The 576,716-nt window shown below is 40.6% G+C and overlaps 16 protein-coding genes and 2 long non-coding RNA genes across 34 annotated transcripts; 10 read left to right on the top strand and 8 right to left on the bottom strand.

The window, feature by feature from the left end:
- Positions 1-10,748: 10,748 nt before the first annotated feature.
- Positions 10,749-18,354, top strand: insig1 (insulin induced gene 1). Of its 2 annotated transcripts, XM_085468255.1 has the most exons (8): positions 10,749-10,958; positions 11,556-11,703; positions 11,816-11,927; positions 12,029-12,379; positions 13,828-13,952; positions 14,210-14,376; positions 14,825-14,924; positions 16,426-18,354. In XM_085468255.1, exons 1-8 carry the CDS (start codon positions 10,831-10,833, stop codon positions 16,453-16,455), a joined length of 1,161 nt encoding a protein of 386 aa, XP_085324381.1. In that variant the 5' UTR covers positions 10,749-10,830; the 3' UTR covers positions 16,456-18,354. The 2 variants fall into 2 exon arrangements, with proteins under 2 accessions (XP_085324381.1, XP_085324382.1); XM_085468256.1 differs by lacking the exon at positions 10,749-10,958 and having other exon boundaries at positions 11,639-11,703; positions 11,821-11,927.
- A 12,275-nt stretch (positions 18,355-30,629) lies between these two features.
- On the top strand, positions 30,630-35,717 carry en2a (engrailed homeobox 2a). The gene is made up of 2 exons (XM_085468257.1): positions 30,630-31,531; positions 33,352-35,717. The coding sequence occupies exons 1-2, from the start codon at positions 31,045-31,047 to the stop codon at positions 33,669-33,671; spliced, it is 807 nt and encodes a 268-aa protein (XP_085324383.1). The 5' UTR covers positions 30,630-31,044; the 3' UTR covers positions 33,672-35,717.
- On the bottom strand, positions 35,424-55,700 carry LOC146701863 (uncharacterized). Of its 2 annotated transcripts, XR_014922243.1 has the most exons (7): positions 55,444-55,700; positions 54,726-54,797; positions 52,866-52,924; positions 52,130-52,198; positions 39,930-40,002; positions 39,655-39,830; positions 35,424-37,946 (listed from the first exon to the last, which is right to left on the bottom strand). It is a non-coding gene; the product is annotated as an uncharacterized LOC146701863 (long non-coding RNA). The 2 variants fall into 2 exon arrangements; XR_014922242.1 differs by lacking the exon at positions 35,424-37,946 and having other exon boundaries at positions 37,957-39,830.
- A 6,639-nt stretch (positions 55,701-62,339) lies between these two features.
- rbm33a (RNA binding motif protein 33a) lies at positions 62,340-93,048 on the top strand. 4 transcript variants are annotated; one of them, XM_085468252.1, is made up of 19 exons: positions 62,341-62,553; positions 69,929-70,007; positions 70,412-70,460; positions 70,869-70,942; positions 71,041-71,356; positions 73,065-73,217; positions 73,571-73,745; positions 73,925-74,139; positions 75,838-76,156; positions 77,749-77,810; positions 80,398-80,527; positions 80,897-81,249; positions 81,675-81,938; positions 82,109-82,414; positions 83,349-84,140; positions 85,870-86,046; positions 86,830-87,015; positions 87,906-87,994; positions 88,146-93,048. In XM_085468252.1, exons 1-19 carry the CDS (start codon positions 62,535-62,537, stop codon positions 88,192-88,194), a joined length of 3,807 nt encoding a protein of 1,268 aa, XP_085324378.1. In that variant the 5' UTR covers positions 62,341-62,534; the 3' UTR covers positions 88,195-93,048. The 4 variants fall into 4 exon arrangements, with proteins under 4 accessions (XP_085324380.1, XP_085324379.1, XP_085324378.1 ...); XM_085468251.1 differs by having other exon boundaries at positions 80,897-81,261; XM_085468254.1 differs by lacking the exon at positions 85,870-86,046 and having other exon boundaries at positions 62,340-62,553; positions 80,897-81,261.
- Positions 93,049-98,332: 5,284 nt separating this feature from the next.
- On the bottom strand, positions 98,333-106,908 carry shha (sonic hedgehog signaling molecule a). Its single transcript, XM_085468249.1, has 3 exons — positions 106,299-106,908; positions 101,235-101,496; positions 98,333-99,493 (listed from the first exon to the last, which is right to left on the bottom strand). The coding sequence occupies exons 1-3, from the start codon at positions 106,596-106,598 to the stop codon at positions 98,808-98,810; spliced, it is 1,248 nt and encodes a 415-aa protein (XP_085324375.1). The 5' UTR covers positions 106,599-106,908; the 3' UTR covers positions 98,333-98,807.
- Positions 106,909-163,722: 56,814 nt separating this feature from the next.
- On the top strand, positions 163,723-170,868 carry rnf32 (ring finger protein 32). 2 transcript variants are annotated; one of them, XM_085469214.1, is made up of 7 exons: positions 163,723-163,779; positions 164,288-164,522; positions 164,610-164,752; positions 166,149-166,306; positions 166,423-166,531; positions 169,561-169,728; positions 170,535-170,868. In XM_085469214.1, the coding sequence occupies exons 1-7, from the start codon at positions 163,765-163,767 to the stop codon at positions 170,763-170,765; spliced, it is 1,059 nt and encodes a 352-aa protein (XP_085325340.1). In that variant the 5' UTR covers positions 163,723-163,764; the 3' UTR covers positions 170,766-170,868. The 2 variants fall into 2 exon arrangements, with proteins under 2 accessions (XP_085325340.1, XP_085325341.1); XM_085469215.1 differs by lacking the exon at positions 169,561-169,728.
- Positions 170,869-172,998: 2,130 nt separating this feature from the next.
- Positions 172,999-214,670, bottom strand: lmbr1 (limb development membrane protein 1). The gene is made up of 17 exons (XM_085468248.1): positions 214,608-214,670; positions 208,750-208,822; positions 205,342-205,381; positions 204,383-204,522; positions 200,427-200,530; positions 192,794-192,920; positions 192,473-192,541; positions 191,757-191,821; positions 191,397-191,469; positions 187,179-187,268; positions 185,967-186,043; positions 185,430-185,507; positions 181,536-181,609; positions 181,188-181,278; positions 180,496-180,562; positions 176,028-176,189; positions 172,999-175,574 (listed from the first exon to the last, which is right to left on the bottom strand). The coding sequence occupies exons 1-17, from the start codon at positions 214,668-214,670 to the stop codon at positions 175,489-175,491; spliced, it is 1,479 nt and encodes a 492-aa protein (XP_085324374.1). The 3' UTR covers positions 172,999-175,488.
- A 366-nt stretch (positions 214,671-215,036) lies between these two features.
- On the top strand, positions 215,037-225,405 carry nom1 (nucleolar protein with MIF4G domain 1). The gene is made up of 11 exons (XM_085468247.1): positions 215,037-215,960; positions 216,066-216,178; positions 217,491-217,686; positions 219,570-219,893; positions 220,027-220,137; positions 220,402-220,572; positions 222,448-222,569; positions 222,667-222,799; positions 224,146-224,277; positions 224,378-224,487; positions 224,861-225,405. The coding sequence occupies exons 1-11, from the start codon at positions 215,037-215,039 to the stop codon at positions 225,036-225,038; spliced, it is 2,514 nt and encodes an 837-aa protein (XP_085324373.1). The 3' UTR covers positions 225,039-225,405.
- Positions 225,406-226,990: 1,585 nt separating this feature from the next.
- Positions 226,991-229,936, bottom strand: mnx1 (motor neuron and pancreas homeobox 1). Its single transcript, XM_085469213.1, has 3 exons — positions 229,356-229,936; positions 228,526-228,686; positions 226,991-227,896 (listed from the first exon to the last, which is right to left on the bottom strand). The coding sequence occupies exons 1-3, from the start codon at positions 229,849-229,851 to the stop codon at positions 227,609-227,611; spliced, it is 945 nt and encodes a 314-aa protein (XP_085325339.1). The 5' UTR covers positions 229,852-229,936; the 3' UTR covers positions 226,991-227,608.
- Positions 229,937-235,735: 5,799 nt separating this feature from the next.
- Positions 235,736-265,747, top strand: ube3c (ubiquitin protein ligase E3C). The gene is made up of 24 exons (XM_085468246.1): positions 235,736-235,868; positions 236,425-236,539; positions 236,670-236,723; positions 237,208-237,282; positions 237,745-237,891; positions 238,020-238,135; positions 238,244-238,401; positions 238,952-239,105; positions 239,971-240,191; positions 240,341-240,492; positions 243,677-243,864; positions 246,642-246,728; positions 248,164-248,321; positions 248,583-248,809; positions 251,606-251,710; positions 252,196-252,283; positions 253,989-254,086; positions 254,516-254,648; positions 257,382-257,629; positions 260,362-260,574; positions 262,508-262,696; positions 262,784-262,850; positions 262,957-263,087; positions 264,647-265,747. Exons 2-24 carry the CDS (start codon positions 236,474-236,476, stop codon positions 264,815-264,817), a joined length of 3,246 nt encoding a protein of 1,081 aa, XP_085324372.1. The 5' UTR covers positions 235,736-235,868; positions 236,425-236,473; the 3' UTR covers positions 264,818-265,747.
- A 7,401-nt stretch (positions 265,748-273,148) lies between these two features.
- Positions 273,149-300,895, top strand: dnajb6b (DnaJ heat shock protein family (Hsp40) member B6b). Of its 3 annotated transcripts, XM_085468245.1 has the most exons (10): positions 273,149-273,311; positions 282,445-282,563; positions 284,224-284,333; positions 286,699-286,764; positions 286,969-287,070; positions 291,420-291,548; positions 291,633-291,795; positions 291,921-291,991; positions 297,431-297,574; positions 300,022-300,895. In XM_085468245.1, exons 2-10 carry the CDS (start codon positions 282,499-282,501, stop codon positions 300,129-300,131), a joined length of 960 nt encoding a protein of 319 aa, XP_085324371.1. In that variant the 5' UTR covers positions 273,149-273,311; positions 282,445-282,498; the 3' UTR covers positions 300,132-300,895. The 3 variants fall into 3 exon arrangements, with proteins under 3 accessions (XP_085324371.1, XP_085324369.1, XP_085324370.1); XM_085468243.1 differs by having other exon boundaries at positions 291,420-291,795; XM_085468244.1 differs by lacking the exon at positions 273,149-273,311 and having other exon boundaries at positions 282,331-282,563; positions 291,420-291,795.
- A 28,382-nt stretch (positions 300,896-329,277) lies between these two features.
- Positions 329,278-485,313, bottom strand: ptprn2 (protein tyrosine phosphatase receptor type N2). Of its 2 annotated transcripts, none has more exons than XM_085468240.1 (22): positions 484,959-485,313; positions 466,803-466,853; positions 457,138-457,251; positions 450,783-451,039; positions 447,720-448,173; positions 447,308-447,604; positions 447,006-447,046; positions 446,046-446,470; positions 441,847-441,933; positions 434,839-434,918; positions 387,866-387,930; positions 359,877-360,092; positions 356,838-357,041; positions 351,134-351,281; positions 346,353-346,426; positions 342,343-342,420; positions 339,371-339,490; positions 338,378-338,544; positions 335,814-335,867; positions 334,737-334,801; positions 332,726-332,799; positions 329,278-330,735 (listed from the first exon to the last, which is right to left on the bottom strand). In XM_085468240.1, the coding sequence occupies exons 1-22, from the start codon at positions 485,068-485,070 to the stop codon at positions 330,664-330,666; spliced, it is 3,255 nt and encodes a 1,084-aa protein (XP_085324366.1). In that variant the 5' UTR covers positions 485,071-485,313; the 3' UTR covers positions 329,278-330,663. The 2 variants fall into 2 exon arrangements, with proteins under 2 accessions (XP_085324366.1, XP_085324367.1); XM_085468241.1 differs by having other exon boundaries at positions 450,798-451,039.
- On the top strand, positions 453,836-472,882 carry LOC146701854 (uncharacterized). The gene is made up of 3 exons (XR_014922241.1): positions 453,836-453,950; positions 454,186-454,245; positions 472,467-472,882. It is a non-coding gene; the product is annotated as an uncharacterized LOC146701854 (long non-coding RNA).
- An 896-nt stretch (positions 485,314-486,209) lies between the features above and the next one.
- Positions 486,210-498,087, bottom strand: ncapg2 (non-SMC condensin II complex, subunit G2). Of its 2 annotated transcripts, none has more exons than XM_085468234.1 (26): positions 497,672-498,087; positions 495,061-495,243; positions 494,762-494,873; positions 494,310-494,467; positions 494,034-494,168; positions 493,821-493,915; positions 493,587-493,743; positions 493,393-493,485; positions 493,048-493,173; positions 492,739-492,918; positions 492,425-492,577; positions 492,070-492,292; positions 491,881-491,978; positions 490,965-491,138; positions 490,803-490,873; positions 490,535-490,685; positions 489,908-490,081; positions 489,689-489,805; positions 489,056-489,208; positions 488,182-488,281; positions 487,613-487,815; positions 487,375-487,509; positions 487,147-487,250; positions 486,966-487,066; positions 486,776-486,875; positions 486,210-486,678 (listed from the first exon to the last, which is right to left on the bottom strand). In XM_085468234.1, exons 1-26 carry the CDS (start codon positions 497,747-497,749, stop codon positions 486,627-486,629), a joined length of 3,426 nt encoding a protein of 1,141 aa, XP_085324360.1. In that variant the 5' UTR covers positions 497,750-498,087; the 3' UTR covers positions 486,210-486,626. The 2 variants fall into 2 exon arrangements, with proteins under 2 accessions (XP_085324360.1, XP_085324361.1); XM_085468235.1 differs by having other exon boundaries at positions 490,965-491,135.
- Positions 498,088-498,699: 612 nt separating this feature from the next.
- On the bottom strand, positions 498,700-540,087 carry esyt2b (extended synaptotagmin-like protein 2b). Of its 4 annotated transcripts, none has more exons than XM_085468236.1 (23): positions 539,058-540,087; positions 531,306-531,347; positions 529,284-529,418; positions 528,976-529,052; positions 528,515-528,587; positions 526,141-526,230; positions 520,990-521,045; positions 516,218-516,338; positions 514,714-514,890; positions 514,424-514,506; positions 514,009-514,057; positions 512,936-513,025; positions 512,742-512,837; positions 511,242-511,343; positions 507,165-507,239; positions 505,812-505,898; positions 505,553-505,702; positions 502,838-503,190; positions 502,477-502,575; positions 502,140-502,271; positions 500,018-500,123; positions 499,839-499,888; positions 498,700-499,719 (listed from the first exon to the last, which is right to left on the bottom strand). In XM_085468236.1, the coding sequence occupies exons 1-23, from the start codon at positions 539,457-539,459 to the stop codon at positions 499,650-499,652; spliced, it is 2,715 nt and encodes a 904-aa protein (XP_085324362.1). In that variant the 5' UTR covers positions 539,460-540,087; the 3' UTR covers positions 498,700-499,649. The 4 variants fall into 4 exon arrangements, with proteins under 4 accessions (XP_085324362.1, XP_085324363.1, XP_085324364.1 ...); XM_085468237.1 differs by lacking the exon at positions 511,242-511,343 and adding an exon at positions 510,545-510,607; XM_085468238.1 differs by lacking the exon at positions 511,242-511,343.
- Positions 540,088-542,095: 2,008 nt separating this feature from the next.
- On the top strand, positions 542,096-553,980 carry dync2i1 (dynein 2 intermediate chain 1). Of its 3 annotated transcripts, XM_085468231.1 has the most exons (23): positions 542,096-542,418; positions 542,646-542,699; positions 542,801-543,461; positions 543,538-543,605; positions 543,702-543,968; positions 544,076-544,141; positions 544,949-545,002; positions 545,247-545,478; positions 545,617-545,719; positions 545,873-546,002; positions 546,097-546,208; positions 546,291-546,385; positions 546,470-546,599; positions 546,775-546,947; positions 548,258-548,420; positions 549,627-549,740; positions 550,509-550,570; positions 551,068-551,119; positions 551,225-551,285; positions 551,713-551,818; positions 551,922-552,053; positions 553,184-553,407; positions 553,501-553,980. In XM_085468231.1, exons 1-23 carry the CDS (start codon positions 542,404-542,406, stop codon positions 553,673-553,675), a joined length of 3,249 nt encoding a protein of 1,082 aa, XP_085324357.1. In that variant the 5' UTR covers positions 542,096-542,403; the 3' UTR covers positions 553,676-553,980. The 3 variants fall into 3 exon arrangements, with proteins under 3 accessions (XP_085324357.1, XP_085324358.1, XP_085324359.1); XM_085468232.1 differs by lacking the exon at positions 544,076-544,141 and having other exon boundaries at positions 542,097-542,418; XM_085468233.1 differs by lacking the exons at positions 544,076-544,141; positions 544,949-545,002 and having other exon boundaries at positions 542,097-542,418.
- Positions 553,981-556,060: 2,080 nt separating this feature from the next.
- On the top strand, positions 556,061-560,271 carry wdr97 (WD repeat domain 97; the record flags this gene model as incomplete). The annotated part of the gene is given in 22 exon segments (XM_085468900.1): positions 556,061-556,157; positions 556,260-556,375; positions 556,378-556,495; positions 556,498-556,574; positions 556,577-556,754; positions 556,757-556,853; positions 556,975-557,082; positions 557,175-557,213; positions 557,215-557,318; positions 557,390-557,461; positions 557,464-557,641; positions 557,714-557,800; positions 557,912-558,044; positions 558,358-558,510; positions 558,593-558,763; positions 558,838-559,039; positions 559,109-559,175; positions 559,177-559,215; positions 559,291-559,456; positions 559,638-559,810; positions 559,890-559,948; positions 560,040-560,271. Coding segments are annotated over 22 exon segments (2,583 nt in total), but the record flags the coding sequence as incomplete, so codon positions are not given.
- Positions 560,272-561,494: 1,223 nt separating this feature from the next.
- LOC146701848 (leucine-rich repeat-containing protein 14) lies at positions 561,495-564,014 on the bottom strand. 2 transcript variants are annotated; one of them, XM_085468230.1, is made up of 4 exons: positions 563,774-564,014; positions 563,305-563,562; positions 562,380-563,228; positions 561,495-562,068 (listed from the first exon to the last, which is right to left on the bottom strand). In XM_085468230.1, exons 2-4 carry the CDS (start codon positions 563,502-563,504, stop codon positions 561,501-561,503), a joined length of 1,617 nt encoding a protein of 538 aa, XP_085324356.1. In that variant the 5' UTR covers positions 563,505-563,562; positions 563,774-564,014; the 3' UTR covers positions 561,495-561,500. The 2 variants fall into 2 exon arrangements, with proteins under 2 accessions (XP_085324356.1, XP_085324355.1); XM_085468229.1 differs by having other exon boundaries at positions 563,305-564,014.
- Positions 564,015-576,716: the final 12,702 nt, after the last annotated feature.

Genomic DNA, 576,716 nt, shown 5'->3' with positions numbered 1-576,716 from the left:
AATTGGGTCAAACAGCACAGCTATCCCAAACACCACAGCAAATCCACAACAGAATGACTGAAAAAGATTAAAGATCTTGCAATGACTCAAAGTCCAGAACTCAACCTGATAAAAATGCTGTGGTGAGACCTTAAGAGGGCTGTGCGTTAATGATTTTTGACAAACCTCAAAGAAAGAAAGCAATGCTGTAATAAAGAGCGGGCCTCTAATTTCTCCACAACAACGGAGAGACTGATGAAGTCATACAGAAAAACATTACTCCAAGCTATTGCTGCTAAAAGCGGTTCTCCAAGCTACTAAATCATAAGGTCTACTTTTCCATTTTGGCTTAGTTTTTGTGAAATAAATAATGACACAGCGATGAAAGTGCATGAAACACAAGCTTTGTGCCACTGCCAAAATGTTTGGCCACGACTATGAGTGACAGAAAGTTTTGTAACAATTAAAACTGTTTGTCATGAAAAAACTCAGACTATCAGCAGCAGCAGACTGAGTGTGCATTTAAAACATGTTATCCCTGTAAAGTGAAGTTCATTCACAGGTAATAGACACTCTGGATTCAGCGCTGGAGAGTCACTTTTCTTTGACCCCTCCGGCCACCAGAAGACCGGTTATCGACAAATATGTCTGTCACCTCAGTGGACCCTGCTGGAATCTGTAAAACGAGCCAAGGGCAAGCTAGCTCAGGATTTATAACTCCTGCCTCTGTTTACACCTGAAAATAAGCAAGTTTTTGACAACAGCAATTCCAAAGTGGCAGTCGTGCATCAAAATCCCCCCATTTGTTCACAGCTGCAGAAAGCACACAAATATGTAATTAGCAAGTGTATCAGAGGCTTTTGAATTTTGACAAAGTCACGTCATGCATTTTCCTTTTCAGTACTGTCAGAGTTGTTTGTTTGTTTGTTTTTCATAAATGTGTCAGACAAACTAAAGATGAAGGACATGTGCTTTTGTCTGGGTGCTATAGCAACATAGTCATGCAAGTATTGCGGAAACAATAAGAAGAAAGCTCCTGATTTAATTCTCCAGTGAGCCATCTAACTGAAATGCTAAGTAGGTGATGCACTTTATCGATACAATCATTCTGGTTCAGTCAGACGCAGGTGCAAAGATTGGATCTTTCAGCCTGAAGCTTGGTTCTGTCGTCTCCCCACTTTTTTTCTTACTGTACATAAGAAAGAAACTGGGGGTAAATCTATTTATACTTCCATTCACTGTCATGTGGGCGCCATCTGCTGGTTATTAATGTGCAAAAACTGAAGAGAAAGCCTTAAACTACCACTAGGAGGACACTGCACTACTGCATACTGTATATTCCTTCAAACACAGCTTGTAATAACCTGCAGTGTTTTGAACATACTTTCCTGATTAAGTCTTGTTTTTTTATGTTATCTTACAGATAAAGTCATTCATGCTCTTAACAGTATCACAAGTTATCAGAGATGATAGATCAGTCACAGGCTTCCTGTCCCTGTATTGTATTACGCCCAGCAATAACTGCTGCCTTTATCAAAGACGCAATGTACAATAACCCCTCACACATAATGATAAGAAAGCTGAAAAGTCATAACATAATTAGTAAAGGTGTTCCACTTGATAGGTAGAGCGTGCCATAAATTACAGAAATGGATCCCTACATAAAATCAACCGTAGCAGTATTTGAAGGCAGTCATCATGATGCTGCAGTCAAGTGTCATTTGGCTGAACTGCCATTATCCTCCATAAAAAGAATCATATTAAAACATCTTTGATCATCTTTCATCTATTCATTGGCTGAGTGATGCATTTGCATAATTTAAACAATGATCCAACGATCAAATTGCTCATCAAAAAACAAGCAAACCCACAAAACTGCTCGTGTTCACGTAAAAGACTATTTTCACCACATTTGATTTTATTGGCGAATGTTTTTAGGGCTTTGTGTGACATCCTAAAAAAATCTGTGTAAAAATGAAAAGCAGCGCTGGGATTCAAGGCCAAGGAAACCATTTCAAATGAAAGAAAAGCAAATGCTCACGAGGAATAAAGGACTCAGCTCTGACAAGTGCAGGGCATGCCAACAAGGACATTTTTAGGACTGTATGAGACATACTGTTTACATCTCTGTCATATCCCATGACTTTCACAATCACATGAGTGAGTGGCGTGAGTAGTGTAATCACACAGTGACATCAAGGTTTTGAACTATGAAACATCAGGAGCCCCTGTTTGAGCTATGTTTTCTTCTTTCCCTCTCAACATTTTATTTATGTTGATTTACAAACATGCTAATGCAAAAAATATCGCTGTTTGTTTAACTATCTTGCAGCTTTTTTACGACTTGGACAAGTTTATTTGGCTAGAGTTTGAGTTAAAATGTGTTATATTTTCACGAAAACTTTAACATAGTATTGCTCATTTGTACAAACGTAACTCATGATAGTAAAATGACGTGGGTTTTCCTGTAAACGGGGACATGTGGAAATCATCTGAGAACAGTAAACAAGTTGAGTTTACTTTTTAACTTTGGCTGTCCTTTTTTTCCCACACTAATGTTCTTTGGCACAGTGTTCAGTACTTCCGCTGATATGAGCCCACTACAGCGCGTTAAACATTAAGCTTTAGCCACAAACAACTCAAGGGAATGTTGCTTCAGGTAAACGTTGCATGATTGAAAGTAAGTCTTTAACAGGTGCTGTAAGAAAGGCACCGTATAAAATAATTAGACCCACACTCAGTAAAACACAGACCTTTAAATGTGAAAGTTCTGCCAAAGGTTTTTGGATTAGCTTAGCACAAAGCAGAATGGAAAGCAGGTAGCCAGGCTGAATTTGAAAAGTAGCTTACCCATGGAAAAACCCACTCCAAATTACAATCCTGTGTTTATTCACCACAAAAGCTAAGGTGAAGAAACATCAGGGGATAGTTCAACAATGTTAAAGTTTTACAATAAATAGTTGCCATTTCTAAGTGCACTTTGCTAGGCTCTTCTGTTCCTTCAGAACTGCCTGAATTCTTTATGACATAAGTTCAACAAAGTGCCAGAAACATTTGGTCCATATTGATGATAGCATCACATTTGTGGTCTGCACATCCAGATAGTAAAGTTAAGTATACGAAACATCAGTATTTGAATGTATTTGAATTTAATGGCACTAATAGGAGATTCTTTTGGAAGCAGGTTATGAATAAGATTCTCTCTTTAGTGATTAGAAGTGATTCCACAGGTCAGTGAGTTTTATTATAGGCAAGTATGGTACATAGATATATGTGTCCCAATAGCAGAGTGAATACTGACTATGATAGTGATAATTGTTGTGGTTTACAGAAAGGGATAATAATTGTGATAATATGTTAGATTTAATTCACAAAATCTAAATGAAAATCGTGTATGAATTGTGGAACAGAGATCTCATAACAAACATGAAAAAGGAAGAACTTACTGGAAAAGACCTGAAAAAAGTAAAAGACCTGCCTGGAAACATAAACATGTTATTGACAATGAAGCTTTATCTCTGCTATGCATGCAGCAGGTGCAGAAAATCCCATCTTGTCTAATGAGGACAACCAGATTTATCAGCTGTATGTCACACGTATTCCTCTAACAGCAGCTCTAATGCTGAGTCATCCTCCTATTCACTGTCTATGAAGAAACCAGAGGATTCGTAGCACTTACTACTCATATATTACTCTTTCTCCCTCATACAAAACAGCCAACTGAGGCAGTGGCTATGATTGGTCTAGAATGACATCTGATTAGACAGCCGGGAGTAATTAGGGTGCTCATTGGCTGCTGGAACTGTGCTGTTTGTGACACTTGTAGTGTAAGCTGGCTTGAATGGAGCTTTTGTGTAAACGTGCCACATATACAGCTGTGGGCCCGGTAGGGTTGGGGCAGCACCTGTGCAGTCCAATGCACCAGCTCTGCAACAAAACAATATCTTTTTAAAAGCTCATATTGTTCAGTTCCTATCAGACAGCCATTGATTCAACACTGTGGTTGTGAACTGTTTACCAGACTGCAGAAAACTCATAAAGCAATTGAAAATACAACCACCATCCCCCCTGTAGATGGAGTACTTACCACTGTTGTGCAATTTCCTTAAAAGAAAGATAAGAACCTGAAGCATCTGCTTTCAAGTGGAAAATCTATTAGAGGGTCAAAGGCAGGAATAAGCTTAGCACTGAGAAGATCAGAAATCATAAGTGTAGCTTAGCAAACAAACGAACAAACAAGGACAGCTATATAATGCACTGCAAACATTGTTTTAATGCATTTTCCTTGCAATGACCAGCAAAAACAAGCCAAAAGAATCAATATTCTCCTTTTAGACAGCCCCTTCTTTCTTGAGCACAGGTTTCAGGGTACTTGGCAGGTAGCTTGTTCCAGAAATTTTGGAGAAAGTCAAAGCTTTTGGGAATTTAACTTCAGTGTTCCAGACTGACTCTATCAGGGCTCTGTGTTGGTATTTTGTTTAGCTGTAGGACTTATTGTAGCTCTTCAAAGCCGTGGCTATATGTTTGTCGCGGTCGTGATGCAGATCAAATTTTGGGCAATGGTGATCAATTTTAAGTACCTAAAACTATTATAGCAACATAAAAAACAATAGTTTGAGAGTAAGACGAGAGGCTCGATGTCAGTTTTGCATCTTTAGAAGGCTATGCTCACTATTAAGCTTTTTTAAATGTTATTTCTTTAATTCCAGTTTGTAAACTTAGCTAAACTAAGCGAATACTGGCTCAAGCTGCATATTTATCATAGAGACATGAGAGTGGCAACCATCTTCCTTTTTTACTCTTGACAAGAAAAGCGAATGAGCGTCTTCCTCTAAATATCAAACTACTCCTTTAAACAACCATTACATGTGAGTCACCATCTCAGAAATAAAAACACTCTCAATAGCAGGGGTTGCTTTTCTTGAGACAGCAGTTCTGAATCAGGATTTGTGTATAAGCCCAACATATTCTTTCTGTTTTGCCATGAATACTCTCAGAAAATAAGCACAGTGTAGCGGAAAGTGTGTAGGATCTGGCTATGAGCTGCTCTGAAACAATTTCAGAGCTGAGCACTAAAGAACAAAGGGGCGAGTTAGAATCCTGGTGCCACGCCCTCGGGCTGTAGAGTCAGGGCCTTTATGGCAACCTTTTAAGCTGGTTTATACAGTCTATAACCCAGAATCCCCTTTCATCTTCCGTGGCACACAGAAAGGGTTCACCACTGAGAAGGTGAAGGGTATCCAGAAGAGTATTGACAACACACTGAAGCAGTGTTAGGGGAGAAAAAAAAGAAGGCAGAGTTGGAGAAATATTAAAGAAACTGCGGATTAATCTTCCAGTAAAAATGGATGGATGCCACAGTTGACTTACCATTATTATTATTATTACTATTGATTTATTAATAACTTAAAAGCGCTTTGGCGCTTACCCAAATGTGTAGCTGAGAACTTGGGAAACGCAATGATTTTTGACACCTGAGCAAACGGGGTAAATAGGATGAATCTGAAACTGTTTCCGTCTTAATCCGCTATCTGAGAGGGTGGATTATGATGTTTCCTTTCATAATTTCACACAGGATTGAGGTAAAAAATTGTCAAGCTTGAGTTTGATAGATCAATTTGCCAGCTGTTCCAGCAGCCCTCTCCTTTAGCTATAATAAAATCCCTCCCAGTCTAACGGCATAATCTATGACACGCTTGATCTGCTATTCATTTGAAGTGTCGTGGCATCCTGCTTTATCTCCTGACGTGGCGGAGACCTCCTCTACACCAGCGCCAACACTGTTGGTTGCTAGGAGCTATTTGCTATATGCCGAGTCATTTTCACGGTTGTTATGGCCCTGCATTAGCTAACATAGGACTCGTGATTCCAGCCTTCAAATTAATGCACATGTTACTGTCAGAGGAAGCATGAAGCGCTATCTAAAATCCCATAGCATCTCTCTATTACTCACTGAAAAAAATTAGCTTCCTGTCTTCATTAAGAAATGTAATGTGTTTCCTTGTGTCACAGTCATCTCAGGTCGCACGTATCTGACACTACACGTTTTATTTCTGCTAGATTAACACATATGTAACACATGCACGCTCAGGCAAAGGCACTGATTTACACACTCACACCCCCACACACTCACTGCTGTAGGCTTTTATCCTCAGGCACCTGGATAGCTAAGAATTACACAGAAAGAAACTTATTCATTTGGGGAATATACACATACTCCTTCCCTGAGACAACCTTTTGTCCTGAGGCAGAGAAGAATACTATTGTTGGATTACTGGGGTGGTGTTAGTTTGGGGCCTTGGGGAGCTCCCCGTAGGTGCACCCTTCTCTTTTTGACCTCCCCACCCCCACCCTTTTATGAAACTGTGAGGCTCGGGCGATTTATCTGCATTAACCACATGGAGCACTGAATTTAGGGTGTGGTAAATATGACTGATGACATTATCTACGGACAGCAGGAAAGTGAAAAGTCTCTGAATGTCATTCTAGGACAGCAAAAGTGTGTTTAGGGAGAGGAATGAGTGAGGATCTGTGAAATGATGTCTAAGTGTCTTTTAAGAAAGCGGTGAAAAGAGTTCTTCTTTGACACTTCTTATCATGACATGCAGTATTTGTCCAAGCCTACTGCATGTATCGACATTGCTCTAAATACTCAGAAATAAAACCAGGGAGACAAACTTTTTAACCCTCAATTTACTTTCACGCATGGCTTTATAATATAAACAACTCTCAGAAAGTGCAGCTGTGACATATATATTTACCCATTCAGTTATCAGACCCATTTTTTTTCTCATTCTACCCAGTGAAGGCGTTTTTAGAGCCAATCACTTTGAATGTGCAGTCTGGACTTTAACATCTAATAATACATAGTTAATAGTATTATTTAAAGACTCATTCTCAGGCTGTTCTAGATCGAATGAAAAGCCTGATTTATTTTTTAAATTGTGCAGAGTAAGAAATTTCTCCACTACATTTGCCTTCACTTTATGTGCCGTACAATCATACTCATCAACCTCAGGAAGTTGTACTTGCTGCTGCAGGGGAACCATCAGAGTTATTATAATTTATCCTGATGGGCACGTGAATGTCTATATAGTTGCAGAAATCCATCTAGTTTAGGGTTATAACAGTAAAAGAAGTAATGGAAATCTGGTCTACGAGATTCATTAAAATCCAAAACACCGCAAGTGCTGTAGAGGACTACAAACAAAGATCGCCTCGTTATTTGCTCCCAGATAGACTTTTAAATCCTTCAAAGCCCGTAATCATCAAACCTCAAATCATCAAACTCAGTCATCCTTTAAAGACCTCGTAGAACTGTATGATGCCAATAGAGCACTTTAGAGTGTAGTTTCCTTGTTTTTCGTGATTATGTTCACAAGAGTAAAATGGGAGCATATTTGACCCTACTCCCAGTTTGGGTTCAGAAGAGAAACATCCAACTACTTTAAGATTCATCTCAAAACCTCTTTTTGATTATGCTTTTATTTGGAGCTGGATCATGTGACCCTGAGCCATCCTTTAGTTATATATGAGCTATAGGCTCAAGCTGTGACACAATGCAGACCTCTCCTTTCTTCTCTTTTGCTCACAACACATTCTGCAGTCTATAGGCTGTGCTGTTTGTTATCTCGCTATAAATTTAAAGTAAACTAAACTTTATTTACAAAGTGCTTTTCACAAAAAGTCACACTATACAACAATTAATATCAATAGAGAACCGTGCTAAAATAGAATAAAAAAACAAGCAAAATGTATTTATATAGCGCTTTTTATCTGTGCAAAGCAATAAATACCTAAGAGAAATCGATAAAAATATAAATACCAAAAGAATCTCAACAGAAGGCGTGATAAAGCAGAAAGGTTTTCAACTGTTTTCTTTAAAAGGATTTTACCGAATCTGCTAACAAGGGGTGAAGCATTAAATTCTTTTATTGCCTTGATGCACAGACGAAGAGGCTCTGTTCTCCTATGGTCTTCAGTATGAGGGAAAACTGATAGATTTTGAGCTTGTGAGAGAAGATAGCAAACAGCTGTGCATTTAACAAGAAGCTGATATATAATATAGTCTGGAGCATGTCTGTTTAGTGCTTCAAGTGTGAGAATTTTAAAAACGTGATTGAAAATCAACCGGGACCAATGTAAAGAGAAGAAAATAGGAGTAGTGTGAGCTTGCTCGCTGGAGCATTTTGTATTGCTTGGAGGTGTAAAAGAGAAGAGATGAGCAGTAAACAGGGTATTACAATAACCTCGGTGCAATGACACAAATACATGACTGTAGATCACAATTTCAAAACGTTCCTTAAATGAAAAAAAGGAAGGTGAAAAAGATTTTATATGTTCTTTTTTCTCAGACTGTGCAGGAGTCAACAGGATTCCTCTGGTTAAAGGAGTTTCCAAGTGCTTGCTCAAAGTGAATCACTGAGGTTTTCCATCCACGATGTTCTAAAGTACACTGCTTAGACAACAAAAAGTCAGGCACTCTATAATTTCGTTGGACTACCTTTAGCTTTTAATGAAGGCATGTATTGGACCTGGGATTATTTTGGTAAGGAAAATCAGATTGCTGGGTAACGTTTTCTCCAGCACATCCCAGAGATTCTGTGGGGTAAAGGTCTGGACTCTGTGGTGGCCAATCCATGAATGAAAATGATGTCTCATTCTCCCTGAACCACTCTTTCAGTTTGAACCCAGTGAACTCTGATATCAGGGAAGAATAAAATCCATTGATGGGAAAACCTGGTCATTCAGCATTGTCAGGTAATAATAATAATGGATTCTTTATTGATCCCCATGGGGAAATTACTTGTTTTTCTCTGCATTTGACCCATTCACTCAGTGAAGCAGTGGGCAGCCCACTAAGTAGGCGCCCGGGGAGCAGTGTGTAGGGACGGTACATTGCTCAGGGGTACCTCAGGGTAGCCGTTAGGTGGATTTGAACCGCCGACCTTCCGATCATGGGGCGACCACTGTACCTACTGAGCTATCCCTGCCCGGTAGTCAGCAGACCTCATTTTTGTTGCTGAGCCTAGAAATGACAGATTCAGTGATGCCACTGAATCCACCTCTCTTCTTACCCTAATGTCCCCATAACTTTGGAACAGGGTAAAGTCTGGACTAATCAGACCAATTTCTCCAATTAGCGTCAGTGGATTTCTTAAGGCTGCACAGCTGTACAGCTACACACCCCAATCCCTTCAGTTCTTTTCTTACTGTGTGTGTGTTTGTGAGAAAATGCTCTTACTATCACTTTTAACATGGCCATGAGGTTTATTGTTGCTGTTTTTATTTAATTTGACCAGATGTTTAAGTGAAATCCAATCACGATCACTCAGGATTTTTATCCAATACCATTTCTTCCTCAAAGGTGCCGGTTCATTAATAACCTTCCAGGTTTTAACAATACAGTTAAAACCTGGACAGTTCTTAATGATAAGCTTCTCACTGCTTCAGTTACGGTTAAACAGCCAGCTGAATCATATTGATCCCTGCTTAAATTCTGGTTAGTTAAATACAAGCGGTGCCTTTTGTTTTTTTCACTGGGCGGTGTATTTAACTGAGTAATAATACTGAGATTCTGGGGGACCAATAACATAACTACGAAAAATAGTGTGAATCCAACAAGTAGATGTTGATACATATTTAACAGGATAACTGCTGCCTTTAATCTGTTTGTGGTGCTAGAATAAAAGTCAGAGAATCAACAGACTCATTATGATTTGACCCCTGAAGACTCTGATTGTCTTCACCAAAAGTCATGGCCATGCAGCCAAAGTGGTGAAGCAACCAAACCCTAGAGCCAAAACCACTAGCAAAACTAAAAAGTCCTTGGTGTGCCCACAGTGTTACAATGTCCATTATTATTATTATTGTTATTATAAATACAGTTATTTCCACAAATACTCCTGATAAATCGTACATTGATTTTCTCCACACTGCACATCAAATCAGCCATAACTAAGAAGAGATAAATTCGGCAGCTGGGTGGAAGCTTTGAAGCTGAACATTGGGTGAAAACCAACACTGCACCCTGATTTAGTGCCGAACTCTCTACATTTGAACACCACAAATGTGCCAAAAACACACACACGATTAATATAATACCCCCAAAATATCAAGAGCACTGTTAATTACACCCCCAAAAAATACATTTAATTAAACCTAATTGAAATGAAATGCTGTCACACTGATACGGTCTCTGTTTTTGTTTACCACATTTGCTCCAGGTCATGAGGCATCAACTCACTTTTTCCAAGTCTTATTTGCATAAAGAAATGATTCATCCATGGTATTGCTTTGTAAGTGCCAGAAGCTGATATTATTAAGTAAATGTGACTCAGGTTTTTTGTGGGGCTTTTACAAAGTGAAAAGAACTGAAAACGTTGGATTTATCTTTTTTGGAAACACAACAAGTGAGGAAGCTTGCACGGGAGTAGATTTTCATCCACGTGCGAGGTGAGGTTTTCCTCGGGCGCAGAAGCAAAATGTGCTCCGGTAGTTGCATGTGTCCTGCTGCACGTATCCAGCAGGAGGGTGTTTGTTATTGCACTGACCTACTCACGACCGACTGGACAACGCAGATTCTTGCAAAACACGTTTTCGCGTTGTTGTCGAACGAGCCCCAAAAGTCTACATGTGATCGGGGTATTGAACCTTTCAGAATACACGTTATCTCTAACCGACGTGCGCTGGCACTACACGCCTTCCCGAGCCTCCTTCCAAGCCACACCTCCTCAAAAGTGACCCAAAGTTTTTAAACAAACGAACTGTGCCACTGGATGTGGCTGGATGTGCTGCCATATTCTCTGAAACGCCTGTGGAGACGGCTTATGGTTGAGAAATGAACATTCAATGCACGGGCGACAGATCTGGTTGACATTCCTGCTGTCAGCATGCCAATTGCACGCTCCCTCTGTGGCATTTTGCTGTGAGACAAAACTGCACATTCCAGGGTGGCCTTTTGTTGTGGGCAGTCTGAGGTACACCTGTGCACTACTCATGATGTCAGATCAGCATCCTGATGTGGCACACCTGTGAGGTGGGATGGATTATCTCAATATAGCAGATGTGCCCACTACCACACATTTGGACTGATTTGTGACCACTGTTTGGGAGGGATGGTTATATTGTGTATCTGGAATGAATTTTAGGTCTCTACGTCCATCCCATGGGGAATGGGAGCAGTAACAAAGGTGTTGCGTTTATATTTTTGTGTATATAAGGGTGCAGAGGACTGCTGTTTGTTTAGTTACAGACGAAGAAAAGCAGGGTTTGTTTAGAGAATATCAGTGAATAATTCAACACGTAAGCGAGGTGGAGCTTGAAATCTGCCTGGTAAACGCACATTTACCTTTAAAAAAATGAGTAATATTCTAGTTGAATATAAAGCTAAAGCTACAGCTGTGGTACTGTGGTAGTTTAGTCATAGTTACTGCTTTTATTCCAAATGTTTTTAACCGCCTCCTCTGTCTCTTAGATTTCTTTTATACTTTCTTGTAAACTATCATAGAGAGAATAAAGGCTTTTTTTTTAAAGAGCCGTTGTTTGGCGTTTCCACTTTCACTTCTGCTCTCCAGCCTCCCTGTTTGTGCGTCTGTCCCGGACGAAGTGGGCGGTGGGGTGGCGTCACGTCATATCAGCCGCCGCGCTCTGATTGGCTGCCGATTCTCACCCGACACAGCTGTGATTGTTTTCTGCAGAGGAAGCTCTCGTCGGTGGTATGAGGTCTGTGCGGTGGAATGGAGGAGCACTGTGTGTTTTTTCTCTCTCGCTCTGCGTGTGTTTGCTGACGATGATGTGAACAAACAACGTGACTGCAGTTCACTTGTTGTAAAAGAGCAGGAAAACGAGGAGGAGGGATCCTGGCTTAAATCTGCTTGTCGAGGCGCGAATGAACAGGAGAAGAGGATTCTGTTTGGAGCTGACTCTGAAGACGTCTGGAGATCAAGGTGAGCAGCCAGAACAATTTTAAAACAATTTCTTCTATTTTTTTTCTTTCAACATGAAAACAGTGGCACTCGTGTGTTGACTGTCTCGTTTCCTTCTTTAGCTTTAAAGTGCCAAATGCCCAGGCTGGAGGAGCATTGTTGGAGCTGCTCCACTTCATCAAAGACCGAAACTAAGCACCCATCTTCTGGCGCAAACTGGTTGGCATCCAGAGCTGAAGAGATGATGTCAATCATCACATCGGTGCTCAGCAGTGCCTACATCTCCTTGCAGGACGTCCAGACGGCCAACCTGATCCGCCGGGGTGTCGTCCTCTTCACGGTCGGAGTGTTCCTGGCCTTGGTGCTCAACTTGCTCCAGATACAAAGAAATGTTACCCTCTTCCCCGAGGAGGTGATGACAACTTTGTTTTCGTCCGCATGGTGGATCCCACCTTGCTGCGGTACAGGAGCCGGTGAGTGAATAAAAGGCTGATTTTATCAAGCTTACTTGGTGCTTTATAAACGACCCTGCAAGGGTAGTTTTACCCGGGTGATCAGTAGTTTGCAGCTAATTTGGGGACAAAGGAATGCAGAGAGGGGAGGAGTTAGAGCACAACAGCCTTCCCTTATGAAGAGAAAATGACACTTTAAATAATATGTGGTGTGTTTTACCGCTTGTGTATATAAAATGGGCTCTTATGGTCAGGAAATCCCCCTTTGTGAGCTGGATTTTGCCATAATAAGCAGCAGGAATTTAAACCAGCAGAAGCACATCCCTTTTCTCATCACCACTGTCAGGAGCATTTGTATGATCAGCTGACAATGAATCACCTTTCAGTTTTGTTTTTGTTTCATATTAATTATCAGTTTTGAAGGCATCATTAAGTCTGGCTGTTATCAAAAAGAAAAAAAATGGCTTGGAACGGATGTTGCTTTTTCTTGCGCTCTGATTGGTCGCGGCAGCCGGACACGAGGCGAGCTGCGAGCTCATTGGATGGTGTCATAACGGGTGAGCTGAGAGGGGAGGTACTTTTAAGGCCAGAAACAGGGAAGTGAGGGAAAGAAAGAAGCGCGTAAATGCTGGGCTCCTCCCCCTCCTCTCGTCATTGCATGCTGCAGGACAGAAACAAACTGAGAAATAAGAGATGTAGGCTTATGGCTCTTATGGTTCTTTACTTTCCCACACCTGAAGGTGATGTCATTAAATGTCTTCTTATGCTTGATAAATAGTCCAAGAAACAGATGATATTTCAGGTTCCACAACAAGCAACTGTCACAGATCCCATCTAAGCATGCTATTCTTAGTAGGATTGCAGCTAAAGATTGTCAATGACGAGTCAAAGGAGGTATTTCTCAGATAAAAGCTTCTTGGAGCCTGAATAAGGTGAAAAATATACTAACAAAAGCTAGAGGGGTAAAGTAAATCCTCTGACTTAAGAGGCTGGTATTAAAGAGCATCTGGTGCTTTCTGTGAGCAGTTTTGTTTTTTTTTAAGTGACGAATCGAATGTCAAAATGGTTTCATATTCATTTTCTCGTGACCCAGGTACTAATTCCTGTAACTCCGCCAACTCTTCTTGTAAGATATCCACTGTGTCCACTTTTTACATTCAAATAGTGTGGTTACATAGTTTCCTTCACAAATTCTTGGACTTTTAATGACAGTATGTAGGGAGTTAGATTAAAAAGTCGCAAACTTAAAAAGTAAAAGACAACTTTAAAATTAAAGCTAATGTTTATGCATACTCGTCATGTGGGGATTTTTGAAGTGCATGTACAGCAGGTGTGTCGCTAACTGTGGAAATGCACCTTCAGCAGTCTGTCTCTATGACACAGTTTGCCCTATTTTTATTTCAGAGAAGTTCTGCTTATCTGGCACAATTCAAGACTGTTTGTTCCCCTTTTTTGTGCTTTTTTTGCAGCTGTTATCGGCCTGCTGTATCCCTGTCTCGACAGCCACTTGGGAGAGCCGCACAAGTTCAAGAGGGAGTGGGCGAGCGTCATGAGGTGTATCGCTGTGTTCGTCGGTATCAACCACGCCAGTGTTGTATCCTTTCACCATGTCCTGTACACCTCTCAAATGCACTTTTGCTACTTTTGTGATTGTTTGTTACAGTACAGTGGAAAAGTACACCAGTAATTAACTCAATTTTGGCTGCTGTCTGCATCAGCTCAGTAATCTGCTTTATCCTTTTGCAAAAAGAGGTGGTGCAACTTGTTGGTGGCCAAATATTTGTGTAAGAAATAATCAGATGTTATCCTCGTGCTGTTTGATTTGTTTGTCCTTAACTTCCCGGAACACAGAAACTAGACTTCGACAACAACGTGCAGCTCTCCTTAACGCTAGCGGCCTTGTCCCTGGGTCTGTGGTGGACATTCGACCGGTCCAGGAGCGGCTTCGGACTGGGCATCACCACTGCCTTTTTAGCTACTGTGATCACACAGCTGCTGGTCTACAATGGAGTCTACCAGTAAGTTCTCCATCAGCAACAACAGGGTGTTCAAGGAAAGCCTTTAAAAGTGGAACAAAAACATTCTTGAGTATCTTTTTCTGAGGAAACAAAACTAATGCAGTGATTTGTCATCACTATTCTTTTATTTCTTATTACACCCACAACTAAAATGACAGTGTTTGGTGTGGGAGTTGGTTATCCAGCTGTGAGAGTAAACCCAGCTTTGGTATGAGGATATGGAATGATGTCAGTGACGTGTTAGCCAATACAATAATAACTAAAACTGTACAGCAGAGAGAGAAAAACACAGCTGCAGATCATCCTGATTTTACAAAATAGAAAAATAGTAAGGGATGAGGGGAGGTAATGATTTGGTAATAACTGCAACTCATACTTGTGCTTGGGATGGCTTTCTTAACTTTTATTTTTTTCTGAAGTGTGACTTCTTTTCTCTTTTTCTCTTAAGGTACACATCTCCAGACTTCCTGTACGTACGCTCCTGGCTCCCGTGCATATTCTTCTCCGGCGGTGTTACTGTGGGTAACATAGGACGCCAACTAGCCATGGTAAAGTCTGCAAGTCTTGATCACACTGTCATCCTTTAACTGAAGGTTCGGACTGATATGTTGATGTTTGTGTGAAGTGCTGATTTCACGAGGTAACACTTACCTGGCTTTATTGGAATATTACCAGTTGAAACAAGCCAATACTCACTGCAAGAAACCACTGTTTACTGTCCTGTGATCATCATATTTAGGGGCTATAGCTAAGTCCGTAGAATCCATTGTATTTATTCTGGAGTCAGATAGCTAGGTTTTCTCGCTTATTTACTAAATTTTCCAGATTTCAGAATTAAGGGTTTTAAAAAAAGGAGCATTTGCATATTTGGAGTTTTATTGTCTTTTATGTGTAAAACAGCATAAGCAGGGATGAGGTTGGATGCTGACATGTTAATTTTCACTTTTGAGATGAACTGTTCCTTTCAAGAGCTACCAAGATTTCAAGTTTCAGTGGAAACCAGTCACATGACTCTCTTGATCCAAAAGGTTTTTCTAATTGGCCATGTTAAAAGTTGGAGGATAAAGTGGCGATTCTGCATCGATGGTTTGAAAAGTTTTCGGTATGTCGTATTTGCGCAAAATATCCCTCCGCATTTATCGTTATCAGCCTCCGCTCTGTGTCTAAAGAGCTGACTTCAAAAGCTTCCCGTGCGCCACACATGTTTTATTTGCAATTATTCTGCTGAGGCGCGGCAGCAGATAACATTGTCAAATGGTTTAAAACTGTGCAAAGAGCATTGGACGCCCCCCTTCCTTCATAATTATCCCAGCAAGTCAGCTTTGATGTCTTCATTAAGCTTCTGCCCAGAAGCCTCACCTCATTCTGTCTGTAAAGTACCAGTCCCCATCACTGCCTCAGTTTGACTCACTGAAAGCGTGAAAGCAGATTAAGAGCTGTTGTTTTTCACAGTCGTGGTGAGACACAGAGCCAGTCTGGACTCGGCTGACCAGAGGGTCATTTGCTACTTGTTGTTTTTGTTTTCGCGATGAGGCCTGAGAAATGTTGGCACAAGTCTGAACTCGTGGTTTTGTTCTGTGTTTTTTCGCTCACTCGCTTCAGTGGGTCATTTATGAGAAGAATCAGGAGGCACACGAGACCTTTTTTTTTTTTTTTTTTTTTTATTTTTTTTTTTTTTTTCTGGAAATGACAGTGATAGAGTCTGTTTAGTTGGATTAACCATGGAAAAAAACACCCTTTATTACACATTAGCTGTGATTTTAAGCTGAATGGCTGATAAATGTAACTATTGCAGGAGCTCATGAGCAAATAAGGTGATTAAGCATGTAACTAAACAAGCCGATGTTGAGAAGGAAGTACTTTCTTCCCCCGATTCTGCAAAATATTAGGTTGCCATTGGGGAGAAAGAAAAAGGGAACTGATTCTAATATCAGTCAGATCAACAAAACATGCTACCTTTATACTGTGAGCAAATACAAGTATTAACCTGTTGCTGCATTACAAATTGATTGATATATAACTAACATAGGCCTTGTTTTTCTTCTCCAGGGTGGTGTTGAGAAACCCCACATGGACTGATTGGTGGACGACCGGGCGAGAGCATCCGAGAAAAAATGGATACGTTCTGTGAGGAACGAGAAGAATGATGTGAGGAAAGACTCTTTGTCACGACCTCATCTTTTGCTCAGATGACAAAAGTGCAGGTCAGAAAAGCCCCTCATCAAACGTGCCATGTCCTCTGCATCTCTTTGCAGCCAAACAGCCCCTTCCCGCCTCTGTTGTGCTCCATTAGCATTAAGGCTTCCTTCACACTACACAGGCGGACAGCCCTTGCCTTTTTTGTGTGTGTGTGTGTGTGTGTGTGTCCTTGTTTGAAGTGAACAGGAGAGGGGTTTAATTTCATGAAGTGGACGCGTGCTCCTGGGCGTGATTGTATCCTGGAAATGGCAGAAAAGAAATGATGGGGGTGCTATGATGTTTTCTTTTCTTTCTTTCTTTTCATTTTTGTATGATCATAAAAGGGAAGTGTTGCTCTAGTGGGCAAAATGATGCTCGCTTGCACAAAGAGATCCTTTTGTTTTCCAATGTAGAATCCCAATGAAACCAAATTGAAGTATTTATTTTCCAAGCATCCAGTGACCGCCGCCCCCAAACTAAATGTATGTATGGTAATGAACGGTGTTTCACATTTTTCGAAGGACTAGTTCAATGTCTTGGGAAATATTTGGGGAAACTGCTTTCTCATCTTATTCCCAGCAGGAAAGCAAATCATTTTTCTGATTTATTAACACTTGATTATAATACATGATTAAAGAAGGCGCCAAGAGTTGACGACCAATTTAACTTTATATATTCACAAACAGTGAAGATCACTGAAGCACAAAATTCAAGCTGCTTCATTTTTTTTTTAGAATGGAAATTAGTTGTTTTTGCCAGCGAATAGTATTATTTTTAATCAGTTATCAAGCTTGTCTTTGCTGTAAAACGACAGAGAGGACTGTTTTAAAGGAAGCGTTAGTCGGGACTGGGAGTTGAGATGAACCATAGAGGTGAAGCATGCTTTGAAGGAATGTACCAGGTATACTAGCAGTTTAAAAAAACCCTTTCCAGTGCATTTTTATAGAATGGACCTTACATTCCCATTTGGAAAAACACTTTACTGTGGGATCGTACATGTTTTCGACTTCAACAGCATCCTCAAACTAGAGATGATAGTTTGGGAACAGACACCAGTTAAAATGGGAGAGGACGGGACGTTATTACGTAAGATTTGCAATCTGTGATTGCCTGTGTATTATAGAATGTAGTGCTTTTGTCACTATTACAGTTTAGTTGTATCCTTGTAAAAAAACATAATGACATTACTGCTTGTGTGTATAATGGCTTGCTTGTGTAATCAGACAGGTATTATTACCACACTAGACCTACAGTGCGTTAGTGTCTGGGGGTCCAGAGGATTAAGTGCAATCAGACCATACATGAGCCGATTATTCTTCCTTATTTATTATTTCTGACAAAGGCTAAAAAACATATTTGTAACTTTAAAGTATATGCAGTGTGGATCATTCAAAACAGCAATAATATCCTCTCTTTCTTATGTTTTTTTTGTAAACAACAATGCTTTTGTCAGAGATTACATGCCTTCAGAGTCAATACCAATGACTCTAACCAGAGAGACAGCATAAAAAAAAAATATTGTGTCAAACTGTTGTTTAAAAAAATCTCATTTAGTAGTGTTACTGAAGGAAACCTGATTTATTTTTTTAAATCCTTTTTTGTGGCAGATCACTTCAGGTCGAATCTGCGTACATTCAGGTGTGCTAAAACTGAAGAGGAAGCTTTATGTTTTGAGGTGGTGAAGCACCTTCTGTCTCAATGTTTTAGAGTTTCCGTGTGTGTGCGTGCGTCTGATAATTCAGCTGTGTATCATTTTTGCTACTTTGGATTTAAGTGAAAAATAAAAACACTTGACAAAGACGTCTTTGTGATTTCTTTTATTTTATTGTGTTACTCGCGTGTGGGACTGGAGGGACTTTGTGACTGCTATGATGTGACATACGGATGCTATCTGGTTGAAAATAACAGACACTGTAGCTTCCCCTGTGGTGATATGAACCTGATACCATCATTCATAATTAAACTGATTACTAGACACTTGCCTAATTACACATCTCTGCAGCTCCAGTAAGACACTAGCCCGCAGATTTTATTTGGTTGTCAAATGCAGCTGCAGCTTAATTGGAATGAAGCTTTCTGGGGTGCTGATGATGGCATTTGTTGTGTCTGCTGTCACGGTCATGTTGAATAGATGAGGACACTCTTTTGTCCCCTCCTTTGTACTGTCTTTGGCTGCATCTTCCCTCTCCTTCCTCTTCTCTGTAAGACCCTCTGCAACCCACCAAAAAACCCTGAAACCACCCCCCTCTGCTGTGTGTCACTGGGATCATGAGGAACTGCCCTCCCTCCCCTCCTCTGTCTACCCCCTCTCTGAACACGCCTTTCTGGAGGGCAGACTTCTATTTATACCTAGCGGGGGACTGACAGTTAACCTTTTGCACTGGGGGGAAATTTCTGGGAGCGGGGCCAATGGCTGTGGGCTATTCTGAATCAATCCCTCGTTCTGGAAGTCCCTCTATACTCGCATGCATCTGTTTTTGTTTTCCATCAATCCCTCTATCCCATCTATCCATCCATCCATCTACCCATCCTCTAACAGGGCAACGGCGCCACACGCCATCTCTTTCCTCTCCCTCCTCTTTCAGTCTCCTACTCTTCTCAGGCAGAATAATTGGCCAGGCTTCAACCTCCTTTCATTTCCAGCCACAGCAAACTGAAAGACTCCATTAGAGAACCCCCCCTCATTGCCAAAAGCGCCCCCTCCCCTCCGTCTCTCCGTCTCTCTATCCTTCCTTCCAGGCAAGAAGACAAGCGAGGGCACATCAGATATATTGATTCACGGCACCTATAGGTTTGCTCCGGCAGACTGCTATCATCTCTTTGCAGCACTTTTTTGACTTTGAAATTTGTGTTACTTGGCCTCGCATTTTGTGCAGCGAGTCGACTGCCAGCAAACATGAAGACAAAGATTTACAACTCTACACTGGAGTATAGCAAATTTAACTTGTTTACTTTGTATTTAACTTCATTCTCTTTGCAATTTTTTTGTCTCTTGAAATGAGAGTCTCACTTACTGCATCTGTTTAGTACAGATCACGGTATACAAGATGGATAAAATCAGATTTAAAAAATAGCTTTATTGGTCCGAGGAGGAAAACAGCAGCAGAAAGAACAAGACAAGAAGGTATATTCATATAAAAATTACACTGTACAGATATATATTTGTTTTAAACTAGCCAAAGGAAATGAGAGAGACTCCAAAATAAAGTGGAAAATGATTAGTGCAGCTTTCCAGAATAAGTTGGCACGATGGAAGAAGTATGAGTACGAGTTTTGCTCATGAAACACACCGGTGGTATTGCTATTAAAATATAACAGTATGATACAGCAGAGTTTAAGGCCAATATGTATGTAATGTAATAATAATAATAGTTCTTTGCTGCACTGTGTGGTTCTGTAATTTTATAGTATTTCTTAGTTTCTCACTTTTATGAGTTCTTAGGAGATAAAAATAAAAATTTTTTTTAAAAAAGCAGCTCGAACTCGAAGAAAAAGGCTTCAGCAATTCAGAGCAACTCTAGTGGTGTTGGCACTTTTGAATATATTTGCCTTTGAGAGTTTTTTTGTGATGAGGCAATATTTCAAAAACTAAATTTTTCAAGGAAAAAAAAGGTGGTGTTCAGAGGTGTACTGAGAAAGAAGATGCAATCCTATACTAAACTGCTTCTTTAGATTTGCTCTTGCGTTTACCGTCCCTCAACAGTGTAGAAGGCAGCGAGTATTACTATTTTGTGCTACTTTACACTTCATCTGGATTATAGTTCAGATTTGGTTTTGTTCCTGTCACTGTATTGCATTTCAGGAATACACCATTGAACAGTTTGCAAACAGGATTGCATTTACAATGTCACTAGAAGATGTTTACAATTTTTACAGCTCTTCTTTCTATTTGTATCTGAATAGACTAAATTTGGCCAAATTATTATTTTAAATATGTGTATTAGTGAATTGCTGGAACTTCTAAATGTATGCAACAGCTGAAGACTTTACATATCACAATGGTGCACGTAAGGCATAATTATAAAATACATTAAAAACCATTAAACCAACAGGTACTAATTTTATGGGGTTGTGACCATTTTCAGCAGATCCGCCCATCAAAATAAACATTTCCTTTAGAAATCTTTTCACTTAAACAGCTGTTCAAACTTAACAAGAAACAAAATGTTCATAACTCGGTGCATAATTTGTAGTAAAACTTTATTTTCATCACTTTCTTACCCCAGTCTTGCAAGCATTCAGATTTGTCTTAGTAGAAAAACTAGTCTCACACTAATGCATCTGCATCTACAATCTGAAAAAATGTATTGAAACCATCAGCTACTTTCACGTTTATTCTTTCTTTTCCTATCTAAACATTTGAATGCTGAACTTCTCCTCTCCTCTATAACTTCTGACTTTGTCTTCACTGAACGCTGGTGGCCTGCCTCGCTTTGAACACGCGTCTCTGTGGTAAACCCATCTGGGGGAGCGCCTGTCATCTCACCTGGCTGTCACACACATTTAAAATCTGTGAGCTGCTGTTACACAGGCACTGTTTGCTTTATTTCATGCTCCACCTGTGGCACTAAACTTCTGTTTGTTTCATCCAGGACAAAGAAAAATGAAATTTTGACTACTTTATTCGTTTTGTTGTTTAAAAAAACTAAATGTATTGTAAAGTACCGCGTTGTGGTGTGGTAGTGGATAAAGATATTAAGATGCATATATTCTGGGGAAAGAAAACATGCAGTATAGTACCAGATTACCCAGTAGTGATGGCTTTTGTTACCACCAGATGACAGTATTTATCCTCCCAGCTTGTCTGGACAGGACATCTATAGACCCCTAGTGGAAGGACAAGGAAAAGGAAGGTCTGGAAGGGCCTCATCTATGTAGAGGTTTTCACCTAACTACTTGTATGGAAATGTAGAAAAAACAAGTCTTTAGAGGCGTCGAACAAAGAACAACCGGAGTGTTGGAATCTGAGAAAGCAAGAAAACACAGCACATGAAGAAAAATGAAGGCAATTAAAAGTAAAAGTAATTACAAATACGCTCATATTCTCCTTAAAGCCTCTTAAAACTTTGGATTCAGAAAGATAATTTATTAAAACAGCAAAGGAATATTATCCTTGGAATATTTATCTCACAGTGCAGTGAGCGGGCAGAGTCACATGCATGATAGAAAAGGTCAATGAAATGGATTGAGTGTGGAGAAAATCATTGCATTTTTTTTCTCTGCCAAAAGGTCTTCAGTGGCATTAATGTCCTGCTCTCTCTGAAATATAATGAAAGATTTTGTGTGTGCAAGTGCGTGTGCGAGTGTGTGCGAGACTGGTTTAGGTCTACTGAGTCTTCATTACACCAGAGCTGGGTCCACTCCTGTCCTCTGCCCTCGCTCATTGCCTCTCCCAGTGCCGGCCAGGAATAATGAATTACAGTGGATGCCATGGGGGGGCTGAGTGAGTGGCTCAGAAGTGGACTCCATTTTAGCTCAAATTACCTCTCAGATCCATTCAAATGGCAGTCTCGGGCTGCTCTCTGCCTTCTCTGCGTATTCCTGTCTGAGGGTGAAATGATCCATTCACACCTTTTCTCCCTTTAAGAGGCTGTGATTCTCTTTTTGGTCGCAGTTCCTCCAGTGGGTGAAATCACGGGGGAAAAAAACCCAAACAAATAAAAGTATGAACGCTTAAAAACATTAAACAGACTGATACAGAATCATCATTAGAAGTGTTTGTGTCGTGTGAGATTTATCAGTTCAGTCAACATGCTCAGCCTTGTGTGCCATTCCAGTTGATTCCTTTTCTTCCACCGCAGGACAATAATAAAATGACAGCATAAACCTCAAGTGATGGCACATTATGCATGCCATCCAAACAAATCCTTCCCAGTGTAAATTAAACACACCCAGTGCATCCTAGCGCCCAGATCAGACTCTGTAAATCGACCAGGGTAATAATAATAATAATAATAACAGCTGAATAAAAGGTGATGGAATAAATCAAGGTGAGCATTTCCATTGCGAGATCTATCCTGGGAGGCAGACAACAACATCTCACAAACAGAGAGAAGGCTAAAATTTACACCACAGGTCAATATCCGTGTGTATTCTTTAGTTTTCTGAAAGAAAAAGAAAGAAAAAAGAATTAAATAGTAGGAGATTCATTTAAAAATGAAATGTGGATTTGAGATTCAAGAAGATTAGCTGGTTGTGGCCATTAGCTGTATCAATGAAGCACGTTTAAAATATTACAATATTAAAACATATATACATATATATAAGCCCTTACGTTTGCGTGATTTTACAACTAATGTGGACAGTCTGCTTATGTCTTACTGTATGTCGCCCGTATGTATATTGTCAAATAGGCTAACAGACTTCATTTCCATATACCAGTAATCTAAGACATGCTTGCAGCCCTACTTAGAATGCACTAAAGGTCGATGTTTGTCATGTTTTAATTAGTCTTCATTAGTACACGTAAGCATAATTCAAGCAACAGGATTGCAGTTCCGGAGAAATGCACAAAGTTGGCAGGCTAAACCCATCTGGGAAAGTTCTTGCGTCTAAAATGTCCTTTGACGAGCCCCTCTCCTGGTAGGTGACAAATTCACAACATATAAGTTACTGGGGGGTAAAAACAACTCAGGTGCACTGGGTGGGACTGGGTGCACATGGTAAATCCAGCGGAGTCCAGAACTATTTTGGCGACTTTAACGGTAAAGGGCGCGATGCCACACAAGGAGCCGGGTCAAATATCCGCTTATGACTGACCTCCTTCCACTATAATTAAAGTTGCTGGACGCGGGGACATAACTTAAATTGTATCTCGCAATTAGAAAGAGCCTCGGTATGAACAAATGAAGAAGCACTGATGCCGATGCTTGATTTAATCCCTTAGCATTTACTACTCGCACTAAATGTGTAACTTTAAAATCTCTGTGATGCGATATGATTACATCTAACTTGTGGGTTTGGCGTTTGTAACTGCCCGGACGCAAAATCCGAACTGGCTGGGGTAAATCTACTTTCAGCTTAACATAAACGCGAATAAGATTTGTACTATTATTATTTTTTAAATATATATGTATAGATTTTGCCATAATTTAAGAGGAATTTCTCCTCTTCGTCGTTTTAAAGGAAATAAAACTAACAGATTTGGTTATGCAGTTAAACGATCACACGTTTAACTGCACTTCCTGCGGACGTGAGGTTCTTCTAATAAAATCTAATTAGCTCATACAACGACAAAGAACAAATATGAGTTTCAGCAAGGGATTTCCACCTGTCTTTGTCCCACTTGTTCCTTGCTTCCCCGCGACAGACAGGTGCACGAGGCATGCGGACAATCCAAAAACCGCAAAGCTTCCCGGATGACCCACACAGGGGAATCAAGGACCCCAAAAAACTTTAGGGGCCATTACACTGGCTTTGCTTTGAGGTCTGTTTGGCGGCACATTTTCATCCCCCCCTCTGGTCCCTCTCAAACTGAACCTGTCCACCCACACCCACACCATAGCCTATTTGTTCTGTATGACTGAGAATGTAAACCCATTAACCTTACAGAAATAGCCAGCAGTTCATTCTTTGCTGTCCGAAGTAAGACGTCCCGACACGTGAAAAGTCCCGCAGACCAGCCAGAAAACTACAGTAGGAGAAGAGCTCTGTGGGCCTGACACCAGTTGAGCGTCACGCAGATAACTGTGCGCTTTATGTACCTACAGGATTACAGAGCGGACCCTTAGAGGCTTTTACACTCTGTGAAAAATAGCCAGTTATTATTAAAGATATGAGGATCTTTACAGTGTTATTTTCTGATGTGTATATAAGTACAAAAGCACACTAGAAAAAGGAAATTCTGATCTTTAACGGGATACAAAGCGAGAGTTGCGTGCATAGTGAAGTTTTTTTTCCACTTTAAAACCTTTTTAAAAAAAACTTTTATGGCTGTTAATGAGGCACTATGGGTCATTAAGAGTGTCTCTGAGTTATTTCAAAATATAAGAAAGAAGGTGGACAATGCTTTTTTTTAATGCATGAGATTTTTTTTTTCTTGCAGCCGCTGTAAGGAAAGGTTTTTCTGTTCAAACTTTTATTGCTGTTGGTGCACTTTATATATCTGTTGCATTATTTTTTAGAGTTTCATTCTTAGAGATGGTTGTTCTGTTCGCTATAGATTTTGGTTGTCCTTAAATTTATATTTTAAAATCAAATTTTCTCCTTTAAACCTTAATCTCCGGATCAGAATTATGTTATTTTTTCTCTCTTGTAAAGAAGAAAGAAAAAAAAAACAACTTTGGATCACAGTAAGCATATGCAGTTTTCTTTTCCCCCTCCGCTCAGAAAACAGTTAAATAGTTGCAAAACAATCCAGGGTGGCACTGATTGGCAAGAACAGAAATTTGATTTGTCAAAGATATAAGCTTTCTATGTCTGCAACCCACACAGTATGCACCACAGCGAGGTTCTCCAAATCTGTGTCTCTTATGCGCAAAGAGAAAACTTGAAAAGAAGAAAAGTTTTGCCTATTTTTCCTCTAAAATTATGCAAATAAAGATTGGAGTGTTGCTGCTTCGTGTCTAAAAGAAAATGCACTTTTTGACTTTTTACCCTAAAAATACAGATAAAATAATAATAATAATAATAATCAGTGACCATCAACTGGTATTATTCATTGTATTAATTCAAGAGTTTGCTGATGGGAAGTCAGCTGCATTCAATTACCCTTCATCTAATTTAGCTGAAGCCTTAATTGCGCTCAGGGTGGTGCGGTTGTTTGTGCTAAGCTCTGTAGACTTCTGTGGAGAAATACGACCCGCCTCTTAAGAACAATCCAAATTCAAATGAGACTTATCTACGCCAGACTGATCAGACGGATTAAGAGTTATTAAAACCTATAAAGGGCTGAAAGCAGAAGATTCAGCAGCCCCAAAGTCCGCTACGTGGCGACTCTAGAGGATTTCTCTGTAAACACAATCAAACCACGGGGAAAAAAAATTATATAGACATCATCTACATAGAGCCTGTGATGAATAAGCAGCTGTGGAAATTATATACTGCGCTTTTTCCACTGGAAAAGGGGAGCATAAAATTAATCAAACGGATTTAGAGAAACACCACCTGAGCATGATTTTGCTTTAAAAATCTAACAATGTAAACTTGGATGAACACCTACAGTATTTCAGCCCAAGAAGGCAGTTTTGTAAAGACTGTTACTACAATTGTATCCATGTATCGATGTCAGATACCAAAAAAACTGCTTTTGTTTCTTATCCATGTGTTTCTTTTCTTTGGGATTTATCCTGTTATGGTTATATATGAAACACTGCGAAGACCGATTCTGGAAAATCCCGGGGAAACAATGAAAAAATAGATACTGGTGTCAAGTCCCTCCATTTAACCTATTTTATATTCCGATGAACCACACTTCTAAAACTGATTGACTTTTTGTATTGCCCACTAAATGCAGCTCGGCCAGCTTTCTAATCTAGTCTAATTCGGCTGCCATGCTCTTGGCCCATAATAAAAGAGTGGGCAGCGAGCTTCTAGGCCCACAAAACCACGACAATAAAAAAGAAAAGAGAAAAAAGAAAGAAAAAAATCATACAGGATCATCAAATAGAAGAGAGGTGCTTTTAGGTTTTGAAAGGCACAGGAAGCTGGAGGATTTGGTTAGACCCCTGCAATGGTGACAGGGCTGATATTAGAGACCCCCATTCATCTGGAGGGAGGGGTGGTGTGATGGAGGGGGTGCATCTGCAGAGGGCCCACCGCCCTCTGATCTGTGAGCTGGCACACATCACGGCGTCCATTCACAAATCCTCCTTCTGCGCGTCACCTTTTGTAGTACTCCATAGTACTGAGCGCTGGTGACGTATAAGACAATCCTACCCAGAAAAATACAGAGGAAAAAAAATAGGTTATAGGAACTCAAGGACAGGGCACATGCGCACAATGCATGCGATACATTATAATAGTAGGAGGAGTATATGTCTGTATATATGCGTGTGTGTATGTGCGCGTGTGAGGTAGAGGGGAGGGGTATAGAGCTATAAGTGATTATGAAACACACCTGGTTAGTGTGTATATACGCTGCACGCAAAATATGCATTCAAAGACAGGGAATATTAACCCTTTCAGGGCAAAAGAAGAGATGCCCCAATGCTTTTTTTTAATTTTTTTGCAGACAAACAAAAAGACAGAAAAAAAACGGAAGCATTCACTTATTTAGTAGAACCTGACAGATATGACAAGTACAATAATCAATGTTTCCTGCTTCCGTGAACAAGAACAGAATATAATCATAAGAAATGCCCATTTTATAGGCTATGTTTTAACCATAAGGCGGCACCCGGGATGCAGAATTCAAGAAAAGCTAACCAGCTAAATGAATAATGTTGAGCCTATATGTGAGAGGAAAAAATCCTTATAGCGGGATCAAGAATTTTTAAATCTTTATATCTTTGATTAGAGCTTTGACGGGCCTGCTGGAGGCTATTTTGGAGGTTACCTGGCAGCGTGTTAAAGAGCAAATGATGGCAAACAGGGTCCAGGAAATGAAAATATTTCACATGTTGTGTTCAAAATGTTAAATGGTTGCAGGGGATGTTTCTGACTCGCCAGAAAATTATTATCCCACCCCCAAAAACAGCTGTCTCTGGCTCTATGGCTGCTACTCTTTGACCAGTGGACTTTTGTTGTTGTTGTTGTTGTTGTTGTTGTTCTTGTCAAAATATAAAAAGTCATCTTGAACAAAAACTACAGCTAGGGTTAAGGTATAACCCCTGCACTACAATGGTTAGGTTATAACAGTAACTATAAGATTATAAGTTGATTGACTGGGAAAATAGCACAAGCAAAAATAAAGTAATTGTAATTGTTCAGTAATTTGATCATTTTCTTGCGTGTGGAAAGTCTGGGCCCAGGCTTGGTGAGGCAAGGGGGACTGATAAGTTACCGTCGTTAAGGCTTGTGATTTAAAAATCACGTTTTACAAATCAGTAAATAAGGGAAACAAAGCGCATTCTGAAGAAAATGCAGTGGCGCCACCAAATCACCACAAGAGCCGAAACAGAGAAAGTAATATAGCAGCTCTCGTTGGCTGTTCTGGCATATAAGCGTGCCAAAACAGGCAAACATGAATAAAAGACCATGCCAATAAAACACAGCTTTATAGATGTCAGTTAACGCCTGCCTATATTTAAAGTAATAATGAGAATATGTCGATAACTGAATCGTATGGTACTATTTTAACCCTTAATAAACCAGATCAGACCGTCCTGGAAAATATAATTTGACAAAAACCCGAAAAAGGTCGACCAGAAAGTCTCGTTAGCATCCAGCACCACAGAAATGTTCAGCAGGCAAAGCAATAACTGATTATTAGGAGCTAAAACAGAGCACGATCCTTTTGTCTTTTCATCAGTCATACTCAAAACAAGCCAGTCCAAAGTGGGCAGACAATAGTGAATCGGAACCCCCACAATGACCGGGATTATGGATTTGTACAGCATAAAGAAATAAGCATGTGTGTTCCAGATTTGAGTCAAAACCTTGTTTTCGTCTAAAAACTGCACCAGGCTGAGATGACTTCCTTGCACCGCACAGAAGCAGCACTGAGAAATAGCTCAAAGAGTCATTATTTCCAAATCCGACTTTCAAACAAATCTCGTCCTTTATTTAAAAACGCTTTAACAATATGAGCCAATGGAGTGATATTAGTGGACGCTCTTTCACTCTAAAGACAAATAATATTTCAGGCTTAGATTGGTTTAGATGTGCATATTTTTTTAGTGCACAAAGGCCCCTATTATAATTCAGAGTCTGAAATGGTGTCATTTCCTCCAGACATCCCTGTTTTGCTATGAGGTTAGAGGCCAAGCCCAGGCGGTAGCGGCCTGTCTGTGAATCCATTGTGTGCTGCTTATTTAGCGCTCAACATTAATCTGCGCTTCCCCTCACAAGTGAGAAACAATCGCAGCGTGAGAGTGGCCTGTCTAATTACATCTTTCACTCCCAACTTTCACTGTTTGGATTGGGCCCTTTTGTGACTGGGGAGATGTTAGACGGGAGCAGAAGGTGCTGCTCAGGTATGGTGTAAAAATACTAAACAGAAGCAGCATTATCACAAAGCAAGAATTTTATTTTAAATCAAATCAGCTAGAAGCATGTGATGGTGCACTTTGCAAATCTCTGCAACTAGGAGCTGGACATAGCCGTGGAAACGCGCACTGTGTGAATTCCAAGAAAATATTTTGCTGTGCTGCTTCACCGCTATTGCTTTGCAAAAAATAAATTCATAAAGCCTGTATTTAACAAGTGAGAAAAAAATAATCAAGAAAATTATGTCTCCCACGGGGGAAAAAACGGGCATAGACTAAACCAGCTTAAATTACAGATTTTTTGTGTTGCACAAATAGAAATGAAAACAGCTTTGGACTCCACTTCTCAGCCAACCTTCACAGTTTTCCCAAACCCAAAGCATGTGCACAAATCAAATCAAACAAATACATCACATCAGAGCAAACTGCCGGCTTGTGGTGCCCAAATAATTAGCTAACACGAGGAAACAGGTTATGTGTCCTGAATTAATTTGAAGAATCTAAGAGGCGCCAGCCAGAAAACCTAGTGACTAAGACAAAGCGTTTTTCTAATAATAAAAATAAGCCAGCCGAAAAACTCCTCACTCAGTCTCAGTCTTGCTGCTCCTCGGGTCATCCCCGATCCACTCTGGCTCTCTTTCTTTTTTTTAAATGCACTTCTCCGGTTCAAACGCCAGAGAAGAGCCGTCCTCGCGAGCCGGTGGCGTCCTGGGAAGTGAAGCGCAAACTTGGTGCTGGTCAGCAAAGTTACTCAAAGTTTTGTCTTTGGCGCGACTCTGTATCCCGAGCACCGCGCACAAAACAGTTTGTTTGCATCACTGATTTCTTTTAAAGGGATATGGACCCAGTTCTTGGTCGACCGCAGCGTCACGACAGGCGAACATGAGAACATCAAAAATACTCAGCGCACTTCCCCGTGCGTTTGAAAGCAGACAGGGAAGACTCTTTTGGCTGTCACGTTTTAGTTTTGATGCAATTTGTTGCCAGTTATGAGGCGACTGAAAGCAACATGACACATCCGACCACCCTGCACATCAGTGACGAGTAAACAGAAAATCTGCTGTTTATTTGGGGGATAAAGGGCATAAATGCTCGGAGATTAAGTTGCATTTTTAAAGTAAACACACATACATTACTTTTAGGTGAAAATATGAGCACGTAGACACCCAGAAAAAAGGCTATCCGCATTTAACCTTGGCCAGGACGGAGTGTTCTCAAGCCTTAGTTGACCTTACCAGTGCTCTAACTACATTCAATAAAGCTCAATTGTAATGTATAAACTCAACAAGTAGTTATTTTATTGTTGTAGTGTTTTCAGATGGCATTTTAAAACTCGCCTCAAAGATCTTCATATCACGCATCCCCACGCATGTCTGCATTGGACCAGTTAGCCATTTTGTTAAAATTCCGTCTCATTTGCCTTCATATGAGTAAATCATCACTTCTTATTATGTTAGAATGAAACTGTATTTAATTGCGGACGTGCGTAAAAGTGTCGAAAATTAAACTTTATAGTTATAAAAATGCTATTGAATAAAAAAATATATATATACACGTGTATAAATGGCCTATATAGTAAAAAATTTGCTACTTGTGTTATTGGGAATCCCTGCTTGCCCTGCAAGCAAGGAACCCCGGGGGTCCCCGCAGCTCAATTTGACAACCGATGCTCCAGTGTCCTATTGTTTTAATATACACGACAAAAACCGACATGCATGGCGTTTTTAAATTGAAAACCCCAAAGCGCCCCAAAATAGAATAAAATAAGTCACAGGTTCATAAACACTGATGAAATATTGTGAGTATGTGGGTGCATGCCTTGGATTTAAATTAGGTCTCTTCTCTTTTAGTCCAGCACTCTTTCTCTTTTACTAAGGAGAGGATGGGCGTTTGTAGACTGCTCTGGAGCCTGCGTCACGTGGCCTGGTTTCTGCCGTCCCATTGGTCCAAGGCACGTGTCTGGGAGGACGGTGGGAAAACGTCACTCGGGGGGCTCGTATTGAAAATAAGAACAAAACTCCAGAGTGAGAGTATTAGAGCATCAGTTTAGGAGCCTCTTTATTTACCCTTAGTTTAGTTTAGGTGTAGGCATTACCGAGCACGCTGATATTGGATGACACTAAATTGGATGGTGCGCAAATGGCAAATGTTTTAGCTGTGCGAGATCAGTTGTAACCCGAGATTGGGGGGATATATGTCAAAAAGTATGCTTTTCTCAGAGGACACAGTCGCAAGGCTTTGCATGGTGTCCGAGGTACTCACTAGTATTTGAGTTTTCTTTTTTATTTATTTTACTCGTGCAGTTTTTGCAGTCTAATTCCCCTAAAGTTGTTCGCGAATTTTATTGCAACGGGGAGAGCGATAAAAGGGTTAAAGAGAGTAAAGCGGGGGAAAGTGAATCAGTATGGAAGAAAATGATCACGGCAACAGAGATGTGGTGGAGCGGCAGGAGTCGGCGGACGAATCAAACAGAGCCATCCTTCCCCTCTTACAGGCGCCGGAGAACCTGCAGATCCCTCACCGGGTCACCAATTTTTTCATCGACAACATCCTGCGGCCGGATTTCGGACGGAAAAAGGACGGTGGCGCAAACCGCGAAGAGAGTAGCCTTGCGTCGCGGGAGAGCCACAACAGCCCAACCGCCCCTCAGACCGAACCGGTGGGGAGCACTGTGCCAGCAGAAGGGACCTCCACTCCACACACGGTTACCGGGACCAAGAAGCCTGCTATAGCCGCCGAGGAGCCCCTGAAACCCCGCGGGGAGAATGGAGACCAGTGCCTAAGCTCAGACTCAGACAGTTCCCAAGCCAGCTCAAACCCATCCAGGTCTCAGCCCATGCTGTGGCCAGCCTGGGTCTACTGCACCAGATACTCGGATAGGCCTTCTTCAGGTTGGTGTGCGTTTTTTTAAATTTTCTATACCGCGTTCTCGGTAACCTGAAATACCCCGTAACACTGACCCCGAATGCCTTGACCGACTTCTCGAGAGTAGAGAAGCGAACCGTGCTGTGCAGAGCAGGCTGAGAATTTGCACACACACAAAAGAAAATCATCAAAAATTATTTAACGCAGGAATAATATCCACAGGAAGACAATAACAAGGTGTGAATTTACAGAGCGGAAAAACACAACATGAAAAGCTTTTGGCGAGGGGCAATTTTAATGCAAATGACAGAGCGGAGATCATGTCTTTTTTTCCCTAAAAAAAGATATAAATATTTTAAATACTAAAAATACAGAAATTGAATGTATATATTCAATTTCTGTATTGCACAGAAATTTAAATTTTTGTCTGAAAATCTCACATTCAAGCAGTCATCAGTTTCACGTTGTTATGAATATGATAATATCGGAGTCCTACTTCCATTAAAAATAAGCAGCTGCGTGTCTTCCAAAGAATTTGCTCCAAATGAATATTTAGTGCACTTTGCGTGGACGTGTTGCTCTTTAAACGCGTTGCAGAAGTTGTTTGAGGTGAATTAAATATGCATATGCTTTCAAATGATGGCTGCAGTAGGACTTGTAGGCTACACGCTGGCCAGTAGAGAGCTTGGTGGTATTTTTTTTCTAATCTTCAGTTACAAGAACGCGTGGAAAGTCGCTTCTCATCTAGCAAGCAAGGTTAACAGCTCGTGTATTTTTCTAAGTGTCTGTCAAAAAAAGTGGAGTACAACTTGTTCTCATGCATTATGTAACGCCATATAGAGTGGCGTAGGCGACTACTACCGAGTTGTAGAGCTGCAGGTTTTTATTGGGGGGGGGGGGGGGGGGGGGGGGTTATGGGCACACACATCATGCACGTTGATTCATGGAGGTTCGACTCGTATTAAGTAGTTTCATTAATGTTTTCCGCGCTGTTTGGAGGAGGCGACCGAACACAGACAGCAAGCGGCTACACAAAACAGGCCTCCATCCAGACGGAAAATTAATGTGTATCTAATGTGTGCTGCTCACATTCTGTTCACGTTTGTCCACTGAGGAGCTTTTCAAGTGGCCCACAAAAACTAAAATGCAAAGTAGCTTCACTGAAATTGATCCTGTTTTTTTTTTTCAGCCAACCTGCTAAACAGTGGCTGAGTTGTGTCAGAGATGCTTTATGCTAATAATTTCACATTGCTCCAGAGTTTGTGTGTGTTCGTGTGTGTGTGTGTGTGTGTGTGTATCCATACGTAGTATGTGTAAGCCGGGAAGAGGGATAAAAACAGAGGGGGGAAGGGAAGGTTTTGTTTCTGCTTTGTCAACATTTAACAAGCATCCCTGTTCAGATTTTACAAGTTTCTAAAAATGTTTTGTCAGTTAATTCACACTTATTTTGCGATTTTTTTAAAAGGCACGGTGACCAGAGCAGTAAGACACAGAGCCATTTGTTTTCATACTTATTGCATGGGGGGGGGGGGGGGGGGGGGGGGTGTTAAATAAGCTTTATAAAATCTAGATTATTATAAAATACGCTTTACGCACGGGTTTGTAGGCACTGCTGTGAATACAAATTAGCACAACAGTGTAGAGATCATATGTTGATTGAGGATTTGAATACATAAATAAGAAAAAATGAATCAAAATAGTTTCTGAACTTTATAAAACAGCTCTGATAATGGGCAGTGTATCTTTTATTATGATTTTATTCTCTTTTATTCTTCTCGTGTTCGGATGCTGACAAACCCATACATGTGTATCTGTGAACCCCACCTCCCACCTCCCCACACTACAGGGCCAAGATCTCGGAAACCAAAGAAGAAAACGACCAGCAAAGAGGACAAGCGACCACGGACGGCCTTCACAGCAGAACAGCTGCAAAGACTCAAATCGGAGTTTCAGACAAATCGGTATCTGACGGAGCAGAGGCGACAGAACCTGGCGCAGGAACTGGGCCTGAACGAATCCCAGATCAAGATCTGGTTTCAGAACAAGAGGGCCAAAATCAAGAAGGCTAGCGGCGCTAAAAACTCTCTGGCCTTGCACCTGATGGCACAGGGACTGTACAATCACTCCACCGTCACGTCGAAAGACGAAAAATCAGACAGCGATTGATTTCCAGAGAAGTAAAAGCAGCCTCCTGACGAAAAAGAACCTATAGTAATCCTATTATAGATTTTTATAGAGATATCACAGAGAAAAAAAACTCTACTTACAGGAATATTTAATGATGCCACAGCAGATAAAAATACTACAAAGTACTATTACTATTACTCAACGCTAACTCAGTAGCCTACAGATGTACATCGCGTCCAGGGCACCGTTAAAAATACAATACTACAAAAAAAAAAGTAAGAATAAGATCGCTACTACTTCGAGTCCCTACAGGAATTCTAATGCTACCATAGGTCTCTGTATGTTCCTATGGGAATATTATAGTGCTTTTTCGTTATATGGGAGGTTTAGACAAGCCTACAATGCAATAATTTCACCGAATAAAGGGCCAGTGTATAGAGTATACCAGCATAAATTGTTTGAAAAAAAGAGAGATATTTCTGCAATATCACGTCTATAAAAGATGTTGTATAAAGGTATGTTTTCATTGTTTGTTGTCCCCCAACCCAGCCCAGCCCAAGCTCAACCCCAACAACCCCCCCTGAGGTACAAACGCTTACTCCCTTCATTTTTATATACCGTATAGGATTACTGCTACCCATGATTGTCATCGTTTCACATTTTACTAACTGGCACCTGACGTTTGGATTTGTCAGTGAAGTAAGCAAACTTTAAGTCCAAAGAATATTTTTCTGCTGCATCCAGGCTACTGTGAATTTAAATAAATGCTAACGCGGTTTTTATCTTCCATGCTTGTTGGGTTTTTTGGGGGAGGGAGGGTTGATTGTGTTTGATGTAAAATAGGCAGAAGAAGGTGTTGCGTGTCAGCTGCAAAACTAATCGGGCAGACTCTGAATTTTGATACTTTTTTTTTAAATTCACAGTTTCTTACAAGTGACCGGGAGAGGTAGGGATTTTTCTCTCTCTAACACACCACTTAACTAAAATGCTAATTTAGGCCTTGCTTATGCTTGTGGTCATCTCATAGCCTTTAAACAAATATTATGTGCGTATTCCATTCGTTATACCAATGCATCAGTGCAGCTATTATAGTTTTAAATAGCAATACGAATCATTTTTTGTAGCTAAGCGAAGGCTATAATGCTGCCTATTACGTCACAGAAACAACTCCGTAGCATAAAGACAATGATGACGCCGATTTTTGCGCACTCTCACGAGTATCTTCTAGAAATGCAGGTTATTGGATGTTCTTGTTAAATCTTTCTCTATATACATTTTTATTGCATATCCATATATCATAAAAAGAAGGCAAATCCGTCAGTGACTGTATTACAAATGTTGGAAATCTCTTATCGTTGTTGAAAGGACTTCATATGTGTATTTATATAGATTATATTGACAAAAAAAATCTATCCAATGACCAGTGTTGCTTTAGAGTAGATATCTGAGGTGTTTACACTGCTTGTTTATCTTGCAATAACTTCTTTTTGTTTTCTTTTGTTTTCTTTTGGGTTCTTTTTTTTGTGAATGAAAAATTGTTTATGGGGCCTTTTGCATGAAAGCTGCAATTTGTTGTACTTGGGCAAATAACTGTGTTTATAAAACTTTGGTCTTTATCAACGAAAGTATGATCGAGCTAAGTTTCAGACTGTATCCATACCAAATTGTGGATTATTTGCCTTTCAAAGTCTTTTTGTTGTGTATCTGCAAAAAGTGTGTGTGAATTAAAATCCACCAAACAGAAAACACACTTTGCCTTAAAGTTCAAGTGTGAACTTTTTATGAAACAGAACTGTGCCGAATCAGAGAAGCAGTATTACTTCAAATGCAGACTACTCAAGTTTAATGCCTTTATGAAAAACCGCTGGTACGACATTGTGAATTTACTCATCAGCGTATATCTATCTATATATGAACATGTTTAAATAAAATTACAACACAGAGTTGTAGAATACAATGCTATTTTTTATTTTATGTTGGAAGTATTCTTTGGTATAAATGTACATAATTTGTATCATGTATTAATTGTGTAATTAACTGCCACCTGAAAACTGCAGAAGAAGAGTAAATAAACCTTGAAGATTATACACAAACATGTTTCTGAACTCTGTATGGTGCTCTAAAACCCATAAGCATTAGCCGAGGCCTGGATAGAACAGCAAACGGGACCTTCGGTCTCTCCTGATAGTGTGCACACATCATAACTTGAAGAAAAAACAAATACATTACAAGCTAAAACATGGCATTTGCTCTTTTTAAAGAAAATTACAGACATTATTCATTTGCACAGCACAGCAGTCCTTTCCATGCAAACACACACTTGTTTATGTTCAGAATCGTCGCTGAAAATCAGAATCATGGGTTTTGAGATTAAAACATTTGCAAAAGCTTCAAATATTATGCAAGGGAAAGCCTTGAACAATTCCCAGGCATGTTTCCTCAACAATGCCTTATCTGCATTTCCATACTTGCACCACTAGTCTTTGAACGCCATGTCTAACGGCCAGTGACTAGCATTAGAGCAAATAGGGCTGCACCCAGCACTGTCTTTGAGACGGTCAGTGTTCCTCGTTGCTTCTGAAAAGAGCCTGTGCTTCTATCACAAGGAAGAAATTGGAGTCGAAGGGAGAGAGCGAGAGAGGGTAGGGGAGGGAGGGGTGAGTGCAAGAGGGGGAGAGAGAGAGTGAGAGAGAGAGCAATGAAGGTCAAAGCCTGTCATGGCTGCAGGTGGCTGGTTTCCCCCTCCCGCCCCTCAGTAACCCATTCTCCACACACAGCTTTTTCACTCGCCAACTCATACTCTGTCTCACACACACACACACACACACACACACACACACACACACACACACACACACACACACACACACACATCTCAGTATCACTTGGTTTATTTTATTCTTGCATGGCACACACACACACACACACACATCCAAATACTCCATTCAATTGTGTTCCTCCTCACATGCGCACGCAGCCCTGTTGTTTTGATCCTTCATTCAGCGCATCAATAGGAAGCTTCATCAAAATATTCACAGGCAGAGAAGCTCCCCTGAAGTTCAGATAGGGACACCAGCGCATGAACAAAAGCTAAAGCTGTTAGGCTGCATGGGCACTTCTTTCCTGGAACAAAAGGTTTTATCTGAGAATAATTTGTCTCGTATTGGGAAGTAGAGATTCAGGTGGTCAAATGACCACCAGCGGTCCTTTTTTGAGGCTCCTCATGGTTCAGAAAAGTCTTGCATTGCTGCCAAAATACCATATATGACCGTGTAAAGCTGGGGAGGTAACACAGAGATAAAAATCTCTGCAGAAACTCTTAAAAATGCCTGGGATAAAAGCAATTTTATTCAGTACTGCAGACAATTTTAGAGAGTTCTCATGTTGTAAAAAATGGAAGTGGGTGCAGGATACATCAGGAAAGTATCAATGTCTACCTCTACACACAAAAGGGCCCCATCCTGCTATGACCTCTCCCACCATCCTCCCCCTCCCCTACTGTGTCATTTACCCACAGTTTCTAAATGCTTCCTACGGCCAGAGTGGAATCTGCTCAGAGCTGCCTGGGCTTTGTGGCGGAAACATAATTAAAGTGGTGAAAGATGTAAAAGGTGAAGAATGGGGATGACATCAGGCCAATTTCACACTTGGCACTCGAATGGCTAGGTCCAAGCCAGGACTCTTGCCTCGCAACACAGATCAAAGCCCACTGTCACCGCACCAGTGCAGGAAAAAAAAGAGGCAAAAGGACACCTAACTATGCTAATCCCCAGGACGAATATATTTTAATCTTGTTAGAATACAAGTTAATGCTGTGGCTCAGTGGCTGAACTTTTTTGGCAAGAATGAGAGGTGGACAGAACTACTTTTACCTTTTCTACATGAGGTGCCTCTGTCTGGCACCGGATAAACAGTCAGAGTCTGAACAAACTTTCTTTTGGACAAACTCACCGTATTATCGAGCCACATACTGTACAGGGCAGCAGATAGCAGTGAAAAGGCAGTGAAAAGGCAAGCAACAGTTTTCATTAAGAACAACGATGGAAAAAAGAAAAACTGTGTCAGTGACCCCGGCTGAATCCCCACTAGGGCACCTAACATGCAAAGGAAATGAGTATTTTGTGGACTGGTTTGTCCCCTCTCACACTGAGCCCTTCTTTCTCAAAAGCACCTTGGTAACCCTTGATCTCTCATGTATGGAAGTCAGGGTGCTGGGGCCTGCAGAAGTTGACTAGGCAGACAATAGCAAGCGGATGCTTTCTGGAGAAGTCACACCCAGGCAACTCTCATTTCACACACCGTGTTTGAGTGACCCTTGAAAAAAAAGAAAGAAGATGCAAGACTTTTAAGCAAAGATTCTTTTTGTTCACTTGAAGAAATTCAGGAAAAAGAAAAAACATCAATGCACCTTTTCCCATGTAGCTACCATATTTGTTTCCTAAAGTAATGTTTTCTGCTCAGCGAGACCAAATTTTATGCTGCGTTCAAATTTCACAAAGTTGTTTTTAACACAGCATGAGTTGCACAGCTTGTTCTCTATACTGGTGGATTTATGGATGTGTCATATATTTTTAACAAAAAGATGGTAAAAGAAATATAGGAACAAAATAAGAGAAGCAATTATAGAATAGGAAATGTTTATTAATAAAAAGTTATTTAATATTACGGTCATAGTTATCTTACATTTAATTTAACATAAATACATCATTTCTTGCAGTTGCACCTTAAGTTGAATCATGTCTTTTGCAGAATGCGTCTGGTGTAACACTGACTACGGCTTTGGATGAACTCTTGTCTTTGATTGCTGCTACAAAATATTACAATAAGCACTTTAGAACTAAAAAAAAAACACCAACTTTTAAAATAATTTCCTAATATGTCTTATGGGTCATCTTTTTTGGCAAGTGGAAGCAAATATCTTGCATGGCACAAAACACAATGTTTTCTTTTGGAACATCTGCAGATATCAATTTCTGAATGTACATTTACACCTAAAAGCAGCAACTACAAAAATTATTTTCACTAATCATCATTATATTCTTTAAATTTTGCATTGATCATTTATTGTTCAGACATTAGATACACAAAATCCCCAAACACAAAATGCTTAAACATTATCATCAGATTAACAGTTTTATCTGATTAAAAGTCTAAAATCTATATATTTTTAAATTTGTCAGTACATGAATATAACAAAAAAAGGCCAGAAATAAAACAGATATTTTATCGCAATTCAATAAATTCAAAAATTTCTTCTCAATTGGACACCTTCTCAAACTGATCAGGTATTTGCTCTAATAAGAAATCCTGAGATGTGGATAACATTTTCCAGGCCCCTCATTTTGAGTTCATCGTGTACAAACGTTACACCATCTTTAAGTATTGCAACACCTAGTGCTGCAGCTGATTAACAGTGGAACATTTTTCTACCATTTGACCACATATCCTGTACAACAGCTATATTAATAAAGATTTTCTCAATCATCAGCTTCAGTTATTTTAAGTGAAAAAAATCAAAATGCTAATTTGAGTGAATATGCCACTTTGCAACTTCAAACCTGAGTAAAATTTACCCTCAGTAATGAACAGATTTATGTTTCCTTGCATGAATGTGTTATTTAAGCCATATGTAATGCACTGGAGTAAACAGTGTATACAAAATTTGTGCTGAGTTTGTCTAAAACAGGTCTGTAACAACATCACAAAGCCAAGATTAAAACATCAGCACTCTGGTGGAAGAGAAATGCACACAAAGGTATCAAAGGCATCAATTTGTAATGTGCGCTTCATTATAATTTCAAAATGAGTCTAGCAACAACAAAAAAACGGATCCACTTAACAGAAAAACTCAGGTTGGTTCTGTTTCTCCTACATTCTTCTTCTACATACTAAATAAAGATGTACAATGTACAGTCATGCCAGTTTTGGCCTTTTTTCTTTTTCTTTTTCTTTTTTTTTTATACAGAGTTTGTGTTGCTCGCTGACACACAGCCAGACAGGGTCAAGGATACATCTGACTCACCTCAGGCCCCCTTGCTTTCCCCAGGGACTGGCCTGTCACTCACTTTGTGGTTACGGATCATAGCTGACAGAGGCACAAAGTGAGAGCTCGATGCTGCATCAACAGTAGCAACATCATCACCAAAACCCATCCTTAGCATGACATCTTCCTCCTAGTACACCAGCTAGCTCCCTGCACTGTGGAAAGGAAATAAACACATTCACACCAAGAGGATCATAATAAACTGTCATTCAGCGAAAGTAGGAAGAGCTAAAAATAAAAATTTGGACATTTACCTTTAAATTTTCCACACTGCAGTTTGGATGTAGAGTGCCTTGCAATAGAGCTGTTAAGAAGAAGCTGCCAGTCCTGCAAAGGTTTAAAATGATTGGGTATAATGCTTAATTTCAGCCAGTTTACTGAGATTGGTTATATCCATCTATGCTCTGTGAGCCATTTTAAAAGGGTCTCAAGCTCATTGAAACAGCACTGGGTTGGTGTAGCGTACAGCCTTTAATTGGTATTAGTTAGATGACATAATAAGCACATTCACAGAGCTGTTTAAGAGCAAAGGGTTTCAAAAATCACTGATCGCACTACTTTGTTCTGTCAACATTAAAAATGAATATGCTCGCTGAAATACTGTACTGTATCACTTCAGAATACAAATGATGCAGTGGCCAATGCGTGCAGTACAAACAAATACATATTATGAGTAAAATATGAATATTTTAGGGTTTTTTGTTTTGTTTTTTTAACATCTTTAGATAGTACACAGCAGAAAATCCTGTGTTAATCACACAGAGCCCATAAGCAGTTGTATAAACCTGTAGCCAAAAACATGAAGAATGGCAGCACGCCAAAGAGCATGTTCATGTTCAATTACAGTGTAGTAAGTGTAACGCCTAATAAAATACTGCATACGAAGGGTTCGCTAATCATATTAGCCCTATTACAAGTTTTGAAATCAGCTCATAAAGAAGAATATATGATTGTTTTGAGTAAAATTTCTCACAAACTGTTGCTCAAAATAGAGCATTACAGTAAAATACAGATGGCGGATGAATCTGTGACAAAATTTGCTAACTATTCAGTGATTTCAGCAGCGTGTTCCCGTCTAGACATTTTCGGATTCACATTGTACTCAGACGACTGAAAACACCAAAAAATAATGATCTCGCTTTGAGCTGGCATACGAGGCGAGCTACAGCTCAGTCGACTGTGCCTTAGCTCACAGTAGTGGGCGTTTCCCTCTTTCTCCCTCTCACTCATTTTGCTGCGTGCTGCCATTTTAACTGTTCCTGAGTGGCAGGCGAGAGGGCGGGGTTGGAAGTGGCGGCCATGATGGTGGAATCGCTACACCCACTCCTGAGAAACGGCCTCAACATCAAAGCCAGTTCACACATTAGGCTATGTTCTGGTTCAGGCCAAAATCAGCGACTGTAGGCATAGGATAAAGAGCGACATGTGGTAAATAATAAAAGAAACATTTCACTGTGTCTGTGGTGAAACATTCCCATTAAGGAATAATGGTGCTAATTATTTTCTTCTAAGCCTATTAAAATAGTTTGTTTTGGGGTTTGTTTGTTTTTAAAAAGGAACAAAGAAAAAAAAATCTAGACATTTGTGCATATTGGCATAAAAATTCTAGACAAGATCTGATTTGCGTTTTTAAAATTCAAACTCTTCATTACTACTTTTCAGTGTTTGTCTTCTTTGGTTTCCAGATTATGTTTAAATCTTTTCCAAGGAATTATCTATGTATAAGCTCTGAGTAAGCAGAGATAAAGAGAAACACTGTGCCGGATATTAATTTGAGCAACTGAAATATAAAATTAAAAATGTGAAAAAGGTCGAGCAACATACGAGCATAACAATGTGTAACCACACAGAAAATCTGTCTCTCGCTTAACAAGAAGGCATTAAAGCCGCTCGGACAGACAAGTGCTACTCAGCATTTGTTAAAACTAAGCAAGTAACTAAATTGAATTTATATAACACATTTAAAACCAAAGTGCTTTCCAATAAATTAAAATAAATAAAGGGCCTAAAGACTGATGCTTCACACAAAAACAGCTTATGTTAGTAGTCAGTTTTTGTAAGTAAGAGTTTAATTAATATTTCTATTGGTTTTACCTCCAATTTATTGACTGAATATCACATTTGTAAATGAAATTTTAAGATTACTTACTGTGTATGATGAAGAAAACATCCAAAAGTGCATCCAGTAAACAGCAAAATCACAATACAAGTCTTCCATTTTGTGACCCAACTGAAATTATCATATAATATAACTAGCAAATAATTAAATGAATAAAAAAATAAAACCAGTTTTGCCAACAAATTCATGCCTGTGGTTTCTGAAAGCAGATTGCGCATTATGTAGGTCACATCCATACCCCGCCTCATTTCCCCACCTCCAACCCTGAAATTAAAAAGAAAAAAAAATGTCTTCCTTGGATGACCAAAGTAGCTCCTAACCAACTACAGTTGAGGTCAAAGTTCACCGTGTCCCCCTTGGCAACACCAGGGCAACAAACAACAACTGTGTCTAGACAGGTCATGGTACACCCCCGCACCATGCCCAACCCAACCCACTACCCCCTGGCTTCTTCCGGAAGGAGGTGTCAGCAGTAGCCAAGTACAGGGTAAACAGGGCAACGGGGTGGAGGGGGGTGCCCTTTGGCCCTCATGAGGTCGGATCAGCACCTCCACCCTCCACTGATCAAAGATCAGCATCCTTCATGCCAGGGCCTTGGTCAAAGGGGGCAGGGTCGAGAGATGAACTCTACATTTCTGTAAGCTAGAGGTGTCCAGACCCAATTGTCTTCTTTCACGGCCCAAAATGGACCCTTCCGGTGCTGCTGATTACATTAGGGAACGACAACCTCTTTTCAAAAGAAGCACCCAGACAAAAGAGGCGCTTCCGTGCCCCTCGCCATCTGGTCCCAAAATAACAGAAAAAGTCCTAGGGATAAAAAGCCCAGCCAGCACACAGCTTTAAATAAAAGGAAATCTGTTTGAATAGATGGGATGGCTGGACAGATAAGCAAACATACAGTAAAGCCTCACATTTACGCAGAGATTGGAACCCAATCTACATCAGCAAATAAAGCAGTGTACATGGGCTCTGAGTAGAGGCCTGGAAATGGTATTCTGCCTGTGCACCAGCTAGAGAAAAGTGCCACACATATATCATCATCACTATTATTGGAAGATATACAACGCCAAAGGCCCTTGATCAGGTTAAACTCATTCGTAATGGAAATTAGATTAAAAACATTAAAATATATGACAGTTCTGAACTGGTAATACAATCTAGTCAATAGAAATTAAGATAAATAATCCAGGGCAGAGTACGTCAGGCACCACTGCACGAAAAAAGCCAATGTATTGGGAATTCAAAAGGATTTTCAACACATTAGGTTGATTGCTAATTGATTTGCAACCACAGACACTGTGTACTCTGTCTGTCGTATCCCTAGTAGTTCGTTTTTAGTACTTAGTCGTCTTCATCAGATGAGTTTCTATTTTGCATGTCGTGACTTTTGAATGCCCACGATTCAAACAAAGCAAAAAAACATTGATGCAGCTGATGTCAAAGATGATTTGGCCTATTTGCAGCTCAAGTTGCCTTGAAAGAGAAGAAAAAATGCTACTGACTAGCAGTTAGCACATTGTTATAGTGTCATTTATTACAGAGTCCAAGTAAAGAGCACAGTAATATCTTATATGGATAGTCACCATTGAAAAAATATTGTTTATTACTGAGAAATCTTTGTAAATTTGGGAAAATCTGAAATTAATTTCTCTAATTAAAGTCCTAAAAATGTTGACTCTAAAATAAAGCAACGGGAAGTTCTGAAACTATTTTTTTTCAAAGATTATGACCTATTACAATTAAATACACTTTTGTCCAAAGTGTAAACATACAGGCAATTTAGGTAAGAAACATGGGATCCTGCTGTCACCTATTCTATAAAATGGGACTTTTGGAGCTCTGTTTTGCTAATGCTAATTATGTGCTCTGCTATGCATGGCCCGTTTTTCCTCTCAGTTTAAGTCCACAAGGAAATTTGGGGGAATAAACAACCTCATTAGTGGCAAAGGTGATGCTGCCCTTGATCTTGAATGCTTCTGTCAGGAGAAAGGACAATGTGCAGCATTGAGAAGTAAAGTTAGATTGAGCAGTCTCCCCACTTGGGACTAACAGCTATGTTAAGAAAACTGATTTATTTTTTAAAATAAAAATGCAACTGCAATGTGGAAAAAGCACAGCATGAAACCCAACTTCAAACATTAGTCATTACATTAGATAACTTGTTTAGGCCCAAAGCTGCTAAAAGGCTCGCCAATCAAATACTGTCCATCAATCCGCACTTTGATTATTTAGCATTGCTGCCTCTTTAAACTCCATCTTCACAGATCAAGAGCTTAGCATTGTGTTTTAATTTAATGCTTTTATTTAAGGTTTAATCACCAAAAGTTTAAATATGAATAAAAGGGATGTAGGAAATATGAAATAATGCTAGTGCCGGGAGAAAATGATGATTTAATATCCAATGAACCTGAAGAAAAGTTTTAAATAAAGTTTCTTTTTCAGTTTTCTTTTAATTTTAGAGCCATTCTGCAAATATATGGCTGGTCTTACATAGTGCAAGTTTTATACAAAGATTGTTTTCCAACCTTTTCCATCTTTTCTTCATATGCTTCACTCTTCTTGTTTTCTTTTAGGAACTCAACCTAAATCCCACTCTAGTTTTATGTTTTAAACATCATACAAATAAGTAAAATGTGCGTGAACACAACCAAATAATTAAAAAATATGGCTGCACACTAAGTGATCCACATCTAAGCTGTCGAAAATGGTCAGAGGCTATAAATACACCAGCTAATTCATAAAAATGAACTGAATGCAAATGGAAGTCTGCTGGTAGGAATTCTGACAGCTAAATCCAGAGAGGAGTGGAAATTACCGTCGACTTCAATGTCTTAAAAGACCAACTCCACACATGACAACAAGCTCCTCTTATCCCTGCTGTGATGCAGCAACATCCTGCAAGATGATATTTTCATCTGTGTCATTTCTAGAAAAAGCTGTTCATATCAAAACAATATGAAGAGAATAAACGAAGGTGGTGAGGCGCTGTGATGTGTAAAGCTCCAGAGTAAAATAAGATATCAAAATAAGAGTTTGTTTTATTTTTAATAAACACTCCAAAGTTTTAAACTTCAGACATGTCACTCTGATACATACAGGTATAACTGCTCTAAAATGCTAAAGACAGACTGCATTGATGTGCATTTAGACCAGAATTTGACATGTATAAATATGGCTCAGTCACTCAATTGCCAATGCTGTAAAAGTGTAATGATGTCGCTTCCTTCAAGCTGAAAGTCAAACCTCTATAACACAGGCAAACACAAATGCACATGCACAAATTCGTGGTTGATTTTCTTTGCTTTTTGTTGTCTCAAGAAGTACTTTTTGGCTTTGCAATTATTAATAAAGGCAGTTATAGACAAGAATATCAAATTACAGGACAGCTACAGTCAAAATGTGGAATCTGTCAGGTTTTTTTAAGGTTTGCATGCTCCAGGATGGCAATTACTGCTATACCGTAAATACCTCTCAATCAAGGAAACGTTAAAATTTACATTAAATGTGCACCAATCACATGCACGATAGAGCTGTTAGCCAATTACCATCCACACAGCATGACAATTACAGATAATTATTATTTGCATGTCCTGAACCAGTGCAACACTGTCATAAATGTTAGAGCTGGTTACTGCACTGTTCATTTTACTGTACATGAACTACCTCCCCATTATTTTTCCAACTAGGAGAAAAAAATAAGTAGAAAGAAAACAGCTACAACCAGAACTAAGCAAACTCTTCATACTGCACAGCAAATAGTCACACACTTGCTGAAAATTGCTACCATCTCAGAAAAAAACGTGTCAGACAAAATGCAAGAAAACAAAGCTTCTTTAGACAACAAACATGAGAAAAACTCTCTACAGTGCACTGACTCTCTAATCTTTCTATCTCACTAAGGAGAGTACACTTCCTGTTGCTGTCGTTGACTGACCTTTCAATCCACCAAATCATCTACAAACTTGTTTACCTGTGGCTAAAGCAAATCTAAATAACAGCAACACAGTAAAGCCCAACCCACCACTGAGTCACTGCATGGGTGTCTGCTGGGGGTTGCACATAACTGGCAGACACTAGCTCAGTGGGATAAGAGAAGCGAGTGTAACATATAGAGGGCAGGTGGTGCCAGTCATGTGGAGTACATGTGCGCCGTCCCAGTCTGTACCGTCTTAGCTCCATAATGAGTTTTTTCCTTTAGCAATCCCTAAAATTATGTCATCAGGCCTTACAGAGTACTCATTATTGACTGCAACAAACAAGCTGAAATAGCACTCAATCCTATGGAGACATGAGAAATGCATTCCAGGGAGGGACTTGAGTCGCTGTGTGAAACCAACAAGAACCAACATGACACCTGGCATTTTACAGCTAAAGTGGGTTGATGCACACTGCTGAGCACAGTAGCGAAATGGCGAGACATGCTTCTTAATTGTGCAGATTTGAGTGTAGTGTTCAAAATAAATAAATATTTAACATATGGTTGTCCAAAAAACCTGAAGCCTTCTTTTGGTTTTGCAGACAGATGAGGTTTACTAAGCTTAAAGAAGGAACTAAATCTTAATATTAGGAAAGAAATAGAACATTTAAAAACAGATTTTTGTTTTCTGGTGGGGTTTTTTTGTTTTTAAAGGATGAAATGTCTCTACAAATTTTTTTTTAAGTGCATTTAAGTAAAGTTCATGCAATGCACAATGGGAGAAAAAGGTTCCTACAATAAGTTTTTCACATTAGAGACCATAGATTAAAAGCATAATGCAGTTTTTAGGGGAACAATTGTGACGTTGGAGCAGTGGGAAAATGTTCACCAATACATTAAATGTAAAACATCTACGTGTAAATCTAATATAAAGGTGACTAATTCAAAGCGCACAGCAGTCAGAACCTAACTTTTTAAATCAGTGTTTTTATGACAGCACAAGGTTTCAATGCATTTGGAAGAAAATTCTCATACACATTAAACATTAACATAAGCAAAACTTTTGCAGAAAACTCGAATACTGCTGAGCCCAAAGAAAACTTTGCTATTTGCTTTACTCGGTAGTTTTACAAACAAATACAAATAAAATACCCCTTTAATGTCGCTTGTAAAACATCGTGTAACACAACAGATTTATGTGCCGCTAGTTTGTAGATGCAAGGAAATTAAAAGGACACACCTTTGGAAAATATGTAATGTAATGAGCAATTACTCAAATGTACATCAAGTGTTTAGTAAAGGCGTTTTTCTAATTTACAAATGTGTGCGATGACTTCTGATTGCTATTGTGAATAAAGTCAAACTACAATAAGTAATGTAAATGATTAGTGTGTAGCGAGAGTTCTAATATTTAAAGTTAAGTATTTTTAGAGTTGGAAATTGACAGCTGGAATTTAAAAAAACGAATCTTATATAATACTAGACTAATAAAATCAAAGTCAAAAGAAACCCTGAAGAACTGATGCCGCCTGCATTTCTGAAGTCTTGCAGCATCTGTGCTTTCATAAAAGTGACATGTACCCTGACTTAAAGACTGTGCAAACATTTTAAAGAGGGTAATTAGTAAATAGTTAAAGGAAGCAATCACCTAGCAATGAAGATAAAAGGACTCAAAGGAAAACAAACTGGAAATGGGCTGGTACCATTCACATCACAGTCGGATTCCAGAGGTTATATGCTAAGTCCTGTTAAGAGTCTCAAAGGGCAAAACATTGAACACTGAGGACTTCTGCGTGAGTGTTCATAAAACCCAGCCTGAGTTTAAGCACACAAACATGAAAAATATCAATTTCACATTTGGTTTAACGCTTTCACACTTTGTGTCACTGACACCCAGAGAGAAGGGCTGTGGAAGACAAAACACAGCTCCTGGATAAGGATCATGTTAATGCCTATCAATTAGGATCAAAAAGGGATTAACCGGCATGGTTGCAGCAGTGGGATGGGAGCCCATGCAAAGTCACTGAATACTAGGGGTCAAACCCCCGACTTCATTAGGCCTGACCTTTCCACGCCATTGTGTGACAGAGAGATCCTGCAGTCTGTGGGTGCAGTCTTACCCATCTTTTAAGGTTTGGGAGTCAGATATGAGACATGCAGAAAAGCTGTTGGAGATAAGTGAAATATGAAATATTCACTTTCAAAGTCCAGGGAGACTTATTAGGTTACTGCAACTTAGTGCAGGTGGGTATTTACTCATCAACCCCCAAACTCTGCAAAGGAAATCAGTTTTTCACCTTAGAGAGAAGTGAGATTTACTAATTAGTCATGGTGCAGCCTTCCCTCAGTATGATGTACCGCAGGGTTGATGAGCTCTAACTCTGTCTTGCCGTCTTAATTCACAAAAGGTCAAATGGCAGAATGAAAGCAGGTATTCCAGGTGTGTTCAAATAAGACCCAATTAGGGAAAAATGCAAGTGCACCCTCAAGTCTCAGAAATCCAGCTTTGAGGGAAACTTTTACCAAAGCCACCGCAGTGGTGAAATTTTAATGCTTTTGTATGTTAACGAAGCAGTTTTTGTAAGATATGAAACAAATGACAAAAATATAAAGCAGTAACATACACACCGATCTGCTCTACATACTATTTGCACCAAACTACTGGCTACTCCACAAATGACGTTTCTGACTTTTCACTATAAAAGTATTTTGCAGATTTATTCTTACATCTTCATTTTTGTGAATATAAAGTTAATGCAACAAGTTACACTTTACCCCAAGTATGTCTTTTGTTAAAATAACCAAAATTTGTAGACGATGGCGATGTGTACTATATTACACGGAGGCAAGGAGGACTCTCGAACTGCCATATTATCATCTTACCAGATGTTTATACTCACTCATGGTGATAGTAGCTGATCAACCAAGCAGCTATCAATTTTAGAAGATGTCTTGATTAAAATATGCACAAAACAATATCTAATAACTCGTCACAATAAGAATGTGTTTTGTCTTCCTAATTACAAAAATCTGTCCTTTAATAATGATACGAGTCAAGCTTTATATAGTGACTATTGCACTGGTATACTATTTACTGCACGTTCAAACCTTCATTAGAAAGCCGAATACTGTTACGAACAATAAAATCTCCAAAAAGCATTGTGCAACATGTTAAACACTACTGTAAAAGCATACATGTCTTTTGACACAAACAAACTGTATAACTAAGGTCATTTTCAAAGCCGTAGTCCACTGTAAAATCTTATGTGTTGACATCTCAGAGAAAGAGTTACACAAGCAGAAGTTCACCTCAACCCAAAAGTTTCCTCCCAGAAGGTAAGTACTTATTGAGGCTGTTGCTCACTATAAGCAAGCACACAGCCTTGCAGTGCAGTCAAACAGTGATCACCAGGCCCTATGACCTTGTTTGTATCGTTTATGAGGGTGTTGTAAATGAGCACACTCCATTTAAAAGTCAGAGGTGGTTTTGCAATCAAATGAAACCAGGAAGTACTGCTGAAGCTGTCAATGCAACGCAGCTGAGTGGGAACAGACATGCTGCGTGTGCACATCTTAAGACTGGCTGGATCACAGCTAGTTGTAACAAATGCAAGCAAACACACTCCAGTCAACGAAAAGAGGTTATTTACTTACCTTCACAACTCTCAGAAATAACCGTGACATTTACATTGAAGTCAATGTGGAATTTCAGGCAGGCAGCCTTCTGCTAATGAAGAACTAATATTCATGTGATATGATGTTGTGGCTGCAGATTACATTCCCAACCTCAGTGAGTGTGTGCCGACTGTGATTCTTTAGTGATTTAAAATAAAAGAAAACTTAAAAAAAAAAAAAAAAAGGTCTGTTATCTCCAAGCCAAGATCCTACTGTTGACCTAAGATCAATTCAATACTTCAAAAATGTTATTTTGGCTCAAAGCGACAGAAAAATTCACCAGATAAACAGCTTTTTATTATTCTGTTATTAAGGTTTAATGGAACCACTTAAAGAAACATTTTGAAAAGTAACATTGGATCAAAACGGTGAAAACAATTTAGGCTTATTAACAAAAGCATCTGCAGTCAAATGAACTAATAATAAATATTAATAAGTGTTCAACGCAATCAGGATTTCAGCTGAAATAATTTCGTTTTAGTAATCATAATTTCAAGTGGAAACTATCTAAACCACCTGCATGCATAAGCTGAACTTAATATGGTTTAGCATGGCTCATTTTTAAAATTCATTTAATTATTTTTTTAACAAAATCTAACAGGTCTGACATTAATCTATAGGTTTGGTAATTCTGACCTGCCTCCTGGCCTCATAACACCTAAACACATGCATAAATCCAAAGTCCCTTTTCCTCTCTCTATTTTAATGGCAACAAAGCACAGACCCAGCTTAATGTTACTGACAGCCACTGCTGTGTTACATGGCATCAGAATACAGTGTGGCTTTACATAAGTGGAGGAAAACAAGTATTTAGTGGGTGGGTAAAGGTTAACTAAATAGTTTCGTAAGACAAACTAGCAGTTCTACATCGTTTTATACAGTACATTTAAAATAAACGTTGCAATGGGTGGACTTTACTTTCCAGTGCAGTCATTAGCTAATACAACTTCATTAAAAAGATGCATCACTTATAAGAGCCTGACTGAAATCTAACACACACAAAAATACAACACTATATCGCGCTAATATAATTTAGCGTCAATAAGCATAACTTTTCTATACTATTCTATAATATACAAACAATATTTTATTACACTCATTACATTTTAGAGATTTATACACTCTGCTCAATAAAATAAAAACGAACTGTGTTTAAATAAACGATTAAAAATAACTTCAATAAATACTAACAATGCGTAATAATCGTACAAATCAGAAATAAATTTGCTATCAAACCGTTAATGCCGCTAAAATTTTATTACAAAAAATATAAAAGGTTTAAGATGCACAACACGCTGGAAAAAAAACATTTTATTAATCGTGTAAATGTATTATGTTAATGCACGTTTTTATTATCGCCGAATGCCTATAACTTTTCGACAATTTACAGAGCAAATAAAATTTAAAATCAAAAATCAAACAAACATTTATTGCTTCAGAATCTTCTCTCGAATGATCATTTACATGGCGTGACTTAGTGATCGTCATTTAAGTCTGATAGACTTCAATAAATAACAAATAACAAAATATGTGTATTGCACGTTTTAAAGCATGTATTCCATGTTAAACTTTTAATAGTACGTTATTAGAATATATTACGCTGGCGCTTAATTAATACTTTTGATTTAAATCTGAGGTGATGAGCATTTTCAGTAAATCATCTTAAACGTGGCATCAAAAACATTTGAAAGTCAATTTAAACATTTGAAAATGAAAAAAGAAAGCATTACGGCAATAAGAAAAAACACACTGCACTGAACAAAAATTAAAACTTTAAAAGACAAACTAAAATACTACTACCACTACGCTAAAAGTACGTTTCACATATACCCATAAATCTCTTTGACTGGAAAGTTTTAGTTCATACAAGTTGTGCCGTTTTCTGTTAGGATTTATGCTGAGAGCTCAGATTTCCTTTTCTACGTGCTACATTACAGTTCTTCTCTTTTGCCAGTGCCTAAACCTAAGATGGACGTTGATGGCTTTGCGATATCGATGGCTAAGACCGGCTGAGGGTCACAGCTGTGCAGCTGTTAGAGCAGAAAAGGGAAATGGATCCATGTTTTGGCAGACTGCCAGGAGACATCTTAAATACAGAGAAAACCTTGATTTGAAAAGAAAAAAAAATGACACACCATTGTCAAAGGAAACTGCGTCATTGCGTAGCAAAAGCCTGGTGAGCTAAACATCCCACCATTTACAGGAGACAATGGCAGGTGCTGCTGCTGTACAGAGCAATGCTTTGAAACAGGCTCAGATTTTAGTTTGTATGTGCACAGAAATAACCCACGAAAAGCCTGTTTTTCCCAGACATCATCATGATGCTAGACCTCGTGACTGCACTTGTGGGTGGAGACAATCATCCAATAGAAAAACAGTATGAAGATTCAGAGCGCCTCTTGCATCAGCATTTTCCAGTCAACGCCTCAAGTATAACTTATAAGATCCATATCTATGATTATATTATGAAGAGATCAAAAATGTGTGTTGGTAAAAAAATAAAATAAAAAAATAGTGAATGACAGCAGTGGATTTGATTAGCCAAGTCTCACCATCATATCATGCAGAACTGGCATTGCAGGCAGGAGCTCAAGCTCTGGAAATGCTGGTGTGCAGCGGACTGATATTTCCCTCAGGCAATCGCATTCACTCACTGCAGCACCTTAAAGCATTCCTTGAATTGCTTTTCTCAACTTTAAACGTGCCCAAATGTGCTCTAATGAACAGGTCAACACAGATCTTACCATTTGGGCGGGTATACTTCAGGGTCAAACATATGAAGGCATGACAGACTTCAAGAAACCAGGGCTCTCCTGTGAAAATGAAAGGGGAAAAAAAGCATTACAGGACAACTGTGTGTCTTAGTCAACGCTCACATTCTTTTGCACCACACAGAACATAGCAGAAAACTGAAATGCCAAGGATTAAATTAAACACTTTGTTTTTTTCTTGTTTATCACAGCTTTCTTCAAACTATTCCAACTAAGTCTGCGGCTAAAAAGTCCCCACACATAAATGCCATATTGGCTAGACGGTAAGTGTGGCTGAAACAGTTTAAAAACAAATCGTAATTGTGCGGAAACACTTAAGCTGCAATCGTTATTCACTTTATGGTAGCTGACACAATTACAGATACATAATTTAGGAATGATTTTATTTGAAGTTAGCTTTAAGCGATGCATCGCTTTAATTTACAGTTTGATTGGAGGTAGTAGTGATTAAATAAATACTCATTTAATTAATATTGTGGTCACAGTTACAAATAATAAGTAAGACATTTCACTAAAACTGCATTACAAAAAAAAAAGAACAAAAAAAATCTGAAAATGAATCAGTAACGTATTATTCTGTGTGGCATACACCCCCAAAATGGCTCGCTATTCTGTGCTATTGTGCTACTGTAGGTAAATCACATATTTATTTATTTATTTTAAAAGGTATCAAAAAGAAATATAAGACTGCTTTGCGCGCATTTCTTACCTTTCTAATTGCATTTCCAATCATTTTTTGTCAGACACTGGTTCAGGTTAGGGACAGGCCTGCAAAAATACTGCATGTTTTATATGTGGCTACATGATCAACAAGCTCACAAAAACACCTGAAAAGGATGAGACTAAAGAAGCCGTCAGACATCAGAAGAGTATGCACTAAGTAGGTGTTAATGAAGAGATCTGTCCAGGCTGGTCACTGATATGGCAAACAGATAAACATCACAGACTTAAGCAGTGGAAATAACTCGTAATGTCAGAGGAAAGCTTGAAGCACTTTTACAAGTCAAAGTTAATACTGCCTGCCTCCCTCTCTTTAAAGAGGATTCTGTAAAGCATTACTACCGCAGCTATAATTTTTCAATAGCGTAATACCACTGTTATAAATCAATATCCACTTCAGGTGAAGCAATGCATCTCCCAAAGACATTGTACACTTTTTTTTTCTTCTGTTATCGTGCATCCCACTTTACAGCACTACCTGTGGTATGAACACACTGGCTGTTAATACAAGACTCATTCAAGTCTAAAGCGACAAAAGCTTTAAAATAAAAAATTACAAATCATAAAAACTAAAGTATAATCTTACAGACTACATCGTTATTCCAAGTAATGCTTTCTCCTATGTTAGGTTACTTTTTAGTAAACTATTTGTCTAAGACTCGCTGGATTTTTTATGAACACAAAAATATAAACATTCACACTCTCAAATTTCATTTTCAACAACACTGGAACACAACTGCATTTTGTACTGCGTATTCCTGTTGAGACCACAGCCTTCTGAAGGTGCTGGGCCAAATGCTCAGAAATGCTGAGTAGTTGCACGACAAATTTTGGAATACCCTGCAAGCCTTATGCAGTGATGAATCAGACAAAATGGCTACCAAGCGCCCCTATAAAAGACCGGCATGCAGCAGAAGAGAAAGAAGTGGGGAGGAAAGCTCTCAGATAGTCAAGAACTGCACAAAAACATTGCAACTTTCCATTTACTGGGTTGCACTGATCCAAGGATGCTAACTAGTAACAATCAATAATCGACCGAAGAAATAACTGAGCTGACGATTACAATAAATGTAGGTTTGAAAAAAAATCTGTGAAAAGAGCTGATATTCACTACCCCTTCTACCTTGTTGTCATTTATAACAAGACGTGTGACCATTTTTGCCACCGTTTTCCTCCTTTACGTTGATTCATATATACGTCATGGGTTGCAACAATACTTTAGCAGCCATCTTGCCCTAAAAGAGCAGACACTGAAAGGAGGGAGGAATTCTCCCCAAGTCATATGACCGCACTGTCTGCAGACAACTGCAGTGAAGGAGGAAAAGTGTCTAGACTAGTCTGTGGCAGCAGCACATCAGGCACACAGCCACAGTGGCACACAGATTACTTTGATCGTGTTGTTAAAGCCTTACCAATATTTCTGTTTTCTGTAAAGTCTTGTGTTTTAGGATAAGAAACTGTTTGACAAAGACATCTTTCGGTGGTCAAACCAAATTCATCCAGGCTGGGCTACAAAAGATGTTTAAAAGCACACGTAGGGATTTCAGTTTGGTGCAATACTGTAGCCATATTTATTACATTTATTAAAATATGTGTGCATTTTGAATATAGTATAGATTTCTAGATGTATTTTTTTTATCCACAGTAAGTGTTTTATTATACTTTGAAGCTACAAAAGGGAGAAGTTCAGGTCAAATTCTGAAAACTTTTAGAATTCAAATATTAATATCATGTTTTGAGGAAAATTTTCAGTTAATTTACACAGCTAACAACATCCTGCATAACATCAACCCACACTATAAGTCAGTTCAAAAATCTCTATCTTAGCCTAATGCGCACAGCAACCAACCTTTCTGTGCTCTTGTAGGCTGCCTTCTGGATGGTGCACTCCTCTTGAACTCCAGGGCTGAAGGGTGATTCCCTGCAGAGCACAAGCAAAGATAGGAAAAGAAGAAAAAGAATTCATACAGTGTTCATTTTCCACTACCCTGTAGTCACATATACGAATTTAGATTCCGTAAATGTGCGTCTACTTGCAAAAGAAATGCATTGTAACCAAAAATGTGGTCTTTTTTTTGTCAGTGTAGCTGAAAGGGTTAAACTGAGAATAGAAGAGTCCACCGAAGGCAGCATTTGCCTTCAGGTGTCTGCTGACTAACAGGTAGCTAAAGCGCGCATGGGGTTAATCAACAACCTCACGTCAGCAAAGGTGCATCACCTGCGCGTCTTCCTGAAGTAGTGAATGAGGTGAAGCCTCCACAACAAAAGAAGCTACTGCTAGTCGAATTTATACAAGTAAATAAAAATATCACAATATGCGTTATTTTATTATTTTTTACAGTCTGCTACGTAAAACAAGCTGCCTTAGATTTTAAGGTCTGCAATTTAACTGTTTTCTGTTTTTTTTATTTTTTTATTTTTTAGTCAAAAACACATAGCTAACATTCACAAATAAACAGGTTAAAAATGAATTTAAAAAATAAATAAAAAATAAAATAAAATAAAAACCAGCTGTGTAATGCTGCAGTACACTGGGCAACTCTCACTCTGACGCTTGCCGTACCTACCTGTGCATAAAGAGCTGTCTCCTGATAGACTGCAGAAGAAAAAACTTTCACAACGTTTATCTAGAAAAAAAATATACATTTTTGCCAGAGCGTGGCGACTGGTGGGCGAAGGCGCTCGAGGAGGAGAGCAAAGATCCCATTTTCCAACAGGCGGCTTCCTTGTAAATGAACACAGATATCTAAAAGTCCATTTTCAATTTTATCTATTTCAGACAGACTCCAGACAGTCTCCAAACGGTTACGTGCCTGGTCCTGCATGCGCGTGCACGCCGAATGGCGCGGGAAGCGGCGATAACAGATCGAGAGCGACAGCGCGAGCGGCCAATGGGCAAGACGAGTCGAATCTAGTGTCCAATAATAATGGGCCATAAGCGTAAGCCCCGCCCCTCCTCCTCCTCAGCCGTCTGTTGACAGTGCACTGAATAAAACAACAGTCTGAGTTAAGCAGTTCATTGCGCTGAGATGTGGGTCACTGACTGCAGCCTATCCACGCTGGGAAAAAGGCACAGATGCATGGTGTTGTGTATTCAAGAAAAAGCATATAGTCTAAAACAGTTAACATTTTAGGGTTAAGACAGTTATATTCATTCATACCCTTTTTTAAAAATGTAGCATGTTCCTCAAGATGGATAGATAGATGTTTAAATACATATAAAGGCCAGACAGCTTTGATAGATATGGTCTGCATAATGCTAGAGTTATTGATTTTATGCACAATGATGAAAAAGAAAGTTGTTGAATACATTAACCCTAATAGTTTCCATGTTGCCAAGGACTTTCCCCTTATTGAGAAAACTGAACCAATTTGAATCTCCAAATCAGCATCAGAAGGTCTCGGCTGATTTTTTTTTTCTTTCTTTCAAAGTTTCATTCATTCACAAAAATATTCCTACAGACCATTACAGCCCACCCCACCCCATCCCACAGCCTTAGCATCACTTTCTCCAGACAGCTGCTGATCCTTATGAACTGACATCTAAAACTCATTGTCTGGCACAAAACAACTTCCAAGTTGGCATTTATATTCTGTCAAAGTCTACACAAGGCATACAGGCGAGTTTGTTGTAAAGAACCTCTGTCCTTTGGGTGGAGAATAACAAGTCTTGTCTCCTTCGGCTTTGCACCCTGTAATTTGCATTGTTATGGAAAACCGCTGGATTTGGACAGAGCACAGAATCATTGAGGTCAGCATAATAGAGTGTGACAGGTCCCCTTTTCAAATCTATTTGGAAGTAAAATCAAAATTCCTGGGAAAGTAGATCCATGGAGCATAGAAATATCTTATACAGCTTTGAAAACAGATGTTGTGAGTGAACATGTAATGAGGTGTGGAATATATGTATTGATATGGACTGCACCTGCAGAGGTTGGGAGGCTGAAACACCAGACCTTTATAATGTCAGAAAGCATGTTATGGGCTATAAAAGCACCTGCAATGGGTCTTGCCAGATACAATTTTGGTTCCAACTTGGAAACTATTATAAATATGGGCTTGTTAAATTTCAGCACAGTATTGGGTGTGTCTGCAAATTCGCAATGCTTTGGATAAACAGCTTTTCATATTAGTTTAAAAGAAAAAATAAAGGCAAAGTCCGCATTTTGTCTATCAGTAGCTGCAGTCTATTAGAATTCACCGACTATATTTCACTAACAAAGTCCCGTTACACTTTCTCAAATTAAAAATCTCACAGCATATCCCCTCCATCACCCTGGCTTTCAGATATTGACCTTGTGGTGCTACAAAATAGCTTCTTCCTCACTGCGGGACCCCATAATGAGCCAATACAATGAGGCTTCAGTTCACTGCTCACCTCTCTTTGGTGTCTCTCGGGGTCTTTGTTGACGTTTGTCAGCCCAAGAGGAATTTGGGGGTTAGAATTCTGCTGTAGTCTAACGGCCAGACTCAGACGAAACTTTGACTCCCAGACTTAAGCACAAAAGAGGGGGGAAAAATAGCGTTGAGATAAGCAGGCTGTGACCTTACAGGGAAGAAAAATCAAAGGAGTGAAATGAATAAAGATAAGGCCAGATTTTGAATTTCAGCCAAAGTGACCATTTGAAAAGGACAAGCATTTACATGACAGCTGTACTCTGTTACATTAAAACTGAAAACCAAGCACTTGTTTTTTTGTTTTTTAACTTTGACAGCTTTGCAGCAAATAACAGATCTGATGAGTCATGATACCTGCCTGCAGGGGAAAGTAAAGCTACAACTCATGTGAGTGAGAGAAGCTCTGCACATTCAGATGCCACCTCCAGATATCAAAACATAAAATTTGACTGCAAAGCAGATCAGAGACCCCCACTGAAGAAATTCCAGAAACAATGACCATCTATGGACCCTGACTGATTTTTGTACAGTCGAATTTACGGTTGTTATTAAAAAGTGGTAGACGGTGGGGTATACGTACAAAGAGGAAATGCAGAATTGGACCCCTCTACTACTTACAGTCTATAAACAAATGTAATACTTAACAACCAGGGAGACACTGCATGCACTAGGACCATGTGGAAGAAGAGCATTCAAACTACCCCTCCCCATCCTTTCTCATTCATATCAACAGCCAAACAACAGAAATGTCCAAACCCCAACACTAAATGTTAAAAAAGGGGGGGATATAAGCGATGCCTTCAATATATTGACTTAGCTAATGTTAAAAATATTCACAGTCAGGACATGCTGGAAGATGAATATCAATATGTGGCCATTTTATTAATTTAGCTAATTGTTAGCTAAATAGAAATTGTTAAGTTGCTGTTATTACATATTATGCCAAATATATATATATATATATATATATATATATATATATATATATATATATATATATATATATATATATATATATATATATATGTGTGTGTGTGTGTATAATTGCCAATATGGATGTGAAGAATGCGCAAAGAATTTAGGCCATGTCATTGCTTTAATAGTACTTTTTTAAATAATATTTTTATCCATATGAACTACCTTCTCAATTATAGTCTCTTAATATTGTAAGAAGGTACTTCTATTTCTAAATTTAGTCAATTTTAAACACATTTTTAGAAATTATGATATCTATAACAATTTTAACACTAAATACTGTTTGGGGCAGGTGGTCCGTTGGTTGTGGAGGAACATTCAGCCCTACTTCAGGTCCTTGCATAGCTTTTAGGTGTATTTAGGGTGTGAATCCTGCTTCTCCATAAACATGCAAACTAGAGGCTGTCGCATGTTTGAAGAATGAGCCACTTCTCTTCGGTGAAAGTCAGTACAACTCAGTGCAACTCCAGAGAAAAGATACACTCAGATTTAATTATTCCTACCATGTCTTACACACTTATGATACTGATACGCTAATCTCTAACTTAAGTGATCAGTAAATAGATTTCCTCTTTTCAACTCAGTCACTTTGAAATACTGTGTTTTAATCCAATCATCCATTTGGCCTTTTTGTTCCCCTTTTTGGTTCACAGACCACTATCAAGATAACCACAACAGTAGCCATTGCAGTTCTTTTTCTGACTAGAGTCTTGCATCCTTTGTTTATCAAATTCTGCAATTGGCATCATTTTTGTTTTAAAGCTTTCATTGAGCTTTTGGTCTTGCTGATATTACTTTACTTTACTTACTTTACTTACTCTCTTAATATCTGTTAGTCTGACAATATCTGACATATAATGATAGGTAATAATCAAGTTTCTTCTGTAAAATAGGGGGAAGTCATATTTATAACAAGCGAATAATGGCTACTTAAACAAGTCTTTGATGAGCAGATCAAATCAACCCAAGTGTCATCTAAATGCTTCAATAGAAGGGAAACAGTTCGAGGAACTCTGAGCTTTTGTTCTCATTCTTTGTTTGATCATTGGGATAGATACTGTGCAGAATCTTAAATATCCGTTGCCATAAGTTGTTGAGTTTTTTATGTTTTTCAAATAGAATATGACAAATATGAATTCTATTGGCTGAACCATGAAACAATGTAAAGCTGCTTGCCTTTAAGTTTTCCTACATATAGACAGTTAATTTGATGAAGGTACTTTTGCTACCGACTGTAAAAGGATTTGTTTTAACTCATAAGTAAGTAAAAGTAAGTAAAATGTATATAAATAGCACTTTTCACAGATAGAAATCACAAAGTGTTTTACAATAAAACCAGAAATAAATATAAGACAATAAAATGAAAAAATAAAACAACAAATGAATTAAAAGCTTGTCTGTATAGAAATGTCTTCAGCTGCTTTTTAAAAGAATCACTGGAGCCTGTACAGCGTGAAGACCGTGGAAGAGAACCCCACAAACTTCCACAGCTCATATCATGATCTTTTGCTTTGTTCTATTATAAATGTTTCACCGTATGTTTAAGCCATGGTTCTAGCTAACTTGATTTATGTAATATACATTTTCCTTATGAATTGAATTTCTGAAAAGTCTTGGTGACAAATATGCTGGGAAATACTTTACTTGTCTTCTTGACCTTGGTGCCCATGGATGATGTGCACGAACTTGTTGACATCAAGTTTTCTGTAGGCTGTACTATAGAGGACTTTGTCAGCATAGCAGCATTATAAATTATATTTAGCAAGCCAAAGTAAAAATGTGGTGCTCAGAAGAGGAAGGAGAGAAGAGAGCAGGATGATAGACTTTGTATTTGAGCAGTGTTATCAATGTGTTGCTAAGATAAAGTTCTTTTTCTAAATGACTGAAACATTATTACCACCTACATGTGAAAATACATCTAGAAGCTGGTCGACTGGAAATGATTGTTGAATGTGGTCAATGGGCTTCTCTCCTTTGTTCCATGTTTATAGTAATACAGTTGTCTTCATGTCACTTTAACTAGTCGAGTTTATAGCACTAAACGAGCACTAAATGTGTCCATTCTCCGACTTCTGAGTGCAGCTTCTGTCCACAGTGCTGTTCAAAAGCTAGAATGATGTTGTTGATAGTATTGATTATTGAGAAATATAGAGAGAATGTGAGATGGTGTTCTTGCTCTGGTGGCAGTAAGGGCCCAAAAAATATCTGCCCCAGGCCCGTTACAGAGTTGTTACGCCTGTGTTTAAACTAAAATACAACTGAAAACAAAGCCTAACAAAGGCCAAAGTTGACTCTTGGTTTCACATGGGACACAAACTCCAGGTGTCTCCCAGGAGAAAGTCTTGTGCTCTGCCCATTCATCCACCCTTACCTCCTCCCTATTCCAACACGTTTCACTTTTTATACTAGCTTACCATAGACTTCATAAAGTCTTCTGCCTTGAGGCTTTCTAGCAGACACCCTAAGGGCAAACTTCACCCACTAGCATAAAGCTGACCAATGGAAAGAAGTTTCTCTTTGTTCTCTGTTCTAGTGTTAATGTATTTATGTGGCACTGAAACATATGGAATCCAATTAACAACCAGAATATTTTGTATTATTCATGAGTTTCAAGTGTTCTAAGCCAGTTTGTGATCTCTTCTCTGTATTGAAAAAAAAATCTCATGCCAAGACAATAAATGCAACCTTTTGAATGCCTGAGGTTGTTTCCTTTCTAAAGATAACAAGTATTTCTTCTGTTCTTCATGATTTCATGTGTGCAAAATAGCATATTCAGCTGAGCAGGGGACTGAATTAGTTTCCTTTTCCAAGTTTCGGATTCAATCAGAAAAAAGACTCCTGATTTTTGTTGTTAGTCATTGTTTTTTCTTAGTGCAGAAGCTGTCTACTCTTCCTTTAGGGAGCAAAGTTATCAGAGAGTTGATTGAGACTTGGCAAAAGGATAAGGAAGTACCTAGCACCACTGTCCCTTTTAGGGAACAGTCTCCACTAAAGCTTTGATATTGTGCAAGAGTACAGGTGTGTTTTTTATAGCAAAAAGGAAGATAAAAGTTTTGGTTTTAAAATGTATTTTTTGGAATTAGAAAAATAAAACTGCAAAACTAGAATTTAAAAAAGGCTTTATTTATAACAGGATTACCACTGGTGTAAGTGTTATAAAAACCTCATCAGCCTTGCCGAAATAATGCATGACAAAAACCATTATGTTTCTATAACATTATCCTTCCATTAGTGCAAGTAGTTCCCCAACACAGGTGGAAATCCTAATTTTTCATACCTTGGAAAAACATTACAAGGAGAGGTTTGAGGGCAGGATTAATCCAGCTAAAGCATGTTCATTCTTAAATGATTATTAAAAATTGAATGAGTACCATGAATGTTTAAAGCTGTGGGGGAAAGAAGCAGAAAACATTTAAAGAACAGAGAGCGCATAGGAACTTAAAATGTGCATCTCTTTTTCCTCTGTGGATGATGCTTAACTACAAAAAGGAGAATAGATTAAAGGTATTGCAGTGCAATGTACCCTTCATTTTATACTTTTCAATAAAGTTTTGTATAGTACTGAATTTTGTAAATGAGCTGGTACTTATGTAGTGCAGAACTCTATTTGAGCATTTAAAGTGCTTTCTTACTGCAGTCCTTATTCATCCAATCAAACACATACACAATTTTTTTTCTATGCCTAATGACTTTTAAGAATTCACACGCTCACGCTCGGGGGAAACTGCGGGTTCAGTATCCCCAGTAAATCATGCATACTAAAAGTGCTGGGAATCAAACCACCAGCCTGATGGTAGACCCGCTCTACCTCCAGAGCCACAGCTGCCCTAACCTGAAAAAAGGCTGAAAAGGTCACTTTGAATTTATAGGTAATACACTTACTTACCAATATGCCACATAATATTCAGATTTATTATTGTGTTAATGATGTATGCTTTTTGTAGAACTAATACGAAGTCAACTTCATACCTTATCCAGATGTAAAGTAAATATCCCTCCCTCATCTTGCATGTAGCCTAGTAGTAGAGGGCGAACATATGTCTACGGAGAGAGCTCGATTTCCTGCAGCAAACCGATCCAGGGAGCTGGACTTTCCCCACCCACAATGCATCATCGCTGCAAACCCATCTCTAGCATGCTTGTATCCTGGTCGTGATCTGAAGTCATTGCCGCATAGAAGCTCTTGCCAGTCTCATATTTTAAACCATGAAAATGGTGAAGTACTGAAGATTAAATGCACTCTGCAGTACAGTAATCACACTTTAAGCGGGACGGGCCTTGCATCATGTCATCCAACGACCAGGGTGAGTAATATCAGTTGATTTTGTCGATAGTGTTAAGTTAGCCTCAGAGCTAAGTCAAGCTAACTTAGCTCGTTCGTACTGTCAACAGACGGCTTCAATGAGAGAAGGCCGCACGCTAGCCATTAGCTAAACCAGCTTTGTAAAACGAAAACGAATATAAGCAGACGAAAATACCGGACACAACGTTAACTCAACAAGTTTAAATTTGTAATACGCTCCAGCTGTGCATAATTCCCAAAGCTATTGTTAATACATTGAGGACAAAGTCAAGCGCTGATTAGCGTTGAATTTCCTTTTTGGCCTGTTTGCTAACATTATTTGCAAATACGCTCGCTGCTAGTCTGGTATCTGGTGGGATTGAAAAAAAAACCACTTGATTCCTGAATAGCTAAGCATAATATAAAATAAGCCATGGGTCCTATTTGCTTTCTCTTGAATTTTAAAGCAGATATAATGGTTCTCTAATCAGGTATTTTCCCCTTTTTGATCGCAGTAGCGCTTTTATCGATAGCTAATTTTGATAGCTCAAGGTAGTCGCCACCCCCCACAACATACTCTTTTATGGATGATTAACACTGATTATGCACCTAACTACCTGCAGTGCAGGCTGTTATTCTATGGCTTTTTCGCCAGTATCGTAGCTATACTCACAACTGCACATTTCTATAAGGGCACTATGACGCAGTTAACGCGGTCCGTATGTCCCCATAGTGATTCCTACATTGTGTTTAGATAGCATTGCTTTGTAGAGGCCATCTTACGATCACAATTACAGTAAGAGTTAATACATTTGATTACAAGCGGTAAAATACAGGCACCAGACTCTAAACACTTGAACAAAATTGGGATCATTTGGATTTTGGAATTGGTTGGGACCCCAAGGCCGGACTGACCAATGGCTTTTACCTCAAATAAAACCTATACAGAGATTGGATCTCTAAGAGATTGCTGGAGGGGGCAGTTAAAAATGTCACTTTATTCAGTATAAATAAGAGGATGATAATGCATCAAACAGCTGCAATCCTATTTTCTACACATCAGTTCTGCTACTACATTGGCAGACTACATTTAGGAGGCCATACTGACTTGGATGAAGGACCTCACACTGGATGACTGAATTGCGACTTGGCGGCAACCTAAAATAAAAATATTGCAACCAGTCGCAATAGATGGCTTCCCCTTCCTGAGCCTACTCCTGCAGAGGTTTCTTCCTGCTTTCTTTTTCCCCACTGTTGCCAAGTGCTTGCTTAAAGGGTGGTTGTTTGTTTGTTGGGGTTTCTCTCTGTTATTGTAGGGCCTTTACCATACAATATAACTTGCTTTGATTCGACTGTTGTTGTCACTTGGCCCTGTATAAATACAATTTAAATGAAATATTATAGCGTTTAAATAAGACCACATCTTGCTAGCTGTCTGATATGCACCACTGAACAAGTCATGATGAAACACACTGCATTGGGACTTTGTTAAACAGCAGTAAAGAGCCACTACAGGCATTAGACATGAGATTTCTTACCAAAAACAGATTTTATGTTTTGTTTTTTACTTGTTTGTTTGGTTTTTTCCATCTACTTCTTCTTATGGGTTATTTTATTTGTCTTTATGGGCCAGCTCTGGCTGTATTTTTGCCTGTATGTAATTTAGCAAGCAATCACACTTAGATATTTTATTTTGATTACCGTTTCTGACAGCATGAGCATACTGGAATGCTATGGCCTTTCTTTTTGTCAAGTTCATATGTTAAATTAACCAGTTATTCTCCTGCACTGCATGAATGCAGAAACTTTTTTAGCCTAACTTCAATGCCAAATGTAAGAGTTTGTGATTCGTGCCTTTAGCAGTCCATTAAACAACTGACTCATACATAATTATTGTTGACACTGATGGCGGTCAACTGTACAACAGTTTTTCTGTTGAAATCCCATGCTCAGTGCATGGCTGCTTTTCTAGGATGTTATTTAAAAATGGCAGCTTTATCAGGCTCTACTGTCAGAGTAGATTTTCGAGCTGAAAGCACAGATACAGAATAATTAGATGAGCAGAGACTGAATTATTAGGCAACCCAGATTCAAGAGCCCATTTTAAAGCTGCTAATTTGCCCTTTGAGTAGAATAACTTTTGCCAGAACAGAAAATGTGCAAATGTAAAAATTAAAATTGATAATAGGTTAATTAAATTTTGCTACATTATTTTCAGGGTCTTGAATATAGTTCTTGTTGCATCACTGACACACAGTTATTAACCTCTGAGCACACTGCCGGTGGAAACCTGCATGTCATGCCTTGTGTGTGTTTATGTGTGACACATGCTTCCTGCAACAGTTGTTTGGTACTTAATAGCACAAGTGGCTCTCTCGTTGACGTTGCCATAGACTGTAGACAAGGTAGTAGGCTCTGTGAATGATGAAAATGTCTACCAGTGGGAGTTCATTGTTAAACTTGTTTTTAATGGTTGGCTGTGCTGCTGTTGGCCGACATGCTTCCATTCGCTTTATCTTTATTAATTATTGGAATTATTTTTGGAGGGAAAGACGTGATGTGTTGCTTCATTCTGTTTGAATACTCTGAAGGTGCAAAGCGTTCTCACTACAGATACACCCGACTTCCCACCGTCAGCAGTGACTCCCGCCATGCTGTGTAGCTTTTAACACTTTACTGATAAAACAGAAAATTATTCTGAATTACATCGTGTAATTTACCAGATAAAAGTTTCATGCTCGACTGTCTGTCAGGGAGCACCAGCCTTAGTTTTGGGGAGGGTCATGAAGGATGGTCTGCTCGAGATGGGTAGAGGCGAGAAAGGTTCATGGATGTAGAAGGACGCCCATGAGCTAAGCTTGATATTTAAATCACAATTAAATTACCTGAGCCTCTTCCAGCTTTGTCGAAGTCAGCAGAGCAGAGCACATTGTTATATCCCACCCGTCTTAGAATCAAAGTAGAGATTGCAATTTTCTTGGTTGAGTCTGATTTTTATTTATTTATTTTGTGTGACCTTTCATTATCAGCTTTTGCCAATCCTGATTTTCTTTCTAAGGGGTATAATTGATAGCGTGCACAAAGAAAAATCAACTTTTGCTAACAGGACGCTGACATTTTTCTCTCATACCAAGGCTTCTGCTTTGTGACTGGCTCTGATGTCTTTAGATTGATGGATAGCTGGATGGTTTTGGATAGCTTTAGCTTTAGTTGCGTTTGGTAGCTTCTTTAAAATGTTTATGTGAGGGTGTTTTAAGTGTCTTATTAAGTTTGTTGTTACAAATATTTTCGTGCTAGTTTCGTGCCTTACTTTGATTAACTTTTTGTTTTCACTCACACTGAAGCACTTGCATGTTAATAGGAATTTTAGTATGTGGCCTGTATGAAACACACTGGCTGGTAATTGGATATAGAGGGCTTACAATGCTGAAAATGCACTGATTCCAATCCCTGGCTGATCAGTCAGTGCATCCCTAATTTAAACAATTTCAATTTGTCAGTATTTTGAGCATCCGTCCCTTTTTTGGCTCATATGATGTCTGGCTTTCAGAGAATCAGAGGTTGCATTTTGCGCATTTGCTGTGTTCTAAGTGTAGGGATGCTATCTTGAATAGAATGAGCCTGACAGATTCTATTCAAGGCTGTTTGGAAAACCTGCTAAAATTGAGTTCTTCAGATTTAGGTGAGCCCACATAATTTGATCTGTGTTCTTTTATCTCTCTGATTTAATTCTGAAAGTTCTGATCAGAGTGGTTAATATCTCAGCTGCTTTGACATTCATTGATCATGTTGCTGCAGTGAGTTTTACCCCAGTTGCATCAAGGTCTATAACGTTTGAACGGAACATTTATTGATTTAATGGAGGCCAAATCTGCGTCAGTGCTAGCCATTTTCAAACAAAACCTAAAATCGGGTTATTGATCACTGCCTTTAAACTTATCAGATGTGCCTTTTTATTGACACGAGGCCCATCGCTTATTGAGTACACATCATTGTACACTGCACTCCTTTGTATTATGTGTATTTTTTAACCTATTCCTATATAAATAAAGTTGGTTTGCCTGAATTGGCTACTGTGACAAATTAAGATCGTCCATGATAGACGATCTGTGTTCTTTCTCTGAAAGGTTTCAAAGAGTTTGATCAGTTTGCGTAATAGGCTCTTGATACACATGTCATTGCAACAATAACGGCAGTTTGTTGGGGTAAGGAGCATGTGCAGCAGGGTGTTTGCAGTTTAGGGGCATTTCAGATTGTGAAAAGCACATGGTCTGTTGCAGGGCTGCAAAATTATGGCCAAAATAATAAAAAAAAATAATAAAAAGATGGACAATCATTTGATTATTGATTGCTTTTATTGAGGAAAAATACACTGTGCTACATTTCAGGTAACTAAAGAAGCTTTTCAGTAGGGCTGGGGCATATTATACCGTTCACGGTAATACCGGTATAATGTTAGGCAACGATAGGAAAATGAAATATCGCGATAGAATGGGAGTAAAACGCGCATGCGCAGTGCCTTTGTTTTCATACGCACATGGCCGATTGTTGAGTGAAACAGATGAACCAGAATTGGTTTGTAAAAATGGTGCAACTTCCGTGATGTGGAACTGGTTTGGTGTTTGTCCGTCAGATACACAACAAAGCACATTTTTTTGCAGAACATGCAAGCGGCCGTTCTAAGATGCTCTTAAATCTGGGAGTAATCTGGGTCCTAAACTCCGTATTCTTCAGGTCAAACAACACTGCAGCATCACTTAGAGTTAAAAACTGTCTAAATTCTTTCATCTTTAACAAAACGATCAGCATTGCTGCTTTACCAGGTGTAACTATAAAGTTCAACTTCCAGGCATCCATGAAAACAAAAGTTATTACATTTAACGGAGTTAGAAGTTAGCAGGAAGCTAGCGGAAGTTAGCTCGCTAGTTTCGCTAGTTACCTAAGCATGATATAGCATGTTCTGACTGAGAGATTTCTGAAAAAATTCAAACGTACAGCTCTGCTATCACTTCCAACATAAATGAAGACAGGAAACTAAACAGCAGTGACGTTTGTAGGGTTACTGAAGTTTGGCTAGCTGGTATATAATGATGTGCTACGTGATCGCTAGCGACACAGCTATGTTAGCATAACATAAACAGTGAAGCTGGAGGACGAACACTAACACTTTTCCACTTATAAAAGTTAACGTGAAGGTTCTTCATGGTTAGAGACAAATGCAATCGCATGGCAGGATGCTGTAAACGGACCAAACTTCAGTCAGGAGAACAACTGAGATAATCCATCCACAATACGAGGTTAGTCATTAATATACTGCAACAACATGGGAATAGAGCAGCTACCAGAGAATTCAACATTAATGAATCAATGGTACAGAAGTGGAGGAAGCAAGAAGAATGAGTTTAATAAAGTTTGATTTATCTGACTGCTTTGTTTCGCTTAATGTGCCTTATAATCCCGTGCACCTTATGGTCCGAAAAATGCGTACTGCACACTGCAGTTTAATGTTGCAAAGCACCTCTTTTTAACTTCAGTGGATATTATACATGGTTATGCTCAGGATATGTCAGCCCATTTCTACTGGAAATGCCTTTTGGTTAAACTTTCAGCAAGGAATTTGCATTTGCACTGTTACATTTTTATAAAGCTTTAATGTACATAAAAACCAGCTTCTTGTTTAAGTGAAAATAAATGGAAGGTTGTCTTTTTGCGCTAGTAATGTTGTGGAGTTGTATTTTGTCTCGCATCAATTATATCGTCGGTTATATCGTTATCGCAAATTTTCAAATATATATCGTGATAAATATTTTTGGCCATATCGCCCTGCTCTACTTTTCAGACAAGGTGTTTATTCACTTGACTCAAGTGCATCTCCTAGAAGGAAAATATAAAGTATTTCATTCCATTAATCAAACCTGGGCGATGGATATGACTAAAACTTGTAGCAAAGTACTTGAAAAGAGATTCCTCTTTATTTACCCTTTGATTGTTTGCATATAGTGCAGGTTTTGCTACTTTGGAAAAATGATTGCGCTGAGAGGTAGCCCATCTTTAGTCCAGTAAATGTATCATTTTTCTGAAGCTTTCATTATGCAAAGTGTTTATTGGGTGCTTATTTTGGCTAAATGTGATTGCATTGGTTTTTCAGTGTATTTTTGTGAGCTGGATGGAAACTGATGCACTGCACAGGCTCACTTTCATGGATGTCTGAGCACCCATTGCTTTTTCCCTCAGCCTTTATTGCAGAGCAGTTTGTGGTGTGTTTTCAGGGAGTTGAATAAGTTCATTGTGTTGCTGGTTGGTTGACAAAATTTGCCTTAAATACAAAGTATTTCCAAAGAACAAATGATGTTCTCTTCACCACCTGCTGTATTAGACATTTGAAGTTTGTTGTATTTCTGTCTTTTAACATTATGTTACTTGTCCAGACTAGTCCAGGAAAATTGAAGCTTTGTTGCACAGGGAACAGCTGTGATTGGCACATGCAGGCACGTGGTCAGGTGCTGATTTAGGAAGCGCTTGATTTGCCTCTGCTTTGTGTTCCATTGGGGAAGCACGCGTTTTCAGTGTCGCTTGATCAATTTCAATTAATTGTGGGAAGCCAAAATGGTGATCGAGATTAAAATTCAATTAATTGTGCAGCCCGATTCCATAATGTTAGTCTAATGCTTTACATATTAAAGGAATTTCTTAGCTTTAAGATACATAAAATATATATTCGTAAAAGCGCTAGTTTCCAACCCAAAATTTAAATATTTTAATATATTTTGATTTACTACAACTCAGCTTTAACATGATGGTGGAGAAACATGCCCATCTGCGTTAGTCCTGCCAAGACATAAATTCATGTGTGGCTTGACGTTCAGCTCAAGTGTTGCATCATGGCCAGTAGAAAAGAGACACTAGTCTTCAGTGTTTTTGACCAACATTTGCAAAGTAAATGTAAAAGTTTAATTGTACAGGCAAGGAGCCTCCTCCATTTTTAATGGATACACGGTCCCACTAAAACAAGCATCATAGTGAGAATAATAGGCCTATGGCATATGAAGAAAATGTGGGCTATGTCTCACCTTAAAACTAATTTTTATATATTTTGTAGTTATTTTAAGCCGTTGCCAGATTTCCCAAATCATGTTGAAAATGCAGACATATTTATTTTCATGGAGTGATTTTTATCCTGCTTTATGTGTAACGAAGTGATTGTTCATTGTTAAATCTTACTAACGCCGCATGTGATTTGGTCTTAACAGATCTGCATAAATGATAAAAAAGTGGCTCGAGCCACTATCCTGCTTGCCGCCTACCACCCACCTCTAAATCCATGTGGGAGCCTTCTGTTAGTATTTTACGTTGCTCTTGTTAGAGCTAATGTTGAAGCACAACTGTCCTTTTTGCAGATTTTGACTTTGATGAATATGACAAACCCGGTGCTGAGCGATCACGCAGAAGGAGAGGTGAAGATCATGATCTTGAGAGGTAAACTATTGCATCCATCTCTTTATTATATTAAATGGCACAACCTGCTGTTATCATTGAAATGTGTGTAATGGATTTTGGCCTGTGTTTTAGAACTTTTACATCCCTTGTATTGGTCAAGATGCTGCTGAAATTACTTATCTTTTATTGCAATAATATTATTATTGTTAAAAGTTGAGAATTATATGTATGTATGTATATATATATATATATATATATATATATATATATATATATTATTATTATATTTTTTTTTTTTTTTTTTTTTTTAAGAAGAGTTTACCTAAACAGGTTTAACTTGCTAGTTGAATAGAGAGTTGACAGTATTATGTAAGGCAGTATTAAGTAACATGCTGATGTCTAACTCTACTCACCTGTCATTGTTTGTCTTTTTGCTACAAAAGTGATTTGGAAGAGGATTTGTTGGAAGAGGACTGGCTGTCAGGTAAAAAGGTAAGAATAAGCTAAAAGCTTTTAAAAGTCACATTTTTTTGCTGTGTGTGCGCTTTGTGCCAAGCTGTTGGTATGGTTTCTCTGCTTAAAAACCGGAAAACAACATCCTAAACATTAGTTGATGGTGTTTGTGGAACATTTAGAAAGTGATGCGATCAGTGGATTTGTAGCAGGTGGCTCCTCCACAGGGGGAATTGTTGATGTGAACCAGGAGGAAGTACAGTGGACAAAAAAGCACTCTGTTGACCTGTCCAGATTGCCTTCACCACATGGGAATAGAGCATCCTTTGGGGTTGGAGGTGGTCCCCTGCCCCCACACCTTAAACAGACACACCAACACACGCACACATCTAAAGAACAGTATGTTTAACACCATAATGGCCCTGTTTGTTTGTTTGTTTGTTTCAGAATCCATCAGAAATGTCAGATGAAGAGCTGAATGATGATCTTCTCAGAAGTGATGATGAAGACGTAGATCAAAGGTAATCCACTTATATCTGTGTCCTCATCTTTGCTTAGACTTCCATCATCCCTCATTTCTGTTTTATGGGATGTTAAAAATGTTTTCACTTCCTCTCAGTGGTCAGGATATCAGCCTCAATACCACATATACCCTGGGCACATCCTATGACCAGCAGGACAACTCACAGGAAGCAGACTATACCGATGACGTTGTGAACCTCGGTGCAGAGGGCTGCGAAGAAGGGGATGTGGAGGAGGCGGAAGAGTACCAGCAACAGGATGAGGCATATACAGAGGAATATGGCCAAGAAGATGGCGCAGAGATTTCCGAAGACCAAATGGGCTACGCTGGAGAGCCAGCAGAGGCTGACGACGACTATCAGGATGGTGTGCTAAACATCCAAATCAATGAGCCTATTGATGGTGAATTTCAAGTGAGTTCTCACATTTCCTCAGTTGTTCAAATCTATGCCTAAACACACACACATTTCTCTCCCCCTTTTCTGCCCAGCTCTATTGTGTCCAAGAGATAATGTCAATTTTCTTGTCTCAGTACAGGGTCAGTCAGGATTGAAAATCTATTCAGGAGAAGGAGATGTTGGTCGGTGTTTTTTGGCAGGGGAGGATTAGATTCATTATCACTTCCTGCCAGTTAATTTCTCCATCTTGCTGACAAAGTTTTGTTGACAGCTTGTTTGGCGTGAGGTAATGCTCTGCTGTCGCCTCCAAATCCCTGTGCCATTGTGACCTTGGGCCTTGTATCTTTGGGGGAGTAAGAAGCTGCTTTGTGTCAGGGAGATGTGCTGCCAATCGGCAGAGGTTAATATGGGGGGCTTTTATCTCTGCCTTTAGACTGGATCTGATAAAGTCTCATGCAGGTGAAAAGATTATTGACCTTCCCGAGGACACTCCATACAGTTTTCTAATGATTGATGTGAGTTTCCCTTTTATTCGTTTTCCTTTCCTCTTAGCCTGGGCTAAGAGGATCAAAGATAAGACCAGATCCATGTGCAAATGTCTGTTATGCTCCATTTACCATGGTGTGATTGTGTGTGTCACCTGACAGAGATATATTAGCCTACCGTCTTTCTCCAAACAACGATAAGATGTTGACCTTCTTAGCACAAGTGGCTGCCTATTTTGGATTGGATATTTTGGAGATGTCTGCAGGTGTGGAGGTGTATTTCAGCTATCTGCAATGCCTGTTTACAAGGTCACTAGACTGCATGGCCTTGACATTTTGCTCACTGTGGTATTCATTGAGCATTTTGTGGAACAGTTTAAAGGATTAAGCTGTTCTTGTGCCTCCCTTGGGGCTTACTGTCCATCCGCCTGGTTTGGTTGGAATATCCCCCCCCCCCCCCCCATTTCTGCCTTTTTACGTGGAGCTGCTGCTGGCAGGTTAATGGAGCACAACACCTAACATCACTGCAAGACATACAATCTGACCTTATTCAGCCATTGGTATTTGTTAGAGGGTATTGTGCAGTTCGGATGCTGGAATCGCTGGCAGCTCATATTCCAGCTATGTTGCACCTTTTGTGTGTTGATTTTTTTTTTTTTTTTGACTGAGTTGTGTATTTGGATCACAGCTCAGTGTTTGCATCATGGGTTGAAGTGAAATCAGCGTGGACAGTAACGGAGTGATTTGTGAGGAGTCAGTCAATGATATTTTCACCATCATTGAAGCGGGGAGGAGTGTTTTTATCTGCGCCTGCATTTCTGTATATCATGTCAAACATTTACATCTCATTGAATTTCAAATGCTGTCAGGAATAGTAATGAAGCCTTGCTCCTACTGTTATGATAATTTGGGTTTGGAAGGGGTGGGGTTGTCTGGTGCCTCCCCAAAAACCTCACCATAGCATTTTTATTTTATTTATTTTTTTGTCCTTTTTTAATGAGAAAAGTTGAAATTTTATCAATCTGCACTGCAAAGTATGTCATCATGTCACCTCTTGCGTTCATTTCAGCTCTTAGTGATGGGAAAAAAGATAATCTATAACAGCATTTTTATTAAACAGAATGTTTTTTTATTTTCAACAGAAACAGGAAAAATAAAAAATTATTTGCTCATTGCCGGTCCTAATCAGAAATCTGTTGTCAATTTATTGATGCATATTAACCGTTTCATCTTTAAAGGATGAAGAATACCAAACCCCCTATGGTGATGAGCCTCTTGATGAAGATGGAGCCCAGCAGGAGGAGGGCGCAGGGGAGGACACAGAGGAGGTGGAGGGAAATCAGCAGAATGAAGACACTGCTGAAGGGAATAGAGTCTATGACATGGAGGAGGTATTCTGAAGCCAGCTTCTTTAGATTCATTGTTTTTATTTCAGTGTTGAAACGGGATGAACAAGTGGTGCTACAACTTCACATGGTACAATCAAGCTTGAGGGCTGGCTTTGTTAGCTAGGAATGCATAGAGCTTGATTGGTAGCAATGGGAGTATATGCTTTAACCTTCTGGCTACTGGCCCCCAACTGTTGGTGTATATTCAATAAACACCAGCATGAATTTTAGGATGTCCTTTCATGCAATAAAGCCAATGATGAAATTAAACACAGCAAGCCACAGAGTAAAAATGGTGAAGCAAATGTTAGGATAGGAGACGTCTTCTGTTTCTAACATCGGAGCATGTCCTTCAGGGTGAAAATGAGGCTGTGCGAGAAGAAGAAGAAGAAACAAAGGAGGAATCGGATGAAGAAGACGAGGAAGATGAAGAGTCTGGCCGCATAAGGTTCAAATCTGAAAGAAAGGAGGGCGTTGTTGTGCGCCTGGCAGATGCAGGCTCCAAAAGGCGGAACATCCCTGAAACACTAGGTACAAATTATTCCTGCTGGGAATAATTTATTCTGTATCCACTGACAGCCTGAATGCTTAAAGATGCTGAAACATTGAATCTCTCTAAACTCTTATAGGCTTCATTTACATTACTTAAACTTCCGTTGATTTAAGTTTAATGTATGAGTGCCTCCTTTTCCTGTTCCACGTATAAACAGAACTGTCAGAGAAGGCCAAGCGAGATTTGATGGAATTCGAGGAGCAAGAACGGCAGAAGAAACAAAATCGTCACGGAGGCAGAGGCCGAGGTGGGGGACGAGGAGGCAGAGGAAGAGGAGGCTTCCCAGGGTTTGAAATGGGAGATTATAGAGGAGGAAACCGAGGAAGAATGAACGACCAGAGATTCCCCCCGATGGGAAACATGGGCATGCAGGTAAAGCACTGTCAAGTCATCCACCTGAATGTTTTTAAAGCGTTCTCCTATTTGGCTGCACAGAGCATTGCATCACTCAGTACTGTGTCACTTCACTGTAAGGGAGCATGAGGGCTTCACTGAATAAGATGATTTGAAATGGCTCAACTTTTTACCTCCTTGTATTCGTCACAGTTACAAGGCAGCGTGTCTAAGTACTTGACATGTATTTATTTTGCTGCTGCTCTCCTTCCTATCTAAAAGCACCACAGCAATGGTTGATTACACATGGAAAGAAAGTCAAAGCACTCTCTGCTCTCCTGTAGTCAGTGATATATGGATTATAGAAAATGATTTAGCAGTTGTTCATTTAGACAGCATTATAAAAAATTGTTTGCTCTTCACACAGGACTGAGCTCCAACCATTTAATCTTTTGATATACATTTATTATTGGTGAAAAAGTCACATTGAGCATGTACCATAATGTGCATGTGTATGTGCAAGTAACTAATACTTTTTCAGCACATCCTGGGCCTTTTTATACACTGGTATATGATATAAATAGTTACAATGTAAATTAATTTTATCAAATAAAAATGTTATTCTTTTTTTTTTTTTTTTTAAATAAAACAAACTGTGTAGGTGTGTTGGGTTTCTTTACGTTTTTAGATCAAGGCTTCAGGTAACAAATAAAAGTATGAGTTGGGTGTTTCCCCCGTTGTTCACAGCTTGAGACTGATTAAAGTGATTCTTTTTCAAGGCTAGATGAAATCCAACTCCAGCACTGCATTATTTTAGGTTGTATTAATTAGTGTTAATAGGCTTTAAAATTCAAAACCAAACGTAAACACTGGAAATGAAAATTTAATGGCACAGGGATGACATGCCAACACCACAAACATCCTGCTGGCTGCCGTTAATGAGTGTGTGCTTTTTACAAGGCACTCTAGTTGTCAGGTTTAACTATTTGACTAATTTGGTCACTGGCATGTTTGTTTGTTTGCTCGGTAAACATATTGACCAATTATCAAGGACCCATTTGAAACATCACCTAACTATATAATTATTTTTTTGATGCATCGATGGCAGGGATATTCCAGTGGTAGCAGGTGGCATGACTTTTAAGTGTTGGCTTTGTTTGTTTTTCTTAATTTTTGTAGCATATTTCAAAGATTTTATATTTTTATTGAATGAAGGTTGATGAAATCTAACGCTGGGTTCACAGTGCAAAAATTGTCTACCTCTAATGATGGTCACTGTGGCAGAGTTAGCGATCATAGTCATTAAAAACCTGCCTTTTTGTAACTGAGAGACATGACGGAGTACTTGCTGTTTCTCCTTTATTAATCATGATTGCACATGATATCTATTGAGCTACACTGGCAGCATCATTCCTGTTTTACTTTGCTCATAATGGTCAACCTCACAAAATATTCTGACATAGCACGTTGTCAGGACAGTTGCTCCAGTTTCGATTAACAGTGAAGCCTACATCATCTGTATGAGGCCACAATCAGGCTGTTATCACAGAGTCTGAACCCAGCATAAAGAAAACAGACGTACATCCTATTTCTACCATACTGTCTTTGCTCTTGCTGTTGAATTGACTTGTTGGTGTGTCCTCGCATCATAGCAGAATCCAAAAGATCGGAAGGTGTTTTGACGGGTTGTTTTGGTTTTCCCTCCTCTCTGCTTTCCTTTCTCTTTCCAATTAACAGCAGTCCTCGCGAATGCTTCCTCCTCATCAGTCTCATCAGCAGCAGCTGCATTCCCCGCAGCACCACCCCTCACGTCCAAGCGGACCGCCTCACTTCCAAGATCACGGGCGTCCGCTTCCTCAGCAGCCCCTTCAGCCCCTCATCCCTCCGCACATGTCTCATCGCTCCCCGCCGCTGCGACCTCAGATGGAGCCGCCACCACGACTGATGAATTCCCCGCCACCCAACTTCCCTCCACATCACCAGCAACAGGCTCCACAACCTAAGAACATCCACATTAACCCCCACTTCAGAGGGCCTGCAACGTCACCCGTTCAAGGTACCTTTCTCCAGCGTCAACCCAGTGCTTTCTGGGTGACTTTTGTTATTTAACCTAATATATCCCTCTTATTCAGTTTTTCTTTGGATTAGTGTTAAAACTAAAATTGCTGGAGAACTTATATATTCAACAGTTCTGTCCATTAACAAGGGGATCAAGCCAATCTCTCATAATTATATACACATTTACAGGTTTTAATGCATAAGAAACCACATTGCTTTAGAGAGTCGTATTTGTTGTGTGCAACTTTTTGGAGTCAAAGATATAACACACAAAAAATCGAGAAATTGACAGGAAACTGAGAATCCCACCTGCGCACAAAGTCAGTCAAACGGTGACTTCATTAGTATTTCCAGTGTTTGTTATTGTAGCTTCAGTGTCTGCAAATAATCTGTAAGTGGAAAAAATTAGTTTATTGAACAGTTTTCGATGCATAAACTTCAAGTAAGCAACACAGCGTTTTGCCCCGGGTCCTTGTCCGGCAAACCTCTCGGCTGTGAGGTGGGGAGGGAACCCCCACTCAGTGTAGCCACACACGCCTGAGGCTGCGACCGAGCCAGTCTGCCATCCCATTAGTGATGATGGTCAGTTCTTCATCTTTGGGCCGTGGTAGTAATTGTAACTGATGGTTTCTTATAAACTCAGTGAAGTTACAAGAGGCTGTTTATCTATTTGCCTGTTTATTAAACCACAGTAACTGGCAATGGAGACATCTTTAATTTAAAAACAAAACAAAAAACAGGAAATGAACACAGATTAAGGACAAAGATAAAAGTTAATCTAGAAGTTGAAAATCTGGGCTTTGGCCTGGCTTTCATATGCTGCGAAAACCAAGCTAAAACCCAAATTAAGCCATGTTTCTTTATGGTGGCTGGAAATGTATTTAAACACTTTTTAGAGTAGATTCACAAAATTATGCCATATATGACCCGATGAGATGTCTTAAATTTGTTAGTATGGGCAGTGAAGATGAACAGTGTTACAATAACTCAAGTATGCATTCATTCACTGAGATGGGTTATCCGGCCTGTCTGTCCAGGCCGAGATTGAAATTGTGTTAGGAAAGCGTGTGCAGTGTGGGCTGTGCTCCCAAGAGAAAGGCATTTGCTGGAAGATCTGGGGGTGCCTGAGGTTAGGATTGTGTGTGCATATGTGTGCAAGTGCATTTTATTTATTTATTTTTGTACATCTGTGTTGTGTAGTTTATATGTTCCACTTTAATTTTCTTTACCAGTGCTGGATGTTGGCATATGGTTTCACCAATGCTTATTAAGAAAATCCCATTAAAAAAATAACATTTCAAACAATAAGAAATTTCTTCTTTTATATTTGTTGATTCAAGCAAGTATTTACTATTTCCTTGAGCTCCCTGGTCTGTACCTAACTGGGGAGGGGGCAGATTTGTGCAGCAACACTGAGCTAAAATTTAACATGTACCCCTGACTAAGAGCCTTTAGCATGGATATGTCTAATGGTCTCCTTCCTTTCTACAATCACCACCCTCTCTCTCTCTGCCTACTGCCTCTCATTTTCATTTTCTCCCCCTCCCCCTCCTCCTCCTCCTCTTGCTCTCTTTCTACCTCTCATTGCAGTGCCCTTGATGCCTCCTGCTCAGAGCCAGCCCAGACCTGCTGTGGGTCCTCAGAGGTTCCCTGTGAGTAGCAGCTGCTCCTCTACCTCTCTTTCGCCTCACTTTCTCTCCTCCTTCACACGGTTAGCGTCCCTTTTAGTGAGGGCAATATCATTACTTCAATTAGCCTGTCTGCCCAGGCCAAATACTGTTAAAGAAAATCTGTAAACACTGATAGGAGCCTGGCTGCACAACTGGAAATGCGTGATAGGGGCTTTAGGCGGTCGACTTTTAGAGGTTGGGGCTGCAGTGGCGGGACTTACTTAGTAGCTCTTTATGGATGGGCTGGGGCTCAGACTAGTCAGCTTGGCATATAATGGAATTGTGAAACCAGGATATACTGCCAGTTAAAATTCACTTTCCACAAGTTTGTATCCCAAAGGCACAGAGACCTTTTTCGAACAGTATCTAAATTAGTGAAACGGGGTGGTGGTTTGATGGGGCTCGGGTGTACCACATATTGCAAAGGCAGAATTTCACGTCAGACGGGCTGATCTTAAGTCGGTGATTTCCTGAAAGAAAAGGTCCTTTATTTCACTCACAAAGAGCCCATCCAAGACATGACAGAAATGCCTTTAAAGTAATTACTGTATTGAAGGAAATCACTCGCTAGAAAGTCACCCAGGGTGCCTTAAGTTACTCCATCCTTCTACTTAATGATGCTCAGGCATCAGGTGGTGCTGGTACTGACTGACATCTTTCTGGAGAGCGCCTTTTATATGGATTTATGCAAATGAGCCATTGGAAATGGCTGCATCCAATTGCGCTCATGTGAATTTACAACCCTGCTGCCAGATGCCAGACCTCTGCACAGTAGTCGGTCTTTGTCAAAAATGTATTTTTATTTACACAAATTTCTGGCCTTTAGTGTCAGTATCACAGCATTCCGGTTTCTTGAGGTCTGTGATTGTGCTGGTTATTGATGGCACCGTAGCAAAGAGCTATTTTGGCAGTACAAGGGTGGGTTGGAAAGGTATCCAGACAACTGGACTGATGAACAGCATAGTGTTGGATTCCCCAGCTGTCAATTGCATTTAGGCTGGTGTTGCCAAGGACACAATTTGAAATGCAGGTGACATACCAGCCGGCAACATCCCATTTATCGGCGGGCACCTGATTACTCATGATTATCATACATTATCATCCCATCAAATTTAATTGTTAATAGGCCAGGCGAATTGGGGGTCATAGCCTCTAGTATTACTGCATTAAATTTTTGCTGGTGGAGAGGGGTTTTGAAATATTAATCTCAACACCAATTAAAGTCATTATTACGAATATTTTTACTCTTCACACATTTAGTTTCACCACAAAAGAGCTGCAACTAAGGATTATTTTGACAATTATTTTGATTTGGTGGCCGTTCTCAGTTAAATATTGATTAATGTTAATGGAAAAACCAGGAAATAGCCAAGCATGCGCTTTTTATCTGCTCAAAGCTAACTGTTAAAGTCAGAAAGCTTGTGTTGTTTTAAACCTAAACAACAAATGCGTTTTAAAAAATTATCCGATGATGAGTCGTGTCTGAGAAAGAGACGCCTGCTCTGCAGACACTTTGTAGGAATCTTTTCTCCTTAGCTATTATTAATTTACAGCAGTGTTCACTACTTTGAAAATAGCACAAGTAGTAAATGATATCAGTCTTATGTTAAACCCAGAAACAAAAACTCAAGTTTCCATTCTTTGTTATATAGTTTGACATTTGGCCCATCTCTGTTATATTTGTCACGGTTATCCCATCACAACTAAGCACTGTCCTTGCATCAGTTACATACCGAGTCGACTGTTTATCAAGGATTAGACGTGAGAGGATGAGCCGTGTTATTCGAGAGGTATTATATGGACACTGGAGTCCTCATTGTGCAAACCTGCCTGCCTGACCTTTCAGAATGGCATGATTGTGCCCCCATTGTGATCCTCAGTCTTTGTAAGCCTCTTTGATTAACTTTATGTTAAGCAAGTTTTTGGGACTCTGGCCTTCTAGCTTTCTAACACCTCTTCTCTCTAAATACCTCCACACAGCAGTGGAATAAAGATGGATTAAGCCTTGATAGCATCTTAAGTAATTTACAATAGGCTTGGAGGAGGCAAGCAGCCCATTTGTGGAAGTGGCACGTGTTGAATAGCAGGTTAATTTTTCAACAGAGATGGATGTTTAAAAGAATAAAGGAGACAGTTATGAGGGGGATTCGAATTCCAAGGAGGGATTAAATGGTTATCTAGTTTTCCTTGGAAGATAGATTGGGAGTGGTGTGCATGCGATGAGTGGAAAGCTGTCTAACATACAAAGTGGTTGAAACAAAGATGAGGGCACTTATCCCCTCGTGAAATACCCTTTCCTTGTTAGAAAAAAAGCCTTTTAGAAGCCCCGAGTAGCATTAATGCAGGTTTGCTCACAAATTCATGCTGAAGGGTTTCTTTAATATTGGCATGCATATTGATGTTTACAACTCAAGATTCTGCATCTTTTTAATGACCCTAGCACCTCAATTACAAGCGCTTTCTGCCCAATGCAATACCTCACAAATTCCCATTTTTCATTAGTTTAATTTGTTTGTGATTATTGAGTTCCCAGAATGGCCTATAATTCATGAGTTTTGTGTTTTCCCAGGGACCGGGAGACTTTCAGCAGCACATGCCTGGTAATTTCGGTCAGCCCCAGCGGCCCCCTCATCACATGGAGCCTTTTAGGAACCAGCCACCTCAAGGCCCCCAGGACAGAGAACCCCTCTTTATGGGAGGTGAGTCTCACATCCAGCCTTGATGAGGATAACAAAGCTCTCTTAGCATATTTAACCCTGTTCATCATCACCTCTGGCGCTATACCTACAGGGTATGCTGCTAGCTTTCTGGTTAGCAGAACTCATGTAGAATTCATGTGTGTATATATTTATATACGTCAGAATGAAACCTGGAAATGGCATTATACATATTTCATTTGCAGAGTTAATAACCAACATGTTTGTTTTTCCGTTCACCTTGAGAGAGCTGGCTGTATCCGTTTTTCATGCTATAACAGTATACATCCAGAGTCTTAGTTACCGGTGTAGTCTCAAGGAAAGAAAGCTGACACCTCCCTTATGTTGTTGTTATTCCTCATGTGGAAACAGAGCGCACAGATTCAACACGGTTTCCAGGGCAGCACATGTTTGATCACCAGGGCCCCGGCCCTCTGATGAACAGCAGCAACAACCTCCACCAGCAGCAGCTGCCCAGCCAGGGCCACATGGGCTTCGGCCCACCAGGACCAGCCTTCAACCACCCGGGCCAGGGCCCGCTTGGACTGTTTGGGAGAGAACCCCCAAGACACAACATCCCTCCCCACCAAAATCACCCGGGAATGGTGAACTTAAATCAACAAGGTGGACCCCCCAACCAGCCCAGGCCTTTCATGGGCCCTCGTCAAGCTTTTGGCCAACAGGGGAACCTTTTCCCTCCTACACAAGTTCCGTTTGGGATGCAGGTACGACTAAGAGTAAGTGATTTCTATAACCACTAGATGTCTGTGTGTATTTGTGTCTGTTTGTTTAGTGAATGTTTGTTTATTTAACCCTTTTTCTCCTCTTCTACCACAGTTAGACGTGCTTTCTAAATTCAATAATTTGGTCTGACTAGTAATCATATTCATTGCTGCTAAAGTGTTGAGGCTCTTGTGTTTGGCACTGCTGCATTTTGACTGGAGACATAGACAAGAGCGCCCTCTAGTGATTAAAGCATTATTTTAGTACTATTTAGTTGGATGCATGAGGACACAAGTTAGAGCTCAATTATGTAGAGATTTCTCGTTCCAATGTTGGGAACAACTTTCAGAAAAACTAGTCCTGTTCCTGTTGTTTCAGAAAAAGATGTGTTCATTAAGCTTTTCTTCCTTTCCTCCTGATTTTTCAGGGCTTAATGCACGGCCCTCCTGTTTCCCAGCTTCCACATCATGATCCGCTGTCACCCCATCAGCCCATGCACCAGCAGCAGCAACACCATAGGCAGGACTTACCCCACCATCAGCAGCCGCAGCTAAATCTCGGTGAGCCTCGCCCCATGATGCACCATGGCCAGAATCCTTTCCATCAACAGCAGGGGCATGGCAGCCCAAGACAGATGAATCCCCGCCCTCTGAACCCCCAACAGCGCCACATGTCTAACAGGCAGAGAATGGTGAGTGATTAACATATTATCTCATTTATTTTATTCTTAAACTGGTCGCAGTTTAAGAATGAAAGAATAAAATGTTGCCATCGTTGTTATATGTATCGCGTCTATTTTTAATCAGTAAATAAAAACTGAGCTAAATGGTTTGAAAACACAAAATTTGGCCTTTTCTTCAGAACACACCTGTCTCCAAGCAAATGCAGCAGCGCAACAGCAACCTACGTGAGCTCCCTGTAGCACCTGGCAACACAAACACGAACAGCGCTCGCCCTGCCACCACCCCCACCTCCCCCGCTGCCAACATCAAGCCTGTTGCCAGGACAACACAGGGGATGCGTCCTGGGCAGAACACTCAGCCGATGCCTGACGGTGGCAAAGGAAGAGGCCAAGCTGTTGCGAAGACTGAATCACAGCCTGAGGGAGCAGGCAGGACAGTTGTTCGCAAGGAAATTCCACGCACGCCGTCCGGCGTGACACAACAGGTCAGGACTCGAAGATCAAATTTTTGTTGTTTTTTTTTGTCAGAGACAAGGACAAAAGAAGTAAATTTTAAAAAATGAGCATGTTTGGATAATACATAATGTGTTTATAGTAATGTGCTGATTTTTTTTTCCAAATACACTTTTTTATAAATCCTCTGGTATACAACACAGTGTCAAAAATGTTATTTGCAGCATTGTTTTTCCTGCATCATGAAATTCAAACCATCGTAAGCTCGTGTCCCAAAAGTAAAAGAAGGAAATCGGTGTTAGAGATGAACATTTCAGGCTAAAATACTCTAAAGTAGTCATAGGAAGCTATTTGACTATTCAAAGATTACCCCTCGGCACCCACTCTCATATGACTGTGGATATATATGCTCTATATACCTGGAAAACTATGGAGTGGTTGTTGTCATTCATTCTTTAGAACTTTTTAATGGCCATAGATGTTTTTTTTTTTCTTTTTTTTGTTTGTATCAGAGCATCTAATGTGTGTCTAGTAATTGTTAGTGAAGGCGGTATTCTTCTGTTTTAGTTAGAATTTATAATAGGCTTGGAGGAGACTGGCAGACAACTTATAATTTCATTGCTGCCACCTTCTGGTAGTACTGTTGCATTACATGCTACTAGATGCCAGTAAAAACAGGGGAATATTAATATATAATAATAATACTATACATTATTCTTTAAAGTAATGTAATCTAAAAACATTGTGTGTAATAAGTACAAAAAATTACTTGCTGTATACTAAAGTCTTTGGATTTTTACTTGCTAAAAATTCACCAAAAACCAAATCATATATTTGCTGATGACATTTTCACATGCTTTAGACTTAATGCCCAACCCAAGCACTAATGATTAAAATAAGACACAGTGCTACATCCAGGAAGTGAAGTGTGGCAGGCATATTTCCAGCTTGTGTTTTGTGCTACAGGATCCTGATGAGGATGAGGAGACACGGCAGTATCGTCTGAAGATTGAGGAGCAGAAGCGTCTGAGAGAGGAGATTCTAAAGAGGAAGGAGATGCGACGGCAGATGCAGGCTGGTGTCAGGAAGAAGGAGCTGCTTGAAAGACTTAATGCCCAGGCACCAAGCCAAGGCACCACTACTACACAAGCTCAGCCCGAGCAACCAAATAAGCAAATACCACACCCTGTACCTCCAGCACAACAACAGCAGCAGCAGCGGCAGCAGCAACCACAACAGCAACTGCAACCACAACAGCAACTGCAACCACAACAGCAACTGCAACCACAACAGCAACTGCAACCACAACAGCAAAGACAGTTTCCTCAGAGAACACAACAATCAGTAAATCCCACATTAAAGACTGGCAATATAGGTAACACCATCCCTCCCAGCAGTGCTGCTCAGACCCCCGCGCCCCGTCCCAATGTCAGGACACGGCTGCAGATGGTAAAAGGCAGCATTCAGCAGCAACAGCCTGCCCGGCCTGTTAAGCAACCCCAACAAAATCAGCTGCAGCCAGTGCAGCAGCGAAGAAGCAGCGCTTTGCAGAACGTAAACCGACCTGGTGCTCCGATCCAAACCATTCAAGTTCCTCAAAGGAACGTACCTGATACTCCTTCAGCGAGTCCAGCCATGGCTCAGGCTCAAGGACCTAAACTTGGCGCTAAAAGAACTGTGATGCAGCGGGCAAGGAGTACTAGCTTCGAGCGCCAGCAGGTGCCGCAAAAAGTCAGAGTCGTCAAACTTTCAGGAGCGGTGAGCATATGATTTCATTTTTATCCTACACCTCTTTGCCTGTTTTGGTTTGACATTTATTTGATCCTCTTCAGCAGATTTTACCCACATGGGAAACTACACAGTTTTGAAAGGAAATGCCACTGATTGCCCTCACTGTCTGTGTTGCAGTCCAGATGATATCTAACCTATGGGAATGACATAGTGATGTCTGTGTCATTTTGGAAAAATTGATCTGTTAAGAGTTTCCTCTCTTAAGCTTTGGGATCTGGTATTTAAGCCACAGTGTCTTTACATACATTTTACCTAGAGAACACAGAAAGCCTGGAGGCATTAAAAGAGAGCAATATGACATTTATCTGTGGAGTTGGGGACACCTCATCACTGCTCCTAAAGGTTGATATCCTCTTTTCAGGACAGAAGAGTATTCTTTTAATGATAAAGGCCTCGGAGGGGGTAAAATAAGAATGACGGTAACGGCGGTAAAGTCCAGAATTACCACTGCTGTCTGTTTTTGTACTTGCTTGATAAGTTACTGCTGTGGCCTTAATTCCACATTAATCTTTATTGAAAAACCACAAAAGCGTGCGTGTTAAACATTCATACTTGTCACTGATGAGATGTGTTGGTGGGATATGATAGTATTTGAAATAAGCTGCTTTTCGACTTCATCCCAGAGGATCAAGCCGCCGAGCCAAAATCACAGGCTGGCTGCAGATGAAGATAACTGGGTGTCAGCGCGTTAATGGAAACCTGCGCAGAGCTATCTGATGTAGCGCATCTTGGAGAAAAAAAGAGGAGTGGGATGTGAAGTGGGGAGAGAGAGATGGAAAGGGAAAGAAACGGCTAGGGCCCTATAGCAGCAGTGAAAAGAACATTCTCCAGGTGCTCTCTCTTCCACATTGTTCTGCTGTCATCAACGGGAGCTTGACAATGTTATCTCCTTTCCTTATTTTTCCTCACACTCTCTCTCTCCCTTTCTTGTCATCCCTCAGTTGCTTTTTTCCCTCAGCCCATCTCTCAGGTGCGAAGCAACAAAAGATGCCAATCCAAGACTCTTGTAATTAATCTTTTTTGGTTGAAGGTGGTGGCGGTGGGGGGAGAAACATAATACCTGTGTAAGAAAGTTGCCACTTTTGAGGATTTGGATTTGTATGGCTTAGGCACACAGATAAGAGGCAAATTATATTTTCATCAGGGATAATACAAAGCAGTGCAAAACACAAAAGCTGGGGAGGAGGGGAGCGCGCAAGGGAGATGGGGTACACATCGAGCTGCTGTCGTTTCAGTGTAATGCAGCTTAGCATTTGATGGGCGCAATCAGGAGCTGTGATTTCTATAGGAGGGATTAATCCATTTATTCTCAGCTGGGGACAGGTCAGAGATATCGCCTCTTTTCTTCCCTCGTATTGATCTGTCACATCTTTCTGCAGACTCGGGGAGGAGACGACCTTCAATTCCTCCCTGCATGTCAACACAGTTGAGCTGTGACTTTATTTGATAATGAGACCATCACCTTGTTGAGCTGATCTTTATTCTCCACAGCCTGGCGGATACGAATCCAGCGTCCAGTCCTGACTGATTTTAACGTTGTAGATATGTCCTTGCATTTCTCCCAGTTGCCCATAAACCACTTTCCCCTAAATGCTTAATGTGCATAAGGTGATTTTAAAAAGTGGGAAGTTTATAATTAATTATTCTTGTTTTTTGAGATGCTAAATTAGTTTTGCCCTCCATCATTCCCATCCAGAGTGGAAAGGGGCCTGAGGCCACAAGCAGCCCAGTACAGGAACAAGGCGCCTGGCCAGCAGCTACGCTCAACCAGGGCATCCAAAGGAAAGTTACCATGACAGGACAACAGCAACAGGGACCAGGTGGACCGTCACAGGCTAGCCGCGGGGGCATGGGCAACCCACAACAAAACAGGGTATGCTCAAAATGAGCTCTGTTTCTTTTGTGGTGTAGACACTAGAGAGAATTTCGCCTGAAATGTGATTATTAATGGAGGTCAGTGCACATGCGATGGCAGTTCTGCTATAAAAGAAGCTGAAATGACTCCTGTAAAGTTGTCCTGTGCCAGTGGCACTCCTGTGGCATTCAGTAGACGTACCAATCGAGGAGTTGTAATAAGACAGGACAGTATGCCAGGTGCGGGAGTATTGACAGGCTGAAAATGGTGTAACACAGGGGGACTACACAAGGTCCCCTGGCCTCTCTGCACGCCTGTCACCGCCAGGCTCCTGTCACTGTTACCGTACTCACTGGCGCTGACAGGGTAAGGCAGCCACCATAACGCTTGCATGGCTCCTCTCCCTTTATGCTCCCCCGCCCCCCAACACATACAGACATATTCCCACTAGCTCCTCTCCTCTCTTCCTCCTCCCCTCCTCCTCTTCTTCCTCCCCCTCTGCTGCTGAAGCAACATATCTCTCACTCACAAGCTCATATGAAGATATGCCACGCCGCTTGCATCGTGTTCTGATGTTGATGTTCAATGCAGAAATATGACGAGTCAATCATGTGAAAGCGTGACAAGGCTGAGAGGTGTGAGAGGGAAACGTGTAGAATTTTAAAAATTTGCCTTTGTGCTCAGAAAACTCTCCACACGGCTGAATGCACCTGCGTGCCCGTTTTTAGGAGGAGAAGGTTCACTCTGTACATCTGTGGTCTCTCTCTCTGTTTTTAAAATGACTCCTTCCATCGATTTTAGGTTGTTGTGTCAGGCCGGGGCCGAGGTAGAGGGGGTAGCCAGATGGGTCGAGGTCGTCCGATGCCCACCAGACAGAGCCAAAAGACTGCTGAGAGTGAGCGCTGCACTGTGTCCATTGAAGGCCTCTCCTCATCTACAACCGATTTGCAGCTTAAGAACCTTCTGAGGTCCATCGGCCCAATAGAGGTGGGTACCAAATACATCACCCTGGAGAATATGGTGTATTTATATTGTGTTTCCATACCTCGTTGACATGGCTTGGCTAAAGCTGAATTTATGCATTGTTTTTACATTAAAGCCTCATACATCACACTATTAGGTGATCTGCTTTAATGGTCAGATTGTCCTGTTGTAACCCTTTAGGGATTGCCAGTCATTGATAGCATTGCTACTAAGGTAGGTTGGCAGAGAAGGTTAAAGTGGACCCTTTTAGAGTATACATGTGTATAGATACACTAAGTTATGAATCTTGGGGGTCTTCACCCCCCCCCCCCCCCCCCCCCCCAAGATTAATAAAAGAAATGAGCTCAATGAGTATCTCTGCACGTTTAGTCAGATTATTCTCCAAATTGAAAAATCCCCCCTCGTATGACGATGCTGCATACACACATTAATTTTAAAGTGTGCAGAAGTCTGAGCGTGTGTTTGCGTGCACATCTCCGTGCACACCCAGACACATCTGCGTTTGCAAGTGTTGCTTATATGTGATGTGACATGAAACTATAGCGAGGTAGATTCCGTTTTGAATAATCTGTTATGTTATTTATTTAAAAGATTAAATTATCAAATTAGGTAAGAATTGGCGAGATATTGCCGATCACTTTGGTCATCTTGACGCCCTACTTCACACTGAAAACTTAGAAACCACATATTTAGTGGCACCCACCAGTGACAGCAATGGCGTTTCTTATCTGCAACCCCACAGCGCCCTCTGTTGTAGCGATTCAGTAGGTTAGCTTTGAAGATCCAATTGATTATTCCCTTTCTTGTTACCACCCCCGCTCCCCCTTGCGGAGGAAAGGAGTATGCACTTCTATTTAGTTGGGCCTTTCCCCCCCATTTTTATCCACTTGCAGACTTTCAAAATGGTGCCCCAGCAGAGGAAAGCATTTGCTACATTTTCCAGTCCCCAACATGCAGCAAGTTTCCAAATGAGCTTCCACAGGTACTGAACACAGCTCCTTCCTTTTATCTTTGTAAACATGTCAGACATACTCCAGTAGACCTTTTTATATTTTCCAGTTTAGCTGCTGTACAGTGTCATAGGTATCTCCATCCACAGTGGCTCAAACATTGTTATCACAATTATCACACAGGCACATGATTGATTTGTCCCACATTGATGTGTCGCTGATTGACGGATGAGGAGCGTTATAAAGCCAGCGGGTCCTTTTGCAAGAAGTCGCTCTCTCCCAACGCCGGAGGGTCTCCTGCACAGCTCCAACCTGGTCTACAGATACTTCTCCATTTCTTTTGGGGGTCACTAACATTCAACGCCTCTGCACATCATTCATCAAGTCGTCTCCCATCGAGCTGGGACAGTGAACACAAAGACATTTAGCTGAGAGCATGCCTGTGTTTGACTTTTTCTACCAAGTGTCTGCAGTTGTGAAAATGGCACTGGAGAGATACTGGATACCTTCTGCTATTTCAATGTAGTTTGTGATTAATGTTTATTTTGCATCTGACATGGACACTATAAGTAGAGCTCATCATGGGATAATGGTTGCTCCCCTCTTTAGTGAAATCCTTCGTGACAAATGACACTTGAACGCTGTGATTCTAACGTGACCACTTAATAGAATTTTTTATGTTATTAGTGGTGTGGTGCTCATATAGGGGGACTTGTTGTGGTGGGATGCGGTCAGCCTGTTCATGTAGTGGGTCTCCCCTGTCTGTAGATGGCAGTATTTTATCACTATTGGTGTTTCAGTCTTTCTCTCGTAGCCCTGCATTCGGGTAGCTGTGAAGTCTGTTTTTTGGTCTATGGCACTACCTAGTGGGGTTCCTGCATATAGGCGGAGAGGTGTCCTGGTTGTGATGATTCAAGATGTCATAGCAGTGACCAAAACCCAGCTGGGATAGGCTGTGATTATTTTTTTTGCTAAATTCCCTGTGGTTTAAAGAATTGTAAATGTGGGCACTGATGAGTTGATTTCTCCTGTTTTTCAGTTTTATTGTTGCTTACTAAGTCCTTTCTATCTCTCTCTCTCTCTCTCTCATTTAAGTTAGTTGGTTATTACTCAGCTTTTAACTGTTAACTAGAAAACATTGTGGATGAACCTTTCATGCCTTGTTTGACCTGCATTTTAGTTGGATGTCTGATTATGTAGTAGTTAGATTTAGGTTGTGCCGAGTGTGCTTTGGGGCTGTGAGTATGTAGACATGTTTTTTGAGTTTTCTTTCTTTCTTTTTAATGAGCTTGGCAGGGTATTTGACATTGTTGGTAGATGGAAAAGAACTGTTTCCAGTTCTCTGCAGGATAAACAGACATTTCTGTGAAGTTCCTCGAGGATACATTCCTTACTCTCCTCTGGAATTGGAATAAGTTTGGAAATATTTACCCAAATTTGAGTGACTATCAGCTTATTGATCAGTAAGCTGCACAGCAGACTGTTTTTCCTTCATGCAGAGTGGTCAGATTGGATAAAAGAGGAGGAAATATAAACAAAATTCACCTTAATAATTTGCCCTGGAGACTGTAGAGAGATACATTTTCTAAATACACTAATTTCTCTTTTGTCAGTTTTACACATTTTTTTCCAAGGCATCACTTACTAGCTCGTCACATTTTAAATTTTTTTTGTTATTCAGATTTTTTTCTCCTCATCACAAAACTGTTTGTGTATTGTAGTTGTAAAAATGTGTTAAAAGTTTAAATGCAGACGTTTTTTCACATCGAAGACTGAAATTGTTTTATATACATTATTCAAAGGGACGAGACAGAACAACGAGAGGGGGCAACCATTACCCGCGTAGTGATCATGTGCATAAGTCAGGCTTTCACTCGATATTTAACTCGTTAAATTTTTTTGAGTTCACTCACGTTGTATCAGGAGAAACAACTTTTATATGTAAAGGATATGCTGACGTGTCCAGATATGTCATTTTTACAAGTATTTTGTTTGTATTTTCAAACGAGGAATGACTGGACCACATTTGTGTTAAACAATACATTTGACAAAAAGTTTAAGGTGAAAAGAAAAAAACGAACAAATAACCAAAAACAAAAGTGTAAATAAAAATATGGCCAATATACCGTGAACATGCAGGTATGTGAAGCCACTTGAACTTTAGCCCAAAGACGTGTGGTTGTGTGTGATGTCCATGTGTTATGTGCCTTTATGATAACGTAGTTTTCATCTTCTGTGCCACACTTTCTACTCGTTTGTACTTTTTAACGTATTCTGTAAGTTTGGGGGTTTTAACTATGCAACATATGACGTAAATGCGTTTGGAAACTTGCGTATTTTCTTGGGATGAACCACTTTTTTAAGTAATTTTTGATTTTGTAGGTTTATAGACGCAAAAAAACAAAAACAAAAAATGAGCAGTATTATGGCAAGAGATACTACCTCAAAGTTGAAGGGGAATATCACTGAATTTATTTCCTTAAATGAGAAATTTTGGCCTGAAAATTTAGCATTGAGGTCATCTGAATGTGCAGCTCCATAAAATGAGAAGCATTGCTACTCGGCTGGTAGGGAAAAGGTACGAGTTTTATGCCAAAAAAAAAAGGTCACCACTTTTATTTTATTCTTTTAATCTGTCTGAAAGTCTGTTCCCAGCTGTGCCTCTAGGTGGCGCTACAGATTAACCTCCCTGATTTTGTGGTTTGAGAAATGTGTACTAATTGGCTTCTCTGTCCTGTCTGCATGTGTTGAATCACATCACAAATTTAGTGGTATTTCCCTTATGTTACTTGAAGTTACTAATAATCCATAAAGGTTTAAAATAAGCCACCAGTACATTCTCAGCAAGTACCCAAAGTATTCGATCCCACAAATTTCCTCTTCTTCATATAAACAGTGAAGTTGTGGCGTTTTTTTAAAAATTATTTATTGTTTTATTTATTTTTTTGTATGTTGCAGAAATCTGGTTTATTTATGTTTTATTCTTTTTTTGTTTGACATTTTTTAGCTTTTTCTGTGTATTGACGGTTATGTATTTATTGTCTTTCATGTTGTGGGTTACTCGCTCGAGTTTTAGTGCTACGCTAAATCCTGTGGATTTGAAAGAGTAACGGCAATGCCAGGTCATAGTGATATTGTTATAAGATGTCAGGTCTTTTAATACCAGAACAGATTCATATTGAATCTTATCTGTACCTTAATGTGAAGAATTTCATACAGACGTGTACTGTGAATTTTTAAAAGTGATTAATTTTAATTGGGGGGAAAAAAGGCTTATTTAAGTTACAGCATGTTTTTCCAAACATGCCACCTCATATGGTTGTAGTAGGTATTTAACATAGAAGGGCTTGCCTGTCAGTTGTGAATGCAGCTTTCTTATGCTTGCATAAGAAACCTCCATAAAGGCTGCTGATGATTATAGGGAGAATATTTCGCATATTTGGGTCAAAGGTTGAGTTTTGCACAGCACTAACTTGTAACTTTTTTTTAACAGGTACATTTAAGGTGCAGAGTCGCTGAATTACTCACTGAATTCTGTCTTTTTCTTCAGATCAAATCCTCTACCATGGAGCAGAGTGACAAATCCATTTTTTAAAAGCACATTTAAGAGGCCATACCAAAGGTTTAACATGTTTTAGTCAATCAACAAAGTGCATTTGCGAGTGACCTGAAATTAAGCAGGCTGTTTATATTAATCTGCTAAAAGTATCCCCTGTTTATATTGCTAATGTAATCATCTGAGGCCTTTTCCCAGAAACCTATCAGGTCATTTAACATCATATAACCTCACCCAGTTTCTCAAAGCCTTTGTTGTTCTGCTAGAAAAATAATCAACCTGTTTTCTGAGCAGGGAATTCTTCAAGGATCTTTTTTATTTTTTACAGTTAATTTCAGTTCAGTTTTATTTGTAGACTTCCAATTCACTACAACAGTTTGCTTAAGGCGCTTTATATTCTAAGGTAAAGACCCTACAGCGATGCAGAGAAAAGCCCAACAATCAGACGACCCCCTATGAGCGAGCACTTGGTGACAGTGGAGGGCAAAAACTGCCTTTTAACAGGAAAACTAAAAAAGTGTTAAATGACCTGTGACTGATTCAGTCATTAACTAAGAGGTTGAGTAAAAGCATGAAACACCTCTGGTGTGGTCCCACACTTGCTCTTGTGGTGCTCTTTGTTTGATCACACTTGGTGGCACGATGGTGCAGTTGAGATTTGATTCACCTGACGTGACCGCTAGCCATCTCAGGTGCGAGTACAACAGAGAGACATCTGTAACTAACGCATACTTTTACTTTATTTTAACAGCGTGCCAGTAAGAGGAGCCATTGACCAGCTTAAACCATGATACTGCCTTAACTCATTCGCTTAACACTTCACGTTCTTTCACAGCCTCGCCATCTCCGGCCCCGAGATGAAGATTTCATTTCCCTCACTCGACAGTTGTTGGTGCGTTCAGGTTATCGGGCCTGTCGCCTTTTTCCTAACCGCTTTTCCTGCTGTCACTGTTCTTTCAACTTGACCATATCTTGTCTTTTCCTTCCCGCTGCTGTTCTTCAATGAACTTAAAACTTCTGTATCAAGCAGGGTGGCCTGCCCGGATTACCATTGTTTGTTAGCCCAGTGGATGGAGGTTTCCATCTGTGTGACGACAGCCGGGTTCACTGAGCAGACACATAAACCTCTAAAGCAAGCTGCTTCATGGCTTTCACTGCACCAAAGGTCATTCCAGCTTCTTGACACTCACTGTTTGGTTGGAGTTTTAACACAAAGACACTGCACTGGTTTCGTCATCTCGAACTGTATGGTGCACCAAATGACTGTAAACCCAGCCCGTTGGGTTCTGACCAAAACAAAAAGCAAACTTTGAAGACATCTGTGTTTTTCACACTTGTGTCATAAGAAGGAATCATGTTGTGTTTGAATTATTCTGAAATGATTGTGCAATTTGTTCTGATGCTGTAAAAACTGGATTTTTCTACTATGACATGAAGACTTTTAAAGATACTTCATTTTTTAAGTACATTTAAGTTTCTATTCTTTATACCTCAAACTCATGAAAAATAAAAGTTTTTGATGCACTTTAATATTTCTGTGTTTTTATTGTTTTGGCTTTTTTTTTTGCTCAAAACTTCAATCAAAATGAATAAAGGTTTCTGTAGCTAGAAGTGAATCGAAGCTAATCAAGACAAAATAAATTTTAATGTTTTCAATATTATATATCTTTTCTTTATTCTTCTGAACTTTGAAGATTGGAGAGTCATTCATCTTCATAATAAATGTTATTTATAGGCACCATTGTTTTTTTTTGTTGTTTTTTTAATTATTACATTATTTTTATTAATTTGACTCATTGTTCGTCATATGTCAAACAAATGCAAGTTGGGAAGTTTATGTACTAAAAGTAGCTGATGTAATCATCTGAAGCTTTCCTCAACCTTACCTGGTGACGTAAAACATTGAAATGTTTGCTGCAAAAAGTTTCTATATAAGCAATTACATGTTTTATTTCCAGTTCAGCTTCTTTTTTTTTGTAATTTTTACTTTAACAGAACAAATTTTCTTAATTAGAGCTAAAATACAAAGATACTTAAAAAGCTATTTTCCTTAGTTCATTCATGTTTCACAGCATAGAATTCCATCTTTGACCTTTCTGGACATCTTTTTTCTTGTCCAGTGCCTAACATTTCATCATTCCTAACCTCCACCCAGTTCAGTTCTGAGCTTTTTGCCACTGCAGGACTTCCCCTGGCCTAAAGGTTGAAGTCCTGTATCTCAAATTTGGTAACCAGTGTCACGAGCTAGTGTAATCCTTGTCCTAGATAAATGAGACCGTTGAGTTAGGACCGGCATATTTTGGCCTTCAGGGAGAAAAAAATAAAGCAACCAAAATCACTGTAGTTATTTCTACAGACTTTTTCTCTCATGGGTTTATACTTTAATTGGGAATTCTAAACTGGACGAGAGTGTGTTCGGCTCACTGTGTGTGTTAGCTCTGTGATAGTGGCGACCTGTCCAGTGTGTACGCTGCCTTTTGCCTTACGACAGCTGACCGACCCCGAAGTGGAAAAGTGGACGAAGATGAATTTAACAAATTTGGAACAAATTGGAAATTTGTTGGCCTCAGATTTTTGCCTGGTTAAAAACAGGGCAACACTCATGAAATATGGAAGGCTCTCATTTTAAAAAGCATTTAGAAACAATTTATTTCATTTGATAATTTAAATATCAAAGATGTTTTAATGCAGATCAACAGGAAAACCATCTGGTCCCGCCCTTTGACTCTAGATTCCCTCTTCCCTCGTCGGACATACAGTTAACCTATCTAACAGTCCGTGCAGCATTTGTGAGTCTGCTTTGACCTCTGATTGTTCCGGTTTGTTTCAAAGATTTCTAACCTCTCTTGTCTGACAACTTGACTGATTTTCTTTTCAGTTATAGTCTTATTAAGACAGTTCCAGTCACTCTGAGAGCCACTAACTTGTCATACTTTGACTTTACAACCACAAGTTTAAACACGTAGAAATCAGGGGTGTCAAACATAAGGCCCAGTGTCCAAAATCAGCCAGGACGACCAATCCGGCCGACCGGATGGTTTTTAGAAAAGATGAAGTAGGGAGTCGAGTTTGGACTTTTAACTTTATTTTAACTGAATTTTTTGATCATGTAGAAAAACTGGGACATACTACACTAATTTTAAAAAAAAATTAAGCTATCTCTGCATTTTGAGATGTGTAGGAAAACTTTACACTGACAAAAAGGGGTTTCACCTGTCCGGCCCACTTAAGATCAAAGTGGGTTGCATGTGGCCCACAACGTAAAATGAGGTTGATAATCTTGGTTTAAAGGCTTCTCACGTAATGCATGTAATATCTGTGTTTTATTACATTTGAAGAAGTCACAGAGCTATTTATGCTTTAAGAGCCATCTAGGGGACAGAGTGCAGACTGGAGTAGCAGAAGAATCTATTAGCCGACCTTTTGATTGGTGGACGACCCGCTCTACCTCCTGAGCCACAGCCTTCTCTTCCAGAGAATATTCTGCTTTTCCAGTCATTGCTGTTGTTCCAACTTGCTGTACGTGCATTCGAACATATCTCATCTGTTCTCTGAACTTAAGACTTCTGTACCAAGCAGGAGCAGGGGGGCCTGCCTGGATTACCACTGTTTGCTAGTCCAGTGGATGGAGGTTTCCATCTGACGACAGCCGGGTTCACTGAGGAGACACATAACTCTAAAGCAAGTTGCTTCACGGCTTTCACTTCACCAGAAGCTCCTTCCAGCTTCATCGCTGTTATATATTTTATTTATTTATTTTTTAACCTGGTGCCATCATCTCGGATGGTTTGACGCTACAAATAATGATTGATTGGTGTGTTTTCATCCCGATCACACGAGTCAGAAGAAGGGATCGTGTTGTCTGCTGGATTATTAAAAAAACCACAACAACAACTGCATTTGGTCTGTTCTTTATGTCTTATATTTTGAAAATGATTCAAGATATTCAGTATTTTATGTAAATTGAAAATGTCACATTTGATACCAGAAACAGGTGTGAAATAAACTTCTTGGTGACCTTTCTGTCATTTAGCCTTGTGTAACTTTGAGTAGAAATAGATGAAGCAGAATGAGTCCCAGCTAAAGAACTATTTTGTACTCTTACTTGTCTTAAAGTTAAGTAGTGCTCATTTGTAAACCCTTGTTACTGGTAGGGTATGCTTTCTATAAGTATGAGGGACGAATGCTTAGCACTGTTACCTTGCAGCAAAGTTCAGGGTTTTAATACAGGCAGCATCACTCTGGGTGGATTTTGTGTTCCCCGAACAATCAGAAACTTGATGCTGCTCAGCTCGGCCAAATATCAGAGTACAGAGTGTAGAAAAAGGGGCCAAAAGGTGTAACTATGTAGCTGTGATTCTGAAGTGGAAAACTTGTTGTGGTGTGTTCACCTTAAACCATAAACCAGTATCAGTTTATTCAAATTAAATAGTTTAGTTGGAAAACCACAATTGCCATTTTTAACCAAAGTAATGGGTGCATACTCTCCCATCTCTGCAGGCCTGTATCCATCCATCTATCCATGCTGGCCTGTCACAAAAAGTTCTGCTTTCTTCTTTGCTCTATTAATACTACGTTAGTAGGAATAAAGGGACATCTCTCAATTAAGGCCTTGTGGATTTCTGCTTCCCTCTAACTTGCCACTTCCACATTGAGCACTCTGCAGGCTGCTGCCGCGAAGCAAAAGCTGCCTGCAGAGAGGACGAGCTCTGTCGTTTGCAGAACTCTCTTAGAAACGGGGGAGTTTTGTTTTTGCAGAATGCCAGACTGTTCATGTTTGCAAATGTCAACATTTGTAAAAGCCGTCGTTGAGCTCCAGCAGACTGAGGGCCCCCAGAGGGATTAGAGGAGGCTCTGTTTACCTGCTCTGAGGAATGCTGCCCTGCACCGACGCTTTTGTATCTGACAGGGACCCAAGGTCACAGTGCCGGGAGAGATGGGCCGCTTTGTCCCTCCCTGAAGTTTCCACCTCACAATATCAACAGCACAACACAATGCGGGAGACGAAAATGGAATTCCTGCTCATGTTGCAACAGTGTTCAGAAACCCAGGTTCAGAGGCCCCTTTTACCTTTGATGGGTCTGAGTGATTCACCAACATTTATCTTTTTTTGTGTGCATGGGCTTTTCTTCTTTTTTTAAAATTTGAATTTATAGTCTCACATTTTCAGAACTGCTTTTGTTCTTCTGCTTGACTGTATGATTTTGCTTCCAGCTTTACAAACACTTTGACTAGAGTTGGTTATATAAAAATCCCTTTTCCAGAACTTCATTCAGGTTTTACGTTAAGTATTTACACCCAGCTGCAGAATATTACGTCCAATTGTCTAATTTAACCACAAGGTGTCGCCCTATCACTGAAGATGATATCTCCAAAGAAGCTAATGCTGTAATCGATTTGAGAAGATGTGCCGCCCGATGCCAAAGCGCTCCACTAGAGGACAAAAACGCATCTCTGAGAGCTCACTATTAAGTGCTGCATGCGCACTATAAGTCTATGAAAATACTGCAGGATTATAGTGATTTGTTAAGACTAACAAAGCTGTAATGTGGACTAGTGGGACTGCAGCGTTTCTTTATAATGAGCCCCGACTGTCAGTTACTGTCGGATGGAGCGATCTGACCTGAACCAGCAGACGCCGAGAGGCAGACCTGTGGCCAACAAAGACGCTTCTGTTTAATTTGTCTGCGCGTTGGAAGTTATTTGCGGAGGGCAGACCTCGTTAAATTTGACATAGGCTTTCAACATTTCGCAAGCATGCAAAAGGTAGATCAAAGCGCAATATTCTCCCCGGTTTTTTGTGCGTAAGACATCCAATAGGCTGTGGGGATTCTTTTGGCGAGGGGCGGGCGTGAACCAAGCCAATTGATATATCTCTTGACTGAGTCCAGATTATAATTTGGTTGTAAATGTCCAAATAATATGGCCAAAAAGCCCCCGTCCTTCCCACTACTGTGTGGTTCCTCTGGCACTGTTTTTTGAAAAAGACATATAACAACTCCAAGTTTGAAAATGTTCTTTATCTCATTTTATAATAAACATATAAATAATAAATTCTAGACATTTTTTGACACATCGCCCTGTTATGAAAGTTAACTGGTAGGTCTGCCTATATATAGTCTATTCAAACTGTGCATCAGCCTGCAGTTCATTTCTATAAAACTATTTCCCTATTACAAAATATGAAAAGAAAAATAAGATTTTAGTACATTTACAGGAGTTACTTATTAATTTATTTAACGAAACGGTTTCAGTACTACTTTAACTGTTACTGAATTGTCAGAATCTGCATTTGATATTATTTTTTCTCAAAAGAAAACAGAAAAGAAACACATACACATAAAAAAGCAGAGAATGCAGACATGGGGCAGAATATCTGTCCCTCTCCAACAACTGAAACGAACAGTTTACAAAATAATAAAATTCTTAATAAACCAAGCAGTACAAGATTTTCCAACACTTTCCCAGCTACTGTATTTAAATTAAAATATATTTTCATATCTTACACTATTTCAAATAACGAAATGTGATTCGGTAGCGATCTGTCAAAATCTAATTTACAATTCTGTGTATAAAAATATAATTTATGGAACCCCGCGAGGGTTTTTTTTTCCTCTCTCCCCAAAATATAACAGTCAGCTGATTGTTATACAGCTGATTATTATACTTTGACAGGCTGTAAGTTTCATATATATGTATATATGTATGTATGTATATATACACACACACACACACACACACATATATATATATATATATATATATATATATATATATATATATATATATATATATATATATATATATATATACATACATACATATATACATATATATGAAACTTACAGCCTGTCAAAGTCAGCTCCGTTTTACATGATCTTCTTTCTGTTTCCGATTTTTTTTTTTCCCATTTTTCAATTTTTTTCTTCATTTTTCTTTTTTTTTGCATTTGATATTTACAAAAATAGATTATGCACAATTTGCTGCTCACACAGTTTCAGAATCCATTTATGTGACAGCAGCAGAGTTCACATGAGAATAAATTATTCAAAGAGAAACTTTTTAAGGCTCCATTCATTCTTTGAAAGGGGGACACATCATGGAAAAGTCACTGAAATAAATATCCCAACTCCGCTGGGGCCCTTGTCATGTCACGTCTGTCTGTCAGTTCGCTTTTTTTCTTTCTCTCTTTCTCTTTTTTAATTATTATTATTATTATTATTTTTAATCTACTGTATAGTTCGTGTGTCCTACATTTAAAGTCTCGTTCTGCTCCTGTCGCAGCTGTTTCAACTTGGGTATACCGACATTCCAAGTGGATGGATCGAGTGGCTGTCCAAGAGCCATGTCCCTAATTGATAAAGGATTTTGGAGTACCAGTGCACTCCTTCGTTTTGTACACTGCTTGGAGGCTGGGAGCTAAATAGGAACGAGGACACCCAGTGGGCGAGCCTGACGGGTGCCAGGGCCCAGTGTGCCAAGTCGTGGTCTTCGATCACTGCGTAACAGGACGCAAGGACCTGGTCCACCACGATGGTCCCCTGTGAGGTCACGGGCGCAAAGGAACCCTCGTGACTTTGCGTGTAAATCCGTTTGACGGTCACAGACTCGAGTCGACTTCGCTCTGCGTCAAAGACGAACACTTTCTGTCCAGGCTGGACTTGACTGGCGAAAATCGCAGACATCCGCTTCTCCGCCTCGCTGGAGCTGTTGCGGCTGACGAAGACGAGATGCGCGGCGGTGAGGGTTATTTTCTGGCCTGAGTCGGTTTCGATCACATAGAAGATCCTCCTCAGCATCGAATCTCGGTCTATAAACATGACGAAGTCGGTGTAAATTACATTTCCGTCGTCATCTGCTGTCATGACCCTGTCGCCGCTTTTGAGATCTTTGACTGCTTTCTTGGTGCCATCCTGAAGAGTGACCGTGGAGGATCCGGGGAAGCAGCCGCCTGACTTTGCTGCCACTGAATTTTCTGTTAGAAGAAACAAGAAAAACATTAAGTCGTTTTTCTCACTGCGAGACTTTTATTAATAATTTTTAACGCGTGCAAACAAACATCACATGCGCTTTGAACATTTCCAGCCCAGAACTCATTCAAAGGCCCATTCATAATAATTCAAATTGACTGAAAAATCCACCTTTATCTGTATTTTTTCTGCCTCTACACAACACGGTGGGCCATATGCATTTTGCATAATGATGTCGGCTCCTTGATGCCAGATGCGTATTAGCTTAGCCCACGTTGTCTGAGACGGGAAAACTGAAAGCCCTGGCTCATCTATTCTTAATTAAAAACCCCAATGAAGAGCAGGCATTGTTATTCTAAATCAACTTGTGGATCGAGCTACTCTCCGTAAAGAACACTTACGCCTTTCCCAGCTACTCTTCCCATATTTACTCAGGTGCAGAAACCTCTATGTGACAATTCACACAAATAGGCGACTCACAACTACTATTTACCCAGTGGAGCCACTTTTCCAAGCCTCTCGAGTTGTAGATTTGAATTTAAATGAGGGCCCGGACTCTTAAATGCTTTCTGTTGTGCAACATCAATGTCCCCCCTCTCCCTGTCTACCACCTCTCCCTGCTTTGTTGTCAGTCTTGATGACAATAATTTTGGCCTTGGTGGAACTCTTCACATACCAGTCTCTAGGATCACACTGTCCTGCACAGAGGGAGAAAAAAGGGTTTCCTACTCAGAATTTGGGGCTTTTAATCTTCTTTTAAGATTCCCGAGCATGAAATAAGGTGACAACTGAAAACCAGATTTACCCCAAACCAATTCAACATTGTTCAGCCAAATCCTTTTGGTAAAGTCGCATGACCTCCAATGACACGTCGGCCTAGCTCATACTGTGATCTCAAAACGTGTGTGCTGAATGATAAGTAAGGGATTTATCAATTTAAAAAAAAAAAAGAAGGAAAAAGCACCATGGTTCATCAGTCAAAGTGAGGAAATATTTTCTGGGCGTCATAGGTGTCCAGTAGTGACGACCTAGGTCGATTATGAGCCTCGATAAACCCCAAAAAACCAAACAAACAAACGGAAATGAAAATTTTTATGATTTTCTCACATATAATTAAAAACGATTACCAAATTCACCTTGCAGCACTTATTTTTATCAGAGAGCGAGAAAAATGTGCTATTTCTAGGTCACGCCGAGCACCCTCGTTAGACTATGGTAGCGGTTCCCACCAGGAGACAGTGTGGGGCGGTGTAAGATCAAGAAATAAGCTGCAACGAGAAACGCTTATAACGCCTTTAACCGGGAAATGCCTATACATCACTCAGAGAAATGACTATTTACAGTTTCATAAAAACTATCCAGTTAAAACAAATGAAAAGATCTGAAACATCTGACCTCTGCACTTAAATGACCCCTCAAACACTAGGATTCTGTGATTAATCACTGAAATCATTGAATTGATCAGTGGTCACACTTGTCTACAATAACCATCAGATCAGTAAGCCCATGATAAGTGTTATTGTGACTCTATTTTACTTTCCCATCACAATCAGCTGATACAATCTAGTCTTGGGTGAAACTTTTCCAGAAGATAAAACAGGACTGCTGCTTCCCTGAGCTGCACCTGTTGTTACAAACGATTGCAATCACGCCTGATGGGAAATGCGCGCCGTTGTCCTACAGCCAGTGGTGCGCATGGCAGATTATCAGCGCAGTTCTGTTTTTCTTTTTACTTTGGAGCCATACCTGCTTTCACGGAGCAGTGGATGTGGGCCTTAGATTCATAGTAGACCCAGTCAAATCCAGCTTCCACCGCCAGCCTGGACAGAGTGCCGTATTTGCTCTTGTCTCTGTCTGAAGTGGTGATGTCCACGGCTCTGCCCTCGTAGTGAAGAGAGTCTTCTAAATGGTGTCCGTCCTCGTCCCAGCCCTCGGTGACCCGCAGCTTCACTCCGGGCCACTGGTTCATCACGGAGATGGCTAGCGAGTTCAGTTTGTCTTTACATCTCTGTGGGAACAAGAAATGAATCCATGCATCACCGGAACTGCCCGAAACACCACCACAGTGCGCAAATATCAGCTTTTATGAAGTGAAAATCACTCAAAACACGCGTTGCACTGACACAGCTTAGCTGACGAGAGAAATAAGGGCTGATAAGCGGTCAGAGAAATAAAATATTAGATCACCTAATCAGCCTTCCGACAGATTTATTACATTTCAGCAATTACCCTTTGTGCCAGAAGAACTGTGTGCTTTATCATCATTTCCACCTCAGATTCCGGTTCATTTTCTGCGAAGAACATATAAAGCATCACACTGTAGCCCCCACACTCATGTGGTCATAGAAGTGGGGTCGTGCTGGTGTCACTTCACTCTCTCCTCCTCGTCCTGCATGACCTGCTGTTGCTGTGCGCGCTTGTTTTTTCTTTCTTTCTTTCTGTCTGCTCTTGCTATTTCCGCACAAAGTTCCAACTTTGTTAAACCTGCACCTGTCTGCTCCCTCATCCCCGCACATTATACCCTTTGTCCCAACTACAAATCGCAGAGGAGCACAACTAATAAGCAGCTTTGCTAGGGAGGCTCCTTATCGATCTATATCTATGATTTTAGTCGAGAAAGAGAGGATTTGGAACACGATGAGATTTTAGTACATGAGGACTTTTGCCTTTATTGGGAGGACAGTGCAGACAGGAGGGTGAAGAGAAGCTCATCAGCAGACAGCAAGGTGGAGAAAAAGTGAAACTAAATGGCCTTCTCGTCCAAGGAATGAAGCATCCCACGTGGCAATGTGGCAACGTGGTCCAGCCAGGACCAACACACTGGCTGGACTTTTCATTACCGATCAGGAGACATTCCCCGATCTATTCTAGATCCAGTAGCAACAAAAAGAAGAGGTGAAATGTTTGTGGGCAAGAAACACATGTGCACACACAGCAAAAGTGCCCCCCATGTGTTGTGTAGAAGCTGATGCAAACAGGCTGTTTGTTTAACGAGGTTGAGTTACATAGGCTCATATGATTAACAACTTTTTTATATTTAGATATTTATTATATTTTCTCACAAAAACGAGCAGCGCTTTAGTTCATAAACACGCTCTGACGGAGACAAATTCCACATATTGACCATATGTGTGGATTTTATTGCTTAGAACAGAGAAAAGTAAACATCTGTTAAACCAGATCCGCCAATGTTGCCCGAGTAACAAAAGCATGAACACCACACAAGGGTTAATATCAATTAAAGATTAAAACTGGACCAACTGAGGCCTCTCGCACAACTCCATCCCCCCACCCACCTGACTCCCCTGTTTCCTCCCAGCTGAGGTGAAACACTGGAGCTGAACTGCGTCTCTGATCCTGAGCTTGCATTTCTCAGTGTTAGCAGCAGCGTCAGAGGGCACATCTCGGGCAAGAAAGCTGCTGATGAAATATTGATAAGGCACTGCATTCGCTTCACTGGCCTATAACATATGGGTCTTTGGTCTTGGAGAGGTGCGAGCAGTGACCCTTTTCTATCCAGAAGTGTTGCATTAAAGACAACATTAATACAGTATGAATTCACGAGTCTGCATTAGGCGATGAATGAGGGAGTCGTTTGTCAGTTGCTTGTTTTCTTTAAATTAATAATTGATGTCCAGATGATATGAAGATGATCTTCAAGAGCAGCTGCCTCCTTAAAATATCTGGAGTTGGTTGAACCCTAAGCTCTCCGCGCTCTAAATGAAGATGCCTGGCCTTCTCCAAGACAACTATTCTGGACGCCGAACCAATATGTCAAATAAAACATCACAAAGAGTCTTTTCAGTCCAGCGGCGGAGGGAAACTTTCATTACTCTTCTCCTGCAAAGTCTTGGAAACGTGACATGCCTTCTTAAGTCGAGGTGTTTTGGCTGCTGACTAACAGACTTGTGAAATATCCCAGGATTGCACTGGGGGCAAAGAAGAGCCCACTGCCCTCCCACCCCCACGCCACGGTTGGGACAGTCTGAGGTCTTCAATCGGGGATTGTTCACACAAATCTACCCGCTCGCATAACAGAAAACAAAGTCATATATATCAGTCGCTGTTTTATGAGCATATCACACTTGTAGAATGTGTTGAATTAAAAAAAAAAAAACCCTCCTTAAAAAACCCTTCTGCATACTGAGAGAGACTGTCGGAGTCAAGAGCCGTAAAGCTTAACCTATTTATTAATTCATTAGGTCGTGTGCCGCAAATCAAGCCAGATTCTGCTCAACCACCATGAAGCCCAGCAGGGCGCCTTGGACCGGCGCTTTGTGCTCGGGGTAAAGTTGTTCAACAGCCTGCCTCTTAATCTTTTCACAAATGATTTGGTTAGAGGAAACACTTATCAGCTACCTGTCAGTGCAAACAAGCCGCCAGCTCATCTCGTTTCCAACTCGTTTGCACTGCAGGCTCTTAACACTGTTACGCTTGGAGGGGGAGAAGAATAGATGAAAAGTCTGGCACTGGGTCTAATGTAAAAAAAAGTAACCCCTGACATGTGGCTTACAGTTTTACTTGTTTAAAGAGGGCAAATCAAAGTTGTTGTTGTTTAATTTTAAGTCATTTTATTGCCTTAAAAATCCCTTTGGAGTCTTATTTTGTCCCACTTTTCTGCGTAGAATGTCACTTAACACAAGTTGAATTCACGAGGGTCAGCGACAGGTGAGCATAAGTCTAAAAGCCGTGGAATAACGGGTGATGGTCCTAATCAAGTCAGGACCCGTCACTTCGTGTATCTATTCGTGAATGTCTCTAAAGCGTATTTGTTGGCAGCTCTCTGGGAGTGCGCTGTGTCAAACTAGTTAGGAGTGCTTGTTCAAGCGCTTCTTCGAGTGTATAATCTTGGCAAGACCTCACTAAACTGATTGACTGATTAATTCATTTATTGCACATATCTAACGGGGCTACTCTAGACACGTGCCTTGTTTCATTTATGAATACAACACCTATTTTCTAAACCGCGAGATAACGAAAGAAGTTCAAGGCATTCATGCGTAAAACTCCGTGCGTAAAAACCCTCTGGATTCATGCATAAAGCCTTGGCACGGCGTAAATCCTCATGTGATAATGCTTATGTTGCTTGCAGCTACACTTACTCTCCTTTGGGTGCACATGCTTCAATCTGGTGGCTTTACAGTGTCATATATAAAAAGGATAATCACACCTGTTTTAACTTACTGTGGCCTCCCGCTGACCAAAGGTTCTAAGTTCAAACTGTGTTTCAAGCCCCGGCGAGGGGCGCCTAAAAGTTCTTTCGTGTACATTTTCACACTTAGAGTCGGTCGCCGTGTTTTCTGTAAACAGTCAAGTGGGAAATGGATCACGAACAAACCCAAATAAATCCAACAAACAAAAAGAAACCCCCAACAGGCCACGCTGCACAAGCGTATGGTGCCACATGTAATCACAATTTATCAGCTCTTCCACCTCCCACCGTTGTTCGTTTTGATGCTGACCTGCAAAAGCAAATCCTTATAGGCATGCGGGTCTTTTTACTCAGAGTAAAAGCTTGGATTAAGACAGGTGCTTCTTTAGTTCAAAGATTCTCGAAATAATGGTTAAATTAAACTATGTTCCTGCTAGAGACCTGGAAACCCCCACGGAGAATCCGTTTAGGTCTCTAACCCCTCGCCTTGGTAATCACATCCTCACACTACTGTAATTTCACGATCCCTGCGTATGAGAACCTATAGGTGTATAGCAGAGGAGATGTGGGGAGGGCTGAGCGACGCACGCACTGTGAATATTTTATTGGAGCTCGCCCTCATGCGTGGTGCTAGGCACGGGTTCAGGGACACCGGCGCGCGCCTTGCTTCATCACCACCAGCAGCACCACCATCACCACCTTCATTTTATTATTACTGAGCCAATATCACCCAAGAGCTTTTTAATAATTCACCAGCATCTAAGTGCTAAAAGTCATGCCGAAGAGACGCGACATCCTGCAGCCTGGAGAGAAATCAAGGCATGTCTCCGATGTATGTGAGCCTCTTCTTAGCTGCACTGAACCGGGTATAAGGTTTTAAACTGACTGGCTGCAAGAGGATGAGATATTTAAAACAGACGCCATCCTTCGTGCAGGTGTATTGTAAAACACACCAGCACTCCTGTGCGCCTTGCTCGTGTAATTGGCCGAGTCCCACCCATTTACCAAGGCCTGGACACTCTCAAAGAAATGTCAGTTTTCATGCACAGATGCACGCCACGCGAAAGGCTAAATTACAGAAGGCTGTGCAAGGAAACGTCTGAATGAGCTACGCCATGCCTCAGTAAGCCCGACTGTTAAAGCGATGCGCATCCCCAGGGCTGGGGTAAAGAAAAGGCGCTTAAACAAGCTGCAACGTAAAGCCGAAATAGGCAGCAAACACAGAAAGTCTGCATGAAATCTAACATGGACGTGCCCCTGTAAGGCAACAAAACGAGCCTCCCATAGATACAAATATAGATATGAGGAGAGGGGCACATTAATATTTTAAATACACTGTCACAATCATGAAAGCCGAGTGTCCTGACTGTCCGCCTGCACATCACTTATCCAGCTGGATTTCTATATTCGCTTCAAGCCTGCAGCCTTTGGAAACTCCCATGCTGGTGTATAAAGCGCATCTGCCTTTGCAGTGAAGTTAAAAGGCTCAGTGTGAAGAGTTCAGCAGCGGGTAAAACAGACTTCACTTAAGGTGCGCAATCAGTCTGACAAGGGAGTTGTTGCAGTACGCAGTGATGGTGCGTTAGGAAATGGACAGTGGGGGCAAAAAAATAAAAATCACAATAAAATTAAAATAAAAGGTTATTCCGTCTCCTTACCTGAGTCATTAGCCTGTCAGCACCGGTGTTCTCCTCATCCTTGAATATGATGTCTGTGTTATAATTGGGAGTCAGTTCTTTAAATCGCTCGGAGTTTCTTGTGATCTTGCCTTCGTATTTACCGCTTGCCCCGAGGGTCTTCTCCGCGACGTTGGGGATGAACTGCTTGTACGCAAGAGGTGTCAGCTTCTTCGGATGTCTTCTCCTGCCGTAGCCCCTGCCCGGTCCGCATCCCATCCCAGAGGATACCAAGGACAAGCAGATGAGACCGACCAACGCGATTTTGGTCCAGAGCAGCATTTTTTTTTTATTTTTTTTTTTTTGTCCTTTAAGATCTCAAACGGGTCACCGCTGCTATCTCTACAGTCTGCCTCTCCCGGCTCTCGCAGTGTCCTTGTCTCCTCTTCTACTTCGCCTTAGCTTGGTCTCTGTGTGGCAGGTGCGGAAATGAACGCCTCGGATAAATGGTAATAACGGGGCAAATCGAAGGAGGGTTTAAAAAAAAGTAGTGAGGGAATTAAAAGCCACGGGATCTCTAGTCGAGCTGCTGCCGCTTGTGTGTGTGCCTACCGCTTTTACTGCTTTGTATTATAGCACCGATCTATAGGGGAGGGACTTCATTGGCGTCGACTACCCCTCCTGATGTTATCCCACAAAAATCTTAAAAGATTTCTTCCACCTGAGGGTTAGCCTCTGTTTCGAGGAGGAGGGGCTGCTCCATGGGAAAACATCAATTATAAACTGTCTTTTTTTTTTCACCCTCCCGTTTTCCAGTGTTTCACAGTAAGTGAAGCACAGACAGGGGAACTTGAACAGTGGTTCTCAAATCTGAAGCAGTGTAGTTTGGTGAATTGATTTGTGTGGGACAACTTTGAGCGCAGAATGCGTTTCCCAGGAGAATAAAACTGCTCATGGACGTGCAGTGCGCAAAGGCTGCATGAGTTGGCTGTGACACCCCATATCCACCAGAATAAACGCACGAATAGTATGGAATAGTTTGCTTACAGTGCAGTGAGATAAGAGATTTCATTAGATTAGATTAGATTGAAATTTGCCTCTAACTTCGCGTCCCTTTCAACAACAACAGCGTGCCAACGCGAATGTACGCACGAAATTTGCTCTAAGGTCACTTCTTAACTTATTGATGGTTCAAAGGCACAATAAATCTGACAAAACATGGTGCTGTAATGTACTTTTTGGACTAATATTATGGAGATTTCATCAGATCTAAAAAGCAAAAGTTGGAGTAACATCAGTGCCCTCTGCGCGCTCTTGTTTCCTACTTTAGTTTATGCGTAAAAATGCATTTTATTCTCCAAAATATCATTCCATGTGACTATTTTTCAACACATTCATCTTATTTTCACGCAGGTTTCTGGAACTCAGATTCAGAAAATGAAGCAGAGTCCTTAAAAATGAGGATGGGAGCGGGACAGACTTACAGCACAATAGTAGACGAGGCTTTAGAAAGCGTTAAAAAAAGTTTTAAAAAGCCACTTTTTATGGGGAAGAACCTATTTAGTGCGTAAAATATACTGATAGTGGGTAGCAACAATATTCTCTCCTACACAGTCAAAACCTACTTTACTCACAGATTCATAGTTTTGAAAAACTAACTTTCCGAAAGGAAAGAAATTATGACTTTTCTCGAGTATTAAAATAGATTTTATTTCAATCACCAACTCAACATTCTCATAGTCTCATTCCTATAATTAAAGGCCAATGAAGAAATATTTTACTGTTGTTGATTAAGGCTGTATTGTACCATGAGACACCACTGTATTCAAATTCAAGGTCCAGACAAAACAGACATCTAAAATAATTCAGGAAGGACAATTATTTGTGTGATAACAACGAGTAATTAGAGGAAGACGGGCTGTTCTGAGGCAACTTTGGCTCTCATCACACAGACACTGTGGCACAGGTGCTCTGAAGTGAGGACAGATATGCCAGTCTTTGGTGTGGCTTCTCTCTCATTAGACCTCGCTCTGGCTGACCTCCAGTCTGGTGTTGTTTAGTCAGTGCCAGGCTTGTGGCAAAGCAGCTTGGGCAGGTGAGACCAACTGCTGGTCACTGAGACCACGATCATCAGCTCTTAGCCAAAAGATGGTTGGCACACTGCTGTATAACCCAGAGTAAGATACTCCACTACCAGCTTTCAGTCTGCAAATCACTACCACCACTCAGTTTTTGCTGCATAGATTGAGATTCTTAAGATGTCTTCCTTAGTCACATTTCAGCGCCGACGTCTGCAGATGTATTCAAACACAAAGCTGACAGCACTTGTGGTGCCCTGAGGGACACCAGAGGCACTGTTTAGCCCCAGGTCAGGTGTCACAGCTCTGGGATAAAACCTGGCATGCCACACAAATGCCTCAAACCCACAGGGAGGTGAAGCAGAGGTAGAAAGAGTCCTCAGAGGTCTCAGTCCTCCTGAAAAAGAGTAATAATACTTATATTAATGCTCACACTAACACAATTATTAAAGCAACAACCTATAAACTAACAAAAGAAAAAAAAGATGTTGAATGAAAATGAATTGTGCTTTCTAAAAACCAAGGTTTGCTGTTGGGATTGAACTTGAGTTTCTACCGCAGAGGAAACCAAGCATCTCTCAGTCAGACCTGGGGCAAATAGTATTTGCAAACATTACACTTCATTGTTTGGTTTTGGCCTAATTCGGTGCCAGATGGGTGGAGTTTGCAACTAAAGGCAAAGTAAATCACTGCACACAGTTTAGACAATTAAAGTATCTGCATCTATTTGGCGTGTGAACTTTTATTTGAGCATTTGCCTTGATCAGACGTCTTAAAACAAACACCTTCTAAGATCCCAGATTTGTGCCATTATGTCACATTATGTTACTCTTTTATTTACAGTGGATTTGCATATGAGGGTGATGCAGAAAAGCAAAGGCCAGCTCTCTGAAATAATTCTGGAGGGATTGAGGGCATTACACAATTATTAAGAAGCCTGTTGCATGTGATGGCTAATCCAGTATGAGGCGTGAAAAACGGCCGATGAGTCATCAGTTTCTGGTTCGTTGTGTGTCCCATCTAACACTTTACCGTCCAAAATGTGCAAACGCACTTATGGAACCCTCTACCTGGTCCATCGCATCGTCCTCATCTGCTGCGTTGCGCTGCCTTTCTTTAGAAGGCTCCCTCTTGTGTCTGACATTCAAAGGAATCAAAAAGATGTGCTTAGAATCAGACTAAATCCACACCCACATTTGATTTCATCTGCCACCGTCTCGATCAAGCACAAGCGAGATGCAACTAGAAGTGGTTGAGTGGAGTTTAACCAGTGTAAGTCCCCCCAATTACTGCTTTAAAGCCTCCTCCTGTCTGAATGTTTTGTAACATTGTTAGACGGATTAGGACTAGAGAATAATCACGCACAAACATATAAGCAGTGTCAGGCTTTCTGTCTTGTTTTCCGTTGCTGCAAATAGGGTTTCCTTTCTCCCAGGCCAACAGAAAGACAGCCCCACCGCAACTCTTTGTGGTTTCTCCTCGCAGGTGGAGTCCGCATTCAACCCTTTATCCTGTTTTGAACTTTTGGCAAACAGTTTATAGCACGGACACGTTGCCATCTATCCTATGAGCATGTGTACTCTTTTGTTAGAGCCACAAAGTTTGAATAATCTTCCTCTAAATGGTTTATCTAAGCCGCACGCATCAAGCATTAAGCAGAGGTAAAGAGTCAGAATTCGGCTGAACAGAATCAGGTGACTTGGAGCTAATCTGTCAAGTACAATGGAAATTTCACAATACAGTATCTAGAATCACAACCCTCAGCGTGCCCCGGAGTCTGTAAAGGCATTTTATTTGCACTCTCCTGCCGCTCCCAATACTTAAACATTAAACGCCAAGGCTAGACAGGCAGAACCTCTTTGAACTGCAGGGCAGGGTGAACTCAGTGGGAGGGGAAGGAGTTGAGTGAGTGGAGAACGGGGGGCTGGTGTTTGTGTGTTATTCCACCAGGTGAGTCAGCGCTGGCCACCGTGCGCTGCAACACCATCTCGGTCTTAAGCAACGGTGATAACAGAGGGAACGGCTCAGAGGGACTGACATGTGTCTGTTTACTTTAATGCATAACCGTACTGAGAGTTTCTGATGAGGCGTTGTGAAGAATTTACATCGAAACAAGCTGCTGTTTTTGTGGAATCTTAGCCGTGTCTTTAACGTCCTAAAGAAAAGTGATACACGGCCGATATTACTTCACTTCTTCTCCAAACCGGTTTCAATGTCATGACGGCACAGGCGGCCGATTTCTTCCATTCTACAGAAAATATCTGAGTTTACACTTTAAGGGGTACAAATGTTGTAAAAAGAATAAAAGAGGGGAAACCAAGCAGACTCATGGAAAGCTAGTTTCAGCTGCAGCAACCTCCGAAGGAGATTTGTGTCTCTGATTGGAATCGAACCGGCTAATGCAAATGTGCTAACCACTGCAGTTTATTTTCTTCACCTCTGAATATATTTACTAAAATATAATGACGACATTCATCTCTAGACTAATGTAAATGTTTTTTGTGTGATAAAACATCTAAACAGCTAATACATGAACAAAAGCCTCACAATGTTTACGATCTGAACATCTCTATTTTCCTGAAATCAGTTCTTCCTCACTTAAATGAGTTCATATACAAACATTCAAGTGGCTCAGTGTGTTTCCAGAAACTGACCTGCGTTCACTTCACCAGTGAGTCCAATGAACCTGTGTCCTACATTAATATTGTAAGGTCGCTACCTCTTATATAAAGTGCCTCGAGACAAATGTTATTGACCAATAACTGGGGCTATATAAATAAAATTCAATAGATCTAAAGATAAATATTTGCTTTCAAAGAGTACTTATGTGTCTGTGTTACATCTGTATTATGTCCAGTTTCACTCAGGCTGTATGCCAAGGTACTGACACCAAAGGACACCTTGTGCACAACTGAGACACCAGCAGCATTTAATGGGATGTGGCAAACGCATAGATGAAAGAGCATCTACTTGCTTTTCAAAAGACGATGAGGAGCAAACAATGTGCAAAACTCCAGTTTTGTTCTGAAAAAGACTTTTAAAATTTCAAACATTATCTAAGTGAATAAGAGTCTGTGGGGTTTTTGTATCTATGTTTTATAAAAAACCTCAGCGAAGCTCAGGGATGACAGCGTTTCTCCTCAGGGGAGAAAGGTTTGGGCTATTTTGTGACAAATAGATGTGAGGCTGGTCACTTCCTGTGCAAAAACCTCTGCCTGCGGACACAGACCCTAAATCACAGCAAATTAGACAATAAAAAGACGAGAATACTGCATGATACAAGAAGTTGGATGAAGTGAGAGGCTGTATGCGCGGGTGTGTTCTTGATACCTCTCTCTATGTACCAGTGTGAGAAAACCCTGACTGCAGCCTCCAGTCTGCATGTTCAGTCAGATTATATTTGGGCTTTTGTGAAAATAAGCCAAACCTTTTTCCCTGGAATTTCAGAGTTGATCACCTCATACAGGAACTTCAGCAGTCTGGATGAATGTGTCACTGCTTTGTTCCTCCATCTCAGCCTCTGAGTCTGCTTAGTATTGATTCAGAGGAAAACTCTCAGCTGCAGAAGAAATGACATGAATAAAACTGCAAAGTTAAATATATTTTATTTATTTGTCATAGACAAAGCGGTTCCAGTTAGGCTAAGCTAAGCTAACCACCTCTGGGTTCATATTCTGAGACACAAATTCCCCTTTGGTACTGCATCATTAAGGACATCCGCTGTAAAGCTTTACCAAATTAATCATGTGGTGATTCCTTGTGACATGGGAGCAGCCAAACCTTTGTGTACCACCTACAGATTGAGAGATGCAGAATTTCTGAGAATGCTGGATTTGTTGTTATTATAGAGAAATTTAGATATAGAAAATACACAATAAAGATTTATCTTCTTCAGAGTGAATAGTTGATTTAACTTCTTTGTAATAAATGTTTCAATAAAAATGAGCAGAAATAAAAGGTACACATCAACAAGCTGAGGCTGAAAACACTGGTATCTGCACATTAAGTTGGAACCGGCAACCTTTTTTCTGCAGAAGTTGAAATATTGTGATCTTTCTTAGCATGAGTCACACTCCAAAAACACACTGCATACAGACCTTCCCATACTGCAACTCTGTAGCATCTTGTGTTCTCACCGCTTGCCTGTCTGCCTGCTTTTTAGTCAGTGTTTAGGCTCAAAGTTTAAAAAACAAACAAACCCTAAACCAAGTGATAACTCCGATGGCCTTTCTTCTTTTACTGTAGAAAGTCAAAAACGTTACTGTCGTCATAGATTAGGTAGCAGTTTGATGACAAGTGAACTGAAATTTATAGGTGCCTTTTTAAAAGAAGCTGGAAAAAATGATGCCAGTAGGGTCATTTTTTTTAAATCTTTTTCAGTTTTAAGATGTTAAAAAAACCAAAAACATTAATTACATTCTGCAAAACCTGTGAAAGCAACTAAATTATAACGCAAATCTGGAAGAATCAGCGGCAACATGTGAGTTCATACACGGCGTTAATATTTTACATCAGTCACAATATGTTCATCCACAAGACTGCAGGAAACGAGTTCAATCGAAACAAACTCAATGACTCAGGGGACATAAAGTTGTGAAACTGCGTGTAACCATCTGAAACACCAGAGTTAATCACACTGATGTGAGAGTATCAGCGGTACAGATATACTTCTTAGAGATGAGCAATCTGCTTCAACACGAACGCTTCAGGATTTGCTTTCATTAAAGAGAGGACACTGATTTTATCTCTCTAATGAGTCCTAAACGCTTCAAGTGTGTGCCATCACACCTCGGGCTAATAAACCCCCCCAGAAAGAAGTGTTAATAACTCTCCACTGCCTAAAATAAAGAATAAGAGCACAACAAACAGCAGCAAAGCTTCGGTCACGCCCAGTTAGCAGGCTACTACACTACCCATGCCAACCACATTAACCACCTGCGTCTGATAGTTGCTTATGCAAATATGCTGCTCCTCAATCAGCTCTTTCTCATTTGCCTTGATGATATCTGCAAAACAATGTGTCATCGCGCTCATGCCCCGATGTTTATTTGTTCTGTTGCCTGGTTAAATATGAAATCCGTATTTATTTTTTTCAATTCTAAACATCACTTTCTGCATTCTTGCAATTTTAGTTTTACCTTTAAATCATTTTAAAGTTCATTTGCTGCAAATATATGTAGCTTTGTTAAAATAGAAATGGTGCTGGCCCGCACACAGTTTGCGTTCCAGTTTGATTTCTCAAAATCCGTCCTAAAGTAGCCCATATCCTTCCCGCTTTGTGTGTTCGTTCAGACTTTACTAATCCAGGAAATTGCTGCCACTCATCAAAGTTATTGCCTGGAAGGAACAAGGAAGCTGAACTTAAGTGACATTGCCTCATAGCTTATTATGGATTGTGTCTTTGGATGGATGCAGATCTCTGTCAGGTGGATATCTGATGGGAATTCAAAGTGAAAAGGGCAATAAATTCTGAGTCAGTTACAGCAGTTCCTGTAATGATCAATGCTTTTTTGTGGGTGGCAGAAGTGATGCAATGAAAACCCTCTTTTTTTCTGTGGCATACATATTGTGTCTATTGATTTACCGCTCAAATATGGTTGATTTGGCTAATTAATATCAAATACAAAAGCAATTTATACTTAAGAAGTGTTCTGCCACTTAAGTGCTTTGCTCCTAGAAACCTGACGGACTCTGAAAGTGGATGCAGGCGACTACTTTTGCAAAGGCCTGATCACTTTCCATTTTAAAACAACTGTTTACTGTGGACAGTGCTTGTCCACGGTTCATTCTCATTTTGCTTTTGCTTTTGTACTTTCCCCCATTTTTTCTTGTTGTCTTCTTGTCTGTGCCAGTTTGGGTGTCTGAAATTCTTATTTTGTATTTGTAAGCTAACTTAACAATCTCAGTCTGTGAATGGACCCTGCTAATTTAGCACTCCTCTCATCTCAATATGGTCACTTCTGGGTCCACAAAACCAAGAAGGCAATGGCCTAAATTCTACAATCCCACGGCCGATGTCACCGTGGGTATTTTCGATTTGCCGTATACAATTTATGCTAACAATTTTGGTTAAGCTAGTATTAGCTAAACTAACCTCAAGGGTTGGTAGGCGTAGCTGTAGCTAAGTGGCATGGTACTCACTGTTAAGATTGTGATCAATATTTAAATATTATTTTTTATCAAACCAAAATATTTCAGTACCTCAAGTCATGTGAAGGACTAAGTATTTATAAGACTCTGTGCAGCACTGTGAAAAACCTAGTATACTATTACTGCTTTCATGGGAATTAAGAGGATTAGTAGCAGCCAGATAATCAAACGTAAGTGCTTAACTGATCATCAGCAACTGTGAACAGCTCTATAAAAGCAGAAGTTTGGGGCATTTTGTTGGTCTGGCGCATTCAGGTGTGTGTTAACATTGTGTGCAACAGTCTTCCCTGGAGTGGAGGTCCCAGGAAATTCACCCCAAGGTTCAACCCCCTGTGCAACCCTCGAAGAAAGTGCAAAAGAGCCTACATGTCAGACTCTATAGGCCCCAGTTAGCATGTTAAAGCTCATGAACGTATGATTAGAAAAAAAGAAATGAACAAGTATGGCTTGTTTGGAAGGGTTGCCGGGACAAACAGCACGAACACCTCATAACAGATATTAAGCACAGTGGCGTAGAGGTTATGATTGGGCTTGTTTTGCAGCCACAGGACCTCATGTGCATACCAAAGTAATCTAGAGTCAAATCTGAGGCCATGTGGCCAACAGCTAATGCTTGGCCAATACTGTGTCATTCACGTGGACAGTCATCTCAAGCACAACAGCTAATCTACACCAGAATGGCTGAAAATAAGTAAATGAATAAATACAGGTGTTGCAATGGTCCAGCCAAAGACCAGACCTTAAACTGACTGAAATGCTGTGTCAAGTCCTTAGTCCTGAGTGACTAATGAAGTCATAGCAAAAACAGGTATTTGGTGGTTCTATAAGCTATTGAGTCATGGAGTGGATTGATTCACACGACTGCACAGAATACTGCTTTTGTTTTTTGTTTTTTAAAATAATCTGATGTTTCTATCAAGATCTAATACAAACAGTCAATGATGAATGTACGCACCTATCCTGTCACCACACTCCAGAATCAATAGATCTGATCAGAGGGTAACGGTAACTCCTGCAGCTGTTGTAATTTAGACAAGCAGCAAAATACCAAAACATGTCAAAATGTGCACACCGGCAAACAGTCGACTGCCTCCAAATGGGATAGTTTGCCTCAGTGAATGTATGCAAGAGTGCATATGGGCACATGCATGCACGGCTGTAGCAGCGGGAATAACATCCCTGCAGGAGTTAATGAGGCGAGTGAGTGACGGAGCAGCCCGCCTGTGTCAACGCAGTATGGAAGAGAGGCAGGTTGGGAGTTTAAGGTCTAAGGGAACTCAGGTGAGTAGAGAGAGCAAGCAGGGCATCAGCGTTGATGGGAAAATGACTGCGGAGTCTGATTAGCATACGGACTGCGCTGCGCCGCTTGCTTACACCTTGGCGATGACCGCTGCCACTCACGTTTTCACCCCTTGAATAACAAATTCCACCTTCAAACATATTCACTGTTTTTTTTTACAAGCAGAAAATCTACAAGAAACGTACAATAAATGAAGGAAAGACCAAATCCCTTTATGGCTCGTTTATAAAATGCTGCCAAACAACCAGTCACTGAGCTCTCATACCTATGTTTATGATTTGTTTAGCCGGTGTGTTTGTCGGAGCTCTGGGTTAATTGTCTTTGAAGGCAGAAGCTTCTGTTTGTGTCCTCCGAGGGAAAATGTGGGGCATGCCCTGCATTAAATCTCCTTTGATGTCTGATCAGTAACAGACAGATTTAACTGACTGACAATAAAATAAAACACATAAATCACAGATGAATAGGCTCTAAAGTGATATTCCCCTTTTTAGTAAGAGGTGACCTCTGGGGCTGTAAAATCAGGCCAAAAAATGAAGTGCAGTTCATAGAATGGCCACTTGGGGCAAGGTCCAAAAGTGTGTAAACTTGTACACGCTAATTAGAAATCAAAGCATATAGTTAGGTGTGAATCAGGTGACCCTGAACCCTTAGTAATGTTGAGATAGGTCTAGGCTGCTGCCAGCGTCCCATGATGCATTGCTTCTTCTTCAGTCACCTTTTTCGCTCACTATGTGTTTATAAACAACGTTTCTAGTGTGTCTTTGTCCTGTCTTCTTCCCCTCACCGGTTGTGGCAGATGCCCCCACATTTCTTAACCTCTTTCTGCCAGAGGTTTTTTCCTGTCAAAAGGGATTTTTTCCTTCCCACTGTCGCCAAAGTGCTTGTTCATAGGGGGTGATATGATTCTTGGGGGTGTCTTTGTTTTCTCTGTATTATTGTAGGTTCTTTACCCTTCAGTACAATTCCTTACTTTTTGCGCTAAGCTTAGTATAAAGGCTTGGCCTAATAATGTCCTCCCAAAACAAATAAAACTCTAAGGACTAAACATATTTCAAAAGTACAAATGACAAACGACATTACTTCAGGTGGCTTATATGCAGAAGAAGGGGCTGCATGGGCATGTCTGAACAAGACTCAAACACCATATTTCTTTGTGCTATCACATGGGGTCAGATCATGTTTGTAGGCCAGGAGTTGCCCTGGATGTTGGTTTATACTCCAAACTGGGAGAAACAAGGTGCGAGAAATATTTATATTTGGCAGTTAGCGAAGCTATCCCCACTTCCTATCTGCAGGTGGGAAACTCCTCATCCTTTATCTTTATTGCCTCAGAGAATGGCTGCCCCGTCAGGAGCAGAGGGAGGAGTTTACTGGTTGATGGTTCTTTCAGCTTCTGCAGGGTGGAGAGGTTTATAAAAGGCTTAGATCACAGGTGAGAGGATCACAGAGCAGACAGCGCAGGTGTTTGAGGGGTGTACTGAAGGCTGCTGTAGTGCCGTGTACATATGAACATAATATCATATCGTACGCCGTCTTTCAGCTTTGTGAAGACGTGTTCTCCCTGCAGATCAAAAGAACAGGAAACGGACTTGCTCGCACTGGAGGTGACGGCTGCACTATGCAGTACAGCCAATCTCACAGAGATTATCTTGCTCAAGGCTCTTATTAGTTAATAGTAGCACAAATTGATTATTGTTTAGCGCTGCTCAAATGAATGTTTATGCTTTGTTCTTGCAGGAAAGGTGTTTTCCCACCTTTTGTTACTCAAATAACCCCAGCTCACACCATTTCTTATAAGGAAATTCCACATTACTACAATATTACAGGATTTTTGTGTGTCTCAGTAGCTACATGGATTCATTGCTGTTATGACACTTTCCAAATGTTTCTGTTAAGGCTAGACCCTCTTCTGTTCCACTATAATCTCACCAAACTATCAGAGGCCGGATTCCACCGCTGGAGTTTTCGGGAAGGTCGGGGACAGTGTGAGACTTCACCACTTCCCCTGCTTGCGTAGTTCCCTGAAAACTGACAGGACACTGTGCAAAAACTCACCCACTTGCTACATTGTCAAGTAAGTTGCCAACCAGACTGGGCTCAGCACTCAAAAATGTGTTGAATTCACAGCCTAAATGCTTTTTCTTTAAATACAGAAAGACGGAGAGGAACGCTTTAGTCCAAACGGGCCGGCAGTAGGCGCTCAGAGCGACGTTAAAGCAATTTTTTAGGTCACAATCTATATTTGATTCTGCAGAGGGTCGAGAATATCCAGAAACCTCAAGAAAAGCAGATCTGTGTCCACGGATCCCTGTCAGTCTGTTTGTCTGGCTCTGTCTGGGTCAGGCTTGAAACAATGTTTAGTGTGACGCACGGCAGCCAGGCTGCAGATAGGTAGAGCAGAGGTGTCTTGAAGTTATTCGGCCCCACAACACTGACAGCAACCTCGAGTATATGTCAGCTCACGTGAAACAAGACGCACCAGATCGTCCTCCACCTTAAGCTTTGGCTGTAAAAACCATAAATCAAAAAATAGCATCTTATTGCATCAATGTATATAATCACAGTCACGTGGAGTCCAAGAATTTAGTGTTAATGACTGGATGATTGGGAGCGATTTTATTTTTTCAAAAGTTTAAAATTCATTTGACTTGAGTAACGAAAGTCAAAAAATGACTAAATTAAACCACAAATGGACAAAAAAGTGTAGTCCAAAGACTTTCGCTGCTGTGAATAATAATAATGTCAAGATCAGCTCTGTTCTGATCCCTGAGCTGTGTTAAGAGCCTTATTTTGCATTGAAAAGACACTTAAGGTGCTAATATAACAATAGCAAGTGAATAAAAGTGGAGGTAATGGAGGTGGATCGATCTCTGGAGAAGTTTGCATAAAATCATCTTCTGATAGTCCTGCCATTATTGAAAAGGTGGTAGTTAACAGACTTTTACTGAGGCGACAGCCGCAGCGTTCAAAGCACTTAAAGAGCAGTGAGTGCATCAAAGAAAAAATAAAAGAGTGAAAAAGGAGAAAGTGAACAACTTTAATGAGGGTATGATCAGTGTGCAGCCGCTGCTCTTGTATTGAGAGCAAGGAAGGTAGCTGGCAGGGCTAGAATATAGACTTCTCCCCTGCTGCTCGCCATAATTTCCTCCCATCAGAGCACCTTACTTCACTTCTGTTCCTATAAATCACCACGTCAGAAAAAAAGGACAAAGAAGAGGAAGCAAGCAAAAGAGACACTAAAGGAGGGAAAGAAACTAAGAATACACTTAGATTGTTTCATTTTGCCATACATCTATCTCTACACATATCTATATAGATAGAGTGATACATATATGTGTAAGTATGTGTGTATTTTAGGGTTTTTTTGCATTTAATTCAGATTTTTTCAAAATAAAGTCTTTTGGAGGATCAGTGCGGGAGAGGATCAACAGATGATTTGGGGGCCAATAGGGGGCACTGGGGGCCTAATCCACAACTTTGGGAGTGAGGATATGCCTTTCATTTTGCTCTCCCCACTGTCACGCTGCAGTGACTTTAAACTGGTAAAGCAAGAAAAGAATCAAACTTAATGTGCGTTATCTCATTTGCAGACATTAATGTGGGTTAAGGCGGCCTCGTGCAATCAATCTTTCGTGCTCGGTGAGACCACGGACACGGCTGCAGCCGTCTGAACTGTCATCAACGAGTCACTGGTGTCTAATCAGGGCTTGATTGGCACCCTGGGTAGAGACGGCCTGTAAATCAATCAGCTGTGAAGTGCTGCTTCAAGGGCTCAGTCAGCTCTCTGCAAGTATACAAGCTTCTGTTGTGCTCCTATCAGTAATCGCATGCGTTTAATGCTGCTCATCCCCCCACCCAATATGCAGTTGTAGCATTTTTTTTTCTTAAAGAAGATGATCAGGCTGTATTCAGAATCTTTGAAAAGCACCTTCGCTAATTACAACTCTTTCCAACTCTTTCCACCTCAGTGATTTATTTGATGTAGCGAATTATGATAAAGCACATTGTTTTCGGCAATTACCTTGGATAGAGAGACTGACCTGCTCTCCCTTTCTACCGCCTGAGCCGTGGTTACCAATGGAAACAGTACAAGGCTAACATTTACCCTCACTCTTTTGTGTGATGTATTGCAGTAAAAAAAAAAGAGAGAGAGAGAGAGAGAAAAGGTGCAGGAGAATACTGCGTGCAAGAGAGAGAGGGAGACGAGGCTCTGCAGAGACTGAACTTCCCCAACTAATGTACCTTGCTAGTCTGGTGGTGACAAAGATAAATTAGCTAAAGAAAGAGCAGGGGACGCTTCAACAGCAACCGACCCTCCGACACCAATTAGCAGATTGATTATGCGCCTGAGAGAAGCGGACGCTTGTCAATCAGCGCCACACAAGGGGAGCGACAGGAAGGAGCTGGTGTGGATGTACCTGGAATGTTAAAGGAACAAGAGGCTGCTCCAGGGGATCCATACAGAGGCACTGATCCATACGACTGTGTAACGCTCAACACTAACACACTGAAACAGCAGAGGTGCAAATACCACTATGCCACACGGAATACCTTCACAGGGTGCAAACTCAAATACCTGTATGACTGGAGGCACAGAGGCCCGTTGTGATGGCTGATCATGCGCCCAGCTTCCTGTACCCTGAGATCTGAGTGGATTACAGTCTGTAGGTTTTTGTTTTTGGTCCGCGTGCAAGCGTGTCTGCATGCATACACGTGTATTCTTGTTTGTATTCACGCACACCGTGTTATCCATCAACTCCCAAGGGGCTGGGCATTGGTGTCCTCTGCACGGTGACAGTCCCGTTCGCCTTCATTTAGCAAGGACACACCAGCAAGGACATAAGGTAAATAAATGCCAGCCACTAAATTTAGTGCCACCTGATAGATGCACAGGCCCAAAACAAGAAGAGAGTTCATCTCTTTTTACTCAGATACAAGAAAACCCCAACTGTTCTTTTTTTTTGGTGTGATGAGGTTAAAACCAGGTTACCGGCACGCCGTCAGCGTAAGAAACGGCAAGATTTGCTGCAGCTCAGTTTGAAATATCACCTCACATATGCAAAAACACACACGGGCAAGTCAACAGTTAAAAGTCCACACAGCTCAATGGGGCAGTTAAACATGGAGAAGATAAGGGCACAATTAGATTTGGCTGGAGGAGGAGAGACCATTAGGTCCTGATTCTCTGTCTCCCCCACAGAATATATGGTCCACAGTCACTCTTAAGAGGATGAGACGATGACATCACCCTCATATTCAGAATACCTACTGCATGAAAGAATGAAAAAAAAGAGAGAGGAAACAGAAACCAATTTGTTAGATTAAATATTTCCCATGCAGCCAAATGATTTAGAAGGTCTGCTGACCGCAGTCACTCAAGGTTTTACCTCCCCTAAGACACAGCATTCTGTCAATCCGGCCCAGCCAGAATTTCTAATTATAGGCTGCAGACGCAAGAAGGTCAAAAGCTTATTAAAAGTCAAGATTAAAATTCCCAATGCATATTATAAGCCACCTCCTCCCCTGACTAGCAATTATTTGCTAACTCATGCCAGTACAGTGAGCAATATTCCTCAGGAGGAGCATGTTACGTGTGAGGTGAATATGTGTTTCTGTGGAGGGTGTAGGGGGGGATAATAGCGTTATAAATGATGTGCAGTTAGTTATTTGACTCTGCTGACATCTGCTTGCTGCTGTCTACTTCCTGGTCATAAATAATAATTGAGATTACTTTAAAACCTCAAATTACAGTATTGGAAAAAATCCATCTTTGCTGTCTTGTTTTTTCAGTATGTTTTGGTAGTTTGTCTCCATTTGGCTGTAAATTGTAAATCAATCGCTCAGATCTTTACGTGACTTTTTTATGCGTTCGTGCTGGACAGCTGTGTACAGATGTGCGCCCGTGTAAATGTGCAGGTCATGAGTTTAAGAAGAATGGAAAGTAAATGTTTAACCATGAAGCCGTGGTTATTAGAGTAATCATTTTAAAGCACGTTTGTAGGCCATTTATACTCTTATTTTTAGTAATGCCATGTTCAACTCATTTAAAAGTGCCTTTGGATGTTTATCACACTAATTAGTGTGAATACTATAGAACTTATGAAAACTGTGATGTAACCCACTGGTTTATGACCTCTAGTTTTTACTGACTGTTATGATATCTGGACATTTTCTACTTAAAGGGGAAAGGGGAGAAAATATAGAGCCAATACTCAATAAGACTAAACAGTACCCATCTTAATTATATTAAATATATATTTCGTTTTCGAGCCTTTATTCACTAGGACAGTGTACAGAAGACAGTAAAGCTTGGAGGAAGACCAGGGTAAATGGCCTGTGGACTGATTTGTACCCAGACCTCTGTATTAGCCTTATGGCTAATGAGCAGAAATTCTCATCATGTGTAATTTTTAAGTGCTAATACAATTTAAACAAAAGAATTATATAAAATTGTGCCGTTTTCATAAAACTCTGCTAGGTGGTTGAAACATTTGCAATAAAACCTTTCTTTAAAGTCAGTGTAAAGCAGAAACCCTGCTGAGCAACATATTATTAACACTCTACCAAATAGGGTGAATTATTTTTTTTTTCTTTTAAACCAACTTGAGATGAACATAATTAGATATTACAAGAGAAACTAAAAAATTTTTAAGACTTTGCATGTAATTCTTTAAAAGATTTTTTAAAAAACTACCCAACATAGTGGCTGTAAGGTTTGCTAATTATAATGTTACACACCAAAACACACACAAAAAGGTGGGTGCTAATTTTAACTTAAAATCACAGTTTACATATAATAATCGCTTGCCAAAGCTAAACTGATGCACACAACAAAGAGCTGCTGTAGACTTAGCTACCAATGATACATGCTATTAGCAGACAACAGTGGGTTGTCCTAGCTTACTCCAAGTCCTTATGAGACTTCCTGGTGCTGCACAGATGGTCAGTATGGCTCTTCTTGTATATTCAGCTCATCATTCAAAGAAGACAAGATGTATTTGCATGATGAAGACAGAGCTAGCTAGCAAACTTGTGACTGTAACATCAGTAAGTGTAGCGAGAGGAAAACCACTGATGCTAACCTGTTCTGGTGTTTAGGCAACTGAGTACTCACTCTAACTTTATTTTTCAAACATGCATATGTTAAAAAATGATCTGATCTCTAAAACAAAATCTAATGTTTTAAATCTTACATTTATGTTGCATGTTTGTTTGCTGAAACTAGCATGTTTCTTTTATATAACCACAACTGCGCTTTTAGCTATGAAATCTATAAATGTCGTCTCTGTCCATTTGCATTATAAAAACAAGATTAAAAAAAAAAAAAAACTGTTAAAGACATACCAACATACTGTAGTTTATTTTGATGAGTCAAACTCATCATTCAAATACAAACAAAAAGGTTAGCTGAGACCTTAAAAAGCACCTTATTGATTTTGATTAATTTGTAATTGAATCAGAATCATATGAGAAGGCGTTTTAAAATTCTTTCTTTGAGTGGAAATGGAAGGAAGAATCTGCCTGGAAAACCTAAAGTGAACCCTTTTTTCTGTTTGAGTCGGCTCCGTGCTTTAAAGATCTTTGCTTGCAGACTGCCTGAAAGCCTAGCCCTGGAGTAGCATGTTTTTTGTGCTATGGAAGCAGCCTCGCAGTGTCAAGGTGGGTCATCACAATAAACATCTTTTCTCCTTTTTTCTCAGAGAGACTTCTTTACTCACCCTCTTTAAAGAACCTTCCAAAAGATGTGCAGACAGACACTTCAGTGGACCAGCTAAGCTGTTGCTAGCAGACACGGTCTGTTATGAACCAAGACCATTTCAGTCAACAGGATCGATCTAACTCAGGAAAAAAAAATGGGAAAAAAACCCATCGCCCTGTTTTTTTCTCTTTTTTCTCTCTTCTTCGTCTTCTCTGGATTGCTTCCAGCAGAGTCTAATCACCTCGCTGCTCTGGTATAGATCCGAGTTCACCTTCCATTACAGCGTTATAGGGCCTGAATCGTAATTGAAAAATTGATTACAGAATAATCACATGACACTTGTTTAATCAGCTCACTCTGAGCCAAGCAAATAAACTTGAACGCACATGCACACACTTTCTGGTGTGTGGGTAATGAAAGCTGCAAGGTGAAAAAGCACTTTATCAAATGAATGGCTGAAACAGTGCCGACCATAGTTATTATCAGTCCAGGCTGGAGGCTGAGACTCCTGTGAAGACAGGGATGCAGCAGAGCGTAATCTCTAACTGGATTTAATTGCTAGGTACAGAATGGCTATAGGGAGGGTGGGGGGATTGGAGGGGGGAGGGGGGGGGGTTGCCATATTTATGAAAGTAAACACGATACCTGGCTTCCATGCTGCCTCCTCACATGTGGTTTCCCAATCTCAGGTCATCTTCCCTGCATCTGCGCCTCATGAAGGCAACTGCTGGGGAATAAAGTATTAATTATGGCTGTGTGGTTGAGTGGTGTCTGGGGGTACCACATTTTAAGTTTTGCCCTTCATAGTTCGTCTGTGTTTGAGCTCAGATGCGGGACTGGGCATGCTTACGGTCTGCACTGATGTATTCAGGGTCTAAAGTGAATCCTGAAGAAAGCCATACATTTGCATTCATGTATTCAAAATAAAACAATGACCCTCTGTGGCTCCAAAAAGGGGATAACACAAGCTATTTGACATCCACACTGTGATCAATTTACTCCACCACACAAACATGTTTATTGCTGACCGCCCCGCCTCTTTCTCTCTGATCTTTTTTGATTTGGGTGACTTGCACTGCACTGCAGACACACGCCATCGCTGAATCCTATATTAGCGGTGTTATCTACATTGTGATAATACGGTCACTCGATATTTTGTGGTTGTCCACATTGCATCAGTCATGGCAGCTGCAGAACTCTGGGAAAAACCATTATGCAGTATGGTTTCATACATTTCCATTACAGTAATTTTCAGGTCTCACTTTTGTTTCAAATTTCCGGATAGAGCTTTATCATCTGGAGAGGTAACTGTGCATTGGATCACCTTGATTTTAGTTTAAATTCTCATTTGCTTTTGATGTTTTCTTCCATGAAGGTGAGGCAGGTTAATGCACAGGTATCAGTAAGAATTACAGACAGGTACCTACAAACTCTCAGCCACACTTTCTTGTGGCCTACTAAGTAGAGCTGGCTGTTGTCGAAGATGAAGGGCTACTGTGAAGTTTTACATAAATAATTATGTATGATTTCTTTTCTTTTTTAAAATGTTCTCTGCTTCTACCTTTGAACACAGGATGTGTTTCCAATGCAAGTAATTAAATCAGGGCACAGCCATTTTCATCCGCAGTCTGTCAAATGACTCAATAGAAACCTACCGACCTGCAAAAATGAAAAATCAATACAATGTAATATTATACTCCTGGCTGCACTATTGTAAATTACTTAAATTGTGTAATGAGGTAATCAAAGCAAACTTAATCCGAGCCAACTTCTAAAACAGTTTCTGCTCATCTGGTAATTTAGAAGTGCCTTGGTTGAACCCATTGCTCTGCATTTCCAAAGTGGATAGCATACAGAAGATTATAAACTGCAGAAGGAAGAAATGACAAAGCAGTTTTTGCAGGATACTGAGCCTCTCAGTGAGACTGGGCATTTGTTCTTTTTTTAAAAAAATACAGTTTTCGTCTGACGTATAGACATATTTCTTGCCCGCTGCTTTTTTCATTTCATGCAAGATGACTAACAGAAGAGTGGAGTTATGTTATTGTCCATAGGACGTTTCTGTCTGGTTGCATTCGATGTCTTTCACGGCAAACACTAGAAGCACTTTATGAATACAGTCCACATGCATCTCTTCCTACAAACCCCTAAAGGGCAAGTTGTTTGATAGTTTCAATTCAGAGTTAAATGAGAAAACTAAACTGTGGCATCCAAACTGTTTTTTTCTTCTTTTACGAGTTATACGGTGTGGTGGTTTGCATCACCGCCTCTCAGCAGGCAGGTTCCTGGGTTTGAATCCACTGTGTGGAGTTTGCAAGTTCTGCCAGTGTCTGTGTGGATTCTCTCTGAGTACTCAAACTTCCTCTCACAGTCCAAGTATATTCGATTACGTGGTGATTCTAGACTTGGTGTGGATGTGAGTGCAAATGGTTGTCTGTCTCTGTGAGTTAGCCCTGCGATAGACTGGTTTACTTTCCAGCGTGTACCCTGCCTCTAACCGCTGGGATAGTCTTCAGCCCAACTGTGAGCCTGAACTGGGTAAGCATGGATGAATACTGTTATAGTCACATTGTATATAAGTAAGTTAAATCCTAGCATTTACTAATATAGTTGGACAAGATCACAACAATCAAAATCAATTATTCAGTCAAAGCAACCACCATGTATACACCAAAAAATTACAACAGTCATAAAAAGCATTAGAAAAATAGCGAGCAGAGTTCTAAGATCTGTCAGTGGAATAAATAATATTTCCCACAAGCTCCGTGCCTCCACAGAAGACAGAAAACATATAAAAGCAATATACAAAGCAAACATCGCAGGTAAAAAAAGAACACTTTTACATGTTAGAGGTGATGAATATTATCAAGATCAAAATCAAGTTAAACTTACATAAATATGAGCACCACACTCTGCTACACAAGAAGTTGACTATTTACATTTAAGTGACATAAGACATTAAGCAAATGATTTTTGGCCCTCTAAAACCATCTGTAGGGCCACCGAAGGATCCTGAACCTCATGTTGGCATCCGCTGCTCTCTGTGCAAGCAGCAGACTGGCTGACTCAGTGGCTGCCCTCACTGTTTCATCTACAGTGATGCCTCCAGAGCCAGTGCAGCCTGAGCACCTCTCTATTTCTGCCAGCCAGCAGCATCAGTGATGTAATGCTCATCCAGAGACACAGATATGTGATATTACATCATCGGTACTAAACCTGGGTAGAGAGTACACACACACACACACACACACACACACACACGTGTATGCTGTATGCAACTGCACACCCACACACACATTTAGGATAATTAAGCTTTTGCTGCTCAGCCTCCATTGTTGACATTCAGCAGCCTTTCAGAAGTTTTGAATGTGGTGCTAATTTGGCAATGACGGTGCCTTTTATCATTTAGCAGATGCTTTTCAATCATGTGTAATGCTGTGAGGGAAAATGAGTGTCTCAGGATAGTCTAGAGGAGTTCGGTAAGTTGGTGGATTTTGGGGGGAAATGAGGAAGCTTTCAATGTGTCTACACTCAGGGCGGGAATGACAAGACCAGGGTGCAGGAAGAAGCAATTACATCCCCTGAAGAGTTGTTTGACAGTTTTATAGTGCAACATCTATTTTCTCTATCCTCCATATCGACATCTGTCTGAGAAATAGAGTGCTATTAGTTTCTCGAAAACACATCTCAATAATTAATGTTATGCTTCAGAAAATCACTGAATAAGCTGGATGGAGATGTTGGGCCATTGTTTTCACACTGGTCTAAAGAACGTATCAACCTCAAGGATCATTAAAGGCCAAAACATATTAAATGTTCTTAACGTGAGCTCGGAGAATTACTTATGGGATTGTTGCAAAGCAAAAGCACCACTGTATAGCGAACATGCAAACTCCACGCAGATGGTGGAGTCGAACTCAGGACCTCTTTGCTGTGAGGCAACAGTGCTAACCGCCAAAGCTGACAGACTTGCACTTATTGATCTGTGGGCATCTGAGTGCCATTTAACAGCCTCACAGGGATCAGCTGCACTTTGATCAAGGATTTTTGGAGAAACACAAAATCTACCTCTCTCCTCCTCCTTTAACCACATTTTTAAAAGTAGAAACAAACACAAATAACGACCGCAGCTCTGGAGAGCGCCCTGTTAGGGCACTCAAGGTTTTTAAACCAGGTGGATATGAGTTATGGTTTGGATTTTATAAACCAATGTCTACGAGTCATTTTGCTAGTTGGTAACTTGCTGCCACATCACAGGTGAAAGCAACTGACAATCTGATTGGCTGATTTGAGTGGTTCGCTCTCTGTCAGGAGATATTTGATGCTATAGCTGCTTGTTTTTTTACCCTAAACTTTTTAGCAGCAGGCTGCAGACCAAGAAATAACAACAATCCCACCACAATTGCCCCAGAAACTGCATAGTTTAGTTTTAAATTATTTTACAATTATTTTAGTTGTCAGTTGTCATTTTAATAATTTAATAATAAGAATTTTTTCCCTTACTTACAGATAAGGCATTATATCTTGCATGGTACTAACTTTAGTGAGAGTCATGAAGTTTCTCCTGTTGAAAAATTATTATTTCTAACAGATAAAGAGGTACCTGTGAAGATATTTTATAAGGCTTTATATTCTGTACCTTCAGTGATGTCACAGAGGCTTAAAGGCACATGGGAAAAGGAGTTAGGTATAGCAATTGATGATGAAGAGTGGAAAGATCTCTGGAGTTATGCCAAATCAATCTCAGTTTGTAATCTTACCAAAGCAATGCAGTTAAAAATCATACACAGAATGCATATATCTATATTTCGCAGACATCAGTATAATCCTACCCTTTCACCCATGTGCCTCAAATGTAAGATAGAAATTGGTACCCTAACTCACAGCTTCATGTTTGAAATTGCAAGAATATTGGTCCAATGTGTTATCTGAAATGGAGAAGATTTTCGGTTGTGAATTGGAGATGGACCCTCTGTCTCTCATACTGGGCCTCCCCAGCCGAAAAAGCACCAACTATTAAAGGTTGGCACAGAGTAGCGTTGGATCTAGTGCCATTGGAATATCTTACATGTGTACTGCACTCAAAAACAGACCAATTCTTTAAGGTGTGGGAACCATACTTGAATTATGTGGAACCTGACGTCTCTAATATTATGTTACAAGGATTCTCTTGAGTGTTCAAACTGCAACGTAGTACTGGGACCACAGGTATTGTACTGTATTGTATTCTCTCTTTATTTATTTATTTTTTTAGATGGACCTGAGCTGGTGTTTTGTGCTTAGTTATCAGTCTGTTTGTTTGTTTGTTTTTTGTTTGTTTTTTATTTATTTATTTTTGTTTCTGAATTGTACACTTTATTATGTTATGTAATTATGTACTATTTGTGAAAACAGAAAAACTAATAAAAAAACATTTAAAAAAATCTTGATATCAAAGGAAAACAAAGGAAAACGATGAAGTTGGTGGTATTTGTGAGAGTGCTGCAAAAAAAGAACCAACAGCCTTGTTTCTTATTTTTATTTCACATTTTATCTTCATCTTGTTTCAAATATGACAAATAAAGTTGAGCATGTTTTCTCCTTACACGCAGCTCTAAGTTACCTTTGTGCTTATCTTTACTTTTCCAGGGCTGAAGAAGGAAATGAGGCACCTCAGCCTGGCCATATGTAGTTTAGTTACACAGGTGATAAGGATGAATTTCCAGATATTGCAGTCTAGGACAGCAAATATTTACTTCTCCCTGCTAACCTGCTTTACTTCTCCCTGCTAACCTGCTTGCCAAAGTGCAATTACTCCCCATAACATGCTCCTAACACCATCTAATGACGCTCCCAAGAAGATGAGATTGAAATCAAAACCAAATTCCTCAATTCATATGCAAACAAACCATAACATTTTCTTTTGCTTAGAGTTATTAATAGGTTAATATTTTCTTATCAGGCCGTTATATATTTATTTAGAACTGCTAATATTTTTGCATTTAAAAGGAAAATTGAAAAAACTCCAACATGACATCACAGGTCAAATTGTCCTCATAGAAATAGGGGCTGAAATCTTTTTCAGCTGAACAATAAAGTCATTTTAACTGTGCACAGTAAGGTGTAGTATCATCCGTCCCTTTAGTGAGTGAGCAGACTTAGAAATGCCTCAGGTCGCACTCTCTGGGCCAAGTTGCTTCCCCTCCACTTAACTGTTAAAACAGAGTAGGCCTACATAAATACACAACATATTACATAAAGTGTCTTCATTGTAGGCTGAGATGTTTTTAATTAGCACATCAGGATTCACGATCAGTGAAGCATTCCTGTCAGATTTGTTGGGGCCTGCAACATTTAGAGTTTTTATCCCAGCTCATTGAACCTGTAAGACAGAATATGCCCATCAGGGCCTCCAAACACACCACTGACTGTGTATGTTTTTATAAAGAGACGGTATGAAAAACCTGCTACTATTCAATGTAAAAAATTAGGATACTTGTCTTGAATTTTTATTATAAAGTAAATAAATAATCAGACATCACAAATTTGTCATAACTGCTTTCATAGCACCTGTATTATCTCCAAAAGGGAGATACTTTTGGTTAATACAAACAAAGAAAAACATGCATTTTTTTCCCTTTAGGCCTCGGAAAGTAAAGAAAAGTGTGTAATTTATTTGCTGCAAATTCAAAATATCCTTTTGGATTAATTGTGGGGCCTGGTAGTGTTATGATCAGCCCTCAGCTATTTGCTTCTCTGATAAAAAGACAGTACTGCTCATATCAGTTTGTGAATGTTACTTTAGACCAGTCAGTGCAGGTGAGGTTATGCTTTAGTTGACTTAATTGGAAAAATAAAAGCTCCCTATTTAGCATGTGACTACAACAAAATCTAACCCTAACCATGCAGATGTTAAGAGGTCAAAGTTTCTGGATAACATCATTTTTAATACACCGTATCAACTTTAGCCATTTCATCACGGCTCTTAGAAGGTGCTTCTATTGCCTGTGCTTAACCAGCTCCTCAGCATCTTATTCCACATAATCTTTTGAGGTGTGGGTACAGCGAAGGGCTGCAGAATAAAAGCAAAGTTGCTCGAGAAAGGCTTCATTGTGTTGAAGTATGAGAACAGTGTAACCTGTGCGGCACGTCTGCAACTCCTAAGTGTGTCCAGACATAGCCTTCTGCACATCACCGTTCCCCTAAGCTGCTATTGTCTTCAGACTCATCATCAGTGAGTGTAATCCAGGGATGTGCCACTAACTGGATGTTTATTGAGCCAAAATTGGCCAAGTGGAATCTCTGTACTTAAAAATCTTACGGCTGCTGAAGCTGACGCATCTCATATCAGCAATCATATCATGTTCAAAGTTGCCTAAATCACATGTTTTGCCCATTCTAACATTTAGTAGAAAAGAAACTAAATGCTGACTCACTGTCTGCAGGATCAAGCTGTGTGTGCAAACAGGAAGATGTCCCCAATGAAGTGTCCACAATGTATATAGACAGGGAGTATCTTTCATCCACCCAGTATTTTCCCATGGAGCAAATTTCATAACTGTATTGCTGTGACGCATATACTTCCTTATATAACATAGGCGTAAATGTATTACAGCTTTTGTAAGCAGTGAGAGTCCTTGTTGTCTCTCACAATTACGTGTGAGTGTCATCACTACTTAGCTGAATACCCTGTAATACTATTTCTTCTCACTGTGAATTAGGGACTACGAAAATTACAGGCTGGAGGGCTGCCTCACAGTTTTATGAACTTTAAGTGCTGATATTGATGGAAGGGTAATGGTAGTCCTCGGCCCTGAGTGTAAATAGTATCTAAGGTGATTACTCTTTTATCACGTGTGGAAGAAAAAAAAGGTGGAGGGGGAAAGATGTGAGACATGGCACATAACAGAGAGAGCCACAGTCTGAGAAACTGAGCACTGGTGTAGTTACATTGTAATGTTTACATGTTTTAGTTGACGGAGATGGTCTACAATTGAAAATCACTGCTTTAATACTGACAATAGTTAATATTGCTCATTTCTTTAGAAAAATTAGGTAAAATAAAAATCATTATTATTGTAAGGATGCTTACCATACCTACCATTAAGCATAAATACACCTAATCAAGGTAGACTAGAGCCTAAGTTGGGAAAATGTATTCCTGTGTAAGTACGCCTAAATATAAATTTAGTTGTAAAAGTTGGGATGCTGTCTAAAATGTAAGTAATGCATCCATTTGTGCATCATTGAACATATTTATTTAAAATAGCACAAAGACAAAAAAAGAAAACAGGAAAAGTTCTGTGATGTTTCAATAAAAACTAGTCACATGTTAATTAGTAACATGACTAGTTTAAAAAAAGGCACCTGTGAAAAACCTCGTGAGCAAACAGCTCAACAATGTCGATTAACCAAATAACTAAGAATTTAAGGATTTCTTCATGTATGGTGCATGATGTCATTAAAAGAGTAACAGACTCTGGATAAATCACAGTACACAAGGGAGACACTAAGCTTTTGTTTAAATTAAAATATTGTCTGTGATCTTCGGGCCATCAGCACGGCATCAAAGTTCAAACTGACTGGGGTTAGGAACATGTCTTCAAAGCCCTGTCTATGAAAACAACTGTAAACTATTATGCAAAAAAGAAAATGTACACTGTGGATAAAATTACTAGGCCACATTAGTTGTTTGGCCATGGAGAGCCATGCAGCGAAGCTCCCGGTGCACAGTTTTTGTGCCGATGTTAATGCCAGAGGAGATGTATACCTCCATAGTTACTCAGTCAGCAGACTGTGGGCGAATTTTGTACTATGTGCAGTGTTCTGCAACCCTGCAATGCTAGCAGTACAATCATGGAATATAAAGGAGAGACAAAATTATGGAGACTTGATGCATTATATTCACTGAGCTCCTTAGATCAACCCATTCTTTCACAATACATACACCTGATGACCCTGAAAACGCAGAGATTCAGATGTGTGGCCCAATAGTTTTGTTAATATACTGTATACAAACAACATCCAGAGACGCAGTTACCTTCTCTTGATCTTTGCTCATTTAACATGGACAGAAGCAAACTGCAAATCCGGGAAGGTTAGGAAGCTACCCTTAATGCTGGACGATGTACTGTAAATGCAGGTTTTGGAGCAACATATGCTGCCACGCAGATGTCAAAGCACATTCTCAGTGCATTACAACGAAGTGGGCTGCCTGCAATCCAGACCTTACACATATTAATAAATGATGTTAAAAGAAGAGCTAATGCAACACAGTGGGAAACATGACCTGGTGACCAGATTTTATGATACTTGCAAATTCCCCCGTGTGTTTGCTTTGTTGTTAGGTAAGTAAACAATTACTGTTGGGAAAATCATAATCTACATAGCAATATAGCAATATATATATAGCAAATTTAATACTCAATGGATTGCTTCACAATGCAATATCATGATGATGCGCACCAAAACTTCATCATTTATCACCATTTTGCTCTGTTGCACTGTTTTCTAAAATTTAAGCATTTTTATGGAGATTTATGTCGATAACTTGATCAGTAATCTTCACACCTGCACCGGAAAGATTAAAAAATTTGTGCTAACCGTTAAAATACGTGTTGTGACAAACGTAAAAAAAACAAACACTAAATGTCAACAACTGTGCGTACGTAAATGCTGTCGCAGTTTGGTGCTCAACTGAACTATGAAATTTAAAATATTACTGATTATTAAATTCATATTCCACCAACTGATATAGCACCAAATCACAACAGCAGTTGCCTCAAATTATTTTGTACTGTGAGGTAATGATCTTACAATAATAGAGAGAAAGCCCCAACAACCAAACAACACCCTGTGGAAGCACCTAGTGACAGTGGGAAGGAAAAACTCCATTTTAACAGGAAGAAACCTGAGGCTCAGGAAAGGGCAGCCGTTTGGGGGTATATTGTGGGATTTATATAAATATTTCTATAAACCATGTAGATGCTGACACTCACAGTATGTAAAGGTCAAGATTGGTTGACTTGTGTGTGAATAAAGAACATATAAGTACCATAACAACAGCAATGGCTGCAGTGACTCACAGATGCTCCCCAAAGTATGGGAAATGTGACTATGGTATGACTGTAAGCTTCCAGAGAACATTGTAAGTTTTATATGTAAAACTTTGTATTTAGCGATGTATTTTAAAACTTATATGGCAATTACTTAAAAAAAATAGCCATGTCAAATCGGCAGATTTTTAAAAATAATTCTTGTAGTATGATGAGTTTACGTTTAATCCGAAATAAGCTTAGATTATTTTTAGGTGCTTCACTTGTATTGTGTATTGTATTTACACCACATGTCTCCACTGTCTATATGTCAGGCCATGTAAAGTAACTGAATTTTTGTCAGTATTTGTGTTGTTGAAATTGACATATTAGTTGTGTGTCTTATATATGATGTTTTTGTTAAATATTTTATGATTGTTTCCATTATTATTATACATGCAGTTTAAGGATAATACCTTGGAAAACACTATAAATGTAGACCAAAGTGCTTTACGTGCACAAAAGACACATATTACGTTGATTCATATGAATTCCACAGATACACCTAGTACTGAGAGAGCCAAGTCCAGGTCTGAAGAAGTCTGTGACAACTAAAAACATTCAAATATATAACATTTATAAAGAATAATATAAACACAAAATAAAACAAGTAGTTTCTAAGACTCCAGGGAAACTAAATCATTACAAATTAAGTGTGCAGCATTTCTGCTGAATACGCTTCAGCTGATCTAAAGATCTGGCAGTGGTCCACAATCTGTTCAGCATCGCTCCACAGCTGAGGACTTACCGTTACAGAAAAGCAAAAGGCATTCTGAAAGATGCTCTCCTTTGCTACATTTCCAATCAATCTGCCTGGCAGCTCCTCTGTTCACAGTTAAGCAGCTGTTAAATTGTTTTGGTTAATTTATATCTGAAGGCTCTCGTTACGCAGCTCTCCCTAAAAAGCTCTCTTGACACCCATGTCGAAGGGTTACGATTTTTGATTTTCATCAGCCAGTCGCGTTCCCTCCGTCCTGCCCCTCCACCCAGCTATTGCATTTGGCCCCCTTCTCTCTGCTGAACCTATAGCTGATATCTTTCAATCAAGCGCTCTCCTGTCTTTGCAATCACAGTGTCATTGTTCATGTCATGTTGTGGAAAGCTCTTTTGACAGAGCGCTGTGATGAATCACCTGGCTAAGGCTTTTGGAAAAGAGGCCTTCAGATCCCATCGCCCTCCTTTTTCATAGGTAAAAAAAACATTCAATTCATTTCTCCTGCTCTTTCATGTCTCCTGCTGCTTTTTTCATTTCGTACACAGTGTTTTAAAAGTTATTCACTGCAAACCCACCTCTTTTCTTCTCACCGGGCTTCGCAAAGCAAATATCTGGCAGGTTTAGTTCATAAAAGAAGCGCTTTTACTTGCTTAAGGTGCTGACGGCAAGGCACACTCTGTTATGTTGAAGGCTTAAAAAAACAAAACTTTGCAGGGTAAGTCTCAGCCGCCAAATTAAGTGGCAGAGGCTTCTAATTCTTCTCTGCTCACCCCGCGGAAAAATGAATCCCCTTGCTCTTTTGTCCAGTAAGCCGTAGCAATGTAGAGGAACTCGTGCTCTTTTTTTTTAAAAGTTTGTCATGAAATTCTTGCTGGGTTTTTTTCCTCTTATATCAACTGCTAAAAGTGAAAAGAGGGACAAATATAAACTTGCAGGAGGAGCGTGTGAGCACACGATCACGTCCAGGGTGAGTGTTTTCAAAAGGTTGAACACATCACACAAGAAACCTGACTGCAGGAAAAGTGCAAATGACACTCCCTCCAAACGGGCAAGAAAAGTGAGCACGCTGTGCTTCGAAAGCCTGTAACAGGTTGAAAATGAAAACAGCTACACATGTGCAACATATATCAGTATTTTAATGGTGTCAAGCAGCGGATTAGCAAAAGGCATTTTCCTGTGATTACAAAATATGTATTTAGGATTGTTACCTGTTGAAGATCTAACAGGATGGGGTTGGGTAAAGGTGAGGGATGTCATGCATGGCTGCCAAGGAAAATTTATAGATCCAGACACTGTACCTCCCAGCTGTGCAGTGCTTACTCCGCCCAGCCCACTAAATCCAGACATCTCTGAATGACAGGAGGCAAAGTTTGAACTGGCATCCAAAACTTTACCCTTAACCAAACACTTCAAACTCCATTGACACAGAGATCAAATCTTATTAATACTTGCCCATATTTTTATATACACACATATATATATATGTGTGTATGTATTTATACATCAAGCAATTCGTGCATTTGGTGATCTGCCAAATGCTTCCGGGCATGACTATTTATACACAGCTGAGCAATTAAAACATATTATTGCAGTATTATACAATGCACAGTAATTATAATACAGTCGTGATTAATGTTGTTTGGAAAGAGTGTAAGTACAGTTCTTAAAAGCACTGCATACACAACACAAAGCTGGATATTAAACAAATGTTAGTTCGTGAGACTTTAAAGGTTGGAAGTTTTTGTGTAAACACTTTTTAAAACACTACTTTGAAAAGTGTTTTGAAAAAGTCTTTTCCTGTTTTTTCGCAGCCTGAAACGTCTTGAATGCAGGGCATGTTTCAACCTTTCAACGAGTCACACTGGTATTTTGTCACAATTATTTTAGGAGTTTCTTTCATGACTATGCTGAATGAGGCGATTTGTACAATTAAGGCACAGAAGCTTCAGCAATGCAAAGTTCGGAGACCTGGACAAACCCTCTGCTGTCTGCAGCGGGAGGCCTGACACCTGGGCAAACACTGCAGCCCAGTGATCTGTCATCAGCTATGGAAACCAGCACCAACTTGGTCGCTTTTGTCAGTGCACAAAAGAAAATGCCTCAAATTAATTTAGCACTCTGCATTCATCTTCTGTTGAGGCTTAAGACCTCATCTAAGCTTGTGAAACAGCGAGGAGCTCATGGGGCTTCATGTAAGAATTTTGGCTCATAGGTGAAGCCAAACGCTGTTAAGACGTGACATGTTGACTGTCTAGTGAAGTATGTGTATCCTGTTAATTCAGACAGTTGGTAATACCTGGGATCTACAAAGCCCTCAGATGTACTTCTGTGTGTACTTCTCTGATCTCTTTTACTCAGCCTTTCTCTACAATACCAGACCTCTTGAGGACATACAAGATAATTGTCCTTCTCCCACAGACAACCTCAAATAAACCGCTGCCAATTCCAGCCTGTCTTGAGCACAGCAGTGATGACTTCTCAGAAGATTGGCGAGGCTTTGCTGAGTCCTGATGATGCACTGAAATAAATATTCACATGGTCTGGAATGCAAATATTCAATGACGCCGTAACCTTAACTCGTCATTTGACAGATTGAAGTCAATAAGTTATTAAAGTTGGTTCCCTCTGGATAAAAAGTCAAGCAAATGATTATACTCATGCCTTAAATGTGCCGTAACAAGGTGAGTATGCGTGCACAGTGTTTTTCTTTGAGCTGGGACACCAAAGCAAATACATAAAGAATTATACATACTCCAATATGTCAGTGGCTTACTAGGGAATTGTGTTTTAGGCCGTCCAAACAATAAGATTAAATGGGATGTAGAACAAGATTTTTGAACATGTATAAAATGAACCAGGCTCTCATCAGGTAACACCTATTTTAATAACATCATAAGGTAATATTTTAAAAGCACATCTGCTAAATATGATAAATTAATCCAGAATGTGTCTGCAGAGCATTCGTCTTTAAAGTGCATCTCATTTGTATTCCACGCAATATCTGCACATAGCATATCATAGCATCATAGTGTAGTATATCAGAGGGACAGCGCAGGTTCAGCAGTTTGAAGTTAGAGAGGCTTGCTGAGAGGTTGAGGTGATTTGCAATGTGCAGAGGATGTGTTGGACAAAGGATGTTGAAGAAGAGAGCTGCCAGAGGACACTTGCAGAGGGTTGGTGTGACAGAGGAGGATGCAAGGGATAGGGTGAGATGGAGGAAGAAGATCTGTTGTGGCGACCCCTAAAGGGAAAATCTGCACAGTTACACTTATTTTAGTTCATTGGCCTCATACAGCGCAGTATGATTGCAACTGATTCACACCAACAAAATGCTGCATATGAGCCTACTGAAAAACACCTTTTTTTTTTCTACCTGGCTTTTATTGCAAAGAAGTACAATCTGTAGAGGTTCCTGTCCTTTTAGAAAACAGACGACGAATAGCCTGAGATGTCCTCTTGGATCTGCATGATGTCACTGAGTATGGAGATTGATAGGTCATGTTAGGCATACAGCCCACAGTAACAACTGTAGCAGTAGTTTGTTACAGATAGTGGATGAACCAAGGGACTACACCAGGCCCACTTTAGGATAAATAAAGACCATTTTGGAACTGAATCAGCTGGATATTGGAAAGTAAAGGAAAAGGTCTCCTTAAAAACATGTATTGGAGTTTTTTCAGCCCAGTGACAGACTGGTGAGACCTGTCAGCAGGTATACTCTGGGCTCCAACCTCACCGCATCCCTGAACTGGATAAACAAAAGAAAATGGATGAATAGATGGATGTTTTTAAACTGTGAAAAATAACTAGTTGCCCCATGAAGAAGGTGTATTTTGTGGTTTAACCCAGACAACATGGCTACAAGGTAGAAAAAAAATGTTAATTTGAACACTTTAACTGTAATAATCACAGTATCACCACTGCTTTTCTCAAATCCTGAATAAATTAAGCCCAAACCGTCCACATCATTAGAACTAGCTAAGAGTAAGTAAAAAAATGTGCATTTTTGTAATCTGAGTGCACTGACCTTTTCCTTTGAATAGCATGGCCATTTTCTATTAAACCTGCAGCTATGAATGCATGCATTTATTGCAGGTATAAGTGTAGCACAAATGGTGTAACCTGATTGCCATTTCCATGGTAACATCATGTGACTTGGCTGCAATCAGCGCTGCGTAGCTGTCACACAAAGCCATTTAGACAGCCAATTGAGGAGAGGCCTTAAGAGTAAGACGGCCAGAGAGCCAGTGCAAAAGGACCTTTTTTTTGTCTCGGTGGAGCATTATAGGGCACACTGCTCAGACGTGATCACACACCAGAGGAACTCATCTTAAGCTCTTTAAACTAGCCAGTAATCCGCCAATATGTGCAATGTGACATGAATCTTTTGGCTGGAAAGGAGGGCATGCTACTGCATCACATTCAGGTCACCTAATTCCTTGTCAGTGTTATCCATCCCACATCCATGTTATTATTCTTAACAATACTTGCCTTCAGATCAAGCACTTAAAAGGGCATTAGTGTATCATCTGGATTTACTTGAATGGCAGGAGAATTTGGCAAACGCGCCAGATACAACTGAAGAAATCATTTTATCTTAAAGTCTTTCTCTTAATTTTGGCGTCCGTTACATCATATATGCTCCGATAAAAAGCAAGTTGATCCATAATCACTTCGGCTCTGTGTGACTCACTTATACCTAAATGCACTTATGCAGGGAACAGACTTTATCCACAGCTAAGCATGGCATCTTAGAGGATTGTGAACAGGAAATATGCGGATACTATATAACCAAGTCCTTGGTGACAAAAAGACTTATGCAAGAACAGCACCTCTTTATGACTGTTTATTCTTTCAAGGTATAGTCCACCTTAGGATGAACTTTATAGTGGCGTTGAAGGGTCAAATGGACTGAAACTTAAAAAGAAAAACATGAACAAACAGAAAAATGCCACAAAATCAGACAAAACACATCAGAAATAGAAAAAAAAAATGCCACAAAAAGTTAAAGAAACAAATCAAAGAAAATGAAAGTGTTTTTTGGTTGTTTGTCTTTTTTAGCTTTTGCAGCATTTTTCTATTTGTTGGTGTCCTCTTAAGTTGCAGACCATTTCACCTTTCAGGGCCACCATAGACTTTCACCCAAGAGACTGGAGTTTAAATCCCACATAGGACCATAGTTTAGATCCCCCCCCCCTGTAAAGCAAAAAAGAAAAGAAAATTTGGGGCTTAAAAATTAAATCAGTGCAGGATTGAAAATATCTGCAGTTTCTTGTGAGGTCACTTGAGGTGAGGCCCAAACACGAGCCAATCCCCACAGACTCACGTGGACATGGGATGATATTTTTTTTAACACACCCTTTTAGGGCTTAAAGTGAAGGGTGTGTACACTTTGACCAACGGCCACATGCCAACACGAGCAGCTTCGAGTCATCAAACTGGATTTCTTGACCTTGGAGGGTTTTCTTTTGTTTTCTTTTGTTGAAAGAAGTCATTTGACAAGAATTTTGTCTCACCGTGCAGTTACCTGTAAGAACAGACCAAGAAGAATGGGCTTTGTTTGCAGTGTTTTGTTGTTGTTGTTGTTGTTGTTGTTTTGGGAGGTTTTTTGCACAAAAACTGCTAATGTTGAAGCACCATACAAACCAGTGAATGCCATCACAATGGCCGTGTCCATCTTTTATATAGTTTGTGATCCATGTAAATGAACAACCAGAAGAATGTAGACAAAGCCTTGAAAGAAAAGTGGGTTGTTGGTGATTCAACACCCAACTTTTAACAAAAAGTAATTTGAATAATGCAATCAACGTTAACTTCAGCCCCCATGTTTATCATTTATAACTAATATATGAATATTTAATGATGAATATTTACTGTAATCTAATTTTACGTTTTCTTAAATAGTGACATTTTCAAAAGTTGTCTTTGGACAACAAGGTCCTATCTGGAATGATCCAACAGTATGCAAGATTATGTATCTGTCAGGTATCCAAAATGTTTACGGAGAGAACACAGGAAGATCTGATCGGTCACCAATACTTATATGAATATTATCCAGATATCCATTCTCCTCCACTTATCCTTGTCAGGGATGCAGGGGGGCTGGAGGCTATCCCAGCTGTCTTAAGGCAAGAGGCACGGTACACCTTGGTCCCTGACAGGTTGCCAGGGCTAACACATAGAGACAGACAACCATTCACATTCACACCTATGGGCAATTTAGAGTTACAGTTAATCTATCCCCACTAACTGCATGTCTTCGGGAGGTGGGAGGAAGACATGCAAGATATGAATATGAATAAATTGTAGAATTCAAGAGCCGTGTATCACAAAGATTGAAGATGTGGCAAAATGTCATCAAAGACCTTTCGGGAAACTGAGTATATCGTTAAAGGTATTGTGATTACATTATTTTTACTTATATTCTTTCTTTGGTTGCAAACTACTGGTTGCTATCCTACTGCCACATAAGCATGAAATTGCTTTATTTGGAAAGTTAAGGAAAACTGTGTATTGTCACAGATGATTCGGCTAATTTTACATTAATATAATTATTACATTTTTCAATACTTCTTACATGCTAGAGAAGGTTAAAATAATGTATTATGTAATGCTAATAGCTTTAAGTAACATGTGAGAAAAGATCTGCTAAAGCATGCAGTGTTTGCCCAAGACAAATAAATACAGTCATACTGGCTGTGTCCTTTAGCATGTAAAATGAAAAGAATGCAAAGTATGTTAATTGTTTACTGGGATTTAAAGCTGGGAATCACCATGACTGCCTTCTTGCAGGTGCATCATTTTTTGTGAGAAGCTTAACATATGAATAAAAACATTTCAAAAGCAATTGGGGTGATTGATAAGATATCAACTTTAACATCTATCCTTCAGTCCCCGGCTTACAAATCCTTCCTAGATTTCCTTCAATTCAGCCAGAAGATGAACAATATTCTTTGTCTGCAAATCCAGTCTCATGGCTGCCTTCCCCGCAGGTTTCTTTTCAGCAACAGGTTAGCCACAAGGGCAGATTAAGCCTTTTCCCCTCCCCAACCATCCAGTAACGCCAGCAGGCTGTATAGAGCCCATGTTGGGTTTTGCCTGTTGAATAGTGGCTTATGGCAGCTAAAGACCTCTAGAGGGGGAATCCTGAGGGGATTACTCTCACGTCCTCCATGAAGTGGGAAATCAAAACACGTCTTGAGCGTCTGGGGGTGATCTAAAGCATTCAGCATTCCCCCGCATGCACGCACACACACACACAAACGCAAGCGAACACGTCTACGCTCATTTGTCAACATGCACAGTTGCACAGCCTCACAGACACATGCATACACAAGTAAACTTTGGGGATATTGGATGCTCCTGTCCCTTTTACCCATTGACACCCAGAGTTTTTTTGATACCCACGTATAGACATCTAACAAGGGACAACTCCACTCTGAGAGGATTAGTGTAAGTCGGACTGATAATGAAATCATGGACTGAGTAGCTCTTGGGAGGATTTTATACAAAAGAGACCTGAATTACTTTGTCTTTTCTTTTTTCACATCCTTTATTTTCTATGGTGAGAACATTAAGAACAGTATGAATTCTGCAGCACATGTCATCCTGTGACCCCTCCCCATCCCTCCAAGCAGGGAACCCCAACATTTCCACCATCCATACAGAAACTGCTTAGCCTTCTCTCATCAGCAGCGGAACACATCATCATGGCATTAAGCTGCTGTAAGGCCCGCATCTTCTTTCACCGCAAGAGTTCAGCTGGGATTACACAGACTATCAGCATTCTCCTGCATAAATAGATTAAAAACTAGGCTGTGCCATGGTGAATTGTCAAGCGTCATCATGAATTTCTAAATTATCGTAGAAATGCAGCGAGTTATGTCTTCATTTTCTCCTCCATTCGTCTAGTGGCTCTGCGAGCGGTGCAAGGTTATATGTAAATTTGCATACATAAACTGTACGTGGAGAAACTGCAAAATCATTTCTTAGACAAGAAGAAATATTATTACTATATAAACAATATAATTACCTTGTTGGAATATTCAAAATCTGAAAGGTAGATGTGATTTATGAGCGTTGTTTTAATAAATATTATGTAATTTAAATTGAATTAACTTGATATATTATTAGTTTTCCTGAATTCCTGCTCTATTTTAAAACGTTACTACAGTTTTCCTGATCTGGCGGCGGCTCCTACATCAAAGTTAATTATAATAATATCATTTGTTTGTTTAAATGAATGAAACCCATCAGTGAACTAAGTAGAACAACACATATTGTTAAAGCTGAGCCCCTGATGAGCTTTCAATACAGGCGAGTAAAAAAGGAGATACGCCCTTTTACACTTTTAAGGTTCACATATCAGGATATAATAAAAATCATATTATCCTTATCAGGACTTAATGTTAGGTAAATATAACCTCAGATAAACCTTAGCACATGATTTATTATATCATGCCCTCATTTATTTAACAGAAAATTACCCAAAATGCAGAAGAATTTTCCACTGGCATTAAAAGTAGCCAGGTGCTGCTAATCAAATGCACCTGATTAATTAATTGATCGTCACAAAGTGTGAGCACCTGTATGAAAGCAGATGGTTTGTCAGTTTGCTGTTCTGAGGTGTGTGTTAACACAATGCCAAGAAGGAAAGGCATAAGCAAAGATCTTAGAGAAGCAACTGTTGCTGCTCTGAGATCTGGAAAAATGTTACGACACCATTTTCGATTGCAAAATTACATGTGAAAAAAGTTGAGATGTTCGGCCATGAAACAGCAAGCACGGTGGTGGAGGGGTGAAGATTTATGCTTGTTTTGCAGCCACACGTGGACACCTTGCAGTCACTGATCAATCATAAACTTCTCTGTATACTAAAGTATTCTAGAGTTAAATATGAGGCCGTCTGTCTGACAGATAAAGCTTGGCCCAAACTGGGTCAACAACAAATCTACAACAGAGTTGCCTGAAAAGAGAAGAATCGAGGAGTTAGGGTTATGGCGCAGTCACGGTCCAGACCTCAACCTGATTGAAATGTTGTGCCTACAACCTCAATAAACTGAAGCAACGCCATAAAGAAGAGTGGGCCAGAATCTCTCCACAATGAAGTGAGAGACTGATAAAGCTACACAAAAAATGATCACTTCAAGTGATAAAAGTAATAAAAGTGGTTCGACAAGCTACTAAATGATTGGATGCGCTTAGTTTTTCTTTTAGTGCTTCTGCTTCTTCGACTCAATGTCACCACGATGTATTATGCCATGTGTTGTTCATTTAAGGTTGTATTCACCTAATTCTAAGACCTAATAATGATGAGATCATTTTTCATTGTAAAACCTTAGAACTGACAGAGGGTGTTCTTTCTTCTTCCATGGCTGCACATACTGTTTTGAGGCTCCAGTATTTATGTGATTTCTGTCATGTAATTACGCCATTAAATGTCATTTTACATTATGCCATGCCATGTCACGTTAGACGGTTTTATGTTACCGCTATGCCTTGTCTGTGTTCTGCACAGCATCAGAAGGAACATATTAATGCAGACACTTTATTAGAAACTACATACAGTAGAACGCCATTCAAGGACCTGTCCACCCACATCATCACATCATCAAAAGGAGGATTTTCAATCTTAGGAACTTATCTTTTAGCATTTACAATTGCAGTGAGTCATGCACAAACGCCCTTTTAACTTGCTGTGAGGGAACACGAGCATAAACAGCTGTTACTTGTGAAAAGAAGGCTACACTTCTGTTTGGCAAACATTTAGAAATAGCTTGCCCTCCATTCAAGTTGGTCAGACTCGAACGATTTGCTTGAAGTGTCGAGTCACAGCTCCAGTGAAACTGACCTGTAGCTTATGCACAAAGAGCTTGGGGAGAAATGTAGGTCAAAAGCTAATTATGTGGTCTGGCAAGTGGGGCTTATATCAAGAAATTTCTCAAGGGCTACAACAGATCTGCCTGCACATGCTTGCTCAAGACACGTACCATGTGATCCATTAGGCTATTATTTGTTTAGGTACAAGACACAGTCACACCTTCACCTCATGAACTTAATGGTCTTCGAGAGCCAAAGTCCAAATGTCAGTGGCGGCTGTCACCATGCATTGTTGACTTAAATTAAAGGTAGAATTCAGCGAGTGCAATCATATTTGTCAAAACCATCCCTCGTGGAGGGTCTCACGTTAGAGCAGTAATTTAGGGATCAGGAAGGGAGAGCCACCTGTTGAGAGACAGAGGGTAAAAAGAATCCGCAGGCCTTCCCAGAATACCTGCGCTCGCAGCCAGGAAGTACAGTTTCGGGGCTTAATGTTGCATTCCACACGTTGCCTCTCGCAAGAATGCTGCTTCCAAAGTGTGTGAGATTAATATTTAACACAACATTGGCTGGAAATGCTGCTGCTGCTCAGAGTCTGTGGTTTACCTGGCTGTGTTTTCCTAAAAGCTCTGCTGCCACCGTTATCAAGCTTTCTTCATAACAAAGTCTCAAGTGACTGATGCACTGGGAACTGTATAGTCTTGCTCTACAGGATTTTTATTAAGGGACAGACAATATTTTCCACTGGACATCATAAAGTATGATAAATATTATTTAAATTAGTAGATTACCAAATTAAAATGGATATATGCATTCACAAATAGCAATGCTGTTCATGTCTAAATATATAATTTTTTTCACATTTTGAGATACCTCACCAAAGAAAGAAATACACATTTCTGTATTAGTCAATGCCATGTAATTTGTCCCCCCTTGTCTTCCTATTATAACACATTGCTAAGACTGTTTAAAACATCTACTATAAGGTGCCATATACTTGAATTAAGAGCAACCTGGGCCCTTTGACAGATCCACATATTGCTATAGCAACAACAGCCTAGCCATTGAGATATGAACAATGTGGTGGGGCAAATAGAGCAGGCTGAGATTGGAAACACAGGAGAGATTGGAAACTTCAGCTATAATGATGATGTATTGGATGCCGCCTCGGTTTCAGCTGCAGATCATTCAACTGGCATTCCTCTGGCCTTGTCAACGTGGTATGTTCCTCAAATTTAGAAGGAACTGAATAAATTTGTGATCATTATCAATAAAACGATAAATGATAATTGTCGTAGAGCTTTAGTTATAGCAATTTAGATGCAAATGATAAAAATGGAGCAACACAATAAGGCTTCTGATCCATTATTTTTATGTATCACAATGACGCTGTCACTATAAAATCAACCGCGTGCATAAAAAGGCTCTGGCAGACTCTTATTTTTATTTTCGTGCAATTCTGAATCTGTATTTTAATGCGTTCATTGTCGGCGTTACGTACTCTGCTTGATTGCTCCTCAATATTTATGAGTTACAAAGCACATCAAGCGGTGCAGGAGGCAGTTCTAGCTGCACAATGAAAAACATCCTCCTGTTATTAGTTTGATTCATTACTGTGCCATTTTAGTTCTACGTGCAAAGGGGGCCGCTCACCTGCAAATCAAATATCCCCGTTTTTCATCAGGTCTGCTGTACTGTTTATCCAGCTAGATTGTTTTACTGTGAGCTGCCCGGTTTTGGAGATACTGGGATGTTCCCTTTGTGGATTTGATAGAGTAACCAGGGCCTGATTTCTCAAAGGATAACTCTTTGGGTTTTCCTTTTTAGCTATTATTTTGTTGCATTACATATAAGAGAGGGCAGACATCAACCAAAATGACCAACTCACACCGAATCAGTCTTTTAATCTGAACTGTTTCTGTAAGCGACATAAAACTATAATCAAAAAGAGCTCAAATATTACCTTTCAATGGGGAAATAGTTTGTAGGTAAAGAATGTGAAGAGTGTTAAGGGGGGAAAAAACGTGCTGGTCAAACATAACTCCCTTGGAGCGATCATTGCACTGATTGGGTGACAAAGATGAAAAAGGCCTTTCAATATCTCAGACTAATGTTGTGCCTTTGCTCAGACCGGCTGTTGCCCTGGGTGCGTGTGAAATGCTTGGCGTGGACAAAGTAAACCATGGCCGGTGCCCATGCTCCATTGTCCTCAAAGCCTCCTAAAGAGGTCTCTTCACAGGTCCAGCAAACACACTCTCCAGACTCTTGGCATATCTCTGAAGATCCTCCTTTTGTGTGAGGAAACACATTACTCTCTCAAGGAGAGTAACAGGGGAAACAAGGCAGCACTAGTGAAAAGGCTTAAGTATGTCACCCCCCACCCCTGTCAGACCGCCTCTCTTCCTTGCCAGATGATAATTGGGACTGAAACACTTTTTTGGTCGAAGCCTAATTCAGTGAGTAAATTGCAACATGGGAAAAACATGAATGGGGCCCAAGCTGTGTGGTGACTCAGCCACAGAGACGCTAGAGTCGCTCTTTGTGGCGGTCTACAAAAGGGAAATGTTCTGTTAATCAGCATTGTTATATAAGTAAGTGTGCTTTCCTTTAAAACTTCGAGTGAATGCTCATGCCAGACGAAAAATATCGATACCGAAGGACACTGAGTTTGAGCACCGCGCACAATCTGTGAACATCTTTGCAACGTGTTTCTACCTGCTTCATCTGTTTGCTTCTCAGCAGAAGCCTTTCTGGTTTTAGCCCTTTGTTTTCTGTTTTAACAAGTACAACTGGATCACTTCTCATTCATTTCTCACAGCGGTTTAAGTCCTGGAAGTGGGCATGGAAAACAAACCACAATGCTGACCTGACCAGCTTATACTGATTTGTTTCCCTGTGCTTGTATGAAAGAAGAAGAAAAAAACGCAAAGCAGATTAAAATTTAACAAGGAATGCCAAAAATTCCTCTCTGCACAGATCAGTAAAGGTTTAAACTATGCTACACAAAGACACTATGTTTCTCCATAACAGCAAAAATGAAGGTGTATTAACGAACTAATGCACCTTAGAATAAGGGACTGTTACTTTACAAAGCAGCTACATGCTGTAGTTAGGGTGGATGCCAAGCAGCAGTTTCAGCAGTAGAGATCGTTTTAGCAGCGCTTTGCAACTTTATATGTGTGTTTTCATATCAGGAAAAAGGTAACATGGGATTTCCAAAGAAGCCATGTTGCAGTTCTATAAGTCACAGAAAAAAAACACCAAAATTTGTCTCCATTACAGTACTGTTGTCATAGAGACAGCACACGCAGCAGAGTAGCATCACCGCTAAGTAGACGATAGTTTCATGGTAACTTGATAACTACTCTGTAAAAAAAAGGTCCTTCAAAGTTAAGAAAATGACTTAATCATTTTCTCCTTTCAATTTTATTAAAATATACATATTTCTATATTATATAAAAACAAAACATAAACTGTTTTCATCACCAACTCCCAAAACACGCGATGTGGCTTTGGATTGTATCTAAAGCCATAAAACAAAAGATCATATTTGTATATATCCACCGAGTATTTTCAGTTATTGTCCTAAAATGTTGTGAGGAAAAATTATCATCACTAATATAAGTGAAGATATGATTTTGTCATAAAATTATGAACATCAGCGAACCTTTAGGGAAGGTTTACTGTATCTACTCGTCCCCCTTCCATCAGATCAGGGAAAGAACTGAAGATTTTCCTCTTTGACAAATAAAATTCATCATTAACCTCAGCTCAAGGGGTAGAAAACATAAAAAGAAAAGAAATTTAAACTTTAGTTAAGATCAGAAAAATACTACTAAGCTAAAAGCAATATGTAGTATGGGCTATGCAGCCTACAGGACTGCATAGCAGATGCTGTGCACAACTACAAACAGCAGCTCTGCAAAAGTAGAATCATCTGCTAACACAAACACTAAGAAAGACAGTTACCTGTAAGTGAAAAATATAGTGTGCATGTGTGTGTGTGTGTTTGTGCACACAGGGTGCCACTTTAAAATAAAGCCCAAATAATACTATGCAGAGGAAATTATGAATGAAACTGCCTCTTTACATCCTGCAGCAGCTACTAACTCCTTAAACCCTGGGCAGGCTCTGCTTATACCAGGAAATAGGTTGAAAATAAGAACAAGAATATACAAAAGTATAGCTTCAGGCAATCTGAAGTGATAATTTTCCAAATTGCTAGTCTCTTCTTTCTTGTGTCTCACCGTGCAAGTTCAAATCCTTCACTCAGACAGACGACTCTCTCATTATCTCTCTCTATAGATATGATGCGAACAGGTAAACAGTAGCTGAACTTGCACCCAAAATACGTTTTACTATATAAGGAAAGCACGGTATTTGTTTAAACTACAAAGCCTCATTTTAAATTAGCAGCTCAGCAAACCCCCACTTGTCATGTCTCACCTTAGAGTCATACCTATAGCTCATAAAAACACATTAGATATTATACATTATTTCCTCTTTATGTTTGTCGCTTTCACGAGTTTTAGCAAGATGTAGCCTTATCGCTACTCCAGGATCCTGGGAATGTGCTTTCCTTGTGTATTCTGTATACGCACCACCCGCAATCGGCAGCAAACCCGAGGACATAAAGGATGATAATCTCCTTGGAATTCCTCTGCGTTTTCTTGTAGAGATGAGGGGAGTGCTGGACAGTGGGGTTAAAGGGTCAACGGGACCAGTTTGCTGAGGCCCATCTGTCGGCCCCTGCTCTGTTTACGCACCATCTCAGGAGTGAAAGGCAAGCGTCTTGAGAGCTATCCTGTTCTCATAACATCTCAGCAGTTCATATCTGTGGAGGAGACTCAGAGGGGAGCTCGTGGTGGTCCGCGCCCAGTGACCAATGTTCTCCCTCCTATTCATCATCTGCTCGTCCGATGAGACCTGCAGACAAAACTTAATAAGCAGCAGAAAAGGGTTTGACTCAAGAGGGCTTTCAGCTTTCAGCTTTAAAGCTTAAAATTTTAAGGCTTTTTTTTAAGCAGATGAAGGCTTGAAATACATGAAAGCATGAAAGCTTCTCTTTATAAAAGGTTATTTTGAGAAACTTCCTGTCAAAACATTCACATTTATAGACTTTAAGAAACACACCGGGCTAGAAACACAACAGAGAGTTAAAACAAAAATGATGATGATAAAACAACTGACACCGACTGTATAGAACAAATTACAGGAAATTGTCCTCATCTGCATTAGTTTTAATTTAAATTTAATTTCTCCAGAAAAGGAGTTTTCATCATCTTCTTGTTTATCAGTGTGTTTCTGTTTTCTTATAAAACTACACTTGTGTTTGTGTTCAACCTTCCTTCTACAATGACACATTTCAATTTGGGGGCTTGCCAAGTATGAAATAAAATAAAAAAACTCTAACAACTCTAAGTAAATGTTCCATACCTGCCATTTTGAGCCGTTTCATTCACAAAATCTATGATTATACATTTTAATAACACCAGAGATAAGAGAAAGCGTGGCTGACTGAATATCAAATGGTGATATATATACAAAATGAGATGGTTATCCCAACCATTTGAAACTATGATACTGTATTTAGAGTGCATTTTGCCTTAACTTGTAAAAATTACAGCCCTGGCTATATATTTAAGAAGAGCTGACTACAGTCGGAAGGCAAAATGTGAAGTCTATGACCACATTAAAAAGCACTTTAATATCTGACTTCAAAGTGGCAAAGTAAGAGCACCAGGAGAAAGCACTAAAAACAAAAACAATAATTTTACAGGTCATTATAAATATTAGTTAAAATTAAAATCTGCTTTTGGGTGGATTTTTTTTTCATGTTTACTTCACCTATATAAGATTGCTGGATGATGAATGAATCAGGTAAGGATGACATGATCAATTAAAATAGTAGAAAAAAAGGTTTCTTGTTGGCTTAAACACAGTAAAAAATAATTAAAAACATCCCCTTACCATTGTTACTAAAGACCACTGTCAGAGGTCTTTAGTTAAAATGTGTTTAAATATGTTAAATTTGTATTTTTTTAACATTTGTCATGTGGTCCTGTAGAAGCCTGCTGGCAATAAATGAATAAATGAATAAATAACCTTATTTTTGTTTCCACACTTTATGTTTTAAGAACAGGTTTAAAGAAACCACATACAGCATGTTAAGCCATCCATCCATCCATCCATCCATTCGCTTCCGCTTATCGTTTTCAGGGTCGCGGGGGGCGCTGAAAACGCTGGAGCCTATCCCAGCTGTCATAGGGCGAGAGGCGGGGTACACCCTGGACAGGTCGCCAGTCTGTTGCAGGGCTAACACATGGGTCAGACAACCATTTGCACTCACATTCACTCCCACATTCACACCTATGGGCAACTTAGATTAATCAATTAACCCATACCCACTAACTGGAGAGAGAGAGAGCCCACGCAAACACTGGGAGAAGATGCAAACTCCACACAGAAAGATCCCGGCCTGATGATGGAATTGAACTCAGGACCTTCTTGCTGTGCGGCAACAGTGCACAAACATGTTAAGCGTTGATTATATTCTGCTTGTTGACACAGCTTGAAACACCATGGCTAAATAGCCATTGTAGTTATATTTCTTGTAAGTGTGCTTAGCCCACCACCGGAGGCACACTTCCACGCATGCATGCAATCACAAAAAAAAGTGGTCAGACATTACAATGGGTGGACATAGCTACACTGGCGTCATCCATTGGTTGGGTCTCGCATTGAAACCTCCAGATAAGTGTTTCCGATGCTTCCGTTGATTAAAAAAAACTGGAAAGGATGGTCTCATTGGCTAGGGACTTGTGATTGACTGGTCCTTAGCCAATGAGGAGACCCTAGATAACCCTCATTTTTGAAATGTATGACCAAGATTTGCTAAAAAGACTTAATTTATTATGTGACTGAGCTCCTACACTCAGTGTTAAAGTATTTACAGACAAAACGTCAGAAGTCTGTTATTTTATGCAGTTAGATTTGATTGGAAGTCTTTTTGCAACCACAGCTGTCGCCCTCTGGTGGCATTCAGATAGAATGCAGGTTTAAGGTATGTCTGCGTTAGCTTAGTTTTTCCAGCCCGTAAGCTAGGTCCATGTTTTTTTGTCTCTGTGATCCACATGTACTCTTAAGCTTACTGTCTGGTATTTTTTAATAATTTACATCTCTGTAACTCAAGCGGATAATCAAGGCTTTAGCAAGCACATTTGGTTGCATTTGGGCACATTTCCTGCCTTTATGCTAAGCTAACCTACTCTATAGGTGCAACCTCTATTATTTAATTGAATGCCATATTTCTCACAAAGAGTCACGAATTTGAAAATTTATGAACTTGTGTGTTTGTGAGGTAGAAAGCATGACTCTGGAGCTTGATGATCTTCTCTTGCAATATTATATAGATTTATTTTCAGTTTATCACTAAATTTTACTATTCTGCCTCTTGACTCTAACTCTGTGTGTGAGGCATGTTGAACAAATCAAAGTGCCTCGCTTTGTTTGCAATAACTGCATTGAAAGAGGTGATTTTTTTTCCTAGGAAAACTGCAAGGTTCACAAACTCCAGCATTTTCAAAGGCTTATATCAGCCATACCACCAGTTTACAGTAATATATTTTAACGGGAAAAGGGATGCAATTATAAAACAGCTCTGTGAGCAATGCTCCTTACAATAATTGCATTAAGATTAAGTCGGCTCAGTTAAAAGATGCTGAGGTAACAACCCTCAAAATCTTTACTGGCAGGAATCCTCAAAAAAGGAAACAATGAGGCTAAATCTTTACAGATAACTGATTTGGAGTTGTGTAAACTGGGGAAATCCCTATTGTTGGCAGATGTACCAACAGGTCTTGAAAGTCCTAAAGGCATCTACAGTGCAAGTCTTGGCTTTATGAGCAACAGCCTGAGGAGCTCAGACGAAATATTCAAACTCCAGGCAAAAGAAAAATCACACAGGTGAGTAAAGAAACAAATTATGTCATTATGTCCACATGTGGAAAATAAGCCTAATTATGTCACCTTAATTTTAAACCATTCAGTAAGTAGCTTGTATGAAATAATAATGGAGATCGTGACAAATAGGAACATCAAAGTACTTGTGAAACATTTAGACTTGCTTTGTGTAGCCAGACTGTGAGCATGCCTGAACACGCCTGCATGAACTTTTAATAAATCTTACATTGCAGGAGGAAAACCCTTAACAGATTGATTAACTGCTGACAGCTTTATGACAAAATTACTATTGTTGCACTCGGAGCACTCATCATTAGTTAAATCAATGGTAAGACATCACCATTTATACTATACCACACTTTATAGCGTCTCTGTCAGCCCTCTCATTTGGTCCAAGTCTATCACCAGTCCACAGCAATACAACACACCAGCTCTCCTAATAGACAGTAGTTATGACAGTAGCTGTCATGTGACACCAAATAGCATTTGATATGCACATTATATCTCAGAACAATTTAAGCTACGCTTGTATAGAGTTTACACGTGTAATTTTTAAACAGGAATAGTTTACTTTAGACAGTTAAACTGGCATTAGCCAAACCGTAAAGGCAACCCTTGTAGAAACTGAGTCAATTTACCAAAGAGTACTTTTTGCAGAATCGTGTTCTGTCTCACTAGCAATATTAATGCAATTGGCAATTAATCTGCAACACAAAGTACAGTATTTTCCATAATTTGCACATGTAGATGTCATATTGGTACAGTAGCACAGGTATTTTGTTGTTTGGTGGTGGATGTGTAGTGTACACGGGTTTATCTGGTTTTTTGTATTTTTAAAATAAATAAAGCTGCCTACTGTGGCTAAACAATGGGTCATTGGGAGCTTTGATACTAATCCAAGACATAATTATGCCAACTATAAACTCAAAATAATGAGCTGAAAGATGATTAAATACTTTTCAGTCTTTTAGGGACCTGCGGAGTGTGGTAATACTTCATATTTCTCAAGCCTCGCTCTTCAAATCATTTCATCCATTGTTTATACAAAACAAAAAGGTTACTGTAGCTTTAAAATGTTGCTTTTAAGTGAAGTCAGGACATTGTAGGATTCTTCATGGGCGCAGTTTTTTTTTTTTTTTCTTTAAACCCGAAACTTAAAAACAAGTCGGCCTTAAGAAGGTGAATATCAACAGTCTTTGAGGCAGATAAAACAAAATGGTCAGTGGAAAAACCCGCCGAACAATCCCAACTTGTCTGAGTGAAATGATTAGGCTAAATCACATTTGTTTGGCTAAAGCAGCTTAAAAGACGCATGCATCGCCAAGAGTGTAATAACACAGTGACTGGAGGGGGGCTTTAGAAATACCAGAAGTCTGACAACATAACAAACAGTTGGGTCCAATGTCCTCATTCAGTCTGTGTTCATGGTTACTGTTCATTCATATCAATTTAAAGTTTACATTAAAAAGTTAAACCGAAACCATCGCGTTCCGTCGGTGTTGCCACTGTTATTGTAATCTGCACTTGTTGTTTCTAGATCACACCTGTACAGATGTGATCAGAGGAGATCTTAGAAATATCACAAACCGTGATTTATGTTGTTCTGTACTGAAAAGAAGCTGCGTGACTCAAGATAAATGAATGATAAATGATAAATATTTTTGCACACTTCTTATTGTCTCATTGGTGGTGTTTTCTGATTTTTGGCTGTGCACTCACTGCGCTCACAGCGACTTTGGATCCCAGTGGATGGGTATCCCTTTCCTTTCAAAACGGTGCAATCTAATATGCCCTCAGCCCCTTCCTTCAGCAGCAGCCGCAGAGTTCCAGCAGTTAGTAACTTCATCTCATTCACATCATCTTCCACAAAAGGTGTGTCTGTTTACAAAACCCCAGCAAATGTGACACTTACAATGTCGGCAGGTACAAAGCCTCCGGCCGAGTGATCTGGGACTAGCAATGAAAGATGAAAGCGTGGACTGACACCGCTGCTGTGGAGCGCGTGTCTGGATGATGCTCTCGTCAGCCGTCAGACAGACAGGTGAACTGGGAAAGATGACCAGGAGAGCAGAACAGGGAGTATAAGGGTTGATTCTTGGCCAAGGCTGGGCTAACCGTTTGATATACTTTGATATGTGCACTCCACCTGAGCCCAGACTGTGAGTGCGAGGGGTGATAAGCAGGGACTTGTCAGGCACTTTATGGGATGCGGCGTTTGTTTATTAATCACTAGGTTCTGTGATGTGTCTCTCATCACCCCAACAGGTATAATTAAGCTTTAAAGGGCATGGGAGGCTTGATGTGTCTGCAATTCATTTTGTTTTATCTCCACGTTCCTTTTGAAGTCTCTGCTGCACGAGTAAGATGTGAGTGTACAGTGGAGGGTGTGTGCACGGAGGTGAGTAAATCTCTGCATGGTCACACAGGTTCTTGATAAAGATGTAGTCTGTGGTTCCCATGTTGCATGACCTGAACTGTCTGCTTACACGCCAGCTTGTTTAGCCTGACACGTCTTGTTTAGCCTCAGCGGATTCAGTCATTTCAAGGCTGACAGTTCAAAGGTTGTCAGTCTGTGATGGCCAGGTATTGCGGCGCTTGTATGACATCTTGGGTTCCCAGCGGGGCAGCTGCGGCAGCCTGTTTTTCAGCACAAGTATGTGACAAATGTTGAGGGGAAAATAAACAAAAAGCCATCTAGCTGTGAGCGACGTAGCCCTATTGACCGTATCAAAAGGTTAAGCAAATTGCAATATACATCAGAGGAATGTTTGAATTTCACGGGCCCTTCTCCACTTCATCTCTCCTAAAATTGATTTGTGGTGTCAAATGAGATACTTGGAGTGGGACATCATACAGGAATGTAAACACGTTCGCACTACGCCTTTCTAGCCTTAATCTTCTGGCACTTCTAAAGCATTTTGAAATCTAGCCGTTCTTTTATTCCATACAAAAATGGCTTATTTTAAATAGCCAGCTTGAGTCAGGGGAGTCTATCAAAACACCTTTGCGACTTGTAAGTAGGCCAAAGCATCGTCCGTATTGTCTGGTGTGCTTCTTCTTGATTCTCTTCCATGTGATTCCCTGTCAGGAGCAGGCAGAGGTGCGAAAAGATGAGAAGCTCACCTGTTTACTTTGGCAGTGAAGACCGAGCAGGCAAACAGCCAGTAGCTTGTCACTCTTCCCACTGGATCCTCCCGTTCTGTCCCCACGCATGTGAGTGAATCGATGCAAGCCATGCAGAAACGTTACCCGGCGTCGCACTTAACATGACGAGCACGGGTCAGGGGAACATTTCAGTACGAGCCCCTCCTGCAGGAGCTTATGTAAATTAACAGCAGTATATAAATTACATTCCAGCGGAATAAATGTGGCACTGAGAGAATGCATATCTTGGTAGATAGAGTAGATGAATATCACTGCATTTTGTTTTCCTTTCTATATCACTCGGATCCTTAACTTTACTCAAGTTCTAACTTTCTGATCACGCAACAGTTTACAAGGTGTCTATCAAAGGCTCCTGTGCACACAGTGTGCAATGGGAAATGGATTTAAGTGGTGACAATCAAAGATTTACAAGTTACTAATTCATTGTGCGCTGCAGGCAAAAAACAAAAAGACACACTCATTGTAACTTCTCATTAGTGGAAGGAAATCATGATTATAAATGTGCAGACTATTTATTATTGTAGGAATCGGGTTTATGTTGTAACCAGCGGCTTACTTTCAAATAGTAACCATCAAAGCTGAGGCTCACTTCATGAGACAGTTAATGGAAAGGAAAAACACCTGTGGCTGCACCTACCTTTGCCACAGCAGATGCAAATAAGTTTTGCTACTTTACTTTCATCCCACATGAAAATTACAACAAGAAACCAAGAGATGATGCATGTTTGGCAGTCTTTCTACATGCTTTGAAGTACATGAGTTATGGTAAGTGAGTTGCTTTCAGGAGATGTTATTTTCAGTAACTGAAATCAAATTGTTTGGTGTTGTTTGACTGGAGCTAATCACTGAACATTGTTGTGGAAAGGCAGTGTGAGCTTTGTCACGTGTGACCTGTTTTGGGGTTGCTTTTTTTTTTTTTTATATGAGTGTATGTGTGGAGAGTAGAGGGTTAACATTTAATGAAGGGACAGAAAGATGGGGAATTACGTTAGACAAAGGTACATAGGTATACATAGTTGATGTGATGTCATGTGAACAGCCTAATCCTCTAACCCAACAGGACACTTATGTAACCATTAATTTTCTGTCAGTAACACAACGCTAAGGTAAACATGCTCTGTAATGTTTATATTTAGCAGTTTCTGTGATTTCCTGGCTTTGGTTTTGAACATTCATGCAGGTGAGGATTTTTTTTACTTTATTGCCAGACCAGTGCACGTCAGTATTGGTCCCATTACGCTACTTTAGAAGTAGGTGAAGTTGTACCTAACACATACAATCTGCTTTTTGGGGGTTTGATCAGCTCACATCTATAATCAGCATGCATCCGTATACCTGCTTTGCATTGCTGATCTCTGTATGACTGATATGTGTATAAGTGTATTTATTTGTATGGAAATGCAATAAAATAAATATATGTGGCTGTCATTACGATAGCATTACGTCTCATGCCAATTAATGCCTCTTTTGTTTGCTACTAGAGGTGTTTCCATACAATTTAAGTGTGCTAACTCATTATTTGCAAATCTATAAATCAATCAAAGCCACACTGCTTTGTGTGAAAATTTTTATATGGTTTGTGTCAATGTAATGTTGGATCCCAGGTACCTGGTCCCAAGTCCGAATTCCAGACAAGCCCCCAAATTGTTAGACTCATCAAAAGGTCCTAGGGGATGGGGAGTAACAATTTAAAAAGTGTTTACAAATAAAACTGTATTTTTTAAAGGTTTCAATTAAAGAGAAAAGTAGACTGATGTGTCCATCAAAAACCTAAAACAAAAAGTTTGCAACAAATCCTCAAAGCTGAAAAAAGTCAAATGGTTAAAAAAGAAAAGACTGTTAGTTATTAAGTAAGTAATAATTAAAATGTATTCATGTAGTGCTTTTTAAGATGAGAGCCAGTCACATAGTGCTTTACAGAGGTAATACCCTTTTACTACAATTCTTGTTCACCCAGCGCTTTTATGTATCATTGTCACTGCACTGGGGCAATTCAGGGCACAGTTGCCCCAGTGCCCAAGGGGCAACTATTTCCTGCACAAGGATACTTTGACACATGGACTAGAGGAGCTATGATTATAGCAAATAACCCACTGTTTCTCCTGAGCTATAGCCGCCCTCAAATAAGGAAGCACTTATAACAGTGCCAGAGCTGGCTGGTGGGGCTGGCCAGCTAGTCTTCAAAGCTTTTATACTCCAATGTTGATTGCTGAGTGGAGCCTTCTGTGCACTGTCGCGTCAGGAAGTTGCATACACAGCACTACTGCATGTACCAGAGCCAGACATCTTCTTTCTCATAAAAATAAATAAATAAAAATTGCATTTGTGACTATAATACACATGGCTAGACCACGCAATCTATGATATAGCTTGTTTATTGACACAAGAGCTGTGCAGATATTTAAAAACAACCAAATCAACGTGTCTGCCACTTAAAAACTGTTGTCACTGTCCACAGACTATATTTCCCTATCTTATATCACATGTATGCTATATTCTTTTCGTGGTGTGGCTATATTCAATTGTCCTTTTATTATATCAATATAAATGCAATAAAGATAGTCCTCTCTTTGTAGCTTACAAGAAAAAATAAATACCATAAAAATTTGCAGGCCTATGTGACCTTATAAAGTTGGAAACATCACAAAAGACAACTTGTATAACCATAAACCTTAGCAATAAACTGCTCTAAATCCCTACTATATGCCTTCTGTAAAGTCGGGGAAATGAGAAGAATTAAAAAAGATGTGAAAAAGATTAATCCACTTTATAACTTGGCCCGCAGCTTGAAACGTTCAGCATACTTCTGTTGCAAGATGGGGGAAAATTAATTGTTTTTCAACAAAATTACGACGATAGTACAGACTACTTAAAATTATTGTACACTGTACTGAATTTGAATTTACTTATATTGCAATTTCATTAAATTTTTACAAAAAATGTACAAATCTGACGATGAGCAAGCACTTGGTGACAGCGGGAAGAAAGAACTCCCTTTTAACTCACAATGAGACGTCCAGCAGAACTAAGTCAGGGAAGCATAGAAAAACAAGGGCAAGGGCAAAATGTAATGCACATTTAACATATATGGCCAATCTAGAATCACATGCAAGGACATGCATGTGATTCTAGATTGGATACCCAGAGAAACCCCACAAAGGCACAGGAGAAGGCCTCCAGCAAGAGCTCTACTTCACCACCACATTTTCTACTGCATACTGATGACTTTCAACTTTCAATTGTGACTGCAGCGTCTAATTGTACTAGAATACAAACTCTAGTTTGGGATGCAAGAGGATTCCTGAAATATTACATTCATCATGCATCTTGATCAATAGTTTATTTTACTTGTTATTGTCAATATTTTAAAGGAGTTTTTAATGATATGCATTGGCAGGTTTTATATGTGGCTCATCCTCTTATATTTCTACACCTCATCACCTTAAAGATGGATTCATTTGTAGTGGTACATGCAAGGTGGGAGGAGGATACAACGAGATCTTGTGCAGACGGGGAAAGTCCCCAATTATGTGGTAAATTTAGAGAGTGGTTGCGATATTTATTCTTAGTGCCCAAAGAACTTGGCATTTATGAGACTTGCCGCAAATGCATTCCCCGCAGCACAGGCAAACTTCAGGCTCATTGCAGCAGCTCAATCAGATGAAATAGCTGCTGCTGATGATTTATGGTGGAGTTTGGAAGAAAGTCTCCAGTAGCTCGGCTTGTTTAATGCAGGTGCCCTTTCAAAAAATGAAACAAGTTAATTAGGTTTACAGTAGCTCCTCTTTTAGAAGGTCGATGAATATGTTTTAAAATTTCCAGAGCCATGAAAAAAATACTAGAAGTTCTAAGAGTCCAAGCAGTTTATAGTTTATGTAAAATTGATGTATCTTCTACAGATGGATAGGGATCAGGAACCATTGTATGTCATGCTTTCAATCAATAATGCTTTTCTTAGCAGAAATCCTGGATTACATTGTGCCACTAAAACTCTGCAAAGGTCATTTGAGTGTGCTCTGTGCTTAAAAGGTATGATTTGACGCCACTGGATGTTCATTGTACGTAATCAGCATGGAGTCAAAATGTAAGGACAAAAAGGGAATGTACAGAAGTTGCAATGCCTCTCTCACACAGCAGGGGTGATGGGATTTTTAAGTGCCTTTGCAGGGAACAATTTATGGCCATTACGGTGGACTATTTCTAGCCATAGAGATGGATTAGGGTCAATTATTGTCCATTATGGAGAAAGATGGCCGCGCAATTCTACGAGAAATTACTGGTTCTGGCTGCAGTACATTACAGAGAAATTATCTCTTGGGCCTAAACTAAAATCTGTTGTTTTGTGACTGATTCCTTTAGTTTTGCCTGATGTTTTTTCCTCATAATGTTCTCATACTTGTGGCCTATTAAATAATATTACATATTGTGGGGATGTGTGCACTTTAAATTAAACGTTGCCTTTTTTTTTTCCTTTTTCCTTTTCTCTTTATTTATTTATTTAATTTTTGCAGGTCAAAGGAGCCTACTCAGGTAGGCTATGATGATTATAAGATTATATGATATAAGATTATATGATGCTATGATGATATAAGATGCTCAGTTGGTACTAAGGGCCCCAAAGTGTGCCAAAAAATATCCCCCACTGTTACACCACCAGCAACAGCCTGAACTGTGGATACAAGGCAGGATGGATTGATGAATTTGGACCCTACCAAAGCTGAAATCAAATCAAACCAGGCACCATGTTTCCTATGTTCTGTTGTCCCTATTTTGGTGAGTGAATTGTTGTCTCAGTTTCCTGTTCTTAGTTGAACAGAGGGCCGTCAGATATGGTCTTCAGCTGCTTTAGCCCATCTGACCTGTCATTTAATCAGAGATGCTCGTCTGATCACCTGTAACTGAGTGTATGCAACACAAAAACACTTTCAATTTACCTTTTGTTGGATTAAATTGTAAAAAAAATCAGCTTTCAATTTACCTCTGAGTCCATAAAATCAGAGGTTGCTATCTAAATATAATGTTTTTATTGGTCTCTCACTGTCTGTTTGGTTGTTTTTTAAGAGGGTATTTTTAAATATAACGCTTCCAATATTATTATTACAGTTATTTAATGCTTTTCCTATACTCCGTGGTCCTGACCCATACAGTAAACTTTTTCCAATAAGCAAACCCTTTACAGCCACCCCCCCCCCCCCCCCCCCCCCTCCTGCTTTCAATATGTTTATGTCTAAATAATGGAGAAGAATCAGGAAATAGAGGGTGAGCTCCTATTATTCCTGGCATTAGAGCTCTGCAGTGGCTGTCATCTTGCCAGAGCTCAGGCTGGCAGTCAGCACAAACTGGAGGTTACTGAGAGAAGTCCCTGCCAGCTGCCAGGGTTGGGGGTGGGGGGGTTGAATGCCACCATACCCTCCAGCAAATATTAATCAAAATCCCCGATCAATAACTTCTCAAGTGCTAATAAGCACTGGCAAGTTTCATGATATGTGAGCCCCTTCATCATTTCAACTACCAGGAGATTTATTGGAAATCCATTGTTAGGTCCAAAGTATGAGGTAATGTAGCACTTAGTAAATGAAGTAAAACCCAAAGCCCGGGGTGATTTGTATTTCATTTACAAAGAACATGTCTAATCATTAGTAGCTCCATCTCTCTGAAAAGCAACCAAACTGCCGTAATGATGGCTGTGTTCTTTTATGGCTTACTTACTCAGCAATGTCACAGGAGATAACAGCAACCGGTAAAGCCTCGCTGTCCTCCACTCCAGGCTGGTTCACTCCAAAAGAGCCATGGGGGACTCCTACGCACCATGGAGTGATTAAAGTCATGTTAGGGAAGCATTATGGGTCAAGTCATAAAGTAATTTGATTTCTGTCCCCCTACACTGTCTCCTATCAAAGTGATTGGTCTCCTGGTCATCTCACTGGCTGACATAATTGTTAATTAACCATTATGGGCTGCCCTCTCTCATCTATATCTCACAGCAATTACTCATTTGACAACAATGCAGTATATCACAGTGCATGATGTTTGGACACAGACCAGTTTTATGAGTACGAATCAACCTGATATTTTGAAAATGCTGTGCATTTACTCACACGTATGGATTCTTATTTACCCAAATATTAACTAGCATCAAGCTCACGATTGTCTTGCTGCTTCACTTAACGCCAAGACATATGCACAAGCACTGCAGAGCTGACAGATTTAGTAGTGTTTTCAACCAGCTATTGGTGTAAATTTGCAAACTAGTCCTTGACACTGGTTTTCCCTTTTTTCAAACTAACCCCTGAAGTCATCAGCTCACTGCACGTCAAGGCGAGCTGTCTATTTAAAAATACCACAGATCAGGTAAAGAGGTCTAGGGGGAAGAAAGTTAAATAAAAAGCTCTTTAAAATGGTATTCATAGAGAAAAAGACAAACAATGCCGCGTTGAAAATAAAAGCATGCTCTAAAGTCCATTCTGATGACAGTTGGAAGAATGCGGGCTTTATGGGGGACTTGAGCCCCATCTATGCTGTATCTTTTAAGCGTGATTATTTACTTAAAACAACAAACCAAATCTCCAAGTCTGGCACTGTGGACGATGGCCCTTTGATTGAGCTCTGAGCTTGAATTCTTAACTAATAAATTGTTCCGTGCCTTTGTCTGGGGCATTAGCAGCAGTAGTCTACGTTTTTCTTGTCCTAATCTCAAGAATGTGGCAGCCTCTTGAGAAGCTCAGGGGTTTCCTCCTCTCCCAGAGCCAGTGTCTTCACTTTGTTTTCTTAGAGGACTCCCTGGATTGACAGGCCTCACCGTTAGCCCTCTCCTCGGCCATCTGTTTTCAACGATTCTGACTGAGCACATCAAAGTCAATCAGTGCTGCAAAGCATTTTAAAAGTCGTACCGCCCCCCGCTCCTTGTATGTGAGAAATAAAGCAAACTTTTCATCAGTTTCACAAAAAGACAGACGGTTTGTACTGTGCGTGTTTGTGTGTATGGTTTCAGTGTAAGGGTGACCTGGGAGGGATCCGTGAGCTCACAGGACAGGTATGAGCAGCTTAGCTTTGTTCAGTGCCTACTCTGACGACAGCTCGGTGAGTCACCTAGACACACTCACCTAGGCTAACCTCCTTTGGTCAGGTTCCAACTAATGACAACTCTCTGACAATAAAATAATCATTAGTGAGACTGAGATGCACAGTCTTCAAAGAGAGAGACTTGTCTTTGTGTGGTGATGGAAGGACAATGACTTAGAAGACTTTGTGAGCAGTGGTGGAGGAAGTATCAAAAGCTTTTGTTTTGATTAAAAAAATATCCGGCATAAAATCTTGAAAAATTGTGTTCATCCTAAACATACAGACACCTTCACATGTGCGCTAAGGCCACAATAATACAGGTTTTCCTCATTAAAACTAATTCTTACACTTTGTTTGCACATGCTAATGCAGTGTTGTTGAAATGTCACTATTGTATGTAATCTATCATAGTTTGTGTCTTGCCCTGTTTATGGTCTTTCTATGCTTTTTTTTTTTTTTGCTAGACCCCCAAGCAGTCACAGCTGATGGCTACCCCTCCATAGAGGTCTCTTCCTTTTAAAAGGAAGTTTTTCCTCCCCACTCTCGCTAGGTGGTTCTTTTGCCTATTGCTGTGAATTGGTTGTATATAAATAAAAAATATATAATAATACAAATAATAAATGATATAAATATATTTTTTAATCAATCTATATTTGTTTTCTGATAATGGCAATAAAAATGTTCAAAAGACACCAACATCACAATCACAGATGAGAAGTCAGTAATAACTGATATAGATATAGTACATGATATTCACTGCAATATAAAAAAATTACCCATTTACAGTTGTTGTTGCGCAGTTGTTGTACTTGGATGTAAATGTGTTCATTTCATAGGCGGTGGGGGATTATGAGGATTGGTTTTAGAGCCAGCTGTATTTGAATCTGCAGTTTCCAGCACTTCCACAGCCCCAGAGGGACTTGAGAAGATATCAACTAAAAACCAAAAGGGTAAAAATGATCACTTACTATAGCTGTCGCACTTTATTCTTTAAGGAAATAAGGTAGGAAGGTTAAAGCGAAGGTGGAGTGAATTGTTGGATTCGATTCTGGTTTCTGGTTGCTCAGTAGATTATATAACTTGCTCATTAGTTTTCTCAGTGGCTCAAGTGAGAACATGTAAATTCAATAAGCTTAGATTAAATCACCGGAGGAAAAAAAAATCACAGAAGTCTGGACTGCAAATAATACAGTACTTACAGTAATACCGTAAATGTAAGCTGCTCAGATTCCACTGCTATTTATGTGATAAAATATTCATCACAAATCCTAAAACACGAATAGCGTTAGAGGTACTTGCGATATTGAACATATTCCTGTATTGTGCAGTTATTAATTAACCACACAAAGTTGAATCCGTGCCGTTTTAGTTTAGAAACTATCGACAGCCAATCAGAGGCACTGATGGGGCTGAGTCTTTGGTTGCTCTGGCGATGCGGAGGGCGGGGACTGGTAACCCGGTAACCACCGAAACACTGCTGATAGGATGGCATTGCGGAAGGTTTGAGTTTTAATTTCAGCTCCTTTTCACCCAGATTTGTGATATTATTTAAACAAAACATTGTAGTTTGCTAATCTGAAAATGTAGTTTTCTTCTACTTCTTTGGTCCTTAGACTTTGACAGACTTCATTAGCTGAAGACTTGAAACTGGGCACAGTGGTTGACAAAATTTCTCCTTTCTGTGGCTTTCTGTAGCTCCATACGGGATAAATAAATAAATAAATAAATAGATAAATAAATAAATATATATATATATATATATATATATATATATATATATATATATATATATATATATATATATATGATGTCTATGTAATTTCTGGATTACCTAATAATCATTTCCTCATGCATTTTGCTGTTATTGTAGACAGTATAGCTCACAGTGTATTCATTTTTGTTTATAGCTTTGTGCTCATCCTCACTGAGATAAATAATTCTGCATTCGCTGCTTTTGCCCAGCTATGCATTTACTGAATGTAACTGCAGCAGTTCACATATTTTACAGAACTTAAAATCCAATGCAAGCAGCAAATTGGTAATCACCTCAGCTGCTTTCCAAGACCACATAATGCGAAGCCTGCTGCATCCAGATTTCTCACTTTCTGACCCTTTGCGGAGACACAGTAGAGGCAAACATCCCCAGGTGAGAGAAGGAGTGGAAGAAAGGGATCTGCAAAGGCGACATGAGCAAGAAGAGAGAGAATACGTGCTTGACCCTGCTCCACCGCCGTTAACTTTAGGTAGAACAAACAGTTGGGGATTTTAGGAAGACTAGGATATGAATTATAACTATTACTTCAAGTAATTTTTATTTTATTTTTTTATAGCTCAAAAGTTAGGTTTGGTGGCCTCCCCTAGAGAAAGACTGACAGAGGATGAGTGGACCCGGGTCAAAGAAAGGTCCGTTCAGCAGGAGGAATCAGCTCAGCCCTGTGCAATATGCAGGGAGGAGTTTCAACTCCAGCCTCAGGTACTCCCCAACACAGTGGCTCCTCTTAATTCCCTGTGTGGGAGCTCTTTTTCCCCCCTTTTCTTCTTACTTTTTTTTTTTTACTGTATTCTGTGTCTGGCCTCAGGGAAGCCTGTGTTTCCCTACACACACACACAGACAAACACACGCACAACCACACACACACACACATGGAAACACAAAGCATCCCCCTCGCCCCCTCCTTCTCCCCTGCAGTTCCTGTATGTTCTAATCTGTGTAGACAACTGTACAAATTTACCCATACTGCCTTGGAACTCAACTGTGACGTGATGATGTAGCAATCAGTGTGTTACTGTGAGGGTCATTCGGTCTTTTACACCTTTCCGATCCCCTTTTAAGATGCCAATCTCCTCAAGAATGCGGGACCAGAATAGACGCCTTCACAAAGAACAGTTGCCATAGATGCGCGTGTAAATATTAGTTTGACTCAGGGGGAGGAAAAAAAAAGTTAATTAGAGCCTGCTAACAAGGGAAAGTGACAAGAGGGAATCTTTGTTGATCTGGCATTTTCTTGAAAGCCTTCATATTGTAACGATTGCAATTGTGCTGCAAATCTTATGTTGCATTCCAGCGTTAATGTGACACTTGAAAATGCTTACGACAGCAGTTGTTGTGAATCGTTCGTGTGGATTGAAGCATTTGCTCCTCTCTGCAGCTGATAATGTTTTGATACTTACCGCGAATTGTTTGCAACACTGCAGGAATAAAATAGCAAGAGCTCTTCTGCTTCCCAAATGTTTTATTTCACTTCTATATTGTGTGTCTGATGGCAAAGTGCAGCCTGAAGCTTTAGAGCGTAGAGAGAGAGAGATGTGAAATCTCTCTCTCTCTGGTCTAATGGCTTGTCGAGCTCCTGGAAATTGTACACTGCAGGGGGCCCTTTCACTGGTGATGGAGTGTGTTGGTCAGGCCAAAAACAATGGGAAATCAATACGCCTCCCCCCTTGCCCTCTAGAGACCTGAGTAAACTGGTTTGTGTGCCCAGCCCCATAGCTTCAGTGCTCTACTTTCAGGCAATAAAGGAGTCCCTCTTACAGGAAGGCTATAGTCCAGGTCCCAGTTGGCCCACTGGGGGTCATGCTGACTCCTTCTATCCTCTTGGTAAATAACAGTGAAAGGCAGATACAGGTGATCACATATGTGCTTGAATACACACAGATTTAGCATGGCTTAAACCTCACAGCCACACACTGTATGTGTTCATAATGCAATCAAGCTTTCCTTAAAACCAATGTGCATTCAGCATCCTTCAGGCTGGAGACAAGTCAGCACCATATATTCAGTCCAACCGGGGAATCTGAGCTGAACATTTTAGGTCAAGATTTTTGATCTTTTTTTCTTTTTCTTTGCATGTTTTCCTTACTGTTCTTTTCAGGTTTTGCTATCCTGCTCTCACGTTTTCCACCGAGCGTGTCTGCAGGCCTTTGAGAGGTTTTCTGGGCGGAAGCGCTGCCCGCTGTGCAGAAGGGAGCCATATGAAACACGTGTCATCAGCGATGCAGCTCGCCTTTTCCAACATCGGTGTGCCACCAGGTAGGGGCGATAAGCTAGTAATATATCTTTAGAGAAATATATATATATCGGCAACACTCGCTGGAATTTGGATGTGTTGTTACATGGGTGTCTTGTCATGTGATGTGTATGTTCAGGATACAAGCTTACTGGCGAGGTTACATGGCTCGTAAATGGTACAGAACTATCAAGAAAACCATCTGCCCAAAAGACAAAAGGCTGAGACGTCAGTTTTTCGAATCAAGGGTGAGATAAACACGGCAGGGATGACATCACAATGATCCCAGCAAACAAACATAAGATCACATCGCAGGGCGTCAAGCCTCCATTTTTTATTTATTTCTTTCCACATTTAACTCGGACATTCTTTGACTGTGTAGCTGGTCAAATAATGGCCGTGATGACTATCACATATTGAGGGTTCAGACGTGGGTTTCAGGGACTCGCTGACCCCAGTGCTAGCACACACACACACGCACACTTCTTCACCTGCTCTCACCCTCTTGAGCTCCTTTGATCTTTTGTGAATCATACACTGTTTGTCCACGAATGTGAAGAGAGTTTTGTGTTTTAGTCAAACAGTCTGGACATTCCTGGGTCAACACAACTGCACCAGGTCTCGTGTGTATGCTTGGGTTGCTTTTTCTTTATGTCTGGTGTGTGTATGTGTGTGTTCAGTCCTGTCACTGGGTAATATGGAAGAAGGGGAAGAGGAGAGGGAGGTGAAAATGTCTTTGGATGCTTGATGCAGTTTGTGATATGTTGAAAGCTAAGGCGGACTCGATAAGAGGTCATTTTTACAAACCCCTGACCACTGATCTCGTAATCTGTCAGGGAATGGGGTCGTTTGACTCTGAAGCTGTGTCGCTTTCATGACGGCTCTCAGGAAAAGGGAACATTGCCACCTAGTGAACCTCCCCCAGCTAAGGCCTTGAATGACCAAAGGCTAAACGGGTCACCATTTTTCTTTACCAAACATCTGTTTGCAGAGTAACCCCTCGTGAAAATTCATCCAGCGGCCATTGTTTGTAATAGATAAAGCTCCAATGCACGTATGTTTTTATGTCTCTATGGAGTGTTGCAATCATGCAAAGTGCTCCTTTCCTTCCAAGAGGCTGATTAAGCACAAGTGACAAATGCGTGAGGGCCACACTTACAATGTGTCGTAAGGGTCACAGTGTCCCACCCATCCCCCTGTCCGTCTCCATCTTCTCGCCTATAAAGCGTCCCTACAGCTGTCACATAAACAAAGACACAGCCTTTACTGAGGCAATTAACTCTGTTCTAACACATTAGACCACATCCATGTGCACATTCTCAGGATGGAGTCAGCTGTATCAGCTACTCTACATTCAAGTTGTGTGATTCAGTGGTTGTGGGTGGTCATGAGATTGTCTCATATCTTTTGTCACACCGAGGATGATCTTCAAGAGCCGCGCACCGCAGCGCTGACAGGTCTGATTGACTTGATTTTCAAGAGGGAGACTTATTTGCTTAGCTGACTGTAATGCAAACAGGCGTGTTAGCGCTGAGCCGGGACCTGTATGAGTGGGAGAAACCTATTCTTTCGGTTTTTCCTTATGATAACACACGGCAATAAAGCATCTTTGTATCATGAAGCTACAGGTGTTCCCGAAGGTGTTCCTCAGAAAAAAACACTGACAACAACAGGCCAGTTTCAGAACTCTTATCAGCTTATCCAGATGTCCAGCTTTCAATTTTCGTCCTGTTTCGGAGGTCCGACCCTGAGTCAACACATTACCTCGAGACAGTTCCGACAACTACGTGGATTGCTGTGAGATAACGTAGCGTGCCCCCCTCCCCACTCTCTTGTCTGCATCGACTGTGGAGCGAGGCAAAGTTCATCAGAGGCTGAGCTGTTTGCATTGACTGTCGAAAAAAAGTCCGCCAGCCACATAAAACCCTCCATCCGAATGCTTAACAGTTGTTTAATTAGTGATAAAAGCCTAGCTGTAAAGCAATTCTGATGTCACTGTGGCAGGCTAAGGGATAAGGTTTGTATTTGTGCATGTATGAAAGCAGGTGCTGGGCCAAACGCTCCTCTGCTGTTAACGCACTTACAAATTATTCTTACTTTTGCGAGGTGCACAGACCAATAGTGTGACTGTCTTATGTGATTAAGTGAATCGCTGGAGGTTTAAGACTATTGATCAAACAAGACGAGATTTTAAACACATCACCCCGAGCTTGAGGAAGGTCTGATAAAAATTTCTGCAGAACATCAAATCGCTTGTAGCCTGCACGAAGACACGATAGTTGTTGAACTAGTTAAAATATTCAAATCAGAAGGCTTTAAATGAATGTACAGCCTCTTCATATTTTCATTGAGTATGTTTTAATTGTTGCCTAGCAACAGCTGCTGTAAATGGGAGAAGACAGATGAATTCTGTGTAGATAGACATCAAAATAATAATTTAAAAAAGACTTTAAAATGGTCAAACTGACAATTGAATAGCTGACTAAATGCTTCAGAGAGAGGAGTGAAGACGCTGTATTTAAAGTCCACATCCCTCTTTGGAAAATGTTGCCCACACACCAAATAATATCCAAAATAGAAGAATTTGTGGGGCATGCGGGTAGGCTATGTTTTACTTGGTTTAAATGCTGCTTCTTCACAGTAGTATTCTTGTGAAGTGATACTGAATTTTTAAGTAGTTAAATTTAAAGTAGTTAAATCACACTGGACTCAGTCTGTGTTGTCTATGTATCGAAAAGGAAAGCTCAATTTCACCTGAATAGACAGAAAACCGACCATGACATGTGATATATTCCATCTAGCTGAGAAAGATAAAGTCATGCTGGTTAAGCTGATCCAGAAATATGGCTTTGGAACAAATATCAAGAAATCAGAAGTTGCTTTAGAAAAGAGGAGTTCGTATTCAGTCGTTTAGATTGAACAATTACTATGCAATTGGTTTGACTGAGTGTCTGCCCAGACGGTGTGTAGCAGTTTGCGTGTGCGTCTGGTGTATGAAGCAGAAAAAAGTGTAAGTGATATGTGTGTTTCCATGTTTCCCAGCACCCTCTTCCTTTTTTTTTACTGGTTTCCATTAATTCTCCATGCTAGTGGGAGATGTGACTGTATCGATCTGGCTGTTTAACAACTGCACCCTGTCAGCGTGCCTCAGCCATTACAATACACGCACACATACACACACAAACACAATTAGCCTTCGCCGAAAACACGACTCTATTGTGCGGCTGAATGAAAACGTTCGCATCCTTTGTGCCGCTAAAATGGTTTTTCTAATTAGTTGCAGGAGTTGAATGACAGCTTTGTCCGATACTGTCACACCGACACGGAGGCTTTTCTGAGTGATATCGACCGCTCGCTGTCATCAAGCAGACGAGTGTTCCAGCAGCTGGAGAGAAAGAGCGTCTCCGAACCTCAGGAGAACGATTGGGACCGAATAAAGAGCCAGGTCAGGGGGCGAGATACACTAGAAGCCGCTTGTATCATTAAACAAGGCTCCATAAAAATATCTAATCCGGGTCTGATTCTTCTTCCAGCCTTGCCTTTCCCTTGACAAGTCAATGCTTGCAAGGGGACCACAGCATCACAGCTGCAATACAGAAAGTACATATCTCTCAGAGGTGATCATTCATTTTTACCAAATGAATGTGAGTGAGTAGGCTAATAATCCTCTGTGTTTATCAAAAAACACGAGCAAGTCTGATGATGCACGGCAGGCTTTTCATCACCTGGCCTACTGCGGAGGAACTGAAAAGACATTAAGATTTGCTGTTCCTTAAGGCCCCATTGTTGGCTTTCATTGCAGTCAGTGCCATTTTTCCATAGAGGGAGTGGGGTGTGTGCAAAGAAGATGTCTGTTTTTTTTCTTTATCTGGTGTGAAAAGGTTGAGCACAAGGCAGGAGTGGCTCAGCCTTGACATGAAGCATCAAACGCTGAATGCGCTTTCAACACATGCCTTGCACCTTTTTCACGGGTACAAACTCTATAAACTGGCGTGCAGCTCGTTATGAAACATTAAACAGCGGGCGCATGCTGGCCCTTAAATACAGGAAGCTTGCCTTTGGTTAATCATTGGTGAATCCATGCATGTGATGCTTTGTTTTGTATAAGGATCGCTGATAAACGCGTTATTGCTTCGTGTCCGATCAAACCTGTCAGGTTCTGCCAACAGAACCTCAGTGTCCTCTTATTGTGCAGGTACATATTAAGGCAAGTTCAAGAGAATTCATGTGATTTACTTCAAACTCTTACAGGTTATCCAGAGAGGTGTGTGGGACTGCCCCATTTGCCTGACTGCACTAAGCAACCTCAGCCTCCTGACAGTATCGGCGAGATCCAACCATCAACAGCGGAGACCAACCGTGCTCCTGTCCTGTTCCCACCTTTTCCACCAGCTCTGTCTTGAGGCCTTTGAGGCCTTCTCTGCAGATAGTAGACCTTTGTGTCCACTGTGCAGATCTGCGTACCACAAAAAACCTATCTAATAGGGTGGAGAAGGCAATCTGGATGACTCCATGTGGGTCGCTTAATATAAAATCAGAATTAGCTGTATAAAATACTAAAATAAAATAAGCATTTTTGCTGAAGCTGTGCAGAATTATGCTTTCGTCAATGAATATTCTCTGGGTTACAGCCTCTACATAGAGGTGGGTCACAAACTGTTTAAAAAACACATTTTCAGTTTTGTTAGAAACCTCAACCAAATCAGTTTTTCTCTGGGAAACTTCTTGAATTTGTTCCAATTTTTGTTTTCCTTCAACCAACTTTGAACCAGTATCACAATTTTGATAGTTGCACAACTGCACCAATTTAATGTCTGTGACACAGGGTAGCAGAGTGGTAGCCTGGATATTTTATCTGTTTTCTGATCACTCGAGAAGACTTCAAATGTCAATATCCCTTTCCACCACATCACAAAGCTATTCGATTGAGATCTGGTAACTCTGAAGGACTACAGTGAATTTTTTTTATCATGTTCAAGAAACCAGTTTGAGATGTTTTGAGCTTTGTGACATGGTGTGTTATCCTGCTGGAAGCTCCCATCAGTAGATGGCCACACTGTGGTCACAAATGGATGGACATGGTCAGCAACAATACTCAGGTAGGCTGTGGTATTTTATCAAAGCTCAGTCGGTAACAAGGGGCTCAAAGTGTAGCAAGAAAATATCTCCTGAACCACTACACAACTAGCAGCCTGTACTGTTGATGCAAGACAGCAGGGATCCTGACTCTATTATCTCCTAATTACGGCCTAAGTTTGGTGAACCCTTGTGAATTGTAGCCTCAGTTCTTAGCTGACAGGAGTGGCATCCAGTATGGTCTTCTGCTGCTGTAAATATCTGCTTCGAGGTTCAAAATGTTGCGCATACAGAGATGCTCTTTTGCATACCTTATTTGTAATGAGTGCTTATTTCTTATCAGCTCGAAGTAGTCTGGCCATTCTCGTCTGACCTCTGACATCAAAGCATTTTCATCCAAAGACCTGCTGCTTACAGGATGATTTTTTTAAGACCGTTCTCTGTAAACCCTAGAGATGGTTGTATGGGGAAAGTCAAAGCAATCAGCGTTTTCTAAAATACTCAGGCCAGCCCATTAACAACCAACAACCAGTCAGTCACTTAGATCACCTTCTTTCCACATTCTCATCCTTAGTTTGAACTAAGACCACCTTAACTAAGTCTACAAGCCTTAAAGCAATACATTTCTGCAGTTTGATTGGCTGATATTTGTATTACTAAGCACCTGTACCAAATGAAGTGACCAGCAAGTGTACATATTACACTGACTTTGACTTCATATTGTGACACTTTGAGTGGGTGTAAAATTGCTTTGGCTGCAGTTTTAACAGAGCATTGAGATGATTTTGAGCCCCGGAAATCTCATGAGGTTTTCACCTATAATTAAGATGTTATGAGGGATAAAAAATAAAAAATAAAAAAAAATGACGGAATACATAAGGCAAATTGAAAAGTGTCCATATTAGACCCACCCTATTATAGTATGCAAGAAAAATGTCGCAAAGCTTCATTAAAATGCTACGGTTTATGTACAATAAATAAATAAAACCAGCTGATCCTGAGGGTTTCAGGTAGGGATAACTTAATCATCTATCACAGTTAAACATTAAATATGAAGCTGGAACCGACAGGCCGTGATCTCGGCATAATCATGCAGGGTGAAGAAGTGAAGCAGACTAAAACCACAACTAAAGCGTACATAAAACTCTGCATCGCTCACGTTTACTTTGTGCATTAAAAAGAAACACGAGAGACGTTATTTACCAAACAGCAGCTAGCCCTTGTGTAGTTGTGCCACCGTGAGAGTTAACAGGCAACCAGCAGCTGTTGTTTGACAAGACATAATTATAGCGCATAGCTCCCCATTAAACCACAAGCTATCTTTTCATTGCTTATTTATGGATTAAACAAGTGAGATATTATGTTGGTGAGCTTTATAGGTGCCATTTTTCTTTATATCTGAGGACGGAGCTAGGATGGCTTCCCAGTCTTACCCTGAGCAAAGCTAATAACATCCTGCCATCATACCCACAACACAAATATTACAATGGTGTCATTCTTCTGATCCAACACATCCACATTTTCACCTTTTATTATGGGAAGGAAAGAAACTGATTACTGGACAAGTAATAGGTAAACATTGAAGTCACAATTAGCCAACGACCGCTGATGACCTGATTGCCTCAGTGACAAATGAAAATAAGTTGAAGCATTTTCTTTTATTTGCAAACACACAAACATCGAAAAGAACAAAACATTACATTTAGCAGACTGAAGAATTGTTTAAAAAAAAATACATTCACAAAAAACATGTACCAAAATTACATGCAGGGGTCGAGTGTCAGATGGAAAGAAATGAAAGCCTGCTCACTGACATTTCAGAGCAATTTTCAAGTTTTTTGACCCCCCCCCCCTTACAAAAACCCCATTAAACAGATTTATTGTAAATGCAGTATGCAGAGTTTGATTGTGATGCTTTATTAGGGGTGTGACACTTTCCTGCAGTGTGTAGCTGAGTGGATGGACGCACGGGTTTAACCTTTTCACCCAGATGAAGAATTATTAATTTTAATCTCTAATCCATCAGTGTCACCCTTTGACCTACCACATTAATTTGTGCCACAATGGTATTTTTCACAGTATGCAGACATCAGCGTGCTTTTACTGGAAACAAATAAAATGACAAGAAACATACCAGGACATGTACCTCAAGTTTCTGCCACTACACAACTTGCTCTCTTGATATGGCCTTGATCACAAATCAGACACATGGCTGTACTTTGGATTTGGGATGAAAAGCCGACATAATCACCATTTACAAAACATTCTCAGGTCTGATTGGAGAAGTTGGTGTCAGTGAGTTTTTTCCTTAATTCCAGTCTTTGTAACAACATCAAATTGCAGTCAGTTTTTGGTGCAAAAAAATTCTCCTTCCCATTTCGATTGCATATACAAATTCAGCTTTTTTTCCTCCTTCTTTTCATCACTCTATCACTTAAACGACCATGAAAATACAAAGCGCGCACACACACACACACACACACACACACACAATCATCATGAGATCACTCTAATCTAGCCTCAATGGAGCTGATGTGACATAAACATTCATGGCAAAAAGAAATGGCTTCAGACTAGAAACTCTGGCATACAGGAGATCACAGTGGAACTGTCTACACGCTCACAATGCCCACGCACACACGCACGTGTGCACGGACAAAAACTCCACAGAACCTTAACATTAAGCCTGCTTTTTCGTATAAGGCATTTAAGGTGGTTCTGGAGACAAAGAACATCACAGTTCAGAAGATTATGCAGCAATACAACATGTAAAAGGGGCCTGAGTCACCTAGTCTTTCTCACAGCAACAAAGCTGGATGTTTTCTTACTCATGCATTCTGTGTGAAGACCTACAGATTTGCATTAGATGAAGCTGTTTATAAAAAAAATATATATATAGGTATATGTACAAGAAAATACAGAATGCTTAGTGATTCAGACCCTGGGTGCGAGCCCAATGTTTACATCCAAAATAGGTATGAAACAATGAAATATGTACATGTGTATACAACATTTACAAAGAAACGTGACCATTTCTGTGCCCTGTATAAAAAAAAAAAAAGTTTCTTTCCTTCTTTATTTACTTATTTTTGAGGATTTTGGGGTGTGGAATAAGCAATATTGCGGTGACATTTTCCTCCGATGTGCATAAAAGAATACAACCTCGTCCTCACTTTCAAACCTGCTCATTTGAAGCGAAGTGAAATAAAACTCCCACATAGTTTCCCATTTGTGGAGCCGCTCAAGTCAAATCTGGAGCACCCAAAAAAAAGTTCTCATCCTACTTCATACAAACTAATGACATCATCAATAAAGTTAAAGCGCACTTGGAGTAAAGCCAGATAAAATGACTGATGACAGTCCCGAGTGCTAAAAATTTGAGGCCCTTTTATTAAGAATGACAGTGCCTAATTCACAATATGTGAGCCGTATTGATGCTGTGCAGTTTTACAGACCAGCCGTGATGAGTGGGAATAAATGACTCGTCCTCACGCTTCACAAAGCTCTTGGTTATTTTTCACATTTTTTGACAAACTGACACCTCATTACGCCTGTATCAGTTAACATTAGAACAACAACAGCAAAAACCCTCTCTCTAAGACCCTTAACTGTGAGTGCACCCTGCCTCACTGTCACAGACACATTAACAATAAAAAAAAAAAACTGTCTAATTGAATTGTGTAGGTGAAATTTATGTTAGTGAACACAGAGGTAAATGTAAGACTCTGGTTGCTTCTGTGTAGTGCGGTGGTGTAAAGGTTGTAAGAGAATGGGCAGAGGGAGGGAGAGAATGCCCCTGAAGCAAAAGATGGGTGGTTTGAAGTCACAGTCGTGGTTGAGGTCAACTTCAAGGTCACTGCAGTGATGCCAGTCTATTTCAATCCTCAGTCTCAGCCCTGCCCCTGTCCCAGCTTCCATCCGAGACGCAGAGGATGGAATGTCACGAAGCTAAATTGCTCTCAGCCTCCATTTGCAGCATCCGTCAGACACTGCCTGGGTTTATTAAGTTCCTTCCAATCCTTTTCACCTTTCAGCAGTCAGGCAGTACTGTCGAAATATCCCTTTGGCTGCATTTACGTGTGTAGGTGTCTGTGCATGTGTGTATGCGTGTGTTGATCTATCGTCCCTTTCACAGAGTTTTCTGATGCCCATTGGCCGAGAGCTTCCCAGATTCAGGGTCTGTGGGGCTGTTTGACAGTTGCAATTTATCCAGACCTGGGCAGTGGGAGATAAGGCAGAAAAATCTCATTAAAAAGCCTCAGACTTTCACTTAGACAGAAGTATTGATGTCCTTTTTCCTCCCTCGGTTCTTCTGTCTGGCATTTTCTAGCCCTATCCCACCCTGTGTATCAAACATGCAGGGCCCGTCACCACAAGCCTTGGGGACTAGTCTCATCTTCTGTCACATGTCAGTTCAGCGACACGCTGGACGTGTCGCTCTATCAGAGAGAAATAAACACCATTTCTCTCCAAAGCTACCAACTAGGTTGGATTTGTCAGCGTCTCAAAATTAGGATTAAATTGAGCAGTCACATACTATCAGACAGACGTAGAACCAACATAGCTGTACTGAGGCACGTGAAAGACTACGCACTGTCCTGTACTATATACTGAAAGCTGCTGGTTAGAAACTTTTAGGATATGTACAGACCCTGTTGATGAATTTACCTAACGCCTTCAGGAGCTCTTCCCGGACCGCTGAGGTGAATTTCCTCACGAGACAAAGTGTTGTCACAACTGCAAACAGCAGGTTGTACGAAAGGACGATGTAAAAGTTTCCCAGCCAATTAAATCTGCCAAAGTCTCCCAAAAGATCAAACCTGGTGATGCCTGTGAAGGACAGAGACACACGCACACACAACTGGGTTACAAATGAGGTTGACATTCATTCAAAAATGTGCAATTTCTTACTCAGAACCGTGACCTTTAATAACTCTTCACACAAAGCTGTGATAACCAAGAGTCGAAATGTTTTCTCCTCAGCTGAATTCCACAAAATAAACAAAACCCTGAGAAAAATGAAGTTCATCTTTCCAAGGCTCCTTCTGACAAGACAAGTATTGTTCATAAGAATTCTTCCTAACAAAAGCAGAAGGCTGCAGCAAACTTATGAGCCTCTTTGAAAATGTCATTCTCCTCAGGCCCATCTTTTTCAAAAAGTAAAAAAAGAAAGAAAAAAAGAAAATAAAAATCTGAAAAGGGGGCTTATATACAAAAACAATTTAATATGGATTACAGGAATTAATACATTTCTGACTTGTAATAAAAAAAACTACTTGTAATAGCGTTGGTGCACTTTGGGTCTGAGACCAGCCCTGTGTTGTAAGGTGGTACAAAAACAACTACTTCAAGAACTCCACAGATTCACACCACTAGTCTTCACGCATGCAATTCTAATTTCTGTTGACAAATCTGCACATTTCCAAGCAGATTTACGCCCAAATCTGAAAAAATAAATCAATCAATCAAACAAAAACTAACCTACATTAGGTATTTCCACCCTCTTCAATAACCTATTGCGAAGACAGAGTGTGCCCACTGAAATCTCAAACACTATGGACAATTCATATTTGTCCAATCTCCCCTGTAAGGTCAACTCGTGAACCTCTAGACCACTTTTAGCACTGCTGCCACACTGCTGTGAATATGTCATCATGACCTTTGTGCATTGTTCATCTTCAATTTGTCTCCATCGACGGCCACATTAACACAGTTTACGTTAATGAACTGATATTTCAGCTGTGTTTTACCAGTTTGCCACACTGACGGGAATCCAGTGTCCAGTGCAGAGGTATAGTGGTCCCATCACGACTTCAGGGAGTGATCTTAAAATCGACCACGCTAAAAGCGATCCGGAGACGGCCTTGAAGGGAGGTCATCCAAATGTACAGCGTGTAAGAATTCTGATTTGGTTTGGACCAAAGCAATTTCACTCAGGCTTGGGTAAACATCCACTGACCCACTGCATGGCAGAGTTGCTGCTTATTTTTATCACTTGGCTGCATCTTGGTTAATGTGAGCACAATTCTCTGAGGAACATAAAAGGATGGCGAGCTAATTATAGCAGCTAAGGTGGCTTGCAGGTGGACTTCATCTCTCCTTCAGACAAAGATAAAGGAGCTCCCTCTTAGCTCTACACTGCCAGACCAATTTCAAACCATCTGTCACAGCTGATCACATGCAGCTTGGAAAGCCATCAACACCCTTTTGTTTTCCTGCTTATCCATCCATGCGTTCATGCACTCTAGCTGCGCCATCCCACAGAGTACTGTGGGGAGATAATTAAGCTTTCAATAACCTGTGTGCACAGATCTGTTTAATGTTATTAAATCATCTTCTCCTATGTTAATTTTGCATGCAACATTGATGAAGGAAATTACTGCATCAATATTTAAAGTCCAAGTACCATAACGGTATCCTGTCCTGCTATCTGTAAGCAGAAATCACATTCTCATGCATCAGACTGAGGAAGCCCTAGTCCCTGGACATTCAACTTCTCCTGTAACATCTTCACAACCTCTGTCATCAATTAGATTGGGCAATCGATTCAGCGTCTGGAGAGATGTATTTACAGCCGCAGTAAGCGGTTTGGCAAGCATCAAGGACCTTTAACAAAATTGCTTGAGAAAAGGTGGGGAGAGCGATGATGGAGACCCCAGTCAATACAGCTAGCCACTGTGGTCGGGCTAAATTCATTTCTAATGCCAAAGGTTTTAAACTTGGGTTAGTAATGTGAGAAAATCTAATTGAGGGTTTCAAAAAAAAAAAACCCATTTCAGTCTCTGAAATGTCGGTAGGGAGACGGAGACATTATCATGCTGCTGTTCAGAGCCGTCAGGACGTTACACTGTGTTTCCATCTTCACTCTGACCCTGCCTCAACTCAGCAGAGACCAACATGTCATGCAGAATTTGTCAAAGTTTTAAATATGAATTGGTGCAAAGTAAAACCAAGCCATAACGTCTGGTGATATTACCATTAATCAAGCTGGATTTGATGGTGATGCAGCTTAAAGTGCACAGAGAGAGACATTAAAGTTCACCCAAACATGTGTAACCTGCAGAGGTGGGAGGGGAGGGTGGAGCTGGTTGTGATGTGCATTTGGTGTAACTAAACATTTGTTAATACACTATTAAACATGCTGCGTGCTCTAGCACAATTCCCTTATCTCTTACACAGTGCATATTTACCACCCACCGACATAAAAATGCCTCACGTCAACACACGAAACCCTTTCTTGTCTCTTAACATCTCACTTCGCCACACTCAACTCTTTGCACGTCTTTTTTTATCTTGTGCTGAACGGCCTTTTCTCTTCAACTCTGTCTCATGCATTTATTCCTTTTCATCCATTCAGTGTCACAAAGCAGAACCTGTTGATATTTTGTAAAGCTCCCAGTGAGTCACTGTATGCTCACTCCATCCTATTTTCCCACTCTGTTGCTCTCACACATACTTGCACGCACACACACACACACACACACACACACACACACACACATGCGCACACACACACACAAAAGTAGTGCTATTTAAACAGCTGTGCTCTGCACTCTGCATGTTTATTAGTGCCATTGTGATGGTGCTACTCCTGTCATTTTTATTCTGCCTGCACTCTTTTCTAACATCACCATGAGAGACTGTAGGAGAATTCAACTCCTGTGACCTGGTGTTGGTGGTAACAATGAAAATTGTTGTGGGAGAGGAAGATTTAATCTTTCTTCTTGTTTGTGCCAAGGACAAAATGACAGCTCTGATAAGTCTGTAACCTACATTTCAATCATTCAGTCGTAACACAGCAAAAATACCAGCTTCTGTAAAGCTCACTAATGAGCATGCTGTATCTTGTTTCTTTCATTAACAAAGTCTGTTTTTGGGCAGGAATATTTCTTGTCTGTTCTGCATGTTCAGATTATAAAAGGAGATACAGTATGCTGGTCTCAGCCAGGATAACCCTGAAAGAGAGGTTTTGATCTTTTTCAGGTTTTCCTTGATAAACCAGCAGTTGGAACTTTTGCATCGTTCATTTGGTAGTGAGAGTGGACATGCTTATAGCGAGGACAAGCCATAGACCAAAGTTAGTCTGGGAACCCATCAGCTTGCCAATAACTTTGTTCTTTACACACCAGAAACACCAACTGGAATAGAGGATAACTGATACCATGACCAAACGCTGTTCTGTCCACCAGAATGGATCTGGATAATTTAAAAAAAAATTTAAAAAAAAAGAAGCTAACAGAAAACAAACTGATCTGTAAATGATAGCGGTTTATAGAGATTACACCAATGGGCCTTACTGTCGACCGCTTTCTTTTTTAGACCATTATCCTTTCTCTGAATGCAGAGTTTCTTTTTCCCCCCCTTCCAATCTGTATTTCTATCAGTGCAGTTTACTCTGTCCCTGGTGCTACCTTTTCTGCCCTCTTCAAATCTGGAAAACCAATTGCTGCTGGTTGCACATTGCAAAAGGGTTGGCCTGTTCACAATATTTAAAACTCTGGTATAAATCAAGTTGGATTTTCCCAGCCTTGCATGTCCTCCCAAATTCCAGCTTTGAATCACATAAACTGTAGTGTTGGTTGGTGGATTCTCACTTCTTTCAGACAGAGCAAGGCTAGCCGTTTTGTCCCTTTAACCCTCGATTATACTTTCCACATCCAGGAGTCCGCTTTGGTTCGCTCAGGTCAGAGTGGCAAATTTCATCAGACAGTGAGCGCAAGGGTCCATGCAGATATCCATGTGTCACCACAAACATTGGTCAAGGGAAAATTTATATTACAATGCATCAACTACACATGCACCCTAGGTAGTGGACTTCAAGTACAACAGGAAGAACTACCCAGCTGTCAGTGTCCACAATGGACAATAATCAGGGACTTACATTTTCAAGCTATCAAACTAACAAGCTACAGCTTCATATTTAGTGGGTGGACTTGATCACCCACTATTAATGTTTTCATCTAACTCTAAAAAATGTCCTTTCTTTTTGAAAGTTGTCAAACTGCTGCTATTTAATCATTTAATGTGTCTACAAAAAATTGTCTCTGAATGCAAAAAGAAAAAGCAAGCTGCACTCACTCTCCTTACCGCAGGCAAAAGAAAATACAAAAACACTCACATGAAAAAGCATACTCACCTAGTGTTCTGGACATCACTGGCAAGGCTGAGCTCAGCACCAGGATGGAGACACAGCAACCAATGATCTGCAAATAAGACCAAATAATCAAACCTCCGAGTTTAGCCCTCAACAAATTACATGCAATTTATAGCGAGTGTGAAGCAGAAAAAGCACCCATTGCACCAGCAGTTTTAGCCGTGATGTGCCCACACACATACACGCCACTTGATGATAAATTGGTTCCACATATTATAGAATTAGTACCTCTGAAGATGCTCATTATGAGGTTCCTTCTATTGTCCTTTCAAGTCCTTTCACTGAAGCATCATGCTAGTTAACAAGCCTCACCACTCCCAAACTCATTACCAAGTGAATAGTTGCCACCCAGCCCCCTTCTCCCCCTAAGAAAAAAAAAAAAAACTCACTCTCCCTCTGATGTACAAGAAAAGAGCTTGCACTTTGCTGGTGTTTACGCAACTTACAAACAAATATTGAACAGATCAACTAAGGCCATTGAGGGGCCCGGAGGAAAACATTAGTGAGCAGCAGGGACAGAGAAGACAGGAAGGCGAGAGCAATGAAGACAGAAAAAAAAGACAGGGGAAATAGATGAAACACAGGAGGGGGCAAACACATCAGCACCTTAGGAGCAATTTCAGCACCCTTGCCCCCACTTCACCCCACTCCCTGCCTTTCTATCCCATCTTTACCGTTGTCATGGTTGTGTCATCCTTCCTGGGAGTGAGTCCCTCAAAGACACGCAGACTGTAGAAGCCAACGACAGAAGACACCATCAAGTAGCTGTTCAGCAAATCAATCAAGGAGCAAAAACACCTTGCTGCAAGTAGAAAGCAGCTTTTCTTTGAGTCAACTTTTTATGTGTCAAGGCTCAACCTTTTCAGGTATCATAAAGGGTGATGAAACAACGCAACATGTTTTCCGGAAGGTGTTCAGCTCAACTATGTCCTGGGTAAACAAAGCTGCCTTGGCAATGTTGCTCTTGGCCATGGAGCATGTTACTCAGGCCACAGACAAAGGGGAGGTCACTGAAAGGATACAATATGAGGACAATCTCCAGCACTGCCTGAGCCACACCAAATGTGGACAAAGAGGTGTTCCCAATGGCTCGATCCTAGAAGAGAGAGACAAATAGGAAAACAGGGATATTAAACATCCTACACTACCCTTCAGACTAAAACAGATCACAAAAATGACAACACTTGGTGTTGTGTACGACTGCAGACATGAGCAATTACAGAAGACCTGCAAAAGTAAGTACGTGGTGCACGAAGAATTTCCCTACTTGAGAAAGACAGAATCAAATTGGCTAAGTAATGAATGGAACAAGATGAAAGAGGCTCTTTGCAAATCACTGTCGACCATACAATATGTGAACAGGTGTTCAAACAAAAACGGCACATTGCTTACGGTAAGAAGAGTGTACAGGCTGAAAGCATGCCAAAAACATAAAAACAACTAAACAAATCCTTTAGCAAATACACTACGCAAACCCCCTCACCCATCCTCACCCCTCCAACCCCTAAGGCCTTTTGAAAGTGGAGCAGGAAAAAGACATACATCCACATACACAGCACATACCAAGCATCTGAGTTGTCAAATGCCAAATATTTGCTTTTTTCAGACTTGGCACCCAAGACGATCCTCCAGAGGATTTGTACATTTAATGGGGGTATATACACAGTACTTCACACAAAGTTACCTAAAACTCCCCTAAAAGTGTTTGCTGCAAATTCAGATTCTTGCTGATACAATAAACCTATCTTAACAGAGCTGTGCAGCACTAATCCAGTCATTTTATTTATTTATTTTTACTCTAAATCATAGAGTACTGCATGTACAGTTAGAGTACAGAAGTGCAAGGCAAATGTGCTGTTACTCGTCATGCAATATGCACCTACAGCATATTAAACTGCACAGCATATATTTGGTGTGCTGCCGTGGTTTCTGTTTGAGATTTGCATTTGTATTCTTTTTCCCTTTCCCACTTTAAGTGTCTTTATCTTGATTTGTTTTGTAAAACGGGCTGCAGGGGAAAAAAGGAAAGCCTGACAGGTTGTTTCATGCCTTTTTATGCAACTGTCATCCCTGGGAGCTTACTGCAGAGCCATGGTGCAGTGCCCTCTCTCTCTTACACAGAGAATTAGCAGCATTAGCAGACAGAATCTGATGTCATTTATTAATGGAGGGAGGGCATGCATTAAGATGGCGTGTGCACTCGCAATAAGCATGCACATGCGTACACAGGACACCTAGCTTGTGCTGTGCACCTCCTTTCCATTCGTCTTTACATTCCGGTAGCAGAAAGAGTGACGGATCGTGTGTTACTGTGTGTGAAAGAGCGGGATAGGGGTCCATAGAGGGAAGGGTCTATGTTCCAGTCAACTCACACTGCACATTAAGACTGCATATTGAGGCTGATGAGGCCGTCAATGCCATACATACATCTATACTTCACATTCTTACTTTGTACTAAGTTGTTGTTTTTTTTTTAAATTGTATTTAATTTGATTTTATTAACACAGCTACACATGCACCCTATGATTAACATATTTCAAGGCAGTCCCGTAAAATATTCTCATATTTTTCATCTTTCGTATAGTCAAAGCCATGTCCTACTCATGTATCCAGTTGCCAACAACCTAATTCCAACCTATAAAAAATCTAAACAAGTGGGAGAAGAAACTGTTCAGATCTCTGAAGTTGCTTGTGCCCATGTAACAACCTTGAAACAGCAACTGCGTTTCAAAGTTTACTTTTACAGTCATACTCATTTAATTTTATTTTATTTACATGGTGCCAAATTTAATAACAGTTGCCTTATAGCACTTTAAATTGTAAGGTAAAGACACTACAGTAATTCAAAGAAATCCTGCCTCCACCCACCCACCCCACTAAGTAGGCACTTTGCAAAAGTGGGAAGGAAAATCTCCCTTTTAACAGGAAGAAGCAGGCTCAGGGAGGGGTGACCATCTGCCGCAACCAGTTGGAGTCTGAGGGGGTTTAAGTGACAGACATTTGCAATCCATACATTTCACCGAACTATGAGAGGCTGCTGTCATTTAATCTTACAGAATTTCTGAAATGTAAATATTAAATATACATATAATAAGCAACAAGCAAAGACTTGATATTCACATACATTTCCAGATTTTTAGATAATCTTAAAGCCAGTTATAAAGTGAAAAGGGTGTCTGGAGATGGGAGGTCAAGTTGTTAAATACATGCAAGGATAAATGCGTTTGTATGTCCTCTCTGTGCCTATGTGGACTCTCTCCAGGTACTCTGGCTTCCTCCCACAGTCCAAACACATGCATGTTGGGCTAACTGATAATTCTAAACTGGCTGCAGGTATTCATGTAAGCGTGAACTGTTGTCTCTCTCTACGCAGTTGCACCGCGACAGACTGGTGACTAGTTTTGGGTGTATTCTGCCTTTTGCCCCACAACAGCTGGGACTAGCATGACCCGGATCTGGACAGGCAGAAGATGGGTGGATGGATGCAAGCCTTTGTGCATTTGGACAAGGGCAACTTTAGTTGGGTGAAAATTACTGTCCAGCCACAGTAATTGCCTGTTTTGCAAAATAGAGTGTCAAGTGCAGTGGCCACCAAAAAGAAGGGCCTGTAGTAACAGTTTTATTGGTGTCTCTAAGTGCTTGTTCATAAAGCTGTAAATCCCTCTGTCCTATGACAGAGGCAGTGCCAACTTCTCATCTATAGCCACCTGCGTTTCCTCTCTGCTCGTCATCCTTTTCTTTCCCTACTCCTTGTTATCCTTCTCTATACCCATCCACTGCCCTGTAAAGCTGAGCGGTACACTGCTCAGTATTCTAAAGACTACAGCAGGATGCTTAGCTGGAAGGGAAGACAAACACTGACAGGGCACTTCTATTGTGCTCTACTCCCATAACAATCAGGGCCTCATTTGACTTTCCCACAGTCTGAGTCTCTCTTGCTCTGGCAGTACCTTGCCGAGATGTCAAACCTCTCTCTCCCCTCTTATATCACATTCTCTCCCCTGTCGTTATCTTTTTCCAGACAGAGGGCAGAGGGAATTTCTGTGCCAGAGGGGCACAGTCTGAGAGTTAGAGGATAAGGTTAAAGAAGCATGATAGATGATCTCATATCAGTATTGATTGTTTTAGGAAGATGAGATGGCCCCTCCTGCTCGTAGATTTGTGAGATCAGAGGTGTGGCATCCATCCAGCTCAACATAAAGCATAAACCATTTAGTGAGGCCATACTGTCAGGGAGGACAGCTTCAAGCTACATGACAAGTGTAATTTGGGGGATTTTCTGCAATGTGTCATGCCAAAGAAAACATCTCTGCTCAATAAAATAATTGGAATGTCGAGGGCAGCTCTGTCAGATGCCCGCGAGATGCAAAATGAAATGAGGGAGAAATAGGATACATTATGTTGCCCCTTTTCAGACAAGAATGCAACCACAACTGCACACACATGCAAGCACACACATGCACGCATCTCTGTCACTGCAGATGAGATGAGATACAAGGAGCTTAAAACACATTGCATGTTAGGCAGAGATGAGAATCTCAGAGCCATTCCACACTTGGTGGAATGGCTGTTTCACAGTAAGAGCCCTTCACTTGCCCCCGTCTGCATTTGCACAAGGGAGGAAAAGCAGCTTATTCACCCACTGAGGGCAGGAGACACATAGCAACCTCATTGAATTTGCACACTGCTGTGAAATGACTTTGAATGAGCTTCCAAAACAAAACCAGAGCCACAACGTTGAAGCCTGATTAACATCTGGTCCAGTCTTTTCTTCCAACGTGCACCTGAGCATATCTGGAATTTGATTTATGTCTCCGCCAGGGACAGGGCAGGCCCGATAGGCAAGCCCTACTGCAGTTTACATTCTAGGTGTGTGATGGTGTGAATGCAAAAGCCTAGTTAGACAGAAGGCTTACTGTGGATCCCTTGGGCATGGCAGTCTCATCTACTAGAAGATAGAGGATGTTCAGTGCCACCAGAAGAACAGAGATTGTCTGCAGACATAGAGGAAGACAAAAATTTGTTCACACATGGTATAATTATAAAAAGATTGATCAAACCCTCCAAGTATCCGGCATCATGATATAATTGAATGCATAATAACAATCTTGTAACTGTAAACTGTGCCAAAATTGAGCTTCTCAAAACTTAAACAATTTGGGGGTTGTGCGATGCACGTGCCCTGCCTTGCACATGGCCTTTCTACCTTATCTAACAGTATCAGACGACAAACAGTATTCACACACTGTAATTTATTTAAAATCACTGTTGTTGTAGGTTGGTATTCAGCATTGTCTTAAAACATCCATTAAACAAAAGTAGTTTCCCCACCCAGACTCTGTGGGAAAAGATGGATTTTGAGGTACCGTGTTACTCCCAGTGGATACCAGCCAGGCTGTAAACGTCATGAGCAAACAGTGTGGGCCTAATGATAGGTCCATCTTAACACTCACCGTTCCTGTGAGCAGGATCAGCATCACTATGGGATACAACAAGTTCTTCTCCCATCCCGATGCCTTCTTTCTTCTCTCTGTGAGGACATGAAAGTGCAACAAAGAGTGAGTTTATTTATTTTAAGAAATGTATGTACGATGAACTAAACTCCTCCATTACACTTTCCACTACTTGTTAATTAATCAGCTCATCAAAGAACCTACTGCAACCACAAGCCCTCTGGCTTTATTTACAGGGTTTGTACCGCTTTGTTTAGTAAAACATATCGCGAGTGTGTGGGCTGAGCACAATCTCAGCTCTCATCGCAACCGCCCCACCTGCAGGTAATATACATTTCATAACCTTCAAAAATTACACTCTTCCTCTGTAATTAGCCACACTCATCATTGCCTTAATTAATGGAAAAAAATAATAACTCCTGGATGAAAAGAAATGCTACAAAATTAATTTTATGATTTATATTTAGGAGAAAATACGTATGCATGTGCTGGGCGACTTATGCCTCTCATTCTTCTAAGCCAGATGAAACATTTCAGCTTTATATGTACCTCGTATTTCAACGCCTCATTCATCATGTTTATAGACTTTGCTGACAGCCCATGGACCACAGGCACTATGTCTTACAGACATCAACTGTCCTCTTACAATGTGTATTTGACTGCCCTTTAGTATTTGCTATTTTGACTTCTTTCTCCATTTCCAACCTTGTTACTCCTCCTTATTCTCAAAGTGCATCCACCCAGCCTGCCCAAGAAGTTTGCCAAGTGCACTTTATATGCACCATCCTTCTAAATTAATGACATCACTAAAAGGCTTGGTACAATATAAAGTTTGCATCTTGTCCAATATCCTAAGTGCCTTTGTGCTCTCCTACCCCTCCTACCCTGCTCCCCAAAAGGCTCAGGCTTCATTTATAATATCCTAAAATGGATGGGAAATTATCAGGCAGTTCTGGTCCAAGTCTAAATTAAGAAATTAAGGCAGATGAAGAGAAAGCGGCTGCCTGTCAGCAATATGCAAAAAGCTAAGCTAACGTCTGTGGCATATATCTCCGAGATGCAAAACAGAAAATGAAGAGAAATGATGCATATCATTTAAGGAATAAAACCAAGGGAACAGAAATAATAATAATTAAAAAAAAACAACAACTCAAATGAAAGGCAGCGAGAGAGACAGCGAGAGAGTATAAAAACTACCACACACATACTTACCCAATTTATTCCTCTGATTTCTAATATTGTCCAGTTCTTTGTTGAGCTGGTGAGCAAAGCTCCCTCTGGTATAAGCGTGTGTGGAAGACCCTGTGAAAATAAAAATATTCAAAATGTCTGAAACGTGCTGTATGAGCACATGTTGTGTAGGGATAATATAGAGCTATGTTTCTTCTCTTAAAATTTTTTATTTCACAGAAGACAAAGAAAAAAAACGATGCCCCTTTTGAAAGGTTTGGCTTTTTTGCTTTGTTAAAACAACCTAAATGACTATCAACAGCAAAAATAACTCACTGTTTTTGTTGCAGCTATAATGTTGTTTAAACAGAAACAAAGCTCCTCTTTTGGACACCATAACTTGGAAAAAAAACAAACTTCTCTTTTTTTTTTTTAAACTTCCCTTAAATACTTAAATAGACGGAGAGGATGTTAACCTCTCCCTGTATTCATCCTACCTCAGCATATGGTATTTGACTTGTCTTTATTAAGCAATCCCATCAAAACAAGTAATCCTGCACAGAAAATAACAACGTGATCTCAAACAAGTAAAAATAATCTCTTGTGTCAGGAGCTGTCTAGCACATGCCACAACTGGTTGAGTGGGCTGGATAAGACAGCAAGGGATTCTCCAGGAAAACCACAAGGCCAGCTCATTTAAGTCTAATTTATCTATTTTACTCTGTTTTCCTTCCAGCTTGACGCACTATCACAGAGGCCCCTCGAAGCCAAAGTGGAAGAGTATCCATTTGCATCCCTCGGGTGATTGGCAGATCAAGACCAATTAGTTCAGTGTTACACCGTTACTAACGTGCAATAAAAATACCATCTTTCATCTTTGTTACAGGAGTGAAGGACCAATCACTTTGATCAGACCTTCTTCTTCCCTCTGTTATTATGTCACGCCCTGTCTGGATGGGTTTAAGTAGGTAAAAGAGGGTGAGATAGACGCAGAGGTGGAGAGTTAGCAGTCTATGCCCGTCTAAGGATCTGAGCAAGGGAAAGTTTGAACCCTCCAAGCAAATACGCTCAGAACACAACAGGAAATGTCATAGATAGTTCATAAATAGTTTTCTTTTTTCCAGAGACAAACTGAACACTTTGCCTCGGGGGAGCCAAATCTGTTCAGCTGCAAGTGAACTTATCCTTTACCTACGTGCACTGCGTATTTGAACAAGGCCTGACGCATCACTGGCACATATAAATCCTTGCTGAAATTAAAAAAAAAAAAAAAAAAAAAAAAAAGAAGTTTGTGTGGGGTTTTTTTTTTCTTTTTTAAAACCATCCATCCAAAACAATACTTTACACTGAAAACAAAGGACAATAAAATCGATTGTTCAAAGCAGAGAAAGGGAAATGCTTAGATTTTCAACTGCAGTATCTTCAATGACATCACAGCAAACCGAAGTTAAATATATCCTTCTACTCCTTCTGCTGGCAGCGTCAAGTATAAGACTGAGTTACAGCAAGGCAGAGATGCTGAGTGGGGCTTCTGGCAGTCAGGAAGGCCTGGAGTAATTCAACATATCCTCTCCAACCTTCTCCACAGTCAAAAAATTACGTCATTCACAAATATGCTAAACACCATGCTGAGACAACAGAGGCACTGGCAAGGTCATTGTGCCGCATAGCATCTGGACGAGTGCTCTGTTTTCAGCACATCAGGGTGGTGAGAGGGCAGTCTGTACAAGTGTGTGCATCGCTTTGCCTGTATTGCAGTATATTTATGTGTGCCTGGTGCCGTTTTAATATATTCTGTTCTTCACTATGAAACTACTGAAACAGTATATAAACTGGTCCTTGTAAACTTTGACAAGCACAAATACAAGTTTTTTTAGCCTCTCACACATCTACCATGTGTATGGAGACCTGCAACATCTGGCAGTACAAAGGACAGTTTAGGATTATGAAGCAACAGAAGTGAAAGGCTTGTTATGGAACTAAAAACTGAATCAAGTTACTTTCTGTAACTGAGGCAATGCAATCAATAGTGTCAACAGGACGTTTTATATTTGCTGTGTCTCTCTGACATCATAAAAAACCCCAAACATTTATTTCTGATACAATGCACCATTATTCTTGAACCTTAGTTCACATTGGCTGCACATAGCAGCCATCACTAGGTGCTCCTTTTGAAGCAATGTTGATGGATCTACAGCTTTGACTTCTATATCTGGAATCTGAGAAAACTATTGTGAAAACACAGTGTACAGGAATTAAGATATAAAGACCACTGTAATTTCTGCTTTAGCACAACAGTAGCAACAGTGATGATAGAGACGAACAAGGACTTTGTTAGGAATTCAACTTTTTGAATGTCAACTTCTTGAAACCCATCTATTAGTTTTTGGGGCTTTTTTTCTTTTGGTTATAAATGGAATAGTTAAAAAGCCCATCAAAGAAAACACAGATTACTGGTAATCAGACTTTATCATTGGGGTTTGCATACAGAGATAAACGAGTGGAGTATTAAAGTCAGTATCTCTATCTTTGCTCTGACCTTTTTTTCTTTAAAGTTTGAACATAGAGAAAGTTGAAGAGCAGCGAGAGGAATCGCAGGCTAACTCCATCCTGACTTCTGTGTCACCAGACTACTTGTGCAGTTGGGATAAATTCATCACCCTGTATATACATTTAAAAGCAAAATAGTAGGGGTGCCACAATGCGTTATTACTTGTAACAATTGCCAAGCACCATCCATCTTTTATCTGGACATTCTCCTTTTAGGTTCATTACGCTTGTTACAAGAAAAGCAGACACACATTGCTAATGAGCCGGTTTAAACCACAATGTCGTGATCAGCAACACATAAACTACCAACATGTCATTACAAATGGGCAATTTCATGCCACAGGAGGACAACAAAGGACCAGACATGTAAATAAACATGAATGCATCAACTGATTAGGCTCAACAGTCCACATCTACAAACACAAACTTTCTAAGATGATAATTTATTAGAGAGGCCTGATGCAAAGCGGACACCGGTGAAGCAAGAAGACAACATTGCTCGTCTTTGGAGTGTGTCCCGTGAACTGTTCCTGACCTGCTCTCTACTTAATGCCCTGAGCAGATCAAAGGAACCACGCTTAGACGTTCAGTTGCACCTAACTATGACCATGAACAATGAGTATTTGCATGTGCACATACTTGCATGCATATTGTATCTGCATAAAAACATTATGTCTGATAAGCAACGCTTTAAGCTTCACTGAACATTCCCCTTGCTTCTCTCTCCAATTCCCACCTCTCTAACAGACAAAAATGAACTGCAGCTTGTCCTTGGTACACATACTGGGATGTTGACCACTGTTGTTTGGTTTTTTTTTTTTTTTGCCCCACCGTGACGTGTAAAGATCAAACAGTCCTGGAGATGATAAGGAACAGATTACAATTATTCTATCAGGTAGTTCAAAGCAGGGCACTGAGGAATGAGCCCTAAGAAACTGTACGCATTGGTGGCACTCTATGGAGGTGGCCGGCAAAGCGTTCAAAAACATGTGTTATCTAGGAGTGATCTCGCTTACCTCCCGGGTTTAAAAGGACACTCCTTTCTGTTCATTTACTCACATCTGTACACTTGGTTGCGTGCTTGAGTTAATATTAAAGTAGGTTTTGGAAACTGGCCGAAATACTTCCTGCTTTTTTTTAAGATTATTTAACGTCAAACAAGGAATTTGGGAACACAGAGAACTGGACGTGAAAAGGAAATGCAGGCTAAAAAAATATAACATCTTCAACATTCTTCAACACTTCAAACTTTCCCTAAAAAAGCAGCACAAGGCTCCCGGTGTCCTCTCAGAAGAGTTATGGCTCTTTAATGTCTACAGCACCAAACCCTTTCGTGAAAAATTTCATTTCCACCCTATTAAACAGGCTGCCATTCGAGGCCTGACATTAAATGTGGCAATCATTTCACCAATAATGGCAGCGGCAGTGGATTTTCTTAAGTGGATTCTTAAGAAAAACTTCCTAAACAAAATATGGTCCTTGCCATAGTGGCTGCTTTGACCTTAAGCAGAAAGTTATGAGAGTGTGACGGTGTCAGGGAAAAGCCAGTGACAAGTGTGTGTGAATTTTGTGAATGTCTGTGTGTGTCTGTGTGCCTAGCTGAATTTTCAATGCTAATTGATTCCAGCGTGGCCTACTCCATCACACCCAATAGGGCAGTCAACCCCTCCCCTCCCCTATAATGTGCCAACACGTCTCCCACAGACATACCATTTAATCTCCTCTGAAGGGTTTCCTCCTGCAAATGGATGCAGTAAATCTGCTCATCCAGGTCCTCAAGGATCTAAAGGGGAGAGAGCAGAGTAGGAAGAGATGAAATGGGTTATAATTAGGCCCGAAGTGGGACTGGAGCAGTGGCAGATGGGAAGATGAGTTGGTGATGTATTTGTAGTCCTCTGTTGTGATTTTAAATGGCTAAATGAGACATCTTTCAGACAAGAAGAGCAGACTCAAGTCTGTCTGTAGAGACATTTTTTTAAAGAAATCTGAACAACAACTGTTTAATAAACTCTTTTCCATCGACTCAACTTTTAGAAATGCAGTAAATACTTCATCCAAGTGATTACTTACTGTCGGCTTCACTAGCAACTGGCCCATGACGGTAAACATCCTGGACAACCCCACAGGAGTGCACACTACACAGGAGACAGGACAATACGGTCAATTTGTTTAAATATAATAAAGGCATGTTTCCACATATAGGGTCTGGAACTTTTAGTTCAAACTTTTCAGAGGAAGTATAAGAAGTATCCTTTAGACAGTTGATTGTCCACAGTGGACACCAGGCGGCGACTCCTATGGTTACAAAAACACTTTCAGTTGTGCACAAGTGTAAAAGAACAAAGCCCTCAGCTTTCCCTTCAGTAACACTTCACTAATGCTCCTCTCTGAGGAGTTCATGTCAATAGATTTGGTTCATACTGAGTGAAGCACATTCTAAGTTCTAAATTATCCAGGGTATGCTCAACTTGGCCATCAGAAGAGGGCCACCCCCATGCCTATCACATTCAAAACACCAAGCGGGCGATAGTGAAAATCCTCAACTCGAGGCTTTGAGTTATAAACCTGTGAACCAAGTTAACAGGAGTTTATACCCAAAAATAACACAAAACCTGCCTAGCCTATAAGGGTGCTGAAACCATGGTGGAAAGACAGAGCTTTGAGGTTTTCTTGTTTGTTCAGAAAGGTTTCTCGGACTCAAAGTTTTAGGTACTTTGAGGGAAAACACTGCTCATAGAGATACATTTTCTATTTGCATCATTTTGTAAAATTATAAACACACTTACTTAGTAAAAGGAGTCCTCCCATCAGAGAAATACAGGAATAGAGGTATGGCAGGTAGAACTCCCAAAGATCTACAAAATATGTAGACTTTTAGTAAAAATGAAACTTAGGAACAGCTCAACACTTTGGAACAAGCCAAGATGTGTGTTCATTGGAGTTTTAGAGCTGCTAGAAATCTGATTTCCTTCCTAAACAAACTCTCAGCCTAGATTCATAGTTAATGCACAGTCAGATTGTTAAATCCTAAAACTATTCCTTTATTTAAAAAACAAAAACAATGGGTTTAAAATGACCAATCATGTAGAATATTACAAAAATCATACCATAGAGTGACTCCATACTGGCTGCATCATTATCAATGAGGGCTGATGCCACCCACACAATTCCAAGAATGAGCAATGCCAGGAGAAAGAGCATCACAAAGGTCTCCAAAATGCGTGCTTTAATGCCCTGACAGGAAAAAAAGCAGGAATAAGAGAGAAAATTATTTCAATTAAAATAATGCATATAAAATCATAATGATGATACACAAAAGTTATATTATCAACCATGTCAAATTTTTACGTTTACATATACTGGCCATTACAAAACAACAAAATTCACACAGGACCCAAATTCCCAGAGTTTTAGAAATATTAAATTTAGATTTAGTCAGTCTTAACTAAAACATTATTTAGTTTTAGTCATGGTTTAGGCCTCAAAATTCTTATATTTTAGTGAACTAAATATCTTAAGATTATTTTAGACTAAATCTAAAGTATAAAGTGCAAAAGTTTGTTTTATTATTGGTGAGAGTTGCTCTGTGGTTTACAAAGTGTCTTATTTTCCTCAACATCAAATGTGAAATGTGTCCATATGTCTACTATTCTCTTCCTCCCATGCACGGGACCATGCATGTTGGCGACTGATCAAATTGTGCACATTTAACCTGACTGCACGATTACTTCTGATTACTTCCAAACTCGTCCCGCCTTTCTACACACATTGATTAAATCTGATTGGACCTTGTCTCTCCATTTTCATCTCGTTTTCAATTCGTCAACTTAAGTGTGAATACATTTCATCATAGTTTGTCCTAGAGCATTACTTTTTTTTATGTAGTTGTTTTCGTTAAAAGAAAAAAAAAAAAGTTGTTGACAGAAACTATACAAAAATTTATAAGTCAACAAAACAAACACTGGTGCTTACAAAATATTTTCGTGGGATGTGCGTTTTTGAGCACACAAAAGGGCACAAACATGTCTCAAAGCTGACAGAGTGCTTCCACTTAGTGAAAAGGTGAAAGACAGAAGATGTGTCAGAAAAACATCAGAAGGTAATTTGCCAGAACGAGTTGGTAAAAAAAAAAAATGTTGGAGAGAGATGACAAATCTGTCAAATATCGTCTTGGTTCCGTTATGGCTATGACTGCTAACTGAACTGGCACGTTGGCATTTGATGACTTTATTCTTCTCTGGAGAAACAGGATTGATGCAGGGGTATGAAGAAACCTTCTGTGTGCTCTGATTCAGCCAAAAGCACCAATCAATCAATGGACAACATTTCAGTATCAGCAGCATAACACAGCTAAACATGCAACCAAAACATCAGCATGAGCTACACCTGCTGAGGACCACACTAAAACCGGGGAGCTCAGAAAACTACAAGATAATATTCAACATGATGCTTTGTTTGACCTTATATGTACCATGTAGTACTGTCTCCCACATATTTCTATTTTGCTATAACCCACCTCTAAATGAAGCACTAATATGGTTCTCGTTAATTCAAGCAGAACATCTGTAAAACAAATCTGTATAAGTGTTCAAATACTTTGTATAGTCAGGAATGAACTTTAAAGGAGCTAGAAGTGCTGTTTCCTACATTTCATATTGAACTGAACATGATTACTTTTACAGGAAACCTCACTTCCACCCCTTCTCCTTCACTTAAACTAAACAGCATCATTTCCATTCACTCCACACAAACATAACATAAACGCTCTCATCCACTCCTCTGTAAAACAGCTCGTTTATATACACATATTGTGGTCTATAAAAATGGATCCAACCAGGGATGGTGGTAGTAGAGGTAAAATTAAAAAGAGGAGGGAGGAGGGGAGGGGTTCCTGGGGTGTTGCAAGGAGCATGAAGCCTGGCTGGGTCAGCTACTGTCTGCGATCAAGAGCAGACCTCCCATCTGGAGCCGATTAGGAGCTCCCTTAGCACCACAGTCATGTCTCAGGCCGTGCAGAAGAGAGGGTTTGGGGTAATTTGGGTTTTCCGGGTCACAAACTGCTGAGTGGTTAATAAAGTCCTCCTGTACCTGTTCACACACAGTTTCCATAACCTCCCACCCCCGAGAGCTGAACTGTCTAGCACTGTAAGACAGATTGGTACTCTCAAACGTCAGCTTAGGCTACCGTGCATGGGATAACAAGGGCTCTCTGCTTTTGAGCATTGTTTAAATTAGGTACATACGAGTAATTTGTTACCAGCTAACATAATGGCTGTGTGGGTGCTGTTCAGTATTTGCCAACAGGTACACTCGCTGTGTGGCTGCTGTTCAGTATTTGTCAACAGCTACATGGAAGTCCATGAATAATAACGAAGCCTATTTAAAGAGTGGAAATGGCTTTAATTCTTGAGATTAATTTTGGTTTTTTTAAATGGGGGGCAGTTATTAGTTCCTCACAGTTCCACACACCTGACCTTCAGCATCTGCATTTTAAAGTGGAAACACTTTAACATTCCCTTACTACCCACTCTACAGCTCAATGTGCAAATATGCATTAGTCAGATAGTCAATATTCGTATTTAATATTTAATAAATGTGATCCCTACACTTTGCTACCAACCTACTCAGTATATATTTACTATAGTAATGTAAGTAAGGAAGTTTCTTTCTAAGATTTCATTAATTTTCTGTAGTAAAAATCCCCTGTAGCATCCCTTTGCAATTACTGAGAAATGACTCCCGCTTCTCGCCTTCTCTTGCGGTGTTATTCTGGAAAAGCCTCTGGGGTCAGTGTAGAATTTTCTAGCATGGCAGAGAGTGAAATGGGCAGGGTCTGGAGTGCCTCAGTGTGGCCGAAGTGGACACTGCAGCCACAGGTAACGTTAGAGGGGGTGGGACCTTTAGTCAGCACGAAATAAGTGCTATGGAAAAATACAGAGCCTTAATAGAGACATCATGGTGGTGACATATAAGTGAACTACGCATGCCTTTCTGTTGTGATATTTAGCAATGAATTTATCAGTCAATTGAAATTAATAGGCTACAATTACAGTAACAAGCTGACATAAGCACACATTTTGCTGACCTTCTAATGCTCAGTGTCTGCACGTTATATCGATGTTGCAATCAAGCACATCACAGATCAGCTCAACTGTGCAGTCGGGAGCACGCTAAACACAGCTGAATAGAAAAGATGGAGGAGATGGAAGAGAGAGAGAGACTGGTGGAGGAGAGGAGTCAACGTCTGAGCATATCGCGTTCCCTAGAGGTAAGAGAGGTGAGAGAGGAATGCTTTCAGGGACTTCAGCCACGTCCCTCACGTGGTCTCTTAAGGATGCATAAGAACAAGCAGAAACCACAGGCAGGACGTGTGTCCGCTCAAGCGCACCAGTCCACCTTAACAAGATGTCCAGGCCATGCTGAAGGTGTATTCCCTTTAGATATGTCTCTCAATCATTTATAAGACTCAAATCATTACCCATTCAGATCATTTAGGGCAAAGGCAATGCTTGTCACCTCGCTTACTATCACCCCTGGTTCTTGCTTCGCAGGAAGAACGATCCACTGTGTCAAAACCGATTTGGGGGGTCAAGAGAACGGGGGACACTGAAAGTGACTGATTTGAATGGTTTTATTGATCCATTTACATGCATGATATAGCACAGTGAAAGTTCTGCTTATGATCACACATTCTTGCAAGGAAAAATGTAGCCCTTTGCACCTCATCGCAAAAATATGTGGTTTAAAAATAGGAAAATCCAAGTCAGTCATCATCAGTGATCAAAGAAAACTGTCAACTGGTGAAGGAAGGGTGGAAAAAAAAGAAAAAGACTGCGCCTTGGCATCTAGAGTGCCCGTTGAAAGTTTTTATTCTTGCCTTTCTAAATGTGTAACTACCTCTAAATATAGCAGCTCTGAAATATTCAGCATCCCCCGATCCTCACACTGACATCGAGTGAGGGGCTGCAACTTTGCTTGTACAAGACAAGGGAGATTTTCTAAGAAATGTGCGTAGTGGCCAGAGAGGAAAGTAATCACTTCATATGCGGCAGCAAACAAACATGCATGGATTGATCTACCCACACACACAGAAACACACAATCAGACAAGTTCATCTTTCTCCCAATCCACCCAGTCACACAAAGCTACAGAGGGCTTTGGAAATAGTTCACAAGCTTGTTGCCTGGTGTATTCTGCAGACAAACTAAAGCCAATCTTTCATGACCCGTTTCCACTTCCAAGTAAAATCAAGTTGCAATCAAACACAGGACGAAACTAAGTTGGCACAGGTGTTTCCTAGTCGCTGTGATCATTCCATAACAGGTCAGCAGGTGATGGCAGAGATCATCCAACGGACCATCCTTCTGCTCACTGTCAGGGACGTGTGCAACAAGGGCCAAGAGTGTAATAAGTGAGGAAGGGGGCAGGGTCCTTTTCACTTCCAAGCAAAAAGACCTGCCCTCTTTGCTAAAGACATGCCAGATGCTCAGGGACCTTATTAGCGTATCCTTCAACCAGTCGGTAGCAGCGCAATGACCGTGTCAAAGACAGAAAGCAGAGGAGAGGGACACTGCCCTGTAAAGCTGCGCAATCAACTTCTAAGGACTCCTAAGACTTCTTAATAAACAGGGCAGAAGGGAAATGGCTGGTGTCAAGTCATATCATTCAAACCACAGTGAAGCAGCTTATCTGTTTGAGTACAGATGCTTAAGAAAACAGAATCATTTTAATGAATAACATAGCTTTCAGTTGTTTGTCAAGTCTCCCTCTCCCTTTTGTTTTTTTTTTTTTTTTTTTAAATCATCCTATTGTGGCAGCACCTTGTGATTATATAAAATCCTTATATTAATAAGAATTCAAATAGATGGCTGCTTCCTGGGTTTTGTTAAGCGGAAAGTAGGGACCAAGCACACCTAATAACACATAATACTCTACCTAACTTAACCCACAGTGCAAATAAAGCTGTGTAACCAAGTCAACGTGAGTTACAGATTACTTTAAAATCTTCAAAAACAGCTACAAAATCAGCAGAGACTCAGTTTTGTTTCAGAACTTTGCATTTAGATTTGAAAAACTGAGTCACGAGAGGAGGGGAAAATCTCGCTTGCTCGTTTTTACAATTCCTAGCTCAAGCTAATATGTCGCCATGGTAACGAACATTGTAACAGGCAGCTTTCGGGAGACATTGTGACCTTAAAGGAAGGTATGTAAACACCACTTTATATTCCCCGGCTGGCCCTACCCAAAAGAAGGCCTGGGAAAAATGTCTGCATGTGCAGGAGATTTGAAATAAATATCCAGGCCCCTATTGTGGAGCTCCAACAAAGACGAGTATCTTAGTAACACCACACGGGTTTACTCGGCGAGACGTTTTCTCTTTCCCCTCCTCCTCCTCCTCCACAATAAACACACTTCTCATCATCGGCGGGTTAGGGCTTAGGATGAGATTGATGAGGAGTTTCTTTAACTACCAGATGAAACCTGTTGGCCCTTTGCTGGGTCAGTCAGGGGGTCAGACTCGTTCCAACTCGTTTGAGGATCAAACACATTTCAATACTGTGGGGAAGACCAAAAGACTATTCTCTGCAAAGCACGAGTTCCTGTACAAATCCTGTTTCACAGACTTTATGCATGCTTTAATAATTGTCACTTATTTTGGTTGAAATAGAACAGGAAGTTGTCACCATCAAAACCCTTACCCTTGATTTCACTGTTTTTGAGTAAATATAGCGCTGAGATATCACACTCATCAATTCTATCTATTAATGTGATTACATTTCCTTGATATAAATAGAAGACTGACTAAAGGTTTATGTTGATATCTTCAGTCTTTGTTACAGCATACTGATCATCTCAATAAGGATGACATGTATGGTTCTCATCATTACAATGCCACCTATTGGTGGTGTGGAGACAAGTAACAGAGAGACAATAATGGCAATTTTCTTTTTTTATTTATCTAAATTCCTTTGCTAATGCTGCAAAAAAAAAAAGTGGACAATATTTGATAAGTACATCACCAACAATGTAGTATCTCAATTTCTAAATATGATCAGAACCTAAAAACAAACTAAACAACAACCTTTACTTGCCTCAGTGATGCAGCTCTTCTGCAAAGATTTGAGAACACAGCAGTAAAGCGGTAGACATTTTACAGCAGCAAATAAAGCTAAATCATAACATCTGACATCAAAACCTTAAGTCGCTCTTGATTCATCCACAATTTGGACAATTTGTTAAACTATCAATCATTCAGGTGACAGAGCCTCTAAAGAGTTGAACATTAAAAAACAACAACATTAAAAAAAAAAAAAAAAAAAAACATCTTTAATCTGTTGGCGTCTTTTAGTACATCGTCAAAAGTAAACACAGCCACATGAAAAGGCTGACTTACGACGTTAGAAGTGAAATTCATCATTCACTTCATTTCCGCACTCAAAGGGAACTCGCAGTGCTATAACATTAGCCCAGTGGGTTAAAATGCCACATAAAACCTTATGGCATAGCAGTCTAATGCTGTTATTGGATAAAGGGATAATATCACATTATAAAAACACAGATCTGCTTTTACATTTATCTTGCCGTCGGCTGTATAATTCACTCTGCAGGCAGCTCGGGCTTTTTGTTTTGTTTTTTTGGAGGGCGATTAAATGGAGGAGTGGGTATATCATTTCCACCCTTGCCTTAGCACAGAACCAACAAAATATATACCTGGAAGTGCAGCTCAACACTGAACAGTACTTCCTCTAGGCACATTTATGGAAGCTGTATTGCAAGAAACAGTCTTGCTGAAATGAAAAAGAACAAAAGGGAGAAATGTGAAAGAGGCCCTCATCCTGCTTCCTACACATCAGGGCTTGCCCTCTACTGAAGAAATCCAACCGAAACAAATTAGTGGGCTGAGGAAGAAAAGAACTCGCTATACACTACAGTACAAACTAATTTTTATGTGCTTTTGCCAGGAGGGACATAAACCAGAGAGGTTTCAAACTGTGACACAGGATAGAGGCGTATTAAAAGTAAATCTTTGGCCCTCCATTTTGCAAGGCTCTATTGTGCTGTCATGTTGCTGCGACTTTATGGACGTTTGGAACACGAGCCCCCAGCCCATTTTTTGGGGGGGGTAATCAATTAAACAAGGAAGTTCGCTGAGCCTTACAACTCGATTATTAGCTTGTCCTTTTGAAGTTTTATTTTAGGGGGCTGGGGAGGAGGTGACAAGGAATCAGGCTTTAAATCAGTGGGGCCGATGCAGCAGTGTTGAAGCGTTTGCAGCCTATGGCCATATTGAAAGGGTTTGTCAGGATGTGGCACTGGGTGAAGACCAGATTCAGACTTTCATGGTTAATGAGCTTTTTGCGGTGGCAGTTACGGTCAGTGGCATGAGTCAGGGGGAGGGCAAGCACTAAGCACCTGCTGCTGCTCTGGTTGCTAAGAGAAAACCTCTTGCATAGGTATTAGAGCATTCAAATACATAACAGCCTAGAGTACAGTACCACACAAAATTTTACTATGAACTGTTTTTAATGACTTCCAAGTTTGTTTGTTTTTTTTAAACCAAAAAAAATTGTCCAAATAATTTTTTGTAATGAAATTCTACCTTGTCCATAATTTTTTAAAGGCATCAATAAACATGTATTACAAAAAAACAAAATTGATATGCTGCTAACAGAGATTTAGAACAGTTGGATAGGTTGGCAACTTTTTTCTCATTTTTAGATAAAGACCCATAGTTTGTACCTTTTTCGATCCTGCAAATCCCTCAGACTCCAAAAAGAAATAGGCAAATGGCATCAGGACGAAGAGGCAAAGATTGGAGAACAGTGACACCAGGTTCCACAGACCTGCAGTAACCAAACAGACATATACAGAGACAATATATTATTAAAAAAATGTTTCATTATGAAGGGGACATGTGCCAAAGATTCATTCACAGAGTTTCCTAAATTGCAATTTAAGTTAAGACAGTTTTGTCTGTTGAGTGCCCTTTTGGCAGTTTCTAAGTCATGGACTCTACTGCCACCTGGTGGATACTTGAACATCAAACAGCCTTAACAAATTCAAATTCAAATTCAAATTTTATTTGTCACGTACACAGTACGATATGTAGTGAAATGCTTGGACAACTGCTCGTGACCTAAAGAAAACAAAAAAAGGAAAAGGCTATAAATAAGATAGGAAATAAATATGAAAAATTAAAAAGGGTAAATTTAACTAGGAAGGAATAGAATATAAATTAAGGTTAAAAATGAAATAACTGTACAACACAAATTAGAATGAAGGGTAAAGCACTGGCAGTGCAAATAAATAATTCTCAATCTCAAATGGTTTAAGGGGAAAAACAAACTGGCTTCTTTCATTTGTTAGCACCCCATCTGGTGACACATCTATTCTTTTTTTTTTGTATAGCAAAGTCATGTTTCAACAAATACAAAGTTTCTCAACAGTCATAGGAAGCAAACTGTGTCAGTGTTTGTACAAAGAGACCACATTTCTTATTATCTAATGCATTATTTGGCTTAATCAAAGCTTTAACTTACTCTACAAAATTCTAGCACATAAGATATTTTTAATAGGTTTCACCTTTTTTCTCCCTTTATAAACATCTAAAAATTCTCAAAGTCAGCATGTTTTCTTTTAGTTTTAGTGCAAACACAATGGAACTGATTCATGTTTAGACTTTGTGCACCAAAGGACACTTAATGTTATCTTTTCTACACAAACATAACCCAGATAATTAACATCATTGGTGTTTAAATCTTCATAATAAGATGTGTAAGGTGAGTGAATAACATACACTGTCACGTAGTTACTCTGAGATAAATGAATGTGTCACCATAAACGCGCATTAATGTGTCCACAAATTGAAACTAGATACACTGTATGATAGAGGACTTTATAGACTACAGGTGTCAAAACTTACAGCTGTGGATCTTCATACTACACCAAAGTAATTTATCTACTATAGAAAACATTTTATGTGCATTAACAAAAACTTTGTTTATTAATTACCGTATTTTCACGACCATAAGGCGCACTTAAAAGTCTTAGATTTTCTTCAAAAAGTGCGGCGCGCCCTATAGCGCGGTGCGCCCTATGTGTTGTAAGGAGGACGTAGTAGAGAACACCATGAGAACGTTAAAGGGTGAAGTGTGGGCGTTGATCGTATATACCGGGACAATCGCACATACCTGTATAAAAGAACAGGTATGTGCATTATGCAGGACATCGTTGTTTTAACAACCCTGAAAATGGCAAAGAGACACGCTTACGAAGCACAGTTTAAACTGAAGGCCATCAGCTACGCGGAGGAACATGGAAATCGAGCAGCGGCGAGAGAATTTAAGATTAACGAATCGATGGTTCGCAAACGGAGGAAGCTGGAAAACAAGCTCCGGCAGGTCAAGAAAACGCAGCTGAGTTTCCGCGGACATAAGGCGAGGTGGCTCGAGTTGGAGGAAAGACTCGAGCGGTGGATCATCGAGCAAAGAGCGAGCGGGAGAAGCGTTTCGACGGTCACCATTCGGCTAAAAGCAGTTTCACTAGCTGAAGAGATGAACATTGAACATTTCCAAGGAGGTCCGTCTTGGTGCTTTCGTTTTATGAAACTGTGCCATTTTTCCATCCGGACCAGGACTACGGTAGCGCAGCAACTTCCAGCGGATTATAAGGAAAAGCTGGCCATCTTCCGCTCCTACTGCAGCAAACACATCGGCGACAAAAACATCCAGCCCAGCCACATCACAAACATGGACGAGGTCCCGCTCACTTTTGACATCCCGGTGAGTCACACTGTGGAGAAGCAGGGGACCAGCACGGTAGCGATACGCACAACGGGGTATGAAAAGTCTTCTTTTACTGTTGTGCTTGGCTGCCATGCTAATGGACAGAAACTGCCGCCTATGGTGATTTTTAAGCGAAAGACTTTGCCTAAAGAGAAGTTTCCAGCAGAAATCATCATTAAGGCAAATGAAAAGGGCTGGATGGATGAGGAAATGATGAAAGAGTGGCTGAGGGAGGTGTATGTAAGGAGACCAGGTGGTTTTTTCCACGCATCACCATCGCTGTTGATCTGTGACTCTATGCGTGCCCATCTCACAGCCGATGTGAAAAAACTTGTGAAGCAAATGAACTGTGAGCTTGCTGTCATTCCGGGAGGCCTGACAAAGGAACTCCAACCGCTGGACATCGGTGTGAACCGCCCGTTCAAAGTAAGGCTGCGAGCGGCCTGGGAGCGATGGATGACCGGTGGAGACCACAGTTTCACTAAGAGTGGAAGGCAGCGCCGGGCGAGTTACGCCACAATTTGCCAATGGATTGTAGATGCTTGGGCTAACATGTCTGCTGGCACTGTTGTTCGAGCTTTCGCAAAAGCCGGCATCGTTTCCGAGGAGCTGCACGGCACGGAAAGTGACTCTGACAGTGAAGACAGTGAACCTGGCATGTTTGATGGAGATTTAGCGCAGCTGTTCAATTCAGACACAGAGGATGAGGACTTCGATGGGTTTGATTGATGATAAAAATGTGAGTACCAAACTTTGTTTTGCTCCTGCTTTATTTTTAAATACGCACACTTGTATGCTTGTGTGTTGTTGATGATGACGATTACCGGCAATAGAAATGTGAGTAAGGTACCGAATTCAGGTTTGCTCCCGCTTTATTTTTAAATACGCATACGGTACTTGTATGCGCCCTATGGTCCAGTGCGCCTTATGTGTGTGTTAAATACAGTAAGGGCACACATAACTGAGACTGCGCCTTTTAGCACAGTGCGCCTTATGGTCGTGAAAATACGGTACTGGGCATTCTTGGCATTCTTTTTTGTGGTATTACACATTTAATCCTACAATTTAAACCCCCAAAGTTGTGCTGACAACTTTGTGATACTGTTTGAACTGCATATTTGTCTCTTATATTAAGATATCTCGGAGTATAACTTTAACACTGACAGAAAGGCAAGTTTCACTGATCCAGGTTGACATTCCTTCTATAGACAGATCCCGTTCGGATGCTATTAATGTTGATGAGTCACCAAATAATTACTTAGTGAGAATTACTATAATTAGTTTTAGAAAACTCTATTGTCTGGATTTATATTAATCTCTACTAGGAACTCCACAAAAACACAATAAGTACACTCTTAGGGTATTTTCACACCTACAGTTCATTTATGTTGGTCCGAATTAGTTGGCGATTCGTAATTTGTTTTTTTTTTTCCAAAAAGAAGAATCCAAGCAAACCAAATTTCATCACTACAAACCATGTGAAAATGTTCAGTCTACTTAATGGCCAGATGTGTGTGGAGTGGGAGCAACAAAGACAAATGGAAGATAGAAGATGCTGTGTTCTGGATGACTGGTGAACACGGAGAAATGCTAGCCTGTACAGACCACATCTATAGTACATTGCTGCATCACAGAATTTTTTTTTTTTAAACCTCAGACTTGCAATGTACAACTAGTAGCTGATCCAGACTGAGGTTGGATCACATTCACACCACATCTGTGGTTAGTAGTCCAATGTAATGTACACAGAATGTTAATGAGCACAACTTTTTTATCCTGACATTAATGTGAAAAGCTGAACTGACTGTTATTATGATCAAATACGCTGGAAGACAAATTTTCTTTACAGTGAAGTATTTCATAAACAAAAAGAGAAAATGAAAACTGGGATAAACTGTGTGAACTACTGACCGTGAATGAGGGAGCCATTGAGCCACTGAATGTAGTAGTTTTGGGGGAAGGAGAGCAGGATCTCATTACTAATGATTGAGAAAGGCAATAAGGAGACGGCACCACCCGACACTGCCAGAGTGAAGGTGCACAAGTACAATCTGTAAATGTAATCAACACACAGACATAGACACACGTACAGACTCATGTTAGGGCAATTCCACATAACAACACCAAAAGGAAAAATCGTTTACTTACTGAAAGATTAGATTAGATTAGTTTAGATTATTGTATATTCTAAAAAAATAAAAATAAAAAAAGGCCACTTGCATCAAGTGGGAGTGTGTCACACGGATAAACATTTCCAGCAAGCAACATATTAGCTTATTTAGAATCAGTAGCCACTTAAATAAAACTAAACCTTCACCACCTTTGCCTTAGTCCACGAACAACAAAAGGCATAAACTGGGTATTTTTTCACAATATAGTGTCCAGACTCTGCCCAAGGCAGTGACCAGCTGCTCAGTGGGCCCGACACCCGTTTGCTAAAAAAGCATGTTAATCAGGCATGCTATCTATTGTGTGCGCAGGACCCTAAGGTACCATGTCCTCCAGCTGGAAATAAGCAGGCAGGACGAATGCGATGACAGCAGTCATACAATGAAGGGTGGATGTAAGATCCTAGCTGGAGTGATGTGATACCTTCATCACTGGTCTAGAAAATGAAACCATTTTTGAAACATACAGATTGTTGGGGAGCAAATTTATGAAAACATTTTTCTGGTTATTAGTAATTAATGATTATTTTGCTTAAGCTCGTCTTCTTCTTACTTTCTACATTAAATGAATTAACTGATTTGGACGCAGTAAATTCTGAATTGCAGAAAATTCATTTAATTTAATTAAGAAAATTAATGGTTAGCATCTACAAATAAAGAATTTTTTTTAAATTTTTGTACGGAACAAAATCCCACACTCACGATATTCTGTTGACAACAGCATCTTCATCCTCGTGGTCATCTAAAGAGGGAAACAAAAGTCCTTCAGTTTCAAGGAGAAATCCTGAGTCAGACTATAGACTCTGCAAAGACTACACTGTATATGTAAGTACAGCAGAACATAATCTAACACAGGTCATTTCAGCTTTGTAATACAACAGTTTCCTCAAAGCACTTTATGGTACATTATGATGTAAAGACCCCACAATGTCAGGAAATCCCAGCAACCATATAATTCCCTTACAAGAGAGCAATTGGTGATGGTGAGAAAAAAGAACTTAATTTTAATTTAGATTCAGAGAGGCAGCTACAGTGGGGCAAAAAAGTATTTAGTCAGCCACCGATTGTGCAAGTTCCCCCACCTAAAATGATGACAGAGGTCAGTAATTTGCACCAGAGGTACACTTCAACTGTGAGAGACAGAATGTGAAAAAAAAAAATCCATGAATCCACATGGTAGGATTTGTAAAGAATTTATTCGTAAATCAGGGTGGAAAATAAGTATTTGGTCAATAACAAAAATACAACTCAATACTTTGTAACATAACCTTTGTTGGCAATAACAGAGGTCAAACGTTTACTATAGGTCTTTACCAGGTTTGCACACACAGTAGCTGGTATTTTGGCCCATTCCTCCATGCAGATCTTCTCGAGAGCAGTGATGTTTTGGGGCTGTCGCCGAGCAACACGGACTTTCAACTCCCGCCACAGATTTTCTATGGGGTTGAGGTCTGGAGACTGGCTAGGCCACTCCAGGACTTTCAAATGCTTCTTACGGAGCCACTCCTTTGTTGCCCGGGCGGTGTGTTTTGGATCATTGTCATGTTGGAAGACCCAGCCTCATTTCATCTTCAAAGTTCTCACTGATGGAAGGAGGTTTTGGCTCAAAATCTCACGATACATGGCCCCATTAGGTATGGTGTTCTTGGGATGCAACTCAGTATTCTTCTTCCTCCAAACACGACGAGTTGAGTTTATACCAAAAAGTTCTACTTTGGTTTCATCTGACCACATGACATTCTCCCAATCCTCTGCTGTATCATCCATGTGCTCTCTGGCAAACTTCAGACGGGCCTGGACATGCACTGGCTTCAGCAGTGGAACACGTCTGGCACTGCGGGATTTGATTCCCTGCCGTTGTAGTGTGTTACTGATGGTGACCTTTGTTACTTTGGTCCCAGCTCTCTGCAGGTCATTCACCAGGTCCCCCCGTGTGGTTCTGGGATCTTTGCTCACTGTTCTCATGATCATTTTGACCCCACGGGATGAGATCTTGCGTGGAGCCCCAGATCGAGGGAGATTATCAGTGGTCTTGTATGTCTTCCATTTTCTGATGATTGCTCCCACAGTTGATTTTTTCACACCAAGCTGCTTGCCTATTGTAGATTCACTCTTCCCAGTCTGGTGCAGGTCTACAATACTTTTCCTGGTGTCCTTCGAAAGCTCTTTGGTCTTGGCCATGGCGGAGTTTGGAGTCTGACTGTTTGAGGCTGTGGACAGGTGTCTTTTATACAGATGATGAGTTCAAACAGGTGCCATTCATACAGGTAACGAGTGGGGGACAGAAAAGTTTCTTACAGAAGACGTTACAGGTCTGTGAGAGCCAGAGATTTTCCTTGTTTGAGGTGACCAAATACTTATTTTCCACCCTGATTTACGAATAAATTCTTTACAAATCCTACCATGTGAATTCATGGATTTTTTTTTCACATTCTGTCTCTCACAGTTGAAGTGTACCTCTGGTGCAAATTACTGACCTCTGTCATCATTTTAAGTGGGGGAACTTGCACAATCGGTGGCTGACTAAATACTTTTTTGCCCCACTGTATCTGCCACCCCTGGTTGGGGAGTGTGGGGGAAAAGAGAAGAGACAGGAGAGCACAGGAAGACTACGAAAAACAAACAAGACAAAAAACAAACTCTGGGCAAACATAGAAGAGAAAAAAAAAAAAAAAAAACAGCAACATGGATATAATAACATAATGAACGCTTTCATACAGATAGCTCAAAGTATCTGATATTCTCTACTCACCATACAAAACCAAAATGTATGATTAACTATCAGTACAAATACAGAACAAATTTCAGACAGCTGAAAAAAAAATGGATGCGTCCAGGTCTGAAAACTAAAGCAAACAGCCTTCACTTTTTGCAAAAAACCAAACGTCGGCCAATGAGCTTCCACCTTCAGTCAGACCCATACCTCACTTGGCACATTGAGTGTCAAAACACTAAGAGTCAGCGAAAACATTTCACAAACCAACAAGTAAACAAGAGGCTGCATCGATTTTATATACGTCATCAGGGGAAAAACGTCAAACAGCAGGCTAAGAATGTTGTACCCTTAAATATTATGTACCAGTTTTGTTACCTTGGGATTCAGTTAATTGTGGATAGTGGAAATTTCTGTGTCACAAATGGTTAAGCGTAACAAGGCAATCCAAAGAAGTCCCACCCAGAACCAGAATAACCCTTGGACCTGTACCGTACTAATAATGCTTTTTACAACCATACAAGTGTTGATATTCTCCACTGACAGTAAACAGCTGGATGCACATGGTCACACATCCTATCTGAGCCTTCTTCCTGTTTTAAAAGAGCTTTTCCTCTACACTGTTGCAAGTGCTTACCTTATCATGTTAAGTACCTTGAGAAGACTTGTGCTAATGCTTTGGCACTATATAAAGAAAATTCAATTGAATCAAATCTCTGATTCTATTATCTAAAGCAAAAAAATAAAAAAAATAAAAAAATTTGATGATGGAAGCTAAAATACTCACACATTATTTGCTCTATAACCCAAAACCCAAACCACTGGGTGCAGCCTAGTTTTCTACAGTTTAAATCTCCAGAAGGGATTTCTGATGTGAAGTGGTCTACTTTTAAAATAAGACAAGGTAAGGCTGGGTGACCTGGACAAACTATATTAGCCTTGGGAAAATGGGAAAGAGTTCACATTATCTACATGACTATTTTTGTGCTACATGTTTGTATTTTTCTTTTCTTCTTGTTCTTATCTCCTTGTTTGTCACACAGGTTACAATCAATGTTTTAGGTGACGTAGCTGAAGTTATCAACCTCACAGGACAAGTTATGTCAGCATTAACCTAACAGCTTTTGTGACCAAGTGGATTAATGTGGCCACAGCCCTTCCAACACAAAGCAGGCTGTGTTCAGGCGTGGGTGTGACCCAAAGCAAACAACTATAGTATCCTTGGCTGTAAAAATCATGGGTTCTGAGTGTGAGCAAACACAGCATAAATGACAAAATAAGCAAACCTCTGTTATGCTTGGTGTGAGAATCGTTTCACCGCAGACACAGCGCTGCTTTTTACATGTTACAGACAGGCGAGAATTTTAGTCTGAACTCACATTTTGCACAGCACTTACCACTCTTCCTCTTGTATCTGGTTATGATGAAGTAGGACACGATGTAGAGGACGGCAAACAGGAGGAAGCAAATCTGAAACAACATCACAAGAATTTTAATGCAGGATTTATTATGACAAGGGATGAATCAGCACATTGGAGACACCATATGCACCATCCACCCAGCAGATTTTAAACCCCAAAATATCCCACATTAAGACTATGACACACTTAGGTATTAAAAGGATTGTCAAAGTATTTCTTACACCATATGCTGTATATACAATGCTAATACCATTGTGTGCAGCTCAAAATCAGTAATACGTGGTCTTAGGTACAGAGTAGTTATTGTGTTTTTATATGATGAAGTTGAAAGATCAAAACCTTCTTCTCAGAGCTTTACTGCGATACCACTGTTAAATGTACAAGCTGTGCTCCCCCACTCTGAGGAACACACTGGGAATTCATTTATATCCAAGGCATTATCAGGCTTGACCATCTCTCCCAATACTGTAAAATAATAGGATCAACAGAAGTAAATACAGGAAGAAATTGATGTGTTCTGAACTAGTAGATAACAAAGGAGACTTCAATCCCAACATTTGTATTTATCTGAATAATATTTTAGGCAAAACTCGACTGTCTATGGTGTCTGCCGCAAAGAATAGCTGGCTATAAGAAGGCATTTAGCTCAAACTTGTAGCCTACACGTCACTCTGGAGTTTCTTTGGAACTGAGACTGAGACCACCTCAGGAGACCAGTTGTTTTGGTCCACACCCAAAAGCGATTACCGTGTTCACAAATGAACTGCACCAAAAGGAAAAACAAACCAGAGTCTGATATGAATGGACTAAACGGTGTGGATGTTAAAAGATCAAGACTGCCGTTTAACAGCAATGGCAGATTTCTTACAATGACCAACATATTCTGAGCTCACACAAGGTAACTTTTAGTTGTAATGGTGTAACCTCTAATTATTTGCATAAAAGCAATTTTGCATTTTGCATTAAAGCAAGTCAATAACTTCTCATGCTCTAATATTGAGCAATTTACTTTTTTTGTGTACCAGTAAATGATTACTGCAACTCAATTGTGCATGTCCCTTATGTCAGTTGCAAAGTTTATGCAGAAACCTTAATTGCAACCACATGATAGCACATTAACAGTGGCAACTAAGATGTTTAATATGACCCATTTATTCGATTAAAGTAGGAAAGTGAGAATTGCATTGTTGCTCTTATTTGTCTGATGACACTAATTAGGTCGAAGCTACATGCAAAGTGGTCCACAAATTAGATAACCACAGCCTCAAAACAAGCCACAGAAAGATCACTTTCCACATTCCCTTCTTCTCCTGTGACAGTGACCAGGACGCAACTAATCTTAGAAGCTCCCACTTCAGCACTTTGCACCCTGTCAACACCACATAGCTCACTGCGGCCGAGCTGGGGTTATGAGAGGATTCAACCAGATGCCAGGCGGACATACACAACACAGACAGGCAAACTGGCATAATAAGAAATGCCAAATGTCATAATGTGACAGCAGCAACGAAAACATTTTTCCTATCATATGCAGTCCCCTATCAAATGAAAGACTGCTCATATGTTTCTAGCTATAAATTCTGTAGTGATGCTGGTGCAAGCCGAATGATGTCCACAAAGTGGCAAACCCTGAACAAGACATCATCAGGTGCACAGAGCTGATAAAGCAGCACAGACACAAAGACACAGCAGTCTCTGAGGAGATAACAGCAACTTTCAGGCACAGCAGTGAACGCCAGTGCTACTACCCTTCTTATCAATCCATTTTCCCTCAAAAAAATTTTTTAAATTTGCATTCTATGTAAAGGAAAAATCAGCGAGTGTTGACAAGGGGACGTCATTTAACCAGGTTGCAAACCATTTCCAAAAACTTATTTTATACATTCACTCACTGGGGCAAAATCCATAACGTCAATTATTTTTGGCCAATTCAACAGAATTTAGGGGCCATAAAACAAGGGAAAATGCCTTTTCATGTGAGGTGAAAGAAACCTCCCACAGGCTTGCCGGAAGTGAATTTTGACCTTTAAGGAGGGCAAAAGTAAAGGAAAAAGATGTGCTGAGAGGGAAAAATAAGCTTTTTTGAAAAACAGAATTTGGCACAACAATCGTTTCAGCATTACAATCCTATGTTACCAAATTGGTGGAAATTGGCTTGAACGGAAGAACAGCAATACCTTTTTCCCCGCTAAAAGGGGCTTAACAGATAAATAATCAACTTGTTTTCATGTACTGTGGCAATAAAACTCATTCAGGAGTAGTTTGATTTCAGAGACAAAAACCTGAAATATCCATCTATTTTGCAGATTAAGTTATTAAAAACAATATTATTAACAGAGGTACATTCTGGGCAGTACTGTATACCATTAGCTTGAGTGTGTTTTTGATGTGTGCATTACCTTAAATAGCGTTATCTTCAGACTTCTCTAACACATTTCCAAACTTTAATTATTGCCAGATTATCAGAAAGATGCTTATTAGACAAGGGAAGGATCTTTCCTAATGCTGTGATGACCACCACAAGGCAAAAACATTAGCAATAAACCAGAATAAACTGGTGAAATTAATAATTTGTCCCTCCTTTTGGTTAAAGTGTCACTAGTCTGGGTATTTAATAATGGAAGAATATGATTTTGGTTTAGCATCACAGATGAATATACTGAAAAAGACCAGCCTTTTCAGAAACTTAAGTAGTAAAAAGTACTTTCTCATAATGGTAACAATCTCATAAAATAATAATAATAATAATAATAATAATAATAATAATTATTATTATTATTATTATTATTATTATTATTATTATAATAACTACTACTAAACAATGGCTGATTGTGACGTCAATTATAATAAAACTTTTTATTTTGTAAAATACAATGGTTAATAGTCTACAAAAAAATGTGAAAGCCTGATAATGACCTACAAGCTTTGTGATGAGATGACAAAGAAATATGATTACTGTCCAAAACATGTGTGAACTGTGGTCAAAATTATTCAACTCTAACCTGATTTTTCTCAGTAACCTAATTTTCTACATTCTTGCTAAACATAGGCACAGAATTTTTGCATTATTATTTACAAGTGGTTTCATTGTGGAAGAAAAATGATTCCCAGTTAGGGCCTGATGAGAACATGAGGTCCTGTCACTGAGAGATGTTTACTGACTTTAAGCCTAACCTACAGTAACCCCAACTGCAAAACAAGTACACACAATAACTGGAAAATATCAGTCGCCTGGCACCTGTATAAAAAATTTAAATTAAAAAAATCCATCCATAAGCTGACTCACCACAGACATCAAGATGAAATGATACACTGATGTTAATCCATCACACAGAACGATTTGCAGTTGTTGATATAAGATACTGACATCCAGGCGTACAGGCTCAGGACAAAATGTGCAAGCTAAAGCTCAGATGTTGGCCTTGCTTAGTGCTGAGATATCTGATAGTCTCTATATTACACAAGATTCTGACAGGAATAATTAAGGAGACTTACTCTAAACCTCTGAAAACTGAAACCTTTTTTACTCTTTTAGTTTTCTTTTATTTGTTTTTTTTCTCCCACCTAGAGCTATGGAGACATCAAGACACCACAATTCAATGAGAAAAGACAGGAAACTGTATACCCAAAGGCTAATTTTGGAAAAACACTGATAGACAGTATATTAAAGTTGTTTTAAAAAAAAGAAATGGAGTTTCTAGCAAAGCATTTCACAAATAGGTAAGTCTAGAGCCACTCTGCTGGACAAACTTTGTATTGATACATCTAAATGAAATTAAACAGCTTCTACCGTATGCTGTGTAAAAAAGAACAGGTGACACACTGCTGATAAGATAACTGCCACATGAATAAATTAGGTGGTTGTGTTACTTAGCAATGCTATATTTTTTGTATTGTGAGCTTAAAAGTTACTATGGACAGTTTCTAACACACAGAAAGAGAGACTTAACGAGAGAGATATGACATTCAAGGAAATCCAAATTTGAAATCTATGGAAGAAATCTGCAACAGCAAATACAGTGGTAGAACGTTTATAAAAACCTTATTTTGGATGAAAAGTCAGTAGACAGTCTTGACTGGTAACTATTCAAGCAGCCTTTAGGTCCCAGGGACCACTGAACTCTAATTTAATTTAGATGGCTGGTGATTGCATTAGATAGTTTCTTGAAAGACAGAATGTACCGTTGCAGTGGGGAAACATCTCTCCGATAAGAACCTAACATACATGCATATTGCATTGTCACAAATCACCTTTATATTATTTGCCAAATTCAACAGACTGTAACATGTCAACAAAATGGTCTTCTACATAAAATGCATAGATATAACTATCAAAACATTAACAATGTTAATTCTACTAAAGCAGGAAGGCTTTAAATGATCATATAATGGGATTTAATCACCCCTAATTACACAGTGAATGACATATGAGACAAACTGGTTACATTTCCAGGGTGTACCCCGCCCCTTGTACTGGATAATCAGAAGAAAATGGATGGACGGTCTACACTGGGATGTGGCATTACACCGATATTGACTGATGATCGTTTTTAGAAATACTGGTGGACGCCAGTGCTACCCCTCAGCCTCCTAGTAGATACATGTATGGTGTCAATTAGAAAATCCTACGCCACCTTCTTCTCAAGTTATCGCTTTCACAAGATTTTCAAAAAACAACTTAACCTCTGACCTTGAGGTTGAGGTCACTGACATTCAAACTTGTCTGAGATTTTTAGCTACACCTGTAGTATTAATTTCAAACTCCTATGCCGCCTTGAGTTATCGCAGTCACACACTTGCTTGTCAACAACATCTACCCACTCAGGTGATGATAATACCCCATCAGCCTTTTACAGCTGGGAGGTAAAAAGAACATAATGGTACTGTGTTTAAAAATAAAAACATATTAAACAGAGGTTTTATGCTCAAAATGGAGCTATGACGAGTGACTATGAATGTAATCATGATTAGTCCTCATGCCTCACTTAACAAAAGCAGGTGCATTTTTCCTGTTATTTCTATCTTTTAAAAAAACTACAATAAACCACTGTATAATATAACTTATATTAATAAACACATCATGAGTGAAGATGGATTTTTCCACAAAGATATCACTATAATTATCAATATCATCTGGTGAGCAGGATAAACCTGCAGTCAAAATCTGATACGGTTACTCTGTACTAAATTTTAATTTATTTAATTTAAACTAGTTTGTACAGATTACGTGTCATATGGTGGCTTCTGTAACACAAAGATTACCCAACTTTAAAGATAAAGTATAGCTTATCTTTGCAGCCAAACTCTACGATAAAATGTAAAGACCAGGTATTACGACAATATCATGCGATAAAAATCTGATATGGTGACTGCGAAAAAGTGTACGGTTTTTAAACGGAGCATCAAGCAGCGAGAACATAAACACTTCATCCTGATTTGAAACATATGCGACACACAAAGCTTGAATTAGACAGAACCCTGACATTTTGTCAATGCCACAGTTACAGATACCTCTACTTAACCGTGGGGATGTTTACATGCCAAATAACATCATATAGTGGGTTAGCCAAGTTCTCCTGTGATTAACTTGGTGGCAGCTAGCGTTAACGGAAGCTCGTGTTAATTAGCGGGTTCACGCGCTTTTTTATATTTAAACCCAACTTGGTGTGTGACATAACCGGGCATCAAATTTCATTGTTTCTTTTTACATTTTTTAAGTGGGTCTTAAAATACAATATCAAGCTTAAACGAATACTGCCGAGTCAAACTGACAGGCAAAGCTAACGCTAGCAACCGTTAGCGAGCTAGGCTCGACTAGCCGCTCCGCTACTTACGATGTACTCCCGAACTTGGCTGTGGAAATTCTGCTCTCTAATAGTCACATCGTCTTCTTCCATTCTTCATATTGCAAGAACAATTAAAGCTACTGAGTCCCTACATTCTCGCCTGTACAACTGACAGCAACCAGGGTAGCAACTCCTCCTGCTTCGTCTATACTGTTCTGCATAGACTGCTCTGACTGGTTAAAGACAGTTTACATCGGAGCGACGTAAACCACCCCCGAAAAACCGCCCCAAAATAAAATACGTCATCAGCTGCCCTGGAAGGGAAAGGTCACGTGTTTCTGGGTCATCCTCATGGAGGCCCATGTGCATTGTAAGGTATTTATATGATCAGAATAGTTCAGTTTCTTTTATTTTGTGTGCTTGTAGCAGTTTACAGGCTAAGCTATCTCTAAGCTAGCTACCGTTGAATTCGTAGAAATGAAAGGGAACTGGAAGCATAAAGGTAAGACGAAGAATAAGAAGAAAGGCAATGCCGTGTTACAGAAGTACAGGGAGGCAGTGGATGTTTTCCTTAAAAGCAAAGGTGGCTCGGAAGAAGCGGAGAGTGACCAGAGGTTGAGATTTGTGAAAAAGAAGAGTCGAAAGGAACTACGCAAGGAAAAGCGGAAAATGAAAAAAGCCAAAATGAAAAGTCACTACGAGGGCAAAAACACCGTCTCTCTGCCCCCAAGTGATGAAGGAAACCCGAAAAAAGGGGCTGACAAGCATCAACAACCACACACGCAGAAAAAGAAAATGGAGAAAACAAAGAAGGAAGGGTCGAAGTCGCATCCAAGCGAGCCTAAAGACAAGTCAGACAAGTCTGAGACACCACCTCCTTCCAAGAAAGGCAAGCGAGTCAATAAGCTTCAGGAAACAAGAAAATTGGCACTTATGGAGGCAAATGAACAAGAGGACAGAGAAATAAAGAAGCTGGAGCGATGTCTTGGATTAAATAAAAGGAAAAACAAAAAAAGTCTCCCTCAGTCTTTTGTGGCTGATGGACTTGATTACATCCTTGGGGTGCTTGACTCTGGATCATCAGCTGTGGGCTTGTATGAAGATGATGATGTTGACATGGAAACAGCCAAAGAGAACTTTAAAAAGCTAGATGACTCTCAGGGGTCAGGCGAGGACCCGGAATCTGAAGGAGAGATGGCGAGTGAAGGCAGCGATGATGACATTGATGATGACGGTGAAGATGAAGATGATGACATGTCTAATGAAGAGGAAGCGGATGAAGATGAGGAAATGGAGGATGACCAGGAGGGGCTTAATGATAGTGGCGGGCCTGATTCAGAAGATGAAAAAGAAGGGGAAACAGAGGAAGAAACAGACGCTCCCGATACAAAAACGGAGACTGTGAGTGCAGATATATGTAATATCTGGTTGTTTCTATCACTTCATTAGATAATCTTGCTTACTGATCTATTAATCTAATAATAAACTAATTCTTACAATGTCAAGGTCACCTCCACAAGTGGCAAGTACGTGCCACCTCATTTGCGTAACATGGGAGATGATAAACGCAAAGCTGAGCTAGAAAAACTGAAGAGGAACGTGAAAGGTCTGATGAACAGGTAACACAATGAAGTCGATCCCCCAATGGGAATTTTATTTATATAGCACATTTCATTATATGAATCAATTGATTTTGGGTCTTTTTTTTTTTAAATACATGGCTGTAAATGTCTGGTAGAACAGGTCACCTACTAATCAGATGGTTGGTGATTCAATCACTGGCTGCTTCAGTCTGCATTGTTGGTCAAGATGTAAACCTCTAGTTGCTCTCAGATGAATTCATCAGAGGGTCAATGTTAGATAGAAATAATTTAAAGTGGTGAATGAGGCATATATAAAGTGCTCAGGTAGAGTAGAAAAGTGCTATATAAGAACCAAATCTATGAAAGCTAGCAGCTTGTTCCAAAGAACAGGACCACAGTACCTATAAGCAGCTTCACCACACCTTCTAACTCTGGGAAGGCTTAAAAGATCTGCAGCTGATGACATGAGAGGTCTGACTGGGTTGCAAACACTGAGCAAATCTGAGGGCCCGAACCTATTGATATGATAAAACTGCAATCACTGTCCAAAATAATGAGACCTAGATCATAAATAAGAACGAATTTTCTGTCGCTGACTTCTTGGACCAACAACATATAACAGCTAAAATAGTTAAATAATAACTGATGTGCGACGTTATAGCTCCACTGGTTGAGCAGGTGACCCGTATATCGAAAGGCTGCAGGGACTTCGTTCAATTTGGACCTGGTCCATTTCCTGAGGGTCATTCCCCCCTGCTCTCCCTACTTTCCTGTGTATTCTTGACTGTTATGTCCAATAAAGGCTGAAAACACCCCTCCCCCTTTTAAAAACAAAATGTAAAACTTGGCTACAGCTAACTGAGAATATTGATAGAAGCCTACAAAGCTCATCTTAGGCATAGGTAGGACAGGTACTCGTATAGCTCTAACCCTTTACTACAACCCACGTTCAGTCGTTTACACACATTCATACAGCACTTTATTTGCTTTTAAGTGTTTTCTAACTATCACCTACAGACTCCAGTGTAGAATATGAGCCATAGGTGGTTTGTCTTAGTTTAGTAATACTTACTCATGGTTTTAAATTTATAAATGGGTCATTTTGATGGATTTTAATCCAGGTTTTATACAGAGACTTTTCTGCAACCAACTATTAGAAGCAAACAAACATTTTATAAAATATTAATTAATCACTTCAGGAATTATTCAGTGGAAGCCTCTTGCTTGTTACCTGGTTAGTTAGATGCAGGTACTGAAAGAAGTAGGTAGTTTAAATTCCCACACATAGGAAAAACTAATGTAAGTTATTTAAATTCTGCACAGTTCATTGTTGTTTTGTCATCCTCAGGTTGAGCGAGCCCAACATGTCATCCATCTGCGGTCAGCTAGAGGAGCTGTATATGAGCTCCAGCAGGAAGGACATGAACGACACCCTGACAGAGTTGCTGCTAGCAGCCTGCGTCACCCCGACCCTGATGCCAGACAGATTACTGATGGAGCACATCCTGCTTGTCAGCATCCTCCATCATGCTGTGGGCTTGGAGGTAAGACCCCCTCCTTTGAGCCCTCAATTTGAGGTTTATGGTCTGCCAGAAATTTTCAAATAGACACAGAGGTATTTAAAATATGGCTTGTAGGCTGGTTTTACTTCCTGTAAACTTGTGGAGATGCTCAGATCTGGTACATAGATAGAAGCGTTAACACGGTTGCTGGTGTGTGTGAGAAATAAAAACCACTGACCTGATTCACATCAGCTCTTAGATTATTTACAGGAGGCTGTTTTTCTAACTGGCTAGCTTCTTTTGCACATCTCAGTTGAAAAGTAATACCCTTTAAATAAATTGGAAGGGGATCTGTAACACTGATTGTTATCTGTCAGTTTGATTGGTCTACGTCATTCTCTAAATGACATAAAACATAAATATTAAACTCAGGCCTACCAGGCAAATTTAAGGTCTGGCTATTCCAGCATGGCATGCTACAAAGACTCTTGTTTATCATCCATAGTGGAGGAATTCAGTGTGGCAATGTGCAGGGTTGTAATGCTCCTTAGAGACTTGACTGATAACAAGGTGACTGACACAGGAGTCACTACAATAGCTGGATGCAAAAGCAGGCACATCAGTGGCACAAGCAGAAAGTATGCTGAAATTGAGAGAAGTTACTGGCAACCCCTGCTTGGGGCGTCAGGGATTCGGATCCACTCACTTCCAGTAATGGGTAAAATCTGATCCAAGACAGAGGAGAGACATGGTTCAAGCTGAGATCCGGGAGTTCGAGGAGGAAGGTAGAGTGTCCTGGGCAAAAGCACTGGGTTCACAAGGAACCTGGATGAAGTGAGATTACTTGGGCTGAACTTTGGAGATTGGAGCCTTGCTCCGCTCAGTTTATTACGCCCTTCCATCACCAACAAGCTACAGAGGGAACAGAGGGTGGTAGGCCTGGCTATTCCCAGTCCAAGTAGGATGCATGGGGTTCCCTGCACAGTCTGAGTGGAACACACTCACGGCTTTTGGAATAACAGGAAGAGATAAAAAGGCAGCCATCCATAGGTTAGAGGAGGCCGCCGAGAGAGCTTCTTGTTGGCTCTAGAATAAGAGGGAGGAGGGTAACTGGGGACCAGGAGGAGGGTAACTGGGGACCAGGAGGAGGGTAACTGGGGACCAGGAGGAGGGTAACTGGGGACCAGGAGAAGATGGGCACTGACTGGCCATCACTGCTGATCCAACGACCTGAGGCTGTTGTTTTTCAGAAACACCCGATAATAGTTGAACACCACCTGACGACATCTTCTCCTGGTCGAAGTCGCTGTAGCACTATATATAGTTTTATAAACATTAGGCTGATATTTTAAGCCATGTGCTATTGGCTTAAACATTTGGGTTTGTTTATAAACCTTGTCATATATTAAATTTTTGGCACTTTTTTATTATTTGGCATATTTTTCCACACTTAAATGTTTCAGATCATCAAACAAATGTTAATATTGAACAAAGATAACCCGAGTAAAATACAAAATGCAGTTTTTAAATGATGATTTTATTTGTTAAGGGAAATAATGCTATCTAAACTAAATGTGGTGAAAAAGTATTTGCAGCCTCTTATTAAATCATTAATCTGCTGAGATTAAACACACTGGCCATAATCAGTTCATGCCTTTATACTCAAGCACACTTGGGTTCTGCAGCAGGACAATAATCCAAAACAGACCAGCAAAAACCTAGTGATGGTTTTGGAGTGGCCTAGTCAGAGTCTGGACTTCAATCTGATCGAGGTGTTTTGTCATATTAAATTTTCTTTCACATGAAAAATGCATGTGTAAAGAAATAAGAATTCAGGAAAGCAGAAAAAAAGCAGATACTTTTTCATAGTGCTGTATATTGCTCTCATGTTGATCACATATCTTATATATCCTCTCCTTTTGCAGGTAGGAGCCCATTTTCTGGAGACAGTTGTGCGAAAGTTTGACGAGCACTACAAGAACCCGAGTGGAGGCAAAGAGTGCGACAACCTGATCGCCATCGTTGCTCACCTGTATAACTTCCAGGTGGTACATTCCGTCCTCATCTTCGACATCCTAAAACTGCTGGTGGGAACATTTACAGAAAAGGACATCGAGCTGGTCCTGTTTGTGCTGAGGAATGTCGGCTTCGCCCTGAGGAAGGACGATCCTCTAGCTCTGAAGGAGCTCATCTCTGAAGCCCAACGCAAGGCCAGCGATATGGGGTCGAAGTTTCAGGATCAAACCAGGGTAGGGAGATGAAATCAGATTTTGTTTTTTTTAAACCAAGATTACGTTTTATTTCCTAACTGATCACAATGCTGTGTCATGATTTCTCAACCAAGTTTAGAAGCATTTCTGACTTGTGAAAACCCGTCCTCAGGTGCGTTTCATGCTGGAAACAATGATGGCATTGAAAAACAATGACATGAGGAAGATCCCTGGCTATGATCCCGAGCCTGTGGAGAGACTGAGGAAGCTGCAGCGGAGTCTGGTGGGTGAAAGCCATATTTTATTTGATTTTATTACCTGCATTATTAAAAATAAGTCTAAGCCTGAACTTAATCCTATTAAACATAATAATCATTCTTTTAGCCTCCACTTGTACCACCAGGTGGCCCCAGAGTGCCACTTTTATAGACTTAAACTTCTACTTTAATAGTTCACACCTTCAGGAATCCTGTCACAATATTACCAACTAATATACCTGGTGTTAACCAGCTGAGTCTTCTCATGGCTAACACCTTGCGATGCTCAGATCCACAGAAGCGCAGGGGGCAGTGACATGAAGCTGAGGGTCTCTCTTGATAGTCTCCTGGCAGCAGAGCAGGTGGGCCGCTGGTGGATTGTCGGCTCATCGTGGAGCGGCGCTCCCATGATCAGCAAGCAAGAGGACACAACCACAAAACAAAGCCCTGCTCAAGGACAGGTAGAGTACCGGAGCTGCAGAAGACATTAAATTATTATAGCAGCACTCATGTTTAAATTAGGCAGCCTGGAGCACATCTGGATTAGTGTGAGACATCTGCTTCAGATGTGTGTATATCCATGAAAATTCAACGTGGCTGTCTGCTGTGTTCAAAAATGGTAGAAAAACATGTGGGAGGCACTGATTGATTTTCAAAGAATGACTGTTTGTCTTAATGCCTTAGAAGAATTATTGTATTGGTTAGCAAAAACTGATCAATATGAGGGGTGGATATTGATTTTTTTAAAATTTTTTTTTCATGACAAAAAAATGAAAGACAACAAGTTGGACAGAAGCATTATTAAATTAGAAATTAAACGTATTCCTATAAGGATCATCATTTTGAAGCAGATCTGACGTCTAAGAGGGCCGCAGATCCTTTCAAAGGTGACATTTTCCATCTTCCGTGTGTGGCCTTGGCGTGTTCTTCACTGATGAAGCAATGGATCGCTTCACCTAGAGTAAACACACATCCAAGGATATAACCAGTTTTACAGGTAGCTTCACATCCAGTAGTTTGGATATTATTTGTAAGATCTGGGGTGTGCGTTCAGTTAAGACAATGAACAGAATAAGACAATATTTACCTAGAATAATTACTTGGTAACTGTCAATTTTGTCCTTGCAGAAGCAAAGGAGACAGCGTTTATCATGAATTTTAACCGCTCCACCACTTCATTCTGGCTCCTTCGATCATGAGAACAGTTAATAAAGAAGCAGTAAAGCCTCCCTGTGCAAACCCAAGGTTTTTCTTGGACACCCCGATGTTCGGAGTGAACGGCCTCCTCATGAGCACAGCTGAGGAGATTCTAGCAATGATGACGCTACCACAATAAACCCTTTAAATTACTCGCTTCCAAGAAGAAAACTAATAGATTTTTTTTTTCAGTTCCAACAGTTCCTGGATTTAAAATTTTCCTTCTGCAGCTAATATGTAATGTGTACATTTTGACACTGTAATTCTGACCACCTGATGGTTGCCACCATTTTTTTTTTCCCATTTTCCTCGCCATGTGCTTAAAAAAACGTTAGTGCACTTCTAGGCAGATCAAATTAAGATAACATTTTTTCCTCCTTTCACTTAAGCATATTTGGACACTGTAAACGTGAATAAGTTGCTAGTAATCAAAAAATTAGTACCCAAACTCGTTGCCTTAGTTGACTTGAGATAGCCAAGTTAGGGGAACTTGTTCTCTGTGATCGCACAGTGCTTAGAATAACTTGATTTTTCTGAGTGAGCAATACTAAATGAATTAGTTCAACTGAGATATATGTCAATATATATCAGTTACAATACTAAATGAATTATTTCAAGTTACACATTGGCCATATGTCAGCTGACATATATGTTAGTTGGCATGTGTCATGTATGTCAGCTGATCTATATTGACATATGTCAGTTGAACTAATTCGTTTAGTATTGCTCACTCAGAAAAATCAAGTTATTCTAAGCACCGTGCACTCAAAATAAGTAAGTTGCACTAAGTTGGCTGGACTTAGTTCTTATTAATGCTTTTCTGCAGCAGTATCTCTGTTGGCCCCAAGGAGGCAGCAAGTTTCTTTCCACTCTGCGTCTATGCTGTTCATCAACATTCCCATGAGTCCGACATTTAGCCGGTTTATCTTTTTTATAGAATATTTTCAGGAACTGTACTATGATCACAGCCCTCCATTTGAATCCTTTTATATATTTTCCGCTTTGCATCAAAGTCTTAACCTGCAGCTATGTTGGGACAATGATTAACAAATAAATAAGGTACGAGGAAAGCATGGCTTCATCAGTAATGGCAGCATTTATCGTTCTATAACTGTTGTCATTGTTTTATTTTTTTTTAGTTTAGTGCCAAAGTGTTAGAGCTGGCCAGGAAACAGAGGATGAACACCGATGTCAGAAGGAACATCTTCTGTGTGCTTATGACCAGTGAAGATTACCTGGATGCATTTGAGAAGCTGTTGAGGTTTGTTTCGTCTCACATCTCTGTTTCTTTCTTCAGTTTTTGGAGTAGTTTAGCCCATTTGAAATTTTTATTTATTTTTAATTTGCTATGTTTAAAGGATGGGTCTGAAGGACAAGCAGGAGAGAGAGATTGTTCATGTTCTGATGGACTGCTGTCTCCAAGAGAAAAACTTCAACGCCTTTTACGTCATACTGGGAGAGAAATTTTGCTCACATGACCGTCGCTTCCAGGTAGCCTTATTAGCAAAACCATGTAAGACATGTGCTGCTTGTTCAATCAATGGTTATGGTAGATTATACTGTAAATCCTTCTTATATTTTAGTTTAAAAGTCTCGTAAGTTTGCATAATCAGTTTAAAAGGGTTTATTATGGGATTTAATTACCTGGCACGGGCATATGACCACCCGGTCTCTCAAACTGTGTGTGATCTGTGTGTGGCCTGCAGTTCACCTCTGCAGTGTGGGAGCCTCTGACACCTCTGGCTTCTGATTTGACTCAAACTGTGATTACAAACAATGGCGTTGAGACCACACTTCCTACTTTGCTGTCATGTAGGCCAGCAGCTCATATCGGAAACTGGTGACCATTGTCCTCATCAAAGAGCTCCAGAACGGAGCTGGTGGGAATGTTTGCTTTTCACATGTAAACTGGGTCTCGATGAGAGGGTTATCTCTTTAGAGGAGTCGGTTATTTAAGGTGCTTAATTTGGTAATCACTGATGACAGTATTGCGGATATAGTGTTGCATCAATGAGCCAGACTTGTCTTTTATTTTAAAGTGATCTTGAGCAATAGTTCTCCGAGCTTTCTGGGGAATCTTTTGTCATTGGCTGCTTTTTCACTCATTTTCAGTCAAGTTCTTGTAAGTGTTTTTAACCCACTTAAAACTTGCTTATGAATCATTCAAGCATAAAAAAAGCAGAAACGCATCATTTGTTCCCATTTCTTTGTCATTAGTAGAATTTACAGAAATGCCAAAGGTAACAGTTTTACAGGATTATAATAGTTTTCTTTTCGCACCGATGGGGTGAATCACAAAACGCTATTGGCCAAAAACTTAGGCATCATGTGCAGTGTGTCCTAAAAATTTAAGTAAACTGGACACGTGAATGACAAAAGAAGAAATGGCATTAAGAAAAAAACTATATACTGCAGATGAACAGTGTCTAAAAGGCGTCTTCTTAAGAAAAAAAATGGTTTGGAGCTGGTTTTCAGTGGTGTTAGGGGTCATGTTAGATTTTGCTCCACTATACAGTACTATCTGGAAAGCATCTGATTGCTACCAGCTTCATTTCTCAGCATAAAAATGATCCCAAACACACTGTCAATGCAGAAAACGCATACCTAGATAACGTCCCACTGTGTGTTTTTCTATCGGTCATAGATTGGCCTCCACAGCAGCAGCGTGGGTTCATCTTGACAGAAAAATTAAATAAAAGCCAGCTAATATCCAAAGAAGGGCTTTGAATGTTCTTCAAGAAGCCTGAAGGACTATTCCTGTTCTTTTACACAATACTATATGATATGTGTGTTTCTGGATTTAATTGTTCCTTCAAACCCTCTCTCCTTTCTCATAGATGACTTTCCAGTTCAGCCTCTGGGACAAGTTCAGGGAGCTGCCCAACCTTTCCAGCAGCACCTTTAACAATCTGGTCCAGCTGGTCACCTGCTTCCTTCAGAGGAAATGCCTCTCACTCTCCATTCTCAAAGTAATTAATATTATGTATATATTACATGTATTTAGTTGATTTTACAGATTAAATCTTTAAACCTATTCTTTGCATTAACCTCTGCTGTTTGTGCCTTTAGGTAATAGAGTTTGGGGAACTAGATAAGCCCACAGTGCGCTTCTTGCGTCAGGTGCTGACCAAACTGCTGAAAGAAACTGAGCCCGAGGAGCTGGCCAGCATATTTGGAAGGTGAGCTGCACAACATCAGGAGAGTGATGTCACACATAGCAGGGGATAGTTTAGGGTTTTCTCCATTTGATTTAGAAAGGTTGTCTCTGTAGAGTGCATGGAACTCTTTCTTCCTGTAAAGTCACCAGAGCTATGGTTTTCACATCGGTGCAGTCGGACATCACACAGAGTTTGTTGCCAGGAACTGCTGGTGCACCTCTGTTAAGAAAAACAAAATTAAGAACTGCAGCCATGACTAAAGCCCTGTGAGGCTGCACTGGGGCATAGATGTGTTAGAGCTATACCACATGGCTGTACCATCCACCTTCTATAAACTGCTATTAGCTCACACCTTGAAAGTCAACTGTGACTCTTTTTGTTTCCCTTCTGCCAGGATTTCAGGAATTCCCAAGCTAGGAATGCTGAGGGAGGGCTTGAAGCTTTTCATTGACCACTTCCTCCTGAAGAGCATCCTGTCCCAGGGAGCACCAGAGAAAGCAGCATTGCTGTCAGAGCGTGCCCAACTCGCCACCAAAGCCATGGAGGCAAAAGAGACAAAGCTAAAACTGTAAAACACAGAAACGCACACAGCAAAAACTCAAAATATGGACTGTGATGAAAAAACAAAAAGAACTGGAACAACAGAAGACCTTTTAATACAAAAACGCAAACCTACTGTGTTACTTATAAAGGAAACAAGGAAATGAAGAAGATGTGGTTAAATCTAGCAGTTTGCCTTGGTGTGTCTGTGTACAATAAAGAAAGATTTTTACATTTGAAAGTTATTGATTCCCTCAGGCACACACCAGCGTTTAAAGGGTAATCCACTGTAATAAATAATTACATAATGTTCATGCTCTTGTATATTTGTTATGAAAGAAAATGTCCTGTACCTTCATGTCAAAGAAAACCTCAATAAATTAACTTTCAACTCCTTTATGTGGAAAAAGAACTGTTTTGTGTTGGCGTAAGTCTGTCTACGTTTTCTTCAGAGACTGCCCTCGGGGAGGCAGTGTGCATCAAGAGTTAATATTGCACAGTTTGGTCACCTGGGTCTATTCTTCTGGGCTTTGCTGAGTCTATTTACACCTTCCACATGATAAAGCAACTTTTAATCTGGTCTTTTTCAGCCTTAAACGTGGCTGATTGCTGCATATTTGTGTATGTCTATCCTTTTGTGGATATTTGCTGTAGGAGCAGAGAGAACCGAGAGGTGTTTACACGCCTTAATGAAATGACCTGGAGCCATGAATCTGTCCTATACTGTTCGCTAGCTGACACCAGTGCCTCTCCGCATTGTAAGCATAGCAGCATCAATCTGCTAGATTTGATACTTGCTCCTATTAATTAGCTCCGCTGGTGTGGCCTGAATCAATCCAAGACTTCGGAGCAGTACCCTGAGGTCAGGAATAGGACACTAAGGTCACCCGGGGGAAATGTTGCGAGCTGTCTCAGGTAATTTTAGAGAGCGCAATTACTTCATCAATTCAGTCAGTTGAGAATTTTGGTGGAAAAGCTTGAGAATTTGGCTGCTGAGGTGGAGATAATGGGATCAATAGGCTCACTGTGCACTCCATACACTGGCTATTGTCTGCAACCATGAGCCGGAGAGTTTCCTTCAGCCTCACCTGGTGTGTGGGTCTGACCCTCAGCTGAACTTTGATTTAGTCTGCTAAAGCAAACAGCAGAAGATAACTAACAGATCCTTCAGTAATCCCTATACAAATGGCACATAATCAGTGAGACCCTGCTATAGATTAACGCTGATGACTGCGGAGGAAATGATAACGCGTCAAATCACCGCTAGCCCTGCTTTCTGGAAATAGAGCCATGCGTAAAAGCGCGCACACGAGGATTATTAAACTGCCTCAGAGGCCAAGTCGGATTAATTGAGATATACATAATATAATAAAATACGTGGTTTGTCTGAAAGAGGGTCAGGCTAGATATCAACACATTAGCAGTCGGTGAGATTTGAGGGTGTCCACTCATTTTCACCAAAAACTAGGCGCTAGATTATTTGGCCTGCACACACACACACACACATATATATATATATATGATCTATGATTACAATTTATAGCTGTTAGCTCATGGAATTTAGATGTTACACGGATTAGAATATATTCTTATTATTAAACTATTATTGCTCAAAATATTTGCACCAATACTGCCCATTTTCCACAAACGCGCATCCTGTGAGGTCAATAGTCAATTATTTATATTTTGTTAAGCTGAGTTTATGAGTTTGAATGATTTCAGTACTGAAAATAGTGCCTGAGCAGCCATGTTTGTCGCTTAACACGCCTTTAAAACGCTTTATTAATACGAGCCCATTGCTAGTGTGGTGTGAAATGTTTCCTCCGTCTGACTGCCTCCTTGCTGTTTGCTCACACTGCACGTTTGCACAGATCTGACAGCGCTATTAACAGTAATTCCCATGACCCGACCTGTCAGAGCAAGGAGGAAAACACAAGCCTCTGTCCGGAAACACACTGCGAGCAAAATCATAAATCAGAGGGAGTGCGTTTGCAAGAAAGAAAATAGTTTTATATAGGAAAAAAAAAACCCAAAACACTTTATTTCACATTGTTTGCCAAGACGCTAAACAATAATTTAGCATGCAGATGTATTATAAGTAAGATGTATTATATGTACGTTTTATAAATACAGATAGAAAAATAAACATAACATTTTTCCAGTGTGATATGGCACCGAGGAAGTAAAACATCACAAAGAACAAAAATAAAAGAGCCACTATTAAGTGTAAGGGATATAGGATAGGATATAATTGAAAGATTATTGCTGATAAACTAACCATCACAGCAGGTGGATATTGCAAAATCCTGAGCCAGTTTACAGCGTTTGCATATAACCATGCAATAGGCTACGTCACAGTTTTACCTATAGCCGGGTGCTGCACGATATAAACCGCAAATCTTCTGCTTTATTGCTTGTTTATGACACGAGGGTCTAATCTTGACCTACATTTTATTATTTTCATAACAAAAACAAAAATCTCCACAATTCCAAGTAGGTGATTAGAGATTGGATTACATGCATCTAACTGCATTTTACAGCGAAAGCCCCCCCAGAGTCACTAGAAATGGAAAACGCTGCCTTCGCCCTTTTGCTCCAAGCTTCAAGGCTGCGGACTTATGTCACTGTTGTGATTCCTCTCGTCGTCCGAAGAGCAGTCTGACGAGTTGTACAGGAAATTTTCGCCTTCGTCGTCGTCACTGTCCCTGAAATCTCTTATTCTGCCATTTTTTGAGTCCGTCTTGCTGTGATAATCCGACTGTTCGAGTCCGTCTGATTTCTCTTGGCCGCCCTTGGAACCTTTCTGCTTCTCGGCCTCCTGGGCGGCCTGCTCTTTTGCCTTCTTGCTTCTCTTCCACTTCATGCGTCTGTTCTGGAACCAGATTTTAACCTGGAAAAGGGCAGAATAAATGATTTAAACTGGTGTGAAGGAAACTTGGGCAACAAATCGTCAACTTCTCCCTATCCTTTAATTTTCTACCACACTCAATGTGCAATATTAGCCTATGCATGAACTCATAAAATTCTCCAAAAATACTAAAAATAGCACAGGAATGAAGGTGCTATCGGCGCGTAAAAGTCACCCGTGCGCCTGACATTGACCTTTTGGGTATTGCAGTCATCCTTCCGCCTGAAATGTAATGCAGTGTTTCAAAATATCTGTAGAATATAGTAAAATCAGCTTTAATCGATATATATATATTAAAAAAATTTAAGTTAAAAGATTTTTTTAAAGCCGAATTTCCATTCTGAGAGTTTAGAAACACCAGTTGAAAAATTAAGTTATCATAACTTAAAGTTATCATTCATATACATGCTAGAAAATATTTTTTCATATCAAATACTAAACACAAAATTCTAGTTTATATATATATATATATATATATATATATATATATATATATATATATATATATATATATATATATATGTGTGTGTGTGTGTGTGTGTGTGTGTGTGTGTGTGTGTGCGTGTGTGTGTGTGTGTGTGTGTGTGTGCTGTCGTGCAGTCATGTTTTACCTGAGTTTCTGTCAGCATGAGGGAGGTGGCCACTTCAAAGCGCTTTGGTCTTGACAGGTACTTATTCAATTTGAACTGATGCTCCAGTTCCAGCAGCTGCTGACTCGTGAATGCAGTTCTTGGTCTTCGGCACTTTCCAAGTAAGTTGGACTGCGCCTGAGCTGCATGAATATATATATTAAAAAAAAGAAGAAGTCAGCTTTCACACATTCAGCAATTTCTGTCATGCATTTTATGTAAAGAAAGCCATCATATTCAAATATTCACAATCATCACATTAAAACTGCTTGTGTTGTAGAGGATACTTTGAAAAGAAAAAGAGGAGTCGGCAGTATAGGCTATTTATTATGCGTCCTTGTTCTCTCAAACAGCAAGCTTGTCTCGCCATCAATACATCCACAGACAAGCTATTTGCCACCCAGTTTTGAGCAAATCTGTTAAAACGAGCAGAAACAAAAAGGCAGTATCTGGTGAGCAAATAGCATGTCGACTGTGGGTTTCACACTCCTCTGCCACTTTCCCACTGTCCATTATCTGTCCATTTTAGTTCCTCTATGAAAAAGCATCAGTGTGTCACGCACAGTTCCCTTCAGACGATAATATCTGATAGAAATTGTGCACCAGAAATTCCCAAATCGAACTTTTTTTCCAAGTTAAATCACAGTTTATGGGGATCTAGGCCAGCATTATTTTTACTCTTCAAGATATTCTGTTAAACAAGATATAAAGCAGACTACACCACAACCAAGGGCTGAATAATATTTTGGGGTTTTACTCAAAGTGAGGGATTTGAAATTGCCAAAATATTGTGTCATGAAACTGCTACTCACAATTAAAGTCAGACATTTTGGGGAGCATCATCCCGGCCGTGGAGACCCGGAGCCAGTGGTCCAGCTGGAAGGTGCTGGCTGTCAGTTTAATGGGATCGCTGGTGTGGTGGTGATGAGAGCCGTGTGGATAGGAGTAGGACAGGGCAGGGTGTTGGCCTGTAAGCGCAGCAGCCGAGTAGGTGTACATGGGATGACCGTAGAGAGCCTGTGCTGGAATCCCTGCCGTGCTCTGCGGATGTAATCCAACCATGCTGTGCGGGCTGTTGAGGAAACCCGGTTTGGGAATCAACCCGCAGGTGGGAATCCTCGGCGGAGACGGCGTGTCGGCGCGTAAAGAATCGGCACTGGTGGTCAGCTCCGCGGCTGCCACACTTCCAGACGATGGGATGGAGGAGGAGGAAGACAGGGAAGTGACAAGCGCCAGCGGCGAGGTCTGCGCCTTGGGTGTATCGACTGCTAAAAGCGCGTCAATGCGAAAGTTTTTGGATTTCTCCATCGGTGACCCGGTGCGCGTCCTTCTCGCCACTGCTGCTCAGACTGAAGGAGAAGCCACAGCCGTTTCCCCACCTCTCTAAAGTTATGATGGGATCCGGAGTGTGTGAGAGGAACTCCGTGTCACACTTAATTCCTGTCAGAAGGAGGCGATTGGTGCAGCCCTCTGGCAGGGGGCTGTCCGAAGCGTCACTGCGCACCCAACAAAGCCTCCCTGCTGTAAGCACGGCGCTGGCAGAGTTACTGTTTCCATAAAATATTGCCATTACTGAGGGAAAAAACGATGCAGACAGAAATATTTTTCTGTTTTTGGTCAGCTGGATGCTAATTTTGCTTATATGCGCAATTCTTCAGCAGCAGGTTTAGGCTGGCATGTTTCCAGTGTGACTATTTATAAAATACAGGACCTTCTTCGATTAGAAGTGAGCTGGTAGTATTGGTTTAACTTTGAAAGACAGCAAATATATATTTATATTTAAATATATTATTTCATTAGAAACCACGTATTAAAATCCCTGTTTTCTTAGAATTGAGCGAATACACGCATTACTACTGCAAGAGCAGATAAAAATAGAACAATTCCGTTTCCAGAGGTGAGCTCTGTCTTTGGGCCTGCATGCTTCATGGTTCATTTGAGGACGGGACATGGTTTAGCCGAAGCAGAACAAAACAAAGCATACTTACGATAGCCGTGATAATAAGGGGGGATATTACGAAGCGCATAGGTCGAGTTGGATTATGACGCCAACTCAATTTTCAGACCTTACACGTGAAGTGATTTGTGGCTGTCTTGACAACAGTGACCCATTAAATTCAGGGGGAAAAAACTGCATAGGCAAAAGTGAGCCACATAGGCCAACAGGGAAATTTAAGTAAAAGCCCTCCTTCTGTCGCTCCAAAACCTGAAGGTGACTGACGCACAGCGACACGTTACAATGGCGCTATGCATCTGAATTAATTAGGTCCATGCGTCTCTGCTTGTAGCGTTTACGTTGTTGATTTTTATAACTTATTATTAATTGTAACCTTAAAAAATAGAATCCCTGAACTGTGACGAATAATACGGATGGTTTGATGTTTTTTAAAAAATCAACAAGGAGGCATCGACAAATTTTGCATTTGAAAGCCTTAAAATGTGATGAGGAGAGAGATGTAATCGGCCCGTGGCTCCGGGTGACGTGGGTCTAATAAGCCACTTAAAGTTAATGGAAGAGGAGGTCAAAATGAGAATTATTGACACCCCGTTGCCCTTAACTGGTCTACCAATAAAGCTGATTAGTTTTTGTCAATTCATCAGCTAACCGCACTCCGGGGACGTTTATTTGCTCGGGGGAAATCAACAAGTCACCGGGTAGTTTTGAAGTAAAGGATCGCCATTTAATTGTGGACCTTGATGATCACGAGCAATTACAGAATGATAAGGGGGAGATTGATGTGGGTGTGTGGGACGCGGGCCTGCGTGGAAACGTGGAGGAGAGAGGAGGTATGACAGAGAGGAGACGATCAAATGCGCTTCGAGCATTTCTGCGAGAAAATGCGCAGATGTTGACGATGTGAAGATGTTGTACTAGAGTCTCGAATGTATTGACTTGTGAATATTTTACCAAAATGTTTCTGAAAACAGCGCATTAAAAAAATCAATCCAAATATCCGGTCCAGATGCCCACAGCAACTCTCGTTCAATCTGAGCAGGCATTAAAGAGGGTGGTTTAAAATTATTATGATATTGCCATGGGTTTAATTAACATCTCCACCTCGGAATATTTAGCAGATGCGAGTTGCCGAAACACAAGTTTTCTTTTGCATATTCCTCAACGATTAAACGCACTTTATCAGCCTTCTGTCTGATTTTTTACAACAGCCGGACTCTTATTCTGCGCCTTGTCCCTCACCACGGGTTTAATTTCATTAAGGAGCCCACATGAATATTTCTATTAAAGCAGCGGTGAAATATGGAGCCATTTAGTATTGGCCTTCGCCGATCACACAGATTTATAGCTCCTTTTCATCACATCCAGGAGAGAGAAAATTAATAAGGAGCCCAATGGAAACTGACCCTAAAACCCTTTTCTTTCCTGAAAGCTGTTAATTTGCTCCGTAATTACTTTCACAATTAACTAAAATACAAATCAAAGTGACAAATCGAGATAGTTTATATATTAATTACCTTTGGTAAATGTGTTCATTATGAAAAGGCGGTTTAAAGGAACCCGCCCTGTCTCTTTTAACGCAATAAATGCAGAATTCGCTCAAACTGGCAAAACCGGGAATTTTATACTGATTTTGTACAATTTCCACGACATTTGTTTTCTATTTAAGGGAAATCTTTGATGTCGGTGTCAGATATATCAGTGCAATTACGAGTGAGCGACTTAAAATAACACCAAGGATCCAACCCCTTTACTAAATTCGATATCGAGGTTTTCAGACAAAAGTGTTACACGGTGAGCCTGAAGGCGCAGGCAATTTGTTGACATGTGCCAAAAGGGTAGTACTTCTATTATACACTACTATGCATTAGCGGTCATATAGATATATTTTAGTACAATTATATCCATATCCGACAATTATTGTCAGTGTTCACACTCATTATCCAGTCTAATGACGACAGGAAGCTTCTTATGACCTTTAATTCGTGATTGTTATTTTAACACAAACATCATAAATGATAATAATAAATATTAAAAAATAATAATAACAATAAAATATTCATTATTCGAGCATTTTACACGTTATTTCTTTAACTTAAATCTAATTTATTTAATTTCGGATTTGGCGTCTCCCTGCACAATTTTAATACAACATCATCTTTTTAAGTCAATTCATGCGACCTATATAGTTTGTCTTTAACGGCTCTCATAAATACCTCAATCTCAGACTGCATGTGCACTTTTCAAAACCACCACAAAGCTACTGTGCCGTTTTATGAAATGTTCAGAGTGGGGAGGTTTTTGCTCTTTGTTTATTAAAACAATGATGACATTCAGAGACTTGCGTGTCCCTTTTACACGTTCTGTTGGCTCTGTTAGGGGAATTGAATCATATGGTATTATTATCATTAACAATCATCGACAGTGACCTTTTGTGTATTAAAGTTATCTTTCACCTTCCACACGAAATTTGCCAGAGTTTCAAAGAAATCAGCTGAATCAAAAAGTTTGTCTAAATATATGAAAGGTCCTCAAAGCAGAATTTCCATTCTAAATGGAAAAATGAGGTTTCACTACAATTTTTAATTTAAATGCTTAAAATATTTTTTTTCCTCATATCAAATGTGCAACACTTGGTTTTTAATATCAAAAAATTTGTGCATTTCAACAGTTTGACCAAAAAATAAACAAAAAACAAATCTGATCTGTGTGCCATGTGCGCAGATTTTTTTTTATCTGTTGACTCTACTAAAAGAATTTAATCTTATTATTCTTATTATGAATGTTAGTCTGACATTTTCAGTAATGTTAGCCTTTCTGATTATTAAAAGCACTGATATTGGGAAAAAACAGGTGTGAGATCACAGAGGTACAGAGTGTAGAAGCAACACGACCTCTGAACCGCATTCACAAAAATCATGTTTGTGTAAAACTAATTTCAGTATTTTTGAGAACAAAAGGTATTTCTTCAAAAATAAACATAAGATTAAAAAAGGTGCATGCCAAATTACTGGAAATTGTTGTCAACATTGTTATTTAAATGTACTTTTCCTGTAGAAAATCTACTTTTCCGGGAGTTCGTTTGAGCTCAGATAAAAATAAGCACAGTACAGTTTCAATGACCAATCATGCAGTAACACTATTACTAGATTAGCAGCAGGGCTGAGGTCATCAGAAGCCTATATATGGACCAAAAATAAAATTCAAAGCAGAACTCTCCTCTGGTTTTAATTTTGCTTTCTCTACATCAATGATAAGGATAACTTAAGGATAAAAAGTATATATTTATTAACATTGAACTATTAATTTCCTCTTTAATGATAAAATTCCTGAAAAGTCCAGAGAGTTCACAGAAAAACTGAAATGTAAGTATCTTTATTTTTATCACATTTTCCATGTGTTTCCAAAAGTCTTTTTTCCCCTCCCCTCTTCATGTATGTACAAGTCCCGGAGAAAAAAACAAAACAAAACAGGATAAAGTCAACAAATGTATAAATATCTAACAAAAAAAAACAAAAAACAAACATTTATTTTGGTGTTTCTGAAGCCCATTGAGCCAAACTGGCGATCGACACAGGACCACTTACAGGCAACTAATACAAACAGTCTTTTAATATATGCAGACATCCTGAGGTCTAACAGGAACAAAACACACCTAAACTAAATCAGGATAACGACGCAAGAGAAGTAAGCTTAAAAAAATACACAACAGACAAAGAATGACCAAAATAAAACAGGAAATAAACAAATATGAAGACAAATAATTTATAATAAGGAGAAAGGAGGCAGGATAACTGAAATAAAAAAATATAAACAAACTAAAACCATGAAAATCATGCAGAACTATTAAAACAAAAGCTCAAGAATAACACATGGAAAGCAAGTCCACAGCTTTAAAACACTGTCAAAAAAAAATCCAAGGACCATGACAGCCTCACTGTTAGTACTGTGTCAGGGTATACCACACCTTTCACCCAGCGACAGCTGGGATAGACTCCAACACCTCTTGAATGAGATAAGTGGATGATTTATGTAGTTCAGAGCAGGTATTACAATATAAACACAACACCTGATGAAATCAGTTGACTCACAGACATCCCAGATATAAATAAACATGTGCATCAATGCCTCATCAGGCTGGTTTTGTTAACAGATATGACCAAACTCACAAAGACTAACGCTCAGGATATTTCCTCTTTGATCTTTTTGCCCTCAGGGTTCCTCAGGCTTCAGTGACCTGCTTCATGAAGCTAGTCTGAAGTCAGTTAATTCACTCCTTAAATTTTTTTCTTCACTTTTTAAAATTAACTTTTTTCAGCTATTATTCTATTGCACGTGATATCATTTACCATATAGTTGTCTGCTTTCAGTTGTTTTGGTTGCCATTAGAGGTCACCCCAACATCTCACCCCATCCCTAGTATCTTTCGTCACACTGACCCTCTGCATGCCTTCCTCTTTTCCTCCTACCTGGCAACTCAAAATTCAGCATCTTTTATCCAGTATCTCTTGTCCACATATCCCGTCTCTTCTCTGCACATGTCCAAACCATCTTGGCCTCTCCTCTCTTTGTGTCCAAACTGCTCAACCTGAGCTGTCCCTTCAACATATTAATTTCTAATCCTGTCCATCCTTGTCACTCCCAAGGTAAATCTAGTATTTTCAGTTCTAAACAGCTGCAGCTCAGTGTCTTGTGTTTTCATCAGTGCAACTATCTCCAAACATTAAACCCCAGGAGGTCTCATGTTCCCTTTAACTCTTGGTGCTATCATTCTGTCACAAATCACCTCTGACACTCATCTCCACCTGCCACACTGCCTTTCACTCTGCCCAATGCTTTAAAAAAATTCAGTGTTGTCCAATCATATTTTTTTTTCTAATAATCTGTATTTGTTTTGGCCCTTACCTTAGTCTAAGTTTTATTGTTTATTTTAATTACCTAAAATGGTTAGCTTTAGTTAACTTTAATGACCTTGGTTCATGTTTCCCTTACTTTAGAGGACACTAACCATAATCTAAACATCTATCCCAGACTCATCAGGTTAAAAGTTAATGGTGTTTTTTTCGTGTTTTTTCCCTAAAAAATACACGAAGGTCCTCGCAAAATGACAAATTCAACCCAAACACACACTCATGCTGTAGCCCGAGAACCTTCTCAATGGCTCTAGTAGAAGGGCGGGTCTTAGAGACGGTATTGACAGACATTCTGTCCAATCAGCTGCCTCGCTTTGCAGGAAGCGGATGCAGGCTGCTCTCCGGTGTTGTGTTGATTTCTAGAGAGAGCAGGAAAAGAAGACTTGACGTTTGGAGAAACGTAAACATCCTTCTCAGTGTTGTAGTGTCTGTCTCACTTCTTAGCTCAAAAGTCGAAGGTAAACGATTCATACATTGCTGCTTATTTTTCTCAGATGTGTGTCCTTCAAAAGAAATGATGTCAAAAGGACATGCGGGTAGGGTAGGAAGACACCCCCCCGGAAAGTTAGCCTGCCTCAGCGTTTAGCTGCCCAGCTAGTTAGCTGCATTGCTAACGTCAGCAAAATCATGCTGCTTGCACATACGTTGTCCTTGCTACGAAATGTCACGAATAAATGAGCTTTAATATGGTGTCTCATTGTTGGGGTCGTTTAGAGGAAGCAGGCTTGTTAAAGCCCCTAGCAGCTGCTGAGTCATTAGCTAACCGGCTAAGTTAACCGGTTAGCTAACTATTGTTGCATTCAAACTGAAGGTCTGGCTGAACTTGACCTCCTGTGATGTTGTTCAACTGTTGTCCGCTTTGACTGTTCATAATCGTTTAATTTTGCTACTAAAAATATGGCCTGCAAACGTAGCTTTATAGTGTCGTGGTCGGAGAAACTGTTAGCCGAAGTTAATTGTTTATAAGTTGGCAGTCAAGTCATCACGACTGGTCTGTTTCATTTTCTCTTTCAGAAATTAGAGTAAGCCTTCGAGTCAGTCAGTCCATGGAAAAAATCTAACGATGTTCAGCTTTGAGGGAGATTTCAAGACAAGACCCAAGGTGTCCCTTGGAGGAGCGAGTAAAAAGGTAAGTGGCATCTCAAAACTGGGAATACATCTGCTGCCATTAACAAACCACACATAGCTCTATGCTTAACAGATGTGGTTAAAACGTGTTGTTGTGTTGCATTTTTATAATAATCTTTGTTGCTTTTCAGGAGGAGAAGGCATCACTGTTGCACCGCACTCAAGAAGAGAGACGGAAAAGAGAAGTAATGTCTCTTCTGAAGTCTTTTGTTTGTGCCCTTTAAAATTTTGCAGCTCATACTATTTGCAATTTTGAAAAGTCAGTTCTTTCATTGTTTCACCCAGCTTGGTCTTGCAAAGAAACATGAAATATTAATGAAAAAGGAGTATATTTGTTTGCGTTCATAAATATAAACGTCACATTTCTTTGTGACAGTCAGCATGACGTTGAAACTAGTGTAGTGCTGCAAAGCTTTTTTCTCCTTGATTTCTTTTTCTGTATATCACACTTACATGCTTCAGATTAATATTAAACAAAGGCCCAAGAAAATACAGAATGCAGTTTTTTTTAAAGTAGTTATTTCATTTATTAAGGGAAGAAAGTTATCCAAATCTGTCCATATAGTATGTCAAAAAGCAATTGCCCCCTAAACTTAATAACTGGTTGTGCTACCATTGGCAGCAAGTAGCACAATCAAGCATTTGTAAATTTTGCTTTAATTTGCTCAGGATGAAAGAAGACGACTGAAGAACGCCATTATCATTCAGTCCTATGTACGCGGTTACCAAGACTTGAAAAAACAGGTATGTCTGCAAGCACATTTCATACATTACATAATTCTAGTGACATTGCATGCGATGACATGTGAAACCCTCTAACATACAGCTGGCTAATGAATGACACTGCCTATTTGATGGTGTGGGAGATAGCAAGTTTTTTCGCAACCTTAACTTCGTCCTTGTGATGAGTGTTTTTGGCTTCAAAGATCAGAAATAAACGTGGCTTTAGGCAAAATTGTGAACTTCTGCATCTCATCAGGAAGTCGGTTGGTCCACAGACAGTTACAGCAATGATATTGTGTTACCTTACTTAAAAGAAGTTGATGCTGCATCTTGTTGTTTCTGTTAAAATGCAAATGTGGTGATCACATTTTCTTTCTTGTTTTGGGAACCGTATTGATTTGTGGTAGCAGCATTTCTGTTTTTGTACCAAGTCTGCTCAAACAGAGTGTTTACAGTGTGTGACCTGTGACTTTCTTTCTCCAGTATGCCATACAGCGGGCAAAGTTTGACGAGCGTGTCAGCCAGACGCAGTCGGGAGGAGCTCAACACGCCCTGGATGGCGTTGGTCTCTGCCTCTTATCAAGACAATTAATATTTTTCTACAGACAGAGTGTGGATGCCCATAGATTGGTGAGAAGACAAAAAAAACCCCGAGCCTTAGGCCCTTTGGTTGTATCAATAGATTTAATAGATGCTAATATATTAAAAAGTTGTGTTTGCCAAAGACCAAAACTGTGTCTACCTGTGTGTTGATAAAGATATGGCTGTGCCAGAACCTGGTGAAGCACAACGGCCAGTTTGTGAAGCTGTTGGTTGGCCCACAGAAGAAGACATGCGTGTTTCAGATCAAGAGGATCTTAGGCTTCTGCTGCAGGTATTGGAAATAAATAATTTTCTTACAGATGCATAAATGCAAAAGCTGATGGGATATCTGTAACAGAAGTTGCCATTATCACTCTTGTCGCTCTCTCCTGTCTTTTAGACTCTTGCAGAGCTGCACGGATGACAGTTTAAATGTTGCAGTTCCCATGCGAATGCTAGAAATCTTTTCTACAGAGAGAACCTATCTTCCCGTTATTCCAGATGCTAATAATGTAGCTTCATTACTCGAGCAGATTTTGCACTACATGGTACAGAAAGGTAAGCTCACTGGCTTAACTTTTATCTCTGTTGTGAGTCTGCGGTCAGGATTTTTTTTTTCTTCTTTTTATAGAAAGAAAAGAAATGTCAGTGACACACAGATTCCTGCAGCATAGGTGCAAATAAACCTGTTGAGACCAAATTATTAAACAATAAGGGGTGTGCAGAGATCTTGAATGTGTGTCAATATAATTTTGTCAGTGTTTTTTATCAGTACAGGGCAGTTCATGTTGTGACTGGTACAGGATTACATTCAAGTCAAGTGTATTTCAAGTACTGACGATTTCCCAGAAGCATGAGTCATTTCAAAAGCACGGTTTAAAGTTAGTCATTGTTGTCTGCACGAAACATTTTTTAGCATTACATCTGAAAAAAATCCTACTTTTTAGCCTGAATGTTAGGTTTAAGGGACTCATTTTTTACAACATTTCACTTACTGCAAACAGGAAGATTTCTTTTTTTAATATGTTTATATTAAATACGTAATTACATTAGCGTTTTCTCAGATAATTATTTTGAGTGTTAATTCTTCTCTCTGTCCTCTCATCAGGATACTACAGGTCGCTGTATATTCTTGTGAATCACAGGCTCCCTTCCAGTCTGGAGTACAGCGACGCTCCCACTATCCCCCTGGCAAGCACACTGTTGGAGCACATCCTCAAACCTCTGCACTTTACCTACTCCTCCTGCACAACAGGCGCAAGGTACAGTGAGCAAAGCAGGAGAACAGGAACATTTGCACAGGATGCGACAAGAAAGACGCCCCTAAAAGATTACCTGCTAGTATTTGTCGTACAATGATGATTGTCTGAAGGACAGTTTTAGAGAAATTAGTGCATGCATCTCCAAAAAAAGAAGACAGCGCTGCTATTTTCACTTTTTGGGAAAGTAAGCTAAAACAATAAGCAGTGGCATTCAAAAAACTTAGTTTGCCCTGTATTGTTTAACTATTTACTGAAGGAATTGTCTCAAAAGTTACACAATTCTGCAGAACGCCCGGCACATACAGTAAACAGTGGAGACGATAGCGGCATAATAGCAGGAACAGAAGGTGTTTGTCTCTGTTGAATTCTTTTAAAATCATCCATTAAGCCAATCAGACAAACTACACCAGTTTTTGTCCCTCTTGTCAATAGTGAAGCAGTAATTGCTTCACAGACCAATTTACAACAAGCCATAAAAGTTTCCCAGACTTGCTTGCTCGCTGGAGTGCAGAATACCAGCCTGTTTGTCTCTTGGTTTGAGACATTCTTAATAACAAACGACGAGAGGACTTCTTTTCTTCTTTGAAGAAAAGCAAGACGGGAGTGAGAGGAACTTGTGTACATACTGGCTCTAACAGCTAATTATCTGACTTGGCTCGCCAGATGTGTGTGACCAGGCTACACAAAGCAGCACTGTTTGGAGAGACAATATTGGAGAAGTCACACAGTAGAAAGAGCAGGGAGATGTTAAATCAACCCATACTTTAGTGAATTTATCGATGAGCAAACAGTATTTTGATATTATTTTTATTTTGTTAGGATTTCACACAGTGTACTAATATCTGCTTTGTCTGTCATGTTACAGGCAGTTTGTATTTGCGGCTTTTACCGAGGAGTTCATCTCTGCTCCGTTTACTGAGCAGATCTTTCACTTCTTTATCCCGGCACTATCAGACTTCCGTCACTCATTCCCTTTCGAGGCTTTCCTGAGCTCCCTTAAGGCCACGATCGACTCCTCTTCAGCAGCACAGAGCCAAGCACCATGGCTGTTTTATTTTGTCCTCTCTGCAGGGGAGAACCGCCTAGGTCAGTGGGAGTTTAGAGCTGAACACACAGGCTCATGCTTGTGCTGTACTTGTTTCTCCTGTACATTCCTCTGTGTGGTAATGAGACTGATTTATAGAGTGGGAGATGGGTTAATGTGCGCGGTAATGATGAATGATGCGCGTTGGCAGGCTCACTATCAGAGGAGGGTCTCCTGTTGTACCTCCGGGCCCTGCAGACGCTGCTGCCGCTGCTGCCAGTGTCAGAAAGCAGCACCAGGCCAGAAGTGAGCAGCGACTCGGAGGATGACGATAACGCTGGCATCCAGCCGCTACCCATGCAGGTAAAATCCCCGCATATATGTCCAAATATCTCAGCGCACAGCATGCCTCGGTGAGGGATGTCAGTGTTGATAAGGCCCCTCTACACATTTCTAGCATTCACACAATTCAGTTAATTTTTACTTTTATTTCTACATTCAAAACATGTGCAAAGCCCCATTTTTTAAATTTTTTTTTTTTTTGTCATGAGTTTTGCTTTGTAGATGTGAAACTGTTCTGCAAGACATTTACCTTTACATAGCATAAACAATATGGCTAACTATAACAAAACAAAAGTTTCTTACAGTCAAAGCAGTTTTGATTTAAGCAAAACTTGAATATCTCAAAAAGGTCATTCTCGTGTCTGTTAACAGTTTTCACTAGAAATGTGACTTAGCCTGTTGGCTGATACCAGCACAAGGTTCATGTTGTACTCAGGTAGGGCTGCTCAATTAATCGAATTTTAATCACGATTACGATCTGGGCTTTCAACGATCATTAAAAATGACTGAGCCGATTATTGGCCCCTCCCTCATTTATCCGCGACACCTTAAAGGCCGGTCCGTGGGGCATAAACCGGTCCGTGGCGCAAAAAAGGGTGGAGACCGCTGATTAAGAGGACCTGAGGGAAGCTCGGAAAGCTAAGCAGAAGTTATTTGGAGAGGAGAGTGACTGCCGCTGGTTGAAAAGAGAGGTAAAAAAAACTTCAGTGGTGTTGCACACTATTTTATATTATTTTTTAAAGTCATTATTCAATACGTTGTCATCGTTAATCCTTTAAAGCCGGTCAGAGCAGCACGCTCCGTTTTGTGTAACAATTTTTAAATCCCTGTAGAACCTGAACAGTGTAAGCTAGCGCAATAATTTGTTTTGCATATGAAACCGGAGGAGTTGTACTTACATCTGATGCCATCAGCTTGTCCTCGGTCACGGTTTCCTTCCACATAAAGCTTTGCAAAAATTGCATAAAAAGCGCTTGCAGGAACAAAAACATAATATTCCAGAAACACGCTTTGTGATCCGATCAGCTGTTCATAACACTTCCCACAGTGAAACGGAGTCAGCAGTGTTGCCAACTCCTCAGTAAGGAAAATCGCTATTGGTTGTCCTAAAAGTCGCTAGAAGTCGCTAAATGACGTCATCGCCAAATTTGCATAATAGGTCATGCTAATCTAATTGTAACCTATGTTGTTGGAGAGAGAAATAACATCGTGGAAGAGACATAAAGTGAGTAAAAAACGTCCTAAATGCATTTAGAATTTATTTAGAACTACAAATTAAATTTCTTTTAGCAATTATTGTTTTTTTTAATGTCACAATTCCAACCCTGCTCCTTTACCCGGGCTTGGACCGGCAAAAGTGACCCGAAATAGGCGCTCTGGTGGAGTTACTTTGTGTGTGTGTGTTTATAAGTAGTTTTAAACCTTGTGATCCACAAAACAGCATAAGAGTAAAAGAAGAACTGACTGCGTCACAGCACCCGCTACTTGTTGAGAGTAAAAGCAATAAGGGCTTTCACGTCTTTTTTTTAGCGGGTCTGAAAACTTGCTAAATATAGCGACAAAGTTGGCAACACTGGAAGTCGCGAACTATCGCATGTGCGCCATTTCCTGCCCGAAACCGGAAGTGACGTCATTTTCGCGGAAATGTAGTTTTTTACTTGTAGGCCTTAATTGCCTATACTGGTGTTTTTATAAGTCATGTTTGACTCTATACTTTTCTGAATAGTTTCTGTGATGCTTAGAACTCGAATTGTACTGCTGGAAATAGTTTATTTTGATGCACCTGCTGTTTTCTTTGCAAATTTGCATCATAGGATTGTTTTTTCGTTTTTCCTGCAGTATATAAAAATTGGTGTATCTCCAAAATAAAACTATGAAGACACTCAAAATAAATTTCCTGTTGTTGTAAACTATTTTTTGCAACTTTTTTTGTATTTCAAGTTTTGAGGGATAAACCTCTTAAATTTCTCCAAGTAGAAATATATGTAAAAAAAAAAACCAAAAATGATTTTCAATTTTTTTGTAGTTTATTGTACTTTTTTGCAATTAATGTAATTACTATGGACTTAATGCATACATATATTACAATATGGGCTATAACAGTTGTATTGATGTATAGCAACTTGAAATGCTCCCACAAATGGCACTACAACATGTAAAAAAAAAATAATAATAATAATAATATAAGCTCTGGCGGACTTGGTTCTATAGTAGGTCGTAAGGGTTAAATAAATATCGTCAAATAATCGAGATCTCAATTTCAGTGAAAATAATCGTGATTATCATTTTTGCCATAATCGAGCAGCCCTATACTCAGGTAATGTCAGCCTCTCTAATGTAAGCTGTGTGGCAGCGATGGAGAAGCCACACTTTTCATTGTGTGAACAACTGGGAGTTTGTTTCCCAAACTCAGGAATAAAAGGAATTAACAGACTATTCCTTATGTGCTTATGATGCTGAATGAGTTTAAAGTGATAAGTTAACATAAAGGATGACAATCAGCTGAATAACTGAAGGTAAAATGGCATTAAATCACAACATTTGCCAAATTATTTCTTATTAGCTTTGCTATGGCGGTTGTGGTTGGTTTAGTTTGTTTCTGTGTTTTTGTGTTTGAAGCAGGATTACTCATTACTTATCGATGGATTTAGAGTAAATATTTACCACCAGTTGGTGGTTGGCCCACTGTAAACATGATTAACTTACGAAACTGAATAAATGAATATTTGGAAGGATTCTGCACTGCTGTGGCTTAAAACATTTTGCCTCAGACCTTCAAAAATGCGTACATTCAGACACCTCGTCTAGCGATAATAAAGCGATAATATACGATACAATATATTTTATTGTCCTAGTTGGGAAATTCGTTGTGCACTCTTGTGTGGTCACAGAAGATGCTTTCACCAAGAGCCAATAAACATTTCTTTAAAAGAGAAGTAAATAGATAACTGTTATCACAAGCACAAACCAGGCAGATTAGTAGCAACAAACACTCCACAATACTCTCATATGACACCGACAAGTTTAAAAACTGATATTTAAACGCTTGGTTTTATTAACAGTAACCTAAAAATTGCAGATTGCATCTCGAAAATAAACTATAAAAAACTAAAATAACATTTTTATTTTTTTTTACCCTCGTACACATACTTCTCAATCACATAATCACAGTCCTTTAAATAACACTCATCTCTTTCTTCACTAGGATGACAGCCGGATTTCAGTTCAGCTGATAACAGAAGAGTGTGTCCACAAACTGGACACCAAACACCAGACTAACGCCCTGCTCAACCTGGTGTGGAGGGATTCAGCCAGCGAGGAGGTCTTCACCATGATGGCGTCCATCTGTCACACGCTGATGGTGCAGCATCGTCTCATGGTGCCAAAAGTCAGGTACAAAGACGCACATTTTTGGGGGGTCTTTCATTCTTCCTGTGTCATGTAATGAAGTTAATGTAAGTAGCCTTACGCCAGGAGGCGTGTCTGAATCAAAAACACAACCTCAAAGTAAATGTAAAAGCTTTTCGTTTTTTAATTGGCATATCATAACACTTTGCACATCTCGACGGGATCAGCCTTGCATCCCAGGAGCCACCTGATTGAGAGGAAAACTGTGTGTTTATGTGTTTCCGCGCTGTAAGCAGTAATGTAAGTAACGATAAAACCAGGCAGGCAGGCAGTTATCAGTGGTCCGCACCCGCTGGCATTTACAACCGGCAGAGGAAGCCGGGATGTCAGGGAGGCTGTCAGTTCTGGATGAGGGCAATTACCCCTTTTCAGGTTGATTGCATTAGGGCCAGGATGTCAGAGGTAGCGTGGGGGTCTAGATGGTGCATTGACTGACAGGAGGTGATCAGGCTGAGCTTCATGGACGGGCAACCAGCTCTAGTTAATTATTATTGAAGCCAGTTGCTGTCAGTTCATTTATATGTGAGGATGCATTTCGGGATCACATTAGCAGCTCTGCTTTACTAGACAGATATTTTGCTATTATTTGAATCCATAACATTCCCCAAATCCTTTCAAGTAATTATATAAACTGGGCATGTGCAGCTGGACTCTAGTGGTCAGCTAGTAATTTTGCATTGTTGTTTACAAGCGGTTGACAAGAATTTAGAAGAATTTCAGCCCTTATTTTTAAATTTATTTATTAATTTTTACAGCTTCCTCTTTCTCTCGGCTTTTACCATAAATCCTGTCCTTCCTCTTCCATCATTATTGGATATCTGTACAAAATAATTAGCTCACTGAGAAAGATTAATCACTGCAGGAGTGGATGGGATAGCTTTACAAGAGGCTAAGGGGAGCAAATTGCATTCTGGTCTTGATTTACGAGTCTTAAAGCAAAAAAAAGAAAGGAAAAAAAAAAAGAAGCCGGCCAGTCGTGCAGCCAGCCCAGCACACTGCCTTTTTAATAAATATGTAAAATGTCTCATTAAACTGCACTCCACACTTTTTTCTATAGGGTAACTTTAAAAGCAGGACAATCAACTGGGACCAAAATAGATTTTTGATTGATTTGCTAATTATACTTAGCTCAGGTTTGTTCTGGAGACCACGCAGTAATTCACTTTAACTGTTAGGGTTGGATATTTGGTGTAATTTCACTTTGATTGTTTGGTTTCTTCCAGTGTAGCACTCTGCTGCTAACAGGGTCACTCTGATTAAGTGACCTCCATTTACTTTTGAACCGTTACCGCGATCTTTGTGGTGGTGTGATTAAAAAAAAAAAGAAAATGCTGTTGGTTCATGCGGACACAGAAGCCAGCAAAACAAATTTGTCTGTAGGCTGAGGCGCGTTCAAGGCTCACGGTATCAGATCTGACCTGAGCACGGCTGATGTTTCGGGGGTTTGTTGTTTGTTTGTTTTTTCTGCTGAACTGAGATTCTTTCATTAGTGCAAAATGAAATGATCCAGACATTATTCATCAACCTGCTTTTTACACACACACTCACACATATGTACACACAACCCCTTCTGATGTCTTGACTTTGTTTATTAGTGGTTCATTCCATGATTGAAATGGGGGTTTGGGTTCTCTCAGGCTGTAAATCAGCATGTCAGCTGGCATTTAGTGTTTTGTTTCCCATTTCAATCAAACACCCACATCACTTGTTATGGGCCCACAGCACTGCTCCTTGCTTCCCTCCAGTGTCTTGTTGCACTGACAGATGGCCTGTGATCAACACAAACCACTTTTCAAGCCATATTGAGGTTTGTCTGCTCCTAATGTTAATCTCCATTTTGGCAGATTGGATGGTGGAATGGGAATTTGAACATTGATACTGAGATGAGACTATCTAGCAGACATGGAATTGCCCCTTTCCCACTCAACCAACTTTTATGTTTTTCCTCTGCTGACCTTTATTCCTCTGTGTTACTGTGAACACATGATGCTGCCCTGTTAACGGCAATCATCCTCATACAGTAGGTGTCAGTAGACAGAGGCCTATTATATGCAGGGCTACTTCATGTTGCTTTTCAGCTTACTTACCACATTATTGTCACCTGTTCTTATCCTCCGTGTGAAAAGCCATGCAATTTAGGAGCATACACAAAAAAAACACACACTTGAACAAAGAGCGCCTTCACACCTTGGTGCCACAGCCCGTTGAGTGCAGAGAGACTAAAGCAAAGTATGTGGGCCTTCCTCTGCGTTATCATGTAATTCACTGTGAGTGTGGAAGCATGCCAGTACTGCAGGGTCACAGCGAGGACCAGGTTTCCCCTCCTCCTACGTCCTGCATTGTCTTGTCGCCCCGTCCCCTGGTCATTAAGTTAAATGGGGCTCCAGCAGGAAGCCAGAGGGCTGTTTATGGGCACCCTCACCACCAACTAGTTTACTAATGGAAGGTGCCTCACCTAAATAAAGCTTAATGGCTAATTTAATCTCCTTTTGCCCCTCGCAAGGTATGAAAGGACAGAAAGAAAAAATACTAAGAAAATTGTGTGAGGGAAATATTGGTTAACAGTGTCTTTTTCTGGGTGTTCCCTGATTAACGGGACAAAGTTGACAATCTCAGCAGGGTAAACAGGTTGGCCAAGGGTAAATGTATTGTTCTTCACACTGATTGTGCCATTTGATTGAAATATCTCACTCAAGTCTTTTCAGTTCCATTTAATATACTTAAATATTTCTGTTTTATGTGCTTGTCTTTGTTCTCTGCAGACTTCTGTACAGCTTGGCTTTCAATGCACGCTTCCTGAGACATCTCTGGCACCTCATCACCTCCATGACAACCAAGATGATCACTGGGTGAGCTACTCTAACATTGACTATACGATTTTTATCTTTTGAAGCATTGTTATAGATATGCAGTGAATCCAGAAAGTATTCACAGTGCTTCATTTGTTGCACAGTTTGTCATGTTACAGTTTTACTCCAAGATGGATTCAGATACATTCAGATAGATCTGGAACATTTCTGCAGCATTGAAGGTCCCAATGAGAACAATGGCCTCCATCATCTGTAGATGGAAAAAGTCCACTAGGACTCTCAATAGAGTTGGTAACCCGGCCAATCTGAGAGATTATAGTAGAAGGGATTTAGATAAAGACGTGACCAAGAACTGCGATGGTCACTCCGGCAGAGCATCAGCATTGCTCTTTTGGAAAGAGGAGAATTTCATTGTCCTTCCAGAAGGACAGCCACTTCTCCCACACTCCACCAATCAGGCCTGTGTGATAGAGTGGCCAAACAGAAACCACTCCTCAATGAAAAGGCAGCTGAAGGAATCTCAGACCATGAAAACTAAATTCTCTGGTCTGATGAAACAAAGATTGAACTCTTTGGCCTGAATGCCCAGTGTCATATCTGGAGGAAACCAGATATTCCTCATCAGCTGTACAAGACCATCCCTACAGTGAAGCATGGTGGTGACAGCATCATGCTGTGTGGATGATTTTTCAGTAGCATAAATGAGAAGACTAGTCAGGGTCGATAGAAAGATGAATGCGGCAATGTACGGTGACATCTTTGATGATGGCCTGCACTGAAGTGCTCTGGATCTCGAACTAGGACAACGACCCTAAGCACACAACCAAGATAACAAATATATGTAAATATTATTATGGGGTATTTTGTGTAGAATTTTGAGGTGAGAAATTAATTTAATCCATTTTGCAGTATGAGTGTAATTTGATAAAGTGTGGAACAAGCGCTGTGAATACTTTCCAGACGCACCACGTTTGTATCGTAGATGGTATAGAAGATGGGCATTTGGATGAAAGGGGAACACACAAACATCCATACAGTAAGAGATGAAAAAATACCAGAATATCACCCACCAAAACCTCAAAGAAGCAGACTTTTTGGACAGTCTTTACCACACTACAAGCCATAAGATTAGTCCGATATTAAAAATGCTCCAGAACAGGCAAACAGCACACGCACAGTAAAGATGTCCAGTTTAATGACTTGAACTAGTGGATGAGGCCTAGCAGACACCAAGCGGCTCCACCTGCCATTCAGTGTGATTCAGTTAAGCAGAAGCAATCTGTAAATATGTTTTTTAATGCTGTAAAGTTGAGCTTTTAACATGGGACTTTTGCAGTAGGCCTCAGTTGGCCAGTAGACAAACTGCAGGTTTTTAAGCTCCCATTAGCTTGTATCCATGTGCAGTATATTTCTGCCTGCTCACACAACCTTATACTTATTTTTTCAAATGTTTATGTGTCTGTGTTTCCTTTAGGTCTATGGTGCCACTCTTACAGCTGATCTCCCGAGGGTCTCCCATGTCCTTTGAGGACTCCAACCGCATCATTCCTGTCTTCTATCTCTTCAGCTCTCTCTTCAGCCACTCTCTTATCTCCGTGCATGACAGCGAGTTTTTTGGACATGCAATGGAAGGTAATAGACATAAACATCTGTTTAACTTGATATAATGGCGTATCTATGGTTCTCTGGTAGTCCTCTAGGTGCCCTGTTTTATATCTACGTTACATATTTTATTTGACAAATATTTTGTACAGAGGTCGTTGGACAGGCGAATGTACGACAGATTGGGATACATATCCATCCCATATCGCTCATTTCCCGCTTTGTCCTTTGTTTTTAGCAGTCACAGGTGGTGCAGATCGATATCTGTAAATGTATTTTCCCTCTCAACAGGTCAGACGCAGTCCTCCATGATGCCCTTCACGCTGTTAGAGCTTGTGACTTTGTCTCGCTGTCTGAGAGATGCATGTCTGGGTATCATCAAGCTGGCCTACCCTAAGACCAAAGCAGAGCACAGAGAGGAGTACATGGCTGCCTTCCGTAGTGTGGGGGTGAAGACGAACACCGAGGTTCAGCAGCATATCCAGGCCGAACAGAAGCGCTGGGTGCAACTCTTCAAGGTAAGATGTGTAGTCCTATATATATATATATATTATAGCATTTTTGTTTGTCTGTTTTGTATTTCTCATTATGTCCAGGTAAAATTATTATCTTCTTCATTTTCAGAGCATAAAAACGTATGACATTGAGGGTTTTGCCAAACACAAAGTGCACATTCAAAAAAAAGCTAAGAGTTAAATTGATGGAAAACAAAAGTGTATCAAGTAATGGGAAAAAATATCAGAGTTTCTAAAAAGCAGAACTTTCAAACTTTGCAGTTCCTACAGTTCTCTAAGTGCATCATGGGAAATAAAGTCAGAAACCTGCTTTCTCACTGTGTGGCAAAGCCAGTAATTTGAAAACTGAAGTTTTGAGCAGTAAAATGTCAGAAAAAGCCCCACAGTCTCATTGTTGCGAAAATATTTTTCCTTTAACCTGCTTACACGTGTGTTTAACCCTAAAACATGAGGCAGGAAGTGAGCGCACAATGTATCTCAGTAGATATACCAGCGAGAGAAATTTAGCTAGTGTTTTAAGATGAAGTTTTTCTTTATATTGAGTAGAAAATTTTAAATTTAGCATAAAATTGGAAACTTTTGAATCTTTTCTGGCCTCAGGTGTGGGCATATTTTCTGTCATCGATAAGAAAAATCCAGAGCAGTCATGTGCAAGTAGGAGTTAAGATCACAAAGCACAATAAGGATTCGTGCAGTATCTCAGTAATTAGCTTTCAGTGCACACATGTATTTAGTGAGCATTACATATTCTTCATGAGTCTTTCCTATGATCATGCTAAATCTGTTTTATTGAAGTCTGTTCATCAGCATGTTAACCGTGAAGCATGGCACATTAGCGATGGGCCTAATTGTTGTGTAGTCCCTCTGTGCGTTGAGGCAAGATTGGCCTAATGCTTGTCCATACCAGTGGAAGTTAAGCATGTAAGCATGAACAGGCAAAGATGAGACGGAGCACCAGAGAGGTCATACGCTGATTATTTACCCAGAGGAAATGAGGCAGAAAACATCCTCAACTTAATCCTAGTCTCGATTCCACATCTTCCTTCCACTTCTCCTCTTTGCTTTTCTCCACGAGAAACTGTGTTTAAGCAACTTTGTTCTTGGCCCTTAGACAAAGGATTTAAAAGTGAACGCTTGTGTTCTCTGAAAGGTGGTGAATACGTGAAGCGCATGTCTGGGATTTTCATAAAAGATCAGCTCAAAGGCCTCTTGTCAGCTAAAACGACCCATTAAAGAAGTGGGGAGCAGGGGAAATGCATTTTCCAAATTGAACGTTGGGATTTACAGTCGGTTTAACGCTGCTGACCCCTAACACGCTAATGTTTGGTTCGTGTCATCAGCTGTCCCTCCCCATCTTTTATCACCTCCATTGTCGAGCTATCTATTTAATTGAAAGAAGTTAATTGAATGAAAATGATCAACTAAGCTTGTATTAATATTGCTAATGGAACTTTCTTCTTGGCTATGTTTGGAGAACGATGTCACGCCGGAGTTTGGGAAAGGCCCATTAAGGTTTGCACTTAACCCGATGGGCTAATTAAGGAATGCTTATTCATTCCCAGAGTCAGGGGGTAGGTCTGCTCCAAACCTATCGTCACGTGCCTCTTACAGCTTTTTGCACTTGCCATTATTGCGGGCTCTGGTTGCCTCCCGGTGATTGGCCAAGATTGATTGTTACTCTATGTAAATGACATGCTTTAGAAATGAACATGTCGATTGGAATAATCTAGCTGAGGTACTATACGGAAATTGACTGGCTGCGAGCGTTACATCTTCATGCAAAGACGTGCATGTGATTGTTCAGTAGGTGTCTAACTCGGACTTGCCATAGCAACAGGGGAGCCTCTTATTAACATTTGAGTCATTAGCAGACTGAAAAAGCTCTAAAGCCTTTCCAGACATGGGATATGTAACATTTTAGGCCTCATTAGTTTGCTAAAGTGAGGGCATGCTGTCATTCAGACATAGGTCACTTTGTATGTTCACAGAGATAGACTCGCAACGGTTTCCAAATGTGCAAAAGACTTGTTGCATAAGTGAAATGTAAAGGCACCATTTAGTTAAGTTATTTTCTACTCTGTCTGCTGCAGCGAGAGATAACGGGCCACGCCCCTCTCGCACTGGCTCAGAGAATCACAAATGATGGCACCAGAATCAAAAGTCTGAATTTATTGGAAATTAGCAACTGAGTAGGGATATGTTATTGCTGTTTAGGTTCAAAGAGGAAAAAATGCTGTTGCAACTTTTACTGAAAGAGGCCCCGTTGAAACATGAAACATTCACATGGCGTCAGAATAATTCAGGTTAATGATACAAGTCTCAATCCTTTAAAGCATTATGCATTCGGACAAAGGTTCAGTAATATCAGTGTAACCAAATGGAAATATCATTGCAACCCTTCGCCCTTCTGCTACAGCTCTGTGATCCAGTGCTGCTCGGCCTTTTGCTTCCTCTGTCCGATGGCTGATGTCAGCAGACCTCGCCAGTAATTAACAGGGCTGGACGTTGAGGGATGGCGCAGGTCGTTTTTCTTTTATACTCCCCATAAATGGCGCACTAATGGCTAAATTCTCAAATTGCTTTTTCTTTTTCCTCCAAGAGGAGGCACCTCATCCTACTGAACAGCCTATACGTGAAAGAAAAAAACAGCTGCTCTCCTCTGAAAATAGACTTTAGCCGCGGTTTTTAAGAATTCTTGTAGGGATGCTGATGTCAGACTTAAAGATGTTAATGTGGTATGTGTATGGATGTGTGTGTGTGTGTGTGTGTGTGTGTCTTTGTGTTTGATTTCCACTTTAGGTCATCACTAACTTGGTGAAGATGGTGAAAGCTCGTGACATCCGCCGACCCTTCTGTCCGGCAGGTCACTGGCTCTCGGAGGAGGTCAACATCCGGGCCGATAAGGTATTTACCTGTCATCACAGCTGTTTGGTTCATTGTTACATTGCGTGTTCTGCATTGGTTTAATTTTAATAGACAGAATTATAAAATGAATTTACCCTCTTAAGGGTAAAATGATCATCACAACACATTTTATCCCTTCTAACAAGGTGAAGACATGTTTAGAGCAAGTGAGAGGAGTTTCATAAACTTCAGCTTCTTTTCTTTTCTTTTTTCGTTGCACAGAAGAGCATAATTTCAAGAGGTGGTAACAGAGTCAGCATATTCTACTGTTTGTAGCTGAAAAGTTAATGAAAATTATTCTAAATTAAAAAAAAAAAAAAATAGTTATGTGTACACCACTGCTGTAAAAGTAAGAAAAACTTTACAAAGACTTCTTATTTTAAAGATGTTTTGGGCTTGTAAAGTCACCTGTAACCCTTATTCTGGCTCGAAGGCACAGGCAGGAGCTTCAGGTTCATCATTATCTTCCTCTCTTTTCTCTCCAGGTCACCCAGCTGTACGTCCCATCTGCAAGACACGTATGGAGAACACGGAGGATGGGCCGCATTGGGCCACTTCAGTCTACACTGGATGGTACTGTAATTTCTGCTGTTAGGTGTTTTTTTTTTTCCCCTTATAAAAAGATGGGTGTCAAATTGAGCCCCTTTACCTTTTTCTATGTCATCTAATTGACCTTCATATTTATCCTGCTCTGAAATCGCAGAATAGTTGATGTTTATTTGTCATCAACTGGAATGACTAGACTCTTAAGCCTATTATCATCAGCGCTGTTTAATGTACACCACACAGCTACTCCTTTGGCATTTGGCAAAGTTTAGAAGCACATAATGTTTGTGTCAGCTTGATAAGTAGTCCAAGAAATCACAGTAATTGCTGTCCAAAGTCACCTTCTCTGTGTTTGCTTTTCATATATTATGGAATTGTGCATTGATAATGTATCTGATAAGAGAAGTTTGAGTGTAAAATCATGTTTGTGTAAAGGAAGTGTTATTGCTGATAGCCAGTAGATTCTTCCTCAATGAGTGAGATAAAGAGATAGAAGTACATTTCCAGTACCATAATGTTTCATTCACAGGCCTCCCAGGGATGTGAAAAGAAGCTGCAGAAAAGTCATTAACCTTCCCCATTCCTACCAAGATATATTAACCACATTTTCTCTTCATTGACTCAATTAGGCACTCAGGAAAATACACTGACGTCGACACGGGGCTTCATCAGGCTCACTTTGGGTTTCTGTGAAGTACGGTGTGAAAACAAGCTGATAAAAATGTGTGTATGATCTACCCAGTGCCACTCAGAGGCCGTGTGGGATAAATTCAATTAGCGTGAAAGTACCTGATGAAGTCAGCCACATCTGGTCCACGTGTTTGTCTGGCCTTTTCTCATTTCCTTAAATGGACAGCCCCATGGCTGATGAATGAGCAATGTATTGACCACTCAGAGGCCATATTTCTCCTCAAAGATGGAAACCTGATGGGAAAATGCAGATCAGATTGACTAATTGGGCAGAATAATTGAGCTGCAGTGGACACGGAGGAGGGTGAAGAGCGGTTTAGCTATTGTAGCGTTTTTTTTTCTTCTGTGGGCTAAACAGTCTAAATGCCAAGTTTAATACAAAACAAACAGCAGCCTAATGGATAAAGCCCAGCAGGTGGATGGACAGGTCACAGCTGGGTTAATTAAAAGGCTGTAGGGTGGAAAGGGTATTTAATGGTTGGCCTGTGGACCGATTGAAGTTTTAATCGTAATGCTTAACAGTGAGGAGCGATTATGTTAGATGAGTGTTACAGAGTGATGTTGGAGAGTGTGCTTCCAGCTCAAAAACCACTTGGCTGTTAAATTACAAATATTGTGTATTAATGAACAATTATATTGCACATACTGAGGGTTAAATTCATCGGCGTAACTTTGTGCTGAACATTGGGGGGGTCAAGATCTGTGTCTAAATAAATAAATAAATCCCCAGATGAATAAACATGCAACTATTTTGCTGGTATTTATGCAAGATAATTCATAATTTTATTGGGGGGATTATATTGGTTGGGTCATAACCCCCCTGGGAATTACGCCCCTGGTTAAATCTGAGACTCATGAAGTTACTTTTTTTTTTTTTTATAAAAGCACAAAGTATTTAGATCATGAGTTTTTTTTACTGTGATTTGGACAAAAATCACTAAATAACTATATTGTATAAAAACAAGAAGAAAATGACTGATTCCCTGCATTAAAGCAATCGCTAAAATATCGAACACTGTGGGTTTGTTTTTTGTTTTTTTAGTTGGTTTAGAGCCTCCACAGCTGTCTGTGTCCGAGGAAAGACATCTGGCCATCCTCACCGAGCTCCCATTTGTGGTGCCCTTCGAGGAGCGAGTGAAGGTACTGCACCGCTGCTCCATACTCAGCTGCACCATAAGGCTTTGAGTGTTGTATTATAGTGATTGCCTTTATATAGTATACATATAATGCTATTAAATTTGCTGGTTATTTTGAGAATATTAAAGCTTGCCAGTAAGTATTTAACACTGTGGTAACAACTCGAGTGCAGCGCTTTACGTCTTTGTAGCTACATTCATATTTTTTTTATTGATTGGAGGTAAAAGTAGAGGAGCAAAAATCCATTTGTTTCAGTTATCCAGTTACATATTTGGATTTTACCCATCATTGGTTAGCAGCGCTTTGCTTTTAGGAATTGTTCGTGTTTGTATGTTCAAAATCTAAAGCTCAAAATAATTCGCAGGATTAAACATTTTATAACTCCCAGGATTTGTCACTGACCCTGTCACCGGGTTCATGTCTGTCTTGTAGATCTTCCAGAGGTTAATCTTCGCCGACAAGCGAGATGTGCAGGGGGACGGCCCGTTCCCCGACGGCATCAATGTCACCATCAGGCGCAACTACATATATGAGGACGCCTACGACAAACTCTCTCCAGAAAACGGTACTGCATGCGCGTTACAGTTTCAATAAAAGAAAACTGTAATACGTGCATTATTTTGTGGGTAAACAATGTGAAGCGAGTACATCATAGCACATTACACCATAGAAAACGTGCAGCTGCGTCATTCCGAGCACAAGAAATGAGGCGGCATTCTGTAGTAAATGCCGATAATGTTCCCGAAACTCTTGTTATGCTCCATTAAAATCTTAATATCAAGGATCAAGGTTTTGGTTAGCAGCAAAGATGAAGGTTGGCTCTCCTGTGCAGAGTATTGAATTTCAGTAAAGCTGTAATTGTGGTCGCGATTATTATAATGGAGCGCATAAAAGCGGAATCAATTATTTTAAGTCACCTCTTTTGTGTTTGAATTTGAAAGGGTGCTCGAGAGGGAGCAATCTGATTAAAAAGAGTAGTAGGAGACCTGGGCTAAAGACATGATCTATATCATTCATGTGTGTATATACGTTATAGCTGTCTTGATTTATTGCCATACATTAATTATTCTGAAAGATGACCTTTTACAGAATTTGATTATAATATTTTGCAGGTCAAGAAAGTGCTTTAGTGCAAAATATGTTTGTTGGATTAAAACGCACAGCACTTCAGACTTGTGGGAATATATACACCTAATGTCCACTTCATTAGGTACACCTTGCTTGTATTGGGTTGCCTTCAGAAATGCTTTAATTCTTTGTGGCACTGATTCAAAAAGATGCTGGAAACATTCCTCTGAGATTTTGGTCCATGTTGACTTGTTTCTATATCACACAGTGGCTGTAGATTTGTCGGCTTCATATCCACGATACTAAACCCATGCAAATTGTAGCCTCAGTTTCTCTTTCTTAGTGGACAGAAAACAGCTGCAGTGGCACCTGGTGTGATCTTCTGCTGCTGGAGCCCACCTACTGCAAATTTCAGTGTGTTGTGTGTTCAGAGATGCTCTTCTTCTACCGTGGCTGTAATGAGTGGTTATTTGTGTCTGCCTTAAGCAGCATGACCATTCTCCTTTGAACTTTGACCTCATCAAGGCATTTTCATGCAGACAATTACTGCTCACTGGATATTGTCTCTTTTTTGGATCATTCTCTTTAAAATCTACAGATGACTGTGTGTGGAAAATCCCAGCAGATCAGCAGTTTTTAAAATACTCAGAAAAGCCCGTCTGGCACCAGCCACCATGCTAAAAATTACTTAAATTATCTTTCCTCCTCATTCTGACGATCAGTTTGAACATCAGCTGGTTGTCTCGACCATGCCTATACGCCTAAACATATTGATTTGCTGCCTTGTGATTGGCTGATTACATATTTGGATTAATGAGCAGTTTCCCTAACAGTGGGTGGCAAGTGTATACATTAATACTGTTTTTACATTTTCTGATGGTAAATAAGTTCAACCCTCTAAAGGAACCTTTTAATATTTAATAGATCGATAATAATAACAAGTCAAAATAATTGCAATTTTATTAATTATTTAAAAAAGGAACCAGTCAGCTCGATAAAATGTTCAAGTTTTAGTTTTAATATAAAGGTGACATCAAAATGGAACAGGAATATTTCCTGTCGGCTGCACTGAATATGAAATAATTTAGTCACTGTGTAAATGGTTTCACAGGGTTACTCAGAAGGTCAATGAGGGCAAAAGTTAGGAAGAAGGTAGAGGAAGTTATGTAAGTGAATGTTTGCAAACCTCCACTAATGTGATTCTGTCAAAATGGCCTAAAAATCTGGACTTTGATCTTAACTTTTACAAGTTGTTGGGCCTCTCCGCTCATTTCTTCTCCTTTGCTGTGAGGCATAGATTACTTTGATGTGTTAATCACTGTTTTTTTTATATGCATTTAATTGTTTCTATTCACAACAGTTTATATTTTTACTTGCAAAACTGATTTCCTGCTTAGAACAAAATAAAACTACATAAATATAGGGGTATTTTAAACAATGGGGGTCATCCAGCTGATTACCAGGAAGGGCATGTTTGGTAAACACAGTCACATTTCATTTGTTAGCTCATAAAAGCACTTAGAAAATAAGTCAGCAAGGTTTGTTTAATCGGGGGGAAAAATCAGACAACAGATGATTTTAAGCTTTAAAAAACATATGAAAGTGTATTTTTTATGATTAGAAATACTGAATGCAGTGTACACGTGATGTAAAAAGCAGCATGTTGTGACTGCTGATCCACAGGGCTGCCAAAGAGTTACAAGAAACTCAGTCTCCTAACTTCCAAGAGTAACCAAGGTCAAACCGAACTTTAAAGTAATGATGCAAGAGTTCAGTTTTGTCCTGAATTATAACAATCTCACTCCACTTATATCACAGGAAATGGTTTGTTTCCTTATATGCCTTTAAGCTAAAACTATTGTTTTAAAGCTAGCAGCTAGCTTTGTTGTGAAAACCTCCGTTTATATGCTGTTCTCTCAATTTCATGGCAGGAAATAGGTTTGTGATCATAAAAACTGACAACATGACCATTAACTGTTAGACTGAAGATACTGGCAGTGTGTCTCAATTAATTTCCCTGCTGGAAATTACTATAAAAAGTAATGTGAAGTGAAGAATAAAAAATCTCTGAGATCTTCAGGAGGCTGTTGGTGACATTTATGGAGGGAAAATAAATTCAGTTTACTGTGACCATGAATGTTATCAGAGAGTGTCTTTAATATTTATTCTTGTTGTACCTTGATGAAATCTTCCTGATGTCCCGTGTCTTTTTTTCTTTCTTTTTTTTAAGAACCGGACCTAAAGAAGAGGATCAGAGTGCACCTGCTGAACGCTCACGGTCTGGATGAGGCGGGAATCGACGGAGGTGGGATCTTTCGCGAGTTCCTCAATGAGCTCCTCAAATCGGGCTTCAACCCCAACCAGGGCTTCTTCAAGACGACCAACGAGGGCCTGCTGTACCCCAGCCCCGCTGCAGAGATGCTGGTGGGAGACTCGTTCACCAGACACTACTACTTCTTAGGCAGGATCCTCGGAAAGGTGAGCCTCCAAAGTAAAACACTAAGAAATATTAACCTATATAATGGAGGAGTTTGTCAAGAACTTAAATCTGGCACTTGCGTGGGCTTTATTTTCATTAATGAGCAGTTTGCGTAATCTGTTGATAGCATTGTTTTTCTGCCCCTTTCCTTGCCTGATGGCACTATTTATTAGAGCCTAATGTTTCTAAATCATCCTTAATGCATGCGGTGGTGATTGTTTATCAAGATGCCTCCTTCAGGGGTGTGCGTTGTTGGGAGGGGGGGGGGGGGGGTACCATCTCAGTCTGGAGAAGAATTACCTCATGACAAGCGGTCGCCTCTCAATTAGATCTTCCATTAGCCGATGATTCCTACCTCTTGTTTGTGTAGTGATCACATTTGGTTGGCACTAAATCAGCAGCTCGTCAGAGACAGGACATAAATAAGCGTTCAAAGCATGTGGTAATAGCATTTTGATCTCTTTTACAGTCAGGAACATCCAGGTCTCTTCTCTCTTGCTCGGCCCTGGGTGGTCCAGTCCACTTATCAGAGCTCTGAGCCCCCCCCTCCTCTCCTCTCCTTTCTTCTTCTTCTCTGCATTCTGTGGAAGTGAGACATGATCAATCAGCAGTTACAAGCTCCCCACCCCTACGTCTTGCAACATTGTGCTCCCCAGAGCTAATGGTTCAGGCAATTAGGCGGTGGGAAATTAATTTGAATTTGACTTTCAATTAACCTTACCTTAAGTTCCTCTTTCTCCATAAAAATGGACGTTTGAGTGGCCACTTGAGAGGTGTATTGATATTTGTTTAGTGCCGTTATTGCCTGGATAAAAGGCAACCGTTTATATAGATTGGGATTGCATCACCGCTGCTGCAGTGTGCACAGTTCACGGCGCGGCTCAAAGGACACAGGAGATTAATATTGTTAATTAATGTCCGAGGCGTGCCATTGTTGTGGAGGTGATGTATTACAGGCAGGAGTGGCTTGTCTGGGGGTACTCACTGAAAGTGGATTGAACATCAGAATAGAGGCCGGCCATCATCCTTCTTCCTCACTTGTCCACCCAGCTGACAAGCTGAAAGATTTAAGCCACAAATGGGAAAACATGAAAACAGGTTACTTTGCTGCTGCGGTGGCATCGCTTCAACCTAAAGATTAAAAAGTTGCGTTTAATCTAGATGGGAGCATGCGTTTGTCCAAATATCAAGATTCTCTTCCAGCCTCTTCGGCAGTGGCCTTTTCTCTTTGTGAACTGCTTTGATCCGACCCAAACACCAGCTCTCTGCACAGTCTGCTCTCTGACTGATAGTTCTGCACTGCTGATTGATAGAGATGCGTTTGGAAGGCATTATAATTTTATTGATTTTTAATGTTGTAAATTAAGGAGTTTATTTGGCAGCTAACAGAATGCACCTGCAATGTTGTTGGCATTTATTCCACCTGATGGTGCCGCGATCTGCTTTAATTGCGTTGCCACTGCACTCACTTATATTAAAAGGGCCTGGGCCATAATAATTAATTCTTTCCAGCCCAAGTCATTTTGGCACAATTTCTGGCAATAAACACTCATAAATAAAGTAAATGGCATTGAAAAAAATAAGGCTACAGGTTTTTTCCATATACTTAATGCTGCCTCTTCCCAGCACAAGTGTTATTGATAGGTTTCAAGGGGCCACGCCGCGCATATGGTCTGAAATGAGTCGCGGCCACGAGAGAAATGCTAAGTGGATTATTTTGCATGAAAAATAGACAATGTTTGGAGTTGCACAATTAACCTGTGTTTAGAAAATAGCCGTGATTTATGCTTGCGTGTGTGTGTGTTTAAGATGCATGCATTATGGAAATCCTCTAGATTTATAATCCATTTAGCTGATGCGGTCAGGGTTTTTAGCGCAATCATTTATAAAGACCTGTATATTTTAATGTCTCCAATGGGCTCTTTTTCGGACTATTCAAGTACATTAGCTTTTCGTTTTATGAGTCACCTGCCCGGCTGTGGTACTTAATGGCATTTAAGGTCAAGGTGAGAATTGGCATTTATAAAGTTTGAGTCCGGTGAAGCAGAAGCGTGTGTGTTTGCGGTAGGTTGTTTTGTGTATTTTCAGATGTGATCAGATGAAGTCTCTATCACTTCGTTCATTGTTAGGAGTTTCAGGCAAATGTGATATTTTGTTATTATTTTTTTTCTTTAATTTGTGCTTGCTAGCATTTTGGTTGCTGCTGGAAGCAGGCTCTTAGTTATTTAATTGTGGTGTTTGATGCAATGAAACTAAAAAACAAAAGGGCAGAAAAAATGGCCACTTGAGGTTGCCTCTAAAAGTGAGTAAATCTCTGAAGACGCTGAATAATTTAGGAAGCGACGTATTTGGTTTTCCAAACGGTACAGTGTTCCCGTTCACCTGGACTGTAGTTTGAATATATTTGGCTTCTCTGGTTGGACAAATACAAACTCTGAGGGAGGGCACGATTGATACAGAGAAATACATTTTAATTGGAATCGAATTTAGAATCAACTCCCTGTATTAAAAGTTGCCTTAATGAGATGTTGCTTACTGCTAAACTTGAATGGATTTGGTGCGGTAAAGGTAGATTTTATGCTGAATGCAGAAAATATTATACAAATCAATTTTGAGTTTTTGTCAGAAGGTTTAAACCCTCAATTAAAAACCCCCAAAACAAAACAGAATTTCGTGGCAAATTATTTCTTGATGCAGGCTTTAAGGGATTAACATCAACATTTTCCCGCAGGCGCTTTATGAAAACATGCTGGTGGAATTGCCCTTTGCGAGTTTCTTCCTGTCCAAGCTTCTTGGAACCAGCGCAGATGTGGACATTCACCACCTGGCCTCCCTGGACCCAGAGATGTATCGCAACCTGCTTTTCCTCAAGAGCTACGAGGGTGACGTGGAAGAGCTGGGCCTTAACTTCACCGTGGTCAACAACGATCTGGGAGAAGCTCAGGTGACCGGGGTTGGGGACAGGGTGGGATTTAGTTGGATAAATGATTCACGTGTACTTTTTTTTTTCCATCTCTTTGTATCCTGGTCATGCTTAGCCGTCTGTCCTTCCTCCTGTTTGGTTTCTCTTTGTGGCGTTAATAATTCATTTCCCTCATAATGTACCACTTTTCAGCTCTGAGAGAGATAAAGCACGTCACCGCTGTCACCCTAAGCCCTGCTGCGGTGCAGCGAACACAGCAGCTCTGTTGACCGTTCCACCTGCCTTTCCCCGAGAAATTACCTCACAACACGCCTGACAGAAGCAGCTAGCTGCTCTTAAGCACGCCCCCTCCAAAGCTCAAGGCTCCGGAGGTGAACAACCACCATCACTCTGAGTCACCTAAGCCCAGACCTGCACTCTGCACGGAGCTCCTGTTTACTCAGGGTCTTAGCGCGTCGTATTAGCTCTTCTCAAACACCTGAAATGGTTGAGTCACGGTACAGCCCTCCTGGTCGCAAACACGACAGGGAAAACAATTTGTGAAAGATTAGGCACACACCCGGGAGCAGTCTGCCCTGCATTTGCCCTCGTGAGATAGCCAGAGCAAGCAAGATAACAATAGTAATTCTCTTACATTAGCACATAATCAGAATCCACTGTGAGTGAGAAAAAGACAGAAAATGATTAACTTTAAGTTAGACCACAAGCAGTGCAAAGGTAGAAGCTGAAAAATAACACAAAAAACCACAAGAAAAACCGCTTACATTATAGTGCGGTCTGGCTGAGTATTGCGGCACTGAACGCCTTTGTGAAGCTTATCGATCAGTTTTTGTTAAGAATGCGTCAGAGGTGCTGATTCATCACCGCTGCAGTTTCAGACAATAGTTTTTATTTTAGTTAAACAAATATCCTGTAAAGTGTTTATCGGTCAGTTTTTGTGACCGTCTGCATGCGACCATTGTTAAAAGCGGCGTTCCTGTTTGCCACGTGTTGGAGGTTTATGAGAAAAATAACAAACAGAAAGGGAACTGGTTCCAGCATGACAACCTGATCCAACGTGGCAGCTGAAAGTTGTTCACTGCAAAACGATGATGTTGAGCTCATTTTAGTCGAGCTATCTGTGACAGTGATGCTGAAAATCAGTGCAAGTTCATATTTTTCTTCATCCGGAAGAGTTTGAGCTGATAACTGGCACTTTAGGTAGAAAGACACAGAAAGGTGGTTATCCATATTTTGGCCAGCTGCAAATAACACACTGACTAAAATTAGGAAAATTAATGCAAACCCAGTCCTGCAGTACCTTGAGATGAGATTTAATCCGCCATGTGGATCGTCCTGATTAAAACTTTTCACATTGCCACGTGGTGCAGTGTTGCAGTATTTGCAGGAAATGCAGCAGCAACAAAGGCAGTGAGTATTTTTTAAACCCCTGTAATCAATTTATTGGAGTAAAAGAAAGAGGAAATAAAGTTTCTGAAGTCACGTTTATACATGTGAGTAATTTAATTGTCTAAACACTAGATCTCATATCCCAAGACAGCGTTGGAAAAAGATGAACATTACTTTTTTTTTTTCTTTTCTTACTCCTGCGGATGCTATGATGTCATCGCACTGCCAGCTTTATGAACTGAGATGAGCACATCTTATCAAGTGCTAACTGCTCTAAAGCTAATGAAAAGAGAACACTGGGCCAAATTGTATTGGACCAGATGTTCAGTAGTCGGGCTATATTTGGAAACACTGAAGTGCACTTCTCCTCACACTTGCATGGAGAGAGCTTTACCTTTAATCAAAGTGCTGCTGAAACTATTTTAATGACCTTTGTGTTATTGAATTAAATCCTGCACGTTGCAAATAAATACTCGAACGGTCACCTCGCAACTGAAGAACTTTAAAGAGAAAATGAAGAACTGTGAAAGAACCGTGTAAATGCCTCGTGTGCCTTCTGATGCAGGTGGTTGAGCTGAAGCTTGGAGGCAAAGATATTCCTGTGACCACGGCAAACCGAATAGCCTACATCCATCTGGTGGCTGACTACAGGCTCAACAAGCAGATCAGGCCTCATTGCCTGGCCTTCAGACAGGGTCTGGCCAATGTGGTCAACCTGGAGTGGCTGCGCATGTTTGACCAGCAGGAGATTCAGGTATTCTACACGTGACATAAATAACTGAACCTGAAGAAACATAAAATGTGTTAAAGAAGCTAAAAATATGCTTTATACATCTTAAAGGTTCTGATATCTGGGGCTCATGTGCCAATTTGTCTCGACGACCTAAAAAACTTTACAAACTACTCAGGTAGGTACAAAGTGCTTTATTTTCTTGTGTATGTTTTTTCTGCAAATTCTCATTTATAGAACTGAGAAATTTCATTCTAACTTTACACCCTCATCGTCATCTTCAGGCGGGTATTCAGCCACTCATCCCGTCATCCAGATCTTCTGGGAGGTGGTCGAAGGATTCACAGATGACGAAAAGCGCAAGTTGCTGAAGTTTGTCACCAGCTGCTCCAGACCACCGCTGCTGGGCTTCAAGGTGATGTGGACTCCCCCCCCTTCTTCTCTCTGCACTTGCCTTGCCCACCATTATCCTCTGGTTCTCCATCCTCAACAGAAGGGAGTGTTCCCTCTTTAATAGGCTTGTAATGAAAATGCCCAGACTGATAACAGCTTAGAAAATGATCGTTTTCAAATTAGCTGGCGATAAGACCCGAGTCTTATCACCACGTCCACTGTTGTTTTATAGTTCATGACCTTCCTCTGCAGAAGAAGTCTGTCTGCAGCTTCGCATGCGTGGGCTTGGCTGGAAAAACCTTGGCTGGTCAAATATTGCCGCTCAGAACTTGGTAGCCTCTTGAACTTTTCAACTTTGCGCGACGGGGCAGAAAGCAGCAGTTTTCTGCGAGATTAATATGCAAGGAAACTCCATCCATCTACTTCTGAAGACCGTTTGCTGAATCATTACCGCTAACCTCCTATTTCTGAAATGATTTCCTAATTGGAAGCTGTTTCGCTTTCTCACTGACTTGATTTGTGGGACACTTAAGTAGTTTGAGATAGGAGAAAAAAGGAGAAAGTGTTACTCTGAGCCATTAAACAATTTTTATGTCATACTTTGTCAAACCAGAAGGTGTAATCATGATATGATTGGTTTTAGTACTCCTTGTTATTGTCATCGGTTAAGAAAACTTGATTTTTGCGCTGTGGGGAGCAACGCTCTCCTCCTCTCTGTGTTTGAGTGTTGCCTTCACTCCACCATTGATAAATATGACTCCGCTCCTCCCGCCTCCGCTCGTCTCTGGGCTGCAGAAGGCGGTAATTCGTAGGGAAGCGGCCCCTGACCCGGCCCTCAGCTCAAGCCAGCTAAGCTTTAATTAGCTGTCGTGATTCGGCCCAGGATTCATTAGAGGAGAAATGGCTCTGTCAGGAGAAGCCGTTTAAAAAAGATGATGGAAACTCTCCATTTTTCCCCCCCAAAATGATGCCTGCGGTAATGACACTTTCTCAATAAGCAACGATAGTTTAATACGGTAATTGTCAGAAAAATGGGGTCATTATGGCCAAACCCCTAAAGAGCCATTTAATCGGGCAAGTGTGGCCGCTGAGCCATCTATGCTAACTTTAAAAAGCAGGATGAAATCAGGGCGGAGTACCTGGTGCGTTGGCCCGGCCAGTGATGGAAACGGTCCGTGTCACCGCCTGCGGATGAGGTGGCCTCATCGGCGAGAGGCTTGATTTAAAAAAATGCCAGCTAGACAACATGAAATGACCATTCCTCCAGCGTCTCATCCAAGGGTCAAACCGTGGGCTGATTTCCCCACTCGGTACCTTTCAAGCACTAAGATTATTTCCTCAATTTATACTTCCACTGTATTAGCTTAGCACTTAATGTCTCTCTTTTAACATTTATCCCCTTGTGGAAGTTGACAGTTATTGCTTAATCTGAATTGGTTTTGAAATTGGGATCATTACGGACACGTGTTGCCTGTCGCCTCATTTTTTTTTTCTTTTTAATTTCCATGGTTCTTAAACGCCTCGGGGATGTAGAGATTTCTCTCTATCAGTTTCTAATTGAAGCCCTTCACTCATAAACAGGAGCTTTACCCGGCCTTCTGCATCCACAACGGAGGGACTGACCTGGATCGCCTGCCCACCGCCAGCACCTGCATGAACCTGCTCAAGCTCCCCGAGTTCTGCGACCAGCACCTGATGAGGAACAAGCTGCTGTATGCCATCGAGTCATCCTCCGGGTTCGAGCTGAGCTGAGCTGAGCTGTGCCTCCAGACATGGACGCCACAGAAGTGGCTTTGGGGTGAAAGACTGAAAATAGACGAGGGAAAGCAAACCATGCACTGACTGATTTTACTGTTTGTGTGTGTGCGTGCGTGCGTGCGTGCCAAGCCGATGGTGAGGAAATGCTCCCCCACAGACTGAAAGAAGGGTGCTTTTAAATCATTTGAAATGTTGAATCCCTTCTTATTCTTCAGACAGATCAGCAGCTTAGTTAAATTTTGCAGAAGGTATTTTGTGCATACATTTAAAAAACAAACAAAAAAACAAACAAATGTGTAACTGAATGGAGAAATGTTTTCACCAAAGATTAAGCGGCATCATGTTGAAACAAAAAAAGGCAATATAACAACAGACTGGGGGGGACAGAGTGGGCAGGACTGTAAAGCCAAGGGCTGTGGAGGCAGGAGGAGCTTTTGTGTACAGCCGTCATGAATTTTCACGTAGAGGTCGGTGAACCTGCAGGTTTTTGTGATTTCTCGAATTGTTATTATTCCTAGTATTAACCGTCGTGTCTGATAACGATACAGTAGGTGTGCACACGCCATCTGAAGAATAGAAATGACTTGTCTTGCTGGATGTTTGGGGAGGGGAGCACTGAAGGTTGTTTTTTTTTTTGTGTGAATATGTATATGTTTACAGCTGCTCTTGTATTATTCATCTATTCAGTATTTGTACAGGTTTGTTTTTCCTCTCTCCTTTTCACGTGACGAGTTTCTGTTTTCACACACGTTTGCTTTAAGGTGAACGACCCCCCCCCTCTCCTTCCTCCTGCAAGTTTGCTTTTTAGTAGGGGGAAGCAGCAACTGTGTCATGTTTGATGAGGCTTACAGATGATCAGTGTACCAACAGGCTGAAAAAAAAATAAGAGTGTATGGAAACAAATAAACCCACTTTTCTTTTTGATTTTTTCCCTCCATATTTTCTTGTTACTTGTAATTTACAGTAATGACCGAGACATAAAACAGTGCTTTGTGGGAAAATCTCCTCTTGAGTTTTATGGCCTCTGACATATAATTAAAGAAACATCCAGTTAAGAAACACTGAGCAGAACTATTCTGGCCTTGAGATGCATTATCGGGCTGAGCACAAATTAAGATTGTGTGCGTTTGTCATAAATCTACCTGGCCTCTAATGCAGTGCAGCCCTTGAGGAAGATATCCATCCCTATTTGGACCGAGTCCATCTCTCCATCCTCGCTTCTCCGCCAAAGCAGCCAGCTCGCTGCCCCCCTCTTCTCATACGCCGCACATCCTCTGGGCCAGAGAACTCAAAGTGGTAATTGGGTCTTAAAAACCAGACTTGTCATTGAAATGAGGGATTCATCTCAATTACTATAAGATTTATTTAAGACTATTACCAAGTGATGGATTATAACTGACAAAGTTAATGCAGGATGTTGTGAATCATCTTCACTGCGTATGCTACTTGAGCTTGCTCATAGGATTTTTAAGGGCTAATTGAAGCTTTTAGGCTTGTTTATCTTGCAGCGTAGCGAGGAAGCATCAAAAAAATCACTTGAGGGTGTTTTGAGGGGGGTGGGATTGTAGCCTGCTTTCCAAAACAAGATACCAAAGTGAGTGTCCCTGCGAAGCTGGCATGAAAACATGGAAGCAAACCTGAGGTTTAAACTGGCCATTTACTGAGCGCACTGACCAAAAAAACTGGGACATAGCTCCAGGTTGTGGATTAAAAGATCTTAGTTAAGTCTCTGCTAACATATTTCTTGTAGCAGATTGCCACCTGGTGGTCAACCTTTAGTGCTGCATGGAAACGACTTTGAAAACACCTGAAGACCCTCTGGAAGCCTTTCAAGGTCACGAACCAATAACAGAAATATCAAAGCAATGAATTCATTTGTTTTTATGAATATGGCTCTCCTGGCACTGAAGCCTGTGAAGGAAATGTGGGTTCAGTGGCTTTGGCATAGCAGTACATCAGGACAGGGAGTGCCTGTGCTGCCTTTCTGCCTGTCTAGACATGAAGACTGATCAGCCCAAGCTTATTTGAGTTGTGGTTGCCGTTTAAATTAAATCTGATCGATTTTTAAGTCTCATTCTTGTTGTCGCCCTACTTTGTTACCACGTCAAATTCAGCCACAGCGATCACAGAAAGGCGAGAAAATAAAGAGTCTTAAGTGAAGACTTTCAAAGTATGGAAAAGCACTGACCTATGCATGATATCTATTTTTGCTGTGATTCCTCCCGCTCAATGGGTCTAATTAAATCCAGACTGCCCTTAATGCCCAGTATAATTAATAGCTATCTGTCATTTTCATTGGGTCTTCTTTTGCTGGCAAGAGCTCCGGCCAGCTTTTACTGCAAAAACGACCTTCATCTTCCATTTAAAATCAATGCAGGCCTGTAATTTCAGCCTCACTTCGGTTTGAAACTGCAATAACCTGCCCTGCTTTATTTGACTTCTTTGGGTTAGGATGAGTTCACCTCACTGCTTATCAGTTCCTCAGATATGTCTTCTGTGCGTATCCTACATTTCTAGAGTGTGACCCAAGGGGAGATCATCTTTTAAAAAATAAATAAATAAATATTGAAAGCCAGTATGCAAATGTGAGAACTTTACCTTCTTATTTCATAGTTGAGATTTAGTGTTGAAAATAAGCTCAAAATTGAGTCTGAGCCTTTTCTTCTGGTTACATTTGACAGTTTTGATCAAACAGTTTTATAATATCTTATAAACAGTCTTATAATATCGTATAATATAAACTAGGCCCTGGCTCACTAAGCCTTTTTCAGTATATCAAATTCAGCCCAACTCTTACACCTGTGCAGAGGCGTGATACTGAGAATTATTTACAATTAAAAGTCCCACTATCACACTGCTAGTGTAGTGGGTATCCTCTTATAGCAGGGAAAACGGGTGAGCTTACATGGAAACCTGTCCCTCCCCTCTCAATGGTTTTGGATCAGGCTTATAATTACAACAGACACAGGTCGTATGTTTCTCGTGCGCTCGACAGGTGGCGCAAAAAGCCGTTTGTCTGATTCTTTTGCTCCCTGAATGCCGCGTGAAAGCGCTTCTTATGATCCGGCACGTTTCTAGGTTTGTTAGGGGATATGCGAGGCACGTGACAGCCTCGTTTCATCCACTGTGCGCGCGTGAACAGCAAAGTCTGGTGTTGGGTGTCATCGCGGATGTGTGAGCAGGACACCGCAACGACGCTGCTGTCCACGCTCAATGACGTGCTGCTTTCAGGTGTCCCTCGGTGAAACGCGTACCATCAAAATTACCATAAAACGGGAAATAAAAACAAACGACAGACTTTGCAAATTTCAGCGTTTCAATGATTAAAACATTAATATAAAAACTAAATTGAATAAAAATAAAATGAGTTTTAATGATAGTTTTAGTTTTTGTCAGATCCCAGATCTAGATCTCCACAACGTCCTCCTCCCCTCACCCCAACCGCTCGCGGCACATGACGACCCTCCCTGCTGCAGGTTTCTTCCTGTTGAAATATTATGGAAAATGTTTTCCTTGCCACTGTCGCCAAAACGATTGCTCACAGGGCTTATATGATTGTTGGGGTTTTCTTTGTATTAAGGAAAGTGTTGTTGTGATTTGGTGCCATATAACTAACCTTAAATTGAATTGAACTGAACAGAAGAAAGGTATTCATTTCAACCAAGGTATGCAGAAGAGCATCTTTGAATGCACAACATGTCAAGGCTTAAAGCAGATGGGCTTCAGCAGCACCAAGACCACACCGTGGGCTGAAGCTGTCAAGAACAGGACAGTTCACAGCTACAGTTCACACAGGCTCACCAAAAGTGGACGATATATGAAATGAAAAAATGTCGCCTCAAGCTTATGGAGTCTCAGTTTCTGCTGTGACATTCAGATGGTAGGGTCATTTTTGGGGGGTAAAGATAAGAGCGTGGCTCCATCCTGCTTTGTATCAACAATTCAGGCCACTGGTGGCTTAATTGTGCCATTAAGTTATTTTATTACATGTAAGTTTTGAAATATTTTTGTTATTTATGTACAGTATAAAATGTTAAATTTAATGGAATCTGGTCAAATTATTATTTGATTAGTGTGCATTTAGTTAATACCAGCGCATCTCCATTAATGATTGATTGTTTGAATAAATAAACCTTTAATTATATATCTTTTAGTTGCATTCATGTTTATTGAGGTTGAAAACTTGAGGGGGACATGTTCTTGGGACAGTTTGGGCCGCTTAGTAGCAATTGAGCGTCTTTTAAACTCCACAGTCTGCCTGGTACTGCTGATGACCATGTTTATCCTTTCATGACTGCAGTGTACCCATCTTCTTAATGGTTTCCAGCAGAATAACGAACCACGTCACAAAGCTCAAATCATCTCAAACTGGTTTCTTAAAGAAAACAGTAAGTTGACTGTACTCAAATTACCTCCACAGTTTAGATTGCAATCCAGCAGAGCGCCTGTGGCACATGGGCTAATGAGAGATTCTCTTGAGGAATGTGCAGCGAATAATTCTGCAGCAACTGCCGATGCTATCATGTTGACATGGACCAAAAACTCTGAGGAATGTTTTCAGCACCTTGTTGAATCTGAGGCACAAACAATAATGTGTTGACAGCGAGTCAAGTGCTTGTGTTGTATTATCTCATCTGAACTTTCTAAATCTCAGTCTGTCAAATATTATCTATATTGCAACTGATCTAAAAGAAAACCAACAGTGACAGTGATGAAAACTACACTGAAATTAAACATTTTAAACAGTAAATGTTAATATTTTATTTTCTGTTCTTTAACATTGTCCTACATTTTATTTATTTATTTATTGTTTACTGCACTAAATCTCATATTAGCCCTGTGATAGACTGGTGTCCTGGTATAGACTTCAGCCACCCTGTGACTTTGAATTAGATGGGTGCTCAAAAAAATGGATATATAGATGTAGTTTTATATGAATTACACAGAGTTTTATATGAGAATGTGCATTTATCTGGGTGGTAGGAACTGGTCTGGAACATTCACAGTTTCAGACCAGGTAGATTGTTGACGTATGCTATCAGAGGGTCCCATGTTGTGTGGAATTTGCTGATGGATCAGTTGAGAGTACATCTGATTTTTTCCAGCTTGCCATTTTGCATAACATCCCTTATCCAGTGGTGGTGTGATGGAGCAGTAGTAGACTTCCGTTTAAATAAAATCAGGCGTCTTGCTAATAATGACGAAAAGGCAATGACCCTCTGTAAACGGGCAGGGGGAGCAGCAGTCATTATACCAGAAAAATTGAGACCAAGGGGGAAGGCAAGATGTTATAGGCATAGGCTTTAGAGATGACATCAAAAAATGATAACCAGAAGGGAGCAATTGTCAGACAGGACCAGAACATATAAAGGGAAGTAGCTGGAGTCTGTTTACATCTATCACACAATGGCTCTACGTTTGGAAATATTTTTGCTAGTTTAGCTTTTGAGAAATGTAACCTGTGTAACACTTTGAATTGTATTAAGGAATGTCTTGAACATATAGAAGACGAATGGACCCTGTTAAGAGCCATATCCCACTCTTCATAGAAAATGCTTGTTTTGCAGGAACTGAGCTAACAGGTGGCCGTGACCGATATCAGGCACCAGTTATTGTGTCTACAGCTGCCTCCACACATTCTTTTATACTGATATGTCTGCAGATTTCTAAGTAATTATTCAGTTGGTTAAAAAAACTATAGATTCTAGTGATCCCAAATAAAAATCTAACCTAACAAAACCTTTTAGTAAATATCCTCTCACTTGTCAATGGCAGTCATCAAGGGCAGTTTCGACTGATTACCCTCATTCAGCAGGCAAAATGGCTATAACAATGCAGAAATTTTTTTCCCCTACTCATTTATAAATAGTTCAGGTTATCCCGTTGATATTAATAATATTTGTCACTGAGAAACAAAGTTAAGTGTAAACTGAAGGTCACTTTTACCCCTCTATGTGGACCTGTGCTTACATAGTGATTGTCTACCTTATTTGAGCACTCCAATTGCCGTCTTACTAAAAACCTCATTCACACATTTGTTCAAGCACCTTTTGCCCTATAATTCACACACTTACAAGGGAGGCAACTCGGGATTCAATGTCTTGCTCAATGACACTTTGACATGCAGACAAGGATTGAAATACCAATCAGTAATTAACATTGGTAATAGCTGTAATTAAAATAGTTTATCACATTGACTGTTCTTCCTCTCTTTAAGACAATTTGGTGCTTTACTTTGTGCTTATGAAATTTATTTATTTATTTATTTATTTTTCTCCCGCCTGTCCCATTTGGTTCTTTAGCCATCAGAATTGTTGTCTGAAGACCAACAAGGATACCCAATGGATTTACTTTGCCAAATGGATCATCGTGGCATTGCCGTATTGGTCCATTTGGTCGATCTTTGTTTTTATTATTTATTATATTTTATTTTCAGATGTTACAGACGGGACAGACATGAGTGAGAGATAGGAAAGGGAGAAAGAAAGAGGAAGGAAAGGAAAAACAGAAGGGGAGAGGGACGGTGAGAAAGGGGGGGAGAAAAAAAATAAAAATCTCCTGGATCACCTGTTGAGAGAAGAATAGAAAACAAGCAAAAAAAGACAAAAAAAACAAAAAAAAACAAAGCAACATACTAAACACAACACCATCGCATTAATCTAGCTAAGTGTAAACAGCAGTAAATACTAAATATTCAATGTTGTTGTGCAGCACGCAGGACAGATGTGCTTCGAAGTAGCAGCCAAGAAAGGTGTAATTTGGGTCTACGAGCAGTGAACACCCGTGTGCATACCTGTGTGGATCAGCGCGCTTGTATTCCAAAGGTTTCTCCATGTAACGATCTGCTAGGGAGTGTGGGGGGTGCTTATGAAATTTATAAAAGTAAAATACAGAAAACTGTTCTTTTTTTAAAAAAAAAAAGAAAAAAAAAACAACCCCAAAAAACAACAACAATAAAGTGCAAAACGGAGAAGTTATAATGCTATGAAAGCCACTATGAAACCTACCTGTCTGTGGAAATGAGACAAATAAAAATCCGCCTATTTCAGCTTTTAGGTTTCAAAGTTTTAGTTTCATTTTGACAAAGGGCTGGGACGAAGAAAACAGATGTATCCATGCACTACATTCGCTATTTTCATCCACAGGTTTTTTTTTTAATTCAGCAAAACTAATACCATAAGGTACAGATGATAGATTTCACATTTTTGGTAATGAAATATTTAAACATTATTTGTTTGTTGTTTTAAATTCACAATCTGGAAGCTTATTTCTGCCAGTGGAAAAAAAAACCCTGAATTAAACAAAACAAACAACTACTTTTTTGCCATATATAATTTAGAATTTGGGTTATTATCTCAAACATTTTAAGCATCTAGTTAAGCATCTCAAAATTCTGACTTACTAAATCAAAGTTTTTGGAGAAAATAACTAAAAATTGAGAAAATAACTAAAATTATTCAATCAAAATTTTAATTTAGTTCTTTCTGTCAGTCAGGAAATTTTTTTTTCAGTGGAGGAAACATAACACATTACACAGTTTTACAATAACTGATAAACAAAATTTAAAATGCAATCTATTTAACACTGATCTAGTTTAGTCTGGGGCAATCGTGGCTCAAGAGTTGGGCGTTCGCCTTGTAATCGGAAGGTTGCTGGTCAGAAGGCCCGGTGGCGCCAGTGTTCGGCAGCCTCGCCTCTGTCAGTGTACCCCAGGGTGGCTGTGGCTACAATGTAGCTTGCCATCACCAGTGTGTGAATGGGTGCATGACTGGATGTGTAAAGCGCTTTGAGGTCCTTAGGGACTAGTAAGTGCTATACAAATACAGGCCATTTACCATTAGTTTTCTGTCAGCAAGACTCAATGTAGATTAAAAATCCACATATAGCTCTGGAGTCTGAAGTCATAGGTTAGAGAACTTCCTCACACAGACAGTTTGTGAAAAGCTACACCGTACAACAACCTGAAAATGTTTTACTTTGACTTAAACTATCAAGACTTAGAAACAGGCCAGCAAAAGTAGAAATGTTATACCAGCAAATGTAATTAATTCCCTAAAACAAAAGGGGTGGGGGTATATTGCAACCTGGGCTGGGGCCACCCCATGACACCCATCTGGACACGCTCCTGCACGGCCTTGACGCTATGGGGTCATTGGGGCGCTCTCCACTTTTTCAAGGTTTTTTCACGTTAACCTCTTATAAGGGAGGGTAAAAACAGGCTGTCAGCATTTGTCTTGTCTGTAAATATAATACATTGCACCATTATTAACTTTAAACTCACCTTTATCCGCAGTAAAACATGTGAGTTTTTTCCGACGGTCCTTAAAAGCAGCATTGTGGGCTAGGCCATATCAGCGGCCACTCAACCAGCTACCAAGAAAGCCACTACCAGCTGCTGCTGCAGTTACAGTTTCCGTACTCAGGCAAGGAAAACAGGAGGAACAGCTACAATCAGGTGGCTATTGTGGCGGATATTTCCTTCTTTCAGGTAGGCTCGAGATGAACTAGGTGAGAGGGCCGCTTGGCTTCAGTTTGCTGAAAGAAAGAAGGAAAGAAAGAAAGAGCGGCGAAAAGCGTTTGTCGTGTGTTGCCGCATCGAGTACATCTAGTACATGTGGGGATGCTTTGGTGGAGTCACCCAGTATGTCCCCTGCTAATGTTGGAATCATTTAGGATATATTAAGATTATTTTTATACAGAAATGTAGTTTTCGTTTGTGTCCGAGAGGCTGTTTTCCAGGATACTACCCCATAGTTAAGCTAGCGTGTGAGAATAACGAGTGGATCTCTTGCCTTTTTGCCTGCTCGCTGCCGTAAAATTTGAGTTAGCTCAGGCTAAAATAAAAAAAAATAATTAAAAAACAAAACAAAAAAACCCCAGTCAGTCTATACAAACTATTTAGTAAATTCAGGGGTGTATGACTGCATGATAAACTTGTATTTGGTACCAGTGATGCTATAAATGCCAGTCTAACGCTAACGTTAGCCAGCATAGTCTACAGTCGGAAGTTAAGACAACCATAGAGAGATTTCTGCTTTGGTGTAATATCACTGCTGTCTTGTTTTGTTTTTTTGTTTTGTTTTTTAAATATATACATATATTTATATTAGTGGATTTGTTTTGGAAATTTAGACGGCTAAAACTTCCCATTCCGCTTTAAGACTTTTCTAGAAGTTTCTGTTAAACAGATGCGGAGGGAGAGGTTCACAAGTTAGGGCTCCAGCTGGGATATCTCAGATTGGTCTGTTGACATTAGTTAGCTTCCAGAAAGTGTTCTGGAGAGAAAATAAACACGTTTTCTGTGTATTTGTGTGTGTGTGTGTGTGTGTTTAGCACGTTTTTGGTTACTATTGGTTACAGAACGGGGGGGTGACAGGAAGTGGCCACTGACTAAGTTCAGCCTATTTCTGCTATTTACTGCTGCTAATCAAGTTTTAATGTTGTTGGGTGACCTCTTTTTCCATTCTTGAAAGAACACCAGGCCAACATGTTTTATTCAAATAAAACGGGTTTTATTTTTATTCCCCCCCTCCCTCCTAAGTTTATGAAGAGTTATAAACTGATAATTGGATTGTCAGCACAGTACATCTGAAAACAAGTTCTTATTAAGCAGTTACTAAAATAACCACTGACTGTTGCCATATGAGGGTCTTTCAAAGCCAGGTTTTGTCTTATTTTAGTAAGGGCCTAATATTAAATAATTAATTATTTTAAAAGGAGCCATGTGACTTAAAGACAGAGGAGTCAGTCCTCCCCAAAGGGTCTAGTTTGGCCCACTGGATGGTTTTGTGTGGAAGATATAGCAAAGTCATTAACTGTTCCAGTTTTCCCATTTAAATGCTGTGTTATTTCAGTATTTTGAAAAAGCTGTTAGTTACTGGTCCAGTCCATTTCATATAACTCTGGGCTGCATGTGGACCCATAAACTGAAATTGATGCTCCTGCTTAAGAAGGTATATAACAATATAACCAGTGATACACTTATTGTGAAATTTGGCTGGTGCGAATTGATTTGTATTTCATTTCTTGGTGGTTCCAAAGTTATTCAAGTCCACCGAACAAGGGAAGTTCGCTTATTTGATCTCAGGAGGAGACACAAATACCTGGTGTTTTTAAAAAAACAAAAAAACAATTAAAGACCCCCAACACATTACAGAAAAACGGATGGATGCAAATCAAATGCCAATACTCAGTCTGGTTTAAATGCCAGGGTATAAAAATGAGTTTTTAGATGGGTTTTGAAGATGTTGAGTGTTGGAAAACTCCTAATTTGAAGGGGTCTGTACCTGACTTTAGGGGAAACTACAGGAAAGGCCTGGTCTCCTCTATAAGGGGGGATCAGGCCAGGGATCAGTCATTAAGATGTTTTACAGGAATTCAGTTTCATTTCCAGTCATCTTTAAGTGAGGATCAGCTTCCTCCTTTGGTTAACTAGTAGACCAAATTGGTACAATAAGTCCAGTTCAAACAGGTGGCGGCTTCATTTTTGTTGCGGTATTGCCACATCAGGGCGTATTACCCATTGACGGTCTTCTGATGAACCAAGCCTCTTATGAGGTTTTTGTTGAGTGACGCACTGTTGGTTTGTCGTTCTGTATTGTTCTGAGTTTGACAATTTGATGGCTTGCAGTTTCAGTTTGAAGTCCCTCATGTTATCTTATCAAAGCAAACGTTCTCATTGCTTTGTGTTTTATTTGTTGACATACAGTAAGTCTCTATACCACTCCTTTCAGTATGCTTTACAGCATGTAGCTCGCCACCTTTGACTTTGATTTTTGTTGCTGACTGATTCCAGCAAATTACTATAGTAACTATAGAACCATTACAACGACATCAAGCTGTCAAGCTATGTTAAACAACACTATTGAGCCTTTGTTGAATATGAAATGAACATTGGTCATTTCCTCCTAAAGCAGAATTCCTGTTGCTGTGTTTGTTTTAGGTTGCATAGGTGAAGAGACATGCAGTCCACAAGTAGAGTGCTGATTACTGGAAAAGGTTGCTTGAATAGCAAAGAGCATGAGCAATGGTCATTGTGATGAGGAGATGGGATGAAAAGAATGTTTAAGCAGCAAACAAAGGCTTTGACACCTGGTTTCACTTTTCTTCACTTCAAAGACGTCTTGTGTTTGTTATTTCTGTGGAAGAGGAAAAGCTAAATACCAACAATAGCATAAACCCAGCAGTGGGAGTAGCCAGCACTACCGGTTGTTCCACATTTATTTCTTTTTTTGCCACTGCCCTCTGATCAAGATCATGCAGCTATAATATATAGAAAATCGTCTGCAAAGTGCCACATAGGACCAAGAGGTACAGCAGATGTTGAGGTGTTTGGTTTTTTTATTTTATTTTAAATGAGCTGATGGGTTTATTTATTAAAGGAAAAAAAAGAAAAAAAAGAAAAAAAAAGGCTGGATCAGCAAAATTATCCCATTTGCTGAAATTTGGGTTTCTTTGTCCAGCAAGACGACACTCAGTGTTTACTGTAAATGAGGTCTTCTGTGGTAAACGTGTTTCCAATGATAGTAAGTGAGGAGAACAACGCTCCTGTACTGCTTAAAAACAAATGCTTTTGTCATTGCCATGAATAGTTTCAGGTAAGACACAGGCTAGCTGTTGTGTTTAGCTGTCATCTGATTCTCTGTTCTGTCAGATGTAATTTGTGTTATGTCCTGGACTCAGCTGCCTAGAGCCTGTTTTATCCAGTGCTCTTGTCTTGTTAATATCACATTTTTAGTGGTGTTTGAGTGCTCTTGGACGCTGACAGAAATACTTCAGATGCCTTTTTCTGATTACATAGTTGCCCTAAAAACACAACGGCTTTTATAACCCGACTTCCACAGACACAAACCATAATGCTGAAGTCTAATCTGAGATTTCAATCAGCAGATAAACCCTTGGGCTGGTCTGTGGTGAAATAACTTGGGGGGTTGTGGAAACAGAAGTCGTAAAAACATTTACGAGACTTCTGTCTGTACCCTCGGCAGCTGCTGATACTAGACTGAATCGTATAATAAATATGCTGTTTCTTCAACACTGATCGTATGTGATGGTCATCATTTTTGAGCTAGAAATGCTCAAAAATGATGGTCTTAAACTGGGTTTTCACGTTCTAATGAAAGGGATTCTGATCATACGTGCTTTTTAAAAAGGATATTTGTACATTTCATCCCAAATTATTCAGTCAGAGTGGACATCTAACCTTCAGTAGGCTAAATAGAACTAAATTGAACAGTTCATATATGCCTGATGACTACTGAGCATCTCCATCTTCACAGGCTTCAATACAAACCTCAGTAACAGCTAGTCTTATTCACCCAATATTTACTTATAAATATATAAATATCTGTAAATGACTATGACAAAAACCAAATAAAACAGTAAGTCATAACATGTACACCTTGAGTGCTCTTAATGTACTGCATATAAAGTGTTTTCACGTTATGTTTAACTCTTCAGTCTAATGTGTTTGAATGTTAGTGAAAACTTGTAGAAACATGCTCTTGAAACTTGGACTCGGGCAATGATTTATGCTCTGTAATGGAATTTACCTGAATGATTATAGCTCAGTCATACACTACGACCAAGAATAGACCACATTCAATAAATGATAATGTCTCAAATGGCACAAAAAATCTGACAGTCCAAATAAAATAGCGTTGCTTGTTTTACTCCTGCTACTTTGTAATCACTGCTTTGGAGGACCACTCCAGTGTTCGAATAGGGGGAAAAAATAGTTTCTCCTTACATATAATTCGGATCACAGTTCCACCAAATTCAACAAAAAAAATCTGCAATGTCCATCTTTGTTGAATTTTTCCCTGTTTGTCATCCACTCTTCTTTTAGGTTTGGAAAGCAACTTCTTCTGCTGATACTACTTTTTCTTCTTCTCCTGCTGCTTCTTCACATTATCTACCTTAATCTAATCAAACCTGCACTTACTTTGCAATGAGAAATTGTAAGTTATGAAAGAATATGTCATCTTACTATATATATATTTTTTCTTCCTGATCGACTGACTTTCTCACAGTTGATAAGGACCTCTAACAAGTTGTAATGTCATTGTTCCCACAACCCAGTAACTCTATGAACAAACAGGGGTTTCCTTCCTTTTAAGGATTTTATTTTCCTGGGGAAAGGACTGCATGCAGAGTACTGACACACAGAATAAGCTGAGGATTTCTAACACTTGTGTAGCTGTATAATGTACCACAAAGTCCCACAGCATACCTGGACATGTCTCAAAGCACACCATTTAAAGAACCAGAAAGTGGACTGTTGTGCAAATATAATAATACACTGAGGATTACAGGGATGCAGAGTACAGCAACTGTAGTTGGTCCACTTATAAATTTAGATTAAGATACTTAATTTGTCATTTTATAAAGAAACAATGAAATTGAATTTGTTTACTTTGTTTCAACCACTGGTAAGGGGTAAAAGCAGCTTTTAACTAGCTCAGTTTCGCTCGTACTGGCAGTATCGTAAAGTATAAATGCAAACAACGATGAATACTCTGCGGCTCTTCAGTAAAGAGTCTCGTTCATCGACAGTTACATAATATTGCTCCTTCAAGGGCGATCTCAGTTGGCACACCAGTATGGCACAGCTGAGAAAACTTAAACCGATGTTGTTGTAATCTCTTGCTGCTCAGCTTGCCTGCATGTGTTTCCTCCAAAGTGTTGTGTTGATTCCTGTTGGGTTGATCTTACATAAGAGAGGTGCACCGAGAGGTCAGGTCATTATTGATTGCTTATTTTTGTCACCCTTTGTCCAAAAATTAGACTCCTGACCCTCATCAGTACACGTGTCACAGGGTAGGTGGTGGGTTTGAGAGCCTTGCCTTGTGGTTTTGATAAGAAATGAAAATGGAAAATTTGCCAGTGCCGTGACTCATTTAAAGTCATGGGAGCTGCCAAGCTGTCAGCAACCTGGTGTACACCCCAAATAGTGTTAACTTTGTTGGACCAGTGGTCAAATTCCAAAGACATTCACTTTGTGGCATCAATTACTGTCTGCCGTAGGGATTTTTACCAGTTGAATGAACTAATTATTATGCCTTGTCTATGATTTCAACACTAGTTAGCTGTAATTCATATTTTAAGGTCTTTAAAATGATTAGGTTTGATTTTTGAATGGTGCAGGAACCAAATTACTGCAGTGTATGGCTATTGTGGAGAAGGTTAGCTTCTTGTATATGCCATGGGATTCATCAGTTGTGAGATTGTGTCCATTATATTTAATTACATTGCACAGCATGTCTCTTTGGGGTTTGTTTGTTTGTTTAATACTCAGTTTTAACAAAAAGATAAAAACTGCATAAATCTTTGTTTTTCAGAAAAAGTTGCTTTTGTAGTGCACTTTTACAATAGCTTATTTTAGGAAAATAGAAAAAAAAATCCTGGTAGTCTGCTGTTTACATTTACAGCCATCACCTTTGCTTAATTGATGCATTATGGGATTGACTGGACCCACATGTGCTTACTCTGAGGCATAAGAGGAATCAAGTTCATTTACATTAGCTGTGTAATGCAAGCAAAGGGCACATGCAAGCATGAATGCACTTTTAATGCTCTGCGCAGTACTGCAAAGCGCATCTCTAGAAGTCGCTTGTGTCCACTAAATCCCAACTGCCGCGAGGGCGCTGGTGATGGGTGAGCAGGTCAGTTATGGCTCAAGTGAGGGAGATAAAAGTAGATATGAGTCAGGACACTGGTTTGTTTTTTTTACAAAACTCAGAAGGTCATCCTTTTTTATATTTAGATTGCGGGCTAAATTAGTGTCAAGTTAGATGGAGGTTGTATGATAAAGTATCAGAGGGAGATTTGGAATTGCTGCCTTACTTGGATACATGAAGGAGAGTTTAGTGCCTGTGCCGATGTCCCCACCAGGAGACACTCGTTGGCACTACTTTGTGCCAAACACCCCCAACCCCCCACATAACAGACACAAACACAATCTATCTGCAAAGGCCACAGGTTATAAATAGCTAACAAATAGAACACAGTGGACTCCAGTAGTCCTCACTGGTTTGTTTTTATATCTTTCAGTACAACAGCTAATGCATCCCTCAATGAAAAGTAGGATTTTGGCCTGTTTTCCTTACAAACACATTAAGGATAAATATGTGGTAGTAGTAGTGCAACAGCCTTTTTGTCCTATAAAATAAAGACCTGAATGCAACCATACAAGAGAAGCTGAAATGTTTCTCACCTTTAAGTAAAATAAGAGTTTCAGAGGGAAATTTGGTAATTTCATCACCCTGGATCCAAAATAAGGACCTGTTCTCACAGTTAGCTTATATTTATAGATCTAGTTGGAACATCAGTACTGAGTTTATAGCTTCTTTTCAAAGTCAGTTTCTGAAAAATGAGTATCGGGGTGTAGTGGAAGAGGCGGGTTTTATAATATAGTATTCATTTGAAACGTGTGGCCGCTCTTGCATATATGCATCTTAAAAAGTAACTTTTGTTTGGTCATAGGTTTCCAAAATATGACACATGGCTCGAAATCAAGTTGATTTACACTTTGAGTCGTTATATTTATGTCTAGGCATTAATGAAGACACTGAAGTTAATCTAAAGAAATGAACTAAAGGCTACAGCTGTTTGTTCACAACTTGACTAGCACGTGTAAAGAACAGGCTTCTAGTAGAGACTATGTATACATATGATATAAAAGAGCTGCTGTGAATCAAAGAGCTGGAGTCCATTGGTAATAGTTCCCTGCTGTTGTCATGCATTGAGGAAGTGCTACACAGTGAATGTAGAAGTTAGTTTGATGTATTTCTTAGCCTTGGAAAAGGTATTCGATTACTTCAGATAATAGTTAATTTAACCATAGTTGCCTGTTTCATCTTGTTTTAGGGGGTAGGGTTAACAGTGCATTCATAAACACACCCACAATAAACTCAAAGAAAAGTATGTATTTATTTTTTGCTAATACGTTTTAGGTTTAGCTGAAACTATATCGAATATACTCGATGTATCGCAAGTTTTCCCACGTACAACAGTATAAATTACCATGGCAATGTTAAGCTGTCTGCATGTAATTCAAGTTTTTTTTTTTTTTTTTTTTTTCCCCCTCCCACACGGTGCAAATGCATCATTAATCTCCCCGTCCCAACGTTTGGATTTCACAAGGAGAATGTTGAGCAAAAATGCAGTAATTTGCATAACATGCAGTAAAACTATTGCCGCAAAAGGTAGCAGTACCACAAATTTATTCCACCAACTGTAAACTTATCTACTGAAAAATTAAGAATGTTTTAAACACATGGCAGCATTTCAGCACACACCAAAGAAAACGTTAAATAAACCAGCTCTGATACCTGTGACTGTTCTTGGTCAGACTTTTTTATAGTCACTGTCTAGACTTTTGATTTATAATTTGAGTTCATCACATTTTTTTTTTTAATTTCACAGTTTTTATATGTTATATGCTGTAATTTCATTTGTTTTATTTTGTCTAGTGAATTATTACTTGTCGCTATGATCTTTCGTTTGTTTAAGGTTTAGTGTTGACCACAGAAAGAGACTTACTGTCACAGTATTGTCATTTGTGAAAAACTTCTCTGTGCAACTGATGGTTAAAAATGGTTAAAATAAAACTAAATTCATTCAGATTTTTTGTATTCAAAGTAGAAAATTTGGAATGAGTATACCAGTGCAATTTTTCAACATATCATGATATATATCGTGTATCACGATATAGCTATAAAATATCATGATATGAGATTTTCCTTGTATCACCCAGCCCTAGCTGAAGTGACCTAGCTAAACTTGAAAAGTTATTTATTAGCTGTAAGAGTGGTAAGCCAGGTTACGCAATATTTGTTTATTGTATATTGGAAATGGCAATAAACAAGTTCTCAAGCAATAAAATGCAGCGCATTACCTTTGTAGCTTTCAGTTTGAAGCATGTCAGTGAACAATTGTTGAACTCTTAATTGGAGGATGGATGACCACTTTATTAGTCCTCTTCTTTTATCCTTTATTATTTCTCTCCGTTGACTTATTTTTAATTCTGCAGACTTGTTTCATATCCACACAGTCCAATGTCTACTGCTTTTTACGGTGAATATTTCACTAAGATCTAGGTCACAGAAGTTTTATATCTCTCTGCTTGATGCAGGTTTGTAAAGCTACAAAACAAAAATTGTAAATGTGGTGCTAAACTTGGAGGACTTGAATGTCTTCTGATACTTTTAACCAGACCAGTTGTGTCTTGTTTTTCATAACTCTAACCTTAGATCATGATTTAAAAAGAAGGGGAAAAAAGTGATTCATGGTCTTTATAGCTGGCTCCAAAATTCAAAAGAAAAACATGTTTCATACTTTCTCTCTTTTAGCTTCAGGGTGAAGGATGATCCCCCGGTTATTATGCAATTTTGCTTGGGTTGGATTAGCTTACCTTCTCTGTCCCTGGTATTGCTATTTCAGTGCAGTGCAATATTGTTGGGTATTTCCACCCTTTTTAATGCCAGCAGCCCCCTCCCTCCCCTTTACAAGCATACCCCTCTGGACTGGAAGGGCTGTATCTTACTCGTCACACATGGCTGTTGCAGAGTCTTGGGCTTTATCTTGTAACATGTCTTAACAGAACATTACTGTTTCCACAGAGGCCACTCGCACAAGACCCTCAAGTAAAACAGCACCCACAGACAGACAGAACCATGGAGGACTACTACCATATACTAGGAGTCGAGAAAAATGCCACGCAAGAAGACATCAAGAAAGCGTAAGTCCCCCTCGAGTGTTTTGTGCTCCGTTTTCTGCCAGTGTTGACGTTAAATGTCGGCCACTTGTAGGGCGTAATAGGTTAATTATATCCCTCTGTCGCTGTATAAACTGACACAGGGAGAGGGAGAAATGAGAGAGTGCTCTGCAGAAATGTTCCACTCTTCTTCCTGTAACCGTGCTCTTGTCAAATACCTTCCACCTTCAATCACCCACCACTGCTCACCCACTGATCAGGCTCGTTCCAGTTAATTATACTTCCTCAGTGGTTTCTCAATAACAGCAGTTTGTTTGGACATGTGAAGAGGAGAGGCAATGCTAATGCTGAGGACAGAAATAAGCCTGCTTCAAATCAGGCATGTGCTCCAGGAGCTCCATTAAGTTATTTTGGGTAATGCGGTGAAAACAAGTAAGAGAGGAGGAAACTATTGAGCAGTATGGATCATCCTAGCCAAGAATAGCCATTTGCCAAAAATATGTTACAGAAAGATGATGTATCACGTTTTTTAACTCTAGATCAGTCTGTACAAACTAGATGAGCCAAGCTCTCTTTGTGGGAAAACCAGGCGAAACTGCAGTTTTCATTAATGATCATTATATTATCATGAAGTTGATATTTATCCAATATCGTGATGATAGATCTATGTCTTTTTTAAAGTTTATTACTAATTAGAAATTATTGGCACACTAACTTTACTAAACCTAAACACTATCTGTTTAAGGTAATGGTTATTAGCATGTCTGCATTTGGCCTAAAATACAACCTCAGAAAGCTGCTGCGATGCTTGGAGACTCATTTATCGTGTCTGTTTATTAAATTTAGTGGGTATTAAATTATAGTCAGAAGCTCTTATGTTAATACAAAGCTCAGTGTTTTGTAATAAGATAAAGTTCACTTTATTCAGCCCAAAAGTTGGGACATGACTGTGTCACAGCAGCCAAAACATTAGATGCAACTTGTAGCAAAATGGCTTTTAATAAAATAAAATCACTCGATAAAATATGACAAAACACATCTAAGCGAGGTTAAAGAAGTGCAAATGAAGCACAACTAAAAAAGAACTTACTGGATAAAAGTCAAAGTATAATACAATATGAAGGTTAGTAAGTAAAGAAAATTTCTGCTGTGGATTTTCCCCGTGAACTTCTGGCTACAAAGATGTCAAAGATGTAGAGGTATGTTGCACAATTACCAACAGTGCTGCATGCATCGCGTCCAACTGAACTGTGACCAGGCTTTAGTCAGCAAGATAATGTCACAGATTACAACAAAGACTGCTGGCTATAGGTCTGTAATGGATTGAATCCCTGGATTGTGTAAAGCCTTGCTGACTTTCAGTCCCTTGTCTTGTTCGAACATCTTTGTGTGTGTGCTGCTGCTGCTGAGCTTAAAAACAAACCGCTGATGCAGCGTAAGCCGCTGTGCGAGGCCCGCGCTGATTGTCAATGCAGTGTCAGGCTGTCTTTGTTATTTCTGCTTGGGTGGCGAGAAGGACACGCAGCGTGTGTCTGCTGCAGTCGTGTGAATATGTTTCTGATTGGGGGAAGGGGGCATGTTATCTCTGTCATACATGCGCAAACGATTTCCACCCCTATATCAAGACATGACGACTCGTTCTTGACTCTGTGTGTGTTTTGACTTTATGGTGTTTGTATTTCAGTTACAGAAAATTGGCCCTGAAATGGCATCCAGACAAGAACCCTGAGAACAAGGATGAGGCAGAGAAAAGATTCAAAGAGCTGTCAGAGGCGTATGAAGTTCTCTCAGACGGTGAGACTTCAGAACAAGAAGCTGGTGTATCTCAAGTGCACTGTTTGAAATGAGCTGTATTGAAGCCATTACTGTCTCAGATGTGAAGCTTGTGCTATTAAGAAACAGTGACATTTTGCTCCTGTTGTATAAATACGAGGGTAGAGACATGTTCAAAAAGTGTTGTTGCCATCAACGTGACACATTTTTGGAAACCAATACTAAAAAAACACAATTATTCTGTGCCTCACATTGGGGAGCTATAACAGCTGTAAGTTATTTAGATTATTTTTTTGGTTATCACTGTTTTCTGTCAGGTAAAACTGATAGAAAACAGTGATGTGCTTTAGCGTTTCCAGATGTGAAGTTAGATTGTTTTTGCTGTTTTTTTTCAGCCATTGATTTAGAGCCCAGAAATCTGACATTTTAAGACATAGGAAAGTAGTGAGTTGCCCCTCTAATTTAAATGTAAGCATCATTTTTCAGTTTCATAGCAGACACTGGATCAAAAGATGCAGGGGTAGCTGGGATTTTTAAGAAGTTGTAGCACCACTATCAGGATGGGATAACTGGAATGTAAACTGGGATGATGGGTTTAGTTTTTACTTTCTTTCTTACTTGAAACTATCAATTTATTCTATAGTAGAGATGGCACGATAACACTTTTTTAATGTCCGATACCGATATCATAAATTTAGATATCTGACGATACTGATATGATTCCAATATAGTCTATTTTATAATCAATAAAACAGTTTTTAAATGAATTTTGTTCATACTCAAGTTTTAAAAAAACAAAACACTGAAGCTTTTCTATTATACCTGTGTGAAGAAAAAAAATACACTGCACCCAAAATATTTTGCAGTTCAGCAATACTGATCTTTTTATTTTAACTTTTTGAATAACTTTAAACTTAAGTACTTAAAGTTATATTTAAAAAGTAATTCAAAATGCAATTTTATGCAGATTTTGAAAACTCTTTGATTCTGAAAAAAAGAAGTGCAATATGAGCACAAAATAATGTTTATATTCAACAACTTTTAAAAAAGCAGCTTGTAGAATGTATAACTTAACATATGTTAGACATCCAGAATGGAAAGCAATGCAAATAAATACAAACACGGCATCATGACGCTCATCTTTCATCAAGATGGATGTCAGTGTAATCTGTTTCTGTCACATTTAATCTGAGACTGAATTTTGTGAAATTTCTATACAAAACTTAACCATTTAAAGCCTGAATCAGGAAATACTTGCCAGAAAATTCACATTTTTTGAAAATAGTGTTTATTTAAATTTAATTTGTTTAATTTTTTGTAATTGTTTAAAAAATTAATCGTGTTTAAATTTCCATATATGACATTTAATTTGTATCATATTTGCTTGTTGTTGTTGTTGTTGTTGTTGTGTTGTTGTTTTTTTTTGTTTTTTTATTGCTTAAATTATGCAATTTTATTTAGGTTTGTCAGGGGGAGAAATTCACACTGATGATGTTTAAGTCCCAAAAACTGGCAAAAAAACCCAAAACTATGTATCAAATATGATACACTAGGCAATAAGGGGTTAACACAAGTATGGGGGGGGTTTCATAGGGTTTTTTTTTTTTTCCCCAAAAACCATGAAACTCTTTAGTCAGCACCACTGCGTTTTGCAAAGTAAAACTTGAGTCTATCCATTGTATGGTCCGACCGATACTGTATATTGGATCGGTCCATCCCTAGTCTATAGTATGTATTAACACTGATTTTTTTTATTTTATTTATTTATTTATTTTTTATATGACTTCACAAAGCAAGATTTGTCAAATCCCCTTTACTGATTAAATTAGTTGGAACAAGTCTTTGAATTATTAATACATAAATAATAAATTAATAAAAGCTTGGTGTGAAACCGAGCCACTCAATTAGTTATTGTGGTCAGTATTAAGATCATAAATGCTTTTGACTGGATTTTCTTTAACACTGTTTAGTTTATCTGGTTTAATTATAATTAAAAAATGTCTGCTGAATTAAATTTACTGCATACTGCTGGTAGTGAATCTGGACTTTTACGGAGGGTCAAACGTGAGAGTATTATTTAGTATTATTCATCTCGTTTAACTTGCTTTAACAATTGGAAGCTAAAGTTGTAATTTAAAATAAAAATTCAGTGGACAGCTGTAGTTTGAAATAGCACACTACTGTCTCTAGTCATTTTCTTGGAATTACTTGGTAGTCTTATTCAGTGAAAATTAAAAGAGGCTGTTAGCTTGAGGCCATCATGTGTTAAATCTGGAGTCTTTCGCGATCCTAACAGAGGTTTATAATGCAGGAAGGAGGGCGCTTCACCTTCAGTTGCTCCGAGTTGTTTCTCATCTCATGTAAAGTCCTTCTCTTTCTATTGCAGAAAGCAAGAGGAATGTTTATGACCGATATGGCAAAGAAGGCCTCTCAGGTGGTGGAGGAGGAGGAGGTAAGGAGATATCCGTTAAGGTTTCCATATTCATAAGTTTATCAGTTACTTTATGTATGAAATGCCGACATGCATCAGGTGGAAACAGCTGGACATTTGGTATTTGCATTGGTGCTTTGACAGCTTGTAATGATAGCTGTGTTTGCAGTGTTATCTTTGTTGAAGTGTGGTGCCATTTATAAGCCTCTTTTCAATGTTTAATAGGAGGCCATTATGACCACTTCGGCAGCAGCTTCACATTCCGCAACCCCGATGACGTTTTCAGGGAATTCTTCGGCGGCAGAGATCCATTTACAGATTTATTCGGTAAGCCATTTCTGTGCGTGCACTTCAGAGGCACTGATGGGATGTTGTTTTCAGAACTGAAAGAGGGACTGAGGGGATGTGCTTTGGCTATTATTAAACTCATATTTTTATCTAGTCCAGAATATTCACGGATGACCTAAAAATGCTCAGAGACACAGAGCATCCACCAGGCCCCAGTTATCTGTATGTTAAACATAGATTTTTCTATTTCCTAATTAGTTTGCCTATTAGCACACAGCTCCTGCTGTGTAGATTGAGCGTTAGACCCAGGAAGCCTTCAGGAAAGCCTGTTGCTAATCCCCCACAGGACTGTAATGTGCATTTCCAATGCACTAAGCAGTCTTCACTTCACCTCACTAAATGTCGCATGAAAGAAAACGCTGAGTATCCCCGCTGGATGTTGGCTTCAACCTCATTACATTTCCTCGGTTAGTTAATTAATTAGGATTTAGATCGTTCATTTTGTGAGCCTTTGTTCACATAATCTTTATGATAAATTCAAACAAATATACACCCACACTTATAGACAGGATTGTTCCATTCTTCATTTTCCTTTGCACAAGTTTAGATGAGTTAAATGAGAGATAAAACTATAATGAGCCTTGTAACAAAGAGTAAGGAGCGAAGAGCTAGTTGATCTTAACTGATTGAAGTCACCGTGTCTTGAGGTGCCATCCAGTTCATCCTTTGAAGATGCCGATATTTGCGTTCAGTGTGATCTAGTAAAACACGTTTAGTTGCTCTACCAGGTTGTCTGCGATTGGAAGGCATGTGTAGTTCACCCTGTGTGCCTCTAAATATGGAGCTCAGACGCAGGCAGACGATGGATTTGAGAGTCTGCATCACTCAACTGGAATGCTTTCAAAAATAGCTTCCGTATTAAAACAAAAGCAGATGTAATAACGGCAAGTGTGTGTCTGTGTGCGCGCTGTGTGTCAGAGCGCATGTAAAACACGATATAATTCGAACACTCGAACACGGCTGTGCATTTTGGACTTGACAGGAAAAATGTAAATATTAAAAATCATTAAATATGACGCTTAAATAAGAACCACAGAACTGGAGCTAGAAGGGAGTCGTCATGTTTCATTATGTAAACTTGTGTCCTTCTGAACACGGGTAAGCACAGCTGTTGCTGTTTGCGCTCTTCGGTAAACAGTGAGAGCAAAAATGGCAAACCATGGAGTCTGCATGCAGAAGAGTGAAGTTTATCTGCAGTTAAACTAGAGTTTAAACCTTATTTTGCTTGATTGGTATGCACCCGGAGAAGGTTTTAAAGTCATCTGTCTTAAGTTTATTTAATCTCCGTGTTGGTGTGTTTCTTGGTTTCTATTAACATGGCAAATCAGAGGAAGATTGACATATGTTTTAAAAGCCCATCAAGCCTGGAGTCCTGACTGTCCAGCAGCTGGTCCGGTGGATCACTCGGCTACCGCGGAGCGTCCAGCAGACTGCGGGCGGGGTGTGTTTGGAGACAAAAACAGAATCGCACAGTGCTGAGGGCCGAGCTGCCTGCCAAGAACGGCACACTCTTATTCTCAGATGAAAATGTGAAGACGTGGACGAGGAGCAGATGACTGTTTTATACTTCGGGACAGCTGCTTTTAAAACACAGCTTATATAATTCAGTTTTCTAAACTGTTTTCATATATTCAGACCGCCTTGTTAAATCCCCCCCTGCTTTTGTACACTGTGATACTGCCCTTTCACTTTCTTCATGCTCTGTGAGGTGTTACACAGGCGTGGCACATTCTTGGCTGTTTAATCTCCAGTCTGCGCTTGACATCTCTTTTTAAGTTCTGCCAGAGTACATGAGCACGAGAGCGTGTTCCTTCTACTTAAGAATGACTCAGCTTTTCTTCCAGCTATCTGTATGTGCACCACTGTAACAATAATTAAATCACAGTCCGAGTGTTTAAACGGCCTTCCTCAGCACTCCCGTTCCTCACTTTCTCTCAGCGAAGCCTGCTGTCATTCTGACCTCTTTGCAGGAGCTCAGCTGTCTCCTCTAAGGTCTTTAAGGTAAATGGACAGTAATGTGGTTGCAATAGCAGTCAGCAGATACTCTTATTTTAGGCTTTCAGTCAGAGGGAACAAGCAAAGCTTTCTTGCCACTGCCTCAGTACATTCAAGGTTGAAGGAGGAGTCTTCTTTCAGCAAATGGTGCCAGTGATCCAGCCTTATCCTGCTGGGCTGACCCAGATTGGCAGAGCACAATTAGTAGGGCGTCCACAGGGCTTTAGGAGGAGAATTAGTGGTCGGCACTTTTACAGTTTAGGGATAAGATTGTTCCAGAAATTGCAAACGGATGCTCTGATATTCACCACAGCCTTAATTTGTTTTAAAAATTTGTATCAGGTACTTAAATATTTTAGGAGCTGGCAACTGGCTGGCTGTACTCGAGGGAAAAAACTGTACTTCCTGTCCAGCTCCAAAGAACCACACTTAGTTTGAGACTGCTGGAAGGAGAGCAAAGCTAAAGATATTCCTGACTTTATCCTCTTGTGAGCAAGTGCCTCTCACCTGACCTCCTCAGAATAAGATGATATTTTTTGCATAATGATACTCAAAAAACAAACAAACCAAAAGCCAACAAATTAAAGGAACACCTAGAAAATGCATCAGATCTCAGTTGGGAATAAAAACATGCTGAATGTCTGAAATTATCAGCCTACAGAGGACTGAATTAAAAAAACACACCAAAAATCAAAGTGAAAGAAATGATGCTGCAGGCTAGTCTGTTTAGCTAAAATTTCATTGCAGCAACTGAGAAATGGTCATTTATATAGCCTCCATGTGTCTGCCCTGGGGTTTCTCCTCCCAGACCTGGACCAGGTAATCACTGAACCCTTGGGCAGTTTGAGATGAACCCTGGTAGCATCAGATGGACTGAAACATGATGTCTCAGAGATGTTATGTTGGATTTAGGTCAGGCCAGCATGGGGGGCACTCAGTACTGTTGATTCCTTCATCCTCCTGGAACAGCCTGAATATATTCTACCCACATGAGGCTGGGCATTATGTACCACGAGGAACCCAGGACCCACTGTACTAACACTGGGTCCAAAATTCTCCCAATACCTGATGGCAGTCAGGGTACCGTCCACCATGGATATGTATCCCCACATTATCACTGACCTACCATCAAACCGGTCATGCTGAATGATGATGATGCGGTCATCATAACATTGTCCACGTCATCTTCAGACCCTTGCACATCTGTCACATGTGCTCAGGGTAACTTGCTCTCATCTGTGAAAAGCAGAGGGCATAAGGGCATCTCTCTTCAAAGTCTCTGTTATCTCACCCCAACTGGTCGCAGCAGATGGTCGCCCCTCCCTGAGCCTGGTTCTGCCGGAGGTTTCTTCCTGTTAAAACGGAGTTTTTCCTTCCCACTGTTGCCAAAGTGCTTGCTCAAAGGGGGTCATATGATTGTTGGGTTTTTCTCTGTATCTATTAAGTGCCTTGAGGCAACTTTTGTTGTGATTTGGCGCTATATAAATAAAATTGGATTGAATTGAAGTAAACTTAATGGGATAAATTAGGAATTATGTTGTGTTTCTTACAAAACACAAAAGTGCTCAGCCAGACTAAAAAAACAAGAAGTTTTAGTGCACAGGCATATTAATAAATAAGACAGAATAAAGGAACTGAATAAAAGGCGTTTCGCTTGTAATGAAACTGTGTGTGACGTCTGAAGTACAGAAATAACACCATATAAGACACATGTTGAGCTAAAAATGTTAGAGCTCTTGCAACTGGCGTTTGAGCTGTGCAGGGGTCTCTCTCTTCCGGAAGATGATTGAATTAAAAAGAAATAAAAATGTTTTAACACTCTGAGTCGGTTTTCTCTGTTCTGTCACGGGGACAAAAGAATCGGGGTTAATATGGTGTAGCTGCCAATTCTGGTATTTTGTGGTACATGCCAGTCTGGCTCCACTGTGGGAGAAGTGAGAACAGGCCCCGCTAGAAAATGTTGGCCCTTGAGGCCGGCCCCATGAAGTCTGTTTCCGTTTGGTCTGAGACATTCACGCTGGTGGCCTGCTGGAGGTCGTTTTGCTCTGGCCGTGCTTATCCTGCTCCTCCTTTCACAAAGGAGCAGTAATAGTCCTGCTGATGGGTTAAGGACCTTCTACGGACCCGTCCAGCTCTCCTAGAGTAAAGTCTCCTGCTCGTGATACTGGTGACTGGGTGACAGCAGACAGTTTGGCAGTGATGTGTCCATTTAAGCGAGCATGTATACCATAACAAGGTGAAAGTGATAACATGTCAGATTAAATGTGGAGTTTTGTCCCTGCTCCTGAAAGATGTTCTGTGTTACTCACAAATTACTCTGATTTCATTCACAGCTGATGATCCCTTTAATGATTTCTTTGGAGGCAGTCGCAGTCACCAGAGGGGGCCAAGGATGGGTGGATCGCTCTTTGGTTTTGGGGGCTTTCCAGCATTTGGAGGTAGCTTTGGGGGATTTGATTCAGGTGAGTACATAGAGAGGATTATTGAACAAAAGAGGAAGAATTTCCCTGTTTTAGTTCTCTTCTCTAATGTTTGTCTTCTGTTAGGTTTTAGCTCATTTGGAGACATGGGTGGGGGAGGATTCACCTCCTTCTCTTCATCATCATTTGGCGGCGGGGGAGGAGGAGGAGGAGGAGGAGGAATGGGTAACTTTAAATCTGTATCAACCTCCACCAAATTCGTCAACGGCAGAAGGATTACCACAAAACGGTACCCAAATGTTCAACTCTGCAATCTTTATAAGACTTCTGGCATTATCCCGTCTTCTTGATTTCCAAAGTGTATTTTGTCTTTTTATTTATGGATTTATTTTATTTTATTTTTACGTTTGACAGGATCGTTGAGAACGGCCAGGAGCGGGTTGAAGTGGTAGAGGATGGTCAGTTAAAATCTCTAACTGTTAATGGTAAGGAGCAGCTCCTAAGACTGGATAACAAGTAATTATCTCGCCTCAACATAGTTTTGTCATCTGGAAATCTCCGGCAGTCGGTCTCTCCTCTCTGTGTCCTCCTGCATCTCATTTCCCAAAGAACAATTTTCTCATTTTAGTTTAGCTGTGAGGGGAGGCAAGAGACATTTCCACAGTATTTGTATATTTGTATTTATTCCATTATTTTTGTGGGACCAGCTTGCTGGGAATTGTTTTTGTTTTCTACAGTAAATTGAATTTTACTTTAACTTCTGCGACAGAGCTTGGTACGTACTATACGTGTATATATAAATATAAATAGTTTTTTTTTCCTTTCGGGGTGTATATTGTCTTTGTTGTTGGAGGGGGGGAAAAGGTAACACAAGATGCTGTACATTTGACTTATGCATGTCATTTTTGCGCTTTACATTTGACCAGTTTAACAAGTGAATGAGGAAAGCTTAACCACCTCACCCTAATGTCTTTAACTTGGACTTCACCTTGCTAACCTGTTTGCTATTACCATGTTCACGCGTGTGTAATAATATGAACAGATCATTAATAAATTAATTGTAACAATGTGCATTTTTCTCACTTTTGCATTTTTGTGTATTTTGGGGGGAAAGGACACACAGTGTGTTTTTGGTTTGTTTGTGCATGATCGCCGATTCCCAGCACTGTTACCAGACGCACAGGGTCTTTGTACAAAGAACAGCAAAATAAAAAGTTCAGATTTAGATAATAAACTTTGTGCAACGTGAAGGGAAGTGCTGCTGCAGTCACCCTGGTGTCTGTGTGATGCTTTTTCTTTGCTTGAGTGACTTTCTTTATTGCCTCACTCTTCCTGGATGTGTGAGTCTTCTGCTTGCGCCCGTTCACTGTTTAAAAGCTGCTTCACACAACCGCAATAAAAGAAACCACAGCGGCTGCTTCTTTCGCACACTCACTCTCAGTCAGAGCTCACCTTGTGCTTCATTTTGTAACCCACTAATGCCTCAGTTTCAGTGCAGGTCACTACACAATGCACTGTTTGCTTTTCACTAAAATAATGCTCCTAATCATTTTCCCAAGAGATCATGAGGAAAACAGCAAAGATAACACACCCTGATTATTTATTTTTATTTTTGGTTTTTTTCCCCCCTCTCATAGGTAAGCTTTACTTTTAGGTGAAATTGAAGCAACAGCCTCCCTTCTATTTCATTTCCACCTCTGCCTCACCCTTTATAGCAGTTTAATGCGCTATTGTAAAAGTGCTGATAGTGGCCCTGATCTGATCCAAGGTAGAAGTAACTGGGCTGATCAGTTTGGTAAAAGCTGTGTCAGATAATAGCAGAGAAAGTCCTTGATTACAAGCACACAAACATGTTGTGTTCGGAGCCATTAAAGGTAGGTGTGTGTGTGTGTGCGCGCTTGCACAAACATTTGCCATGATAGACTCAGTTAAACTGGGTTATGTGTATGCAGTTTGTTTTGAGGTCACTGTGCACAGAGTATGTGTGTGTTAAGGAATGTGCTCGGGGCTAGTTTATTTACACAAGCAATCAGGAGTGGGAAAGCAAAGAAGAAGCAAAGGGCAGGGTGAGGCTTTAAAACTGAAACGTTGATGCAGAAACACACCATTTGGTGCCTGCGTTTCTGTTTCAGTGCTGTGAAGACCACCTATCATCCTATTTGACGCTTTCACCCCCCCTCCGCAAACCGCTGATTTCAGATGCGCGTGCGCAGTCCTGTTGCTAGGTGACATTGCAGCCCTGTATGCTCTCTTTCTCGTTTTCCCACTCATATCTCTGTATGTGTAAATGTGCTGCATACATTAGGGATTGTTGTTGCTAATGTAAATGAGGATTATTAAACTGCACCAAGAAGCAACGAAAATTTGGACACCACATTTGATCACATTGATGTGATCTCGATGTCCTGTGGTGGTCTAATATATATATATTTAAGCGATTAAGCCCTTTAAAAGAAGAGCGGAAGCGACTAAAAAAGGTGTTACCTGAGCAGGGATTTTCTGTGGTACTATAGCTCCCCCTCCTGGACACTCGGGTTGTGTAATTTATTAGATTAACTACAGTTCCCAGAACACCGGCGCTCTAAACAGGAAGTATAATTTTGCCGCTGCTTTAGTGACTTTTTCTTTTTATATTGGCACTATTTAAAGTAATAAAGTATGCCGAATGATCTATCAGCCATCTGTATTGATGGTATATCAATACATGCACAGACGGTTATCAGAGGATTATTGTGATAGCGTGAAAAGCTAAAAATGAGGTAAATCTTAATCAGGTTCCGCTATAAAAAGCCTATTTTTGTTTGTTGGCTTTTTTTTTTTAGTCTCATTTATTCTTGTTTGTTAGCAAAAAGTTTACCTGGTGCAAGTCTAAAATGTGTTCATCTATAATATATGCTTGGATTAAACACATTTTGACGCCTTGAATGATAAAAAAAAAAAAAATTGAAAAATTAATTATCTACTTGTGTTGGTAATATTTTTTTATTTAACCTTTATTTATACTTGTTGTCCCATTGAGACGCAATGTCTCATTTACAAGAGAGACCTTTTCCCGACAAACATTAAAATTTCAACAATAAAAGATACAATAAATTACCTTGCTGCTTATTTTATTTAAATTAAAAAATGGGCCTCAATGTGTAGAATTTGGTGAAAATGCCGCATTAAATAAAGAATATAAATTAAATTAGCTTCATGATGTTTCCTATTAAAGAAGATTAATTGTTGCTTTTTTTAAACCGCACGTTTCAATGTGAAGGTGGCCACTAGGTGACGCTGTTTGTGAGCAATAGACAGCAGGACGTCATGATTTCTCTGAGAGCAAAAGCTCACAACATCTGGAGCCTTATTGAAATAAATGGAGCAACAAGTGACATATGTGTCTTTTAGATTAAATTCAAATAAAACACAGAAGAAGTCCATCGGTGTTCATAATTTGAATATCAAAACAGTTTTGCAGTAAAAATAAAGGCCCTTTATTTCTGTAACAGGCCATTGTAGTGATTAAGGTGTGAAGACCAAGGTCCTGCAGCTCTCTTTCTCTCCATCCATCTATTCCAGTATGACACGTTACTGTGATTTCCTGTCCCATGTCATGAGAGATGGCTTCCTGTTGGCTGAAAGCAGCATCCTGTTTTAATCCCCCCCCCCCTCTCCGCCTCGCCCGCTTGACAGCTTAGCATGAAACCTGAAACCATTGGTCACTTTATGAACGATGGCAAAGATAAGCTGCCAGTTTCCCTTTGGCTGTGTCTCTACAAGACTGTATCTCCCTGTGCTCTGCAGCAGAGTCGCATCAGCGCGCCACCAGATGTCTCGAACCTGGGGAAGGTGGACTGTTGAAAATAATCTGGTCTGTGGTTGTAGTTGTCATGTAGGGTTAACATCCTTCTGAACAGTGATTTATTTTAAGCTTCCACAGTTGACAACTAAAGCTCCAGCCTGCTGCAAGTAAGGCTGCCTTTGTCAGTCACACATGGATTTTGTGTCTGTGTGCGTGTTAACCTGGGCGTTTACGCCTGTGCTCCTGCATTTCAGTCTAGACGGTGTGCTTCAAGCAGGCTTTACACACACACACACACACACACACACCATTGTTCAGCCTGCAGACAAATGACAGGCACTCTCAAGACAATAGCTGCAAATGAAAGCATCCAGGAACTCAACTGTGTTCACTCAAATGAAGTCCTTGATCCAGAAAATAAAAGGCTGCCTTTATGAACACACACACAAAAAAATCTCATTATCATCACTGCTTTTTGATATTGTTGTTGTTGAAATTAATTAACTGCTGATGGATTATGGAACTTGATAGCAGAAGGAATCTTATCACTGGACCTCTAATGGATGCAAATATTGATCCCCAGGAGTAAAGGAGGCTGGGACGAAACACGCACCCTTGAAGTCGCATGCATTTTAGCTTAATCCAGCCGTCTAACCTCACCTGATAGGATCATGAGACAAATGCAGGTTGGGATTAGTCCCCCCGCCCGCACACCCCCTCCCTTCAAACTGCAGCCTTGAGAATAAAGCCACCAATTGTCCTGTTGTCTGGTGGTCTGCTGGGAGCAGGTGCCTCCATGTGGGGGTCAGCTCGTTTACATCTTTGTGTGTGTGTGTGTGTGTGTGTGTTCAGTTTTTAAAAAAAAAAAAAAAAGAAGCTGATTTGTAAACTCTAGAGTGAAGAAATTCAAGTCTGGGGTTAAAACGGGCGCCTAAAGTTTAGAGAAAATAACTACATTCAGCCAGTTTTAACCTTAACCCTTCTGAGGCCCTGGGACCATTTTTGGTCCCCAGGGCTCTAAAGGGATGCATTTTTAAGGGTCAGCGAAGGGTTAAAGCATTTGTGACAAAAAAGAAATTGGGCTTGGGTCAGAATGGATGACCCGCAGTAATAAGGTCCCTATTCAGAGGGAATAGAAATCCAGCAAAGGTTTTTTGTCTCTGTTAAGGCCTGAGCTCAAGCAGTCGTGTTTGATTGCCTCTAAACCCCCTTGAGCACCACCTGAAAGCATCTGAAGATCTCCTTCTAAAAATCCCATCGACCTAAAGCGAAGAGAAAACATGGAGGACACCTTTAGAAAGATTATGTTTATGCTCGCGCAGGTACAGTAGATGGTGGCTCAAACGAAGCTGACGGGCCTCTGATGACTTCTGATGAGTTTAATGCTGGACTGTTACACGCTGTGCAGGGGATTTTCTATTTTTATTTTGTATTTTTTGGGGGGTGGGGTGCTGATGCAGACCCTCCTCTAAATGGGACTGGGTTCAGCACGGCGAGCATCTGGCCTCCTTTCTTCTCCTCTCCACTGCCTTAATTACACAACACAATAGCGATGAGATCTGCCTGTAATCTCCCAGCATAATAAGTCCCCCCCTTCCAACCCACCCTCCCTCCCTTCTCCTATACCCTGCCTGCCACTAATTCAATATAAATGTAAATTACCTAGAGAAAAGAATAACCAAATCTCATTTTATTTACATGACTAATCACAATAAAGTCGGGCAGATGAAATATGAATGAAATATATGGTTGGGGTGTGAAAGAAAAAGGGGTCCGTGTAGCCTTGGGGACTCTTTGAACCTCTCGTTTTATCTCATCTTTCTTGTTTCTTGTTGGTTATATCAATATACCTTTTGGACTGAACTTGGTGTAATAGATGTGTGTATCTAGTTTTTTTTCCCCACCCCTCTCTCTCGCTGCCTGATTGTATTCACACTGCCAAGAGCATGAGAAGGTAATATGTTTTCCTTTCAGCTCACTTCACATCTCATGTCAGAAGGCTGGAATTCTCAGAGGCTACGTGGGGGGTGGGGGTGGGTGGGGTGGGTTTAATGTTGATTTAAACACCTCGGGCAAACCATCCAGACAGCGAGGAGCTTAGGTGTGATTCATTGCCATTCTGCTCTGCTCACACCCACAGACGTCTCAGCTGAGGACCCCATGGAGGACATTCGCCGCCGCAGACAGAACACGCTTCCTGGCCTGGGCTTGCACCAGCGTCACCTGAGGAACTCTGCCCAGAACCCACCAGAGGAAGAGGGGGAGAGCCCGGGACAAACGAGAGGTCCGCCCACCCGCCCGTGTAGGGCTGATTAATTACCAGCACACATAGGCCCACCCCCTTTAAAGAGCAGAGTTTTAATAAGCACAGCTAATTGTCTGCTTTTGTGTTTGATGGCCACACAAAGGAGGATGACGAAGAGTGGCGTGTTTGATTGGCAGATGTAAACAGAGAGGACAGAGATGTTCATTAGGCAGCTCTGTTCTAGCTCGCAGTAACGACCAGGGGTCAGAGTCCACCCTCTGTTTTCCTTCATGGGGTCAGGAAGTCATGCACAAAAGCTGAGCAATTATCTGCAACACGCAGCCGCTGAATGCTTTATAATAGCGGCTTTGTTAGTTAAGGAGGGGACTTTTAATTTCACTGTACATAGTTCCTGCTGCGACACAAACAAAGGCCCTAATTCTCTCCCTGAGATAATGACACAAACTACTTAAATATGGGTCCTCAGAGAGAGGAGTGGTTTTAAGTGCTGCTGCAAACTAAAGCTCAGAGTTTTAACTGCGAGTAGGAACCCTTCATACTGCTACAGGCAGCCTCTGATATATTTAATGATAGGTGATCAATCCTTTACAAAGACAGCTTTTAGTTGCCAAGTCATTAACAGCTTTAATTTGAACAAAAACCAGGAGAAAAATGCTGATAGGCCCATCCAAGATTTCTCTTAATTTCCACTTATGCATTACACCTAGAGGAGCTACTCGCTCATGAAGCTCCCTGCACACCGTTTTTGTGCTGATGTTAAAGATTCCACAGAGCATTGCTGACTTTTACACACCATCCTCCTCAGGACTCAGAGACCCCACTCTGTAACTTTATGTGATCTGCTGCTTTGTGGGTGTGGTTCCTAAATGCTTCCACTTTACAATATTGCCACGTGATTATCGAATATCTAGGTGGGAAGAGATTTAACAAACTGACTCACAGTATTATGCTTGAATTTAACAAGCTCATTACAACAACCCATTCTTTCACAATTGTTTGTAAAGGCACATTGTGTGGCTACCTGTCAGGTTTCTTTAGTTTTTATTTTTTACACTTGTGGCAGTGGGACTGAAAATACCTGAATTCAAAGAGTAAGAAGTGTGACATGATACTGTTGTCCAAGGATACAAGGGAGACAAAAACTTTAATCTACTTTCACCGGGAAACTTTGTTAGCTAAACCTTTTCAAGCCAATGACGTAGCAGTAGCTCACTGCATTTATGTAAACAGTCAAATGCTGATAAAGTTCAAACTGAGCATTAAAATGGGGAAGAAAGGTGATTTAAGTAACTTTGAACGTTATTTCAGTAACAGCTTATATACTGAGATTTTCCCACACAACCACCTCTGCCTAGTGAGCAGTATTTAGTTAGCTGAGAATGGCCAGACTGCTTCAAGCAGTAAGGAAAGCACCTTAATACCTTAGTTGTCTGCAGAGGAGCATCTCTGATAAGCAGATAGGCTACAGCAGCAGAAGACCACACTTGGTGCCACGTGACCAACATGGAAACACTGATTTATCCTGCCTTGTTTTGAAAGTTCAGGCTGGAGGCGTTGGTATAATGCTTTATGGGATATATTTTTTTTTAGCAATTAATTTAAATCCACAGCCTATCTTAGTGTTGTTGCAGACCATGTCCATCCCTTTATGACCACACATCATTAAACACATCATTAAAAGGAGTTCATTGTACTCAAATGGCCTCCACAGCCACCAGATCTGAATCCAATGAAGCATCTTTCTGTCGATATGACCCAAAATCTCAGAGGACTGTTTGACTCTATGCAGTTAATGCAATTAAGGCAGTTCAGAAGTAAGACAACAAACCTGTATAAGCAAGCTGTGACGCTTCATGTCCAGTGATTGTGATTCATTATGAATGTGTTGCTTAGTGTATTTCTCCACAGTAATTGGACTACTCAGTGAAATCTGAGTCATTTTCTAAGAGTACTGAAGCTATGAGCTCAAAAAAGCCTCGTAACTCATGAAGGACACAGGCACACACTGATCATGATCGAAAACTAAGTCCAGCCATCTCACTAACCTGGCTGTCTTAGAAAATCCTCAGTATCTCTACTGCTTCTATCCAATAAAGACACATTCATTTAAAACTCTTATAAAAGCATCGTCAACAATCAGCAGGAGGGGTGTAGTGTAGTGTAGTGACGTGAACTCTTTACAGTCTCTTCCCAAATCTGATGCAGTTGAAGTTTTTCTGCACATTTTGTTTGAATCACCACAAGAACGGTGGCTCACTGTGCTCCCGAGCTGTTATGTCTCGGGAAATTTATATGACAGGCACACTGTGACCAAGCTAATCCACTTTTAAGAGTCCTGCAAGTGATTTATTCACATTAATAAAACTATTATTTACAACTCATAACGTTTAAATAAGCTAAAAAGTGAAAGTGAGAATAAATATGATGATTCTAATGATTTTTCCCCGTTTTCTTTTAATTTGAAGGACACACAGACAACAAGAGGAAGAAACTGTGGCTAAAGGAGGCAGAATCCAAAAAGAAAAGAGCTCCTCGACACTTCCCGTGGTTCAGTGGATTTGGTGCCTTCTTTTAAACGCTTACACACACACACACACATAGCGGTCGGCAGAAGTGCCATCCATCAATCACATGTGGCATTAGTTCATCCTCGCTTTGTATCAGGGGCCCAGCAGCCCCACCGTTGCACCACATCTCTCTCTGTTTATCAGCTGCAGACCTCACTTCAACGTTTTGTCTTCTTCTGTTCGAGATACATTTTAGTAGCTGTTGCTGTATTTATCGCGTGGATGTACAGAGAACTTAAATTACTCTCTTGAACTTTTCCACTGTTTGCAGCGTGTTTTTTGGGGGAGTGATTTTGTGTTTGAAAGGGTTCAAGTGGAAGTAGAATTACAGTATCGAGCCTTGTTTATAAGAAGCATGAAAATTACTGGGCTAATACTGTGCAGCGTGTGAGAATAAGCGAAGGTCAAAACTATTCAGCCAATCCTTCGTTCAGCAGAGACAAGGCGAGAGAGTAAAATGAGAATGAAAGAGAAGAGTGAGCTTTATTACGGAGGGACTGACGTTTCTTGCTCACTCCCACATGAAAACTCAACAACTCCATCCACTCTTTACCTCTGCTTCCACGTCAAAGCCAAAAGTCCTTATTAACCCCTCTCAAAGTGTTGTGGTTTTTTGTAGGACTCTTTGTATTTAGTGGATTCAACAACATGTGGGTGTTTTTGTAAAAGATGCATCCTTGACAGCTTGTTCTCATGATGACTGTGAGTGGAAAACATCTGAGAAATGTTCATTTTTTATGGACTCTTAAAATTAAATGCTTAAAGCAAAACACGTCCTTGAAGATTGTGAGTGTTTATCCTTCTGTATCACTATTATCGCAGGAAGATCTTCGCTAATTGCCAGTACTGATCTGATCAGTTAATTAAGAAAAGGCTTACATGTTGTAGACGCACAACTTTCAGCTCTGTGAGGTGTAGTATTATAATCAGAAATATTGGGAACGGTACGGCTAAGATGATGAGTTAGATTTGCTTTTTTATTTTAGGTCTGCAAAACAGCTAACATTTGGAACATGATCTGTGCCAAATCAAGCATTTGGCTCATCAATAAGATTTTCTTATGAATTCTGTTGAGGTCGACAATAACAAGCACCAGTGGAAGAAGACAACTATATGCAGATGGTTGGTGTGACAGAAGAGGACACAAGGGTTTGGGTGAGATGGAGGCAGATGAGCCACTGAGAAGAAGAGTGTGGAGTTTCCCTCGCGTCCATGTGAGCTCTGTGTGGCTACTTCCCACCAGACACGTACGCTGGTTAATTGGTGACTCTAAATTGGCTCTAGGTGTGATACTGAGCGTCAACGGTTGTCTGTCTCTCTGTGTTAGCCCTGTGACAGATTGGTGACCTGTCCAGGGTGTACCCTGCCCTTCACCCTATGACAGCTGATAGGCTCCAGCCCACCCATGACACTAAACTGGATAAGTGGAAGAGGACGGATGCATATTTCCTATAAGAAAAGGCCCCCGTACTGCACAACTACAACAGGACTGCTTGGAAAGGGAACCGTATGCTCCATACTTTTATTCTTAGACTCTATTAAAGTAGTTTGTGTTCAGCTTCAGGCAGTCCATCAGTTCATCCACTGCCTGAAACAAGTCATTTTAGCTCCCTTCATGTCTCTTTACAGCTACTGAGGTGAAACCTGTTTAATATAAGCCACTGTATTTGTATATAACAGAAAACAAGATATAAAAATCCACTTTAACATTTGAACAGCTCTGAACGATGGTCAGAAGCTGCAAGCCAAAGCTCAGACATTCATGACAATCGAAGCGTGAACATAACTCGCTGTAAGTGGAATAAAAAGCACAGCTACTTTTTCCCACAGCAGTCTTGTTGATATAACGCAGGTGAGCGCAGGTGTCACTAATTATCTTAATTAAAGCCCTGCACCTAAATAAAGCAGAAGCTATGGTGCTGTCATTAGCAGCAGCTGTGTTTGCCTGCCATTTAATGTCAAAATGTCTGCTGCGAAAAAGGTCTATTAATGATCCAAACAGTCCCATGAGTCTGTGGTCATCAGTGCAGAACTGATCCTTACTCAGAAAATCAAGCACACATTAAATAAGACAAGTAGGTAGGAAAAAAGGACAAATAACACCCACAAGCAAGTAAACTGAAAATACCAATACACACGAAAGCTCTAATTTAAGCAGGTGCATTGTTTGCACTAAATGTGTGGAAATGACTCCGAACACCCACAGCAGTCAATATGTACACAGACGTTTTAGATGATGAAAAAAGAGCGACCCGTTTCTGTTTATTTGATTCTTTAATGAATGACTTTTAATCGTGGTTTGTCACTCACAGTCTTCTTAGCATAAAACAACTGGCTACAAAAGAGTGAAAGAAAACATCTGAAAGCTTTCCACTGGAAGTATTTTTTAAAAACCCATGTAGGCTAAATATATGACATATTACCGCCTATAATGAGCCGGGGTAAGTTGAGCTCGTGTGTCTCGGGCTACTTGGCAAATTTAAGTAAGATATTCACTCTCCTTCTAGCTCTACCCTGTCCACAAACCCCTCGGGGGAATGTTTGGCTGTTTAGCAGGTAATTGCTCCACAGTGCCTGCCACCTAATTGTTGTCTGGTGCTGGTCCGGTAGCTTTCAGTGGGTTTGTGACAGTAAGACTGACCCAAAACCCAAACTGTGATTTGAAACACACTAAAAATCTCGGCTGACCTGAGTGCAAATGCAGCGCCAAATGATAATTTTGTAAAGTTTTGTCGCTATGATTGACCATTACACATTGCATGTATTCATTTTATCTTTATATGTACCGTCAGCATATATTGCGAGTTTTTCTCTATTACAATTCCAAGACGTCTAAGCTGCAGTGTTTCTTTCCTATGCTATGAGCAGAGACAAAACACCCTGGATTTTCCTGTCCTGTGAGCAGAGCCCTGAAAAGAGCAGCGCTCTCAGATTATTTTGAATGAGCCTGCAGTGCTTTGTATTATTCATGTGGCAGAACGCATGCATATGACCCAGCAACTCATTTGGCCCTTGTTCCCATGCAGCCAGCAGTCTCCAAGGGTTTAATTAAAGCAGTGGCCCATCTCCCTCCATTGCCTTAAATTTCACAGCTCTCCTCCTCTCCTCCTAAAGTCATCACAAAAAAACCTGTGAAATCCTCCTATCGACTTTCACTCTGAGGACAGCGACGGTAGCGTGACAGCTCACCGTCAAGCTTCCTGTCAGTCACTCCTTTTAAAGGAAAAAGCACCCGTACCAAGCGGAGCACCTATCGACACCCATCTTCAGCAGACAAACGATGTTCAAATGTAAGTATGAACACTCAATAGAGTAGACTGAGGGAGTCTGACTGTGAAACAAGTAGAAAGATAGCTACACAGATGCTATGAATAACATATAAAACAAAACTGTAGCATGACAGGATAAAAGCAATCAAAGTTATAGACTGTATAGCAATCAATACGGTTGAGAAAGGCTCAGAAAAGAGGAAGGCTCCGTATTTGTTTCTCTTTTCTGCTGAAAGGGTAGTCCATAAGCCTTCAGCGGGCACCTTGCAGAAACTAACAATGATTAGAAATGAAATAAATACGCAGAGTATACAGACGATAAAGAGAAAATTGTTATATTTGAAACAGAAACATTATGATGGAGGATCGCAATCAATGAAAATTTTAGCATGGAAACTTAAGAAGAAGATAGCGGAGAATACTGTAACTAAAATCAAACACCCAGAGACGGGGAATATAATGACTCATCCTTGCAAGATACAAAACGCCTTTGAGTCATTTTATAAAACATTATATGCGGGAGTCCCAGGGGGGGCTGAACACGAAATGGACAACTTCCTGAACTCTTTATGCCTACCAAGCTTTAACGAGGAACAAAATAAAACGATGATAGCGGAGGTGACGGAAGCTGAACTTATGAATGCCATCAATAGGCTGAAATCAAATAAGTCACCAGGCTCCGATGGTTACACCGCGGAGTGGTATCGGGAATTCAAACAGGACTTGATCCCTACACTACTTACTACTTTTAACTGTGTGTTAAAAACAGCGCAAATTCCACCGAGTTGGAAGGAGGCAATTATTTCGGCTATTCCGAAAGAAGGGAAAGACAAAATGGAGTGTGGCTCATATAGACCTATTTCTGTCCTTAACATAGATTATAGATTGTTTACTTCGATAATGGCCAGGAGAATGGAAGAATTTTTACCTGACTTAATTAGCAATGATCAAACGGGGTTTATAAGACGACGACAGACCCAGGATAATATACGTAGAACTCTTCATGTAATACATCAGATACAGACATCTAAGAGTACAGCCATGCTTATGAGTATTGATGCAGAAAAAGCCTTTGATTCTGTAAATTGGGACTTTCTATATAAAGTCCTGGATAAATTCGGCTTACATAAGGGAATTGTTGATACGGTGAGGGCACTATACACTAACCCCACCGCAAGAATTAAAGTTAATGGTTCTCTCTCAAATAGCTTCGTTCTGCAGAGAGGAAATAAACAAGGCTGTGCTTGGTCCCCGCTCCTGTTTGCATTGTACTTAGAACCCTTGGCACAATCAATTAGACAAAATAAAGACATTAAGGGGATCACTATTGCAGGACAGGAACACAAGCTCGCTTGTTATGCGGATGACATATTGATCTATTTAGATCAGCCCACTAACTCCTTGCCTTCGCTGATGAATCTGTGTCAAAAATTTGGGAAACTCTCTGGATATAAAATTAATATGTCTAAAACTCAAATTCTCAGCTATAACTACAACCCCCCAGCTCACATGGTTGTTCAATATCCAATGAATTGGCAAGCACAATCATTGAAATATCTAGGAGTTGTTATTCCCAAGGATTTAACTAAACTATCTGAGGAGAATTTTGGTTCTCTACAAAGGAGAATAGTGGGTGATATTAGGCGATGGAACATGATCCCCTTTCTTTCTTTACACTCACGAGTTGAATCTATTAAAATGAACATCTTGCCAAGAATATTATATTTATTCCAAACACTACCAATATCCATTGATCCAAGTCGTTTCAATGAATGGGATAAAATAATATTGCGGTTTATATGGGAGGGGGGGGGAAGCGGCCGAGGGTTTGTTTTAAAACTTTACAATTACATAAGAAGGTGGGAGGATGGGGGTTGCCATCACTAAAAAATTATTATCGGGCTGCTCAGTTGAAAACGGTGGTTAATTGGTGTGATACAAGCTACCAAGCACACTGGAAGACTATAGAGGAGAATATGTTTTCCTCCCCAATACAAGCTGTCCTGATGGACTCGAATATTCGAAAATATATTGACAAGATTCATAACCCCTGGGTGTCGTGCACACTTAATATATGGAGAAAAGTCGTGAAAGAATTCAAACTTGAACAGGATTTGGCTTTATTCAAATGGTATGCATATGATTCTGACTTTGCCCCGAATAAATTGGACTCACGTTTTAAAAGCTGGCCTGCTAAAGGGTTATCTACATATGATAGTTTGATAAAGGATGGGAATCTTATTAGTTTTGACACGCTGAAACAGAGACACAATCTAGAAAAACAGGATTTTTTTCGATACTTGCAAATAAGACACTATATAAAGACAACAATCGGTCAGATGTCAAATACTAACGTGGAATTGGTAACTTTATTTAGACAGGCGTACAGTGGGGATGTTGACACAAGACTCATTTTTTTTTGGTACAATTTTTTTATGAATAAGCTTCCACACTCAACTGATTATGTGAAGATGTTATGGGAAAAGGAGGGAGGGATGTGTATTTCTAGGGAAGAATGGACTCAGATGTGGGAATGGCAATGGAGGAGTACTTCCTCCAAAAGCTGGAGGGAGTTCGGATGGAAAACTCTGATAAGGTTCTTTATCACTCCATGTCAAAAGGCTCACTATGATGGGAATCCTCCTGTGTGCTGGCGAAACTGTGGATACCAAGGAGCCCATCACACCCATATTATGTGGGACTGTCCTGTGCTACGGACTTACTGGAAAGACATTCATGGTATATTACAAGGCATTTTTAACTGTACATTCCCTCAGGATATGAAGACAATTTTTTTTGGCTGTATACCGCAGAACTGGTCCAAAAATGACATATGTCTGTTAAGAGCTTTATTGGTTGCAAGTAAGAAATGTATAACAAAGAAATGGTCCTCGCAAGACATACCGACTTTGTCATTATGGTGGGAAATTACGTTAGAGATATATAGGATGGAGGAAGTAACAGCTCATGTTAATGACAGGATGGCCTGGTTCCATCTGTGCTGGGATAAGTGGGTCCAATACGTTAATACCTATAAACCGAATTTTCTCTTTAAAGCTTGAAACCACCAATTTAGTTAATTGTTTACTCCCGACAGAGCTTTCTCCTTTTATTTTATATATATATAATTTTTTTTCCTTTTTTTTTTTTTTCTCCTTTCTCTTTCTTTCTATCTGTCTTTCTTTCTTCTCGTTTTGTTTCGTTTTTCTCTTGTAAACTGTGTTAATTAATGCCTGTAATCATCTTTATGAGGTAATATTGTAGAAATAAAGAATATAAAAAAAAAAAAAAAAAGAAAGGGTAGTCCAAATTTTGAGGGAGAGAGAGGGGGAAAGTTTGATGCCATTTGTCTCTAATACTAACAGAACTGTAAAAAATAAGGAAAAATGTAAAGAGCAGTGAAATATCTTGGTTTAAAACACAAATATATGGATTGAGTCACTTATTGGTCTGCTATGCTCACAGTAAACCTCGCAGTGTGAGTTTTTAGTCCTTACCTTAAAGTTAAACCTTAACTTCTTACCTTAAATAAGATCTTATCTTATCTTATCTTAAAGGAAAAGTGATTTTGCTTTGGTGTCCCCTAAATAACAAGATGCTGTTGAGCAGTTTAAAGGTACTCCGTTGGATTGAGATCTTGTGACTGTGGAGGCCGTTTGAGTACAGCGAACTCACTGTTCAACACTGCCGTCTGTGATTATTTGAGCTTTGTGGCATTTTGTGTTATTCGGCTGGAAACAGCCATCAGAAGATAGTTACACTGTAATCATAAAGGGTTGAACGCGGTCAGAAAGAACACTCAGGTAGGCTGTGGCGTTTAAACGATGTTCAGCTGTTGTTCAGGGTCCTAAAGTGTGCCAGGAGAATATGCCCCGCACAACTGTACCTCCACAGGCAGCCTGAACCATTAATACAAAGCAGGATGGATCCATGCTTTCATGCTGTTTACATCAGAGTCTTAACCTGTGTCGTAGCAGAAATCAAGACTCATCAGACCAGGCAACATTTTTCCAATCTTTAGTTGTACACTTAGTTTCAACATTGGAAACCGATATGGTGTTCTGCTGTAGCCCATTGGCTTTGAGGTTGGACATGGAGATGCTCTTCTGCATATCTTTGTTGTAATAGTGCTTATTTGAGTTACTGTTGTCGCCTTCCTATCAGCTCGAAGCATTCAGACTGCTGTCATCAACAAGGCATTTTCACTGAATATTTTCTCTTTTTCTCTGTAAACCCTAGAGATGGATGTGTGGGGAGATCCAGTAGATCATCAGTTCTTTAAATATTCAGACTAGCCTCTCTGTCACAGACTCAGTTGCATGTGACTGGCGAGCAGTTGAGCAGGTGCAGCTAACAAAGTTGCCTATGAGTGTAACTGTCCAAATAACTGCCTGAACACAATATTTCACGATGGGCTTTGAGCAGAAGTTAAGTTTACTTAAGTGTAATTTTAAACAATTCATTTTAAATTAGGCCACATTTTGCTGTCTCTTGTGCATCAGGTTACTGGTTGCTTGATGGATTCAAAGCAGCCTGTTATAAAGTCATCAGAATGTAAGCCTCAGCATTAGAACACATGCCTGTATTAAAGTAGGCAGAGGATAATAATATTGACTGATAATGATTGTGAACAAATACATGCTGATATTTATGAATATCTTCATATGTCAGTCAAGGGCTGCAAGGTGCTTTAGTTCATGAAAGAAAGGGGTTAGTTAGTTAGACAGCAGTGCAGGTTCATTACAATCCAGATTCATTAACATAATGCAACCTTTAACTGATTTATTGGAGATTGTTTTCTTTTCCTTTTAGGAAGGTATGGTCTTGATTGAGGTGGTGTTGCAGGCCTGCTGCAGCTCTCACATTGTATTTCGTCGATGCGTTTTGCAGAAGAACTTTCATGGAGGTGGGTGCTACGTGTCAAAGTTACATCTGCAAGAATGCCAGGGTCCAAGGTTTCAAAGCAGAGCATTGCTTTTCATTTCAAATGCCAGAACAAAAAATGTAGCCAATAAAGAAAGTGGGGTATGTAGAGCAAACTTTTTGATTAAAACTCAGACTTTGTCATCTATGTTGTCAAAGCCTGCATCTTCCATATTAAAAAATCCCAAACAAACAAGAAAACAAAGCAGGGAAGTGTAATGTTCAGCCACTTAGCGTTGATGGCTCTTTATTGTTTTTATAGACTAATAAAAAAATGCTGCAGTCATTCAAACAGGAGGTCATATCTGCAGCAAATGCACAGCGTGGTTAAAATTAATAAATGCAATTCGGTTTATAACGGCTCTTGATTGGATTAAATCAGCATGAAACTGAATTAACCCTGAAACACAGATGTTTCTTAAATTTTATTTGATTTTTTATACCACCGGCGCCTAATTGGTTTGGTGCAGAAATTGCTAATAAATCCTTGTGCATCAAACAAGCTTTGAACAGTCGTCACCGCAGAGAATTTGTTGCTCATCTGCTCGTCAGAGGGCTTTTGTCGCCCCTCAAGGACTCAAGACTTTTAGTGAATAATGACAAAAGAAGCAGGACGCAGGAAGATTTTTTTAAAAACAATTTTCAAAATCTTGCCTAATGGCGCCGGAAGGAGGAAAAAAAACATACAAAAGTGAAACAAACAAAAAAACACGCCACCTGAGTGCAGCTGTCAGACGGGGATTTAGGTGGAGTTTTTTTAGGGGCGTATTCAGCAGCTTATAACGAGCATCCATTTAGTAAAGTGGCAAAGAGAGCAGATTCACACCTCCACCCACGATAACGGCTTTGCACACAATTTGTATAGCATGATACATTTTTTTCTAAATGTCAAATGAATAACTGTGTCACATAATTTAACTTAAATCTGTAGAAATTTGGCAAGCAGCTTGTTTTCTGAGACTCAGCCAACTGCAGCATAATACATCTCTAAATTCTTCATTGATTGATTCTTTGTGTCTTGTTTGTGTACGTTTGCTTGTGCTGATGATTATTGCATTAGTGGTCTTAATACTGTTTGTCTTGGGAATGGAGAAGGGATTTATGTGAGTCCAAACAAAATCCTCAAGGGTTTGTGTACTACTTGGACCGTAATCACCACAAATCCAGCACGGGTAAGGCAATTTTTATGACTGCAGAGCAGCAAACGACAGCCTGCAAGAACTCTGACTGTGGCAGAGTACAGTTGTCATCTGACTCAGGTGGCATCTTTGTCGACAGCGACAGAAATCTCTCTGGACATTCTTAGTGTCACTTTATCCCAGGATAATGGAGCTCAGTGTGGAACAGGAGGTACAGTATGTACTGTTGGAGGGTCAGAGCTTGGAAGAGATTCAGAAAAAGGAGTTTAGATTTCCTTGAGCTACAATATCAGTTTAAACGAAGAATGAAAGTGCCACCAAAGTACAAGAATTCCTGTTTCCCCCTCCCCTCCAAACAGTTACGGCAGATGGCTGCTCCTCCCTCACTCTGCTTCTGCTGGAGGTTTCTTCCTGTTAAAAGGGAGTTTTTCCTTCCCACTATCGCCAAGTGCTTCCTCATAGGAGGTTATGTAATTCACTAGTTTTCTCTTTAGTATTGAATAATCTATAGCTTTCATATAAAGCACCTTGAGGTGATTTGATGCTATATAAATAAAATTGAATTAAGCTATTTCTCTGAGTCACCACAATAGGAGTGAATTTTATTGTAGTGCATATTTTTGCTGTAGGTTACAACTCACTTTTCTTGGCACCCCTCTGCATCCATAAACTGGCCTCATTAAAATTAATGAAAGGCCTGAGCAAGGGCAGTAGAAGAAAGGGGCAAAGGACTGCTTTAAATCTCTGTTACACATTCCTATTAAGTTGCTATTCACAAGGCACGAGGTCCAAGGTATAAAAAAAAAAAGATTAAAAAAGCAAAGCAGTGCAGTTCTTTTGTTGATTCGAATTAAAGTTCATGAAATATGTGTCTCATTCTTATTTTATATCTCCGCATTGTTTTGTTTTTGCACCATTAACCAATACGAGATTAAATTACAGCACTGCATTTTTTCTTGAAGGCATTTTGCTCACAATTTAGATATTTCTGTCACAAAACTTTCATTCATTACAGCAGCAGAATACAATACAAGTTTGGCATCTACGATCCCCGTCACTTTCTGCAAATTGGGGAGTGATAGGTAATTATCCCCCTGGGGCTTAGGGGTGGATTTTGGGGTGCCTGAGGTGTTGAAACAGCAGGCAGCGATGCATCACAGCAGCAGCACTGATGTGTTAGAGGGAAAAACCACAAGACTGAAAGGGTGTATTTGGTATGTGACCGGATGAGGATAAGGCATGACAGGATATTCATATAGACCTAAAGGGGTTAAACTTAGGGCGCTGAACTGGTATGATAGTGAATTGGTGTTCATTGCATTGTTAATTTTGGACCTAACCACATGTCTCACATGTAATCCATTGTACATAAACCCCTAAGAGTTCCTTTGTAATGCTAGCCTTGCTCTATAAATCTGTACAGCAGTGAATGCTAATATCAGTGTGCAAGCATGCTCATTGTGACAATAGAATAAGATATGGAAGTAAAACCAATCATTTTAAGCTAATAATAATGTGATAGATTGGTAACCTGTCCAGGATCTTGCCCTTGGACTTTGGGATGGGATCAAGCCTCCCCGTGACTCCAAATTAGATAAGTGCTTAAGAAGATGGATTGATTTTGACCTAATGTTGTACTAAGTTACCAGTTTCATTAGAACGGCTGCTCTACAGACCTTAAATATCTTTAGAAAATCTGAAAGCAATTGTTTTTAATATTTAGTAAGATATTTAACTTCAAGTTCATGGTGGGCATAGATGCAAAGTAAGGATTACCAGTGTTACTGGCATACAAAAATGTTGATACGGAATTTCATGGCAAACTGCCTGAAACTTCAGTAAGAATGTAAAAAATGCAGATTAGAAAACAAAACTTTCATAGATACAATAGTTGCATAGAAAATTAACGCCCACCTCACAGCATTTCCTTCATTTCTTCAGTTTTAAAAAAATATTTCCTGAATACTTTCTTTGGTTAGTCTTGGATCTATCTACTTTTCCATCCCCCCCAGGGACTGCATGATATCACCTGTTTGTTGATGACATCGATCATCCCATCCCATCTTTAACTCCTTGTCTTCTTCACCGTTATCATCTATCATTTCTTATTTGATGGATTTCCAGAAATGTATCACTCAATGTCATCATCACAAGGAAAGAAGTGCAGCTTGAAACGAAATCCTACAGCTGACGCTATGAGAAAAGGTAGTGGAAGTGCAGTCAAAATCCTTCCTGAAATGCAGCCGGTGTTGCTTTTACCTTCACGCCAGCGAAGAGGAGAGGTCTCTCGTCTCAAATGTTAGATTCTGTTTGAGACAGAGTAAAACAACAGCATGCTGATTGGATCCAGAAAAAGTATAGGTTCAGGCTGTGAGACAAAAATAGGGATGAATACTGTAAAGGCTACTTCAATGACAAAAAACAGTCCCTTCCTGCTGTGCGCAATCAGCACACGCGGTGAGATGATGAAATGAGAAAGGATGTGTAAGTTGCTTTTAGTTACGTCTGAAATAAGGCGGAAATTTACACATTGTATGCAGAGGCTGTTGTTAGAGCTATTGTGTTTAAAATTTCAAAAAAGGAATTATTTATGGCTTTTGGATCCTACAGTTGGAGAATGTACTGAACATCACACAGAATAGACACAGACAGGCTTTTATCTGCAGTTTGTACCTCAAAGGAGTGCTCAGTCTGACAGGCAAAAAATAGCTGTGATGGAGGATTTTGGTTCATAAACCTCACAAGAGTAAAATCCAATATTTTACTCTATAAAAGAAATAAAAATTATTTAAGTATTGAACTTATTGTTCAGTTATATTTATCTCTTCTAGTAAAAAGCAGCCCTTTTATTCAGTGATTCCCAAAGTGTAACTAAGCTACAGGGACTACTTACACATCAGTCAGGATGTATTTGACTGCTGTATTAAAAAAAAAGAGAACTAAGTGCACATAAGTATGTTTACATTGTAAGCAATGGCTAAGAAGTATAAATACAAAGACAATAAATAAGTACTGTTAAAACAGTAGATAAAAATGGTTCAAAGGGCTTGCTAAAAGCATGGTTAACAGATGCAGAAGCTGCTAATTTTAGTGGGTTCAACAGCTAGCTAAAGTTAGGATTGAAAAGTCAGAATTTATTAGCAAATAGTATGGCTAGCAGCTAAAGCTGTTAGCTAAAATTATTGACAAAAGACTGGAATAGATAAAGAAAATATGTTCAGGCAAGCCTCGAGATCGACTGCTGACCCCCTGGTATACTTGGGAAAGATGTGCACTCACTAGCTAGCTGGTAAGTGGTTCCTGGAAGTTGCTAGCTGTTGCAGGGTAAAAATATTCACTAATTATCCTCGGGGAGGTAGCAAAAGTTGAAAAAGTACAACAGAAACAATAAATAGAAACTCATTGACTTCAAGGCAAAAGTTGTGCCTTCCCAGATCGCACAGCAATGTATTTCAGACCTACATGCTCTGTGTAGGTAGTGGTAGGTGCTATGTAGCGCAGATGTGTGGGGAGAATACAATCTATCTCTCTTTGCACCATCCACACAGAGAGGGTCTCAGTGGTGTTAATGTAGCTTCCTCACTGTCAAGATGTCAGTGCACCGTTTCTAACTTCTGCTTCACCAATGTTTTTTCACTGTCTGAAGATCCATCGAGGAATAGCAATAGGTAGTGCAGATGTTTTCCTGCCGAAAGATATAGCATTGATGTAGCTTACTGCAAATATAATACCTGAATATTTCTATAGTTATATGCTAAATTCAGTGCACAACAAACATCTGCACCATATACAACTTTCCAGTGGGTTCACTGACTGCTTTCCAGGCCTGCGCTGGGCTTTAGCAACTTATTTCACAAATAATTGCAAGCAACTACTCATCAGTCAGTTCGGGGATACATTTGTCCCATCATGACTGGTGCTGGTTAGATAGTATCCAACCGGAGGGCGTGGAGCAAAAATAATGGATAAAATGTGGTTAATAAATATAATAAGCAGCTGTTAAATTAAGACAGTATAAAAGACACAGAAAATTCAGCTGTCTGGCTTGGGACACCTGTCAATCGTTTTGGCCATACTCCTAACTCCAGTATCCAGGTTGATCAGTTCTAGGATGACATGTATTTTAAAATGAATTCAAACACTTATAAACTTATAAACAAACATATGTTAAATCCATCTGACAGTACTTTTGTGATATGACAGATTAAAAACTTTTGGGATCACTCCATTAGTTATCTGCCAGAACAGAGAACATGTAAAATTGTTTCCTTTATGGATGTTTTAAACATTTTGTGTGTACCTTTCTTCATTTTCTAAAGGAAATGGGATCTCAGCCTTTAGAAAAAATAGTGAGATTACTCAAAAGTGGAGAGGAAGACATCAGCTTGATGTATTATCACACTGAATATTATCAGAGCATTTGGACCTGCTTAGAGTCCCTTTGAAGTGAAGATCAGGCCTATCTGACATCAGATGATGGTGGAAGGTCTCTTTGAAAAATGATGCCTGATTACAGTGAAGCAGGTGAACAAACATCCCACACTTTTGGATCATTTACATGTGAGAGGAGTCTGTTGTAAATCAACACCATCATCATTATGTTGCATGTGGGCAGCCTAAGAGACATTTGTAACAAAGTAGAAAAGACACAAAGACCTTTTTAAAAACCTTTTGCATGCACTAAATTAAAATAAGAGAGGTCTTTTTCAGCTAATCAAATAAGATCACCTTTTCCTCAGAGACTAACTATATAATCACCACAAAATGTCTGTGGAACAAAGACAATTGTGTGTTTATATGATTACATCGGGCAATTAGCATACAGCCAGTGCATGCACGTTCACATAAGGTTTGTGAACATGGGAGAGACTTGAACTCCTCCACTTGGGGCAGCAACTTGGGCTTGGAGGTGCGATGAGACTGAAATTGAAGGACCAGTGTGAGGAGACTACTTCTCAGTGAAGCCAACAGAATCACATCATCTGCAAAAAGTGAAGACTTGACCCTGAGGCCACTAAACCAGACACCCTCCGCCCTTGGCTACTATAAATTTTGTCAACAAATGTTATTAACAGAACTGGTGGTAGAATCCAGTGATAACTGAGAATATGTCTGAATTACTGATGGTGTTGCAGACCATCACCAAGCAAGAAATATATTATTCTCTGTCAAGATGAAACCGCACTGATTCAGTCTAAGCTCCAGGCTCTGGGGAGGCCAATCCATGACTGATAGTTTTCCATTGTGTGCTTTTCTATCCAGGTATGCGTTTACTGTATTGGTGGTGTGTTTGGAATCCCCGTCGTTCTGAAAAATTAAACCGTTGCCGATCAGATACTTTACAAAGATCAAAATTAGTGCGGCAAATCTCCGTTAGCGAGTTAACATGGATCGCCGGCACGGCGCTAACACCTTAGCGAACTAACCCTGCTAATGCGTTGACGCCGTACAGTAGGGCTGAACGATTATGGAAAATAATCTAATTGCGATTTTTTGCCCCAATATTGCGATTGCGATGCGATATGCGATTATTTTTTAAGGTCTTTGTCTTCTGTATTATTAAACAAAGACAAGCAATACATCATATAGTATGGCCAATACTATATTACATTAATTTTAAACTGTTCTTTCCTGGAAGACAGACCTCTGTTATGATGACATGAGGTGATGCATGAATTGATGACTGACATTTTTATTTAACTTCTTCAATCACAACAGTATATTTGAACATACACAATAGTTTATTTTTAGCTTACAAACATCTGAGCATAAAGTGCTGACAAGGAACCCTGGTGTAAACATTAAAATGAAAGTCAGTACAATGTGCAGATTGCAGAAATATACATAAAAAAAATCAGTGGCTTTACCACACTCAGTTTTTCGACATCTGTGAACTACTAGACAGTCATTCAATTAAAAAATAATATTAAATAAATAAAACTAATAAATAAAAAATACACACATCTTACTGATCTCTGCAGTCAGTAACATTACACATAAAGTGCAAACATAATAGCAATTGTATAAACACACAAACACGCCTTTAAAGTTTAAAGGCGTGAAATTGGACGGTCTAGCCTTCTGATTAGCGTCACCGCTGTCTCGGTGGAGTTTAATAAACTCGGCCGTCTGCTTCTTGCTATCTAAAATATAACCAGACACTGGCGTAAATTCTCGACTGTCTCATACTTCTGTTTAATAAGTTTTCTGTTTGACGTTTAGTCAGCTGTGTGAAAACCAAGGAGGAACCCACCCGGGGGATTAATAAAGTTTTATTTTATCTAATCTAATAACTTTAATCTCAGCCAAACCGATTTACTCACGAACAAACAAAACACTGAAAAAAGCCCAACAATAACATTTTTAGGTTGTCTAAGTGACTTATATATTACGTTTAACCCGAGCAGCGAAACTCCGCGGTGATCTGAAAATGATGTGCCGGGAGTTGTGCCGTTCTCGGCCGCATCAGTAACCCTCGAGCTCCCGGCTAGCTGTCGAGCTGGTGGGTAGCAGACGCCTCTGAAAACGTCGAAGCACTTTTGCAAATATGGGATATCTTGATAAACCGAGCAGATATTTGATGTTTACACAACTACTTTCTCGCCTGAAAATATGTTAAAAGTTTATTTTGTGACCCAGAAAGATTAGTATGAGTAATTTTAAAACTTAGTAGCGGCTGCCATTGCTGGAAACTGGAGTTTGGCTGGGCCGCGCTATGAATTCTGGGATATGGTAGTAATTTGGACAGCCTTATAATCGCAGTATAATCGCAGCCTTTGCGGTTAGAAAATTGCACTTGATCATGTCGCGATATTATCGCAAATGCGATATATCGTTCAGCCCTACCGTACAGCCCTCGCAACTCGCTAACAGAGATTTGCCGTGTTAATGCGGTTATAGTGTTGACGTCATTTTAGCGAGATTAAGGCTGACAGCACTAATCAAAATATGACTGTACTTTTCTGTGTTCACAATTCCATTAACTTTTATCCCCAACGCCACTGACTAAAATGGAGACCCAAAGCATCACAGAGACTTTATCCTGACCATATATATATCAACAATTATTTGAACCAGAAATATCAAACCATAAGACATATTGCCACTGATTTGCAGTCCAGCCTATACCTTAGCCTTTTCGCTCCCTAAGAATTGTTTGATGACAGCCCCCCTTGTTGCTATTACAAAAATACAATTTTATGCCCATCAAATTGTGTTATCTTTGCCAGTGTTCATAGATTGAACTAAAGAAATGGTAACAAGTTGTGTTTTTGTGACAGGCTGCTACTATTGCTCAAGTTTGGGTCCTTGGAAGCAAAAAAAAAAAAAAAAAAAAAAGAAACATGAGGTGGCTCAAGAGATTTTGCACAGTACTGTGCTGTAACTGCTACGACTACTGCACAGAAAAATGCTTCTAAAACACCATCACGTAATACTTCACTTTATCAGAAGGATAAAGTGAGGATTTTAGTATTACTTTTTCACACATATACGTTTTACAAACACACCCCAGTCTCACCAGCTGCACAAGGAAATGCATCATCATGCTTTCCCAGTGCCCTCCCCTTTTCATTGGCTAAATTTTGATCAGGCATCAAAGTTCCTGATTGGCTGCTGCGGTGGTGGAGAGTTGTTGCTGTTGCTAGGATCCTGTTGCTAGGACAGTTGCCATCGCAGAGGCTCAGCAGGAAACATGTAATGAATCATGGATGGTTGATTTTTCTCTAAGCGCCCTAATTTGTGATTCAGATGAGCCCAAAGCTTGCCTCCCCCGACTCCACCTCTCAAATGCGTACCCACCCACCCCCGCTCCCCCACCTCTGGTTGGGGTCATAAAAAAAAAAGAAGTTTGGGTTTCAAGGGCTGACATTTGAGGTTGCCATAGTGGGGTTGTGGAATACTGATGTCAATTCTCATGCAAAAACGAAAGGTCAAAGGTCATTACCAGTTTATTTGTTGAAGGAAAGCCAGAAGGGAGACCACTGACGACCCTGCCTGACCCCCGAGATTATTCTCCAAGCTGTGACTTGCTGTGAAGTTTGGACAGGCTCCTGAAAAGGGGGCAGACAGGTGCAAACAGCTGACGTGTTAACTACAACACGCAGAGTGCAACTTGGCCGCTGTATCGATGCAACACATCGTTTTAATTGCAGTCAGAAAGATAAGAGAAACGCAGCTAAAGAGTGCAGCCAAAGACTCCACAGAAAACTGTGATTTACTTTTCTGCTGCTCACATTTTTCACGCGGCTGGTATTATTCTACACTCCACCGTATGTTTTGCTTTTGAAACTCGTGAAAAAGCCTCGTTAAGATTTACCAAAAGGTCATCCATCGTGGTGCAAATGCGCCGCTGTGACTTAACAATCGCTGTGGGCATTTTTAATATCATGCTATTAGACTGTGCAGACGGTATACAGGCCTGTGTTTAGCAGAGAACGCAGGGAGGACATTTCAACCCCCAACTGAACCGTAGCTTGCTTGACTTATTTATTCCTGTCCTTTAAAAAGAGTGCAGCTGTTTCATATAAAGTGGCAAACAGTTAAACTATTCACACGAAACACTTCTCGTATAGACGATGAACATTATCCACAGAGGGTAAGACAGTGTAAAAAGTGGTAATTACCGACAACAGATGACAGACAATATGGGCCTGCTGCTTTAATGGTACACAGCAGAAATGCTGCAATGAGCAGCTACAGTGACTCTGCTGTATGTAAACATCTTGTGTTGTTCACCACTGTGGATTTTCCTTCTACTGGAGCAATATTTTCTTTGATGTAATTATATGTTATATTTCAGGCTCAGCTCCTCATCCTGCATCCTGCTGCTCCGCCACTAAACTTAAGTCCTTCGGGTACTCTCTTCACATCTGACTGCTATTTGCTTTTTGCTTTCTTCCCTTTTTATATTCTTTCTGACAACACTTTTAGCCTCTATGCAGCCTCCTTGTCAAACAACACTTTAAAATACAAAACAACATCACTACCTCTATATTTTCCATCTTTGGCCTTTTAATTAACCCCTTCCCTTTATGCAAAAGTGTCTCCCTTGACAGTCTTGTTCCCAAGACTCCGTTTTCCTACCCTCTGCCCTCATCTTTCCTCACGTCATGTCACTGAAGGGATCCTTTAGAATCTAGTTGTATACTCGATGCTAATACCTTCTGACACATTTGTTCGCCGTCTCTTTATCATTAATAATTATGCAAAGGAGATGCGTCGAGCAAAAGAAAGCAATCTTAGTATGCAAATGGTTAAGGTCCCTGCGGAGTGTGGCGATTAGATGTGTGTTGATAAACTCACTTATGATGAGTGACAGTGAGCAGGATTGAAGTCGTGCTGGTCATCACCGCCGCAGACACTGATAAAAAAAATAAAAAATAAAGCATTGCAGCCAAATGCCATGGTATCCCCAGATGCATGATGGGACAGGGATTAAACTGTGTAAAATGTCATTGTGGCTGCTGTACATTCATTAATAGCCACAGAGAAGGAAGCAATGAGCGCAATAAAAGGAGATTTGCTTCTTGATTGTCTTTGCATTTTCTACTCGGGCAGACGTTGACTGTGACTGCTCACCTTCATCTCAGAACCTTTCCCAAAATCTCTTTAAATGTCACGACTGGACCATGAATCCTTTAAAGCACCCATCTGCCCCTGCTACACCTGGACTGGGTTGCACAAGCAATTTGTGACTCTTTCATTTAACGCATTTGATTTTGGTAACAAATGAAGCCAAACGTGCAAAAGTGCAGAAAACTGTGACCACTTAAAGCTGATGCCAAAAGTGAATCAATCCCTATAGACCCCCATCTTGAAAAGTCTAGATTTACAGTGGAGATAAACATGTTTACAGCCCACCCCTGTCTGCCCATAACAACTATGCAGGGTTGATTTCTTTTTATAACTTACTAGTTCAAGTTTTATTGAGGCCTAAGGATGACTTTAGTGTTTATAGAGACTAGTGTCTATGTAGGTTCTAGAGATGGACCGATCCGATATTACGTATCGGTATCGGTCCGATACTGACCTAAATTACTGGATCGGATATCGGAGAAAAATAAAAAATGTAATCCGATCCATTAAATATCACGAAAGCACCTCACAAAACTTGCAACACGCCGTAACTCACCTCAGAACGTTAGCACTCGGAGCAGTATGCATCACGTGATAGAGCGGCTGTGGCATGCGGGACCTGTCGGTGGTCTGGATAGCATGTGGAGCTTCGCTAGCAACCCGGCATTTCATCTCCGACAAAGTTATCCCCGAGAGAAGTAAAGCAAGTGTGTAAGTCCATCTCTGAATGTTTGTAAAGCATTCCTGCGTTAAGCTTAACAAGCGATATATGGAGCGATTGCCTCTTCTTGCTGCTACTTCAATCATGAAACTGCTTAATGATCAGCTGATCGGCTTTTCTGTCGCGAGTCCGTGTCTCTTGTTTGCTTTTGGCCCACTTTGCACCAGAAAGAGGAAACCAGCAGCTGAACAACAGCAGCACATTTAAGCTTGATCAGCTGTTGTTAGAATGTATTTAATATTACTTTCTACTCGAGGATCTTTTTCTACGTAGCTGACGCTGGTAGCTGTGCAGGGGCGGATCTAGCAAAGTTTAGCCAGGGGGGCCGATAGGGCATTAACAGGGAAAAGGGGGCACAAAGACATACTTTTCTTTCTTATTCTCATTTAAAATGTCTTGTTTTTAATAATTAATTATCTGACACCCAAAGTTTTAATTTGATGTAAAATGAATAGAAGTCAATTACTGTATATAGTAACTTTTAAGTCTAATATACCCTAGTAAGCTATAGTACTTTTTCCTTTGGGAAGGTACCATCTGTGCAGTCTGCAATTTTGTTGAAGAAAGCTGTTGAATCTATTTAATATTTCTTGAAAAATAATTGATTTCTGTGCATTTTTTTTCACACTGCATCAAATTAAGGTTGATTACGTCGATTAAGCATCATGAGGTGGCGCGTGAGGGGTGGTTCCCTATTTTTTATTTATTTATTTTTGTTGTTGCTGGGAGTTGGAACCCTATTAGTTAGGTTGCTTAATATTTATGCTAAGTACTCTTTAAAATACCAGAATAGGGAGGATGGTGTAGGTTTAAGTTTATTAGATTGATCAGTATTGCTGAACTATGAAATATTCTCTTTTGCATACAGGTATAACAGAATAGCTTTAGTGTAGTTGTTGTTTTAAACTTGAGTATGAACTTATACAAAATGCAGCAAGATATTTTAAAAACAGTTTTGTTGATTAAAAAACACTATATCGGATTCATATCGGTATCGGCAGATATCCAAATTTATGATATCGGTATCGGACATAAAAAAGTGGTATCGTGCCATCTCTAGTAGGTTCCCAGTCATCCACGTCATGGTAGTCATAGTTGCTTGAATTGATGGTAACTGGACTTTTTAACTGGTAATTTTGGGAGAATTTCTGGAGAAACCAGGGACAAGGCTGAAAATCTATATTGGCTGATGATCTCTTGACCCTCATGTGGCACTGCACTAAAAACAGGCAGATTTCTGTCATGGAAATCACCGCAGGGGCTCAGAAACACTTAAAGAAATGCAGGTTAAAGCTCTATCATGCAAGAAGGTGTGAAGGGGAAATATCTTCTTTAAGCCAAACCTCATTTAAAATGGACTGAGGCAAAGTGGAAAACTGTTCCTTGGTCTGATGATCTGAAATTCTTTTTGGGAAAACATGGACCTCTGGACTAAACCACCGGGCTTGTTATTCATGCGTCATACTACATACAAAAGTCTCTGATGTATGAGGGTGCATTAGTGCCTGAAAAGGCATCATCATTACAGAAAGATATATGCAGATGTTAGAGCAATATATGCTCCCATTAGAAGATGGTTTCAGGTGAGGCCTTGCATATTGCAGCAACAAAATGCTAAACTATTACAGCATGATAATAAGTATAGTAGGAGAAAATTGGCTTTCATGCAGTTTACCAACTGTAAACTGTCCCAACGTTTTTTAATATGCATTACTACCATTAAATTCAAAATGAGCTCATAATTTTCATTAAATAGCATCATTTCACTGATTATTCATTAGATATTTTCTCTCTTCTCTTGTGAATAAAATATGGATTTATGAAATCACTGAGTTCTGTTTTTGTTTATTTTATTTGCATTTTACAAAACGTCCAAACTTCATGCAGTTACTGAAGTTTACCTCTCAAATGCGTTTGTGGCGTAGCTTCTTCTTTAACATTTGTAATGCAATTATCTGACAAACAAAATCACTCGCGCTGCGGTTATTTCACTAACAGCACATTCAAGAAGCCTGCGCTCCATTTTTGGCACGTGAGTGATACTTGGCATGTGTGTGGATGCATCTTGCTAATCAAGTTTGCCAGTACTACCTGATAATTTAAGCTCCTTTTCCATTAGTACCTACTTGGATTGACTCACCACTGATCACCACGATTCGACTCGGATCAACTGGTTTTCCATTGCAATCCAGTACTACCTGCTCGAATCGCTTGGAACCGTGCAAAGTCGATCCGAGTAGCACTCCTAGTAAATTAACGAGTCATTGCACAGTCTCACAGTAACCCTGATAACATATGTGGTTAAGAAAACAGATGGATGACATTTAATAATTCAGATTGCATCATTATAACCTAATAAAGAAAGAGGAGTTAAAGACAGAACAAAACATATTTCTTTAAAGATTTAGCCTGAAGCTACAGCACACTACTGCAGTGCTAAGATGTAATAAAATCAGATCTGTTTCCATCTCACTTTATGCGCATTGCTGCCAAACATCACACTTAATAAGGTTTTTAACATTCATATACACTAAAAAAAAAAAGAAGCTTGTGTGACTCGGCGGGGGTCCATATTTTAGACCACAATTTCGTGCATGCGTTAACTATGAGTGTTAAAGAAGATGAGTTTTCTTAGGATCAGCAATTTGAGGAGCAGCAAAAGTAGAAGAGGAGAGTCGCTAGCCGGCAGTGCCAAGTTAAAAAGCTTGTTTGTTTCTTAAGAAGATCAAAGGTATTGAGGCCTTGGACAGACATGAGAAGAACAGCCTCTGCAATCTGCTCTCCATTCACTCCCAACAACACCAGCAAAGAAAAACAAGGCTTTTCTCTTTGGAAAAATCCTGGAAATCATCCCAGACAGTGTTTTAAACAAGCAAACGCTCTGGGACTTCCCAACCCCTCTCCACGGGGAAATGACATGTTGGTCAGCATGTTGTTTGCTATCACTCAAAAGTCCAGTAATCTGCAGGTGTAGTTTTTGCAGACAGGAATGCTAAATTAGCTTCCAAGCCTTGCACCCCAAAGCCGATATTTAAAAAAATATGCTGCCTCAATATCCATTTGTCCATTGAGCCTATCCGAGCTAATAAAACAAGTCTGAATTTCAAAGCATCTGATGCAGCTGTTCCCAATACATTTCTGTAACCTCTGAGTTTGGATTTGCATCACTACCACTTAGGCTGGCAAGTACTTAATTTCATAGGTTCATACAATATGCCCATTTTTATGCAGTCATCAGCTTTACTCTTAAAAAATAAAGAAGCATCTTGATGCACGTGGTAGAGGTGGAGATCGATGCAGATATCAATGCCAACGCATGTAATGGTACTGGATCGATACTTTCTCTCCTCTTAGTTCGGTATGTAGCTCCCTAAATTGTGTTAAATTAATTATTATTATGGAAATGAAAAAATATACCACAAACATGCACTGTGACAGTCATGCTGACTTTATTTACAGCCTATAGCACACTTAAACAACAAGAGCCGACCCAAAGTGCTTCAGAGACAGACACATTTACGTTTCAGTTTCAAAATATGCAAAAAGCTGAAAGGTGTGTTTTGCTGTATTAAGTCATTATTGTGGAAAGTAAATATTACAGTGATTTAGTCGTCATTAAAAAGTGTTCAGAATTTGCAAAAAGACGATGATTCATCTTATAAATCATGACACAAACACACATAAGCTGCACTTATGAGTAAATGTAAGTATCAGCAATACTGGCCCTGTATTTACTTGGTATCATAGGAAGACCAAAATTTGCAGCATCAAAGAGGACTAGCATGTGGGGCGCCAAACTCGCTGATCTTCACTTTTAAAAACAATATTCATATATATATATATTTTTTTAGCCACTTGGGGCAACAATCAAGTAAATCACGTGAAGAAGCACCCCATCCTGGGAAATAGACAGCACACAGAAATATTCCTTTTTTTAATTTAAAAATAACTGAAAAAAACTCATGGACAGCTAAAAATATAGCTACACAGACAACATATTAGCATATTTTTACCTTTTATGGCAGCCTGTTAAAACAGCTATTGATCAATTGGCTGTAATTTTGTTCTTCACCATCTTGAAAAAAAACTATTTGACTTTGTGCTGTTAATCTGCTCGTTTCTAACCTAAATTTGATGGCAGGTACATAATTGTTTCATACTAGTTGTGATGTGTTAAAATGAAATACTTAAGCCTTTGAATTATGACAAGTAGAAAGATGCTTTCAAAGCTCTTCAAAGCTGAGGGAAAATCCAGTTCAAAATAATTTGTAAGACTTTAATGTAAATAAAACAGCTAATTAAGGCCTCACATTTAACTGACGCTATGAGAGGCAACATATTGACTAAGAAATGTTTTTGTTTATGTGCTCACTTTGAATTTGACACGAGCAACTCATAAGTTTGAGACAGAGACAACAGAAGACTGGAAGACTTTATAATGATTTAAAAAAAAAAGCACAACTACTGGAACAGATCAGAGCTAATTAGTGTAACTGGAAACAGGTCAGTAACATGATCGGATGGAGGGTTCACCATAAGCATTTTAAAAATACCTTTTTGTCCTCATATCAGATTGGTAAGAGTTGGTTTTCAGTAGTACCTGTTTTTTGCTATTTGTTTTGAAATAATACAAAATACGTCCATCTCACTTGAAACATTTTGTTATTTATTGACATTTGACACACCAGCTGCCCGTGTGTCTCAGTGCTTACGCGCTACAATATTAATTACTGTTAGGATATTATTGGTTATAAAACTACAGTGTTGGACGTGTTTGTTTACTGTCAATAGCTTCGTGATAAGTACTTTCTGAGTAACTGGTGCAAAAATGCTTAAAAGTTTAAATGTTAAAAAAAACACTCAGTGAAAAAAAGCTTGTTGGACAACAGTCTACTGTCTGTCCCCCACTCCAGATTTAAACTCAGAGGAGATTGTGCACTCTCTGTAACTGTGAAGCAACACAGTCAAATTTGATCCTTTAAAACTAGACTTAAAATGTATTTTTATTCATTGGCACATTGGTCTGATTTGCTTACCGTGTCTCCTTCTTTTTTGACCATGACTGTACATGTTTAGCACTTACTTTCATGTACTTTCCTTATTTCTTAAGTATTCCCTTATTTATTTATTTACTCGACTTCTTATACATTGATGACAGATAAGCTAAAGTTAGCTACAGGTCCTGCGCTAGATTTAGCTTTCAGGACATCAAATGGAGACCATGGCACTGTGACATCTGTGAAGGGACCATTAGGATGAACAAACTTGCTTGCAATATTTCCCCCCACCCAAAATGATGTCTTTGTTCCAGTGAAAATACATCTATACATCCACCCGTTGGTTTTCTTCCACTTATCCCACTCATCCTGACCCTATCTCTAAAGAAGAGGCTAGCCACCCTTTGGAGAAATTATCATAATTTGTATCCACAATCTCGTTCTTTTGGTCACTACCCAGAGTTCGTGAGCTCAGGTGAGGGTAGGGGCGTAGATCGACCGGTAAATCGAGAGCTTCGCTTTTACACTCAACTTGCTTTTCAACACAGCAGAGGAGGAATTTAAGTATCTCGGGGTCAATGACTATCTGGGTCATTTAACAAAGACAATTCCAAACTACAAGGATTGGTGGTAAGAGTCCAGGTAGAAAAGTGCTTCCTGCAGTCCAAACCCATCCAGACCCATCCAGACCCATTGTCCACTGAGAACATTTAGTACAATAACAAATGTAAATCCAACAAAGGAGGCGCTGAACTCTTTAGAATCTGTTTTGTCTTTGCAGGTTGTTCCAGCGTTTTGGGAAACAGGGACCTATAAAAATGTTAATTATGGCCATTTCTGTGTCTGTAGGAAATAGAAAAGTGAGCCAGGCTTGTTGCTTATTCTTACCACAATCATACCGCCCTTGTGTAATCCTTTTTTGTATAATTATTTTGTGACTGAACATAATGTTTGCATATCTAATATATCAATTATGTATAAAAGTCCCACAAAAAAGTAGCTCTGTGTTGGGAATACAGCTATCCAAAGAGAAACTGATGGTAGGACTTGCATTTTCTTCTAAAACGCCATGAAGTGTGTCAGAAGCACTGAGAGCCAGCAGTGATTACAATAAACCACAGAGACATCATCAAAGAGTGGGCAGGAGCTGTAAGACTCGCTGAGGTCCGTGGCTGAAAAGGCCTACTCGACGTTGTTGGCGGTGTAGAGGCCTCTCCGAGGGACCGGCGCTCTGTTTTAATCTGCTCGTTTCAGGACTGAGCGATTCATCGGCTTTGAGATGGCTTCACTTCAAAAGTCTCTCCTACAATATGTGTTTCCTCATTTCATGCCTGTGACTTTTCACTTTTGTGTCATTCCTGCAGTTCGCCTTACATCTTTTCTCTTTGGTGGCAGGAATTTAGCGTCTTGCCAGGGCTGGTATGCGAGTATTTTCTGGTGGCATCATGATTACACAGTCGTTTGCCTACTTTACATACATTTATATCCCTGTGATATGCCAGCACTCTTTTACAACAGCCAGATATGCTGATTTTGACGGATCTCACTCCAAAGACTTATCCGAGCTTAAGCAGCAATTTAGAAATCCCTAAATTAAAAATCACTTTGAGTTAAACCGAGCATCCAAAGAGGCGATGCACAGTATCTAATTTTGACTTTTTCAGAACGCATTAATCCTCCCAAATGGGAGCTGACAGGATATCACAAGCTATTGTAGCACACCAGATACCTCAGGAAGCAATTACCATGAATACATTTTCTAATAAACTTGTACCCATCAGATGATAAGCAATTAAACATGCGTAATTATGGCTTCCATACAGTAATTTCTAAGCTGATTAGGTTTGTGTGCTTTACAACCTGAATGGGAGAATATTAATAGTGCTTTGGTTTGGGGTTGCTGGTTAGTGGTGGCAGCTCATCAGCGAATCATATGCAAATGAGGCCTCAGGAAGTGCATGAAGCCTCATTCCCGGCTATTAGAACTGTCAGGGGAGGGAGGGACATGTCAACGGGCAACGCACGCATGCTTGAATATCCATTCACACTTAAAGAACCCCACGCACCCATTGTTGAAAGGCAGGAAATTATATATTCTCTTTGCATGCTTCTCTATACTTTTTGTAGACTAATATAATCCTTATTGTACTTTCTGCCCAAGTCCTCTAGTTTTACAGTTTTTAATGGGCTGATAAGCAGCCAGTGTGTTGGCTGATTTATTATAAGCAGCATATGGATACTTCTTGTTTTGTTTTGATATTTATTTAGGTATCAGTTTCTAATAAAGTAACTTTAACATAAAGTTCGTAAACCGTGAGCAATGACTTTATTTGGATCAGTTATAAACCCTTAAGGATCCTGATCTTTGGATCATCACTTGATGCATGATTACTTATGCCCCACCCACTTCCTGTTCAAATCTCCTCTTTGAGAGGGGCAGCAAATCAAATGACAGTTGACTTAAAGTGGACATGAGACACTACATGTGCTAAGCATGGATTCCCACCCTAAAAATGTATGACAGCTTTAACACTGTCTTTAAACTGGGTTAAAAAAGTAATTGCAGGTACATCTTTTGGAGGAAGTATACCATCACCTCATGCAAGTACAGAATATGACGGCACTGTGTTGGTTAGCTGCTGTTTATAGTCCTAATGGTAAATGGACTAATAGTGTCTTGTACTCAATTTGAGTTTGAATTTCTACTACAAGTCTCATTTACCCACACACATTGATATGGTGCTTTTATCTATATCTAAACACTTTTGTCTAACATTTACACACCGCACTCCGATTGGTGCAACAATAAACTACTAGGTGTTCAGTATGTTCCCCAAGGATACTTTGACACATGGACAGGAGGAGCTGGGGATCCATTCACCGATCTTCAAATTGGTAGACAGCCCACTCTATCACCTGACCCTGCCACAGTGGTTTGTATTAAGCCTCAGTCACATCGGCCTAGTGACTGGTCGTTGACACCACTGGTGACCTCAGGTGGCTAAGGAAAATGTGTATTCTCCGTCTGGCTCGTTTGCTGGAGGTTACCGACTGTTTCCGAGTGAAATCAGCCCTTCTTGTAAGTGCTTTGGTTGAGAGCAGATTAGCACAGTCGTCTTTGGATTTTATCTACACTTGCTAACACTTGCTAACTAACCAGCGAGTGGCAGTTAACCTTCCTCAAGTGTTCATCATTGGGCAGCTGCACTGAAATGATAGAACAGCTCAAATGTTTGTCATGATGGGTGATCAGAGGGCCTGTGTTAAAAAGGTTTTCTATGGGGACGTATTAGGCAACCTTAGCTTGATAAAAATCATATTAATCAGACCTCTGATAGACCAGTATCAGCTAAATCCTTTGAGAGGGGCAACCAATCAAATGAGAGTTGGGGTTTAGTTAAAATTGATCCATAAAGCATTTTTTAAACTATGAAACCAATCATAGTCACCCCTAGTCAACATTGCCTTTTTAGAAAGAAAGACTTTTATCTTATATTACTATTATTTAATTAAAGACTCATGAGGTATACATGCTACTCATGTGTACTACGTATCACACTCTCTGTGACTTGTAACATAACACTGTTGCTGCCTCTTTAAACACACTTGTATTATTGTCCCTGTATCACTGTTTATTGTCAAAATTCAAGATGAATTCAAATGCAGTAAACAATCATTTGTAATCACATGTACTTAAGCTACACAATAATGGATAAAGTTAGCTCTTTGGTGTGTATCAATTGACTGGGGATCTCTGGGAGATGTGGCCAAAAGCTTCTGAGAACCAAGTAAGTGGAGATTTTAAAGATTTTTAATCCAGTCTGTGTCCTTTAGTTTGGCATCAAATGATTCTTGAAGGGCTCCCTTAAAGATTTAGCGTGTCACCAATTTGCGTTAATATAAGAAAGAAAACACAAATGATTGAAAATACCCCGAAAGGCACACTTACGATTGTGTGACTGTCGTATATTAGGAGCAAATTTGTCTTCACAAAAGACTCTTTGAGACAGTTTTATCAGCCATTGTTTGCAGGTGCAGCTGTTTGCAGCGATTATGGTCTAATAACAGATTGTACTCCACCTCCCATTTCTAACAGCAGACAGACAAACCCCTGCAACAAGAGAAACTGCAGACAAAACACACAAAAATAAGAAAAGAGGCTGTCTGTTGTCAATTAGCTGAACGTGGCATCCTCCAGTAAACACTGATTGAGGTGGACTCTGACTGACTGAACTTTCTCCTCTCTGTAATATTGCAGGAGGACCTCCGTGGGTGAAATACATGACTGATTTCATTTCAAATCCCAGCCACTTTCTCCGCTGACAGAGCTGGTGAACCAAACATTTCATCTGTACAAACCTGCGACTCTCTCCCAGATACAAACCCTCGGGGAGCACCATATAGCTTTTTCTCTGTGACTTTACCAAGGCCGCCATTCAATCAAGTGACTCTGGCTGTGAGGGCGGCCTTCTCGCTGCCGTTTGTGCGTGCGCGAGTGTAGCAGACGTAACATCACACACGAGGCGGCAGAGCGGTATGGTCCGTTCGGATTTATTATCAATCTGAATATTACTTCTCACACAAAATATATAGTTCTCATTGAGGCTCTCGGTATACATCTTCAATAGCACTATGTAAGTTTTCATAAAGTCATTCGTGGTCTATACATGGAGGGATTAATCGCTCATGTTGCACAAAATGTCACAATATACCATACCAGTGATGGAGGGACAAAGAAATTTAGCAACAATCCCAATATAAGGTCTTCTTAAATATATTATTACTATCCATACAGCATGACAGTATTTCTAAATAGAAGCAATAACTATCTCAGTTAGTATATTTCACATTTACTGTTAACAGAGATGTTTATGCAACAAACAGTTGGTGGCGTCCGATGTAAAAACAATACAATGAGGAATAAGAGAACAGCTGATGTGTTTCACAACAATCATGACGTGTGGGGGGCTCGGAGTCGGATAACCTGCGGTTTAGAACGACAGTGAGATGTCTCGACCCAAAGTACAACAACGCACACGCTTCAACGTCTGTACACACGATGTAGTAGCTGATTCAGATCACAGAGGAGAAACGTGTGAGGAGCTACATCGATTCATTTAGAGGGTATAATCTGTACAATAATACGGGTTTTACAGGCAGGAAGTTCATTTAGTTTACATAGCACTATAGTTTAGAGCTGCAGTGATTAGTTGGGGGAGAAAGCAAAAAAAAGAAGAAGAAGAAAAGAAATGCCAATAAAACCTTTCTCTGATAAAACAATGGTTTATATCTCAAGATTTCAGACTGTTAGTCATATTAAAAAAATACATTTTCTTTTTTTTATCAACATTTCCTAAACTGAACGATTAACTGGGAAAATAACTGTTAGTTGCAGCCTTACCGTAGCATGTTTTAATTGTGCCGGAGATCATTTTCTAAGCTTTTTGCATCAGTTTTTTTCTTTTTTTTTTGCTCATTTTGGAACAAAAATCTTCACTTGACATCACGTAAACATCTCGTCAGTGGCACTAGGATGGTATGTTCAAAAAACCAACGTCACAGTTAAAGAGGACCGGGGTTCATACTGACAAAAAAAATCTCCCAGCGCAGCCGCTGATCGGACAGCACCGACTGACCGCGGATCAGCGGCCGTACGCTGAGGGAAATTTTGTGTATATGGATCCAGCTGAGATATCTGGCACGACATTCATAAGTATACAGTATATATAGAGGTGAAGAGGAGGCAGAGGGAGAAGAGGGAGAAACAGAGCGAGGAGAAGGCAGGCCAGAGAGAGATGTCAGTCTTGAGTGGGCAGAGGAAACCGGTGCTCAGCGAGCGAGAGGAAAGCATATGTGTGTGTGTGTGTGTGTGTGTGTTGGGTGTGAGGTGGTGGGGGGAGTGGGTTGCGATGGCTTCACTGAGGAAGTGCTTTCAGGATGGCGTTCACCTCTTCTGCCACGGCTGTCAGCGCGAACTCAAACTGCTCCTGAGGAGGAGGAGGGGGAAGGAGGATGAGGAGGAGGGGGAGGAGGAAAGGACGCAGGGAAGGAAAAGGAAGGATAAAAGTTTTACTGTGTGACCAAGTGGAATGGCATTTCAGAATGACTGGCAGCTCCCGACCCTGCCCCTGATGTGCTTGGCCACAGTCTAGAGGTGAAGGTGAGCCTCTCTCCGAGCTTTCAACTTAAAGTGTGTGAGCAGCCGGGACCAGCATCGATCCAGCCAGGTGTGTCTTAAAATGGAGCTTTTGAGTCAAGCTGTCTCTCAGCTTTCTCTGCTTGCCTGTGTGTATGTGCGCGCGCGCGTTTGAGTGTGCATTTGTTTGTGAAACCGACTCATAGTTTTCCCCGAGGAGCGCAAAAGAGGCCGATTGATGTTTGCCCCATGGACCTGGTGTTTTTATATTCCTCTCCTCTCTCCAGGCTGAGGGGCCACGGGGTCCTCTCACAGAGAAAAGGTACGTAGGAGTTTGGAGGGAACAGCCTTTAGATGTGTCAACACACAGGCTGCCATAGTCTGGCCTGAGGATAGGCTAAATCAATACAGAGGAGTCACTGGTGACCGTGCCTCTCGCTTTGCAGTGGAGATTATCTGGAGTGCCGATGTTTTCTATTTTTATGTGTCTTCTGAAGTTGTGATGGGGCCAGAAAATATGTAAGTACATCCATGTTTATCTCCATCGCAGTTACAGGTGCCCACATCTATTCCCAAGTTAGGTTTAAAGTTTTGTGCATTGGAAGAGAAAAAAACTAAGATACTTCTAAATATGAGGGTTTGTGCACGCTGTTCACCTTTACGCCACTGGGGGGAGATCAATCTCTGCTCGACAGATCACAAACGGATGTTAGTGAGGAAGGGGAAAAAAACAAAACGGTCACACATGTTGTAATTACTGCGTTTTGATGTCTGTCAAAAATTAGTAACCAGAGTAAGGGGAGAAATTAATGCCCCTTTTGTGAGCTTTGTCCAAAAATAAAACGGCAGCATCACGAAGAGGAGGGAAAAACAAAAAAGAACACGACTGGTTGCTCAATCGTCGAAACCTAACTGTGAATTTCATACCTCATTACAATGTAATTTCTGTGTAGACCCAGTATGAAGCCACAAAGTGGAATCAACAATAGTCTGATATAATTTCACTTAGACTCTTTTGAAGAAAAGAAAAAGCAGAGAGTGCCCGGAAAGCTTTCCTGCGCTGAGCAGAGCAGGGCCGTAAAAGCAGCATTAATGAACCATCGAGGAACACTCGAGTCTGTTAGCATAGCACCGGAGTCCATAAATATTATCACCCGGCTCTGCGTGGAGGTTCGCCTTTATTATTTTTATTATTATTATTCCTTTCCAATTACAAGAGAGAAACAAAAGACCCTTCCTCCCTATTATTTGCATTAGTGGATAAGAGGAAACGCTTTGTTCACACCCTAAACTGCTCCACATAATAGTGAGAGGTGAACGACCCGCTGTGTTAGGAACTGTTTGGACTAGACAGACAGATGCTGTATGAGACGAAGAGAATCTAAGAGAACATTTTTGATTACTTTGTTGCCATTTTTTTTGCAATATCAGCTGATTCCTCCTAAAAACTGACTCAATATCTTCTCATGTCTATTTAATTTGGTTGTATATTCTCCATGTTCTGGTTTTGGACTTCGTCACACTTTCTGATGGACATTTCTTTTGACATTTGAGATGTTACATGCTCAAGTCATGAATCTTACGATGCTGCAGTTTGAAAAATATTTCCGTGAGACATCTTGGCCATCCTTTTATTTTTGCAGCTCGTGAAATGTGGACTGTTGTTCTAATCCTGACGCGGTTATCAGTTACCCCATCGTTTCCCCAGAAATGATCCCATGTGCACGTGAAGCAGACAATCCTTGGTGTTGAATGGCTGCAAACCCTCCTCCCGCTCTCCTTTCTCTCTGCCCCCCCTCCCCCCCACACACACTTCTCTAACTCAAAGCCGGGGACCTTACCTTTGTCTGGACCATGCCAGCTCTCTGGTCTCTCAAGTGCTCCAGGGTAGCGGCAATATCAATCTCTTTAGCACCTGCAACAGACCAAAAATTGGACTGAGTTCAAAGCAGTGGAGTAATCCAGCTCACATCTGTCAATCTCTCTTTATACTGGGCTCCCTTTGGAAGAGCGCAGCAATTGAAAATTATTACATTCATCCCTCGAAAGACTTGGACAAGAGCCACTGACTGTTTCTCGATAAAATATGCAAGAGGATATTTTTGGGCCCTGGTGCAATAATGCATTCAAACACACCACACACTGGCTTCCATGTGAGAGTCGTGTTCAAAAACCGGTTTAGATGATGTCCATGTAGGCAGTCCACTAATATCCAAGAGTGTGCACGTGCACATATCAGCAAATTAATTACAATGATTTATAGCAGATCTGCAGCAGTCATTCTGATGATTAACCCATGCAACAGTTGCCTGCCTTCAGCAGGGATCAGCTGCTGTTGAGCCTGTTTTGGCTTCACGAGTCTGTGAAGTTAATCTGGAAATCTTATTCCACTTTCAGATTTATGGATTGCGAGCAGCATGCCAGAGCTCATTTGAGGAAACTGACATAGAGAGATGTAGAGAGCAAAACCCGAAGAGAGAAAAAGGGAGAGAGCCCCTGAACTCTCAAGATGGTTTTCAAAGTGAGGCAAAGAAAGGAAGCAAAGGAGATGGAGCAAGAGCGTGAATGTATGTATGCGTGTGGGTGAGCGAGAAAGAGACAGAAAAAGCGGGATTTAATGCGGCTGGACTTAGTACTCAAAGTGCTCCAGTGCTTTGACAAGACTTTCATGTCTTAGATGGGCTGAATTCCAAAGTTAGGCTGGAGAGAGGCTCTCAGAGAAAAAAAAAAGCTTTGGAGAGCGAGATTATGTATATTTTATATATCTGGTTCAAGAGCAGAAAAGAAAGGGTTAAAAGAGACCGAGTGGCACCTTTCATCAGCACGGACAACAGCGAATTCATCACCGAACTACATGAACATAGTGCTGTTTTCCAGAGACGTGAGGGGAAGGTCTGCGTCCGCCTAACCTGCTCTAATGGAGCTGGATTGCAGGGGGAGGGCGAGCAGGCGGCGAGGGCAGAGGTCAAAGGATAAAGGGCAGGCTAACCTACGGGGGGGGGCTTAAGGTGCACAACAATAGATGTTTATGTCTCAAAAGAACTCAATAGACAAAGCTAACTGAGCATTTTTTTTATTCATGAACACTCTCTGGTCGACTCTTCTTATGCTGGCGTAAAGATTCAACTAAAAACTAAAGTTTTCTTTGTCACAGCGAGATTAAAAAAACAAATCCATCCTCAGACTCTTCCTGTTTTACATGTAATGACACATCCACACCACAAGGGTCATTTTCCTGTTGTTTTTTTTTGGCCGTTTTTAATATAAAGTACTAAAATTTGTGATTATATTAGAGACAACAAACACAGCCTGAAGTCCAAATGACTGACACTGATGATGTTCACAGTTTGTGGTTCACATCGGTATCAAGCGGGAACAAATGTCAACAATTCTCAGAGTGAAATTAGAGCGAAAGCCGCAGACCGCTAAGAATAAATCAAATCAAACTCAATAAGCACAATGCTGCCATTAAATATTAAATATTGATTCAAACCACTGGAGCAAATTGCAGATTCTGATTTAAAATGTATTTTGCCTTTAAACATTTTATTTCCATGCATGTGCTATCTAAATTCATGTCGCAGCTGCTGAAGCAGGTCAGCGTGGCGTGGAGGTAGCTTAAATAGATAATTACTAATGTGGGTTCCTTTCTCATTTCCCTTTTCTCTGTTTTCTCTTTGTTCTGCTCTCTCCACTCCTCTCCACGGCTTCGGTCTTCGCTGCCTTTCCAGGCCTCAGAAAAAGTCACCCTCTAATGCATCCCCAAGACCCTCTGTGGAAAATGAGAGGCTTTAGTGTTGCCGGGGCAACACTTCAAGCAGAAAGAGTGAAAGGGAAGCCATTGATCGTTACCTTTAGCCATCCTATTGAGGACCATGTCAATCAGAATGTAAGTCCCACTCCTGCCAGCTCCATCACTGCAGAGAGTCACAGAGAGAGAGAGAGAGATCATTAAGGCGGCAGAGTGAGATGCTTTAATCTCAGAGTGTTTTTCTTATAAGGAAACAAATTGCTCATTTACATCTGCATCTGCGCAAAGACTGTCGAGTATGTTTAAGCACAAATTAGCCCGAGCACACAGACGTGCGTTTCTCCGTTCGCGCGTCACGTGGTGGATAAAGATCTAAAAGGCAAAAATCAATAATCACACTTAACATTCCTGCGAAAATACCTGAGCAGATCTGAATATTTGATGATGCAATGAATGTGATTATGTTAAACCTTTGCACACAAGCGTACATGTGGTCTTGAGAGCTGCATGGCAATTGGAGAGAGGGGATTGGGTTTTCTAAGGCACACTGGGGACAAAGGCTTTTAAATGCATGCACCTCAGGAGCAGAGGAGAGGTTGAGAGGCCAGGGGCGGTTCGAGAACAGCTTTTTGGAGAGCCTTGCTTTTCCATTACTCCAGAGATAGCCCCATGAAAAGGCTTCCTTTGTGCCCACCGGCCATTCAGCGGCTCTGCATGTTAATTGCAAACAAGGCGTGGACATCGCTCTAATAAAGGCAAAGCCAATAAAACAGGAGAGCGGCCCGAGCGCCACAGCTTCATTAATCCACTGCTAGACACTCAGTCCATACAGCTCCTTCAGAGGGAGAGCAGGCTTACTGGCCCCACACATGACTTAACAGGATGTGACTATTAAAAGTGACCAGACAGATACCTGGTGTTTAATACGAACCAATCAAGGCCAGTTAACTAACTCAACCAAATGGGAAATGGGAGTGTATTCGGCTGTGCCATGTTATTTACATAAGAACACAGTGAGCGGACTAAACAGCAGCTCCGGTGGAACCAGACAGAGTGAATGGACTGAGCGGGTTTAAGTAAACAGCCTCTCTCCTCCAACACATAGGCCACGACAAACACTCTCTGTCCCAAAGCAGCAGGGTCAGCCGCTGTCACAGGGTTCAAACGGTTATACTTGCCTGCAGTGGACAATTATCGGGCAAGATCGACCTCTGTAGCACTTGTTAACCTTTCTGAAATAAAAAAAAGAGAGAGAAAAGTTATTGTCATTGCAAGCTTGGCATTAAGCTGTCTTAAGTGCACAGGCTGCTACATCGATTCAGGAAACAATTCTTTTATTTATTTCTTTTTCTTGAATAATAACAATAATAATCAAAACAAATGTGAATCGTGAGGGACTTGGGGCGCTGTGGCCTGGACGAAATTAATGACGGCAATAATCAAAGGGCCAAACACAACCACGAAAGACGCTCCCTCATGTCAATCAATCCCGTTAATTTGAGCGCAGAGAGAGAGAAATCTGTGTCGCACCCTCGTAAATAAATTGAGCATCATTTCAGGCGGCGTTATTGTGACATGTGGGTGATGGATGTGGTGGTGCGATGTTGTGATTTGCCGACCGCCGACGCATTAACCCGAGCCAATTACGAATGTTATACACCACAGGCACGGCGAAGGCCAACGAGCCTTTTCACACCCCGCCGTTGCCATGGAAACTGACTACACCGAGAGCTTCCGCGTCTTTCCATTTCCTCTCGTTTCCCACCTTTCGGTGACAAAATGAGAAGTATCTCATGGTATCTATAGCTGATCTAAGCTTGCGTGCACTAATATGTTACATATAGTAAGTATAATGTTTTGCATGAATAGAAATATTGATAGCTTGTGCTATATTTTTGTAGTTTTGCCATCTGAATGCTGTATTTGTGACCAAAATTCTTAATAGCACTTAACATGTTTACCAGTATTGAAAAGCACAGGTGTGTTTGACGTAACATCATTGTGAGCTGTGCTGTTTATCTGTGAAGGTTCCAATTATAGAGGACCAAAGCAGCCAAAATTACAGCCCCCCCCCCCCAAAAAAAAATAAAAAATAAAATTAAAATAAATAAATAAATAAATATTCATTATTTCTGATGCCCTCTTTGCCAAAACAGTGATTTATGGAAATCTGATGAAGATTATCAACGAGTTAATATCTGAGAATAAGTCAAAATTTATCAAAAAACTAAATATTTAATAAAATACATAAAATAACACAAATATGTGAATAAATATGGATATTAATACAAAGGTAAAAAAAAATGCCCAAGAAAAGTAAAAATCTTATAGGTTTATTTTGGTGCATTTAATGGCATATTTTGTTTGTTTTACCATATTTGGTCCTCCATACTTGGTGACTTAAAGTTTATTAAAATACATGTGCTAAAAAACTGGACATGATAGAACTCTTTGCAATATAATTCGATGCTTATTTGGGAGTAGAAGTGTTTTCTTTTTGATGCTTTTTTTCTTTGCACTTTTATGTGAAATCACATTGCATACTAATGCATACATTTTAATAATCTTGTTTGATATCGGAAGCATGACTAAATCAGAACACGCCTTCAGTGTAACAGCATACAGAGACGGTTGGAGTTCCCATGCAAGCCAGAGGAAGGAACAGTGTGAGGCAGAGGAGGAGGAGGAGGTGGAGGAGGGAGACTTAGAGTGGAGTGAGAGAAAGACAGTTTGTGCACAGGCCTGGCTGAGGAGACACAGTTTCCAATGATCACTTTTGTGACTATGCAACTGGGCTCATATTACTAGCTGCAACATCACAAAAATGACACTGGCAACCGCAAAATACAGAGTTGGCCAAAACCACAAAACCGTGAGTGTTGAGTGCATCGTGCGGATCTGAGACCTCTGAATCGCCAGAGAGCTCTAGATTCCCAATAACCTTCAGCAGCATTATCGGAGTTCACGGCAATTTAAGCGTGAGGGAGATCTCAACAGCAGGGCAAACAGTGTATATGTAATCAAAACACAAGAGAAACCATTACAGTGGTGTCTTAAACGTAGCTGACTGCAAGCAGATTAATTTGGAAGAATGGCAGCAACTCTGTCGAGAGAGGATGACACGATAAAACTACAGCTCCTCTTTTTCTTTCATCTGCATAACAAACCAGAGGGACAGGCTTCCATCTACAAATCAGATGCATCTATTCTTGCGTGGAGGGCTTTTCCTATCCCTCCTGGGTATTCCCAGAGGTGCTACTGCTGCTTTTCTACCAGAACATATTATATGGAAAACATAGTAAGGTTATTCAGTCACTAGCTTTCCCCCTCTCCCATGTTTTTAGTGAGACAGCTCTCGTTTAATTGGGTGTTTGAATTAGGTGGTGTTTTTTTTTTTCTTTCTTTCTTTCTTTTCTTCCCAAGCCAAGCCAGGCAGTGCGGGGCTGTTAATTTGCTGCATCACATGTGCTGGAGGGAGGTGAGGGAAATAGGCCCAAGATGAAAGGGATAGTACAGAAACACAGTCCTTATTAGAACAGCCATTCTCTAGGACACCAAAAGGCAGTGGGGCAAAAGGGAGAGGGACCAGAGAGGCGCTGACAGAATACAGAATATAAGGGAGGGTGATTAAGAACAAGCTCGGGACAAAGGCTGCTTAGAAAAAAAAAGGTGGAAATCTGTCTGAAAATCTGCTGAGCTGCAGTGTTTGTTTGAGGACCAACTGGCTGGATCTCCACTCTACCTGCGGAAGTCTAAGAGGGTCCTGGCTGAGCTGGGGATCCCACGGTCCATCCAGGACAGGAAGTGGAACTGAGTGACGGTGCGGGTCTCGTTAGTCTGCAGGTTCTTCAGGTAGAAGCTCCGTACCAGGAAGTCCTCACACCAGATGTGCTCAGACACCAAATTCACCTAAACGCAGACAAACAGAAAATCAGGTTAAGGAAGGAAATGAGGAACATGGACACCTTCTTATAGAAATGTCAGGGTTTGTTTTATGCCAAATATTTCAGTTTTCATTCACTTTTTAAAGAAATTAGAGGTGCACCGGTGTAACTCACAGACATAATAATGACCTCAGCCTGTCAGCAAATGGGATGGTTTTGGTGTCAGTGGGCGATTTGTCATCTATTGCATCACATCGCTTCCACCCAGGCTAAATATTCAAAGATGGTGTAACGATTGATGAAGGCGGGGTTGTGACTGTGAAACATCAGTATTGGTGTCATCCCAGAATTTCCCTAATAGAAAATAATACAGGAATCACAGTTTTGTGTGCTTCCTGCTATTAAATTAGAAACATTTTGTGGTGAAATGAGATGTGACTAAGACACCAAAGCACGTGGGAATAATTTGGCCATTTTGATTGAACTGGGGCGTTGTTATTGTCGGTATTATTATGATAAAATAAGAGATTATTATGTTTTATAACCCTTTATGATTTTAAGTCTAAGATCCTGGAGGGACAGGCTCTCATACTGCTACCACAGTTTATAAATGCTACCGCTTAGCATGGAGTTTTAAGAATAGTATGAATAGATTTGTCTTATTTTTTAATGCTTCTCTTTACTTTTGGAGATTTACCCCCATAGCTTGCTCTTTTTCGCCCTTTTTTGATTGCTACTCTTCACACAAATTTCAGCACGTAAAATCCAAACCTAACTGCGTGGTTAGACACCAGCTGAAGTGGGAAAACATGTCTTTCGTGACCTTTCTGTTTAACCGCTTTCTCAATCACCTCGTATATGTGGTAGACGTCGGATCCCTCGTCGGGCCAGTAGTGGTGGCACTGCTTCACTCCATTCTCCGACAGCGGGGTCAGCATGACGATGACGACGCAGCCGCTCTCCCACACCATCTACACGCCAGAAAAGAGACACCCATCAGTCACACCCTGAGATGACAAACCCTTTCATATGCAACGTTCCAGTGGTCCTAACCCGCAGCGCCGAGAGCAGCGCCGAGAGCGTTACTGATACACGGCAGCGTTGTATTACAGAGAAATTGATTTCTTAATCTTCATCCAGGAAGTATGAATAAATGTCACCTCTCCGTGTGTGACAAATGATAAATGTTGGGCTCGAGCAGCAGGAGGGCGCGTCATGTGTCGCCCTCTCTCTCACGCTCTCAGTCGTCTGAGCGAGATCACAACATCTACTGCTCTGATGCTCCATTTCATCTTATCACAACCTAATGTGTCCTTGGGAAAAAAAAAAAAAAAAAAACAGGCCCACGGCAGCCATTAGGAAAATGAGGAGGAAACGTGGGTTTTATGATTGCTATAAAAACACAATGGCCTTGACTATACACTAATCACAAGCTTCTGTGATCCAGCCCAGTGGACACATTACACGCCAACTGTGCCAACTGTGCCAGGATGTGATGAGATTAGGCAAGGTGATAATGTGTGTGTGTGTGTGTGTGTGGGGGGGGGGGGGGGGGGGGGGGGGTATTATCCATTTAGTCTTGTACAATTTAGCAAATATTTGATGGTAGTATTCATATTTTCCACCTCCTATCTTCCTTTTTTTGTTTTTGTAATGGGATTAGCAATTTACAGGCTCCAAAAAAGACATACACCAGCTACACTTGATTTGCATAGACAAAAAACAAACTGAAAATGACCTGAGTTGTGCCTCTGTGAACTCATGCATGGCTTCTTTTTTTTTTTTTTGCATTCTGAGAAGGAGGGGAGGAAGGCCCAGCAGAGCTAAGGTAATAGCCAGGGAGGTGGAGATAGATGGAGGGGCAACGGATGAAGGGATGGAGGAATGAGGAGTGGAGGATTAGAGCAGAGCTGCCTTTCAGAGCACTGCCTGGGGCCGGTGTGGATTAGATAGGACACAGCAAAAGATTTGCACTCCTGCACGGTCCATTTGCATGAGAGTTGCCAGTGTTACCCCTGTTTGTTTACTTTTAATGGGGTAAAGAGTGTGTTTTTCCCTCATGCCACAATCCAAGGTTAACCATACTGAATAATGAATGGCTGCTAAGCATTCCCAGACACAGAGCTGATGTTCAGCGTGTCAACGTGTGGCTAATTTTCTATTATTTTTGCTTAATTGGGAAAGATTTAAAGATGAGTTAATGGCTAAGTAGCATTAGATAATGGAAATGGATTTATTCACCTGTATGGGAAAAAAAACAAGCAAACAAACAAACTAGCAGGCATATGAGAAAAAAAAACGAAATTATAATTAACGCCTTATTCATTTGAGGCACATTTTATTCCTATTTCAGCTGATGTGGCAATTAATGTACAATTTTCAGATAAAAGCCTTTGAGTTTTTCCTTTTTAATTAGTTTAAACACCACATGAGGGCAAAGCGTGTATGCGTCTACGTTTTGTGGGGAGGTTTAAGAAGTCATTTTACAACAAGTAAATATTCTCTGTTTGGTGTACAGCACCAGACCATGCTAAGCTTGGCTTCTCCACCCACCGCACAAATCGCGAGCAGCCTCCAACGTCTGTGCAAACACAAAGTCAGCACTATCATAATGATTCAAAATGAGTATCCGCTCAGTACAAGATGCAGAGTGCAGAGTGCAGGGCCAGCTGGTCTGTCAGGATTTATGCGCCACACTTTTACATCCTGGTCACGGCTAGCTGGAGTTACTTCACCATATGGAGGTGATGGGCCCACTAATTACAACAGTGCTGTCCTATTAACACATAAGACTGCCATTTGGCAACCATGCATCATTTAAGGCACACTTCCGCACAAGTTGACACGTTTTACAATAGCCTAGATCTGCTGATTGATTACAGGTCCCGCTGACATTTATGGACATGGAAAAGAATGCAAAATAGGCTTGAGGGGGAAAAGCCCCACTAATATGAGCAAATATCAGGATTATTTTAAATAACATTAGGTCTCCTGAGGCGTGTACAACTAGATCCTTATATAAAACTAAAAAGCTTCAGGTCTTGTGTACATATTCAGCTGCTGACACTTTTTGATTGATGAGTAGGAGCAGCAGCAGCACCATTACTTCTCTACCAAGTTTGTGCCTCTCATGAAATAACATTACATTTGAATGTAAGCATGCATTTTTCCTAAAAATATACAATTACCCTTCATCTTACCTCTGTTTGAGGGATGATTATGCTGTGCTGGAGCCACGGCTCCTATCACTCTTTCCAGTGTGTAAAGTTTGTTTCCGCAGACTGAGTGGGGTGAGAAGTGACTATGGGCTACAATTTCAAGAGTTTTCTCACCTTTGCTTGCTTACATTTGGGGCAAAGTGACACCATTAAAAAGACATCAAATTAGGGATCACACTTGGATCACTTGGATACAGATAGAAATCTGGCAAATCCAAGGAAAAACGGGAATACAACGACCTCTTTTGCACCAACGTGGTGCCAATTCGGCACACATTTCTGCAGGTCTGAGACCCGTGGTTTACAGAATCTGCGAGCTGAATATGCCAATTATTGTTGGATTTCTTGTGGCAGACCCTCACGTAGCCAGCTTTTTGGCACCAGCACTGGTCTTTTAATAGTAAAAATGAGTGGGACCAGTTCTAGATTGAGCTCTGGCATTGTGCCAGTGGAAAGAGCAAAGGAGCATCTTTTATGATTTCTAAATAAACTTAAGGATTCTGAATTATTAACAGAAACTGAGTACCTCTGCTGTGGTTCTTCCCTCACAGCTGTAGACACAAACAAATAAAAAGATGAAGGATGGACAGTTAATAGAGTTTTACCTGCCAGAAGTCTGCCACGGTGGAAGCTAGGGGACCCTGCGACGCGATGTAAGTAGGGTTGCGAGGGTCATGGTCCATCTGGGAGAGAGGGAACAGAGTGTGACGTAGTGTGTGGTTGGTGACTGGTGGATGAAAACATATTGTCTGGTTAAGACTTCCATGAAATCGTCCATCTGGATGCAGAAACGAAATGAGATCAGCATCTATTGATGTAAACACTTGGCTTTCATTCCTCCTGCAAACCCTGTCGTATTCAGGATGCGAGTATTTTTACGGGGGTGATTAGAGGAAACTGGGACATGGAAGTAACTGCATGCTGTTCGCTGGAAAAATGTGGATGTTAACACAAGCTGAACACATATTTGAAGGATAGGTTTGTAGCTAAAAAATGCTTTTAAAAAAATCACTCTTTTAAATAGATTTGGACCTTGAACTTTCCTCTTTATCTGCTAGGCAACAGGCACCTCTAATGTTGAACACAACCCATATTCAACGATTTTCTATGCGAGCAAATAACTGAACCTCTCTTTTTAAAAGCTATATATGTTATGAAGAAAGATTCTGTAGCTTCTCAAGGGGATTAGTAAAAAAATCTTATTTCCAACTAACCTGAAATTTGCAAAATAACTTCAATTCACTGTCGTTATTTTTCACTCTTACAATATCTTTGTGCCCTCAAAGACTTGATGAACTGCTTTCAGAGCTCTTTCTTTTTCATGCTTAGCTGTGTTTCTACATGAAACACGACACTGCCGTGGACTTTAACGCCTGGAGTCTCCTAACACGAGGGTGCTGAATGCCCAGGTGGGGTGATGGACACAGTTTGAGGGATGTGATTGAGATTTGAATGAAAATAAAATCAGCAATCAGATTTTACTGAATTAAGTTTCTATGGTTAACCTCTCGTGTCAGGCATACCAGTGGGGAACATGGTGACTTATTTTGAAGGGAAAGATTCACAACAATGCATTCTTAATGTATGTTTGACATCATAACGATAGATGACTCAAACAGTGCTGTATTTTTTGCACATGCAGAATAATATCAAATGTTGCAGACTTTCTAAAGAGTGCAGGAGTTTTTCAAAATTGACGCTGGTGCTCAGCACTGCCTCCCTTAAGTAAGAAAGTTTTGGGTTCGAACCTCTTCTTGGTTAGCTGGCTGAAGGTTTAAATGTGAGCATGAATGGCCTATTTCTCTCTGTTAGCCCAGACTGGTGACCAATTTAGGGTGTATCCCATCAAGCTACCCTGCTGGGATCGTCTCCTGCCCCCCTGAATTGGATAGGCGGGCGAATGGATGGTATAATTGAGTCATTGCTTAATTAATCTTCCACTGACTGACATCCACCAATGGAACTGAGTGCTTTTTTTTGCAGCACCGCCCTTAAATCTAACTGGGAGAGAGGGAGACACCTTCAAGCTGAACATCACGGTGACAGCAAGCGACAGGGTCGACTTTAATGGCGTTTTGATTTTTTTATGAAATCCCTTTTTTATGCTGAAGAACAAATTGTCAAGGACACTTGACATGGCCTTAAATGTTAAAGATCTAGTTTTCTCATTTCACATCTTTGCAAATTTCTTAAGCTCATTTGTCTCGCTCATGGACCTTGACACACACCCTTAAAAGGAAAAATAATTATGGAGGATTTCGCCATGGCTCTAATACTACCATGACACTTCTCTCATGCTTAATATCCTGAACGACAGGATTAATTCCTAATGCTTTGAAAAGCTGATAAAAAAAACAAGCACGCAAGTTTAGTTGAATTGTTAAGAAAAATCAACTTCTTTGTTATTAAGAGTTTGGAATCTATTTTTTGTACTTTTTCGGAGGATTAAATGCGTTAAATTGTTTTGTTTATTTAAATCTACTCCCAGGCAGTGACGTAAATGTAACTCAACCTCAACAGAAGCAGCATTGTCAGACGCCAGCTGTTGAAAATCATTCGTTGTGTAAATGATTATTTTGGAGATTTTGGTTTTTTGGAGTAGTGAAATGCTTAACGCAGCAGATTCTCCCGGGATTCACAGTCGATGTTTATTTATGATTTATAGTTTTTATCTGTATAAGATGTCAGGCAAGGTGTCAGTTTTCATTGTATATGTAAGAAAACAACCACTGGGGAGCAGAAATGAAGCTTGGAGCGGAACATGCTCGCCAACGCACGCACACGGACCGGCTGAAATTGAAAAATGTTGATAAAAAGGACTCATCGGTGAAAGAAAAGCTGCATTCATTACCTGCTGTTACACGTCAATTAGCCATGTCCGCTTTCTTTTTGTCTCTTTTTTAAATTCCTCACATGGTTTGGTTGAAACAAAACAAAGTAAAAAACAAATCTCACCCGCAGAAATAAAAGGGTGATGTCAAAAGCTATTTCCTGCACTCCGTTTAGCCAATCTCAAGGACACAGACATGCTGTAGCTGTGTGCTGACATCCCTGCATGAATACTAAAGCGCTAACATGAAAGAAAAGTCCTGCATTTCAGCTGTAGTCTCCCTGCCATTGTGGCAAGAAGATAGACTACAGTAAGAAAAAAAAAGAACCAACGAAAGAAAGCAAAAAATGCAAAGAAGTGCTCTTTGGTTTGAAGTAAAATAGCTTGTTCGAAAATAGCTCGCACAAATATGTGCTCACCGTGAAGCTTCAGCTTTCAACACCTCGCTGTAGTGTCTTGATCCCTTTTTTAAAAAATATAAGATTGAGAGCTCAGAAGCTAACTGCCAGCTCGAGCTCATCTGAGTTTGAAAACAAAAGCGAGAACAGGCAGGAAATCGGGAAAAGCCAGAAAAGGCCAGACGAGACAAAGACGAGCGGCCTTTGACCACTTCTTGCCGCTGCGCATTCCTTCAAACCATTCCTCGCGCTAATGATGATGTACATCTGGGAGCGCTGGCACCGTTTGTGGTCAACCATTAACCATTAGCCGAGCTTTTCACCGAGTGTGCGTGTCACCCGGTGCTTCGCAGGGAGCTCAGATCGCCCCCTTCCCTTTGCCTCTCTGACCCCGGATTCCCAGAAAGAAGCGACAGATTATTTACTCGTAGGCCGCTGCCCCTGAAGCTAATGAGGAGGAAGAAGCCGCATTGACAGACATAATTATCACAGTTTTGCTGGGCTCAGCCAGGGGTCCCTTTTGTGGTGTAATTACTGTCCTTTCATCCACACACCACTGCATCTGCCATTACTGTATTTCACCCATCTTCAACATCCGCCTGCATTTCTGCTTTAAGCCGCACCAAAACAGTCTTGCAGAACTTTTTTTAATCGAAAATCTTTCCCTACCTTCTTCCTCTGATTGATCGACGTTATTGCGACATTATTCTATAAGACGTTGCACTTCAGTGCTGTTTAAATAAGCTAAAAACCTCTATGAATATGCCATTAGTGAATATGGAGAAATAAATAGACCACCTAAAAGTCTCCATTGTTTGTTTCTGAAGAGTAATAGGCTTTTAGCGCAGCTGCGTGCACCCCGCCCCTCCCTCATCTATCTCCTCGGAAATTTTGGCACTGTATTTGAAATGCATAGTTTCCTGTTTCCCTTTGATGGAATCCCTTTTCAGCAGCCTCGGGGGAAATCATGACTGGCAATGTTTTGGGGGAGAGATATTTAAAAAAAACATATAACCATAGCCCTCTCCAGTAGTCAGATCTTTCTGGATTTGTATGGGATACCTTTGCTTAGTCAAAAAAAATGCATAATTCTTTTTAGTGTGAATGAAAAAAAAGAAAAAGAAAGATAGGTATCTCCAGGGAGCAGCCATTTTGAAAGCAGTAAAAGTAGCAAGGCAATTCAGCAAGACACAAGAAACCCACTGAGGTTCTCAGCATGGAGAACAAAGTTAAAAAAAAGATCAATGGGCTTGGATCAATCACTACTTTTCTCTCAGAGTAAAATCCAACCACAACAGGTGCTCTTGATACTAAAAAAGGGGTGGGGGGGCTTCAGAGAAAACATATTAGCCAAACTCTAGAACCATAATGAATAAAGAATACTCACAATTGGACTGGCATTGATGTAATCAGAGTTGCTGTGGTTGTTCTCCGCTTTCAAGGTGATCCTGGAATGATCGTCTGTAATGGAGATGCATAATTCATCGGTAAATATTTCCCCCCGCTTTTACTCCCTGCACAATAACAACAGAGTTTTGAGCAGCAACACAGGAATATGAAGCTGAAATGGCTGCGGGGACTGCAATTTCACCAGACTTTCATCATGCGCACGCACGCTGTTCTAAAGTCCTGGATTGCTTCACCTTAACCGAGGAATGTTCCAAGTGAAATAATAATAAACTGTTTCATCTTAAGAAGTGTGCGAGTTCTGAACTTTCAAATCCTGTTCGTTCTTTTTTCTTTTCTTTTTTTCCTAAACAAGTGAAGCTGTTGCAAGAGTCATATAATGTATATGTAATGGCCCGGAACCCACTTTGATTTGCTTGGAATTAAAGTTCATGATTTAAAATATTTTCATATATTTATGAACAAAAAGGCGAAATCAGGGAAAATAAAACATCTTTATGTGTTATTTAAAAAGAGTTTAACACTTTAGGCTCGTGAGACCTGCCCAGGTGAGGTCAAATTTGACAGTAACCAAGCAACACGCCGCCTGTCATCAGATTGCAGTTCAAATGTAGCTAAATCCTGATTGGCGCATGACACCGTGTGGTACATAGCTACTGTTGCTATGCCCTGAGCCCTCTACAGAGTGGGTTTCCTTCCTATTTATCCCACTGCACTGAAATTGGCAGAAAGTCACCTGGAGGGTGTTTGTGAGAGATTCCCAGATAGATAGATATAGATATATATATATATATATATATATATATATATATATATATATATATATATATATATATATATATATATATATATATATATATATAGGGCTCTAGACTAACTTTTTGACATGGGCGCACCGGTACGCCTAACTTTAAAAATTTAGGCGTACCGGCACAAAAGTTAGGCGCACTCAAATTTTTCAACCGCATCGCTTAACACCGCAGTTTTACATGTGCACTTTCTTTGGGGGGGGGGGGGGGGGGGGGGAAGTCCATACAGACAATATTAATTTCTAAATTATTAACTAACAAACTTGTGCTTAAAGTGCTTTGTCAATATTGTAGAAAATGTTAAAAACTTAATCATCATCTTGGCCTCCTCTGACAACCCGTTTGCTGCTGTCTGCTGCTGAAAGGCCGTGGGGAGAGGGGACACTTGGGCAGTGCATTTACTGCAGCATATAATGTGTTTTCTGGATACACTGTGCTTTTTCAGCATTCAAATATTGATGGCACCGTGTCAGAGCACTGGCTATGAATTTCAGACAGATCAGGCCTTAACTTAACAAAAAAGTTATCAATAGTTCTTTTCATCTTTTCTTATTACCCACAGCTACAGTACATCCACTTCTCTCAGGCCTAGGCTGCTCACTAGGGCTGAGTATCATCACTGATTTCTATAATCCATTCAATTCCGGTTCTCAAAGTCCTGATTTGATTCAATTTAGCCTCAGACAGTCAGAAATATTATAATTCTGATCATTTATCAGTACTGATACACATGAGACTTCATCAGAATTGTGAAAATCACAGCAGATGCCTTTGTGTGAAAGTAACTGAGAATAAAACACAGGAAAACATGAAGGAGATTTTCCTGGTCTGGCTTTTTATAACAGATAACCTTAAAAATATTCTGCAATTTTGCATAATTTTAAGAAATTTAAATTTCTTCAGTATTGAACAGCAGAAATTAGGCTTTCCTGTCCGAGGTCATTTAAGTGAAAAAAGAAAAAGCGCTGTAAACAACGCTAGACTGGTGGGTAATAAGCGAATGAATAATGCAGAAAACAGATTTGAGACGGGAAACTGTTCCTGAAGTACAGAGAGAGAGAGAGCTGTGCAGGAAGTGTGATTTTTATCGTGGTGGAAGCAAAACAGCAAAAGTCAGAGGGAATTCATGACGACATTGATCAAATGTGAAGCGCAGTTTGCTGCTTCTTTTGCTGCAGGCTCGGTGAATTTTGGTTGGAGAGAGGCAAAACCTGCAGCTCAGAATCAGCGCAAAAAGACGTAAACACAGCGCGGACCCGAAGAATCGCTAAGCTCCGACAGCGTGTCCGTGTTCAGGCCGTCGGGTGAGAAAGCCGAGAAAGACGAAGCTGATTCTGATGTGTTGGGTCCGCTCCGTGTTTGGGTCTTTGTGTGGAATCCGTTAATGAATTGATATCGCTTTATTCAAGCTACTCACCTCTCTCTTCCACCTGCACTTTCAACTGGACCACGGCCAATCAGAGAGGTCCCGCCCCTGACTATCTCTGATTGGTTTAGTCCACGATAGGGGCATAATGTGTGTCTGTTGTTGACCACACGGAGAGTTACAGAGATTTTTTTTTTGTTACCGGAACAGTTGGTCGCACCTGTGCGACCAAATATTTATTTTTAGTCGCACCACTGAAAAATTTGGTCGCATTTGCGACCAAATTGGTCGCACTCTAGAGCCCTGATATATATATATATATATATATATATATATATATATATATATATATATATATATATATATATATATATATATATAAAAGGCACTTGGAGAATCCTGAATGGAAATTTATGGGACAGTTGTGCAACAAGTAAGACGGTGTCAGAAATAAAGCTTTCTCACACCCAGAACCTTATTTTGGGTCAAAGTCAGGAAGATTTTTCAGTGTTTAGCATCACATTTGAATGGTGGGTGTGTACATGCAGGTTTTATGTTCTGGTGATTATTAGAATATATATGACTCATAATAGATTAACTTTAACTAACTGGGAAATCCCAGCAAAGCGAGCTGTGACACAACTTTCACTGCTCTGATTTCACTCTTCAAATAAGGAGGCGTCACTGATGCTACTTATTCACATGTTAACCTCCTGTTTTGACTGAGATTCCCAGTGTTCGTAGTAGTTGTCGTTTCTCTGGCTCTCTTTCACAGTGTGTCTGTTTTTTCCCAGTCTCACTCCCCTCACTCCTACCCTACCACCAAATGGCCGAGCCTGGTTCTTCCAAAGGTTTCTTCCTATTAAAAGCGAGTTTTTCCTTACCACCGTCGCCAAGTGCTTGCTCCGGTTTGCTCTGTATTATTGTAGGGTCTTTAACTTAAAATATAAAGTGCCATGAGGTGAATGTTGTTGTGAGTTGGCACTATATAAGTAAAATTGAATTGAATTTCAAAACTGTGCTGTCAAGGACGGACATCGAGCTGTAAATCCTTAACTGCCATAATTGCCATACATCAGCACACTGCTCACAACTTATGGGCCAACTCAGCTCCCACGTAAGATAAACAAACAGACATAAGTATAATGTAATTTCAGTTTGTCTAGAAGGAGGCGTAAACAGTTAATTTTGCTGTTTGGCTCCATTCACCTTTATCTCAGGAGCTTCATTTGGGTGAATTACAGCAAATTTTGGTGCAGGTCTGCTTGTGTTCATTTATTTTGGTGGTCACATTTTAAAGCATGATTTACATTTACTTCAATAAAATTATAGGCTTTTGTACAACTGTTACAAATACTATAAAGGGCCAAAGTTTCAAAAAATGACATCGCTTTACGTGCATGTGACCCCTCTAATCCAGAAGCCCAGACTTCAGACTGCTCTGAGCATTTTCTTTCTAGTCTTGGAGCCTATGTTTTCAAAGAGAGAGGATATCCCTAATATGGTCATCTAAGGCACACACAGCTGTGAACAGAGGTTATTTGTGAGGTGCAGCCAATCAGAAGAAAGCTGGCTTAAAGCGAAAGGAGCTAAAATGACTTGTTGCAGACTGAGATGCTGCATCAAAGCACCGCATAAGATAATACTTAATATTCATTTTGAACTGTGAATCATCCAAAAAATCTAGAGTTTAAAAAGTAAGCAGAGCAGCTCGGCTTTAAAGAAAGACTTATTCACCCTCCAGTGTTACGTTTTTGGGTCCCAGTTCATTCTGAACTAACTGAAAATCACAGTTCAGTGAGTGGAATTTCTCCACTAATGAGAAATTCTCAGCTCTGCCTAACAAACCTTTTGTCGTGTTATTGCGTCTCTCTCTTCTTTAAAATGTGTGAACTAATGCTAAAATGTAGTGGTGGGCTGAAATAAAGCAAAACATTCTCATGAAATAATGTTTTTGTCCTTCATGGTAACGCTAGCTAGTAATAATACTTTAATTACAAGGGATCAATGTTCATTTCAACCTTTGGATGGTTTTGATGCGTCCTTTGGATACACTTGCAAGAATTAGCCAAGAAAGCAGTTATAGTCACATTCAAACTGCTTTAAAATCATAAAAACATCACTTCATCCAAATTTTTTGGAGATGCCCAGTCCCAGTACAACTTTTAACTTTGATATTCGGTGACTCTCAAACAGGTATGCATTTGTCCCCATTGAAAATCCTCTTTGGCTTTAATCGAGAGGATGCGAGAGATGCAGCAGGGAGTCTCCTCTCACTACACTGACAGACACTTATGGGGTTTCTGGAAAAAACAGTTTAAATATCGCTCTTTGGCTAGATTACTAATTACTAATTATTTGTTCATGTTTGAAGCATATTTTCCACAGTGTTGTTTTGGCATGTTTACCCAAATGGTTTTATGTTCCTCTTTGGAGCATCTGTTCACAAATACATCAACAACATTTATGAAGCTACATGACCCTGCCTGGACTGTTCCAGACTTGAGGATCGTACTAACATTCCTGCAGAAAAAAACACTAAAGCAGACAAAAAACAAACAAACCAAACAACCTGAATGGACTCACATGCGACCACGGCGTCAGAGCGGTTCCTCTTGGAGTTCTGCTCGCCTTGGCCCACGCTGCAGGCGCTGGGCTCTGCCTGGTAGGAGCACAGCGCCTCCCACTCACGCTCCAGACGGTTCTTGTTCTTCAAGTGGTCCTCCATGTATGACTAGAGGAAAACAGACACCACCTCAGCCACCACTTCAAACGACAAGCCAGAACCGTGCAAGAGTTCAGCTCGAGATATGGCTGCAACAAAGAAATCTGATTTGTTTTTGCACTGAATTTGGTTTAATTAAGTAAAAATAACAAAAAAAAAACCCCACTTCACCTTTACCTCACTGGAGGTTTCTGGTTAATGCTCGATGTTAATGCTTCATTGTATTTTCTAACCCATAAATAAACTAGAGCAAAAACACTAAACCTTAAACAACAGCATCCTCCTTCAAGCATTGATCAGCTGTCATGTCGCATTATTATTCTAAGCTGCTGTACAGCACGGCAGCTAAATGAAGAGGAGGCTGCTGAAGATCTAGGTGGGGAAGGTGTGCTAATGCTGGCATCTTTGTGTGTTTGTGTGTTTGACCGAGAAGAAACAAAAAACACACACAATTAAGACTCCCTGAAAGGTTCGTCTGCATTGGAAATACTTCAGGGGTGTTTCAATCACGTCCCTCACTGCTTGCACAGCCGCTGATAAGATTGTCTGCATTTAAGCTGTCGCTTGGAGAAGACAAAATTGAATTCGCTAGAGAGACAAAGATGGAAAAAGAGAAGGGGGAGGGGTATAGGCCTCTGTATGTGCGTGTGTGTGTATGTATTCACCCAAACCAGGGCAAGTCTTAGGGAGCTTAGAGGCTGTAGCTGGCAAGAAGAGTCTTTTTTAGCATAGCACAGTGTTGCACTTTCTCTCCTGTATCATGGCTCCCCTCTCGGCGGGGTTAAATGGTTTAGTCCGCTATTGTGTGAGACAGAAGATTACAGACTCATAAACTGATGTCAGGGATCAGCTGGCTAATACAATGAAAGTGATACCCAGATGTGCCGGGTTTTCATCCCGTATTAAAAGCAGTATAGGTAGGCCGAGCAGAGAGGCGACGCTCCATTGTCACAAATCCGACTTATTCACTTCTGCCTGTCATCGAGAATCCAAGTCTTTGCAGCATAGTATACATTAATATATATATATTCATAGATGATAATCACAAATAAGCTTGTCCAAAAACACAATAGCCAATTATTCTGGTGATGAATTCAGAAGTCCTCTGCATGCCTGAGAAGGATATTAGCGCTTAAAAGAAAATTACAAATCCTGCACACAATGGAAATCAGAGTTTATTGTTGGCCACAGAAGCAAAAGGTGTTACACACGACCAGGCTGAGAACAATAAAAAAAAGCAGCTTTTGTGGTTAATGCAGCTGCATAATGAGAGAAAACGGTGGCACAGTATGCCCTATCTGAACCCATTAATGACAAGAAGTGATCGTCCTAAAATACTGCAGTAAATTTCTACTCTTCTACTTCCCAGTCTGAATCTTCTGTTTTATGCATGCAAAAAAAATCAATTATTAAAAAAAGTCAGTTCTAACACATGTATATTTGCATGTGCTGAGATGTGCATCGCCTAGAACACACACACACACACACATATACACATATACAGCGCTGTCTTCCCAGGAAAATGACAGCATGCCATTATGGCCACTTGACAGAGCCTGTCACCACTATGCTCTTGTCACCCTGTACAAGTACTCTCTGCTTGCCAGCCTGACAGCATTCCACCTCCCCTACCAATATTACATCTCCATGTACTTGATATATCCACTCTGAATTGCATCCCATTCTATTCAAACGATGCCCTGAATCGATTGCATTCCAAATTCATATTTTCGCAACTTAATGCAATACAGCCAGCAGGCCCTTATCGAGGCCTCCTGCTTCTAGGAGGAGGCAGTGGACCACGGCGTATTCCAGAGACAGGGTAACGAAGGTTTAGTGAATGGGGGGATTATGTCTGCCAATCAGAGGGCTGGGATGGGAGGCCTGGGTGTCAGGGAAACAATGTCTAATCCTTCCTAAGCAGTCTCCTCAGCAGCAGAGGGTGCTGGGTGAAATCAGGATGAAGGGACGACCAGGGGAGCCAGACACAACAGGTAACACATTACTGTCAGGCTCTGCTGTCAAATTAAAACAAACAATGGTGGGAACAGTTTGTGCAGGGACCTTTATGATATGTCGAACAGCTGCGAGACGTGAAAAAGAGCATTAACGTGTACTGTGATTTGTGTGACTAATATTAGCTACATGAAAAGAACTCATTGTGTTGCTTTAAATGAGGCAGCAAATTGCAACCCCCCCCCCCCCAACTAAATATAAAATTGCAAAGAAAAAAACCCCACAAAAACGCTGAGGGCAGAACATGTTGCACAAGTCAGTGGCTATTTTTCCTTTGCCTGAGTCTATTATCCTGTTGAGCAAATAATTTATCATTTAAAAAAAATGAACAATAACAACTCAACACAATAATGAAAAAGGGCCTCCAGCTACTTAATTATTGATTTCTTTCCCCTCTTTTTTCTTTTTTCAGTTTTTTTTTAAGAGAGAGGTGATTAAGCCAAGGGAAAACTACAACAACAGCAACGGCATCAACATTTTGACCCTGTTCCTGCACAGCAGGAGAACCTGCTGAGGGGTGTTTTGCTTTGCAAGGCCGGAAAACAAGTTTGGTGCCTGTGAACCCCTGTCCGTGGTGCTGAAAAGCTGCAGAATCACAGAGTGGCACATGCTTCCTTTTTACACATCTCTTAATTATTTTACATACATAAAATGTAGAGGTTATGGCATCACAGTGTAGCTGAAACAGAAGAAAAAAAACAAGTGTAAGACACCAGAGGTGTGCCAAAGCTCTGGAAAGCACAGCAGATGACTCAGCACACAGAGGTATCCAATTTTGGTTTTGAAGTTGGAAGTCGTTATGCAAGTCTTAAGGTGGGCCACACAGTGGGACACAACATCGTAGTTCATTTATCCTGACGGCACTCTCGCAGAAGTGGTGTGTGTGCGTGTGTGTGTGTGTGTGTGTGTGAGGTGTTTGGGGCTCAAGAAGGAAAAAAAAAGAACCCCCAGCATGTGTGCTTTGGAAAGCTGGGTATTCATCATCCTTCTCCACACGGTGTGAGCTCCAAAGAGCGGGAGCGGCGAGATGAGAGGAGAGCAGAGATCGGAAAATACAGGTCTGAGATCAGTGATAACAAGGCAATCTCACACATGGTTTCATGTGAGATGGTGGAGGAATTTTAAAGAAGAGGCCCCTATAGGACATCTCCATGTCAATCACGGCCATGAAAGAGAAGTAAAGGCCCCAGAGTGTTTTACCTTTCCACAGCGAAGCGCTTGCGTTGCTGCTGCGAAGAAACTAGGGCTAATAATAACAGCTCCTAGAAATGATTCACAGTGGCTCTTTTGTTATTTGCAAGGCTAAATGCTTTTCTATTGTCAATGTTTTCAAAAGAGGCTTCACAAACAAGCCTTGACGAGTGCAACAAAACCCATTTATTACCAGCAATACAAGGCATTACTCAGATTCACTCTCATTCATTATAGCCTCCCAATATAAAAGCTAGACATGCAGTGTGATGAATGCTCTCTCCATTAATGGAAACACTGCAAGGCATCTATCCATCTCTTTTATCAAGCTTGTTTCAAATGAATGAAGCAAAAGTTGTGCAAAATCAAACCATGCATTGTGTGTTTGTGGAAGTATTGGCAACCAAGAGCTTTTTCAATCAAACGAAAAAAAAAAAAAAAAAGAACAATATTTCTAAAACATCCAAATGACAATCAGATGGGTAATGATATTTCACTTTTGTGCCGCTCTCATCACGCGAAACATTGTCTACCTTATTTTGCTGTGGCGGTAAGAGAAAACGGAGGCGGTAAGAGATGAAAATGACAGAGAGGAGAGAGAACCAGGACGGAATGATGAAGAGGGAAAATGAGACAGAAGTAGGAAGAAAAAGTTGGAGGAGGAGGAGAAAAAAAAATATAAAGACGCCAGAGCCGAGATAAAAGCAGGAGGGAGAAAACAGCAGGAAGAGTAATGAAAAAAAACAAAAAACAAAGATAACAGGTTTCTGAAGGGAATGAGGTGAGAGAGGGATGAAAAACACCATCCAGACAGATAAACAGAGAGAAATAAAGCTGTTGGTATTCATACAGGACGTCTTAAAATCAGACACTAGCATACAAATTCATCAAACAAATAAAAGGAAGTGACAGCAAACATTTTTCTATACTGGATTGGCTCCAGTATGCCAGAATATTCCAAATTAGGTGTAGTACAAAATACATTACACTGGCAATCTTCATTTAACCATGCAGGCACTCTAAGCGGCGTGACGTATAACAGACATTACCTCATGGCTCCTCAAGGTGGAGCTAAAAAGCGAATGAGTGCAAGGGTCTTAACTGGCTTGCAGCAATAAATGCATAGCTGAGAAGCAGCAGGCAGCCAGAGAAAGCAAATCAGGGTGCTAACCGATTGAAGCAACACACAATGCCAACACTTGTATATTAATCCCACAATGCAGTGAGTAAATTCTCTCTTCTGTGCGAATATCGCGATGTATCGTAAATGACTTTATGGCCATTTATCGAGTATCGCAGAATCACATACATATGACATCATAAGGTACTTGAGTCAGTGTTCATTTTTTAACATTAAAATTAGATTTTTAAACCTATTAATTATATAAAAGTAGATATTTCAGTCACTGATCACTCATTTTTGTTGTTCTTTCAAAGAATTTTAAACAATTTCTTTAGTGTCAACGTATTTATTTACTTGAAAATATCATCGGACTTCTTCCCACCACTATTAGCTGTCGATTTGTCTATTTAATGACCCGTAACAGTATTTTCCCAAGCATTCATTAGGTACCACTAACCCTAACCCACTGGCTCTCAAACTGTGGTGAGGGACAGAAACAGGTGGATAGAGTTTGCTGATGCTATTGCACTTTCAGCTTGGATCCTTTTTATTTTTTATGACTGTTAAAAACTGTGGGGTGTGTGTGTGTGCGTGTGAACGTCCTTCTGAAGTGGGGTATGCCAGGAAAAACTTGAGAACTGCAGCCTGAAACCATCACTCTCAGCTAACAATTTTCACCTCTCAAGTTCTCTTGCTAGTTTTCACAACAGTCTGCGTTCTGCATTTGATCACAGTTATTTCATTAGACAGACATTACTAAACGATCACTCAGATCTCATTAAAGACATCCCGCGTGCACTGTTGGAGCAGGTATTTGTGGATGCCATCTTTTTCGTGCTTTATGGATATCCTGATTTGTACTTTTATGATTAATGTAGCAACTCAACACTCACCATCCTCTGGTGAAGTGCAATACCAAAGGCTGGGAATGTCTGATGTAGACTTGTGACTGTCTACTGAAAGCTGACCCTACTTACATAGCTTAGGACTCTCACACACTCGACTAAACCCACCCTGGCAGGTTAAGTGCATATTTATGAGACATGAAGGGATGTTTGTGCTTGTTCAGTTGAAACAGTCAGACGCTAAGAACCACAAATGCTCTCTGAGGGCTGGACAACAAGCCATGTTACCAGCCAACCTCCATTTAATAACTCATCTCCTTCTTTACCCCCTTTTTCCACCTCATGAATCATTACTTAAATTATTTCTGGAGTCAAGGCAAAGCTTCTTACCAGTATCATGTGACCAGTGGAGATGTCCATGTTGGATGGGACTGGCTCTTCACACCAGGAGGAGGTGCTGCTGCGGGTCGACGGGCTGGCTGCGGGGCCATCGCTGAACTGAGATGACACGCTGTTGAGCCGAGAGTGGCGCAACGTCTCCGGCCGCTCGACGCGCTCCGATGTTCGTATCGCCATCCGCTGACGACACAACTCCTGGGGATTACAGGAGACGACGATGGTGAAGAAGTGGATAATGAAGAGCGCAGTTCTTCCTCTTTGCAAGCTCTTGTGCATTTATCTTCTTTTCATGCACGTAACAATAGCTTTATGTGCTTATCCTTGCTGTGAGGGGCTGGTTTCTGTAAATGCACCTTGTGAAATCCTGCATCTCGGCTGAGTTGATCTGTCCTCACTTAACTGTAGATTAATGGCTTATCCTCGTGGATTATGGAGCTTATACTAATTATGTCAAAAATACATGGTTGAGGAACCCTTACAGAATAAATTCAGTATGTCACACCTTGCTGCCACACAAACAACTCCCTTCAACGCTAAAGAATGGATCTTTCACAGCATAATCACCCCACATCCACACGGTGAACTCAAACTGCACAGCAAAAAGTGCTCTACTTAAAAAAGAAGAATCTTTTTTTAAAGGATTTTTTTTTTTGCAGAGAAGCAAAGGAGATACAAAATGAAGTTCCACTATTGCAAAATAAATGAATAAACATTTCCTGTCGCTTACGAAGCCACTTCTATTAAGACCACACATCTTTGTAGTCTTAATGAGTCAGTTTTTCTCCCATCATGCCTCAGTGCAGAGACAGAGGATTAACCCTCTGAGATCTAATTTGTCATCCTAGCCCCCAACACTTAGCCTAACTGTACCCTGATGTTATAGTGACAAAATTCAATTAAATGAGTTTTAATGCATGTCAGTTAGAATAATTATTATAATAATAACAATTATTCGTGTTATTTCCATTATTTTGTTTTCTAAAATGACATATTCTGATGGTTAGGACCATCACTATTGGTTACTTAGACCTCAGGGGGTTAAACAGTTCAAGACTGAGCATTAACTACTAAAATGACCAGCACAGGGTTGTATACCTCGGCCAACAAGTTACATTGGAGTTTATATTCATGCCTGTTTAGACCCATGGAAGACTTTTAAAGGTGGATGCCAAAGATCAATTCTGCATCAGTAAATTCCAGAAATACAGTCACAGTCTCTTCCTCCTTTTCCCGAGTTATGGCTGGAAAACCTGGCTGGTTATAAAATGTTGCTGCATTATGTATTTGTTAGACATTTGTGTGAAATTCTGTCCCTAAAAGTCTCTTGTGATGTAACCTTGATCTTTGACATACGACCATCAAACTCTCACAACTTCACCCTCTACCGCACGTTTGCGCCACATGTAATGAAACTCCACCCCGTGACGACGCTCTATCTCACTCAAAACACTCCGATGATAGTTTATCAAATTTGAAGAAATTCGCCAAGAGCGTTCCTGAGCTATTGTGTTCACCCAAAAAAAGATGTATGAATAAATGGGCAATGAGAAATGATAACGCCTCTGGCCATGCATGTTGACAGCGCTGAAGCATAATAAAAATATATATAAATATATATATTAGAAAGAAAATCTGCTGAATTTATGCAAGCTTACATATTACATCTGCTTCCCCACAATAAGGTGTGGCTTCACTGGATATTTCCACGTTAAATTTATAATCTGTAAGCCCCACCGTGTTTAAATTTGGGAGGCAAAGCAGTCAGCTCCACAGAATTCATTTCCATACTCAATTAATAACAGTCAGGGCAGGCGGGCCAGTGAAAATGCCTCGTGAAAGCACATGCTATCTCATGATGAATCATAGCGATATTTCCCTCTGGAGCACAGGCCTCTCTAAGCTCTGGTCTTGGATCAGCTTTTCTGCCATCGGACTTTAATGATTAGAGGCATGAAGCAGTGCCCTGGGCCTTGGCCCCAGGGCACAGTCCAGGTCCACCTCATAATTCATCCTACTTCTCAACATCTCTGCAAAGCCCTGTGCTGTACCAGCGCTGAGAAATGGTCCCATAAGAAGGGAGTGGGATGCAGTTAGTGCCAGAGGAGAGAGACACACGGAGCCCAGGGAGAAGCACAGGTCGTGAGATTACACTCTCCCCGTTACCCCCTTCTTTCAGACAACTAATCAGAATGAAAACAGGGCCAAGGGGAAACAAAATCTACAGTCCGTGCTGCCATTTTACAATAACACCCTCCCACTGCAGACAGCTCTCCCCAAACAACTCTGTATGTCAAGCATAGAGTACACACCCACAAGACAGCAGAGTGGCTAGCAGAGGACGAACAGGTACCGGATTTCACCTTAAATTTGCATTTTCATTAATTTATGATAATCAAAGAGTGGAATTTCAGAAAGAATATTTTTGCATCTATTCTTAATTTGAATATTTTTTTATTTGATATCTTTTTTAATGGTCATCACCATAACACCTCAGCCTTTGGAAATCAGCCTCGTGAAAACCTGATAAAATATTGAAAATGTTAACGTGACATGCAGATAAATGTGTTCTGAGTGCCACGCTGGGCACAGCTGAGCCCCAACTCTGAAAATCAATACAGCCCAGGCTGCCTGTTGCCCTGGAGGAACTGAGGGAATAGGTCACAGTGGCGGTCTGCTCCCTTTCTCCTACGCAGACACACACAATTCACATGAAAGGGTAAGCATATCTATTGGAAAAATGCTACTGGCAAAGAAAAAGGAAAGATTTAAATACACATGACAATATTTTCCTGTTAAACTACTAAAACATTTAATAGCACATAAAATAAAACAAAACAACAAAATCGCTGCATCAAAAAATGGTCCCGAAAAGCAGGTGGAACAAGAGTCACTCAAACATGAGCAGACAAACTCTCACAAACCAATTGGATGATCGGCCGTATTTGAACAGAGGGTGCTTCCCTCCAATAGCAAAGCACAGGATAAGAATCCCGGCCTCTGACTGGCTCATAGCAAGGAGGCTGGTCTTACCTGATAGGTTGCAGTGGCATCAGTACTGGTGTCAGTCCCCAGACTGGCTAGCTTCTCCTTCATGTGTAGGTGCGAGCGCTGGCGCACGCAGAAGAAAGTGGCCGACACTGCGACGGCCACCAGGATGAAGAGCATGCAGAGGATGGAGAGCAGCAGGAACTGGCCCGACTCCACCCTGGTCTCCTTCACCACGGGGATCTGGGTCAGGCTGCCCCTCTGGAGGACACGCACACAAACAGAGAGAGAAAAACGCTGTCAAGAGCGGTAAATGATGCCAGTCTGTCTTTTTCCCAGACTGATGCAGTCGCTTTTGATTTACAGCAACCTCCATATCAAGTCTGCAGTGCATCAATTTTCACCTGAAGGCTTGTGTTGGGGAAAAAATGTGGATGCAGAAGTGATGCAAGTGCCTTGTCACCTTACCTCCACTTCCTCTCCCACTCTTTCCTTCCACCCACTGCCACTGTCTGACTGGCCATTCTCATTAGAGAGCTCTAACTCTGGCTTGATAATATGCATTCAGACTCAGTCAACCCCTATTACAAGCCCCTGTCCAGTCCTGTCTCCTCACTGTGCCCCACTATAGATATTTACAACCCCATTTAGTGCTGGCATGGCACGGGCTGGCACTGTGCAGCTTCAGGAGGCCTGGATACTAAAAGCTGTTGCTTAATTAGCTCCTCTGGTCTGAGTTTGGCTGGATTAGGCCCTGGCCCAAGCTGCACAGCTAATGGTTACCAGGACTGGGGAGACACAGGCGGCGCAGACTGGACCCTCACACATACACTACTATCACCAGTTCAGTAAAAAACAAGAAAAAAAAAAAGCTTTTCAAAGATTCACACCAACGCTGCATGTTAATTTAGACAGTAGTTTCTACAGCAGACCAGGTTTAATGTGGTGTAACATCATCTAAGAGATTTTTATCAGTGTAGGTTAAAGAATAGGCCCTATGTGTTGATAATTGGTCCACTTGTGGCCATTTACTATAACAATAAATCCCCTGTAGGCCTCGCTGATACATATTTTGAGAGCATAACAGTGATAGTTAGGAGCAATAATGCAGACGGATAATTAAAGATACCTAAAATGTAGTTGCTAATAAGACTGCCTGTGCTGATTGCATAGGCATCCTGTCAATTTGTCTTTGCTTTGAGCTCTGCAAAACAGAGGGGTGCAATTTGGCCCAGCACAATTTGCCTCACATAAATCATCCTCACTGTCCTCTGCGATTGACGTAAAAACATGGCGTTTCTGTAAAAGCCAGATCTCTGCAGATTTTGATCAAATTTTACCAGCTGCACACATGCCAATAGCTATGCATCTGCAAAAGGGCAATATCAATAACAGTGCACGAATACATCAGCAGGCTCCTAATTGTCTGCATGCAATATTGAAAGATTGATGGGTGGAATGAATCAAATCCCCCCCCCCCAAAAAAAAAAAGAAATAAAAAAAGCAGCCAGTCGTGCTCTGACATTTAGCCTGAGGGGTCTAATGGGCTGGCTGAAGGATGACTACATCTTGTTATACCATTTTCAAAACAAGACACTTCACCTCACACCAGTAACAATGCGGTTTGACCTTGTGGCTCGTAATTGCCAGTGTTTTAGCTGTTGTGCCGATGCCTGGGTCTTTTCGATTACTGTGTCGGGCCTGACGACAGTTGCTGTTGATTGCAATTGCGGTGACTCGAGCATGTAGTTTCAATCAAGCATTAAGAGGTTGGACAACAACCGAAAGGTTTGAAGAGGCTCATATACGGTTAGAGAGGGGAGAAATGGCCTCCATCCAGTGAATTGTCTCTCGTTTTTAGTGATTGAAATGAATACACGGACAGCAGCAATGTTTTAGAAATGAAAACTATTTTCATTTGCTAGATGCATTCTAACATAAACACGCACACAAAAAATAAAAATATCGAAGCTTAAAAAGCCTCCTTCCACTTTGCATCCAGCATATCTGGCACCATAGGATGCTACACTGATTCAAGCCTCTGAAATCAAAGTGCCTACTGATTCAGATCTGCCTCAACCGATTTCCAGCAGTAGCACAATAATACAACTCTATCTTTTATTTTGAAAAAAAATAAATTAACATTTATTATAAAGTTCATCACGGACGTGGCCCTTCGTAATACGTGGCTTATTCTCGAAAACGATTTACCTGGTCAGCTTGAAATGAATAAAAATGTTTGGGAGCGAACAGACTTGAAATGCAGTGTGATCTTAAAAGAGTGTTTGAAGATGGCAATCGAACTGGAAGGAAACTAGAAGAGAGACAGAAAAGGGGGGGAAAAGGAGGAAAAAAGGGGAGGAGATGTGCCGCGAAGAATTACCTTTTGAGTTTTGTTCCTCAGCTTTTTTTCAGCTTTTTATAAATTACATTTTGTATTAATTTTTCACCCCATGATTGGAGTCTGGTTCAACTAAAAATTGCATCAAGATTTCCCTCATAACTAAATGAATATTTTTAACCGAGATTATTCTTTTAAAAAAAATCACAAGCTATCACATTTAGAATTTTACCCCCTTTTGTTTTATGTGCATTTAATAAAAAATATCACCTGGTTGAAGCATCACAGAATAAATCATCAGCTTAGTTTTTTTTATATCTTTTTGGAAATGTATTTGTTAAATCTCTTGAACACACACACACACACAAATGATTTTAACACCATTCCTATCTCTGGTTATAACTCTGCCTCTAACAGGCTCTCTCCCTCTGCTCTCCTCTCTGCTCACATCGCCCCTGTCTGGTGTGGTGAATTAGCCAATCTGAGAGGAGACAAGGGGCAGATGGATTTCGGTGCTCTGGATTATTCACATAATAAGAGGGAAGGTCAGGCAGAGTGGTGCTGTCGGGGCAAATGGCCATCCATTCACTCACGCCACAATACCTTTAAGAAGTACGAGAGGAAAATCCTTCCAAACACCACAACGCCAGACCTTAAATCAAAGTCTTTTCTTTTTGAAGTTGCAGCTACTATTGCAGATTTGAATGGTATGAAATCAGCTCCATGTAAGCTGTATTCATGAGAGAACCTGTGATTAATAAAAGAAAAAAAATTTCCCAAAATAAAAGTGTCTAATGTTGTTTAAATTTGGCAACATTGAAAATAATTTTTAGACTTACTTTTATTCATTCATTTATATATACAATATATGTGATTTTTTTTAAGTCAGCCAGTCCTAAACTAGACTTAAACGATGAAAATAAATCTAGGAATTAAATAGATATTTATGTCACAAAACACATGATTAAAAATGAATATTTGAGCAGTCAAAGAGGGGAATTACCAGTTCTAATTCTCAACATTTAAGAGTTGGAGCTGTCGGCACCAAAGAAGATGAGCCTGCTTCGAAACTTTGTCCGCTGCAGCCAGATGTGCTCCCATCAAAGCAGCAGACTCAACACACCGCTTCCTAGGATTTTTTCAAATCTTTTTTTTTTTCTTTCTGTAAGATTAGATTTATTTTTCCATACACTGGAAGCCAAATGCTTTCGATTCTCGATCACATTTATGCCATCAGCTTTTCGTGATTCGGTCTTCAGCAAACTATCGCGCAGAAGGAGCGAAATTAAATGTGCTCAGACTGAAACCAGAGCTCCTAAATTATTCTGCATCTCGATGAAAAACCATTTTCGCTCACGGGCTTTCACCGTGATTGTTCGCAAGTTTTTTTTTTCTTTTGTTATTTTTTTTCCCAAAGCCAATCCTTCTCTCTCTCTCTCTTTAACCGTTAAAACTTGCACACTGATTACAGCACAAAACAGACACACGCGTTTTCAAGCCAGGAGATAATTACCCAAATCCATGTCGCCGGGCAGAGCGCACATTTCGCAGTAAACGGAAGCTGATGCTGCGTCTTGTATTCCAGAGAGCACGGATAACCACTGACGCTCGCCGCAGCTCCAAGAAGCGTTTGCGCGTCCCGGCCGCCCACTCAGTCCGCTTCTCCAAAAGTTCCCCTGCGATGGTCCCATGCGTGCCCCCTCCCCAGCGCCAACAAAAGACGTAGATGAAGAAAAAAAAGAGAAGGGGGCAAAAAAGGGAGAGTCGAAGAGAATAAGAAAAGGGAGAAGAATGTGGGATATGCCCGCCTGATTTTCCGAGCCTCGGAAGAATGTGCAGAAGCCCCACTAGTGAGTCCTTTCAGCGCCTCTGTGCCAATGAAAAGAGATGGGGAGGTGGTGGGGTTGGGTTTTTTTTTTTTTTTTTTTTGCGATCATTTAGTTAAGGCTGAGCCCCTCCTTATATTCAGCCGCTCAGGAGTCCCCGTCCATTGCACATGTCATATCCACTGGTTGCTATAGCGATGCCTCCACATGTTGTCGACAGTGAATGTTCAAGGAGCGATGCCTGGCTAATAGGCTTGCGGGCCGAGGGGCGATATGAATGGACATAGGGCTAGTCACTCATTTGTTGAGCTACTAGGGGTCTCTGTGTTTGGTGTGTGAATTGCTGTTTTCTCAGGCTCTGCTTTTCCTCTGCTCCCTCTCCCAGGGATTCAGTTATGTGAGCAGAATAAGGGAGATGGGGTAGTCTATTCTTCAAAGTAGGCTTTTGCATTTAAAGCTGAAGTGAGCGCTATTATTGGAGGCTACCACACCGTACAGTAGTTGTAAACTATATGAATGCTGCATCGGAGATAGATTGGTTGCATTCTGGAAAAAAAAAAACCCAAACCTCAACCTAAAGTAAAATTGCTTATAATTGGCTGAGTCTTTTCTCCGCTTCCTTCCCAGTGCTGCCAAAATGAAGTGAAAAGGAGGTGGAAATTGCAAGTTTAACAAGTTTTAAGGATAAAACTCAATAAAATGCTATCCTAATTAGCAATCAGTCTGAAAAAAAAAATCCAATGGAGAGTAACAGCTGCACTTAGCAGGGAGAGAGAGAGCGAGAGAGAAAGGGGGATTATGGAGAGCACAAGCAGAGAAAAGGAGAAAGCAAAAGAAAAGGGGCGGTGAAGAGAGGAGAACGGGGGTCCTGTCAAATGCAGATGACGAGTCGTGGGGAGGGGGGCTGTGTGACGGGGCGCTCTCCAGTTTATTTTTTCCATTCAGAGAGCACCCCCTCCTCTCCTCTATTGTCCCTCAGTGTGACAGCTGGAGTTGGCAATGTGAAGGGGAGAACAAAAACGAGCTTGCTGTCCAGCCTGGGTCTGTGGCCACATCGGACGCCACCACATCTCCCCCCCCCACCCCCCAAAAAAAGCAGGGCCAACCAGACGGGCCCCGCGGGGATGAAACCTGAAGCAGAACACACTCCGATTGACTCGACAATTTTACAGCATCCCCCAAAAACTCTTAAATGCGTAATTGTACCAAGCAGGATTAGCTGCAAAACTAAAACTGTGAGTGCATTTGGCTTTCCCCTTTTCTCATGGCCACAATACGCTTGACACTTCTCACGTCGTGCTCTCTGCACACTTGCATCTGCAAATATCAGAAAATTATTCAGAACCCAGACGCTGTTTTCTCTCCTCCCTGCGAGAGGGCATGCAAATGCTCATGGAGGTAAATTTTTCTAACTTGCAGGATTCTGATTCAGTTTTGAGCAGATTAACTCATTCTTTCTGCAGTGGCTTGCTGTTGCAGCAATGCACGACAGATGCAGAAGTAATGCAAGGTGGGAGACTTTTATTACGACTGCCGGTGTGTGGGTTTTATTACTGGTAAGAAATGAATAGTGGCTCCTGAAGTTAATCCCCAGAAAATCAGTCCCTACATTAAGTCGGCAATCATATCTGTCTTGGTCTCTGGTGGATTGGAAGAGAGACCTGTTCATGCTTTTTCATACAAGACACCCTGGTTACACACCTGTCAGCCCTATCTAAACCCATACTCACCCAAACAAGAGTATTCCCCTGACGCTCAGAGGATGAAACCTTTACCTTTTCTTTGAAGGAAAGCCTGACTTTGGCACATGCCGTTTTCCTTTACTTGAACTCTGCGTAAATGGACACATTTTCACACATGCCGTCTGCTACGTGCCGCACAGTGCCATTTGACAACTCGTGTCACATCCCCCCAGTGAGGCCAGCGCTAATGGTTATCTCACCAGGGAGGTCTGACGTGCATCGATTCATTCTCTCTGTCACACACACACACAAAACCCTACAAGCAGTCAAATTCAGGATCGTACTGAAGTAAGTCGCTCTCGTGGTCACTGGTGATAATCGTAGATGCTGTCTCGCCTGCGTGTCCCTCCTGTAAGTACTTCCTCGGGGTAACACATGTTCCAACAGCCGCCTTGAGTCCTGCATGGCTTATCTGTCCTCCTCTACTCTCGCTGCTAGGCTGTTTGCCTCTGTGACACATTTCACATTTCTAATAAAGAAAAAAGACGGAAAAGCAATGAGTGTGTTTAAACAGTGGCAGACAGAGGTATGCGGCACTTCACCATGTCACCAGGAGAGAGGTGGGGATGAGAAATGTTAAACAAATGCCAGGATCAAGTGCGCTACCTGCGATGGCAGAGCAGAGACATCCACTGATGCCTCTGTGTGAGTTCAGAAACGGGTTGAGGAGACAATAACTTGCTCAGGTATTATCTTTGCACCTACAGGCTGCAGACATCTGGGCATATTGACATGTCTGTTGGAAATGTGCAGGTATGCTTCAACAGTCCATCTAACGGTGTAGGAAGACCTTCATCTGGACACACAGACGTCTAAGCTTTTAATATTTCTATTTTAGCAAACAGAATAGAAAGCCACCTTGCAGAGGACAGGGAGGCAGCACATTGGTGGTGCACACATATACCAATCACACTATAATGCTATCAGTGAGAGCCTAATGTCATTTACAGTGCTGCACAAGAAACCAACAGCTGCAATGTGTACCTGCAGACTTAACTAATGTGAGAAAGTGCTACACCAGAAATAGTTAGGGGGATGTTCTGCAAGGCTTTTTGAAACAGGGTGCAATAAATTATTCATAATAATATGTGAGAGAAGTGGTTTCTACTGCTCAATTTGGGAAGGTGTTGGAGGATTAGCTTCAAACTGTAGCGCGGAGAGAAATGTATGCAGTACAAAATACATTTGGGTTTTGTCTTCCTTTTTTTCCCACCCCTCTCCCAGATCCACCAGCTGTTATCGTTATTGCCGAAGTGATATTACACGATACGTGCGAGAGGGAAATCTCGAGGCTCATCTGGGTTTTTAACTCTTCTGTTTTTAAGCGTTTGATTTACACATTTACCCTTATGCTGTTTGTCATGAAACAAAGCTCTCATAAAGGCAGGGGCAGAGATGCGAGGACGAAAAGTTTGGTTTGAAAGTCTGTCTGCTTGTATTCACAGTACACCGATGTCATTCTGGGATATTGTTAGTCGCTACACTGCACTTTGATTTTGCCCCCCAGACATAAAATTATACGTACACAGAGGTAGACTATAAAAGGTGACACTTTGCGCTCTTGTCTAAGCCTCTTTTAAAACATCACTTAAGGTGCAGAAAGTTGACAGCGAGGTGAACGTCTTTAAATGCATTGTGTCTGTGTGTGTGCGAGAGAGAGAGAGTGCGAGAGAGAGACCATGTGTTCCAATGGAAGATGTTCAAAGACCCAAAAAGGTCCCATTTCTGGGTTTTACTTGAAACATTTGAATTGCTGTGTCTCATGCTCATCACTTGCTCAGAGAGGAACCATTCAAAACCCGTGTGTGTGTCAGCCATGTCATTCTGGTATTTTCCCCAGATGAGCTTGTTCAAATAGGCCTCTTTCTTATGTGAATCCCAGCCCAGGCTTTACCAATGCCAAGTAGTTCAAAGCAGTAAACATCAAGGTAAATGCTATGCCTGTCATCCTGACTATATTCAAAGCACAGAGGCAAACCCACACACATGCACGTCAGCGCGCACTTCAAAATGAAATAGTGTTGTGGCGTCACAGCCTGGAGTATGAAATCACAGCACATCTGTGAAATTATAGAAAGTGTTGTAATCTATTATGATATAAGCAGAGTGATACATATTATGTCTTGATTTAAATGGTTTATAAATACTGATCATGTACACATACACTACTGTATGGATTCCAATCGCTACAGGTGAGGGAGAATAAAAAAATCCTGTAACTGTTTTAGTCGAAATAATATAACACAGAACCGTTTCTCGTCAGTCCCCCTGCACTCAGCTTTTTAAGGTACTTGGCAGGTAGGTTATTCTAGACTACTGGACAAGTTGAGACAATATGTGTGGATTTTGGCTGCCTCCCTGTGTCTTTCTAGACATCCCAGACTGACTCCAGGCTCTGAGATCAGGGCTTTGTGTGGGTCGTATGAAGGTTGCAAGACTCCTTGTTCTCCTCACAGATGAAGATGGTCACACCATGGACAGGAGGACACTCTGTAGCTTGTGTTGGCATTGCCATGAGTGGCTACGTATCCTCCTACTGTCTGAAAATTCTTTGGTGGTCTCGCTGCTTTGGCTCCATATAGTACACTAAAAAAACTTCAAAACAAAACAAAAAAATCTACCAAAATAAAAAAATAAATAAAATAATGTCACATTATTAAGGTATTAGTAAGGTGTTAGCGAGTTCTTAATTCATCATTTATACAGGATTACTCCTCCTTAGTATGCCACTTATAAATACAGGCATAATATTATGACTATGAAAATGATTATTACTAGCAGTGATAACATTCTTCTTGAGTCTCTCTATGCTGTCTGTTATGTCTCATAATGGATGGCTGCCTCTTTCTGAGTTTGTTCTGTTGTGAAGGACTTCCTGTTAACTGGGAGTTCTTCCTTCCCATTGTTGCCAATTGTTGCCAAGTTATTGCTTATAAAGGATAATCTAATTGTTGGGGGTTTCCATTCTGTAGTGTAGGATCTTTACTTCACAAATTAACCTCCTAGGACCTGGCGTCCACATATGTGGACATCACATTTTGGGTTATTTAGACCAAAATATTCAATTTTGCTCTACAAGGGCCTGATATCCACTTACGAGGAAATTATACTGCTACTATTCTATTGAAATTTTAAACGAATATCCTCATATGTGGCTCTCATTTTTCTTAGAAACAAAAATCAGGTTAAAAACCCCCAAATCTGGTAATTCTTTGCTTTTACGGGTCGCAATCAGCCCAAATATAAAAGAGAAATTAAAAATGCATGCCGTGGAAGAGTTCGGGTCTTAGGAGGTTAAAGAACAATGAGGCTACTTTTTTTTGAATAAATGAAATTAAAATGAACTGCACATAATTGGAAATGGTAACTATTAAGGTAACTAGTGTACTCATTTATTAGTGTATAGAAAAGCATGATTTCAGATGCAGTCTGAAGCTCTGTGTTTTGGCTTGTTCGCTTGCACTGTTTGTTCAATCAGCATTTAAATCTAATATTCATTAAACCTTTTGTATGTCGAGCGAAAGGCAAGTCAACATTGTGGATAATCACGATCTGATGGCACTAACTGTTTATCATACAAGTCAGATGGCAGATTACCTAAAATTGTCAGTAATCTTTGAGAAAATTGTCATTGATTTTAGAAAATGGTAAACAGAAGCAGCTTCTCCTTTCAAGGCTGCAGTCATTGATTTGTCTGCTGCAAGGACATGTGTTAATATCAGAGTTTGATTGCTGTAGTAAGCTAATTCAACTTACTATATTTTAATTATTGTATCACTAACACTGCTCTTTACAGTGTTCATATGAAAATGAAGACTCTGCAAGAGTTGCAAGTAACTGTTTTCTTTATATTTTTGTTCCAAGGAGCCAGACTCTTGTAATTAAAAAAGAGAGTAATAGTTCTTCAGGCTTTCAGGGGTCTGTCAAAGCTTTTCTTTCCTTCCTCTGACCATTTTCAGAGGATTTTGTTGTTGTTGTTTTTTGTTAAACTACTTAACACTGACCTATGGATCATTCAAGCATAAAATAAGCACCTACCCCAAGAGCTGAACCAGTGTTGTATTTACACATCACATACAACATACAGCTGGATATACTACTTAAAGAAATTACAAGAAAGCGTGCCTAAGAGAGTTCAGGCTGAGTTGAATACTAAACGTGTTCATACCAAATATTGAGTTACAGAATTGCTAAAACTTGTTTTTGTGTTTATGTACTGCATTTGTACATGTCTCAGTTTAAATCACTGCACATATTTCCCATTTTCCTAGCAAAATATAAATGAATAAAGGGTGGGCCAAGACTACACAGTAATGTGTATTGTATTCTTAAAAATCTGTGCTAAAGCTGCATATCATAGTTAGCATTCTAATTATTTAATGGCACTGAAGTAATAATACAGCTTGGTTCTTGTATGATGTTAGCTTCAAAGCTAGTTAGCCTTAGAGCTACATGCTAATGATTACAGCTTACATTAAAGCACATACCACTATCAAATACTTTTGTTTAACTTTTGACCTTGTTTTTAGGTTTTTAAAAAAGGCTCCTCTCTAAGCTCTAAAGTTACAATATTTTTGTTTGTACACCAGTTTATTTGAATAGCTAGTTACTGCTAAGCTATGACTAGCTAAATCTGTCTGAATGGTCTCTTAAACTGAAGTGCAGCTTTACATTTAAGCTCTGATCTTCTTTTAAAAAGCTGGCTTGTTAATTCCAGACAAGACAAAGCTGTCAAGTGTCTGAGAAAGTTGAGCTGATTTATTTTAACTTTCTATTTTTTTTTTTTTATTTGGTCAAGGTGCAGCTTTAATTCCCAACTGGTTGTAGCTGACAATAATGATCCTTTCTCCCTGCAGCTGTGATGACAATAGCAATATGTCTGACAAGGATGATTGTGTTTGCTAAAATGCCAGCCAGAATTAATTAAACAAGGTCACCAAATGGTGCTCGTTGCTAAAACTTACAAAAGTCTGCTTGGCCCGAGACAAAGTAAATTATGCTCAGATTTGCATTAATCACAACGACAAGAATTATTTTCAAGATGTAATGAGCTTCTGACAGGGGATATTATAATACAGTAGGTGAAAAGTCATTAGACACCAAATAAAATGGCCATGCCCAGAGTGTGATCTGAGTTTGCTAAAACAGAAGCCAATCAGGAAAAGTAATTGAAGGTAATACTTCATTCTCTTGTGGCAAAAGATAAAAGAAGAGCCACCACTAAAAATCATCCGCAGTCAAAAAACAGTGAGGAAAAAACACTGTGGTTTTAATTGTTTTGTTTGAATAGAATCCACACTACTTTTAGACTATTGTGTTCTCAGCAGGCTTTTTTTTTTTTATCTTGGAGGGAGATAAAACTGCAATTAATTTTGAAAGGGGCGAAAACAGTGAGACAATACATCAAGTCACACATGAGTGGTGGCAGGCAGGGATATGTGGGCTGCAGCGGAATAACAGAGGTAGTCAAAGGTAGCATTCATAATTGAAACCCCTGTCACAAGAGACTTAGTGGGCTGGGAACCTCTGATACTGAGACTGACAGTAAAGGGACAAAGGGAAGTGTTCAGAGGAGAGCACTGAGTGACTTCATAGGTTCAACAGGATGGGTTTCCTCCACACCTGAGTCCACCTACTATCTTAAAGCCCCTGAAACATTTTACTGCTCTATAGCTGCTGCACCATTGCACAGTGGTGCTCAGTTTCATAGTCCAAAGAGTTAAAATTCACCCACAATCTAAAAATAAGTTGAATTGTACTTTTCAGTAGATCACCCTTGAGCCAAAACCTGCACAACTAAACTTACTTTTCAGCTGAAATGTGTTTTCTCCCGGTAAGGTAGCATTATCGTGACTTTTGCAGTATGATGCAGTTTAAAAAGAAAGCTTACATTTGAAACACGAGGGAAATGCTGGATTTTCACAAAGTTCACTGGGGGTCAAGTCCTGTGTGGGATAGTTACTTTAAGAATGTTGTTTGGGCCAGAGGTCTTGAACATTTATCTGTTTTCAGGCTTGAGGAGACCTTGACAAAAAAAGAAAAAGAAAAAACAGATGAACAGGTTTTTAAATGATCTATCCTTGGAGTAAGCAATTCTTTGGATTCTTTAGAGGTGCCTGGTGCCTTTATCCTCTTAATTTCGCTGCAGGTGGTTAGCACGGATTTATACCGGTTAGTGCCGAGTAGTATAGATTTAAAATCCCAAAAAGAAGGAACGTTGTGGAGAAAAACGAAGAATTTAACAGTGTGTGAAAATTACTGATATGCCTGTTCCAAAACCAGCCTATTTCTTTTACTCTTTTTAAAGTTATTAGGGTGCTCAATACTTTTAAAAAATTTCTTATCAAAGAGAGCTACTTTCACTTTGATTCATTTGCACAAACACCCTTAGGACTCAAAGTGGCCTTCGAAGCTTTAAAGTTACTGTTTCCTAATAGTGCCCAAGGTACAAAGTAACAATATGCTCAGCTCCAAATCTTTGAAGGCGTACAGGGTGCCTGGTTTTAAAGAAACAAAGAAGGGAGAGAAAGTACCACTACTCTCTGATGAATGTATCTCACTATATTTGTTAAAGGCCAAGCTTAATAGTTTCCTAAAAGACCTAAACATGCTAATAGATATTTTAGATTTTAGATAGATGTGTTTTGCAGCTTTTTTAAGGTCAAATATTACTCATAATTTGGTGTGACACAAGAAGATGACAGGGATAGGGTGAGATGGAGGCAGTCAATCAGAGATCAACATAAGCTACAACTGTTTTTGCAGTCAACAACAAAGTGTTAGCAAGAACCATCGGAAATATGATGGCATAATTTGACATAATAACCATTTTTAGTTCATTTTCCCTAGTTTCTGTATAAATCTAACTTTACTTGAGGCTGACATGCACAAAGTGGTACCATAAACTATCAGAAACTACATTTATATATACATTTATACTGAAGAGTATTTGACTGTGTAAATGACCGCACTATACCCATAGTTAAACAAATGTTCACACTGTGGCCATCAGTGCACTTCAAACGAATCAAATCTGGCATGGTCTCAAACGCTACTGGGCCGCTCTTGAATATGGCGTCCCGAGCAAATGCCAGCACACTCAATGAAACCCTGGGCCTGTTTGTTTAATGGCATCCACGCCTGATAGAGCACAGACAGAGCAAACAAAGCAAGAAATAAACCAGGACAAGCATCCCAAAGTGAATAACCAGCCTTGACACTATTGGTCAGTTGAAGTGCAAGGCGTACTGGCAGGTGGTGAGAACGAGATCGGCCACCCACCCGGCCTGTGCACGTTGTGGCAATCGGCGCTTTTTTATGGTCACATTTCTACCGTTTTGCCTGTCTGAAAGCAACAAAATAAATATTGTTTATAGTAAGCAGCCTCCCTAATACAATTAGATTTTAAATTGGCCCTTTGAGAATGCCTCTCAAGACTTTAGTAGACAATTATTCCTCTAGTTTAAATCAAATGAAAACAACGCACATTTCTGATCACGTTTGATTACGTTTATTGGACAACCAAAGCCTCGTGTCGCCGCCTGAGCTGGTGCTGGTGGACCCGCAGCATATTGAGGCCGCCTGCCTGAGCATACGCCCCGATGATCAGCTACAACTTGTATAAGTGAAGATATAGATGTAGAACCACAGGAGGCAGCGCGTGATGGGCTAAGGGTCATATCCCTGTAAATGCACAGAGCCACAGCCTCATAAATTCTCATCAGTGTCTTCATTAAACATTTTCCCCTGTTATCACCATGACAACAGCGGGCCAGCGTGTGCCCGCAGGGAGAGGCGTGTGTGTCTGTGTAACCCCGGGGGTGACTTTGGGGGGTAACTTGGCACAGACACCAACAGCCCATACCTCTCCTCTGGACTCGCTCTTAGGGACCGGGGGGGGGGGGGATTGTGGAGTGGCAGACAGCCAGGAAGGCTAGAGCTGTTCCACAGCGATCACACTTGACAGGCACTGGCTGTGTCTGGACTGGAGGCAAGCGCTCTGATTTCTCTCTTTAATTACTGCTAATCGGAGGAGCCACAGCCCATGCTAATGAAGCCACACCAATCAGCTGGGGGAAGAGTCATGGGCCTGGCGCTGCAAAACAATCCTCTGCACGGAGAGAGCTGACACTGCCTGCCCAGCACCGCAGCGTCCCTGTGTGTCTCGCTGTCTGTCTGTCTCGCAGCTCCGGCAGCTTTATACGAGGTGTCTGCCCTCGAGCCAAACCAAGCAGCACCGCTCGGCAAAAGAAACCTCTGTGAATCCCTAATGAGAGCACTGCCACAGCTGTAGTACGGTATCAGCCGCCTGTTTTCAGCTCACGTCTCCCACAGCTTCACACCAAAACCTCTGACAACAATGCGAAGTATGGCTGATAAGAAATTCTGAAGGCAAAATTAATTATGATTTATGCCAAGATTTTGATGGTTCTGTAACGTAATAATACAATTGACGGCTCATTATTATAAATGCATATAATCAATCTAGCCAATTTTCACCCACAAACATAATTACACTCTATGGCTTTTTTAGCGAGCCAGTGAGGACGTCTTTTTTCTCTTTCTTCAAAAGGAATAAAGTAATGAATAGTGACAGACATGTGAATGCATGTCTTTGCCGACCTGACTTGCAGAGATACTTCTGTCTTTTGTTATTTCCAGCATTAAAATGTAATTCCTTCTATTTGTCCTTCATATTGTTTAAGCTGTGAAAAATTACTTTGTCCTATATTGTTTTTTTTTTTAAATTTGTTGTCCAAATGTCAGATAAAATACACAGAAATATACAGATATTAGATTAAACTCTAAGTATCTGTTATGAAAATCAAACTAGTATATCGTAATTATTATTAACTGCACATTACTGTTTGACATACTATATATTTTTCAGTTGTGAGCATGTAACTATTTTCATGTGTTACATGAATTATTTTGATATTTGGTATCAAACATACAGCCCGTAGACTAGAACAAGTCCCAAAGGATAGCTCGGAAAAAACAACAATAAAAGAAAATGTACTGCTCTTTCTGGTGTGATGCTGCCAGCACAAAACAGGAATGAAAATGTATAGAAAGTTTAAAGTAGATCTACTACTACTTAAAGTAGTTTCGCTCGAGAGCAGTAAGATAACATTGTTACCTCTATTATTACCTCAGTTTACAGGCTCAGTCTTTGTGCCTTAGCACAGTTAGGTCTTTAGGTTTTTGGACACTGATTTCATGTTTGTACACCATCACAGTGGCTTTTTTTAATCAAACAATCAATTATCTTGTTTTGTAAATAGATGGCTGATTGCACAGGGGCATACTTATAATATATTTTTAGTTATTAACACAAAAACTAGAAAGAAGAATATATATTGTATAGTTGTGGTCAGAAGTTTACATACGCTCATCGAGGGCAGGGATGTCATGGTAATTTAAGGATTTCTTTGAGCTGTTTTTTTTTTTTTTTTTGCAAGGTGGAATGATTGCACAGCACACATTTTAATGGCTTTAGCAAAACAAGAATTGGGTGCAGAAGTTTATTTTGGATTTTCTCTTACAGCTGCACTAAAACCTGGTTAAGTTAAATGTCAACCAGTTGCCTTTGGACATCTGCAAGCTTCTGTAATAACTCTGGCTAGATATTTGATCACTCTACTTGGCATAATTGGCAGAGTTCATTTAAACTGGTTTGTTTCCTGTCACAGAAATGGGATTTTGAGCACACTGCACAAATTTCCGATAGGATCTGAGGTCAGGGTTTGGGAATGACCATTTCAGAAGCTTAAGGGAGCGCTTCTAAACAACTGCAGATTTCACGATCAGTTCAAAGACTTGAACACAGATATTCTGATGTTATTCTGATATGCCACTACTTTGCCAAGGTCTGGAAGAAGACCACAAGTGTTATGCTAAGAGGAAATTGATTAGGATTTTCAGGAACTACCAAGGGTCAAGCTCGCCGTGAACTGGAAACTGTTGGAACACTGGCAAAGTCCACAGTGAAGCAAGTTTTCAGCATGGCCGTGAACTGAGAGGGTGCCGACCAAAAAAGAAGCCCCTGCTCCAAAATCAGCACCTTCAAGCTTGACTGAAATTTTCACCTGCCCACATGGACAAGCCAAATGCCTTCCAAAGAAAATATTTTTGGACAGATGAGACAAAGATTGAGATATTTGGCCACAACAAGATAAGAGGTATGTTTTGGAGTAAAGGTAAGGTTCTCAAACCTAAGAACACTGTACCTGGTGTCGAGCACGGTGGTAGTAGCATCATGCTCTGGAAATGTTTTGGTGCCAGTAGTACTGGTACACTGCAAAGAAGATGAAATAATGAAGGAGGACTAACTGCAAATTCTTTAACTTCAACTCAAATCAACAGTTAGATGGTTGAACCTTGGCCACGATTGGGTATTCAAACAGGAGAATAATCCCAAACACATATCAACATTGTTTTTGTAAAGCAGGCTAACATTAAGCTTCAGCAATGACCTTCCCAAAGTCCCAACCTCAACCCTTTTTGTGGACAATGCTTAAAAGCCAGTGCGTGCCAGGAAACCAACCAGTTAAATCAATTCGACCAATTCTGTCAACAACAGTGGTCAAATATTCAACCAGAAATGTTCCAGAAACTTGTTGATGACTACCAAAAGCAGGTACAACTTGCTAAGGGACATTTAACCGAATATTAGTGGGGGCAAGTCATAGCATAGATTACACAGACACGGAAGGAGACGGAGGTTTTAACAGAAAGCGACCCCTTTATTGAGCCAGTAACTGAAGGCTGACCTAAACACACATGACGTAAATGAAACCATGAAACCAAGAAACACAGAATATTCAAACACTATAAAGTCCAGAAATCTCGAAACACTGGGTCAGTGACCCAGAACAACGACTGGGTGCATGTATGCATTTGAGCCTGTGTCGATTAGAGAAAATCCAAAATAAATTAAAACTTGTTCACGCAATTCTTACTTTTGCCCAAATTACCTTGATATTCGTGCCCATGATGAATGTTTGTAAACTTCTTACAGCAACTGTTGGCCACTGTGGTCTGGTCGAGTTTAGTTCGACTATAAATGGCCCAGTTTAATTCTTCCGTTGTTGCCCATATGACAAAGGCTTTATAGATGAAATACTTGCTGCAGGTATCTACCAATACCTGCTGTGTATTTTCCTCCAGCACCTGACAGGACGAGCCTGCACGTAAATGTAAACAGGCATCTTGGCAGCCATATACAGACGAACATGGCTGCCAACAAGCCAACTGTGATATGTAAAGCAAAAATCCCATCACAGCAGGACTCTTCTTGAGTTCACAGACGACTCTCAGCATCTGATCTTTGCCGCTGCCTTTTACCTACACGTGTCTGATGTGCAATGATTGCATCACATATTTGGATGAAAGATAACATATATTACTCCAAACAAATTAAAGAAAGGCCTTCAGTTTGTGGCTAAAGGGCCTAATTAGACTCAGATATTGAATGCTATCAGATTAATATTTATTAATGAAAATTAAATAGCTGGCAGAGATCAGGCAAGAAAAAAAATGCATGCAGGTACAGTCTTAATTTAAATTATGTAAATTGTTATTGGCCCAAGAAAACCACGCCTCAGAATTATTTAGAATTTTCATTAAAAACAACAAAAACAATAAAAACAATGTAAGGATTAAGGAGAATATTTATCATCTCAACTTAAAACCTATACACCTCTCTAAACATTGCTTTAAACAAGGCTTTGTATTATTATGATTATTGTACATTACTTTAAATTCAGAATTTCAGACATGTCCAAACATAGAATATTCATAATTTAAACATTTATCATTATGTCTGAACACTGCAAGGTCAATGCAGCATACTCTTTTTGAGCAGTGAGCAGAACTGGTAGATGTTGTGAAGCCACTCTGCACCAGACTGGTCTAGTTTCATTTCATGGTTTATCACCACAGATGGAAGATATTCATACATCCTCCCAAGTCAAGGTCATCATATAAAAGACCATAACAGCTCATCAAGCAATTTAGTTGACCTTGCCATGCAGAAAGCAACTAGCAGTTACAGCAGGATTCACAATTACACTCAATTAAAGTCAATAAAAGATGATATGACAGTTGATTGCATTTAATTTACTGAGAGCAATGCGGTTTTCGTGTTTTGCGCCCACTGAGCAATAATTATTCGACCGCACAGCTATCATAAATTGTGGTGTTTGCTAAAAACATGCCACATTAATGTTTTAAGATGAAGCTATATTCATGAAACTATATGCACATATTTATATCTTTAAGATTATATTTTAATGTTACTTACAGTCCTGTAACTGGAACTTTTATCTTCCTTTTTGGACAACTAGAGACTGTAAGACCAAAAAAACTCCAATACTGTGAAACAAATACTGCAGCCCTAATTTTGCTGTAATGTTAAAGAGATTACCACGGGCCACTGGTTAGCCTGCAGCAAGGGCCTTTCCTGCTGCTGTCAGTGCTAAGGTGCCAGATGCGTTAGGCAAGTAACCACATGATAAATGGCAGAAGGTGAGAGCTCTGTGGCCGGGACCTGGAGCACCCTCTCCCTGCATCCTGCTGCCAGTCCCTTGGCATGCGGCTTGTCAGGCCAAATGGCAGCCACATCCTCCTTTCAATGTTGACATTTAAAACCTCTGCCATGCTATCCAGCTGTGGACACCGCAGGCCTAACCCCCCATGTCTCCTCAGCCTCTCCCAGGCACCCAGCCCTCAACCCAACAGTTGCCGCTCCCAGACAGCAGTCAACTAATTTCCATAAACGGTCAAAGCGTTGGTTCAAATAACTGTGGAATTTTTAAAAAATTAAAGGGAAGAATGTTCTCATAGTGAAAGATGCAGATTATTTTCCTTGTGCTTTAAAACGTGCAGAATATTATTTTGGTTCTCAGGTATGCTGCAGGAGTCCTTTTTAATGTCACCTGTGTGTTGTTTGTGAAACATTGTTAAGCTTCTAATTATGCTGTGTAGTACAACTAACTTGGTTTGAGCTTCATAACATAGAGAACGAAACATATAAAACATCTTCAAGATGGAAATATAGTGAAGATGGTATGGCTTTGCCTTGGGCATGCAGGTAGCACGCTAACATTAGCATCTTTAAAACAACCCCATCTGACATATTAAAAAGTCTTCCAGTCACATTTTTAAAACCAAAGTTGGCTGCAAGAGGAATAAAAGTACTCACAGAAGCAGCCTTTAGAAATTAATTCACAAGCACCAGGCCTCTCCTTTAGTAAGATCTAGGAGGGTAGTTGAGCGTAATCACCACCATATTGGGAATAAACTGTAGTGAAGCGGCAGGGCGTACAGTGATTATTGCTTCTTAAAATCTGCATCTGCGTGGATACCAATGTAAGAGTTGTAGGGGCATCTATCAGCTGAGGTCTCGATATAATTTTCAACTTTTTAGGTGGAAACAGTCAAAAGATACCAACAACAGTTTTAGAGTCTTTTGGTGGAGATTATTAATTCTGGTTCTTATTTAAAGGAGAAGAAACACAACTCTGTGGTGGTTATATTTTATTATTAATAACGTGCCCTATTCCTCCTGTGCTTCTAGTCTGTAGGAAACTGTCCAGGAGTAGGTACTGTCCATGCTCCTAAAGGTACGCTTTAGGAGCATGTATACCTTTGAGGTAACCGAATGCACTCCAGTGATCAGATTCAGATAGATTTGCATTAGGGCATAATAAAAGAAATCAGGTTGTAAAATAAGTAAAAATGAACTCAGATGAAGAATAAAACATACCATAATAAATTTTGATTAAATATATTTAGGAAAAAATAAGTCAAAAATACAGTACCAGTGTGTGAAAAACTAAGTATAGTGGAACCCCCGACTTATGAAATTAATTCGTTCGCGAGGGTCTTTCGTAAGTCGAAAATTTTCATAAGTCGAAGCACCTATTGCACGTTTTGAATGAGGCAAGGCTGAATGATAGGCTATAGGCCAATTGCTAACTAGAACAACAATACATCGTTCAAGTGAAACAGCGAAGCGCAAGTACGGAAGCCAAGGGGTTGTCACATGATTCAGAAGGCATTGTGGGCATTGTAGGCTCAGCCAAACAGAGCCGGCAGATTTCATTACTTGGGCATTTTGCTGTAACACGGACAGAAATATTGCCGTTCAGCGCCTTCGTAACTTGAATTTTTCATGAAACGGGGTATTCGTAAGTCGGTGTTCCACTGTACACCCCATTATTTGATAGCTTTTACCTTCTGGATGACTATATTAGTCTCTTACATCATTTGGCCTCTTGCTTCTGTTCATTTGTTTATTCAAAGCATCCTTGTGGTCTCATCACATCATTTTTATTAGGTTGAGGTCTGGACTTCAACACACTGAAGTCATTGCAACAGCTTGATTCTTTATTTTTCAGTCGTTCTATTCTAGATTTGCTGCTGTTTGGACCAAGCATTAGCTGTTGGATAGATTTCCACACATTTGACTCAGAGGAGTTTATGTTGGACTCAATGACTCCAAGGTGTCAAGGTCCTGTAGCAGCAAACAAGTCAAAATCATAACCCCTCTACCACCGTGCTTTACAGTTTGTAAAGGTGTTTGTGGTGATATAAACACTAAACATGGGACTGTGCATTATGGCTGAACATCTTCATTTTGTTCTGATCTAGCAGCAAACTAACACAAATTTCAGATTTTATAGGGATGCTCACACTTGCTGATGATAAATTAATCAAGCGAATTTAATTAGCAGCACCAGTAATTCCTGTGAATGCAGTACTTTAAATTATTTTTCACACACTGCTTCTGCATTTGACTTGATTATTGTTAAATAAATAATGGCATGCCATAATATATAATGTGTCATTGTTCATCATCTAGGTAGTTTTTTACTTGTTTTATTACATGGTAAGGACACGACACATAAAACCTTAGAAATGAAAGAGGGCGTACTTTCTTTTTCTCTCAACTGCATGGGTTTTACGAGTATGATTATACGTTTTTTTATGTTCAGTGTATCCTCATATATGTAAACAGGTTTTTGTGTTTATTCAGGGCTGGCAAAAGTAGCAGACGTCACTGCACGGTGGTGAAAACGATGGCAGTATGATCTGTGAAAACGTAAGAAAATCAGTAAAATTTGTGAAATAAGGTGAATCACTCACACTCAAAGTACAAGTGCTGTAAAATTAATTAGTAGCACTCCATGAAAGAAACTGGAACTGAAACAGTGCCAGGGCTAATGGTTGTGAAGCAGCAGTGTTACTGAGTGAACAATTCCTAACAGTGTAAGGTTTTTCATGAGTGCATTTTTTCCCTTTAATTTTATCTAAACCCTCATAATACCTCCAAGGCCACCCCAACCTTGTTATTTCTCTTCCAAGAAGAGATGAGTACACCAGAAAAAAAATCTCTTATTCAATACCTTACCTAAGGTGAAAGAATTGCCCTTCAACAAGCAGAGTAAAAATACCACTGTCAACTACACACAGTAACCGTGCCTCTCTTTAACAAAGGCAGCAGAACATAAAAGAAGTGAAAGGTAGGAGAGTAAATACTTTACATTCTGATACTCATTAAAAACAGACAAGTCTACCCTTACCCGAGGGAGAGCACACGTCATGATATAGAGAGAGGCAAATACCAAACTGCATGGCTTGGTATCAAAGGCATTTCTGCAGTCCAAAGGTCAGGTGATGGTAAAAGGTTGCCGGGAAACGGGGCTGCTGGACGGGCTTTCATCAGTGGGAGGCAGCTGGAGTCTCCAAAGAGGCAGTGCTACACGGGGCTGCAGGCTCAGTGGGGCTGCTCCGATATGACATTTCACATCCAGATCTGCCACAGTAATGGCATTTTAGCCACTTTTAAAACAGCCAGATTGGCCTTCCTGCACTGTTGAAATTTTTATAGGCAGCAATTTTTGATTGTTTGGGTTTATTACAGTCTCTAAAGAAGATAGGATAGGTTGTCAATGTAGAAAAAGGCAATTGAAGGCCAATGTGGAATTGATTGGCTGATGGAAAGACATACTTACAGGCCACACAATATGCACACTATACAAGACGTGCATAGGCACAGCATGTACTCCAAAGTGCAACTTAGCCACTCTCATTTCCCTGGAGGAGCTACAGTCATGCTTAAATAAGAATAAAAGATCCCAAAATTAACATAAAAATGTATTTTCCCCATCTTGTGATTTTTACAGCTCGAAAAACCAACGTGGGAAAATATGTTTTGAAGTAAAGCATATTCCCATGCCGTTACAAGATCAATTTGTAGAGCTCTTGTCACAGTTATTTATTTATTTCAGCCAGGGTATCTCTTCTCTCTGGTAGGAAATGGTCAGTGTAGTTTTCCTTTGACGTCTCAGCTGAAATTATTTGTCCCATTCCCTCTGAGAAATTGCAGTCACTGCTGGTTGCACATGGTATTTGTTGTTAAGTGGAATGTGCTACAATATTCAAGCTTTGTTAGATTAAAGGAAAGCAAAATGCACTGATTTTCCTTCATATCAAAAAACATGGGAATAAATATTCATGTGGAAAGAGAGTTCCGCCAAAACAAAATGCAAATTTACAGTGATTATCTCTGAGCTAAGAAGTTATTGGAGCCAGTTGAGTGCATTAAGATGTAGTGTTTGCTGCTCAAGTTTCAGCTGTCTTGTATCTGGATGTAACAGTGATGCATTAAATCAAACGTCATTTATAAGACATGAAGATTAACACAAGACTTAAGTTACCCTGTAAGTGTGTAGATGCTAACTGCTGACCTGAACATGCTAACATGCTCATGTTATCCAGGCTACTTCTGTACTTGCAATCAATTTTAAATAAAAAAAAATGTCTTATGCATTACCATGTTACCTTTTGATAACCTAAAAAGTTTAAGTATTTACTCTGTATATTTTTCTGTATAACGCAGGGACCATCACCGAACTATTAACTAAGTGGTTAAGTATACATTGTCAGGACATGATGCTAATGCTAGCAAGCTAGCCAAGAGCTGGTAATTTTTTACGCACTAATGTTAAATTTCCTGTTCTGTTGTCTTGCTGCCTTTACTAAAGTTCAGATTATTAGGCTAGTATGAGTGTTCAGAGTATATGTAAGCTAATAAAATAATATTTATTTATAGACTTGTGACTAGATAGTGGTAGGTCTAGTCTTAGACCCAGATAAATCGTAGGAAAGACTTGGAAATCTGTCAAAAACCTTTTTTTTTTTTTTAACAAAAAAAAGACAAACAATATTGTTATTTTTAGGTAAATAAAAAACTTTTGTTTATACCCAAATTTGGGTATAACACTAGGCTTCTCTGATAAGCAAGAAATTAATCAAGCATAACATTCACTAAAACTAATTTTTCTGTTTAGGTATGCAAGCAAATAACTGTCATTTAATCTTAATTAAAAATTATAATTTTATTATTATTATTATTATTATTATTGTAGCTTTTTTGTGAAATAGCAATTTGGAAAATAAATCATGCAAAATAACAATAATCATATTTTTGGAAGTAAAACTTTAATTATTTAAGATATTTAAAGCTTTTAAAGAGCTTGCATATACTAGTGGTTATGACAGAAACAAAAAATAATAATTTTTGTTAAATAAAATATTTTTGTTAGAACCACTACAGTTAATTTAGGTCAGCTGTGGCACAAACCTTACATTTTGGGGTTGGCAAGCCAGTGCAAAAGTTGCAAAAGTTAGTTTAGTGTCATAAAATGTATTGATAAGAACAAATGACCTTCAAGACTGACAAGGTTGTGAAAGGTTTTGCAGGTTTGTGGTGCGATTTTCTGGTGGTTACACAGAGAAAGCTGCAAACATGCCGCCATGTCTGAATTATGATAAAGATAAGCTAAGTAGCCAATAAAAAAATGCCACTGTAAGCTATTTTGCCATTGTTAAGCTGAATTTCAGCACAAATTATGTTGCGTGATCAGTTGCAGTTCTTTTATTTTCCATTTCCTCAACTCCAAATGGATTGTTGTCTTTTAACACTAAATGTTTGAACACTATAACAATAATTTAAAGTTCCAGTCTATTGCTTAACTTGTATGATTAACTTGTAAGACTGTTTAATAGGGTTGCACGACTAGGTCCATATCTGACTAATGGTACTATTCAACCACACATTCAAAGAGATGTCGAAAATTTAAAAGAAAAAGACTGAAACTGAAACAACAACACAAACATGAATAATTTAAAATATTCAGCCGTGGCACAATAATCTATTTGTTAAGGAAAATTATAAATTAATTTAATAATAAAACTATCAAACCCATTCAAAGTGATCAAAGTTACATCGATGCTGCTGACTGGCCAAACTTGAACTCGAAATTACACATTCAGCTGTTAATGGTGACTATCCAAAGTATCATATAGTATTTTTCCTTTTTCTTTTCTTTTTCTTTTTTTTTTTTTACAGGAAGTCTGTCAGAAAATTCTCATGTAGCATTAATTATGGTTCAGGATATTGGAAGGAAAGCCTTCAAATCCATTGTGAGAGGTCATCATTACACATGACCTTTCTCTGAAATGAGTTTTGCCTCTGTGCCTTAGCACTTATTCATTTCATTAGAAATATATCGTGGTCTCTCAGACATCATACGATGATGGCATTCTCCCGCTGGGCGTCTAGACTGACACGAGAGGATATAACCTCTTAATATCTACTTATTAAATAAAAACAAAATGGAAAAACATGTAAAAACACAGGTGCAAATAAAGAGTCAGACATCTGAAGAGTATGCAGAAAAAAAGTGCAGAATTGAGCCCTAAACAGTGGTGAGAGGTTGTGTAAGGCCACTTCATTAATACACCCCTTTACTGTAAAAAACACATAAACAACACACACATCCTCGGCGCAGAGACTCCCTGTCTGCCATATGTGATTTACATTTAGTGGTTGAATAATCAGTTGACACGTAGCTCAGGGAATTCTCTGCTTAATGAGCACCTCTTCACATAAGCAGTTTGCCAGAGTTATTTGGAACATGAGACCGCTGTCAAAATGTCAATGAATCTCAATTTAACTACCAACTTAATCACATGGGGATCATCTAATGCAGGCAGGCAGAATGTGGAGCTACGTCCTTGGTGCGTTTTCTTATAAACACTGGCACAAGTAGAACAGAAAACTGGGAAAACATGATTAGAACGTTTCACATGTCATTAGGCATTAATTGCGAATGATTGTTTTGAGAAATTTCTAATTAAGCAGGTATACTGGGGATATTTAACTTTATTTAAGAAAATGTTGATATGGAGCCCTGTGCTGCATTTTTTCTCAGCTCCTCTTTGGATGGGTGTTAATTATGTCAGCTGTCAGAACTGTTATTTCCTCGCAATTTTTAAAAAAATATTATTTTTTTCTTGATGAAAGCTTCTGCATACTCGTATCATATGATGCGAACTCTTTAATTGCGATTTACGTTTTTGATCAGATCCTAATTGACTGAGAAATACTTCTTACAGGGAACCCTTAAAAAATTAACTAATGCCTGACAAGCAGTAAGATTTAGTCATCGTTCGCTCAATTTTTCAAAAGACTGGAAGTTACTATTTTCAAGCCTTAGATTTGTATTTCGACCTTACATCTGGCAAGCAATCGCTTCTAAAAAACATTCTCAGCCTCCCTTTTATTCCCCTGCCTCTCCCTACTGGTACCAGTCATGCTGTGTCTACGGCTGTCAGCAAAAGCAACCCCTTTTCATGGTGTCTGGTCGCTGCCAGCTTTGGGTGTGACTCACCTCCTGCGCAGAGGAAGAAGATACGAGGAGGCGGGTGGTGATGGGGGGATGGATGGTCACACAGCTCTGTGTGCCTTCTAGGAACGATGATGTTAGCGGAGCCAGTACGTGGTACGATCTGTCGGGGTTTATTTTCTACACTTAGAGTAGTAAGAGTCTGAAAATAACGTGGATGTGTTCGCTCTGTATGGTTTCAGCGTGGCATGAATATAGACGGCGGAGTCGGTACGAGCTCGACCACGTCAACCGTGAATTTTTTTCCACTTTGCTTCTTTTCTTCCTTTCAGTTTTTCACACATTTACAGGCTCATAAATTGCTGTGAGGAAACCTCTATTTGCCTGTTGGGTTTTCACGAGCGTGCATCTCCCACTCGGGAAACAGCTGTTAATAAGAAAGATACTCAGAAAAGAATACACTTGCATACACTGTGTAAGAAAACCAAGGTAATCATTTCCTGCCCCCCCCCCCCGCCTTCCTTGGTAAGCCAACTTCTATGCGATCTATAATGCAGTAGATATTGCTCGGCCTATTGATTGATGTCTCCTTCCTCCACTTTGACATTTGCTTATCCTCGTCCGCATCTACTGCTATTGACGTTCGCGCTATCTGGACATCTTCCTAAGCTGTTTTGTCATTTGTCACCTCTTAAATAAAAACGGAGGCGGGTGGGAGTTGTCAGTGATAAGACTTAATGATACCAACCGCTGTGATGGGTTTATACAAGCTGAAGGAAAGAATATCGTGGAGACGAGTGGTACCGCTTAATTTTCAGCTCTATACCTCTTATGGTTTCACGGAGCAATTTTACCCAGCCTGTTTCTATTTCTGTCACTAATAAGCAGACTAAAGACGACCCTCTTTGCAACCTCTAGCACACATTCACTCATAACTGTGGTCAATTTAGTGCAAATTTACTGAAAGCGGGCTTTCGGTTTAACACCTTTTCAACTAATGTATTTGAAGGGCCCACTCCACAGGCTCTCCTGTCAAAAGCTACTATTTTCCCCAACTTACCCTCAACTCTCCACTTCCAGGATGCAAACTGGTGAGATCAACACATCCACATTAGAGCATCACTGATAAAAAAAACCCCCCAAAAACACCCTCTGAGTGAGTTTTCAGGATTTATACTTTGCCAAATCACGATTTGTATTAAATGCTGTGCTTCCTTTACCTGAATTCCAAACAGTCTTGCGCTGATTTTCTCCCCATGAGGTGGAAGACAGATCCTTCCTTTCCTCCCTCCCTCTTTCCATCCTTCCCTCCCTCACCCTGGCTCCTGCGGAGAGGCTATTATTGCAGCTAATTATCTACAAATAGGCCCAATATGACAAACACAGCCCTGTACCAGTGCTAGCCGAGTGCAGGAATCAGTCTAAGTGAGAATAAGAATAAAAAGGAGGCGAGGAGAGGCGGACAATGAATAGGTCAAAAGTTACGGAGAAGAAAAAAAAATAGCAAAAAAAATAATAAAAAATGAATCAGACATAATTGAGATGAACATGATGAAGACACAATGTGGAATGAGATGAGAGAAATTGTGGTCCTAAAAAAGATATAAGTGGGAGGCAGATGGGCGAAGAAAGGCAGTGACACCAAAAGAGAGACAGCGCAGAGAGAGACTAACGCAGGAAAATGATCTTGTCTATACAGTGTGTTGTTGCCATTGGCAACTGTCCTGCTATGCACAGACCACATCCAGTTAACTCCCAGCATGCCTTATGATCAGGGCAGCTCAGGGGTCTGAGGCTGTCGGTCTCATTTTCATAGAGAAACTCATTTACCAGGCAAACATGGAGGGCTATGACACATCAATAGGTGCTTGATTAGATCCTTACCTTTGATACATATGAATATTTATCACTGTTGAGTAAATACACATTTGCTCTCCTTTCATCTGGATCATCCAGAGAGTCCTCCTGCTCTCCTCTTAATTTCTTCCAATGAATATGTCACAGGAGCTTCAGTGCTCCCTACAAAGTGACAGCACTCAAGATAATCTGGTTATTGTTGCTCAGAGACGTGATCAACACTCACTTTAAGTTTCATAAAATGCACTGGGGCTTTTGTCTTGGTTTTTTTTTTTCCATGGTGACAACAGCTCTTAGAGACCTAAAGGAAATGAGTAAGGGGGCAATAATCACTGGAGCGGGCTCAAAAAGATGTGTTTGGAATTCGTTGCTGCAAAAGATTAGTGTTTGGCTGCACGACTGAAGCTGCAGGTGTGATACGGATGCCAAGACAAGTTGAAATCAGAGTTATTCCTGTTTGATGAGCCCCAGCACAGAGAAGGCACACAATCACTTAAGCACACCCACTCTCTCACTCTCTTTTTAAACACACATAGCTGGATAGCAGATATTTTTAGTGAGTTTTACTTACATCACTAACTCCAGCCTCCACTATCTTCAGGCCCGTCTCCTTCTCCAGCTGCTGCTTCTGTTGGACTGCATGGGGAGACAAAAGCAGAGGAGGTGTTGAATATGAGCAGTGGATGACAAAGTAGCAGATTTTTCAGTTCCTGCAGCAGAACAAGTGGACAGTGAAAGTGAGAATGATGCAATGGATGTATCAGGCTGAGTCAGATGTCAAACTGGTCATAGAAAATGTACAGCCCACACATAGAGCCAGACAATCTTCATCGAGAGCGAAGGGAAAACAATCTCTGGGGTAAGACAGCAGTAGCCAGCAGTCTATTGTGGTACTTTGGCAGGAATGAATTATTAGTAGGCCTTTAACAGGTAACAACAGGTTAGGGTTAGGTAAAAGGTACATTTCCACACCTGAACTTTGGGATACTTTCCACGGTCTTTGGATTTCACATGTAGCACAGAGCACCATAAAGTGCATTGCAAACTATTGCATTGATGAAATACTTGATGTGGTTTAACATTGAATACAGCATGCAGGATGCACAACACCTAGTTTCTAGTGCTAAATGTACTGGAGTATTGGCTGTATTGTTATACAGTAAATTTACATTTATTTATATAGTGTCAAGTCACAACAAGTCGCCGCAAGACACCTTTTACAGCAAGGTAAAAACACCCTGAGGAAAAAAAAAACCAGCAATCAAGTGACCCTCTTACAATTGAGCACTTTGCGACAGTGGGAAGGAAAAACTCCCTTTTAACAGGAAGAAACCTCTGGCAGAACTAGGGTCAAGGAGGGACGGCCATCTGCTTGGGGGTGAAGGGAAAAGAAAAAGTAGACCATAAGAAGAAAGGACAAAACACAGAGTTAGGGCCTGGTCATTGCTCTAAATATAGCTTAAAGGTTTTACAGTTTTACTACTGATTCAATCACTGCTGCCATCTTGGATTGCTAACTTGGAGTTGGTGGGTCTGCTGTGTCTCACGGAGTAGGAAATCCGAGTTGAGGGAGCATGAGACTGGACTTGGACACAGTAATTGTATAAGCTAATACTAATAGTTCCAGCATGCTAACAGTGATGTGCAATGATATTTAAGATTAATACAAAATGTGAACAGACATCCTGTTTATAATGATAGCACTCACCATGCAATGCCTCATTTGATTACTTGGTCTGTAGAGCTGTTATCTGCTGTGAGTCTATGATTTTTGGGAGGATATGGCAGCATAATGTAGCTGAAAGGCTTATGCATATTGCATGCACTGCATAAAATGAAGCTGTGGCATGCATAATGTTCAATATCCTATTTTGGTGTGTATGTTAACCATAGATTGCATATAAAAGGCGGCACTTCTGGTTGTGCAAATATGCATTGTTTTTAATGGCCACCAGGGGGCGACTCTTTAGATCAGAAAATTTGTTTGCATAGAAATCTGTGAGAAACTTTTTACTTGACATGTGATCTGTATAAATATTTTGGTCTTAATTGCTGGTTTCAGGTTTTCTTGCATGTTTACAAGAAAAATGTTGCGTGTGCATGTTTGAGGGCTACACTGTGTGAGAGCGAATGTGTCGTCAGGGTCAAAATACTCAAGACAGGAAAACACAAACTGACAGGTGATGTCACTGAGGCAGTCTGTTATTTACAGTCAGTGATGCTAACATTTGCTAATTGACGCACCTGTCGCACCATTTTTACACCACTGGGAAAACTCAGTGATGATGATGTAACATGGTAGACTAATGTGCCTGTGTTAATTCAGCTCCATATTATTGTGTGAAGTTGCACTGGGTTGGGAGTGGTTTTGTGTGTGTGTGTCACATTTTTGGTGAGCCAATGGCTGGAATGGGGTTGGACTAATTAGAGGCAGGTGTACTTGATTGCACTGATACACTGGTCTACTTATAGCCCACACTACAAACACTGCTGTGTCGTTTTGTCTCTCTGTGCAGGCCAGGGCCTATTATATGCCACAGCCTAAAGGCAGCAGAGTTGCAGAGGCTGGAGTGACCACTGGCTATATGCTTGCAGGGTGGTGGGTCTCCAAGGACAACTTCTAACCCTGTTAAAGGCAACACGTGGAGTGCAACTGGCCGTGTGGCACAGCGGGCTCTGGCCTTGGGACTGTGTGTTTTTATATGATTCATAAATGGGACACTGGACTGTTTTATCTTTTATCTCTTGATATTTTTTTGTCAATAAATTATCTTTTAGAATTTTATTGACTGTCATCTTTTTGCCCACGACTGAGACGGTTGGTCAGACCTAGAATCTTTCTTTGGGTGTGTTACAATGACGCCAGACGTTTTTATGTATGTTACGTTTTTATTAAGTTTTCAATGCATCCATAGTCACACTAGAGCTGAAGTCAACTCTGTAATTTTTGAGAAACCCCAAATATAAAAGTAAAAATATCAAGGCTATCAGTTTTATAATGGGGAAAAGTGATGAACAGCTAGCAAGGCTAAAACGATTGTACCGCTATCCTCAAACATATCATGCCAGACCTACTGAAGATTATCAGACAGCACATGAAGTGCTTGTGGATTCGCAGCACACAATAACTTGAGCTCCTGCCTTTGTTCTTCCAGTAATTAATACACCACCCGAGTTTGATCCTCAGATCTACTGATCTAATCAAATATGGCATGCTATTTCCAAAGCTTTGTTCGCCAAGGATATTCTCATGCAAATCAAACTAAAGTGAGGCAATCTTAAATATCCATCATCCAAGATCACACGTTCTGCCGACTTTTTCCGCCTCCCTGTGCTTAACACCCCTTCCTCACTTTGATAGAAACATTTATATTGGAAAACAAAATCAAAGGGGACCTTAATAGATTATGCCAAATTATAGAGTGAAAGGGAAAATAGAGCATAATATTAATTGAGTTGGTTAGCATGTGAATGTGATTGGTAATGGGAGGGGGAAAGGAAAAAGAGTGCAGTTAAAGGGAGAAAGAGAGCAGGTCCTTTAAATCCCATTTCCCCAGATGAAGGCTATGCAAATGACCCTGAAGAGCTGAACCCCACCTCACACTCCAAATTTGGCAAGGGCCTGTTTAATTAGTATTTTAATCTATCCCAGTGATTCCACTCAGTCCACAATGTATGCAGAATTCTATCTAATTAAGGATGCTACTTTTAGGATAATCATCCATCTCCCTGGCTCTTCCTCTGTCGCCTTTTCACTGTCTGGTTATTAAGGATCCTGCAAACATTGATCATCCTATCATCTCATCAACATGGCAGCGAAGGGGGCATCTTATATTTTAGTTGTCAGCCGGGGTTTTCTGAAAGATGGCTAAAAAGGAGCATAAAGAAGGCTGAGAGAGAGCCGGAAAGGTCAAATATACATTCAAAGTCTCTGAAGAAGAGTGCCACATAAAAGAAGACAAAAAGGAGGGGAAGAAAATCTCCTGCCATTAGTGAGAGGAGAAAAGTCTTCAGCTGGCATGTCTCCAAGATGGAACTCATTTTCATTTCATGCTGCCACCCCTGTATTTAGTCACAGACATATTGGCTCTCCATAGATAGCGACAGTACCTGCTCAGTCCCGGTGCTGTTTAGAAGGGGGGTAATGAGCAAGGTAATTGGGCCCAGCTGGGTGAGGGCGTAGGTGGCGGAGGGAGGTGAAGCTGCTTAAAGGTCATGCAGCGTTTTGGTCCTAATGAGGACCCCTCTGAGGGTCACAACACATCATGAGTCAAACTACGAAAGATTATCCAGGAATCAACACGTGTCACAGAGTCTGCAGCTCAAGGTTTGACTGACAAGCTGACATTAAGCGTCTTCCAATGAAACCAAAGAAGCCTGAAGGTCAGTATACTTGTGAATCAAAGCTAAAACCTCTCCAATCAACCTGAGGGGAAGGACAGTCCAACAACAGCCACTTTAAATATAAATACAATGTACTTGCCAAGCTAATTAGCTGGCACCTGGATGGATTTGGGCTGCAGAGAGAATCCAGCCAAGAGGTAGCTTGTTCTCTCGCCGACTGCACCGATAACAGCCAACCGGATCTCTTTCTGGTCACCCCTTATATTAACCTCCCACTGGAGCTCACTCTCTTTTTCTTTTTCTCAAAGATACACACACACGCTGATTTTGTAGACTTCAAATTAGCCACCAAATAGTCCTGACAGACTGTGGAAAAGAGATGTCAGGTCTCATTTCAGAGAGCCTCCTCCAGCCATTTTAATAGACATTGTCTGAGTCTATTTAGTCAGATCTCTAATACTGAGATCTGATCCCTGCTGTGCATTTGATCTTTTTGGTTTCCAAGTCATATTAGCCAAATCATCTCATGTTCTGCAGTTTTCACATGTGTTTGAATGTGTTCCATTTTCAAGTGGCTTTGAGAGAAATTATGTACAAGGACAATAGTTTCAAGAGAAAATATTAAAAAGACTAGAAATACTGAAAAAAGACTGAAATACTGGCTGCAAACCTTGTTTTCTGCCTTTTTCTTCAAACTCTGGTCACCAAATGGAGTAGCGTAGGATTTTCATTACTATTCATTAGTATTGCAATATACAACTCAACAAAAAATGAATTGCAAATTAGTGTACCAGTACTTCGTATGCACTCAGTTATCCTAAAAAAAATCCTATCAAAGGGAGCCCAAGTCTTGTCATGCAGTTACTTGATGGTGGGAATTATGAAAGCAAGACACATCAAGATCAAGGCCCTGACTGACAGCAGAGATTAATGAGAAAGAAAATCAATCATCTTTTTGTGAACAAACCACAACCAACCACCAATGCAGAAAACCCACCAGCTAAAGAAAAGAGAAAGACAAGCAAACAAACTTTTGCCTTTTGCTGAAAATGGGGGGGGGGGGGGGGGGTAATAGCCTTCACCATGAAGGCATCCTGTGCTGGGAGAAGCTAGCTAATGCTAACAAGACTGAGCAAGGGAAGGAAACCAACTTGCTGCAAAAAAATGCTGTATCTGAGTCAGAGGCGTCAAGGCTGTGTGAAAATCTCAAAGAAGACAAAGAAAGAAAGCAAAACTGTATTACACTATAGTATTATAGTAAGTCCAGATGCTGCAAATGACCCGTGTTACAACTTCTGTTGTATTTAATTTAAGATCTGCATAGTGTGGGTAAGGTGGGTATGTGGTTGGTGCAGCCAGTGCACAGCTTACAGCTGATTGGCTTCATCCTGAGGTCTATCCGGTCTTTAAGTGATGACGTGTTGAATCCTGCTCCCGACCCAAATTACTCTGCGCTTAATAAGGTTCTTGTGTTTTTAACATGTTTTAATGCTTTGTATCTTGTTCTATTTAATCTCAACAAGCCCCTAAAAACAGTCTGTGATCACTGTCGGTCTCTCTCCATTTTCATTGCCGCTATTCGTTTTAAAGCTCATTTTTAAAGCCTTAGGATGTAACTATCCGGTTGTTCAGTCTGACGTCACTAGTCGTGTCTGGACCTAAACGCCGCTGCAGGTCCATTTATCAAACGATCACTATGGCATTACTGAGAGTTGAAAAACTGTCTAAAGTCTTTCATCTTTAATAAAATGGTCAGCGTTCTGCTCTACCAGGTGTAACAATTGAGTTTAACATCCAGGCATCCATGAAAACGGAATTTATGACATTTAACGGAGTTAGAAGTTAGCAGGGAGTTAGCTCGCTAGCTTCTATCTAAATACAATATAGCATGTCCTGACTGCGGGGTTTTGGAAACAAATTAAAACGTACAGCTCTGTTATCACTTCCAGCATAAATGAAGACAGAAAACTAAACAGCAGTGACATTTGTAGGGTTACTGAAGTTGGGCTAGCTGGTATATAATGATGTGCTACGTGACCGCTAGCGACACAGCTATGTTAGCATAATATAAACAAGCTAACTTTTTCTCCACTCAATAAAAGTTAACGTGAGTGTTCTCGGTGGTCAGGAACAAATGTAATCGCCTGGCAGGATGCTGTAAAAGGACCAAACTTCAGCCAGGAGAACAACTGAGATAATCCATCCACAATACGAGGTTAGTCATTCATATACTGCTGCATGGGCTGGGCTGTAGTTACATCCTAAGGTTTTAAAAACTGAGCTTAAATAAATGATTAGTGGTAATAAAAGCCGAGGGAGGTCAACAGTGATCACTGACTGTTTTAGGAGCTTTTTGAGATTAAATAGAAGAAAATGCATAACATTAAACATGTTAACAACACAAAAGCCATATTAAACGCAGACTACTTTAGGCCCGGAAGTAGGATTCGTCACATCATCACTTAACAATCGGATAGCCCAGCCTTGCAGCAGTATATTAATGACTAACCTCGTAGATGGATTATCTCAGTTGTTCTCCCGAATGAAGTTTGGTCCGTTTACAGCATCCCGACATGGGATTGCATTTGTCCCGAACCACTGAGTGGAAAAAAGTTAGCATTCATTCTCCAGCTTCACTGTTTATATTATGCCAATAAAGCTGTGTAGCTAGCGATCATGTAGCACATCATTGTATAAGATAATAAGATAAGAACCTTTATTAGTCCCACACGTGGGAAATTTGTTTTGTCACAGCAGGAAGTGGACAGTGCAAAAGTTATGACGCAAAAATTAGAATACAATAAGAATAAATACAGTACACAACTGTACAGAATAGAATAAAATAATATACTATATACAGTAGAATAAAATAGAATAAAAATATACAATAAGATAAAAATAGAATACGAATGCTATATACAACTGAGTAAAAATACAACGATGCCAGAAAGGATTATTGCACTTAGTGTTATTGCACATGTGTGGATGTGTGTGTTTGTTCAGTTAAAGTCTTATATACCAGCTAGTCCAACTTCAGTAACCCTACAGAAGTCACTGCTGTTTACTTTCCTGTCTTCACTTATGTTGGAAGTGATAGCAGAGCTGTACGTTTAAATTTTTTCCAGAAATCTCTCAGTCAGAACATGTTCCCTTTCAGTCGATTCACTCGGTACAACACATAAGTATGGGATATCACGCCCTCGCGTGTCCTGGCTGAAGAAACCTTTATTCACGCCTTTACGGCAGATGACGTGTGATGACACGCGCAAGGCCCCGCCCGCACATATAGCCGCTGCCATCACCGTCATCCCTCAGTTCTTACGCTCTTCACCTCGCTGAGAACACCTCTGCTGAGTTGGGCTAGCTAGCTACTGCTAGTTAGCTCCGTTGTCTGCCAACTTGAACCTAGCTTAACTGCCCCTGTTGGTGTTAGCCTCCACCGCCCAGCTGGTGCGTAGGCTGCCCGCGGAGCGCTATTTTCAAGTTTTTCTTGTGCAGCGTTTCGCTTTGCGTTTTGGGAATGGACTCCAAACCGAAGCGAGCAAAGCAGAAATCTTCTGTTCGCCCCTGTCCTCAGGGATGTGGTTTCTCTTTGCACGACAGCGACCAGCACGATGCCTGCCCTGTCTGCCTGGGGATCGTCCACGCTAGGAGAGCGTTGACGGAGCCCGAAGCTTGTGCGTTTTGTCGCCAGCTCCGACGCTCGACCCTGGAAAGACGGGTGACGTTTGTGGAAAGAGTGCTGGGACGCTCGGCTGTCGCACGGCATGACCCTCTTCTTTCCGAGTCTGGAGCCCCGGCTTCGTCCGAGTCCGAAGACGAAAATTTTCAGGTCGATGTCCCCGCGATTAGCTGGGCTGACCACATGGAATACGTTGACGGGTTAGCCGATGACGGACCGGAACCATGCAGGAGCGCTGACGGGCTTCAGCCTGGGTTGAAGCCCGCCAGCGCTCCCCAGGAAGACGATGACGTGCTGGACATCGGCCTGGACATCCATGGTTTGTCGGAGGATGAGCAGGAGAGCTCATTGTCGACCCAATATGCCGCCGCTGCTGCGCCGGTCGGCCACGATGACACCTCTCTTTTCCCCCTGTTTCGCCGTGCCGCTGAGAAGCTGCAGGTGGACTGGCCCTCTCCTCCACCAGCTCGGAAGCCGTCGCGGTTTGCGGGTTTTTTCCTTCCACCGGAGCCCGCAACGGCCAAAAACTGCCTCCCCATGTTCCCAGACTTTCTCTGCGAGCTAACAGCGTCATGGGACAAACCTCTGTCTACCCGCGTCACTGTGCCCGGCTATGGACAGTACATGGAATTGGACGGCGCCGAGGGAGCTGGTTTAGCTAACCCACCCCCTATGGAGCCGTCTCTGGCTGCTTATCTGGCCCCGTCCCATAACCATGGTGTCGGTGGCCCCGCAACTCTGCCGTCCAAGCACTGCAGATTCTCGGCCTCGCAGCTGGAGAAGATTTATCGGGCTCAGGCCGGCACCGCTCGAGCCATGAGCTCCGTCACCATGCTCCAGACGTACCAAGCAATGTGCCTGGCGGAGCTTGGATCGCTGGTTCCGGAGGACAGCCCGCTGTCACCTCTTCTTAACGAGGTTAGAGTCACCACGGATTACATCCTCCGTGCGTCTCGCTGTGCAGCGCTCTCCCTGGGCAGAGGGATGGCTTCGACAGTGGTGGCGCAGAGGCACCTGTGGCTGACCCTCTCCGACGTCCCTGATAGAGACAGAGCTGTGTATCTGGACGCACCAGTGTCTGCGGCTGGGTTATTCGGACATTCACTTGAAGCCATTCAGGCTAGATTCGATCTGAGGAAGAAGCAGACGGAAGCTCTGCGCGACATCATCCCCAGACGCCAGCCCCAGCCCAAGCCCACTGCTAGCTCTCACAGGCCCGCCGCTCCTCTGACAGCTGGCAAGAGACCGGCGCCCACTGCTGGAGTGGGAGGGCCGCCGGCGAGAGCACGTACTCCGGCCCGAGCTCCACGCCAGTCGGCCTGGGGCAAAGGCCCTCCCCCGGGCCCCCGACGGGACCCGACGCCCGGGAGGAAGAAGCCTCAGCCCTCCTAGCTGTGATTGCGAGTGGGGAAGGGATCCGGCAGCAGGGAGACGCTGCTCTTACCCCTCTGTTGCCGCACAAGAGGTGCCGCTTAAGTTCTGTTCAGGTTGTCAGCCCCAGAAGGCGCTGCACTTCCCTATCGCGGTCTCCCAAGCACATAACCCCTGCACACGGTTCAGATGTGTTGAATGTTCAAGCGACCACATCGAGTGTTCCCGCTGTTTTTCATTGTTATGCCCCGGAAAAGGTGCACCCAACAAAATGTATAAATGTACATGTTCCCATGTTGCAATCAATAAAGAGTGTTGTTTACTCTCAAACAATCTCAAATGCTCAACCTGCAGGCGAAATGAGCCAGGTCAGGCAGGGGATGCAGTCCCCTGCAGACACACTGGGGGGCGACGGCGCCCCGCCGTCAGTGCTGCAGGCCAGCCGGCTGGCTGCTCACTTCCCTCAGTGGCGCGCTTGCGCCCCCTCTCCGTGGGTGCTGCAAACCGTTGCCATGGGTTACCGGTTGCAGTTCCGGGTCAAGCCGCCTCGTTTCCAAAGAGTCGTGAACACGATTGTCAACCCCGAGGCAGCCTTGGTACTCAGAGAGGAAATACAGGCGCTATTACAGAAGAGAGCAATACGGGTGGTCCCCGCTTCGGAGACGGACAAAGGTTGGTACAGCCGTTATTTTGTCATTCCGAAGAAAGGGGGAGGGCTTCGTCCCATCCTCGACCTGCGAGTCTTGAACACGTACCTGCGAACGTACAGGTTCAAGATGTTAACACTCAGACAGCTCCTGAGTGCAGTCGGCCCGGGAGATTGGTTTGCGACAATCGATCTAACAGATGCTTATTTTCATGTCGCTATACACCCGAAACACAGGCAGTTTCTGAGGTTTGCATTCGAGGGCGTAGCCTACGAATACCTAGTGCTGCCGTTCGGGCTGTCGCTCGCTCCCCGCACCTTTACGAAATGTGCCGAGGCAGCGCTAGCGCCCCTCAGGAAGAGGGGCATCCGCATCTTGGCCTACCTGGACGACTGGGCTCTCGTGGCTTGCTCCAGAGAACAGGCGGAGACGCAGCTGTCGCGGGTTCTGTCACACATTCAGACACTGGGGTTCTCTGTGAACTTTCAGAAGAGCTCGCTAATCCCAGGTCAACAGATCGCTTTTCTCGGTCTGGAAATATGCTCTCTTTCCAGCCGCGCACGGTTGTCAGAGCACAGAGTGGCCGCGTTTCATCGCTGCCTCGCTCAATTTCAGCTGGGACGCAGACTGCGTTTCCAGACGATATTGCGCTTGTTGGGCATGATGGCATCTATGATCGCCGTAGTGCCGCTTGGGCTGTTGAAAATGAGAGCGTTTCAACGCTGGACTCTCTCTCACCGTTTGTGTGCTTCGCGTCACCTCCGGAGGAGGCTGCCGGTAACTGCGTCTTGCATGCTAGCTCTCCGTCCTTGGAGGGAGCCCGGGCTACTGCACCAGGGCTCTCGGATTGGGAGGGTGTTGTTTCGCAAGGTGGTGTCCACAGATGCTTCCCTAAGTGGGTGGGGAGCGCTGTGCGAGGGTGCGTCAGTGAGAGGGATCTGGTCCGCGGCTCAGCGCCAGCTGCACATCAACCACTTAGAGCTGTTAGCAGTGTTCTTAGCTCTAAAGCGTTTCCGTCCAGTCCTGCAGGGCCAGCATGTCTTAGTCAGGACGGACAATTCAACAGTGGTGTCTTATATAAACAGGCAGGGAGGAACACGCTCTCTTCCCCTGTTGCAGCTGTCTCGCTCTCTGCTGTTATGGTGCAGTGTTCATTTTCTGACTCTGAGAGCCACCCATGTCCCGGGCCACCTGAACCTGGGGCCGGACCTTCTCTCCAGGGGGGGTCCTCTGGTGAGAGAATGGAGGTTACACCCTTCAATAGTGGCTCAGATTTGGGATCTATTTGGCGAGGCGCAAATAGATCTTTTTGCTTCCAGGGTGAATGCTCACTGCCCCCTGTACTTCTCCATAATCGACCACGATGCACCCTTGGGCTTGGACGCGCTAGCGCACCAATGGCCAGACGTGCTCCTGTATGCATTTCCCCCAGTGGAAATGATATCTCCAATTCTGGAGAGGGTGCGTCGACATTCCCTCTCTCTGATCCTGGTGGCCCCTTGGTGGCCCGCGAAGTCGTGGTATGCAGAAATAATCAGCCTGCTTGCAGCAAGTCCTTGGCAGCTTCCTCTCCGCAGGGATCTCCTCTCTCAGGCGGGGGGGGAAGTGTTTCATCCGCGCCCGGATCTGTGGCACCTTCATGCTTACCTGCTGAGAGGTTAAACTTGGTTGCTAAGGGTCTGCCACCTAGTGTGGTAGCGACGATTCAGAGCGCCAGGGCCTCGTCTACTAGAGGCTTGTACGCTTACAAATGGCGAGCCTTCGAGCGATGGTGCCAGGTCCGCCACACTCTCCCATTTCAGTGCTCTATTGTGGATGTTTTGACATTCCTGCAGGAGCTGTTGGATAAAGGCCTTTCGTTTTCGACGATCAAGGTTTATTTAGCGGCTATATCTGCTTGTCATATCGGTTTTGACGGGGTGACACCAGGTGCGCATCCCCTCGCCGTGCGTTTTCTGAAAGGGGTTCGCCGGCTGAGGCCCGTGCTTAAGTCCAGTGTCCCGGCTTGGGACTTGTCTTTGGTGCTGGAGGCCCTTTGTGGCCCTCCGTTTGAACCCGTTGAGTCGGTAGATATGAAACTTCTTTCGTATAAGACCGCATTACTTCTCGCTTTGGCCTCGGCGAAGCGAGTGGGGGACCTTCATGCGCTGTCTGTGCATCCTGCCTGCACACAGTTTTCTCCTGATGGCCGCAAGGTCGTATTGCGTCCGAATGCCGCCTATCTTCCCAAGGTCATGCCTGCATCTTATAGTTCAATGGAGTTTGAGTTGCTGAGCTTTTGCTCCCCTCCTTTTGAATCTGAGGAGCAGAGGAGGGTGCATTCTCTTTGTCCGGTGCGTGCACTACGCACCTACATTGAGCGCACTCGGGATGTGCGTTTGTGTGACCAGTTGTTTGTCTGCTTCGCTAATCCGAATAGAGGTAGGGCTCTGTCCAGACAGAGGCTGTCCCACTGGATTGTAGAAGCTATCTCGCTGGCATACAGCACCGGAGGTTTTGCGTTGCCCCACGGGGTGGGAGCTCATTCCACCAGGGGGATGGCGACCTCATGGGCTCTTTTTAGAGGGGTGCCTGTGGCTGATATTTGTGCAGCGGCTAATTGGGCGTCGCCGCACACTTTTGTGCGGTTTTATCGGTTGGACGTTACAGCCCCTTCGGTGGCTCATGCTGTCCTTTCTGCTGGGTCTACCACTCACTAAGGATGTGGTGGTCCCGTTCCGGTTCGGTGGCTGCTCTGCGGGGCGTGTATATAGGTCCCATACTTATGTGTTGTACCGAGTGAATCGACTGAAAGGGAACGATTAGTTATGTCTATAACTTCTGTTCCCTGAAGGAGAGGAACGAGGTACAACACAGGGTGGCCCCACTGAGCAGTTGGCTCGGTGAAGAGCGGCTATCGAACTGAGGGATGACGGTGATGGCAGCGGCTATATGTGCGGGCGGGGCCTTGCGCGTGTCATCACACGTCATCTGCCGTAAAGGCGTGAATAAAGGTTTCTTCAGCCAGGACACGCGAGGGCGTGATATCCCATACTTATGTGTTGTACCTCGTTCCTCTCCTTCAGGGAACAGAAGTTATAGACATAACTAATCGGTATGTCATGTTTAGGTGAACCTAGCGAGCTAACTTCCTGCTAACTCTGTTAAATTTAATAAATTCTGTTTTAATGGATGCCTGGATGTTAAACTTAACTGTTACACCTGATAGAGGAGCTGATCATTTTATTACAGATGAAAGAATTTAGACAGTTTTTAACTCTCAGTAATGCTGCAGTGATCGTTTGACTTTGGGACCTGCAGCGGAGTTTGGGCCCAGACACGGCTAATGACGTCAGACTTAACGACCGAATAAGAAGCTAAACCAAAATGACTGCCACCTGCAGCAAAAGAGCATTCACTTCCCCATCTCTCAACCAGCCACACTGATGCTGATTTGTAACCTGCCACTGAAGGATTAAGTAGACCTGAACTGCCCTTCCTTTATTTTTGGAACAGTTTTCTCTTGTTTATGTTCACTTTTGTATTTTGGTTTGTTTCTATTAGTTAAGTTAGCTTAATTCATGTAGTGCTAATTTATATTTGTGCATCTCTAAGACTGCTGATGAATAAATACAGCTTTTATTGTATGTTAATAAGTTGCTTTTGTGGCTGCTTGGGGCTTGGGTAAATGGATGCTTTTCATGTTTTTGTCACGGCCCCCCTTGACAGGATGTAAGAGGCTGTCAAAAGTGCCTTCATCTGACAATACAACCCACAGAAGGACTGACGACATGTCAGATGACACTGTCTTGAAATTTTGTCTTGCCCTTTGATGTCCCTTTTTGCATAAAATGCCTGAAAATCACCGATCTGTGTAGCAGCCTTAGCTACTACTCTACAACTGTAATGTGGGTACGGGAAAGCAAAGGAAATTTTTAATTTTTGCGAGGGAGTAAAAGAAGGAGGATAAAGGAAGCTTTCCCTGTAAGGTAATAATTTTTCAGTGCCCCACTGCTGAGTGGAAAACTCCACGCGCCATATGGAACATGAAATCCGATCACAGCTGCAGTTAATAACAACTGCAGGTTAGTTTGGCCGTTCTGTAAACTGAGACACCAGTTTTTCTGACATATTTGCTGTTCAAGAAGTGCTTTAAAAAAATACATGAAGTGTATTTGAAATTGTTTTAGTCTCCACATGAGAAGGAACATTTTCTATTTTCAGCATTGTCCTTGTCCCTGTAAGTATAATAAATAAGAGAGAAGGCCGCAGTTAAAATACACAAAGGTCAAAACTGAAGATGTTTCGCTAGAAAACTTGACACAACACAATGGATTTCATATAACGTGTCAAATTTGCTGGATTGTGTGGAAAATCCATTGAAAATTAGAGTTGGTTGTAAAAGTACTCTAGGACACGTGCTTTGATTTAAACCCTCGTGTTAAAAATCGCACAGTTCAGCTAAGTAAATAGAAAGAGTGAAGAAATGCTCAAATTAAAGTTGCCAAGGACTTGTTAAAGAAAAGGAAAAGGCCAACTCAATCAAAAGAATTGGTTCATTTTCTCGAAAAGCACGCCAAAAGAAAGATATATATTAAGAAAAAAAAGAGGCAAGCAAACATTTACGCTTGATTTTATGTGACCTTTAAATCTTTAAATTGCTCCGTAGCACATGTGCTCGACAAAAATTATCCAGTGGCGAGATTTAATTTGATTAAAACGTTGCTTTTCTACACCATATGCTGAAAACTGGAGCAATTGTGCTTCCTCATCATAGATTCTAATAGCGATTCAGAAATGATTATCATGAAGTCATCAGAGCTTAAAGTCATGAATATACATATATATATTCATTTTCCTGATTTACGACAGGGTTGTTATTGTTAGAAGCAATATAAATTCAGCATCAGGAGACAAATCACCCACTGGAGGCTGTAAGTATTTTGTATTTCAACACAGCACAGCAGCCGGCACTGTCACATGATCGTTATGTTGCCTCTTTGGCCAAATGGGGGTATACAGTTGACAAAATGCATATTTCACTAGCCCCTGATTGATCTGTTAATATTGAATAACATCCACAGCCGTTCCATCTATCTATCCGCCCCTCCTCCCTCCTCTGTTCCTCAGGTCGTCCATATTCACCACTTCCATCACTCCATCCGTCACTCCAACCAAACAAAATGAAAGTGTTTATTGCAGGGGAGGGCTGACGCTCACGCCTCTCCACAGCCGTTAGCCTTATCAGCAGGCAATCGCTCCGATATTAAAGCTGCCATTCCGCCCATCACTTTCCCCCCGCACATATGATGACTGTCTCTACCTATCAGAGGTAGAGACTGAAGAAAGGAGGAGAGGGGTGGGAGGGAGAGGGAGGGGAGATGCACCTGATCCCCCTGACAGATAAGATGCATGGCAACCCATTTTTCAGTCAAAAACCTGGGCGGAGAAACAAAAACAATAATATTCCTTCATAGCTCGGTGTACGACGAGCCGTGGCGCTGATTTCCGTGCGGCAGCATATTCATTACACGTATCATATGTAACATGCATGTGACCCCTTTACATCGGTACGCAGATGCTTATCAAAATGTAAATCAGCTCACGGATATTGCTGTTGCGTTTAGAAAGCTTATTTGTTCATCCTGTCTCTCGCGCTCTCTATTTTTCTTCTTTTTTTTAAACCTTCTGTGAAATTTATCAAAGGGAATATTGCGCAGGAGACACAAACATCCTGTAAATAACTGAATAAATACGAGTATTTGAGCGCAGGCACAATTTCTCTTTAGAGAAACCCACAGAGAAACTCTGCTCTGCCTTTCCTCGTTCGTGAGTGCCGATTGTTATTCTTCTCCTCGGCTTATAAAAAATCAAGACGCCAAATCAAAGCACCTGCACCTCTGAGGAAAGCTACAAATGAAAGAGAGGAACAAGGCAGGAGAAGAAAAGAGTGCGTCGATAAAAACAAGACACTTTAATGCCACCGCTGAGTGACATTACGAGCTAACAGATTAACTCACGAGCGTTACATCAAAACTAAAACACAGAAAATCAAAGCAAGTGTGCTGAAGCTCGCACGGTCAAAAAACTGTAACGTAACACAGTAATCCCAGAGTAATTAAGTAAACGAAGTAGTTGACTTTTGCATTACTAAAAGCTGAATTAACATTACCAACTTCTAACTTTGCTCCACTTAAAAGTACGTCCAGAGTACATTTATTTTGTTGTGTGCATCCACTCTAGTCCGCACTTGTTTATTAACACTGTTGTAAATTTAACGTATTTTAATATAATTAAGTATAATTACTGACCTGCATCTGCCTAAAACTTGGGTCAGCAGCCTTCACTAACAAAAGAGCCATTTCTGACCTAAAGAATCTGAATGAAACCATCACTTCACATAGAAACAGAGTCTATTAAACATAAGTTAGCTGATCAACATTACTAATAGATGCAAAGAATAAAGATTTTAGTACATTGTTTGGAGCTTTAACTTTGCAATTTCATTACAATAATATGATTTTTTTGTGGAATTTAGAAAATCGTGGAACATAAATGTCTAAAACATTTTACTTTCCATTGCCTCAAAGCAACAAGCTCAAAGCTCGAACCCACTGGCCCACTTGGGCCCAAGTGTGACGTTAGATTGAATGAGTGGAAGAAAATGAATGAATGGATAGCATACAGTGGTCCCTCGTTTACTGAGGGAGTTACGTTCCAAAAATAACCCGCAATAGGTGAAATCCGCGAAGTAGCCAGCTGTATTTTTTTTTAAAATTATTTTAGATGTTTTAAGGCTGTAAAACTCCTCACTCTTCTTTAAACTCTCAAAGTTCAAACCTTCGTAGAAAAATAAGTCCAGTATTGTATAATGAAACCCGCGGTTGCCTTAGACCACAGGTGTCGAACTCCAGGCCTCGAGGGCCGGTGTCCTGCAGGTTTTAGATGTGTCCTTGAGCCAACACAGCTGATTTAAATGGCTAAATTACCTCCTCAAAATGTCTTGAAGTTCTCCAGAGGCCTGGTAATGAACTGATCACTTGATTCAGGTGTGTTGACCCAGGGTGATATCTAAAACCTGCAGGACACTGGCCCTCGAGGCCTGGAGTTCGACACCCCTGCCTTAGACGGTGCAAAACATTTCATTGACACTGTTGTGTTTGTTGGGGAGAAAACTTACAAACATACAGTGCAGCACTTCAGCGTGACGCTGCTACCGATCCAAGATTTATGTCAATTTGACAAGCGGAACGCATTCTGTACTGTACAGGACACACGGCACGAGATTGATTGATTGACAGTGGTCTACAGGCAATCAGGATGCAGAACACAATGTGCTGAAAAAAAAAAAGAAAAAAAATGGAAAATTGCACCAAAGAAAATCAGCGAAACAGCGAGGCCGCGAAAGGTGAACTGCGTTATAGCGAGGGACCACTGTACCTTCAAAATTTGTACTGCCAGGAGAAAATATCTAAGAGCAAGTATAGTCTTACTTTGAAGCAGAGTAGCCATGAAGCTACGAAGGACACTTTGAGTCCTGCCTTTGTCTGGCTGAATCAAATTAAAAGGACCCCAATAGAAACATAACCAAAACATATAGCAACTGAGTAATGCCAGAGTTGAACTGATGTCCTTGATTTGCTGTCTGGTTGTGCTCTCTTTCATCCCCAGATGGATACTTTTTAGCAAATGGAGCATGAATCTAAATGTAGATTTACAGTGAATATGAACCGATATATACCATACACATTGTTATAGTTGGAAATAAAACAATGAACATGTAAATATTAAAAAACGAACTATTTTTCATCTTCAGATTTATATTTATTCTTTTTTTTATTTGGTTAAAGCCACGAGCAGCTAACTTTTATCTTTGCCGTAAAATGTTGTAATTCCTTCTTTTGTATAATCAAAAAAATAAACAATCAACTAAGTCTTGTAAAACTGTTTACAATGTGTTAAGAAGCAGCTTGTAATCAGAATATTACAATTGACTTTTAAGTTCATCAACTTTTAGGACTGTTTATCAATTCAGCCAACTTTTGGACGTTTACAGTGTACCTTTTTTCCCCCAGTTTTAATCAAAGACTTGATTCATTGTTCAGTTTATTAAAAACATTGAAATCAGACTTTCCAAGAACCAAGATGTCTTCAAACTGCTTGTTTAGTCAGACAATCAGAAAAACATGAAATGATTAATCCCATTATTCTGGCGATCAGCAGGAAAGCAAAAATCTTTGTCGGATGCTTTTCAAATGTGAATATCTGTTGATTTTTTAATTTCATCATTTTATGAACCAAACACATAAGAGAGATTCGGAATCATCGAAAACATGTGAAAGGAGAATTTTTATTTAATGTAAGACATTTATTTATTTATTAAAAGTATTATTAAATTTTCAAACAGACTCACTCTATCCACTCACTCTAACACTATGATCCAAATAATGATCATATAGACTACTAACACTAAATAATATAGCAGATAATCCCTCAGACGTAAATATGGAGTTACACAGAGCTGAAAAGAAAAATCTTCCTTCCAAGCAAACCCAACATGGCGATACCTATGACATCATTAAACTCTAATGTCCAATAAGGAGTGCCAATCATATACCACCATGCCTGTCACATGGTAGGACCATACTGTTACTAGCAGGGGTCCTGGCTCGCTCGCTGTTTATTCACCCCGATCAATCGCTTCCTGCGGATAAGCCAACAGTGCTCCTAAACAAACCAACTGCTGTTATTCAGCCTAAACCAACACACCGGGAACCTTTGATATCTAGCTGAATTCAGCTCATGAACTCTGCCGCAAAATATTGCAAATCACGGAAAACCAAAGCCGAAGTCAAACCCTGTTTTCCGGTTAACACATTGCAGGTGATGTTAATAAAGGAAATGTAGTTTGCTGCCTGTTTTCAGTCGTGCAATCAGCAGGCACTTTGTGTCTACTACGGACCCTGCTGCGGCCTTTGCTATCAAATACTCTACAGGCCCTTTCCTTTTTACAAACTGAGCACATGACACCTTTATAATTGCATCCACTCTTATTAGAGACCCTTTTCAAAGATGGTTGAATAATACACCGAGATGAGTGCAGATGTATGAGCGCCCACAGACACGCTTAAACACAAATACACACTATCTGTTTCTTTGCCGGCTGGTTGATTAATAGATTGTGGCTGCTCTGACACTCTGTGTAGAATAGGCATTTTGCCTTTGATAGGTGCTGACATCAATTCTTCACGGACTGCAGGAGACCAGCGAACAGAAGCAGTACTGGCAAATGACTTGGATGGCAGACACCTCCAGATGTGGGAGAAACCCCACGGATGTCACTCCGCATTCTCCTTGGGTACACGTTTAGATCGTTTACGCCGCCTTTCAGAAATGACAATCTGCAGATGTGTGACATATGCGATGCAAATCACATCTGACAATCACTCAAAAACAGCCGATAGGTTTGTGGATCACAGTGAGCGATGTGGTAAACAATGCGCATCTGAAGCAATCATGGTCATCAGAAGTCCAGCCTGCTTCAGAGCCACGCTGCTGAATCTTTGGGTGACCTTTTCCAAAAGCACAAGCTGGCAACCCTTCTGCATAAAAACCATTTACTGCGATCTTTAGGGAAACCTCAACAACTGAATAGTGTTTACACATCTAGCGCCAGACTGCTCCCGATATAGAGCACTGCATATACTCATGCAATATGTGACATACAGCTAAAAGCTGGAGGATTACTAGGAGCTCTTTTCTGGGGTTAAAAATATCCAAATGATTAAATGATGCTTGATGTATTTCCTCGGATGTTTATGTGATACAAGATGAAAACATCTGGAAGGCTGCCACTGTCTGAAGGGAGCCTACTGGGGAAATGCTTATTGGAGGAAAGAATGGTGAAGCTGACACACACGCACGCACAGACTGACGAACTCGCTCCTTCCCCAGCTTCCCCACTGAGGGAACTCTGACAGAGGCAGCCCTACCTGTCACTGTGGCAGCAATTATCCTGCAGGCTCTCTCCACGGACTGTCTCCTGCAGGTCTCCACATTACTAACCACATCACTGAGCACACACACTTATTGAGTATGCACACTGACGCACAGGAGGGCACACTGCACACCCACGAGTACACATACTGTACATATTCACACACATGCACATATGGCTGTATGTGCGGTTGTGCTTTTCATCCACAATTCGCTCTGCACAGGCTAATGGCTCGAACGAATTGTAATGATGTGTTGGTGCAGACATCCTGCTCAAGCCAGGAGAAACACACAACATTGTGTGGATGTGAGTGCTCATGCAAGCATGTGCACATATCTCTTATGGGTTCTGCTAAAGATAAATATGTTATCAAAGGTGAGACGGGTAAGAAGTCTGCAAATACACACATACATGAGAAAAACTAACAAAATAAGTAAATACGCTCAAGCCATCATAAGGTTTAAAAATGAGAGGTGGAATTAATATCAGACCAGGATATAAGCTCTAGTGAGTCAAGAAATAATTCGTGGATATTGGAAGGGGGGTAAACAGACATGCTCAAGAGAGCAGGGTGTCCATTTTGGCTGCAGGGAGGTCTTCTGGAGGAAGCTTGTTTCACGCTGGTTCACTGGAGCTCAAATGCAGAGCTCAGTCTGAGTTTGAGAAACAGGTTGACTGTACAGAGCTGTGAAGGGTGATTTCAGCGAAAGGGAAGGGAAAAAAAGGAACCTAATGTGACCTCATTACTGTAGATTTGTTCCGACTGTCATTAGGAATCACAAACGCCATCACTCAAGTCAGCAATATGAAGGAGAGGATGATGGAGGGGGTGGAGTGAGCAGGGGTGGGCGGATGGGTTGATAGTAATCAAGTGGATTCAATCTTAAAACAAGATCTATCATCAAACAATCTATAGATGACAGTGAACATCAACACATGTGGTACGATCGCCCAGGCGAACGCATGTGGCCCAAGGAAGCAGATGCGTGAGCAATAAAGGACAATTAACACCACGACCATGACACATTAAACCGCATTATTACGCTTGAGCCACTAGAAGATGATGCCCAGCTGCTCAGGCGCAAGAAACCTGGGTTATTTACAAATGAAGGAAATATTACAGTGATGTGCACTCTATTTAATGTTAAACTGTCCTCATAAAAAGGACAGTAGCTCAATTATCCACTGGCAACAAGAAACAACGTTATTATAGAGGAGCAAAGTCCACTAGGTGAGGGGGCAAGGTGTGTTATAGATTCGTTTGTGCTAATCTATAGATACACAACTGTTTCCTGCACATAACCAAGTGGCTATTGTAACTTGATTAACTGTAACTGAAACCATGAGCTCCAAGCAGCTTCCTTTTTATGCTTTAAGATAAATAAACACGTACTCACTGTTGTTACTCGCGGTGGTTCTAGCTCCTTTGGAGTGACACTGAAGCATACAGGGTTAATGGATAAAGAGCTATATTTTGAGCTAAACCCAGCTCTTTTCCTAAAGCTAACCGATCAGCTCGTGTCAAAGAAAAGGCAAAAAGCATGCGAAGAGGAAACTAATCAGTGAGTGAAAAACACAAATATCCCAACCACAAAACACCAGAATCTCCAGGCTGAGAAAAAAGATTTATCGCCACCCGGCCTGCCCTCCTTATATGGACTTCAGTGCTCTTTAAATCAGGGCCATTAACTCTCAGAGTCCAATGCTGCCCCGGCAACTCCATGAGAACATAGAAAAACAAAAGAGAAGCTACAGGACCACTTAAAATGAGCAACTTTGGATTTCTAAGCTGTGTCCAAAATTACTCTCTTTAATTAATTTACTTCTTTTTAAGGCTAAAGTCACACTAGGAAATTTGCTGGATGATCAAAATGATTACAACAGTGTTCAATCAACTCGTGATCTCTGATCCCTTTGAAATTCATGCTTCTAAGACGAGAACTAGGTGCCATCTTCAAACCAACTTTGATCCATTAAGACAGTTAAATAAACTCTGCTATCAGTTTTTGATTGCATGTTATTGCAAACCTCACTCTATCCAATCTGTTTGTGATAATAATGCAGTTAATTGTGATAAATGTCAAATATGTTGCTATTTACACCTGAAGTGTAACGCTGTACCAGAGATAGAGCAGACAGCCACCGGTGGACTGTGAAGAATCCACACATCAGGCTCAACCGTCTCTCAGCCACACACTTATAAACTATAAATTTATAAACAACAGAGATAGCTAGACTAGTTGTAATCATCACAGCTATGACTGATTGCAACATATTGGCAGTCTGTCTGCATTTATAGATTAAATTAGATCGCAGTTAATTGCAGACCTCCGTCAGCCTGTCTGAGAGTGACTGCCTGCAGTCTAAGTCAGACCAATAGAGGTTGTGTCCCATCAGGCAAACTGTGAAATCGCCTTGTAACGAAAAGTGGTCGCTCATAGATTGAGCAGCAGCACTCTCATCATCTGGGCCACCAGTTGACAACTACTTGCAACTAACCAGATAGCAATAAAATGAAATTAAATAAAATAATTTAAAAATTCAGTGCAATCACTCATTAACTACCAGCTTTTCCTGGTTGCATGGAGGTTGCTATCTTATTTTTATTCTAGTGTAATCGAGGTCTACCACACCCCTATTTTGAGGTGAGCATTAAAGTGAGATTTCAGACTGTTTCATGCTGTTATCATCGCTTAGTTACTTCCTATCTGTGCAGATTTTTAACAACCAGCGCTTTCTTGTTTTCTGGTAAGGCTACAGAGAGAAAAATAAAGGCACATGCTGAACTGTTGTGCTTTTTCACTCCACTCCACTCTTAAAATGCCACTAAGAAGTTAGCACGGCTTTGCACTATAGGGTCACCTTAAAATGACACATTGGTCTCTAATGACTGGTTAGGGAAAACTGAACACCCTCCCACGTGGAGGTTGGTCAGAGTACAGAGCAGAGCTACTGTTAGGCTGAAGATGGAACGAGTGTAATGACTTCACAATTATGTCTGATATCAGGCTACGGGCTGAAAATTTTAGACTCAGTTCAGACACAAACACACTAGACACTTTATTAGGTACGCCACGCTCAGACATGGTCCATATTGACACGACAGGATCGGCAACAGCTGCTATAGATTTGTCAGCAACACATTCATGACGTGTGTCTCTCGTTCCACCACGTCCCAAAGATGCTGTTTGAGTACACTGAACGTGTTGTCATGTTCAAGAAACCAGTTTGAGATGATCTGAGGTTAGTGACATTATCCTGTTAGTGAAGCTACACCGTGGTCATCAAAGGATGGACATGGTCAGAAGCAATAATCAGGTAGGCTGTGGCATTTATGATCCTTAATTAGTACTAATTAATATTTGGCACTACTACTGAAGTGTGTCAATATCCTAAATTCATTACACCCCCAGCACCACCTTAACTGTTGATACATTGCAGGATGGATCCATGTTTTCATGTTGTTTATGTCAAATTTGTAGCTTCAGTTTCCTGTTCTTAGCTGACAGGAGGGGCACAAGGTATGGGCTTCTGCTGCTGGAGCTCATCTGCTTCAACGTTCAACATGTTTTTTTTGTGATGCTCTTCTGCATACCTTGGTTGTTAACAGTGGCTATTTGAGTTACTGCGGCCTTCCAATCAGCTTGTAACAGTCTGGCTATTTTCCTCAGACCTCTGGCATCAACAAGGCATTTTTACCCAGAGAACGGCTGCTCACTGGATAGTTTCTCTTTTTCAGACCATTTTCTAGAAACCATCCTACATTCAAAGTCACTTAAATCACCTTTCGTCTTCATGATGCTCGGGTTGAACTTCAGAAGATGAAGCGGGCACGAAGAGCTCATTACACGTGTATTATCATGCTTGTCAATCCTGTGTATACGTATATGCTGAAATCCCATCACTGATGTGTTGATTGATAGCTGATTATGGTTGCAGCTAATGAGTATCTCTATCATTAATTACTCTGATGGTTACATTGTTAGATAATCACTTAATCATTTAATTTATAAGATGCCAAAAATAAGAGGTAAATGTCCATCTCAGTTCTCAGGGTGAACTTTTAAAAAAAGATGAGCTCTATCGTTTCTTAAATTAAAAACAAAATAAAAACTCAAAACGAGTCCAAACAAAGCAAAGAGAAGCAGGGAAATCTCACAATTTATGTGAAAGTAAGAAAAAGACAAAACCAAAAAAAACAGCGGCGAAGGAACAAAAGAGCAATAGTTTAAAATGATTTTTTCTGCCTGAAGGTTTTCTTGTAAGGCCCGCACTCTCACTGAATACATGTGCCAGTATGAGACTGTTAAAAGTTGCCACCATCTTCCAAAAAGGATGCTAAATCAGGATGAAATATATGTTGAGCTGCTAATGTTGGTCTTACAGTAAGTCCAGATTCATCAAATGAACAATATAAGAATACAGAGCTTCTGTTTACTCTAGCTCCCCCCATTTCCATCTAATGCACTGTCTGAGCACCTAGATTAGATTTGCGAGGCTTCTTTTATTATTTGAGAGAGTCGAGATGCTTTCAGCTCGGGGAGGTTAATGTCAAAGCGAAAACATTTGCTGCCAGCGGCCTTTAAGCAAATCCCTCCAACCACCGGTACAGATGTTAGCGGACATCTCTCCTCAGAGAGTGGATAAAGCGGCCGAGCGCCGCGTACGTCCGTCCGCCCGCCTCTCTTCGTCCACGTGATGCACCCTGGCTCCTCGTCAGATCGCCCCGTTAATCTCGCCGCACTGCCTTCCCGCGTACAGCTGGGAGTGGGGGGTGCAAAATGAAAGTGTAACACAACGGCCTCATGCCAGGTGTCAAAATGAGAAATATGACATTTCCCTTTTGAGATTTTATTAGTTGTGATATCATTTTGCATTCAGCCTGCCTGACGTGTCACCGAGCCCTCGCTCTCTCTTTTTAAAAAAATTTTTTTATTATTATTTTGCTTCGGGATAAAATGTGATAATCATTATTATATGTCTAAAGCAGAGCAGCTGTGGCTGCAAAGAGGAAAAGAAAAACGCAAAATGCATTCAGGATGGGGCACAATTGGAAAATCAAAATACACAGTTTGACTAGTGTGTTTGCTCTCGCATAATTCTCCCCACTCTGAATCAATCATCTTACTGCAGAGTTTCTCAAACAATTGCTTTTAAAAGTGAGGCAGCACAGCATGATGATTAAATCTATACACCACAGCAGCGCCGGCATGCAGTTGTTTTTTTGTTTTTTTTTTTCAGGATTAATTTCATAAATAACTGCACAAATCTCTCTATATGTTTCAAGCTCTCCTGTGACTGAACTTTCAAGTAGTTGGAGAGGGAAAGACAAGGCTGTGTAAGCACACCTCGCTGCCTTTTTAAGGACACCTGTTGGGCTGCATGGCTCATCTCCTCCTCATTTAGCCGTCTGTCTGGGCTCCGTGGGGCTGATTACCAGGAAGAGCTGATTCCAGTTGCAGTGCTTATCAGTCTAATTAGAGCCCCTGGCAGGTGACTTGAAGGAAGTTGTATGTCTCACGGATGTTCAGGCGGAGCAATTTGTACAGGGATGGGGGCTGGCACATGACAAAAATGCAATATCAAAATCATAAGACGGAAGGGTATGAAATTGTGTTTTGAGAATTGCGGTGACAGATCAGTCTTGGTAAAGGTGATTCAGTGCGGGGGATATATTTTCAGGGCTTTTTCTGGGGAGCAGAGGGGCGCCTGGAGGAAGTTAAATAGAGTCTTTTGCATCACTTTTATCATGCAAAATTTCAAGCGGTGACAACAAGTCAAGAGAAAGAGGTGACATCTTGAGTAACATCTTCTGGTGAAAGTATCAACTGTCAAAAAAAGAAACAACACAGAGAGACAAACTCAGACAGGCTGTGTTTCCACAGAAGAGAAAATGGGAGATGGAAAAAAAAGATTTAGAAAAGAATATAAAACACCACAGAAAGAAAGACACACGAAAAAGGGCAAACAAAGTGAAAGACAGGGGCGGAAAGACAGTGAGAAAAGTTGAGGACAGCGTGCAGGAGGAGAAGAGTTATCCAGGTAGTGTATCAGTCACCGGTAAAAGGTCAGTAGTCTGCTGTTCGCACATCCAGGTGCTAATGCAACACCTCTCACACCTTCCGCAGCTGCTGGTGTCTGTCTGCCTGCAGGTTGGTGGGTAGAAAGACTGTTTGTGCTAGAATAATATGCTGTAATCCCCCATCTCAGATGTGGCCTTAACACAGGTAATTGGACTTGGAGTGTGAGGAAGCCTGTGGCTAGACACACACACACACACACAAACACACACCGCTGTGTAGTCTGATTTGAAATATGAACAGAATTGCTCATTTTCTCAAGAGAGATAAGCCCTCTTTTATTTTGTTTGTTTGTGAAGCAGAGCTGCTTTAGTTGTGATGTTACACTGTCCTGTTGAGCTCTGAATGTGTTTTGAGAATGTTGTATACAGTAAGACTAAGACTAGAAGATCATGGCTTCTTTATTATCCTATTTCTTAAACCAAAAACCAGAAGAGCAAAAACTAAAGGAATGTTTTTAATCTGTTTTTTTGTTTGTTTTTAAGCTTTAATGTAAGCTGCAGATATTAGCATTTCCAGCTAATTTAGAGCTAATACAGTCCGAGTCATAATTTGTCATACTTTGGTAGTTTTGCCTGTTTTATAGCCTGTTTTCTACATAGTCCCTTATTTTCAGAAGCTCAAAATGAAGACATAACATCTGAAGTTGATTCAAAATGTTAAATTTGCATTCTAATCAAGTCAAGGATACTCTGAAGGAGATAAGCGTATCATTGTCAAGGTCTACAATCAAGCGGTGCCTTCATAAAAACAGATACAGGGGGTTTACAGCAAAATGCAAACTGTTTACACTCGAGAACAAGAAGGCCAGATTAGAATTTGAAAGAAAGTGTCTAAAAGACTCTGCACGCTTCTGGAGAAAAACTCTTTGGACAGATGAAAGCAAGATTAACTTGGACCAGAACGATGGGATGAGAAAGGTATGGAGAAGGAGAGAAAGAGCTCGTGATCTGAAGCACACCCCATTATCTATCAAACATGGCGGGGGCGATGTTATGGCATGGGCTTGTGTGTTACAGGGCTATACTCTCTGCTCAGATTCAGCCAAACGCTGCAAAACTGATCAGACAGTGCTTCACAGTGCAGATAATGTTTCTGAAGGCAAAGCAATGTGATGGTCTTAGAGCAGCTTTTCATTTAATGATTACAAAACTAAGGCTCACATTGCAGGCGAAAGCGCATCAAATCTGACTTTTTTTGACCCTATGCGACCCATATCCGATCATGGTATGACAGTGTGAACGGCACAAATCCGATATTTTCAAATCCGACCTCACTTTCTTATGTGGTACTGAATCCGATACATATCTGATGTTTTAGAAAGCGACTGCTGTTTGAACGGTCATGTCGCATTAAATCCATCTTTTACGTCACTGACACAAGACAGACGCCAATCGTCAGCGCCCGAGAAGACATCATGAACGCTTCCTGGCCATCCAGTGAAGATGTTAGTGAAACTGTTGGGAAGACAACGTTGGAGAAATGTGAACATTTTATTTGTACTGTGTAATCTGTAGATTCTGACAGAAATCTGCAACTATCCTTTGAAGCACCGCTCCTCTCTAAAACAGCAATAAGGATAATTATTAGGCCATATGTAAATAACAAAATAACTTTATAACTTAAAGCAAAATTGGGAAACGTAAAGTCCGAAACAAGTCTTTATATTAAGGGCCATCAGTCAAACAGTACTGTTTGGTCTGGGTCTAAACAGAGCACGTTGCGTGTGACGTCTTCTTTTGCGCATGCAGGTCGCTTTGAGCGTTCACACTAGAGCGCGTTTGCTGTTGCATTTTATTTGTAGTGTGAACAAGCAGACAAAAAAATCAGATTTGATCAAAAAATCGGAATTGAGCATTAAGACCTGCAGTGTGAACGTAGTCTAAACGCTGAGATACCCACAAACAAGCAGCAACTGATGGTGGCTGCAGTAGACCTAGCAGAGCATCTCAAAGAAGAAACAGATCATTCGGTGATGTCATGACTTCTGGCCTTTCTGAATTTACCATTATTAAACTTTAAAAAAAAAAACCATTACATTAGGCTTGAGTTTGTTAGTTTAGCCTGACCATAGTTGGACTTTGAAGTTATTATATACTGTTAGATTGCTTGATCAGAAGGTGTAATTATAGCAGAGGTGGGACCAAGTCATTGTTTTGCAAGTCTCAAGTCAAGTCTCAAGTAATGTCAGGCAAGTCAGAGTCGAGTCTCAAGTCACTGGTGTAAAAGTCCGAGTCAAGTCACAAGTCTGAAACTTTGAATTTCAAGTCCTTTCGAGTCTTTAAAAAAAAAAAAAAAACGAAAAAATAATGTTGCAGTTATATGCTAAATGTAAATATTAGACCATGTAATTTTAAAATCTGTGTTTTTCTCAACACATGACAAAATAGTGAACTTAGAAAATATACACAAATTGTGAAATTGCACCTCTTTAAAATGCAGCTCAATTAAACCTAGCTCCAAGAATAATTTTCACCGACAGTTCTGAGATAAGCTGCATGTTATTCTTGGATGCGGTTGTAGGACCGGCTTTAAAATCGCATGACAAAAATATCATACACATTAAAAAAAAACTGTATCACCAACGTAGCCTGGACAACATTTGCTAGTTAGATGAAGTCAGCTATCTCATCGTAGCATATTTATATGCATATTTATAATCATACGGTTCTTGGAGTGAGTGCATACACTCATGAAGTTTAGTAACTTCAGGTCACTGCAACAAGCCCAGGTACAGTTTACCGACGGATGGGTGCAGGACCTTGAAATGCACCGTGTAGAACGAAAGACCATCGTACGTATCATAAGTTTACCAGTCTCACAAATCGTCGTCATAAATACACATTCCTTAACCGTTTATTAATAGGACCTTTAAGATCAACGGTAATTAATTAGCAGTGGAAATAATTTCTGGTACCCATCACAGAAATGTAGCAGTGACAACAATATTGTATGCTGTAATCGTACTGGGCAATTAGTGATACAAAAAACCTGTTTTATCCTGTGAATAAAAGTATATGTTTTTGTCAATGTACCATAATGTATGTATAAAAATATCAAATTATATCCAAATTATCCAAATTATATCAGTCACGGTAGCCAAGTTTATATAGGTTCTCCTCGTGTATCGTGTGGAGTATGTGATGATGGGAATTAGGTGAATTATGTGGGATCAATAAGATGTTGAGCAGGGGTAGGAATTAATAAGTATGTTCATACTTCTTCCTACTCCTTTTCAGACCAAACATTGTTACATTATGTCAGACGATTTTGTTTTATTTCATTATATATTTTTTGTTTATCTGAACACATACGTGTGTGTGTGTGTATATCTACATATATATTCGTATCTGTAAATGAAAATATATGTAGTGTGTATATATTGTTTTTTGTTTTATATGTCTGAAACAAATAAAGATACAATACAATACAATACAATACAATAATAACAGAAGCGAAACGCAATATTGTGTCAGGACAATTCACTATTTATGCACAATAAATAAAGGAGCATAGCGCGACCATTTCTGTTCAGCGCCAGACTTGCTTGTAACCTATATCACTAATTATGTTATGAAAATGACGTATTAACTACTAAAAAACACTGACCTTCGTGTAAATGCTTGGAGCAGACTAACCTGTGAGCTGGAGTGTTCTGGGACGTTATATTTGATCTTTGAATGGCTGCAATCCAGGCCATCCGTCGCGTCTTTGTTACTTCGGAAACATGGCTCGAACAATTTCTCTTCAACGACGTAATCCGATAACAACCGATCTCTTTACCCGTCGGCTTCCCGTGGCTGTCATGCGACCGGCTATTGCAGTTAATAATACAACAGCTTCTTGACATTTTTGTGTTTCTTTTTATCGCTGTATAACTGATTTTAATTGAAAGCCTGCGTGTGTTAGTACCGCTTGCCACGAGTTCCCAGAATCCTTTGCGGTTCTACCCGTGAATGACGTCACATTTTCAATCTCTATATAATATGCATGTTAAATTTTATATTTGGGGTAAAATATCAAGTCTTTTCAAGTAAACCGGTTCAAGTCCAATTCAAGTACCAAGTCATTGGTGTAAAAGTCCAAGTCAAGTCACAAGTCTTAGAACATTTTTTAAGGTCAGGTCTAAAGTCATAAAATTAATGACTCGAGTCTGACTCGAGTCCAAGTCATGTGACTCGAGTCCACACCTCTGAATTATAGTAGTAATATTAAATGGTTACTAAGACTGATTAGCAAAAAAGGTGTTTTAAAACAAAACATACAAAGCAGAGAATTCCTCTAAATATGCCAAACTTTGCAGAATTAATTCTGGATTAACGAATGACTGAGTCATCCCTATTTAAAAATCTGCTAATATGAGGGTAAAACTGAGGAGCAATACTAGATTTTTGAACCGGTAACCCTCTTTATTTCTGGTGTGAAACAGGACACGTTAACATGGGAATCCATGCAGACTGGCGTAGAGGTCGCTGTTTCAGTGAATGATGTATTAAACACAGATTTTTCAATGGTCAATCAACAACTAACATCTCCGCTGTAAAACTGGTGAAACTTGTCATATCAGAGGTTTTACCTTTAGCAATCATAATTATTGTTGTGATGTCAAACTAGCATTAAGCAAAAACAAACTGCCTAGAAAATACAAAAAAGTAAAATCTGTCATGTATGTAAGCTAAGCGGCACAACATTTTTAATACTCATTTTCAAACAAGTCACACATGAGGCTAGCATTAGCTTAACTAGCAGAGTTTTGCGAAATTTGCTAGCAAGCTGTTTTAACTGACAAAAATCAGCAACTGGCTACTAAAACACTACATCTTTATGATATTAAACTTCAAAGAAAGGATTTCAATTGAAATAAACCTTTTATAGAAGCTGGAACATTAAACATTTTACATTATCTTTTTTGGTAAGATGTTATTACAAATTGCAAAGATACCGTATAGCTGCAGGTATTTAGGCATGCTCAATTTCTTCTAGAAGAAATGCTGATCACACATCTATATATTCCTTTCCTTTGTGTCATCCCAAGTCAATCTGAGGAGGATATTGGAGTTCAATTGAAAGCGGGTGTGCCTTAAAGAGAGGTTTGAGATAGGAACGAGTTATCACCTCCAAAGAGAGCTCTGGGAGACACTGTGCTCCTCTGTAGCAGTCCAGCCTGATGCGTACAGGCCACTGACCCATGACAGTGAGCCCGTATCGATTTAAGAGGAGGCAGAGGACACAGAGGAAAAGAGAAAGATGGCTGGGGGGAGGAAAAAATGAAAAACAGTGAGGAGGCCAGGGAGCAATATCCCTCTTAAAACTTATCCATAATTCATTGTCTATTCCTTCTTTTTTGCTTTCTTCTATATTGCGTATATATTCTGTCTTTTTCAAATGGGTGCACGCTAGAGGAATGCTTATTTTCACAGGGGATTAGCGACAACCTATTTTGAAATACATTCCCAACCCAGACACACACAGAAACAGCCATGGCTACACAGCCAGACAGCTAGAAGAGATGTACACAGAAGATACAGTAAAGAAGCTAATTTTTAATACTCATAATGTAAAAGAAATATTAATAATTTTATGTATTTGATATATTAACACCAACAACATCTATTTTATTCACAGTGGGTCGTTCCATTTTTCATTTAAATTGTAATGTGAGAGGAGACGGTATCTATCTTCTGAATCCAAACTGGGGTCTGGGTCTGGGGTCACAGGAGAAAGGTCTGAAGCTGCTGAAGCCTCTGCCTCCCATGCTACTGTTAGAACCACAAGCCCGCAGTTTGAGAGCAAAGTCCTTTCGGGAAAATATGGTACTATGAGACCTTTCAGATGTGACGGTTCCTGATTATTCAAGACTTTTTAAGTGAGGAAAAGAATTTCAAATTTGAGTCTGGATTTAACGAGGAGCCAATAAAGAGACTAACATAGGAGAAATATGGTCTCTCTTCCTTGTCCCTGAGAGTAGTCTCGCTGCATCATTTTGGGTTAAATGAAGGGAACTTTCAGAACAACCTGATATTAATGAATTACAAGAGTCAGACGCAGTGTTGGTCAAGTTACTTGAAAATAGTGATTAGTAACTAATTACTGATTACGTCTCCAAGGAAGTAATCTCATTAATTTATTGATTACTTACTTAAAGAAGTAGTTAGTTACTTTATTACTTAGTTACTTTTTAAAAACATGATACACAACCAGAATACGTGATAAAGAAATAGACCTCTCAGCCCAATTCTATTTTTTCTGCATAACCCATCATATAAAGTTGAATCAAATGGAAAAGTCTCTTTTTAAAAATAATAATAATAATGGATTGGATTTATATAGCGCTTTTCAAGGCACCCAAAGCGCTTTACAATACCACTATTCATTCACTCTCACATTCATACACTGGTGGAGGCAGCTACAGTTGTAGCCACAGCTGCCCTGGGGCAGACTGACAGAAGCGAGGCTGCCATATCGCGCCATCGGCCCCTCTGGCCAACACCAGTAGGCAAGTAGGGTAAAGTGTCTTGCCCAGGGACACAACGACCAGGACAGAGAGCCCAGGGATCGAACCGGCGACCTTCCGGTTACAGATGCGATTCCCAACCCCCTGAGCCACGGTAAATAGTTTTAATCTTTTAACTTTATGCACATTGCATCAAGCAAAAACTAAATTATAAGCAATAGTCTTTGACTGGAAGAAATTTGTTTAACATTTAAACCTATTTTCTGCATATTCCAGCATATAAAATAAAATAATACACTTACTCTTTCAAATAGATGCAAGTAAAACACAGTAAGAAGAAACAAGTTCTGTTGCTCTTAAATCTATTTTCACCTGTTTAGCAGGAGGTTTGCCCAGTGCCGTAGAGGTCATGTCAGTGGGGGGATCTGGGGGTTCTCTGTGAATTTCACAATCCTGTGGCAGTTGCTAGGTGCTTGCTCAGATTTGAAGTTTAATTTTTTGGTACAGTGGATGATGTTTTTGTCACTTTTTATGGATTCATACTCAAAGTAATGTCAGTATTTCCCAGCTTTAAACACTGCATGGTCGTACTCTCTCCTGCGCTCCATATTATCCATTGTTGATGTACACATGTCTGCACCACCATGTTTCTAAGATTTTTAGGACCAAATATAATAGCTTCAGTTTTTGCCTGATTAAAGCTGGGTATCATCTGCATAAAAATCAAAATTTTGCCAGTGATTTTATAGTAATATTGCCCAAGGGAAGTATGTATAATGTAACTAATGTTGGTCCCAGCACAGAACCCTGTGGAACTCCACGACTAACTTTCATGTGTGAAGAAGAGAAAGACATTTGCATGGATGAATTTGGAGTGCAACACCTTTTATACCAACAGTGTATTTTAATCTCTGTAATAAAATATTGTGATCAACTGTAATGACTGCTGGACTGAGGTCTAACAGGACAAACACAGAGATGAGTCCACAGCCAGGCAATAAGAAGATCATTTGTCACCTTCACTGGTGCTGTTTCTGTGGTATGATGAACTCTGTATACTGACTGAAACTCCTCAAGTAGACCATTCCTCTGCAAATAGACAGTTAGGTGTTTGACAACTAACCTTTCAAGAATTTTTGCAATAAGAGGAAGGCTGGATATTTGTGTGTCTAAACTAAGATAACTCAAGTGAAAACTTTTAAAGCTGTGATTAAATCACAGCCACCTTGAAAGCCTGTGGTAAGTTTCCTGTTGGCAGAGATTCTAGTAAAGCTTATGATAGTATGAAAACATAGGTTGTTAACACTACAACCTCTGCTAATGGTTTCCCTGTCAGTTAGCCTTGACATGTTAACATCTCCTCTGCAACACCTCCTTATTTATTCATAGAAATCCAGTGTAAGTGCTGTTAGAATAATGCAGAAAACCCTCCACAAAAAATCTTCTTAACCTCTTATCCAGTTCAGACTAGCAGGGGGGCACATTGAGAATCTCTAACACAATAATTTTCCACCTGATATTGATAAAATAATTCCTTCTTTGCCTTTGATTTCACCCTACAGACTTCGAGGCCAGTGCGTCCTTCATTAAAGCCCAGCCTGAAGTGCTTCAGCTGCCTCGTCTTAACTACAGCTTACCTATGACATATCATGCGTAAAATGTAATCACTGAATGTAATTAGAAGAATGTGCGATACACTCTGAAGTGCTGGCATTACTGAATACTTTTTTTTTTTTTTTACCTTACTAGTTTTGGATTTAACGGCATATGAGCAACTAATTATTAGTTAATAAAGTCTGATGCAGTTCAACATTATGTAAATAATTCTCACATACATCCATGACACTAAAACCAGCTGCCACATATTGGGGTCTGGTGATATTAAATTGGCCGCAGTTGTGAATGGTTGTTTTGTCTTGTTCTGTGTTAGCTCTGGGATAGACTGACAACCCGTCCAGAGCACTAATCTTGCACTAAGGTCTTGTATGCACAATAATCAGGCGCGTTAGCATCAAGTAGCATCAATTGCGCTCAGCTTTTAGAATTGGAACCAAAGTAAATGATTTTCTATCATCACCGTGCATTATGTCATTATCTTAGCCCAAGTCCAGAATCTTTCCAGCCGCAAAATTTTCACTACACAGTACTTGTCATTTTGCAATATAGATATCCACCTGCAGAGTTCAGTCGCTCCCACAACTCTGCTGTCAGTGGGGGGCTCATGTGTTTTGTATGACAAGCTGTACAGAAGCTGCATGTAAATACAGCTGTGCCGTGGGCAGGTCTTGGCATTCATGCTTCTCACGCGTCTCATGATGACTGCAGGACTGAAATATCTGGCTCTTTGCAACCAACATCCCCAGAAAACACTAGAATGCTTCATTATGGTTCAGTATTTGCAGATTTCTTTTTTTTTTTCCTGGGTAAAGCTTTCTGTATTGTTTCCTATTTAAAATGCTGCACTCAACAGCAACTACAAACACTTCACTCTGACCATATGCAAACCGAAACACGCACATCAACACGAAGCTGCACCCGATGGTTAGTCATGCCCGTGACTAGCTTTAATTACTGCTGCTGCTGAACTGCAGGGACCTCGCAATCTGCATTACAGGTAAAAGGGGGCAAAAGTGGCCCGTGGACACACAAACACATATAAAGAGATGCACAAAGGAAGTGAAAATTGAACATCTGTCTTTTTTTTCCCTTTCAAGCCCCCTGCCAAAGAAAGCTGGTGCTGCACCTGGACATGAATTATAGAGAGGCACTTGGATGAGGTGGGTGGAAGAAAGAGAGAAGAGAAAGAGAGGTGAATGAAAATGAGGGGACAGGGTGGATTTCATGTCTCCCCCATCTGGAGACACTCACCAAGGGAGCTCAATGGGTCAATGATCAATTCACTGCCAATAGCTGCCAATAAGGACTGACACAGTGATATAGTATATGCTGCATAAAAAGTTGCTTTAAATTATGCATAATAGCAAATAATAGTGGCACAGACACATTTAAAAAAATAATAATACAAAAACAGACAGCTCATTGTGCACCCTCTATTGAAAATGTTATGAAATGGCCCTCAAATACTACTCTATGTTTTCAGACAGCTGTAATCCTTTAGAAAAAAAAAATTATACTCAAAGAGGAACTACAAAAGCAAATAGTGCTTTGAAGATGGAAAGCCCGAAATGTCACCCACCCGCTTTGAAGCTCCCTGGCTCTCTTTGTTTCTCTACACTTGTAGCTCACAAAACCACAGGCAGAGCACACTGCATTCAGGGGCCAATTTAGAGCGGATGTACCATTAAGGGAGAAAACACACACACACACACACACACACACATACAAACACATGCTCATGAGCTCAGACAGTGATATACTGTATAGGCCGAAAGAGACAAGCGCGCACAAACACAGGTGAACACACACCTGGAAAGGCGACATTGTACAGCATACGTATGGCCATCTCCCTTTGTTTTGTACCGTCTCTTTGTAGTTTCGAGCACTTTAAGTGTCATTTGCCGCCTCTTTGATACACACGTACCTTCTGGTTAGTCCATTAACAGCCACATCCAACAGTGACGATTTATGTTGCTTCAGTATACTCAAATTCAACATTTTTGCAACTCACCCTTGACGCAGTTTTGAATCTTGTAGAGCTTATTTAGGGGGACACGGAGTGAGGGTGAAAAGCAAGCACGGTGAAATCAGTCAAAATGAATGACAGTAAAAATGTAAATGATCTTTTTCCCATTATTTTCTAAACAAAGCATTGCTTATTTGGAGATGAGTAGCACAAAATAATCAATACCAATTACCTCTTTAGTAGATTTTGATTTGTGCCTGTTCGTCTCTTTAGTCAGCTTAGTCATGTTTACCTTTTTTAAGGCTCGCCGTCTTTAGACAGAGCAGAAGCAGGAAGGAAACAAGTAAAGAAAGGAAGAAGGTAACGTTCTTATTGCAATATACATAGTCTATTGATAGAAATTATTAGTCTATTAGCAGCATGACATGTAAAGCCGCTGAATGAACCAATTTTTGTTATTTTAATTTTTGGATATTACAAATAAGTCTGATGATGATGAGAAGTTTTTTAAAGCACGGGATGGCAGCATACATCAAACACTTCTGGAAATTTCCTGAAGAAGCAGAAACCACTTAACAGTTACAAAGAGTAAAAACATCATTTGTAAAATATTCTTTAGCTTCTTTATTTTGTTGATATAGAAGAAAAGGTTGCTTTTTAAATTTGCTCAACGACCGAGTTTAAATCCAGTTTACTTAAACCAGACTGATTGTTCATATTTTTTACTTGTTTTGCTTAATTTGCAGATTATTTATTTTATGCTGGACCTTATTGCCGGGCCTCAGTTTATTCACTGTCTGAAACAAGCTGTTTGAATTCTTCTCCTTTAATTGTTCAGTCACACTAGGGGACGAATAAGGTGACCTTCTCTCTGTAAGTAGGAAAAATGGGTGGTTGGCCAGCAATTGCATTGAATTTTATTTGTTGTCAGACACCGACTGAAAGCAGGAGCGATGACCAGAGGTTGAGAGTGTTTGAAGGACCACCTTCAAACACAAGGCGATTACATCTGTTCACCTGTTGAGAGGCAACTTACCACCTCACAATTTGCGGTCTGACTCATACTGACTGAAATCACTCTCAGACAGATTGCTTAAGGTTTGCAAATAATTGCCATCTAATTTACAAATGCAGACAGACTGCCAAGACATTGCAATCAACCTGAGTCAGTCTGCACTGATGAGCACAATTTGTCTGTAAAACATCTCTTTGCAATAAGAGACTCAACTTAAATAGTTGCCAACTGGTTGTATTCTGGTTACGCGCCTATATAAAAGCAAGGTCGACCCCTGCCTATTTCATGTAGCATTTAAATCTGAATTTGAATTTTAGTTCTAGCGGGATTTTGAAGTAAATATTTAATTGAATTTCTGTGTATGCAGACAACAACAGAGTTGCAGTTTTTGCTGCTTTATCACAGTTAATCGCTGTATTATCTCAAACGGATTGAATGTAATTGCCAACTTGACCCCATTCATCAGAATCAGAATAAGAATACTTTATTAATCCCTAAGGAAAATTTTCAACCACAAACTATGTCTTATTGCTGTTTTATCACCGTCTTGATGCACTAAAGTTGCTATGAAGATGGCAACTGACTGAAAGTGGTTGCAAGCGTCCTCATCTTCAAAGGTCACAAGTTCATCGCACATGGTTGCACCAATTGGGCTGTGTCACAGACTCCAGCCACTGTTTTCCCTGTGTGACTGTAGCATAAGCTAACTTTCCTTTGATTGGCTGCCTCTCACAAACACAAGCTCTGAACTGCAGGTGGTGAGATTTGCCCTTGTGCCTTAAAAGGAATCCCCCCACCCCCACAAATAAATAAAATAAAAACATAATGTAAATGCTACAACTAAACTTTTCTCTCAGTAAAACATTCACAACTGCATGATGGGAGTGATTAAAAAACTAAAATACTTTGATTTAATTATGGTTCATAGCAGGAGCTGGAAAGAAGCTCATTTCCGTAGCTGTTTGTGTCTGCTGCTTCATAAAGTGGCATCCATCGAGTATACCGACTGCTGTGCGTACAACAAACACAATACACGAGTACCCGCTGATCTTGACATTAGGGCCGTCGGCACACGGACTCTCTCGTGGAGTAGCATTTACTGCGGGCAGACATGGAAGATGAAGGGATGAGGGAATATAGAGATGGGGGTGGAGAGGTCGAGATGAACCAAAGGGAGAATAAAAGTGTTGCTGATGGCAGGACTGAAGAGGAGGCTGGATTTTCTGCTCAACATGGTGCTTAAACCCACAGCACCAAACATGTACCCACCATCTATATGGCCAGACTGCCTGTGTATACAGAGTAGTGGGAAAACTCTACATCTCTGCTGGGTTTAGTTGGTATTTTTCTGGCGTTTGTGAACAACACTGATGGAAAAGATACTGCACTGACAATTACGTCCCTTTCACTTTGGCACAATCTGTTTAGACAGAAGACTGCGACGACTAATCGTCTTTACGACTTTGTGGCAAAACAAGCCATTTTGTCAGTTCATAAAACATGAAGCTAGTGAGCCATTCTGTTATTATGCTCACCACCATGTGTGAGAAAATGTGCTGTTGCCAGCCGTCCTGTGTGGCTCAGCTGGAAATTAGATCACGGAAAAGTACTTGGTTAAATAAAAAAATTGCATCATCAACTCTGGCTGAAATCCAAATGAGATCAATTATAAAATTTGGTGTCACTTAATAGCAACAACCTGCAAACTGGAACAAGCTAATACACAAATAAAACGCCATATTCATTAGTCGTGTCTGCACACCTGATGTGACTGCAAATCTCCAGAGAAACAAAGTGGCGGATTATTATCTCCAGAATCATATTTGGCATTAATAATATATTTTGCAACACGGTAAGTTTCCTATTAATCAAGATGAGACGGTTTGATATCGGCAAATCCGTTTAAATGAACATGAAGCTGGAGCAAAACACAGATGTGGCAGAAGTTCTGCAAGGCTGACTATGTTCACTGTCCTTAAAGGGACATTCAGTCTTACTTTGGAAAGTTGCCCCACCCCCAGCTTCGCACACACCGTTAATCATGTTGGATTTTGAGGCTGCTTCCAACCATTCCTGTAACTTTCCCCAAAAAACGACAACCTGACATTTACACCCACGTTATGCTGTGATTGTCCTGAAAGAGCAGTGGGTTTTAACTATTTTTTCATGTGAAGAATCAGGAATGCTTTTCTGACTAATTAAGGTCTGCCTCATATTTCATATTTCCTTATGTTGACCACTGTTCTCTGCAATGATGACAAAAGAAGGTACTGGAAGTGGAAAGATGCAGAGCAATAAAGTCAATGCTATATCCTGCTTAGAAAACTGGCTGAAAATCCTGGTTATATAAAGTTATACACTCGTTACACATCTAGATTACCCTTAAGTCTATGTATTTCATGCCTCTTGTTCAAGTCCAGGTCTCACGGGAAGCGGTGCAAGCTGAGAAGCCCTGATGTCCCTCTTTCCAGGGTCTCCTCCCAGATGGTATTGTATGAACCAGCTCAAGTAGCTCCTTTCGGTTAGTTACTCTCCAGCTCTCCATCCATCTTCCAGTGGCACCTCATCCAGTTTGGCGGGTGTGTGTCGATGCTTTGTGCACACCACATCAGATGTTTTGGGAACCAGTGCAACCATGTTCACTTTTTTCACTACCAAAGAGACTAAAGCAACCAATTTCTCTTCTTTCGTCACATATGAAGCAGCTTATATTGCTGCATCAGAGCATTTAAAAGACTAAAAAGCAGGAAGACAAAATCTGTTTTTGTCTGGTTTAAATAGATTTATGTGGACGGATATTTTTTCTCCAAATACAAATTAAAGGGTTTAGATCCATGAGATTGTTATCCATTTATACTATACGTTAAGACAGAAGATACGTCGATTCAGTCTAAAAATGCTAAAAGCTGATGATTTGCAGAGAGGCGGCACCTTAATGCCTCAGCGTCATGCCCTGACACACTTCACATTCAAACGTATCGCTGTACATCCTTCTTGATCCATGTCCGTTTCCCGATTAAAAGCTTTGCTTCCCACCACCGAAACAATGCATATTCAATTTTTGTTTACGAACTCAGGGTCTCTGCGGGTGTCTGAGAAAGGTTGCTCCGTCGTTCCAATTTGCGTTGCGTTTCACCCCCTACTCATTAATCTCCCTCCATTCGCTGATAGCTTCGTTTGGTCCACTAGAAATCGCTTTCAATTATTCATGCCTATTTACCACAAATACCTTGGAGATGGAATTAGCAAACAAACAATGCCAGGCGACACTAATCCTCGTCTACAGCAAAGATCCTTTAATGCACTGGAGATCAGGCCGGCTGTTGACAGGCACCTGTTACTGTCTTCAGCTGCTTCGCAACAGCAATGTTGACACAGTAAATGTGTTTACGGGAGCAGCGCAGCCCTGACCTTACGCTAAAGGTGCAGGGATAATGCAAAGGAGAGAAGAATAAGTAAGAGGAGGAGAGCATGGAGAAAGAACAGGCGAACGACTGGCAAGGATATACAGGATAAAGACAAGTGTAAGACTCGGCCCGATTCGTGGGCTGGAACACTCTCGGCTCTTCAACGCAGTAGCAAATGTTGTACCTGACACCTTTTTTTGTATGAGATGAACACAAAAGTCAGCGATGATGAAAGCTCGCTCTTTGGGCCAGGGACGTGGATAAAAACTAGATGTTTCAAACCGATTTATAGACACCAAAATGCTCTGATAAAGCATTTGTAATAGCTGTCTTTGACAATTTGAGTGCTTTTTTTTTTTTTTTTTTTTTTTTTTTTTTACTGGAGGCAGTTGAGGCGGCAGGAAAAGAAAAAAAAAAGAGGAAGAGGCGTCATGACCTTGGAATTAAAAAGACATATAATACCCTCGTAGAGAAAGAAAGTTTCCACTAAAACAAAGCGAAAATATTTAGCAGCTTACAGTGAGTAACACAACTCTGGTTATCTAGTGCCCTGCAGCTAGCAGGCACACAGGCGCGCGCGCACACGAGCGCTGTGTGGAGTGAATAAATTTCGGTTTACCTAGTGTAACGGACAGCGGCCGTTTCTGAGATCAACAATGCATAAACGTTAAGACAGAAAAGTGAGATATGTCATATCGAATGAGCATCACTGTGGATTTATGTTTGTACAGGCGCATGTGTGTGTGTGTGTGCCCTCTAGCAGACAGGGAGATGATGCAAGGGAGCCTGGAAAGGTACTACTGAGACTGAAAGCAGATAGTGAGAGTGACGGTTTAGATGACTGAGTGCTGGGCTCGTAGCTGAATGACACACACACATTTTCTCACACACGCATGCACAGAGCCAGGGGCAATGCAGGAGAAGAGACTGAGGAAGACTTTGATCACCGAACTGAGCACATTCAAGCACTCAACCAGAGAGGGCAGCCAGTGATGAGGAGGAGAGAAGAGAGCGCCCAGGGAGGGAGGGAAGGAAGGAGGGAGGGAAAGAGGGAAGAAGGGGGTAGGGTGGGTGGGGGAAGAGAGGGATCGGGTTGTTTTCTGACCTCTACGCTCATTGATACAGATGTTAAGGCATGAACACACAGACAATCAAGCATCCGACATGGATTCTACCAAGCAAAAAAAAAAAAAAGACAGCTTTTCTTGACGTGTTTCTTGATAGTGGAAACCCATGCTGACAAAACTAATTTCATTCCAGCTGTATGTGCCTGGACATGAGCACACCAAAGTGGAGGAAACGTTCGGAAAATTAAATTCACACTTATTTCTTTAGCCTCTGGCGGCTTGCTGACTTCTGAATGGTAAATATTACAATATCAAGCAGAAACCAGATACACAAACGTGTCGCTCTGGAATCCCTGCGGCTTATGTTACCTTTGCTGGCGGCGTGTGACCGAAAAAAACACCAAAAAAAACCAGGCGGCTGTAGCACTACGGAGCCGTCCTGCACGCCTGAGATGCAGGTGGATAAACCATTGTGCTGTTTGCGAAAAGAGCAGGTAATTATCGCTGGCATTTTGACAAGTGTTTGCCAGAGTGAAGGTCAACTCTGTCTGCGTGGGAGATCTATGCTAATCTGCTCAGCTGGAAAAGACTACCACTCACCACTCGAACGGTAGCTAGCACTATTATGCAGCCACAGCTACTATGTTTTCACTTCAGAGTTGTCTGCAAGGGTGTGTGTGTGCAGAAGAGTGTGTGTTTGTGTGTGTGTGCCTGCAAGCAGAGCGGAGAGAAGAAAAAAAGGAAAGAGAAAAGACAGACAGAATCAGACAGGAAGACAGACAAGTGGAGTGAGATGGAAAAGGAACCCGGTTAAATTTAGGCTGGCTCTCTTATGGTTTTAGAAAAAACACCAGTCAGTGTGGTTCATTTCATATCGTGTAAAAATCTCTTTCTTTTAAGGTAAATGGCTCAGATTTCCATCCAAATGAAGACAGAAAAGTGAAAAATAAGAATCCAAACTAGTGTACGTCGCTGCTCTTTAGCCTTTTTTTGGTGAAAAATAGAGTTGGGTGCATACAGGATAAACAGCTGGGCGCCTTTTTTCCAATAGGATGTCATTAAAGTCTTGCAGAAGAAGGAAGCGCAGTGAGATGGCGTAACTGAAAACACATCAGGCGAATCTCAAACAGTGGAAAACAGTGATGAAATTATGCCACATTCTATTTGTTTCACGTATTAATCTGAATGTTTTCTGCTCCACACAGAAAACATCTGATGCCTTTTTTTTTTTTTTACGAATAACCATTTATGAAAATATAGAAGGGGCCGCTCATAAAGTCGCCTACGGGGGGAATTATGAGCTGAATCTGCAGCTCTTCCTGGTTTTTTATGGCTCTTCACAGTGAGATTGCACTCTTTCTTTAGCTGTTGGGCTCCTAGAGAATCGTTTTCATCTGCAGAAGGCAGCTGTATTCAGTAAAAAATAGCAACTTAAAACAACTGTATACTATCTGCTCGCCCCTGGCAGTTTTTTGCTTGTGAACAAAGTTGAGAATTAGGCCCCTGAAGAGTTCTGATGTTTTCCTCAGGAGATGGTAGAGACCAAAAACAGAGACCGCTGGCCTTTCATTGGGAAGACTGATCATAATGTTGGCGGTTTAATGGTTTATCATACCAGCATACATGACAATAGTCTGCTTAGAACCTGTCTTCATATTAAAAAAGCAAGTCTACTTACTGTTTTTCAACTTTTCTGCCCCATCAAGGGGCAAGCACTTTATTTTGGGAAGGATTTTTAGGTGCATAGCAATTCAGTTTTCCTCCTGGTAAAATCCTCAGGAGTTTTCTCACCATCATCTTCCGTTTGACTCAGCAATCTCCATTCTGCTGTCACTTACATGTGAGTGAAAGAGTGTGTGTGTGTCAGATAGACAGAAGCGGAGGCAGAAACACGGGGGCAGACTTTGTCTATGTCCACATCTCTGCGTGTCTGCCTCGGGTGACAGCCGTGTGTCAGGGTCTCTGCTCTCTGCTCCAGATGGCCCAGCAAGTTGCTCCCGGGGTCCCCAGACTCTCAGTGCTCATTGACCAAGGCTGGGGTTCTCACGGCCTGGGGGCCTGTGGACTCATTGCTTCGGCCTGGCCTCTGGGGCCTTTGAGGCCTCCGAGGGGCTCCGGGGTCGCCCAACCGTGACAGCCAAGACAATAGGAGTGTCCTCACCCTGCTCCCCACCCACCACCTACAGCCCCTCTCAACACACAGTCACACACCCCGGTGTTTGGCCTGGACATCCTCGATCCCCGCAGGCAGACAGTTGCCGTGTCATCCAGCATTAGTTTTCCTCCCAGCTAATCAATAAAATACTTTAACGTGTAGGTATGATAACTGTGTTGCAAAAATGCATCGTATCTCATCTTTATCAATTTAAAAAAATATATAAAATAAGTCATAATTATAGAAGCTTTATAAAACACCCTTCCTACACATAAATCCACCTCCTCACCGTGAAGAGCGCAAACATGTAAGTGGATCAAATCCATCATCAGCTACAAAACGTCGCTTTTCGGTGAGCAGAAGCAGTTCTGACAGATCTATTTCCCACTGACTGAAGGTGATTTACATGTTTAGAAATCACTGAGAGGAAACAAGAAGGCAAAAAAGAGAAAGAAAGTGGAGTTCTAAACAACACATCTCAACACTGGTTTTAACAGCTTGGCTGCCACTTCATCAAATATTGAATAAATCATTTTCTTGGCACAGTATGAACACAGCTGCAAAAAAAAGAGAGAGAGAGAAAAAAAGAACAAAATCACACACACCAACACGCACACGTCCACACGCACATGCTAACACGGACACACAGAATGCCTTGTAGTTTTGATAAAGCAGCAGCTTTCTCTTTTGTTTTGCAGCCGAGCAGGGATTAGGCAGTGCGGGCCTTTGTCCTGCGGTTTTCCAGTTGAGCAGAACACAAGAGCCTCTACCTCCACTAATACAGTCAGACCTCCCAGCAGGCCTTTCACCACACAGCCGCTAAGAACCTGCTGCCTAAAAGATGCTTTTCAATGAGTTATCAAATCTCCTCTATACTGTCCATGCCTTTCAACCGAGTCTCTTTGTCTATTCTTTTCAATGGAGCATTGAACACATCAAATAGAACTGATGGGCAGATAGATGGACAGCAGAATGTAGCAGAGCCATATTAACCTCTTTCAGACACTGCCGAGTACAGTAAAGGTACTCGGTTTAACGTATAACAAACCTGACTGAGAACTTGCTAAATTGGAGTCGTTTTACCATTTTTATTTAGCCACACAGGACAGTGAACAATTTACTTGTTAATCTAAAATAATAAGGAAAATATTTATTGACAGTGAAAATGATAACTTGTTGCAGCTCCGACAGTAAGCAAACATTTTTCTGAACAGCATTAAAACAATATTTTAGTCCACAGGAAGATTAATCGCAAGTCATTTTCAAAGCAAACACTCTCAACGCTTATTCAAGCGCCTGAAATATGAGTATTTGCATCTTTTTCAGTTGGTTTCATTACTCTAATTTCTTTATTGCTCTCCACTCTCGGAGCATGTGAGTCACATTTTAACTTCTTCCTTTTGGGACCAAACTCTATACCGAATAATCAATAATGGAAATATAGTAATTGTTAGTGGAAGCCCTCAAAACCAGTCTACAACACAAGTAGTGCTAAAACCGTCAGATGTTAGTCGACGGGAAAATTAGATGGCAACAGCTTCTCTTCATGCAAAATATCAAAAGCAGTGCATGAAAGCCGTCATTTAGTCAACAGTGAAATTGAATAAAAACGATTCTGATTGCCACTGAAGTCATTTACCGAGAGTGATCCTGAACATTTATGTTTATTCGCTCCTCAGTTGTAAAGATTTGCTTCTTTTTCTATCATTTTAAAGTGAAAATCTTCTTGTTACTGGTGCATTTGAAAGAGTCTCCTGCAATCATCGCTTGCAGCAAATTTATTGAGGAAAATTGACTTGTCTTTACGGGCATCTCTGTTTTCTCTCATGTTGGTGGCAAATGACTAATTAGACCTGTTTAATAGTTATTGATCTGCTTCAAAGAAAGATGATTTTGTTACATTCTCACCATCGTTCTTGGGTTTTGTAGTTTCACGACTGCCATCAGGCTGGATGTGGAGGCTCTCAGCGGCAGGTTGGGCACAGAGTACAGCAGGGGTTTCGATGAGTTCATTAGGAGGCCACGTCATTTATGCACAGTCACACATAAGGCAAAGGTCAGCCAGGATTACCCAGGTGGCCACTGCATGTGGGTGTCAGTTTGATTTTTAGACTGCACTTTAACCATGCTGTTGCTCCACAACCTGGTAACCGCTTTGAAATCACCACGCCTTTGCTGCACTGCATTGAATTCGGTGTCACGCATGCTCATTTGGAGCTGGGAAACAGCTACAAAGCGACAGTTTGTGCATGCACTTCAGATTGCTTTTAATATCGGGAGGCGAGTGGGAAGTCCACTCCACTTCACACTGTGGTGGAAACAGAGGGTGGGCAACAAGGTAGGAGGGGGCGCAGGGAATAAAGCTCTGGTAGGATTTAATCTAAGGTCACCGGGGGGACACACGGAGAGAGGATCCAACCAGTCAGCTATCTCTAAGTGCTATTTCTATACTTTTTATACATTTCCGAGCTGAAACTCTTCGGTCTACTGGGATAAAAGAACAATGCATCCAAGGGGAAGTAGCTTGATAAGCTCCGTCTGTTCACTTTTACAAATTGCTATTCAGGTGGGCTGTATTCATAATTCATCAACATGGGTCAGGCTCATGATCATGTTGACTTAACATTTGGTCTGACATTTCAGCCCTGCTCACGCCTGTCATTAGCTCTCGCCACACGCTACCTCATCAAAGTCAGTCACACAAGCGAGGAGGGGAGGGAGGAGATGAAGAAGAAAAACAAAACGTTAACACAGAATAAAAAAAACCCAAAACGATACAGTTTAAAAATAATACCTCGTGCATACAACGCCCGCGATATTTGTTCAGTTGATTGTTTTGTTAAACAAACACTGCAAAAGTGGGATGACGGCGCGGGATAAAGATAGACACACACCGTAATCCGGCAAACACACTCGCGTGCGAAAACGCACCCTTAAACCCGCTGAACCGAAGCTCAGCCCCCAGCTCAGGCTTTCTTGCGGTAAGTCTGTATCATCAGCCATCATCCAGCGCTTCCCTAATGGGAAACGAGTTGGTGCCAAAAAAATGTCGCCGCGCAGAAAAACTGGAGCAGCAACACATTTCTGCCAATAACAACACCACCATGTTGATTCCAGTGGGGTGATATTGGATGATATTGACTGTTGGGAGTATTGCTGTGCTTCTCAAAGTCATTTCCGACCAAAGCAAGGACATCGACACACATCCAACACATAGGCGCACTTGCTGCACGCACTAACACCAACGCCGGGCTAATCGGAGTGCAGACATCGAACAGGAGAGTGGAGGCAGCGCATACTGACAACCTCCTTTCTGTGGGTGACAGCTCTCCATCAGTCTACATCAAACAAGTGCATACATGCAGGCACACTCACACACAAGTGTACACTCCGTCTGATTGGCCGTTGCAAACCTGTTTCAACCTGCCACCAAATAAACTGTGCTGTGTACTATATGTGTGTGTGTGTGTGTGTGTTTGCAGAAATAGCAGGTGTGCACGCTGAGCTCATCATCTCTGTAACTGATGGTCATCTGTCATCGCCCGGTGTTGATAATCTTCTTAGGGACGGGGGTTTGTCCGAACAAGATGAACACCAGCCTATCTACTGTATCGGGAGAAACTAATCTGTGCTCTCATTTACTGGAGCCCAGACTGTCACAGAGTGGTCCGGCTGGTAAAAATTAGATGAATCGCTGTGAAGGTTGTCAATGGGACAATTGCGTGAGGGCGACATGTGAGGAAATACGGACCGCTGCTCTTACCTGCAACTTGAACTAGATCTGCAGTGGTGACGTTCTTGGGGTTCGGACCGACTCTGAACGTCAAGGCAGGGCCAAGGACGCTGCAGATAAACAGCAAAGGAGAAACAGAATGAGCAGGTTTTTGGAAAAATGTGAAGACGCTCAACAGCTCAGGTCCATGATCTGTGAAGATCGAACTACGGGTGAGCTTAGCATAAAGACTGGAAGCAAGTAGAATCAGCCATTCGAGCTCGATGTTTACAAAATCTCTAACAACTACTGATTACTGTAATATTACACAAATAAGAAATGTCATATGAAACGCCTGTACAGCTGCTGGCAGGTTAGATTTTTACACTTCTAAATGATATTTTGATAGTTACCTTAATAAGGAAGTAGGAATAGAAAGTAACAACTTCTCAAAAAATATAGAAACATGCAACTGTAAAACCAAACTATAAAATGCACAGAATAAAACGTTGAAATTACTTCCACCCTGTGACATGTAAACCACTCTTCTATGGGGCCACCTGTTCAAGTGAGAGTCACAATATGAAGCCCCCTAGTGGACGGTGAAGTCACACACATTTTCATAAAGTAATCAGATTAAATTTTTCGCTGTAGAAAGAAGTTTTCGTCCCACGCAGAGTGTACAGTGGACGCTAACGTTTATGTCACTTTTGAAACTTAAAGTAATGTAAGTACTTCCACGCATTAAATGCTGTATGGTCATACTTTCCCCCACGCCACGCTCCATATTATCCGTTGTTGATCTACACACGTCTGTTGAGATCTACAATGGATAATATGGAGCGCGGTTGTACGTCATTGTCATGGGACACTCTCACAAACAAAATCACGGTTTAGTAACGCAGTATTGCAGTAACGCAGCGTGCTTACGGGAAAGGAACAGTAATCTAATTACTTTTTGCAACAGTAATCCCTTACTTTACTTGTTACTTGAAAAAAGTATTCCGATTACAGGAACGCATTCTCTGGTCTGATCAAAACATGTGAATCCATCAACATGAGTAATAAAGGAACAGCCAAAATTACCAAGTGTTAAAAGCAATGTTGTATGTAGGAATATGTTTAAAAATATGTATGTTAAACAGAGATGTGATTAAGTGTTTGGGAAAGCAGAACATTTTGGGGGAAATGACTCCTATAAGCAGCACAGCAAAGGATCATAAAGATGCTAAATATTGACTCAGAAGCCCTCAGGCATATGTTTCACCAACAGATCAGAAATATTAAGAAGAGAAACTGTAAATTACCCAAAAAACAAACAAAACCTCCCCCAGAAAATATGTGGAGTGATCATGATTTCTGTTTTCCTTTCAAGCCTGAAATTGGCCAAAGAGCAAAGTACAGTCATGAGCGGTGCGCCTTGTTTTCCCTTCACCTGCGGTAACCTGCCTGTACTCTCTGCACCCATTTTCCTCTGTGTGGTCAGGAGTCAGCAACAGACTTCTCACCCTGGAGGAGAATAAATGTTGAAGGTCCCCGAGGTTAGCCATAAAATAAAATCTAACAACCCTAGCAGACTCGGCGAGACCGCCCAACAATGGTCAAGGGAAAAGAAAACCTGTGAAGCAATGTGTAAAGAAAAAAATCCTACTCATTTTTTCTAGAAGCAAGGAGACCATTTTTAACAACTAAGAGAGCAAACACACATCGACTGCACAGCAGTGAGTGTGGCTCGCTTTTAAACACGGACCAGCAAAGCAAAAGTGGGAAAAGGTAACCAATGTAGCAATGAGGTCATTTTCCTCAAGACTCAACATTAATATTAAAGCAGTGACGACTGAGACGCCGACAATGAACAAACAAACGATCATCACTTCCCAAATTTAGTAAAAACATGAAAAGGCCAGAATGAGCAATCAGCTTATTATCAAGTACTTTTATTATTTCATTCAGTCACAAATGGCTCTTTTTTTTAAGCAAGTGAAAATTTAACCACCGAGGTGCGAAAATTTGCACCTGTCTCTAATACAAATCTGCTTATTTGAACAATTTGTACAATAAAGACCAATTTTCTTTGCTTCTAGCGTGGTGCTAGGCTTTATTCTGTCTTCTTTAAGATATTATTACCGTCACATAAAATTGTTCTATTTCTTCTTTCTTTATGAGTACATTTTGTCACTTGTTTAAAGGAAACAAGACTTCTGGAATAATGAAGTAATTTAACACTGGTACACAGAGGAACCTGTTACAGATTATTTCTGTGTTAGAAGTTTGTCCATGCAGTGCAGATTTGTCCATGATGTGAATCTCCTTTTCCACCACATGCCAAAGCTGCTGCACTGAGATCTGCTTACTGTGGAGGGCATGTTCAAGAAACCAGTTTGAGATGTTTGAACTTTGTGACACGGCACTGATGGAAGCAGCCAACAGAAGACCTGTACGCTGTGGTGATAATGGGATGGACAACAATTCTCAGGTAGGCTGTGGTGTTTAAACAATGCTCAGTTAGTAATAAGGTGCTGAAAGTGTGCCAAGAAAATATCCCCTACACCATTACACCACCACCAGAAACTTGAATGTTTGGTACAAGGCAGGGTGGAAGCACGCTTTCATGTTGTTTATCCCATATTGTGATCATACCCTATCCGAATGTCATGGCAAAAATTAAGACTCATCAGATTAGGCAACGTTTCTCCAGTCTCCTGTTGTCCAATATTGGTGATCCTCTGTTGACTGTGCCCTCAGTTTCCTGTTTTTAGCTAACAAGAGGGACACCAGGGGTGGTCTTCTGCTACTTCTACTGCTAATTCTGCTACATCTTGTGCATTCAGGGATGCTCTTCTGCATACCTTGATTGTAATGAGTTTTAATTTGCGTTGGTGTTGCCTCCTATCAGCTAAAAGCCATTCCTCTCTGAGCTCTGACATCAACAACGTAGTGGTTGGTGTGCCTCATTTTAGGACTATTCTCCGAAACCTCTAGAGATGGTTCTGTTGGGAAATCTCAGCAGTTTCTGAAATACTCAGACCATGACACATTCAACTCACCTAAATCACCCGTCTTCCCCATTCTGATGCTTAGTTCAGACTTCCGTATGTTGTCTTGGCCACGTATACATGTTTACATCCGTTGAGTTGCTGCCATGAGATTGGCTGTTTAGCTATCTGTGCTAAAGAACAGTTGAATGTTGAACTTAATGGAGGTATTAAGTTCTTAATAAAGTGATTGCTGAGTGTATAGTAAAAGTGATAAAACCATAGACTTATTTAGTTGCATTCAGACTGTATGAGCTGTATGTGGCTGTACTTTTCTTCTCCCCAGTTTTTATGCTAAGCGGAGTTAAGCTAACCAGTTGGCAATGCTTATCTTACTCTCTAAGTAAGTGAAGAGAGTGGAGACAGCTTTAAAGAAGTCCAATGAGTCTGAAAGAGCTAAAATTAAGGAGATAAAATGTGTTTAGTGTATATGACTTATATAACAGCACATGTATAGATGTTTTGTCCATAATTTACTGACAGACGACAATAAGTAACACTGAAAAGAGAGCGTGTGGGGGTCCCATTTTTGGCATTTCAGTACATCATCATGTCGGAATTGTTATGTCCAGGAAAGTGCACGTACATTTCTAGTGTACTTCCTGCCAGACTGTACAACAGAGAGCGAGATTCATCAGACTGCCAGAGTGCTGTGACCCAGACCCACTCACCATCAGTCAGCCTGGTACAGAGGCAGCAACGCTCACTCGGCCAGGAGCAATAACACGGGCAAATACCGCCAGACAGACGGACCCAGCCGTGCACTGATGCATTTGTGATCAGGCACACACACACACACACACACACACACACACACACACACACACACAGAGGTCTGAAGGAAATATGTCCTTCTCTAACGCCTTCACCTGGCCTCTGTTTGCTCTCGTAAATGTCAATGTTTCCACAATCTTTACCCCTGCCTTCGTCCTCCTTGGCCGAGGCTGTTCTGCCTGAGATCTCAATGCATCTCAAATTGAACTGACGTGATTTCTTTTTCCCTTTTTTTTTCAAACCGCACAAACCCTATTTAAATATACTGGGAGGTGGGGGGAGACTGCCACAGTTGGGAGATGAAGTTAAGATAGATAAGTTATCTAGAGGACTTCGCACTGCCTCCTGTGTTATCGGATGTGTGAGCTTGGACTTCATATTAGCTCTGCTGGTGGGACACGAGGAGTATGTACGTGCAGAGCGCTTGGCGGGATATTGGCAGGATGTGTTTGTGTGTGTGTGTTCTTGCACAGACTGTGTGTGAGGATGGACCAGTGAGTGTGTGTCCCACTCCCCCTAGTGTTTCTAGAGAGTAAAACCCTTACGTCATCTGAAAAAGGAACATTTCATCCCCTGCCCATCATCATCCAGCTATTTCAAGTCTCTTTCAAAAGGGGAATATTTTATGCTGATTATCGTAGGAACAAGCTCAAACATAATTGTGTTCGGCATCTCAAAATCTTAACGGCGCCCAGGCCTCCTCTTCTCATACTCTCTGTCTGAAAGTCTTTTCTGCCTGCCTGTTGTCGTATTTGAGTATCTCTCCTCCTCCTCTCTTACCATCAGAGCTCATCAGAACGAGTGTGAAAGAGAGACCCCCCGAAGCAGGGCGGCGTGCTCCGACCCAGCTCTTGTACTCCAGCCGACTCATATTCAGACAGAGGCTTTCAAACACTCACCTGTCGAGGCCGCACAGCACAAGGCACAATAAGCTTGCATCATGTCCTTCGCCTCGGCTATTTCTACATGAATGCGCTTTCATTACTTTGTAAAAAGGAAAAAAAAGGACGCAGATAAACAAGTCAGACAAAGAGGAAATTTGCTGTATTCTTTCTTCCATATCAGAATGACGTGATGTGTTTCGGAAAGCTTTATTTCAAGCAACTGTGTGGTTTTCACACTGGCTAAATGACTATAATGAGCAGGCACCATTGACACTGTACACTCACTGAAATGCTGAACCATATAACATTTAATTCTCTTTTATGAATATTATGAATTAGTTATTAGTTGCAATGAACTCACGTACATGCAGAGAAATACTGCTGGGTACGTTTTATAGTGTAAAAAACAATGATGATGGTTTTTCAAGCATCTGTGGCAACATTCGTGGGGATATTGATTTTCAAAGGACACTGGGGACAAAGGTATGTGTGGTTTATTCCCACTGATTCTAAAAACACGTGTATTATTTCTCTGTGTTATCATTATGACTCCAAAGAAGAGGACACATCGTCATTTGTACATCTTTGTATGAACCCCCCACTTCACTATTGTGACGTAAGAAAAAATTCACTGCTTGTTCAAATATAGTGAAAACTTGAGTTTTATGAACTCATGTCTATGCCTGTTGTTACGTTACGTTTAAATCAAACCACAGCAACCAATCTGATAGTTTGTCTTCAAATTAATCAAAGAAGGTTTTTATTCCCTTTGTAAGTTGAACTTTTGTAAACATTATATATTGTAAATATTGTATACTTCTTTAAATTCTGTAAACAGATTAAACTCAGTGTAATCCTAATTCATACTACATTTTGTGGTGCTCATATTCAACTCCATATTTCTATTCCTGGACTCTACTAGAGTAGCTGTGCATGAATCACAGTTTATAATCATGTGTATTCATTTTTATACTGAGCCTTAATTGGTGCAGTCAGCTTAGTGAGTGTTTGAAACAAACTGTTTTGGCTCCTCTCACTTCTTCTTATTGGCTGCCCCTCACAAACCAAAGATCTGACCAGCAGGTACGTCTGCGCTCACTGCCAGAGATAACCATATTAAGCATTATTAATCATCTCTGTGACAAGATGAAGGTAGAACTGTGTAAAATTGGGTGTTTAGACCAGCCTGAAAGCATGTGGCTACATGTAATGTGATTACTTCCTATTGTAATGGTATAGATATGACAGGAAATAAAGAAAAGCATAATAATTGCACCTTAAGTAGCACTTTAAATGCAGGTACCTGTGCTGTACTATCCTGTAGTCAACTTTCACTCAGGTCTTTCACCCCTTTCTAAACGAATAATAGCCCACAGCAATAATACCCTCTAATTGGGTTTGAGTGTCAGGAGTTGATTCTGAGTGATATGAAATGACAGGTACAATAACAAAATGAACGAAATCAGCGCCGGCACTATGCTACGTCCTCCTCGTCCTCCTAAACCCAAAGGTTGGATTTAAAGATCGAGATCAGAACACCTCCTTGGCTACATTTATTTTAAGGCCCCTGTGCGCATTTTCGATGCTTAACAGTAGATACAGAACGCTCTGATAGTTTCACCCTCTCAGGAACTATTATCTGAGCCCGAATACTCTGTATCTACAGTTTCAGTGCAGCCTCACGCTGCACTGCACCGGCTTTGGTGTTCATATGCTGCGAGTGTTACTGAACCACCCAGATTTTACTCCTCCTGCAGGAGTGTCTTGAAAGGCTTGTCAGATCTTCGGCGAACATGTCTCCTCTGCCTCCTACATGGTCTGACACCAAGTGTACAGCAGAACCATGGTACAAGCACAAAACAGCCTGGGTTCAAGGACAGTTCGCCTGCTCATTAATATATTAACCGCCTCCTGCTGACTACTTTCTCGTTTTCCAGCTCTCTATTCACTGCTTGCTTCCCTTTCGTTCGCTTCCTCTCTTTGCTTCTAACGAAAAATCGTTTGATGGCTTGACTGCTCTCTTTTTTTGACAAGGCGCACAGTGACAATAGCGGCTAGGCAGTGTTTTGAATACAATGGAGACATCAGTATGTGTCTGGAGGTAATTAGGCCTGATTTTGCTCCCCGCGAGAAGTCAAACACTCCGAAAGGTCAAAAAAACAACAAACGCCTACAGTTTGTGGCAGTGTAGCAGAGCATTTTCACAATGCTCAGAGCAACTGGACAACCTTCATTCGGCTTCCTCATCCTCAAAGGCACAAAACAAAACATTTCAAATGAGGCCAATTATCCGATGTATGGTTTGTAAACGGCACGGTAAATCATTATTTGCAACAATGTGGGATGTTTTTTGTGTCTGTACATACGAGAGCTGGGTGAGGTCTGCAACATGGAGGCTCAATCTCTGGGTCAGATGCTCCATCAGGTCCGTGCCCTGGTCAGTGGTGAGGGAGCTGGGGGTAAACACACACACACATACACGGAGAGGCGTCAAATTTTTAGGTTCACACCCATACAACATACAACCGTTTAGCCATTAAAATGCAATTTTTTTTTAGGGAGATACTGTCACAATTCATACCCACAATTGGGTCATTGCACACAAGCGAATGCTACGGTCGTCTGAATGGATGTGCTGCACGCATTTGCAGACACATACAAACACAAACAAACACACAAAGCACCGTGCCGAGGGAAAAGGGATCAGCTGCCTCTTCAGGCTTGGTAAATCACCTGCTTTTTTCCAGCAATGAGACAAACAATAAGGTGCAAATGGAACCTGCATGAGGTGTAATGGCTGTATCATATGGACGCTCCTTTCTCTCCCTTTCCTTCTCTCATCTTTCTTCTTCTTCTTCGCCTACATTGGCGTTCTCTCACCGACGCGCACGCACACTCAAAAGTAAAACACGATAACACAGAGAACACAAACAGCCGGGCACGCACGCGCCCTCACGGTGAGATGAGAATAATAAGGTGCAAATGGAATGGAGGTGAAGTGTAATGGTGGTCTGATAAAGCCATGCCTCATCTCAGCTCAGTCCACGGCTGCTCTCTCACTGGGAGAGTAAATCGGCAAGGAAATAGACCAAACAAAGGCAATCTGCTGGCCAGCGCGTCGTATGAAGAAATGAGGAGGGCATCCACACAGACCCACTCAGAAAGCCACTTTATTGTTGACAGCTTAACCTGGAATCACCGAGACTGCCGAGTAACTGCAAGGTGACATGCAGGACCAAAAAAAAAAAGTCATGGATCATAATGAGACATCGTTCAAATTTTGTTACCACCTCATTGCGGAGAAATGTGAAATAAACTGGGAAACAATTTCATGCTGCACTGGATATTGAGTGCAATATCACTTATGTGTTTTTTTGTGTTTTTTTTAAGATACTCGGCATCATCTTGAAGTTTAAAAAAAAATGTTTTTTTTCCTTTGGACATACTCTAGTCAGAATTATGCTGACATATTTTGTTTAGCCTGCATTTGACACCACATTACAGAAGCTTTTCTTCAGCAGAACAGTGTGCCGTGCATGAGCGGCTGATTCACTCCACCTTTGAGAGAGTGGGAGGTTCTTTCTTTTTTTTTTCCCTACACTTTTCGAGGGGTTTTGAAAGTTAAAGATTCAACCAAGCAATTCCAGACACGTCTGCATCCCTCTGTGGTAATTCTAGCAACAGGAGTGACTTGGTTGTTGATGCTAGCACTTTTCCCCTTGGGTTTCTCTCTGTCTCCTTCTCTTCTATCCATACCTTTCCATTTCCCCCTCCACATTCACCATCCCATCCTCTTGCTATTCCCCAAACCCCCCACTACCACCGCCACAATGTCAGGAGCTGTCAGATAAGCAGGTTTGCGTAGCGTCACTGCAGGGTGCAAAGAAGCTGGGGATAACAACTGTGCAATCATGAGGTCTGCAGCAAAAGCACAGACACCTGTACAGGCCAACTATAGGCATGCACTAGGTGGGCTGAGGATAGACAAGAAGGAGGAGGGGCAGACATTTCACTCAGAAGGTGACCTGTTTCTTTCCCCTGGCACACACTCACCTACTAAATTGTGTGTTGACGTCTTAATCTGCTACTCCTATTTGTGTGGCAATAAGGTGACAAAGACTGTACCCAGTGGACCTTTATGAGAGTACGTGTGTTGAACAGGTGAAGGACAACCCTCTGACACTGGACTTGATAACGCTATAAAGGGATTTGAGAAAGGGCCAGGGGCGAAGACAGAGTCGATAGGAACTTATCTTTGCTGAGCTTGAGAGGTAAGAGAGAAGGAGAGAGAACTTGGCTGCCTTTGCTGACAAAGTATCATCATTAAAGCTGTAATACAACACAGTAATACCTACACACTGAGGGATCTATCAGCCCTGCTTTTCTAATCAGGTACAACACACAAAAAGGATTTCTAACTACAGTATCCTGTAGCATAGAGAAGTTCACATGTGGGTGGTTTTGATAGAGGATGCATGCAGTTTAAGGTAAGCTAACAAAGAAGACATTTGCTGAGTATCAAGCTCTGTTAAACAAGTCTGTCTTGAAAGAAGTGCGTCACTGTATCACCAGTAAATGGAGGCAGCTGTAAAGTTATAATTATAAGAGCCCAATGAGGAATAAGACAGGGACTCGTGCTGTTGCTGATGTTAAACACAAATGTTATTGATGATGGCTGTACTGACATACAAAGTATTTCTGAAATTTATGGGTCTGCATTGCACTGCATTGTCAGGGACAATCATGTCATCCCTTTACATACTACAGCTCAATGTTTTCAATCCTATACTGCAATTTATTTTTGTGGAGATGCAAACTGCAACATCCAGTGTCTCATCCCATGACATTTGTCTCCAGGTTGGTATAAAAACACCACAAAATACAAAACACATCATGCATTAGAATTTAATTTAAATTCTAATAAAGGCTTCTAGTTTTTTTATGGCTAGTCAGATTATATATATAGTAATGTGGAGTAGCATGAGGCACTGGTGCTTACCCTAACATTAGAAAGAAAAGAATTAAAACTGAACAATTAATAAAGACTGAACAAGTATAGCCTGTTTGGAAGGGATACCAAGAGAAATCATCTAAAAAGAACATGGCAGCATGGCTTAAGTTTGAAAAGTTGCATCTTCTGGAACAATGTCCTCTGGACAGACCCACAGTGGAAATGTTTGACTGTAATACACAGCACCATGTTTGACGAAACCAAACACAGCATATCAGATGTCAACCGGTGGCTGAAGGGTATTGATTTGGGCTTGTTTTGCAGCCACAGCAGCTGGGCACCTCTGAGTGAGTGAGTTGACCATGAACTTTGTATAACAAAATATTCTTGAGTCAAATGTGAGGCCATCTGATCCACAATTAAACCTCAGCCCAAGCACAGCAGCAAATCTACAACAGAATGGCTAAAAAAGAGAAGAATGAAGGTGTTACAATGGTCCAAACTGCAACCCTCAGCCTGATTGAATTGCTGTGCTGGGTTATTAAGAAAGCTCTGTAAAGAAGAGTGGCGAAAATTCCTCCACGGTGAAAGCGAGCACTGCTAAAGGTGGTACTAAAAACTATTGAATTTCATATTACTGTAAAGTAAAAGTTATCCGTGCACTCAAATTTCATCAGTCACATCCAGCCTACAAGTTTTCTAGATAAGAATCCTTCATTTTCTATACAATCTTAATTGTTATTATTTATATCATTATTTATGTTTAGAAGCATCAAATGGACTTTTCCACATGTGTGGGTTTCACAACCATGATCAGTGTGTGTGAATGATGATCATTTATCTAAAACAGGAATCCCACTGGGCTTTGTTCTTGGCCCACTTCTCTTTAGTTTATGCTTAAATGACTTGCGCAGAAAAGATTTTCTCAGCATTTGCAGTCCATCACAGCAGGATTTAAAAAGCTCCTGTCTTACACTTAACATCCCATTCAAGAAAACAGCACTAGTTTGGTTCTCTTTGTTTTAGAGATGTCAACTATTCCAACCTAAAATTTAGAAAGATATTAAAATTGTTCCAAAAAGTGGGAGAAACTTTTTGGGATTTCCTTACCTGGATGATTGAGCATGCATCAAGACATTAAAAATGTGCACTTTGTTGCAAAAGCAGATTCAGTTATTAGTCATTAGGGTGATATCTGGCTCCCAAGCAGCATCTCTGTATCAAGCAAGCTTAATTTAGTGATATGTAATTGAGCAACTAATAATATGAATAGGAAGTTGATAAGATAAGGCTGCAGTCATGTTGTTAAGGAAATTACATTTGCTTTAACAATATAAACTCAACTATCTGTCTAAATAATCACATCTAAGGTGTTCAGTGACCTGGTGGCTCTTATCAGGGCATCTGGCTCAGTAAAACATGGAGCCCCTCATCCATAAATCCTAATTTAGACAAACAGGTTTTTCTGGTCAACAGCATTACTGTGATCTTCAGAAGGCTTAGGGTTTAGTTTGGATTTCATTTCACCAAAAAACTTTTGTCAAGTTTAGGAAAATATGAGAGGTAGTAATTTCTTATATATGTATAAACATCATATGTTTGAATCATACTTACTCTGTGCCGGTGATGATGTAGCCAAAGTGTCTGTCCTTCCCTCTGCTGGAAAACTCCTTCACTCCCACGTGGACCAGCTGGGTTTTGACTTTCATGTCCTTCTTCTGTGGCTCCTCCAGCTGCTTCCTTCCTTCTGGGCCTTGAATCCTCTGCATCCACTTGTCAATGTCAGAATCGACCTGAACGTCAGGGTCCTCTGCCCCACCGGTCAGCCGCAAAGTGGACCCTTCCTTCGCAGGTGCTGTCATGGTCTTCTCCTCCCAGCGGTGGGGGACGGGAACTTGGTCTTGCGTTGTGCGGCTATGCACGTTCTCCAGTCCTACCATTTTCTGGAGCGGGGCTGGTTGCCCACTGTTGACCTCTGGAGCGTTACCAAAGGGCTCCATGTTGAGGTAGTCCAGCAGCTTGGAGAAGAAGGCGGTATGCTGTTGTGAATCAAGAATGAATTCTCTTTAGAATAGTGGAGACATTTTCCTTTTAGGTCTACCTACACATTACTTTTGTCTCCTTACAAAAGAGAATTAATCAAGAGAAAGTCTGTTATCAGCAACTGAAAAGATATGAATTTGTTCTGCATTCACCAGCGTTTCTCAGTGTAACTGCCAGTCCAAGGTCTAATAACATCTTTTTATTTTACCAATTTTAAAGGCTGCTTAGTAGATTTACTCATTTACCATTGTTAAACAAGAGTTTTGTGACATTGTGCAAAATAATTCTGATTTCAAAACGTTCCATCCAGCGAAAACGCTGGGGTCAGACAACAATCAAGGAATTTTCTACATTTCTGCAGCTGCAAATTTGCTTTCAAGTTCTAATAATGCCAAAGTAAATGGTAGTCTGCACAACTTTCAAATCATCCCCGTTTGAAAAGTGTTCAAAAGAAAATAAAATGCAAGTTTGGACATGTCTCACTCCCTGAGAAACCAATTTGTTGGTTGGGCAGATTCATTTTACATTCACCTTGTCAACGGGCTCTTTGTCTGCGCCGTCTATTTTCTGGCCTGGAAACAAACACAATATATGTGAGCAGATTGTGTGAAAACTGAAGTACTCTTTTGTATTTAGCAAGGAAAAACAGTTATGACTCAAAATGAAAGACTCAAAAATACCTCTGGCAGCACTTTGAACAGAAATTACATAAACAAAGCCTTACTAAAGCATCTTCAGCTTACAATGTCTTATTCTGTCTTACATTTATATGCTCATCACTACCATGAATGCTGCAAGCTTTTATTCTCTCTTTCACCAGTAGACATACGGACCTTGCTGTTTCATTCTCAGTGTGTTTTTCTGGTTTAGATCCTGCTCTTTATCTGATTTCAGGTCCTGGTCCTGATTCAAATGCATTGCTGCCTGGGGCTCCCTGTTACCCTCCATGTTCCCCCTGGAGTCAGTGGCTCCTGGTCCTGGCTGAGCTTCAAGCGCAGGGCGCTCCACATCCACCTCCCGCAGAGCTCCTGTGATGACTTCAGCCAGCTGGTCCAAATCTTTGCCCATCAAAGCATCCATGTTGATGCTGTGCCTCCCCAGTTGGTTTACCAGATTCTGGATGAATCGCTCTGGACAGGAAAAGAAGGGTTGCTAGAGCATTTATAAATGCATTAAAAAAAGCACCAAAATGCTAAATTTTCCTGAAAATGTAGAGGAGAAAAAAGCAACTATAATTGATCGTACCATCCATGGCCCTAAGAGGCTGTTTTGCGGTGAGTCGGTTCGAGTCAGCCTTGAATAGCAGTTTGTCTAGATTAGGCTTTTGGGCTTTGGAGCCAAAAGCAACCCGAGTCTGTGGCTCTGTGTGGTCGTTTAAAGCTGGTCGCACGTAGCTGAGGTAGTGGAGCTTTCCTTTGGGCCACATCGCCTCGCCACCTGGACTGCCCTGCTGAGTGCCTGGTGCCCCGGAAAGAAGCCGTTCCATATGGCTGGAAAGCAGCGTGCTCTTTCCTGGGTTCTGGTTGGAGTAAGCTTTACTGAGCTTGGGATGCCTGCCCTCTCCACTCTGTGTAACGACTTTGGTGATTGGAGGCTGGCCGGCTCCTTTCTGAAGACTATAGATTGTGGTCTCCTTCCAGCCCTGCTTGGGCTTTGGCTGGCTGGGCTCTGAACGGTCATCGGATTTGATGTCTTCTTTCTACACACAACACAATATACTCAGTATACCACATTTAGACAATTGTCAATATGTCACACATTTTCACCAAGCTAGCCTATAATGGATCGGCCTGTTAGTAAGTTGTAACTATGACAGAGTGAAGAAAACTAACCTCTAAGTAATATCATCCACCAGATCCACCCTGGTCCATCTAAGAGTAGGCTTAGGCTTAGGAGTAGGGTTTGGGTGCTATTAACATTGCACCCAAACCCTACATGCAAGCAACAATGAATGGATATGTACTATTGGGTCTATAATTGGTTAGGCAAAGACACTATTTTTGTAGTTTTGCCTCTGTTCCTCGCTGTGAAACTGCTTCTCAACTGAATTTTTAGCGCCTAAAATTATGGGACTGTGTGTAAAAATAGCTGTCATTCCTTAACATTCCTTCATCCATTTTGTGCAAAAAGTTTTGTTCAAAAAACAAAAAACTTAAAGTCTACCTCCTGAGCCACAGCCACCCCATAGTGGAAGGGAAAATAATTAACGCCTTATGTGAAGGTGCCTCTTTGTCAGCTGTGTCAAATACCTAAAAGCATCCTTGTGCTGAGAGGCGCTAACAGGGTAAATTATCCAGAATTATTTATTGTACAAGCTGAAAAGGTTTTTCAAACTGAAAAACTTTAAGGAGACAAAACTGGATAGCCTGCAGCAGACAAACTATAACTTCCAAATGTCGGCTGTAGGGTTATATATTTCTCGAAGTTAAGCTAAAGCTAAGACCATGTAGCTTTTTAAGGTTAAAGATGGATAATAACAAGCTTTAAGCAATATTTCTGTAGGGCTGTATGTAATTAGAAAAGTGTCTTTTTAATGCTAGTTATGTGTTAGCTTAACTAGCATTATCTTCGTACTAGCTAACCTACACACTGGGAGTTAAAATAGTGCTTAGACATAAAGAATTATAAATCTTTTCATCTTGCTAAAAGTATTATTAGCTTTAGCCCTTAATGTATGGAGTATGATGATTTGAAGCCATGTCACTATGCTATCACTGTTAGCATGCTTAAATACAAGCTTGTGAAACTGCTAGCATGGCTGTAGAGTTTGTTGCGACATATCAGTCATATGATAAGTATAACCTAGTATTTTTTTCTTTGTGACAACATTGAAATGGGTTGTACTGGGTCAGCATTGTTGTGACAGGCTTCAGTATAAAAAGAGAAGCAACCTTAGCTCGACGAGACGGAACAGGATATGAATGTGGAATCCAGATCAAAGACAACTGCTCTTGGAAATTGCATTATGGAAATCATAGATGAGATAGTGTCACTCAAAGAGTAATTTCATGCATTTCCACAGCACACAACAAACTTTAAAAAATATAACCCCTCTATCTGAGAGGTAGCAGCAATGCCTTATCTAAAGAGAGAGAGAAAACTGAGTCATCTGATTTAAAAGTTCGTCATATGAGTATATATTTGACACATGATGAATAATGTATTTACATTAAAATGATACAAAGATATTTAGAGGCATTTTAACCATTTGGTATTGTAGCTGTTATTAATATTGGCACCAAAATGTGTGATTGTGCTCTAAGAGAGGAAGAAAAATAATTCCTCTCGTGTGAATCATAAGAGCCCACACTTCAATTCAGCATACAGTATATCCATTCCACTGAACAGCATCATTATCCATGTTGCTTTTGCACTAATACTAGCTATCTCCCTTGCCATTTTCCGTCCTTCAAATGTATATAGAGAAAATGTCAGTCTTTCCAACCCCGCCGTACTGAGAGGTTATAATGGCATTAGCACAGCAAGATGGGGGCTGCTCTGCCATTCATGCTAACCATGTTTGCCTTTTTCCATCACACCACACAACAAAGGAGCTCATTTCATCAATAAGGAAGGTCCTGAACTCTTCAACTTTGCATTATGGCTGCACTGACACAGCAGCAGGAAGCAGCTCGGCTATGAAGGATGCGGAGCACATTTCACACAAAGCCCGGGTTCCACCCGAAATATAAGGACTGAATAATGTAAAGAGGTGATGGAAGATCTTTGTATAAAAAGGCTCCCAGCTCAGTGGGAGAGGAAGCAAAGACAGAAAGCAAGAAACAAAGGCAAAGTAAAGACAAGAGGGCGACCCCAGCAGAAGGAGAATACTGACACTTTGTCAAAAGAAGTGGGAAGAGGCCCTTCTATAATTTAGCCAAGAATATGTGACGCTTTATGTTTACTTGGACGATATGGATTCCTAAATCCTAACCTTAATGTTGCACCTACTTTTACATGAGCCATTAAAGCATATTTCAGTTTAGTATGTCCCTGCCATAAAGTTGAAGGACTAGATTGAAACACATTAAATGGCAGACAACCTGACCTTTAGTCCTGACACTACTTCCTTCTTCATCATTTTTCAATCATTTAGATCCAGTTGCTTCTTAAATGCCTTTCCCACCATACGTTATCAACCTGTCATGTAAGGTTCTGCAAAATGTTACAATTAACTTTAACATTATCCTACCATAAGCCTTTTTTCAGCCCTTCTGCTTTTTTGGGTCATTTTTATGTGTTTGTTACTGTTCATTTCACTTAGATGCCCAGCGGCTCCTACACATTTACTCAGTGCTGGATTCTCACTTGAATATTGGCCACCTCATGTTGGACTCCAGGTTGTCCATCTATTTCAGCCCGAGGCAGGAAGCCCAGTCCCGTCAGGTACTTATGAAGGTTTCTAGTCAACTCATCTTGTCCAGGCCTCAGTTTCCTGTCTCTGGAGCTGCTGTAGGTGGTCAGGAGGCTTGGAGGGGTGGCTTGATGGTGGAGGGGGATGTTTTTCAATTTGGAGAGCTCTCTGGAGATGACCTGCTGAGTGATGTCATCCTGCCATGTCAAACCTGTAGAAAAAAAAAGAAAAACAAAAAAGAAGTAATATTAAAATATGATAGTTTTATTATAGTGTTGCTTACACTGTTCTGCTGTTCAGCACGGAGAACTATTCAACTGTACAAGACTTCAGAGAAAGTGTTATACTGTAGTTCTCTCAGCATTGCAGAGTAAACATTATGGTACAAAACAGCAAGGATAAAGGATGAAAGAACAGAGGAAGTCCAAAATTATGACAAGCTAAACTGAAGACATGACTACACGTGCACACATGTAGGGACACATGTCTGCACATACATGTACGGTCACGCACACACACATATGCGCGCACAGCACAGCCCATCAACAAGCACGGGGAGAATGTCACACAGTGGCCTGACGCCGTGCCAACATCCTTGCTAATTGCCAACACATAGTTGGGATGCAGAACTCCTGGGCAGGGGCAAAGCACAGTGGTGCCAAGACCAGATGGAGCTACCCAAGCAAAAAAGATACCCAAAACATGGCCCCATTCCCAATGAGCCAAGAGACACAGGATTCCACTGGCGGAGAGCGACGAAACACCAACCATATTATATTTTAAAAACAAGAACACACAGACGACATGGCGATTGCAGAGTAAGAGTGTTTTACAATGAGAATCAATTAATTGCTGCCACACAGCTAACTTTTTTTTTTACCAGACTCTAAAGAGGTTTCTACCTAAAGAATCCAATGCTGCTCTTGGGTTTAATAAGGAAACAGACTGTGAAGTAGAAATCTGTGAAGGAATGAGCGTTTCAACACTGCAGAATGTCTTCATTAGCCGGGTTTCTCACCCATACACGCTGGATATTCTCATAGATATTCATAAGCACCAGATGAGGATCTGAGCAATGCAGAGTAGCTACAGATGCCTCTAGTCATTCTTGGCAGCAGTGAATGGAGCACAAAGCAGCGTATGTTGTCACTGTTCTGGAACGCAGCTCAGCCATCCATCCGTACAACAATGACAGTTAACTACCCGTGGCTTACGCAGTGTGGTGTATACTTGCTATATATTACAGTGGTGATCATCATTTATGCCATCATCAGCGGGCAATGGGAGGATCGGGCCTGGCTTCAGCCCTAAAGGATCCATATGGCACCTGCAGTTTACTGTAGCCGGTTAAATAGGTTCAAGTGGTAAATGCGCAATGGCGCCGCAACAGGATGAGGCCGGCTTCATCGACTGTGACACCTCTATCCCCTCTGTCTCCTGGGGAATGCGTTCATTTCCATACATACCAATGTTTTGTCTGCGTGCGATGGGCCCCACTTGAGGAAAAAAGTATGCCGGCACAAATTACAGAATCAAAATGAGCCATTTTATAAAAGAAAAAAAGTCAGGGAGAAAAGTGGTGGGGCCTTTACGGTTGGGCTCCTCTCAATCAACCTCTCCGCTGATTATCCTGGCACTGAGGAGCTAAATGTCATGCAAATTCATCTGTAAGTCCAGAGAAAGAGCAGGTTCCATCATCAAGTGCTGCCGCTTTTCGCCTGTTAAGGATAGCATCCCGTCTCAGGCAAATGCCTCAGTTAATTAACGCCTTGCCATTAGTGCAACAGCTTTCAAACAAGCAAGATATTTCTGTTGGCCTCCTGTCTGTTTTCTGTGTGACAGAGGGAGAGGGAGTGTGTGGGGGGCTCCTAAATATTCAAAGCCTATTAGATGGGATCCTGTCTACATGACTTGTTGTTTCATGTGGTGTTTTTTCTTTTTTTGAAATGCAGATTTTTCCCTTTCCTTCACTTCTTTGCACTAACTGATTTAAAGGCATTCATGGAAAAGAGCTTGAATTACTTAGCAGCAAGTTCTGTTTAATTAGTCGAAATGTGAAATGTGTCAATCTGAATTTGACAAGTGCATTAAATCAATGTAGGCTCTGTTATATGAATGCACATGCTGTATGAGTGCCATTTGTAACATACTGCTGCATTTGCTGTGGGGTTCATGTTAGTACTCAGAACTCAGTACTCTCACACCTCAATAAATAAAATTTAATGAAAGCGTAAAAGCTCCAGCCCCACCTAGATTTAGCTATTCTCGTCCCAGTTAAATGCTAATATATGTTTATATGGTGCATAGAACATCTACAGTACAAGAGTGCAAAGACGTGTAGTTAAACTGGAGCAAATAATTTGCTCTGAGTCAAAGCCTGCAGCAGAAAGTAGCCAGAGTCACACTGAATGATTGAGTAGATCCCCCGTGTTTTCCTTATAACAACTCCAGTTTTCATGCAGCACATTAGCCTGTAAGTGTATCTTTTCTCCCCGCTGCTATCTAGCTAGGCTGTGAAGGAACAGACAGAGTGGAACATGGTGAACAACAACAGCAGTTTTAGTTGCTTGTTTGTCAAGGAAAGCAGGTTTGCGCAGGATCCGAAGCAGGACCACGAGTAACCTGTTGTTTCCGTACCGCTGGAGGGACACGATGTCAGTTTATGGTCACTGAGTCTCCCTGACCGATGATTCCTGTCAATAGAACTAATGCAACTGTCACAGTGCATCATCTTATTTGACTTGTCTGTATGAGACTATGTGCTGCTCTACAGAGGGTCACGAAATCAATCAACTTTAGGTTACTGCAGTTTGATATGCTCCATCAACTTTATGTTACCAGTCTTGCATTCTGACATAATTCTTTCTGATGTTTAACTTGTGGCGCTCGAAAGCATAAAAACTGATCTGGACCTAGTATGAACTGTACTCACCTTCTAGGAGCACAACTGCTTGCTAAGTCCCTCCTCCTCCATAGCTACGGTTGCTATGTCTGTAAATGAATGAGGTAAACGTAGAGCTACACTCGCTCTAGCCAGGGCTAGTAGCTCGCTATCGACACTGAGCTTCTAGCATCTTCAGGAATTTCGGTAGACTCAGGCAGAGATTGTTTAAAAGACCCAGGTATGAGTTGCAGTCAAAATTTTTGTAACAGCACCTTTAATAACAAAGCAAAACCTTCTCCGCCCTTCAAGGTCCTGTGCTCCTTGGAGAACTCCTCCTTTGTTCTTTAGCTAGCTCCTTGGTCCAGTTTTGGCCTCACTTGCACATGTGCGCGTATTCATAATACCATGGCCTACAAACTTGTATCAACTTTTATGTTAAACTAACCCATGTTTTATGCCACGGATTATCGTAGGTGATGATAGCTGGGCCTTGGGACAGAAAGCAAACAGAAGTCATGAAGAATGAGCATCAGGTAAGGAGCACAACCAGGAGATTGCTTGTTGTTTTTCCCAGATTAAATGGATTCCCCCACCATTACACTGGCAATGTGGACATCTCAAAACATCTGAGTACAAACGACCTGAACTTCGACGCATTTGTGCGCCCGCTCACAGCATAGTTAAAAGGCATGAGTTTTTCTGGCCACAGCAACACAGTCATCACCCACCATCTGCTCTACTGCCCAGATTTGGCTCTCTACAACGTCTTCCTCCTTTCCAAAATATAACTGAAATTTCAGCATTGGAGGAGATGTGGATTACAAAAGCAGTATATGTGGCGAGGGCAGAAGCACTGCGAGCAGTGTAGCGGTTAATGGGGAAATTATGGTCCAGTGATGGTAGCGCGTGGGCAGATAGATGGGCAGTTTTGGACTGCCTATCTGTCTGCAGTGGTTGAAAACTCCTCTCTGTAGACTCTCCGCAGACAAATACCTTTGTAAACGACAGGACACATCTGCAGTGGCATAAATCAGGCATCAAAAGCAGACGACCACAAAAGAGATAGTGGTCAAGTTTATGGGTTGAGTTCTAGAAGTTGTCCGATGCACCTAATTTTGCTAATTTATTTCTCTTAACTTCTCCTGGGAGAACTCTCTCTGTGACCTTACCTTCAGTTCATCTGCTTTGTTAGCCACTCCCATCACCCGGTGAAACAGAGACCAGAGGAGAGGACAGAATATAACATGACACAAAAAACACAGGAGAACCCACTGCCCTCCACAAAGTAGGGAAAGCACTGCTGTGATTGGAAAATTGCTGTTCCAGTGAGGGCTTTAGAGAACGGTCAATTAAATACTTCATCATTTGAATATATTGAACATCAAATTCAAATCGCTGCAGTAACTGAATTAGCTCCTGTGTGTATAGTCACACAATCCAAGGCTACAGCAGCACACATATTTAGCAGAGCCGTAATGATCCCAAAGCTGTTTGACAGCAGTCTAGCTATATGAAATGTGTAGGAAGACTGCAGCTGTGCACGGTGAATACTAACTAAGCTTTAGATGACGTGTAATATAAAAGTCATTTGCAGCTGGATGACAGCGTCTTGCATTCAAGAGGTATTGTGGTGAAAATTTAATACCAGACAATGTGCTCTGCCAATGGGGGCACATCCAGACAACCCAAGCCCTTTTGTACAAGGGTCAGTTTCTATTGATCTGAATGACATTGGTGTTGTGCATTGAGCAGAGATTGTGTGATTTCTACCTGCAAGATAAAGAGGATTGTAAATCGATTCCATTGATGTTTTTTTTCCTCCCCTTCATCTCTTCAATTTGGGTTACAGTACAATGGTCTCTATAACCCCGTCTAGCCTCAAAAAGGGTCCCCGATGTCTCAAAGATGACACTTCAATAGCTGTTGAGCTGATAAGAATAACGTGCCACCGAGCATTAACAGTGCATTGTGGACTCATCCGAAGATAATGCTTCGTGTCTGTGGATGTAATTCTACGAGACAGAATGGGCGAGCATGTTTCAAAGTGATGATGTCATGTTTGTGGTGTCGGGAGTCTTAAAATACAAGGTCACCGAAGAAGTCTCATAATGAAAACCATCTGAAGAGTTAAACACCTCTTAAAACAGAGCAGAAAAAAAAAACCATTTACACACCGGATCTCTTCTCATCCACCTCGCTCTCATTTGTTTATTTCTAAGCAGTAATTAGAATAAATGTGTGGTCTCGCCTAGCTTAATATTCATCACTCCATTTTCTCCCTCTTTTTTTTCTTTCTTTTTTTGATTTTCTCTGGCCGGCTGCTTACTCTTAATGATTTTCAACACTGGTTTACGCCTGTTAAAAGATATTAAGCTCAGAGTGGCCTGCAAAGCCAATTACGCTTGGAGGGCTGAGCGGCCGGTCACGGTCTGTGTTAAAGGTGTCTACTGCCCCCTGGTGGGTCATAGCTGCAGTTACAAACATGTATTTTCTTGGTACCTATTCATTTTAACGAGTTTATAATGAACGTTCCCGTCTATGCTGAATTGTAGACATGTTTCCTCTTTTTGCATGTTCATCTGACCTGCTGTGCACACGCTCAGGCATTTAATTGGATGTAATTAATTAGGAACGTACTGCCTGAACATGTTGTGTCTACATTTATACTTATAATGAGTACCAAATTACATATTTGCTTCCAGGAAACATGCTATTAAATTATTAAATCACAGGCCCATGAAATGAAATACTATCGTTTGCTTCATATTTTCCATTGTACACAGAATTTAAGCTATTTTTTCCCCTCTGATTCATGCTTCCTAATTAGCGCTGGCGTTCACACTGTATCAGCAAGAGAAGACTTTGTTCCCCACAACTAGTATAAGACATGAATATCAATTTTCCCACATTAGATGCACTGATTATACAAAATCCAAAGGAATGGTGGCATGTCTCCATGTTAGGAAACAAGAAACAGATATTTGCAATTCCTACTGATTTCCATCTAAATTAGATGCACATATAGTTAGTTCTTATGTAATATATCTCTGAAGATGTATAGCCATGAAAAAAATATATATATAAAAAAAATCACTGCCAGCTGCCAGTGAGTGAGCAGTACACACTGTCTGAAGTGATTACACTGCACACCTCACAGCCTTTCATCCACAAAATTAGCTTTAAATGTCTGAGCGGCATACGTGCTGGTCTGATTGGCTGCCAGAGTTAGGCGATGGGGGCACAACAATAGCCTGATATGAGTCAAATGACCTGTTCTAGCTCTCTGGTGGTACGCTGCGCCTAGCCAAAGAGACAGCTTGGCTTATTTGGCTTGCGTTGCACCATGGCAGTTGACAGGCATTTGCTGCGACTGATGCCGAAGAGACAAAAAGAAAGTTGGACAAAGATGGACAGGCTGTTTGTACCTCTGTGAGCCAGTTTCTGGAGGAGGATCCTGAGACGTTGCAGAGCAGACGAAGAAATATCATACGTGTGCAGGTCTGCACCAGCCAGTTCTTGGCACCTTCCAAACACTCCATCTACAGAGGAAAATGGTGAAAACAGGTTCATGAGTGTTTTTTCTTTTTACAGCTTAAAGTGAGAAACAAACGCACACACACAATTTTACAGCCCCTTTTTTGTGGCTTTGATGATGTAAAGGTGAAATGTTATATTTATGTGAGGCACCTGCCGTGCCTCATACCTCTGATTTCCTGTTTTTGGGGAGCTAATAGCTGACATTTTTTCCTCCGACAGCACCACGATAAGCCGGCGTTCATGGCAGGAAGGACTTTATCGGGAACCCCAGTAATCTCCCTATCAGCAGGCCTCCTGCCTCACTCAATACAAGTTGCTAGGCAACCCACGCTACAGAGCCCCTATCAGCCCCATAATTCAATGGATGGTGTAGACCTCTGAAAGATGCCGAGGCTCCGGGGGTCAGGAGGGAGTGTGTAGATGCAAGGCCTAGAATATAAATGACCCGTGTTGTCACCTTCTCTCAGCTTGGAAGATAAATCCATGCGTCTTGTTTGCTAAACTCACTAAATGAAAGTCTAAGAAGATCTCTGGAGATGAATCCTGCAGTTTCAATCTGAGCTACTTCCTCCACGAGCGTGCACTCATATGTGTGCAATCATCTATGCTGCCACGTGAGAGTATGTGTAAGGGATGCCGCTGTGATTAGCTGTGATTTAATGATGTGAATCAGCACTTGGCCATGCACCACAGCTTCCCATTAATTAGCCCCAAGATGTCGGACAATGACAGCAAACATCAATGCTATGAGTGATATTTAATGACACATCGGGAAACAAAGAATACGCAAAAACTGATGTCCACTACATACTGCAACTTTCTGCCTAGGTTTCTGAAAACAGACAAGTGCAAATCAAACGATTTATGATATATTTTTCAATCACAGACGGTAGTCAGAAGTTTCCTTAGCTTTTTCTTTTTCCAGGGTGGAATAATTGTACATTTAATGACTTTAGAAACAAGAACTGGGTGCACAAATTTGAATTTATTTTGGATTTCCTGTAACCTACACTGGGACACATATGGTCAGACGAGACAAAGATTGAGCTACTGTACGCAGGAAACAGAAGAAATCACAAGAAATCATTAAAAGCCGAAATGACCATGATCAGTGGATGTCTCTCTGCATTAAGAGTGAAACATCTCTTTTGGAGATCAAGCTTAATGTTAATTCAGGTAAATAAGTTATGCTCAGGTGCAATCATTTGATACCGTTCTACACGTCCAATTAGCAATCCAGTCTTATATGAGGCTCAATATTTTGAGCTGTATGGGCCTGTCTGAAGTTACTGCATAACTGCAAGCCACTTTACAACCCACCTCCAGTCTATAACCTCCTTTTCACTTCTTTTCATGCCTTCTCTGGCTTAATCAGATGTTTAGTATTCTGTGTCGGTTCTCCCGACTCCGTCTTTCTCCATATACAAGTGGATAGTGATTGGGTGTGTCCTACAGCACAGCCATACCACCAAATATAAATGGCTGCAAATGGAAACAGCAGTTTTCTTTTGGCTACAGTGATTCTGCGTGAAAGATAATAATGTGATGTCTAACGATGCTCTAAATTGAATTCTTAGTTTTAACGAGATGCGGGTGTGTCCCTCTCCAGCTTCCCCCCCCTCTTCCCTGTGAATCATTAAATGACAGCTCTGTACAGGAATAAGCCTGTGGGAGGAGGTGAATTAGCATAGACAGCACGGTGCAACGCTCCGGAGTTATTTCGAGAACTCCAACGGCGCAGAGGAAAACTTCCCACCTACAGACTCAGATCATCACAGACGTGTGTGCATCACAGAACGTCAACTGTCTCCTTCCTCTTTGCCAACATTCCCTCTTCTTTTTTTTTTCCGGGTGTCGCAGTTGATATGATCCCAAAATAAGAGTGTTTTGTGATATATTTTTATAAGTTATTACACTATCAGTGACTATTATGTAAGAAATAAAGGGAGGCTGGTGACATAACAAGTGACGGAAAACTGTTCAATGTTTGATGCTCTGCATCCTTCACTGGTTTCCATAGTGATGGCACATGTTACTTCCTTCTCTGTTGTCAGGGACATTCCCGATGGCAACCAGATATGAAAACACACACACACACACACTGTGATTTAGTGCATTAAATATAGAAGTCAGGTGTTTAACAACAAAGAAATCCTTGTTTGGCAAATATAACAGTTGACTGGTCTATCGAGGTGGTGCCGAGCCATTCAGAGCCACATGCACAATGAATCACAAAGCATTATCCTGTCACTTTAGTGAGTATATTTACAATATTGAGGAGATCAAAACAAGCAGGAATGGTTATTGTAGCTGACAGCTTGGAGGAAAACACATTTTTCTTTCCTTCTATTTTTTTGACAGATAAAAACAACATTTTAATTCCAGGCCTGGAGGTTCCCAGCATGTGTTTGGTATGCAGAGGGTTGACACGTGGGAATCAGTCAAACGGCAAAATAATTTTCCTAAAATATGTCACTATGAGTGGAACAGATCTATGAATGTCCGAACCGTCCAGCTGAAGTCTATTTGCAGTGATTTTCTGATCATCTCCTGCGAGGCTTAAGGATGCATTAAGCTGACGATACATCAGTATGTGCTGTCTTGCAGTGGCAAGACTGCAGCGCAATTAAAGCTCAATCAAGTCCAATCCATAATACATAAAGTAGGTCACAGAATCAATCAATTGATCAGCCCTCAAATGCACCATCCCATAAATCAGTGATGTTCAAGAGAAGCTGTGACTGGATAAGCAGCACGTTGGCAGGAATAAAGAAGATTTTCAGCTGAAAAAGGTAAAGCGCTCTAAATCCAGGCACGTCTCTCCTCTCGCTGTGACAAACAGAGAGACGCCAGGCTGCTGCTAAAGCTATTTAAACTGTGAAAGCTAATGCTCTTGGATAACATGAGGAAACACTAAAGCTGACAGTCAGCAAAGCATTTCCAAAAGACTGTACATTCAGAAGATGAGGCAGACGGACCCAGGAGACAAATTAAGATTTATTGGAACAGGTGTATTAGCGCCGCAACTCATGTTATGAAAATAAATAGACTCAGATCAACGCACCGAGTCCGTCCAGATGTAGTCTGCAAATAAGGAACAATGTATGGGAACAAAAGCTAAAGTGATCAGGATATGATTAATGAAGTGTTTACAGGTTATTCTGGGCTTCCTGTGTGGCAGTTGTGGCTTTGAAATGATAATTATATTTATGCATGCTCTGTAATGCACATGGAAATACAGAAATGAATAAAGATAAATCAGACTTTCAGATCAAAACATACCGCCTGTTGAATATGGCTGTGGGGCATAAATCATCTCTATTATTACATTTTTCCTTCCCCTGAAGAGCTCGCGTCTTTTGTTAAACCCGCTGTAGCATCTTTTGATACTTACAGTTACTTTACTCGGCACTTCATACATGATTATTCCTGGATTTGCCTCCTGAGCTCTGGCGCTCTTTCTCTGTCCTTGCAGATTTTTTTTTGTATTGTTTTGATATGATGGATTTTGTAGTGGTTACTTAAGGTGTTTATGCTGCAGTTGCACTTGTTGCTGATCAATAGAAGCATCACCTAAATAGCTTAAATCTGAAATAAAGTCTGGATGTTTCAGACAATATTGGCCCGAGTGGAGGAAAGATAACCGCCAATCGATACCACACTGTTGGTTAAGTGTTTAATAGTGTGCCCCGAGGGAAACATGTAGCACTTATCCGCTGTACTTTAGCCTAGCTTGTGATAGCAGTAAGCCACAGACTTTGGAGAGCTGCATCAAATTAAAATGCATTTCCCGGGTAATCACATATGCTTTTAGAACAACATCTAGAAAAGCATTCCCTGAAGACGAGGGTAAAGATTTGAAGCATTGCATTAAAAATGAGACATGACGGCAGGAAGTCAGATGGTATGTGTAAGGATATTAAATGATCTACCTAATCTACAGTTCATGAAGCATCTTTGTTCAAAATCAAAAAAGACGGGAAGATTAGCTAGTGAGCATGCTGATACCTGTCGCAGTCTTTTATTATATCATATTTTTACAAACAATTAAAAAAAATTAAAGTCTCATCACATATTAGCTCATTCTCGCTAGCTACAGTTAATAAAATCTGCAAGGAAGCAGTTAATTGTGATTTTAGCTGACAAATTAATGTTAAATTATAAAATATTGCCATGCTAAAGCTCAGTGTGATCAAAGAAAGCGTAGCTGAAACGTTTAGACAATCATTTGCACCAGTGGTTTAGGTTTGGCTTAAAAGGGGGTGAATATGTTGCTATGGATGCGGTAAATTTTGGGTCTTATGTTCGTGATGAATAGAGATTGATTAGTAAAGAGCTGTTTTCATGCTTTTGAGTGCAAAAATAAGAATGTGTTTTCATAAGCACTGAAAACGATAGTCAGTCACATATAAAATGATGCAACCCTTCCCTGCCCTCAGCCACCCTGCATGGCAACAAACCGGGTGAAGAACGGTTGGCCCAGCCCAGAATAAACCAGGTTACTCCTTCGGGGACCTGAGGAAGAGTTGATGTGGCAGACCTAGTTACTCCCACACATCATGTGTCTGTGCAGTAGATGCTGCTCATCAGGAGTCCAATGGAGAATGACAGAGCAAGACTGAGTGTGCCGATGAGGCAGCTAAATAATGTTTCATTACTTGCATATTAGGTACAACATTAATCTAACATTAGTCTTTTTTGCCTGTATATATTTTCCTACAGTGAACAAGCACAGCGCAGTAATTGCATTTCGGTTGGAGACGGATTCTGTGAGCACGGCAAAATAAATAAATAAAAGCTAAAATGAAAATACGACTAGAGGCCAATCTTGCATGGGGATCACACCGGCTACATGCTGACGCTCTAGCCTGTGAGTACCCAGTTTATTACTAAACTGTTACGTGATAAGATGAGTACTCGGTACCCGTGGGCTGAATTTGGTCTTCATTTTGAACTCACACGCCGGTCACAAATCTGTCCACTTCCATACAAACAAACACACGAACACCTGCCAAAGTACTCAAAAACATATTTAGATGTTCCTGCCTCGAGGTGCCTCAAGGATCATATTACATTCTTCATGAGTCTTCATGTTCTTATGTATCCACACTAAGACACTCTTGTCTACCTCGGGGTATTTTATTGTGAAGGTGTCAGCAGTTTTTTTTCTATTTTTCTTCCTTTTAGCAAAGCAGGCCGTGTAATTAAAGGTTTTTTTTTAAATATATTATCTTCTGTACTCTCTGCTTTTTCCCCATTTCCTCTGAAACTGGGTTAATATGGAAATCAAGGAGGAGGTCTCCCAATTTGTGCTAACTTCCAAAGTCTACCCACTCCCTCTCAATAGAAGATAATCCCAACCCTTTAAAAAACACACACACACACACACACACACACACACACACACACACACACACACACACACACACACACACACACACACATCTCAGAACAGTGTTTCAGCATTTCTAGAAATAACTTTATCTAGTTTTTTTTTTTTCACTTCAGTGCAGAGTCAACACAATCAGCCAACTAGTATTTCCAACCCTTTAAAGATTTCGGGTATTCATGGCCTCGAAGATTGAAGCAGTAGTAGCCATCAGTTTAACATTGTATTAAATAAAGTCATGTTTTGTTTTGTTTTTTATGGAAGCCATGTTAGCGTAGATGGGACTGATGACGAGAGCAGGAAGTCAAAAACAGGAGCACCCTAGAGAAACTGGTGGTGGATTTTCAAAATAAAAGATCTTTTGCAGATTCTGCTTTTAAGCAGTGTGGAGTTCTGCGAGGGTCATTGCCGGAGGCATGAGATCACAGACACCCACCCAATTATGTGGCATTTTAGGTGTAGTTTTGTGCTAAAGTAAGCTAACTATAGATGCTAGTTGTTGCTTGATATTTATAGTGCAGGCATGAGTGGCATCAATGGTCTCATCTTTGTAAAATGTTGAACAAATCTGTAATGATACGTCTCTGTTCTCCAGGTATGTGGTTACTGCAGCCACAATTATTAATTTTGAACCCTTGTAGTGTTGCCACAGAGTGCAAAAACCAGTTGATTAATTGATTAGTTAGCTGACAGAAAAGTAAAGCAAAAACAATTAGGATGCATTTTATCTGTTACTTGGATAAAACCAGCCACTGGATGACTCACTGGGCTGGAAAATGTCTCAGTAATCAATAATGACAACAGCAATTAGTCGCAGGCCCAATAAAGTGTCCTGACCTGTGTATCAAAGCATTAAAAGTCATTCTTTACTTAAACAAGAGGTGTTATGTCACAGCATGATGTCCATTTTTGAGGGCCAGCTGTGGATATGGAGGTAGGGTGTTCTAGCTCCTCGAGCCAGCATGTCAAAGTATTCTTGGGCCAGACATTGAAACCGGTGTTGTAACTGATGCATAGTCAAAGTTAGATTAAAAGCACTTAATACTAGAAAAAAGAGCTTGCATGAATGTATGTGTGAATTGGTGAATTAGACTTGTAGTAAGAAAGCAGTTTGAGTACTCAAACAGAGTAGAAAAAACTACCAGTCCATTTATTACCGCGATAAAAGACCACATATTGTGACTTTACAGTACTAGTGGTTTATTGTCATTAATCAGATTGTTTACTGTCAATATGCAATAGTTCCCATGTACAGTATCACTCTTATAGGACGTTGTTCACAGGCAAAAAAAATCAGCTTCGTTACAAGTAAACTGTAAATTCAGTTGTTTTCCATGCTAAATTATTTGGTATCATTTTGTTCTTGGTAGCTTCAAGTGTGAAGGAGTTTTGGCATCAGTTTCAAATCAGTGTTCCTTCAACAGTATGCAAAACTATGCAGGAAGGTTTTTTCAAAATGTAATCAGATCATGCACGAGTTATCTATGATGCACGCTGGCTTCGTAATCATGTTTACAAAAATCTGAGGACATACACAAAGTTCAAAATCGAATGTTAACTCGGGTCATTCTCATCCTCTTCCTCTTATTAGCATATTAATAGTCAGTTTGATACTTTGTGTTCTGTTAGCTGTAGTTCATGTTTTGCATATAATTCTGCTGCCTGAGAAAGTGCTCGTCTTCCTCTCGTTGCCTTCATCTTGTTTGTGATACAGATTTCAGGATGAGTCTGCAGAAAGTAATTGAAAGGTGCAGACAAACAAACAGGCTCAAAGCACAGGCATTTAATCATTATGCCTGCAAGGACAAAAACAAACACGTGGACATGAAACCGCTCCATACACGTTTGACCCTTCCCTGACTTCCTGCTGCTGCTGTGTTGAATACATTAACCTTTCCCGATGACTTTCCGCGGAGACGATCCTCAATATCGACACGCTATCAATCCCCTTTAAAATTACAGCCCGCTGCGTGAGCCGCCTGAATGCCTCACAGTGAAAAGCTATGACATTTCCCCTCTGTTCATCCGGTGATGCATTGTCATGGCAACCACTGAGACAGATAGGTCCGTGCTCCATGGCGAGAAGGTTTGCAGATGAGGTCGAGATCATGTGTGGTTTGGAGAAACCTCGGAATCGAAAGGGGGGAAAGCAAGACGCCGGCATCAATCATTAGATGAATGAGATCAGAGAGCTTCTGTGTGTTTATATTGTGTGGTATTATTGTTGCAGCCTGACTCACATTCAATTTTGAAGCTTTTCTTAAGTATGACTCATGCTGTATGTCTAAACTAAGAAGAATGCTGTGAGCGGGACCTTCAGTCTCCATCTATCTATATATAAATCTGTGAGCGATTAAAAATAGCTTAAGGCTTTATCTGCAGGTTCGGAGATGTTGAGACTTTAACTCCACTTTGGTGAACCTCACATTTACAAAATTTAAAACACAAGCACTTACAGCAATGACTCCAAAATTGCACTTGGTGCACAACTCCAGTTTCATGATCAGCACCAACATTAAAACAGCTGACAGGTGGACCCAATAGCATTTTGTTCCCATGCGACGTTTCGCTTGAATATCTTGGATGTGGACATTCACGTCAATGTTATGCTGACAGATACCAGTAACTTAAACATTGCATTGCAAGCAGATAAATTGACATTTTACCACAGTAAAGAGTGTAAGGCATTGACCCGGCATCCCAATGCGATCGCCATACGAGGATTTGCTGGCACAAGTTTGACTCATGGAGGCTCCACTCCATCAGGATTTTCATGACCCAAGGGATTCACGGCCAGTGTCAGCGTGTCCAACACCCCGGGCCACCCCCAAGAGAGCAAGCGTCCATGTCTACAGGCCAATTCTGTTTTGGTTTATGAAGGAAACTACAGTGTTGGATTTTATTGTTGCAGCTAATTGGTGTAGATACAGCACCGTCGTACTGAGAGCTTTATAGTTAGCAGACTGCATTTCCTATAATATTGTGTACCACAGACAACCAGCTAATATTATAAGAAACCAGGGGTCTGAATTCCTTCCTCCTCCTCTGAAACAGAGTCCAATTTGCAACACAGACACGCACAATACTGTACTAGCTTCATATGGAGCATGCTTGCCTAGAGAAAGCTGCTTTTAATAAGGAAAGCCGAAACACATCAGAATACCAGAGTATTATTTTTGCTCGTGATTCAGTTATGATCAAGTGACCAGACCTTTGTTTTCTGGTACTCATTCCCTGTAAAGAAAAAATTAGGCGTAAAGAGAAATCATGGAGGAAAAGCTGTGATATAAAAGTCAAAATAATTTCTCACACACAGTTTAAAACAAAGTTTAGTGAGCTATGACTATTTGTTGACCTTTTGTATATCGAATCTCCCACAACCAACCTAAAGTGACATTACCAAAAACCAATAAAAAGATAAATATCCAGCCGATTATTGAGGTGTCTGTTCTGTCTGCAACCACGCCTCCCTCCCACAATTTGTTTGATTAGATGTGAGAAACCCAAATGAGCATTTTTTAAAGACCTTTTTTAATGATTGGTTTCAGAGCTTTATGGTCATTTTTAATGATAATTACAGTCTCAGTCATATAGGCCTATAGACTGGTTGGCAACCCTCTGGCAACCTCCAGTCATTAGGGATGAAATGTCTATTTCCTCACTGAATGCCGGGTTAAATTGGTCGCAAAGTGGATGCTGCATCAAAACCCTCTTTGTGATTGCGTTCCACACTTTGCATGGAAGATGCCAACTTGTCTGCAAACATTTGTCAACTGCTCACTAAGAGAGCATTTGCCTTTAAAGTAAAGTTACCCGTATTGCTTTTTTGCTTGAACCAACATGTTTCAAAAGGTGCAACCTTTACTTTGACGGCCTCTGATTCCAGTTTGTATTGCTTTCTTCACAGTTTTACTAACCAGTTTGCAAGCACTCTTGACAAGTGAGCATCTTCCATGCAAACTGCACGTCACCACAGCAAGTCTCCACCAACCACTTCCCAACATGTTGGGTAATACACAACTTTCCTTAGCAGTTGGTAGTCTCCAGCGAGTCTTTATGCCTGTGTGACTGGACTAAGGACTTCATTTTGGATAAACTTGATAAAACTTTTCAAGTGTCCTGTATATGATAAAAAGAGGTATGTGTACATGAAGGTGGACTTACCGTTGACGCAGAACTCATAGGGTGTACAGAGCTCATCTTCAAACAGGCAACCTGGAGGTCAGAGAAGGTGAAACAAAGAGGAGACAAGAAATGAAAGCAGCTCAAGTCGTTAAAGTGTTTGTCTTTGCTGCGGAGAAAATGCAATGCCAAATTAGCTACATTTTCTAAATATGTGGCAGAGCTATAAAAGTGCAGCTTAGGACTACATTAACTCTAGCCCTAGGCTTTGCCGCTAATGGCAGAGCCATCAATCATCAATTAGTGTGACTTCCCCTAGCTGTCTCTGACACTGACACCCCAAATCCATGGGCAGCGCTTCCATTTATGAATGTTGCATGAATATTAATGAGCTTTAATGCTTGGACTAAGAATGGGTGTTCCAGACTAATAAATGAACAGATGGCAGAAGCATTATGAGTAGCTGTTCCCTGTGTTCATATCTCTCTCATGTGGGAGTTGCGGCGAACAGAGGACTGATTGTTCTGCTCGCCGATCTGCACAGGTGATCCTCTACATTTACACATTTCCAGGAAAAGGCTGAGGCGTGAAAAAAAACAAAAAAAAAAACAAAATAAAAAAAAGTGTAATTTTCTGTCTTGTACGGAGGAGGTGTTCGCACATTCAGGATCAAAATTAACTACACCGAGCACAAGATTTAGGCTAGTTCATTGAGCTCATGATACACCACTTCATGGCGTTTGCAGTGCTGGTAACACACGGAGAGTCTGCAAACAACTAGGCTGAGCCTCAGTCCTGTTTCTCCAACTCTTTTATCTTTGTTTTTCCCCTCCCTCCGCTCATCATGCAGAGTGACGGAATTGGATGCACCCTCTTGGCCCGGTGGCCTCGATGGACAGCAACGAGCAGCTTGTGACCGTGAATGAAGAACAGGCTGAGTAGGAGGAGCGGTGTCTGTCAGACTTCTTTAATAACGAGAAGAGATAGTTGCGGGATGTCGGATAATCAATTGGCACAGAAAGGGCAGATAATAAGGACAGGTGTGGAAGAGAGAGGAACTTTTCAGGCTTTACTTATCCAAAGTTTGTTCAAGTTTCTTCTCTCCCAGTTGGACGTGCAGGTCATTATTCTGTTGCATTATTAAAGGCTAATCTGCGTGGGAACTGGAACTTACAGGCACAGTGCGCAGCCATTTTGTTTAGGAGTCGAGGGCACATTTTATGAAATTACTCTTTTGCAAGGTAATGGCTTCAATGTGTCAGCAAAATTGCTATTTAACGATGTAGAGTGGGGCATCAACACAGAGCTGTAAGGTCGCTCAGCTCTCTGGAACAAAACTAAAAGGCAGAATGTCCCAAACTGAAGAAAAGGAACTTACTGCTCTAAAACCAAGACCATGAATTGCTTTTCCAACTCATTGTACCTGAATATTATTCTGCATCATAACGAGTATATACCTCATTTTAATGGACACATTATAGGCTAAAGGATGCCTGTATATGCACCAATATATTTTTGGAAGAGTCATTTTCAGTTATATTTGCAATTTACAAATAACTAAAACCACAACTCTAATGCTCATGGTTTAAAACCTGGGTTTCTGTCTTATATCAGAAGGTTTGCGGCAGAAAATAAACAGATGATAAACTTTCTGTGTGCTCCCTGACGGATCTGACGGATAAAAAGCCAAATATTTCCACATTTGGTGGAGTTGGTGGAGACCAAAAACAGAGTGACAAGTAGAGTGAATCATCCAGACTAGAGGCCTGAAACAAAAATCCATATGAATGTTAATGGTAAACTTCATACAGTTTTATCAATTTTAATATGGCAGGGTTGTACTTGTACTTGTACAGAAATGCAAGTGAACACTGGGTCTAATCATATCCAGGCTAACACTTTCCAATCATTGCTTACTATCAACACAGATACATTTAAAGAGGCTAACAAAAATCTAAAAAAGCCCCAAACAGTTACACTTTTGCTCAAGTTACTCTTTATCGTGCAGGCGGTCAATACTCATCGGATTACAAATGTTGTCCTTTGCAAACATATTCTTCACATTCATGCTTTATTATATATGAAACGTTTATGGAGATTTGGTTATCATGTACAAAGAAAAACTCAACAAATGCCCGTCGAGCAGAATTAGGCAGATACTTGCTCAAAATTAACATTCAAAGGAGCTCCATCCCCCCAAGACACCCTCAATCCCTCAAGAGCCACTTATGCCAGCTGGTGTTGAGACTGTGTCCACACAAACACGCCCCAACAAGTCTCACAACAGCACTGCTTACCAAACACAAGTCAGAGTGAACCAAATCATCACACAATGCGAATAAATCTATCAGAAAGACTGGAGAGAATGGACTAAAAGCCAAAACAAATTAGAGAGATTATGAAATGGCAGAAAATCCGTTGACTGTCAGAGGCAGAAATCAGAAACATTCTAACCAGGCATAAGGTCAGTGACCATAAACCGGCAATGGAAGATACAAACAGAAACAAAACTGTGACAGGTGAGGTTGAAACAGAGATGCATTTCCTCTTAAGATGTAAATTACTCAGTGACGTGAGGACCACTTACTTCAACCAATTCAGATCTGTATTTCAGTGAGCTAAACAACATGACAAAATTAGAAGCAGTCCAAGGAGAAGGACACGGGGCCTATCTGGCTGCCCAGCATATATCAAAATGACACAACCTGAGTGAGGACCAGGACTGACGTACACCTGCACGTGTTGTACTGTACAGCTGTTTGTTGAACTGAGTAGAAATTAAATGAACCGATACTGATACTGTTTTTTCTGTTGATATCTTTTGATATATTTCAAAACTTTATGTATACTGTGAGTGAATGAATATTGAATGTTGTCATGTTCCTTTTCTTAACGGTGCTATCACTTGGTTTAGCTACATCTGTCGCTATGGCTGTCTTCCCACTGCTATGTCCACTGTGTTAGCCATCAACAGTTTGTCCAGCTCTATCCTCTATGGAAGTGCCACAGCATCTGGGCTCGGTCATTCTCAACCAACCAATGGGGCGTGGCCTATTTTGACCTTGGGATCTCCAGGCCATACCCAGCACGGATGTTCAATTTCCAGTACCATGTATGCCCTCCCTGCTAGCGTGTTGCACCCTGCTAATATGTGCTGGATCGTGTCAGTAGCCTGCACCTGTTGTATCACCATATTAACCTCTAGCTCTCTTCCACAGGGTGTCTTTTATGTTGTTATTCTCCCCTCACCCCCATCCAGTCTGGGCAGATGACTGAGCCAGGCTCTGCTGGTGGTTTCTTCCTTAAAAGCTTAAAATTTAGTTTTTCTTTCCCACTGTCGCCGAGTGCTTGCTGGAGAAGCATGGGCCATTACCACTCTCGACTGAGTCATTTGACTTTCTGATGATGAACATTAATTAGAGTTCAATTAATTTCTTGGTTAATCAATCAACAGAAAAAATTAACTAAAACATTTTGGATAGTTGATTAACGATTACAGTTAAAGCTTCTAAACTGAGAGGATTTTTGCTTTTTCTAATTAGGCATCACTTCCTGTCAGTTTGTTGTTTCCACAAATGAAACAATTTTAAGACGTCACCTTGGGCTTGAGAAAAAATGAATTTCTGACATTTTATAGACCGTGCAAACAATATTCACCTGCCAGCCCTAATTTTCGCACGACTTTGTTTAACTTACCAAGACTTTCCCATTTAGCTTGAAGGTAAGTGAAAGAAGAATTTACACCAAACTTATAAAGCAGTCACTTAGAGCTGGAAGAGTCAATCCCTCTTGACCATGCACATCTCAGCACTCCGCAATTAGTGTCAGTCCATTCAACTTTACTTCCTCATCACTTCCCTGTTTAATTCATGGGGTTCTCTGGGAAGCCTTGTCAGCTCTCAATATTAATTACAACTTTCCACTAATAACGCGTCCAGTCGAGCATAGTTAGTCAGACAGTATGTGTGTGTGTGTCTGCGTGTGAGATAGGCAGGGACATAGAATTGATAACAGCACAGCCCCTTTCTCCAACACCGTGCGAGATGATTAAAATGGCGCCTTTTAATTAAAATGCAATCACAGTGGATGCTGCTGATTACCCCAGGCAGAAAAAAGGACTTGTCGATGCTGAGGGAGAAAAAAAAAAGGAGTCCTTGCTATATCTTGATGACGCATCCTGACAAAGAACAGCCGCGCTCTTTTATTCAACCCAAGGCCTACAAGATAATTTCACAAACACAATGACCTTTATGAAAAAGTGTTACGTTTGGTATTAAGTACTGAGGCCGTGTCAGCCTCGTCACAGATCAATCATGGCTTATCTGTAGCCGTTCTTCAAGTCAAGTAAGTGCAGTTACAGACGGATTTAAAGGGAAATGATTTGTGCTTTTTAGACGATTTTTAACTTAAGCATGTGACTTTTTTCCTTCGACCCATGTGAGCAATGCAGTAAAAACATGTCATATATGCTCACCTTTCACACTGTTATCACTTATCTTAGTTATGCCGGTTATAACAATGATCTAAAACATACCAGCAATTGTGTTTTCAATCAAAATTAAGGTTTTGGAGCGCCCCAGTCGAAGTCCGGACTCATATCTGATTGAGATGCTTTGGAGCCCGTTCATACCCAAAACCCTCCAATGTGGGGGAATTTTAAACAATCCCCCCAACAGTGATATAAAAGACTCACAGCCACAAACGTTTGATTAGCTTTAGGTTTTACACAGGATCAGGTGCATTTTGTATTACTCAGGTTATCTTTGTTGATGATTTATAAGATTTAGTGTGACAAATATGCAAAAAACCAAGAAATCAGGACTCTTTAGAAACTAATATTAATATTTAAAGATAATGAAAGTAATTGTTAGTAGCTGCACTAGATGAGAGCCGACTACAACTGCTGTAAATATGCAGAAGTTTCTGCTCCCAAAATAGATGCTTTGTGACCTAATTTATAAATGCTGTATGAAGGGAGACTCCAGAAGGTCACAGGAGTTACTTCACAGTTTTTTAACAAGATGCAGCGGTAGTTAGAGGTCTGTATTCTCAAGAGACGGTAAAATAGGAGGTGTATCAGACAGAAGTGCATAACTACATGTGCTACAGTCACTGTTTGTCTCTGTCTGCCTTTCAAAATGACATTAAAACATGCTGTGCAGACTTTGCATAAATGACACCTTCAGGAAAGCATGCAACAGTGGGAACTTGGACGGGATCTATTACCCTTTCTGAGACCTCTACATGCAGCACAGAAACACTTTACGAGGATGTGTCCTGTCTACTTTGTTACAAGTAACTGCTATTTAGGGCAGCAAGTGCACCGACCGTGTAAGTAAACAAGGAGCAGCACAGGCACATGCAAAAAAACTATTCACCTATAACTAAAACCACCTGCGTGTTGGGACACAGCAGCGTGCGTATCTCCCCTTGGGAGTGTGAAATCAGAGAGGAGTGAAAGGCTTGTTTGAGGAAAAGCAATTACATACGTTTCTCATTAGAAAACAATATAACCACATTATCCGACAGTCAATCTCCACCTGAGCATTATAATGCTATTAAGTACACATCCCAGTGCACATTTAGGTCTCTAAACGTTTGGCTGTGATTGGCTGACCTTGCCCAGAACATTAACTATGTCCCTATGAGGCAAAACCCTAAGCTCAACAAGAAGTCAGAGGCCTGATCATCCACTTTCCCTCACAGGTGGTTGGCCGGTGCTCGGGTACCATCTGCGATGTCTGAGGGGCCAAGGAGAACGCTGGGAGCCTGGCAGCGAGAACAGCCAATCCCGAGGCCTGCTGCAGTTAAGGGCATATTTCATTCACTCTCTGGGGCCACCAAAGTATCTTTTATTATAGATATAAGGTGCAACCAAGGACGCCTGGCTCATTTTTTGTAAATCACAGACAACTGTACCGTCAGCCAAAAAAGCCATTTTAGAACAGCGCGGCGGGTGACAACTGCAATAAAAGTGCAAGTGAATTGAAAAGGGAGCGTGGCTGGAGCGGGGACAGCAGAGAAGAACATCACCTGCAAGCAAATTAGCATCAGCTTGACACCATGTCCGCAGATTTAAACAGCTTGTGTCATTAAGGCGCTCTCCTGCTAAAATTAAAGATGGCTCCAAGCTTTTCTCTGCTCCAGAAGGTCTGTTCTTGTCAAAAGCTGCATGCTATGTGTCAGCAACTGAGCTCTGGTTACCTTATCACGATCCTCGATGTTTTTTATACATTCCCCCCCCCCCCCCACACGTTTTCATCTGAACATGGCAGGACGCTGCTATAACAGTTGTTTAAATAAGACAGTGACATTTTGTTCACCCATATTTCATCAGGAAACTATTTTCTCTGGGGTGAAGGACAAAATGAATAATTCACTTTAACACCACAAGAAAATACAGTAATTCTACCATTGAGGCTTCACTTCTATCACTGCATTAGAGAAAAAAAAAACCTTTTTATGTTTAAAGGAACAGTTTTCTTCTCAAGGCTAAGGTGAGAGCTTTCTTGTGTGCCCAATGTTTGTGAAGCAGCCAGTTAGCTTAGCGTAGCTTAGCTTAGCATGTTTAGTTAACACAGAGCTAGCTGTTTGCCCTTGTTTACAGATTTTGTGCGAAGCTAATTAGCTTTTAGCCTGTAGCGTAATTATCTTTTTTTTATTGTGTTTTGGTAAAATATTTCCTTTTAGCAAGATGGCACATATAGATATTGTGGGACTTTTTCTTTAGTTCAAAGCATTTAACAGAAACTAAATCTAAAAGTTTTTAACCTGAATTAGGAGCTTGGGGGTCAAAGTGAGGGGACTCTGGGGTCACTTTGACTGAAGAGAGATCCTGATGTGAAACCACCTGGCATCCAGAGGAGTGTAACCAGACACAATTCCCTCAGAATTCCCAGGCAGGCAGGTCACTCTCAGTCACTCAGCTGCCAGCTCCAGGCGACAGCCCAGACAACGGCTATGAATTAAAGATGGCAGCATCACTGCGGCAACAGAGGACCCAGAAATAGGCCGGGTTGACCTTTTTCCCGACCTGCACTGAGTGATTCAGACATTTGATTTTCTCCCTTCTCTTGAGGTGTGATTGAGTGTTGAAAAGCAGAAGTGGAGCGAGTGAAACAGCTAAGCCTCTTCTTTCTTATGTTCCAAAGAGCTCGAAGTGAACCAGCACAAACTGCCCTGAGGGGAATATCTAATCCTGCAGGTGAGGACAAAGGTTTAACTCTTGAGTGCCAGCTGAACCTCGATTAAAGTGCAGGTCAGTACCACGCCTCGGTGTTTGGACTTTCCTGTCCTGCAGATGTGACATCGATGACATGCAAATGGGAGTGAAATGACATCTTTGTTGGCCTCAAGTCATTTATGTGCCTGAGTGGTAATTTCACAGCTTAAAATGAAACTACTCAGCTGTACCACCTGTGGAATTAAACGCCTTAAGATGCAGATGAGATGAGAGGAAATTGATATGAAACTGTCTCCATGCCGCTCCCTGGTCAGAACACCTCTCATCACTGAGGGATTGGATTTTTATGGCTGCAGTTGGTGCAGACACCCAAAGGCATCACATTTCTGACTCAGTGAAAACACTGTGGCAGTGGGGTGTGGTTTTCTGGCTCAGCTGTGAAGAGAGGAGGGAAAGTGATTCGTTTGAGGAGGGTGGCACACCTGGTGTGCATCTGCTGATTAACCTCTCCTCTTATATATAGTAGGGCATGAGCACAGCAGGCGCTGAGAGAACCTTTGAAAAGAATGACGACATAAAGCGGAGCGGGCCTTGATGTGTATGAGTGCGTAACAAAGGGCAAAATAAACAGGGTGTGTGTATAAATTGGGACTGGCCAGGCCTCTTTACACTGAGGAGAGCCCTTAGTGGCAAGGCTACAAACACACATAATCACACATACAAAAACACATAAAGCCCTTCTCTTAGCTGACTTTAAGTTTGGAAAAACCAAGTAAATATAACGCAACATAAACTGAACAAATAGCATTCCTCCTCTAATATTTTACCTTACGTGCTTCTGCATAATCACCCCCATTGCAAGATGAATATCAATATTAGGCTATTGAGAAGGAAAGGCAGTCTATATTCAGGTGGATTTTAAATGCTGAGGTATTCAGCGGTATCCAAGTCCCATTATTTAAATTTGTGGCCCCCAGGGTGACCGCAAAGGGGGTTAAAACACATTCATTTTAAACTATTTATGCTACCAACTAGTGCCATAAACAGAAATACGGATGTTTATGTCCTGTTAGAAAAAACGTTTTTCTCTCGATGGATGGTTGTGGTTTAAAGGAGCCAGTTGAGGTGGTTTATGTATCTGACTGGGATGTCTCCTTGATGGGTTTCAGGGAAGGTGACTGGGAGGAGGCTACGGGGCATACTCCAGACTCAGTCGAGAGATTGTATCTTTCAGCAGGTTTGGGAAAGCCTCGGTGTTTCCCCTGATGAGCTGGAGGTAGTAGCCTGGAGAGGGAGGCCTTGACGTCTCTGCTGAGTGTTAACATCGTAACCTGATCCCAGAGAAGTGGCAGAAGATGGAGGGATGCACGTACGAACAGTCGTTTTTTCTCATTAGTCCCCTATTTAAACTGTATTAAGCTTTAAAGTCATGATATACTGAGCTAGCTTATGATAGCTGTTAACTTAGCACTACAGCTTCTTATCAAAACACGACCACTTCTGACACCAACAAAACACCAAGGTGGTGACCAAAATGCCAAATTCTTGGCCCTAAACGATCGCACATTACCCATCACGATAGACGGCAGACACGGTTTAAACCTCCTCCTCGCTTCGAGCCTCCGCTGTCTCACCGTCACCTTTTTTCTTCTCTTCATATATGTTACTAATGTACTTCAAATGAGACAGTTGGTCACAAATATAGGAAAACACCCATCTTTCTGTTGCTTTTTTCCCTTCAAACAGTCATTTTCCTTTCCTGCTGCACTGAGAAATGGCCCAGAGTATTAATCAGCATCCCCCAAAGGCGAAACCGGAACGTTACTGCTTTAATCACAGCTGAGATAGTATAGATTAATTCCTGTGCTCAGCTCACAGCTTTCAGAATCCTCATTACTGTGTTATTGTCCTCATTATAAATCTTAGCTCCGCCACACAGAGGTGACCTTCACTCTGACCCCTTTACCAACACCAGTTAATTTGAACCTTGAGAAACGCCGTCCACTCCTCCTTGTAAAAACCGATGACGTTTTTAACACTCGCCGTGTCAGGTGTGTGCAGAGGAGAGAGAGTGCAAAAAGGAGCACGTTCTTTGCACTGTTGTTGGCACGCAAGCGGGAAAACACCTTCTTTGTTTGTGTTTTTAATCAACGTAAAGGTCCAAATGCGTCATGTTCTTACACCTGACAAGTCTCAGAGGAAGAAAGAGCCTCTACTGAACTATAAACAAATTTTAGCGTCTAAAAGAAAAGCAGACTTCCCCTGGAACATGTCGCCTTCCTCGCTTCTCTGGCGGCACTCCTCCTCCTTGACCCAGAATATCTTCAAGGTTCACCTTGAACTGAAGAGAGCCTAACGAGATGTATCGTCTCGACACGTCTATCTTGACACAATTCTGACTTCATTCCTCTCATAAGCTGCCGACATTTGTCTGGAAAGACACAGGAACAGCCAGCCGCCGTGCTCCCAACACACTCCTCTGAGCATCTGTTGAATCACAAAGAAAATCCACCCTCCGCCTGTTATCACACCAGCCGTGGAAGCAACCCAAGCCATGGATACACAGCCTGCTTTGTTTTACGTTTTTTTCCTTGCACTTTCAAGGGTACAGTTGTGAAATCAACTAAAAACTCAAAAATACCAGTTTCCCAGACTATCTGAAAAACAGCGTCGCTCGAATAGCTTATCAGTCTGCGATTCATGTCATCCTGAAAACAAGACTTCCAGCAGCTGTGTGGCTGAGAAGAGGTCCTTTACAACACCGTATGCGCTTTATTAGCGAGAATCAATAGATATATATTATATTCAGCAACAGATGATGGCAGAACTGTTAATGTCAGATCAGTTACACTCGTACTGAATGCTGCAGCTGTTGAGTTTATTAATTTGGAAAAACAGGCTTTGCAAATAGCACACCAAATGCTTATTTAACCATCATGTGCTGCCATGTGCACGAAGAGGGGGATGTACTGCACAATGAAAACTCATCCAACAAATGGTTTGCCATTTATTAGATGAGTCAAAGCCCTTAGTGAATTGTAGAAGGGCTCCTCATACGAAGTGTCAATAAAGGCTGAGCTGAAGGCCGGCGCTTCGGCCTGACCCTCCACCAGACCAGTCAAGATGACTCAGACATCCTGAGAGAAACGAAAAATGCACTGTGACCTTTACTGAGAGTAGGAGAGTCATCAAAGCCGGGTTTTTATTAGTCTGGCAGTCATATTAGTTCTCGTCCTTATATGAGTTTTAACTTAATTAGCAATTTTGGTGGCAGAGGAGTTTTCATTACTAGAAAACTCATATACATACATGCATGAGGTGTTTGACTATACCTTCTTCTGCTTTGGCCCAGAGTAAAATATCTTACAGTGAAAATCTGTTGCAGATATGTTTGTGCAGAAGAAGGTCTTTGATCACTTGTTTGCTCCCTTAATGTGTTATCTAGTAGCTTAACACCTGTAAACATAACTGCCCACACTGGCACTATGAACTTGTTGTGGTTTAATTCAAAGCACCAAAGAGAACCTCCCAACTCCTCTTCTTCATACTTTTTTGTCAGCAGCAGATATTTCTGCATCAAATTTACATTTTCTTCGTCCATGTATTTATGGAAGTATTGCCTACTTGGCATATCCAAAAGGAGTAAAAGGTTGTAACAGAACAATTTTAGGGTCAAGATGAATGAATGAACTTTATCCACATTCATTTTCAAAAATGCGCACGTCAATTTCAGGGGCATTCCCACTTTATCTGACGGGTGGCTGCTGTGTGCGAGCTAATTCGAACTACTGACAAGGACCTCTGGGGTGGGTGTCTGAAGTTGTACTGGTGTTTTTCAAGGAATTATCCAATAAATAATATGACTTTCTGTGTAGTTAATTGTACTGACAGCTAGGGGTGGAGGCTGTAGCCCCAAAATTATATCACAAAATTTCAAGGAAATTTGCAATGATGATAATTATGGTGAATGCAGTTTGCAGGCAGCAGCATTTATTAGTGCAAATAAAATAAAGGGCGTTTTCCATCCTTCATTTCCAATGAGCTGCTGTCAGTGATGACAGACTACCTCATCTGAACTCGCATCTATTGCCACAAGCAGCAGCAGTATTATAGTGCAATAGTAGTGACACACCATTATTTATAGTGATAAAGGATACGTCAAAAGCAGAAATGTAGCCCAGGTAGTGTTTTCTCTGGAAATTTGTAAGTATAAAACAACAGCTTAACACTTTAGTGTAGAGTAATTAAAGTCACTGAACTTTGCAACTCTTATATTGTCACATAATGCTGCTTTTCCATCATTTAACTGCATCAGTAATTCCCATCCATGGTTTGGTCTTTCTGTCATATTGAGTGCAGTGAGTGAGCGCTCCGGTGACACTCTGCTGAGTCATTTGTTTACTTTTGGGTCGCACATCACCGTCTGCTAGCACCTCCTCGTGTGTCTTCATAGCTTAGTGGTACTCCTGGTGTTTTTTGTTTTTTTCAAGTGGTGAAACGAGTTTGTTGTTTCCACCTTTATCAGGAACAGGTTTTTTTTTTTAATAGTGTACAAAGTGTAGCCTACTTTGTTGGAGGTTGATGAAGCAGTACCGCTCAAGACTGGCACCCGCTCTCGCTCTCAGATGTTCTCGGGCTTGTGTCATTGTGTGGGCTATGAAACAAACTTGTGGTCTTGATAAACCACTGATATCATAATATTACACTTTTTTGTGACCATGTAAAAATGTATTTATACCAGTATGTCTGGGGACAATATGGTACGGCACAGGACGCTCTAGTTTTTAAGTGAAATTTCTGTAAATTCTAAATAAAATTGTCCCCAAAAATTAAATGAAAGCAGCCAAATTATTAAAATTGAGGCTTAAAAACGTCCAAAGCGTTTCTACTGTGTGATGACTGGGTTGATCTTTCATATACAGTCTATGGCAGGGGTGGGGGAACTCCAGGCGTCGAGGGCCGGTGTCCTGCAGGTTTTATATGTGTCCTTGATCCAACACAGCTGATTTAAATGGCTAAATTACCTCCTCAACATGTCTTGAAGTTCTTCAGAGGCCTGGTTATGAACTAATCGTTTGATTCAGATCTGCTGACCCAGGGTGATATCTAAAACCTGCAAGACACCGGCACTTGAGGCCTGGAGTTCCCCACCCCTGGTTTATGGTAACGGCTTCAAATACATTGCACCTGCTTCTATAGAGGTTTTGCATACTGCACTGGTGGACAAGTTAATGTGGCATTAACTTCATGGCAGTCACTGCTGAAGTCCCAGTCACGCAGACCTACAGACTTGTCAGTGATCACCCCCTGGCAACCACCTGTTGCTATGGAATGATGTGTTTTCCCCAACTGGTGGCAAAAACATCCTTGTGTTTGCTTTGGTCGCTAGCACGTTGCTGACGTCATAGTTTGAATGGAAGTGACTTGTCTACTAACCCTGTCCAGCTACTCTCCGAACTATAGCAAAACAGTGAAAAGTGAGAGTGGAAATGGCGAGTCAAAGTTGTGCCGACCTGTTTCAAAATTCATTTGACACTTTTTTGAGTTTTTAGTTAGCAAGTATTTGCAGAGAAACTAAGAGAGAGCTACAGACAACCACAGCATTCTGCAACCAAAGCAATGTCAAGAGGTTTTTGCTGATTTGCATTGTTTGCCACCCAGTTCACCCAGTGACACCGAGCAGCCTCCAGAAACCGCTGCCAACAGGTTGGGGGAATGCACATTTTGTGCCCTAGTGCCACAAAAAAGAAGACATCCTAAACCACGCAGCATAAAGGATGAAAAAAGACAACTTCCACTGAAGCAAGATGTCCTGCTTGTGGATGCAGACTTCACCATGTTCATAATCTGTGCTGTAGTAAAATATCAATCCTAATACTGCTGCACATTTCGATCGCCTCTGTTGATTTATTACCACTATGAGATGCTTGATTACCACTCAGTCCTGATATCTATTGGATGACAGAGGGCTGTGGCAAAATACATACAGCTCAGCAGCCAGTTAATCAAATCCCACTTGTCTGGGTATGTTAGGCGGTGGCTGCTGAGAGCCAGCTGTAAAGAAAAAAACAACAGACAGACAGTGCAGCCTTAAAGCACATCTCCAATGTACACATTGGAGAAAGGTCACATATCAATCAATATATCCTCTAACACTCCTTAATTTGTGTGTAAAAAGTGTGTTGAAGGGGGGAGTGGAACAGATTTGCTCAGAGGCTGTCACAAGCCCCGCGTGTCCATGTTAAACTCTGCTCAGTCTGATCTCAGTGTTCCTGCTAGATTTGTGTGTGCATTATTAGAATCGCAACAACACCTCGATAGCAGCTAGACTGCTCTGCTTTCCCTTTATTAAATCCTCGGAGCTGCTCATAACCTTTAAAGGATTAATATTTCTTTCTTTTATTATTTACATATAGCAAATGTTGCTGAAAGTACATTTTTTTCTCATAAACAGCACCTGCAAGCTGGAGAAAAGCTACCTGCGTAGCTAACAAACACTGGGATTTTTTCAGTAGTTGTATTGGGATTCTTGTCACTGCCAAACCTCTGCAAACAAAGCAGAGATGCTGAACAGAATTTTAACAACAATCCTGATGGAAATACTGATCGCAAGGCACTAGAGTGTTTCTGCTAATTTTCTATTGGCTACAATCTGTGCTGGAGTCAATAAATTCATTATTTAAATTATGTTTTTTCTAACTTTGTGTAAACAAGGCATTAACCTTTCAGCACTCTTCAAATAAAGATGAATAGTTGCCAATCCTTTGATAAAAATCTTTCTGCCTCTTTCATCAATTACGAGCACAGCAGGCCTTCGCGTACACTGAGGCAAAATTAAAGTGTAAGAGTGCTGTTAAGCTTTTTAAATGCCGCTGCCTTTTGGTTAATTTACAAGTGCTGTGCTTTTGAATTACATCTCACTTTCAAGGCGGCAGACTCAAGGCTGGTTAGTGAGTCACCTTGGTGGGAACAAGTTGGAAACGCGTTAACCAGTCCATGACCTCTCCCAGTCTTTGGAAGACCAGAGCGTCCTCCCAGAAGAAGCCGCTCAGACGTCAGCAGCTGGGTCAAGGCAACAAAATGGCACGCCGTGTGAGCGAATCTAAACCAATCGAAAATTTTAGTGCAACACAGAGACGACGAACAGCAAATACAGGAGGAATAAAGGGTTTAAAGTTTCAATAGTGATGGGTAATGGTGGCATGTTTTAGGCTATTTTAGGCATTGTAGCTGCCAGGAGAAAACAACATTTAACTTTGGGGAAGTTTACTTTTATCTTCTTTAGGATTCAAGTTTTGCAGCCAAAATAGTTCAGGTTAGAAAACAGAATTGCTGTAATTTAGTTTAGCGTTCTGCCTTTAAGCTGATTAATTTAGTAAATTACTACAACACGAACCCACAAAACATCAGTTAAAATGCTTCCTAGAGTTGGCTTTATACTTTCTTTAAAGTATTTGGGGAAAAGTCCATCTACCAACAAAGCTGTTAGATGGATTAACTAAATTTTTCTTATTTACATTTCATTTACATTTGTAGTCATTCAATTTTTATGCTAGATGCATTTCTGACTCCACAGTTATGTTGCAACCAATTTGTTAAGGCTTAATAATTATGATTGTAAACCCTCCACAAGTTAAAATGCGATTTAAAACCACTAATATTTACTAGATATTGCTTCTCTTCCTATCTGTAGACAGTATAAAACATGGATGTAGCTCCTCAGTTCAGAACAGCCACAAACCTGCTGATGGCAATAGCTGTGGTTGTAAAAACACTTCTAGTCTGTTGGAAAACAGCTTTCAATCTTGACATCTAAAACACTTTTCTGCTAAGTTCATGGGCCCAGTCACTCGTTTCAGGACATAATGAAAAGAAAAATTGTCTTTGTTATAAATCTTGGCCATAGTATGTTGCAAAACGGATGATTACCTGTGCATCGAGCGAAGCAGCAAAGAATGAGTTTATTCTAATCTTGTGTTTCTGTTTTGCTGTTGTTATATTATTACCAGTGGTGGGAATCCAGAATCAGTTTAAGTAGGTTCAGAGGTGTCCAACCATCAAAATCCTCTGCTTCCAAGCTTATCAGGCCCTTATTACAATGCTGGCATGTTTTTCTGCCAGTTGCATTGATTCATTGATTAAGCCACAGAGTGTACAAAAAAGGTGCTTTCAGCCAATAATGATGCGACCTATATGGACAGACATACTGGGGCACCTGCACATTTCACCTGCTGGAGCTGCTCCGTCATTGAAACCCATGTAATGAAGTTCCCAACACACAGTTTTGGTGCTGATGTTAAAGATTATATTATTGTCTCTATTTTCTGTTTGAACTCTAGAATCTGGTTAGATTTTAGTTCTTGCTACTTTTCTAATCCATTGCCCTGTAAATTTTTTTCTAGATTACTTTATATTTGATTCCCTGCATTTTAGTTCAAATTAGCCTTCCTGGTGTCATCGCATACATCGCTGTCAAGTGTTTGTCTCTGTTATGCAGTTACTCTGTTTTACTGGTCCTCTTGAGTCCAGTCTCCCCGATTACCTCCAATATTTAATTAAAGCCCCCGTTTTCCTTAGAATCTAGAATCGTAAGGCGTTCTTGTCCATCCATCTTTGTGCGTGGGAAATGAAATAACATAAATTCTGTGGTACTTTTATTTATTTATTTTTTTCTACTTTGTTTTGTTTTTTGTTTATGAAGTCTGCATTCGGGTCTACAACCTGCAAACCTTGACAACGTGATCTGCCACTTTGTGGCTCAGTTGTTGTGCTTCCTAAACACTCCTACTTTGCAAGAATATCTCTTACAGCTGATTGTGAAACATCAAATCTCTAGAGATGCAACGTTGGCCTCCTACCACAGCACCATACTCAAATTCAGTGGGCTCTCTACAAAAACACATTCTTTCACAATGTTTGTAGAGGCAGACTTCATGGCTTGGTACTTGATTTTATACACCTGTGATAACGGGACTGAAAACACCTGAATTCAAAGATTAGGTGATGTTAGCCAGATACTTTCCCCCCCCACATAATGCAGCTTAAACCTGCATTCTTTCTAATAGCTAGCAGTGGGGGACTTGTACAGCTTTACTTGATCTATGACCTCAGTAACACTCCCCCGATAAGTCAATGGTCTCGTCACCAGTTTTAAGTCTTCTTCTTTGATGTATTAAACATTTTTGTCCTATTTATTGAAAAACAACCAAACAGGCTGTGCCTACCTAGTGATGTCATAGTGCCATATCAGTCTTTTATATACAGTCTTTGGCGTGCGTCTTCTTTTCATTCTACAAAGAACATTTATCAGGAATCAGTAGTTGAGTTGACCTGTATGCAGAATCGATGAAAACACTAATGATCACTAATGCTCATCTCTTTATTCCCACACAGCAAATAATAGGTTTGGATAACTGCTGAAGTGTCTCAGGGGTGGAGTCTTTGAGCCAATGTGGAAAATGTTGTGCGTATGGACATAAATTCACACCACTACTTAAATATCACAGCCATTAACTGCATTTTCAGAGCTTGTAGCTGCAGACTTATTTTCATGTGCTCTCAGACATGCAGGATGTATACACCCACACACAGCGTGCTCTCACCGTCTCTCCCACACAAACACAACGATGTGGTTATTTTTAGATCAAGACACACATATATTTATATATATATATATATATATATATACACACATATGGAGAGAGCTTTACATATGCTATATAAATAGAGTCACATCATGAGTGCACTTTGATCCAAATCTTCCCTATGACATGGCATAATCCGCAGTGGGGCTCATTAAAAACAATAACCATCCCCAACTCTCAGCCACACTCTGACAATGGAGACCTCATTCACACACACAGAAAAACACTCTGAGAATTCAATGAGAGAAATGCACTCGGGGAATATGAGCACTGACTCATTCACAAGAATTTGAAGAATAAATTAGCCAACTTGCAGAGAGAAAAACCCAGTGAACAAAAGGGTAAGTTCTGGGCTTTCCATATTATTGTATTTGTTAATCTGATCACTTAGAATATATGTGTTTATATGAGAAAATAAGACAACAGGTTACCAAAGGGCTTCCTCCTGTTCTAAATATACAGAATATGATGCAGCTCAGTGTCTGTATGAATCATCAGAGCAGAAGAGGCGACCAGAGACCTATATTCGCCTCTAGCTCATGATAAAGTTTATGAAAATATGTGCTCCGCCTCCTGATGCTGGATCAGTACATCTGATTTTTTTTTCAGTGTAAATGAGCTCACACACTACTGAAGCAGGAAAATGAATCATTTAATCTCTCATATGTCTCATTAAACGGACACAATTATCACTGCGGCTGCTCCAATACATCACTCTTTGGACATCTGCCACTCTTTTCTTTCAAATCACAGAGCAGTGTCTGAGGCAGGGCTGGAAGAACAAATCAAGGGTAATGAAAATTTACCTCAGCCAAGTCTGAATATGAAACATAGCAATATGAAATATGCCCTCTTTTCCCGGGGAGCATATAGGATGTCATCAAATATTTAACTGAGTTTAAAATTGCATGCTCCTTAAGGGAACGTGTGAGTAATTTTTATGTGCTGGGAAACTGTTAAAGGAATATGAAATGGGATGCATTGCTAGAGATGAAGGAGGTAAAAGGTGGTCACACATACAAAAAGTGTGCAGGAAAGATTGTGTCCATGAGGCCTGAGAGGTTATGTAACTTTTCCCTGTTCAGGTTTCATCCAGTCTTGCCCACGGCACAGGTAAGTTTGCACCAAGACGGTGATACACTGTTTGCAAATACCGACATTATGAGTCTCAGCATGCATTAGGAACTTTTCTGCAAAGAGAGCAACTGTTTATATTAGAGATCGAGCCAAAAGAGGGCAACTCGGGAGGATTTAGCACCACGGACAGAGCCTGTGAGCGTACATACAAAAGAAAAACAACTAAAAACCTAAAACACATGATATGTTACAAAAAAAAAAAGCAATAACAGAAAGTGGAGCACAGCTGCTTACCAAATTTTCTGTCGGCGAGGGCAGGTGAGGAGCAAAGGCTGACAGCCAATGCCGCGAAGAGGACGGGACACCAGACTGAATCCATACCGCTCCTGCCTATACTCCAATCCATCGCTCACCTCCGCTAAAACAGCATGTTGTTTAACCCCAAACTCAAAGTGTCGGCCGCTCGGAGGAGACTCACAGAGAGAGCATGTCGGAGGGCTCAGATAATAATAATAACAATACGGAAAAAACGGGTAGAAACTGGAGCCGAAGTGGCTAAACGGCAACACAATACAGGCGTTGTTTCAGCACCACAAACAGCTACCAGCCTCACGGAGGAGCCCCTCCTAAGTTTCTGACGTCAAACACACATGGTGAGGAGGGATGATGCGTGCAGCATGCAACCGAGCCGGGAGGGGTGCATGGATGGAAAGGAGAGATGTGAATGATCACTGCCCGAAAGGCTTGCAGCCAACATACAGAAACCGGGGTGGGGGGTGAAAACCCCCACATGTTCAGATTGATTGATAGGACTGATTTAGATGACTGGGGGAAACAAATGACGCGCACTGCAGGGGAGTTACAGAAATACTGCACATGAATATCAATGAATGAGCTGCTACTACATTTCTAGAGTACAGGTGCATTAAAATAATACAATATAAATTTATTATTTATATGATATTTATAATAAAATAAATACAGGGCTAATATTAACAAAATATATATACATATATTTCATTTTATTTAATTTACTTAAATTTTTTAGCTTTAAACTTTTATATAGTACATTTTTTAATGTCTCCATTTGTGTTCATCATAGCTGTATTCGTTTTCTTTATCCACATCAGATTCTCTAAAACAACCCGGTAGAAACTAAATTTAGTAAAACTTAAAGTGAATTATGTATTACAATCTGCTACGTTCGTTTTAACCCTGGAATTTAGATGAACTGGTGACATCAACAAAATATGGCAAAAGCATATAGTTTGTTCCTTTGTGTTGGACAAAAGATGAAGCGGTGAATCTAACCACTTCATCAGGTGATGTTACCTCGTGCCACTTTTTGAGACTAGAAGCTTTGCTGTCTGCAGTGTTAACAAATATTTAAGAACCGTATGTAAAGTCTGAAAATGGAAGCGGTTCCCTCTTTGAGAATGAAAGGAAGTGAGAGGATGATTTACGGCTTGTTTTCTCTGTTATTACTCTGCAAAGCGCCGCACGGGCAAGAAAACATCTGAGGAGGAAATAAACATCAAATTTAGGCTGATTGATACTGTTTGTTTTATTCTGATTAGCAGCAAACTGCAAGCTGACAGAGCAGCAGACACATAAACAGACACACGATGAAGATATGCATTTCAAATTGTTTTCAAAAAATATATGGCGAGTGAAAGCTTAAAAGAAAAGTCCCACCATATCTCTTAAGTCAAGTTCTCAATCTGTATTTGTTAACATAAATATAGAAAGTTTGAGACATGAACTGAGTATTGTATGCCATCAAGAAATAAATACAATGCAGGAGTTTAGCGAGCCTTGGAAAACTTTGTATTCCTGGTATTAATCCAAACCCTTAAAACAAAGGTGGCTGGGGAAAATCGACCTTCAGGAAAGCAGACCAAACAAAACAAAACAAAGCAGAAAATACATCACATCGAAACTTTTGTCTTTTAAAGTTGGAACTCATAAATGCAGAATCTCATTCAAAGTCGTCACAGAAGATTCATAAATAACCCTGTTGGGGGAAAAAAAAAAAAAGATGATTAGCCAAATTTAGTTATTATTATTCACAAGTCATCAAAACAAAATCATCAGATTTCCTCCTCGCTTACCTCTGGACGTCTGTGCTGTCTGCAAAGGTGACTGCATGTTTGTAAAGCTGCTGCTGGACGGACACAGCTGCGCTCTTCAAGCCCGCTTTAGACTGTCCGGCTAACAGGCGGCAAGTGAAATGTGTCGTTAGGACCAGAAGGAAAAATGTTCAGTTTTAAAGTTTTCCGTTTTTTGGAAGTGGAAGCTCACCGTGTTTGATGACCGCCAAGACGTGCAGGACGGCTGCGAGTTCAACGAGATTGCCGATGGCCTCGGAATCCACAGATGTGCAGACCTCTGCCAGAAATGCCCTAAAAGAAGCAACAGCAAACCATTAGACTCTGGAATACTCATTCATGGAAGTTAATGAAAAGAAACTTTCAATACTGACCTGGTAACAGGCTGTGACTTGAGGAGGACAGACAGCAAGATCCTGGACAAAGGAGGCATGTCGTCCACTGACTCTGGGATGATCACCGCCTCAGGATGCTCAATCTTTAAAAAAAACACGAACGTTAATATTTCCAAAAAGTCCCACATCAGTCTCAGAAAATGCAGGATAACTGTTTATAATCTGAGTGCGTCCATTGTGCTGCTACCCTCCTCTGTCAGCTCACACCTTCTGAAGCAAATGTCTCTTCTCCACAACGATAACCGCAAATAAAGTAGAGAAGACCCCACTGAGAGGTGCTCGGTCCCAGAGTTGGGCCACCTGAAGGAAGTCCGACAGACCGGGAACAGCTGACTGACAGAGCTGCATCAGAGCAGGAAGAGAACATTTTATGGAGGTTAAAGCTCAGTTACCGGAACAGCCACAGGTCCATCAGAGACTTTAATAAATAAAAATTTTGAAAAACCTGCTTTCCTTCCTCTGGATCCTTCCTAAGGCGACGGGCCAAGAGCTCTATAATCTTCTGGAAAATGTTAGACACCACACCTAAAATAACAGTGGTTGGATCCTCCTGATTCTCTTCAGGCTCCTTGCTGTCCTCAGGTGCATAGCTGTTTGCCACCTCCTTCAAAATTGGCAACACTGCAGGGATGCACAGGTAGCCCGCTTCTGAAAACACAAAGCAGCGTTATCTTCAAATTTCATCAGTTTTTCTCAACAACCTTTTTTTCTTCTGACAAAAAAGATTGATAACTAAAAAAAGGAATGCACTATTAAGTTGTGTAGAACTGCTCCGGGGAAAACAGTGCAACGCTTTACGTCCCACTCTCCTCGTTTTCCATGAAAACGCGATGGGAGGAAGAGAAGAGTAGACATGTGGATACATTTTGCATTTGATCTCATTAAAAATAAGATGCTTTGTAAACCATGTGGAGCAACTCTCTACTTTGGGTGAAGTAGGCTATTTTCAGAAAAACAAAAGTCCTGGCATTTCTCGGCGTAAATACAGACATGCAGACCATCTGAAACGCTCACCTGAGAGGAGGATGAGCGAGCACAGGTGTAGGATTTGACCCTTGAATGTCTCATCGCCCAAACCCACGAGCAAAACGTCACGGCATACTGTCAGGAAGCTCTGTGAAGAAAACAAAACAAAAACAACAAATAGGGATTACACCCACTCTACATGTTAGCATAACGCTCATTTTTATGTCCAACACAAGCAGGTTTATTTTCAACACTCAAAGTGACAGGCTAATAAAAAAAAAAAATGGAAACAAACAGATAATGCTAAAATGAGATAATAAAGCTATTTCACCACGGCAGTATTAACCGGAGGAGGCATGTACAGAGTGTGTGTGGACTGAGGCAGAACAATCAATGAAGAGTCTAAATTTACCAAGCAGAACAGAAAGTCCTGGGAGCAGGAGGAAAAAAGGCTCCACAAAAACCTAATGTTCTGGATAACAACATAACTCAGCCTCGGCGCTGTGTGCCCGGGTGAAAATGAGTGAGTTAACAATCGAAAGTGGCAATTTATGCACGAGGAGATGTGATTTAATTCGCCTGTGAGAGAAATCTTTTGCTTGGATTGACTTTACTGGTCAGATAAACCAGAACCATTCGTCACAAACCGACCTCGCATCTGAATTTATCTTTGCTCTTCTTTGAAATAGCTAATCGGTATTTCTTTAAACAGACAGGCTGATGACCCATCATGTGAGCCTAAATCACACATTTGTGCTGAATTGGAAACCAGAGCCTCGTCTCCTTTTAATGGAAACCGCACACATTTTCCTTGTTTGACCAAATTAAATGCCTCAATATTTTCAAACCCCTGCTTAAAAAAAGAAAAAAAAAGTAGCTCTTGATACAAACACATGTTCACAAAATGAACTGTGGAGCTCACCTCGGTTATCTCTGCAGCCAGCGGCTGTGGCTGAGATTTCTCAGAGTCCTCGCTGTCATCATCGCTACGTTTCGCTAGAAAGGGCAGCACCCTGTCGGCTACCCACGCAGCCACATGCTCCAGAGAGAGCAGGTAGTCACGGCCATCTGACAGCTGAAAGAGAGAGAAAAGCTTTCATTTTCTTTTTTTAATTCTTTTTTCACAATTAACAAGAGGGGGGGTAGGGGAATTAAAAAAAAAACAAATCAACCCATGGCCACATTTAGCTCACAAATCTAATGGTGTTTTCACACCTGCGCCTTTGAAATCAAACTCTGGCTCCTTTTCCCCTTTGGCGTAGGTCATTCCTGCGGATGCGAACATGGTAATTACACTCAGGTGTAGAACAAAACACCTGAGCTGAGACCGTTTGAAGGAGTCCAGCTCCTAACAAACTCCAGAGCAGTTTGTGAGAACTTGATCCAACATAACAACAAAATATCTGCTGCTAATCTGAGCTAAAAGCCTTCCCGTGAAGCTTTGCATTCTGGGATACAACGGCAAACTACAGATGTGTTACTACAGTCCAGTGTTGCCTGAAATATTAACTATTAAGGTGGAGAGTCTAATGACAGAAAGTGCTATAAGCCTCACGTTATGTTGCAGATGTGCGCCGAGGCGGCCGTGGTGCTTGAAGGCGTTCAGTGCCGTCTCCACGCTGGCATGTTTGGGGTCTTCTGTGGTGGAGCTGAGATGACTGTAGAGCACCAACTATGGAGACACAAATGACAGAAAACACACTTCTAATGGAGGAACCGTTCACACTTTTCTGTCATTCGGTTCAAATATCGTACTGAATGACATGCATAATACCTTCCAGTTCCCCAGAACTGTATGCAGCTGCTTCAGTGGTTTTGCACCGAGAGCCAGGACCTTCTCACGTGTTGAAGTGTGGCTGAAAATGTGCTCCAGGTAAGCCAGCGCCAGGTCGGGTTTGGTCTCCACCGTCTCCATGATGCATACCTTTCGACCACTGGTCGCCTTGTCCTTAAGATGACCACAAAAAAAGAGAAAATTTTTTTAAAAGAATAGAAAATCTAACTTTTTTTTTCATGAAAAGTGCCAATTTCTACAATAGTACAGAGAGAACCCAACAATGCTGTGAGCAAAGATTTGGTGACAGTGGTGAGGAAGAACACTCTTGACAGAAAGTTAAATCGTCATCTGTCATGAAAGGAAAGAAAAGACGAAAGAAGAGGAGCACAGAGAGACCACAAACAAACGAGACATAACACAAACTTTGTGAGAAAGTGGTCAAAAGTTAGAGGCAGTCGTTGTAGATAATGCCAGAGGAGTGAAAGAGCAGTATATCTAAGGGCCACCTGATCCAGCTGTAATCATAAGCTTTATTAAAAAGTTTAAGGCTAATCTTAAACTTTTGTGTTCTGGAGACAGACAAAGAAGACTGCAAAGATGTCAGGCATTGCATAAAGCGAGTACCTTTTTGGGCAGGGACTCTGTGAGCCAGTCAGTGATGAGCTCCAGGATGTCAGCAGCCTGGCCCCAGCTACAGAGGCAGTCGAGCAGCTGGCTGTACTGTGCTGGAGCAGCTGCCGAGTCCATCCTCCTTAGTCTAGACATGACTCCACAGCTAGGAGTAAGAAAGCAGGATGAAGGAGAGGATTATCCAGGATGTTTTTGGTAAAAGAAAAAGCAACAAAAACATAAAAATCTGAGTCAGGAAAAAAAAAAAAAAAAAGCTGCTCACCTGAACATCGGCACTGCAGTCGGGGGCATAAACGAGGCCAGCTGTATGAGAGGAACAGTAGCTCGCTCATCCTGGAAAACAAATCATGACTGCTTACATTTATTCAGGGGACAAAAATAAATATATAAAAAATACAACAGCACCACACTGCAGTGGATGTACCTCAAAGGCCTGGAAATACTTGGACATGACAGAGCCAAACTTGGCACACGTATACTTCTGGGCCTCTTCATTTTGTTTCAGGGCTTTCGAGACACTTCTCCACAGGATGACCACGACCTCCAGCAAACTGGACACGATGGTCATGTCTTTCCCCAACAAGGCAGGTGCCGCCTGCTGAGATGAACAGACACACAGAGGACACAGCCTGAGCTCGTGTTTCAGCACATTTTCTTCTTATCTCTGCAGTTCCACTAGTGGCCACACGAGGCTGGATTTAACCCTTTACAGCAGAAATAAACATGTTTACACCCTGGAACCAAAAGAATTTCACCTCTGTGAAATCCTGATAACTGCATCGGTGGTTATTTTTACACATCTCCGGCGGCTGTAGGCACTACCTGTTTGCTAGGCTTCCTCCACTAATTTAAGTCAATGATGTGAACTTAGAGACACGTTTGTGCCATTTGTGGCTTTCGAAGTGTTTTCATGTAATTATGTGACTAATAATAATGCTTCCTGTGGAGTTAATGGCACAGCTGGCCCAAGAAGTTTCTGCTCAGGTTTTTTTTGTTTTGTTTTTGAGTAAATCTTTACTATTTTTTAAAATATATTAATACTCATGTGAAGGTGTCTGTGTGAGGCACTCATTCAGTTTGTGGATGCAGCTTCTTCTTTTTTTTTAAGCAGTACACTTTCTATTCTAATTATGGACACTTTACACTCTGAAAAACAAAAACAGCAAGAGCCAATTTGCTGAAACAGGAAACAAACAGTGGGTGGCAACGAGGTAGGATATTATTTTTTTATATACATACTTCCATGGTGTACTGTTTCAATCAATCAAAAAGTCATCTAAATAAATTCAGATTTGACTTAATGCGCGCACATTAAGTCAGTCTGTGTGTTTCCGTCTTACTGCGCTGTTCTCTTTGTTGCTGTCATTGATGTCAGTCATGTCACAGTCAACCTGGATGCAGCTGTTCAGGACACGACGAATGGCCAACATCAGCTTTACTGGAGGAGAAGATAAAACGGTACAAGCATATTTAAAATATCCAAAACACAGCATGCAAAAATAAATCAGGTTTTGTTGCTGTGCATTTACTTAAGTTAGTGGGTGCTGTGTGTCTATAAGCAAACTGGTAGAATTTCCTGGCAGCCATGGGGTTCATCTGGATGAGGGTGATGCAGCGGTTACACCACTCCTTCTCCGACTCGTTGACCGGGAAGAACGACTTGAACAGCAAGTCGACGATACGCTTGGAAACCGAGTGTGAGTCAATGGCAAGGCGGGCCAGCAGGTGGTCCATGTTGCACACGTCCCAGAACTGGAGATTGGTAGATAGAGGAGATAAATGACAAGTAAAATTTGTGTTAACAGGCGTCTTTGGATTCCTCTGTTTCAATGAGGGACAGCGACAGCCTGTTAAAGCTTTTAAAAAAACCTACACATACATTACCTTTGCAGCACGCACTGCTTTGACCTTCATAAGCATGTCGAGGAAAGCTATCCGGACTTTCTCTGAGTTATCATGAAGGCTGTATTTGAGGGTAGGTAAGAGTTTCTCCAGAAGTGGATGGCTGAGAGCGTTGTCCAGGACAATAGTCAGACACTGGAGAAGGAGGGTAATTACACAAACCACAAGTCATTAAATAAATTATCCATGACTCATGCAAATCCAACGATAGTTATTCCGCATAATTAACTGGCAAAATGTCAGGACAGCGATTTCTTTCTCTTCTTTCAGGAAGGGAAAGAAGCCACATTTTCCACCTTGAACACTGAGCAGCGGACATCAGGGGAGCTACTGTCAGCCGCCAGCTCCGCCACCAGCTTCTTCACGAAGTCTGTGATGACTGTAGGTGGGAGGAGCTCCCAGCATTTAGCCAGGATCTTGCAGACACCCAGGGTGGCGTTGGAGCGCACTGTCGGGTGAGGATCATCAAGGAGGTTCTGGGATGACAACAGGTGACATTTACGATTCTGTCTGCGCTCAGACAACGCTAGTTTAGAAATGCTTTGTGCTACTGAGATACACCGAATATTCCCTTAATGCCTGGCGGGGGTTTGAAAGGTTCTCACCATTGCTGTGTCCAGTTGCTTTTGAATGTTCTCGTCTATCTTCTCGTTGCTTTCACTCGGGTCGTAAAATGGGAAAGCCTCGGTGAAAAGCAAAGTGGAATTTGCACGCACCTCAAAGTTAGGAGCCTGAATAAATCAAACAGAAACACATTAGATTAGAATTAAATGTCAAAAATTCAGGGTTCAGCTGGCTCACGATGGGCCTTTTGAGGGTTGACTGTGCACATAATCTCAACTGGTCTGTATATACTTAAATGTGTGGATCGTCCTCTCATTAATTAATAATATTCTACTTGGTTTTTTTTGCTTGAAAGCGAGGCTAAAACTTGTATGAAATACGCGTACACTGAGAGCTTTCCAAAGTATGGGCCTGTAGAGATTATAGAGCATCTTGTCCACGTTGCGGCAGTCCTTCCTCATGTGGAAATAGCTCACAATCTGAATATGAGACAAAGAGAGCAGAGAATGACACTCCATACGATGAATATGAGGACTAAAAACATCTTTAAAACATGCACATTTTTTATTTTACAGTCTACCTGTCGGACTTTGGAATGCACAGGAGAAGCTCTATGAAGGAAGATCGCATTCTGCATGAAATCCTGAATGCATAAGCTCTCGATCTTCTCCAAGAACTCCCCACTAGCCTTCTTCCATGCTCTGAAGTAGATCTCTGCAATATGAGCAGTGATGGGCCTGAATGGAAGAGTTTAGTTGTTATTAACATGAAAAGAAAAGTGAGCGTGTCGGCGAGAAAAGACTGGGGTTCTTACTTGCTGTAAAACTCCAGCTGGTTTTTGATTGTGCCGTGAATAACCCAGATGAAGTTGACGTTCCAGCTGAAAAGAAACACCAGGAATCGCTTTCCCTGTGACAATATACACATCATCAGACTGACAGCTCGAGAGGGAAGCCACGACGATAAAAATAAATAAAGCAGGGAGTGAATCGTGAAAACAAGCACGCAGCGGCTGAGCATAACTCACATCATCGTTTCTAATGTGAGCAGGGCGGTGAAAGCACTGAAGCAACAAGTCGATTATCTGCTTGTTTTCTTCTGATGTGTAGTCAAGACTCAAAAGCACGTCATGGAGCCTCCACACTCTCTGGATCTCAGCTCCCTGACAAGAGATCACAAAGGTTACCAGTTATCAGCAGACTGCTGTGAGACGCACTGGATACTGATGGAAAACATTTCTTTCAGAGTGAAAACCTGCTGAAAGAGCTGAGGAGCTGACATGTGACTGAGGGGTTACACTCACTGGTTTCTTGAGAATGAAGCTCTTCTGAAGAGACACAAAGAAAGCAGTGCGCCCAAACCGTTCTTTCTCCTGCAGCCCTTTCTTCCACCAGGCCTCACACAGCGCGTGGATGTGGTTCTGCAGAGGTGCCTCTGAGACAGGAAGCGACACCAGTACATCTGAAGGACACCGACACACACAGATGCTCATTATTATTTAAGCTTTCTGAAAACGTCCACGATTCATCTCATAAACTGAGCAATTATGATGGTTTCTCAGGTTGTTTTTTCATAGCTGGTAAAAGAATTGGTACTTATAACAGCTGGTTTCTACTCTTACAGGATAATCAAAGCTCTATAATGTATATATTTATAAGTTAGGTATAAATATCTATCCATCTATCTATCTGAATGGGAAGAGCATCATATGCAACTCATTTGCTGTAAAAATGTGCAAAAAACACAAACACTCACCATGAAGACGTCGGGTAACTTCCAGAAGGGGGCTATAGGGGTCGTCTTGTAAAACCTGCAGAGACACTGTAGAGACGAGCGTCACGCCGTCCACAACAGCCACAGCGTGTTTCTGGGAAAAAAGTTAATGAACCAGATGTTAAAAAATACAATTAAGCAAAATGTGAAAAAGCTTAAAAGCAATGTGATATTACAAAAATCAACATAGGAGTGCTTTGCATACATCTAGTCCTTAATATTCGAATAATATCACTGACAAAGACTAAGCATGGGGTCAGTGAGCTGATCCTTTTACTCACAGAGTCTGCAGTGGGCTCCTCCTGCATGCCCTCCTCCTCCCTCCTGCCCTCCCAGCGCTCTGTGGGAAACTCCAGCAGGACGTCCTGAAGCAGAGATGCCAGTCTTCTCCACAGGGCCTCCCTCTGCTCTCTGGGCATCTCCTGCAACACCTCCTCCACATCGAAGGGCTCGGCTTTGTCCTTCTGCTCAGATTTATAGACAGACAGGCGCAGCTTTGACTGGACAGCCATGTGTTATGCACATTTAATAAAAATATAATAACTGAAGAAATGATTTTTGTCTGTAATTCCAATGTCAATTGTGACCGCCACATTAAAAAAAGATATTTGAGAGAAAAGGATGATCATGCATTTTTTTCTCACTTCACCTTTCAGCACATCCATTTTTTTCTCCATAAAAATCCACAATTTACTTCTCACCAGGCTGAGTCAGACTTAGTTTAGGTCACATTTATTTATTTTTATTTGAAATATAATTAAAAGTTCAAGTCTGCCTTAATGACAAACCACACAAAGGACAAATTTCTTCCTTTTTTACCCCACCGGATGCTAAAACTACCCTGATATTAATATTCTGAATTTGTCACAGCTAACTCTTACATACTGTTCAGGTCAAACCTAATTTAACATTTCTTTTATTTTCATTTCTTTCTTTTTTTTTAATGGGGCATGGGTGACAGAGTTGTAGGGGGACCTGTCTATGTTCCCACCATGCTCGGGTTCCTGCAGACACCTGCTGGTCTATGAACGGTCATGGGGGGAATCTCCATACATGAGGGTTAAACAGGCTTATCATCAATAAATTATGCTGGGTGGTTTTGCCTTGTCTCTCTGTAACACTTGTGGACTTATGTGCTGTGATTGCTTAATATCCATCTGTGACATAACTCTGAGAAAAGCCTCAGCTCGGGCTGCAGTGTGAGTACTGACAGGAAGTAGAAAGAAAGGTCATGTTTCTCTCATTTTGGCTTCTCTCCATTGACTCCCTGTTAAACCAAAGGCAGAATTTAAAATTGTCCTCCTCACATTCAAAACCCTTTAATCACTGAGCTCCATCACATTTTAAAGACCTCACAGTGTAAAACTGAGCACTTTTATTTCAGAGTACAGGCCTCCTACAGCTATAAAAGAGTACATTTGCAGAGCATTCAGCTGGATTCAGGAAGGGCAGAGCCTCTCTGCTTTAAAGTTGGGCTTAAATTATATTTATACACAACTTTGTATCCTGCAGTTTGGGAGTTTTCCTCCCTGTACCTTTTTCCAGGCTCGTCTCCATCTGCTCAGTCTAAGATTTTGGAGGGTGAAGCAACCAATTACATGACAGCAACTCAGTGCATTTAGACATGTAGACACACAACTGAAGTTCAAATGTAGCATGAGCATGTAGAATAAAGGTGATTTAAAATACTTTGAATCTGGCGTTGTTGTCTGTGCCACACGGGCTGGTCTGAGTATTTCAGAAACTGCTGATCTGCTGAGATTTTACCACACAGCCATCTCTAGGCTTTACAGTGAGCTGCATTTCTCTGGGTGAAAATGCCTTGGTCACGGGAGAATGGCCAGACTGCTTTAAGCTGATAGGAAGGCAACAGTAAGTAAAATAGCCACTCATTACAACCAAGGTATGCAGAAGAGCATCTCTGAATGCACCACACGTCATACCGTAAGCAGATGGGCTACAGCAGGAAAAGACCACACCAGCTGCCAGGCCTTTCAGCCGAAAACAAGAAACTGAGGCTACAATCTGCACAAGCTCACCAAAATTGGACAGTAAAAGATCAGAAAAACCTTGCCTGGTCTGATGAGTCCCGATTTCTGCTGTGACATTCAGATGGCAGGGTCAGAATTTAGCATAAAAAACATGAAAGCATTGATCCATCCTGCCTTGCATCGATGGTTCAGGCTGCTGTGATGTAATGGCCTGGAGGATATATTCTTGGCACACTTTGGACCCATCAGCTTCAGTTGAGTATGGTTTAAATGTCACAGCTACTGGAGTCGTGTTGATGACCACCTCCATCCAATTATGAAAACAGCGTCCCCATCTTCTGATGGCTGCTTGCAATGCCACAAAGCTCAAATCATCTCACACTGCTTTCTTGAACATGGCAGGGAGTTCACTGCACTCAAATGTCCCAAACCGTCACCAGATCGAGATCATGGATGTGCTGCTGACAAATCTAAAGCAACTGTGCATTGCTGTCATGTCAATATGGAGCAAAATCTCTGAGGAATATTTCCATCATCTTCTTAAATCTCTGCCACAAATAATTAAAGCATTTCTGAAGGCAAAAGCAAGGTGTACCTAATAATAACAGGACTTAACACGATGAGCCTGTCTTAGCTTATTGAACAGGAGTGCATGCATTTTCTTGATATTTCTGATTTATTTTATGCTTGAGTAAATCAAAGCCTATTAAAAAAATAGTCTGAAAGATTTTTATTATCGTCTTGGTGACTTTTCCTTTGGTTATAGGCCAAAACCTCTTTGGTGAGTATTAAAAAAACATGTAGGAGGGAAAAATGTTTACTTTACAACAGACAGTAAAAGTTTGTCAAAGTTGGGATCGAAACCAGCATTGTCAAATAGTTAGTTGAGTTAGCTACTTACGTGAAGCTGAATAAAGCGAAGAAAGTCCTCCACATTTTCTTTACAGACTGCTTCTAAAAATGCCTCTCGCTTGGACATGGTTCCTGCTTCCACAGTGATCCGAGGTAACCGTAAGTTTTCCTGTAATGCTGCTATGAAGCCACTATAGCGTTAGCTTGTCTCGCTGTAACAACTCCACAACAACAAATATGGCAGTCCGTTTGTTGTTACCGTCAAAAGTGCTAATTGCAGACTCAGGGTTGGCTGGTATTAAGGCTCACAATGATGCGCATCTGAATTAAGCAGCATTTCCTTCGTCTGTTACCTTTTTATTAAGGATTTTGTGAAAGGAAACAGTGAAATGACAGCGAGCCATAACAACAGTAAACCCGCGCAAATTTGGATAAAGTCGGTTCCACACGTCATCACGTTTGTTTCGACGCCGACGTACAGTTGCAATTCCCGCTTTTGCCACTGGATGGCGGCAAACCACTACAGATGTTCTGTGTCTCAAAAAGCGTAAACGAGTAACATTATCGCGTTTTCGTATTACTTTTTCTGTGGATGATTCATATTATGGATTACACCCCAGTCAAGAGACATTTATTTGCAAGGCGCACACCAAGCCTCACATAATATATCGTAATTCAAAGTGTTTATTATTCAGTCTTTGCTAGATTTACTATGCATTCAAGTGATTTCAGAATAATCGGAAAAAGGACAACTCGAAAAAAATCACGTCAATGCCAACCGAAGATTAAAAAAAACAATTAGGAAATTCCCTTAATTGCTTTTTAGGTACGCAGAAAACGACAGGTCACTGGTCCTTGTTAACCTTCCCATATGACCTGCTCGACCTCCTGAGCTTCAGCCAACCTGAAACTTAGCAAATATATCTTGTTGTTCAAACGAGACCAAAATACAAGACATCATCCGTTTGATTTTCATATTCCAAATTTAAGCACAACTTTAAGCACAACAAAGTTGCAAAATTTGGGGAACATCACAGAAGCACATGATAATGGGGTATTAAAAAAAGCACACCAACGTTCACAAGATAAAACATGTATTCATCAAAAGCCATCCAAAATAATAACAATAAGAAGGCAAGTAAATTATATTTCTGTGAGTTTTTTAAGGCACAGGATAGATAACCAGAAATGTATTTAACAGCTCCCATGAAACTCATAACTGCAAGGCAAAAACATACACAAGCATGACTAGGATGCATCATCTTGACACAGACTCTGGCAGCCCTGCTCATAAAATGCAAAAACTGTTGTCCCTGTTCATGTTTTTCAGTTTTTTCAACTTACATTTAGTTTGAAAACAGTCAAACCCTTATTCAAGTATCCTTTGCATAATGCACAGAGCTTGCTCATAGCCCTAAAATGTCCCCAAGTCTCATTCAGAATCAACCACCATTGCACAAATCTCCTAAAATATACACAGCACAGCAGTCGTTTTATTCTTTGCATATCGGCATTCCATGTTTGTAATCAAGCATTAATAACGAGAGGTAAGCGATCAATCAACACTGCGTGCCAAAGGAAAATCAAAATCTCAAATCAGGACTGCTACTTAAGCATATATTTGTGTGCATCAGTTCCTTTGGTTAGTTTTCTCAGACAACAAATGAAAATTCTTCACATTTTAACAAACCGGATACAAAGTCATAAGAATCGTGACAGATTTCAACACGAATCCTCCAAGGTAAGTATAATGCCATGAAAACCCCTGCAAATTCTTATAACTATATATATTTACATTAAAACACTGAAAACAGAGACAAGGCAGTAAGTGTGTTTGAACAAATTAAAATATGTTACAACATCTTCCAATCAGGCTCATGAACGATTAACAGGAAATTTTGACAAAAATAAAACTAAACATGATGAAATTATTCCTGTTAACTAAATGGAAATTATATATGAATACAACAGAAGGATGTGCCCTTAGGTTAACAAGATAACTATGTTACAGAAGAGAGGTGGTGCCACTACGTGACGACGGGGTCTTGAATACTTTTTGTGGCTTGAGACGACAAACCGTCTTCACTTAGATAATACCTGCAACAGAAAATGATGAAATTAGATATTTAAGGACAGAAATTTGCTTCTTTTTTTTTTTTTTTACCCCCAAGAATCAACTCAATGTTGTACAGGAAACACATAAAATGCTAGTTTACCACTGTGTGATTCCTTTTGCTATGTCATCTCCACTTAAATCCACCAGAACCTGTAATTTTAGGCAAAAAACAAAGAAAAAGAACAAGAAATGTTTAGAATCAGCACCTGCATTGATGGCTCGAAAAGCGATAAAAACGTCAGTGCGTAAGCCACTACAGGGAAAACCTGCAGGAGATACCTTTCCCAGAAGCCCTTTGTGTTTGGACAGGATGCTCCCTCCATTCTTCACAGCAACATCCAGAGTTCTCCTGTAGAGCTCCACAATAGATACACTAAACTCAAACCTGCAAACACACACACACGCACACAAACATAAGCATACGCTTTTTATGTTTAGCATAAAATCCAGATTGTGCGTGGTCTTTGTCTGGGCCTTCTCTACGTATCCCTTTTGTCCCTCTGCATTTTCTTGCAGGGTCCTGGTGGGTGAAGTGAATCAGTGTAAATGGGACCACCCGGCCGGTCTGCCTGGATGCATTTAAGAGCTGCTTGTCTCAGGCTTTGCTCTACCTTGTTCTCCATCCACTTAGCACCATGCAATTTCTACGGCTGCCTAAAGATTCAGACAGTGCTGACTAAAAAGAGTGGGGACTAACAGCGATGTGATGAACAGAAACAAAGACATTTAGGAACTTTGTAGCTGGCAGCGCAAAGTGGACGGGCCCCAAGTTAAACTTTTTCTCAAATTTGGGGCAAGCCATTAAAGTAACCACCAATGAGAGGATACTATCGACTGATATAAGACAAGGTGGTGAATACAGTACAGGGATGCCAAGGAAACTGGAGCCGGGGATGTCCACTAGTGACCAACTGTCAACAAACAAACTGATGTGTGACAAATGAATTGTTTTACATGTGGACAGGACTTAACTCAGTCACGTATGGTCACAAGCTTTTCTGTAATGACTGAAAGAAAGAGATCACAGATACAAGCTTTCTCCGGTGTCTGGCTCAGCCTTTGGCTCATTTGAGGTAAGGGGGTAGAGTAAAGCTGCCACTCCTCCACACAAAAAGAAGGTAGATGAGATAGTTCAACTATCGGACTGGGATGCATCATGGATGAGGTGTACTGTCCTACTGGGTGGAGGCAATGGGGCAGGTTCAGGACATGCTGCAGAGATCTGGAAGAGCTGGAGAGGGAGGCCTGGTTATCACTGCTTTGACTAACAGAGTAGCAGAAAACGGATGGATGGATAAACAGGCGATTGAGTGCATTGAAACTGGGTCTTTGTCATGGCTTAGTGGCCAGACTATGACAAATATGGGGATTGTTCTGGTCCTTTAAACAAAAGCTAAGGCAAAGAAATTTGCCTTAGCTTTTGCAAACTGTAGAAAATTATTTGACTTTGAATTCACAACAAAGCAGCATACACTAGTGTAAACTTGAGGCCTTGCATGGTTTGTTTGGCTTGCTAACCACATTGTGGAGAGACAGATAAGTTGGTTTAAGTTGGTATTTGTGATTTGTGATTTCAACATGGTGCCAGTGGGGTTTAAGTAAGTGCCAGCAGGTGCTTAAGTGTTTGTGTGAGTCCATAATCTCTTTCTCTTTGACCTCAAGTCTTCTGTTCTAGCCCCTCCACAGCTATTGTTAACAATTTCATCAGCCTCCCCTGCTAATAGTTAAACTGCAAACCAGCATCAAGTGTTTCTGACATGGGCATATTGCCTCTCTAAGTTTGCACTAAGTCATCAAAACTTTGAAAACCCCTGCAGGCTCAAGATGGCTGATAATCAATACAACTGCATCAATAGCCAGCGGGACTAGGAAAGCACCGACGTGCTAACTCCAGCCTACACGAAGGAGCTGAATGATGCGATCGGCTTTCATCCCAGAGGCTAAAAGATTTAGTCTGAGCACTGAAGCTCAACTGCAAACAAAAGTGTCCAAAACAAACAGAAACTCGAGGTGATGGATCCACAGCGGCCACATGTGATACGAATCTCAGCTCAGCAGGGTCATATTGTCTGTGCAAGCTCTTTTCTTCAGTAATAAAAAAGCTCTGTTGCTAGAAAAAATTAAATATTCCACAACTGCACCCTTGCTGTCGGTCTGAATTCAAGAAGGACCCTGAAAATATAACTGAACATTAAAACTGGAAATAAAAGGAAAGCTTTGAAGGACTCTCAAAACACAGCCAGTTATCCAATTAGTACAGCGGCACAACTGCAGCTAAAGGCAGAAATATTCTCAGAGCTTATAACAATCGGACACAGGTGAAGCAAAACAACAGATCCCCAATAGTCACATTACGTTACAAATCTGCAAGGAATCTCAGCAAGTACTGATGCAAACCCACGTCTGATCGTAAACAGGATTAAGAGTCCTCTTCATTGTGCTTGTCTTCCTCTTCCCCGTCCGGCTCTTGTCAGGCAGCAAATAGAGGCGTATGAAGGGGTCCGAGCCATCTTTGGTGAAGGCTATCAAGTTGCTGAGGACACACAGGACAAAGGTGTTTTCACTCACATGTTGCCAGGCACGTGTTGCTTGTTAAATCTTTACAGTTAGCAGCTCCACAGGAAAGAAAGTGATTTGAATACCACAAACTCAAGTTAATGGCACAAAGAGCCCAAAAACAAAAAGTCCTTCGAACCACTTTGTGTAAATTCAGTGTATTGTAGTAGTTTGGAGCTCACCGGCAGGCGTGCACCACCACAATGAGTTTATTCCTCTGGGAGCTGTGTCGAACAGTCAGCTGGATCTCACCCAGGGGGTACTGGCTGGGGGCCGAGCCGCTATAAACACACCAAAGTCAGTCAGTGTCACGTCCAGGTGCTGCGGTCGAATTTACAAAGTGCATGCATACAGGGACTGATTAATTGTTTGACAGGTAGGCTGACAAAATATTTATAAAGATGAATATTCAAAAATCACGATGACATTTAGATGGAGGCCAGAATTTAAATGAAGTTGATGGAAAAACAATAAGAAACCCTGAGATGAGCCAAGCTGGAAAATAAACAATAATAAAAGTAATATATCATATCTGCCATTTACTTCTGCAGCTGACGAAGCCTTTGCTGAAGCTCCACGGTGGCAATAGGCAGGGAGATATCCGATGCCAGGCTGGCTGTGGACTTGTTGTGCGGCAGGTGTTTCTGGGAGCTTGACATGGCGGTGGTCAGGTTGGTGGTACTGTAGCGATGGCTGGCTCCGTACGGCTCGCCGTCCCTGTCCTTGAGGTTGAGAGTGGAAGCTTCTATAGGATGCGAATGCGTGGGCGGAGGCAGCGGCGAATCTGAGGCTGATGGTCTCAGGGACGAGGCTGGGGGTGCCTGTGGCACGCCGGACTTGTTGACCTGGACTGAAGAAGGCTGGTCTGGGGACACTTGCTTCTCCAAGGACAGGATCTAGACAAAGACATGAAGATGTTTAGTTGATTGACAATAGAAAATAAGAAGTTAAAGTTAATGTAAGTGCTGTCATTTCACGTGAAAAGTCTCTAAATTTAGCAGACCTTTCTAAACCGTGTTTTTCTTCAATTTTATTATGTTTTTTTTAAGAGTCTGCAAAGTAATTTCTCTTCTAAATGTATGTTGGTTGTGCTTCAATATGGAGAAACTGTTTTAGAGCAGGTCAATATTTTAATGTAGCTGCATTCCTTTTTTTAATTGGATCACAGTCATTCAGTATAATACGCTTCATTTTGGTCTCAAGAAGGGCAATGCAGTTTGTTTGTTATAGCTTCCTGTGTTTCCATGTGGGAACAGGAGAAAATATCCTCATTAGCAGTAAGTAATGGCTTTAGTTAAGGCTGAACTACGCTATGGATGGCAATTAGGCAAACCACCAAAGACTACCTGTCAAATCACTGGATTTAGTGCCTCAGGCAAAGAGATATAATTTTAGTGGTGCATCTCGAAAACGTCTACAGCACAAACAGCAATCAAATCAGAATCTGACTTTAATTTTCACCGCCGAGATGCCGTGACAGCAGAGATGACGCTACGCCTGTTCCAATTTTCATTAAGCCACTAAGCCTCACAGTTTCAGAGTGAAAAATGCTGTTAACTAAATAAAAGAGAAATAAATCAATGTCAGAGTCTCAGATTTTACAGAAGACTCACAAATGAATCCTGGAAATATTCCTCCAGAGTGTCAAACACGCTGACATCACAGTCCCCTATAAATGTGAATCCTGCAGCTTCTTATTTAACGTCCTAGGACCTGGAGTCCATGTATGTGGGCATCACATTTTGGGTTATTTAGACCAAAATACTCAATTTTGCTCTCATTCATTGGGTCCCAGGAGGTTAAACTTGTTGAGCTGCACTTAAACACCAGGGCTGTCTCTGCGTCATCCTGGATCTGCCCCATTCTGAAGGAATGTTACGCACGCGACTTGTTGGCTTTGCAACTGATGGGCTGATAAAGACACACCTGTGTGAAAAGATCAAGCCCAACCTGACTGTCTTTTACTGCATCATTCATAAGTTAGAACCTGCAAACATGTGGAACATGTTACAGAGCCGAGTCATTTTCCTATATGTATCGACTCTCAAACTTCAAAGTCTGCTGCTGAACTGAGTTAATGAGCCGGGTTACTTTGTTCCCTGTAGGGAGAGTTGCAAACTACTAACTAGTAACTGCTACACTGACAGTAGTAATCAATAGCAAATATCCTAACAGGCTTCAGAGTATGCAGGACCGCTCTCTTTCCTGAATTATTATGATAATCATTATCACAGAAAAAAAAATATAATCAGAATATTCCCAAAATTCACACTATATAAGATATATTGTAATGTACTGCAAACAGATTAAACAGTTTATCTTCTCAAACATGACATGCTATAAGCAAATCCATTTACAGTTTTATTTATTTACAGTTGAAGCTAGCCAGGGGCACATTGTTAACTAGATTAACTAACTACAGTCGGTTTCCAGGTTGCCACTTCAGTAAAAATCAATTTGCAAGAACAGCCACTGTTTTGTGTTTCCACACTTTGTGAAAGTCGGGCTTTCAGGGCAGTGAGGCGGCTCTTTTCTGCTCTTAACTGGGAGTTAAGTACACTCCAGCAACTGCAGTAAAGACAGTGTTGCTGAAAGACATTAGTCTTCGTCCCAAAAAGCCCGGCATTACAATATACTGCGTTAAATATAAATACTCAGAGGAGCCGCAGAGGTTAGGTTAGGGTCTGATTTTTTCTCTTTTTATTTTTTTAAAATCTGATGATTATTAACCAAACCTTTGCCGCTAATGTTTCTCTGCTTAGTCTAAAATGTGTCAGATAAAACGTTTTCAACCAACCTCATGACATGGCTGGATTAATTGGCTAACTAACCAGCTCCAACTGATTAAATCTGCCAGGGAAGGTGAGGATTACTCCATGAAAAATCAGTGAGCACCACTTAAAAATAACTTTATATTAACACTATAAAAATTGCCGGGCCTTTAAAGTGTCCAGTATTTGGATTCAGCTGGGAGCTTTTCTCAGATTTGACTGACTTCCTATGGAATGAACCAAGCCGTTACTTCACCTGGTTGTGGACTAGAAATGAAATGTTTATAGAGGTAAATCTATCACTATTGTAAGCTTTTTCAATTTATTACATACTCAGTGTGCTGTATCTTTAATTTAGACATACTGTATCAGTCAGTTCTATTTGAATTAACAGATTGTGAACATCTGTTCTGGTCTCCTAAGCCTGAAATGAATAACCCATCCATCCTCAACGCAGCTGCAGAGAAGAGATGCAGCCTGTTTTTACCCTCAGAGCCATCTTAAGTTTGATGGTGGAGCTGGGCCCAGAATTCTTGAGGGGAAAACGCTGATTCAGCGTCATGTCCTTCTCCACCAGCAGGCTACTCAAAGGCACCGTCAAGTTACCCAGAGTGCATTTGTTCTTGTCGTCTTTTACCTGTGCAAAAAGCAAAGATCTCCTTTTAGAAATGTCAGTTACTTAATCTGCGTCAGCGTACGATCTTATAAAGAAAACAGATGTTGTCCGTGACATTTTGAAGAGTTACCTCCACCTCGAGCTCCTGCCTCCTCGGGTTATGGACCAGGAATGAAAAACAGTCTTCCCACAGGGGCTCCTTAGTCTTGTACCGGATCTTTATGGGCAGATAAGTAGCCATTTGCTGGTTGTTAATACAATGACAAATCTGATCTTATATCTCATATAACATTTATCCTCTGCTTGGTCTTCTACTCTCCACTCCAGCAGTTCTGCATCTTCTTTTAAACCCCTAACAGTACTTGATTTACACCTTGAGGTTTCTAAAAAGCCTGATTATTCAGCTTTACATGCATTTAACCCCAGACAACCAAACTCCTCACACTAAGTGAGGAGAGATTATTTTTATGGCTAAACCACCAACTTTACCACTGTACTGTATCAGTCATGTGACATAAGCTGAAGATGTAAGATGATCTGATAAAGAGATCTAAAAGTGCAAATCCATCAAACACTTCTTTGGCTTGGACTGGAAGTTTGTGAATCTAAAAATGTGGCTGAGTTTCTTTATGAATCATGTGTCAACAATCATGCAATCACAGAGTTAAAATTAAGATTACACAGTGCCACGGGGTTCGTTTTATACAAAAGCAATAACTCGGGTGTCCCGCTTTCATCCCAAACAAAGCGGGAACAAACTTTTGAATTTGATTTAATTTTTCTCACCTCTGTCTAAATTAGGGTCTAATGAGTAATTTAACAGCTCTCATCCAATTACTTCCTCTCAAAAAGTGAAACAGCAGTCATTCCTGCAGCCTCATACTGAAGCTGAGGATGGGCTCATGGTTTCATTGCTTCATTTTAAATCCAAAGTCCTGGAGCACAGAGCCAGTTTGAATATGAACGCAGGACTGTGTTCATACTCAAACACTTTCATAAGTGCAAACAGGCTCCATCGCAGTAAACCTCCAACAGCTCACGCCTGCAATAAAATCAGCCCAGCAGATCTTCCTCGTTTACATTTCCCTTCTGAATGCTAGGATAGAAATTTCCCGTGAGAAACAGCCAATCATCGTGTCAGACTGAAAGCTCTTAAGCTGTGCAGTTAACTGGGTGTTGGTGGTAGCAATTCCTCATTTAACGTTCTTTATTTTACAACAACAATTTCATTTCATCTCTTTTTTAATGCTACAGTCAGAAGGAAGTATATCGCTAAAAGAACGCCACAAATAGTTATATGTAATTACATATAACAGCTTGATTGCCCAGAAGTCTTTTTTATGACTTACTAAGTGACACATTATTCTACGAATAAAATGCACAATTGCAAAAAAAAATAATAATCGACACAACATTCCAGGAATACAGAGCTACGATACAATGACACAGCATAATAACTTTAATGGATACTTCCACGACTCACCTTACTTTCAAGAGTTTTATGTCCAACTCTGAAATGAACATAAGGGCTGGGGTCGCTGGTATTCTTCTTAGCAGACTAATAGAGAATCAGACAGAAGAGTGTTAGCGCCATGTACCCCACTGTGGCACAAAAATCAACTGAGGGACAACATAATTGCACTCAAACATTCAAACAGCAGCTCAAGTGGAGACTCAATCAAGCACACAACGGTGAGAGAGCCTGTAGTTCAAACAGGAAGGAGCATTACCGTACATTCTGACAAGCAGGGCTGCAGGCAGAGCGGCAACCAAGGAGACAGCCGAGCTTTGTCTCCTCTGCGGGCTAAATTTAGCATGCTGGGCTTTGACAGCTACGTATTATTCAGTATTCCTCTCAGAATAATAATACCCTACATATCTACAGGCCAAGGTCTGTGACAACAGAGGAAAAGCCTTCATTTTCTCATCATCTAATCCATTCTCTTGAGGATGTCGCTTGAGTTTGACAAATGTTTCTCACCAGCATTACAATTAAGCCTCCCATTGAACATGCAGGCTGATAATAAAGACACTTTAACGCACCACGTATTGAACAGAGATATACAGAAATACTTTCACAAGTTTTTACATAATTCATACAATATCTGTTTTTAACTTGTTTAAACTACATGTCCAAAAGAATTGGGACACGCCTCCTAATCTTTGTATTCAGGTGTTTTTAGTCCCCAGAGCCACAGGTGATTAAAATCAAGCATGCAGTCTATCTTTACAAGCGTTTGTGAAAGAACGAGTCGTTCTACAGAGCTCGCTTAGTTCAAGGGTGGTGCTGTAACAACATGCCACCACTGCAACAATTTTCCTTCCTCAGATCAACTCTGTAGGAGTATTGTGCAAATTGGAAGTTTTTAGGAATCACAGCAAGTCAGCCAGTCATAAAATGAGCATGTAAAGTTACAGAGCAGGGTCTCTGACTGCTGAGGAGGATCGTTGCAAATGCTCTGCTGGCTCTATAAGAGTCCAAATCCTCCTCTGGCATTAATATCAGCATATAAACTGTATGCCGGGAGCTTCATTTCATGGGTTTCTATGATCAAGCAGCTCCTCTAGGTGTAAAGTGTAGGCACCCTAGTACTTTTATCTGTATAGTAGAGATTCTGTGTTCTATGTATAAAGTGAACTGTGAACAAAATAAATTCTTTCTGTGAAGGTAGAATCTCTGCTGTTCCTCTATATCCATTTTCATTTGTTTTTCCTTCATCACGCATGAGTTTAAATGTGTGATTAGAGAAAATCTCTTCTCCTCTGCTGGATTACAGTTTGCATCTTTTCAGTTATAACTGACTGATTCTGTTTCCTTTTTTGACGTTATCGGAGGAGGAAACAGTTTCCTGTGACTGATGCGGTATCAGACAGTGGAAGATGCAGCAATGCCTGACATGCATTGTTTGATTTTGTATGAAGTATTTTTGTTTTGCTGTTTATTATTGCTCTGTTATTAATAAATGAGAATCAGAATTTTGTGTGTATCATTTTCAGACTGTGACACGATGCTCATAGTGATTCTATTATGCACTAACAGAACCAGTAAGAGATTTTACATTCTGTCTATTATAAAAACTTTTACAGCCTACAATGATACATATTAACTTATAACCAAATCATATATATGTTTCTACATTTTTTTTTCAAATTAAATAATAACTAAGAATAAAATAAAATCTTTTTTTTTTAAATAATATGAAACATATGAGCCAATCAGCACGGGGTTTGTGCATTAGGGAGTCCCATTACACTCATGCTATACTTGATGCACACATGAGGACATAAAGGTCTTCATCTCATAGATTTTATAATCACAGTGTGCAGATAAAACTATACCCACTATTTTTTTAGGACCCGTCCGCACAGACTCTACACTGCAAGGGCACCAACTGTGCATATGTTCTCTGAGCAGTCAAGAAAGTAGTATAATAAAAACAGCTAAGTATCCCTGGTGTCCTCAGCTGTCCACGATCACAAGGGAGCATAACCCGGGGCCTCAGACTCTCACTGAAGTGCAAATGTAAATAAGTCAGGTATGAAATGTGCCCTAGAACAGTTGCCCCTTTTCTTGTTTGTCTTAAACACACATGTGAAAATAGTGCAGACATTTTTGGCACTTGCTGCTCTTTCCTCCTGTTTTCTGCATGCATTACAAACATGTGAAGACGTGCCCATTAAGATTTAACACATGACCTACTACACGGAGGCAGCATGGTGTATTAGCTCTATTTTTCAGCAACCTTGCTGTCCGGACTGGCTGGTGAAGCTATGTGTGTTTGGCAGTTTACAAAAAAAAATCCCACAGCTTCCAATGCTTTAAGCTCTAAGTCACTATATGGGTAACGCACCCACAAAAACAATTTCACTTGAATAGATTTTTATCTCAGCATGGACAGGCTGAAGGAAACAACACGTAAAATGGTGTCAGACTCACAGTGGTTTGAAATTCATTAGTAAGAAAATAAGATGCAGCAGCTCAGTCTACCATCCAGCTAGCAGCCGGCCCTGCTGCCACGGTGACACAGACTGAACGACTGAGTGCAACAACAAAACATTTGTACTCCTGCTGCCCTCCAGCACAATGCTTCAGTGAGTTTCACTGGCTCATATCAAACAAAGGGAGTGTCACAGTCAGTGTGATACAATAGGAGGCTTTAAACTGCCTAGAAGTAGGAAGGTAAATAAAAGGAAACGACTCGTGCTAACTAGAATTATGCAACACTGATTTTTGGAATGGTGCAACCTGAAACGTATCTTTTGTAACACACTAGATCATCTGTTCTGATCACTGGTAAACAAGATAATGAAAGCCGGTTTCTACTTCTACCAGTCTCCTCACATAACATTTACTTAGACTAATCTGTGTCACTACCTAGTGTCTACTTTATCTGTGTATTTGTCTGACAAATATGAGCTACAGAAGAAGAAATGTGGAAATGCTGGCCCAACAAGCATCAAGTCCTTATCCTGAATTCCTGAGCTTTAACATGATCGGGTTCTTCAACACAAAGGCACAAAAGGTGTTCTCAGAACTGTATTGTTCTATAGATGTGCCATTGTTAACTGCCTTTTTAAAGCAATCAAGTGACCCATCATTTCACTTTAGAAAAACCTGAAACCAATATTGTACTTCTGCATGCAAAAGTAGGGAAAATATGACAACAATTCAGGACGGCACAACAAAGGCTCAGACAGTCAGTGCGATCATCCATCTTCATGCACATTTTTTCAAAAACCACAGTTCACTTTGCACGTCTGATAGCCATCACGATCACATGACTGGATGGTGCACTTGAGGACCGGCACAGGTGAGACACAGGGTGTACGTTCTGTACATGCAGTCCATTTTTCCCACATTACCTTCAGCGCCTTAAAGACTGAGACTTGCTTCAACCCGTCATAGGTGAAATCTGACAGGTTGCTCTTTAAGCCACAAGGAGATTTGGGGGAGAAAATCACACCCACAGTTAGTAGGACGGGAATGACTCGGCATGGGTAAGAGACATGAGGGGGGGGGGGGGGAAAGGCCCACAAAAAACGTGTTGAAATTTGTGCTGAAATATGAATAGCATGGATAACTGTTAGATAAATCAGACGCAGCAGATATTGGGCTGATATTGGAGCAGGGCATACAGCTAACAATGAAAACATATGTCAAAATAATGAGGATGTTCCCTATAGGGGAGACTTAAAGGTGCTGGATCTTTTTTAACAAGCTACAGACTTTCTGTATCTGTACAGCTATACACTAATGTGAAACATCATTATGAGCTCTGCCAGCGAGCTCTTTCTACGCCTGACATTTTATACTTGGGCCTTGAACTGAGCAACTGATTAAGAAGAATATGCTGCAGGCTAACTAGCAGGCACAGTATAGCTGAGTCCTTGAAGTGAAGTGTCTGCCTCATGTTACTGGTTATTTTTCAGTAAACATTCCTTCACAACCATGCAGCTAACGCATGCTTTAAGATTCATGTTTGCACGGGCTCAACCCAACCCAACATTGCATACCGCTACTGCTAGCACTATAAAGATGGAAAAGTACCGGGGAACTCACACATATTGTTTTATACTCTGAAGTATTGCTCTCACAAAAGACTAGGCCAGAAGCTCTCCTCTCACTTAAGTTTCCACAGCCTAAGCTGCCTGAGAAGACGCTCTTGGGTGAAGAGGAAAGAAAATTAAGAGGAAACGGGGAAGTTATGAGAACTGAAAGAGCTAAAGTATTTATATAATAAAGGTAAAAAAACAAAAAAACAAACAAACTAATATCAGACAAGAGGTCAATTTGACCAATTTGGGTATTATAAAACATTTTCTAATCTCATTACATAAACGTCAAAAATGCATTTAGTCAGCAATTTGAAGGTTCAAGTTTATCCTCTAACAAAAGCAAAACAATATTGCCCAATATAGCCCTAACACAGAATCCTTGAGCTTTACCGACACTTTATTAGGTATACCTTGTGAGTACCAAGTTAGACCTCATTTTGGCTTCAGGAAAGCGTTAATTGATGGAAACAGTCCTCTGATTTTTGGTAAATACTGACATGATATTATCACACAGTCGCTGAAGACCGGCTGACTGAACACCGATCATGGAAATCTTCTGTTCCACTACACAAAAAAAGCTGCTCTATTGGACTGATATCTGGTGACTGTGGAGACCATTTGAGTATAGTTAACTCATTGTCATTTTCAAGGAACCAGTTTGAGATGATCTGAGCTTTGTGACATGGTGTGTTATCATCTAGGAAGCAGCCATCTGAAGATGGGTACGCTATGGTCATAAAGAGATGGACATAGTCAGCAACAATACTCAGGTAGGCTGTGGAGTTTAAATGATGCTCACTTGGTACTAAGGAACCCAAAGTGTGTCAAGAAAATCTTGGTTTCCTTTTTTTTAGGTCACAGGAGTGGCACTCAGTGCATTCAGAGATGCTGTTCTGAACACCTTGGTTGTAACAAGTGGTTATTTGAGTTATTATTACCTTCCTACCAGTTTTAAGCAGTCTGGTCATTCTCATCTGACCTTTGGCATCAACTAGGGATTTTCACCCAGAGAACTGCAGCTCACTGGATATTTTCTCTTTTTCAGACCATTCTCTGCAAACCCAGGAGACGGCTGTGTGGGAAAATCCCAGTAAATCAGCACATTCTGAAATACTCAGACAACCCTGCCTAGCATCTTTCTTCCCCATTCTGATGCTCAGTTTGAATTTGACAAGGTCAACTTGACCATGTGCACTTGCCTATATACACTGACCTGCTGCCATGTGATTGGCTGATATAAATGAGTTAAACAAGTGTACCCAATAAAGTGTCTGGTAAGTATTAATGTCCTGGAAAAAATATGAAAATGCTTTTTGTAGTAGACTAATGCAATCACTTCAGTCACAAATAAAAAAAAAACTATAGTAAAAGTATGTGAATCTTTACTACACAGACCACTAATCTTTACTGTTTTGGGTAAAGAACAAGAAGCCTGTGTAAGCCTAAAGCTATATTTTTGCACAAGCTACAGCGTCAAACTAAAGTGAGCATTGCATCATCTTACTGGCAGGTTCTTTGCCGAGTCCAGATAGACCACCAGCAGCGCAGATGACAGTCCGTTGTTGGCAAGGCTTCTGTCTGCACGCACGCTTTGCAGAACCTAAACATGAAGGACAAGTTAGACATGTTTTACAGCTGCAAATGCAGAGAACACGTCCTTGTGTTAAAGCGATGAAGCCTTATTGTTACATGCAGTACCTGGTCCAATTTCTCAGAAGTGGAGAGCAGCGATAGCCACTCCAGTTTCAGGTGGAGTTTCCCAGTAGTTGCTTCTTCAAGATCAAACCACTGCAACAATGTGGCCAAACAAGTACGTCAATATTTCCATTCAGTCGATGACAGGAACAAACCAGGCTTAAAAATCATTTGTAAAGCTTTTAGGAGCTGTGCTAAAACAGAACAATTTGGTGGTTTAGTTTACTGCGAAGATTTAGATGATCAGATCAGTGCCTATCTCAAATCTGCATGGACTCTCAAACACCTTAAATCCAAAGGTAACAAACTCATAATTACCTAATCATTTCTATCATTACTATATATCAGTCAACATATCCAGTGTTATTATAGTTAGCTAAACATAAACTAAAAAGTAAAACTAGAAGTGAAAATAAAACATTTAAGTACTACAATAAAAATAGAAACAGACTCTTGGTAAAAAAGTAACTGAAACACTTTTGTGAACTTTGAAAAGCAACTAATGGAAGTTAAAAAAAATATAGTGGAAGTTTTAATATTTGTTACTTTAGTAAAACTTTATCAGAAATTGCCTGATTAGGCTTTGATGGACGTTTTTACTCATCAGACTCCAGATGTCTACAAGGCTGTGAGTCAACTGCTTTCAAAAGGTTCTGCCTCTGACATATGGCTACCATACCATAGTGATTAAAAAACTAAAAACTAAAACTCAACTTAATAAAAGCTGAAGTAAAACTAACAAAATAAACTCAAACAAGCAAAGTTGCTGTGCTCACCAACTGAAACTAAGCCGGCGTACTCTCCAATAATCCCAGTTTTTACAGGGATTATGTGTCACCAAAGTAACTTCGTTTAAGGCTGGCAGAGGTGAGTCGACATATAAAGTGTTAACGAGTGAACTTTAGAGTTGCTGGTGGGTGTCATTCATGGCTAAAGTCTGGTTAGCTGTTTACCTGTCACATCTTACTCCTTACAAGAAAGCAATATGACTGAGCCTGACGGTTACTTTAAGATGTATAATTTATACGCTTTAAAGTAATTAAACTGATAATATTATTGTGAACAAAGCAGCTTACCATATCAACTTTCTGTTCTTTGTGCAGCTCTGTCATATCAATCATGAGGCTGTAAATAAGGACAAATAATTATGGAAATTGGGACAGCAAACAGTAAAATCGCACCAATTAATCTAAACACAGGGGGTCCAGATATCGATTGACTGCTTTGTGTTAATAGCACTGGGTGTAGCATTACAGCCTTGGGGTAAAAATCAATGAAATTTGCCCTTGGGCCGGTAACTGGGGATAACACTTCTACACTTCCATTATGAGTAAACATAGCTGTATTTATCTTAATTTTGTTGACTATATGTCCCGCAATACATCAAAGATTGCTCTTACCAGTTATCAGCGCTGGTACACCAGAGCTTTGTTTTAAATGAAATAAGTGCAATAACATCTCAGCGGGTTAGGAAATGACAAAGACACTCACCTCCCCAGGAAGTCATCTTGGTCTGGATCCTCATCAAATAGCTCAATCTCAAGATGCTGACCTGAGTGCTCATACACCAGTGCCTGATGAACACAAGAACAAACTGAAGCTCATTCAAACTGGCACAGGAGGTCAATAAATAGATTACCTGTCATGCAAACCAGCAGGAGGTATAAATAAGACAAGTGGAAAACAATGGCACATAACAATGGGAAACAGACTAGCTTTTTCGGTGGCAACAAACGACCGTAAAAGCTCTTCCTGCTCTAAAAGACATCCCCAACTCTCACCTCGTACACTTCGTTCCACTTGGGATTAAGGCTTTCCTTAATTGTCTTGCTCTGAAACAGCTGGTTGCCGATCTGCAGGATACCATAGGGGTCAGACTTGCCTTTGATCAACCCTCCCAGAAATGTATCCTTCCCTTCTAGATCTTGAGCCTCCAGGAAGTGAATCCTTAGGACTCCCTGTGGAGCCATGCAGACACATGTGTTAAAGTCTGAAAAAGCTTATAGAGTTTATAAGACGTGAAGATTTCTGTAATGGGAGGACATTAGTAGTATAAGAGGAAACATGACTCATTACCACAATAAAGTAATAACAAAAATACTAATTCATTTCACAATTCATAATTTAGCAGACTTTATTTAAATGTGTGGTTTGTAAAAAACGCACCACAATAAAACATAACAGCTACTTTAATATTTAAGAAAAAGAAATGCAAATTTATGTAAATTTAATAAGCTAACCTTTACTTACATACACATACATATACCTAGAATGTATTAGCATATATGTATGTGTATATATATATATATATATATCCCATGATTACCTGGATAAATAGAGGACTAATCTAGACTTTCTACTGCAGAATAGGGCTTTTATTTTGTTTAATTTTTCCATTGTCAAATGTTTTTCCTTTCTTTAATATTTAATAAAAACATTTGCCTGAAAGAAAGCAGTAAGAATTGCCACTGATATATAAAATCAGACCTGCGTTTATTTTCTTATTTTCTTGCCTAAGTATTGTGCGGCACATTATCTACTTTTAATTTTCCTACTGAGTTTTTAATGGATTAACATATTAAATGTCTTTATTTTAAAATACAAGGCCTTATTAACCTAAAAGTGATGGTGGATATAACAAGGCTACATTGTTATCATGGAAATCATTCCATCACATATGCTTCCTTGCCAGATGAAAGTCTAGTAAATAAAGATGACCATTAAAGTCAAGGAGGTAGGACCTGTTGCTCAAGGCTCCTTGGAAGTAAAATATAAAGAAATGAGGGGTGACTCAGAGTTTATCAAAGTACTGTATATGTGACGCATAGTACTGTATGTTGGCAAAACATCCTGCCGTCTGATATCAGAAAGACAAGTTCTTTGTTATCTTTTCAATGTCTCCTTTTTTTCCAAAGGCTGTAATGAATATATGATGTGTGGTAAGATTTTAGTTGTTTCTTTTTTATTCCTGTTTTGAACCCTTGAAACCTTTTTAAATATAATAAGGATGTGGCCTGCAGTGAAACTTTTTTCATTTTGTTGCCATGGATACAAGTTCCAGGAATACAACCTTTGCTGCATTTTTTATTGTTATGGTTCTTTAGTTTTATTCTGCGTTAGCACTGAGAATTAACTACAAAACCCTGGGAGATATTTTTTACTACTGACGAGCTTTAACGTACTAACCATGAGCTCCTCGTGTGAAACTGTCTGCTTACGAACTATTAAAGCACTTAGAAGAGCAGCTCATCCTTATTGGATGTATTGTAACAAGTGCATTTGTACCTTTGGCATTGGAAAGCGCAGCTTGGCCAGCTCCACCGTTCCGACCAGTGGGATAGTGATTCGGTTGGGCAATACCAAATAACTGCAGATAATGTCTTGAATCAGACTGTCAGAGAAGCCACTGTAAATACAAGGGAGGAGGTGGGGATGATGAGAGAGGGGAGAAAAAAAAGAAAATAAACAGAATGAAGCGATAAATTATTTAAAAGACAATAAGGGTGCCCTTGGGTTATAAATGTTCTCTTTTAATCTAAGCATAGTTTAGCATGTTTCTGTTTAACATGCGCGACGACAGCAGGAAAATTGGAGTGAGTTCAAGCATGCTGCTGCTGTTAGCCAACAAACGTCTGAATGTCTGTCTGATCCACTAATGATTCAATGGTGAATGACAACAATGACAGTGACGTCACAGGATGACATTTCCATCAGACGTTTCCTTTATTCATTTACTTACTGTGGCACAGCTGGAAAATTGCAATCATGGCTAGCAAAAAAAATCAAATTACAATAAAACTTATCGTGCTGGGTTATTGCTCAGCATGTCCCTCGAAGAATGGTTATTATTATTATGGGCCAGATGTCCATATATATTATAATGTGACCATTGTAATCAGGGGCATTTGTAAATTGTCTAAGACATCACCTGGAAGTGGATGTTTTCTGAGGACACCTATAAACACAATCTTTAAAATAGTCTGCAAAGAAAGAAAAGTACAAAAATGTAAGCTGATGAAAAGTGGGTGAATTTTTTTTAAACTAGACATTTGCTAACACACACCTGATGTACTTGTGCTCTGTGCTTTCTAGGTGCCCACCAGTGAATACGTACAGCAGCTGAGTAACAGCCTCTATGTAATTGGTCTTATAAATTTAGGAAACTTGCATCATTGGTGTCTTACTGAATTAGGCCCAAGATATTTTCAGGTCTTCAATGAAATGTTATTGTGTGATAAAATTTCAGTTTTAACAGTAAAACTCTACTTGCTACAGTGATCACTGCATGGAGAAACTACAGTAAACTCCATATTTAGTCAAAGTTTAACCTTTGGTTTTGTCATATAGAAATAACAACACAGAAATGTGTAATCTTTAACAATTAACAGTGTGTGTAATTTTAGACAAACAGAAACATAAAGTCCAAAAACTGCAGTGACAAGCTATCAAACTATAGCTAGCTTGCCACAGCATTATCCGTTTCCTGTTTATTGTAACTTAATATTTAGGTGTACTGCACTAATTAAATTTTATTTAAAGTAAGTTCTACCACTTAAACAAAGTCAATCTTGAAACAATCAAGAAAATAATGTCAAGTTATCACTGGGGATAAATGATAAATTCTAGCTGGTGAAAGCTAGGCTAAGGCTAGCTAAGGCTAAGGCTTAGCTAAGGCTAATTCACCTACTTTTCTCTTGTGTAATTAAAAACTTTAACCTATTGCTCAAACAGCCTAGGTGGTCATACCACATAAATAAGGCATTAGTTAAATGAATTTATAATTAACATAAAGTTATAAAATAAAATAAAAATGGTTTTCTTAACGTACTGAAAAACCACATTTGTATTTAATGCATTTTTAGGCTCTTCATTTTGCTTCTTCTAAAGGCTTTGATGATTATTAATTGCTCTATATTAGCTAGGTTAACTCCTTTCCTTGCTTTTCAAAGGTGCCACACAATTTAATTTCCATGATTATTAGACTCACAACCCCTCTATAACACTCTAACTCCTAACTCCTGTGACAGCACACCTAACCCTAACAAGCATCACCAAACACAGGCTAAAGGCCAAATGATCCATCAACTGAAAACATCGGTCAGCACAAAGCCCAAAATCCATAGCAAACGCTGGGCTCAATTACTTTTTTGTATCAGCCATAGGCTGCACATTGATTAAGCAAAAGATTCAAATACCAAGAAGTAAATTAAACTACTTTCTAAATATCGCACAACTCAGGTTTCAGAAAATTATACATCGTCACGAGCTATTTGCCATTTGAGTAAAAAGAGCACCCAAGTTTGCTGGATTGTCATGTAATTAACAATGCGAAGGTTATGAACAGATTACATTAGAGGACAGTTAAAGCTCATTTATAAATATCTGTAATTCATTATAACCTTGCAGGAATACATGTAATGTGTCAGGAATCTCAGGCTGTCCTGCAAAACCAATAAAAACCTTCAAAGGAAAAAAAAACTCTGGTGTGATACTAAAGCTGCACAGACACCAGATGAAAAAACAAAACATAATTTTAGCTTTCATTCATTTGATCAATCCTCAGCTTCTCTTTAGGTGAAAAACACGCATTGACTTTAGGATTCAGTGGCAGGGTGCTGATCAGAGCTGGAGCTTTTCTCCATCTAAGAGCTGAGGGTGTAAAGGGATTCCTGCCACATCAGCACTATTTCTGCTGCTCCCTCAGCGCAAACACTGGAACACCCCCCTGTCCCTGCCTTTGTGTTTATCTATTCACTTTAGCACTCTCAACACTCAAGACTGCACACTCAACCCTTATAATGCTCACATAATGCACACTGGTAATGTGTTTTACCTTCCACTGACTCACATCGACAGCAAATATCCATCACTGCGATGTACAGCAATGCTTCAGCCATGTTAACTTTGTTCTGGCTGATTGCAGAAGCAAATGACCATTAAACAGATTGCCATTAAATTCTACACAAGCATTTGTGATCCCTAAGAAATGAATCCTAACAACTGTAGTGATTCCCTGCCTTTTTCTCTTGCTCAATTAGCTGGCAAAGGATTTCACTGATCCAGTAAATTATTACCACATCTTCTAAAGAGATTAGCACTTTAGACTCTACAAATATTCATGGTCCCCAGAGTAAGACTTTAATGACTTTAATGATCAGTGACTTTCCCTCCACAATGAGGTTGAAATTTGGAGTAATGTGCCAGCAGCTACTGGATAGATCGACACAGTAATTGTCACAGACGTTAACTGCAAATCACTTCACCAGAAGTTTATACTACTCTATACTGTGACAGCAAAACAACTGACTGTGTATTAATGATGGATGGATACTGTGTTTGATTACAACCCACAGTGAAGTCTCAAACTGTCTCGAGTTGTCTTGGTGTTTTGAAAATGGACGATCTGACCGAGAAACCTTTAATTACAACGTTGGCATCGCGAGAGCACCAAATTGAATATTTCCTTTCAAATACAAGTTGAGATATGAGATGAGTTCAGGATCAAAAAATAAGGTCAGAAAACAAAAATAAACAAAGACAATATTACCCACCTTTGAAAAATGAAGCCCTCGTGGAAATGCCTTAGACCTCCATTTTATCTGAACACCACCAGATGCAATACTTGTAGTTACAAAAAGACTTCCAGTCTTATAGAAATCTATGGGTATCACTTTGGGAATCACTGCACTAGCAACCTGTAAACTCTCAGTTATGCCTGCTGTTAATGATATCCCAGGTTATCCTTTTTTCCCCCTCTAACTGGGAGCATAATTTATGAGGCTAGCACTGCGTTGTATTAAATTATACTTGAGGGTACAGATGAAGGGAGCAAAGCTAATCACATTTCCATTAGCCTCAGCTTTGTTTTGTGCTAATACAAAACATTAAGAAGTTGATTATGGTTAATACTGACTCCACTAAACAACAACATGTTATCACAGCTACTAATTAATGACAGTCTTAATATTATTAACAAGGTTTAAAAGAGGCCCACTGGGCAAGTCTTCAAGTGGACGGCTGACGCTGCGTGCGCTGTAGCTGTGATTTGGACCACGAAGACCCAGCTAACCCCTCACCCACATCAACACCCAGACTAACACGCCCACGTCTAGGCACACAAGCTCTGTGGATCCATTTCACCCCCACAGAGAACTCAACAGAAGAGAGTCCACTGAGCTCTGCCTGTGTCAACATGTCTGTCAGCGTCAGGGGGGCGTTCAACAGGCAGCTGTAATCCCAGAAAACTACATTCAATATTCATGCATCTGTCAGCTTCTTTTTCAGCTGTAAAAAAAAAAAAGTACCACTCAAGATGGCAGCGTGTAATTGCGTCGGGCTGTTAGCAGCTCTTAATCAGCTCTCATTTATTTTCTGCTCAGCCCACACAACAACTCGAGGGAAAAAGACACTTAATACAAACAAAACAAAACGGGTGAGGATAAGGAAAACGGCGGCGACAAACACCACTGAGCCGGCCTGTTTTATCCCAGTACGAGCATTAAACTGTTGTGTTAATCCTGTTTTTCGTGATGTGTGTGCAAACAGACATGCTGGATCGTTTCACTTGATCTCATTGTTTGCTTCCAAATGTTTGAAAGAGATATGTTAATCTAAATCAGCTCAGTCTAGCAAAACTCTGCGATAAACTACAGCAGTAACGAGGACAGGAACACCCGAGGCTTCGTGCACGTAAGGAAACCTCATTAGTGGAAAATACTTTCTCTACAGCTGGTGAGATTTAGCTTTCCAGAAACTGAACAATAAGACAATATTGTCTTTAAATATAACAGTGGAGACAGATACTACTGTATGCATAATACTTTTGGTTTCATCAATGCTGAAGATATTAATAAATTAAATGCGAATGAAACTCTGAAAATTAAGCTCTTTTTTTTTTAACATAAAATGTGTTTAAATGAGAAAAACAAAACCCTGAAATTATACAGCAAACATCTAGGCACGTGTTAACTTCACTTAAACTAGAAGTCCTCAAATCCTTTAAAATCTAAGCTTTGTTTCTTGAGGGAAAAGAAAAGTTGAAGTTGGAATTGACTTACTTGAGCCCAGGAATATCCAGTATATTGGAGAGGCCGGTCCAGTTTATGTCCACAAGCTGAAAAGGAAGTAAAAATGAGAGCGTGGCCATGGGTTAGACGGTAAGAATAGAAAGTGTGAATGACTTTAAATGGAGTCAGAACACTTGATGTTATTGTTTCCTGCTCCTCTATTATGCTGCAACACTGCACTGGTTATTTAGGATGGCGCCACACTGCTACTTAAAGTATAAAACAAACATTTCCTGTCATATATTAAAGCTAATTGTTTTTACCTTTTAGTTTTCAATTTGGGGTCCACTGACCTGTAAGTGTTTAAATGCATGCACGGTGTGCACAATTAGTTTATGAGTCACAACGGAAGCACAGAAAGCAGTGATCCTTGAATGGGAATGAATACAAAAGCACCTGCTTCCTGAAAGATTTATTAAAGCAGCAGCATCTGTCTGGGGTCTTGTTAGTTTACAGAATAATGAGGCTGGAAACACTGCACCTTCTAGTTTTGTGCACTGTGAAAATCTAGCAGCAGGTCAAATCTTGATGAGGTGCCGCGGTCAAAGTAAATCAAAGAGACCTGAGACGGAGGCATATCCTGCTCCGCTCAGTGGGCTTTGATCAGCTCTTTCCTCCAAGCTCAGGGACTTTTTTTTCTAATGAGCCTTTCCCACCCTACTTTTTTGTCCAACCTGCTCACACTGCAGCAGATGCACGGAGCTCTGCAGGGACGAGGAAAGCACTGCAGGGCTGTAAACCCTCAGACACTGTGCAAACGAGCTGGCCCCAGTGTTTTCTGGCATCTTCAACTCCTCACTGCAGGCATGTCATGTGCCTGCCTGCTTCAAGTCCTCTACCATAATCCCTGTCCCCAAGAAACCTAGGATCACTGGACTAAATGACTACAGACCCGTGGCTCTGACATCTGTGGTCATGAAGTCATTTGAGCGCCTAGTTCTCTCCCATCTCAAGACCCTCACGGCCCCCCTCCTGGACCCCCTGCAGTTTGCATATAGAGCCAACAGGTCTGTAGACGACGCCATCAACATGGCCCTACACTTCATCCTGCAGCATCTGGACTCCCCAGGAACCTACGCCAGGATCCTGTTTGTGGACTTCAGCTCTGCCTTCAACACCATCCTTCCAGACCATCTCCGAGACAAGCTTTCCCAGATGAATGTGCCTGATCCCATCTGCCGGTGGATCACTGACTTCCTGACGGACAGGAAGCAGCACGTGAGGCTGGGAAAGAATGTCTCAGACTCCCGGACCATCAGCACCGGCTCCCCTCAGGGCTGTGTTCTTTCTCCTCTGCTCTTCTCCCTGTACACCAACTGCTGCACCTCCACCCACCAGTCTGTCAAGCTAATCAAGTTCGCAGATGACACCACCGTCATTGGGCTCATCTCTGACGGGGATGAGTCTGCCTACAGGAGGGAGGTTGAACGTCTGGTGTCTTGGTGCAGCCACAACAACCTGGTGCTGAATGCCCAGAAGACAGTGGAGATTATTGTGGACTTCAGGAAGCACACAGCCCCACTCCCCCCCATCATCCTGACTGACACCCCCATCACCTCTGTGGACTCATTCCGCTTCCTGGGTACCACCATCACCCAGGACCTGAAGTGGGAGCCCACCATCACCTCCGTCATCAAGAAAGCCCAGCAGAGGATGTACTTCCTGAGGCAGCTGAAGAAATTCAACCTGCCAACACGGACGATGATGCAATTCTACACTGCAATCATCGAGTCCATCCTCACCTCCTCCATCACCGTGTGGTACGCTGGAGCCACTATCAGGGACAAACAGAGACTGCAGCGTGTTGTGCGCTCTGCTGAGAAGGTGATTGGCTGCAGACTCCCATCTCTGCAGGACCTGTACACCTCCAGGACTCTGCGGCGTGCACCCCGGATCTCAGCTGACCCTTCTCACCCTGGACACAGTCTGTTTGACCTGCTCCCCTCAGGCAGGAGGCTCCGGTCCATTCGCACCAGAACCTCTCGCCATAAGAACAGTTTCTTCCCCTCTGCTGTGGGACACATGAACAATAACCACATGACTGTCCCCGCCACTAACACATGACCCTACGCTGTGTCACTGCATCATTTCATGTCTGGCACTGATCACCACCTGCACTCATGTATATATCTATCTACGTAGCACTCATAATTCTTACTCTCATGTATATATCTCATGTATATCTCATGCACATATCTTTCTTTCTACATAGCACTTTAATTCTTATTGTCTGCACTGAAGCACCGCAGAAATTTCCTAATGTTGTAAACCTCAACATCTGGCAATAAACCCATTCTGATTCTGATTCTGATTCTGATTCTAAATGATGTAGGGGATGGTGTGGAAGGACACACCTATCCCTGCATATTGTGTTCAAAGAGTCATCAAGAGACTGTTGATGTATATATGAATAACAAAACTGTTGATAAGGGCACTGTCTTTAATCTAAGTGAAACGATTAAATGATAAAATAATATCTGCTTTGAAAAGCTTCTCAAGTGGGAGTATTTCCTGTTTTCCTCCCCTTCGTACATTATCATTTTAATGCCTTTGGGGTGTAAGACTATTGAAAAGTGAGAAAACTGCACAGAATAAGCCAGTTTTCTTGAGCTGCTCTTACACTCGCAGTGCAACCCTGAACTCTTCTAACACTACCCAGCAGAGCAGTATGCGAAAACGAAAACGCAGTAAATAGAAGCATTGTGGATTGGACAAAAAAAAAGATTTTAACCATGTGAGACAATGTAAGACAAGAGCAGGTAACCTCATGTGTCATGTGTTCTGCATGCTCATGCATCATCCAGCTATGGAAGAGGATTAGGGCCACCGAAAAAAAAAGTGGGTACGTCTTTTTTTTCTTCTTTTCCAGAATTCTGAGATTAATCTCCCAATTCTGAGATTAGGTCAGGTCTGAGAAAAAAGTCAGAATTCTGAGATTAAAGTCATAAATCTTAGGAAAAAGTCAGGATTTTGACTTTAATCTCAGAATTCTGAGAAAAAAGTCAGAATTCTGCTTAAAAAAAAAAGTCAGAATTCTGAGAAAAAATAATTTTGAGAAAAAAAAATTAGAATTCTGACTTTAATCCCAGAATTCTGAGAAAAAATAATTCTGGAAAAAAAAGACTGAATTCTGACTTGAATTTCAGAATATTGAGAAAAAAGTCAGAATTCTGTAAAGGAAGAAAAAAAAAGACATGCCCATTTTTTTCCCAGTGGCCCTAATCCTCTTCCATATCCAACTGGACCTCCTTGCTGAAACCAAATATATATTTTGCAAAGTAAATCTAAAGCAAACCCTCTCCTTATATATGCTACATGTGATAAAAGAGCAACTGCAGACAATGTCAGGACTCGATTTTACAGCTTTTTTTAAATTTTTTTTTATCAGGGTTCGATGGATGGGCTGGGTTTGGTTGCCCGCCCCCTTTTCTCTATTTACAGGTGAAGCTGCTGCTCTGCTCGGGTTTGGCATCACTGCTCGACCCTGAAGACGAGTTGTTCTGATGCAGCTATTCTTCACACACCTCTGGGATTAAGCAGACAGACAATGAGTATATCTGGGTGGATTGGTGGACTGGTGCCACAGTTCCTCACCTGTTCGCCACTGCCTCTATCCTTGCCTAGAATCTCCCTTGGAAACCTGTCTATTCGAACCGTTACTCCTCTCTGGGCTGGGACGTCACCAGCAACGCTCTGTTGCATTTATGTGCTGAGCCCTGCACAGGAAGGACTCTGGCGCTTTGCCTGTGCCACCTCGCAACCTCTGGAAAATCCCCTAAATCTGCTCAGTAAGTCCAATTTAAGTTTAATCATGACACTTTCAAGCTTTCAAAAGTGCTCAATAATAACAGTGTTTGCGATTCAGTCAGGTCATCGTTCATTCATTACATAAAAGTATAAAACTGTCATCTGAGTTGGAGTAGATGAATATCTTCTGCCTCACTGCAGAATGTGGTGCATCTTTTTATTTAGGCTGTGCTGAGTTGCATCAGTGCAATCACACCGTCCAGACATGGCCAAGACCTCTTCTGGTCTGGAAATGTGTCTGTTATGTTTGGCACCCAGCCTCAGATCTTGTATAACACAAAGGGGCAAAAGAACATGACTTACTTGAAGTCCAGAGAACACAATGTTAATATGTCAATGTCAATAATTTGCTTTATTAATTCTTTTTCTTTTTCCTCCAGGAACCCAATGTGATGTTGCTGGTGTAGGAGCTGAAAGAAGACTAAAGCACCTAAATGCATGTGCGGATATCTTTGCATGTGGGGAATTTACTGAGTGGAAGCTGCTTCTTCCTTCAGTCTCCAACAGTAATGTCTCCACCTTGAGCTTTAGTTCAGTGCCTGGGGTAAAAAAATAAAAATATGCCAAAGTAGGTCTGGCTTGATCTGCAGCTATTTAAAGCACCGCTACAGCTCCACTGGGCCCTCGCATTTGATATAAATCGGTCAAGCGTTTTTAAGCTGTGCAGCAGTGGCTCTGTCTAGGGGTTGAACCAGGAGAATAATGGAGCCTCAACTGGAAAATAATCGATGCGTAAGCAACTGGAAATGTAAATGCAAATCATGTGAACACTGCTTGCACCGCAAGAGCACAAACAATGTCCGACGGTAAGCACAGTGAAGTAAAAGAGACTGAAATTACGCTGGAAATTAATGCTGCAAATAATAAGAAACACGTCCTACTGTGATCCAGTCGTGACTTTGACTCAAATGACCCTTTTTAGCTTTAATTTATGTCCATTGTATCTGCATTAAAAGGCAAGGGAATAAGTAAAGCACAAAAACAAGATGCTTTATGAGGTGAAATGTTAGGCATAGTAAGAACGGTGAAATACTCAGAGGAGCATTTTAAATATTCAGGACAGCAGGATAATCATGCCAACCTTGGCCAGTGTAGTATTATTATATGTAATAACACAAAGTTGTCATTCTTTCTGAATGTCAATTGAGAGTATAACCCTGAATTAGTAATGTGCTGAACTGTGATGCCATCTTGGCTTTGTGGTTAAACAGCCTCCACTCTATTCATGCTGCATTTCATCAAACTGCAGTGTCATTATAACCTCAGCTGCTCCTCTGTTAAGTTAGTCTGACTGATAAAGTTACTCAGTTCAACATTATTAGCTTATGCACTTACTGGCTTCTTCAAGAAGAACAAAGACAGAGCTCCGACGAGAGGTATATCACCCAGCAACGGCTCCATCACCACTCTCAACACACCGTGGATCTATGGAAACATAAGAGGAACAACACGTTGATATCCACAAACACAAACAGAAAGCTACAGGGAACTCACACCCTGCTGACCCCTGACATTCGTCAGCAGCAGTGCCGCTGGAGCTCTAGCGCATGACAGGTTGGAAACTCTATCGCTGCCTGACTTCACACCTGCCCTGTGTGATCCTCCACCTTCTTCAAAACATATTATGACAATTATGAGGATTATGGTTTAGTGCTTTAGATGTATCATGTGGAACACCACACAGCTGCTCTAATCCTGCAGAATGGGAACAAAGGAGGTTTGAATTCTAGCACCAGTATATTTGTTGTGGAGTTATATTCCTTTTTTGGAGGAATGACAGTCAGAAAATGTTGTCCGAATGGAAAGTGAATTACGCCAGTAAATCCGATACTAATGACTAAAGCCCCTGTGAAACTAAAAACCAATAGTACTCTTGTTTTTGTGTTTGCAGGCAGTTCTTTAGACTTAAATGTATTTCTCTATTTCCTCTCTCGCTCTGTTAACTGTGAGATTGAATCAGCTCCTTAGAACATAAAACTTACACAAAGCCAGAACGGTAAAATCAAGTCCTGGAACGTCAAAGAGAACAGGTAGAAAAAGTTAAGCTTCATTTAGGTGCAATAACTTGTGCAAAGATCACACCAAAAGTAAGTGGTGGTGTATTTCACACAGAGCCGTGGCAGTTTCTTGCTGGACTCTGGAGTATTTATAGCAATATTGACAAAACTGTCCAAAGGAATAATAATGGCTTAAAGGCATGGTGACCTAGGCTGCCAGGAGACTGGCAGGGGAAACAACAAAATATGAACATTTAAAATAATGGACCTGCTAAAAAATACTGCAATTTAATACAACACGTGATTTATTTGCAGGTTTAATGGGCTATTAGTGTAAAGCAGCAGTGGTTAAAAAGTTTAATCCAACCCATCTAAGCTTAATATGAAGCCAAACCCACCTTTGTAATTTTTGTAATATAATCCAGCTCAAATGTTGACTAATGTATTAGTGGATGATTATAGTCTACAGAGATACAGTATGCCTGGGTTTCATAACAGGGCCAGGGACAGACCTGACGGCACTGGGTCTCCAAGGAGGAGCACAGATTGCCTTTTTTCTGCCTGCTGCTACTCGACAGCAATACACAAAAGGGAGAAAGGAGCAGCAAGAATAACAACAACACACAGACACAAAATACTTCAGAGTAATTGGGCTGTGTAGTCAAAGGCAATCTTCCAAAGCAACATAATTAAGGTTTAGCTGTTTTAGTTTGTTTAAAACTTTGTTTAAGAGACACTTTTTAAAAATAAAGGTCCTCGTGATCAAATCAGAACAAACAGTAAAGCTTTTGAAAACACTATTTGTCTGTTCAAAGTCTGAGAATGTCTCCTTTGAATTATGATCTGTGTTTCTCTTGTTGGGATTTGTGATAGCTTCATTTTTTCCCACTGATCTTTCCTTGAGTTTGTTAGTATCTTCTCCACATATGTCTGGTATGCTGATTGTTTCTTATTATGTCTTGTCTTTGTGGTAGCGCCTGCAGTTTTCTGGATTGCTTTATTTACGTTGTTTTGTTACTGGACTTTGATAAGAAACAATCGGCTTCCATTATAAGTCATTTTCCTTTTTTCCAGCACAACACTAGTAGTTCTCAACATCAGAAACCCCTGATAGGTGTTGATATATATATATAAGAAAAGCAGGATTATTAATCCTGTAATAATAAAAACAAGAGCATGGACATTTACTTGACAGCTGAATGACTGGAAACTGGGGAGAAACTGTGGTAATGGTGGTGACACACAGTAAATTCACCAGCTTTTTTCTTTTGGGAGATATACCTGTCATGGTTCTAGGTTTCTGTATGTTATTTGTATGAGTTTTAGTTTCTATTTCACTTTTATTATTTCTTTGTTGTGCATCTAGTGTCCCCAGTGTTTCCCTTTGTCCTCTCTGCCTTGTCTCTTTGGTTGGGTTATCTGTGTTAATCACAGAGACATGAAAACTTCCTGTTTTGATTTGATAGTATTCTGATTTCCCCTGTTTTCCTTCCTCCTGTCTTACCTGCTGTTTTTCTGATTGTCTTCACCTTCACCAGTCTAGTGAAACTGAACACTTAGACCTGACAAGATCACCTCTTACTTGAGTTAACAGCCTTTTTGTGCATTGCTTCCTGCTGTGTTTCTGTTTCCAGTGTGCAGTCCTTATTTCTTACCAAGGGAAAGTACCTCTATGAGGATATGAAACAAAAAAAAAAAAGGGATTTCCTCACCTGGATGCTCTTGATGCCAGCTTTGCAGTAGTAGCGTTTGATGTCTACTTCGATCTCAGTGTTGCCAACAAAGCTGGGTGATAAAAAGCAAAAGTATGTCTCGTAAAAACCCTCTATCAGGGTTCCATCACTTTTTAAGACTTTGATTCAGGCCTTTGAAGTTCCAATCCTTTCCAGGAAATGTGAATTTAATGCTGTTTGCTGTGTATGCTATTCCTACAATGGATTCTCGTGTGCACAAAGCAGAAGATATTAACTTGCACAGACCTAAGTGGAAAGAGGCTATTTACATACTGACCTCTGCATGAAAGCAATGTGAGTTTCTTTAGCTGCATTGAAAACAGATACTCCAGTTGTTCTCGTGTTGTATTTTTAACAAAAGAGCCAAGCAAGTAGTGTCTATAACTATAATGGCAGGAGAGAACGCTAGACGATAAACATTTTTAGACAGGTTGGCTCACCTGATCTGCAGATCCATAATGATCTGTCGCTTATCCACGTTTTCCGTGTAAACCTTGACCCCGTTGATCCTCAGCGGCTGCAACATAACATAAGGAAGCATTACGGCCACTCCGTCACCCCTCCCAACCCCCACGTGGTTAGCACAAGGTCGACCCCTCTGCAGACCCCCGCACGGAAACTATTTGTGCAACGAGAGCATATGTCAGCGACATGCATGCACGTTCGTGTTCTAGCCACGGCGCACCCTCATCAGCTGACCCACGGCACCTGCTGCTAGCAGCTTGTTTTATCACATCGAGATGCTCACTTTGTCTCCCATGTCGAACTTGGTGAAGGAGAAGGTGCTGAGGTGGGCGTTGGACTCCTTCACCGCCGGCTCGATCACATCGTGGAACAGTTTTTCCACAAACTGGCAGATGTAGGGCCACATCTGTTTCACAGTCTAAGGGGATACAGAAAGAGAGAAATCAAAGAGTTTTGGAACAAATCAAAGAAAAATATTCATTATAGAGATGGACCGATCCGATATTACGTATCGGTATCGGTCCGATACTGACCTAAATGACTGGATCGGATATCGGAGAAAAATAAAAAATGTAATCCGATCCATTAAATATCACGAAAGCACCTCACAAAACTTGCAACACGCCATAACTCACCTCAGAACGTTAGCATGTCGGAGCAGTATGCATCACGTGATAGAGCGGCTGTGGCATGGGGACCTGTGGTCTGGATAGCATTTGGAGCTTCGCTAGCAACCCGGCATTTCATCTCCGACAAAGTTATCCCGAGAGAAGTAAAGCAAGTGTGTAAGTCCATCTCTGAATGTTTGTAAAGCATTCCTGCGTTAAGCTTAACGAGCGACTGCCTCTCGCTCTCCGGCTGCTACTTCAATCGTGAAACTGCTTAAATGATCAGCTGATCGGCTTTTCTGTCGCGAGTCTGTCTTTGTTTTTGGCCCACTTTGCACCAGAAAGAGGAAACCAGCGGGTGAACAACAGCAGCACGTTTAAGCTTGATCAGCTGTTGTTAGAATGTATTTAATATTACTTTCTATTCCAGGATCTTTTTCTATGTAGCTGAGGCTGGTAACTGTGCAGGGGCGGATCTAGCAAAGTTTAGCCAGGGGGGCCGATAGGGCATTAACTGGGAAAAGGGGGCACAAAGACATACTTTTCTTTCTTATTCTCATTTAAAATGTCTAGCTTTTAATAAATAATTATCTGACACACAAAGTTTTAATTTGATGTAAAATGAATAGAAGTCAATTACTGTATATAGTGACTATTAAGTCTAATATATATACCCTAGTAAGCTATAGTACTTTTTCCTTTGGGAAGGTACCATCTGTGCAGTCTGCAATTTTGTTGAAGAAAGATGTTGAATCTATTTAATATTTCTTGAAAAATAATTGATTTCTGTGCATTTTTTTTCACACTGCATCAAATTAAGGTTGATTACGTCGATTAAGCATCATGAGGTGGCGCGTGAGGGGTGGTTCCCTATTTTTTATTTATTTATTTTTGTTGTTGCTGGGAGTTGGAACCCTATTAGTTAGGTTGCTTAATATTTACGCTAAGTACTCTTTAAAATACCAGAATAGGGAGGATGGTGTAGGTCTAAGTTTATTAGATTGATCAGTATTGCTGAACTATGAAATATTTTTTTTGTATACAGGTATAACAGAATAGCTTTAGTGTAGTTGTTGTTTTAAACTTGAGTATGAACTTATACAAAATGCAGCAAGATATTTAAAAAACAGTTTTGTTGATTAAAAAACACTATATCGGATTCATATCGGTATCGGCAGATATCCAAATTTATGATATCGGTATCGGTATCGGACATAAAAAAGTGGTATCGTGCCATCTCTAATTCATTATATGATTATTCTAAAAGGATATAAAAATGTATTTGCTCCAGGACTTTAAACATTGAGGGGTACATCCTTTACAGTAAAATATTCAAAGTGTAGTTCTATTTAAGTCTAGTTCTATTTGTCAAACCCATGCACATCAAGCAAAAAGACTAACACATGAATGTTTTAAATCTCCAGCTTGCTCAGTTTAATGTATACTCAGGAGTGACTCCAAATTTACATCCTGGTTGCTATCATGGGATTCGCAAGGGTTAATGCATTTCACAGCGTTGCAGGAACGGGCCTGCATGTTAAGTCAGATGTGCTGCAGTGTGGCAACAGACAGCAAGAAGAGGAGAGTTAGCAGATGGCAACAGACATCCCATTTCCCACAGTTTTTACAAGGCATGAAAAACGAGGAGGGCTTCACTCAAGCAGGCAAATTCAAGAGGCAGCTGCTCGATTCGTTACCTTGTTCAGCCACTCCACCCGCTCTACATCTGGAAAGTGGACCTGCAATGGAGAAAACAGAACAGATCATCTCCTGGTTGGTTTCAGAAAGCCTTTTAAAGAAAAGACGGAACATGCTGTTTGTTAATAGAGCATAGGCGCATAGACAGATAGCAGGGTTGCCTAAAACTGTCATCCATCCATCCAACTTTTACCCATGTATGCAGTTTCAGGGTTGCTGTGGACCTTGAGCCAAACCCAGCAATCACAGGGCAAGAGGAACCTTCTTGCTTTGAGACGAAAGCGCATCCAAGTGCATAAAATGACCATAATCATAACTAACATGATGACTGCCCAAAGGCCTAATGACTGGCAGCTGAAGCTGTTTCCAGTTGTTGTCTGTTGATGTGTTTTTACAGTTTTTGGTTTTTTTCTTTTTCCTATATTTAGTTTTTGGATTTAGGAAGTAAAAACCACGCTCAGTGTGTGATCTGTCATTTCTAAACCTATCTCATGTTAAAGATGAGAGTCTTCACCCCATGTGCATTATATAACAGCAGCACGTAATTAAAACTAATCAGCCAAACACTTTCGATTACGATTTGTTAACATTTTTGTGAACCCAAGTAGATGTCAGACTTCCTGACGTTAACCATCTTTAGAGCCATGCTGCAATTTCAGCACAGCTAAGTTTACCAGTGTAAAAGATTATGGTCTAGATACTTATTTATTATTAATGTTTGCACTGAAGCTAAGAGTAAAGAGCACCCATCTCCTCCAGTAAAAGCTGTTCAAAATATTTGTATCTAATGGCAATTTAGTGGCTGTGGCTAATGTCATATTTAATTTTAAGACCTTTTAGGCTGTAATATCACATCAAACGAGAAGCAATAGCTTGACTATCAGAAATTTAAAATGTTGTTTTTGTGTTTTCAGGCAGTTTAATTGTTTATAACCTCACTACTAAAAGTTTCCAAAGGAGGAGGAGGAGGATGGAGTAACGTGTTCCTATTCTGATGCATGAGATTTACTATGGTTCGATTTTTGCTTTGCAGTCACTGCTGTAGGTGAAGAAAAAAGATGAAGATGCTCTTCAAAGATCAATTGTTTTGCAATCCATGTTTTCTTCTCTACCTAAAGAATGTTTCCATCATATGCCCTTCCCTTTATCATCATGCAGCCATGCTACATTTCTAAACACACATTTCTAACTAAACTTACACTCACGGATACGCAGCTGAGGATTGAAATAAATCAAACATGACTGATAGTATTTCCATCCTTCTCTAGTCAAACATTTTACATAATTTGTGGTCTGAGTCTGCTCTGCAGTTTAACTAATCTTACTGAATGACAAACGTAAATCACTGACTTAACAGGAGCTAAAGCAGAAACAAAGTCAATACGATGCATAATGGTGTTCAGCACTGCAGACACCAGCATAATAGAAAACAAATGAACCACGTCCTCTTCATCATTTTAATTTAAGGTGTTTATACCCTAACTTCAACAGAAGCCCTAATTAAGGCTCTTGTGGTGATACATACTGATGGCCACTTCATTAGGTTTACCTTTGAAACTGTTTCTTAATGTAAATATTGAATCTAATCTAATCACATTGCAGCGATTTAATGCATTTAGGCATCCAGACATGGTCACGGTGACCGGCTGTCTGGGTAAAAATGCCTTGTTGATGTCACAGCTCAGAGGAGAATGGCCAGACTGCTTAGAGCAGATGGGAAGGGGCCGCTTGTTACAACCAACGTATGCAGATGAGCATCTCTGAATGCACAAGATACCGAACCTTGGAAGTAGGGCTCCCACGATTAGTCGACTAGTCACGATTACGTCGACTATCAAAATCGTCGATGACCGATTTAATAGTCGACGCGTCGTTTGAAGCTTTGTAAGATCCCAAAAGACGCAGGAATAAATAGTAGGATTTAAGAGTGTAATAACGGACTGAAACAGAAGATGGCAGCACTGCATGTACAAGGATGCCAGCTGCCGTTAAACCCCGAAGAAGAAGAAGTAGCTGCGTCCCAGAAGCGGCAGCTTATTATTCTTTCTGGGTCACAAAATAAACGTTTAGCATATTTTCAGGCGAGAATGTAGCTGTGTAAACCTCAAATATCTGCTCAGTTTATCAAGACACCACATAACAGACGTTTTCGGAGACATCTGTTACCCACTAGCTCGATAGCTAGCCGGGGGCAAGGCTCACTAGAGCCGTGAGAACACCGGACTCCCGGCAAATCGTTTTCAAACCCACGGCTGTCTTTTGCTACTCAGGTCAAACATATATAAGTCACTTAGATCAGCAGTCCCCAACCCCTGGGTCTCGGACCGGTACCGGTCCGTGAGTCGTTTGGTACCGGGCCGCGAGAGTTGAGGCTCAGGTGTGAAATGTATGGTTTTCAGGGTTTTTATCGGTTTTCAGCGTTATTTTGTTATCGTTTTTATCGTTTACTCGGTTTTCCTTGGTCTTTTCACGTGTGTTATGAATAAATTTTCTTTTTGTCGGTACCGGTACTAGTTTTATTTTGTTGTACTTATCTGCGACACCTTAAAGGCCGGTCCATGAAAATATTGTCGGGCATAAACCGGTCCGTGGCGCAAAAAAGGTTGGAGACCGCTGACTTACATAACTTAAAAATGTTATTGTTTGGCTTTTTTTTTGTATTTTATTTGTTCCTGAGTAAATCGGTTTGGCTGAGATTAAAGTTATAGTTTTTACACAGCTGAATAAAAGTCAAGCAGACAACTGATTATCAGAAGTGTGAGATGCTGGAGAATATACTCCAGTGTCCTGTTATATTTTAGATAGCAAGGAGTTTATTAAACCGAAACAATCTGCAAATTTCATTAAAATTTAATAAACTATCATCTTGTCTTTATTTTTAGTTAGCAAATACCTTAAACACTTAAAGCTGTAAGCTAATGATAGTCATATAAGAGCAGATGCATGCTGGTGCAATAAGCTGTACGTCCAATGGATGCATGATCTGATTAGTCGACTAATCGCAAAAATAATCGGTGACTAGTCGACTATCAAAATAATCGGTTGTGGCAGCCCTACTTGGAAGCAGCATAGGTGGAACGGCAGATTGACATTATGGATGTGCAGCAGCAGCTCAGTCAGTTTTCAAAGAGGGGTCAGTCATGCTTTCATGAATATTTCCCTACTTCCTGTTTCCCTGGTGCTTCATTAAACTGCAGTTTGTGCCTCGTGTTGGGCTGTCTCTCTATATTTTGCTGTGTTTCGAGTTTTGTGCTTCTTAACATTTATAGTATCGATTGTGTTTCTTATTGCCTTTTATGTTTCAAAATCCCATCTAGGAAAGTACACTACAAACTAGCTCAAGGTATAAATGCTGTGATGCATGGCATGGTTCATATTACATATTTGCACTATAAAGATGTAAAAAATAAAATAAAGATGAAGTGAGGCAACTGGCTGGACCTATGGTGAGACACGATGTGTGAAGAGACAGCATCATTTCTCATGGATTCAGCAAAAGTGCTTATCCGGCGTTTATGTCAGAGTGTGAGAAAAGCAGTGACATGAGCAGGGCGACAGAGAAGAAAATGTCACAGCTATCATAAAAGATTCCAGAAATAATATAATCCTGTGGAGGAGATGCTGGAAAAAACCTCATTAATACCCCTGACACAGTGACCTCATTCACAAATGTAGGTGAGGTAATGATGAGTCACTTCGCAGCAAATGTTTCCTTTTAAGCGCTGAGCAAGAATCAGGGAAACATATCTTAATTATTTCGTGTTATGCCGAAGAGTCGCTGAGCCCTGCCTCTTAAAGACATAATTAACAATTTGCCTGGGTTTTGAATAAAAGATGGTTATTCTCACTGTCTTCAGACTGCTTATCATGGCTCGCTGAGTCCACGTCCTGCAGCTAATAACACAGGAAAATATTAAAGTCTAAACACAATGTCAGCAGCAGAAGCAGCAGAAATGGGGTTTAATTCAGCTGATATTGTATCAGGATTTCAGCCAAGTAATGCCGTCCTCTGGCAGAAGGTGCATGTTAACCCTTTAAAGCCGATCCGATCAGCTGTTCGTAACACTTCCTACCTCCATCAGCGCGAACTATCGCATGTCCGCCATGACCTGCGTGAAACCGGAAGTGACGTCATTTTGCGGAAATGTAGTTTTTTACCTTCAGGGCCTTATGAGCCTATACTGGTGTTTTTAATAGTTATGTTTGACTTTAAGACTTTCTGTATCATTTCTGGGATGCTTAGGACTCAAAGTGCACTGCTGGAAATAGTTTATATTTTTTTTTGCAAATTTGCATCATAATATTTATTTTCGTTTTTCCTGCAGTATATAAAAATTGGTGTATTTCAAAAACAAAACTATAAAGACACTCAAAATAAATTTCCTGTGATGGAAAACTATTTTGTGCAACTTTTTTGTATTTGCAGTTTTGAGGGATAAGCTTCTTAAATTTCTCTAACTAGAAATATATGTTAAAAAAAACAAAACGATTTTCAATTTTTTTGTAGTTTATTGCACTTTTTTGCAATTTATGTAATTACTATGCACTTAATGCATACATATTATTAAAATTTGGGCTATAATGGTTGTATTGATGTATAGCAACTTGAAATGCTCCCAAAAATGGCACTACAGCATGTAAAAATATAATATAAGCTCTGGCGGACTTGGTTCTATGGTAGGTCTTAAAGGGTTAAGGTCTCATATAATGCAGACAATCTGAGCCCTCTGAACGACACCTCCATCTCAGTTTGTACAGCACATATTGCTCTTACACTGCTGCTATGTAAGATCAGAGAAAACAAAATGTACAAATAAACTGTGACCACAGGGTTCAAGGAAAACACGACTATATCTACTGCATCTGTAGTACAGTTCTGTGCCTGTAATATTCACTGGCCAACTTCAACAATGCAATAAATATGTTTGCATTTTCTAATTTACAGCTTATATTCCCTTCATATAAACTGTACGGGTGATAACTTTTCTTTAATAACTCCCTCATTTGTTGAAAACACACACTAATTATTTCAACTTGTGGGTCTTAATATAGTTTAAATACGCTCTGCTACTAAACAACATCATGAAAAACACATGATATACTGGAATTGTTATAAAAAACCCTCAATTTTAAAAGGATAATTTGATTTAAAAAGGCATAAGCAATGCATTCAAGGTCAGTGATGTAAACCGGTGGCAGTTCAGAGCTACGTTACTTTCTCTAACAAGCTAAAGTATTCTAAGCATGAAATAAATGCCACAGCGTGCTGCTTTTGTTGTTTTCCACTGCAAGAGAAACAAGGCAGGCGATAATAGTCTTCACGGTATTCCTGCTGACAAAAAGAGGTGCAGAACATGCTTGTGGAAATCAACAACTTTCAAAATCCCGAGATCTGTGTTCTTTGCACTCCTGATGCATTAAGTCCATTTAAAAGAACAAACCAAAGCACCGTGTCACCCATTTTCTCCCATAAGTAGCCTGATAGCAAGTCAAAATTGCTTTGAGAAATCCAGCTGGGCAGCAAGCCATCTTCTCCGACACTGAACCAAGGTGACTATCTGCCAGTTCAATCAGCTCAGCAGTGCACACGTGTTCAGTGTTTTCAAATTAAATCTGATTCCGTGGCTCAGACAGATAGAGACACATCGCATGTCAGCAGGTGCGCGCAAGCTAGGAATAATGGCCATTGTTTACAACAATGAGAATGAAACTACCTTGGAGAAAAAAGCAAGGACTATATAATGGCAGTTGATGCTAATCTCTATAAAGAAGTAGAAGAAGACAGGGCGATCTATTTGTTGACCTCTAACAGCTGATGCTCTTGCTTTTTTATCTTCATCTTGATATAAAGTTTTGATTCATGTCTGGTATGTTTTCCTCATTATGCTCTATTACAAAATGAAATAGCTGAACAGATACATCAACGCAATGACATCACCACCCTGAATGGCGGTCTACGTGTGAAAAGATTTTTTCATTATTCCTAAAAACTAAGACAGAGCATTCAATGTTGTTTATATCAGATATTAATGACTAATGCCAATAATAATGAGCTCTACATGAAGGCTAAAATATTCAGCTCCAGGTGCCATAACGGTCCATCTTTTATGTACAGTCCTCGGGCCTCACCAAATATGAATGCATTTACCTTTCATTTTATAACCATTTTCTTCATCTAGCAAAATGCTTTTTAAACAAGAAGAGCCATTTTCACCTGAATGCTCAAGGTTTTTCATTCGAAGTCTGTGCCGCTCAGACTGTAAAATTTAGCCAAGAGCTATGTGCAAAACTGTTGTGACGCTTCCACGGACACTTTTAGTGTCAGTAGCTGCCACACCAGCTGACTACTGAGTCACTCTGGACAAATGCAGGTCAGGACATAAACTAAACTGGAGAAACTGGAACTGGCAGAAGTGCATTTTAGCATGGGGTGTGGACGCACAAAAAACCCAACAGTGTGAAAGAAATGTCATCTTTATATGTGTAGTGGGGAGAAATCTGCAGCAGCCAAGATTTAAGAGCTATAACTGGAAACAGTGAAATGTGCTCAGCTTGTCAGGCTGGAGGTTGTCAATCATTGTGAAGCCCCAGAAGATCCATGTTGATTTCCCATGAGGACACAATCCTGCTGCTGGTATGATCACAGTTTCATAAAGAACAGACTTAAAACAGGGGGGGGGGGGGGGTGCTGAAGCCAATTAATAATTTCTCTTTCCTTTAAGTGGGATGCTTTCCCTCGATCCCATCTAATTCCTCCGCCCCCCTTTAATGGCATCAATGCATCCTCAGCCGTGTGTCAGCAGAATAGGCTTTTAACTTTTAGCGAGGCTGTGCCGCAAACTTCCTCTGAGTCGGATACAGAAAGTCTCCGTTTTGAAGACCTACAAGTTATTCAGTCATTTCATTTAAAGTTTATTTGAGTTTCATTTTTTTGCTGAGAGAATACGGCTCAAATTCACTCAAAACTAATTACATGAATGGTCTGGACCACCCAGACTCTCTGGGGTCCTATAGGAGGGTTCAGTAAAGCAAATTTCTCTTCCCCTTTTGAGTTTTATGGAAGATACAAAGTTTACTCACATATATGATCTTTTACAGTCACATTATTTCTCTCAAGTGACCCCAACCTTTAATGTTGAGACTTTCTAACCCTAAAAGCACTAGTCGTGAGAAAATCCATGTGTGAAAAAAATTAGCCCTCTTCCAAAGCCTGGAATTAACCTGTGAATTTTTTTTCTAAATATAAATTATAACTGTGGAATTATCCACTTTTCATTTGAATTTAGACTGATTAAGTGGGACCCAAAGTATAGCTTCTTACTGGTTTATAAACTGGTTTGCCAAATTAAACCCTAAATTGTTAAACCCAAGGATGGACCTCTGCTCTGTCTTAACATTTTGCCAAGATAACGTGCTGCAGAAATAGACTGACTTACTACAAGTGACATAGCCAGTCTGAATCCCAAAATAACAGAGACCCCGTGGGCATGTTTCCTTCCCAGCGTGGTGTCTCGTTTACCATTGTACCCTGCTGTATTTAGACTGGGGCTCTGGTCTAATGTCACTGCTGCGGAGACAGCTGCCCCATCACAGCTTTACAGCTCAACTCTGCTCTGCTGATCCTGTCAGCTGATTGTGTTTTCTTGGAAGCTCAAAAATATTGTTCACAACAATACTACACGCCCTATTCAGAGAAGTGGCTCAGTTGGGATAAACAGCTCCGTCCTGCTCTGATTCAAATTGTGCCTTACCCATGGTGGTAAATCAGAGGTGGTGAGAGCACATTTGGCACTTTGCTCCTCTTGCTCAAAGAAAGCTATTGCTCGGCTCAGTCGGCTTTGCTTTCCTCCTGTGTTCCTCCTCCACCAGAAAAAGATCACAAGTCCAATAAGCAGCCAGCTGAAACTGAACTCAAAATAACCAAGTGCGTAAATGGGGAAAATGAGCACAAATGTCTTAGCAAAGTGGACCCAGGTCTGGGTCAGCTCGCTGGTGGATGACGCTGGGGTATCGTCGGGTATGGTCGTCTCTGAGGGATGGGGAAAGTTGGGTTGAGGTGGACTCGGCGCAGTGTGCCCGTTCTCTTTGGGTAGAGCTGGGCTAGCATTTTGTGAATGGCTTCCTCGTACATCTGTCATGCTGTCTCTTGACATGTCTCTGTGGCCTCCTCAGGAGAGTGTCCTTAAAATCTGAAAATGCGGAGTGTCACAGCTCCCATGTGCCAGCGGACCAAAGCAGTCTTCATACGGGGATCCTGCTCTCACGTTGGTTCACCTGCACACCAGCCCATCGCCCCGGGAGGAACCGCTGTCGTTCACCGTCTTAGTTTCCACTCTGAAGAGCAGCTCGCGAAGACATTCCGCTGATTAAATCGGTCTGCTTGAGATAGTCCAGTCCACAGCTCTACTTACTCTGCCCACACAGGGTGGGTATGACCATTTCCAAAAACGCACAGGCATCCAGTTGTGTGCGATCCCAGCGGCGTCTCTAGCGCTATGTATAAAGCTAAGACATCGCCATCTGGTGTTTACTAGAGGCAACTACATTGTTATCACTTAGAAAGCGTCAAAGTCCAGTGAAACAGATATTCTTAAAAGTAAATGTTTAAATAGCATCCTGCATTGGCTATATTTGAAAAAGAAATATTGCATTTAATAGTGCCTCGCTAGCTTGTTAGTACAGTATTACCCTTAAACCCGAAATGATGAGCACTGATAAATCGCTACTCAGTCTTTATTGATAGAAATATGAACTCACATACAACTAGACATAACAGGGCGAAACAACCAGGGGCGGAGCGTGGGGGTGGCTTACTGGGCTTAAGCCCGGGTTGTTTTGTCAGAAGCCCGGGGTCTTTTGGAGTGTAATTTTTTCATAGTTAGATGCCTGGCTGACAACTGTATAAAACAAAAAGTACACACAATATTCGAAGCACATAGTGCACACTGTGGGAATTTACGACTGTGCGTGAATCCCCCCTGATATTGGTATGATCCGAGCTCAGGCACTAAGTGACTAAGCGAGGGGGCGGGGCAGCTGCTGCCTGTGTGCGCTGTTGGAGAAACGGAGCCAGGCATACTAAGGAGAGCTTAAGTTTGACCAGTTACCAAAGAAAATCATTCATACCGTACAAATAATGTAAATATGACGGTGCATCACGAAAGATTGATATCAAACTGATCACTTGACCAATATTACGTTACTCGCTCTTCAAGTGAATCAACAAATGGCGAAATGAAAAGCCGAACAAATGCTATTTTTTTAGAGTCTTAGCTTACGTGTGTTTATTTCATATTTTCAGTTCTTACCCTCCCCGACTAAATCGGTTTCAGTTATGTACTGAAATATAAGAATGGACATTAGAGGGTTCTTTCAAAGAAAAAACTCAGGTAAATGTTATTTTATATATTATGCTTTGTATGTTGTTCAGTATATTTCTATGCAAAACAAGAGGGATTTCAGTACACAGCAGGATATTCACATTTGTAACCAGATATTTACATACACTTTAGGGAGAAAACATAAAACATTTTTACTGTACAACATCAATTTAGAGTAAACTTTTGTTTTAGATAAATATTGAAATATCTTTTGAATTAGTTAAATGTCAGAATAAAGAGAGACAGAGCTGTCTATTTTTTATCACTTTGATCAAATTTAGGAGTACATATACATTAAGTTTATTGTTAATTAGTAAGAAACTCCAGACGATTCCATTCTGAGCTGAAGAAGCTTCTGATAGGTTAGTAGAGTCCATGTGAGTAAACTGGTGGCACAGCTGTGGATGCATATAAGGCAAAACACAGAGCCTGTTTTTTTGAAATGGGAAAATCAAGAGATGTCAACCAAAACACCAGGAAAAGAACTGTGGAGCTCCATAAGTGTGGCTCAGTTTGAATACAATTTGGTGCCATTTGCAATTAAGAAATACAGATAGTTTCTCTCTTTACTCTTAAAGTTAACAAATATGTTTTTTATATTTATCAATCTAAAAAAATAAACATTTAGTCCGATTTGATGTTACAATTAAAAAGTGTTTGTGTTTTGATCTGAACAGTACATAAATATGTGGTTTCAACTGTATATTTGATGATTGTCAGCACAAAGAGGGAGAGAGAGGAACAGAGAGGGAGATGGAGAATGAGGACAGAACAGAGATGAACAAGAGCAGGTGAGACACACATGTTAGTCAAATGGTCATTTGCCAAAAGTATCACCGTATCATAGGTCCTCATGTATCTCGTACCTAGTGTTTCTTTTTAGGTTTGCTATTTTTCAAATTCTATATTTATTAAGTTATGCAGGCTTGTTCGCACAACAAGGATAAATAATTATATAAACTTTTCTCAATCTAAATATTGTACTTTGGTAGAATTAAAAAAATAAGTGTAGTGCAGGTCTATGATGATTTTTAGTGCTACTATCATCTAGTTCTGATTCTGGTTCTGTCTTGGTTAAGTCCTCAGTAGTCCTGATTTTGAACTGTTGTAGTCCTGTTTTAATTCAGGATCAGTTCTGCCTGGTTGAATTGGGGTTTAGTCCACGTGTCTTGATACAGCCCCGACTTTGTTCTGCCTTGCTGCTTAATTAAAAAACTAGTTTAAGATGTCCTGCACATGTGATATATATTTTTCCCTATATGAAGTCATTCTTTTTTGAACAAAACTCAAAACAGAGCCTATTAATCTTTCAGTCATTTCTAACCCCCCCAAAAAAAAAAAAAAAAAAAAAAAAAATACCACATGCATACTACCCTTTAGGGCTAAGCCCCGGGTGTTTCAAATGTCTGGCTCCGCCTCTGGAAACAACTAACGGTTATAATCGTTTAAAGCCCAAAACTTAAGATATTTCGCTAAAACAAAAATGTATGGACAGTATCTTCAGCCGCTGCCATGGCAACTGGCTGTTGATTTCAGCGATTTCTCTGCTGCGGATTGATACGGCTGTTGTCAAGCCGAGGTGACGCGTTCTCCTTGGATTCGGCAAACTGCGCCTGCGCGCTGGGTCTTAACCATCATGGCGGTGTCTCTACAAAAATAAGAGCTAATATTCGGTGATTGAAGACAACCAAGAAAAAAAACAAGCGCCGATGAGAACATGTACACAGATAAGGTACGTGCTTCAGCTCTGACTTTACCGTGTGTGAGCCAAAACTGAGAAGCGTTTATTTTTAGTAGAAAAAGTCGTGTTCGCTATGAATGTTGTCAAACGTTATCTCAAAGAGTGAATGTTATCCCGCTGACTTACATGGGTCTGGTTCGATATCATACAAGTTATATAAAATGGTGTCTTTCAATTAAAATGTCATCAAATGAACCTTAAGAAACGTGTTTGTTTAGAAAATAACAAAGGAAGACACATGGAGACCTGCAGACCTGAGGAGACACATCAGGGTAAGTTGCAGAATTTTCTGATTCAAGCTCGATTTGTAGCAATTAAATGCAACGGTAGATGATTTAATCGTATTTTTATTGGTTGTATTTATTTATTCTAGGAGGAAGAACGCGGTGGTGACGATGCCAGGAGGCGCGATGGCTATGATAGAAGGTACCGTGGTGGGGAATCCGCTGAGAGACGCCATAGGGACCAAGAAAAGGAGTCTAGACGCGAAAAGGAGAGGCTCAGGGAAAGAGAGAGCACAGAGAGAGAGAGAAGAGATGAAGGGAGAAGAGACAGAAGGAAAGAGGGCTCACAAGATAGGAGAGCTGAGAGAGGAAATGAAAGGGAGAAGACAAGGGAAAGGGAGAGATTTGTAGATGTAAGGAAGTATGGTGATGACTACAGAGAAAATAAGGAGACGAGAAGAGACTTAGAGGAAAAACAGGACAGGGAGAGGGATAAGGAAAGACACAGAGATAAGGAGAAAGAGAGGATAAGGGACAGAGATAGACACAGGGAGGAAGACCGTAGTAAAAGAAGGGATGACGTAAATAAGGAAAGAAAAAGAGAGGAGCAGGACAGAGAGCTTAGGAATGATGGGGAGAGAAGAAGACACAAGGAAAGCAGGGAAGGAAGAGGAGCGCAGATAGAACAGCACCACAGGGAGGAGAAAGATCAGCATCGGGAGAGACACCAAAATGAATATGAAGATACAAGGAATGCCAAGGAAGAGAGACAAAGAGACATGAAGCATTTGGAACAGAAAGAGGACAGAGGTAAACATACAGGAGTGTGCCTATTTAGAGTAGCATGTCCATGAGATGTTTAATGTTTGAATGTCTTTGATTTCAGAGTATAAAGAAGAACATAGAAAACGTAAAGAGGAGAGAGAACGGAGGCACAGAGAGAGAGGACATCATGTAAGCTTCCACAGTAATATTAATGTTCACGTATTTGAATTTTTAAGGAATGGCTTTGATTACATACATTCTTGCTGGGATTTTCCTGCTATTTAGGAGGAGAAACAGAAGCACGATAGTGAATACAGAGAGCATCGAGGGGAAGAGATCAGACATCATCGTGCTGACAGAGAGTTGGCTGAGAGGGACAAACCCAAAGACAGAAGGTACAAAGAGGGAGAAGACCCAGAAAACAAACACAGGGAGAGAAGGCACAAACATGAAGCTGACGTGGAAAGGAAACACAAAGAGAGAAAGCACAGGGAGGAAGACGATCACAGAGACAAGAGATCATCATCTGGCAAGAGTCATGAGAGGAATGTGGTTAGTTTGCGTGTAAATTTCCCTCATAGCTCTCACAACGCTGATCCAATACTATGGATTATCTGATTGTAAACCCTTTCCTTGCATTATATCCTTTCACAATATAGGAAGTTGACTTGGTTTCTGAGCAGTGGATACCTGCTGTGAAACATGAAGCAGACACAGAGGAGCCTGTAAGATGCTCAGTTTGGTTATAGCCTTCAAAGGCAACAAATGCACTCTTGCATGTCTTTAAACTTCTTTTTTTTTTTAGCATGGGGGTGTGTTTCTACTTATTCCATTTATTTCATAAGTCACTGAGCCTAAGGAATATTGTGTCTTGGCACCCTTTGTGGAGGGCCTTTCTGTGCTTGCATGAGAACAAACCAGGTTTAAGCTCAGTCTGCAGCTGGTTTGTCTGTAATGCTCACAGTGAGCATTAGAGAGAAGCAGACACAGGGACCTGTTTCCCACTATGTTGCATCATTTCTCCTAATAAGCATAAAATATACTAAGCAGAATTTCCCATTTGTAGCTATGTAACACAGACACATAGATGTCACTCTATTTTTTCTTCATACATGTGTTTTCATTTCTGTTGTTAAATTGTTGACCTGTATTGTATGCCCACACACAGGGTAGCTATTTGGACTCCTGAAACACTCTGTGATGCTGGTTTTATATCCAGTACTGACCTTTTGCCAGACAACGTGATCAGTTGTGAAATGTGTCACTATCCCTCTTATCACATGTTTCCCGCTCCCAGCCTTTTTCAAACATGTTGCTGACATCAAATTCAAAATGAATCTGCATTTTTTTTGATTGGGCTTAACTTTGAATGTTTTCTAACCGAACTACCTTTAATTACATTAACGATTTGGAAATTATTAGTATTGCATTCAAGTGTTTGGGGAATTGGAGTTAAAGCAACACGAGTCTGTGCACAAATAATCAAAGTTTCTTAAACGATTTTCCCACTTTATGCTTTCTGATCACTTCAGCAAGTTGTCGATGATGAAGATTTGGCTGATCAGGATTATGAAGATGATTTTGAGGTAATTATAGAGGCTGCTCTTACAAAATATGCCAGTTTTGATTTTAATTTCAGTGTTGTTTACACATTTCTTTTTGTGTTACTTTGGCATGCTCTAATCGATTTACATTGTAAGAAAATGGTGAGTGGTCGCTTCACGTTTCTTCTTTTAGGATCTAGTTTTTGTTCATCGTGGTTATTTTTCTTGTTTCAAATAAAAACGCGTTGCATGTGCTCAGTGATGAATGGGAATGCTCTATTTAAAGGACTATGAAGAGGATTTTGAGGAACTGAATGAGAGCACTAATGAAGATGAGGACGAGAAGGAGCCATTGCATCCACAGTCGGGTGAAGCAAAGGAGGAGCTTTCAGCACAGCGGAGAAAGGAGATTGAAGCTATTCGGAGAGCCATGGATGAAGAGAATGAGAGAATTGGAACAACAAAGTCCAGACAAAGTACAAGCAAAGAAGAGGAGGAGAGGCCTAAATGGTCCAGAGGTATATTCTTACCAACAATAAATGTTTTAAGCGTGCTTCTTTCTTTGTGTATAACTGAAAGGCACACTCCTGTTAAATCCAGGGTGTTTTGTGCAGGATTATCCTGGATTTAAAGCATCATTACTGCCCTGTTTACAGACACTGAAAAGATCCAGAGCAGAGCCTCCCAACGCGGAAAGTTTATCGACTTTGTAGCTGCAAAGCAACGCGAAGTCAGCAAGAAAGTTGCCAGTAAGCAAAAGTACGTTTATTTGCAGAAAACATATTATATTAAATGGACACTTGTGGTCACTTAAGTAATACTTTTCACATAAGCATAAAGCAACCTCAGGCAACCTGACAGTGTGTTTATTATTTAATTAAACCTTGAATGTATATTTGTTGCTGACAACAGGAAGAGAAGTACAGAGCTGCTTCGTTTAATCGATCTGGATTTTTCCATGACTTTCTCCCTTTTGGATCTGCCGCCGGTCAATGAGTATGACATGTACATCAGAAACTTTGGAAATGCAAACACTAAACAGGTTAGCGATTATTTCTGTTGTCTACTTCTTAATCCAAATTATAAAGAGAAACTGCATATGTATTTATAACACGTGAGATCGTCTTCTCTTCTAGGCTTACGTTCAGTGTAATGAGGATAACACAGATCGAGACATCCAGACAGAGGAAATAGAGATGTCTGAGAAGTGGACGCAGCATCCTCCGGAGCGCAGTGGAGCATGTGGGGGTAATAAAACAATAAGCTTCTGATAAGTTAAGTGTGTAGGCTATATGGTGAGTTTATTAATAGAATTTCCCTGCACTGACAGATCCAAACCTCTCTAAGGAAGCACGAGACAAACAAAGAAGTGAAATGAACTATGATTCACAGCGTCTGGCATCATTTCTTCGCTCAGCCTCACAGGTCTTTAAACTATTTCTTAGAAGTGTATGCATGAAGAACTTTTTGTCTTGTTGTTAGTTCTCACTGCTGTCATTCCAAATCAAGGTCATGGTTGTCCTGCTGGAAGAGGATCAAGCTGAGAGAAAATCCCTGGAGAAACTGAGCACTCAGTCAGACACGTTGTCTTTCAGCGATGGAAGTTTACAGCTCATCACTGAGTTGCCTTTTCTTTATGGTACAAAGTCCAACCAGAGAAACTCATTTTGTTTGTTTTTTTGACTTGTATCTTGCTCTATTCTCATTGCTAGTTTGTTAGTTGTTACTTGTCCTCTGTGGCAGCAGTAGCAGCCTCTCAAAAACTCAGACAGTTCTTCCTATTAGATGTTCATGTTTTGTCTTGTCAATTGCAGATCGCCAGATTAGCATGCTGCACTTTTCTCAGGTCCAAAAGCATACCATGCTGTCAGTTCACATGCCCACGACTAAACCCAACGCCAAGCATCTTGACAGCTGTACCATCATCTGCATCTGGAACATCTGGGAGCCATCCAGGCCTCAGAAGATCCTTGTTTATGAGTCTGAGGTGACATTTACAACTTCTAGTATTCAGTTTTATACAATTTCTAGAGTTTGGTATCAGCCGATTATTAGCCAATTGCAAAGTGGATATTTAAAAAGTAATATCAGACATGAGAGAAACACCATTCAGCCATGTAAGGAGTTTTGATATTGTTTGTACACTAAAGGGCACTCTTCAACTTCCCTGTTGGCTGCACATTTGTCACAAACAATAACCACCAGTCAGGCAGAGCACGAATGAGTAGCAAAATAAATACACATGACAAATATCAGTGAAACTTACGGAAGCTTGTTTCTGCCAATGAATAAAAAATTTTTGCCAGCCGAAAGAAAAAATTTGGGGGTTTTCATCTCAAGATTTCCCCTTATTAACTCAAACCTCTGAAAAAAATAATGTACAATTGAGAAAATAACCTGAAATTTTAAATGAAAAAAAAATTCAGTGGCAGAAAAACAATGGTTCATGTTTTATGTCTCTGAAAGAAAGGAAAAAATATCATATTATATATGGGAATATCAGATTTGGAATCAACAAATCGGTATCAGTCTTAAAAATCCTGTGTCAGTCAGGCTCTATTTATTTACTCTCCAGAGCATTATTGTTTATCATGAATAAAAATTAAGCTGTGTTAAACTGTAGCTTTTTTCTGCATCACTTAATCAGAGGAGCCTAATCAGTCTTGAAATTCAGTGAGAAGCATCAGTGCTTTGTTTGCCCTCCAGAAATCAGCAATCAAATCAGGCTTGTCTTACATGTTGGTCACATCAGAAGGGTAATTGCTTGTTGTAATTGTTCCTCCTTCTTGGGTGACCCACATACGGACAGCAGTCCCGTTACCTTCGTCCCACTACGTTCAAAAGTTAACACTGCATGACCTTTACTTTTCTAATAGATGTGAGGAAACCTAACCTATAACTCTCTTTTGTCTGCACGTTGTCCCACAAAAACATCTGTCTCACATTAACTTCAAATTTGGTTAAACTTCCTCAGCATGTACAATCTTGTTGTAAATGATCAAACACAAACCCCATAGTTGTTTAACATGATACTTTTTCATTAGAAAAATCTGTAAAGCCTCCATCAAACATTATTTGCAATATTATGAAAAGACCGTAAGGATGGAAAATAAACATTTGATTTGTCCTTACGTGTCTAAATGGCGATATTTACTTCAGCTCTAATGAGGAATGTGAATCTGTCCTTCTAAGTGCAGCTGATGTTATTTGTGGACTTGGCATATCGCTTCTTAGTGAAACCAAAGCCACTGAACCTCTAACATCTACACTAATCCCCTGTCGTTTTCTTTGTTCCAGATCCAGTGTTGCTGTTTCAGCCCTGGAAAGGTCACGCTGGTGTTTGCAGGCACATCAGTCGGCTCTGTGGTGCTGTGGGACCTTAGGGAGCATTCTAGTAACCACTATAGCTTAAAGATGGGGGAGGAAGAGTGGACATTCAGGCAGCCTACCTTCTCCACTGGTATGTCAGCAGGGAATTAAATTCCAGCTGTGCCAAATAGGGCTGCCACAAGCATTATTTTGATAGTCGACTAATCAGATCATGCATCCATTAGATGTACAACGTACAGCTTATTGCACCAGCAGCATCTGCTCTTATATAACTATCATTAGCTTACAGCTTTTAGTGTTTAAGGTCTGTGCTAACTAAAAATAAAGACAAAATGATAGTTTATTAAATTTAAATGAAATTTGCAGATTGTTTCGGTGAAGTTTAATAAACTCCTTGCTATCTAAAATATAACAGGACACCGGAGTATTTTCTCCAGCATCTCACACTTCTGATAATCAGCTGTCTGCTTGATGTTTATTCAGCTGTGTAAAAACTATAACTTTAATCTCAGCCAAACCGATTTACTCAGGAACAAATAAATACTGAAAAAAGACAAACAATAACATTTTTAAGTTATCTAAGTGACTTATATATGTTTAACCTGAGTAGTGAAAGACGGCGGTGGGTTTGAAAACGATTTGCTGGGAGTCCGGTGTTCTCACGGGCTCCAGTGAGCCTTGCCCCCGGCTAGCTATCGAGCTAGTGGGTAACAGACGTCTCCGAAAACGTCGGAGCGCTTTTGAAAATATGTGGTGTCTTGATAAACTGAGCCGATATTTGAGGTTTACACAGTTACAGTCTCGCCTGAAAATATGTTAAACGTTTATTTTGTGACCCAGAAAGAATAATAAGAGCAATATTAAAACTAACTAGCTGCCGCCATTGTTGGAAACTGAGCTGGGCTGCGCTATAAATTCTGGGACAGAGCTACTTCTTCTTCGGGGTTTAATCCTACTACTTATTCCTGTGTCTTTTGGGATCTTACAAAGCTTCAAACAACGCGTCGACTATTAAATTAGTCGTCGACGAATTTGATAGTCGACGTAATCGTGGCAGCCCTAGTGCCAAATATATAAAAAAGCATTTTTATTTCTTTCCTCTTACACCTAACATTTGTTTCCAGACTGTTATTCATCTTTTTATTTTAAGAATATAAATCCCTTTGAACTTACACAGTGACACAAATTTCACTCTTTGCACCCGACCTAAGGAAAAATGAATGTCAGCACTCCCCTGCCCTCTCTCACATAAACTTGAGAGGCTGATTGTTTTTTGCTTTGGTTTTTGAACTCGAGTTTTGCAGCTATCTTCTTATTTGTCACCTTTTCAACACAGATGCAGTGTTGGCCGCCTCAGGCCATTTGTCATCTGTGACCTCTGTAGAAGTTGTCCCCTCTGCACTAGCAGGGGAGCTGAGGGCAGACGTTCCACTGTTGGCATCCGAGGAAGGTATGAAATGATTAACCAGAGGTGTGAATGTTGCTATATGTTTTCTGCCATTCATGTTTCTTCATATTTTGCCAGGAAAATGGGAAATAGTTGCAGCGATTAGCACAATTCTAATGAGCTTAAAAGTCAATATTCATATGAATATTCACTCAGAGACAAGGCATACCCCAGCCATGTATCCATGTTTCTCTTCCTTAAGAATGGCTTCTTGATAGCAGCTTTGCTTAGACCATTTCTAATGAAGCTACAGCAATCACCTTATTGATCACTTTGTTGGTGGAAAAATACTATTTTATACCTGTCAAACTGTGTTATCTTTAGAATTTTTCATAGATTCGGCTAGAGAAATGGGGACACTATGTGTTTTTCTGACAGGCAGCTACTAACAAAGTAACTAATTAACAATTAAAAATGGTTCTTTGCTAAGTTGTCTGTTATGTGTAGACACAAGGCCAGTTGATCCATTGAGTTCGGAGCCTTTTTATGCTTCTGTGATTCATAGGTCAGTGCTAAGTGGCTAAGCAAACAAAAGAAAAATCCTCTGAAAAGGGTCAGTACTGGGACAAGTACTGGACTGAAAATGAGTGAGAAAGCAGCCATTAACCAAAGAAAAGCTGTCCTTCAGAAAAACCTGGAGCTTATTGCACTTTAAAAACATTACAACAAAGTGTGGCTCCTTGGAAGCAAGACATACAGAAATGGAGAGTGTCCTGAGACTTTTGCACAGTACTGTTTATTTAATTAAATGATGTTCTTTTCCAATTGTAGAGTCATCAGGACTGTCATTCCAGCTGGCTTCTTTGGATGAAAGTGGAGTTTTAAATTTTTGGGTAGGTTGAGCAACTAAGTAGATTGTACATATTTTACATGTATGTTTTTTTTTTCTTTACAAGGAGCAGGAGTTGGGAGTGGATTTTATTAGAGAGGTCATGGAGAGAGATACATGAATTGGAAAGTTTGGAAAGCCCACTGAGGATTACTGATGTTATTTTAGATTCATTGTGACTTGCATTCCTCCAGGATATAAAATATGTCCATAAGTATTCATTGTTCCAACGATTCTACATCTGTTTTATACTCTTAAAAGAGTCACTGCAGGGCAGATGGGTGGTACAATGACCAAAAGAAAACGTGCTAAACTAAGTGTAATTAATGAGATTTTTGTGGGGAAAATAGTTTTTGTTGTTTCTATTGTTTCTTATCTTCAGTTCACTAAAATTCCTATCATTTTAACTCAGTGGTAGGGGGATCGGTTTCTGAAGTTTGGGGACAGCTGCACCGTAAAAATGTGAATTGCCTGTCATGATTTCTCCCATGTGTCCTGTAGGTGGTGGTAGAGCTCCCAAAAGGCAACGAGGCAGGCTCTCCAACAGATCTGGGTAACGCAGTCACAGTATTTCTTTGAGTGGGCTCACCTTTCTCACACATGTGGCATTGCTTTCAGCCCCGCTTCTTTCTTTTTTTTCCCCTCTCCCCTCTTGCAGGCCTCCGGCCTGGCGGCAAAGTGAAGTTGCTTCACAGCTCGTCCGTCCTCGCTGCTGAGAGGTGAGATTGATAAATGGCTCATGACGATCATCTGTCACTGGCAGCCGCAGGGCTTAAAATACACCGCAGAGTCTTGGCCCAGTGGAACACAGCTGTTATGTTGTTGCCACTCAATCCTGTTTGTTACATGCTGCATGCTCTTGATTTTGTCACCTCAACATTTGATGGAAACATACCTGCGCTCTTATACATGTGTTACGCAGAGAGGTGTGGTGAGGAAAACCTCAGACATCACTCTGTCTTAACTGAAGTATTTACTTTATTGTCTCTTTCCAATCTCTTGCACATACAGACAGCAACTTCCCCATATGGCCCACCAATGTGATGCAGTGTTGTCTTCCAGTTTGTTCCGTTGTTGTTTGTTTGGGAGTAATCTAACTTCTGACCTGTTGTTTTATTTTTCCTCCCTCTATGCCTCTTTTCAAAGTCTCAGGGGGTCACCGCGAGATGTAGTTAAAACAGGGCCGCTGCACACGCTGCTTTTAAAATTCCTTCCAACAGACTCCAATCATTTCTTTATTGGCACCAACATGGTGAGCTTAATTCATGTAATTTCAAATGAATCCTCTCAAATATTAAAAAAAAAATTATACTCCTGTAATTTAGTGAAAGTGTACTAATGTGACTTGTGTGTAGGGGCTGGTCCACCATGGAACGAGTCACGGTTTGAAAGCACCCCCCAAATTTTACAGGTTTCAGGAGGTTGAAGTGCAGCCTGTCGATGTCACCTCAATCCACTTTTCTCCCTTCAGACCACACTTGTTCTTGGTGAGAGTCATGCTTATTTACATCACATCTATTTTGGGAAATATGCAGACCGCTTAGATTAGCTTAGATAAAATGAGTAGGGACAAGAAATGTACCTGCAGCTCTTAAGCTCAAAAATGAACACATCCTGTTATTGTAGTGTCTTTACGTTACAATATAAAGCACCTTGAAGCTACTCTGGTTGTGATTTAGTGCTATATATACTAGGGCTGTTCGATATAACGATATATATGGGATGACGATATAAAAACGTCTATCGTTTCATTTTACACTATCGTTTGTTTCGTGGTGTCACAAAATAAATTGTTTACGGCAATATTTTTTCATCGTTTTGATGGTCACTGTAGTGGCGATATTAATTTCTTAAAGTTCTCTCTTTCTCTTATATTTTATATAGCCACACTACAGACGGACAGGCGCCTGTTTTTATGCGTTGTGGTTAGCAACAACGACGGTAACAGCATCGCGTGTCTGCTTGTTTATGTTCCACATAAACCTTTCACAATAAAGCTCAAGATCCTGTTGAGACTTTTCAAAATAAACTGAATCACGTGAAAGAGCAGATTATTTACGGATGAGAAGTAAAAAAGAGCCGCCAGGTGCTAAAAAAATAAACCTTAGACTCAAACGTTAGAACAGGCTTTTCCCCGCAGCACGCCGTGTAATAAATACTCACGAAGAAAACGGCGGCCGTTACAACTTATGCCTAAAAACGTATGGTTTCATCATGCATCGGTTAAAACACTCGACTCCAGCTACATGACGCAGCAGGAAACACTTCCCGCAAGTCGAGCTGCCTGAGATTCACAGAATTTACAGAAAATGTTACATTTTTGTGATTTATATCGTTATTGGACGATAGAATTCTTATATCGGGATATGAGATTTTGGTCATATTGCACAGCCCTAATATATACATAAAACTGACTAGAACTGTAAATTCAGTTTGTATAAAGAAAAAAAGGTGGGTGAGTAACTGAATATGTTGAGTGACTAGTTTTTATAGAGAAAAGAAAAGTTTGGAGTTTCAAAGGAATGGCATGCAAAGACTCAAGAAACAAAACCATGGAGATTTATACCACTGTAGCCTCGAAAGGGTATATTTCAAATATTCGCTGTCCTTGTTTCAGGTGGGTTGTGGCAATGGCAGCATCAGGCTGCATGCAGTCAGCCATGAGCAGCCTGTGGCACAGTGGAAGAACAGTACAGCTGGCGAACCGGTGGTCTCCCTGCAGTGGGCCCAGACCAGAGCGACAGTCTTCTGCGTACTCGATGCTGCATGTAACCTCCACATATGGGACCTGTTGAAAGATGACACACAGCCTGTGGTCACTGAGAGAATGAGTGCTGACAGGTAATGTCACACACACGCAAGTGATAATTAAGCAAATTAGTTTATATTTGTCTTATATGGTTTTTTTTTTTTCTTCATTTTTTCCATTGTCAGGGTGACAGACATGGCTTTGTTTGGACAATCTGGAAAACAAAACACATATTCAGGAGTAGCACTGGCACATGAGTCAGGGAAAATCGAAATGCAGTATTTCAAAAGAAGTTTAACTGTGTCCAGCACTGCAGAAGAGGAGAAGCTGTTGGAGAGAATGACGACTGAAGCCTTTTGAAATGTGCTGTTCGTGAGAGCAAATACATCATTTCATAACCCTGTTTTCTGTTGCAGTTACTTTCTATAATAGAAGTCCTATTTTTTTGTTTTGTTTTATTTGAGCCAATGTCACCACGCACTGAAACAAAATTAACATAGTTGTGAGAAGGATGTAATTAAATACCAAGGATCTTCCACATTCATTACCATAAATATAGTATATAAAACATATGCACATTTGCTGGTGTAAATATTTGTACTTTTTGTTTACATGGAATATTTCTATGATGTTTCGTTTTATATAATAAACTATATATAGCTGTGCTTGTTTTGTTGAATGGTTTGGTGAATTTTTCCCATGGAGAGTGAAGTGCTTAAACTCCTGCAAACACAAACAAAACCAACAAATAATTTCAGTTTGATTGTATTTTATCTTAAAAAAATTAAAATTGGCTAAGAAGCAAAATTTAGAAGAATTAATAATAAAAGTTTCTTTTGCTTTTGAAAGGGTCCCAGAGGAAATGTAAAAAAAAAAAATCACAATATTTTGATTTGGTTGTAAATTTTCTGTTGAAAATATTATTTCTAAAATATCAACTTAAAAGTAGTAAAAATGATCATAGCTAAGTCTAAAAACTGCTGCTGCGATCAATAAAATTAGAAGTCACCAAGTCCTGATGGGAGACACCACACAGTGTTTGAGAACAACAGGGTTAAGGTTGTCTGGGACAAACAGCTTCCGGTTAATCAGCATGATATAGTGGCATCATAGACTGAAGGTCAGTTGGATCCGATTTCTAAGGTAAAGTTCAGCGTGGTTGCAGTGGTAATAGAAACATTAGTGGCTGTAACCCCCAAACTGGAAAAGTGACTCCCACAAATTCCAGGCACAACATCAGAGGTCTTTTTCTCGAAGTGTGCAGTCTAGGAACAGCTAAGATACTGCACAGGACCTCTAAAAAAACACACCACAGAGCACCACACTTTCTACGCTACTTATTTAATTATACGTTAGGATTTTAACAATATTGGCAGCTATGCTCTGCAAATACCAGATTTTTTAATTAGTAAATATCTGTATAAGCAGTATTAGTCTGGCTCTACAAGTGAAAGCAGCGTATGTTTTGACATCTTTTCGGACTGCATGCTTTAGGGGTCGCTATAGTGCATCATCTGCCTCTTTCTCACCCTACCCTCAGCCTCCCCGTCTGTCACACCAGCCCCTCTGCATGTCCTCCTTCACTACATCCACAAATCTTCTCTGCAGTCTTCCTCTTTTCTACAATCCCCTCCATATTCAAGATTCTTTGCCCAGTATGTCTGCTATCCCTAGTCTGCAGATGTCCAAACCATCTCACCCTTGCCTTTCTGACTTTGTCTCCAAACTGCTGGCCTGTTCTAAAGTTGTATGAGTGGAAAACAGTCTTGTGTAGAAGAAGATCGTGATGGAGTGCCCAAGAGCAACAAACACAAGTACTGTGCTCTTTCCCAACCTGAGGCTGCTGTCCCAAAGGTCTGGCACTCTGATGTAAGTAAATAGAGACAACAAACCTTTAAACACCTGTCAACATAATGTAGTCCCTTGCAACAGTAACTCAAATTAAGTCATTTTTATGTATATAGTTCTAACTCATAACAAGATGCTTTACACTGTGAGTTAAAGATCCTACAATGTTAGAAGGGAAAAAATCCAACAACAACAAAACTGAACATTTTGATGTGAGCAAAGATGAAATTTCGTGAACACCTGTGTTATTTTGCAGTAGATTGCTGAGGTGTGCTTAATAAAATAGCCCAAGGAGAGTAAGAGGTAGGAGACTGATATCTTTCAAACTTTCATGATGAATTTGTCCATGTGGCGGGGCGTGGCCTGCGGTGCCGTGCAGAGGAGGCGGACGCACCTGCACGGCATCCGCAATCATGCCCCGTCGAATTAAATATTGTACTGGGTCCTGTGGTTGGGTTGTTGTTGTGATAATGTTGAGCGGGCAGCGGGAGAGCTGCAGCTCTGTGAGCATTATGAACATTGTGAACAGCAACCGTGTGAGTCAATAAAGTATGCTGCAAAGTATGGATTTGCACCCGGGTCTGCCGTGGTCGTTTACAGTCCACTCCCCACCTGATGCGACAGATGACTGCCCCTTCCTGAGGCTGGTTCTGCTAGAGGTTTGTGCCTAGTAAAACAGTTTCTCCTTCCCACCGTAACCAAAGTGCTTGCTTCAAAAGGGGTCATCTGATTGTTGGGGTTTTCTCTGTTTCATTGTAGGATCTTTACCCTACAATATAAATCCCCATGATGCAACTGTTGTTGTGATTTGGTGCTATATAAATTCAACTAAAATGAACGGAATTGAATTTTTGAACATAAATATTGACAAATTATGTTTTACAGTGATGTCACTGCATTCAGCTGGACTGTTTGATGATTGCTCTCCGTGACCTGTCCATCAAGGTATGGATTTTAAACTGGTGGCCACATAGGACCCTTTTAGGCCATAAAGGTATATTATGACTGAACTGCTCCATATATCTACTTCTGCCTGTCTCTGATTGGTTATCACCTTAATTTTCTTACATTTCTTGTCTGTTGTTTTTGTCTTTACATGTGGTAAAGTCCTTGTTTTACCGCTCTGGATTAAGGATGCTAATGTCTTCCTCAGTGGATGGTACCATCTGCCGCTGGGATCTGGATAAGTGTAATGAAACTGACTGCATCCATATAGATCAGATCAGAAAAGCCCTCTATTGTGAATAGCAAGTACTAGAAAAGAAGACACCTTCATCTCTTTTTCAAAGCAGGGGCTGCACTTCTGGACCATCAGAAGACTGTACACCATCCACTCAGAGGTGATGAAGGCTCCCCATTGAGACAAATTAAAGTCCCGTCAGTTGCTGCTCCTTACCCTATGCAAGTCCTTCTGCATCAAGGGGGGACAGAAATATCACTCTGGTGGCTGCAGAAACTGGAGCAGTGTTGACCTCTTTCAAGGCAAGGAACAGGATTTTGTGTGATGACTACTGCCTGCACGAAGAGATTCTGTTGGCCTTGACTGAGGCAGTCACGGTGCTTCAAGCCAACACACTAAGTAATCAAATCACTTGATGGAGGAATGGAAAGGCCAGGGACCCTCGAAGGACATTGAAAGCTTGATAGAAAATGATGATGCAGGTACTCTGACAATCCCTGGCCCAGCTTGGCAATATACAGCTATGTGGTAGACAAATATGTGTAATATATCTATATCACTAAAGCACTTCTGGATGGATGCAAACTGCATTTCGTTGCCCTGTACCCGTGCATGTGCAATGACAATAAAGTTGAATTCTATTCTATTCTAAAGAGAGAGCTTTAGAGCAGTGGAGGTTACAGGAGACGAGGGGTTGCAGTCTCAGAGACGAGGCAGCACTCAATAACCCAAAGAACAAGTGAGCATTGTCAGTACAAAGAAAATACTCGATGGTGCTATAGAAAACTCCGGGATTGCCAGAAATCGAATATATTTCTGTGTCTGAGACAGGTTTTTGATCTTTCTTGGTAAAAGGGGAGGCTGTGTGAATAATGAATAATGGAAAGGTGTTATGCCGGATGCCAGCATACAATGGTCAGAGAGTCACCACCGTGCAGGTGGATGTCGACAACAAGCAGCTACCTCCCCTCACAAGTATTTACAAATGCAATGCCTTTTTGAATAATTATCACTCATTACCTGATGACTGTATCCCAGTCGCCAAGGTGAGGACTTGACATTGGTGGTCTGGAGGGTTAATCCCTACATCCAGAAGTGTCTCACTCGACAACTAAGCACTACAGCCAGCCTCTAGCCCACCTGGCAGCACTGAAGTCCCAACTGGCTGCAACCTTTCAAGAGCCCAATGACAGCTCCTACGGCTTAAAGCATGTCAGTCTGTTGACTCAAAGCCAAACAGATTTTAAGCCTGAAGAAGGAGATTCAGACCACTTAACAGGTCACAGTTTTTATTGCAAGTTACATGCAGAGTTATGTTGTTGTTGTTGTTTCTGTATGTCTCTATGTGCATGTTTGCTTGTGTCTTGCAGGACTGTGCTTCCCCATCTGAAGGTGTTTGTTTCCAGCAGTCTGGATAAGAAGAGGCAAATGTGGGATGAAGAGAATCGCCTCCTCAGGTTGGTGATTATTACAGATGTGAGGAGCAGCCTTTCAGTCCGAGCCTTTGTGTGTATTTCAGACAGGTACGTCTATGTTCTTCAACCTCTTTGTGGGTGTTGCTCCTCCAGGACGCTCCAGCTGAATGCGGTGCCTGAACGCTTGGCGTACAGCGTGTTTGGAGGAGATGTGTTCCTGGGCATCAGAGAGGGCCTGTACGTGATGAGCTGTACAAAGTTCCTGCCACCCAACTACCAGCAAACAGTAAGACATTCACCTGGAGAGCTGGCTGTGTGGCTGTGGCTATAATGGAGTGTAATTTGGACTTTTTCATAGCTAACCAATAGTAAGACTCAGATATTTCATATTAAAGATAATGCAAAACAGTGGCCTTATTATCTGTGAGCATTGTTGGTGGAAACAGGACTTCTAGCAGAGATAAAGACGAGGAAGCCATCAGTGATGGACTGAGGGGAGACATGCAGCAAGAGGTGTGTGTAAATGATAGGACTTGAATGTCTAACAGTTGCATTTTATTTCAGATATCTCAGCTGTTTCCTTTTCACCTTTGTTTTAGTACATATTGGTGACTTTAAATAACAGCCTGGAAGCACTTCTGCAAGATGCAGTAAAGAGCAAAAAAGGGAAACTTCCAAGTACAGCGCAAACCAGGAAGGAAGCATTTCAGCGCTACATGAAACTAATATATGGCCTGCTACTGAATATTAAGGTTCTTTCCTCACTTATCTAGTACTGTAAAGCAAATGCAAAAGCTTACATTTACAGTCAGCAAACTTCAAGCTTTCCACTAGACCAAGATAGTTGCTCTAGTGGAGCAACCCAAACCTAGATCGACTCCATTTCGTGGTCAATTCAGGACCCCATAACCACCTCCACCACGGGAAGCCTCACCTGAACTGCCAACGTTCCTTAAAGAGTTCGTAGAGATGGAATGGTTTTGTGATTTGTACCCTGACAAAAAGGTAGTGCAACAAAAATGGACTGCCATGCACAGTAATAACATTTTTATACTGAGGTGTGCATGTGTGTGTCTGAGAGAATCCCAAGCACGCTGTTTCCAGAGAACTCCTTAGATCTGCTCAAATATCTGCAAATCTGCAGCATCTCATTCAAGATATTGATCCTCGCATCAACAAAGGCCCTGCACAGCCGGGACTCTTACAGAACAGACGAGCTATACCAAGGCCTCACTGACTGCGTGCACACATTTGTGAAGCCTCATATGGCACAGCAAGAACCAGACTTTGCAGTTTACAAGTAGAGGATTATTAGGTTGTGATTAATTTTGTGTGTTTGAGTCAGCTGTGGAGCTGTGCTTACTGAGATCTTAAATCTGTTGATGCATCTGAAACCTGCAGGCTGTGAGCTGATAAATTCTTTTAACTCTTCTAGCCTATAAAGACCTAGGGGTTGGGTGAGTTTTCACTGCTAAAACAAGTAGTTTTTGTTTGTATAGCTAAAATCTTTTTTTTTTCTGATTTTAACATAGGAAGACAGTAATGCGCGTGCTGACAGAACTGAACGTGGAGGTCTAGCAGTGGCTGTGGCCCAAGGTGGACACTTGGGACTCGGAGCTGGAGGAACAGTGTGACACCTGGAAGAGTCTCCACAGTAAAGCAGAATGATGGCTGGACTTGTGGTTCTCAACATACAAAGTAATTTATTGATTTGAAATGTTTCTGTCTTTGGTTAGAGCTGACATATTTTCAGTATTTCAGTGTGACAAAAGATCAGATCAGTTCTGAGGTCATTTACTGTGACCTCAATTGCTTTAATGTTTTTGACTGCTAGTGTAAGCGGTTAACTACATTCCCACTTTCATTTCCAAACCACCAGGAGCATAGCAGGTATCTCTACCTGAGCAGTAACACCAAGTGGACACCCCCGGCATGCAGTGTGGTTGAAGTGATCAATTATTTCTGCTGTGTGCAAAAGGACGAGCACAACAAACCCAGAAATGCCACACCTCCTGGTCACAAAAACACAGTGCTTTTGCCTATTTATCACAGGTATGTGAAATTAGTGCACATATTAGTTTCACTTCTTCACTGTAAGCTAAAACATTTCATTTCTGATATTTTATTTTAGTAGATTTCAACCAATTCTTCGCCTAGAAACATTCAGCATGTTCAGAATACAGAGAATGCCAGCGGAGTTGTTACTGAACTGTAACAAAAAATTCTCATTAAATGGGGTGATTTACATTCAGAAAATAACCGTCTAATGTTGATCGTCATTCAGGTTGAATTCTGCCTCCCGTGCGACACCGTCCCTTCCTCATGCAGTTCCCCAATTTCATCACTTTGCCGTTAGAAGAAGACTGGTGGAAGGTCTTGACTCAGTCCTATTTTATTCAAGAGCAGTCTTGGGTAGAGTACTACAGATGATGCCTTTCAATCTGTAACAGACTGTAACAACCCCATTAGGCTCAGTAACCCACCTTTGTTGTAAATCAATTTCCAACAGCCGAATAATATCCTTGGCTTCATAAGTGATTTATTCTGTGACTTTCAATGTATAAGTGCATCTGTGATGCACATAAAGCTGATTTGGCGCACTTATTTCTTAATGCTGGTGACTGAAAAGATTTGATTATAAATATTTTTAAACAAACATTCAAGGAACACAGTAATGCGGCTTCGAACAGCAGAGACGCAAGACAGCATGACTTAGTGACTACAAAAGGTACAAACATGATGATATAACAGGATAGTAAGCAGTAACTATCCTGTAGTTTTGGTTGCACATACATCTGCTGATCAGACACTATGTGAATGAATTGTATACAAAAGTATTTTGCTGCATCCCAGCTGTAACCTGATTATTAAAACGCCAGTGATCACCAGTACGAATCCTGCACTGACTTATGCTGTACTAACCCTTATAAAGTCAACAAGCAAATCAATTAAATTAGTGCAGCATGTTCTGACTGAATGACAGATTAGTGTCTGTCACTTTTCAGCAGAGATTATCACCTCATCCTGTACATTTATTTAGAACAACCAAAAGTCAAGAGGAGCGAAATTCATCTGAAGACCTGCACTTGTTGATCTGGTGGCTGAGAAATCTGGAAAACCATCAGCTAACCTGCTGACTTGAGCAGCAACATCCAATTTTCTGATGTAACCAGAAGATATGTGAGGAAAGACTTCCATTTCAGTCTGCTGGTCATCGTTTATGATTGTAGCTAAATGTTGGTTTTTTTTTAATTAACAAAAAGTGTGCCGTTTGTTTGACAACAAATGGATTTCAAAAATACAGTCCCTCTTCTGCTGTCTACATGGACTCTTTACCTGCACTGAATCAAAGACTCGTCAAATGCCACTGATCAGAAAGCTACTAAAAATTTTGACCCTTGCCACAGAGTCAGCATTTTTATGTCCATATCTGTTTAGAGAAAGTGGCTGAGTGGCAACAATGCGATCCCTTCTCTCAAACCCAGACACTTAACAAAGATTACTGGGCCTTGGTGGATATCTGTATTTTACTGAGTAATGTCTTGCTACCTTCATTTGCCTGTTTTGGACTGTAAAAGCTTAAATGCATTACATTTACCATAAGACTAAGTGACAAGGAAAAGGCTATTTAAATTTTTTTTTAAAAAGAATACCCAACCATTTCTCAGGTGACAGTTTGATTGTAAGGCTTCAGTACATTGCTATCGTTTGTCGATGAATGAGCTTAAGAAGCATCTCTGCTTTATGCCACCATGTCTTTATCATAATTCAGCAAGTCACAGGTCAGAAAGATGTCAGAGCGTCCATTGTCGATCAGAACCCCGTTGAGCTTGTTGCTGGTCAGGTTGATGTCTGAGGTTTCATCTAGAGGCCAGTCTAAGAGCTGAGCACTGGAGGGCAGGTCGGGAAGGCCTGGCTGGTAGTCCTCCAGGGGGTTGGGGTACAGTAGCTGTCGTAGGGAGGGCATTCTTACAGCCATCTTCACCAAGTCCATGAGACCAGCCATGGAAAGCGGGTTCAATGCCAGAGCCAAGCTCTTGAGGGCCCGGCAACCTCCTAGTGAGGGCAACAAGAGCCCCAGCAGGCCATCAGTCAGACCACAACCGCTTAAAGACAGGTGCTGCAGGCTGCCCGAAGCCTGGGAGAGGAGGCGGCGAATGGAAGGCAGAGTGTTTTCATCCAGACGGTTTTCGCTTAGATCCAGCTGCTGTAGCGTGGAAGTGTGATGACTGCAGGACAGATAGGCAAAGTCAGCTGGACTCAGGGACAAATAGGGGAGCTCCAAGATCTCCAGAGGCTGAGGCAGAGAGCTGTATCAACAGACAATAGAAGAAAACATTTAAATAATGTCACCTCATCAAACACTTTAGGTTTCATTGTTTGTGTTCTAGCTTTAACAGCATTATTTTAAAGATGTCTGCTCATTTTCTTTGAAATAGTGACTTATTACATAGGCAAAATGCTGATCTTGAACTGGTCAACTTAGTTAATCTGTTATAAGTTTAGTTTTTAAACTGTAACGAAATTTAGAAAAGAGCCAATGGCATTTTGAAAAATCCCTGACTTTGTGTTTGTCAGTGGGTTAAATGCAAAATAATATAATGAGGTAAACAGGCCATACCTGAGCAACACACGGAGCTGACCAGGCAGGCGCAGTGCAGTGAGGCTGAGGTGTCGCAGTTCCTGCAGGCGTGCCAGACCCTGCGACAGCTCCCCCAGTGCCTCTGACTGGCTGGGATGGACTCTGCGAAAATCCAGGTTACAGTAGTGCAGGCGAAGGGATTTTAGTGCAGGAAATGTGGAGAGCAGAGGCAGCAGTTCAGCCAAGCCAGCCACCCCAAGGCTGCTGTAGCGTATGTCGACGCCCAGAAGTCCTCTGCGGGGGAGCAGATCTAGCAGAATACTGATACTTGGCACTGAAATCTCTTCCACACGCAGGTATCTGCACTGAAGCTTTAGAGGTCCAGATGTGCTCAGAGCTGAGTGAACACGCTCCCAAGAGCGGCCATTAACAAAAAGATCAGCTCTCACATGCACCACCACATCACGATCCATCTCTTTTTCTTCAGCGTCCCTCTCACTGCTCCCTAATACTGTCCTCTCTCTTTTCCTCTCAATCTCCATCCTCCTCCTGACTCCTTTACTTAGGTCTTCTTCACTCACAGACCCTGAAGATTCAGTCCTCTCACCAACATTGGTTGACTCATTACTGTTTAGTTCCCCATCTCTTTTCTTCTGTCCCCTCTCTCTTTTTAAATCCCTCTCCCTTTCCAGAGCTGAGATCCGTTTTCTCTCCTGGTCTCTTTCTTTCTTCTGTTCCCTTCGTGTCCTTTGTGGCCTTCTTGTCCTAACTCTGGCCTTAAGGACCATGGTGCAAAGAGCTACTGTCAGAGACCAGCCTCCCATCGGGTCCCCCATTCCTCCTTCATCTCCTTGCACTCCACAGAGGTCCAAGACTTCCAGTGCACACCTAGATGACAGTTGATATGTTACTCCCAGAAACAATGCTGATATTAGACATCGTGATTCAAACTACTACTACTCACCTGTGGTCTGTCAGTCCTCTAACCACACCAAGCAACATAGACTGAATACAGAGTCGATTTGGCGCAGTTTGTCCCGGTTTCCTCCGACCTCCGACCCGCAGTGTGAGCTCAGGCCACCGCTGCACCAGCTCTCCCACAGCCAGCGGTCTGCAGGTGGAGAAGGCGGCCTCCAGCAGTGCTCTGTACAGATCTTTGGGCATCCACCTCAGCCAGGAATGCGACGAGCTGTGGTCACGAACCACCTCCTTGGCACAAAGGCTCAACAAGGAAAGCACCATTTCAGCACAAAGCACCTTTAGGCTTCAAAGAAGTAAGAGATAACTGGTGCGAAGCAGACTTGCATCTTAGAGTCAACTAGCTTATTTAGCTCCAACGCTAGGATTAGCTTTATGACAGGAACTTGACGCCGTCTAATAAAGCCTCAAAAAAAGATTTTACAACATCACTTGACAGCTACCGTTACCCTTACTGATAGTAAAAACTTGCCGGGACGACTGAAAGCTCCCCGCAGCTGACAAACTGAACGCTGGGATGTAAGGTTAGCTAAAACTGCTGCTAACTGTTTACAATTACAGTTGAGCCTGACGCAGGCTTGTGACGTGGCACGCACAGGAGAAACGTCAGTGCTGTAGAGTTTTAAGTGATGACTGTAGACAGACCTTTATCAGCAGACTTACTACAGTGGCAAACTGCAAATAATATTGAATAAAAATAAGAGAACAGGCGAGGAGGTTAAAATTCATTTAAAAACAAAAAAGGTTACAACTCGATTAAAGTTCTAATTTTCTTGGGCAAAAATCTAAAAAAAATACCTATTATTTTTTAAAAGGTCCCTGATCTTAAAGTCATGAACTAAGAAGTAACAGGGAAGAAATGCACAAAACAGTCATAAAAGTCGCAGGTACACGTGTATGTGAATTTAAAAAACAACAACAACAAACCCAAAGACATAGGAACAATACAACACATAACATAGTTCAGATTTGTTACATAACATGATTGTGTTTGATGCACATAAATGCCATCCAGCGTTTAACAGGTTGTTTTCTTCTACAAGGCCAGTTTCATGACCCTTTTCCTTTAAAGTTTGGATGACAATATGGCAATTTAGGTTTATATACCACAAGTATTTATTTATTGCTAAATTTAAGTCTAATTATCCATCCATCCTCTTCCACTTAGAAACCCAGACCTCCATCCTCCGAGCCACCTTCTCTAGCTTATCCAAGAGAACACTTCCCAGGCCAGCCAAGAGACATAATCCCACCAGTGCCCTGGGCCTACCCCAGGGCTTCATCCTGGTAGGACATACCCAGAACACCTCACCCCAACATGCATCCTAGTCAGAACCATCGTAAACTCAATTTAAAAGCAGAATAATGCACTGTAGATGTGAGTGTGAATGGTTGTTGTCTCAGTCCAGGATGTACCATGCCTCTCATCCCATGACAGCCAGGATAGATTCCCGCCTAAGAGGAAAAAACCTGATGGATGTTTGGAACGGTCCTTTTCACCAGTAATTCTGAGCATCAGTTCTACGAGATATACCATAGAGTCAACAGGAAAACACTAATATAACAGAAATGCGCCATGGTATGGTGGATGTTTTATGTATTTTCTGATAATTTCTGGCAATCAGAATCCATTAGACTGATGAAAAAAATTAATGGTAAAGTATAATATTTCATTCTAGAATTAAAGGAGGATGATGTACAAAGTAGTATAATACAGAATAATACTGGAATATCGAACTTATTCTTTTCTTGTTTTTTCTGTCATTTGCACATAACGATTCCCAGATTATTCTGTCTTTCACCAAATAGAGTCATAAATCTATTTTCTTTGATTTATTGTTCAGACTTGTAGATGTTATTTATCTTGTTTTGAGTGCACTCGGCCTTCTAACAGAGGTGTCCAAAAATGTGTACAAACCGAAAAATAGTTTTCAGGCCAGTGATGAAAGAGGCCTGGAATGAGTCACCATACAGTGCTGGTGCTCAGGCTGATAGTGATACATCACAGAGTCTGTGCTTCAGTGACTTCTAGTACAGTCCACACTGTACCTCAACAGATTCAGTAGAATAAGTCAATAAGAGACCAACCAGTTAAAACGAGTACAAACAGAAGCTGAATGGATCTTGAGCATGGATTTATAGACCAGGATTAACAAAAAAATTTTAAGTGTAAAGGGTTCTGGGTATTGGAGCTTAAAAGCTTAAGCAGTTCTTCAGTAGACATTTTGAGGGACTTTCAGTAAACCATTGGCTCAAGCTTGCTATGGTCCAGACTTGCAAACAAATGGTGTACATTGGAAGTTTTTAAATGGCAACCTTATAGAAAAAATAACTAATACCTCTCAGATCTTTCAGGCTGTAAAATCGTCATCTGTATTATGCCCGAAGGAAGATCGATAAACAACATTCAGGGGCTTCAGAGTGAGAACAGGGGACCACCAAAAAAAATCATATTACTATTATCCAAAAAGGAGAGAAAAACATCATCAACTTCAATTCATCAAACTCTCTTTGTGTGGATTTAAATGCATAATGCACATTTGCGCAAAGTACTCCTCTTTCTCAGTGTATAATCCCATCTTACTTTGAAGCAGCCTGCTTTGTATCCAATACAGGAAATCACATACAGTGCACTATAGTGTGAATAATCACAGGTTTTAACATGCATCACAGATCTTTGCGAAGCAACACCTGCCAGTGTCCTATTCTAGAGTCACATCATATCTGCATCATCTTTCCCTGACTAAAACTGAAACGCCAGATGAGAAAGAAAATAATTTAAGCTCTTTGCATTTTACCAATTAAATAAATATCAATTTGGCACAGATTAAGAAGTGATACTGTACAGCTGTCTATGAAGGAGACAGCTTACAGGTATTCAAGTAAAAAACATTCACTTCCACTCTTACTTTGCGCAAAATGTGTACAAAGTATCTACAGCCCCTTGAAATGCTGTAAATATTAAATCCAAAAACACAGCTCATATTTAATTTGTGCTCATGGAGCTGAAACGAGAGGATAAGCCAGTAGATGGCGCTAAATGATCATGGACGAGGAGCGCTCTTGATTTCAACAGGAGATAAACATCCTTATCTGTACAGTCCTCATACATAAAAATATAATATAAAACAAGACACGTTTTTGAGTTTAACACAGCAATCAACTGCTTTCAATTAGTCTTTCACATGTGCTCTTTTTTTATCTTAGTTATCACTGCGTGACTTTTCCTCACTCAACCATTATTACATCACTGTGACTGTACTGCTCTGTGGAGCTGATGCCACATCTGTAGAGCTGTTTCTGCTGTTAATTAAATTCACTTTAAAGCTGCTGGTGGTTCAGGTGAAAGTGTAAACCTCAGTAGTGCTTCTGTTCGGTACTGATTAGGATGAAGATGAAGATGAATGTTGTGTTAGTCATTTTATGGTGCATGCAAAGAGCTCAGATTTTGCTCTGCTCACTCGGGCTTTAAATGCATTTCTCTGCTGTAATTGATGCTTTGTTTGTGAAAGTAATCACTCTGCTTTGTTTAGAAAGGGCACGAGTATGCACAGCTATTAATATGCTCGAAAATCACACAAACACACACACACACACACACACACACACACACAAAAAGCTTAAATCCTTTCAGATGACAGCGAGGATCTTTTTTCCCCGTCTCGTTACTCCTCCTCCCTTTGATATAAAACAGCTCCTTCATCAAGTTTAAAAAACGTGATGAAATAAGAGTGATTTGGATGATGCCTCCTCCCATGCAAGACTGCTCATCTCCTCAGCTAATGTCTTCAGCTAATGACTTGAACTAAACACAATTGCAAAAAGTGTCATTGTGTTCAAAAGTATCGGACAATAGTTTTAATGGCACACCACAGTAAAAGCCAATTTTACAAATGAGCGTTAGATCAAATCAAATCAAATCACAAATCACTTTTTATTGTCACATCACATGTGCAGGCACACTGGCACAGCACATGCGAGTGAAATTCTTGTGTGCGAACCCCACAAGCAACAGAGATGTGCAAACACAACAACACAAACGAGCAAAATACAAGAATGGCCAACCTGAAACTAATAAATATATGTACAATATATAATAGTGTATGCATTTCTGGATGTGTATACTAAATATTTTCCTACGTGTGTGTGTGTGTGTGTGTGTGTGTGTGTGTGTGTGTGTGTGTGTGTGTGTGTGTGTGTGTGTGTGTGTGTGTGTGTGTATACACATTTTTACAAATTAAATAGTAAAAAAATAAAATAATAATAATAATAATAATAATAAAATATATAAAATATACAGAGTTGAATATGTGCAAAACAAGTGGCATTTATATACAGTGTGGAGTGCATAATGTTAAAGTTCCAGTAGTGAAGCTGAGGTGTCTATGACGTGTTCAGCAGTCTGATGGCCTGGTGGAAGAAGCTGTCTCTCAGTCTGCTGGTACGGGACCGGATGCTGCAGGACCTCCTTCCTGATGGAAGCAGTCTGAACAGTTTATGGCTGGGGTGACTGGAGTCCTTGATGATCCTCCCCGCTTTCCTCAGGCACCGCTTCCTGTAGATGTCTTGGAGGGAGGGAAGCTCACCTCCAATTATCCGTTCAGAGCACCGCACTACTCGCTGGAGAGCTTTGCAGTTGTAGGCGGTGCTGTTGCCATACCAGGTGGTGATGCATCCAGTGAGGATGCTCTCAATGGCACAGCGATAGAAGGTCCTGAGGATGCGGGGGCTCATGCCGAATCTTTTCAGTCTCCTGAGAAAGAAGAGGCGCTGCTGCGCCTTCTTCACTGTTTTGTTTGTGTGTACTGACCACGTAAGATCCTCAGCCAGGTGTACGCCAAGGAACCGGAAGCTGCTCACTCTCTCCACAGCAGCGCCGTTGATGGTGATGGGGGTGTGTACTTCTCTGCACCTCCGGAAGTCCACTATCAACTCCTTTGTCTTTGCGACGTTGAGGGTGAGATAGTTGTCTTGACACCAGTGGGTCAGGGCGCTGACCTCCTCCCTGTAAGCCGTCTCATCACCGTTGGTGATAAGACCCACCACTGTAGTGTCGTCCGCAAACTTCACAATGATGTTGGAGCTGTTAGTGGCTGTGCAGTCGTAGGTGTAGAGTGAGTACAGGAGAGGGCTCAGTACACACCCCTGTGGAGCACCAGTGTTCAGTGTGATGGGGGATGAGGTGATGCTGCCCATTTCATTTCATTTCATTTCATTTTTATTTATTTCACACTTGGTACTACAATCAAACAAAACAACCACATCTTCTGTCAACAAAACACAACAACCATGTGTGAAAAGGAGCAGGAAGAAGAAAATATTCTTATTAAACCCTGCCCCCTATCTACCATCGAACTTATATCACCGGTGGGCACCAAAAATCAGGAACAAACTAATATTGACATTTCTCTCCGGTCGAATCCCAAACCAACATCACATTCATTCGCATTCTTCATACTGAGTTATCGTTTTAAACATATAACACTTTTTAAAACATTGTAAATTTATACAATTCTTTAAATTATAATGAAGTGAATTCCACAGTCTTATACCCCTAACCGTTGTGCTCATTAATCTTTGTGTAGTCCTGGCTAACTGATGTTTAAAATAAAATTTCCTTCTATTCTCTTCTCCCCTTGAACACATCAAAAATACTCTTTGTAACTTAAAAGGCAAAATATTATTTTTAACCTTAAACATAATTAATAATGTCCGTAATTTCACTAAATCTCCTAATTTTAATAATTTTGATTCTATAAATAATTTATTTGTATGTTCTCTATATTTAACATTATGAATTATTCGTATAACTTTCTTCTGTAATAGGTTTAAAGGTTTTATGGTATTCTCATATGTATTCCCCCAAACTTCAACACAATAGTTGATATATGAAAAAAACAAAGAAAAATATAAAATACGCATTGTTTTATAATTTAATAAATCTCTTATACTACCCAAAATATAAATACTTTTGACCATTTTCTTTCTAATATGTTCAATATGAGATTTCCATGTCAAATTCTCATCCACTATTACACCCAAAAAACGAAATTCAGTAACTCTTTCAATCAATTCTTCCTCTATAAACATAATGACTTTATCCTCCTTTACACGATTGCCAAATATCATATATTTCGTTTTTGTCAGATTCAAAGATAATTTGTTTACATCAAACCATTTTTTTATTCTTAACATCTCAGAAGTCATAATTTCAACCAAGTCTTTCAAATTCTCTCCAGAGCAATAAAAATTTGTGTCATCTGCAAATAAAATCGAATTTAACCTTTTAGATACGTCACAAATATCATTAATATATAAATTAAAGAGTTTAGGTCCCAAAATAGAACCTTGAGGAACACCACATACAATCTTCAGTCTTTCAGAAGTATTGCCAAAATAATAAACATATTGCAACCTATTCTCTAAATAACTCATTAACCAATTCAATGCTACTCCTCTCACTCCATAGTTATACAATTTAGAAATCAAAATAGAATGTTGTATCGTATCAAAAGCTTTTTTTAAATCAACAAATACTCCCACTGTGTATTTATTATTATGTGTTGCAGATGAAATATCTTCAATAAAAGTCAACAACGCTAATGCCGTTGACCTATTTTTACGAAATCCAAATTGGTTTTCATGTATTAGTTGATATTTTTCAATAAAACTATCAAGTCTTTGTGCAAAGAGTTTTTCTAGCAATTTTGAAAACTGTGATAAAAGAGACACTGGCCTATAATTGTTAAAACTATGCTTATCTCCTGATTTATATAATGGTATTACTTTTGCCACTTTCATTCTGTCAGGGAATACTCCTGACTGTAGCGAAAGATTAAAAATATAACAAAGAGGAGTACTTATACAATCTATTGTCTTTTTAATTATGACCATGTCTATACCATCACAATCAGTAGATTTTTTATTTTTACAATTTTTTACGATTGCTACTATTTCTTTTATGGTAGTATCGGCTAAGAATATGGAATTAACCATTCTATTATCACCTATCCAGGCTTCCTCATCTCCTGGATCATCATTTTTCCTGATTAGATTTGCTAAAGTAGGTCCAACATTTACAAAAAAAGAATTGAATTCGTTTGCTACTTCGGTCTTATCTTTAACAACTTGATTATTATTAATAAAATAATTAGGCCGAACTTTGGGTGTGTTCTTATTACCCAATACCTCTTTAAAAATATTCCAAATGCCCTTAATATTATTTTTGTTTTCCTGAAAAACTTTATTATAGTAATCTTTCTTAGCTTTCCTCAATATTAATACCAACTTATTTTTATATAGTTTATATTTCATTTCCGCGTTTTTAGTTCTATATATTATATACTCCCTATATAAATTATTTTTCTTTTTACACGCATTTGCAAGACCAGTCTGACCACCTGGCGTCTGTCAGACAGGAAGCTAAGGATCCAGCTGCAGAGGGAGCTGCTCAGTCCTAGATCCTGCAGTTTCCTGTCCAGCTTCGAGGGAACGATGGTATTGAATGCTGAGCTGTAATCTACAAACAGCATCCTCACATACGTGTCTCTCTTCTCCAGGTGTGACAGGGCAGTGTGTAGTGTCAGGGCTATGGCATCATCAGTGGACCTGTTGTGGCAGTATGCAAACTGTAGAGGGTCCAGTGAGTCGGGTAGTGCAGAGCAGATGAAGTCCCTGACCAGCTTCTCGAAGCATTTGCTTACGATGGGGGTCAGGGCTACAGGTCGCCAGTCGTTCAATGAGGAGATGGTGGAGGATTTGGGTACAGGGACGATGGTGGCCATTTTGAAGCAGGCTGGGACTACAGACAGAGAGAGGGAAAGGTTGAAGATGTGCGTGAACACTCCAGCCAGCCAGATCAAAGGCACTGTCAAAGTAACAACAGCTGTAATAGAGGATTAGAAAACAGAGAAGTAGAACCATTAAGTCCTCACAGTATCCAGCTTTAATTACTATTATCATTCATAGTTTGTCAAAATGTCTTCAGTGAAAAATGTCTACCATTACTCACATTCGCTTTGACACCATTATACATATCCACCGATTCTTTGGTTTCCTTCCCTTTATTTGAAATGTGTTGTGCTCAATACATCCAGTCCCTCTTTTTTCACACGTGCTGACTGTTAAATGTTACACAATGTGTGTGTGTGTGTTTTTTTTAAAATTGTTTTTCTCCCTTCGTAAAGGGCGGATCTGTCAACAGAAAGTATTAAAAATGGTGAAATAAACACAATATGCTTGACAGACTGCCAGCAGGGAAGCCAAAATGAAACAAACACATTCCTTTGTTCTTCTTTTGCATTAGAAAAAACCCACCGCTCTGCTTATTAATCTAATAGTGCCCCAAAGAAATCATGACACAAGACTGTAGGAAAAAACTCCTGAAAAAACTCTTATATGCAACATGATGCGAGCAATGTGCAACCTGGATTTATCAGTAACTACGCAGCTGTATGCTCTGCGGTCAGGGATATTCTGCTTGCTGTGGCTTCTCCTCTCAGTATTTTAATTCCCTCCTGGATTTCTCTGGTGCTGATTGAAGACATTTTGATTCTTGCTGCCTTTGTTGTTAATCTCATGTAATTTAATTTGACACAAAACCCCTCCTGCAGTTTTTAAACCCCCAAACAGCCACACTTATCTCCCTGACTCCTCCCATCACTCAGTCAGAAACACAGTTATGCATTTCTGTTAATACTACCAGCTTCTGCTCTGAAACAATTAAACTGCCCTGACTGCCTATCCATATTACCAGCAGAAGATGCGTTAGACATATTGAATAATTATTTAACAATACAAGATGATAAGATCTCTACCTTAAGTCTCACAGGACAATGAAATTTAAAAATAAATATAAAGCATTTGTAGATGTACACAGTCGTGGTCAGACGTTTACATCCACTTGTCATGAACATGAACGTCGTGGTATTTTGGGGCTTTTAAATGTTTCTTTGGAATCTTTATTTCTCAGGATGGAATAATTGTACAGCATACATGTTTAATGAAGTGAAGCTCTCAGTGAACTCAGTGAAGATCTAAGAAGGTTTCTTGAAGCCATTTCTAAACAACTGCAAATTGCAAGATCACCAGTTCAAACAACTGTATGTCAGTAAGTTATTCAGATGCCTCACCACTTTGCCAAGGTAGGGAAGAAGATGCAAACTGTCACCCTCAAGTGAGAGGAAATTGATTAGGATGTTCAGGAATGACCCAGGAACCACCAAGGCTTAAGCCCGCCGTGAACTGGAAGCTGCTGGAGCAATATCTACATTGTTGACAGTGAAGCATGTTTTAAATCACCATTAACTGAGAGTGTCCCAACCAGGACAGAAGCCACTGCTCCAGAATCGACACAGTCAAGCTTCAGTGAAGTTGTAGCTGCCCACAAGTATAAGCCAAATAAGGAAGAGAAAAATTGACCAATTTCAATTACAAGAGGTATGTTTGAAGGATTAAAGGGGAGGGTTTCAACTCTAAGAACATTATACGAACTGTCATGCATGGTAGTGGTAGCATCATGCTCTGGGGCTGTTTTGGTGTCACTGGTACTGGTGCATACAAGGGGATGAAATAATGAAGGATGGCAACCTCCAAATTTTTCAAATTCACCTCAAATCAGCTACAGACACAATTGGTCATTCCAACAAGACAATGATCCCAAACATATTAAAGAAAATAGTATTGGAGTAGATAAAGCAGGCTAACATTAAGCTTCTGGATTGGCCTTACTGAACTCAAACCTCAACTGTTCCAAGAAGAGTGGCCAAATATCCAGCCAGAGTTATGCCAGAAGCTTGTTGATGGATACCAAAAGTCTCTGGTTGAAGTAAAACTTGCTAAGGGACATTTTAAACCTTAGTATAATTTTGACCTTGTGTGGAGAAAATCCAAAATAACTTCATTCAATATCCAGTTCAAGTCATTATAGATGTATCATGTACTATCATTCCACCTTGGGAAAAGAACAGTTCAAAGAAATCTTTAAAAGCCCAAACTGGTATTTGACATTGACATTTATGCCCATACTGAGTGGATGTAAACTGACTGTAGCTGTACATAGGTAGCTTAGATATTTCATTCTTCAGCAAAAGCCCATTATTCCTTGAATTTACTTCTTGCTGTTACAGCCAACATCCTCATCCATTTGCCTTTTGTTTTCAGCATTTACTTGTGTACATCACTTTACAGGCAGTCAATTAAAAAAAAAAGGGACAAATTATTGATGGCAATGAAAAGCAAGTTTTTCTTCTCAGTTATTCACGGATAAATTGGTTGTTAGGCTTTCGCATATTATATATTCCTATAATTAATAACTGAAAACAGTCAATAGATGTCATGTTATATTTCCTTGCTGCTATGAAATTGTCAAATTACACACTGTACAGAAAATGTCACTTTAAAAAAAATCTGGTTGTTGGAAGGAACGAAAATGAAAAAAAGATTCTCTGTCTTTATCTCAAAAAAAAAAAAAAATCTAGTGTAAAGCAAAAGTAAAGCATTTTTCAAATTCTCCAAAGCTTCATGCACCCATTTAAACTATTCAAAACTGAACCCTTCCAACAAAGAAGTGACACATTTTAGAGGTCACTCATTTACTCTTAGAGGTAGAACGAAAATAGGAGATCTTTTGTTGCCACAGCATATTTAACAGCAATTGTTTTGGGAAATTTCTCTAAAGAGTATTTGATTGCCTCACCAATGGTAGAAAGTTTGAAACATAGAACAACAAATGTCTGATAACACTGATAACTGGATAAGCTGAAAGGAGAGCATACTTTACTGTAGCTGCTTTGACCTGCACCTGATTCAAGACCCTGTGTGAGCATTGTTGGATTAACTCATTAGTTTACTGCTTTGCTGTCCGTCCCACTTTGAACACCCGTTTTTGATAAAAATATCTACATAAGTCTTTTTACACGCAGATAATATCCCTATGTTGAAATGATAATTTGATTAAGGAGTATTATGTAGGTATATATATACACACTGAGTAACATGTTGACACTTAACACTTAATGTAATCTCAGTTGATACTGATTAAATAACCCAATCCAAATGGCATGCGCTGAGTGTTTTTACCACCACAGCTGACATGAGTATATGTAGACTGTGCAGTGCAGTTAATTTCTTTTCTTCAGAATATTTCAAAGTTTAAAGAATGTGGAAATTGATTTTTCCATAGAGATGGTGGTTTTCAGTTCTTCTTGATACAGGCTGACTAAATCTTGATGAACTCAAATCTTCTACCCGACACTGAAATTCCAAACTAAAATTGTGTAAAACTGAGAGTTTTGCATTATACCTAAATGGTATGATGCTAAATTGATAATCCTTCAACCTTTCTACCTCATGTCAAATATGCCCGTTAATTTTATATTGGTGAACAGTGCCCTTGCAATGGGCCTTTAACAAAAGTGATATATTGAGTCTGACAAGTTAAAAGCAGCTTCCTCCTGTCAGTTACGGTAAGAATGTCCTGGACAAGAAGTGTATACCAGAACCTGCACAAAGCTCCTTGAACTTGTTCTGTGAACTTCATGCACAACAGACAACTTCCTGCCAAATGTCCTGAACCTTTTAAACTCATTATCCACGTCAGACTTTCCAGTGTATCCTCCACTGAATCATCAAACCAGTGGAGCAAAAACACATCTAATGATGCAGAGACAATTTGATGTGTTTTGTCCAAACTGTGTTCTGCACGAAGTGAAGTGAAGACTGAAACTAGAGTTTGCAAAGATATTACTTACTAAGCTCAGCTACAAATGACAGCCAAGAGACCATAACAAGCTTTGGCAAGAAGTGGTGTCTCCCCTCTAAGCTGACCTTAGGGATGCATTTATCCACACCTCATAAGCTATAGACAATCAGCCATGAATGCCCAGACATCCAAAGACTTTTGGACTGCAAATGCAAGAAGAGTAGGGGTTGCAGAGGGCATAGCTACTGAGTCCTTTTAAACTCTCTTTGTTACATATTTTATGGCACAAGTGAGAAGGAGCAAAACAAAATAAGTTCTGAGTAGTGCAACTAACTCAACCCCCCCCCCCAAAAAAACCCAGAATGGTTCCCATTGGTGCTATTTTATTATTGCACTGACCATCAATGATATTATCATTATTAATGGCAAGCCTAATGAAGTTAATTTATAAAGATGAATCTCATTTGAAAACTGCATATATTTTAGTATGTACAATAGCTAATGACAACTGACAGATGAATGTAGATTAACAGGGCAGTCAAGTTTCACACTACCTATGAAGCACTGGTTGCTTTTGGAGGCTGGAGTTAGGTTTAGCAAGGCTAAAATGGTTGGCCGTCCACCCGATGCAAGGTGAAAAAGGATCAAAGAGCGATCCTTGTTCCTGAACTGTAAACTGTAATTTTCCAACAAAGACAAATTCGGTGTAACATCTCACACTGATCTTTTCATACCTCTCATGGACCAAATGAACTTGGTGAGGTCTCTGCTATGTAGGAGAAGTAGAATTTATGCTAGAGCTGTTTTCTGTCCTCTGTGTGAGATCCCACTCTGGCTCATAAATTATATGATGTTTTTCTAACATTTGCATCTCCTTTCATAAATTTTATGTGTTATTTTGTTAGTCACCCTTGTTCCATGTTTCCGGTTCACCTTTTCCCTGCCCTCCTGCGTGATTGCTTCCTCCGCCCTAATGGATCGCACCTGTGTCTAATTGTCTCCCTTGTGTATTTGAGGAGCATGTTTTCCCTCCCTGCTCTGCCAGATTGCCTAATATGTACTTAGTGATGCAGCAATTTCCTAGATTTTCTATGTTTTTGACTCCGTCTGTTCATCTTGGCTAGGCTGTTTAGATTTCCTTGTGCCAAATCCATTTTTAGTTCAGTAAACTGTTTTGCCCTTACACAGTATTCATATTTCATTCCTTTATAGTATGGTCTGGGTTGACCTCTATGTTAATCTCAGTTAGCTCTCTGTTATTTCAGAATAAATTGAGTTTAATTTTCCTAATTTTAGATTTCCAGATATCACATGTGCTTGTACTTGCAAGTGCATCTCTCGTGACTGTTATATGTCCCTGTTTGTTATGCCTACCATATGCAGTTAATTCCATAAATATTTGGAGGCAACTTTTTCTAATTTTGGTTCTGTGCATTACCACAAGGGATTTTAAATGAAACAACTGTGATGCAGTTGAAGTGCAGACTTTTAGGTTTAATGCCGTGGTTTGAACAAAAACATTGCATAAAAATGTGGGGGAACTAAAGTAATTTAAACACAATCCCTTATTTCAGGAGCTCAAATGTAATTGGACAAAATAAATAACTGAAAATAAAATTTTAATTTCTAATTCTTGAAGTCTTGAACTCATGGACATCACCACATGCTGGGTTTTCTTTTTAATGCTCTGCCAGGCC

This window comes from Copadichromis virginalis, linkage group LG9, assembly GCF_057382275.1.
Source record: "Copadichromis virginalis isolate Kocher_CV1m ecotype Utaka linkage group LG9, C_Virginalis_male_GT1.1, whole genome shotgun sequence".
Lineage (NCBI taxonomy): Eukaryota > Metazoa > Chordata > Actinopteri > Cichliformes > Cichlidae > Copadichromis > Copadichromis virginalis.
Note: the sequence above shows the minus strand (reverse complement) of the source record. Positions and strands in the feature narration are given on the sequence as shown.

Coding starts and splice junctions, on each gene's coding strand:
- insig1 (XM_085468255.1), top strand. CDS start 10,831: ATGCACGGGCGACAGATCTGGTTGACATTCCTGCTGTCAGCATGCCAA. Junction 11,704..11,815: donor GCTCTCGTCGGTGGTATGAG/GTCTGTGCGGTG, acceptor TTGTTGTAAAAG/AGCAGGAAAACGAGGAGGAG. Junction 14,377..14,824: donor GTCTACAATGGAGTCTACCA/GTAAGTTCTCCA, acceptor TTTTCTCTTAAG/GTACACATCTCCAGACTTCC.
- en2a (XM_085468257.1), top strand. CDS start 31,045: ATGGAAGAAAATGATCACGGCAACAGAGATGTGGTGGAGCGGCAGGAG. Junction 31,532..33,351: donor CTCGGATAGGCCTTCTTCAG/GTTGGTGTGCGT, acceptor CCCACACTACAG/GGCCAAGATCTCGGAAACCA.
- rbm33a (XM_085468251.1), top strand. Junction 70,461..70,868: donor ACTGGCTGTCAGGTAAAAAG/GTAAGAATAAGC, acceptor TGTTTGTTTCAG/AATCCATCAGAAATGTCAGA. Junction 73,218..73,570: donor GAGTCTATGACATGGAGGAG/GTATTCTGAAGC, acceptor CATGTCCTTCAG/GGTGAAAATGAGGCTGTGCG.
- shha (XM_085468249.1), bottom strand. CDS start 106,598: ATGCTGCTCTGGACCAAAATCGCGTTGGTCGGTCTCATCTGCTTGTCC. Junction 101,497..106,298: donor CTGACAGGCTAATGACTCAG/GTAAGGAGACGG, acceptor TTGTTCCCACAG/AGATGTAAAGACAAACTGAA. Junction 99,494..101,234: donor CCACTGCTCCGTGAAAGCAG/GTATGGCTCCAA, acceptor TTCTTCTAACAG/AAAATTCAGTGGCAGCAAAG.
- rnf32 (XM_085469214.1), top strand. Junction 164,753..166,148: donor AGTTTCAACTCCAGCCTCAG/GTACTCCCCAAC, acceptor TGTTCTTTTCAG/GTTTTGCTATCCTGCTCTCA. Junction 166,307..166,422: donor CAACATCGGTGTGCCACCAG/GTAGGGGCGATA, acceptor GTGTATGTTCAG/GATACAAGCTTACTGGCGAG.
- lmbr1 (XM_085468248.1), bottom strand. CDS start 214,670: ATGGAAGAAGACGATGTGACTATTAGAGAGCAGAATTTCCACAGCCAA. Junction 204,523..205,341: donor GCTGTTGTCAACAGAATATC/GTGAGTGTGGGA, acceptor TTACATTTACAG/ATTGTACTTGTGCACCTTCA. Junction 192,542..192,793: donor CAGTATGGAGTCACTCTATG/GTATGATTTTTG, acceptor CATATTTTGTAG/ATCTTTGGGAGTTCTACCTG.
- nom1 (XM_085468247.1), top strand. CDS start 215,037: ATGAAAGGGAACTGGAAGCATAAAGGTAAGACGAAGAATAAGAAGAAA. Junction 219,894..220,026: donor AGTTTCAGGATCAAACCAGG/GTAGGGAGATGA, acceptor ACCCGTCCTCAG/GTGCGTTTCATGCTGGAAAC. Junction 222,800..224,145: donor CACATGACCGTCGCTTCCAG/GTAGCCTTATTA, acceptor CCTTTCTCATAG/ATGACTTTCCAGTTCAGCCT.
- mnx1 (XM_085469213.1), bottom strand. CDS start 229,851: ATGGAGAAATCCAAAAACTTTCGCATTGACGCGCTTTTAGCAGTCGAT. Junction 228,687..229,355: donor CAAAATGTCTGACTTTAATT/GTGAGTAGCAGT, acceptor ATATTCATGCAG/CTCAGGCGCAGTCCAACTTA. Junction 227,897..228,525: donor TCATGCTGACAGAAACTCAG/GTAAAACATGAC, acceptor GCCCTTTTCCAG/GTTAAAATCTGGTTCCAGAA.
- ube3c (XM_085468246.1), top strand. CDS start 236,474: ATGTTCAGCTTTGAGGGAGATTTCAAGACAAGACCCAAGGTGTCCCTT. Junction 246,729..248,163: donor ACAACCAAGATGATCACTGG/GTGAGCTACTCT, acceptor TGTTTCCTTTAG/GTCTATGGTGCCACTCTTAC. Junction 251,711..252,195: donor TCAACATCCGGGCCGATAAG/GTATTTACCTGT, acceptor TTTTCTCTCCAG/GTCACCCAGCTGTACGTCCC.
- dnajb6b (XM_085468243.1), top strand. CDS start 282,499: ATGGAGGACTACTACCATATACTAGGAGTCGAGAAAAATGCCACGCAA. Junction 282,564..284,223: donor CAAGAAGACATCAAGAAAGC/GTAAGTCCCCCT, acceptor TTTGTATTTCAG/TTACAGAAAATTGGCCCTGA. Junction 284,334..286,698: donor GTATGAAGTTCTCTCAGACG/GTGAGACTTCAG, acceptor TTTCTATTGCAG/AAAGCAAGAGGAATGTTTAT.
- ptprn2 (XM_085468240.1), bottom strand. CDS start 485,070: ATGGATTGGAGTATAGGCAGGAGCGGTATGGATTCAGTCTGGTGTCCC. Junction 339,491..342,342: donor CCGTGGCAGACTTCTGGCAG/GTAAAACTCTAT, acceptor TCTGGCGTGTAG/ATGGTGTGGGAGAGCGGCTG. Junction 335,868..338,377: donor ACCCTCTTAGACTTCCGCAG/GTAGAGTGGAGA, acceptor TTTTTATTTCAG/AAAGGTTAACAAGTGCTACA.
- ncapg2 (XM_085468234.1), bottom strand. CDS start 497,749: ATGTCCAAGCGAGAGGCATTTTTAGAAGCAGTCTGTAAAGAAAATGTG. Junction 487,510..487,612: donor ATCCAGAGGAAGGAAAGCAG/GTTTTTCAAAAT, acceptor GCTCTGATGCAG/CTCTGTCAGTCAGCTGTTCC. Junction 487,251..487,374: donor AGAGACATTTGCTTCAGAAG/GTGTGAGCTGAC, acceptor TTTTTTTTAAAG/ATTGAGCATCCTGAGGCGGT.
- esyt2b (XM_085468236.1), bottom strand. CDS start 539,459: ATGTCAAGAGACAGCATGACAGATGTACGAGGAAGCCATTCACAAAAT. Junction 514,058..514,423: donor CAAGATGACTTCCTGGGGAG/GTGAGTGTCTTT, acceptor CCTTATTTACAG/CCTCATGATTGATATGACAG. Junction 507,240..511,241: donor CAGAGTATAAAACAATATGT/GTGAGTTCCCCG, acceptor ATTCTCTATTAG/TCTGCTAAGAAGAATACCAG.
- dync2i1 (XM_085468231.1), top strand. Junction 543,462..543,537: donor GGAACAGAAAGAGGACAGAG/GTAAACATACAG, acceptor CTTTGATTTCAG/AGTATAAAGAAGAACATAGA. Junction 551,286..551,712: donor TCCGTCCTCGCTGCTGAGAG/GTGAGATTGATA, acceptor CTCTTTTCAAAG/TCTCAGGGGGTCACCGCGAG.
- LOC146701848 (XM_085468229.1), bottom strand. CDS start 563,582: ATGGTGCTTTCCTTGTTGAGCCTTTGTGCCAAGGAGGTGGTTCGTGAC. Junction 563,229..563,304: donor AGAGGACTGACAGACCACAG/GTGAGTAGTAGT, acceptor ACTGTCATCTAG/GTGTGCACTGGAAGTCTTGG. Junction 562,069..562,379: donor CAGCTCCGTGTGTTGCTCAG/GTATGGCCTGTT, acceptor CTGTTGATACAG/CTCTCTGCCTCAGCCTCTGG.